Source organism: Giraffa tippelskirchi, chromosome 3 (genome assembly GCF_054371585.1).
Source record: "Giraffa tippelskirchi isolate mGirTip1 chromosome 3, T2T-mGirTip1v1.2.pri, whole genome shotgun sequence".
Lineage (NCBI taxonomy): Eukaryota > Metazoa > Chordata > Mammalia > Artiodactyla > Giraffidae > Giraffa > Giraffa tippelskirchi.
The window spans coordinates 45147354-45724069 of record NC_137277.1 but is presented as its reverse complement, the minus strand read 5'-3'; the positions used below and the strand labels follow the sequence as shown (position 1 = coordinate 45724069).

General features: G+C 43.8%; 6 protein-coding genes, 1 long non-coding RNA gene, 1 other non-coding gene and 1 pseudogene across 23 annotated transcripts in view; 4 read left to right on the top strand and 5 right to left on the bottom strand.

Annotated features, from left to right (window-relative positions):
• The window catches only part of ASIC2 (acid sensing ion channel subunit 2), a 1220661-nt gene extending 1146103 nt beyond the window's left edge, over positions 1-74558 (top strand). For both annotated transcript variants that reach the window (XM_081574827.1, XM_081574826.1), the window contains exons 3-10: positions 1-25; positions 57794-57944; positions 61327-61383; positions 63077-63230; positions 65314-65405; positions 69397-69476; positions 70987-71055; positions 73556-74558. The exon at positions 1-25 is cut by the window's left edge and continues 103 nt beyond it. In XM_081574827.1, coding sequence (XP_081430953.1) covers positions 1-25; positions 57794-57944; positions 61327-61383; positions 63077-63230; positions 65314-65405; positions 69397-69476; positions 70987-71055; positions 73556-73657 — 730 coding nt within the window. In that variant the 3' untranslated portion in view covers positions 73658-74558. The remainder of the gene's footprint in view (positions 26-57793; positions 57945-61326; positions 61384-63076; positions 63231-65313; positions 65406-69396; positions 69477-70986; positions 71056-73555) is intronic.
• Positions 65860-96602, bottom strand: SPACA3 (sperm acrosome associated 3). 3 transcript variants are annotated; one of them, XM_081574828.1, is made up of 6 exons: positions 96521-96602; positions 90335-90603; positions 89251-89409; positions 88786-88864; positions 66375-66436; positions 65860-66100 (listed from the first exon to the last, which is right to left on the bottom strand). In XM_081574828.1, the coding sequence occupies exons 2-6, from the start codon at positions 90519-90521 to the stop codon at positions 65868-65870; spliced, it is 720 nt and encodes a 239-aa protein (XP_081430954.1). In that variant the 5' UTR covers positions 90522-90603; positions 96521-96602; the 3' UTR covers positions 65860-65867. The 3 variants fall into 3 exon arrangements, with proteins under 3 accessions (XP_081430954.1, XP_081430955.1, XP_081430956.1); XM_081574829.1 differs by lacking the exons at positions 65860-66100; positions 66375-66436 and adding an exon at positions 86323-86503; XM_081574830.1 differs by lacking the exons at positions 65860-66100; positions 66375-66436 and adding an exon at positions 86715-86849.
• A 109-nt stretch (positions 96603-96711) lies between these two features.
• LOC145540334 (uncharacterized) lies at positions 96712-100206 on the top strand. Its single transcript, XR_014078321.1, has 2 exons — positions 96712-99244; positions 99595-100206. It is a non-coding gene; the product is annotated as an uncharacterized LOC145540334 (long non-coding RNA).
• A 2845-nt stretch (positions 100207-103051) lies between these two features.
• On the top strand, positions 103052-103125 carry TRNAE-CUC (transfer RNA glutamic acid (anticodon CUC)). Its single transcript has one exon. It is a non-coding gene; the product is annotated as a tRNA-Glu (tRNA).
• A 33100-nt stretch (positions 103126-136225) lies between these two features.
• On the bottom strand, positions 136226-148996 carry TMEM98 (transmembrane protein 98). Of its 2 annotated transcripts, XM_081574823.1 has the most exons (8): positions 148899-148996; positions 147573-147657; positions 146297-146477; positions 144702-144833; positions 143563-143596; positions 140911-141026; positions 138385-138444; positions 136226-137074 (listed from the first exon to the last, which is right to left on the bottom strand). In XM_081574823.1, exons 3-8 carry the CDS (start codon positions 146425-146427, stop codon positions 136867-136869), a joined length of 681 nt encoding a protein of 226 aa, XP_081430949.1. In that variant the 5' UTR covers positions 146428-146477; positions 147573-147657; positions 148899-148996; the 3' UTR covers positions 136226-136866. The 2 variants fall into 2 exon arrangements, with proteins under 2 accessions (XP_081430949.1, XP_081430950.1); XM_081574824.1 differs by lacking the exon at positions 147573-147657.
• Positions 148997-173632: 24636 nt separating this feature from the next.
• MYO1D (myosin ID) lies at positions 173633-531594 on the top strand. Of its 5 annotated transcripts, XM_081579798.1 has the most exons (24): positions 173633-173683; positions 173880-174211; positions 274318-274526; positions 277123-277216; positions 279844-280009; positions 281862-281915; positions 283378-283473; positions 288558-288674; positions 290659-290862; positions 292853-292998; positions 293087-293201; positions 298853-299023; positions 303303-303373; positions 307897-307971; positions 314002-314134; positions 332875-333041; positions 342210-342417; positions 375264-375487; positions 380196-380340; positions 381078-381182; positions 388944-389057; positions 425990-426144; positions 529494-529642; positions 530143-531594. In XM_081579798.1, exons 2-24 carry the CDS (start codon positions 174117-174119, stop codon positions 530448-530450), a joined length of 3321 nt encoding a protein of 1106 aa, XP_081435924.1. In that variant the 5' UTR covers positions 173633-173683; positions 173880-174116; the 3' UTR covers positions 530451-531594. The 5 variants fall into 5 exon arrangements, with proteins under 5 accessions (XP_081435924.1, XP_081435926.1, XP_081435925.1 ...); XM_081579800.1 differs by lacking the exon at positions 530143-531594 and having other exon boundaries at positions 529494-529937; XM_081579799.1 differs by lacking the exon at positions 173633-173683 and having other exon boundaries at positions 173761-174211; positions 531161-531594.
• On the bottom strand, positions 400323-408896 carry LOC145542421 (small ribosomal subunit protein eS24 pseudogene; annotated as a pseudogene).
• Positions 524432-537941, bottom strand: CDK5R1 (cyclin dependent kinase 5 regulatory subunit 1). Of its 5 annotated transcripts, none has more exons than XM_081579809.1 (4): positions 536927-537465; positions 535599-536627; positions 524960-525077; positions 524432-524706 (listed from the first exon to the last, which is right to left on the bottom strand). In XM_081579809.1, the coding sequence occupies exons 2-3, from the start codon at positions 536516-536518 to the stop codon at positions 524978-524980; spliced, it is 1020 nt and encodes a 339-aa protein (XP_081435935.1). In that variant the 5' UTR covers positions 536519-536627; positions 536927-537465; the 3' UTR covers positions 524432-524706; positions 524960-524977. The 5 variants fall into 5 exon arrangements, with proteins under 5 accessions (XP_081435935.1, XP_081435934.1, XP_081435938.1 ...); XM_081579808.1 differs by having other exon boundaries at positions 537381-537465; XM_081579812.1 differs by lacking the exons at positions 524432-524706; positions 524960-525077; positions 536927-537465 and adding an exon at positions 537910-537941 and having other exon boundaries at positions 533396-536627.
• Positions 537942-541160: 3219 nt separating this feature from the next.
• On the bottom strand, positions 541161-569916 carry PSMD11 (proteasome 26S subunit, non-ATPase 11). 4 transcript variants are annotated; one of them, XM_081579803.1, is made up of 14 exons: positions 569803-569916; positions 567041-567142; positions 561279-561403; positions 555520-555591; positions 555064-555121; positions 552965-553159; positions 548738-548882; positions 547735-547795; positions 545873-545935; positions 544123-544248; positions 543607-543642; positions 543298-543349; positions 542854-542996; positions 541161-542732 (listed from the first exon to the last, which is right to left on the bottom strand). In XM_081579803.1, exons 1-13 carry the CDS (start codon positions 569891-569893, stop codon positions 542854-542856), a joined length of 1269 nt encoding a protein of 422 aa, XP_081435929.1. In that variant the 5' UTR covers positions 569894-569916; the 3' UTR covers positions 541161-542732. The 4 variants fall into 4 exon arrangements, with proteins under 4 accessions (XP_081435929.1, XP_081435930.1, XP_081435931.1 ...); XM_081579804.1 differs by having other exon boundaries at positions 541161-542186; XM_081579805.1 differs by lacking the exon at positions 567041-567142.
• Positions 569917-576716: the final 6800 nt, after the last annotated feature.

Genomic DNA, 576716 nt, shown 5'->3' with positions numbered 1-576716 from the left:
TTTCGTGGCCACACAGGAGCAGAGGGTAAGTCCCCTGGGGTCTCTGGGATCAGGGGTCCTTGGACTCCTGGACCCCTCCTGGAAGGCTCAGAATCCACCCAGGAGGCTGGAAGAAGTAGGGTTGGGTTCAGTTAAAACCCTCAGTCTGAAATTGAAGAAAGGTATCCATTGACCTCTGTATGTGGATTCTCCTGGACCGTCTGTCGATTCTGAAATTGGGTGTGAGGGAAAACCAGCTTGTTTTCTTTTTCAGTGAACTGGTTGGGGTTTGTTTTTTTTTTCCCTAAAACATTCTGGGGGAAAATCTCTGTCATGGTGAGGTGAGAGGCCAGTGGATGCTAGGGGGAACTGCTCACCAGGGTTTGGTGTATTTCATCACTCTGTTAATACAATGCCACGTGGCCTGCAAGAAGGAAGAGACAGGCATCAGTCTCCATTATGGAGTTTATGGAAGCCTCTTCATGGGTTCATGTCTGCTCTCTGATTCAGCACCAGGAGAGGGACCCTCCCAGCCAGCCAGCCAGGATGGCTGCGTCAACTCGGCACGTCCGTGGAATATGGACTAGCATAGATGTGACATGTGCTATATGTCTCAGAAGGGAGACCTTCATAGATTCTCAATGGGGAGGAGGTCTCAAAGCAGGACTGCAGAGAGACATTGGGATGGATGCTTTTTTTTCTCTTCATTTCCTGGTTTGCTTAGAATAAACGCTGGAGAGCCTAGGACCCCGAGGGAGTCCTAAACCAGGTCACCCAAAACAATTTGCCCTGGGAGGCCTGGAGTGAAGAGTGAGGTGAATGGGTGACAGGGAGCCCAGCTCTAGAGCATGAGGAAGGGAGAGCCCAGAGAACAGGGAGGAGCAAAGAGAGGCACACGTAACTTAAGAACTCAGCTTGTTTGTAAAATATGGCTCAAATCATCTTTCATCCAGTACTTAGCCATTATATAGAGTGATCTTTAGTATTGGAAACTGGTTTTAGGGACTTCTGTGGTGGGCTAGTGGCTCAGACCCCACGCTTACAATGCAGGGGGCCCGGGTTTGATTCCATGGTCAAGAAACTAGATCCCACATGCCTGCAACTAAGATCTTACGTGCCGAAACTAAAGATCCACATGTCGCAACTAAGACCTGGCCCAGCAAATAAATAAATACAATAAATAATTTTTAAGTGGAAAAGAAAAGAAAGAAACTGGTTTTAAATCTCTAAGTGAAGAAAGTGTTAGTTGCTCAGTCGTGTCTGACTCTTTGCAACCCAATGGACTGTAGCCCACCAGACTCCTCTGTCCATGGGACTTCCCAGGCAAAAATACTGGAGTGGGTCACCATGCCCTCCTCTAGGGGATCCTCCTGACCCAGGGATCAAACTGTAGTCTCCCACATTGCAGGCAGATTCTTTACATATGAACCAAATCTCTAAGAGAGCTGTGTTTTTGAATCTCTGGGAAAGCATTGATGGCGCGGGCCTCCTGAACTTACTGTACTTAACACCTGGGCAGTTGCTAAAGTTCATGATCAACCTCTATGGTAGAACGTAGCAGGTGGGATGGCAGCCCCGAGGCAGGGGTAGAGGAGGGTTGAAAGTTGGTCCAGCATCTACGGGCCCCAGAGATAGAGGCAGACGGTGTGGGCAGAAGTGGAGTGTTCAAGAGTGTGCAAGGTGAGAGCCTGGTGGAACAACCAGAAAACATCATCCTAGAGGACATGAAGCAGACAGCAGGGAGCCAAGTTCAGGGCTGAGGATTTGAGTCAGGAAGAGTGCGAACAAAGACTCACAGGTCAAGGTGTGCAGAAAGCCCGGAGCCCAAGCTATGAGCCTGGGTGTAATGGCCAGCCTTCAAGTACTGTCAGAGATCAGCAAAGCCGTACACTCGTTATAGCAGCGAGGACAGATTTAATCAGTAATATACCATTGCAGTAGGAAGAAAGTCCATCATGAACTGAACTCAACTTCAATTTGTGCAGAAGGCACTTGGCATTTTAAAGGGAAAACGAGGGGCAAGGGTGGGACACAGAGGACACTTGAGCAGAATCAGGAAATTGAAAATTTCAAACAGTGGGAAAGTTGGAGGGGGATGGTCAGTGCATGTGAAACCCATCTGAGTTTGCTAATAAAACCCCATCTTAGTTAGGCTCCTCCCCTCCTGCAGAGGCAGGAAGACAGGGGTCCTGCCTTCCCATGCTGGCACGCAAAAACAAACAGTAAACTCTTGAGTTTACTTGGCAGCCTTGAATCCTCAGGCAGGTTCTTTAAGGGAGCTGGGTCATCCCAGGGACTTGGGTTGAACCGTGAGAAACTAAGTTAGTATAGAAATATGTTGAAGACACAGTCATTTTTGTAAAGAGCTCGAGTTGAATGTTTCCAAAATACTAAATGTTTTTGAGCTCGCTGGAGAATTCGGCATTCGGCATTGCTACCTGGGGGGTTGTCCTCTGGGCTCGTGTGGCCTAAGTACTGTGCGCCCCTGAGAAGTATATTTCATCCAAGTGCAATGATATATACAAGCTGTACCTTTTTTGGACTTTTGCTCACCTGTTTTAATTTCCTTTATATAATGTGATTTTTCAGAAGTTGATTGTAAACACTATTTTAATCCTGTTCTTCCTCTAAGTGTGTGTGTGTACGTGTGTTAGTCGCTCAGTTGTGTCCAACTCTTTGCAACCCCATGGACTGTAGCCAGCCAGGCTCCTTTATCCGTGGAATTCTCCAGGCAAGAATACAGGAGTGGGTTGCCATGCCATCCTCCAGGGGATCTTCCCGACCCAGAGATCGAACCTGGGTCTCCTGGAATGCAGGCATATTCTTTACCATCTGAGTCATGAGGGAAGTTCTCTCCATCCAAAGTATTCATTTTAATGAAAATTAAGTGCTAATGACAAGAAAGAAAGGAAGGAACGAACGAAAAGAGGGAGGGAGGGAAGGAGGAAGAAACTGAGTTAGGGTTTGTCCCCACCTTTGTAGGTCAAGGTTGAGACCTCATAGAAGGTCTGGCTAGAGTTTGATCAAGGAGAGAATCATTGTCAGTCCTCCCTTCAGTGTGTGTGATGTGAATGAACCCTCCTCCCTTGGAAGAACCAGGCATGAGTTAGACTAATCAGTATGTCTGTGAAGTCTTTGACTATCTCACAGGGAATTTGGGGCTAGCGTCCAAGGCAAATATGCCTTTGTGGTTTATTGAAAGTAACCACCACTCCCATCCTGTATTAACTTACCTGTACTGACATCTCTCTGATGTCCATGTTGCTATTACCATGCCGAAGACGTGAACAGCCTTCCTTGAAACTCATAGGGTAATTCATTTCACTGCTAGTGAAAGTTTAAAAGAAAGAAACTCTCTGTAGGGACAGCAGCTTGAAAGATGCCCTCTGTCCTCCCCTCTACCCCCACCACTGACCCTCTGCTAGTGACACTGAAGAAATTTCTAGGCCAGGTGGGTATCTGGGACCGATAACTTCTCAGAATCCTTAAGTCTCTTTTTCTTCCCAAAATGAAATAGAGGGACTCCCCATGGTGATCAGGAAGAGAACATATTCCCAGCTTCAGAGGACAAATTCGTTGTTGGCTTTGAAGTATATTTTCAGAAAATCAGCCTCATTCATATTAGCATTGCTGTGGTTATTATAACTAATAATAAGATATTTGGTTAAACATTTTACAGTCTTCAAAGCATTTCCGCACCATCTCATTTCATCATTTCATTCATATTAATAGAGAAATACAAAAACACATCCCAGAGCTAAATCTAATAATACATTATGTTTACATGTATATAAAAGAGCATATTCATAGGAAATAAGATTCGAAGGAAATAAGGAAAAATACCCGCAGTGGGGGGATTATGAATGATTTATTTTCTTGTCTGGGCTTGCCACACATTTTATAAGGTGGTCCTGTTTTATTTATTTGTTGAGCAAATATTTGTTGAACACCTACTACGGGTGTGAAGCGATGGGGATACAGTGGTAAGCAAACAGACCAGGGTCTGTCCTCACAAAACCTACATATTAGTGGTTTCTTTCATATAGAAAAAAATAACCACCAAATAATCTTAAGCCAAATAGAATTTGGAGATTAGCCCCTACTTGTGTGTTCTGCCATTGGTACTATCCTATCCAAGCTGACCCTGGTTCTCTAACATTGATTCTAAGATGTGTGTTCTTTCACATTTTAACATCTCTGAAACTGGGGCTTGTTTCCCAATCAATTGTATGTCAGTTACAATTAGCAATGCTTTTTCTTTCTTTTTTCTTTTAATTTTATCTCTTCACCATTATTTATTTATTTAGTTGGCAGCATCAGGTCTTAGCTGAGTCAAGCGGGATCTTTCATTGCGGCCCACAGACTCTCTAGTTGTGGCGCCAAGGCTTAATTGCTCCAAGGGATATGGGATCTTAGTTCCCCGACTCTGGATCAACCCAGGTCCCTTGCATTGCATGGACCACTGGATCACTAAGGAAGTCCCGCTTTTTCTTTCTTGATGGCCCATGAAAATCATGATGGACTCAACAATCTATAGCGGCTGCACTGTTCCCATTCCAGGATTCTGCTGCTTCAGCTCAAAGCTCATGGGAATCTTCCAGGAAGGCCAGGGGTGACAAGACCATGGGGGAACGGAAGGTCTGTTCCTAGAAAGTGGGTGTGGCTCATGCTAGGGAAACTGACTCCTGAGTGAAAGCCCTGCGCAGAACTGATGACTTACAGAAATCCTGCCATGAGTGCCTCTGTAAAAGGGAAAGTCATCTTGCGTGGTAAAGTCATCTCACCCATGAAAAATTACACATGCCATTCTCAAAATATTTTTCGTTTTGTTTTGTAATCCAAAAGAACACACCACTGGGTTGTAGTCCAGACCCAAGATTGCTTCTTAAAATTTGTATTTGTCCTAAACTCAGTGAGGCCAAAGCATGACCTTGCCTTCCTCGGACAATCTGAGAAGTGCCCCCACCCCAGCTCAGCTGCTGTAGCAGCCCCTACACCATCTCAGAGACAGGCAGTGGGATGACACGCTGGGAGCAGAAACAAAACTCCAGAGAGGAAGGGCAGTAACAGTTACTTCTTTCTGAGCACATACCACCTGCCAGACGTTAAGCTGCAGAGACACTTTACCTGCATTATCTCATTTATTCCCCACAACAAGCCTGAAAGGGAGATATTGTTGTCACCATGTTCCAGATGACAAAACTGCCCAGCTAAGTCACCAGCCAAAGGTCACCAAGCTAAGAGAGCACACATCTATCTGGGGATAGAAAACCAGACTGGGAGCCCACAGACCTGGACTCTAGTCCTGACTGTGCTGTGAAAACTTGGACAGGTTGCTTCACTCCCTGGGCCTCAGGGCTCCAATCCATAGAATGGGAGGGCTGGGTTAGATGACCTCAAAGGGCCTCCAGAATTAGTAACCTGGGGGGTCACTCGGGCACGCAGGAATCACCCAGAAGTTTGGGCGACAGCAGTTCCACACCTCCTCCATGCTCGGCCACCTACGGGCTCCTTCCTTTGTGCCAGCTGTCATGGAGTGCTGTTAAGGTCAATGGTGGCGGTCATGTTAAGGCCATGTGAGACAAACCCCCCTCCCCTAGTCTGGGAGGCAGAACCTGGGTTCCTACTAGTGAGAGGCAGGGGCTGAGATACATAGTCAAAGTCAAAATGTTTGTCGCTCAGTCGTGTCCTCTTTGTGACCCCATGGACTGTAGCCTGCCAGGGTTACATGGGATTTCCCAGGCAAGAGTGCTGAAATGAGGTGGGAAGAGAGGCTCTGGGCATGCTCCTTGGTAGCACCCCTTCGCCAGCCCATACACGTAACAGCCACTTCGCTGCCCTACCTAGAATCTGTAAATTCACAGCTTCCTGTAATTCACACAAGCCCAACCCCCTTGAACGGTGTCCAAGGTCCTGTTCAGCCCCTGCCTCCTTCCGGCTTCATCATGTGCCCAGTCAGGGTGTCCCCTGCCTCCCAGTGTTGGAGGACCATCCAGTGAATATTCCAGTATCTCTCCATCATCTGCCTCTGCACATTACACCCACTGTTCCTTCTGCCCAGCATCTCTTCCTGGTCTTATCTACCTAGCAAAGGCCTATTCCTTTTTCTGGCTACTGCTCAAAGAGCACCATCTTTAAGAAGACCTCCGTCCTTTCCTGCTACCCCTCAAGGAGCAGCTAGTCACTCTATATCACACCTTATACATTCACTTCTTCCTTCAGCTTGTAGTCACCAAGCACCTTACTTTGCTGGGAAGATGAAGATGAAGGCAACCTGGTCCTGCCTTGGAGCGCTCACAGAGTCAAGCAGGTTTCTTGGCACTCTTAAGTGTCCCACTCCTAAGAGATGCAAGACTCTATTACAGGACTTACTTCCCCTTGTGCATCCCCACTCCTTACACCCGCCTCTTTTTGTATTTTAATCTTTTGGCCATACCACAAGGTAAGGAGTATGGGATCTTAGTTCCCCGACCAGGGATCAAACCTGAGCCCCCTTCATTGAAAGCTTGGAGTCTTAACCACTGGACCACCAAGGTTCAGCCCCACACCTGCCTCTTAAGAACTGCCTTCCTTAGCTTCCATCAGCCCTTGGCTCACCATAGACCAGGAGCTCTCTGAGAGCAAGGATGGTATCCTCAGATTCTCTATCCCCATGCCTTGCTTAGATATGAGCTCAGTAAATGTGCAGGGTTGAAAGAATGAATACACATATTCAGTTGCTCAGTTATGTCCAACTGTTTGTGACCCCATGGTCTACAGCCTGCCAGGCTCCTCTGACCATGGGATTTTTCCAGGCAAGAATACTGGAGTGGATTGCCCCTTCCTTCTCCAGGCAAACTTCCTGACCCAGGGACTGAACCTGCGTCTCCTGCATTGGCAGGCAGATTCTTTACCACTGAGCCACCAGGGAAGCCCCAAATGAATATACACTATGCTCAAATCTGTGCTCTGTGCCTATAGAGCACTGAGATGCTCTCCCTGCCCCCACCCACCCACCTAGCCCTGCCAAAAGCCCATTAAAATCTGCCTTGAGGGCCCACCTTCTCCCTGAGGTTGTGGAGCCAGCCTGTGATGGATGATGCTATCTGTCTCATTTCTGGCTGCACCCTTAGAAACCCTAATCAGAGCAAAAGCTCATGAGAGGGGTTGGGGCTGGAGACAGAGATCTGGAAGCCATCTCTGTACACGAGAGTGGGTAGAACAGATGGGAGGGGCAGCACCTGTCTCTGGAAGATGGGGAGAATTAAATGAGTGAGTGAATATATGTGAAAGGGCAAAGCTGGGACATTTAGTGGTAAGAGTACAAATGAACTGTCTTCACATTGACATCACCAGTCAGACTCTTTGCCCCTAAGTGAAAGCAATTGCGAATCCTGACAGGACTTCCAATCATGAGTCAATATCAGAAAATTTTCATCGTCTCAAACTTCCTCTTCAAAGATCCTGGTGGAGGGTCTTGTTTTTCTAAATGTTTATCCAATGTGTCCATCAAATCTTTATTCCACCACCTTGGCCATGCTTCTTCGGGGGACTGAGAAGGAATCTGGAGACTCTGGGCAGGCAGTTGGCCAACAGCCTCATTGGTCAAAAAGTTTTAGGGGAAACATGGCCCTGGGTTTACATTCGAGGGCTTCAGAAATGTCCTGGGGGAGGGACTTCCCTGGTGGTCCAGTGGCTAAGACTCCCTGCTCCCAATGCAGGGGGCCGGGGTTCAATCCCTGGTCAAGGAAACTAGATCCCACATGCCACAACGACAGATATCACATGCTGCAATGAAGATGGAAGATCCTGCGTGCCATGATTAAGATCTAGCACAGCCAAAGAAAGAAAGAAATATTTTAAAAACAAATGACCCAGCAATCCCACTGCTGGGCATACACACCAAGGAAACCAGAATCGAAAGAGACACATATACCCCAATGTTCATCACAGCACTGTTAACAATAGCTAGGACATGGAAGCAACCTATATGTCCATCAGCAGATGAATGGATAAGAAAGCTGTGGTTCATATACACAAAGGAATATTCCTCAGCTATTAAAAAGAATGCATTTGAATCCATTCTAATGATGTGGATGAAACTGGAGCCTATTTTTTTATACAGAGTGAAGTAAGTCAGAAAGAAAAACACCAATACAGTATATTAACACATATATATGGAATTTAGAAAGATGGTAACGATGACCCTATATGCAGGACAGCAAAAGAGACACAGATGTAAAGAACAGACTTTTGGGCCCTGTAGGAGAAGGCGAGGGTGGGATGATTTGAGAGAATATCATTGAAACATGTATATTACCATATGTGAAACAGATCGCCAGCCCAGGTTCGATGCATGAGACAGGGTGCTCAGGGCTGGTGCACTGGGACGCCCCTGAGGGATGGGGTGGGGAAGGAGGTGGGAGTGGGGTTCAGGATGGGGGACACATGTATACCCGTGGCTGATTCATGTCAATGTATGGCAAAAACCACTGCAATATTATAAAGTAATTAGCCTCCAATTAAAATAAATTAATTAATTTCAAAAAAAGAAAAAAGAAAGAAATGCCTTGGGGAGCCAGAGTTGATAATCACAGCTCAGATATACCCCTTTCTCACCAAGAATTCCTTCTACTAACTGGTGTGGAGCCATTGGGAAGAACAGTTTCAAGTCCACAACCCGGACTGTGTGTTGGTTCCCCACTTGGGCTCTATCCAAACTCCCATGAGAACGCCCACTGTCACGCCACACCCTGCATCAAGCAGCTTCCCGCCAGGCTCTCTGGGGCTGTAAATACACAGGGCAGACACAAACACTGGGGTCCCGCCGGCCCCAATTAGGTCATTGGCAGGCTGTGTGGGCACAGTTGGTTCCTACAGAAGCCTAAGCCTTTGCCTTCAGTGTAGATTGGCCGCATCACCAACATTTGGATGGAATCCCATCGTGGCTCATAACTCAAAACGTTACTCTCAATCTACCCCAAATTAAAAAGGCCCAGATGTTGGGTGGGGTGGGCCCCCCAATCACTTTTGACAGCTCCTCTCAAGCTTCCAAATACAGCTTCCTAAGTGCCTTTCAAACGAGAAGACTCGTTTGTCAATCTGACAGCCGGATCCATGGTCCTTAATACGCTTCACAGGCCCCATTAGAAATGGAGGCTTGCCCAGTTGTGTTTTTCAAGGCAGGGGAGAGAATTTGTTCCACATGCCTTCGGCAACTTCCAAACTGTCGAAGCTGGAGCCACACAAACAGGGTATCATAAAGTTCTACTCCAGAAAGCGCCAGGGAGGTGCCAGAAGGCAGGATAGATTGCTGTGTGGCCACCCCTCCGTGATCAGCAGGGAATAGTGTTTCCCATAAATAGATGAAAATAAGAATCAATTAAGCATCGACTAGCTTAGCAGCTTGCCCACTTATTGCCACTCCGTCTCTAAGGGAGAAATGTCTTCAGAGCCCCAGATGGTTTTGCCAAGAGTCAGGTTTTCACCTTTTTTTTTTCTACACGATGAGAGTTTGTTTTTGTCAGAGTGGAGGCCATGGCGGAGGTGGAGGAGGCAGAAGGGTCCATAAAAGAAGTGTTGCTTGGTTAGGCTGAGCCAATATGCACAGCTCTGTTGGGGGAAATCCCAAAGTGAGTTCTTATAAAATATGCTCAAGTCTTAGAAAGAGATAAAATCACTCCATCTGCCTCCCCTCTGCCTTGCAGCCTCTTCTGCTCCTTGTCTTCCTAAGAGAGTCTCCAAAGTCTCTCTAGACTTGCTTCTCTCTACTTCCTCACCTTCCTTTCAATTCTCAGCTCACCTCTAGCATCCCACTGAAACTCTTCATCGTCAAGGTTGCCCATGAAGTCCCTGTGGCCAAACCCAATCTTGGATGGTAAGGACACTCCTCACTTAATCCCACCTGGTTTCCCAGTGGCAGGTGGACTGTTGGCCACGCCCTCCCTGAGACCCTCTTCTCTTCACTCTGGTCTGGGTTTCCTTCTCACCTCTCTGCCTGCTCCTTTTGAGCTGCCTTCATAAGCAGTTATTTCTCTGGTCACTCCCAAGATGACGGGCGCCCCAGGATGCTGGTTGCGGCTTGTCTCATTCTGCAGTCTCCTTGAATGAGCTTGCCCTTTACTGTGACTTTCAGATCACTGTCTCCAGCCCAGATCTCTTTCCTGAGCCCTTGACCCAGTACTCCAGGTGCTGTCGTATGCCTCCTCTCGGAGTCCATTGGGCATCTCAAATCAGCAGTCTAAACTGAACCCTCTTCTCCTGTCTCACACCTCTACTGCAAAACTGCTGCTCCCTGACGGTCCCCCAACACTCTAAATGGCCTGAGTACAAATATGCATTCCCTAGATGGTGATCCTGTGCATCATTTCTTCATCTGTAAAATGGGAATTATGGCGGTTTCTATCCCAGAGGGTAGCTAGAAATCTAAGTGAGAGACTTCCCTGGTAGTCCAGTGGTTAAGACTCTGATCTTCCAACGCAAGAGCCAGGGTTCAATCCCTGGTCAGGGATCTAAAATCCAACATGCTACACAGCATGGCGAGAAAAAAAAAAAAGACTGAGTTAATGTATGCACATAGAACTGTTCTGGCACGCAGCAGTGCTCAATAACACCAGCTATCACTATCACCCACCCCAGACTCTGCTTTAATTCAGTCCTTCATTGTAAGAACTAGCTGCCTGGCTAGTCTCCCTGCTGCCCACCTTGCCCCTCTCCAATCCATTCTCTCCACTGACACGATTTTCCTAAAATATGCATCTGATCATCTCCCTCCCTCACTTCCTTGAGAATGAAGCCCAGGAACCTCTTCACGCCCTTTCTGCTCTGTCCCCTGCCTACATTTCGGCAGTACCTCCCTCTACTGCCCTGGCTCCAAAGTACTAAATCTCCTACTCCAAAGTACTAAATCTCCTGAACTGTGTGCAGTTATTTTCAAGCATCACATGCTCACTTCTCTCAATCCCTGCCAGCAACCCCTTTTCCACCCTTTTTTACCTAATTTGTATGTGTCCTTTGAGATTCAGCTCCAATGTTCCCTCCTCCAGAAGGCCACCATGGAATATTCTGTGTGAATCTCTAGCATAAAATTTGCACATGATAAGCATGTGTTTACTTATCCATCTCCCTACCAGATTGTGAGCTCTTTGAGGATATGACTCTATCTTATTTCTGTTCTTTGTATCTCAGCATTTAATAGTGCCTTGCATGTAGAGGATACTTGATAATGTATTGAATGGAATGAGTGACTCAATGAATGCATAAAAGAGAGAGAAAAAGGCCTACTTTATCATCTTACTATCCCTCTTGATACCCATCAATGTCTTTCCCAAACTTAAGTCCAAATTCCACATCCTGGCTCTTGCTATCACTTTTTCCAGTGACTGTACCCCCACTGTTCTACAGTAGCCCCCTCTGATCCATGTGTTGCCCTCACACAGACCATGAGCCTTCCTGCCCCATTCCTTGATCATTTCATGCTGACTCATTCATTTATTGAGCATCTAATATGTGCCAGGCACTGGGTTTAGGCATAAGGGGGATACAGTGATGAACAGGGCTGACCTGGTTCTTCTCAGAGCTTACAGTCTAGCAGTTGAGGCAGACAATCTATCAATCACAGATTAAGAGCTGTATCATTTCAGTTCAGTGGCTCAGTCTTGTCTGATTCTTTGCGACCCCATGGACTGCAGCGTGCCAGGCTTCCCTGTCCATCACCAATTCCTGCAGCTTGCTCAAACTCATGTCCATAGAGTCACTGATACCATCTAACCATCTCATCCTCTGTCATCCCCTTCTCCTCCTGCCTTCAGTCTTTCCCAGCATCAGAGTTTTTTCTAATGAGTCAGTTTTTCCCATCAGGTGGCCAAAGTATTGGAGTTTCAGCTTTAGCATCAGTCCTTCCAATAAATATTCAGGGTTGATTTCCTTTAGGATTGACTGGTTGGATCTCCTTGCAGTCCAAGGGACTCTCAAGAGTCTTCTCCAACACCACAGTTCAAAAGCATCAATTCTTCGGCACACAGCTTTCTTTATAGTCCAACTCTCACATCTATACATGACTATTGGAAAAACCATAGCCTTGACTAGACGGACCTTTGTTGGCAAATAACATCTCTGCTTTTTAATATGCTGTCTAGGTTGGTCATAGCTTTTCCTCCAAGGAGTAAGCGTCTTTTAATTTCATGGCTGAAAGTTACCATCTGTGTGATTTTGGAGCCCAAAAAATAAAGTTTGTCACTGTTTCCATTGTTTCCCCATCTATTTGCCATGAAGTGATGGGACTGGATGCCATGCTCTTAGTTTTCTGAATGGTGTATTAAGTCAACTTTTTCATTCTCCTCTTTTACTTTCATCAAGAGGCTCTCTAGTTCTTTACTTTCTGCCACAAGGGTTGTGTCATCTGCATATCTGAGGTTATTGATATTTCTCCCGGCAATCTTGATTCCAGCTTGTGCTTCATCCAGCCCAGAATTTCACATGATGTATTCTGCATATAAGTTAAATAAGCAGATTGATGATATATAGCCTTGACATACTCCTTTACCAATTTGGAACCAGTCTTTTGTTCAATGGTCATAGCAAACACCCTCTTCCAACAACACAAGAAAAGACTCTACACATGGACATCACCAGATGGCCAACACCGAAATCAGATTGATTATATTCTTTGCAGCCAAAGATGGAGAAGCTCTATACAGTCAGCAAAAACAAAACCGGGAACTGACTGTGGCTCAGATCATGAACTCCTTACTGCAAAATTCAGACTTAAATTGAACAAACTAGGGGAAACCACTAGACCATTCAGGTATGACCTAAATCAAATCCCTTATGATTATACAGTGGAAGTGAGAAATAGATTCAAGGGATTAGATCTGATAGACAGAGTGCCTGAATAACTATATACAGAGGTTCATGACATTGTACAGGAGGCGATGATCAAGACCATCCCCAAGAAAAAGAAATGCAAAAAGGCAAAATGGTTGTCTGAGGAGGCCTTATAAATAGCTGTGAAAAGAAGAGAAGTGAAAGGCAAAGGAGGAAAGGAAAGATATACCCATTTGAATGCAGAGTTCCAAAGAATAGCAAGGAGAAATAAGAAAGCCTTCCTCAGTGATCAATGCAAAGAAATAGAAGAAAACAATAGAATGGGAGAGACTAGAGATCTCTTCAAGAAAATTAGAGATACCAAGGGAACATTTCATGCAAAGATGGGCACAATAAAGGACAGAAATGGTATGGACCTAACAGAAACAGAAGATATTAAGAAGAGGTGGCAAGAGTACACAGAAGAAATATGTGAAAAAGATCTTCACGACTCAGATAATCATGATCGTGTGATCACTCACCTAGAGCCAGACATTCTGGAATGTGAAGTCAAGTGGGCCTTAGGAAGCATCACTGTGAACAAAGCTAGTGAAGGTAATGGAATTCCAATTGAGCTATTTCAAATCCTAAAAGATGATACTGTAAAAGTGCTACACTCAATATGCCAGCAAATTTGGAAAACTCAGCAGTGGCCACAAGACTGGAAAAGGTCAGTTTTCATTCCAATCCCAAAGAAAGGCAATACCAAAGAATGTTCAAATTACCACACAATTGCACTCATCTCACACACTAGCAAAATAATACTCAAAATTCTCCAAGCCAGGCTTCAACAGTATGTGAACCATGAACTTCCAGATGTTCAAGCTAGATTAGAAAAGGCAGAGGAATCAGAGATCAAATTGCCAACATCCATTGGATCATCAAAAAAGCAAGAGAGTTCCAGAAAAACATCTGCTTCTGCTTTATTGACTACACCAAAGCCTTTGACTGTGTGGATCACAGCAAACTTTGGAAAATTCAAGAGAAATCTGTATGCAGATCAAGAAGCAACAGTTAGAACTGGACATGGAACAACAGACTGGTTTCAAATCAGGAAAGGAGTACGTCAAGGCTGTATATTGTCACTCTGCTTATTTAACTTCTATGCAGAAGTGCAGTCTATGGGGTTGCAAAGAGTCAGACACGACTGAAGTGACTTAGCATGCATGCACGCATGGGGGGAAAGGGATAAGTCAAAAATGGTGCAAACATGGCAACTTCAGTCTGGGTCCAAAGTCCAGAACTTAGTGGTACCCACTCTCATCAGCATCCTTCAGGGCAGAACTAGCTTCTCCTGGATCCTCTCTTCACTGATTCTGACATCAGAAGCCAGTTGCTTATCTCTTCATGGCTTATTTCCTCCTCAGACCCAGCAGAGGAAAGGAGATCTACTGTCTGTTGACTCACCTACTTTATCTTACTCAAGAGACAAGTTAATCAATCAGAACATTCTTTGATTGGGTTCTGCTACCCAGGACCATGTTCTCTTTTGATTCATGAGCGGCATCTGAACTCTGAACAGGGTGGCCTTGGTTTCTGATGGTTGTTTTTTTATATAAGGGGAAAAAAATCTGTAGAGGACACCTCCTTATGCAGGCTGAAAGTTTTTTCTTGCCAATAGGGAAGGCTAGATAGTCACAGACAATTTTTTTTAGAAATATCAACCAGAACAAATGCATGATTGTGAATAGTCCCTCTGACAGTCAGACTCCTTTGGCAAGGGCAAGGGAAAGGGAATCTGGAAAAAACATCTCTTTCCTATTTCTCTCCTCCTCCTTCCCGCTTGAAAACAACTGTTTCCCTCCAGGGATGGAGAAGTCTCTATTGTTTATGTTGTAACAAATGGGCCGAACAGCCCCTGTAATCATTCCCTGTGAGCAAGTACATCTTAGTGCTGATCTGTTAGTTCTCATGGTAAAGCATCTCTGGTTCTCACCAACTGAGATCTCTCTCCTTTTTGCATTTAAAAATTTTAACAACAGCCACGTGCCTGTGTACATGCTCAGTCATGTCCTACTCATTGTGACCCCATAGACTGAAGCCTACCAGGCTCCTCTGTCCATGGAATTTTTCAGGCAAAAATACCAGAATGGGTTGCCATTTCCTCCTCCATGGGATCTTCCTGACCCAGGGATCGAACCTACATCTCCTGCATCTCCTGCATTACAGGCGGATTGTTTACCACCAATGGGGAAGCCCTTAACAACAGCCAGCTAGCTATTAATACAAAGTTATCTAAATAACCCAAGTTATTTGCATGTCTTGCTCCATCAGTGAGCAGATGCTGTCTGAAGGCAACAACTCCGAGCAAATAGCAAGACCGTAATGCTGTCGATCAATTAATTAATTAATCAATTGCAGAGTGAATCAATATCGGTTAATGAATTGCTTCAAACCTTGCAGCACACCCTATCACGGAACAACAACAACAAAAAAATCAGTCCTAAATGAGACTCATCACTCCTTGGTTTACTTGCTTTCTGGGTTTTTTTGGTTTGGTTTTGTTTTACGGTCACATCATGCAGCATGTGGGATCTTAGTTCCTTGACCAGGGATTGAACCCATGTTGCCTGAAATGACAGCACTGAATCTTAACCACTGGGCCAGCAGTAAGTCCTGTTTTATGTTTTAAGATAGCACTCCCTGTCCTTTGACACGATTAGGTGGCAAAGGACAGGAAGATAGTATATGACCAAGGTCTCTAGGAGAGCCAAGAAGACTGTGAAAGGAAAAAGCAGAAGGGGAGCAGGACTCCAGAAAAGACACCACATCTATGAAGAGTGCAGTCTTCTCAGTTGGCAATAGTAGGTAAAGAACCTGCCTGCCAATTCAGGAGACATAAGACACGCAAGTTTGATCCCTAGATCTGGGAGATCCTCTGGAGGAGGGCAATGCAACCCACTCCAGTATCCTTGTCTGGAGAATCCCCATGGACAGAGGAACCTGGCGGGCTCCAGTCCATGGGGTCACAAGGAGTCAGACACGACTGAAGCGACTGAGCACTCATGCACTGTGAAGAATGCAGACAGTCAGCTGTTGAGGGGAGGATAAACTGGTAGGGCCTTTGGACTAGGGAGTTGAGTGGGACTTGACAGCATCCATTCAAATACAAAAGCACACTGCCTCTTCAATGGAGCAGTTTTCCTTCTTAGAATCTGCCCTGAAGAAGTATTTCCACATGCATCCCAAGTAGCAAGGATTAAGATCTTTTCTGCAGCACTGTTTGTGAGAACAAAAATTTAGAAACAACCTAAACGTTCATCAGTGAAAGGATGATAAAATTAAGGAGGGCAAATGCTTATGTATTTCCCCCCAATTCCCTGCAACAGTTAAAATGGAGGTCCCTTGGGGACATATTGATAAGTGGGGGGAAAAAAAGACAGAACAACACATGCAGTGTGGTCTCATTTGTATTAAAAATACCCCCACACTAGACTAAACTATATATTTATAAATGCACATGTATGCGTGGTAATTCTGGAGAATTCTGGAGAATTTTAAAAATACTGACAGCTGCTGAGAACAAAATTGAGAGTGCAAGACTTTCCACTTTTTCTGGATCCCTGGACTATTTATAATAAGAATGCTCTTGTGTATTTATGGATTAATTGTACAAGTTTTTAAAAGTAATATTATTTGTCTTTGGCTGTGCTGGATCATCATTGCCGCCTGGGCTTTCCTCTAGTTGTGGTGACCTCGGGCTGCTCTCTAGTTGTGATGCTTGGGCTTCTTATTGTGGTGGCTTCTCTTGTTGTGGAGCATGGGCTCATGGTTCGTGGGCTTGTGGGCTCAGTAGTTGCGGCTCCTGGGCACTAGAACACAAGCTCAGTAGCTGTGGTACACGAGCTTACTTGCTCCGTGGCATGTGGAATCTTCCCAGATCAGAGATCAAATCCATGTCTGCTGCATGGACAGGCAGATTCTTTACCACCTAGACTTAGTGACTAAACAACAACACCAGGGAAGCCCAGTTGTTTAAAGACATTTGTAATGCAGCTATTTACAGATCTGTTTTCTGGTTTGGACCCGGCATCAAACAGACAGGCTTGCCTACCAGGAGTGGGGCTTCTGTTCCCTGCAGCCAAGGACCACCTCCTCTCCAGGCTGGCCCTGCAACACCTTCCCCAGTGGACAGCCTCCACCAGACCCTGCTTCTGCTCCCAGCACATGCAGAGGCCATAGAGAAAGACCGGCAGCTCGGAAGTTTCCCCTTCCAGGAATAGCAAATTTGTAAAGATTTTTGTCTAGTTAAAAATTTTTTTTTTAAAAATAGTGTCCCACCCTACTCAGGTCTGGGGCCAAAGTGCACCATTCCCAAAGATTGAAGAGCATAGTGCTTGGCACCATGCCCATCCTCCATCCATGTAAGACAGGTTTAATTAGCCCAGTGGGTTGGATGTGATTGAATTAGATTGGATTGTGCTGATTAAGTTGGATTAGATTGATAGCTATCATTAATGATTCCATAACTCCTAAAAGTGCACTTTTCCCTGCCTCAACCATGCATCACAGGGCCGTCCCCAGTCTCAATTTTCATCCCCGCTCTGAGCTTGACACCACCTCCCTGCCCCACCCTACAGGCAACAGGTAACATATATACTTCCAGGTCTTTCTTTTCCTTGGCATATGCCTGTTTCCTTGGCATTCCTGTGTGTGTTCCCCGCCCCCGCTCCAGCGCTCAGTACGTAATAAGGCCTCCATCGATATGTATTGAATTGAGCTGAACTCAGCCACCCAAACTTCCAAGAAAAGGCCAGGAGGGAGTCAGCCAGCAGCAGCAGGAGTGAGCAGACCCAGCCAGGGTCGGGGATGCTCTACCCAGGGCTGTCAGGATGCTTCTGAAGTCAAGCCCCAGACCCACTCCGGGGGCAAGTGCTTCTGTGACCCCAAGGGAAAGGTTGCTGGGGACACTCTGGTGCTTGCTGATGGCAGATGCAGGAAGGTAGATGAACCTAGCCACGTTTAGAACCTCAGTGAGGAAGTCAGCTGAACCTAGCTATGTTTAGAACCTCAATGAGGAAGCACACAGGCAGGGCCTCCCTGCCTCTCAGAGCAGACAAGACAGCATGGAAACATCACTTTACAGAAATGATTTTCAAGGAATCAGGAGACCTCCCTAGCAGTCCAGTAATTAAGACTCTGCACTTCCACTTTCGGGGGCACTGGTTCGCTCCCTGGTCTGGGAACTAAGAGCCTGCCTGGCTCAAGGCACGGCCAAAAATAAAAATCAAGGAAACAGAACAGGTACTTCTTGAGTTCAAAACCTTTCTAAATGCTTTCAGAATCCTACCCACAATCCCCAGTGTGCTTCTCAAATTTAATAAGGTATATAAGGTTGGAAACCATTTTACAGAAAATCAAACGAGCACAGAGAGGTTAAGAAACTTGCCAAGGACATGCAGCCGGCAACTAGTACAACCTGGAATCAGGATCAGCTTGACACCAAAACCTAGAATCGAACCATTTAGAAATATGGCCTTCAGTTACCTTGGGGTGCTCTGCTTTTATTCTGTCCAGGAGAACAGGAACTCGGAGAGGAACCCAGACAGAAAACACAGCCTCCCTCTGAGCAGGTGTTGTGAGAAGTCCCAGGTGTAGGGAAAGGAAGGTCAGCTCAGGAAATGGAAATTACTAGAAGGCCTAGGGAAAGGGGAAGGGGCCGTGCAGACATGAATTCAGCACAGGCACAGTGGCTCCAAAAAGGATAGAGGGAGGGGTGCAACCAACCTAGATGTGGAAAAGAGCCGACAGCAGCTGCCATCGGTCCTATGGGCCGGCAAGGTTTTCATACACGCTCAGTGAAGAAGATTTGGGGGAAAACAGAAAAATGGGAAAAAAGAACCCATAGAACCCCCACTGAAAGTAAGGAATGGTTATGCTTTGGATATCTTTCCTTGCCGTTTTTTCTTTGTGGGCTTTGCTGTTTGCTTCTGCTTTAGCTGAGGCTCTTGGGGTCACAAGGAGCAGATCGTCTTCAGAGCCTGGAACAGGCCATGGTCCGTGAAGGCGGAAGAAAGTCTTATGGAGAGACAAGCGCACACAGCTGATGGCATCTGAAAGCCGGAACCAAGGAGCTGCTCCCTCTCACTCCATCTGTGTGTATCTCTCGCTTTGTCTCATCCGCTCGCCCTTTCTCTGCCTCCCAGCCCCTCCTCCTCCTTCCCCTCCCTCCTCTGCCCTCTCTTCCCCCCTCCCTGTCACTCTCTCTCTCTCTCCTTTCAGAGGCCACACAGGATGTTCTCCATCTTTCTGTCCTCTCCCGAATGGCAGGCTTCCTAACCCAACTTACACATTTACTCATGGTTTTACCTCCTCATAACCTCCACTCGCCCCCGGTCCATGGTGACTGGGCCCTCTCAGCAGGGCTTTGAGTGGGGCAAGTTCTGACAATCATCTCTACTCCACGTTATTCATTGAACTTGGGTTTTGTTCTCTCCTTTTGTCCTTAAACATCCTTTCCCATGAGCATCTTCTCCTGTCATGAGCCCGCGTTAACATCAGTGGTAGCCTCCCATCACAGTTCATTCAGTGGAGATGCCCTCATCAGTTCAGTTCAGTCACTCAGTTGTGTCCAACTCTCTGCGACCCCATGGGCTGCAGCATGCCAGGCCTCCCTGTCCATCACCAGCTACCAGAGTTTACTCAAACTCACGTCCATTGAGTCGGTGATGCCATCCAGCCATCTCATCCTCTGTCGTCCCCTTCTCCTCCTGCCCTCAATCTTTCCCAGCATCAAGGTCTTTTCAAATGAGTCAGCTCTTTGCATCAGGTGGCCAAAGTATTGGAGTTTCAGCCTCAGCATCAATCCTTCCAATGAACACCCAGAACTGATCTCCTTTGGGATGGACTGGTTGGATCTCCTTGCAGTCCAAGGGACTCTCAAGAGCCCTCATGGACACCATCTTTCTTTGTCCTTAGACTCTCAGGACGACGGGTATGATGCTGGTCAAGAGTGACCACTGTGGGCCAGCTACTTCATCCAGGTTGCCTCATCACAGCCACCTTGCAATGGGCTTTCCTGTGCCCATTTTATAGATGGGGAAATTGAGGCTTAATAGTGGAAAGAGTAGTCGAAAGTGCATCTCACTACTAAGACGCCAAACCCAGACCTTTCAGCCTCAAAAGCCTGCACCATTCCCCCCACCCTCCGACCCTGCTCTGAGCTCACAGGCTGGCCAAGGGGCCAGGCCTTCTGACCACTTGTGTAGGCAGAATTCCCTGCAACCAAAAGGAACAGAGACCCTCGATTAAGAAGAATCCATTTCAGAGCTCCACATCTCCTTCTGATGCCAATTTCTCTTCGAATGTGATTGATGTTGCTTTATTTTACAAGCTTTTAAGAAATCGCTTAATGATAGCAACCCATTTCCTGATGGCTAGCAAACATCTCTATTACTATGGCCATTCCCCGAGGCTTACTCATTTCTTCAGTTGGTCCTAGTAGAAATGAGGATGAGTCACTGTTGAAATTTTCCAAGGAAACATGCCCCCATTTTGTCCACACACCATGGCAACAGTCAAAAAAACCACAGGATTGTACTGTCCATGTCTGCGTCTAGGCAGCACAAGGGACCTGCCTGGGACTACATTCATTGTGGCACTGCTTTCCCGCGTGTTTTCTAGCAGCAGACTGTATTATTCATCCTCTTCCCAGGGGGAGATGCATGTATCATTACAGAGTAGGAATGAAGGCTGAGCTCCCTGCCTGCTGCCTTGCAGGGAGAGAGGAAGCAGCAAATACAGCCCCAGAATGGAGGACGGAGGCCCTGGTTATAATCCTGACTCTGCCATTCACTCTCTAGGTAGCCATGAGCTGGTCTCTATACCTCTTTGGGCCCCAGACACTCTACCTGTCCCCCTGACACACACCCTCTGTGTGCTTGGTGGTGTTCAACTCTTTGTGACCCCATACACTGTAGCCTGCCAAGCTTCTGTGTCCATGGGATTCTCCAGGCAAGAATACTGGAGTGGGTTGCCATGCCCTCCTCCAGGGGATCTTCCTGACCCAGGGCTCAAACCCACATCTCCTCCACCTCCTGAATTGACAGGCAGGTTATTTACCACTAGTGCAGCCTGGAAAGTCCCTACCTGTCTAATGGACTAATAACACCTATGTATCTCACTTGGCTCTTGAAAGAATCAGATTTGGTAATAACTAGGCAAGTACGTCAATTGTGAAGAAGCTCCATCTCTCCTTTCTGCATGGAGGGTTGATGACACAGAGTCGGGTCAGGCAAACCTGACTCAAATCTGCTCTCTGGACAAAGCACTTTAGCCCCAATATTAAAATAAGCCTGGTGTAGAGATGGCTTAGATGAGTGGTGGTGGTAGAGGCTCTGATTCCTGCATCCAAGCAAGATGTAGTAACAGAGTGGGCTTATCCTCTTACCTAAAACAACCCTCCCCTCAAAGAATATGTTTCAAGTGTTCTGAATATTAGACAACAAAGAACAGTGATCCCAGAGAGATGGGAAACAAAACCAGTGAGCACTATGACTGCCCCAGGTTGCATCCTTAGAGAGTGTCCAGACCACAGGGCATGAAGGGAAACCCAGGCAGAGCCCCCAGGGCCACCCTGAGTTGGGAACCCTTTGCTGAGGGTCCAGGAGGACCAAGACAGCCAGAGTTCACAGGACAGAATGTCAGAGAGGGGAGGATGGCACAGAGAGAGAATGCTGAAGATCCACAGAAGGACCCCCTTCAGAGTTCAGGCTCCCAACTGGGGTATGCATGTGAGGAAACTACCCAGCGTCAGGGAAAGAATGACCTAAGCGGGTTGGAGGGAGCAGTGCCTGGCACCCACACAGACGTGGGGATAGTGTCAATTCCTACAGCCACTCTGGAAACCCTCATAATTCCTGGGACATGAGGCAAGGTATCCATTAGGGCCTTGCCTCTGTAGTAGGGAATAATTACCCCCAGACCAAAAGCTGCTCTCCTTCCTCCTAACAAATCCTAGAGGAAACCCGCCAAAGGTCAGACTATTTCCAACTAACTTAAACGTGTCTCAAGAAAATGTATAGGGATATAAAATACATGATACCCAACACAGTAAAATTCACAATGTCTGGCATCCAATTAAATATTACTAGTCACACAGAGAAACAAGAAAATATAACCTATAAAGAGGAGAAGGATCAATCCTTTGAAACCAACCCAGAACTAACACATGGGCTTCCCTGATAGCTCAATTGGTAAAGAATCCGCCTGCAATGCAGGAGACCCGAATTCAATCCCTGGGTTGGGAAGATCCCCTGGAGAAGGGAAAGGCTACCCACTCCAGTATTCTGGCCTGGAGAATTCCATGGACTAAGAGTCAGACACGACTGAACGACTTTCACTTTCACTTTTTCAGAACTAACACATGTGAGAGAAAACCAACAAGGTCATTAAAGAATATAACTAAACCCCATATGTTCAACATATGGACTTGGAATATATATTTTTAAGGCCCAAATTGAGCTCCTAGAGATAAAACTATAACGTCTGAGACAGCAAATGCAGTGGAGGGAATTAACAGATTATTTCAAGCAATATTATAATAATACTTGAGGAAAATATTAGTTAACTTGAAGAAATAGTAATGAAATACAGAGAAAATAAAGAATTTTGAGATGAAGAGTATCAGTGAGCCATGGGACAGTGTCATGTGACCTAACTTATGTTTATTTGGATTTTTTAAGAAAGGGGAAGGGCAGAGAGAAATATTTGAAGAGATGATAGCCAAATCCTTTCCAAACTTCATGAAAACTATAAATCCATAGATCTGAAAAGCTCAACAAACCCCAGTCTCAACAAACTTGAAGAAAACTAGTCCAAAATTGTTTAAAATCACTGATGAGAGAAAAATCTTAAAAGCATCCGGAGGAAAATAACTCATTTCTCATACAGAGAAGCAAAGAAAAGGATGACTGTAGATTTCTCATTAAAAATAATGCAAGTAAGAGGACAGTGAGGCAATATCTTTCAAGTACTGAAAGAAGAAAAACTCGATCTGGAATTGTATACCCCGTGAAAATATCTTCACAAAAAAGGCTTTTTTCAGACATATAAAAGCTGAAGATCCAGCAGGTCCATCACCAACAGATCTGAATTCCAAAAGATATTAAAGTTCTTCAGGCAAAAAGAAATGATACCAAATGAAAACATAGATTCATATAAAAGGAATGAACAGAGATGAGCAGAAATGATAACTGTGTTGATAAGTATGTGTATTTCTTATTTCAATACATTTAGAAGATAACTGAGGTGCTTCCCTGGTGGCTCAGTGGTAAAGAATCTGCCTGTCAATGCAGGAGACACAGATTGGATCCCTGATCCAGGAAGATCCCACGTCCCAAGGAGCAACTAAGCCCATGTGCCACAACTTTTGAGCCTGTGCTCTAGAACCCAGGAGCTGCGACTAATGAGCCCACATAACACAACTACTGAAGCCCATGAGCCACAGAGCCTGTGCTCCACCACAAGAGCAGCCATGACAACGAGAAGGCTGAGCTCTGCAGCTGGAGAAAAGCCCGTACAGCAATGAGGGCCCGGCACAGCCAAAAATAAAAGAAACAAACGTTTAAAAGTATTTTAAAAAAATAAAAAGATAACTGTTTAAATAATAACAGTGTACTGTGACGTTTATAGCATAAGTGTAAGTAAAAAGAATGCCAGCAATAGCATAAAAGCCAAGAGAGGGGAAATGAAAGGGGACTATTGAAAGATTTTTATACGATACATGAAGTATTACCATATCACAGGAAGGTAAACAGCGATAAGTTAAAGGTGTACACTATAAACCCTACAGCAAGCACTAAAATATCAAAACAAGGTTAAAGCTAATAACCTAACAAAGGGTACAAATAAAATCACACAAAAAAGTACTCATGGTATAATAGAAGGCAGAAGTAAGGGGAAGGGAGAACAAACAGGATCAACAGATAGCAAGATAATAGACAAATCTAACACATCCATAATTACATTATGAAAGTGGTCTGTTGTTGTTTTGTGTCTGAGTCGTGTCCAACACATTTGTGACCCCATGAACTGTAGCCCGCCAGGCTTCTCTGTCCATGGGATTTTCCAGGCAAGCATACTGGAGTGGGTTGCCATTTCCTTCTCCAGGAGATCTTTCTGACCCAGGAACTGAATCCACATCTCCTGCATTGGCAGGCAGGTTCTTTACCAATGAGCCAGCAGGGAAGCCCTGAAAGTGGTTTAAGCACTACATTTAATCTCAAGATAGATTGCCAAGTTGAATAAAAAATCAATTCCCAACTATACTCTAGTTACCAAAAAAGCAAAAACCTGTGTTTTAAATATAAACATGCAAATTGTTTTGTTTTGTTTTGTTTTAAATTAAGGATGGAAACATATATGCTGTGCATGCACTAATCAAAAGTTGGAATGTCAGACAAAGTAGATTTCAGAGCCAATGATATTGCCAGGGATAAAGAAGGTCACTTCCTAATGATGAAAGGGTCAATTCATCAAGAAGGCATAACAACCTTAAATATTTATGCACCTAATAGCAAAGCTTCAAAAAATATGTAAAGCAAAAACTGATAGAGCTGCAAAAAAAAAAAAATAGATAACTCTACAATTATAATTGATGATTTCAGACTCCTCTCCCAATAATTAATAAGACAAGTAAACAGAAAACCAGCAAGGATATAGAATATTTGAACAACACTATCAACCAAGTTGACCTCATGGATGTTTATATAGCACTTCCTGAAACAGTTGCAAAATATCCATTCTTTCCAAGTACACACAGAACATTTGCCAAGATAGACAATATTCTGGGCCATAAAGCAAATTTCAATAAAGTTAAAAGGATTCAAGTAAAATAAAGTATCTTCTCTGATTATAATGGAATTAAATTAGAAATCAATAATAGAAAGATACCTGGAAAATTCCCAAATATTTAGAAGCTAAGTAGCACAGTTCTAAATAATCCATGAGTGAAAGAAGAAATCAAAAGGGAAATTAGAAAGTATTTTGAACTGAATAAAAATGAAAGTCTCTCATACAAACATTTGTGGATGCCACTAGAGCAGTACTAAAAAGGGAAGTTTGTAAAATTAAGCACACATATTAGAAAAAGAAAAGTCTCAAATCAATGACCTCAGTTTCCACATTAAGGAACTAGAAAAAGAAGAGCAAATTCAATCAAAAGTAAGCACACTAAAGGAAATAATAATTAAGACCAGAATACAAATTAATGAAATATAAAAATAGAGAAAAACACTGAAGCTGGAAGATTTTTTGGAAAAGATAAATAAAATTGATAAACCCCTACTTAGCATGATCAGAGGGAAAAAAAACCACAAGTTATCAGCATGAGGAAGGAGAGAAATGACATCAGTATAAATTCTTTTTTTTAAAGATTTTTTTGATGTGGACCATTTTTAAAGTTTTTATTGACTTTGTTATAATATTGCTTCTGTTTTATATTTTGGTTTTCTGGCCTCAAGAATGTGAGATCTTAGCTTCCTGACCTTTGCACACCCACACATTGGTAGGCAAAGTCTTAATAACCACTGGACTGCCAGGGAAGTCCCTAGATTTTATAGATAGAGAAAAGGTAGTAAGAGAAAATGATTAATAACCTATGCCAGTAAATTCAGCAACTTAGGACTTGGGGCTGGGCTGCAATGGTTCAAGTTTGCAATCACTTAAGTTTCCGAAGCTTCTAGCAGCTGCATCTAGGGTTGTCAACCATCCTGGTTTACCCAGAACTGAGTGGGTCTCAGGGGATATGGGACTTTTGATGCTAAAATTAGAATGGTCTAGAGGCCTCCCTCCTCTTAGTCACCCTCCCATCCCCCGAGTCCAATCAACCAGAAGCCACAGCTGCCCATGGAAGGATCTTGACTCTGCCCTGTGACCTCTGGGTTGCCTGAGTGAGCAAGGTTCTTTGCTTGGCCTTCTCTGCTTAGTGGCCCCAGGAGTCAGAGCTAGGGTCTTACACCGGCACCCCAGGCTGCAAATACACCTAATTAATCCTCCCCTTGCTTTGGGGGAGGTCACCAGGTTCTCAGAAACAGCCTCTGGATAAAGCCTTAAAAAGTGACTCCCAACAGCCAGGGCTGGAAGTGGCTTTGAAGGCGTAATTGGTCTTGCCCCAGCCCATTGGCATCCTCTGCCTCGCTAACCGTCACCACTGAGGGTTCACTTTCCTTCTTTTTAAACTTCTCTGCGTTTCTGCCTCTCCCTGCCCTGGTGGGAGTTCCTGTGCATTTGAGACAAAGGAGGTATTCCAAAAGTCAGACTTCAGAGCCATCCCTGAGCCCGCCCCACCCTCTCTCAGGCACCCTCTGTGGCTCCCTGCTGTTGAAAGAGTCGATTATGGTTTCATGGAGCCAAAGTTCAAGGCCTCCTGTCATCCTGGTTCACACTTCCTGAGATGCTCTATCAAACGGGGCCACTCACGGCAGGCCCCTGACTCTGAACTTTTGTCTGCTCTATTTCCACTTCTCAGAATTCCCTCTCTTCCAGCTCTTCATGTATAAATCTAACAAGCTTCTTTTCCTGCTCACCTTACATGCCACCTCCTCCAGGAAACCAGCTCAGATGCCCACAGCTGGAAGTGAGGTTTTTTTTTTCCCTCTGAATCAGCTTTGCCTGTGGCTCTTGACAGTCTCTGCTGGGCGTTAGAGTTCTTCACACACACAACTTTTCTAGACTCCTAAATTCTAATCCCTCCTTGACAGCAGGCGCCCCGTCTTCTAATCCTTGCCCAGGGCTGCCCAGCCATGAGCTGGCCCCATCATTTACCCCCCGCTCCCAGAACTCTGTATTTTAACCATCATAAATAGCTTGTCGGGCACGCCACAGCCACAGAAGCCTAAGTGCTGCAACTAACACCCAATGCAGCCAAATAAAAATATATACATTTTAAAAAGAAAAACTGTAAATAGGATTTGTTAATTATTTATTTTAATGGGAGGATAATTACAATACCGTGATGGTTTTTGCCATACATCAGTATGAATCGGCCCTAGGTATACATGTGTCCCCTCCATCCTGAACACCGCCCCCCTCCGACACCTCCCTGCCCACCCTATTCTTCCAGGTTGTCACAGAGCCCCATCTTTGGGTGCCCTGCTTCATACTTCAAAGTTGTACTGGTCATCCATTTTACATATGACAAGGTACAAGTTTCAATGCTATTCTCTCAAATCATCTCACCCTCTTCTGCTCCTACTGAGTCCAAAAGTCTGTGTCTCCTTTGATGTAAATACAATTTAAAACAAACTAACAAATGGCTTGTTGGTCCCCCAAAGAAACGTGCTTGCTCACTGAAGATTCTGGGCCATTCCCATGCCATTCCCACCCCCTGTCATGCCCCTCCTCTGGGTCCACTTGGAAACTCATCCATCATTTTACTACCCCAGGTTGACTTCCCCAAGTCCCCAGGCTCCCTCCTTTTGCCAAGGGAGCCCTTACTACTCTGTACTCTCCCAACTCCTTGCATCTCCTTGCACTATCATGGTGGCACTTTGAGGGCATCTTCTATATCCCTGATGCCAACAGAGGACCTGCCCCCCAACAAAGCACCCAGCAAATGTTTGCTGAGTGAATAATTGAATGTCAACACTCTAGTTATGGTTTACTGATGAACAGACAGCTCACCATCTCTGAAAGCCCATCCTCATTTGCTTCTGTACTGAAAGCTGATTAACATTGCTGTGTAACTTCAGGAAAGTTAATTTCCCTCTCTGAATCTTCAGTTGTTCGCCTATAATATTAGGGAATTAGAGTTGATAGAAAAAGAGGGCCCTGCCAAGTTCCCCTTTTTCTGTTCCTGGTTCAGTGGCACTGAGCTTTAGCCTAAAATAATATTTATGTGTCTTGTCTCTTCAAGTGATCCACGAAGACATCCTTCCCCTCAGCCCAAGTCGAGGACCAGGCTGGATGCCCCCAAAGCCCTAATAAATGCCTTCTGAATAAATATTAGGCCATTCAAGGGGTCCCGGGTATCACACCAGGAAGCAGGGTGAGAATCTCCAAGGGTACATCATCAGAGACAGCCATTGTTCCCCCAGGTGCCACCTTGCTGTCGTTCTTCCCAAGTCATTCTTTCTAGCCCTCCTGGCCCACGAATAAGTCCCCAACTCCAGAAGCTCTTTACTCTCTCTGAGTAACAAAGACATCATCTTTCTAACAGAGAAGCTCCCACCATGGGGACCAGCAAGAAATGGGTTCACATGACCTCAAAGGAAATTCTGATCCAAAAGATGTCCCTGGGGTGTTGCATGATGCAGAAGGACCTGGTGAAAGAGGGTCTTTTAGAGCCAGGGTAGGAGGTGATTTAGCATGTGCTTTAGTGACCCACCAGCCTGAGATGGACACCCTGCCCTGCCTTCACCACCTGTGGCATCTTAAAAAAGGGCCTCAATCTCTCCGGCTTTGTTTTTCAAAATGAAATGGAAAGCATTTCGATTTCAAAGGGCTGTTGTGAGGATTAAATGGAATAAACAATTTAAAAATCTGATTTACAGATTTTTTTTCATTTTACTCCATTATTCTTTCAAGTGCATAACTCGATTTCTCTCCAATTTCTGTTCTCTCTCCTGAGCTTGTAATGTCATGTGAGGCTGTGACATCTGTGTCTGATGTTAACGACACAGAAACCATTCTCTTACTGCAATTTCTTGCACATGGTAGATACTTCATAAATGTATGTTGGATGGATGAATAAATATTTGGTCATACCTGGAAGGTGAGGATGGAAGTTGCCCCCCCCCATCACTTGAGAAAGAAATAATTCATTCAACCATTTTAATAGGTATAATGCCTCTAATATGTGCTATTAATTTTAGTGAATTAATGTAACTCCCAAACAACCCTGTCCACTCAGTGTGGTGCGTCCTCAGTTTTCATCTGATGAAACTGACACCAAGAGGCCTTACCCACAGACCTTGTAAGTGACAGGGCTCTGGTTCAAGTCCAACTTTTCTTTAAGTCCACACCCTTACTGTGCAAAGGATTTATCATCTTTCCATCTCAGAAGTTACACCCATGCAGCATTGTAGACGTGGAAAAGACAGAAAAGTAGAAAGCATCAAAGTTTAACCACCTAAAGACATCATGAATTTAATACCTTGAAATATTTTTTCAGATCTCTTTTTCTGCATGTAGATTTTGTGAGTTTGGTTTTGGCTTTTTTAAGCCATAATCATGCGGTATAAGCAAGTGTGCATCCTTACTTAATAGTCTGTTGAAAGCATGTTCTCCTTGTTTTTACAATTTGCTCCATCGAGTGAATGGCTACATAATATTTCCATCAAATGGACATACCGTAATTTACCTATCATCTCTCTATTGCTGCACGGAAATTGCTTTCTCTGTTTTTGCTATTGTAAATAAAACTCAGCCTGATCTCTTGTGGACCGAGCTTGAAGATGATCTTCTTAGGCTAATTTTAATTCTTTCCTTATGCTAGTTTCTAGAAGGATGGAATTTTTGAGTCAAGGGAAATGAGCATTTGTAAGGCTCTTGAAAAATAGAGTGCCAAGTGTATTTTCTCAAAGATTTTCATGTTACAAAAAAAATAAGGAGAGTAGAAACCAGAGAAAGATAGATGGTTACCGGACAGCTGACAGCCACAGACAAGAAAAAACAGAGCCTGCCAGCTATAAAGCTTTATCACGGGCTGAGCTGTGTCAGAGAGAAGCAAAAGCAAAACAAAAAACAAAAAAAACTGTTTTCTTCTTTGGAAAGAAAAAAACATAAATACTGCGTGTGGATTAGTGAGATATTTTCAATCACTCTCAAGACACAACAGGTGTGGTGCTGACGAAAAAAAAAAAAACAGCACATGGAAATCTACTCTCAGCAAACAATTCTTCCAGCCTTTTCCTGTCTGTCACACCTCTGTGCTTCGAGAAAGAAGGCGCAGGTTCCAACACGAGGCCTGTTACTAAACAGCTCTGTCTTTGCTGTCTTTTCTGTGGCTTCATTTATAGTCCGGCCTGGCCTGCCTCCCAGGGGTTCTTAGAAGGAAAAAATAAGTTCATGTATATGAAAATCCTTTGTAAAATTTCCATCACTGAAATAATTTGGTCAAAAAATAATTTCCTATTAGATTGGGATTGACATATGTACACTATTGATACTATGTATAAAATAGGTAACTAATGAGAACCCACTGGTAGCACAGGAAACTCTACTCAATGCTCTGCGGTGACCTAAATGGGAAGGAAATCCAAAAAAGGGGGGATATATGTAGACATATAACTGATTCACTTTGTTGTACAGCAGAAACTAACTCAGCATTGTAAAGCAACTATGCGTGCTTGTGTGCTAAGTCGCTTCAGTCCTGTCCGACTCTTTGTGACCCTATGGACTGTATCCTGCCAGGCTCCTCTGTCTATGGGATTCGCCAGGCAAGAATACAGGAGTAGGTTGCCATGCCCTCCTCCGGGTGATCTTCCCAACCCACAGATTGAACCTGCGTCTCCTGCAGCTCCTGCATTGCAGGAAGATTCTTTACCCCTGAGCCACCAAGGCAGCCCAAAGCAACTATACTCCAATAAGAATTAATAAAAAAATAAAATAATTTCCTATTAATTATGATCCATATTATAAGGATCTTCAGGGCTCTATATAAGGCATTCCAACAGTTTCTCAAACTGTTTTAGTATGCTAGCAAACTTTATGCAGTTCCTTTGAAATAGGCTTCTATTAATTTATAAGAGTGAGGCATGGCTTCAGTTTTACAGGAAATCTTAAACTGTGTAAAGCAAGGCACCATTTCTCGATTCTGAATGTGGGCCAATGACGCTGCCCCGTGCCTCCAGCTCCAAAGTCAGACAAGACTGTTGGTTCAGATGACTTTGGGTGCTGAGCTGATCCACAACTGATGGGGCTGACTTAGTCACTGAGGATCGGGACTTCCATGGTGGTCCAGTGGGTAAGAGTCTGCCTTACAATGCAGGGTACATGGGTTCAATCCCTGGTCAGAGAACTAAGATCAGAGAACTAAACTTAGTTGCCTCGGGACAACTAAGCCAGCACGCCACAGCTGCTGAGCCTGGGAGATCTAGAGCCCATGTTCCATGGCAAGAGAAGCCTGCACACTAGAACTAGAGAGAAAGCCCCTTGCGCTGCAACTGGAGAAACCCTATGCACTGCATGAAGACCCAGGGCAGCCAAAATAAAAGGATAACTGAGGATCTCAGTCACAGCCTGCCCCAGCCAGTATCCCTGGCTCCACAAGTCAGCCCTGGAGGCAAGACCACATCCCAGAGCCATTCCATTCAGTTCCCTTCTTATGAAGGAACTTCCACTCTCTGGAAAGTTATTCCAGAAAGGTGTTTGGTTCCTCCAAGCAGCAGAACCTCAGAAGACTCCAGGGATCAGCAGGCAGTCCTTACAACGAAGCCAGCCCCACCAAGGGCAATGAGCAGCATTTAAACCTTCATGCCTCCGCCACCTTGGCTTCTAGCTACCATGTTCATGTCCATCTCCCTGAGCAGGGAGGGAAACCACAGGTGCATGGGGCTGGAAGGGCCCGAAAGGTCACATGATCCTTCCCCTTGATTTGCAGTTGAGATATCGGGGTCCAGAGAGGTGGTGGGACCCATCTCCTCGTTATTGGGCATGACATTTTCCTAATCTAGCTGTTCTTCAATCTCAGTGTGCGTGGGAAGCAGGGAAGAAGTGGGTTAAATGCTTATTCCTAGGCCCAGCCCTATACCTGTTACATCAGACTCTCTGAAGGTGGGACCCAGGAATCGGCCTTTGTAACATGCCTCCCAGTTATACAGAGGCACCCAAAATTATAAAGCTCCTGAATGTTAGCTAGGACCACTTGCCACTCAATGTCCAGAACCCTGACTCTTGCAGCCCTGACTCATGGTGGCCCTAGTTTAACCCCTGCTGGTACTGCGTACTCTCCCCACCTGCTTACACACTCACACAAACACATAAGCATGTGCAATCACAGCGGGCCTGTTGACACTGGGGAGGCTAGTGACCAGGCAAATTCAAAATCCAGAGAGGAGAGCCAAGGACAGGGTCACCTGGGCCACTCAGCAAGTGTTCAGCAGCTTCGGGAGAAGTTCCCTGGCTTCTTTTACATGTAAAAATATAATTTTATTATTTATTTTTGACTGTGCTGGGTCATCATTGCTGCATGGGATTTTCTCTAGCTGCGGCAAGCAGGGGTTGCTCTCTAGTTGCACAGATTTCTCACTGCAGTGGCCTCTCTTGTTGCAGAGCGCAGGCTGCAGGGCACAGGCCCCGTAGTCATGGCACACAGACTTAATTCCTCCACAGCATATGGGATCCCCCCAGACCAGGGATTGAACCCATGCCTCCTACATTGGCAGGCAGACTTTACCACTGAGCCACCAGCGAAGCCCACTCCCTGGCTTCAGAAGGAAATCTTGGGCAGATGGGAAAGGACTGAAACCACACTCCACCTCTCGTGATGTCAGCCACTCACGTACTTGAAGACACCAGCCCAACAGGATATTTCATTCCCAGATAATTTAATAGCCAACTCTGCCTGTTAATGTCCCCTGATGGGAACTCCATCAATTCCTCACGAGTCATTTATTGACCAGTAAACATTCATAGAGCAACCTAGACCATCCAGACTTGAAATTCCTGTACAAGACAATGAAGATAGCAGGCCCTCTGATAAAAGGACATAGAGAACCTGAAAAAGTCCACAGATGGTCCCTAGCATGGCTCAGGGGCTGTGAAACAAGTCCTGTGAACTGATGAGGTATCCAGTCCTCAAAAGAGGCTGAACCCTATCTGGGGCACTGGGAAAGTGTTAGACACCCTGCCTGAACTGTCAGAGGTGATGACTGGGCATCAAGCATGTCTATTTTTAACTTGAAGTCTTTACTTCAACTCCCTTCCAAGCTCTACTGTTAATTTCTGCCTGGATTTTCCAACACAGAATGAATCACACACATACACACACACACACACACACACACACACACACACACATGCAGCTGTGTGCCATGGGGTCTGCCACCTACAGTAAAGTTGAGTGATATAGGCCAGTTAGAGCCTTGAATGAGGAATCCAGAGACAATCCAGAGAACTGATGCAGGGGTCCCCAGTCTTAAATCCCTGCTCCAGAAAGATTCCACATGCCTCAGAGCAACTAAGCCCACGTGTGGGCGACAACTACTGAGCCCACCCTCTAGAGTCGGTGCTCTGCAACAAGAGAAGCCACTGCAATGAGAAGCCCACGCACCTCAACATTGAATAGCCACCACTCGCTGCAACTAGAGAAAGCCCTAGCACAGCAACAAAGACCCAGTGTGGCCAAAAAATAAATAAAAATTTTTAAAAAGGTGAGTATATGCATCTAGCCCTATGGAGAGGCAGAAATTTCGACTAGTTCTTCGCCATTCAGTGTTATCCACGAACCAGCGGCATCAGCAACAGCAACACATCAGAAACACCAGCTGGTTAGAAACCCAGTGTCTTGGGACCTGCCCGAAACTCGCTATTATCAGAAACTGCATTTTAACAAGGCTCTCTGGTGACAGACTTTATTTTCTTGGGCTCCAAAATCACTGCAGATGGTGACTTCAGCCATGAAATTAAAAGATGCTTGCTACTTGGAAGAAAAGCTATGACCAACCTAGACAGCATATTAAAAAGCAGAGACATTACTTTGCCGACAAAGGTCCGTCTAGTCAAAGCTATGGTTTTTCCAGTAGTCATGTATGGATGTGAGAGTTGGACCATAAAGGAAGCTGAGCACCGAAGAACTGATGCTTTTGAACTGTGGTGTTGGAGAAGTCTCTTGAGAGTCCCTTGGACCGCAAGGAGATTAAACCAGTCAATCCTGAAGGAAATCAGTCCTGAATATTCATTGAAAGGACTTATGCTGAAACTGAAGCTCCCATACTTTGGCCACCTGACGCAAAGAACTGACTCATTGGAAAAGACTCTGATGCTGGGAAAAATTGAAGGCAGGAGAAGGGGGCGACAGAGGATGAGATGGTTGGATGGCATCACTGACTCAATGGACAGGACTTTGAGCAAGCTCAGGGAGTTGGTGATGGACAGGGAAGCCGAGGCCTGGCATGTTGCAGTCCATGGGATCGCAAAGAGTCAGACATGACTGAGCGACTGAACTGGTCGTTCCAGGAGTATCTAAGTTTGAAGAGCATGATAATAGTTCATACTTCTCCTCCACCAAAAACTGTACACAGACACCTAAATCTGTTTGCTGGGAACACTCACCCAGAGTCTTACTATAAATAAGAACCTCCATGGAGCTCCATTTCATTTCGCGCTTGCATACACCATGAAGAATGGTTTGATTTGAAGCCTGAAATAGGAAGGAAAACCCTTGGAGGATAGAGGCACATACTGTTCCTTTAAGAGCCAAAAGTGGGGCAGCAAGGTCAGGGTAGCTGTAACCATACCCCCTTAGATGGCAGAACTGGGGTTGGGTACCAGCATCAGCACTTCCAGCATCCCCCCTGTCCTTCCTGGGCCTCACATTTGGAACCCTCCTGTCCCTGCCTGGAGAACCCATAATCCCATTAACTTTCTTTTTTTTTTTTTTATTTGTTTGTTTTTGGCTGTGCTGGATCTTCATTGTTGTGCACAGGCCTTGTCTAGTTGCAGTAAGAAGATGCTACTCTAGTCACAGTGCGTGGGCTTCTCTTGCAGTGGCTTCTCTTGTTGCAGAGCTCTAGAGTACAGACTTCAGTAGCTGTAGCACACAGGCTTAATTGCCCCAAGGCATGTGGAATCTTCCCGGACCAGGGATCAAACCCACATCCCTTGCATTGGTAGGTGAATTCTTAACAACCAGACCACCAGAGACGTCCCCCCATTAGACTTCTGATACCCAGTCTAGTCCTGGCTGCTCATCTCTGCCCCAGTCCTAAACTTTACATCTGTATTTCCCACTTTCCTGTGTCCTTCTATTTTAAATTAATTTTTATTTTATTGGAATATAGTTGCTTTACACCATCATGTTAGTTTCCACTGTACAGCACAAGCTATCAGATACATATGTAGATGTTGTTTTCGTTTAGTCACCCAGTCATGTCCAACTCTTGGTGACCCCATGGACTGCAGCACGCCAGGCCTCCCTGTCCCTCACCATCTCCTGAAGTTTGCCCAAGTTCATGTCCATTGCATGGGTGATGCCATCCAACCATCTCATCCTCTGACACCCTCTTCTCCTTCTACCCTCAGTCTTTCCCAGCATCAGGGATTTTTTTCCAATAAGTTGGCTGTTCGTATCAGAAGACCAAAATATGGAGATATAGATAGATAGATAGATAGATTGATAATATGGATATATGGGTACATATATATATCCCCTCTTTTTTGTATTTCCTTCTCATTTAGGTCACCACAGAACATTGAGTAGCGTTCCTTATGCTATACAGTAGGTTCTTATTAGTTATCTGTCTTATACATAATATCAATAGTGTGTATAAGTCAATCCCAGTCTCCCAATTCAATCTACCCCCACCCCTTCCTATGTCCTTATTTCCAGCCCTGCAGGGGCTGCACCCCTCAGTGCCTCCTCTCCATCCATCCATCCACCATCCATTAATTTGAAAAATATTTATCAAGCATCTGCACACCTAGGGAACCCACAGATGCTTAACACCCAGCCCCATTCATGGGGAGCCCACAGTCTGGTGGAGGAGACCAACCCTCCTGTGGTGGGTGCTAGGAGAGGAAAAGCGCAGAGTGCTATGGGAGAAGAGGGGTCTCACTCAAACTTAGACAGTCAGGGAAGGCTGCCTGGAAGAGTTTCTGTCTAAACTGGAATTCAAGGATCAGTAAGCATTATCTGGATGAAAAGTGGAAAGAAAAGCATCCCAACCATCATGAACAGACTAAGAAAAGGCACAGAGGCAAGGACCAACTTGTGAGTAATTCATATTGTAGAACATAAAGCCTGGATCAAGAAGTTGGGGCAGGTGGGGCTGGATCAGGCAGGGCCTGAAGGCCAAGTTAAGGATTTGGTCTTTAATCGGAGGATTTCTGTTATGTTGCCATGCAACAGATATTTAATGAGAGCCTTCACAGGGTCCTGAACTAAGTAAAAAGAACCACCAGACAGGCTGAGTTCCCAAAGACCCTGAGGCCTTTGGGACAGGTAGAAAGAGGCCACATCATAGAAAGATAAATGGTGGCAGAGGATTGTATGCACTGAGCACCCAGTGATCAGATGGGAAGGCTATGGGAAAGGGAGAGTGGAAGGATGAGCCAGGAGAGCTTCCTGAAGGAAGCGTGACTTGATATGCAAATTAGCAAACTCAGCCATAATATAGGGATTCCAAGCAGACAGGGGCACAGGAAGTTCTCAGAAGACTGGCTGACCCTAGAGACCTTGGGAAACCAGAAGTGACTTGGGGAATGAATAGTCCTGGGGCAGGAGAGAAACATGTGACAACTGAACTGACTAACAGTGGAGGTGCTGTGCTGGAGTCCGAGTAAGTAGGGTGGCTGGAACTGAGTGGGGAGATGCACAAGGAATCCCTCCACATGCCGGCATCAGGGGCACAGTCCTTCGCCAGGTACTTGGCAGGGAGGGGCTGCCAGCTTCCTAAGTATCCACTGAATTCTGTTTTCAGCTTGTTAAACCTATGAATATGGGCTTCCCTGGTGGCTCGGTGGTAAAGAATCCGCCTGCCAATGCAGGAGACATATGTTGGATCCCTAGATTGGGAAGATCACCTGAAGAAGGAAATGGCCACCCACTCCTGTACTCTCGTCTGGGAAGAGCCCATGAACAGAGAAAAGTGACGGGCTATAGCCCGTGGGGTTGCAAAAGAGTAGCACACAGCTTAGAACCTAAACAACACCACCACAATCTATGAATGTAACTCCACTGGAGGCAGCTGACTGCCCTGTCTTCCTGGAGTGTCAGGAGAGGGATGGACCATCCTGACCCCACCCCGGGAGAGCACTTCCCTGGGAAATGCAGCCGGGAGAGCCCTGACCCAGGGTGGAAGAGAAGGAGCTTGCCCCAAACCACGTGACCCATGATGGCGAAACTCCCTGAGCCTGTTCATGGCACAAGCATGAAGTGTGCTGAGAGGCCCTTCCTCCTACCCCACGCTTTCCCTGAAGTCAGAGCATCTGTGGAACAAGTTGCAAGCCTGCACATGGCCTTATCCCTGGGCCGAGGCATCATTGATCAAGCCCATTCTTCATCGGGATCAATACAAAGGGACATCTTACCCCAGTTTTTTATTTCCAAGGGATAGTTTATGAGCTAAGTGGCTGAAGTCTAAATAACAAAGCCATGTTTACTTGATAAATGATGCTCTGGAATGTCTGAGACGCTGCATTTGCTAAACCTGCACCATAAGCTTTTCTGTAATGATGAATTCTCTCTGGCGTCAGGCAAAGCTGAAAGCCACAGGCACCCCCGAGGACAGTCTCCTGCAGAACTGTGACTCGCACAGACACAGCTCAGGAAAAACTCTGAGCATTGATTTCCCTCACGTGACTGTGCTGTGTTGGCGGTAGGATCGTAGAATCCCGGAATGCTGAGCTGGGAAAACCCAGAGAGACCATTAAGGACGAGTCCTTGCCAAACAACCTTCCAATTTTATTTACAGAGAAACTGAGGCCCAGGGAGGGAAGGTTGCTTTGGTAACTGGTTTGGCTGCCTTGGAGCGAGAGTTGTTCATTCTGTTGGGTTCCAGTTTTGTGCCCTCCCAGGGGAAGAGAAATCGGCCCTCCACCTCGCTCCTCAAAAGCTTGAGGGCTATTAGGGAATAGGCAGGTCAGCTGATGATTACAAGGAAGTGTTGCAGAAGTGCCAGCATAAAACACAAGTCTGGACATGCGTGCATGTGTGCATACTAAGTCGCTTCAGTCATGTCCGATTCTTTGTGACCTGATGGACTGTAGCCCGCCAGGCTCCTCTGTCCATGGGATTCTCTAGGCAAGAATACTGTAGTGGGTTGCCATGCCCTCCTCTAGGGGGACTTTCCCCACCCAGGGATCGAACTCACATCTCTTGCGTCTTCTGCACTGGCAGGTAGGTTCTTTACCACTAGCGCCACCTGGGAAGCCCACAGGTCTGGACACCAGGGTCTAAAGGCAAGAAGGAATGGATGGAGGAAGCTTCTTGGTTGAGGGACACAAACTGAGCCTTGAAGTCCAGGTAGCTGGCTGAAAGGCTGAAAAGCAGGAAGAAACATCGAAATAGGGAAATAGAAGAGCAAAGGTGGAGAGGCTATGGGAGCCCAATGGTTTGGGGGAGGATGAGAAGAGAGACAGGAAGGCAGATCACAGAGGGTTTTCTGCAGAAAAAGGAGCTTGGCTTTTACTGGGGAAGGTGGTGATGTGACTGAGTCTGAATTTTAGGAAGATCAGTTTGGAGTCAGACTGGAGTGGGTTCATGAGAGGCAGGGTGTCCATTAACAGACTGTTGCAGTGGTCCAGGAGGGAGCTGAGGACAGTCTCAACTGTAGAGGGAACAGCTCCATGGTCATGGGGAGATGGAATTAGACTTGATCACCCATCCAGTGAAGTAAAGGGAAAAGGTGCATGCGTGCTAAGTCACTTTGGTTGTGTCTGACTCTGTGCGATCCTATGGACTATAACCCTCCAGGCTCCTCTGTCCATGGGATTCTCCAGGCAAGAATGCTGGAGTGGGTTGTCATGCCCTCCTCCAGAGGATCTTCCCAATCCAGGGATCAAACCCGTGTCTCTTACATCTCCTGCAATGGCAGGCAGTTTCTTTACCACTACTGCCACCTGGGAAGCCCAAAGGGAAAAGGAGGAGGGGTCAATTTATCAAGTCTAAAATTTAAGAATTCAGGTATCCAGTGTTCTCTGAGTTGTGAGCTGAGCGTCCACATAACAGCTAGTAGAGGTGAGTTACAATATACAGTCTGATGAGTAGAAGCCACTGTGCTCACTCATAATGAACCTTCAGTTTGAGTAACTCAGTTCTGCTAAATAAAGTATCACCATAGTAGATGTGTGTGCTCAGTAGCTCAGTCATGCCTGACTCTTTTCAACCCCATGGACTGTAGCCCACCAGGCTCCTCTGTCCATGGGACTCTCCAGGCAAGAATATCAGAGCAGGGGATTTTCCCAACCCAGGGATCGAACCCACATCTCTTGTGTCTCCTGCATTGGCAGGCCTATTCTTTACCACTGGGCCACCTGGGAAGCCTAAGTAGATAAGAAAGGTTAACTGCTGTAACAATCAACCCTTCAATGTGAATGGTTAGACATAGTGAAAGTATATTTCTCCTTCATGTTGTAGTCTAGTGCAATTGGCAGTGGAGCTCTGCTCCATGCAGTCATTCAAGGATCCATCTTTCTCCTATCTGTGGCTTTGTCCTCCTCCTCTAGGCTTTCAGACTCATCACTGTTTCTGGCATCAGCTGTGGAAAGAGAGAGCACATCTACTCTTAATCACCTCAGCCTAGGAGAAAGACTCCTACACGCCACCCAGAGACATGTGCGTGTGTGCCAAGTCACTTTAGTCATGCCCGATTCTTTGCAACCCTATGGACTATAGCCCACCAGGCTCCTCTGTCCATGGGATTCTCTAGGCAAGAATACTGGAATGGGTTGCCATACCCTCCTCCAGGGCATCTTTCCCACCCAGAGATCAAACTGGCATCTCTTATGTCTCAATCATTGGCAGGCAGGTCCTTTACCACTAGCGCCACTCAGGGGCAGAGGGGGGTGGAAAAGCCCACCAGCCCAGGAGGAAGATGAGCATTCCAATACTGAAACACACAAGATCCAGTTTACCCTTGCAGTGACTCCACAATTCTAGCCCATGGCACTTTCTTAAGATGCTCCAGACACTCACTGGAGTTCAGTGGATGAGGTTTGCCCAGCCATCCCTGATCCAAAGACCCCAAACAGACAGAGGTGCCTCAAACCTTGGAGGTCACTGAACATCCACTGCATTCTGTGTCCTGGCCTCTCTGTCTTGAGATGAGGGCTAAGCTCTCCACCTGCCAGCTTCCCAAGGCCCAAAACTTTCTGTTCTCCACGTGTTCCTCCTAATAGATGGCTCTTCCCTTCCACACCCACAGGAGACAGAGGCTCTAAGGCAGTTGTCAAGAATTACCGCAGCCCAGAGAAAGGACGGGGAGAGGGAGAGTGATTCATCAGGAAGACTTATAAGCCAATTGGGCAGCCCATGATCAGAGCTGTTTAGCTACCCAAAGGGATAGCAAGATAAATTACAGGCGGAAGAATGAACAATTACACCCGTGGCCTCTTACATTGTGAAGGCTTGTTCCAATCACCTGTCACTGGGCTTTTAAAGTTTAGGGAGAAATGTTTGGAAGGGGATGCCCAATTCTGTGTTTCTATCTTGCTTTTAAACAACTGAAGGATGGGTTCCTGGGGAAAATGGTGAGATGGATATTTATAAATGAAATCTTTTCCTTGGGTTACTCCTTCAGATCTTTTTTTTTTTTCACCAATTCTGTTTGATTTCTAGCAGGTAATAGTTCCCAGCACTGGCTGTCCATAACACAGGCTGAGCGCTTTCTCTCTCGCCACTAAAGTCACTGTCAAGTGGCTAATGAATCGTAAACACGCATGGCAGCATGCACATGTAGCTGCCACTTAAAGGACCCTGGCTAAGCCCTTTGTGAAAATCAAAGATCCTTGAATCATTAAAATAACCCCTGCCCTGGCTCAAGGCTGGTTGAATTTTATCAACAGGATGCTCTTAAGGCAAACAAAATTTTCTGGACTCTTTTGCCAGTGACAAAGGCCAAGATCTCAGCTATATTAAGCACCTACTCTGTGTCCTATAAACAATGAGCTGGATTCGGTTCATAGATTATCTCATAAAAGCTCTCCAGGACAGAGACAAGAGGTAACTGATACTCAAAGAAAGTCAGTGGTTTGCCCAAGGTCGCCAAGCTAGCACTCACTGAAGCTGGGTTTCAAGCTTAGGATGTCTGACTCCAAACACAATTCTTTCTGCTCCCAACACAACCCCCAAGTAAGGTGCCTGGCTGTGGGCTTCTCTGGAGGACCCCAGAGCTGTGTCCATTTATTCATGTTTTTGCAAAGTTCCTAGAAGAGGGCTTCCCTGGTGGGTCCAGTGGCTAAGACTCCACACTCCTGACGCAGGGGCCCAGGTTCAATCCCTGGTCAGGGAACTGGATCCCCCATGCTGCTGCTAAGACCAAATAAATAAGCTTCCAGGAAAAGACAGAACTTGAAACTGTGGGGCTGTGGACAGTGCAGTGGTTGACTAGGTATAGGAGATCACCCTGCCCTCACAGGTGGCTGGGCGGTAACCCAGAAAGAGGTCTAGATGGGGTGGGGTGGGGGAGGCAGCTGGCTCAGTCGGCGTGAGGCAGGACCGGGAGTCAAAAGACTTGGGTTCTTGCCCAAACCCTTTCTCTGAATTGCTGGATGATCACAGGCAAATTATTTTTCTGCTGTGGGCCTTGGTCTCTTCATGGGCACAATGGTGATAATATGGCTGTCTCACATTGAGAGAAAGAGGATGCCTTCTGTGGAGCCTCCCCCCAGGTCTCTGAATGGATGGCCTCTCTCAAAGGGCAGGGGCCATCACCCGGCATTAGACAGGGAGAGCTTCCTTGGAGTGAGGACCACAGGACAGGGGTGCTGGGTTTTAGCATCAGACTGCCCAAATCTGAATCCTGACTCCATCACTTCCCAGCAGTGAGATCTTGGGCAAACCTCTGCACAACTCTGTCTGAGATTCCTCATCTGTATAAGAAGGATAACAATGGTACCCACCTCATACTTTATCTATGCAAAGTACCCGGGCCAAAAGGTGTCTGTCCCGCTTCCTCTCTGCCCCCACCCTCCCACTCTCTACCATGATGCCATACACCAGCATGCCCACCATCACGCAGGAGGGCTGAAGCCGTGGAACAACCTCAAGGAGCTTGAACCGAAGAGCTTGAACGGGAGATTGTTTGTTCCTCTTTGAAAGGCGAGCAACCCAGGGCTTCCTCATGGTCTGACAGTTGCATCTGTTCATCTGTAATGTTCCAGACTTGCAAGGGAAGGTTCAGTTCAAAGACCATTTTGTCAAAGCGGCAGGGAAGACATCAGAGCATTTTGTAGTTAAGTCAATATTGCTTATGGTTTCTCCAAACGCGATTTCCAAAGCCTCTGAGTTGGGAAGGAGGGAAGTGGGGTGGCCAGCACAACATTTTGGGTACCAACTCTATGACTCTATTTATGAGCACTCCTTGGGTGGGGAGGATCCCCTGGAGAAGAGAATGGCAACCCACTCAGTATTCTTGCCTGGAGAATCCCATGGACAGAGGAGGCTGGTGGGCTATAGTCCATGGGGTCGCAAAGAGTCAGACACAACTGAGCAACAACACTTTCACTTTCAAACACACAGAGGGTTTCCCAGGGGGCTCAGTGGTAAAGAATTCACCTGCCAATACAAGAGCCACAGGAGATGCACGTTTGATCCCTGGGTAGGGAAGATTCCCTGGAGGAGGAAATGGCAATCCGCTCCAGTATTCTTGTCTGGAGAGTTCCATGGACAGAGGAGCCTAGCAGGCTACAGTCCACGGGGTTGCAAAGAGTCGGGCCCAATAGAGCAGACACACATGCACACACACATGAATTTTACAGATAAGGACACTGAGACCGGTAGAAGGGGGTCATGCATCCATGGTCATCTGGAGTCAGGATTCGACACTAGCTCTGATTGACCCCAATCCAGATGGTGGTCCTTCAGGAACACAGGAGAAGGATGCTGCCAATCCCTCTTGTCAACCAAAAGCTGCCGTCTCTTACTGCCTGTCTCCAGCACAGAGGCGGAATCTGCCGGAAGGCCAGTGGGGACTCAGGAGTGGCTCTACGAGATCTATGATCTGGGGAGTTTTCCCAGTAGCCACATTCAGTAGAAGGAGGGCTTCCACTGAGGTCTTAGTATGGGTTATTGACATCTTAGTCGCCATCCCCAGTGGGGCTTCAGGTTTGAGGTCAAGGTCTTCATGCCCAGCAGATTTGCCTGCCCCCATTGTCTTGCCTCACCTTCCCAACTGTTTCAAGCAAGCCTGCCCTGAGCCTTGATACCACTGGGTGCAGCAGTGAGCAGGGGACATTGTCCTGCAGGGCTGAAGAGCTCAGGCATCTGGCCCTTCTCCACTCCACCTGTGCTGAAACTCCAAAAAGGGGAGATGTCCCCTGGGTTCAGTTCCACGGGAGGCTACATCTAGAGCTCCTTCTATACTCCAGGGCTCCTCAGTCTCCATGCTTCCTCGTTTCGTACACCCTCAAGCCCTGAGAAGTAGAAAATTTTTCCCATTGTGCCAATGAGGAAACGGAGGCTCAAAGAGATTTTAAAACTTGCCTAGGGTCACATAGGAAGTCATAGAAACAGCTGCCGTTTATTGAGCACCCACTGTGTGCTAGGTACTAGGCATGAGCCCATTTAGAATACTTCATCAAATCTGCGACAGCTGTAGGGGGCCAATATAATGTTATGTGCTAGTAAGAAAGAAAATCACTAGCACGGATGGGATGGTAAGGTCTTACAGAGGGGTTAGGATGTGGGGAAATATGTGTCTTACAATTAATGAAATACGACATTCTTACAACAATGAGATAGGCATTGTTACTCTCAGTTTACAGTTGGGGAAACTGAGCCACTAAGTGACAGAGCTTGAACCCAAAACCAGGTCTGCCGGAGTCCAGAGCCCAGTCTTTTAACCACACAGTGCTGCCCCCGAGTATTGACTAAGTCCTTGCCCTGCTCCAAAGCCATCTCTCTCCTAGACCATCTCTTCAGTCTCCATGGAGACTTGCGGGAAGGCACCAGTGGCCCCCCTTCTAGAGGTGAAGAAACAGCTGAGAACTGGAATCCAGAGCCCCATTCCAAAGTCCACTCTCTTTTCTCACTATCATGTTGTGTATCCTCTGACACTTCCTGACTCTGCAACCCCTGTCGACTTGAAAAATATTCACAATCTAAAGTTGAGAGTTGTGTTTTATTCGGTGGGAATTTTTTAGGACTTCAAGCGCAGGAGACAGTATCTCAAGTGACCCTGAGAGAACTGTTCTGAGGAAGCGAGGTCAGGAGCCAGGTGATACAGAAGTTTTGCAACAAAGAGCAGGTAGTCTGACCATCAAAAGATTATTGTTAATTAAAGGAAGCCAGATATCTCAAGTTCAGGAATTTAGTGCTTTTCTGTGTATGGGAAGATGCAGGAGTGTGGGCTTAAATGAAATCGTTCCTCTCCTATGCATCTCAGATATCCGGGGCCAGTAGCCTATGTTTTTCACATCCTGAGCTCCCTTGGGCTCACCCTAAGGAGTGACTGCAATCTGGTGGCTGTTAGACCGCAGGTATTTTTCTCCTTCCTGAGAGCCCTTAGGGGTCACCAGTTCACGGTGGAGGGCTGGAATCGCTGATGACTGTGACATCCTTGTTTACTGATATGGCAGGAAATACTCCATATCTTATCCCCAAGCTATCTTTTTCAGGAGCCCATGTGGTGTCCTGTGTGGGCATTGACATTGACATTCCCTCAATGGAAAGGTGAGGGTGAATGTCCTTCTCAGGACCCAGACAGAAGCCAGCCCAAACGGATACAGATGACTTTGAACTCCCTAGGCCGGTGGTGTATTGATCTTTCCACTGTAGTCCTTCCTAACGGTCTAAGCATTTCAGATGATGTCTATGAAAGGGCAATGTGTCCCCAGCTCCCCTTCAAAGCATTTCCTGGATGTACCCCATAGACTGTAACTATCACTGGGATCACCAGCCCAGCCATATAAAATTGAAATCATTTAGTGGAAAAGAAAGGTTTTTTTAAGCTTGTAAAGTACTCTGTGTAAAAAATGTGGCCCAGCACGCTGGCCATGGTGGCATTTCTAGAGACGATGGCCAGGAAGTCACAGTTTGAAGGAATGACAGGTAGTGATAGATGAGATTTTGCAATTATAATGAGCCCCCCATGAATATTAATTATTTGGGGAATGATGGAACACAGTGTGGTGTTATAAACAGCCTAGATGCAACGCAGGTAGCCCTCTTTGAAAAAGTGCTTAAGATTCAATTAAATGTGAGTCCAATTGGTTCTTCCCAGGTGGCCCAGTCATAAAGAATCTGCCTGCAATGCAGGATATGTGGGTTCGATCCCTGGGTGGGTAAGATCCCCTGGAGAAGGAAATGGCAACCCACTGCAGTATTCTTGCCTGGGAAATCCCGAGGACAGGGGAGCCTGGTGGGCTACAGTCCATGGGGTCATGAAAGAGTTGGATACCACTTAACAACTAAACAACAACAAGTTGGTGCAGAGCTGAGCTGGAAAGATCAGACCTGAGAACTCAGCCCCAGTCTGAGAGTTAAGTGGCTTGACAGCATAAGCTTTCAATGTCAGATCTCATTTTCCAGGATCCACACTTCTTTTTTTTGGTCATGCTGCATGACTTAGTCCCCCAACCAGGAATCGAACCCAGAGCCCAAGGCAGTGAAAGCAAAGGAGTCCTAACCACCGGTCACCGGGGAAGTCCTTCATCCACACATTTTATGCCTGTAAATGTCCACCATCCCCACATTGGGAAGTTCCAGGAAGAGGATAATAAAAGAATTTTATGGCCCCTGTTGTATGCACACAGAACCTCCCTGCCTGCCTGCCACAGAGCCTTCATCATACAGGGTCACAGCCCAGGGAGGAAATTCCCCCAGGCTCCCAAAAGCGGGCATCTAGGATGGCAGCAGTGCAGTCCCAGAGGACGAAGGCGGCGGCTGCTCATTCTGACACCCTTGCTGGACTTTCAGAGGCCTTGGGTGGAGTGTGGGGCACAGAGGTATTACAGGGCCCCCACCCCCACCTAACTGGAGCCGCACACTTGGTCAGTTCAGGGGCTCAACAAGCATCCTGGCTGTCCATATTCAGGGCTAGGACATGTAGCATGCTACTGGGTCAGCTGAAAGTCCTCCTAGCTGGTTCAGAATCTGCTCGAGGGCCAGTGGAGGGCTGAGGTGGAGGTGGGGAGAAGGGGATGGGCATGTGGCCCCAGTGAGGTCAGGAGGCTGCAGAGGGCAGAGCTGGGAGGGGCGCCTTGTGTTCAGCCCACCCCACCCCCCGCACCTACTCACGCACACTTCCAGCCTGGGTGGAAGCCATCCCGAGATAATAGACCCACAGCCTTGGCCTTGACCATATGGAACAATTTACTATTCCATTTTGCTTTGAGATTTTCTTGGTCTGCTATTGTGATTTTTTTATTCATCCTCAGATACCACCCCCACCCCAACTCTGTGCCCATCCAGATGTGTGGAAAGTAGATTCTGAATGGAGCTAAAAGCCAAAACTGTAGCAAATGCAGCGAGATACTCTCCACTTGGAGGAAACCTGTTGTGAACGTTTCAACCTGGACCCAACTTCTCTTTCAAATATATCCACTGAAAAGAACCAGGTTGTAAAAGGCCCCCATTCCAATAGAGACTGTGAATGGAGGCCAGTTCTGTGGCCCTACAAACACATTCAAGACCCCAGCCCCAACCCCTGCCCTGCCCACCCAAACAGGAAATGTTTTCATTATTTGTAAAGCTGCTGTAATTCAAGGGGAAACAGTGGGGTGATGGTGATTGATGGCCAGCCAAGGAGGGAAACCCAGGCAGCGCTGTGGTAGAAGGAGACAGGCTGCTCCGGACCCCAGTGCACTCTCTGGTGGTGACATGCACACCTAATTCACGTGAATCTCCTGCTGTTCTGCAGTGCATGCCCTGCACAACTGTACACGGCAATTCTGAGATGGTCTAATCTAACAGAGCGAGTGATCAGTCCCTCGTCTGGCCTCTTCAGTTGATGATACTCAGAGGTAAACATTGGACTGAGGGATCTTCTTAGAAAGATGAAAATGCTCCCAGGGTTTCAAAAAAGAAAAACAGGAGGATGAAGAGAAAGGAAAGAAAGTGCAGGACAGAGATGCTGTCTGGAGCTCAAATGGCCACTTTCCAGCTTATGGAGCTGAGAGTGTGAGTCCGAGAAAGGGGCTGGGTGAGTCAGGACCCCCTAGAACCATGTCACGAGGACCCCAGCAGCACTGAAGTCCAGGGGAGAAGCTGCCAGGAGCCCAGGACAGTACAAGACAAGGATCCTTATGCCAACAACCTGCCCAGGGTTGGAGGGAGTAAAGAAAACCCGAGGCTCTGAGTGGGGCGGTGCATGGCCCAGGTCAGGCCCAGAGTGAGTGGCCAAGCCAGGCTGTGTGCCTCCAAGCTCCCTCCTCTGGGTGAGGCCACCTCCCTGCCTGCATCCCTACGACACTTCCCCTCTCCCTGTTTCAACCAACAATCACACACCGAGGCAATTTGCTGAGAATGCGCTGCCGGCACCAATAGCACTTGCCCAAGAAACTGTGTCCGGATGAAGCTGCAATGATAATGGTGCGTTGGCATGCACAGACACACTAAAGCACGCTCTTCTGCCGAGGCAGCTCTTACCACTGGGGAGTGGAAGCAGGGCGTGAATCCTGCAGGGACCGGTACCTCCCCCTGATGTAGATTCACTGCAGGTGTGGGAGTCACCGTAACAAGGATGGAGAATGTTTTAGTCCCCCGGGGCTGTTCCAGGGCACTGAGCGAGGCACACCAGCCGACATTCGCCCACATGCACTCTTGTTGCCCTGCCAGAGGCTCCCCCTCCAGGCCAGGACTTTCTTTACCTCTGGGCCTTGGCCTGGGCAGGTCCCTGGACCCAGAACACCTTTCCCACACCAGATCTGTCTAATGAACAACAGTCTTTCTAGACTCACCTCACAGGTGACCACTGCCTCCATAAAGAATTTTCTGATTTCCGCCCCCACTCAAAGTTGGTCAGGCCATGCCCTTCTCAGTGCCCCCACGATTCCTGTACATTGTTACTCTATTTCAGCACTTGCTTCGTTAGGTGCACATCTGTCCTTTCTAGAGTATAAGCCCCCAGGTCATAGGAACCAGGTCTTATTCATCTTTGTAGCCTCAATTCCTCCTAGCTATGTTCCTGGGACAGATCAGGTGATAAAGAAACATTTATTGTACACTTGCAAAGTGGATTAGTAGAAGGATGAATAGACGGAGGATGGATGGATGGATGGAGAGTAGATGAATGGATGGATAGGGGGTGTGGGTGGATGAATGGGGGTTGGTAAATGGGTGAATGGATGGATGGAGGGAGGGAGGGATGGATGAATGGGGAGTTGGTGGATTGATGAATAGATAGGATGGATGGAAGGATGGAGGCATGAAGGGGTGGGTGGATGGATGGATGGATGGATGGATAGATGGATGAATGAATACATGGATGGATGGAGGGATGAATGGAGGGTGAGTGGATAGATGAAAATAATAGCAAAAACCTGGTATTTTTATGAAAATAAAACCACAGAGACTGTCTTCCCCATGACACCAAAGCTGGGAGAATCCTTGGAGAGCTTCAGAGACATATCTAGCCCAAGGTGAAACTCATGTTAGAATGAGGCAAGCTATAGTCTTTTTTTAAAAATCCTTTCTTTTTTGAGTAAACAATTCACATTTTTTTTTTGCTCTTATCACATTCTCTCCCACTCACAGACATTTTTGCAATGGATGTGACCTCATTATTTTATTATCAGTCATAAACCATGGGTAATTCACTTTTTAAATGGATTTTGTTGCTTGCTGAAGTGCTGCATCAGCTACTACTATGACTTAGTTTCCAGCCATCCAACAGGGAGCTCTGTGTGTGACCCCACCGCAGGCCCGGGGGTGTTGCTCTGTTCTATTGGGTGAATCCTGCTGTGGTCCAAAGGGTCTGAATGACAGTCAAGGATTTTCCTGCACAAGAGGGCAGGTTGTGGTTACCATTCTTGCAGGGAAGTCACATTCTGTATTTTATAAGGCACATACTAAGTTGTATTCAAGCTATGTGAATATTTAACAGCATGTAGTTTGATGGTTTCTACAGATGAAGCTTCCCCAAAATACAACATTTCCTCTCAGTTCTGATTTCACATCTGTGATCGATTGGTGATGTCTGCCAGACACCAGGGTGGGGGGAGGGGTACAGTCACGTAGTTTGCCTTATAGATCACACCCTATACCATACTACACATGGGGGTTATCTATTCCCAGATGCTGCAGGTGAAAAAACTGTGTCCCCTAGAGAGGACAGTGGGGTAACAGCACAGCCAAGGTCAGGCTGTCTCCTGAGCGCTTTTCAGGAGCCTTGCAGATGTACAGATCTGAATTTGACTCCTGCCTCTCACTTCTGACCTGTGTGGTGTTGGGCAAGTTACTGAGGTTTGCTCATCTGTAAAATGGGGAGGATAATGTTTAAGTGGCAGAGTTGTCCTGAGGGCTAAACTGTCCAATGAACCTATGCAATATTTCCCATGTCTGTGTTGCACAAAGGGGGACCCAAGAGTGGGCTCTTGCCCAACACTAGGAAATGAATTGTCCAAGGAGACACATGTGCTGTCAAATCAAGAGACTTTATTGGGGAGGGGAAGCCAGGTGGGACTTACCCAGCATAGCAGGGTAAGGGAACCCAGGAGGACTGCTCTGCCACATGGCTCACAGTCTCGGGTTTTATGGTGATGGGATTAGTTTTCAGGTGGTCTCTGGCCAATTGCTCTGATTCAGGGTCCTTCCTTGTGGCACACGCATCACTCAACCAAGACAGATTCCAGCAAGGAAGATTCTGGGAGATTGGTAGGACATGTGGCATTTCCTTTTGACCTTTCCTGAATTCTTCCAGTTGGTGGTGACTTCTTAGCTCTGAGTTCCTTACCAGCACCTCCTGTTGTAAAATAACTCACGCAAATTGTTACTATGGTGCCTGGCCAGGGTGGGTAGTTTCAGTCAGTGTTTCCCCTAACATTGGAATCTGAAAAACCCATGTTCCCATCCCCAAATCCCGGCCACAGTCTCCACCCATCCATCTACACACACTCCCCCCACCCCCAGTAATTGGCTGTGCTTCCTGTGGACCCACCCACTGCAGTATAAGGCAAGGCAAGATAGGTAGTGATGAACATGTAAATGGTTGGGTTCTAAATCCAACTCTATCTCTTACTATCCATGACCATAGGTCTATTTTCCACTCCAGTCTCCCCAGATATATTGATACAATGGAGGTCATAAAAGTATCAACCCCACAAGGTTGTTGCAAGGATTTGAAGAGTGAGTCCAAGTAAGTTAGTAAGGGTTCAATAAATATCAGCAATGTCTATATCATCAATTAGTCTCTTGTGGGTCTTCAGGGCTAGTAGTTCTTACAAAGGGTCATTGTGAGGATTGAAAGAGACACTGTTCTTATAAGCACCTACATGGGGTCTCCAACTGGGAGAGGTTATTACTGCTCAGTCTCTCTGCGGTGGCTTTGACTTCTTCCTGGTGCCATCTCTCCTGCTTTGACCTTGGGGGTTGAGCTGTCACTAGAGCCGCAGGGACAGGAGGCAGGGATGCCTCACTGCTTCTGTGCTGCCTACAAGGACCTGTTTCCCCTGAGACATCAGAGCTGCCTGTTACTGACTGATGGATGGATTTGATTTTCGTATTTGATTTGATTTTAGTATTGTTTAAAAGGAGCACAATATAATCATTTGTGAACACACTTAAATCACTCGGTGGGATGAAATAAAACCAAAAATCACATCAAACCAAAAATCACAGCTCAGAAAACTAGCAGGCTCTGACTTCCCCCTCCATCTGGCTGGGCCAGGGGAAGTTTGCTATTGTAGTGGAGGGTGGGAGGTCATGGGTAGGACCAAGGGGGACCTCAAGAGTCTCAGACCACCAAAGACTTAAGGCCCCAACCATCACAGATGGAATGGAGCTTCCCAGGTGACACTAGTGGTAAAGAATCCACCTGCCAATGCAGGAGATGCCCAGAGATGCAGGTTCAATCCCTGGGTCAGGAAGATCCCTTGGAGTAGGAAATGGCAACCCACTCCAATATTCTTGCTGAAAAATTCCACGGACAGAGGAGACTATTGGGCTACAGTGTTCAAGGGGCCGCTAAGAGTTGGACACGACTGAGCACACACACATCACCCCCATAACAGATGGAACAGAGAAGCCCAGAGAGTTTGAGTGACAGGCTCAAGGTCACACAGAAAAACCTACCATCAGCCCAGGACTCAGATGTGATTGGATGCTGAACCCACCTCAATGTAGGGCTCGTGGGGACCAACATGAAGGACCCTCTGCTCCTGCTGGATTGGGAGAGGGCAGCCCTGTGCACTTATCCTCTGAACTGTGGCTGGGAGAAAGCAGGATGGTGCAATTCATTCATTCATTCATTCACTCATTCATTCATCCAGTAAGTACCAAACACCCGCTATGTGCCAGGCCCTGTATTAGAGGCCTGAGATCCAGTGAAGCAGGAAGAGATAAGACTGTGGCTGGAGAGGAGAGATACCTGTTAGGACAGAAACGTGGGACCAGCCACCTACTGACACCTTGAATGAAGGACTTTCATAAGCACTTCCCAAACTTAAGACTCAGCAAACTCAGGAAGTACTGCAAGCAAAGCTCTTCCCACCTATTGTCTCACTTTACCCTCAGGGAAGCCTTGCTCCTCACAGAACATTAGCTCTGTTTTGCAGAGAAGGAAGCTGAGGCCCAGAGTAGTTAGGTGACTTCATCGAGGGCACAGAGCCGGTTGGTGATGGTGCCATGTTCTTCCCCTTTGCCCTGAGCTGTGTGGGCTTGGGGAGCAGGAAGGGAACAGGTCTCAGGGATCTGGGAACATGCCTTCAGGTGGTGGCAGAAGGGGTCTGTGGCAAACAGGAGCCCCTGGAGAGCAGGTACCCTGTTCTACTCATCCCTCTAGCCCCAGTGCCCAGCCCGGTAGCTGGCATATTGTAGGAGTTAATGAAGAGCTTGTTCAACTGCATGGGACCACTGGGCTTTGGTGGTCAACGAAAGCCCCTCTGAGCCTTTGTTAGCAGCCCAAACCGTACCCTGACGCCTCTTCCCTGCACCCCAAGGACAGCCCCCTCTGGCTGAGCACTTCTTCATCCAGAGGAGTGAGCTGAACACTCCTGCCGACCATGTTTTTGGCAAAAGAGCTGACAAAGGGGATTTTTCCCTTCACTCTCAAGGCAGTTGTTCACAGAGAGACGGCTTCCCACTGGCTCTGAGCCAGGATCCCTCTGGCCTCTTCTTGATCAGTTTCCCCAACACCCAAAGGAAAGAAAACACCTGCTGAGCCAAATACTCAGACCCGATTGATCATCTGAGAGCAGCCCACCCTCTGCCCACCCTTTCTCCCGGTTTGTATCAAGTGATGTACTGAGGCTCAAAACCTGGAAGATTTTGGAGGTGTTTTAGCAGCTCTCTGGCCCATATGCCTTGCCTTATGGAGCAGGGAAGTGATGTTCACAGGTTACCATTCCTGCCTGAGGAACCACGTATGTCACTGGAACCTCACTGGGTGTTCAGACTCTGCACTGTAAGCCTTGGCATTCCTGCGAGATGCTTGGGGGGGTCACTGCAAGGGCCAGGAGACTGAGTATGAGACTCTGGGCTCCCTGTCCCCTACCTGCACCCATAGCAGTTCTTTGCTTGTTTATTATATTGGTGTTCATGTCATATTTGATTTGAAGGGAGGGAAAGTTTTATGGCTTTTGAAAGTTAGAAGTTTTGCAGTCTGAAAGACCTGGAATCAATGTAATCTGTGACCCAGGGAAATGGGGCATAACTCAACTGAGCCGCAGTTTCTTCATCTGTTTAATGCGGATAACAATATCAACCTTGCTGCTTGATGCAAGATAAAATGAGAAAACTCAAAGGGCCAGCACAGAACCTAACACATGGACGGCACCCGATAATGGGGCTTCGCTTCTTCCCAGCAATGCTTAAGACTCAGCAAACTCAGGAAGTACTGCAAGCAAAGCAAAGTTAGAAGCCCCAGCAATGCTCCTCTCACGGTGCTACCTGTTACATTTCATTTCTTGCACAATCACGAAGAAACGGTCAAAACCACAGCATGCTAGCTTCCCAGTTAATCAAACGTTGGTAGAGATCCCAGAGAGACTTCAGAAGTAACAGAAAATAAGTGTACCTCACAAGTTGTCAGGGTGTGTTTCCGGTCAAAGCACGGCAGGGGTCTCTGTTGCCAGGTCACTGTACACAGTGAGACAGAGCCCCGGTAAGGAGATAAGATGCTAACAACATCTTCAGTTTATTCACCATCTGTTATCCACCAGACACTGTTGGAGATGTTTCCTCTTATTACAGAACAAGGCAGAAAAAAGTCTTAACATTTGGCTTTAGAATTCCACCCGTGGAGGAAAGTGCCTTTCCTTGAGACTCCATAGGAGAGGATGTTGCCATGTACCAAGATGTCAAAGGATGATGCAGCTACTTAAGAATATGTGGATTCTGCTCCTAGAAAGGATAGCAAAGCAGATGAAGAGAGAGAAAGCAGGAGGGAGAGAAGGAAGGGAAGGAGGAATATGGAGAGGGGCTGGGCTTAGACAAGGAGAAAGGGCTTTGCTCTGATGTAGACCCTCCTCCAACTCTGACATCTTCCATACAATCTAATGCCCTGGGTGAATGGGCTTTCATGAAAATGAATGAGGGGCTGAGTTTTGCATCCCATCCATATGATCCAGAACAGAGACCGGAAGACATCAGCCAAGGGTGACAGCTGGCTTACACATAACTTGTGTTCAAAACTCACAGTGTCCCTCTCAAGTAGTTAATATCTCAGGGTGTTTCTCATGCAGAAAGGGGAAGTCCCCCACTAAGCAAATGGCAGAGTCAGGATTCCAACCCAGCTGGGTCTGAGCACAGAGCACATGCTCCTAAGATGGGTCCTCCCAGCAGACAGGGAACCAGGATCTCAGCCAGGTGTGTTAGTGACGAAGAAGTAGAAGCCAGGAAGGTCAGAACAAAGACCCCAACCCAGCCCTGGGAAGGAACTGGCAAGGGAATTCCAGAGTCTAAAAGGACTGGGTCCAGGTGATCATTGTGTCCAGTGCCTAATCAAAAGGCCAACTGGCTGACATAACAAAAGAGTTGGGTGGATACCAGGTAAACTCAGTGGGCATCTCTCTTTGTCTCCCTCCTCCTATCTCTCTCCTCTGGTCTTTCCTACCCTTTTCAGGAACAGGAGGAACATATTAATATACAGTCTCATCATCATCCCAGCGTCCTCCCTAAAGGAGTATTGTAGCCAAGGCCTCAGAGTGTGGGCTGCAAACACAAGGAAAAGACCAAGGGAGCTTAGCAACTGGTGGCTCAGAAAACAATAAAGAAATCTGCCTACAATGCAGGAGACCCAGGTTCAATCCCTGGGGTGGGAAGATCCCCTGGAGAAGGAAATGGCAATCCACTCCAGTATTCTTGCATGAAGAATCCCTTGGACAGAGGAGCCTCGGGGGCTGCAGTCCATGGGTTTGCAAAAAGTTGGACACGACTGGCTGACTCCCTCCAGGCATCTCTGACTACGGGCGGCTAGGCTAACTGCAGCGCCACCTGCTGGCACACCTCGGAATCTGCGGGCTGGGAGAGGCTGGGGAAGCCAGCAGCTGAGGAATAGCACAGGCTATCCCGGCACAGGGAGGATGCAAACACCAGCTTCTCTCTATAAAATGAAAACGTCTGTGGAGAGAAGCCTCAAGACGGTGGAGCAATGAGAGGCAAGCACCGGGGTATTCTATCACAAAAGTTCTGAGATCTTGGCTCAGCTCATAAATGTAAGCAATTGTGCAAAGCCACTGGTTCCATGGCATACTGGGAGGGAGAGGTGGGGAGGCTAAGGATGGATGAATTGTCAAGTAAAGGCAGCAACACTTTAAGACTCAATCCTGAGCATCTCTCCTCTATCCGTGGGCTGGCTCATCCACCCAACAGCTTCAGGATCCACCAGAGCCCTCCCCCCATTTACATCTCTACCCCAGATCTCCATCCCCAGCTCCAGACCCCTAGATCAGCTGTCTGAGTACCATCTTGACTTGGATGTCTGCATTGACAGGAGTCCGTATCATAATAAACCCAACACAAAATAACTTGAGCCAAAAAAAGGATGGAGATTTGCTGGTCTGTAAAACCAGATTGTAAGGACAGCAGAGGTGGAGCTGATCTATTTGTTGAAAGAGTGAAAGGGTAGAAAAACATGAGGACATTTGTTAGGGGGAAGAAGATAGGAACTAAGTCTTGGTGAGTACCGACTAGCTGCTGGACATTTATCTCATTTAGACCAATGAGGAGACTAAAAGCTGGGCCTGGAGAACGGGGGTTTTGTCACTTATTCAAAGTCACAGAGCTAGCCCATGAAACAGTGGGATTCAAGGTTCTGTCTGACTTGTTCCACTGTGTCTAATTTTCAGATTAAAATTATAGATGTAGAAACAGACTCACAGACTTAGAGAATGATCTTACATTTACCCGAGGGGAAGGGATAGTTAGGGAGTTTGGGATGGACATGTACACACTGCTCTGTTTAAAATGGATAACCAACAAGGTCTTACGGTATAGCACAGGGAACTCTGTTCAATATTATGTGGCAACCAGCATGGGAGAGGAGTTTGAGGGGGAACGTATATGTACGGCTGAGTCCTTTTGCTGTGCACCTGAAATTTTCACAACACTGTGGATCTGTTATACTCCAAAACAAAATAAAAAGTTTAAAAATAAATAAATAAAAATTTAAAATTATAGATGTAGGGTCTATGGCTCGGCATAAGGGCTTAAGAGATTTTTGCATCCCCAACTGTACCTGCAATGCTTGAATCTCTCTCTTCCCATCCCAGCCAGGTAGTTGTATGGTTTCTGCTTGCACACCCTTCATGATGGGGAACTCACCCTCAAAAGAGTGATTTTATTGTTGAATCATAAATGTAGGTTAGAAAGTTGAGACAGTGTATCCTTCTTCAAGATTAAAGAAGGGAATGCATGGGCTGTGCCTACCACAGTGCCTGCAACATCGATCAATGTGATCGCCCTCCTCACTTCCCTTAGGACAACTGTTCTTGTGTCTGTATTTCCCCGGGGATTCCAGGAAACAAATCTAATTCTTCTTCCCTTAGACAGCCCTTCAGATATTTGAAGACAGTGCTTCAGGGTCCCCCTGAGGCTTCGCTTACCCAGGATAAATAGTCCAACCCACTTTCAGACACCCGTTGGTAAGCAAGAGTTGATGCTGTACACACTGCGATTTTCCAGCTGCTGTGCCGTGTGAGGCTTTAGAAAACCTGATGGGACGAATGATAAACCAGCCCCCGCAGGGAAGCCATGGTATCTGGATCATGTGTGTATGCTTGCTTAGTCATATCCGACTCCTTGCAACCCCATGGACTGTAGCCACCAGGCTCCTCAGTCCATGGAATTCTCCAGGAAAGAATATTGGAGTGGGTTGCCATTTCCTACTCCAGGGGATCTTCCCAACCCAAGGATCAAACCCGAGTCTCTTGCATCTTCTGCACTGGCAAGAGGATTCTTTACTTGCCACCTGGAAAGCCCCAGGTCTGGATCATGACCTCCAAATAAAAAAAAAGGGGGGTGGGGGAGTGACTGACCCTGAACAAACCGTGGCCCATCCACAGAGCTTCACCTGCTACATTCTGGGTTCACCCAACTGTGGGAAACCATTTTTGAGAAAAAATAAATGAGTCTCTCCAAATATGATTTTACATCATTTTAGACCCCCAGCCTTGCCAAAAGTCACTATGAATTCTTCCCAAATCCAGTTTGTGTGCTATGGATCCAATAGTGAGCAACGTGGGGACCCAGTCCATTCTAATCATACACCATCAAACCTACTCCTCAGTCCTCCCAATTTACATACGGGGAAGCTGAGGTTTAAAGGAGAGCAGTGACTTATCCAAAGTTGTACAGGAAATCTGCAAAATCCTGGTCCACTCATGAACTCCAAAGAAAGATGAGAGAGTAATGCAAACCTTCAGGTGGAAGGAAGAAGAAATGAGCTGTAGGAAAAAGCAAAAGAGAAAAGCTCTGAAAGGTCCTCTCTGGAGTGTTTTTCTGTCTCTCTGTGTCAGTTTCCTATAGAGACACAGAGACAATGTAATAGTATATATACAAGCAAGGTTGAAGTCAGAAAGTCCTAGGTCCACATGCTGACTCTGCCAGTGACTTTGTGCATGACCTTGGACAGGCTACTTAACCTTTCTTTTTATTTTATTTATTTATTTGACCATGCCATGTGGCATGTGGGATCTTAGTTCCCCGGCCAGAAATCGAACCACACCAGCTGCAGTGGAAGCGTGGAATGTTAACCACTGGACCGCCAGGGAAGTCCCTATTAATCTTTCTTATACTCAGTTTCCTCACAAATAAAATTATAACAGGACCATCTCCCGCAAAGGAATCCTGTAAGCCTTAAAATAAAATACATAAAGAGATTTTTGGTTCTCAGTTATGATGGAGCAACTTATACAAGGCTAACCCTCCTGGAACTAACAATTATAAACTCCGGGCAAAAGATTTCAAAAGTACTATTTGATGGGAGGGAGACTAAAAACAGGCAGGAACTGGCATGTTTATACAGACCTTGAAGGAAGGGAACCACCCTGGATGAAATACACATTTATCAATATTTATCGGATCATTCCTTTGAGGACACATCAACTTCTAAGGGAATATTATAGATACAGCTCAAGCAGAAAGCAGTCATCATGGAGTTAAAAAGTCTTAGGCCAGAGCTCAGGGTTGCCAGAAAAGCTAAAAAATGGGGAGAAAAATCCTAGAAAAAGGGAAGGGCCCACAGAGCCCTCCAATTTTTATCCCACTTCTCTGCTGCAGAGAAATGCAAGACAACAAATTGTGGAAGTGGGAAGATGCGGCTGGGATAAAAGACGTTGAGAAGATCAGCATTTATAGGGAAGGTTATAAAAGTTAAGATAGGAAAACTGGTTTTGGAGCCAGAGGTTGAAGGCCTGGGAGGCCCTTGGAGTTTAGGCTGTCACGCAGTAGTTGATCAATTAATTGTTTATTAATTGCCTAAGTGAGTGAAGGAGCCAGTGGGTGTGTTCCAGCTGAAGCTCCAGGGCTGACTGCTGCCCCCTCCTTCCTGTCTTGCAGCTCACATACCTGCCCCCGCCGTGGGGCGAGTGCCGGTCCTCCGAGATGGGGCTCGACTTCTTTCCTGTTTACAGCATCACCGCCTGTAGGATCGACTGTGAGACCCGCTACATCGTGGAGAACTGCAACTGTCGCATGGTCCACATGCCAGGTCAGTGCCGGGGGAGGGTGGCCACAGGGCACTGGGGACTGCCTGCAGCCTCCTTTGCATTTCTCACCCAATGGGAAACTCTTCACCCACTCCACAAGGATGCCAAGGAATGCTGTTCTGGGAAGATGGTTATTTGATGTGCAGACATTTCGGGGGCAGATGGGAACATCCAGTCTGGCAACCAAGGCAACATCCTGGTCTCCAGAGTGGACAGAAGTTTGGAGAGCATTCCTCCCAGTGTTCAATATGTTTGCTAGTTGTTTGCTGTTCTTCCCTCCTAGAACAGTGGTTGGTCCTAGAGCTTAGTGGCCACATATCTGGATGCTTACAATTCTCCCATCCTGGTGTGGTACACATTCAGACATTCAGATGTTTATTGCTTTCCTCCAGATATTTTTCCCTTCTTGCATCCAAATGTCTAGCACTCTTTCAAATGAGGCAAGAGTCCATCAGCCAGCAAATGAATGCGTGTGTCCTGACATTTCTGTTGTCAGACTAACAATGCGCTTAGCCATCCCTAGAGGCAGTCGGCTTGTCACAGGTTTAAGGGGTTGGTGCTGACTGGGGCAGGAAGAACTTGGTATTGCAGTGTGGAAGGAAGGACGATTGAGGCTACAATCAGTGGCCTTGGCTTCTAACTCAGCTCCCGCCACATGACTGCTGTGTGACCTGGCACAAGTTACTAAACGTCTCTGTTCTTACCTCCATCATCTTTAAAACACAAACGTTTGCTGTTAAGAGGACAAAATTAAGCTAGGATATAAAAATGCTTTGTCAGGAATTCCCTGGAGGGTAAGTGGTTAGGATTCTGAGCTTCCACTGCCAGGAGGCCTGGCTTCGATCCCTGGTCAGGGAACTAAGATCTCACAGTACAGCCAAAATAAAAATGCTTTGTTAATTGCAAATGTCAGTGGTGATTGTGTTAACACATGGGGAGAGGGAATTGAAAGTATTGATGACTGAAGACCTACTATGTGCAGGGAACTTTACTATTGTATTTCATGGTTATTGTTTCATGATTATATCATACTTTAAGTTTATCTAACTAAATCCTGACCTTGGACATTTCAGTTCAGTTCAGTCGCTCAGTCGTGTCCGACTCTTTGCGACCCCATGAACCGCAGCACGCCAGGCCTCCCCGTCCATCACCAACTCCCAGAGTCCACCCAAACCCATGTCCATTGAGTCGGTGATGCCATCCAACCATCTCATCCTCTGTCGTCCCCTTCTCCTCCTGCCCTCAATCTTTCCCGGCATCAGGGTCTTTTCAAATGAGTCACCTCTTCGCATGAGGTGGCCAAAGTATTGGAGTTTCAGCTTCAACATCAGTCCTTCCAATGAACACCCAGGACTGATCTCCTTTAGGATGGACTGGTTGGATCTCCTTGCAGTCCAAGGAACTCTCAAGAGTCTTCTCCAACACCACAGTTCAAAACCATCAATTCTTTGGCACTCAGCTTTCTTTATAGTCCAACTCTCACATCCATACATGACCAATGGAAAAACCATAGCCTTGACTAGACTGACCTTTGTTGACAAAGTGATGTCTCTGCTTTTTAATATGCTGTCCAGGTTGGTCATAACTTCCCTTCCAAGGAATAAGCGTCTTTTAATTTCATGGCTGCAATCACCATCTGCAGTGATTTTGGAGCTCAAAAAAATAAAGTCAGCCACTGTTTCCCCATCTATTTGCCATGAAGTGATGGGACCGGATGCCATGATCTTAGTTTTCTGAATGTTGAGCTTTAAGCCAACTTTTTCACTCTCCTCTCTCACTTTCATCAAGAGGCCCTTCAGTTCTTCTTCACTTTCCACCATAGGGGTGGTGTCATCTGCATATCTGAGGTTATTGATATTTCTCCTAGCATTCTTGATACCAGCTTGTTCTTCCTCCAGCCCAGCGTTTCTCATGATGTACTCTGCATATAAGTTCTGTTCTGAAATGAATATCCTTAGAGCTAAATTCTGAATGATTGCATTAGTAATCAGTAATTTCTCTAGTAATCTAAATTTAGGACTATCAATCTTTAAAATTACCTCCGAGAAGCAGGCAAAAGTAGAATGGAGTAGAAGACAGAACAAAAAGAGAAACATATCAGTTAAATTCTTATTATTAGAGAAGAGGAACCATTTCCGTTCTTCAGCTCTTGGGGTGGGGGGGAAAGTGTTTAGGGAAAAAATAAGAAGAGGATATTGTGGTGGACTTTGACATTTGTTGTTGTTCAGTCACTAAGTTGTGTCTGACTTTTTGTGACCCCATGGACTGCAGCACACCAGGCCCCTCTTGTCCCTCACCACCTCCCAGAGTTCACCCAAGTTCATGCCTGTTGAATCAGTTATGCCATCCAACCATCTCATCCTCTGCTGTCCTCTTCTCCTTTGGCCTTCAACCTTTCCCAGCATCAGGGTCTTTTCCAATGAGTTGGCTTTGACTTTAGCACATGGGAAAAGAAAAAAAAAAGTTTCTGGATTTCTACAGAGACCAGAGAGAACTGAGCACTGTAAATGCTACCTGGGCACCCCTGTGGCTCAGTGGTAAAGACTCTGCCTGCCAATGCTGGAGATGCGGGTTCACTCCCTGGATGTGGAAGGTCACCTGGAGAAGGAAATGGCAACCAACTCCAGCAGTCTTGCCTGGAGAATTCCATGGATAGAGAAGCCTGGCAGGCTACAGTCCATAGGATCACAAAGAGTCAGACACACGACTGAGACTAAACAACAAAAATGCTACCTGCCTGATGCTCAGACTGGGTCACCAACCAATGAGGTTTCCCCATGGAACCTGAGCCCAGTAAGCAGGGGAGATCTTAATCATTCCCCACATGACACTGTTACCGGCGTCTCAATGATAATGTGGAATGAAGGGCACAGCAAAGAGGAGACTGACCAAGCAGCGTTCACCCACGGCAGCATGCTGTGATGGAAAGAGCCCTAGGCTCGGGAGCACACAGACCTGGGTTCCAAGCCCACCTCCATCACTGCAGGCCTGGGAAAACAGGACACCTAAACCTCAATTCTCTCATCAATAAAACAGACACAGTAGTTCCTATTTCCAAAGGTACCTAAGTGGGTTAAAGGGGATGATGCATGCCCAGAGCTTAGTAGGTACTTACCACTGCCTCCCCACTGTCAACACTTTGCTTTCACCTATATGAAGCAGACTGTCCGATCTGGGAGAAATTAGCTAGATGGATCCTATTATCACAGAGAGGATCAGAGCCCAGTCTTCTGGTCCCCCGGCAGTCCTGATTGACAGCTGCCTTCTCACTGTCCACTGGTGAACTGCTACCCCTCCCAAGTACACGGATGCGATCCCTTTCCCAGGCCCAAGGAGGGGAGGGGTTGCTGCCTGAGTACCTCTCCCTGTCTTTCTTCTTTGCAGGGGATGCCCCTTTCTGTACCCCTGAGCAGCACAAGGAGTGTGCAGAGCCTGCCCTAGGTCAGTACCAGGGGCCCGATGGAATAATGGGGGTGGGGGCTGCGACTGAGACCTTGGAGACCTTCCGGATGTGGGAGAGAGATGGGGGAAAAGGAGATGGGGAAGAGTGAGGGAGAAAGAGGCTGGACAGGGTGCAGGGACAGGAGAGGGAGATGGAGAGGAGGAAGGAGAGAAGGGTGGGGGAGGGAACTGATGCTAGCGATGAGGGTAGAAACCCAACTAAGGAGAGAAGGGAGGCAGAGAGGTGGGGATAGAGAAGGAGTGAGTTTTGGGGGAACGGAGAGCACTGAGGAATGCAGAGGAGCGGGCAGAGATGGAGAGAGGATGGACAGTGGGCACCCGGGTGGGTGCTGAAGGAGCTTGGTGATACTTTCCCGCACACAGCCTGGAGGTTATTCCCAAGCCATCCTGTCTGCATTGCTCCCTTGAGCCAGGAGAGGTGGGGGAAGGCAGAGGTGTGAGGCCCAGTGTGCATTCCTCAGGGACACAGGGGAGACAGGAGCACCCCCACCACCACCTCTGCTCCTGGGTGTTTGCTGGTCCACCCCAGCTCCCACCCCGGAAAACTTCCAATGATGGAAATCACACCAACACACTGCAACCCCAGAGCGTGACCCACTCCACACTCCCGCCTCTCCGGGATCTGGGAAATGATTTACAAGCAAGACAAGCAGGGAGTATTTAAATCATCCAGACTCAAGTTTGTTCAGCAGTTGTACTTGCTGGATCTAAGTGGAGCATTTCTGGACTCACGTGTCCAGATGCCTCCAGCAGGGCTGGTTGGAAAGAGGAGGGACTTCCGGTGGATGCAAAGATTCACTCCATGTCCTCAACCAGCCAGCAGAGGAGGCGGGTGCTGGCTATGAGGGAGCCCCAGAGGGAAGACCACGGAGCCTAGGGATTCAGACGCAGTGGTGTCCCACACTTGCCTGTGATGAACAGCCCCCTTTGTAGATGAGATCTGAAGCTGAGAGCAGAGAAGAAAGCCCTGGGATGGTCAGAGGTCCAGGACTCCCTTGTAGCCCATGCTTCCAAAGTGGTGCCTATACTTACAAAAGTTAACCTAACAGTAAAGGAAGCAGAAGGAATATAGAACCAAGAGTAACAGACAAAGGACTTCTCTGGGGGTCCAGTGGTGAAGAATCTGCCTGCCAGTGTGGAGGACTTGGGTTCAATTCCTGGTCCACATGCCGAGGAGCAACTAAGCCCCCGTGTGCCATAACTAACGAAGCCCGTTTGCCCTAAAGCCCGTGTTCCACAACAAGAGAAGCCACCTCAGTGAGAACCAGAGAGAAGCCCCCGCTCGCCTCAACTAGAGAAAAGCCCACATGCAGCAGCAAAGACCCAGCAGAGCCAAAAATAATAAATAAATATTAAATTCAAAAACTCAACTGGAACGGATGCAGAAATTATTCAGATAATAAAATTAGTTGACAAGTACATTAAAAGAGTAATTTTTTAAAAAAAAAGTAACATAGAAAGAGTGGGCACTTTTGTGACCGCTCATACCCTCATCAACCTTGAGCAAAAGCCCAGCTCCCCTTCTCTCCACAGCCACCCACCCCTCATCCACCCAGAGCGCGCCTCCTCCCAGCTCACTTCTCTGCTGCAGGAACCCAGGACCCGGCTACTCTGGGCCCAGAGGTCCCAGTCCCCTGAACACAGCTTAGCCCTGCCTCCCTCTCCCTTGCAGGTCTGCTGGCAGAAAAGGACAGTAATTACTGTCTCTGCAGGACCCCCTGCAACCTGACCCGCTACAACAAAGAGCTCTCCATGGTGAAGATCCCCAGCAAGACATCAGCCAAGTACCTCGAGAAGAAATTTAACAAATCAGAAAAATATATCTCGTAAGCTAAGTGGACATGGTGGAGGCGGGTGGGGGGAGGAGGGACCAGGAAATAATGGGAAGGGTGGGGGACAGTCAAGGAAGAGGACAAAGGTAAGCAGTTAGTTCCATCTGGCAGATGTTAACTGAGCATCTGCTCTCGGCCAAGTTCTGTGCTCAGACTCAGAATATGAAGACAAAGCACATTAAGAGGCAGCGCCGTCTTTCAGGAGCTCACAGACCGGTAGAGAGATAAATACGACACTGAAAGCTGTCCAGGCTGGTGCAGATAATAAGAGAGGTCGTTGGCCGTACCTTGCACAGGGGGTGCTGTCAAGGAAAGTTTCAGAGGTGTTTTTACAGGATGCAGAGGAGTTTTCCAGGCAGATTTTGTATTACTGTTCCCTCTGCCTAGAATGCTTTTCTTCTCACTCCTCACCCAACTGGTTCCTCATTTCACAGGTCTTCATTTAAATGTCATCTCTTTGGACAAATAAATTAGGCCCCCTCCTGTCATCCTTCTCTCGAAACACTCAGGTGTATTCCTTTATAATACTCGCCACTGTGTGTAATTCAATATTCATGTGGCTGTTTCCTTCAATTACCTGTCTGCCCCTTGATGGCGCAAACCTTTCTTTTTTGTTCTCTGCTGTGGAGTGTCTGGCACAGAGTTGATGCTCAAAAAAATAATCTTTGAACAAAATAAATGAAAGGCAGACACAGGAGAAGAGGGTGTCAGACAAGAGTACAGCAAAAGGAAGCTGGGGGAGGTGGATGTGGGTTTTATAGGCTGAGCTGGGCGGGGGTGGGAATCAGGGAGTGGACTTTATCTGGGCGGGGGTGGGAGCCAAGGAGTGGACTTCATTCTAAGAGGGTAGGGAGTCACAGAAGAGCTTCAGGTAGGCAAGTGATAGGCTCATATCTGCATTGTAGACCACGTGTTCTATGGTAGAACCTTCTAGAAATGTTCTATCTCCATGATGTCCTACGTGGTAGCCACTGGCCACCTGTGACTATTGAGCATTTTAAAGGCAACCTGGCTGATGGAGGCACCAGATGCTAATTCTGTGTTATGTGGGTTAGTTTAGAGGTTTTAGGAAGACCCAGTTAAGAGGATGGATGGGTGGAAGGGAGCCTGGTGGGAAGCAGTTCCCATAAACCAGGTAAGAGATGGTGGATGGCTCCTGGGTGAGCCCCATGTGGAGAGGGCTCTTCTTACTCCCACCCACCCTCAGGTCTACAAACCTGACCACCGCCCCACCTTAGTTCACATCAGCTCCTCTGGCCCCGAAGGCACATGATGGATGTAGGGTGTTAATTTCAACCCTCTGTCTAGCCTCTCCCTCCCATACAGTCACCAGCTCTCATCCTGGGATGGTTTGTGCCCCTTGAGGGCAAGGGGCACTAAGGGCATTAGTGAGCAGCATCAAAGAATCAGGGTAACTATTGACAGGAGGGGCCTGGCCCTGCGGCTGCAAACATTCTGCTGACGGTAATGGCTTCTCCCACCAAGATGTATCTCATGAATACAACTGCCTCAAAGAGCATAAGGGAATCAAGGTGCTTCTGCCGAAAACCCCACAGCCAGATGTAGGTTTGCTCCCTAAAAACCCTCCCTGGCTCCTGCAGCTAACTTGGTGATGCTGGGGTAGGGCCCCCACCAGGAGAAGCTTGCTGTCAATCCCAGTAAGAACTGGGGGTCTCTCCAGGGTGGGCAGGGGAGGTAAGCTGGGGGCAGGCAAGCAAGCCTTGTTAAGTGAGTGCTGAGCTCACTTGCACGTAAGGACCCCGGCAGACCCTCTGGGGCATAGAGACCTGGAGACCTGGCAGAACTCCTGGAAAAGGGGGCAGAGAGAGGGTGGGTTAGCGATAAGGGGCCAAGGGGAAAGCTGACATACCCCAGGCCCATGAAGAGCACTGGGCTGGGAGTCTTGACTTCCCGGTTCAAACCCCAGCTCTGTGGCTAATCAGTTCTAACTCTGAGCCCGTTATCTCACTTCCCCGGGCCTCTGTTTCCCTTTCCATCCATGGGAAAATTGTATGATATGATCCCTGTGGATCCTGATGATTCTCGCCACATGTGACACTGAACATTTCCTCCGCAGAGAAAATATCCTCGTTCTGGATATATTTTTTGAAGCTCTCAATTATGAGACCATCGAACAGAAGAAGGCGTATGAAGTCGCTGCCTTACTTGGTAAGTCAGAGTGTCCGTTGCACAAATGTCCACATCTCATGGGGATGGACAGGGTCTCAAAGAGTTGGACACAACTGAAGCGACTTAGCACACATGCATGCATGCATGCATGGTAACATGGGGGCTTCCCAGCTGGCTCAGACGGTAAAGAAAGGGAGTTTTGCCTGTGTTGCAGGAGACATGAGTTCGATCCCTGGGTCAGGAAGATCCCCTGGAGAAGGAAATGGCAACCCACTCCAGTATGCTGGCCTGGAAAATCCCATGGACCAAGGAGCCTGGTGGGCTACAGTCCATGGGGTCACAGAGAGTCGGACACCACTGAGCACACTTGTGGATGGCAGGAAGGGGGGATGGGCAGGTGGGCGGCAGGATGGTGAATCTAAAAGAGTCCAGCCTTTTCAGTCACTAATTGCTCCCTCTTCCCTTGCCCCAGAGTGGGAAGTACTCCAAGCGGTGGAGGTGTTAGGCCCAGTTTATTCCCTGGCCTAACCTCAGTTTCCCCATTGACACAATGAGGCAGGTGAGCCAGCCGTTCTCTCGGGACCCTTCCGGCACTACCCTCTCAGATTCCACAGTCTTCTGCCCCCTGATTAGAGTCAGAGCCCCGGGGCCATGGCAAGTAGGTGCAGCAGAGCTGAGCTGTGGATGGTCCCAGGCAGCGGACTCCGCGAGGGTCCCATCCATGGAGGCCCTACCTGGAAAGCAATGTTGCCACGTTGAGAAGGCCAGGTGCCCCTGGACTGAGAGCTCTTTGTCAAACACTAAAGAAGGGCCACATAACCCCAGAAATCTACAAACCTGACCTCCACCCTACCTTAGTTCACATCAGCTCCTCTGGCCCCGAAGGCACACGGTGGATGCCGGGTGTTAATTTCAACCCTGCCCCAGCCCAGTGTAAATCTAACAAGACCCCTGAGGGTGCACAGTTAAAAGACCTGCCCGGAACCCATCCCCCCAACTCCCACTCACTCTCAAGAAAGGATCCGCTGTCTGTGGCTTCGAGGAAAGATAACTCTTGTTGTCTCTGTGAACTGAATCAGGTGAGAGAGTCATCCTGAGTGGAGGGCAGGGGAGACAGACACCTTCTCCCTGGAAGTTCGAGGGGAGCACAAGTCAGGGGCTGCGGAACACCAGCCCGGAGAATGTAGGCAGGTGGCTTCACTTCACTGAACCTCAGGTCCCTCATCTGTAAAATGGGTCTAATAAAACCCTAAGTGAGTTTGCCACGATGGTGAAATGTGATCAAGCCCCAGCCCACAGAAAGTCCATAAACAGTGGTTTCTGGCACCCAGACAGACACCAGGCCAGGGCATTTCTGTGCTCTCCCAGGAAGCGGCAGACACCGAAAGGTCCCCATTGGGCTAAGGTGGTCATCACTAAGGGCCCTGGAGATGGTTGTGGCCAGAGGGACTGTGCTAAGAGACTCACGGGCTGGGCCGGGGCTAAAGCCCCGCCCCTGTCACCGAGGACACGCCCCTCTGCTCCCCTCCCCCACACACGCTTGTGCACTAGTGCGCACACGCGCTCTCTCACACGCCCAGCGTGGAATATCGAGCTGCCATCTGTACCTCTCACGAGAAGAGCGAGTGCCGCTTGCAAGCCCTTAGTCATGAAGTCCACGCTGGCCCCTCTCTCCCCGCCCTGTGGCCCACCCTCCCCTCACTCAGAGAGCACGCCTCATCCCAGCCTACACACAGGCACCAGGGTGAGCCACACACACTAGTGCACACCTGCAAAGACCCACGTGCATACCGTGCAACTCTAGAGGCACGTAGGTGCACACAAGCCTACACACACCTATACCTGCCATACACAAGCATGCTCACACCTCCTCTACTCTGCCCACCCCCACAAAGCCACCCTTAGACACACTCGTGTGCCACCTATGTAAAGCCATCGGTGGCCAGATGTAAGGCCTGCTTCTGTCCCGAACATGCACACACAATGCACCCTGGCACGCCCTCCACACTCTGCCACACGCCTCACACATACACCCACCCCCCACAGGCATGCGCACGTGTATGCACTCCCAGTGAGCCTCCATTAAGGACATTAGAGCGGGTGGGGGGAGTGGGAAAGAAGAGGGTCTCTGGTGTGCCCAACACCAAGATCACCCCAGGAAGAGCCCCCTTCCCACCATCGCAGCTTGCTCACCTGGGGATGTGCTTGTTGGGCTTCTCCCAGCCATAATCAGGGGAGGAGTCGGCACGTGTGCTCATCAGAAAGTTCTCAGACCAAGAGGTCAGCCTGGAATCTCCAGGACGATGCTACATCCACCCCCAACAGTGCCTCCCATTCCCAGCGCTCTTCCTAGCCCAGCGGCTCACAGTCCTAGAGGTCACAGCTGAAAAGGACTTCACTGTTCATCTCCTCCGACCCTCCATCAACCACCTCCACCACCAAATGTTCCTGGTAGGCAAAGCTGTTGAGAAGGTCAGGGCTTATCAAAGACACACAGCCAGCTGGTGGCCACCCTCCATATTCACAGCCTCAAGGCCCTGCACTCCAATGCATTGCCTCTGGAGCAGAGCATTTGGGGGCTTTCAGGGGATCAAAACCCCCTTTAAAATCTGATAATAGCTTCTGAAATATGGGCTCTCCAGCTACAAATGCCCATGTACCCACACGTAACGATTTGCATTCAATTCAAGGAGTCTCCAACCATCGGAAGGTCCCACAGGAGAGTGGTTCTCAAACTCTGGTGGTCTGGAGAAACACCTGGGAACATAAAAATCCTGACCTCCAGGCCCCAGTCCCAGAGACTCTGATTGCATAGGCCCCAGGGCTTCCCTGGTGGCTCAGATGGTAAAGAATCCACCTGCAAAGCGGGAGACCTGGGTTCACTCCCTAGGTTGGGAAGATCCCCTGGAGGAGGGCATGGCAACCCACTCCAGTATTTTTGCCTGGAGAATCCCCATGGACAGAGGAGCCTGGCAGGCTCCAGTCTACGGGGTCGCAAAGAGTCAGACACGACTGAATGATTAAGCACAACAACAGGTAGATGCAGGCATCTATACTGATTACAAGTCTCCAGGAATTTGATATAAGGGGATTGGAAGACCCCTGGTCAACGGGGATCATACACTCAGGGCAAGAACCTGTACTCTAGAAAGAGACCAAAGGACTCCCCTTGTGGTCCAGTGGTTAAGAATCCACCTGCCAATGCAAGGGTTCAATCCCTGGTCCTGGAAGATTGCACAGGCTGTGGAGCAAATAAGCCTGTGCACCACACCTACTGAGCCTGTGCTCTAGAGCCTGCGAGCTGCAACTACTGAAGCTCATGCGCCTAGAGCCCGTGCTCCACAACAAGAGAAGCCACCGCAGTGAGCAGCCCGCACACCACAGTGAAGAGTAGCCCCGGTTCACTGCAACCAGGGAAAGCCTGCGCCTAGCAATGAAGGCCCAGCGCAGCCAAAAATAATAAAAATAAATAAAAAATGAATAGAGACCGAACATTTACCTTTAGGGAGGGGAGATAGATGCTTCCAAGGACTTTATCCCAAGGGAGAGAGGGGCCCCAAGATGGCCTCAAAGGCCATGTCATAATTGGGGGTGTCTCTTATGTGCCTGCTCCCGAGACCCCCACTCAGGACACTGACACACGTCTTGGGCTAGACTGTGCCCTCACCTGAGGCAGGGACCACACACATCTCATCTGTTCCCAGCCCAAAACCAAAGCTGGGCCCCAACAGTGTGGTTCTGAATGGAACTGAACCAGGCCGTCAGTCCGGGAGGTCCATTCCAGGCCCCTCACGAAAGCATCCAGGTTAGTTCCCACCTCCATGGGTGCCGAAACCCAGCAGCTGTCAGAGCAGCACAGTGAGGGAGTGGCTTGTCAAGGGCCTGCCCTCCAGCTCCCGGGCCCGGGCCCCGCCTCTGGGAAGGGAGCCCCTCTCAGAAAGCCTGCTTTCCGAGTTCTCCGTCCATTCGCCCTTCCAGAAGCGCTGTCAGGAAAGCCAAGCCTTTGTCTTCTCTCTCTCTCTCTCCCCAGGTGATATTGGTGGTCAGATGGGACTGTTCATTGGTGCTAGTATCCTTACAATACTAGAGCTCTTTGATTATATTTATGAGGTAAGACGCGGGATGGCTCATGGGGGACTGCCAGGAGCCCTCATCCTGCCCCGACGTCCAGAACCAGAGCACAGAGCGGGGAGAGCTCGGCCTCCCTCCCCCAAGAGCCGCCTTCCCCTCCCTGTGCATAGACGCTGTCTGTCCCCACGCCCCAGGCACCCGGGAGGGGTTGATGTGAGAGACGAAGCCACAGGCCTGTCCTCGGGGCTGTCTACACCCGCATGCACGCAGGGAGCAGGGAGCCGAAGGGATGAGTAGGAGGGGGTGAGACAGTGCAGGGGCTGGCGCGGAGCACCTGGGCCTTATGTGGGGCTTCATGCCTGGGTGTGTCTGCACCCGCACACTCACACCACACACGCTTATACCATACTCATACACAACATACACACATATATGCCCCACACCCTCCACACACACATACCATACTTCACGTATGCACACACACTCCACACATGCACACACACACACATTACACTTATACCACACTCACACACTTCTCACAAATACACACACACCACACACACATGCCACATGCACACACACACACCTGCCCTCCAGATGACCGATCACCAGAGCAACACCTTCCAGGGTCCAGGCAGGTTGAGGGAAGGAGCACTCCTGAGACGTCATCAATCCTGAGCAGGAAGAGCAAGGGTGGACTCCAGCTGCTCTGGTTCAGGGGGCTGTCGCCCTCAGGAGGCAGCTGGAACAGGGCCTCTGAAAGCTTCTCTGTGTGAGAAGCTGCAAACAGCAGCTTCATGCACTGCGCGCTCCAGGGGCTCATCAGTCTTCCTACTGCGTTCCTCCGAGCCCTGGGCTGGCTCCAGGGACTCCAGAATCCTCTGGGAAGCCCAGGACCACCTGGGCCTCAGCCCAGCAGATGGGGCCTGCAGAGCAGTGGCCTGCCTCCCAGAGGGGACCGGCAATGGCCAAAGGCCACTGGGAGTCACTGTGGGAAGTGGAGGGCCTGGGTGACCAGGGGCCTGTGGAGTGCCACACCCCACCTCTCAGCATGGTGGCCGTGTTCCCAAACTGGGTCCCATAGCCAGATTTTGTTCTGCCCTGTTTAATCATTTCTGTGCAAAGATGTACAAAGTTATAGAAATTGAATCACATCAGAAAACATATTTTATAACTACTCTGTTATTGAGAATGAAATGTTAACACAGTTGTGCCCCAACCTTGTGAACTGTGGAGTTTTCAGGCCTCAAAAGTGATGAGTAACTGTCCCCCCAGGACAGATGGGGAACCAGCCACACTGAGAGACTACACTGAGGCCCTCCTGTGTTCCCGCCCCCCACCCCACCCCCAGTCTCTAGCTCCTGCACCAAAAGCTTGGATAGGGACCCTAGTTTGGGCCGCCAGGCTGGGCTCCTATAAAACATCTGTCCAGCTGCAGCCCAGGCGGCCGCTGCCCCTGCCTCCCCAGCCCAACTACGGGGAAGGAGGTCTCTCTCGCTACCTTGATGCCTTTCTCCCGGCCTGACCTTCCTTCCTGCCTTTCTTGCAGCTGATCAAAGAGAAGCTACTAGACCTGCTTGGCAAAGAAGAGGAGGAAGGGAGCCACGATGAGAATGTGGTAAGGGCGGCCGGCAGGGGGTTGCAGGTTGGTTAGTTCCTTGGTGTGTACAAGCCATGTGAATGCAGATGCCGGTGCCAGGCAGGACGAGAGTGCTCCGTCGCACACCTTTCCATAGCTCGAGACCCTCCAAGGACACTCCAACTGAACCCTGAGCCTCTCTCTGAGACCCATCCTGGAAACCAGTTGTAGATGGAATTTGCTCCATGGATGCAGCGGAGACCAGGAGATGCTTCTGCCTGGACCAGCTCAGCTTCTCCCCAGCCAGAAGCCGCGCCCCTCTTCTCGTGCCTTGGGAGACCAAGGAGAGGCTCCCTGTAGGCCCATTCCCTTATTCCCTAGGTGGCAGAATGTGAGTAGGAATGTCCCTGTTACTCTACCCTATTTGAAGAGGACACAGGGTGTGGGGCCCTCTGAAGTAGTGGTGTTGTTTCAGTAGCTAAGTAGTGTCCCACTCTTTGCAACCCCATGGACAGTAGTCCACCAGGCTCCTCTGTCCATGAACTTCTCCAGGCAAGAATACTGAAGTGAGTTGCCATTTCCTTCTCCAAGGGATCGTCCCAACCCAGGGATAGAACCTGCAACTCCTGCTTAGCAGGCAGATTCTTTGAAGTAGGTAGAAGCAATAACACCCATTATAACTGCTGACCATTGTAAGCCTGGTATGTGTCAGGCACTGCGTTATGTGCCTTAAGAGTGACATGTCGTTTCAACCCTAGAGTCACCCTAGAGGAAGGGCTGTTCTTATCTCCATTTTGTATATGAGGCAGCTGTGGCCCAGATGCCCAGGCTACACAGCTAGGGGGGCACCCTAGCCTCCTTCCTACTCTGCCTCTCTTTCCTGAAGTCTAAGAGGCAGCACCTCTTATACTGTCCACACTCTCCTTCCCAGATTCAACCTGTTCCTGGACCCTGGTCTCCGCTGAAGGTTGTGGGTATCACTGACTTCCCCCAAGTCAGCACCCCAGCCCCAAGAGAACACCGCATTCCATGGCCATTGCCTCCTTATATCATAACATCCCAAGTGGATCCCAGACTCCTCTTCCTCCTTCTCCTATCTGGGCTCCCGTTTCTGCTCCAGACACTGTTTCTCTACTCATCTCCCAAGCTAAACATCCCACTTTGATTCTCTCGGGTCCCTGCAGCTTCTGTTTGAACGCAACACAGCTTCTGTGGAGGGGAGGGCAGTGTAGGTGGAAGGAACCCCGGTCTCGGGACTCAGCTGATCCGCCTGGATCCCAGGGCCCTTCTTCCCAGCTGTGCACCTGAGGGCACGTTACCTCCCTCTCTGAGCAGCTGCCGAATCACTGGGACCTCAGGGGGTGCCATCGGATTAAATGAGACCAGGCCCTGGGAAGCAATGAGCTGTGACTAGTTTGTAGTAAGTGCTCGGCGAAATCAAGCTCCCTCTCCTCCCCTCGCCCCACACTCCCTTCCGCCTTCAGAATGTCTCAAAGACACAGCTTCCTCCTTTGCACCACTCCCAGCCTCATCATCATCTAATCTCCCCCAAATTCTTGGCACAGAATTCTGCTCACATCCCTCCTAGCCTCCAGCCCTCTGCAGGGCCAGGAATCACCCAGAAGACTCAAAGCCACCTCAGCCCCACCCTGCTCAGGGACCTGAGATAACCCTTCCCTGAGGTCAGCCTTACCCCAAGGTCCTTTGGGGACACCTGGGGTCAGGGGTCAGACTCCCAGCTGTCAGAGACCTCCACTGTTCTGCCTCAGTGATCAAGCAGCCCCTCCTGCCCAGGCCAGGCCACGGGTTGCCCTTCCTCCACCCCAGGTGGACCCAACAGAGGTCTAAGGACAAGGGTGGGATGGGTCATCCACGCCCCAAGGCTACGCACCATTCAGATGTAGCTTCCAGTGACACAGCAGGGGACCTCTGGAGAGGTCAACAGGATATAAATATGGGATATATTGTTCAACGCAGGGACTACAACTACTACCACTGCTATGTTCCTTACAGATGTGCTAAGTCACTTCAGTCGTGTCGGACTCTTTGAGACCCCACGTGTAGCCCACCAGTCTCCTCTGTCCATGGGATTCTCCAAGCGAGAATCCTGGAGTGGGTTGCCATTTCCTCCTCCAAGGGGATCTTCCCCATCCAGGGATCAAACCTGTGTCTCTTATGTCTCCTGCATTGGCAGGCAGATTCTTTACCACTGAGCCACCTGGGAAGCCCTTAGAGAGAAGGTCAAACTAGCTGTTGAATCCCATCACCAGGAAGCTCCCTCTGCACTCTGGCGGGGCTGGGGGCGGGGGGGGGCGGTGCGCCTAGGTGGACAGTGGAGAGGATTCTGTAGGCAGTGAGCCCCCCCAGCTTCATGCCCAAAGATGGCAACCCAGCACCGGAGGGGTTTAGGGCGGAGCAGCAGTGCCCGGGAGAGCCCACGGTGGGCAGCATGGTTCCCAGGGCCTGGGCTGGGCTGCAGGGGCCCTGGGACGCATTTTTGCTGAATGAACATCAACAGGCACTTTCCTCTCCCTGCCAGAGCACTTGTGACACGATGCCAAATCACTCCGAAACCATCAGCCACACTGTGAACGTGCCCCTGCAGACGGCCCTGGGGACCTTGGAGGAGATTGCTTGCTGACGGCCCTCGGACCACCGGGCACCACCATCCCCACCCCCAAACAGACCTGGCCCGGGACCAGGACAGGGGACCGCAGGCTCAGGTGGGATGGCCCCTGCCCACCGACGGAAAGAAGCAAGAGCCCCCTATGCACACTTAGCAAACTGCTGAAACCTCGCTCCGGCCACGTCTGGCACGACGCGTCCTCGGGCCCCGCCGCCGCGCGTCTGACCCTCTAGGAGAAGTGAGTCCCGCCCTGAAACTGTCCAAGAACCGACCCGCCATCACATCTCACTGCCAGATGTACAAAGCACTGCATGCTCCGACCCCTCACGGCGCCGCGTCCGCGTCTTTCTCCGTCCGCGACCCTCGCCGTGCGGTTTTCAGCAGCCCTGCAGGGGGACCGGGTTCCAGCTCCGAAGTGCACCACCACGAGGCCGCGCTGGAATCACAGCTGCACACTTCAGAGGGAAACCGCAGAGCCCTGGACTCCGTCCGGTCCTCCTGTCGTTTGTGAAGGTTCTTAACCTGCCCACCAACCCCTCCTTCCGCCTCCCCAGGCCGGCCGCAGGGGGCCAGGGGACATAGGGGGCCCGGGGCCGCCCCCCTCCCCTCCCAGGGCCCGAGGCCGCCCCCCTCCCCTCCCAGGGCCCGAGACGGAGGCGCGGCGGCCGGGGGACACAACTGCTGTGCCCACTTTGTCGGCTCTCCCTGTGACACGGCTTGTACAGTCTGATTCTGTCTCTTTGGGGGCGGGGGGGAGGGCTTTTTGTTTGTTTGTTTGTTTGTCGGAGATGTGTTTCCTTTTGTTTTCTGAATCTGGGTTTTGATGTTCTGAGGTTTGGTTTGGTTTTTCCATTTTCTCTGGCGTTTATTTATTCGTGCTTCCAATCACGGTCATATTAAAAGCTGGTCTTGTGGACATGGCCGAGTCGTCTCTGCTTTTTCCCTACACTCTTTCTCCCCAAGATGTTAGGAAAGGGCCAGACCTGCCACGTCAAAACCGACAGGATAGATGATAGATATATAGATATACACGATAGATAGATAAATAGATAGATGACAAATAGATGGAGAGATACAGTTTATGAATATTTACTTTTACAGATACTGAACATTATATCTACTACTGTGGGCAGGAATCCCTTAGAAGAAATGGAGTAGCCATCATGGTCAAAAAAAGAGTCCGAAATGCAGAACTTGGATGCAATCTCAAGAACGACAGAATGATCTCTGTTCATTTCCAAGGCAAACCACTCAATATCATGGTAATCCAAGTCTATGCCCCGACCAGTAACGCTGAAGAAGCTGAACTTGAACGGTTCTATGAAGACCTACAAGACCTTTTAGAACTAACACCCAAAAAAGATGTCCTTTTCATTAGAGGGGACTGGAATGCAAAAGTAGGAAGTCAAGAAACACCTGGCGTAACAGGCAAATTTGGCCTTGGAGTACAGAATGAAGCAGGACAAAGGCTAATAGAGTTTTGCCAAGAAAACGCACTGGTCATAGCAAACACCCTCTTCCAACAACACACGACATCACCAGATGGTCAACACCGAAATCAGATTGATTATATTCTTTGCAGCCAAAGATGGAGAAGCTCTATACAGTCAGCAAAAACAAGACCAGGTGCTGACTGTGGCTCAGATCATGAACTCCTTATTGCCAAATTCAGACTTAAATTGAAGAAAGTCGGGAAAACCACTAGACCATTCAGGTATGACCTAGATCAAATCCCTTATGATTATACAGTAGAAGTGACAAATAGATTTAAGGGACTAGATCTGATAGACAGAGTGCCTGATGAACTATGGACAGAGGTTCGTGACATTGTACAGGAGACAGGGATCAAGACCATCCCCATGGAAAAGAAATGCAAAAAAGCAAAATGGCTGTCTGAGGAGGCCTTACAAATAGCTGGGAAAAGAAAAGAAGCAAAAAGCAAAGGAGAAAAGGAAAGATATAGCCATTTGAATGCAGAGTTCCAAAGAATAGCAAGGAGAGATAAGAAAGCCTTCCTCAGCGATCAATGCAAAGAAATAGAGGAAAACAACAGAATGGAAAAGACTAGACATCTCTTCAAGAAAATTAGAGATACCAAGGGAACATTTCATGCAAAGATGGGCTCGATAAAGGACAGAAATGGTATGGACCTAACGGAAGCAGAAGATATTAAAAGAGGTGGCAAGAATACACAGAAGAACTGTACAAAAAAGATCTTCATGACCCAGATGATCACGATGGTGTGATCACTCACCTAGAGCCAGACATTCTGGAATGTGAAGTCAAGTGGGCCTTAGAAAGCATCACTACAAACAAAGCTAGTGGAGGTGATGGAATTCCAGTTGAGCTATTTCAAATCCTTAAAGATGATGCTGTGAAAGTGCTGCAGTCAATATGTCAGCAAATCTGGAAAACTCAGCAGTGGCCACAGGACTGGAAAAGATCAGTCTTCATTCCAATCCCAAAGAAAGGCAATGCCAAAGAATGCTCAAACTACCGCACAATTGCACTCATCTCACATGCTAGTAAAGTAATGCTCAAAATTCTCCAAGCCAGGCTTCAGCAATATGTGAACCGTGAACTTCCAGATGTTCAAGCTGGTTTTAGAAAAGGCAGAGGAACCAGAGATCAAATTGCCAACATCCACTGGATCATTGAAAAAGCAAGAGAGTTCCAGAAAAACATCTATTTCTGCTTTATTGACTAAGCCAAAGCCTTTGACTGTGTGGATCACAATAAACTGTGGAAAATTCTGAAAGAGATGGGAATACCAGACCATCTGACCTGTCTCTTGGGAAATCTGTATGCAGGTCAGGAAGCAACAGTTAGAACTGGACATGGAACAACAGACTGGTTCCAAATAGGAAAAGGAGTACGTCAAGGCTGTATATTGTCACCCTGCTTATTTAACTTATATGCAGAGTACGTCATGAGAAACACTGGGCTGGAAGAAACACAAGCTGGAATCAAGATTGCCAGGAGAAATATCAATAACCTCAGATACGCAGATAACACCACCCTTAAGGCAGAAAGTGAAGAAGAACTAAAGAGCCTCTTGATGAAAGTGAAAGAGGAAGGTGAAAAAGTTGGCTTAAAGCTCAATGTTCAGAAAACTAAGATCATGGCATCTGGTCCCATCACTTCATGGGAAGTAGATGGGGAAACAGTGGAAAGAGTGTCAGACTTTATTTTGGGGGGCATCAAAATCACTGCTGATGGTGATTGCAGCCATGAAATTAAAAGACGCTTACTCTAAGAGTCGGACACGACTGAGCGACTTCACTTTCACTTTTCCCCTTCATGCACTGGAGAAGGCAATGGCAACCCACTCCAGTATTCTTGCCTGGAGAATCCCAGGGATGGCGAAGCCTGGTGGGCTGCCGTCTATGGGGTCGCACAGAGTTGGACACGACTGAAGTGACTTAGCAGTAGCAGTACTCCTTGGAAGGAAGGTTATGACCAACCTAGAGAGTATATTTAAAAGCAGAGACATTACTTTGCCAACAAAGGTCCGTCTAGTCAAGGCTATGGTTTTTCCAGTGGTCATATATGCATGTGAGAGTTGGACGGTGAAGAAAGCTGAGCACCAAAGAATTGATACTTTTGAGCTGTGGTGTTGGAGAAGACTCTTGAGAGTTCCTTGGACTGCGAGAAGATCCAACCAGTCCATCCTAAAGGAGATCAGTCCTGGGTGTTCATTGGAAGGACTGATGTTGAAGCTGAAACTCCAATACTTTGGCCACCTCATGCGAAGAGTTGATTCATTGGAAAAGACCCTGATGCTGGGAAGGATTGGGGGCAGGAGGAGAAGGGGATGACAGAGGATGAGATGGTTGGATGGCATCACCGACTCGATGGGCATGGGTTTGGGTAAACTCCGGGAATTGGTGATGGACAGGGAGGCCTGGCATGCTGCAATTCATGGGGTCGCAAAGAGTCGGACATGACTGAGCGACTCAACTGAACTGAACTGACCTTTACAGAACATGTACACTCCTATTCTATCCTATCCTGCGTCTTTAAACACTGTTGATTGCAACATTGTAAATGGCTTCACCACGCCCAGTTGCAGTGACATTGCCCTGGACCACAGGTACCTGGCACGAAGACAGGGAGGCAGAACTCACTGCCCAGACCTGCAAACCTTAGAGGAGGCCTTCACATCCCTTTCCCTGGCTCCTCCTGACCCGGTCAGTGAATTCGGTCTGGACACCTGCCCAGCCTGGCCTCCATCCCACCTCCTGCCTTTCTCATCCCACTCTACAACCCACTCCCTCACCCCCATCCAACAGACCTGCTTCTGCCTTGCCCCCCATGACTCTTGCATCCTCTTGAGGGGATGTCCATGTGGGAAAGGAGGTGGGACGATGCCTCTGGTGGGGAGGGGACGTGCCCTTTCAAGCCCCCCTGTGGCAAGAGAGAGCTTTCTGCTCCAGCAGAATGCTTGCCCTCACAGTGTCCTGCTAATTCCACAGGGGCAGCTCCTGTAGTCTAATCTTTCACTCCCCCCTCAACCACTCCCAACTCAAAGTCACCCCCAAAGTCATGAAGGAAGACCTATGATGGTTCATACCTCCCTCCTCATGCACAAGTGCACAGAAAGCGCTGGCTGGACCAGGGGTCTGGTCCCGGCTTTGCTATCTAACTGCTCTCTTTCCCTCTCCTAACACAAGGAAGTGATGGATGAGATCATGCAGCTCTCTGGGCTCCATTCCCTCCATCTGAGGCTGAAAATAATACCTTACCCGGGTCTTCACAGATGCTCTCCAGAGGCCCCTTCAGACTTGAGATGCTAGAACAGCATTACTCCCCCCGTCGGTGGGACAAGGCACACCAGCCACACTGACACCCAAGCAGGACGGGAACTGGCACTCACGGGGCTCCAGGAGGAGCTGGGACAGAGCACAGCCCTGATGCGTCCTCCCACACATCCTCTCAGATGGTGTTAGCCAAGCTGGGGTTTCCTTTTCAGAAACAGCGGGTGCAGCCGCTGGAAGGGACCTTTTAGTGTTCTATCTCTGCTGTAACAAAACGATAAACCTAGTGACTTTGAAACAATACAAATGCATTATAGTTCAGGAGACCAGAAGTCGGACATATGTCTCACTGGGCTAGAATCTAGGTGTCAGCAGAGCTATCTTCCTTTCGGAAGCTCTAGAGGAGAAGCTATTTCCTCACCTTTTCCAGCTTTTAGTGTCTGCCCACATTCCTTGGCTTGTGGCCTCTTCCTCCTTCTTCAAAGACAGCAATGATGGGTTGAGTCTTTACATCGCAACGACAATGATCTACTAGTCTCATCTTCCTCTAACTCAGATCCTCTCCTGCCTGCCTCTTCTGTTTTGTTTTGTTTTTAGGTAACTAGTTTTTTTTTTAAGAGTATAATTGCTTCTTTATAATGTTGTGTTAGTTTCTGCTGTACAGTGAAGTGAATCAGCTATTTGTATACATATATCCCTTCCCTCCTTAGCCTCCCTCCCACCCATCCCCATCCCACCCCTCTAGGTCATCACAGTACACTAAGCCGAGCTTCTTGTACTTCACAGCAACTTCCTGCTGTCTGTTTTACACATGGCAGTGTATGTCTCTTCCATTTTTAAAAGACTCTTTGTATTAGACCCAGCCAATAATTCATACTAATCCTCCCATCTCAAGGTTAGTAACTGCTCACATCTTCCCTGGTGGCTCAGCTGGTAGACATGGAACAATGGACTATTTCAGAATTGGGAAAGGAGTGTGTCAAGGCTGTATACTGTCACCCTGCTTATTTAACTTATGTGCAGAGTACATCATGCGAAATGCTGGGCTGGATGAAGCACAAGCTAGAATCAAGATTGCCGGGAGAAATATCAATAACCTGAGATATGCAGATGACATCACCCTTATGGCAGAAAGCCAAAAGGAACTAAAGAGCCCCTTGGTGAAAGTGAAAGAGATTGGAAAAGCTGGCTTAAAACTCAACATTCAAAAAACAAAGATCATGGCATCTGATCCCATCACTTCATGGGAAATAGATGGGGAAACAGTGGAAACAGTGTCAGACTTTATTTTTTTGGGCTCCAAAATCACTGCTGATGGTGATTGCAGCCATGAAATTAAAAGACACTTACTCCTTGGAAGAAAAGCTATGACCAACCTAGACAGCATATTCAAATGCAGAGACATTACTTTGCTGACAAAGGTCCATCTAGTCAAAGCTATGGTTTTTCCAGTAGTCATGTATGAATGTGAGAGTTGGACCATAAAGAAAAGCTGAGTGCTAAAGAATTGATGCTTTTGAACTGTGGTGTTGGAGAAGACTCTTGAGAGTCCCTTGGATTGCAAGGAGATCAAACCAGTCAATCCTAAAGGAAATCAACCCTGAATATTCATTGGAAGGTCTGATGCTGAAGCTGAAACTCCAATACTTTGGCCACCTGAAGTGTGGAAGTCCCTCTCCAAAGAAAAGTTCACTCCTCACTACATCAGACTGGAAATAGTCCTTCTAGTGCCTAGACTATAGGATGTAGAAGAACAGAGTGTCTTCAGACTGCTCCCATCGGGGGTGAAAACCACATTAAATGTCTATTTAGTGAGTTGGGAGTCTATCAGATGCTTCTGCCTCATTCCAGTTTAATAGTTTCATACATTTTTAAAAAATCTATAACTTGAATTGCAATTTGAACTCTTCATTGGATTTCTGGCTTCCTTTTTAAATTTTTTCAGATCAATCTGGGATGGAGTGAAGAATACTCTAACAGGTTTGGATTGCTCCAGGCTTCGGATATGTATGCGTCCCTTCTGATTTAAGAATTCTGGCTTTGTTCATCTGGGAGCAGGTCTATAAACTTAACTTATTTACAGAAAAGACAGGAAATCTGAGAGAATAAATCAATAGCCAGCTACCGATTATAGTAATTAACTGGCTGTTGAGCAAAGATACAGTCCTAAGCCTAAATTCCTGGGAGTGGTGGTATTTTTTATTATCATTATTTCAAACAAGTAGCTGCGTGTGTGATCATTTCTTTAGGGATGACCTGAAGAGGTCTGGTAGACACAAGAGACTTGGAAAGTGTCACATTTTCTTTTTATCAATTTTTGGCCACACTCCATGGCATGTGGGACCAGGGATCGAGCCCTCGCCCCCTACATGGAAAAGTGGAATCTTAACTACGGGACTGCCAGGGAGGTCCCAGCGTCACATTTTCAAGAGTCACCCAAATGGTGCCACAGTGGCTGGGAGTTTGGTACAATCATAAGGTCAAACCACAAGGATGAATTATCAATGACCTCAAAGGGTCAGACTAACCACTTGACTGGTTGATCAATCAGTCAAATAATGGCACGTAATCTCAGAAACAGAATCAGCCACAGTTAGGTGAAAGGAGAAAGTATTTGCCAGGGACTGAGCCAGTTGTTTACACACTGTTCTTTCGTTGTTTGGTGCTGAGAGAGCTCAGAATTCTTTTATTTTCCTCTCCAGCTAGGACCAGTTTTTGTAAAAGTCTTAACCATGAGCACACCTAATGACAAAGAATCCACAGAGGGTCTCTAGATAGGTTCTTGGTGAGCTGGGAGGGAGAATGCAAGAGCCTGGCCCCAGCCACAGGTGTGGTGGTTTAGTCCTTCAGTCATGTCCAACTCTGCAACCCCATAGACTGTAGCTCACCAGGCTCCTCTGTGCATGGGATTCTCCAGGCAAGAATACTGGTGTGGATTGTCATTTCCTTCTCCAGGGATTCTTCCCCACCCAGGGATCAAACCTGGGTCTCCTGCATCGCAGGCAGATTTTTTACCAACTGAGCCATCAGGGAAGCCCAAGTGTGATCTTTTAATGATTCCCTCGGGTGAAGCTCAGCTCAGCCAGCCTGAGCCTGGAATGCAAGGAGGAATCTAGGAACTCCTCCTCCACAAGCTCAGAGATTTCAGTTCGATTTTGAGAACTAAACTTGGAGCAGAGACAAGCGCCTCCAGAAAGCACCAATGAATGAGCTCCCCTGTTACAGAGAAGCAAGGAATTAACTCCTCCGGGGGTGGGGGGAGGTGCTGCCAGCCCTAATCCAGCCATAGCCGGGGCAGACCCCACACTGCACAGAGCGAGCTGCTTGGCACAACTGGGAGGGGAGCGGGCAACCAACGAAGCGGAAACACATGAAGAACAAGGGGTCTCCATTCACTGATTGTCTATTAAGCACCGGGCACTTGCCCTCAGGGAATTTATCATCTGAGTGGGGATATTGACAAGTAAACAACTCTGAAAGATGGATCTGAATTTTTGCAGCAGCAGAACGATAGAGCAGCATATGGAAAGCCCCAGGGGGTGGGATGCTGGAGGAGGCACAGCTGTGGGACTGCACGAAGGTCCAGGGGAGTCAAGAAAAGAAGAAAGGGAGAAAATGTCCAAAATGACACTGAGAGTCTGTGGATGTGTACGGATGCAGGGCCGGGACACCACACTGAGGTACCACTCTGCATCATGGTTGAAGTCCTTTAAGTTTCTTCCTCAACTCTCCAAGAATCTAGGACTGGGTTTCCCAAGCCAAGTGTTGATGTCCTTATCTAACGGCTTTGTTCCCACCCATTTGGGATTCCTAGCGTGTGATTTGCACGTGCATTTGTGTATCCCTACGGCTGATAGGCTCAGTGTGTTTGGGGCCGCAAGTTGCCTGGAGACCATGAAACAGGTCAGTGGGAATAAGCCTAGCCTGAGAATGAGTAGAAGGGGAAGACCTCTTACTAATTCAGTTTAACCTTCTGTGAAACCTACACTCATTGGCTTTGCAAGAACAAAGCAATAATTGGCAAAAGCTTTGGACAGAGTCAAAGACTGAATTTCTGACCTATTTTTGCTATAAACTGACCATATAACTTTGGACAATTTATTCCACTTCTCTGCCTCAGTTTCCCCCTCTATGAAAGATGAGAAGGACTTCCCTGGTGGTCCAGTGGTTAAGACCCCACGCTTCCACTTCAGGGGGTACAGGTTCAATCCCTGTTTCAGAAACTAAGATTCATCATGCCACACAGTGCAGCCAAAAAAGTAAAATTTTTTAATTAAAAAAAAGTGAGGGGTGGGAAATGGACAAAAAGTTTCTCGTACATCCCAGCTCTAATAGTCTCTGACTCTAAATTGAGAATAGGTGTCAGATATCCAAGCAAATGTTCCATTTACTTCTCAGAGCCTCTGTTTCTCATCTATACGATAGAGATGATGATTCCTAGGTTCCAGGGTGAGTATGAGAATTAAATGAGCTAAGGTATATATTTTCTATCTTTTCTTCTTTTCCTTCCTGTAAAACACTGATTTTAGCCTTGTTTGGATTTTTAAAAAAGGTGAAACCTATGAACTCTCTCCCCAAGAAAAAAGAAAATGCACATGATCCAATAGATGTACATAAAATTTTGTATACAATTTTAGAAGGGTTATGGACCCCAAGGAGCCAGATCGTCTAGGGAGACACCCCTGGTCTAGAAAGTGTTAAACTCTCCTCCAAAAGAACTCCAGAGTATCACAAGAGTAACTTTCTCCCCATAAAGGATATTCTGTCCTTTTTCAATTTACAGGAAGAAGGGTAAAAAGATAGATAGGATTTGATCGATTTCAAGTTTTTTTCTCCTGTAATTTTTTAAATCTTTGGCACCTGCTGCAGCTTGTGTACTAGCAAGTTCTCACAGATGGCAAAATGAATGAACGAGCAGAAAGAGAGGATGAACAGAGAACCTTGGAGATGGGATTTCATCAGATTATTCCGCACATGTGGAGATCACAAGGGCCAAGGAGCCCTGTGTACGGAGATAGCAACTGTAGCATCGCTTTGCAAACATCCCCGTGACTGACCATCGCATCCACTGCATTCAAGAAATGCGTGGGCATGTTCTCTGGCTGCCGTCGAGTCCCTAGACAAGCACCCTTGTTGACATTTCATTTGTTTCCAAGCAAGACTGTAATAGTGCTTTTTGTTTAAAAAAAAGAATAAAACCACCCAGTGCTAATGGCTGTGAGTGATGCCTTGGGATGGGGAATCTGGACGCCTTGCCTCCTTAAATCTGCTATCCACGACACCGTGCTTCTGCAGTGGCTCATTTGACTAACTTAGCTCTACCGTGGGCCATTTGTCTTCAGTGTAATTCTGGCATTGTGGCTTTGTTTCAAAAGGAATTCCATCCAAGTTAAAATAAGCCCAAGAGGAAGAGACTGGAGGCCACCAAAGAATCCTCAGCTCCACCTGCTTTACAGGGAAAAGCAAGAAGAAACAGCTGGAAAATTTCAAAGCACCAAGCGGGGGCCCCTGTCTGGACTTCCTCACTCCTTGACCATTTTCTGTGTGCTCACTATGTGCCAGGCACTGTGCTAGGCACTTTGTTGTTGTTCAGTCGCTTAGTTGTGTCCAACTCTTTGCAACCCCATGGACTGCAGCACGCCAGGCTTCTCTGTCCTCCACTATCTTCCAGAGTTTGCGCAAATTCATATTCATTGAGTCATTGATGTCATCTAACCATCTCATCCTCTGTTGTCCCCTTCTCCTGTCTTCAGTCCTTCCCCAGCATCAGGGTCTTCTCCAATGAATCAACCCTTTGCACCAGGTGGCCAAAGTATTGGAGCTTCAGCTTCAGCATCAGTCCTTCCAAAGAATATTTAGGGTTGACTTCCTTTAGGATGAACTGGTTTGATCTCCTTGCAGAGATCCTCAGTGCTAGCCACTGTGGAGGTTCATATATCAAGAGGATGGGGCTCAGAGTGGAGGCAGGCAGAGATGGGCAACAGACATGCACACAAGAACCTGAGCAGAGAGACATACAGCAGAGATGTACCAGGCATGCGCACTCATTAGAGAAGAGGCACCGGGACTGTCTCCTGAGAAGGAGCAGGTTCTGGCTGAAGCCTTGAAAGGTAGGTGGAAGTTGCCAGGGAGGCAGGTTTGCAGAGGAGATCCCTGAGCAAAGGCTTGGAGGTAGAGGAGAACGTGGAATGTCTGGGGAGGCTTGGGTGCCTGCTGGAGAGAACTGGGCTGTCTCTCCACTGCACTCGGTCCATTGTGCCTTCCCATCCCGGGGGTCCATTCCAAGAGTTGGTCCAGCTATGGAGGCTGGTACACGCTGAGGACAAAGCACAACCTTTGGAGTTCAACAGCCCCATTGGAATCCTAGCTCCACCAACTGTGTTACCTTGGACAAAATCCATTTCCAATGAGTTTCCTGGAACCAAACAAGTCCAATAATGAGGTGACCTGGACTTTTTTCCCCTTATTTTATTTTTATAAATTGGAATATAGTTGATTTACAGTGTGTTGTTTCAGGTGTACAAAGTGAATCAGGTATACATATACATATATCTGCTTTTTTTTAAGATTCTTTTCCCATATAGGTCTTTACAGTATTGAGTTCCCTGTGCTATACAGTAGGTCCTTATTAGTGAACTTTAAAAAATGACAAACAGGACTTGCCTGGTGGTCCAGGGGTTAAGACTTCACCTTTCAATACCAGGGATGCAAGTTTGATTCCTGGTGGAGGAGCTAAGATTCCACATGCCTTATGGCCAAAAAGTAAAACAGAAGCAATACTATAACACATTCAATAAAGACTTTAAAAATGGTCCACATCAAAACAATCTTTTTTAAAAAATGAGAACTTCACTTAATTCTCCCCCATTTCCCATGGAAATTTCTGCCGCTTTATGCAAAGTCTGTCCCATTCTGCTCCTGCTTCCAGCACCTTCTCCTCCCCTCTTCCTCTTCCTCAGCAAACAGTGAAGAGGACACTGGTGCAGACCTCCCAAGGAAGCCCTGGTCACCAGGACAGGCAGGACATGTGCCCACGAAGTGGGTGGGGGCTTGGCACCCCCAGAGTTCAGGGAAACCAGACATGAGGTCGGTGTTTCTTGAGCCCCCTTCCCCTACTCTGTGCCCCGTCCTGTACCAGGCGCCTCAGTGCTCTATATTATGTCACTGATAAATTACTGTAAGATGGCCTTTATTAGCTCCTCCTACACACGAGAAACTTGCCTATGAGAGGTGGAATGACCTTTCCAAGGCCAGGCAGCCAGGATAAAGGAGAAAACCCCACTGAACCAACTCTTCCCAAACTGTGCAGAACTCCCTGCTCCAAGGGAGGTGAGCCAGATTTGGATGAGAAGCAGCCTGACTGGCCCCTATGAGAGGTAGAGTGCTCCCCAAAAAGGCTCGGGAGGGGCCATGGTTCCCTCTAGAGATATGCCTGGAGCCTGAAAGCTAGCACTTAGCAATACCGTTCAGTGAATTCTGGCTGTATTGAAAGAAGGTATCAGGACTCATTCATTCACTGATTCTACAGATTGAGCTGAGTGTCTGTCATTCATTCAGGATGCCTCATTAATATACTCAAGAAGTTCATTTGGGAAACTCTGCCAGGTCTGGACAATGAAAGCACTGATGCATACCCCCCAGTCAGGCCTCCAGGAATGGAGGCAAACCTCCATTTAAAGGTTTTTTGAACTTCAAGTTTTTTGAAGACCAACTGAACCCCAGCCCATGGGGACAGTGAGAAATTCCTGAGATGCTTGTGGCTCCAACATACCACCTGGAAACACAGTGATAGCTGAGAACCACACTTATATTGACAGAGTTTGAGCAAACTCAAGGAGATAGTGAAGAACAGGGAAGTCTGGCATGCTGCAGTCCTTGGGGTCACAAAGAATCGGACATGACTTAGCAACTGCACAACAACACTTGTATTAAACTATACTTTATTAGTTGGTTTGTCTTCCCAGGCCTGGGTTAGGAACCAGGCAACATTTCCCAAGCTGCCATCCATTCTCTCTGCCTGTCCATCCAGAGAGAATCCTACAGCTCACAGCCATCTACCCAGTCACTGAGGTCTTTGCCCTGGCAGTGATGCCTCCATGCCTCCCTGAGGATGGAAGATGGGGAAGAGGAGAGAGCAAGTCAGCTGCAGTCTTCAGTCTTTGCTCAGAGAAGAAGGTGTGGGCTCTAAACTGGAAATGAGGTGAGAAAAGGGGCTAGCAAGGGGAAGAGAGACAGGTCAGCATGTTAACTAGCCAAGAAGCTCCTAGAAAAAAAGATTTTTTTTTTAAAGGAAGAGAATGACCAGTAACAAGTTATCTGTCTAGCCTCGATATTTTATTGATAGAGATACAGAATAATTTGCTTGAGTTCACCAGGGGTCAGTGGCAAAGGCCTGGTGTCCCAAGGTCCAGAGCCTCAATCCAGTTCTCTCTTCCTACATCACGCTGCTTCTGCAGACAATGATGCCAACGTACAGGTGTGTGGCCCTTTACGGTTTACACAGCACCGTCCCACCCATCACCCATTTATCTGCCATCCCCCCAGCAGCCCTGTAAGTTAGATTGAGCCGGTACTATGTTGCCTATATTCGAGACAAAAAACTGAAACTAAGGTGGAAATTGTTTGCCCAGGGTCCACAGCTTATAAATGACAGAAATGCACCTACACGCCATTCTCCCTGGCTACCATTGTGGATCCTTGCATTGATGGTAACTATAGTTTGTAGGCTCTTTTAGGACCATTACCTTATTTAAGTGTCACACAAGCATCTTGAGGATGATAAGCAAGATCCTGGGGTCCTGGGGGTCCTAAATTCCCAGGGGTTCCAAGTTTGGATAACTAGTGTCCTCTAGGATGTCAACGTCAAAGAACCCAATGGCAAGAGTGCCCTTAAAAGATCTCAATAGATCTATTAAGTGAGAGGGATTGACTGGCTTGTTCATCTCTTCCATTAGACTGAGACCCTTAAGGGCCGAGAACTGGGCCTCCACCACCTCTGAAGCCCAGCACCCAGCACAGAGCCTGGCACAGATAAGTTCTCAGGTATGCGTGTGGAGGGAATAAACAGCACCTTTCTTACTTTCTGCGACCACTACCGTCTGGGGCCACCTCTCAGAGGGTATACCCATCACAGACTTACTCCCAGCATACAAGAGAGTTGTTCTTTGACTTAGCCCTATGGAATCTGTTTCTCCCATCCCAGGGTGGTACCTCCAAGTCCTCGGATTCCTCCCTGAGCCTGCATTCACCCTTTCTGATTTTACAGATGTGCGCCCTCTCCGGCTGAGCCTGCCTCACTCCAGATTCAGTTCCTGGGGCGCAAATCAACATGTCTCCAAAGCTGTGGTCATCCTCAAGGCCCACCTTAGACTTTCTCTATGTCTGCAGTCCTTTTCACCTCCTCCTCTCCCTCACTGGCCACATATCACCTGTCCCTGTGCCTCCTCCACAGCCCTTTACCCCCAGCCCCTCTCCTGTCCATCACCCATACAATTGTGCACGTCCACACCTTCCATCTTTCACTGGACTCCTGCCAAGGCTTCCCCACTAGTCCCCCCTGCCTCTAGTCCATCCCCCTTCCTTCTACTCTTGTGCTGACATTTGATGCCTTCCCGATGACCTCACCAGCTCTGTCACTATCGCATCCGCCATGGGTTCTCGTGCTCCAACCACCTGAGGGAATTTTACCTGCCCCGCATTCTGTCCCCTGCTGGTCTCCCATCTAGATATGGGAGTAAAGGGAGGTAGGAGGCTCTACAGAGTGAAACTCCCATCGGAAGAGGCTGGGAAGCTATAGGGCTGCTGCTCCAGGGGCTCCAAAGATCTAGCCCAATGCCCCAACAGGTGCTCATCCAACTCTCTTGTCCCTGACAATGGCTCCCAAAGGCCATCTTGTGGAAAGGAGGTGAGTAAAGGGAAGACTGAGAGGATGGGTCTCCAGAGAACTCACCCATGCTTCAAGCAGGGAACTTTTTTGACCTGTTGTACTAGACAAAGATGCCATAGTTAAGAAAGAAAGTTACTAGACCCTGGTCCAACATAGACAGATCTTGGAAGAGCCAGGCTTGACTCTGTGACCTCCAGTGACTTGTTTATTCTCCCTAAAATTCAGTGTACTATCTGTAAATACATTGGTGGTGGTGAGCAGATTAGAGTGTGAGGCCATGGAATGATACCTGGGATAAGATATGAAAGTAGTTTGAAAGTGAAAGTCTCTCAGTCGTGTCTGACTCTTTGTGACCCCATGGACTATACAGTCAATGGAATTCTCCAGGCCAGAATATTGGAGTGGGTAGCCGTTCCCTTCTCCAGGGAATCTTCCCAACCCAGGTTAGCTCCCTGCTGTGGTCCTAGTTGGAGCAGGGGGCTCCAACCCACATTACTTACCAGCTGCCAAGACCCTGGGGGTCTTGAGTTATCTTCATGGCACAGATAACAGTATCCTTGAGGTTGGGATTCAGTAAGTCTGGGGTGGGAGGCAGAGAAACATGATGAAGGAGGTGGAGTTGGACGTTCAGGGTTTGTCTGTCTATCTTTCTCACTCACACACACACACACACACCCTCCTCCATCCTAACTCCATCCCTCTCAAGCTCTCTGGAAGCACAGGTCTTACTCCATCACTTCCCCCATCAGAAGGCATCCCCCACCTCTTCCCACAGATCTCCGGATAGTGTCCCACCTGGGATACTAAATCAGATTCATGGAGGGCCTCTCTCATCACCTGCCCCACCCCACAATCCTTGGTAGACCCAGCAGGCAGCAGGGGTTCCCACTCAGACATAAAAGCAAGAGGAGCAAATAAGACCAGAGAGGAAGTCCCAGCCAGCCCCAGGCCCAGGCCCTGCCTACCGGAGCAGTACATCTGGCACAAGTTTGGGACATTGGGGTTGAGATTTTTGCACCACTTTCGGCTGTTGATCTGGAAGATGCCGCTGTTGGTACTTCCATCGGCTTCATGGTCCACGGCACCGGTGTTGAAGCCGCTTGCGAAGTAAGCAAGACAGATCCCTGCATAGGGTGGAGACACAGGCCTGCGCGTAGGATAACAGAGGCCAACCCAGACCAGAGAGCTCACGGGGTAGACCCTACGCATCAGCTCCTCCAAGCCTCAACTCGTGTTTCCAGGTGATCAGGGCTGACACCCTCTCACCTCCTTGACAAAGAAATCCACTGAGGCTCAGAGGGGCAAAGCGACTTACTCAAGGTTATACACAGCTACCAAATATCAAGAGTCCGCAGGTCTCCCGACTTCCTTCCTGCCATGTTCCCTCGGTCTCATCGTCCACACATAGTGGGACCCAAGAAATGCTTGTGGAATGAATGAACAAGAGTTCACTCTTTAGAGATACGACTGGGAAGGCACAGGTGGGACCAAGAGAAAGGGCTGGAACTAGAGAAGAAATGAGTCCAGGGGTGGTTGTACTTCTTAGCGTCTCGGAACTTCCACCAGCTTGAAAAGTTTGGTCTTACTGCTTTGCTCAGTGGGCCCGAAACTTCATTGGCAATGTCTGATCCTACTGGCTGTGATTCCATTAAAGATAGGAAACCATTCTTTCCCTATGGTGCCCAACTTTCCAGCGGGAGAGAACATAAGGGAGCAATTCTGCTTGGCTACCTGTCGCCTACCCTTCCAGGTTCTTATGCAACACTGACTCAGCGAACATGAACTTGGGCAAACTCTGGGAGATGCTGAGGGACAGGGAAGCCTGGCGTGCTGCAGTCCATTGGGATCGCAAAGAGTCAGACACAACTTGGCGACACCACAGTGACAGCCTGTCGCCTGCCTGCTGGGTATTTACCCCAGTCCTGGGTGTTCTCCACCTGTCAGCTCATAGGATCCTGATTTGAAAAAGGAGAACAGAGGCTCCCAAGGCCACAGCCCCTGAGTGAGGAGGAGGGAGGGGGAGCAGGAGGGGGAGAACGGGGTCCTTACAGTCAGCCAGGCTGTAGCCCCGGTATCCCTCCAGGCCGAAATCCTGAAGCACCCTGGCCAGCTCACAGCGACTGTAGACCCTGGCCTGGCCAGAGGAGAGCAGGCTGCTGAGGACAGAAGCCAAGGCCAGCAGCACAATCCCGGGTGGGCAGGGCCACCTTCTGGGAGCCCAGCTCCCGGCTTCCATGCAGGCTGGGGGGCACAGAGCCCCCGCCACACTGGCTCAGAGCTAGGCTTTGAGATGGCAGGCCGCTCACAGAAGGCTACCCCTGGAAGAAGAAGGGAAACAGAGGCTGAGGGGACAGGCAAGTGGGGAGGAGGGTTCCAGCACGGCCAGCCTGCCCCCTTGCCACCCTGGTGGAGCATCAGCCACACCCCCAAGAGCCCAAGAGGGTTCCCCAAGGTCAGCCCCTTTCCCCTTCAATTATGCCTTTTTTTTCTTTATTTTTAATTGGAGGATAATTGTTTTAACGTTGTGTTGGCCTCTGCCATGTGTGCCTGTGTGCTAACTCGCTTTGGTCATGTACGACTCCATGCAACCCTAATGGACTGTAGCTCGCCAAGGCTCCTCTGTCCATGGGATTCTCCAGGCAAGAATACTGGAGTGGGTTGCCATTTCCTACTCCAGAGGATCTTCCTGACCCAGGGATCGAACCTGCGTCTCTTATGTCTCCTGCATTGGTAGGTAGGTGGGTTCTTTACCACTAGCGCCACCTGGGAAGCCCAGCTTCTGCCAGACAACAACATGAATCAGTCATAAATATACATATGTCTCCTCCCTCTTGAACCTCCCCCCACCTCACACCCCACCCCACCCCTCTAGGTCATCCCAGAGCACCACGTGCTACATAGCAGGTTCCCACTAGCTGTCTATTTTATTTAATACACATGTTAATGTATATGTTTCAGTGTTACTCTCTCAATTCTTCCCACCCTCTCCTTCCCCCTCTGTGTCCAAAGTCTGTTCTCCTGCCATGTGACCCAGCAATCCCACTGCTGGGCATACACACCAAGGAAACCAGAATTTAAAGAGACGTGTATCCCAATGTTCATCGCAGCACTGTTTACAATAGCCAGGACATGGAAGCAACCTAGATGTCCATCAGCAGACGAATGGATAAGGAAGCTGTGGTACATATACATAATGGAATATTACTCAGCTATTAAAAAGAATGCATTTGAATCAGTTCTAATGAGGTGGATGAAACTGGAGCCCATTATACAGAGTGAAGTAAGTCAGAAAGAAAAACACCAATACAGTATATTAACTCATATATATGGAATTTAGAAAGAAGATAGCAATGACCCTATATGCGAGACAGCAAAAGAGACACAGATGGTAAGAACAGATTTTGGACTCTGCGGGAGAAGGTGAGGGTGGGATGATTTGAGAGAATAGCATTGAATTATGTATGTTATCATATGTGAAATAGATCGTCAGTCCAGGTTCGATGCATGAGGTAGGGTGCTCGGGGCTGGTGCACTGGGATGACCCTGAGGGATGGGATGGGGAGGGAGGTGGGAGGAAGGGTCAGGATGGGGAACACATGTACACCCATGGCTGATTCATGTGAATGTATGGCAAAAACCACCACAATATTGTAAAGTAATTAGCCTCCAATTAAAATAAAATAAAATAAACAAAGTCTGTCTCTCTGTCTGCATGTCTATTCCTGCCCTGCAAATAGGTTCATCAGTTCCATTTTTCTATAATAAATTCCATATATATGCCTTAATATACAATGCTTGTTTTTCTCTTTCTGACTTACTGCACTCCATATGACAGACTCTAGGTCCATTTACATCACTACAAATGACCCAATTTCATTCCTTTTTATGGCTGAGTAATATCCCATTGTATGTATGTACCACAACTTCTTTATCCGTTCATCTGTCGATGGACATCTAGGTTGCTTCCTTGTTATAGCTATTATAAATAGTGCTGCAACAAACATCAGGGTACATGGGTCTTTTTCAATTATAGTTTTATCAGGGTATATAGCCAGGAGTGGGACTGCTGGATCATTCCAGTCCTGCTTTGTACCCTCCTGTCCCAGCAGCTGAGAGAAGAGGAGGGAAATCAGGGAGAAGACAAACATATTCTGAGTTCCGTACTACATGTCAGGCATGGGACTTCCCTGGCAGTCCAGTGGTTAAGACTCTGCAACACAGAGGGCGCAAGTTTGATCCCTGGTTGGAAAACTAAGATCCTACATGCCATGCATCGCAGCCAAAAAAAAGAAAAAAATACATGCCAGGCATCACTGAGTTCTAAAGCCCAAGATTTCACAACTCAGAAGGGACAAAGTTTGCAGATCTTAGTTCCCCGACCAGGGATGGAAGTCAGAACCACCACAGTGAAAACTCAGAGTCCTAACCACTGGATCGCCAGGGAACTCCCAGAAGGGACAGAGTTTGGACTGAGACCAAAGTTTACGTGACTCCAAAGCCCCACTGGGATTTGGCCATAAGCAGATGTTCCCAGGTGGCGCTGGTGGTGAAGAATCAGCCTGCCAATGCAGGAGACACAAGAGACTCAGGTCCTATCCCTGGATTAGGAAGCTCTCCTGGAGGAGGAAATGGCAACCCACTCCAGTATTCTTACTGGGAAAATTCCATGGGCAGAGGAGCCTGGTGGACCACAGTCCAAGGGGCCGCAAAGAGTCAGACACAGTGGAGCAACTGGAGACACACACAGAGAGATGCTTCCAGAGAGGACGGCTGAGCAGCAGCATCAGTGTATATTGATCCTGCAGCCCCACGGCCACGAAGCTCTATTCAGTGAGCCTCCCCCTCCTGACCTGAACTGAAGACAGGTTTTCCCCTAGAGCACTGCCAACCTGCAGCCTCTCAAGTGGAGGCTGCTCTTTCCCACACACAGACCCTCTCCCAGGCCAGGCGGTGCTGAAAACTCCTCCATGCCCACCACCCCTTCTAAACCATCTCCTTGCTAAAGCCCCGCCTCCCTCGAAGCTCGTCTCACCCCATTTGGTTTGCCCTCCATTCCTCTCATCACTGGCTCTGCGGGTCAGCCCCCAATATCACAAAGGGCGTTTGTACCTGGTTATGAACTTGACCTCCACTCTGTCTCAGCAACTGGCTCCCACAGCCTTGTCATCCCTGCATCCCATCATCATTCCACATCCCCCCAACCTCTGCAGCCTTCTAGTCCACTTCTGTCTCTCCCTGACCACCTCTGACATACCTGTCTCTCATGACCTCCGCCCCCCAACACTGGCGCGCCACCTTCATAAACTCCAGAAATGAAACCCAGCCACAGGAGTGGGTGTCCCTGCAAACAGGTGGCCCCCAAGCCCAAGGGTGATGAGACAAAGGTGTGCTTTGCGGCAAGCCTTGTCTCAGTGGGAAGCCTACCTCTTTGCTTTACATCTCTGATGTGAACACTTTTCTAGCCTCATTTCCTTCCTCTATAAAATTAGGAAATTAATAACACCTGCCAAATCCGAAGGTTGAAAGAATGAATGAGAAAAGAAAGGCACAGAGAGAACTGGGCTCTTTGCACTGGAGCCCAGATGGTTGTTATTCCTATTACAAAGTGATGCTGGCACAGGTACTGATGGTCAGCTTTCTCTCTCCCGTTTTGCTCAAAGGGTACTCAGGACCTTCATTACCGTCCTCGAGTTCGCCTCCCTTCCCTGTCCCACTTCACCTCCTGCCTCACTGAGAAAAACAAGGTGATCCCCTGTGAGATGTCCTTCTTCCTTCTGCCTTCGCCCTGCCCCACTCGCAAATGCATCCACAGCCTCAGCCGTCCTCACAGAGAAGGTGCCTCTACGCTGATCTGGACCCATCTTTTCTCCAAGCTCTGTGTTTCATCCTTCCCCATCTCTCAGCCTTGTTCCACCAGCCACTCCTCCTCTCTCAGCATCACCAGCATCTCCTCTCCATCGGCTCCTCCTTCCTCCGCAGGTACGGATGTGCTTAGGTCTTCAGCTCCTAAAATATCTTCCCTGGACTCTCTCTCTACTGACTTGTCCCTCTCCCTCTCTTCTCATTTAAACATCTACAGGAAAATCTACAATTTTCTCACCTCCTATTTGTTTTTCAACCCAGTGACACTTAGCATCACCATAGCGACCTCTCGCCTGACACTGTTCTGCCCAGGGGTGCAGTGGACCCTCATGGGCTCCTGTCTCGCAGGAGCTCTCAGCAGCCTTGCATTATGCTCCCCGCTCCACCTGGTTCAAACTCTTACCTCTCCCCATCTCTGCTACCACGATGCTTCCCTTGGATTCCCCTGTGGAACACACTTCCCCCCAGGTCTTAAATGCTGATACGTTTCCTGGGCATTTTTGCCTTGAGCTGTCCTCGCTCCCACTGCAGGAAACACTGTTGCAAATTCCCTGGTGGTCCAGTGGTTACGACTCTGTCCTTCCACTACAGGGGACATGGGTTCGATTCCTGGTCCAGGAACTAAGATCCCACATGCCACAGGAGGCCCGGCAAAGACAAAACAAAGGAAACCTTGGCAGGCTGCAGAATGCCTGAGCATGCCTGTACCTACTGCCCCCTGCAGGATGATGGCTCCTATTACATCTTCCCCAGAGCAGCCAACCTCACAGCTAACTGCCTCCTGACTGTCTCCACTTGGGTAACACAGTCACCTCCTGCTGAGCACATCCAAAGTAGAACCGACGTTCCTACTGTTTTAGTGCTCTTTTCTATGTGTTCTTGGTTTAAAACATTCTTAGCTTTAAACTCATCATGTATGGTTTAAACCTATGGCTATCCAAACTAGCGATATAAATGTCATTCTTCACTCCTTCTCTCCATCACAACATCTTTCACTCATCCGCAACCCATCAATCCCAAAGTGCTGGTGAGGCCACTTTCCCTCCAAGAGCAACGTCTTTCCCTTAGTTCAGACCACCCTCCTGGTGGCCTGATGGTCTCCTTGCATCTAGTCCTGACTCTTCCCCCAAACTATTCTACACACATTCACCAGACTGAAGATTTTAAACAAAAAGCCTGGCTAGGGGACATCCTTAGATGGTGTCCTTCATCACTGATCCTAAATGTGGTCCACAAGGATCCCAGTGACCCAGGCTTGCTGACCTCTCCCCATGACACTTTAAGCTCCAGCAATGCCATGTCAGGGCTTCCCAGGTGTCTCAGTGTTAAAGAATCTGCCTGCCAAGCAGGAGATGTGGGTTTGATCCCTGGGTCAGGAAGATCCCCTAGAGAAGAAATGGCAATTCACTCCAGGATTCTTGCCTGGGAAATCCCATGGACAGAGGAGCCTGGTGGGCTACAGTCCATGGGGCTGCCAAAGAGTCAGACATGACTTAACGACTAACCAATGACAATAATGCCATGTCATTTGCTCATGATGAACCTGCCATCTGAATGAGAACCCCTTTCCTTTCCTTTACATGCATCACTCTTACTCATATTTCAAGGGTCACATCAGAAGTGAGTTCCCCAGTGAGATGTCCCCAAGAAGCCCCCAGCCCCTCCAAGACTCCCAAAGTGCCGTGTTTCTGCACACTAGACTGTAAAAGGCATCAGCCTTCCCCCACTACAAGGTGAGCTTCCAGAGAACAATGACGCTCTTATTTCTCTTCTTATCCTGAGAGTCAAGCAGAGTTGCCGGCCTGGAGTGGCTGATCAAATGGGCCCTTCTTAAGACTGAAGTATACTGAAGTCATGTGCTCAGCGCATGAGCCCTTCTCATCGAAGTGTCGGGGGTGAGAGAGAGGCAGACACCCTTCTGAGTTCTTAAAGTGTGACAGACGCTATGCTGGCCCTTTTCTGGCTGTTTTCTGACTTAATCTCCTCTAATCCTCACAACAATTCGAGGGGCGGGGAGGATTATGATCCCCAATTTATAGATGAAGAAACCAAGCTGACTGTTATACAGAGACTGGTTTTGCTTTTTTGGTAGCAAGAGTTATTTCAAAGTAACTTCTTCCTGAGCCTTCCCCAGCAGGTCTAGAGGTGGAAGGAGTCAGGTCTGGTGATTCAAAGACCAGAGACCTGCCAGCGTGGTCTCCTCTCTCTCTCTCTCGACTCAGCGCCCCCACCCTCAGCAGCCCAGTATCCCCTCACCATCTCTGACCACCACCTTTGTTTTCCCACGTCCCTCTCCGGTCAGACCAGCCCAGGGCCCTGGTTGACAGCTGAAGGAGGAGGGGGAAGGCAGCTCACTGAACGTGTCGTCCTCACCAGAGCTGACGCAGCAGTGACGGTGGCAGTAACAGCGGTGGCCCAACACCCGGCTTCAGCCCAGGACACGCCCCATGATACTGATGGAGCTCCCAGCACCCGGCTGGAAGAGAATGATGGGAAACTGATGCAGGGCCTTCTGGAACTCCCCAGTTCTGTGAGCTCATCTTCTAGAACCATCTTCACCCACTGAGCTTTGATAGCACCCCCACCTTGAACCTCTCAATTTCAGAGCCTGGAGACCTGTTCAGAGTATCTAAGCTCACCCCCTCTTGCCTACCTCTGCCCCTACACACGACACTTTGAAGGATGGCTTCTCTCCTCCCAACAGGCCCTTCTGGGGGTTACCCAGCAATGCTGATGCTGGCAGGTGCCCACCGTCTCCCCAGGCAGCTGACCTCACCAGCCCACTCTTCCATTCTTCTCCTTCCTGATGCCAAGCCACAAACCACCCCCTTCTCCATCTGCGTGATGACAGTGGACAAGCCCAGGACAAAGGTGATGCTGCCAACTCTAAAGCTTGCGGGACGGGGAAATGAAATGGGAAGGCACATGACAACCGCATCCATGCCCCACAGGGACCCGTGCTTCAAAGCCATTAGGGTATCGACTTTGCAGTCAGGCTGATCTGAGAATGAATACAGGCGCCAGTGACTACTGGCTGGGTATCCCAGTAAAAGTGACTTAACCTCTCTGTTTCCTTGATTCTCAAGGGGGAATAGTAAGACAGGAAATATCTCTAAAGGTGCACGATACACAGGATCAGTTACTGCTAAGAGCAGAGCACAGCCGAAAACATACCAAGCTGCTCTTGTCCATCTTGTGCACCTCCCCCAATCACAGACGAACCAGATTAGAATCAAGGGTTGACCTGTGGTGGCATCTGGATCTCCTTTTTTATTTTCTAATTTTATTGTGGTAGAAACCCTTAACATGAGATCCACCCTCAACAAAATTTTAAACGTCTAGTACAGTGTTGTTGATCGTAGGCACAGTGTTGTACAGAAGAACTTCAGAATTTCTTCATCTCCTTTAACTAAAACTTCATGGCCATAGATTAGTGACTCTCCATTCCCTTCTCTCCCAGCCCCTGGCAACCACAATTCCACTCTGATTCTATGAACTTCACTTTTTTAGATACCTGCTATAAGCGGAGTCATATAGTATTGGTCTTTCTGTGACCAGCTTGTTTCACTGAGCATAATGTCCTCAAGGTTCATCCACGTGGTCACATGCTACAGGATTTCCTTCCTTTTTAAAGCTGAATAGTTATGCCATTGGATGTATATACCGCATTTTAAATATCTATTCATCTGATGGACGTTTTGCTTGTTTCCACACCGTGGCAATTGTGAATAATGCTGCAATGAGCATAGGAGTGCTAATATCTCTTTGAGATCCTGATTTCAATTCTTTTGGATAAATATCCAGAAGTGGCGTGGCTGGATCATACGGTAGTTCTATTTTTAGTATTTTGAGGATACTGTTTTCCATAGCAGCTCCAGCATTTTGCATTCCTACCAACAATACACAAGGGTCCCAATTTCTCCATATGTTTGCCAAAATTTATCTTTCGCTTTTTTTTATAATAATCATCCTGACAGGTGTGATTGTAATTTTGATTTGCATTTCTCTAATGATTAGAGATGTTGAACACTTTTACATATGCCTGTTGACCAGCTGTATGTCTTCTTTGAAGAAATGTCTCTTCAGCATCAGTATTTCTTAAAAGTTTCCCTGATGATGCCGATATACAACCAAGGCTTGGGCCTTTGTCCACGGGAAGTTTCCCTGGACTTGAGCTAGAAAACCTGAGCTCAGTGTCTTGGTCTGCCCCTGACTGGCTATTTTTTCTTGTCCAGTTAACCCCCATTTCCTCATCTGTAACATGGAGTCATTACCCTGCCCCATCCCCTGGAACCATGATACTTAATCTCCCCAAGCATCATTTTTCTCCTCTGTAAAATGGGACTAATCCTCCCTCACTGTCATGCTCACCACTTGGATCAGTACATCTTAGCTATTGCTTTTATTGTCTGGCCCTGGGTGGTGATTCTGTCCGGTTGAGTTTGGGGGAGGGTGGCGTTTTACTGTATCAGCCTGCTTTTATTATTTTATCACTTCTTTTTATTGAGTCATCCTTCAGCTTGTTTTTATTTTACTGTATGCTTTGTTATTTCCCACTTGACTTTTATTTTTAAATGAAGAAGAAACAGCAGCTCAAAAAAAAAAGGTTATGAGGGCAGACAAGGCCCTAGTTGACGATTGGTGAGTCTTTATTTCTCTGCTGAGCTCAGCACAAGTCTTCCTGGTTTCCCCAAAGCAAGCTCAGATTTTTGACCACATCCCAGCAGAGATTCCCCCACTGGCTTCCTTCAGGTTTAAGTTCTCCTAAAGCATTTTTTGGGCTTCCCAGATGGCTCAATGGTAAAGAAGCCACCTGCCAATGCATTAGATGTGGGTTCAATCCCTGGATTGGGAGGATCCCCTGGAAAAGGAAATGGCAACACATGCCAGTATTCTTACCTGGAAAATCCCATGGACAGAGGAGCCTGACGGGCTACGGTCCACAGGGTCACAAAAGAATCAGACATGACTTAGCAACTAAACAACAACAACAAAAGCATCTCTTACTATTCTGGTTCTCAGTCCTGGCTGTACTTCAAAAAAAAAATACGAACACCTGGGCCCCACCCTAAGCCAACTGCATCCAAATCTCTAGAGGTAAGACCCAGGCACTAGTATTTTTTCACCCTTCCAGGAGATTCTGAAGTGCTACCAGTGGTGGGAACCACTTTTCCAATCAAACTTTAGTTCCCTAAATGTATGCCAATATTGTGCAACCTTGTCTTGTATGATATTATATATGTTTTTCTATCAAACACACCCTTTCTATTCCAACAAACTTGCTAGCTGCTGGTCCTCCTTAAAGCATCGCTGGAGCTTGACTTGCTCCCCTGGACTCCTTGCTGAGTTGGGAGTCCCTTACTTCCTAGCACACCTAGCAACGTTAATGTGCCATCTCAGCATCTATCACGCTACATCAGTATCTTCTTTTTATTATATTCATTTAGCTGTGCCAGGTCTTATTTGCGGCATGCAGGATCTTTGATCTTCATCGTGGCATGCGAACTTCAGTTGCACCATGTGGGATCCAGTTCCCCAACCAGGGATCGAACCTGGGTCCCCTGCATATGGAGTACTGAGTCTTAGCCACTGGACCACCAGGAAAGTCCCTACATCAGTATCTTCTTCCTCCATCACTCCCAGCAGACTAGGAGATGCCCATTGTGTCTCAATTGTCTATTTTTCCATTGTTGAAAGCAAGATCAAAAATACTATGGAAAGAAATGAAGAAATGAATGCAAATCATCTAGGTGGTTGATTCAGAAAAACCTCAGCTCAGAGGACTCCATCAGGAGGCTGGTCTCAAAAGAGTGTGCAAAGGTTCCTTAGGACAATGAAGAAATGGATTCTCCTCTGCCTACAAGTAGGGAGACCCTGGAGCTCCTAGAGACAGACCTGCTCACCCGATTCACTCCAAACTCAGAACGTTGAAAACAGAACTAATCTCTTCTCAACAAGTTGTGTTCCTCTTATTTTCATCATTGATCACAATGCGTGGCTGTAATTGCAAGACATTGTCATCAGGAGTTGGAAGGCATATAAAGTTATTAACCCTATACTACATAGTCTCTCCCCATCATATTCTTTTGGTTTTGTGTCTCCGTTATTAATCTGTCTTCCTCCTTGTGACAGTTCATTTTATGTGGCAATTTGCCTGGGTCATAGGGTACCCAGTTATTTGCTCAAACACTACTCTGGATATTTCTGTGAGGGTGTTCCAGATGAGATTAACATTTTTTAAAACTGGAATATATTTGACATACAAAGTTGTGTAAGTTTAAGGTGTACAATGTGTTAATTTGATTCATTTCTATATTGTGATATGATTATCATCATAGCCATAATTAGAACCTCAGTCACATTACATCATTATTTCTTTTTAATAGCTGGAATAATTAAGTTCTAGTCTCTCAGCAAGTTTCATGATTACAATATTCTGTCTATATTCACTCTGTGTGTGTGTGTGTGTGTGTGTGTGTGTGTGAGTTACTCAGTCATGTCTGACTCTTTGCAATTCCATGGACTGTAGCTTGCCAGGCTCCTCTGTCCATTGAATTCTCCAGGCAAGAATACTGGAGTGGGTTACCATTGTCCTTCTCCTTATATTCACTACACTGTGTCTTAGACGAGATTAACATTTAAATCAGTGATTGAGTAAAGCAGATTGCCCTCCCTAATGTCAGTGGGCCTCAACCAATCAGTAGAAGGCCAGAACAGACCAAAAAGGTGAATCCACCCCCCAAAAAAGAGGAAATTCCTCCTGCTAAACTGCAATTCAAACTGAGACATTGGCTTTTTTCTTGCCTATGGAATAGAACTGAAACATCTCTTCTTGGGTCTTAAGTCTGCCAGCCTTTGGACTGGAATGACATACCATTGATTCTCTTGGGTCTCCAGCTTACCAACTCACCCTACAGATCTTGGAACTTGCCCATTTCCATTACTGCATAAGCCTTATCCCAAATATATATATATAAAACAACTGGTCTAACCAAACTTTTTATAGTCCCCTATATGTGTATTTACTGGGCTTCCCAGGAGGTTCAGTGGTAAAGAACCTGCCTGCCAATGCAGGAGATGCGAGAGACTTGGGCTCGATCCCTAGGTCAGGAAGATCCCCTGGAGTAGGAAATGGCAGCCCACTCCAGTATTCTTGTCTGGGGAATTCCATGGACAGAGGAGCCTGATGGGATACAGCCCATGGGGTCACGAAGAGTGGGACGTGAGTGAGTGACTGAGCACACATATGTGTATTTATATATCCACATCCTCTGTGTTCTATTCTCTGGAGAACCCTGACTGATACACTCCTCCTGTGAAGCTGGTAGAAGATCATTTAACAGTCATCAGGCCCATCAATCCACATAATTCCCTTCCTCGTGGCGGTGCCACTACTGGCTGACAGTCTTCCCTCCCCTCCTGTGACGAGTGGCTTCTTCAGTCCAGGGCAGCTGACTGACAGCAGCCAGACCTGGCCTGGCTGGGCCAGGGGGTACCCAGATATCTGATCCTCATGTCACAGAATTCACTAGCTTGTGACCTCGGTGGGTTTGTTAGCCTTGCTGAACCTCAATATCCTCACCTGTAAAGTGAAAAAGAACTGCCACACAGCGGATTATTGAGAGGATTAATGAGATAACAGGCAAAGCACCTTACACAGAATCTGGCACCAAGCAGACACCCAGTAAAGGTAGTCTTCAGTTACTGTTATCTGGAGCGGGGAGAGGAAACCAACTAAACAGCCTTTTGAGAACTGCACTTGAATCCTCAGAAAAGGCTCTGAGTAGAAGGGCCTGAAGGATATTGCAAAGGGAAAGCAGGAGCTTGTTTGAATCCATCAGAGGCCTTTTCCGCATCCAAGTTTGTGTTGTATAGGCCCTTGTGGAAATCACAAGATCTCTGGATAAGCAGGGACTTACTCGACTAGCATTCATCTTCTTGCACTTACATCCTAGGGATTTGCTCTCAAGGAAACCAACACAGCCTGAAGAGAAAGGAAAAACAGGACTTCCCTGCTGGTCCAGTGGCTAGTACCCCATGCTCCTAGTGCAGGGGGCCTAAGCTCGATCCCTGGCGAGGGAACTAGATCCCACTTGCTGCAACTAGACCCACTGCAGCCAAATAAATAAATTAAATATATACTTAAAAAAAAGAGAGAGAGAGAGAAAGGGAAAACATCCCTTTGGAAAAAGTGCTTGCTCATCCCTGTCATACTCCCCTCTGCCCATCTCGATGCCCTTCAGAGGTCAAAAATGATCCCTCCCTGTCTGTTCCCACCACTCCGATTGGTGCTGCCAGCGCACCTTATCTGGGACTGCAATCATTCCCTAACTGGTCCCTCTACATCTAAGTGATAAAACTGAAAACAGCAGCCCCCGTTTTTAAATCTTTTGATGGATTTCTCTACCCCTTGCAGGACTAGTTCAGCAGCCGGATGGTCCTCCACACGCTATCTTCTCCCCTACTTCTCCAGCCCCTCCTCCCAACACCCCTCTCCATGCAATACCCCCCTCCGGGTTTCCACAGTTCTGAGCTATCTGCTCCTCCCCAAACTGATCTTCCAACATCTCTCCTCATTGGGCACCTAATACTCCCATTCCATCCTTTAAAATCAGTCCAGCATTGCAACTTCCACAGAAACTGTTAATTCCAACACTCTCCACCTCCTGAACCCTCCAGTCTATTTTCTTGCCACAGTCCTTTGAGTTTCTTTCAGTCACAGAACTCTCAAGTTGCACTCTAATTTATGACGTACACGACTGTAGCCCTGTCTGTGAGTTCTTTCAGAGCCAGGGGTACATGATATTTATCTCTGCATTTCCTTGACCTATTAATGGGTGAGATGCCCAGGGGCAGTGAGAAAAGGTTAGGATTACATATTTTGAAACACACTGGTTGGTGGACTCCCCTGGTGGTCCAGTGGTTAAGACTCTGTACTCTCAATGCAGGGGGCCCAGGTTCAATCCCTGGTCAGGGAACTAGATCCCACATGCTGCAAATAAGACCCAGCGCAGCCAAGTGAATACATAAAAAGAAATATTTTTTACAACCCACACTGGTTGGGGAGGGACAAAAATGCACTCGACTCTAAAGGGAGAACACAAGGGAGATTTTGTGGTGCTGGGACAAGTTCTGTATCTTGACTCAGGTGGTAGCTACACAAATGCACGTGTTAGAAAATGACACAGAACTGTCTACACACATTGTCACAATGGCAATGTCCTGACTGATACTAAAAGTGGGTCCCTCCGTATCTGTAGGGTTTAGGTTCCAGGACCACCTCCCCGCCCCCACCCCGGATACCAGAATCCAAGGATGCTCAAGTCCCTATAGTGAATGGCCTAGTACAGTTGGCCTTCTATATCCATGGGTTTTGCATCTTCATATTTAACCAACTGCAGGTGGAAGCCCATGGATACATGAGGCCAATCGTATATTGTGTTATGTAAGGATATTGCAAAGGGAAAGCAGGAGCTTATTTTAACCAATCAGAGGCCTTTTTCCCATCCAAGTTTGCACTGTGTTAGCCCTCATGGAAGTCACGAGATCTCTGGATAAGCAGAGAATCACTCTACTAGCATTGAATCACTTGGACTCGTAAGATGTAACCACCAGGGGAACCTGGATGAAGAGTCCACGGGATCTCTCTCTACCATCATTGCAACTTTCTGAGGATAACTATTTGATGATGAAATGTTTTTACAAAAATATGCACAGGCAAGTTTTACTGTTCTGACTCATCAAATAAAATAATTGGAAATGAGGGACAGTCAACCCTGGACTTTTTCACAAAGTCTAATTTAAGATTATTTAAAACTGACTGGCTAGAGGGTGAATGATGAGAACATAAACATAACCCAAATATGCTTCAACATCTGCTTTATTTGGAACCGTAATAAATTTCTACTCAAAGGTCTTGGAATTGGTACCTAAGTGGGAAGAACCAGGAGTAGAAGGAATCAGGTCAGCACAGCTGCAGGAGCAGAATGAGGCTGTCTGTGATGAAGCACCTGAGAGAAAGAGAAAGCTCCAGAGACTCTGACAAGAGAAAGAGGAGGAATGGGTGGGAGAAAGCTGCATGCTTGACCCATGACTTTGGGAAGCCATGGACCTAAAAATCTGAGCCCATGTCTTCAGTATCCTCACAAGTCGGAGATGCTGAAAACTGAGGTTTCCAGTAAACCAGCACTTCAACAGCTGAAGGCCTCCACACACCCAGGACCTGTCTGACATCCTGAGATTCCTAGCAAGCAGGGTGGGCTCACAACCTGATGATGTTAAGAGCCAAGAGCCCTAGACGCCCGCAGCCCCTAATGACATGTCTCTGAGAACCATGAAGCTTTTCATAAACTGAAAGCCTGAATAACCCAAGGCTTCTGACAACCCAAGGCCTATAATAAACTGAGACTCTTAGCAACCCAGGTCGCCTAGCAACCTGGGGACTCTGATCATCAGAGACTCCTAGCAACCAGGGAGATTGTACAACCTGGGGCCCCAGCACATATCCAACCCTGGACCTAGACTGCCTCTCTCTCTGCAGTGACTTCACTCTAAACCTTGAGAGGCAGTGTGATCTGAGAGATAAAGACAGAATCGGAACCAAAGACCTGGGTGAAACGTTCTGATTTGGCTGCTTGCTAACTGTATACCCTTTGACTTAATCTCCCTGACTATGAGACTCCTTGCATACAAAATGAGGATAATTATAATATCTCCTAATAAAATTATAGTGAGAATTAGGTAAGAAGGCTTATTGGAAAGCATTTTAACAAAAGCTCCACATATGCTTGCTGCCATTTCCGACTGCACCCTGCCCCCTCCCATCTCAAGACCTACCATATTGCATCAACTGCAAGTCAATGCTACTTCCAAAATCTCTTTCCCATATATTCCAGCTCCATCAAAACCACAAAAGTCTCAAGGCCCCTTGTCTACACTGCCACAAGTTATCTTTCTGTTAGGTAGGAAGTTAGACAGGAGCAATGAGGGGAGGCCGGGTTGAAAGGGATGCGTGCAGATCTCTAAACTCCATCCCACAGGAGAGCTCACAAATATGCTACAAAATAACCACAGAGACTTTCCAACTCCTGCACATGTGCCCTAGGCACACAGGGGATGCAAACTGACCACGGGGCTTCTCCAAGTAACCTTAGCCAGTTAGGCAGTTAGGAGCCCATTTAGGGCTCATGAATATTCTACATCTAATTATAACAGATGAATTATGGAATGATATAAACAGGACAGCTTGCTGTTATATAACTTATAATTGTCAACTGGCCTTGAGTATATGCCTATTTGCATTTCCTTTCATTGATTGGTGGTGGGTACAAGCCCTACTTTGCACTGGGCATAACCTAAAGGAAGAGCTGGAAGTGTAAAAGAGGGAAGCCAAGAGGAATCAATAGGAAGGATAAAGAGGACTCCTCTGGGAGTGTTGGACTAATAAAAGATCTGTCTGCTTGAGCTGAACTGAGCTGTAAACTTGCCTGTTGTCCTACATCTTTTGGTCCATCGCTCCAAATTTCTGTTGCCATGAGACAGAACTGAAGAAGAGAAATAAACCAACCTAACATTTCCGACTCATAAGTGCTACTCTGTCTCTCTTGCCCACAAGCTTCCATCGGCTCTCTTGTTCTTTGAGTCAAGTTCAAACTCTTTGGCACAGTACATAAACTCTTCATGATCAAGCCTGATGTTTCCAATTTCATCTTCAATCACTCTCTCAACCCCCACTTCCTTCATTTACTCCAAAATAAACTCTGAGAGGTGGGTATTAATCATCTCGGTTTCTCAAAAAGAAAATGGGGCAGAAGTAACTCATTCAAGTGCATACAGTCTTGGAAGTAGTAATTTGAAGCCAAGTTTGACCACAAAACCGAAGTCCTTTGACTGCAAAGCCAGTCCAAAAGCCTTCCCAAAAACATACTTCTCTGGCTATTCTCTTAATAAACCAGCTTTGATCTTGTCCCCAAATCCCTCCATCCTTTTCTGAAAGAGCGTGTGTGCTCAGTCGCTCAGTCGTGTCTGACTCTTTGCCATCCCATGGACTGCAGCCCTCCAGGCCCCTCTGTCCATGGAATTTCCCAGGCAAGAAGACTGGAGTGGGTTACTCTTTCCTTCTCCAGGGGGCCCTCCCAACCCAGGGATCGAACCCACGTCTCCCTGTATCTCCTGCACTGGCAGGGAGATTCTTTACCACTGAGCCACCTGGAAAGCCCTCCTTGAACAATATTCAATCTTGGTGGAACATAAAGATTTACACTAGGGGGCGCTCTCCTTGCACACAAAACTATATATTATATATTAGACCTAAGAGACTTGCGCTTTCCTCCTAGCTCAGTTGGTCAAGAATCCACGTGCAATGCAGGAGACTCTGGTTCAATTCCTGAGCTGGGAAGATCCACTGGAGAAGGGACAGGCCACCCACTCCAGTATTGTGGCCTGGAGAATTCCATGGACTGTATAGTCCATGGGGTCGCAAAGAGTCGGACTGAGAGACTTTCACTTCACTTCAACAGACTATTGGGGCTTCCCTGGTGGGTCATATGGTAAAGAATCCGCCTGCAATGTGGGAGACCTAGGTTTGTCCTTGGATTGGGACGATCCCCTGGAGGAGGGTATGGCAACCCACTCCAGTATTCTTGCCTGGAGAATCCCCATGGACAGAGGAGCCTAGTGGGTTACAGTCCATGGGGTCGAAAAGAGTTGGACACGACTGAGTAACTAAGCACAAGAGACTACTGAGACCACACCCGGGCCACCCTGTGGCCTGACTCATTTTGCCTTATGGCTTGAAGTGTAATTTTAGGATAAATAGTTAGAAACTTGCCTCCATGTTGCTGCTCCTAAAAGGCCCAGATATTGAATGCTAACATCTCAGGAGCTAAAAATGTCTGTTTTATTAACATCTTTCTTGTGAAATGAACAGGTTAAACTGAGTTTTAAGAATATCCCTATTCCTCCATAGAACTCAAAAAAAGCTACTTTCATTGCTCATTAAAATAAATATGACCCATAAACAGCTTTCTTAGCTGTTCAATTCTCAAGGTTAGGGGTGTGGGGAGGCCAATGGGGACAGTAGGAAGGTCTCTCATTACATGTATAGTCTGATATCTTCGTTTTATGAACATGAGGACAAAAATCCTCAAAGCACATTGCTTTGGGTCCCATGTCAGGTAAGAGTCAGGGCCGAGACCAGACCTAACTTTCCAGAGCACAACTTCATATTAATACACTCCTCCTGTAATTAACAAAGCGCACACAAGCGGAGCCCTCTGATGTTACTGCTTTCAGGCTCAGAGCACACAGCATGAATACTGTAGGGGGCTCCTTATGGCTTGTGGAGGAGAAGCCACACTTGGTTCTATGGGTACTGCTGACCCTCTGAACATTTGTGAAACGGGGGAGTGATACATACACCTCTCAGAAGGCCTGGCTGTCCTGCTGTGTGCCCTCTGACACCTTTCGCCACCTCTCTGAGAGCTGTCCTCTTTTGGCTGAAATCAGGGGCCCCAGAGAGCTCTCCCCAAGGTACTGGGATTGTAGAATTGGGAGGAAAGACTTTCTCCCCTTGGACCCAAGGCCAATTTCCCTCCCAAACTGCCAGGAGAAAACTCAGCACCATGTTCATCTGTTCAATGGATCTGAAAGGGTTCTCAGCTAGAGCTGATTTTACCCCCCAGAGAACACTTAGCAATGACTGAAGACATTTCTGGTTACCCCAAAGTGGGGAAAGGCATGCTGCTGACAAGTATTGACTAGAAGCCAGGGATGTTGCTACACATCCTTCGATGTACTGGACAGCCCTCCAAAACAGATAATTATTCCACTCAAAACATCTATAGCGCTGAGGTCGAAACTCTGATGTACAGCATAGAGAAGCCTCACTCTGGGACCTCCTGGGCTTCCCAGGTGGTGAAAGTGGTAAAGAACACACCTGCCAATGCAAGAGACATAAGAAACATGGGTTTGATCCCTGGGTCAGGAGGATCCCTCGGAGGAGGGCACAGCAACATACTCCAGTATTCTTACCTGGAGAATTCCATGGACAGAGGAGCCTGGTGGGCTACAGTCCATGGGGTCACAAAGAGCTGGACACGACTGAAGTGACTTAACACACATGCACGCACTCTGGGTCCTCCTGCTTCTGTGTGATGCTGGACAAGCCATCTCATCTCGAGGCTGCATTCTGTTTCCTGATCTATAAAATAAGATGTTCAGTTTGGTTTGATGATCTAAATGGCCCCTCCTAAGACTGGGTCCCTCCCCATCCTCTAGCTATGCTTCAGCATCACCCACCCATTGACTTTGCTTACGGTGTTTTGGGTCTCTGCAAGCAAAATAGAGAATATCCTTGCCTCCATTTCTTCAACTGTAATTATTTCTACTTCACCATTCCCGCATTGTCTGAGAAGAAATGAATAACCTTACGTACAGTCGGCACTTAGCAAATAATTTGTCTTAAAAAAAAAATCATAACGGATCAGAAGGGGGAAATGTTCAAGGGAACTGTGATTTGCTGAAAAGCGTCCTAATTCAACAGCCACCAGAGCAGAGGGACCTTTGAAACAAGAGAATCACATTTTTTCTGGAACTTTCCAAGAGGCCCCTATGGATCTCAGGCTTTGCAGGCAGCTTGCTGAGGTAGAGGCAACTTGGGCACTGGAGATTAACACAGCGTGCATTTGGGCCTCTGATTCATCCTAAGGAGAAATGTTTTTACCAGGAAATTTTAAAGGGGGAGAATCATTTCAACAGCCCAGTCAATATGGAGTGGGGATTACAGAGCTTTGATGCAAATCTGGCCTGAAATCAAACCCCTCCTCTGCATTCCCTACACAGTGACCTAACTGTCAATAGAGATGATAACTGCAAATCAATTAAGAGTCTTGTGAATTTCAAGTGAGAGAAAGCATCCTGTAAGTGCTTCATAATTGTTAGCTCTTATCACTCTGATAGGCTAAAGGCCACAGATGGGTACCAGTCAATGTACTGCCTGCCTAGGCTCAACTGTATTCTTACCATAAGATTTTCATGAGAAATCACAAAGCCCCTTATGGTTCCAAGACAAAAATGTTTGATGGACCGTGCTACCCACCGCCTCTCTACACACAGACAGAGAGAGAAAGAAATATATAAACACACACAGCAAAGTAAACATTGGGTGTTTGCTCAAGATGAGGATCTGATGAATGGAGTGTATCAACTTGTATTTTTTTGTCTTTTTTGGGCAGGGGAGAGGTGGTGGTTTTGGCCATACCACATGGCTTGCAGGGATCTTACTTCCCTGACCAAGGATCGAGCCTGGGCCCCAGAAGTGAAAAAGCCCCATCCTAACCACTGTGCCACCAGGGAATTCCCAACTTGTGTTTTTTTAAACCCCAGCATCTTCTCCCTCCCTCAACTGCACGCTGAGGAATGTGTGAGTCAAAGGAAGTGAAGATGGCTGCTCCCAACTGCTTAAAGCAGGGCAGGTGTCCTTCAACCCTGAGCCTCAGCAAAAAAAGCAACTCTGTAATACAGAATGTGTCCCATGGTGAGGCCAAGATCATTCTTTGCTCACTAAAGGTCAACAAGGATGTAGATAAGTTAAGCTATGCATAGAACTAACATTCTGAAATGCCAAGTCTTCAGGTTAAAAATCTAAAATCAGTCATTCAAAATACAAGGAGATGCAACCCCAAGGAATGATCACAATCTGAGCCACTCCACTGGATCTAAAACCCAGATTGCCAGCATCCCGCTAAGGCTCTCACACATACGGTGGCCGAGCTCAGAATCCACACTGCGTGAACGTGTCCTGCACACAGGCAGCGAGTTCACGGGATTGTACGGCACATTGGTGAGCTCCCCAGTGTGACTTCCTACTGCTCGGAGGATGGAGAGACTCAGGCTTCGCAGAAGAAATAGAAAGGAAGGTAGAGGAGGCAGAAATGGATGGTCACATCCAATTCTGTTTCCTTCAACATTCTAAAAAAAGAAGTAGAAACGCACTCTTCTCCTGGTTAATCCACCCTTTCTCCAGGGAAGCTGGCTTTTAGTCATCATTCAGTGTTCTCTGCAAAGGAAGTCAATGTACTGCAGAAGAAGGCAATGGAGCTATTCCAGAAGCTTTAGTCTAATTGTATTATCAGCACTCAGCCTTAAACGCAATGCTGGTCCTTTAAAAGCACCCGGTTCCTTTGAGTCTAGGGCAAGGGGGTGAGAACAAGCCAGAGCAGAGCTCAGGGCAGGGGTGAGTAGGAGGAGGATTTCGGCTCCAGGGCTGGCCTCGGGAGAAGGCGCCCCCTTGGGGTTCGAGGGGTTACATTCAAAAAGGGAGAGCAAGATCAAGGGTGAAAGAAACAAATGTCAGGAAGGCTGCTCTGGGACAATGAGGGTTCATCAGGGGAAGATCTGAGCAACCAGTCAGAGCTACGTGTACAGAAGTCAGTCCTGAAAACTCTGTCCCTCTGTGGCAAGACCTTACCAGCAAGCACATAGGGAAGGGAACGGGTATCCAGCCTTACCTTCTCATTTCTCACAATCGTCTCAGGCCCTGACCCAGACACTGGTACCCAATAGGTGCTTAATAAGCATTTGCAGCATCAATGAACGCACAACAAAGCCTCTAGAGAGACCAAGTCCACACACCTCCTTCTTGCCCCCACCGTCCTGCCCTGTGAGGATGAGAGGATACCGCTGCCTGCCTAGGGACTCCTTGGTGATTTTCTGAATCACTAATTTTCATTAGGCATCAAGGACAAAAGGACGAACACTGCCAAGTTGTAAAGGATGAGACTGCATGCGTGCCTGCTTAGTCGCTTCAGTCGTATCCGACTCTTTTGCGACTCTATGGACTATAGCCCACCAGGCTCCTCTGTCCACGGGATTCTCCAGGCAAGAATACTGGAGTAGGCTGCCATGCCCTCCTCCAGGGGATCTTCCCAACTCAGGGATCATACCTGTGTCTCTTCCATCTCCAGCATTGGCAGGCAGTTTCTCTCACGCTAGTGCTACCTGGGAAGCCCAAGGATGAGAATATTGTGGGAGAAATCTAATGGAAAACATAGAGCGTGGAGATGGATCTGCTGATTGAGCTCTGGGGACAGGGCCTGGTAGGAGTAAAAGCCTTCTCCAAGGAGTAAAAGTGGCCACTGCCAGAGCAAGAGGGGCTGCGACAGATGCCTGTGGGCTTGTCCCTCGTGTGACCTGAGAAAGGCAGAGGAGGCTGGACCTCGTTTCTTGGTCTTGGTCTGCAGGGGACTTAAAACCATATACAGCAATCTAGCCAGCGTGCGATGAGGTATGACCTGGCCCATCACCTGGGCATTCTTCCTTCCCTGCTTGGGCTCTTCATGCAGCCAGTGGGAAAGCAAAGAGCTAGGGAGGCCGGGTCGGGTGGCGGGGGGTGGGGGCTGGGTTTGGCTCAGTTCTAGAAACAGCAAGCAGGCTGCCTGCCACAAAGGAACTGCTGAGACCACAGTGAAAACCTGGTAATGAGAGGAACCACCATCCCTCTGCCTGGAGGCTCAGGACCCAGGAGCCAGATGTTCCACAGGACAAGGATGTCCTGCATCCGAGTCAGAGGCAGGCAAGAAGCCGGGGTTGCTGCAATCCAGCTGGTGGGGGCTGAGTCATAGCAAAAACTGGACCTGTTTGTTATCTTGACATCTGGCTTTGCCTGTATTCAGGTGCGGCTGGAAGCGTCTTCTCCACACCTGGTCTCTAGGAGTGGAAAATGGAAAGAATGCAGACTCAGATGTGGCCCTAATGTAACGATGTCAGAGATTTCTTCTCCACCAGCCATGAGAAAGAAAAATTTCTGATGAAATGATCATAATGTAAAGATTTTTTAGAAGTCTAATTGGGTAGCATGGTGGAAAGATTAAGCCAACAGTTCTGGACTTAGATGGCCTGGGTTTGAAGCTTAAACCCAAGTTCCAACACTTCATTACCTTGGAACCTTGGGCAAGTTAGTTAACCCTCAACTCCAGTTTCCTCATTCATAATGTGGGATTAAAATAACACCCTCTTCAGTGCCTGTCGGACTTCCCTGGTGGCTCAGATGGTAAAGAATCTGCCTGCAATGCAGAAGACCCAGGTTCGATTCCTGGGTTGGGAAGATCTCCTGGAGAAGGGAATGGCTAGCCACTCCAGTATTTTTGCCTGGAGAATCCCAAGGACAGAGGGCTCTTGTGGGCTATGGTCCATGGGGTTGCAAAGAGTCGGACACGACTGAAGCGACTTAGCACATAGGTACACACCATTGGTCTTACCCTCTAGAATTCCTGCCTTTTTCAATGGGGAAAAAATTGCCTCAGTTAGCCACAAGTCCGAGGTGGACAAGAGGCATGTGGAGAAGACCAGGACCCACCCCAGTGCTTGGAGCCAAGCCAAGGTCAGCCCAATGCAGATCAACCAAACCCTAGATAACAGCCCAAAAGCTCAGAAAAAAATGCTTACTATAAGTCATTGAAATTTCACAGTTGTTTGTTATGCAGCAACATCACTGACTACACAATGTCTTTTGAGGGGCCTTTTCAGTGCCTTCATTTAAAGAGAGAGTCTGGCTATTAAAATAGAAAAGTTTATAGGAAATTTGGGCACTCCTTGTTTCTCTCACTTTGGAGAGCAATTTCACATCCAGAAGGGCTGAAGACAGATGCACATACCTTAGCACTCAACTACTCCACCTCTAGGTCATTCTGCACCACAGAGACATTTCAGAAAACTGTTTCTGTAAAGAGCCAGAGGGTAAGCATTTTAGGCATTTCAGATTAGATGGTCTCTATGAAAGTATACAACCACTCAACTCTGCAATTGCAGCATAAAAGCAGACGCAGAGAATGCTTAATTGAATGTCCCTACCAGTGTTTCAATAAACCTTGTTTTTTGTGGCTACTAAAATGTGAATTTCACATAATTTTCATGTGTCACAAAATATTCTTATTTTTTTAACCATTAAAAATGTAAAAATCATCCATCGAAGGGTGAATGGATAAACAAAATGTGGTAGACACACACGATGAAGTATCCTTCGGCCTTAAAAGTAAGGAAATCCTGATACATGCTACAACATGGTTGAACCTTGAGGTCATCATGCAAAGTGAAGTGAAAGTGTTAGTCACTCAGTCACGTCTGACTCTTTGCAATTCCATAGACAGTAACCCACCAGGCTCCTCTGTCCTTGGGATTTCCCACGCAAGAATACTGGAATGCGTTGTCATTCCCTTCTCCAGGGGATCTTCACAACCCAGGGATCAAACTCAAGTCTCCTGCATTGCAGGCAGATTCTTTACTGTCTGAGCCACCAGAGAAGCCCTCAGTGAAGTAAGCCAATCGCCAAAGAACAAATAGCATGTGACTCCACACATATGAGGTCCCTAGAGTAGTCAGATTTATAGAAGCAGAAAGTGGATGGGTGGAGAAGGGCATAAGAAGTTATTGCTTAATGGACAGAGAGCTTTGATTTAAGAAGGTGAAAAAGTTCTGGAGATGAATGATGACGATGGTTAAACACCAGTGTGAAGGTACTCAAGGCCACTAAACTTTAGAATGGTTTTTAAAAAAAATTTTTTAAGAATGGCTAAAATAGTAACATTGTATGTTGTGTATTTGTTAATTTCTTAAAATTAAAAAAAGAAAAACTAAAAACTATTCTTAATTTACAATCCCATACTAAAACAGGGGGATTTGACCCACCAACCATGGTAAATAACACTTGCCCTAAAGAAATTCTCTCAGATGTGCCCAGGAGATAAGTATAGGAGTTCATCACAGCACTGTCTGGGTTATTAAAAAAAGAAAAAACAAGGAAATAACCTACATATTCATCAAGAGGAAAATGGAGCAATACATACATTGTGGTATAATTAGTCGATGGAATACACTATGATAAGTGAAAGATGCTACAATTTTATCTGAAGCTTAAAACCCTACTGAATAATGCTATATTGTATTAATGCATACATAAATACGCAATGTAAGTGTAAAATCATACATAGGAATGATAAACTCTGGATTCACAGTAATAGTTAGCTCTGAGAAGGAGGGAGAAGAATAGGAATGGGAGTGGAAAGTACAGGGAGCTTCCGTTATATCAGTAATGTTTTATTTCTTTAAATGAGATCTGATGCAAATATGACACAATGTTAAGATTTGATCAAGCTTAATGGTGGGTAAATAGGTAGTCATTATACTCTTTTCTATTCTTGTCTGATCCTTGAAATATTTCACGATGAAAAAATTAATTCATAAACGGGGGAAAATCAAAGAGAGGAACAAATTTTTAAGGAAAAAAAAAAAAGCCTGTAATTTCAAAACATGCCAGTAGCAGCCAGAGGAATAACAATAGAGGCTATCAGTTTATCTCACTTATCTTTCTGGGTTTTCTCTGCCGGCTTAGAACTCAGGGGGGCAAACCTGACTTAGAGACCCACACTCGGAACCCTTGGATGTTCCACCCATGAATCTGTCCCCTTGACGGATCCCAGACCAGCCATCCCTGAGAACCGTGCTCCAGCGACACCCACTTTCCAGGGGCACCCCTGTTTTCACCCATGAGGCACAAGAAGGCATTTCAGGGCTTCAAGATGTTTCATTGTGAAACCCCGGTTCTCTCACCTATATGTGCAGAGATGGAAAAGACAAGCCAGTTCCCAAGCCTGCTCTTGGAGATCCATCATCAATTCAACAACTGTTGATTGACCTTAGTTCTAGTCCATATTTAATGCTGTCCATTAGGACTAGGTTAACGAGAAACCCAAACAACAGTGACTTCAACGAGAAAGAAGTCTATTTCTGTTTCATGTGAAATAAATCCAGAGGCATATAACTCAGAGTTGTGTGAAGGCTTTGTCATTCCTAAGGTGTGACTTGTCCTCTGGATTCCCAGATGGCAGCTGGAACTCCAGTTATCAGATCTGCCTTCCCAGTAGCAAGATGGAAGAAAGGGAGAAGGACCTGCCTTCTCTCCTTTAAAGGAAGCTTCTAGAAAGTACCCTATGATGTTTCCACCAACGTCTCATTGACCAGAACATAGTCAAATGGCCACACTTTCTCCAAGAAAAGCTAGAAAATGTCTTTTTCTGAGAAGCTATGAACCCACCTGAAAACCAAGAGCTCCATTACTAAGGAAGACAAGGATAACAGATATTAGAGAAGGCAGCTTGCAATCTCTGTCACAGTTGCCAACTTACTGTGTCACCTTGAGCAGCTGTTGTTCTTCAGTCAATGCATGGGTCTAGGTAAGTCATAGCTGAGACCCTCCCCAGATCTGACATCCTTATTCTATGCTAAAATGTTACATTTATATAATTCACTGATTCCAACATTGAAAGACAATAAACCTAGGCTCCTATGAGCACCGTATCTTTGACAAAGGAGGCAAGAATATTCAATGGAGAAAAGATAGCCTCTTCAATAAGTGGTTCTGGGAAAACTGGACAGTCAGGGCTTAGTTGCTCAGTCACCTCCGACTCTTTTTGACCCCATAGACTGTAGTCTGCCGCGCTCCTCTGTCAATGGAACTCTGGACAGAGGAGCAGAATCCAGTATTCCCCAGGCAAGAATACTGGAGTGGGTTGCCATTTACTCCTCCAGGGGATCTTCCTGACCCAGGGATTGAACTAGGATCTCCTGTGTCAAACTGGACAGGTACATATAAAAGAATGAAACTAGGATACTTCCTAACACCATACACAAAAATAAATGCAAGATGGATTAAAGACTTAAATGTTAAGGCCAGAAACAATAAAATGCTTAGAGGAAAACACAGGCAGAACACTTTTTGACATAAATCACAGCAAGATCCTCTTTGACCCACCTCCTTGAGTAATGGAAATAAAAACAAACAAAAAAACAAATGGGACCTAATTAAACTTAAAAGCTTTTGCAGAGCAAAGGGAACAATAAAAAAGATTAAAAGACAACCCTCAGAATGGGAGAAAATAATTGCAAATGAAGTAACTGACAAAGGATTAGTCTCCAAAATACATAAGCAGCTCATATAGCTCAATATCAGAAAAACAAACAGCCCAATCATAAAATGAGCAGAAGACCTAAACAGACATTTCTCCAAAGGAAACATACAGATGGCCAATAAACACATGAAAAGATGCTCTGCGTTGCTCATTATTAAAGAAATACAAATCAAAACTACAATAGGTATCACCTCATACCAGTCAGAATGGCCATCATCAAAAAATCGATAAACAGTAAATGCTAGAGAGGATGTGGAGAAAAGGGAACCTCCTGCACTGTTGGTGGAAGTGTAAACTAATACAGCCATTATGGACAACAATATGGAAATTCCTTAAAAAACTAGGAATAAATCTATCATATGACCCAGCAATTCCACCACTGGCATATACCCTGAGCAAACCACAATTCTAAGAAGACACACGTACCCTGATGTTCATTGCAGCACTATTTACAATAGCCAGGACATGGAAGCAACTTAGATGTCCATCAACAGATGAATGCATAAAGAAGCTGTGATACTTATATACAATGGAATATTACTCCACCATAAAAAAGGAATGAATTTGAATCACTGGTAGTGAGGTGGATGAACCTAGAGCCTTTTATACAAAGTGAAGTAAATCAGAAAGAGAAAAACAAATATCATATATTAACGCATATATATGGAATCCAGAAAAACGGTAGTGATGAACCTCTTTGCAGGGAAGGAATGGAGACACAGATGTAGAGAATGGGCTTGTGGACACAGAATGGGAATGAGAGGGTGGGTGAATGGAAAAGGTAGGACTGACATATATACACTATCATGTGCAAAACAGATAGCTAGTGGGAAGCTAATGTACAACACAGGGAGCCCAACCTGGCACTCTGAGATAATCTATGGGGGGTGGGATGGGGACAGGAGAGGGAGGCTCAAGAAGAAGGGCATACACACACACACACACACACACACACACACACACACATATATATATATAATTATGGCTGATTCTCATTGTTGTACAGCAGACACCAACTCAACACTGTAAAGCAATTTTCCACCAAGTAAAAAACAAATTAAAAAAAAAAGGCAAGAGAAAGAAACTAAGATTTATTACTTACTCATGAGTAATTGATTCTTTCTCTGTTTATCTCTTTTCAACCTCATAAGTGATATGATGTTTGATGTATTACTGCCTTTTGGAGATGAAAAAATTGAAGTTCAAAAAGGCTAAACCACCTCCCAAATTCACACAGCTTTAATAACGGGACAAGGATTTGAATCCCACCCACCCATTCGCCGTCAATATACCATCTTGCCAATTTCCATATTTGGAAATAGACCAGAACACAATCTCAGGTCTGCCACTTATTAATAGTGTAACCTTGGACGAGTTTTTTTTGTTTGTTTGTTTGTTTGTTTTTGGAGTATAGTTAGTTTGCACTGCTGTGTCAGGTTCTGCTTGTACAGCAAAGTTAATCATCCATATGTATACATATATTCCCTCTTTTTTGGATTTCCTTCCCATTTAGGTCCCCACAGAGCACCAAGTAGAGTTCCTTGTGCTCTTCAGCAGGTTCTCACTAGTTACCTAGTGAGTACATGTACAAAAGTACATGTGCTCAGTTGCTCAGTCATATCCAACTCTTTGGGACCCCATGGACTGTAGCCCGCCAGACTCCTCTGTCCCTGGAATTCTCCAGACAAGAATACTGGAGTGGGTTGCCATTTCCTCCTCCAGGGGATCTTCCCAACACAGGGATCGAACTTGAGCCTTCTGGGTCTCCTGGATTGGCAGGTGGATTCTTTCCCACTGTGCCACCTGGGAAGCCCTATTTTATACGTAGTAGTGTGTATATGTCAATCCCGATCTCCCAACTCATCCCACTCTCTCCTTCCCCCGTGGCATCCATGCGTTTGTTCTCAACATCTGTGTGGTCAAGTTGCCTACTCTCTCTGCGCTTCATCTTTTTCATCTGCAAAATAGGAATAATAATGGTTGCTAGACTATATGGTTGTTGAGAAGATGAAATGAGGGAATAAACATAAAATACTTGGAACATGCCTGGCACGCGGTATTAGTCTACAAGTGTTAGCTATTACATTAGGTAACATTTGAGAGGTTCCTTGAGGGAGAACTGAGCAACAGAGGATGTTCCAGGCAGAGGAAACCCGTCCAGAGCCAGGAGACGGTGAAGGTGGAGTCAGGGCTAAAGGCGTGAGCAGGAGTCACGAGTCTCCAACTTTAGGACGTCAGCAGGGCTTTCATGGGTTAGGTCTGGCTACATATTTGATTTGAGTAAATCTCAGGAAAACCCCTAAGAATGAAAAAAAGTCTATAGACATGAATCTGAAATTTTACCTTGAAGGGGAGGGAAGAGTAACATACGCGAACTGCCAACTGCAAGCTCCCCACACGCTAGGAGAGTGAAGAGGCTGCTGAAAGCCCAGAGGGAAGACCATGAACTTGGGTCCTTGCTCTGTCTGGACCTTTTTGTGCCATATTCCAGGTGTTATGGCTCGTTATTCAAAGCTGGCAGTCAGCCAGCACTGCAGCACCCAGCCGCACCTTCTGAACTTTGTCCCCAGGCAGGAGAATTTTCTCCTCTGTGTACTTAAGAAACGGACGGCTACACAGTGCCACACCCATGGGTCCATCTGGCCACAATGCTGCAGCCAAGCAGAGGCCTGAGAGCCAGGGCTGCCCTCTGCACACCAGCTCCTCCCAGGGGGAGCACCTCACTGTCTCAGGGACCATGGGCAGACCCGGCTTTTATAAAATTGGGCAAAGACTTCCTTGGTGGTCCAGTGGTTAAGAATTCTCCTTGCAATGCATGGGACACGGTTCGATTCCTGGTTCGGGAAGATTCCACATGCCATGGGGTCAGTGAAGCCCAGGCTCCCTTGAGCCCGTGCTCCACAACAAGAGAAGTCACTGCAGTGAGAAGCCCATGCACTGCAACTAGACAATAGCCCCCACTTGCAGCACCTAGAGAAAGCCCACTCAGAACAATGAAGAGCCAGTGCAGCCAAAATTAAATAAAAAAAAAAACTGGGTGAATCATAATGGGGAGAGAAGGACATGAAAATAGGCTTTGGGAGACCTGGGTGCTTATCCCAAATCTGCTACTAAGTCATTCTGCGGCCTCGGGGCCAACGCCTGATAGCCCTAATCCAAAGGTCGGTGGGAATAATCACATCCTTCTATTAAGATCCTTCACTGATTGTGATGATTAAATGAAATAATGCACGGACAGCATTTAAATCAGCTCAGCGTGCAGCGGGGACCCAGCCCACACAAGGCCTCTTGTTTCTTAAGGCTTCTCGCAGCTTTAGCACCTCCACATGGTGATCACGGGTCCCCTAAGTGATTAGATGGTTTCTGTTTCTTCATCCTAGCACGCCTGGTGCTTCTGTACTTCAAGAGTTTACCTTTGAACTCTTCCACTTTGTTGACGTTTTTATGACTTTTTATCACACCTCTCTCATGATGAGCAATGGCAGGGGCCCCAGGTAATACATTTCTCTCCTTTCTCCAAGCTCCAATAAGATAAACCAATGACATAGATACATAAGGATTACAAGCCAAATGGAAAACAAATATCAAGTTTACTCATCTACTCTGGTGTGTTCCAGATCTCGAACCACGGGCTTTCCTATAATTCATGTTGGAGAATTCAGATCAGGCCAAGGGTATACATGGGATTTCCAAACTCTCAAATCTAAGTATTGGAACAGACTTTCTGACACGTCTTGAGGCTCACCTGCAGAGACTGTGATGAGGCCTCAGAGGAAGCTCAGTTCAACTATGCCGACAAGGATGTGAGCCTTCTAGGAGGTAGCCCCTAGCCTGAACCAAAGATGCTCCGCCTTGAGACAGCAGGAGGAGGAGGGCTCGCTGAGGAGCGAGGGAACTTGACCAGAAGCAGTTGATATGGATCCTCACTCATTTAGAATCACAGCAGCCCTGTCCACTAAAAGGTGACCCAGAGAATATCGGCTTCTGTCCAGCCAGTCTGGACACTCCTCCTCCTGGGCAGGAATAAAGAACAGCTGGGGAACAGACACTACACATCCTTTGACATGCCTCCATCATGAGAAGAGCTCATTTGAGTGGAGTTTCTAAAGGAAGGTGAGGAGAGATATTCTATCTTGCAAAACAACATGAGTCTTCCGTTTTTAGTCTTAGCTTGTGCGTGCTATGCTGTGCTTAGTCGCTCAGTCGTGTCCAACTATTGTGACCCCATGGACTATAGTCTGCCAGGCTCCTCTCTCCATGGGGATTCTCCAGACAAGAATACTGGAGTGGGTTGCCATGCCCTCCTCCAGGGGCTCTTCCCAACCCAGGGACGGAACCCAGGTCTCCCGCATTGCAGGTGCTTAAGCAAGAGCAAATCCCTACCCTTGAACATGTACACATATGTATTCATACACACACACACACACACACACACACACACACACACACACACGCACGCCACCTGATCCCACCTGTGCAGGAAGCATGAGGTTGAATGGAATGATTGAGTTTGCTCTCCTAGCTGGACTTCTTATCCAGACAAAACATAGAAGCTGGACTAAAGGAACATCCAGGGACTTCCCTGGCAGTCCAGTGGTTAAGCCTTCACCTTCCAAGTAGGCTGTGTGGTTCGATGCCCGGTTGGGGAGCTAAGCCAAAACACCAGAACACAAACAACAGAAGCAGTATTGTAACAAATTCAAAAAAGAATTTAAAAATGGTCCACACACACACACAAAAAAAAATCTTTAAAAAATTATTTTTTTAAAAAAGGCACATCCAAGCCGGAAAACCATTGAGACTGCATGCCTTATATCTGGTGTACAAGAGAAGACATTGCTGAATCTTGGTCCTAGAGTCCCTGTGGCTGACACCCTAAAAATAAATAGAAGCATGATGTTTCATCTGCCCTTCTGAAACATTAACCCAACAGACCAGCAGACCAGGGTCATAGGCTCACACCAAGAGGAGTTTATGAAACCTTCCCGAGAGCGGGATCCAGAGCTCATTCTTGCAGAGGCTGCCTGCCCAGTTGTCATGCCCAGGTAGAGCCCTGCACCCAGCAATGAACTGGGAATGTCTTGGCCTGACTGTTCTCAGATCTTCCCTTACTAGCCACACAAGCTTGGAGACTTACTTCCTCTGGGGCTTCAGTTTCTTCCCTGCTAAGTCTCATTTTCCTAATTTCATAACAGGAACAATAATTGCTACCCCAAATAGGAAAAGGAGTACGTCAAGGTTGTATATTGTCACCCTGCTTATTTAACTTATATACAGAGTACATCATGAGAAATGATGGGTTAGATGAAGCACAAGCTGGAATTAAGATTGCTGGGAGAAATATCAATAACCTCAGATACACAGATGACACCACCCTTATGGCAGAAAGTGACGAAAAACTAAAGAGCCTCTTAATGAAAGTGAAAGAGGAGAGTGAAAAAGTTGGCTTAAAGCTCAACATTCAGAAAACTAAGATTATGGCATCTGGTCCCATCACTTCATGGCAAATAGATGGGGAAACAGTGGCAGACTTTATTTTGGGGGGCTCAAAAATCACTGCAGATAGTGACTGCAGCCATGAAATTAAAAGATGTTCACTCCTTGGAAGGAAAGTTATGACCAACCTAGTTCAGTTCAGTTCAGGCGCTCAGTCATGTCCAACTCTTTGCGACCCTATGAACCGCAGCATACCAGGACTCCCTGTCCATCACCAACTCCCGGAGTCCACCCAAACCCATGTCCATTGAGTCGGTGATGCCATCTAACCATCTCATCCTCTGTCGTCCCGTCCTCCTCCTGCCCTCAATCTTTCCCAGCATCAGGGTCTTTTCAATTGTATCAGCTCTTCGCATCAGGTGGCCAAAGCATGACCAACCTAGACAGCATATTAAAAAGCAGAGACATTACTTTGCCAAAAAGGTCCATCTAGTCACGGCTATGGTTTTTTCAGTAGTCATGTATGGATGTGAGAGTTGGACTATAAAGAAAGTTGAGCGCTGAAGAATTGATGCTTTTGAACTGTGATGTTGAAGAAGACTCTTGAGAGTCCTTTGGACTGCAAGGAGATCCAACCAGTCCATCCTAAAGGAAATCAGTCCTGAATATTCATTGGAAGGATGATGCTGAAGCTGAAGCTCCAATACTTTGGCCACCTGATGCGAAGAGCTGACTCATTAGAAACCACCCTGAGGCTGGGAAAGATTGAAGGCGGGAGGAGAAGGGGACAACAGAGGATGAGGTGGTTGGATGGCATCAGCGACTCAATGGACATGACTTTGGGTAAACTCCAGGAGTTGTTGATGGACAAGGAGGCCTGGGGTGCTGCAGTCCATGGGGTCACAAAGAGTCAGACACGACTGAGCAGCTGAACTGAACTGAACTGAACTGATGGGCCTCCCAGGCATGTGCATAAGGGGCCCATGGACTCCAGCAAGGTAGGTACAGAATGTGATCCCCACCGAGGAGGGGGCATGGGGATACACAAAATCCCATCAGGTCGGGAGGAAATTATCAGTCCAATAAGAACAGTGATGGAGGAAAAAGCAGTTTTGTTTATCTTTAGTAAGTCAGATGCAGCCGGGTCACCTGGAGAGACAATATGAGAAAGGTTCTCACAGGAAAGAATAAAGCCCAGAGTTGGAAGGAGCAGAAGAGGTAAGCCCATTAGCGGAAGTAAATAATGAAGATCGGAGAGACAAACGGCAAAGGTGATGGATTGAAACAGAAATCACTCAAAAGAAAAAAATTAAAAAAAGAACCAAAGTGAGAAGGCTGTACAAATAGAGTGGTAATTAAGAAAGACAGGGTAGCAGGCAGGGTGGAGGGTTATGCATCCCTGGGAAATGCTGGGGGGCAGGGAGGGTCATAGGGCGGTGATGGAGCTGAAAGAGGAAAAACAGACAAAGGTGGTGCCAGACAGAAGCATGGACAGCAAGCAGTGTTCAGAGGTCTGTCCCAGGAGCAAGGAAGGCTCAGAGAGAGCGGGGGCAGGCTGTGGGGAGAGAATACGGCCTCCCAGCTAATGTCATAATTCTAGAACAGACCAAGCCGTAAAACCAAGACAGCGCCCCAGGGACTTGGGGTCTGGCTGTCGAGTTCTTCAAACTGCCTCAAGACCAAGCAAATCTTGGACTGCTGTCTCGGGAAAAGGAGAAGTCTAGCCAAGGAAACAAGACTACATGTGTACTGTGTATAACATAGAGAAACAACAAGGACCTACTGTGCAGCACAGGGAACTAGTCAATATCTTATAATAACCTATAATGGAAAAGAACATAAATATATGACTGAATCACTTTGCTGTACACCTGAAATTAACACAACCATGTAAATCACTATACTTCAATTTTTAATTTTTTATGGTTTTATTATATATTTTGATATATTTTTTCAGATTCTTTTCTATTCTATATATAAATTATTTTCTATTATATTCTATATATATATTCTATTCTATATATGTGAATCACTTATGCTGTACACCAGAAACTAATAGAACATTGTAAATCAACTATACTTCAATTTTTTTTTTTTTAATTTAAATAACAAAAATAAGAACAATACATACGGAAAGGACAGTGGGCAGCTCTGACAAGTTGGAGCCAAGGGCTGTGGAGCAAGTAGGGGCAAGGCTTCTGTGCCAAGGTTGGCATGAGGGGGACGGCCCGCAGACGAGGCTGTGGGTGCCATGCTCGGTGGCGACCAACCACTCGGCCATCCTAGGAGAAGTCACAGAGGAACCCACAGAGGAAGTGTGGGGAGGGGGTCACCACGCTCAGGTCCACAGTTGGCTTTGGGCCAGATGATGAGCCAGGGGAAACGTGTGGGAACTCTAGAGGCAAAGAAAATGGCAAATGTACTCTGTGGGAGAAGGCGAGGGTGGGATGATTTGAGAGAATAACATTGAAACATGTATATTACCATATGTGAAATAGATGACCAGTCCAGGTTCGATGCATGAAACAGGGCACTCAAAGCTGGCGCGCTGGGACGAACAACCCAGAGGGATGGGATGGGGAGGGAGGTGGGAGGGGGTTTTGGGACGGGGTGACACACGTACAGCTGTGGGTGATTCATGTCAATGTATGGCAAAATCCACCACAATATTAAGCAATTAGCCTCCAATTAAAATAAATTAATTTTTTAAAATTTTAAAAATAAAAAGAGAGAGAAAAAAAAAAAAGAAAATGGCAAACGTTTGAAAGAAAGAATCTGGAGAAATGGGTGCCGTGGCAGGGTGAAGTTCAGATGTTAACCCCTTTGAAAACCAAGTGAAGAGTGTCCCCCTCAGGCAGGGATAGACCAACAGGGCAAACACAGATGGTCATTTGAGTATTTGCTGCTGAAAGAAGAAAAACTGAGCATCTTTAGTGCATATATGGTACTTGAAAGTGGTTGTAGTCACAGTTTTTTGAACATAGACTGGGTATAGGACAGTGGGCTAGACACACTATAGACATCAGATCCCTTACTTCATACACACACATAGGTGCTTCCCTGGTGGTCCAGTGGTTAAGAATCCACCTGCCAATGCAGGGGACACAGGTTCGATTCCTGGTCCTGGAAGATTCCATATGCTGTGGAGCAACTAAGCCTGTGCCCCACAGCTACTGAGCCTGTGCTCTAGAGCCCATGCTAGAGAAGCAAGAGGAGCCCCCGTAACGAGAAGCCCACGCACCGTAACTAGAGTAGCCCCCACTTGCCACAACTAGAGAAAGCGCGAGTACAGGCAAAAATAAATAAATAAAAATTCACACATGCACTTTATTGACCTACCCTCTTGAGGGCATTGAGACTTAAGAGTAGGTAAGCAATTTGCCTAAGGCCACACAGCTAACAAGCGACAAAACTGAGATTTGGTTGCAGGTTGGCCTGACTCCCAAGGCCAGGCTCCGGCTCCTATTTGCTCTTCTGTGAAGGTAACCCTGCTTTGAGAGGTGCTGTTTCTCCCATCGTAACAATCAGGAGGCAGCTCTGTGAAAAGGTTCTGTAGAATGGGAGGGGGCCCTGAGTCAGGACCCCGGGGTGAATGAGGAGCTTCTCTTTATTCTCCTCCAGTCCCCCTTGCTTCCTTCTGCCTTCACATTGTATTATAATCATTTGTTTACCCACCTATCTCATCTATTAGGCCAGTGAGTGCTTCTCATCCCTGGCTGCATGTTAGAATCTCTTTTTAAAAAATAACAATTCCTGGGTCACACTCTAGACCAATTAAATCGGAATCTCTAGGGCTAGGACTTCGGCCTTCTTTTAAATTCAATGATTCCAATGTGCTATTGGATTTGCAACCCACTGTGGCAGACTGAGGGCACTTCAAGGTCATGGACCAGGTCACGGGTGTCTGAATCCCCAGAGCCCAGCAGAGTCTGATTCATCGTAGGGGCTCCGACATGTTTAGTGAGAGGATGAATACAGGGAGCAGAAGATGAAGATCAAGACTAGAGGAAGGAAAATCAGGGAAATGTTATGCAGAAGGGGGGCAGGGAGAAGGGAGTGATTTGAGACTTGAGAAGCAGAGAGAATCTTTAAAGATGCCAGGGGCAAAGGAAGAACCTGGATGAGGCTGCCTTGCATAACAAATCTCTAGTTAAAGCTCAAATGAAGCTTCAGTGCAGAATAAACAGCACCTGCGACAGAGAGAAATGAGGTGAAGAGGAGTCTAAAACGTGAGCTCCTGAATATGCCAGCTCGGTGGGCTTTGGGGGCCCAAACACTCGGTGTTGGTGAAGGATGAAGAGGGCAAGGTGCCAAAAAGAAAGAAAAAAAGAGTAGGATTGTGATTTTGAGAACCGCTGAAACATGGGGAAGAATACGACCAGGCAGATAAAACTCACAATTCGAAAATAAAATGGGAAAACAAGAGAAAGCGAGGTTAAGCATAAGAGAGGAGTGAATTCCTAAGTCATCCTTATGTGTATTTGCTCAAAATGCTGTGGTTTCAGTGCTGGGAGAAGAATTCAAAGTAAATATGCAAATGCATTTCATAATGAAAAATCCTGTGATGAACAACAGAGCTAATCGCTGTGAAAATTCTCTGGGGGAAAAAAACACACAAAATGTTCTAGAAATGATAGGGGGCACGATTATCTAAGGTTAGATAATTCTAAGGTAGGTGTCACTGTGTATGCTAAGAACACTGGCTCTCCAAGTGTTGGTCATTGGTCAACCAAACAAAAGCCCAGAGTTCTCTTAGTTCAGGTTCAGACAGCTCTCAAAAAGGGAGGCTCTCCGGGGCTGTGTCGGAGAACAGTGCTTGCCTAGTATAGACAACAGGTACCCTGGAGCCATCTCAAGTTGGGAGAATTAGGTTTAAGTCTCTGGTGGCAATACATGGAGCCAGAAAACACATAGAAATAAAATAAAGGTAGCAGAGTAGAGAGAAGGGAAATGTATCTAGCATTTATCAAGTGCCTACTAAGTGCTAGACACTGGGCATATGGTACTTTATGTAACCATCAAAATAACTCTACCATGGCCTTAGACTGGCCCAAGGTCATATTAGATGTTAGAGTGACTTATGGCCCTCTTCTCTTTTCACCCCATACTCTTTCCCTAGCATCACCTCGTCAGTTACAACTCTAACATAGGGATCTACGAAAAATCTCCAGCCTAGGGACGTCCCTCATGGTCCAGTGCTTAAGAATCTGCCTTGTAATGCAGGGGACATGGGTTTGATCTCTGGTCAGGGAACTAAGATCCCAACTAAGACCCTTAGTTGCCTTGGAGCAACTAAACCTGTTCATGGCAACTACTGAGCCCATGAGCCCTAGAGAGTCCATGCCCCACAACAAAAGATCCTGGGTGCTGCAACTTAAGACTTGACACAGCCAAAGAAGTAAAAAAATTATTTTTTAAAATACTGTACTAAAAAATTTGCCACATAGTCTTCCCTGAACCATTGTATCAAACTCAGCTCGTTGTTGTTCAGTTGCTAAGTCATGTCCAACTCTCTGTGACCCCACAGACTGTAGCACCCCAGGCTCCTCTGTCTTCCACAATCTTCTGGAGTTTGCTCAAATTCATGTCCATTGAGTCAGTGATGCTATCTAACCATCTCATCCTCTGTCATCCCCTTTTCCTTTGCCTTATCTTTCCCAGCATTAGGGTCTTCTCCAGTGAGTGGGCTCTTAGCATCAGATGGCCAAAATACTGGAGCTTCAGCTTCAGCATCAGTCCTTCCAAAGAATATTCAGGGTTGATTTCCTTTAGAGTTTACTGGTTTGATCTCCTTGCTGTCCAAGGGAGTCTCAAGAGTCTTCTCCAGCACCACGATTCAAAAGCATCAATTCTTTGGTGCTCAGTCTTCCTTATGGTCCAACTCTCACAACCATACATCACTACTGGAAAAACGATAGCTTTGATGATACGGACTTTTGTCAGCAAAGTGGTGTCTCTGCTTTCTAATATGCTGTGTAGTTTTGTCATAACTTTTCTTCCAAGGAGCATCTTTTAATTGTATGTCTGAAGTCACTGTCTGCAGTGATTCTAGAGTCCAAGAAAATAAAGTCTGTCATTGTTTCTACTTTTTCCCTTCTATTGGCCATGAATTGATGGGACTGGATGCCATGATCTTAGCTGTGTTAATGCTGAGATTTAAGCCAGCTTTTTCACTCATTTACTCTCATCAAGAGGCTCTTTGGTTCCTCTTCACTTTCTGCCACAACTGTGGTATCATATGCATATATGAGGTTGTTGATATTTCTCCTGGCAATCTTAATTCCAGCTTGGGCTTCATCCAGCCTGGCATTTTGCATGATGTACTCTGCATATAAGTTAAACAAGCAGGGTGACAATATACAGCCTTGATGTACTCCTTTCCCTATTTTGGAACAGTCTGTTGTTCCATGTCCAGTTCTAACTGTTGCTTCCTGACCTGGATACAGATTTCTCAGGAGGCAGGTAAGGTGGTCTGGTATTTCCATTTCTTGAAGAATTTTCCACAGTTTGTTGTATTCATACACTCAAAAGCTTTAGCATAGTCAATGAAGCAGAAGTAGACATTTTTCTGGAATTTCCTTGCTTTCTCTATGATCCAATGAATGTTGGAAATTTGATCTCTGGTTCCTCTGCTTTTTCTAAACCCAGCTTGTATATCTGGAAGTTCTTGGCTTAAATATCAAACTCAGCTTATGATATCTCAAATGTACCTAATACTCTTCCAATCCGAAGCAGATGGTCTCAACGTCTTTCCCAAGCCTAATCCTCCTCTGGCATTTCCTATACCAGTGATCCCTATTCCCATACTGTCCTAGAACGTAGGTGTGCAAACCTGAAACCAAGGAGTCTTTCTGGACACCTCATCATCTTGCATCACTGTTCTATAGCCAATCCACCCCAGGTCCTATTTCTTTTACTTCCTAAATCTCTCTTGAATATATACACTCCCCTAACTTCCCATCTCCCTCTCCCTGCCCAGACCAAGCTACCATCTTCTCTTGCCTTGATTAATGCAATAGCACTGGGTCTCCCCTCTCCAGTCTGGCCTAATTCAACTGAAAGTTAAAGTGAAAGTTGCTCAGTCGTGTCCGACTCTCTGCAACCCCATGGACTATATAGTCCATGGAATTCTCCAGGCCAGAATACTGGAGTGGGTAGCCTTTCCCTTCTCCAGGGGATCTTCCCAACCCAGGGATTGAACCCAGGTCTCCCACATTGCAGGCAGATTCTTTAGCAGCTGAGCTATCAGGGAAGCCCTAATCCAACTGGTCATCCATAGAGAAACCAAAAAGACCTTTTCAAAGTACAAATCTTATTGCAGCTCTACCTCCAGCTCACTCCAACCCCACAAGCTACAAATAAACCAGTTGAATGGACTCACATCATTCTTCACATAAAGACCAATATCCTTCACAGGCTTAAAAGGTTGGGCGTGGTTTGACCTCCTGCTTTCCTGTCAACTTTGTCTTCCTTCCAGTCTCCTCACCAATCACACTAGCCTTGTCTCAGTTCTTGTCCTTCTGCCAAAGGACCTTGGCTTGGACTCTTCCCTACATCTCCATTCCTCCACCTCTGAACTCCTGCGTATCCTCCACAGAGTAGATCCCCGATAATCAAAGACTTTCTTGACATCTAGATAGATCAGTTTCCCTAACAATCTCTTACAAGATTTTCTCTCTCTTTTTAAAATACTTTTTAAAACTTTTCATTTTCCATTGATTTAAACAGTCATTTCCTTGACAGTTGCCTTTCCTCACTAGCCTGTCATCCCACGTGGGCAGAAACTGTGTGGTTTATCTCTGCCTTGTAGTTCCATCACTCAGATAATGCTTGGCAGGTAACATGTATCACACGCAATTTACAAAAGGAAGAGAGGCAGGCAGTTGGGAAAGGAGATGTATCTGGAGTGACGGAGTCAGGATCCAAACCCAGACTATCTCCTGGCACCAGGAAGAGAAGGAAAAAGAATAAGAGATGACAGGGACTTCCCTGGCAGTCCAGCGATTAAGACCCCGAGGTTCCACTGCAGGGGGCATGAGTTTGATCCCTGGTCGGGGAACTAAGATCCCACACGTTGTGCAGTGTGACCAAAAGCCATAAAAAGAAGAGAGAGAGAGATGACATCATCTCCCCACCATGTATCTGGTCCAGACTGAAGAAAGGTTAGTCCAAAGGGAGTCTACACCTAGCCGTACTACCCTGAATGTACCCAATCTCTCCAAGGGGGTGCAGACTAGAACCACTGTCAAGCTTGTCATCAGTCTTCCTTTCTAGTTACTTTTGACTGCCAGCCTGTGCTTCCTCAGATGAAACTGTGCAGAGAATGACTCCATGAGATACCAAGAATTATTTAGGTTATATCTTCAGTGGCTCTCCATTGTCCTCAGGATACAGTAAGCATGATTTATGGGCCCTGCTTGGCTTTCCCTAATCCTCTTTCCAACTCACTCTCCCATCCCTGCTTTGTCTCATCTAAGATTCTAGCCAAACATGCTTTGTTCCTTCATATTTAACTTAGGATACGGAGCTCCTCCCTACACTGACCACCTCCTACTAGTCCTTGAAGACTCTCTCTGCCTTTCCTCATCACCCTCATCCATCTCTTTGATCCCTTGTGGTTCCCACCTTTAACTTTGAGCTGGGTTTGGGGTGAATAAAGAAAGGTTTGACTTCTTCCAGTCTGGTTGGTTGGTTTGTTTGTTTTACCACTACATCTAACTTGTGAATATTATTGATAATCATTCACTCATGGCACGTCACTGCTCCAAACATTTCAATGATATTTCTTTGATCTTTGGATGAGAGAGGATTTTCTAAGCATAAAAGCAATGAAAGAGAAATCACTAAGGGAAAGAAAATCAATACATTTGACTACATCAAATTTAAAATGGCTGGATGTTAGAAACCATCCTAAACAAAACTAAAAGGCAAATGAAAAGGCTGGGGAAAGTCTACACAATAAATATGACAAAGGGTTGTTATCCTTAATATATAAAGAGCTCATACAGATCGATAAGAAAAATGTTAAAATCCCAGAAGACAAATGGGCAAAGAACATGAATAAGTACAAAGAGCTAATACACACACGAAAAATGTTTTGTTCCACCAGCACTCAGTGAAACGCAAATTAACACAACACTAAACGATGGTGCGTCTATCAAATTCAAGTAACATGAAAGGCAGATAAGGGCGCAGAGATCATCTGACTGTTCTTCAAGGAAAAACTAAGCACTTTTTAAACTTTCAATAGCTCCCTACCACCTAGAAGAAAACCCCAGGCTCTGGTCCATGCCTCTTCTCCCATCTGATCTCCCATCACGCCCCCCACCCCCGTCTTGTCCCCCATCCTACCCCCACCCTCCTCCAGGACGATTAAAGCAGTAATTCCCCGAGCCCAGCATGGGATGTCAGCTGCACAGACTGCCCTTCTCCAGTCCTCTGTTCTCCTCCACCTCCGCTGCCTCCTACCCCACGCAATCTTCTTCTCCCAGCTAACACCTAGCCTCCTTAACAACGCTTCCGAGACAGCATCGCCTCCGGGAAACTCTCAGAAACTCTCTCACAAGATGAGGTTGGTGCCCCTGCTCTGTGCTACCACTACACACACAGTCCCTTATCCAGCACTTAACCGAATAGATTGAAAATGACTCTTTATGGGTTTCTTTCCACCTTAGATAATATGCATCTCAAGAGAGGCATTATATTTTTATTCATTCCTGTATCCCAGGGTTTAATCCAGTGTAGATAGTCCACAGATGACTTTTGAACTAATTAATCATGTAATAAATTCATTATTCCATTTTGCACCATAAATTTTTTTGTCGTTATTCTGGTAAATGCATGCTTTACTTAAAAAGGATAAAATTAAGTCTTCTTGAGTGGAGAGAGACTATCTCACCCATGCCCCAGCTCTCATTTTAGTGCCCATGTTCTATCATCCTATGGGTTGTAACTGATTAGTAGGCCATGAAATTAATTTATGGGTCATGACCACCATTTTTAATGAAAAATACTAGAAGAAAATAGAATAACTCTGGTATCTGCTGTTTCCTTCTTGTTATGGATTTCCCCACCCACTGAACGCAGGCAGGCAGGAGTAGGTAGAGAGCACAAGGCGGGAGACTTCCCTGGGGGGTCCAGTGGCTAAGACTCTGAGCTCCCAATGCAGGGGACCCAGGTTTGATCCCTGGTCAGGGAACTAGACCCTATCTGCTGCAGTTAAGACCCAGTGCAGCCAAATAAATGATAAATAAATAAATAAAATGTTAAAAAAAAAAAAAAGAACACAAAGGGGGGAGTTGAGGTTCCTGCTCTCCTTCTTTTCTGGGAGGGAGGGGTGGCTGTGCCACAAGGCTTGCAGGATCTCACTTACCCGACTAGGGATTAAACCCAGGCCACAGCAGTAAAAGCGCTAAATTCTAACCACTAGATCACCAGGGAACTCTCCCTGCTCTCATCCTTCCCTCTCTAGGCCTTGATTTGCTGATCTGTAAAATGGGGATAATAAAACACATGTAGAATGAAACAGTAAGAACCAAGGGATGTTGCAAATTCTCAAAACTGCCCGTTAGCATTTCTGATACAAAGACACTGTAACTACCTACCAGGATCAGACCCAGCGGGACTATGCCATTACCCTGGCACTTCCCAGCCCCTTTCTTCCTCTATCCCTAAGCATTTGCCCACCCTGCCTTTATATTGTGATTGAGTCATGAGCCTTTCAGACTCGGGTGGGGGGTGGTGGACACGTATTCAGTGACATCAGGACATTTCTGGGTCTTGGAGTCTAACATCATAGGGTATGAAATAAATGACTCTCTTTCTAAATTGCAAATCTGACCGTCACCTCCCAGGGAAAGCCTTTCTAGGGTCCCCATTATGCTCAGGATGAAGCTTCAACTCCCTAATATAACCTGTAAGGTCTTCCATGATCTGCCAACCTGTCCAACCCCCACTCTTAGAGTCCACCCTCCAGGCCTCCCCAGTCACTTGCATTTCTCAAATGAGTCCTGCTTTCTTGGCCCTGGACCTTTCTCACATGGTCTAGTCTGCCTGGATCATCTTGCTGATCCTCTGTCAAGTCTCCACTCAGGCATCAGCTCTTCCCAGGTTTCCTCCCAATCCTGACTCTGCCCCTTCCCTGCCAGTGTCCCCTTGGCCACTGCCAGCCAGACACCCCTGCCTCACAGCACTGGTCACTGTCATGGTTCAATCAACTGCTCACTTGTCTCTGCTTCTTTTTCTTAAGACTTTTTTTTGATGTGACCATTTTTATTTTTTTTTAAATTTTTTTATTTTTTTTCAATTTCTATCTAAGTTTATTTCATAGAAAAAGTAAGTTTATACATGTACTAAAAAAACCAAAACACATGTTAAGAGAGGGAATTATAGGGGTGAAGAGACAGGCTCCAGGGCTGGTGCAGGCATTGGGGCAGCACACCATCTGCCTTTCCCAGGCGAGGCTTGCTGACGATGTGACCATTTTTAAAACCTGTATTAAATTTCTTACAATACAGTTTCTGTTGTTTATGTTCTGGTATTTTGGCCGCAAGGCATGTGGGATCTCAGCTTCCTGACGAGGGGTGGAACCCTAGTCCCTTGCATGGGAAGGTGAAGTCTTAACCACTGGACTGCCAGGGAAGTCCCTGTCTCTGCTTTTTAAGACAGGGACTGTGACTTTGGTTCCATATTCCCAGCACCTAGCACTACACTTCCTCCAGAGTAAGTAAACAGTATTTGTGGGTGGGAGGGAGACGAGGAGGGCGGGGGGAAATGAGAAGGGAGGAGGAGGAGGACAGAGGGAGTGAAGGAGGAAATAGATGGAAATTCTTCACTTGACACCTTTCCAAAGTGTCCAAGGTCATAAAGCAGCTCAGGGGCTTTGAACTATAAGCCATTTTGTAAAGGTCAGGCTCATGTGGCCACGCAGAGCAGAAAGGGTCTCTGAAGAGAAGGAACTCCTGGAATGAGGCGGTCAGGGTAAGCACCAGGGCAAGTCGGATGCCAAGAACACGTGTTCCGTCTGGGAGATTTCACAAGCTGGAGGAGGCTCCAGGCTGCGCTCTGAAGGAATGTGAGTTTGGGCAGTCAACCCTGGGAACACTGATAAGAGGCCAGGAGCGTGGACTGCCTTCCTGTTGTGAACATAGCTGGGGTGGGGCAGGCACAAGGCTGGGCCACTCTCCCTACTGCAGTGGATTCCAGCTTTTTGCCTACTTGGCTCCTGAGCGCCTGCTTAGACAGAGCTATTGGAACTGGGGTGACACCATCTTGATCAGCTGCACCAGGGCACAAGGAGCTTTGGGGACAGAAGGGTTAACATTGGCTAATGAGTACCAGGCATACAGTTGGGCATTTTGGATACACTGCTTCATTCAATTGGCATACCAACCCAGAGGGATTTTCCAGGCAAGAATACTGGAGTGGGTTGCCGTTTCCTTCCCCAGGGGATCTTCCTGACCCAGGGATCGAACACACATCTCCTAAGTCTCTTGCAATATCAGGTTGATTCTTCACCATTAAGCCACCGGAAAGGCTCAATGAGGCAGCAGCCTTGATTTTTACAGATGAGAGAGCTTAGGACCAGGGAGATTAAGAAACTTGTCCAAGTTCACACAATGACTGAACCCAAATTTGAATCTAATCCTGTCTGACTTCAAAGCGCTCGCTCATCTTATACTCAATTCTGATCCTTAGTTTCTTTTTTGTTCAGAATCTGAGTCTGATGTTCCTGCTCCAGGGCAGGAGGTGGGAGTAGAGGTCATGGAAGAAAAGATCTACGACGATACACAGAGACACTAGTGAACTAAGGACTTGGGTCGTGTCCGTCCTCTGGGAAACCACACCTGGCTGGATCCTCAGCTCACTGACCAGCCCCTCCCAAGTAAAGAGGCAAGTTCCACCAACTCCCAAAGAGCTAGAAGAGACCCACCCCAAAGACGTGCTTCCACCTCATCCACCAGCTGCCAACAGCAACCAGATCCAGAGACGTATTTGTCCTGTGCTGGAGACAAAAGGAAAATTACACAGCAGCAGAATCAGAGATTCTGCAGCCTAGCAGACACTTTTAAGGTCTTTAGGAACCTTTCCTCACTACTAAAGGAACAGCATCTCAGGGCTGCAGGGAGCAGGTGGTCCAGGACTTGCCAGGGCTCAAAGAATGGGAAGAGATGCTGGGAAACTTCTCCACTTCTAACCCCACACCTGTGGATGGTATTTGAGAGGTTAAGGGCTCTCTTTGGCTAAGGGCCCTGGTCCAGGTTGAAATTCAGGGACACTGACAGCTGTGGCCGTCACTGCAACCTTGGCGTGGTGGTTTCCAGTCTGGCTACGAAAGCAGGTATTGAAAGGGAAAAGGGAAAAGGACAAAAACAGGACTCTGGATACCTACGATGGAGGCCACAGATAGAAAAGTCAAAGTGGGAAATGGTTTAGACTCCAGGTTTCCAACGCAGGGGGTACAAATTTCATCCCTGGTCAGGAAGCTAAGATCCCACATGCCTCACGGCCAAGAAAATGGAACATAAACAACAGAAGCAATATTGTAACAAATTCAATAAAGACTTTAAAAATGGTCCATATAAAAAGAAATCTTAAAAAAAAAAGAAAGAAAAGTCAAAGTAATTCTGAATATTTCCCATTCACAGCTCACCAGCAAGACAGGAAAGTTACCCAGCATGTGCTCAGCGTTGATGGGAGCAGACAATCCAATAAGGTCCCCTGTCATCAGGAATCCTTCCATCCTTCTATGAGAGTTGATCCCCAGCTTCCCTGTTGATTCCCTGTTGTGAATCCATCTTCTCAAGTGGGAAACTGGCATGCACTATGCTGGTGACAAGCATCTTGCTTTTTAGGAGAAATTGGATGGATGACACATCTCAGTGATGAACAAGGTCCCAATCTTGGGCTTGGGAAATCGGTTCTTAGATCTCTGAAATCAGGCTGAGGGATTTGCTGACTTGAATTAGGGCACAGAAAATGAAATGGGAACAGACATGGAGTTCCAAACATGCTTAACAGCACAGGATATGAACCAAGGCAGCTCCCGAGCCAGTGCCCTCTCCTAAGAGTGAGGTTGACTCTGAGATCCTGGAAGGAAGCAAAGTATTCCAGGTGTTCCTATATGCTTGTGATGGAAATGATGGAATTTGGATCCATGTCTGGTGGCTCAGATGGTATAGAATCTGGATGCAAAGCAGGAGACCAGGTTTGATCCCTAAGTTGGGAAGATCCTCTGGAGAAGGTAACGGCTACCCACTTCATTATTTTTGCCGGGAGAATTCTGTGGATAGAGGAGCCTGGCGGGCTACAGTCCATGGAGCTGCAAAGAGTTGGACATGACTGAGCGACTCACACACACTGGATTAGGCAATTGTGATTCTGGGTCCTCCAAAGGTCTCAAATCATAAAAAATGCTCCTTATCTTTCAATAACTGCCAAACAGATACCAAAGGAATGGGAACCCATCTTTCATGGATGTCATTGCTAGTGTGGAAACTACTGCTTGGTGGTATTTTCACCTGTCTGAACTCTGGGGAGGAGGTCTCTGAATATTTCATTTTGAGTCACACACACAAGGCATCCTCGAGATTCACAGCCCCTCTCCTTCTACCCTCAGTTCTCAGATATGTCCCAACACACACCACGCACTTGAATTTGACTCAATAACCACACGCTTGAGGGAAAGCTAAGTATGTATTTACTCTCCACCTAGTGGTAGCTGGGTAAAATTGCAGGCATAATGATAAAAAGGGAATGATCAACTCTACATTGCTCACCTTCAAACCCAAACCTATAAAGGGAAGAAGGGACTCAGATCCTCAGGGACCAGGCACACAACACAAATAAATGAAAAAGACCAAGTGAGAGAGTACAAGTATTGTCAAGAGAGGCAACTCCTACTTAGTTCCAATTGATTGTCCACTTTGGAAAATGCAGATCAGAGCTGCTTCATCATCTTCTGATTGTTTGAAAGAAGCCAGAAATTCTGATTTTAATGTGAAACCTCCTGATTCTTAAGACAGTAGCTGGATTTTCTTGAAAGCACTAGGTGAGCTAAACAGAGCTTACAGTCCTCCTGTTTTCAAAGCTCAGCTGTACAGATGGTGACTGTCATCTCCCCTAATTGTGGGATTAGACTGCCACTCGCCAGCTGCCATTTGTAACTACAACAGAGGCACCAACTGCTTTACTACACGAACACAGCTGGACTCCCCAGCCGTGGAAAACAACTAACTCTACAGGAAGAAGTGGAAGGCTCAGCTGAGCCACCCAGTCACGGCAGCAGACTGGCCCTTGTGGCCAGTTGCTGGCCAGTAGGCACTAAATGGCCGACTGCTCCTGCAGGAAGCCTTCGGGGCCTGGGAGGCCTTTATCTGGCTCAGAAGCTAAGGCTGCTTCTCGAAGGACTTCCAAGTGCTCCTCGGCAGCTGTCAGCGACTGGTCAATCCAATCCAGGCCTCCAGTCAGGTGGCAGGCGTTCCTGGTCACCAGCACCAGATGACTGACAGACAGGAGCAGGGCAGTTGTCCTAGAAAAAAACAACACGATCAGCTTCCCTAGGATCTAAGTGACGTTGCCCTAAAGCCCAAAGGGACAGAGTCTAGACTAGGGTTCCCCAAGCTGGAGTCCCGTCCTAAAGAGGTTGCTAGGTATGTAATTTAAAAACGGTCCCATGCTCAAACAAATTTGGGAACATCTGGGTTAAACAAAGGTAACTGAAGCCCTTCTCAGATGACACACATGATAAAGTTCTAAGAAAAGAATGTAATACTCTTGAGTCTCACTAACTTATTTAAGACTGGGAGCCCACTTTCTGCAACACATCCAATAACGTCTCCCGGAAGAGGGTTCTTTAGGACAATCTGGATCTAGTCAATGGGATAAGCACATCCCCAACTGCTGCCCACTTAAAGACAGGGTCTTCATACCCCACCTTGGGCATCATGTACTGATTCTGAATCAGTAAGGCCCAGCACTGGTTTACCACATCCTCACAAAAACTTTAATTGCAAACCAAATAGAGGACGCGGCTTGTTTTTTCAGTATTGAAAAATTCACTGCAGAGTATCTTCTAAATAGTGAGTATGCATGATGCATTTGGGAATGCACTACAGATGATGAGTCCACGAATACAGCTGGGCAGTAATAGGAGTAGGGTAGAGAAACCAACAGAATTGCTGTGACCCACAGCCTGTCTGGCAGTTATTACACAATGGGCCTGTGAAACAGTCACATAAATCCGAGAGACAAACGAACATGCTTTGTTTTGTTTCTTTTTAAGTGGCTTTGCATTTGGTAGAGGAACATAACAATCTCAAAAGCCTAAGTATGCTCTGTGTATAAGGGACGATCATGAGACAGGGTTCCTGGGCATGTACTGAGGTGAGCACAGCTTTAGCTGATCTGTCACTTCCAGTCTCAATTCCTGCCCATCATCCACACCAGCGACCCACTGGGCATTACTCACAGCTGAGGCATGTTTGCTTCAGGGGTCCAAAGAGCAGAGATAGCCACGGGAGCAATGGGAGGACGGGGAGGTGCAGATACAACTTAGCTTGGATGGACATTTCATCATAGAAAATTCAAAATCTAAGACTGTTTCTTCCTCCTGCTCCTCTGGGGTTTCAGGAAGAACTCTGGCCAAGAGCAGCCAGCCAGGCCTGGCTCACTGGTTGGCTGACCCTTCACACTGAGGTGAATGGTACCCAAAGCTGGGGCAGTCTTGGGAACCCAACAAAGTAGCCTTCTCCTCCACCACCGGAACAGCCAACCTCACAGATCTGATAACATAGGGAGCTTCCAGCATGAAAAGGCACTCGACCACCCCACCCCTCTCACCGGGCATCCAGGAGTTTCGGGTCCAACGGTGGGTACATGGATTTCACAACATCGTCCACTCTGAGAGGAGGCAAAAGGTTTTCAGTATTTCCCTTTTCTTATGGCCTTTTCTCCTTCCTTTCCTTACCCCAAAGCTTCTCTTTAGACATTCCAGACCCAGCCTTTAGTGACTTTCTGTAACTGCATTCTCGGACAGGGACCTAAACAGAAAGACTTCAGAGACTTCCCTGGGGGGTCCAGTGGCTAAGACGCCACACTACCAATGCAGGGTGCCCAGGTTTGATCTCTGGTGAGGGAACTAGATCCCACATGCCACAGTAAAGTCCCAGTGCAGCCAAATAAATAAGTGAAAAAATAAATCTTTTTAAAATAAATAAATGAAAATAAATTTTAAAAGTTTAAATAGATAAAATTAATTAATTAAAAAGAAAGCCTTTGACTTCTGTTTAGAGAATATTTCTTCTGGTTTTCAGTTCCAATGGATTAAAAAGTACAAGTTCACACTTGTGAAATGATGTTCAAGATATACTACTACATCAAAAAGGCAAACTGCCAAACAATTTATAAAGTCTGATGGATCCTATTTGCATAAAAATGAATAAACAATAGCTATGACATTTGGCAGGAAGTGGGGGACCAGTCTACAGAAATACTTACCATTCAACAGTGATTGATTACTTTCAGGAATTGGGATGGTGTGGGACTGGGGGGTGGCAGGTCCCTTCACTTTTCAGATTCTCTATTTCTGCAATGTTTTAACTTTTACAAGTGTTTATTACTTTTGTATTAAAAAAAACAACATGGTTACAGGTAGATATTTAGAACACTAAAAAAACACTCCAAGTTTAATTTGGGTTCAAACTGCTCCACTGGATTTCTTGCAGCACATGGTACAGTTCATAGTTAATTTTTAAAAAAATCAAATTCAAGAAGGAAATACTATTCATCCTCATTTGCATGATTCAACGTTTTCGTTCAAATTCTTGCTCCTGGACCATTTAGTCAAGAAGCAAAAAATAAGGATGCACGTTTGATTTCCAAAAGCACTTGAAAACAGGCTTGAAGGTCCTTGTCTTGGGGCTGAGGGGCTGGTGAAGAAGCGCAGACACACAGTCACTCAGAGCCCAACTTAGCCAGCCCTTTTTCCTACCCTGTAGCTGAAGCCACTCTTCTTGAAACTAGTATGCTATCAACACACTGTACAAAATAGAATAAGAAAACCCAAGGGGATAAAAGATGTGTGAGGGCAGGAAGAGAGAGCAAGGACCCTGACTGATTTATGGCAGGGATCATTCTGGAAGCAGTCCAAGGTGCTCAGCAGGATGAGCCAGTGAGCACCCCACGTGAGGTCCACCCGCTGAGTGCTGTCACACTCTTGCTCCAGCACCGCTGCTAGTCCTGACCCCCCAGGATTCCACTGGGACTCAGAAATCTCCCTCCCTTTCCTTATCCGAGCCCTCCTGGTGATGCTGCCTTGTATCCTGGCGTCACAGGAATTTGTCAGGACCTGGGACGGCTCTTAGAAGTGACAAGAAGTATGAGGGAGGTCCAGCAGATACTAGAGGAAGGGCTGGTGCTTGCCCAGAGCCCGGGTCCGCTTCAGGCCAAGGGCCGACCTAGGCTGATCCCACTCCTGTAGCCACACCCGCCCGGGAGAGATCCACAGAAAGCCCAGATCCTTCTGGATTATCTCCCTCCCACTTTCTCAACTCACTGAACTCCCTGGACAGGAGTTCAAGTGCACCAACTCTTTCACGTTCCCTCTGAGGACTGGTTCCTTGAGATCCATCCGAGCCCACAGCCACGGGGAAAGCGAGGACCCCTGGAACTCAGGAGGATGATTTAAGAAAACCTCCTGAACTGGGAAAAAAAACTTCGGGCTCGGGCGCATCCACATACCAGCCACCAGATGGCAGCCCCAACTTAGTACCACCCTTCCCTCTAAGAAAAAGCTTTCTTTTCTTCTCAAAACCGAGGCCAGATGAGGGGGTGGAGCTGTTGTCGCCTGCAGTCCGGCTGGTTGCCTCCTACGTGGGATTCTGCAAACAGCCTGGAATCTGGGAGATATGAATGATCTCTTCACCTCCCACCTGGTCTTGGGGGCTGCTGGCCGGGCCATGGATGGGGCCGGGGCTGGTCTCGGTACAGATGTCAGCTAGGATGGGGCACGCGGGGAGGTCACTGCTCACCAGGGTGTGGGCACCAGTGACAAATGTGCCTGCTGGCCCAGAGCGCAGGAAGAAGGTGTGCCCATGGGAACGAGAGCTGCCCCAGCTAGCATGGGACTGAGGAAGAGGGAGCTGGGGGGGCCCTAGTCATATGCTGGCACTTCCCAAAAAGCCTACAGGAGGGGTCGCGCCGGAGGGGAGGGGAGCCTGTGACACCCCCTTAGCCTGAAAAGTCTCCCAGCCTCTAAACCCTCCTGGGCTCTCTGGGAATGTGTGGGGCATAAACCATTCAAGTTGCCCCTGGAGTGGCTCAGGGGAACCAGCCCCCTCCCGCCCCCCCGGAGTGTGGGGACCTCACCTGGGGCTGATGCGCTTGGCCACCACAATGATGTCACTGACGCTGGCCGAGGTCTTCATCTTGGCCCCTGAGCCCATTGTCATGGCAACGAGCTTCTCCGTCAGAGTGTGACAGATCTACCGCAACAGGGAGCAGAGAGGTGATGAGGGGGGACCCAGCCCCCGAGGGTTTCTGCCATCCCACAAAGACAAACACGCACCCCCCCATCCCACGGCTGGGCCCCCCTAACCTCACGGACAGACTGAAGTGAAAAGCACGCAGAGATGATAGGGATGGAAGAGGCAAACCCAAGGACACAGCCGGGTAAGGAGAGAGGGGTGGGAACCTCAGACCAGGGCCAGGGTTTCTCAGCTTAAGAGAAGTCTGAGCTGAAATAATCTGTCCTAAGAAAAATCATGTGCTCTAACTTCATCCTCTCCCTTCAAGGCCAAAACCTATTTTCTCTCTCAATTCCTTCACCTCCTGGCTTTGTCTTCCAAAACGATAAAGATCTCTGCAGGCACCCTCGGAAACATGGCCAGACAAGCGGAATTTATATCAACAATTTTCTGGGATAACATTTTAGCATGTTTGTCATGATGATGATAAAAGGGCCATGGGGAAAAAAAAAAAAAGCAGGAAAATGGCAAGACTAGGACACACGGCCTTTCTCATCATCCACCAGCAGCACTGGCCACCCTTAAAGCTTTGCTCCTCACTTTTATGCCCCCTACCCAGTGTCAGAATCTGGAAGTGCTGCTGTCCCTGGGCAAGAATTTCCATCAACTTCATCACATACACGTGGGGCTGGAAAAGAGAGGCAGAGCCCACCCAGGAGACAGTCCAGGCCCTTCCCTCGAGGCCCCACCACAGGGACTCCAGAGCAGGTGGCCAAGCAGCAGGACCTCGAGAGCTCAAGAGGAAGCTGAGAGGGTCTCAGGATGGACCACTGAGCCCAGTAAGACTCCTGCCGGCCGGTTTATCCCACAGCTCAGCTGTCATTCATCCCCCTCCTCTAACAGATAAGGGCAGGGGACAAAACCCAAAGACAGGACACATCCCGGTGGGGAGAAGGAAGACGTAATGTGGCATCGCTGCTCGAGTCATTAGACCCGTCCATCTCCATCTATAGCCATGGAGTGAAGTAAGCCAGAAAGGGAAAAACAAACATCGTATATTAACGCTTAGATATGGAATCTAAAAAGATGGTACTGATGAACCTATTTGCAGGGCAGCAAGGGAGATGCGGACATAAAGAACAGACTTACAGACACAGCAGGGGGGAGGAAGGAGAGGGTGGGATGAATAGAGAGAGCAGCGTGGAAACATACACATTCCCATTTGTAAAATACACAGTCAGTGGGAATGTGCTGTATGACTCAGGGAACTCAAGCCGGGGCTCTGTGACAACCTAGAGGGGTGGGAGGGAGGTTCCAGAGCGAGGGGACACATGTATACCTATGGCTGATTCATGTTGCTGTATAGCAGAAACCAACACAATATTGTAAAGCAATTATCTTTCAATTAAAAATAAATAAAATTTTTTAAAAAAGAGCTTCTTGGAACTCAACAATAAGCCTGGACTCTGGGACAACATCTTACCAGGCACTTCTTTGTCCCCTAAGAGAATAGGAAGAAGAGGTGGGATAAAAGACTTTAATACTTTGTACTGAATGACACTGAAGTGTCATTTTCAATTTCAAAAAAGCTGCCTTTTTTGAAACCTTGAATAATTGCTAGACAAAGAGAGAAAAGTGTGGTTTCCTAGGTTACTGAAATAAACAATATTTGCCACTGGCCAAACACTTCAATATTATTAATTGTCCTAATAAGTTGGAGAATGTCAGGCAAGAATTGGCAAACAAATGCTAAAACTGTAAAAAGTAATAAAAATTACCCCAAACTATAAAAAGTACACAAACCCGTAAAAATTACCCTAAATGCAAATTCGATGCAACTCTCCACCCTGTCCTAGAGGCTGTTTTTTTTTTTAATGCCAACAGCCTCTAGGACAGGGTGGAGAGTTGCATCGAATTTGCATTTAGGGTAATTTTTACGGGTTTGTGTACTTTTTATAGTTTGGGGTAATTTTTATTACTTTTTACAGTTTTAGCATTTGTTTGCCAATTCTTGCCTGACATTCTCCAACTTATTAGGACAATTAATAATATTGAAGTGTTTGGCCAACAGTCTGCTCTCAGGTTGAAGTATTGTGGTTTGGATTTTTTTTAACAGATTGTCCTGTTTGGCTGACCACTGTCACAGAGAGGGCTGGTGAGGAACCTTCTAGTAACTGGAGGTGTCCTAATACAGAGCTCAACTTGCTTCAAGGGCTGAGCCCTCAGTTCATAGAAGAAAGTGCCCAGGAGAAGCTGAGAATTGCCCTTCCCCAAAAATGGTTATGGTCTTGGTCTGTGCTATTCTGCACACAGCTTTCTGCCTGGTCAGTGACTATGTGGTTGGTGACTGTCTCTGCTGTCCACCGGCCACTGTACTGAGGACCAGGTGGAGTAAAGTCTTTGAAAGGGCCTCCAGAATTCAAAGGAGAACAGACCAGGAGCGGAAGTGAACAGAAGGAACTCCTCCCAAAGTCCCTCCTCCTGGACAGTCTGTGCACCCAGATGCTTTGCTGACCACCCCCCTTATTCTCCTGGGGAAATCGAAGAGTATTACCTTCAAGATGGCGATGCAGTGGGACATGAGACCCCTGGGGAGACAAGAAGCATTTGTCAGGGCTTCTCCAGAGAGGCCCACCTCCCTCCAGCCACCACCTCCACGCCTCCTCCAGCTCTGACCCCCGGGCACGGCCTCACACCACCTGAGAGCCGGGATGCCTCAGCGATAAAATGAACAAGCCCAGGAGATAAAGCAGGAAGCCCTTTCTTTCCCCTGTCTTCCCCTTTCCCCTCCTGCACCCAACAGACTCCTCCAGCTACAACTCTGAGCTTCTGAGACTGTTCCCTCCACCCAGGAATCCTTCCCTGTATCCTCTGCCTGGTGAACTCATCTTTCAAGTCCTGAAGGGACTGCCCTGGCAGTCCGGTGATTAAGACTTCAAGCTTCCACTGCAGGGAGTAGGGGTTCTATCTCCAATACGGGCCAGGGAGAAGTTCCCCATGCTGCGCAGTGCAGCCAAAAAAAGAAGAAAACAAAAAGACCCAGGACAAAAGGTGCCCACTCCGGGAAAGCCTTCAGAAGTGCACCCCTACTCCTCTAGCCCAGGCAACTCTACAGACACCGCCTCCTCCGTGCGCTCACTGCACCCTGCACAGAGACCCACCCCTTCCCTCCATCATTTCTGAAACAGTGTATTTAGTAGAATTCTGTCTCCACCACCAGTTTCAAAGCTGCATTGCCTAGCCCAGAGCCTGCACTTCACATGGGTTAACACCTAACTAGTGAATGAAGGGCTGAGAGACAGGGAAGCGGGCGGCACACACTTCTGAACCCGAAGTGGGGTAGAGGGATCCCCGAGGGACCCTGGTGACAAAGGGGGCATCCCTGGAGCCTGAGGGCCATATTCACAGGCGCCTCAAGGATAACCCAAGCACATCATGGTGACTTTATAACAACTCTGCCACACATCTATGGGCCTCAGTGTTCGAGTCTGCAAAATGGGGACAGTGAGGACAAACACCGTGGTGTCACACTCTAGGTGCCCCCATGGCGAGCGCAGGGGAAGAGCAGCAATGGACACAGTGCTCCAGGGTGCTCAGCCAAGCTCAGGTAAAGGAAGCCAGGAAGGGATACCCAGAAGCCCGATTCGCCACCCCCTGGCAGCTGGAGAAAAGCGATAGTCCCCAAGGCCTTACGAGGCATCTTCGATCCAGTCTTCGTTCTCCAGAATGGCCTCGATGTGAGGGTTGGTGATGACAACGTCATCCAGTTCTAGCTCAGAGGGCTCAGACTGGGTCTCCATGGCGCCAATGAGGTCCACGATGGGCCTGGAAGGAAGAGCCCAGGTAAGTGGGTTCCTGATGGGTTCCTGCTGACTCTCCTCATCGGGGCCCACATATCCCCCGAAAGGATAAGTGGAATGAGTAAGTGAAAGCAAGAATTTGTTCTGGATCCAAACCGAAGGCTAGTGGGACTTCAATGTGGGCTGGGCACATGGTGAAACAGTGAGTCAAGGAGGCAAGGCACAGGAACACAAGAAAAATGATACAAAACAAGAAGAGCCGCTCAGAGAAAGGCAGGGCTACAACCATAATCATTACAAAGATATCCTAAACAGGGATGCTCTTTCAGGACAAAACAACGTCCACTTGTAACTTGTTTCCCCTTCAAGCGTACCTTTTATGGAGAAGCTCAAGTTCCTATTACCCAACTGATCTGCACCCCCTACTTGTTCTGTAGAATCAACTTCTGGGAGCCACCTTGGTCCACCCACATGATCCCACCCCTTCCAAGTTATACCAGAGAAGAGGGGGATGTAAAAACACCTCCTACTTTAAAACAGGGTTCTTGAAAACATGAGACACCATCGCAGAGCTTTCCTGGGTCACACAAATGGGCATTTACTAATTATGAACCACTCAATGGAGATGCTGATAGGATTCAGACAAAGGGGTATGAGAAACTCGGGGTTTAATGGTCAGCATCCCTTGGAATCTAGCAATTAAAATATCCCTAACCTGAAAATAAGATCTTGATTACCAAGTAGGTTTCATGTGAAGAACAGCATGAAGAAATCTGCTCAGAGACGAGACATCCTACGCTGGGGTTTTGCAACTCCTAAGTGTCTATTGCTTCAGTGTGTGGCTTGGAGTGCGGGACATCAGATTTCTGCTCCTATGAGGTTGGTTGGGGGGCTTCCCAGGTGGTGCTAGTGGTAAAGAACCCTCCTGCCACTATAGGAGATATAAGAGACTTGGATTCTATCCCTGGGTCAGGAAGATCTCCTGGAGAAGGGCAAGGCAACCCATTCCAGTATTCTTGCCTGGAGTATCCCATGGACAGAGGAGTCTGGTGGGCTCTGGTCCACAGGGTCACAGAATCAGACACGACTGAGGCGACTCAGCATGCACGAACGCATGAGGTTGGTTAGAAAGGGGTTGTGCTATGCTGTGCTTAGTCGCTCAGTCATGTCCAACTCTTTGCGACCCCCTGGACTGTAGCCCACCAGGTTCCTCTGTCCATGGTTTGGCCTGCTCAATTGTTAAGTGGACAGCTGGGGACAGACGGGTGCTAGGTGAGCATGTTCACAGAGTCCAAGGCGGTTCAGGATGCTGGGGAGTTTACGGAACATGCTTAAGCTCTGAGATCTTTACTGGGAATGACAGCCTTAGGGTACCATGTTAGAGATAAAAGTTGCGTGACAGTTTCCCAGCACCAAATTTCTTTTCTCTTTTGTTGGGGCATCAGGGCACAGTTCCTCTCTCGTCCTTTCCCTCCCAGGGCCACTCACTTGGAATCATAGCACTGCAGGAGGTCTCGAGGCCGACAGTAGCGCTGCCTGCAAACCACCACCAAGGCTGCAAAGGAGGCCAGAAAGATGGTGGCCAGCACGCCTATGGCAACAATCACCACGGTCTCCATGCTTCCAGGTGGCTCCTTCAGTCCTGGTCAGTCCCCCTCATGGGCTGAAGCTGGAAAGACACACGGGGAAAGCGGCCTGGTGAAGCAGCAGCAAAAGAGTGAGGTCTTACCTGCTGGAAGGTGGAGCGGAAGGCTCCACCTGCAGACACCTGAGGGCCTGAACAAAATTAAGACGCATTTTAGGTCAAGCCCCAAATGTTATCTTTTCTTTTACTACTGGGTTGACCAAAAAGTTCGTTCCAGTTTTTGCAGAAGATATTATAGGAAAACTTGAACGAACTTTTTGGCCGACCAAATAAAAGCCTTCACTCCCCAGTTGGAGCAGGGTGTCCTTTTCAACCTGGGACAAAAGGAAGCAGTGTTGTTTTTGTATCTGCACCAGGCACCTGAAAGAACACCCACCTAAGAAGAAGGATGGGATTGTATTCACTGAGGGTCTATCTATGCCAGGCACTTGGTGGTATGTGTTTATTCTACTAACGATCCTATGAGGAAGGTGTTAGTATCCCCATTTCAATAACGATCCTATGAGGAAGGTGTTAGTATCCCCATTTCACAGTTGAGAAAACTGAGGCCCAGAGAGGTTAAGTAATTTGTCCAAGTCTATGTAGTCAGGAAGCAGAAAGTCATCCACTCAAAGTGAGATGGATTATCACCTCCCCTGTCCTTTCCAAGGAGAAAAGAGGATTCTAAACATTCTGGGGAAAGTTTCGATCTTGAGTTTCAGTGTTGGAAACGTTGCTGTTGTTCAGTCACTAAGTTGTGTCTGACTCTTTGCAACCCCATGGACTATAGCCCGCCAGGCTCCTCTGTCCATAGGATTTCCCAGGAAAGAATACTGGAGTGAGTTGTCATTTCCTTCTCCAGGGGATCTTCCTGACCCAGGGATCGAACCCATGTCTCCTGCATTGGCAGGTGGATGGATTCTTTATCACTGAGCCACCAGGGAAGCCCCATTGGAAACTTACAACTGGTATTAAACTGTTTGTAGTCTATTTATCGCCTGTTTTCATTTAGAAGGTTATTTCACACCTATTTTAACCTCACAGGCTGGAGAAGCAATGGCATCTCAGAGCTGGAGAAGCAATGGCATCTCAGAGCAGTATGTATTCACAATGTTATTTCACTGCAGGTCTCCCACTTACGTCCTTCTGAGCCAGTCTTCTCCCCTCTCCCACTTGTGTTCTTCTGAGCCAGTCTTCTCCCCTTTCTGGGCTTTAATTTCTCCACCTGCAAAAAAGGGTACTTTGATATGGAATTCTAACTCTAGGACAGTACATCTCCTCTATTTGAATTTAATCCTATGTTCCATGTCTTGGAGGTCCAAATGCTCCTGATCATCATTCAGTATTTATTAACCACTTAATATGCACCAAGCAGAGGACTGGATTCTGGAAACTGGAGATAAATAGGACATGGGCCCCAAAACCTGGGAGGTGGAGAGCCTGGGGAGAGAGGTAGACAGGCAGACAAACCATTTCAACTCCGTTTGCCTGTGCCACATACAGAAGTACATGAAAAGAGAGTACCAGTGTTTGCAAGATACTTTCTGGGAAAGCTTTTCTCTCAGAGCTGGTGATGCTTGAGCTGGGTTTTTAAGGATGAATAGAAGTTTTCCAGGTGGACTTGACTGGCTCAAAGTGCCAAGGAAGCCGTCTCAGAGGACTCACAGAGCTGCTGTCCCATCTGGCATGCACTTGCCCACAAGGGTGAGAAGACTGAGCGCTACCTTTTTCATCTCTGATTGTGTTTGGAGGAGGCGTGGGGGTGTCTGTGGATGTGTTTCTCTGTACTGTCCCTCCTAAAGGGCTCCGTCCTTCAGCCCTTTTTCTTTTCTTCCCCTCTCATTTCTCACTCTTCACTTTCCCTCGCTCAGCTTTCCTCTCCATCCCCGGCTCTTTTCCCCACTCTCCACGTCTCAGGCTTTCCCGGCGTTTCCCTTCCCCTCCCCCCGCCCCGGGTCTCAGGACCACCCGCTTTGTTTCCTCTCTTCCTGAACGAAGTTTCGGGTGTATTTCTCTGTGTGCACGAGCTTGTCTCTCGAGGCGTTGCTGTCTCTCTCCGCGATAGGTCTGCGTGAGTGTTTCTTCGTGTGTTTCCCTTTTTCTTTTGTGTTCTTTTCTGTGTGTTTCAGGATGAGTTATTCTGTTTCCCTCTAACGGGTTCTAAATCCACAAGCAGAAAACAAGACCCAAGACCCCATCTCCTTCCCTCTGCGCGGCGCCCCCCACCCCGACCCAGAACACCCACTCCACACCCAGGACGTCGGGAGGGAACCCCACGCGCCCCGGCGCGCGCCACGCGGGGCCCGATGGCTCCGGGGCGCACGGCTCCAACTTTGCCCGCGAGCGGGCGCCGGGCTCCCCTCCCCCGCCGCACCCTTTCCCCCCCACCCCCGCGCACCCCGCTCCGACGGGGCGGTGGGCTAGGAGCCCCGGGCCCCAGCTCCGCGGCGCGCCGGGCTCACCCACCTGTGGCTGCGGCTCCGGGACGCAGGCGGGGGCGCTCCCGCGGCCGGGCCCCCCGCGATGGCCGAGTCCGGGCGCGGGACTGGCGGCCTCCGGCGAGCGGAGCATGCCGGGAAGGCGCGGAGATAAGTCCCGGCGGCCAAGCCCCCGGCGGCGGCGCGGGCGGGGGAGCCGCGGGCCGAGCATCCAAATCCCCCGCTGCCAGGCGCCGCCGTCACCGCCAGGCCCCCGGGCCGGCCGGGGGTTGGGGCCGCGGGAGGCCCCGGGCAGCTGCGCGGCCGTCGCTCAGCGACCCGACGGGAGGTCCCCGCGCCCCTGCGGGGGCTGGGCGGGGCGGGGAGGGGGCGCAGAGAGACTGGCCGTCCCCTGGGGGTGGGGAGCGCCCCGCGGCCCCGCGGCCCCGCAGCGTGGCTGGTCCCGGAGCGGGTCTACTCCGCTACTTGCTGGCTGGTTTACATCCTGGCTCTGCGGCTCACTGGGCGTAAAGAATCCGCCTGCAGCGCGGGAGACATGGGTTCAATCCCTGGGTCGGGAAGATCCCCTGGAGGAGGGATTGACAATCCACTCCAGTATTCTTGCCTGGAGAATCCCCATGGACAGAGGAGCCTGGCGGGCTACAGTCCACGGGGTCGTAAAGAATCGGACACGGCTGAGCAACCAAGCACATCCACACTGCTACTCAATAGCTTGTACACTAGCTGGGTACCTTGGTTTCTTCCTCTACCAAAGGGACGAGGCCTTATAAGCATCCTGAGTTAAATGCCCAGAGGCAGACCATGTTGGGCCCAGGATCAGTGATGAATCAGTGGTAGCTCTTAATGATAGCCTGAGCCACACTGGGTGGTGACAGGCAGGCCCACCCCTACCAACCACCTGGCAGGGACAAGGGTAGGAATACACCACAAGGGTTGGGGGTCCTGTCTCTTCGGTTCAAACCCTACTCCATCCCGTACTAAAGGGGGACCCACAGTGCATACACTGCCCTCACCCTGCAATGGGCCATCCCTCAGGCCTGAAGATGCCCACAACAGGCTGCCTTGGAAGGACAGATGTCCACAAAGGCCCTGGAAGCAGGCTGGGTGTTGTATGAGCAGGGCTTTCCGGAGTCCAGAGTCCAGAGTCCCAGGAGCATGGTGTAGACGGGCCATGGTCTTTCCTTGGCCCTCGAACTCCGCAGGACCCGAGCAGGGTCAACTAAAGCCTGGGACCCGTTGACCAGTCTAAGGGCCGTACTGTTGACAAGTGGCGAAGGATGCAGGCTAGGCCCCGGGCGCTTAATGCAGGCACTGCAATCTTGTAACCCCTAGATTATGTCCAGCCCGCAGCAGTATTGTTTTGGCTTAGAGCTTTAAAAAGATCAAGTTAGCTGCCAACATTTTAAAAAATCAGGAATTGTATAGATACCTCTAGACTTCTAGCCTCTCTGGAAAATTCATAAGATCGTTGGTTGCAGCAGTCAGGAAGAGAGGAGTGGGTGAATCTCCAGGCCTGCTCTCCTGGCCCACCCTGTTTCCTGCTGTGTGCAAATACACTCATCTCACATCCTATTAAGGGCCTGGCCATGTGAGAGCTCAGGTTGCCCACCATTGGCACTCTGGAGCCAGAGGGTTGAGTGATGATTGTATTACCCTCCAAAAGGCTTTTATGGAAAAGCTGCAATCCCTGTAAGGAAAACAGACTGACAGCAAAGCAGCGAACATCAGAATGGGTGACTGGGGACAATCCCCCCCCATGGGGGGACAGTCCCCCCATGTCTTGGGGATACTCTTGAGAAAAATGGAGTGCTGTTTTTGTCTTGGGTGGTTTCAACACTTGTGACTCTATAGGAGAGATATTTTAAAAAAGCTTTGGGTCTTCCCTGGTGGTCCAGTGGTTAGTACTCCATCCTTCCAATGCTGGAGAAGGAAATGGCAACCCACTCCAGTATTCTTGCCTAGAGAATCCCATGGACAGAGGAGCCTGGTGGGCTACTGTCCATAGGGGCGCACAGAGTCAGACACAACTGAAGCGACTTAGCATGCCTGCATGCATTGGAGAAGGAAATGGCAACCCACTCCAGTATTTTTGCCTGGAGAATCCCAGGGACAGAGGAGCCTTGTAGGCTGCCGTCCATGGGGTTAACAGCGAGTCGGAGATGACTGAAGCGACTTAGCAGCAGCAACAGCAGCTTCCAGTGCAGGCGGGGGCAGGTTCCATCCCTGGTCAGGGAAGTAAGACCCACATACTTTTTCGTGGTGCAGCCAAAAAAGTAAAAAGAAAAACAGCATTAAGCTTGTGTGAAGGGGGTTATAAATGGAAAAGACTTACCAACACAGAGAAAAACAACCAAACTGAAAAAAAAAAATCTCAGCTGCTGCCTGGAGCTGACAGTGCAAATGCTCCAGTTAACCACCCACCACCCAGCTGCAGGGAGAAGAGGGTGGTACTAAGGTGGAACCAGTGCCTTTCCTAGCCAGCTGCGTCCCTTCATTCTGGCCACTCCTGCCATCTCGGTGCCCCTTGAAGTCTCTCTGGATTGACCTGAGAAGACCTTATGTGTACTCAGTGTTCTTACTTGCAAGCAATAGAAACTGGTTGCTTGTCCCACGTGGAAAGGGGTTTTATTGAAAGGATCTGGGGTGCCCATAGCATCAGCTGGAGACTGAAGACCAGGATTAAGAAGTCAGCAGGCACCACAGGGAGCTCCAAGGGCTGGGTGCCACCGCCCTGAAATGATCGTGACCTTCCCTTCAACTTTATCTTTATTCCGGAATCAAAGTCCTGGGTGGGACCTCACCCTGTTGGCTTGCACTGTGGGAGGTGAGATTCAGGCAGAGTCCTGCCTTCCAATACCTATGCATACAAGGGCAGGGTCCCCCCAATAAATACAAGAGGGAGTGTTGCCAGACTGCTCCTCACAATTCAAACACCCCTAAATATAGTCCTTCCCCCACTCAATCTGAGCAGCAAATTGTGTAGGAAGGGTTCCCAAATGGAGGACTGAACCAGATGATTAAAGAAGCTAGCAGGTGGGCAGTGGTGCTGACGGTGGTAAGGCTTGGTTTCTGGCCCGTGGCTGCAAGCTTGTACTCCACTTAGGCAAGGAGTGAACATTTATTGAGCACCAACTATGTATCAGGCGGGTTTCCCAGGTGGCTCAGTGGTGAAGAATCTGCCTGCCAATGCAGGAGACACGGGTTCAATCCCTGGATCGGGAAGATCCCCTGGAGAAGGAAATGGCAACCCACTCCAGTATTCTTGCCTGGAGAATCCCATGGACAGAGGAGCCTGGGAGGCTACAGTCCATGGGGTCACCAAAGAGTTGGACATGACTGAGTGAGTAAACAGCAGCATGTACCAGGCACTGATTAGCATCCTACATGCCTTATCTCATTGGATCTTCCCACCAACCCTGAACAGATGGGATGATTATGTTTGCAAGGGAGCAAATAGACTCAGAGAGGTAAGGCAACTTACCCAAGCTCTTTCAGCTCCCAAGTGGTGAAACCAGAGTGGAACTCAAGACTCTCTGGCACCAAAGCCCAGACCACCCAAACCCGGAACCTGTCAGCTCTTCTGGTGACCTGGGTATTGAAACCAGGCAGGTTGTCACGGCTGCAGTGATGGCTACAACACCTAGTGCCCCTTTGTCCCAACTTTGTACGCACCTCATCTTCAAAAATACACGTCCTCTGGTCTTGGTTGTGAGCCTGTCCCACCTTGCTATCTTTTCACTTTGTTTTGTTTTTTCCTTCTGATGCCAGCTACAGAGCTGTATGTGTCATTTGATGCTCAAAAAAATGGTGATCCTTTTTTGCAGCACCTAGTCTTGTGTATGTCCTAGTGATAATAGGTGGGGTAGCACTGCTTGGCAGACTGGATGCCAAGCACTTAAGATGCTCATCCACTCAGGGCAGCTGAGCATCTCTTAAAAGGCAGCCCTGAAGACGGAGGTGGGAAAGGAGTCTAGCAGATAGATGTTGATCCCCTCCAATCCTCAACCCACAGCTCTGGGCAACAGCCCCTCCCTTCCAGACAGGCAGGACCAAGGTATGAAAACTCCCTCCTGCCCCAGCAAGAACAGCTTCTCACATGGCCTGTAACCCTCACTAAACCCTCCCAACCCACCTCCGGGCCCTCAGAGGAATGGCAGAATGGCATCCTTCACCCCCACCAGGTAGGGAGCTGAGCCAGGGAAAATGCACTCTGAGGTCTGTCTTGTGCTCTTGGTAGCTGTGTGATCTTAGTTCCCTTCAAGTTTCCCCATCTGCAGAATGGGCATGACAGCAAAACCCATGGCCTCCAGTTGCTTTGAGGATTAAGTGAGATGATGCACTTAAAACCCTCATCGCAGAGAAAGTAGAATGGTGGTTACCAGGGGCTGGAGGGAGAAAGGAGTGGGGAGTTACTCTTGAATGGGTACAGTTTCCATTTGGGAAGATGAAAAACGTGCTGGAGAGGAATCATGCTGATGGTTACACAACAGCGAGAATGTACTTAATGCCATGACCATAGTATACTTAAAAGTAAAGTGGCCACGCTTATGTATATTTTATCACAATTTTTAAAAAAGTATTTATCACAGTGTGATATAGAAAAAAAAAATGGGGCCTCTTTGACATTCCTCAAACATGCCCGGCTCGCCCTACGCGTCCTGGCTGGGCTTTGCTCCAGAGTCAGTGTGTACATTGCCATTGGGAGGGCAGGATTCACGCTCCATTTCTCTCTCTCCATCTACGTGCTGGCTAAATAAGTGGACCCACTTCTTTAAAATTCCCTACAGGCCTGGACTCCTTGCTGCTGTTGTTCCCATGGCTCACTCCCTCCCTTTGCTCAGGTGTCTGCTCAAGAGTCACCTCCACCAAGAAGTCTTCCCTGATCAACCCCATCTGAAGGAGCACCTGCCATCATCTACACTCCCCTGGCCTGATGTGGGGTTTGTTTTTTTTTTTTTAATGGTACTTTCACTGTCTGATGGTGCATTAGATATTTATTACTTCTCCCCTCTCAGAGGGCTTCCCAGGTGGTGCTAGTGGTAAAGAACACTCTTGCCAGTACAAGAAATGGAAGAGACACAGGTTCGATCCCTGGGTCGGGAAGATCCCTGGAGAAGGGCATGGCAACTCACTCCAGTATTCTTGCCTGGAGAATCCCATGGACAGAGGAGCCTGGCAGGCTACAGTCAGTGGGGTCGCAAAGAGTCGGACATGACTGAAGCAACTTAGCACACACACCCCTTTCAGCATACACACCCCTTTCAGGATGTAAACGCCATGAGGCTCAGGACTTGACTGTCTTATACTTTGTTGACCCCCAGTTCTAGCACAATGCCTGGCATTTAGTAGGTGCTCAATGAACACTTGTGAAAGGAATGAACATAAAGCTTACTATTGTTACTGTTATTCTACAGTGGAGATGGGAACTCTGGACCCGTTTCCAGTGCTTGCAAGCCCCCTGGGTTGTGGCAGCCACGGGGAGGCTTAAGGCCGGTGGTTAAGCCCACGGGAAACAGAGAGGGTAAGCCACCAGCACTGGAAAGAAAGAAGGTTGATCTGAATTTAAGTCTGAGTTTTAAATCCCTGATTTGATTCTGAGTTCATGCTTGTTTGAAGCGTTCTGGCGCTTTCGTGAGCTAGTGAACAGCTTTCCAAGGAGAGAGAGGCCAGCAGGGAGGGGTTTGTGTACACGCAGGTCCGCAGGTCGGGCCTCCTCTGAGCTGTGGGCGTGGACAGAGACCACAGTGAAGCCAGACTGCCTTGCATGAGCGAAAGGGAGCCAGCTCGCAGAATGGCTGGGACTGGCTGGAGCAAGGGAGCAACACCAGGAAGCAGGGAGAAAGAGGGCTGGAGGAAGGCTGAGAGTTAGCAGGGCAGGGCTGGGCCACCACCTCTCTGGGAACAAAGGCCAAGTTTGCATTTTCTTTAAGTCAAGACCACTGGACCATTAACAGAGATTTCCTTCAGGGGATATTAGGGCTTGGGTACGTGGGCAATGGGGGGCAAGGAGCAAGGGAAATTATAACCTGTCAGTATAAGAAGCACTTTCATGTTTATTATTGAATTTGACTTTCACCACAACTGTGTGCAGGAGGCATTACGATCACTATATTACAGATGTGGAAGCAGACACAGACAAGGGACTGACTGCAAAGTTCAGTGTAGACTCTTGCCGCGACACCAGGTGGCCCCTAAGTTCAAAGTCAAGATCAAGGTGATTGTGAGCTTAGAGATGGGGAAGAGGGTTAGAGATGAGTCAGACAGTCTTCCTCCCTTTCTTGACCACCTTTGAAACCATGTTCCTCATCTGCCCCACTCCAGGGTCATGCCTCAGTGGCACTCCCTCACCTCACCCTCTTGTAACCAGACTTAAAACCTGGTTGGCTAACCTCTTCAAGTGAAAGGTAAACAGCAGGTCCTAGAGAAAGGTAATTAGAATAATAAAGGTAACTTAGGCCATTGCAAAGAGAGTTAGCTGTGTTGTCTTGGTTCCGTTTCTATGAATACAGAAACACTGATTTGATAACGTGCACCCCTATGTTCATAGCAGGATTGTTTACAATAGCCAAGATGTGAGAACAACTTAAGTGTCCATCAGTGGATGGATGCACAAGGAAGTTGTGGACTATGTATACAGTGAAATACTACTCAGCCATAAAAAAAGATGAACTCTTGCCATTTGCAACAACATGGATGGACCTGGAGGATATTATGTTAAGTGAAAGAAGTCAGACAAGAGAGAAATAAATATCATATGGATTAACTCATATATGAAATACAAAAACTAACAACAAAAACATAAAACAAACCAACCAGACAAAACAAACACAGAGAACAGAGTTGTGGTCATCAGAGGGGAAAGGGCAGAGAGTGGAGGATGAAATGGGTTAAGAGAATCAACTGTATGGTGCTGGATGGTGAGACGCTGCAGTGTATACAGAAGTATACAGTGTATACAGAAGTAAACCATAATGTACATATGAAACTGATACAATGTCATAAACCAATGTTACCTCAATAGGAAATAAATTTTAAAAATGATAAAGAGGGGCAGTAAAATGCTAGAAGGAGCAAAAGGAGAAGGCTGTGAAATCTGTCTTCAGAGCTCTTTCAGAAAAGTCTTTTGAGGATTTTAAGTGGTTTTGCCACTAGTATAGAATAGCCTCTAACTGAGAGACACCCAACTTCCTAGCCCAGAAGTCACACCCAGCACCTGTGATGAGTGACGGGATTTGGTGGAGGGAAGGAAACCATGCTTCCATCTAGACTGAAGCAGATCCCAGGGCTTGGGGCAGGCGAGTCTTGGGGGAGTCAGGCAACCCTCTCAGCTCTTGTGTCAGTTAGGATGACAATTCCCCAGGACAGCTGTGGGCTGGAGGAGGCTTGTGTCACTACCTGGCCTTTGTCTACACCCTAAGGGTTGGGACATACCCAAAACCATCCTCAGATGCTTGTTCTGGATCCCCAGGAGAGCAGGAACCTAGCAGGGAAGCCCATGTCTGGGTTTACAGCCCCCAGATTACCTTCAATGCCTTGACTGCCCACGTCTAGTTACCCACCTGGGAAGCAGCATCTCCACCCCCTTAGAGAGGGCACAGCCATAGTGGTCCCACTATGGAGAGAATCGAGGAGGGCTTGAATACTTCCTAAGTGCAGCAGATGGCCCCCGATCACTTCATACGAGGCGGCGCTTGGGTCTGCTGACAACCTACAACCGAGAAGGTGCACTTCAAGGAGTGGTCACTGGGTGTCACCCCTGCTTCTCAGGCAAGGGCCCACATGGATCAGCTAACACTATAGGGTGCCGGAGACAGGAGACTCCTCCTTTGAGATTCAGTTTACAGGCCTGGCATCTTCCGTGCCTTCTGTGGATCCCACGAGGTTGCTGCCTCGCTCATCCCCCACCCCTCCTGGCTGGCCCGGACGGCACGGTCCATCCAAACAAGCTCCCTTGCTTCTCTCACCTTCCTAATTCATTCCCTAGAACACACACTCTGCCTTCTGCAGACGGGCACTGGAGCAGGTACCCACTGTGGAGAAGGTCACTCGGCAAGACTGGCTTTGCTTTTGACTCATGATCACAGACCTTCCTGGTGAACCATCTGTCAGTAGAGGTCCGAACCTCACACGCTTAGTTCCTGAGAAATGGCTTCATATCTTTTAATTAATTTATTTTGATGTGGACCAGCTTCCCTTGTGGCTCAGCTGGTAAAGAATTCGCCTGCAATGCGGGATACCTGGGTTGGATCCCCGGGTTGGGAAGATCCCCTGGAGAAGGGAACAGCTACCCACTCCAGTATTCTGGCCTGGAGAAGTCCATGGACTGTATAGTCCATAGGGTCGCAAAGAGTTGGACACAACTTGGGTTGAACCATGTTAGGGCTTCCCTCATAGCTCAGTCGGTAAAGAATCTGCCTGCAGTGCAGGAGACACAAGTTCGATTCCTGGGTCAGGAAGATCCTCTGGAGAAGGAAATGGCAACCCATTCTAGTATTCTTGCTTTTAGAATGTCATGGACAGAGGAGCCTGGCAGGCTACAGTCCATGGGGTCGCACGAATTGGACATAACTTAAGCGACTAAACCACCATTTTTAAAGTCTTTATTGAATTTGTTACAATATTGCTTCTGTTTTATGCTTTGGTTTTGTGGTCACAAGGCATGTGGTATCTTAGCTCCCCGAGAGGGATCAAACCCACACCCCTCACATTGGAAGGCAAACCACTGGAGCAGGGAAGTCTCAACAGCTTATCTGCATGTAAGTCTCATATCTTATCTGCAGACTTCCCATGACCCTCCTCCACTTTCATCTGTTTCATTAAAAAAAAGAAGAAAGGTACTTATTTCCTCATTTTTTCATCCCGAACCTCTTAACTTCCCATACTTGTACATACCTTCTCTTCTTTCATTTCTTCTCTGAATCCCATCCCCCTCTCCCTCTCAAGGTCCTTGGTCCTTTACCTTTTTCTACATTCTTCTGAGCTAATATCTCCCTCTATGTCGGAGAAGTCCCATCAGTCAGTAATGGTGCTCCAGTCCTTATCATCTTCTAAATGTCTCTGTGCCCAGTGACTCTCCAGCTACCAGCCCAAGTCTCTGTTCCTTTTACAAGCTCAATTTCTCCTTTTGTCTCAACACCATCAGAAAAGCTGTCTCCACTGACGACCTCCCATTCACTCTTCAACCTGCTCAAAGCTGGCTGATACCCACCCTGCTCCAGCGAGCTGACTTTTCAAAGTCACCATCATCTCCGTGTCACCAAGTGCCACAGACATGGGCATCTCCTTTTAACACTGTCCCCAGGACACAGGACCCACAGGGGACTGGACCCCTTTCTCCCTTCCTGGCTTCCCTGACACCACCCTCTCCCAATGTCTCAGATTTCTCCTCCTTGGTTCCCTTTGTCTGTTCTCCACTCTCTGAATCTAAAAATTAGAATTTCTTTGGTCTTAGTCTTCTCTTTTTCTTTTTATTCCATCTTCCTAGGTAATGGCACCCATTCCTGCTGATGTATTTGACTCTATTTTATGCGGATTCCCAAATTTGTATCTTTGGGTCTTCCTGCCTGTTTGACAGGGCTTTCCCAGGTGGCTCAGTGGTAAAGAATCCGCCTGCCAATGCGGGAGACGTGGCACATGGACTCTAGTTGTGGCATGTGGGCTCCAGGGGTTGTGGAGCGTGGGCTTAGTTGCCCTGACATATGTGGGATATTAGTTCCTCAACCAGGAATCGAACCCTCGTCCTCTGCATTGCAAAGTGGATTCTTAACTACTGGACCACAAGGGAAGTCTCTCAATCTGTTCTTAACATGGCAGCAACAGAAAAGGAAATGTTCTGTATCTTAATCTAAGTACATAGATACACATATATGTAAAACTTTGAGGTATGCTTAAATTTGTGTCCTTTACTGTGGGATAAACCTCAACTAAAAATGACAACAACAATGAAAATCCAAACAAGATGTTGATTCCCCAGTTAAAATTCTTCAGTAGCCTCACACTGCCCTTGGAATAACAGACCAACCCTGCATGACTCAACCCCAGGCTTTTTCTCCAACCTCACCTCCTAATGTGCTTCTTCTTTGCTTACTGGAACCCAGTTGCCCTGACTTTCCTTTAGTTTCTCTAACAAGCTAAAAGCTCTCCTGCTGGCCTCAGGACCTTTGCTCATGATATTTCCTCAGCCCCTTCCCCTTCTTTTCCTTGATATCAGCTGCCCAGCCTTTCCCAGACCATGATGTCTAAAATGTATCAGCCCATTTATTCTTTCTGCTCCTAAATTGTTGTTTTTCTTATAACACTACTACAGTTGTTTTGTTTTTCCATGGTTGGGACTAGCTTATACATTTCACCAACACATTGTGTGCTCAGTCACTCAGTCATGTCCGACTCTTTGCAACCCCATGAACTGTAGCCCACCAGCTTCCTCTGTCCATGGACTTTTCCAGGCAAGAATTCTGGTTGTTGTTGTTCAGTTGCTAAGTTGTGTCAGACTTTTTACCACCCCAAGAACTGCAGCACACCAGGCTTCCCTATTCTTCGGTATCTCCTGGAGTTTGTTCAACCTCATGTCCATTGAGTCAGTGATGCTGTCCAGCCACCTCATCCTCTGTCGCCCCCTTCTTCTCCTGCCCTCAATCTTTCCCAGCATCAGGGTCTTTTCCAATGAATCACTCTTCACATCAGGTGGCCAAAGTACGGGAGCTTCAGCAGCAGCACTTCCAATGAATATTCAGGGTTGATTTCCTTTAGGATTGACTGGTTTGATCTCCTTGCAATCCAAGGGACTCTCAAGAGTCTTCTCCAGCACAATTCGAAAGCATTAATTCTTCAATGCTCAGCCTTCTTTATGGTCCAACTCTCACATCCATACATAACTACTGGGAAAAACCATAGCTTTGACTATAAGGATCTGTCAGCAAAGTAATATCTCTGCTTTTTAATATACTGTCTAGATTTGTTATAGCTTTTCTTCCAAGGAGCAAGAGTCTTTTAATTTTGTGGCTGCATGAAATTAAAAGAATACTAAAGTGGGTTGCCATTTCTTACTGCAAACCACGCATTACATATGTTGTTACTCTAGATGCTATATAGATAACCAATGTCATGAGTCTTATATTCAAAGAGTGAATGGACTCTTTTTTCCTTTATTTTTTAATTTCCATAAGTCAAAGTACAGGTGCTTAAATTAAGAAAAAAAATTTTCAGTTCCTATCAGTGCAGCAGCGCTCCCATCCGCACCCCAGGTGTTGGAGTAGAGGGAGCAGTGCTGAGTCCAGAGTGTAATAGGTTGAGTTGTATCCAAAAATGTAATAACTAAGCTCAAAGCAGTGGAGATGTGTGCTGAAGAAAAAAATTTTAAACCATAAACAAGCATCACACACACACACAAGTGCAAGTGCCTTTCCTTTATTGTTTTTTTCCACAGCTTAAATCAGGGGCTAAAAACACAAGATCAGAGACCAAGTGTGTCACACCAAGACCCCTGCTTCAGTGGGTACTTCCCAGATACTTTGTCTTTCAACTCAACCCTCCAAAAGACCCGATTTTTTTTTTTTTGACAAGTGCAATCATTTCAACAACAGAGCCATGGAGATCCACTTCATTTATTCCCAAGCTCTTCTGAGAGCATCTCTGCTTGACTGCCTCGAGGATCTCTCTGCTGGTGACGGCTCTTCTGTGGTTGTAGAGGGACAATCTGACCGCCTCCAGGCTAACCCATTTCAGCTGCCAATCCTCCAGCGCTCTCAGGGCGTCCAAGATCCAGGAGCACCCACTGAAGTCTGGGTGGACCTGGGACAGAAACGGCATAATGTTGAGACACAGAAGTCAAGGCTCCCATAGTCAGAAACGTGTGGTCCAACACTGCACCCATGCACCCATGGCTTCTACCATACAAACCACCCAGAACGACAATGGGAGGGATGTGATAAAGGCAACTAAGCCATTGTACCTGTCAGCTCTTTCTGAGAAAGAGCAGGGGAGGGGAGTTTGTAGCTATGTGAGAAAGATAGCTTTTGTCTGGATAATACCGATTAATTCTGTGCCTTGATTTTTCCTAATAGAAGCAGAGCTAACACCCAATGCCTTCTGAAGATGCAGAACAGTTTTAGCTTCCAGTATACTTCGACTTTTTCCTGAAAGAGCTTTCCTTGGACAGCAAGGAGATCAAACCAGTCAATTTTAAGGGAAATCAACCCTGAATGCTCGTTGGAAGGACTGATACTGAATGAAGTTGAAGCTCCAATATTTTGGTCACTGATGCAAATAGCCGACTCATTGGAATAGTCCCTGATATGGGAAAGGCTGAGGGCGGAAGGAGAAGAGGGCATCAGAGGATGAGATGGCTGGATGGCATCACTGATGCAATGGACATGAACTTGGACAAACGTCAGGAGATGGTAAGGGACAGGGAGGCCTGGGGTGCTGCAGTGTTTGGGGTCGAAAAGAATCAGACATGACTGGGCAGTAACAGCGATACTTTCAAACTCTATATTCATACTAGTAAACGTTTAACACTTCTTAATTTCCAGCCTTACTTCCTTGTGCCAACAGTCTCGCCAGCCAAGCAGGGAATATTTGCTCTTTCTCAGATGTGTCCCTATGTTTTCCAGTCCCTGTGCTACTGTGTATGTGTCACCTCTACCTTCCAGGCCCACATTCAACACCACCTTTCAAATCCCATCCTTCGTCTAAGACTCTTCCCCAGCTCTCACCTCTGGCTTATCAGCATTCCACACAACCACCCTCCAGCCCTGCCAACTGAAGACCAGAGTACTTTTGTTCTCAGAGCCTGTATCACAGGCTGCCTATGTTATCAGCATCTTTGTCTGAAGTTACAGAGGCAGCAGGAACAGTCCAAAGAGTGCTGCCCTGAGAATCAGCCATCCTGGGCTCTAATCCTAATTGTCTGGACATGAGAGGTCAGGTAAGCAAGTCATAGTCTCACATTGGGCCTCAGTTTCTCTTTTTGGGAAAGGAGTTTTGAGGTGGGATTCTAAAAGTTTCTCCTAGTTTTCATAATTTACAGGTATTTCCTCAGTGCCCCCCACAACACACACCCACGCAGAGACAGACACCCACTTTTACATATAACTTCAGGGAATTCCTAGATCTATTAGAATCCATACATAGAATCCCCTTCAAGGGTCCATGGGTCTAAAGTTAAAGCTCCTCTGGTCGAGGGAAAAAAACTTAACATTTATTGAGTATTTACTATATGTCAGGCAGTATTCTAAGGGTCTTGGAGATTTTCTCAATTATCCATAACAACCCTTTAGAGGAGGTACTTTCATTCTCTATTTTACTGATGAGAAAACTATGGCAGAGAAAATCATTTGCTCCAGGTCAGACAGCTGGGAAGTGGCAGAGCCTGGGTAGAAACCCAGGCCATCTGGCTTTGGAGCCCCTCCTCTTAGCCACAAAGTCATGGCTGCGAAATGCAACAAGTGAGCGCCTCTCCAACAGAACTTCCATCGTTTTCATCTGAGCTCCTGCAGCAGGCCTGGCTGGCACTTAAGCAAGCACTCAATAGGTTTACCCAACCAACATCTGCTTTTATCCTCACAGCACCCTGAAAGGCTGACCAAAGGGCACAGACCTGAATCTCTGGAGGCCTGAAGAAGCAGGGTGGCCTGCCAGACCCACAAGGTTAAGGACAAGTCAAGGGAAAACAAATGCTCAGGAGACTACTTAGTCCAAGTTCTCCCACTCTGGACATTTTCTGCCCAGTGCATGATCTCCTGCAAAGAGCTCAGAGTTGGGGGTGATTCTGCCTTCCAGGCAACATTGGGCAGGATCTGTGGGCACTTTTGGTTGTCACAGCTGGGAGGGAAGGGGATCCTGGCATTTAGTGGGTAGAAGCCAGGGGTGCTGCTCAACATCCCACAGTGCACAGGACAGACCCCACCCCCATTGTCAGCAGTGCTGTGGTCGAGAACCCTGTTCTGACTACACGCCTTCTCTCCTCCTGTCTTTCCTTAATCTCATTTTCCCTCCTTCTTCCAGGATAAACAACAGATTCCAGATGATACTCCTGGAATACAGGGGGCATCGGTACAATTACAGATATGAACACAGTCCTGCTTCATTGGCACGAAGAAGTAAAATCCCATTAACATATACACACTACTACATGTAAAATAGATAATTAACAGAGACCTACTGCATAGCACAGGGGACTCTCCCCAATACTCTGTAATAACCTATATGGGAAAAGAATTGGGAAAAGAATAAGATATATGTACCACTAAATCACTTTGCTGTGCACCTGAAACACAACATTGTAGATCAAATATACTCCAATACAAAATAAAAAATTTTTAAAAGAGAAGTGATATCCCAAATCAAGCCTTAACAAATCTTTCAGAGAATCTCCTTGTTCTCTTCCCTATAACTTCTCTTGAAGGAGAAGACTTTGCTGACTTTGTTTTCTAGAATTTGTATGCCAGGGGTGAAGTTGGGTGGGCAGGAAAAAAGGAATGAGTGTCTACGTACTTAAATTTCTAAAGACAGGGACTTCCCTGCTGGTCCAGTGGCTAAGACTCTGTGCTCCTAATGCAGGGGGCCTGGGTTCAACCCCTGGTCAGGGAACTAGATCCTACATGCTGCAACTAAGAGTTCACATGCCACAACTAAGAAAATAAAAAAAGGTTCTTCATGCCGCAACTAAGACCTCGCACAGCCAAATAAATAAATAAAAAATTTAAAAAGAAATTTCTAAGTACAGAGGACCATTTAATGAAAATCTGACTATTTGCAACCCTTCGGAGCAACAGAACAGACAAGTTGGCAAATCTCTCTGCAGGAAAAGGGGAGGGCGTTTGAGAATCAATTTACAGATTGGCTGTCAACAAGGACAAGAAAAGGAGACACCAAGAGCTCAGGTGTTCAGAGTTGCTGCCAACAGAAAGAAAGGCAAGCAGAAAAAGATAGCAGCCATCTGCAGATCCAGTTTATAACAGCTATTCACACCCGACCTTTCAGGAACTCAATGTGTGAGAAAGGACTCCTGTATCCGAAGGTGAGGTCAAGGTCACACCCAGGACCAGTAACGTGATATCCATCTTGGCCAGTCTAAGCTTCCAAAAAAGGAGTCCCGACTCACTTGCTTTAGGAGTTTCCCCATGTAATTAAAATATGCCTCCTTATTCTTCCTTCTCTTCTTCCCAGTGGCAGAGCGGACCCACTCATCCTTCTCTTTGGCTGGGATATAAATTGTGAGCTTCTTCTTAGGGAACTGTAGGCCATGTAAGCAAATGAAGTGCATGTGGAAGGCTTATCCTGACGCTGGTAGCTCAGAGCACTGGCTATAGGTAAGGGCACATTCAAAGAGGTTTTATAGGAAGTGCTGGAGGGCAATCATTCCTAACAAAATTGGTCATTAGTGATTGCACCTGCAAGAGATGAAGGCTTTCAAACTCCTCAAGAGATATTATTAGACCTTTATTAGATATTATTAGATATTTTAGACCTCAAGGTCTAAAGCTGGCATGGGTTACATGCCCGAAGGAGTGTGAGGTGGGAAACTCCAAGCGTTCTTTGGGTCTATCCCACATGAAAGAGAGCATCCTGTTTGATGTAACAGCCATCCATTAACCAGGCAATGCTCATTTCAGAAGTTATTCTTTGTGTTTTTTTTGTTGTTGTTAAAGCAAATTTTTATTGAGATATAATTCATATATCATAAAATCCATCCATTCAAAGTATGCAATTCAATGATTTTTATCATGTTTAGGATCATTGTTGTTCTGAGTCATGCTAAGTCATTTCAGTGGTGTCTGACTCTTTGTGGCCCCATTGACTGTAGCCCACCAGGCTCCTCTGTCCATCGGATTTCCTAGGCAAGAATACTGGAGTTGGTAGCCATTCCCTTCTCCAGGGGATCTTCCCAACTCAGGGACTGAACCTGAATCTCATGCATTGCAGGTGGGTTCTTTACAACAAGCACCACCTGGAAAGCCCATCCTATTCCATACAGAAAGGCTAAATAGAGACTTGCAAAGGAGGGGGACACTAGGAGAAAGCGGCTGTGACATGGCTAAGAGATAGCACAGGTGGACACAGACCTTAATGCTGGAAAGGCAGAGTTCAAAGAGATCAGAGAAAATAGGGTTTTCTGGATAGAAACACTAAAAGGCAGGTCAGCTCAAGAAAAATAGGAGGCTCCTCTTTCACTGGCTATGACCTTGGTGACCCTCCTTGATTACAATCCACCTCAACCTGGTCCTCTCTTGGTGGAAGAGCAGATGCAAAGGGTAAACCAAGCTCATACATGGGGAGAGTAACACAAGCAGAGGATGAGACAGAGGTTGAGCAGAGGTTGAGATGCAGGGCATGGAGTGAGTCTGGGTGGTGATTCAGGAGTGAGATTGAGTGAAAGGGCATAGAGCTTACTTTTGTGTGGCGACGTCTGCATGGTGCTGCTGCTGCTGCTGCTAAGTCGCTTCAGTCGTGTCCGACTCTGTGCAACCCCATAGATGGCAGCCCACCAGGCTCCGCCATCCTTGGGATTCTCCAGGCAAGAATACTGGAGTGGGTTGCCATTTCCTTCTCCAATGCATGAAAGGGAAAAGTGAAAGTGAAGTCGCTCAGTCGTGTCTGACTCTTAGCGACCCCATGGACCGTAGCCTACCAGGCTCCTCCATCCATGGGATTTTCCAGGCAAGAGTACTGGAGTGGGGTGCCATTGCCTTCTCCACTGCATGGTGCAGAAGAGGCCTAATGAGTCAACTGGTCCAGGTTGATCCAGGCATTGTGGCATATGGTGGAGGGGATTCAGGCATTGGGTGGGATACTGGATCACATGGCCTCTGAGGTCTCCCAGGTCTTGTGGATTTTACTTTTAAATCATTGAAAAAATTTCCTCTGTATTTTTTTTTTTTTTTTTTTTAGAGTTCGGGTTGTCAGAATTAGGATAGAAGCACTACTCATGATATTTATTTTTTTAATTAATTTTTATTGTAGTATAGTTGCTTTGCAATGTTGTGTTATTAATACTTTCTGCTGAGCAGCAAAGTGAATCAACCATCCAGATACATGTATCCCCTTTTTTGGATTTCCTCTCCATTTAGGTCACCACAGTGCATGAGTTCCCTGTGCTATACAATATGTTCTACTAATTATCCATTTTGTATATAGTATCAATAATGTATATATGTCAATCCCAATCTCCCAATTCCTCCCACCACCCCACCTTCCCCCTTTGGTGTTCATACATTTGTTCTCTACCTCTGTGTCTCTGATTCTGCTTTGCAAATAAGATAATCTGTACTGTTTTTATAGATTCCACATATATGCATTAATATACATTTGATTTTTTCTTTCTTACTTTACTCTGTATGACACACTCAAGGTCCACCCACATCTCTAAAAATGACCCAATTTCATTCCTTTTCATGGCTGAGTAATATTCCAGACTTCTGTCCCTAGATAGTCTGAAGAATTAATCCAGTTGACTAGAAAAAGTCAGGGGGTTGCACTTTAATTTTAACATTACCTGATTTCAGGATCTTAGTTCTAGGAGATGGGTACAGCTGCAGCTCACCAGTTAAGAAACCTTGGGTGAATGGCAGGAGGAGAGAGGCTCTGGGAGGTAGATTAGAAGCTGTCACTTGAGTATGATGTCACACTCTTTCCAGGATGTCAGTTCTATGGATACTAATCAGATATTAATGGTAGATGTTATCTGTACTATTTGTTACTTTGTCCAGTGAAGGAAAGAAAGGAATTGGACTTTTCCTGACCCTAGCAATATCTTTTCCAGCTTCTACTCCAAGCTTCTAAAAGAAGGGGAAAAAGGAGCAGCAGGGGAAAAGGAGGACATCACCCAACACACAATACACACTTAGAAATGGGGTAGGGAGACTTCCCTGGTGGTCCAGTGGCTAAGACTCCAAGCTTCCTCTGCAGGAGTAATGGGATCGACCCCTGGTCAGGGAGCTAAGATCCCACAAAATGCAGTGTGACCAAATATTTTTTTAAAAAATAGAAATGGGGTAGGGAGGCCCTGGGGTTACCCAGAGGAGATCTAGGGTGCTGCTCTCTCTTTTCTTTACTCTCCCTCCCCACCCCCGACACACATTGTTTTACGACTGAATATTCATGTTGAATAGTGGAAACGATCCACTACCCAAATCAGAAGGTGTAAGTTCAGGTTTGCGCTCTACCAGTGCCTCATTCTGACTCAAAGTCAGCAGGTCCTCCTGGGCCTCAGTTTTCCCATCTGTAAAGGGCTGCTATGTTTGCTTACATGGCCATTATGCTTCCTTTAATCTTGCTACTCAGAGCCTAGTCGGCAATCCGGTGGTAGCAGCATCACTTGGGGATCCTGTTAACATGCAGACTGCGATCCGGTGAGTTCAGATCTACTCAGGTGGGACCTGAGCCTGTGTTTCTAACAAGATCCCAAGTGACTCTTATACACCTTAAAATGTGAGACATCCTGCCTTAAGGTGCCATCAATCCATGAATTGATTGTGGCTGTGCCTCTTTGTTTTCCCTCTTGTGGGTTCCTATCACATTCCTGAAATTTCTAGCTCTAGGACTCCTTCCAATGGCCCAAAGAGTTCAAGTTAGTGATTTTCTGGCACAGGGCATAGAGAGATGCCACATCCTCCCTAAAATTTAATCCTGTACCAATACACTCCATTTACAAATAAATTAGCTCACTAATTAATTCACCTACTTGATTCAAGAAATATCAGGACTTCCCTGGTGGCCCAGTGGTTAAGAATCCACCTGCCAGTGCAGGAGACCCAGACTCAATCCCTGACCCAGGACGATCCCACATGCCTCAGGGCATCTAAGCCTGTGCACCACAACTACCGAGCCCGGGTTCTAGGTCCCCCAAGTCACAACTACTGAGTCTGCGTGCCACAACTGCTGAAGCCCACGTGGTCTAGAGCCTGTGCTTCACAGCACGAGAAGCCACTGCAGTGAGAAACCTGCACACTACAACTAGAGAGTGGCCCCCGTTCACTACAACTAGAGAAAGCCTTTGAGCAGCAACACAGACCCAGCGTAGTCAAAAAAAAAAATAAAAAAAATATATATATATATCTAAAGGGCATCAGGCACAGCTTAAGGGCTGGAGAGAAGATAACCCCTCTGTCCTAGGGGGTTTAGGGCCATGCCTGGAAGCCAACTCCAACTCCATGTGATAAGCACTTCTATAATTAGCAAAAAGGATACATTCCAGTGGAATGTTTACAGTCAGAAACTATGTTATTGCAGGCAAGAAAGATTCTGGAGGCAGTCTCGGGCTGTTTCTTCCTTTACCAGCTGACTTTGTCTTTCCTGAGGGCTTAAATATGTGGCTCCATGCCCACTCCAGGGGATGCGCTCTTGGGACAGCCCTTATCTGGTGACTCACAGGATGCTGACAGTGATGTCTTGCGCAAGTTCTTCTCCAATTCCCAATGATTAGACTCTCCCTTAGCTCAGGAGTTCTTCCTTTGTATTTTTTAAAAAAATTTTGGCTGTGCCTCGAGGCTTATGGGATCTTAGTTTCCCAACCAGGGATCAAACCTGGGCCCCCCTGCAGTGAAAGCACCAAGTCCTAACTACTGGTCCCCTAGGGAATTCCCAAGGGTTCTTAACTTGGGATATGTTTCGGATAATGTTGGGTTGGCCAAAAAGTCCGTTTGAACTTTTCCAGAAGTAGTTATGGGAAACCTGAGTGAACTTTTTGGCCAACCCAATATCTACAGTAGCAAGCTTCATATCATTTCCATATAGTTACAAGTGCATTATGAAGTTATTGTGCAACATAAATTTGCCTTTCTACTTTTGCTTTAGAATAATTGGGGCTTATACCATAAACTTGGGGCTTGCCAGGTGGCGCCAATGAGCCCATCTGCCAATGCAGAATACATAAGAGAGGCAGGTTCGATCCCTGGGTCAGGAAGATCTCCTGGAGGAGGGCATGACAACCCACTCCAGTATTCTTGCCTGGAGAATCCCATGGACAGGGGAGCCTGGCGGGCTATAGTCCATAGTCCTCTTTGCGTGTCTGCGCAAAGAGACAGACATGACTGAAGCGACTTAGCACGTATGCGCAAATGCAATAACTTTATAAGATGCCCTTTGAATACGTTGTGTGACTGTGTTCTTCCTGGTCTTCCTGCTTCCGGCTTGTGGGACTTATGCTGAGCAGTCTCCCTGGATACAGCGCACCTGGTCAAGAGGGAGAAGGTGGGGGCAGCCCTGAAGCATTCCGGGGAAAGTAGAACCAGGGGAGCAAATATGTGCTGTGGAAAATTCAGAGTTGATTTTTCCGGAGAACCCAGAGCAGATCCTCTGCAGTAGGTGTCAAAAGCCGAAGGGTTTTTTTGGACAATGGCTTTTTGTTTAGTGTGAACAGGAAGCGTTCAGGCCTGGCTCCGGGAGAGAAGTGAACAGAGCCCTGAGACCTGCTTCCAGGGGCAGGAGATGGGAAAGATAAATGCTGCACAAAGAACAGATTTTTAAAGTTTTAAAAATTTATTTATGGCTGCCCTGGGTTTTTGCTGTTGTGCAGAGGCTTTCTCTAGTTGTGATGAGTTGGGGCTACTCTCTAGTTGCGGTGCGCAGGCTTCTCCTTGTGATGGCTTCTATTGTTGTGGACCACGGGCTCCAGAGTGAGGGTTCAGTAGTTGCAGCACAGGGCTTAAGTTGCCCCTTGGCATGTGGGATCTTAGTTCCCAGACCTGTGATCAAACCCGCATCTCCTGCATCGGCAGGCATCACCAGACCACTAGGGAAGTCCCAAAGAACAGATTTTTAATGCAGAAAATCTACCAATGAGGGTGGATTTACAACCTCACATAACCCACAGATTCAGACTATTCCCTGTCCGTTCATCAAGTAATAGTCTATTAGAGCTTCACATGCTAAGCACGGTGCTATTAGGGGTCAGAGCTACTTTCCCAAAACAAGACAGGCACAGTTTCCAGCCCTCAAGGTCCTGACACTCTAGTAAGAGAGATGGAAAATACTAGGTTCATTCAGGTGCATTCAGCCTGTAATGAGGGTAACGCTTCCAGGGTGCTGTGGGGTCACAGAGGAGGGATACCCGACCTGACTTAGAAGATCATGGAAGCCTTACTGGAGGAAGTGATGTTGTGACTTACAGTGGAGGAATGAAGAGAAGTTAGCTGTTAAGAATTAAGTTAGCAGTAAAGAATCCGCTTGCAATGCAGGAGATGCAGGTTTGATCCCTGGGTTGGGGAGATCCCCTGGAGGAGGAAATGACAACCCACTCAACTGTTCTTGCCTGGGAAATCCCATGAACAGAGGAGCCTGGTGGGCTACAGTCCATGGGGTCGAAAAGAGTTGGACATGACTAAACAGTTGGCAATTGTTAACTTTTATTTTGGTTTTTAGTGCATTTTAAGCTGTAATACAAACCTACACATCCAAATGTTTATATCCAAATTTTTATCACAAAGGAGATTAATAATGAGCTAATTTATTAACTCTACATTACCTTGTATGAGTGCAGACCTCAGTGTTCAGTTTCTCCTGCCATTTCTAAGTATACTGGAACTTCTTATAAACGTGTCACTAATAAATGAGATTGTAGGCACACACTGGCCTTTCAAACAGATGGATGTTAAACTGTACCAGTAACAAATTACTGATTAGCCATGTCAATCAGCATTTTCTTGGTACTATACAACCGAATGGCTTCCCTGGGGGCTCAAACCTTAAAAAATCTGCGTGCAATGTGAAAGACCTGGGTTTGATTCTGGGTTGAGAAGGTCCCTGGGAGAAGGAAATGAGAACCTCCAGTATTCTTGCCTGGAGGATCCCTTGGACAGAGGAAGTCTGGTGAGCTACAGTCCATGGGGTGGCAAAAGAGTCAGACATGACTGAGCAACTAACACATACGTACAACCAAAACATCCATATGAAAGTAAATTGAAATCCTGAGGCTGATTTAAGGTGACAGTGAGCCCCACTGGACAGATTTGGGTTCATCAAGAGAGCCTCACTGGTCTCAATGCCTGATTATATACTAATTTGGGGCTTTAAATTGATAAAATACCCTTTGCATATGTTGTGTGTATGTTTTATACATTCAGCTCCTGTACAAGATACAGATAGATACAGGTGTTCCCTTGCTTTGGCCATTTGAAAACCACAGCTATATCCTCCCATAGATCCTATCACTTTTGCTCTAACAATGCCAGGGTTCAGGGAACACATAGCCATTCATTTTTCAGTGATCATTTCTAATGAGTCCCTAGTTGCTCCCAATTGCACAGAATTTGGGATTTCTTCCTTTTTTAAAAAAAATTCTATTCTATTTTATGTTAAAATGTACCAATGAAAACATTTTAGGAATGTATCACACTTTCTGCAATCACCTGCTTAGCTACTGACTCATCCACAAAAATGACTCAAGCGAAGGCCAGTCTTACCTTGGAAAGTATCTAGCCCAGAGGTCCTACTCCATAAATGAGGACGCTGAGATCCAGGGAGGTGCCTTCTGAAGACGGGGAGCTACTCATGGTAGTCAGACTGTCATTAGGTTCTGCCTGTGACTGACACTGGGGTGACTTTCTAATGGTGGATACACTCCCTTGGGAGGTGATCAAGCTGTCTTCTCTCTTGGCCAGGGTGGTTTGTTGGCAACTGAAGCAGACTGTGAGGCAGGGTCTTTAGGTCTGGTTTCCTCATTTCACATTCAGCCATAGTGTTGGAGTCCAGCCAGGTCTTTGGGGGCTTCTAGATTTGCTAGGAGGTTTTGAAATACAGTAAGTTCCCTACATACAAACACGTTCCATTCTGAGAGTGTGTTTGTAAGTCCAACTTGTAAGTCCAACAAAGTTAGCCTAGGGACCCAACTAACACAATTGGCTATATAGTTCTGTAGTATAATAGGTTTATAATAATTATCACAAAAATAATAAACAAAAAACAAAGACAAAAATTAAAAGTTTTAATCTTACAGTACAGTACCTTGAAAAGTACAGTAGTACATCACAACAGCCGGCATACAGGGGCTGGCATCGAGTGAAAGAACAAGAAGAGTTACTGACTGGAGCTGGGAGAAGAGGTGGGAGGTGGTAGAGTTGAAGGATGGTCAGCAATAGGAGACAGAGGGCAAGCTGCAATTTCACTCGGAGAAGGCAATGGCACCCCACTCCAGTACTCTTGCCTGGAAAATCCCATGGATGGAGGAGTCTGGCGGGCTGCAGTCCATGGGGTCACCAAGAGTCAGACACGACTGAGTGACTTCACTTTCACTTTTCCCTTTCATGCATTGGAGAAGGAAACGGCAACCACTCCATTGTTCTTGCCTGGAGAATCCCAGGGACGGAGGAGCCTGGTGGGCTGCCGTCTATGGGGTCGCACAGAGTCGGACACGACTGAAGCGACTTAGCAGCAGCAGCAGTAGCAATTTCACTTACACCTGACACTGATGGAACACACCTGGAGATCTTTGAAAGTTCACAACTTGAAGGTTCGAATATAGGGACTTACTGTAGATGGTCCTAATAGAAACACAGGACTGAAGCAGCGCAGCTGCCTTAGAAACCATTTATGATAGATTTTCACTGAGAAAATGCAGTCTGGGTTCCAAAAGAATTTTCCAGGATCAATACATCTATAAATTGGAGACCACTTAAAATTCATTCTATCCCTTTGGACCACTGTGCATTTCATAAGTGTGTGTGCAAGGCAGTACAACAGCTCCTTGGTGGGTGCCAAGGGGGAGATGGAAAAGTTTAAGACCCCATCCCATGTTCAAGAAGCCTACAATAATCTCAGGGAGAAGACACATAGATAGATGAAAAACAACAACAATATAAGGTAATACTTGATGACAAGCTTAGTTGTCATTGTTTTGTTTAGTTGCTAGTCATGTCTGACTCTTTGCAACACCATGGACTATAGCCCGCCAGGCTCCTCTGTCCATGGGATTCTCCAGGCAAGAATACTGGAGTGGGTTGCCATTTCCTTCTTTAGGGGATCTTCCCCACCCTGGGATCGAACCCAGGTCTCCTGCCTTGGCAGGCAGAGACTGAGCCACGCTACCACTCAGGCTACCACTTTACCACTGAGTCAAGTGGGAAGCCACTCTAAGGTAGGTGGAAGAGAAAAATGGATTGGGAAACACCGAGAAGGAAATGGAGGAGGAAAGCAATCTGCCAGGTGGCTAAACGCTGGGGCTCATAAGTCAAATAACCTGGATGAAATTATAGCTTCCCCACTACTTAAGCAGTCTGTGGCAAGTTACTACTAACTTCTCTAAGTCCCTCAGAAAAACTCTGAGCACTTTTGGTCCCCCTCAACAAGTTAATTACTATTACTATATCAGTCTGAGCGTGAACCATCATTTTAAGGATGGAGAGGATGTGAGCAGATCAGGAGAGAACGTCGCAGCCGAGTGTCAGAATCATCATGAATCACGTGAGAAGCTCCATGAGCTACTTTTGTTAACTTTGTTGGCATCTACCAAGCCCCTGGGAAAGATTGAAGGCAGGAGGAGAAGGGGACGACAGAGGATGAGATGGCTGGACGGCATCATCGACTCAGTGGAGTTTGCGTAAACTCCGGGAGTTGGCGATGGACAGGGACGCCTGGAGTGCTGCAGTCCATGGGGTCGCAAAGAGTCGGACCCGACTGAGCGACTGAACCGAACCCAGACCCGGCGGCGGAGGCAGCAATCCTGGAAACTTGATTCCACCCACCTCCTACGTCCGCACTCCTCGGCACCGCCCCGCTGAGCGCCCAGCGACCGTCCCCAGAGGGCGCTACCGCCCCGCCGCCGGGGCCCGGGCCCAGGGCGCGCCCCCGCCGGCTGCCCCGCGCGTGCGCGCCGCCCAGGTGAGGAGGCGGCGGCCTGCGCCCCGGCGGGGGCGGCTCCTCGGCTGGCGGGGCGGGGAGGCGGGGAGGCCGGGAGGCGGGGACAGGACGGGGCGGGGCGGGGCGGGGCGGGCCGGTCGTGGGGCGGGGGCCAGACCAAGGCCAGAGGCGGGACCAGCCGCCGCCGTCTCCGTCTCGTTGTCCCGTCCCCCCACAGCGCCGGGCTGCCGCCGCGGGAGAAGCGGAAACTGCCGGGTGCGCCGCGCCGGCCAAGAGCGCGCCGAGGAGCCGCAGGGCGGCCTCCGTCCGGTCCGGATCCCTCCGAGCCCTCTTCCCCGCGCCCCGCCCCGGCCCCGCCCGAGCTTGCCGCAAGCCCCGGGGACCGGCTCCCTGCGCCTTCCGAGCGCGCCCACCTGAGTCTGTCCGCGCCCACCTGAGCCCGCGCGCCGGCGCCATGGCGGAGCAGGAGAGCCTGGAGTTCGGGAAGGCTGACTTCGTGCTGATGGACACCGTCTCCATGCCCGAGTTCATGGCCAACCTTCGGCTCAGGTGAGGGCGGCGGAGCGGCCGTGCGCAGTGCCGCGAGCCTGCGCCTTTCCGAGAGGGGGCGCCCTTGACGTGTAGCCGGATTCGGGGTGCGGCGGGGGGTGTCCGGGGTCCGCTCAGCTCGCTGGTTGCAAACCGGGGTGCGGTCGCATCCGAGTGGAAGGGGAGTGCCGAGCTCCGGGGCTGCGCGTTCCAGAGTCAGGGGGTGTCCTTGGGTGCCGTCCGGACGGAAGGGTGGGTATCGGGGGTGTGCCGAGCTGGAGGCTGCGCTTGGGGCCGCGCAGGCTAGTGCGCTGCCCCCAGGTAAATGCTGTGGGCGGGCCGGGTGACCTAATGGAAACAAAAGTAAAGGGAAATAAAAACTTTCGGGAGAGTCCTGGCGGCCTCAAGCCCCTGGGAAGACTGGAGGGTTGTTTTGCAGAGAGGCTGGGGGTCTCATCGTGGTTTCACACTTGGTTCTTTTTCGCTTTCGTCTTCTCCTTTATTTATTTATCTTTTCCTGGCGTGGTTCCATCACGTCATTCAGGATGCTATGGAGTGATCCCTGAGCCGTCTGTTCCGGGACACTGGCTATTTTTTAGTTACTCTCTAAAAACGTAATTAGACACGTTTCCAGACATCGAAGAGACTGCTCTGCTTGCCAGTGCCAAGATAAACTGTCTGAATTTGACAAGGCATTCATGGTTTCAGTTTTTTTTTTTTTTTCTCAAGGAGTTGTGGATGGAGCCCTTGTGTTACTAACATCCTTGAGAATGTAGTCACAACTCAACGCCCCAGAATGGGCTTCCAGGGCAATTTTGTTTTAGAAAGGCTTTTACGTGTGATTATTACACTCCTGAGAGAGTAATATATGTAAGCAGAGCTTTAAAGTAGTTTGACTTAAAAAAAAATACAGTAAATGGAGTTTCAAAACTGAGTTTTCAGGGAGGAGGGTGTGTGTGTGTGTGTGTGTGTTTCCTCAAAGTCCTGATCCCATTTCTTGTACGATTTGAATATCACTCCATGCTGTGCTGTGCTAAGTTTGTGAAAATCTTAATTTAGGTTAGGATGCTTAACTAATCCCACTTTTCAGTATAAATTCCGGTGTTAACTTGAAGAATTTTAAAAGCTTTTTTAATCTTCAAAATTGCAGTTTCCATAGTCATCATCTGCTCTTAGCCAGGCTTCATTATGTACCATAGTAAGGAGCAGGGACACAAACTGGGGTTCACTCACCACTGCAAAGGACTTTGAGCCAGTCTGCATGTCTGAGTTTCCTAACTTGTAAAATAATGATCTCCAAGATTCTTCTGTACTTACATTCTTTTTTTTTTGCTTTCACATATCATTGGTGGCAAAGCCTTGTTAGATTTGATTGTTAAGAAAGATTGCTAATGTGAGCCTAGCTTAGCTCAAAAGAGAACCTAGAACTTTGCAATTTAATTCTGTATCATGTAGGATATTCTAGGACAGAGGTCCCCAAACTCTGGGATGTATTGCCTGATGATCTGAGGTGGAGCTGATATGATAATAAAAAAAATAAAGTGCACAATAAATGTAATGCATTTAAATCATCCTGAAACTACCATCCTTACCCCCACCGCACCCACTGCCCCAAGGGAAAATTGTCTTCCAGGAAACCCATTCCTGGTGCCAAGAAGATTGAGGAACACTGCTCCAGGAGGTAAGATGAGAGGGTCCAAAGAATTATCAGGTGTGTCCTTACCTCCAACAGTGTGGCATATTAATAAAGATAGGGGGCAAAATGAAAATTTCTATTCATTAAAATAATAGGTCAAGAAAACAACAGATGAGTTAAAGCTTTGTAGAGCTGAGATAATTCTTTGCCAAGTAATTGGACAACCTAATTGTTCTGGGAGTTCAGCAGAGGGAAAGATGCCTTAGGCTGGCTCAGGAACACCTTCTAGAGGAGGAGAGGAGGGGTTGAGAGGAGTTGCAGAGGATGCGTAAGATCTGTGTAGGTGGAGAACATTCCAGATGGATAAAGTGGCGAGCAGAGGAGTGAGGTTTAAAAGCTGATTCTGTTTGGGTGATTGGGCCTCCCTGGTGGCTCAGCAGTAAAGAATCTGCCTGTCAATGCAGGAGATGCAGGTTCAAGAAGCTCCCCTGCGGAAGGAAATGGCAACCCACTCCAGTATTCTTGCCTGGAGAATTCCATGGACAGAGAAACCTGGTGGGCTACAGTCCATGGGGTTACAAAGAGTTGGACGTGAATGAGCTCACACACATTGCTCTTTGGGTGATAGTGAATTGAGCTGTCTAGAGCAAAGGAGTAGGTGTTGGGGAGTTGTGAGAGGAATCAGCTCTCATTAGTACGACCTTTATCGGTCTAACTTTATTCCCAGTCACTGGGTCAGTCAGCATTCAGATGTTATATGTTCCTCACCTGTGTGTACCACTTTGAGAATTGGCTGTAATTCTCAGCGCACAGGTTCAGTGATTGTTGATGATTTACTTATAAGTTGGGAGGATTGGTTCCCAGGAGTCGTTGAAGGGTAGCCAAACCCTTGCCTCCTCCCCAGCTGTAAATCCTGATGACCCAGGTGGAAAGCAGGCCTCCTTCTGATTGAATTTCCTATCACTCTGATGTCCCTCCAGACTATTCCAGTGCTCAGCTGTGTGAACTCCTGGGCTTATGCTCTTGTGACCTTTGGATGTCTGTTTCCCTCTGAAGAATGTGACCAGAAACCCACTGTCGATCCAGGTGCTGCTATGTCATGTAATGTTTTCCTCTCCCAAAATACAGGTGACTGGTTCGTTGTTGTTTAGTTGCTAGTCATGCCTGACTCTTCTGCAGCCCCATGGACTGTAGCCCACCAGGCTCCTCTGTCCATGGGATTTTCCAGGCAAGAATACTGGAGTGGGTTGCCATTTCCTTCTCCAGGGGATCTTCCCAACCCAGGGATTGAAGCTGAGTCTCCTGCATTGCAGACGGAGTCTTTGCCACTGGGCCACCTGGGAAGCCTAGTTGGTCTGTACTAAGTGTATATTTATGGTTGTGTAGAGGTGAAATTTAAGTGTATGTGTGCACATGCTCCATCATTCCTGCCTTGCCCGGGCTGCAGCTTTTCCTCTTCTGTTTGGAATGTCCTGTCCTTTGCTGTCTGTCTGGCTTTTTTCAAGGCCCTTTTCCTTCATTTATGGCCTGTGATGTGCATTTAAGCACTTACAGCTACAGTTGTATCAGGGGTCTGTGTCATCCAAACCTAATTTTAATTTTTTCTGACTGTAGCACCCATTGTGACAACATTTTGTGTGTGTGTGTGAAGCTTTTGTGACATTGTCCATTTAGAATTATCTTATTTTGATACTAGCCTGGCTTTCTTTTCCCTGCTTGAGTAAATGCTCTATTTTAGACATCTGTACAATTGATGTCACTTTCCCCTGACTATTATTTAAAAAAATCAATGTAGGCATGTGTCTGTGCATGTGGGTCTGGAGGAGGCAAGACTCAAAGGGTGATGTGGATTAGTGTGTGTTAGTGTATCTGAGAAGGGGTTTCAGTTTGTGTTTTTTTTACCCTTATACCCAAAACTACTATTGTCTTGAGGGTTGTCTTCTCTCCCTCCTACAAGTCTCTTGCTAGGGGAGATTTGCTCTACTTATTTGCTTTTCCTTTTTTAAAATTTATTTTTGCCTTGCTGGGTCTTCCTTGCTGCCTGTGAGCTTTTCTTTAGTTGCAGCAAGTGGGGGCTACTCTTGAGTTGCAGTGCTCAGGCTTCTCATGGCGGTGGCTTCTCTTGTCGCGGAACACAGACTCTAAGGTGTGCAGCTTTCAGCAGTCGCAGCACCAGGGCTCAGTACTTGTGGCTCATGGGCTCTAGAGCGCAGACTTAGCAGTTGCGGCGCACGGGCTCCGTTGCTCCACGGCATGTGGGATCTTCCTGGACCCGGGATGGAACCGGTGTCCCCCTGCTTTGCAAGGTGGATTCTTAACCACTGGACCACCAGGGAAGCCCTGCTTTTCCTTTGAGTGGAGGCAGAGGTGTTGGCGGCTTTGGTGGTGGTGGTAGCCTCCTCAGTCCACTTCCAGGGTCCTATCGAGGAGTAAGATGCCTGCACAAGCGTCTCCCGCCTTCATGGTCAGGCCTGGTTCCCACCAACCCACCGCATGGCCACTTGAAGCTTCATCCACGGCCTCCCCACCATGTTCTTTTTCTTTCTTCATAGCTGCTTCCTCTCTGGAGCCTTTACTTCCTTTTCTTCCATGCCACGTAGAGCACTGGGTCCTCACCATGCTCTTACTCACCCCTTAGCTATCCATGAGCAAGGAGGATTGTGGATGGCCGTTCCCGGGGACTTTTGAGACGTGCTTTTCATATCACAGGAAACCCATCTTAGGCTTCCAGCACCTAACTTTGTTGGTGGTAATTCCTGTTTTGAGAATAAGGCATCTGCCCAGCCTGACGTCTTGGCTCTATAGAAATTTAACGTGTCCTCTTTTCTTACTGGTTTTTCTCTTCCGTGAAAGCAGTGATTTGAAGCACTGTGTTTACCAAAGCTCCAGGCAACTTCTCACCTTTAATATAACACAGGGTCCTTCATATCTTTACTTAGACCAAGCTTTCCGCCTCCTTTGTGCTGCTGACAACGCAGTGGGGTCAGGCTTTGTTGTGGGGGTGGGGGGGCGGGGCTGTCCTGTTTGTTGTCACTTGTTTAGCAGCATCTCTGGCCTCTACCTGGGCTTCCTAGGTGGCGCAGTGATAAAGAATCTGCCTGCCAGTGCAGGAGCTGCAGAAGACACAAGTTTGATCCCTGGGTTGGGAAGATCCCCTGGAGCAGGAAACGGCAGCCGACTCCAGTATTCTTACCTGGAAAATTCCATGGACAGAGGAGCCTGGTGGGTGATAGTCCATGGGGTCGCCCCCGGGGCTCCCCCCGCCCCCGTGACAGGAGCACTGTTCCCTTCCCAGATGACAACCGAAAATGTTTCCAGATGTTGCCAAGTATCTCCTGGGGGAGGGGGCAAAATTGGCCCCAATTGAGAACCACTGACCTGGGCTGTTCTCAGTCCCTGGGGTGTCCTCCCCCTACTCCCTGCCCTCTTTCCCTGCCTGTCACACTCTTAGTGGTTCTGCAAGACCACTTCTGAGAAGCCTTTCCCAATCCTCCAAGGCACAGGTTAACCGTGCCATCACCTGTACACCCAGGGTACATGGGCGCTTGACCATAACTGTTAGGATTTATCATGTTCTGTTGTTCTCTGCATGCCTGCATTCCCACCAAGTTGTGAGATTCCCCAAAGCCCCAGAGCCTGTCCAGAGGTTGGATCCAGGTTGTGTGGTTCTTTGAAACTCAGCTGGGGAGGGGGGAACCATCTCTAAGGAAAAGAGTATAAATTATGAATGTCACATTAGATACAGGGCTTTGGAAGGGGCAAGCACAGGTGAGTGGCTGTGAAACAAACCCACCTCTAGTCCTTCTGCATTTTCTATCATGCTCCAGGATTGAGCATCTATGCCTTCAATACATTTTAAAATGAATGAACTGGGAATTCTCTGGTTAGAGTTAGGACTGCACGCTTTCACTGATGAGAGAGCCTGGGTTTGATCTCTGGTCCGGGAACTAAGATTCCACAAGCCATGCAGCGCGGCCGTAAGATAAAAAATAAAAGAAAAAAAAATGAGTAAATTAAGCCATCAAATGTTGGCTGAAGCCGGTGGAATTCTTAACTAAAAGAAAAAGGCACACAATCATCTCAAAATATTGTACTTATTTTAATACAACCTCAGTGTGTGGGAGAGGAGCTGGAGCAGTGAGTTTTAGAATTAGTAGAAAGGCAATGAAGAGGTGAGCGCTATTTCTCTCTCTCACTTGCCACACAGCCTCTGTATCCTTTCTGTGGCTCTTTGACCTCTCAGAAAATTAGATAAGACAGACAGCCCCTCTTGCTTACTGGGGCAAAACCTCAGGGACCCTGGTGGTCCCCAAGCACAGGTCAACCTGTGATTGGTTCAGAGCTCTCCTACAAAGTAGCTGTAGTTAGAGTCACAGGAGAGGTGAATGGCACACTAAATCTTTTTGGCTTGCATGTGAAATTCTTTGGCAGCCACTTTTAGAGGCCTTCGGAAAAGGACAGTTTGCTCTGGGCCTGTTTTGCACATTGGCTTCATATTGGGACAAAAAAATGAGAATTTGGGTTTCGGAGCTGCCATTTGGAGTGAATCACCCTGCTGTCTTGTTTCCTTTCCTGCTCCGTGACAGATTTCCAAGACTATTTTTATTCGGGGTCATTGGTTGACCCTGGAGACTTCTGCTGAATTTAGCTCCCAAACAGAGCCAGATGTGGGTGGGATCGAGCCCTCAGAAGCTGCTACTGGTGCGTTTCATCGCAGGTCCCGAGGATTTAACATCTTTTTTAAAAAGTTTGGCTCTTTGCTTAACTTGGAGACGAAAATGGGGAAGCTGGTGGAGATAGAAGTGTGTTTGCGTAGTGACTCATGGGTAAGTTGTCAGTGCTGTGAGTTATCCTGATGTGGAGAGCTGTTTGCTGACATTTTCACCTGAGTCTGAGCCAGCTCAGCAAAAACGACCGGATCTCATGGACCGACCTCATCTTATGATAACTCTATGGCCTCCATTGCTGTGTTGCTGTTGGGACTGGACTCGGTCACATGTCATCGCCCAGCCATGGTCAAGCCCATCTATTGGGATCTGCTGTCCACAGAGGCTCCAGCCCCACTGAGGATGTAACTTGGTGATGAACCTCACTGACATAGCCTAACAAAAAGTCCACTAGATTCACGGAGGGGTTCAGAGGGTAACAGCAATTTTAAACACACATTGCAAATCTCTCTCTCTTTGCCTACTCAGTTCCTTGGTTGAGATAATAGTTTTATTTCCTGTGGGATGCAGGCTCCCTTTGGTTCAACTGCTATGTAATTACTGGGCAGATCTCTTAATAGATGGTATTTCCCAAACTTTAGTTTTTGGCATTTATGGGAAGAAGAAATGGGAGTGCGTGGTGGAGGGCAGTGGAAAGAGGCTTTGAGACCTGATGGATCCTGTTCAAATCCCCACTTCACTTTCCCTCTTTTTACCATCTTGCCTTAGGGTAAGTTAACTTCCCTCAGTTAACTCATACATGTTAACCTCAAGTCCCCTTGTGTGTAAAATGATCACCTCTTAGGGTTATTGGAGTGAAATCACATGATGTATAAAAGGTCCCTGTATGGTTCTTGGTTCATAATTCCCTCTCAACTAACATTAACTCTATTTTCTGAATCCTGCCCTGACTCTAACTACAGAAGAGCTAGCTGTTCTTACCTCTTCTTTCCTCATAAAGACAAAATCATTTGGCTTTATTTGGTGCGCAAGAATGAAAAGTGTTCTAGAAGGGGTTGGGTTTACCTAGTGGAGAGAGCAAAAGCATTGGAGACAAATAGGTCTGGGCCTTCACTCTGTCTCTGTCCATTACTACTATGCACATGGCCTTGGACAAGTTGCTTAACCTGCCTGAGCCTCAGTTTCTTCATCTGTAAAGATGAAGGGTTATCGTGAAGATTAAATTCTACCACCTGTCAGACACCCCAGCGTGGTGCCTGTAGCATGCTCTCAGGAGATGCTCAGCAGATGGTCCTCTGTCTCTCCTCTGCATACTGCACATGCTGGTTCCCAGCTCTCTCCGTAACTATCACACACATAACCTTGTTCCCTTCAGGGTTACCACTATTTAGTTCCTGAAAACTGTTTTAAGCTCTTTGAGAAAGGAGCTCAGCTGTTCATATTATTCATAAATATTCCAAAAGTATTTTATTCTTCATGTTTACTGTTCCCTGCTTTCATGAATGTTGGTGGCATTGGTGCCTGAAGTCCCCAAGCGCTATAGCTGGGTGATGAGCTTTTAAATATAGTCTTTTTTTTTTCAATCTGACTTATTTCCTTATTTAACTAGAGACTTTATATACTTTTAGTATAATCACCTGGCTTTAGAGCTGACAACTACTTGAATTCTTGCTGTGTGCTTATCACTTTGTTGGGCACTTCACTGGGAGCTACTTTAAAAAAAATCGTTCTTTGGGGGGGGATAGCTTAATTGGGAGTAAAAGATACCTTTATACATAGATCAACATCAAGTAGAAAATGATTGAGCCAAAATGAATGACAGTTGTTCTAAGGGCTTCCTAGAGAGAAGGAACCAGTGAACCAGAATTTTTTAAAAACAGCACTGATGACAGTGTAATCAAGAGTTGTTTATATGTTATATACTGGAGTTCTCAGGGAATTCAGAAAATGAAAAAACGGGGTGGGAGTAGGTTGTGCTCTGTGGAGCAGGTAGAACGTGAGCAGACCCTTGTTGGAAGAAGAGAGTCTCTCTCATCAGGAAGCACCCCTTTCACCTGGGCCCCCACATCCCAGCCTCCCCCCCGCCCACCACCTCCCTCCACTCTCAGCACCAGTGCACTGGCCGTGCTGCTCGCCAGCTTCCACTGCTCAAAACTATCTACCCCCCCCACCATGATTGGCACTCCTGTCCTACACGGCCCCAAATTCTCCCAACTAAAGACTGAGTCAGGCTAAGAATCTTCTTCCAATTTCATTCCTTTTTACAGCTGAGTAATATTCCATTGGACTTCCCAGGTAGCTCAGTGATAAAGAATTTGCCTGCCAGTGCAGGAGACGCAAGAGATGCAGGTTCGATCCCTGGGTTGGGAAGATCCCCTGGAGGAGGAAATGGCAACCCATCCCAGTATTCTTGTCTGGAAAATTCCATGGAGAGAGGAGCTTGCCTGGCTGAGGCCACAAAGGGTCAGACACGACTGAGTGACTGAACACATACACACACAGTCTTTGAGCCTAGAAGAGGAAATGGAAAAAAAATTTTTTTTTCTTCCTTTATTTTATGCCTGATGACAGAACTTCTAAGACTTGGCCCCCAGACTGTGTGGTGAAGACTCTGGTTATTCCATTGTGGGTTAGAGACATGGTGAGCCAGCCTGTGACTCTCGTCATAGCTTTCAGCATTTAATGGTAAAATAGAATGGCCCACTTTTGGAAGTTGGAAAAGACCCTGATGCTGGGAAAGATTGAGGGATGGAGAAGAAGGGGACTACAGAGGATGAGATGGACGGATGGCATCACCAACTCAATGGACATGGGTTTGGGTGGACTCTGGGAGTTGGTGATGGACAGGGAGGCCTGGCGTGCTGCAGTTCATGGGGTCGCAAAGAGTCGGACACGGCTGAGCGACTGAACTGAACTTTTGGAAGGGAGACCATTTCCAAGGACAGGGTTCTGATAAATGACTTTAATCGATGGGAAAGGAATTTGAGAGCCTCCGCTGGTTCCTTTTTAATACTTTGCCCACCTTCCCATCTCCTCCTTGTCTCAGCCGCACCCTGAGGATACCCCAGTTTGTGATCTGGACAGAGCTGCTCGCTGGGGAGTAGTTACTTTAAGTCTCAATGAGACCATCTTTGTTTCCCCTGTTTCTGTGCATAGGTGCACAGTATGGAAATGGATTTCACTTTAGTGAGACTAAAGCATTAATTCTAGTAAAGCTGTTTTGCTTTAATAAAACACATTTTTACTGCTGAGCATGTGAAGTATGCAAAACTGTTAGTTTGTAGCTCAGTCGTGCCTGACTTGTTGTGATCCCATGGACTGTAACACACCAGGCTCCTCTCTGTTCATGGAGTTCTCCAGGCAAGAATACTGGAGTGGGTAGCCATTGCCTGCTCCCAAGGGGTCTTCCTGACCCAGGGATTGAACCCAGGTCTCCTGCACTGCAGGAGGATTCTTTACAGCCTGAACCATCAGCGAAGCCTACAGCTGAGCATAGCTTTTTCCAATTCAAGTTTCTATTACAAAAACGACAACAAAAACAAAAAACTTCTGGAATAGATGGAAAAGTGCATCAGGAAACAAACCCAACTTTGCTTTCATTCCTCCTCTCCATTTATCTCCCACAGTCATATTACTAAGACTTGGGGGGGAAAATAACCACTTACATACACCCGTGTCCTTTAAGCGCTAAAAGCCAGTGAATTAGTCCCAAAAAATGGCTTCATCTAAAACAATGAAGCTAACACCAAGAGAAACTCAGACGGTTTCTCCGCTTCTGACCACAAAGTCGGCTTTGAGTAAGTTGTACAATAGAGGATCATCCGTAGCGGGGTCAGGGTGATCCCAAAGGAATCTCAAACTGCTTCTTTGTGTTCAATATAAAGTCGAGAAAAATGTCATAGTCAATTAAAAAAAAAAAAAAGGCAAACTCTATTTAAAAAAAAAAAAGCAACTTCATTTATTTTGGATCACCCTAAACTGGATTTTGTTTCATTTGGGCTTTTATGGACATCTCTGTCATTTAAATTTTATTGTAAGAATAGTCTTTTGATCATGAGGTTGAGTTAAGCCTGTATCTGCCATCCTATGTTACTTGTAATTAAGAAGAAAACCTTTTTTAAAAAAAAGCCTCGAAATTACAAATCTCTAGAGCAGTTTAAATGTAAGTACAACTATGAGGAGTTTTTTAGAATTGTGTTCAACCTGTGCTGTCAATTCATATTTGTGTCCTATCTCTAGCCTCTAGGTCCTGAGGGTAACTTTATCTTCTCTATCTCTGAAGGCTGACTCCCAGGCATTAAGAACAAGATGTTTTCACTTCTATCAGCGAATGAATAAATGCATGCATAATATTTTCACATCTTTGATTCCTGCCTGAACTATATATTTTCCATATTTTATGTATTGCATTTTGTATATTTAAAAATCTGATTTTTCTCTTGTAATTCCAGTCTTTGAGAAGATAGAAAAATAAAAACTACCATTACTCTTGGGGGAGAAAAAAGGCACTAAAATATGTTTGGGGTCCTTGTGAAATGGTAGACTTTTTTTTTCTCTGTTTTCTAAGGCTTGTAGAACATGGAGCTTGTCATCTGATAACAAGGGGGAAACCTACTTGAGTGTAATCTGGTGTTAGCAAGTTGATTACATTTTGACCAGCATCAAGATGCCTTTATATAACTTTGTATCATTTGTTGAACATCACTAAAGGGACATGGTTTTATACAGCAAGTCTAGTGACACAGATCACATAGATTGGTGCTCTTTCAGTCTGCGTTCCCTGGTGTCCTGGGCTATGGGGCTGTCTGAGAAGTCTCTTTGAATGCCAAGTAGGGATGGAGTAGGGCTTCAGCCCACCTCCCCCCGCCCTTCAAACAGAGCAGCTCTGTATTTACATATTGGGGTTCCAAGGAATTTTTTTCTTTTTAAAATATTTATTTATTTGACTGTATCAGGTCTTTGTTGCCCTGCAGCATGTGGGATCTTAGTTCTCTGGCCAGGGATCGGACTCAAGTTCCCTGCATTGGAAGGTGGATTCCTAACCACTAGATTCCCGATGCAAGGAAGTCCCAGGAATTATTTTTCCTTGATGAGCTAATTTATTTTTATTTTTTCATTGAAGTATAGTTGATGTACAATATTATGTTAGTTTCAGGTGGACAACAAAGCCTTTCAATATTCCTATAGATTATATTCCATTTAAAATTATTACAAAATAATGTCTATATTTCCCTGTGCTGTACAATATATCCTTGTTGCTTATTTATTTTATACATTTGTATCTCTTACTTCCTTCCCCTATCATGCCCTTCCCCTTTTCCCTCTTCCCAGTGGGATCACGTAGTTTGTTCTCTATGTGACCAAGGAATTTTTTGTTTGAGGAGAAATGCTATCATATTGAAAAGCTAGTTTGAAAACCGCTGTTCTAAGTGGTTGTTTTCCAGATGGTTTTTACCTTGCAAACACATACACACACACGTGCACAAAATTAGAAATCTTTCCAACCAAAATGATTTAAAAAGTGGCATTGTGGTATGATATGAACAAAGGAAGTATTTCAGTTATCCAAACTTAAACATGGCTATACTATTATACAGTATGACAAAAACAAAAATGGTTCTCTGGGCCTCTACTGTCTGGTTTAAAATGGGAATGATCCCTACCTTACAAGGTTATTTCATAAAATGAGGTCATAAGTGGCTTGTTTATTGTTCTAAACGTATCAAGGGAACTCAAATCTAATGTTCTCTCATTTTTGTTTCCTTAAACAGAATGTAAGTTCTTTCTTAAAGGACTTAGATCCTGATGATTATAGTTATGAATAATTGTTTTCACACCTCTGGGGTTTATTGAGGTATGTGTGATGTTTTGTTCCACACCAAATGGATCTGAATCATTTAACATGTTAGATATACAGTTAAGTTTCTGTAGTTTCTCTTAGTGTGCCTTCCCTGTGAATTCTCTGTCCCCTCTTAATCCACAAATCTGATCCGCCCTGGCACTAGCTCATGGAAGGGAGAAGAGAGAAGTTAACTAAATTCTAATGAAGAGTGAGGGGCAGTCTTGGGTGTTTCCATTGTGGAGTACAAGTTTTGAGATGTCTGTGTATCTTCTCTGCTCAGATTTTTTTTTTTTTTAATTGCTTTGATGTGTGACGTCAAGGCTGAGTTCTGAATCGTAGACAAGGTGCTACTGCAAGACTTCTGTCCTGGTATTTGAATTATTTGTGTGGTTGAACAAACATGTTGCATGGGTTTTTCCACACTGTGTGCACTTTATGATTGCTTGTTGATTTGCAGGAGGTGGTAGCTATTGGCAGAATCTGTTATCATTTGAATCTCTGCCTCCTAGGTTCCTGGTTTATCTGAAAGCTTCACTGAAAAGAAACCTGTTCTTTAACTTCTTCATTTACCCTGGCCTGATGATTCTCCACTTCAGCTTTGTTTCAGAATTTCCTAGCTCTTAAAATATCCAGATTCCCAAGACTCTGCCTCCTGAAGACTTTGATTTATTAAGCTTCATTAATACCCGGGTGATTCTCAAGTGCAGCCAGGTTATGGACTACAATCTTGGGCTACAATCCACAGTTGTATTCTATTGATGTTATATGGGATGTGAACTGACTGGTATATTAACAAATGTATCAAAACTTTTCCAAATAATCAGTGTTCTTAGCTCTGTTGTGATTACTAAATCAATTAAATTATTTGATAGTCCTGTTTTACTCTTCATCTATACATTTTCTTTTAGTCTTATGTTTATGATTGTCTACTTTTAGCATACTGTGTATTATTTCTTTCTGTCACCAGATTCTCCATACCAAAAAAAGTGTAATCATACCGTCCTTGTTAATACCTTGATATATGTCCTTACATTACTTTATGCATATATAAATGTATATATTTTAAAATTTGGTATCTTCCTGTTTAAACAAGATATACTTTTGTCAACAGTTTTCCCATTAACAACATAGTGTTATAGTTCAGCGTAGTTCAGCCTTTTTCCATGTCCTTAACTTGTTATTGAAAATATGATGGGGATTTCCCTGGTGGTCCAGTGTGTGGTGTGTGTGTGCTCAGTTGTGTCCGATGCTTTGTGATCCCATGGACTGTAGCCCACCAGCCTCCTCTGTCCATGGGATTTTCCCGGCAAGAATACTGGAGCGGGTTGCCATTTCCTCCTCCAGGGGATCTTCCTGACTCAGGGATCAAACCCACGCCTCCCGCATTGCAGGCGGATTCTTTACCACTGAGCCACCTGGGATACCAGCCGTGGAGACATACAAAACTGGTAAACAAAAGAATAATTACAGGTAGTAATAAGTGCTCTGAAGGAAAGAGCAGACTTCCCTTCCAGGGGAAGCGGCAGTGGTGTGTGTTCATGCCACAGAGAAGGCATTTCATGAGGAAGTTGACTTTAAGTGGAATCAGAAGGAAGAGGAATCGGTGGGGGTGAGGGGAGGCAGGTGTGGGGTATCAGGGAAGGGAAATCAGAGAGGGAAGGGTGGTTCAGGCCAGGCAGAATGAATCACTGGAGAAGGAGAGCATGAGATATTGACGGACAGACGGAGCTGTGGTGAAACTGAAGGGAATTCAGTGAGGCTGGAGTCTCTGGACGGAGTAGGGCCAGGCAATGATGGAGCGCTAGTCAGGACCACACTTTGCAGAGGGCCTTGGAAATGAAGGGCTCAGACTTGAAGGGGACTGGGAAATCCTGAAGGGCTTCCCACATCCTGCAGTCACTTTAGGTTGTTAGCATGCTTTTAAGTATCTGGGTTCAGCTGCCAAAACTCCCCAGGTCTGGTGGCTGTTCTGAATGTTTGTTTTTGTCAAATTGGTGAATGGAGTGCTGCGTTGGCAATTACTTTCTACACTTTGCCTTCAGTGATGGTAAACACATACAGTTCCGTCTTGATTTGTTGGATATAGCAGAGCTGTTTCTTGGATGGAATAGGAGCCCAAAAGCAGTGCTTGTGGATTTGAAATCAATCTCACTAATGACTAATAGACTACAGCTGACTTTTGGGAGCTGGTTTTTCTGATTTTATGCTTCAAGCAAGAGAAGAAGGGGATTCTGAGCCATTTCCCTGGTGAAATCTCTGAGGTGTAGAATTTTAATGCTGGAAGGGAACCTGGAGGTTCTCTTACTGATGTTACAGATACATGAAGTTAGGAACACATGTGACTCACATAAGTCACATAAAAAAGTATGTGATTTCTTTCCCCAAGATTCTCCAGTAGTCTAGTAGCACTGTTATTCCTGGAGCAAAAATCTCTGATGCCCTAGCTCTGTGTTTGTTCTTGTGTTTCTCTCTTCTTTACTGTCTGGTGTTTTGCAATCAAGTAGCAGTTCTTTAACTTGCTTTTTCTTTCCCCACTTGAAACAGACTTACTTAAAAAGATCTAAGCAGGTTACAACAATGAAAAAGTTAACTATGTAAATATGCAGTAAATTGCTAGTTCTTTTACTGAAGGGTGATGATACAAATACAAAATAACATTTTAGGCATGCCAAAGATGACTGTTTTAGGAGCCTTATTACACATCAGCATCCACCTGGGCTCTATGGAGGAAAAAAGGGGGACTTGGAAGTGCTACTCTGGCTCATCTCATCTCCCCTGGAGGGTTGTGTAGTTCTCACTGCTCCTTATTAGGTAAAATGCTGTTGGCTGCAGCTAAAAGAAAACCTAATCAGACTGCTGCTGCTGCTAAATCGCTTCAGTTGTGTCTGACTCTGCGTGACCCCATAGACGGCAGCCCACCAGGCTCCCCCGTCCCTGGGATTCTCCAGGCAAGAACACTGGAGTGGGTTGCCATTTCCTTCTCCAATGCATGAAAGTGAAAAGGGAAAGTGAAGTCGCTCAGTCGTTTCCGACTCTTAGCGACCCCACGGTCTGCAGCCTACCAGGCTCCTCCGTCCGTGGGATTTTCCAGGCAAGAGTACTGGAGTGGGGTGCCATTGCCTTCTCCGACTGGCTCCCACCAAAAGGAAATATATCATCTCACACAACCAGAAGTCAGTGATAAGAGAGGCTCTGGCTACTCCTTAAGGGCTCTGGCTCCTCTAGTCTGCGGTGGTCTCAGCCTTGTCCAAGTGCTGGTCTTGTCCTCATGCTGCTGGTTGAAGATAGTTACAGCAATTCTGTGCTTCTCATCCAGACTCAGTACTCTCCAAAGAAAGAAGAGGGGACCATCTGCTTGTCTTTGCTGCTTTCTTAGGAAGTCCCTAGGAGACTTCCTCGTGTTTCATTGGTCTGCATTTGCTCACATGCAAATTACTAAATCCATCACTGGTTCTGAGGAATGAGGTTATCATGATTGATTTAGAGAGTGTACATGGTTATGTGGAAGGGAGGAGATACCTGAACAAAATCCACTTATTTTAGGAAGGAATGGGTTTTAGGAGGAGAATACAATCATTGAATAGGCAACCAAGAGAATCTACTCTGTACACTATAAAAGTGTGTAGACAGGGACTTCCCTGGTGGTCCAATGGCTAAGATTCCATGTTCCCAATGCAAGGGGCCTGGGTTTAATCCCTGGTCAGGGAACTAGATCCCACATACTGCAGCTGAAGATCCTGCATGCCACAGTTAAGACCTGGCAAACACAGTCAAATAAAATAAATAAATATTTTTAAAAGTGTATAGACAGAATGATGTTAATTCAGAAAAGAATGCCCAGTGTGATGAGGGCAAATGAAACTGTCATTTCAAAATAACTGAAGGAGACATGGAAGCAACCTAATATCCATTGATGGATGAATGAAAAAGAAGATGTGGCACATACATACAATGGAATATTACTCAGCCATAAAAAGGAATGAAATAATGCCATTTGCAGTGACATGGATGGACCTAGAGATTGTCATACTGAGTGAAGAAAGTCAGACAAAGACAAATATATCACTATATGTGGAATCTAAAAAAAAAAAAAGTGATACAAATGAACTTATTTGCAAAACAGAAATAGTCACAGATGTAGAAAACAACCTTATGGTCACCAAGGAGGAAATGAAGGGGGAGGGATAAGCTGGGAGACTGGGATTAACGTATACACATTATTCCATATAAAACAGATCACTAAGAAGAACCTACTGTATATAGTGCAGGGAATTCTACTCTACTCTCTAATGATCTACATAGGAAACGAATCTTAAAAAGAATGGATATATGTATATATATATAAAACTGAGTTATCTTGCTGTACAGCAGAAACTAATACAACATTGTAAATCAGCTATACTCCAATAAAAATTAATTTAAAAATGAAATGACAGGAAATATGATAACTTTGATGTGTTTTCCAGCATGACCAAGCAGTTCTCCAGTTCTCAGTGGACACCAGCTGGGAATCTTACAAACTTAACGTGCACAATTCTGCTATTATCTACATATTCTCCAGGCTAAGGGCTCAGTCCCACAAGACTGCCCCCTACCTCAGACAGCAAGTCCAGTTTGTCACTTGTGCTACAGATCAACCAGTTGTATATATTGGAGGTTCCCATGACCCCTTCTTCAGATTTGCTGGAGTGGCCCACAGAACCCAGAGAAATGTTGACTTCTGTTTACCAGTAGATTATAAAGGACAGGTGAACAGCCAGGCTGAGATCAGGAAGCATCCTGGGCACAGGAGCTTCTGCCTATCCACACTGTGGAATATTACAGATCAAGCTAAAAGAATATGGCTGTGTATATGTATTGGCTCAGACGTATGCCACGATATATGATATATTTAATGACATAGATGGTATAATTTTATTTTTGTAAATAAAGAGGTAAGTGCCATCCCTTCCTGTTTTAAAACAAACAAAAACAAAAAGCAAGATGAGCCTGGGGCATTTTGCTGTGCCAAAAATGAAAGAAGTCCTCAGAGAATGATGGACAATATAAGGAAGATATGAAAACCAGGTTGAAGGAACTCCCTCTGGCTAAATCTGGGTCAGCTTGAGTATCCACTTGAAATGAGAAACCATGAATCCATACTCCCCCCTACCCATACCCTATGCATACTCAGTCATGTCCAACTCTCTGTAGCCCCATGGACTGTATCCCACCAGGCTTCTCTGTTCATGGAATTGTCCAGGCAAGAATACTGGAGTGGGTTGCCATTTCCTTCTCCAGGGGATCTTCCTGGACCAGGGCTTGAACCTGTGTCTCCTGCAATGGTAGGTGAATTCTTTACCACTGAGCCACGTGGGAAACCCTGAGTCCATACTTACATAAACTAATAAGCTAGTAACTTGAAATTTTGTGAGGGATGTGATCTAAGTATCTCATTCTTAGTATCTCAGCATCTCCCTACAAAATACTCATTAATTAATATCAAAGAAGAAAAGGAATATTGTTGCAGTGGGGAAGCCTGGTACGCACCACCTAATAAGTGAGCAGAAGGGACTGTGTCAATAATGCCGTGAGTCAGGTCACATGCCATATGAACAGGTGCAATCAGAACACAGCATCGCATCTTCTGAGATATTCCTGCTAAAGATGCATGACCTGGGTCTAATCAGAGGAAACATCTGGCAAATTCAAAGGACCGAGTAGTTTTAATCTTTAAAAATGTCACATTCCTAAAAATCAAGGAAAGACCAAGGAACTATTCTAGAATGATATAGGAACTAAAGGTAAAGCATGATTCTGAACCAGATTCTTTTGCTGTCAAGGATATTATTGAGCCACTTGGTGGAATTTGAATGGAGCTTGAGAATTTGTTGTGGGTAAATGTATCAGGTCTTAATTTCCTGAGTCTGATGGTTGTGTTGTGGTTATGTAGGAGAATGTAACTGTGTGAAGCTCCTGCGCATGGGCGGTAGTGCATCAGGTCAGCCAGTTATTCTCAAGTCATTAAGGAAGAAAGGAGGGACCTGCAACTCTTTTGGTTACAAGTTTGAGATTGCTTTCTTTCTTTCTTTTTTTTTTTAAGTAACTGTTACCTAGACATCCCATGGCTCAAAAGGAATGTAGTGAGCCTCTGGTTGTGGGGATTCATTGCGACAGAAGTTGGAAGGTCACTCACTGAGGCCATTGTAAAGGAATATTCTGCATCGTCTACATGGCCTCTGAAGACTGGCCTACATGGCTTCTGAAGCCCCACATGCTAAGATTCTGGGTGTCTGTATACATATTTTAAAGTAATAGTTGGATTGACTAAATGATGTTTAGGCCTTCAGTTATTACAGATCAAAGGAGATTGCCCTCTCATACTAATTAGCAGGTGTTTTTTAAAAACTCTTAGCTAGAGACTGTGTATACTACAGAGATTGTGTATCCTGAAGACTGTATATAGCTCCCTGCAAGAAACATTAATGATGTCATTAGGTAAAAAGGGCATAAAAAGTAGATGACCCCCATACAGTAGTATATAATAAATACAGTAAATCCCCTACATGTGAACCTTCAAGTTGCGGACTGTCAAAGATGCAGACATGCTCCTGTATGCCAGCTGTTGTATTGTACTGCTGTATTTCCAAAGTACCATATTGGAAGATTTAATATGTTTATTTCTTGTGTTTGTTTTTATGTATCATTTGTGTAAAAAGTATTACAAACCTATTACAGTACAGTACTATATAGCCAATTGTATTAGTTGGGTACCTAGGCTAACTTTGTTGGGCTTACCAACAAATTGGACTTACAAATGTGCTCTTGGAACTCGTTAGTATGTACCAGACCTTTGGTGTTAATAGTCTATACATTTCAGACTGGGGGATGTTTCTGTGAGCTTCAGGAAGGCCTTTATAGAGATCTGGGATGGGACTAGCTGTTGGAGTGTAAGACTTAGGTATGCATGGAGTAAGCATGGAGAGGGGACATTCCATGCAGAGATGCCTCTGTGAAGGGCGTATGGTGTTCAGGGACAATGAGAGGACTAGTCTGACAGGTTTGGAGGCTTTCTATAGAGAGCACTGCTTTAAATACAGTGTAGTTAGGGACACAGGACTGACTGCCCTAACAGGGAGGATGGAGAGGAAACTGATGATTCGGACATCAGGTACTGGGTTAGGCAGTTTTAATTTTTACTTTTAATTTTTAAAATTTAATTTTAAAATGTTCATTTTTAAAATTAAATTTTAATTTAAAATACTTTTAAAATTAATTACAATTTTTCGCTTTAATTTTTAATTTTTATTTTTACTTTTATTTATTTATTTTTGTCTCTTCTGGGTCTTTGTCTCTGTACATGGGCTTTCTCTGGTTGCAGTGAGTGGGGGGCTCCTCTCTGCTTGCTTCTCGTTGCAGTGACCTCTTTTGCTGCAGAGCACGGGCTCTAGTGTGTGAACTCGGCACACAAGCTTAGTTGCCCCGCCCGAGGCGTGTGGGATCTTCCAGGGCCAGGGGTTGAATCCGTGTCCCCTGCATTGGCAAGCAGATCCTTAACCACTGGACCACCAGAGAAAAAAGTCCCTGGATGGTTTTTAATTCGTGAAATTCATTCATTCATTTCTCTTTCAATCCGTTCAGTCCTCCAAAATAGGTGTTGCACTCATTATACAAACGTGAAGCATTGTGACTTTGAGAGAGTCGTTTCCTCTCTCTTGAAAACAGAGTTGCTTTAGAGGGAGTTTGAAACCAGATTGGCATGCCTTCAAAGCCCATACCCTTTCTACTAGCCTGTCTGCTTCTTACACATGGAGAGGAATAGAGGGCAGTGAGGTAGGCTGGGGGTGCTTGCCTGTGTGTGCAGAATATTGAAAAGAATATTAGAAAAAGGAGAATGTTTCCCAGTACTTCCTGTCACTTTGAGATTGAAGTGCCCATGGGATATGTCCATGAGATGCAGATTATTGGAAAAGAGCACAAAGTGTGAGCAACGGGACAAGGACTGAATCCCGAGGAGCAGTCAGAAGGAAGTGGAAGGGACAGTCAGAAGAAGCACCCCTCTGGATCCTGAAAAAGACCCTCCAGGGAGGTTGGACGTCCACAGGAGGGTGATGTCACAGGAGTTCAGGGGAGCGGGGGTTGAGAATGGCAGAGATGTCAGGGAAAGTGTAGGTAGACGAGCATCCCTCAGACCCAGCCCTGCGGAGGGCATAGGGACCTTACCGAGGGTGGGTCTCAGTCTGCGGGCAGAAGTGGAAAACAATTGAAATGAGTTGAACAGTGAGTGGGGAGGGTGGAGAACTAGAAACAGAGAAGGCTTTCAGGAAGTTTGCTCTGAACAGAGGGCAGGAAAGCCCGTAGCTACAGGAGGTGGTAGGTGAGGTTTTGCTCTTCTCTTATTTTTAAGCCTGGAGAGTTGAGAAAGTAAATGATGATGGAAAGGAGGCAGGGGGAGAGAGAGAGAAGTTTGAGAAGAGAGGTTCTGATGAAAAAGGTGAGATTCCTGAGGAGATGGGCAGGATAGGGTGAGCGGAGGCACCATCCTCATCGTCTACACTGCCTCCCTCCATACCCCCCCCAACACACACCAGAAGTCTCTGTGTGCGCATGCAAGGTGGCCTTGCTGACCACAGCTGCTGGGTCCATGCTGTTTCCAAAACACATGGTCCATGAAGGGCGGCGAAGGTATATTCTGTTTGAAGTGGCTCAATTCAGTGCCATCTTATAACACTAATTGTTCGGAAATAGCTTCCTTAAAAATGGGTGTCCAAGGGACCTCCCTGGTGGTCCAGTGGTTGGGAGTCTGCCTGCCAATGCAGGGGACACAGGTTCGATCCCTGGTCCTGGAAGATCCCACATGCTGTGGAGCAGCTAAGCCTGTGAGCCGCAGCTACTGAGCTGGCGCTCGAGAGCCTGAGTCCCGCAACAAGAGAAGCCACCACAGTGAGAAGCCCATGCGCCGCAATTAAGACACAGCGCAGCCAGTTAAAAAAAAAAAAGGAGTGTCCAAGGAGAATGAGGAAATGACAGTGAAAACACTCTGGCCAAGACAACTGGGCCTGCAGAGACCACAGCCTGGGCCAGCCTGACCTTGGGTGGGCCTCAGCCTCCTCCGAAGGACTCTAGGCCATGTTTCTCAGGGCTGAATATCTTCTGCAACACATAGCGTTTTCTCTGTCGTGGCCTCGTCCTCCTCCATTTAATTGGGCATCTGGAGAACTGTTTTGATGTGTGAGAGCTAACAAAAGTTTGTTTTGAATAAATGAAGCATGCAAAAGGAAAAGTGCTAGACCTACGTGTTAGATGTTAAAATGCAAGAAAGAGTTAAGAGTCCAGACCTGGGGAAGACCACAAGTTTTCATCAGGAGTAGGATGGAAAAATCACTGTGGTGTTTGTACAGCAGAGCTTCCCTCGTTACTGTCAAGAATTTGCCAGCCATGCAGGAGGCCTGGGTTCTACCCCTGGGTTGGGAAGATCCCCTGGAGAAGGGAGTGGCTACCCACTCCAGTATTCTGGCCTGGAGAATTCCGTAAGCAGAGGAGCATGGGGGCTACAGTCCTTGGGGTCGCAAAGAGTCAGACATTACTGAGCACAGATAGAGTGGGGGTGGGGGAGAGTGTGGGCTGATACACACACTCATTCATACAATAGAGTGACTAGATAACACAGAAAGGAAGGGACGACAGCTCCACGAGTCAGTGTGAATGAATCGCACAATCATAACATTGAGCAAAAGAAGCTGGACGCAAAACAGGCTCTACTCTGTGCCTTTGTCTGTATACAATTCAAAGCCAAGCGTCATTGATCTGAGGGGTTGGAAGTCAGGATAATGGGAATTTGGGGAGAGGAGAGGGAGAGTGGTGATTGCTGCTGCTGCTGCTAAGTCGCTGCAGTCGTGTCCGACTCTGTGCGACCCCATAGACGGCAGCCTACCAGGCTCCGCCATCCCTGGGATTCTCCAGGCAAGAATAATAGAGTGGGTTGCCATTTCCTTCTCCAGTGCATGAAAGGGAAAAGTGAAAGTGAAGTCGCTCAGTCGTGTCCGACTCTTAGCGACTCCATGGACGGTAGCCTACCAGGCTTCTTCATCCATGGGATTTTCCAGGCAAGAGTACTGGAGTGGGGTGCCATTGCCTTCTCCCAGAGTGGTGATTAGGAGGAGGATAAAGCAGAGCTTCCAGGGCTGCTGGGCATAGTCTTTTTTTCTTTTTTAAATTATTTACTTATTTATGTATTTACTTGGCGGCATCGGGCATGCAAACTCTTAGTTGTGGCGTGTGAAATCTAGTTCCCTGACCAGGGATCAAACCCAGGCCCCCCTGCATTTGGAGCACAGATTCTTAGTCACTGGGCTACCAAGGAGTGTCTTGACACAGGAATGTCACATGGGTGTGTTCACTTCAGTGATTCATCATACTTAACACTCATGACTTGTGCACTTTTATGTGTGTATATTACACTTCAATAAAGTGTGTGTGTTTTTTTTAAGACAATGAAGAAAGGCATAAAATCAGTGTATAAGTCAGCATGCAATTCAGAGTTGGTGGAAGTCCTTTGACCTTACGAATAACGTTGTAAATCTCACGGCTGCCAGTATTAACCACCAGTTTATCAGTGCCAGCTGAAGGGCGGCATGACTGCAGTGGCTTTGCATAGACTGGAAGAGCAGCTGCCAAATGTGGCATCTGGGCACATGTGTGAGGTGGGATTCACACACGCGCGTACACATTTGTATACTAGGCATCGTTTCTCAGGCCACAGTGCAGGTACTCAGTACAGGGTATGGATTCTGCCAGTGGGTTCACACCCAGCACAGCCTCCTAATCCTCCCTCCAGTTTGTGGATGCCACAGCCGTTGTTACAGATTTTACTGGGCTTCTTCAACCGTTACCCTCTGTTGATTGCTTCTCTTCAGATCACCTCCTGATTTCATCTTGGGTCTCAGATGCCCTCAAGAATCGCACATTTATGAGGTGTTTTGAATCCCCAGCCCTGCTTCACTGGCTCAGTGGGCCTGTGTGCACAAGTGCAAACTGATTCTAATATTAGTGTGTCAAAGAAAATGGAATCTGTCCCCACTGCATAAAGTGTAGAGTGTATCCCAAAGTGAGGCAGAATTACTTTTGGATTATTTGTTGTTTGCAGTTGGCTTCATCCACGATTTCCTGCATCAGGCCATAGAGAAACCCAAGTTGTTTTGCTTTCATGTGGAAGCTCCTTCACAGGCAGGTTCATTTCAGGTGGAACCTTGCTTTCTTGGAAGAGGGTGACTCACTTATGAGGAATTGTGAGTAGTTAAGCAAGGAAGAGATCTGTTTCTTAGGGTTTCATAGTTTTCAATCGTCTCTGCTTTGCCAGGATCCATTGTTATTTTTATTTTTTCATAACCCGTTAGCGGCTTCCCCAGTGGCTCCGTGATAAAGAGTCCCCTTGCAATGCAGGAGACGCAGGAGATTCAGGTTCAATCCCTGGGTTGGGAAGACCTCCTAGAGGAGGAAATAGCAACCCACTCAAGTAATCTTATCTGGAGAATCCCATGGACAGAGGAGCCTGGTGGGCTACAGTCCATGGGGTCCCAAAGAGGTGGATACCACTGAGCAGCTGAGGACTGAGCACAACCGCTTATGAGTTAGATTTTTATGAAAATTCTGATTAGTAAATTTAAATTCCCATGGGTTACCTATTGCATGTATTTGGAATGAAGGGAGGAAAAAACTGTCCATGAAGTGAAATGGAGACTTTATTTCTCTTTAGTTCAGACTGATTTCAGTGTGATTCCTGTTGTTGACATGGCTGGTAATAATTTGACTTTTTTCTGTTTTTAGGAAGCTAAGATAATTTTTGCATACATTGGAAATCAGTAGCTCTGAAAGGTGATTTTCAAACATGTGCCTCAGAAAGAGAAAAAAAAAGTTAAGAGAAAGATTCTTATGAATTAACTTTAAACTTTGTACACTTTCAAAATAACTATAAGATAGCTATGTAAATTTAAGGCAGATACCACACTTCATATGTTGAACTTATTAGTTGTTTATAGTTATTTATTGAGTAAATTTTCCATCTTGCATATATTGATTCTTAGAGCATTGGTTCAATTGTGTGGGGAAACAAATCCATTATTTGTTAATCCATCCTGTTGTACTCACCTTATTACCCAAAGTAGGGAAATGTGGGGAGAGTGGGGCTGTTTACCAAGACCAGAGGGTAAAGATGTGAAGTGTGGGAAGGAGGCTAAGACAAGAGGTTGGTGCTCTGGTTCTTATGAGTCGTCACTGGAAATTGTCTAGAAGCCATGTGGAAGCACAGTTCTGGAGCTTAGAAGAGTGACCTGTACTGGCACAGATGTCAGTCATCTGTAAGTGGTGACATTTCCTGCTTCTGGAGGGCGTGAGACTACCAGCTGGAGAATGGGCAGGGGGAGAAGTGAAGACAAATATCACCTTTTCAAAAACAGAGTTTGGGCCCTATTATTGAATTGTTTTTCATGCATGTTGTTTTTTTTTTCCCCCTTTCAAACTACAAATGATCCCTGTGAAAAACTTGGCAAGTGCAAAATATATAAAGCCAATAAGATTCACCAATAATGCGATTCTCATTTCCCAAGAAAATCACCGTTAACATTTGGAATATTTCTTTCCAGACTTTTTCCTGCGCACATACTTTCCACACAGTTGAGATACCACTGTGTGGACAATTTTACATCATATTTTTTCCACTTAACGTTAGTTCAAGCATAGTGTCATCTTATTAAAATTGTAATATTGCTTTTAATGTTTCTGTGCAAGGATTATTTCTCTTTTCACTATTTATGGTTCTTAACATGGATTTTTAGAGGTAGAATAAGTGGGTTAAAGGATGGGAACAGTGTGAAGCTTTACATTTTTTATTAAGTGCTTTTCAAGATCTTTATTTCAATTTCTACTCCTATTGACAGCTGGCTCTGACATTTAAAGGTTTTATTGGAGAAAGAGTTAATAAAAGAAATAGATGAAACAGAAAGTAACACCATGGTATGAGTGTTGTCGTTTAGTCGCTAAGTCGTGTCCAACTCTTTTGTGACCCCATGGACTGTAGCCCACCAGACTCCTCTGTGGGATCCTAGACAAGAATACTGGAATGGGACACCATTTGCCTCTCCAGGGGATCTTCGGGACCCAGAGATCGAACCCACATCTCGTGCATTGCAGGCAGATTCTTTACCGCTGGGCCACCTGGAAGCCCAGTGGTATGAGAGAAACTAATAAAAGAGGAATTCTTAGGAAGAAGGATCAATATTAGTTAATGCTGTAGAGAGGTCTCATAAGCACAGGATGGACGAATCCATTGGGTTTGGTGCCTGGAGGCATTGGTGTAATGGTAAGTTGTTAGGTTTAGGGTGAGCTGACAGGGGCATGAAATAGATGTGGTTTAGTTGGACGGTGAAGAAAGCTGAGCGCCGAAGAATTGATGCTTTTGATCTGTGGTGTTGGCGAAGACTCTTGAGAGTCCCTTGGACTGCAAGGACATCCAACCAGTCCATCCTAGGGGAGATCAGTCCTGGGTGTTCATTGAAAGGACTGATGTTGAAGCTGAAACTCCAATACTTTGGCCACCTCATGCAAAGAGCTGACTCATTGGAAAAGACCCTAATGCTGGGAAGGATTGGGGGCAGGAGGAGAAGGGGACGACAGAGGATGAGATGGTTGGATGGCATCACCGACTCAATGGACATGGGTTTAGGTAGACTCCGGGAGTTGGTGATGGACAGGGAGGCCTGGCGTGCTGCAATTCATGGGGTCGCAAAGAGTCGAACATGACTGAGTGACCAAACTGAACTGAACTGAGCTGTGAAGGGCAGGAGAGAGTTACTAGGTTGAGGAGCTGCAGAGTTGATAGAAGGTGTTATGTTGGTGTGACATATGCACATTTGCAGAAATTGATAGTGGAGGAAGTGAGAAGGGATGGGGTCCAGAGCTCTGGACCCCTTCCAGGAAGGAGGTTAGGATGGGAGGGCATGCAGGTGAGCTAGGAGGAAGTGGGAGGAGTTTCTGTAATAGATTTCTTTTTCTCTGTGAAAGAGAAGGCACAACATTGGCTGAGAGTGAAGGGAGTAGTAGAAACATCAGCTCAGTGATGAGGTGTGGGTGAACAGGTTTACCTTCTGATCCAGGTGACTGTCTGTAGGTGACTGTCTGCAGCTCAGGCCAGGGAGCTGTCTGAGGACTATTGTGAGGGAACACCAAGTTGAACCTTCACCAGTGTCAAAGGTTCTCCTGAAGCTGAAAACCACAAATATGTAGCATTTTCCCATCTGTCGATCTAGGGTATTTCTCTGGCAATACTTAGCAGCCTGTGGCTTCTGTGGTGGCTCAGTGGTAAAGAATCTGCCTGCCATTGCAGAAGCCACAGGAGATGTGGATTCGATCCCTGGGTTGGGAAGATCCCCTAGAGGAGGAAATGGCAACCCACTCCAGTATTCTTGCCTTGCAGGCTACAGCCCATGGGGTCGCAAATGAGTCGTACATAACTTAGTAACTGAACAACACTTAGCAGCCCAGATGCAGGGGAGAATTAATCAGGAAAAAAATTTCCTTGCAAGTATATTTAAATAACTTTAAAGTGAGTACAGGGAGGTTTATTGTCTCATAAACAAGAAAAAAGAAACAGATCGATTCCCACGGTAAGCTAGTGATCAAGCTCTATCCAGACCTTTATAACTACTCTGTTCCCTTCGAATTCACTAATGTTTGTAGTTAGGTTTTAGAAAATTTATTTATTTAAAAAAAAAAAGGATTGGTAAAGGAAAGATTGGCATATCCTTGTATGCTAGATCTTAGAAAAATAAAAAACAGGGCACATATTTTGAGGAGAAAGAAAAAGCAGCATTACTATGTCATTCTTGTGCAAAATTACTAAATGTTATTGGAGGAGCAGTAATTATTAAGTCCCTGGAAGTTTTAGAGAAACAGTGAAAGAGAAGAAAATAGAGCACTCATGGAAACCGTTTAATTTTTGTACTGCCCGGACATTTTACCCCTGGAGAAGGAAATGGCAACTCACTTCAGTATTCTTGCCTAGAGAATCCCATGGACAGAGGAGCCTAGTGGGCTACAGTTCACAGGATCTCAAAGAGTCAGACATGACTTAGCAACTAAACAACAAGACATTTTACATGAAGAATACATTAAAAAAAAAAAAAATTAACTCCAAATACAATTTCATTTCAGAGTAAAAGGGCTATGTTTTATGGTAATATTGCTGTATGAAAGGTTAAAAAGAGCAACACAATAGTTCAGGGCTAATTGTGTGATGTATTAGAGTATGGACAATTGTTCATTTACACCTTAGTGGATAATTAGCATTATGTTTATGATAAAAGTTCACAGAGTTTAATTCACTCTTGAAATATTATAAAGAAACAATCATTTCTTTATCTAATGGACTGCCTTTTTTTTTCCTCTTACATGGTTTTGAGTGACAGCAGTTTTCGATGGATGTAAACAACCATTCTCTGGAACAGTAGCTATTAAAATTGGTTTGAACGCTGCTTGACAATGATGAAAAAAATATTATTTCCCAAAGGACTGAAGTAAGAGGGATGATTTTTATGCTAGTGGAAGGCCAATTTTTACCACAAAAATTTCCCTGTAACCTTTTCTGATTGAAAACATATTACTTGCAATTCAAAAACACAGGCAAATTAGTGAGGAAAGTTTCTAAAATAAGCTCAAGGGTTAGACATATAATTTTGCAGATGACATGTCACGATAGTAAAGTGTATTTCCTTCTGGGTTTTGTTTTAAACTGTAGAAAGTACACGAAACGCCACAGTTCAGGCTTCAAACATGTTTTTACAGCTGTAAGATGAGCACACCTAATTTTTAGGTACTGTTTCTTTCAAGTGTCCGTGTCTTCAGAATGTTTATTTCTCACAATATATTTGTTCTCTTATGTTATAATATATGTTTATCTGACTTTTCCTGGGTCTGTAGGAATGTCAGGGAACTTGGCATTGCCTTTGAAATGGTCATCTAGGAGCTTCCTTATTATAGGGCTAGTCTCTTAAAACATGTACTTTGAGGAACAAACATGAGATTTGGGGCTGCTGGGGTGAGTAAGCCCGGCTACAGACCATGACAATAAGGCTACAGGAGACAGTGGTTACATGCTAACTACCCCAGGAATTCACACTTTAAGTTATCACCATTGAATGACCCCCCACTAAACAGCTGTGTGCTCTGCCATCAGGAGTTGAATCACTTCTGGATCCAGCCTGACCCTCAGAGCTAGCGACAGGGTACGGTGGGCCCTTCAAGGGAACTAAAGACCTCTGCAACATCCAGAACCTTTCATCTCCTGGATCACTGCAAGACCTGACCACCACAGAACCACTTGTTTTCTGAAGGCAATGTCAAGAGAGAAATGATTTAACTCTTTTAGTAATCTTTTACTTTGACATAATTTTTTAAATAATTTGTTTATTCCACTCTGCCAGGTCTTAGTTGTGGCATGTGGGGTCTAGTTCCCTGACCAGGGATTGAACCTGGGCCCCACTGTACTGGGAGCATGGATCGTTAACTGCTGGACCACCAGGGAAGTCCCTGACATAATTTTAAATTTCTGAAAAGTTACAAGACCTTCCTTGTACTTTTCACCCAGACTCATCAATTGTTTGGCACTTGCTTTATCACCGCATCTACCAATAATGTGAAAGTAAATTACAGACACCATGCCCCTTTACCCCCTAATACTTGAGTGTATATTTCCTAAGAACAAGGAGAGTCTCCTATATAATCCCAGTGTAGATACTGGAAGCAGGAAATTTTACCCTGGATTAGATAATTGTCTGCTATCAAAGTCCATATTTAGATTTTGCCAATTGCCCCCAATATAATGTCTTTTATAGCAATTTTTGTTTGTTTCCTGGTCAAGGATTCATATCATATCTCTTTGAGTTCAGTTAGTCTTAAATGAATTAGCTGTTTCCAGCAAAGTGAAAGGGAACCACATTTTCATCACATGCTTTTGGTGCATGCATATCCATTTCAACATCTTTTCTGAAGCAGAGTGACAGGAGATTGTACAGAGCAGCTTTCATGTAGGAAATACTTGTATTCAGGGCTCATGACCCAGTGCCTTTTTCAGCAGGTGAATTGCTTTCTGTGCAAGCCACCACTGGTGCTTATGAAGGCTTGCTGTATAGTTACCATTGTGTGCTGAGTACAGTACTGAGCTTTCTCTCATTCAAGGCTGTCTTTTTAACATGTGAGAACTGCTGTTTCATCCTATTGAACATTTTATATTAAGTTGCTGGTGAGAGGGTTCCAAACTCTGTCTTGCAGCTTGTCTTTTGGTGAGGAAAGATGACAGGTAGCCATCATTTCTCTGCTTAAGGCCAGCAGTTGGTCTATAATTACTCTCTGGAGCTTGTGAACAAAGCAGTGTATGCTTGTGATTCCAAAATCACTCATAACCTCTCCCACATTTGTTCCATTGAAAATTGCATGACAGTTTTCTAATGTTTCATGCTACAAGGTATGTAGAATTCGTTCTCACAAGATGTGAAGAGTTTCCAAACTGAGATTTTCCATAAAAGACTCATGGTCCCAATAGAACCACATAATTGAGAAATTCAGCAGGTTTTTTTGTTTGTTTTTTAAGAATTTTTACTTAGTTATTTTTGGCTGCGCTGGGTCTTCCCTGCTGCATAGCTTTTCTTTAGTTGCGGCAAGTGGGGACTAGCTACTCTCTAGTTGCAGCGTGCAGGCTGCTCATTGAAGGGGCTTCTCGTTGTGGAGCACCGGCTCAATGGGCAAGCAGGCTTCAGAAGTTATGGCTCCCAGGCTCTAAAGCACAGGCTCAATGGTTGTGGCACAGAGGCTTAGTTGTTCCACCACATGTGGGATCTTCCCAGACCAGGAATCAATCCCATGTCTGCTGAATTGGCAGGTGGGTTCTTTACCACTGAGTCACCAGGGGAGCCCCAGCAGCTTGTGTGTGTGTGTGTGTGTGTGTGTGTGTGTGTGTGTGTGTCCTAAATTTTTTTATTGGAGTATAATTGCTTTGCAATGTTGTGTTAGTTTTTGCTGTACAAAAAGTCAATCAGCTATATGTGTGTATGTATATAAATATCCCCTCCTTCTTGAGCCTCCCTTCTCCCCTGCCCCCATCCAACCTCTTTAGATCATCACAGAACTCCGAGCTGAGCTCCCTGCAGCAGTTTTTAAAGGGTTATTTTACTTAATGTTATGGTTTTACGAAGATAAGAAATTAGGTTGTCATCTCACCCCTGTATCCTGTCTTGGTTGTTGAAACTGTTATAAATGTTTGGCTACAAAAGGATATAATGTTCTTCCCAAAGTGTACCTATGAATGTACTCTTAATGTTTATACTGTCAGTTCCCCTTATTTAAATTAAATAATTTGAAAATTTTTGGATGGTTTTTATACATAAAATCAATGGTTTTCTAAACTACCACTAATTACTGTAATTTACTTTCTTTGTACGGAGAAGGCAATGGCACCCCACTCCAGTACTCTTGCCTGGAAAATCCCGTGGACGGAGGAGCCTGGTAGGCTACAGTCTATGGGGTCGCTAAGAGTCGGACATGACTGAGCGACTTCACTTTCACTTTTCCCTTTCATGCACTGGAGAAGGAAATGGCCACCCACTCCAGTATTCTTGCCTGGAGAATCCCAGGGACGGCAGAGCCTGGTGGGCTGCCGTCTATGGGGTCGCACAGAGTCGGACACGACTGAAGCGACTTAGCAGCAGCAGCAGCACTTTCTTTGTAAGGCTATATTTCTATTTTAGATGATAGAATTTTAACACATAAAGTGCAAAGTTAGATTTTTTTTTTCCCGAGATACATCTAGATACTTACCTGTGTGCATGTGTGCCAAGTCACTTCAGTCGTGTCTGGCTCTTTCTAACCCTATAGACTGTAGCACCCCAGACTCCTCTGCCCATGGGATGCTCCAGGCAAAAAACTGGAGTGTATGTATTCTTGGAGAAGGAAAATGCCCTCCTCCAGAGGATTTTCCTGACCCAGGGATCAAACTCGTGTCTCTTATGTCTCCTACATTGGGAGGTGGGTTCTTTACCACTAGCGACACCTGGGAAGCCCATGTTTACCAATAGATGGGCCTATATTAGTAAGTCTGAATGGCATGCTTTGTCCATATTGCCGACTCTGTTATGCTGATCAGATATAAGTTAAACAGTCATGTGTGTGATCCCATGATATATGTGCACTTTTTGGGTAATCCCTGAGATGATGTTGAAGTAGGCATTCTGCTGTTTGACCTTTCAGAGGTCAAGACCAAAGCCACAAGAGGGTATTACCCTATCAACTTCTCATCTTGTTTTGTCAGGCCCAAGTTGCATTGCAGGCCCACTCTGAAGCACAAAGGCCATAGGGGTGGGGGTCGACACCTCAACAAAATCTTATCTCTGTTGCAAAGGAAGAAGAGAGTGAATAGGTGCTAAGTAGGTGCCCCCTGAGTTCATTGTGCCACCTTCAGGCTCTTTTGTGCCCTTCTTTCACTACTCACTGTTCTCCAGCTGTACCAGCCACCTTTCAGTTACTCTAATTCAGCACAGTTTTATTTTTCCTATGATTTTTCAGAGATTCATGTCTTATAGGGAAAGATTATCAAATAATATCTTCCTGTTTTTTTCAAGAGGGCAAAGCAAGGGTGTAGAAAGCCACCACATGAATGGAAAATGTTTTTGGCATGGAAATTGCATTATTTCTCTGGGGATGGAAATATTCTTTATCTGCCACTGTCCAACACAGTAGCCACTAACCACAAACGGCTGTTGAACCCTTGAAATGTGACTAGTGCAACTAAGGAACTGAATGTTAAATTATATACCATTTAAATCAACTTAGATAGCTACATGTGGTTAGTGGCTACCATCTTGGATTGTGCAAGCTAGCACTATTATTCACCAATCTGAGGCCCTGGGTACATCTCTCCACCTCTCCTAACTCAGGCTACTTACCTGAAAAGTGAGAGTTGTGCTTTGTCTGCCTTTTACATAGACTTGAGGACCAAATAACATTGTGGATACAAAAGCTCTTTACAAATTGTAGTTGAAAATATAAAATGACATTATCAGTATTACAGCACCTCTGTCTTTTTTTCGTAGCAGAACTGGAAGCAACCACTTTTGTTGGTTACCTCAGTCCTATGACTTCTGTTGTATTACTGATTATTTCTTTTAGTGAGGATAAACCTAGAGTCTATTGTGTAAGCACAGAGAGGAAGAAAAACTAAAACAATTTATTATTGTTAAACTATTTTTGAACCTTATTAGCTCTTAAAAGGGTTTGAAAGTGAAAACTGAAGACAGATTTTTTCTTGTTTTATAGATAGGTTCATTTGTGTCATATTTTATATAAGTGATATCATGTAGCATTTGTCTTTCTCTTTCTGTCCTGCTTTACTTAGTGTGATAATATCTGGGTCAATCCATGTTGCCTCAAGTGGTATTATTTCATTCTTTTTTTATGGCTGAGTAGTATTCCATTGTATGTATGTACCACATCTTCTTTATCCATCTGTTGATACACATTTAGCTGAAGACAGATTTTTTTAAATAGAAACTTTAATATAAAAATAATATATGGTCCTTATTTAAAAAAAAATGGAGTCAAGACAGAGTTATAAAAAGGAAAGTGAAAATCACTCCAAATCTCACCTCCAGAAAAGCCACTGTCAGTTTTGGGTGTATCCTTCCACCCAAATTCCACCCAGATTTCTTTTTCTTGCATATGTATAACTTTTTATAAAACACAGATATGGGAACATGCTGCTTTAGCCTACATTTTTCACATGAAATGTATTATTGATATTTTTACATGTTAGTAGCTATACATGCGGGACTTCCCAAGTGTCACTAGTGGTAAAGAACCCACCTGCCATGCAGGTGACTTAAGAGACATGGGTTGGATTCCTGGGTCGGGAAGATTCCCTGGAGGAGAGCATGGCAACCTACTCCAATATTCTTGCCTGGAGAATCTCATGACAGAGGAGCCTGGAGGGCTACAGTCCACGGTCCATAGGGTGGCAAAGAGTCGGACACAACTGATGCGACTTGTGCTATTGAATATCTGTGTGTGTGTGTGTGTGTGTGTGTGTGTAAAACTGTGTCTTTTTTCCTTAGTATAGATTCCTAGAAGTAAAATAAGGGGTCAAAATGTATGTACCGCAAGCATTTTTATATTTATTGCTAGATTGCTTTATAATTAAAGTGATGTTAATTCAACAGAGCATGAAAGAGTCTTCAGAATGGGTATTGCCATATTCATTTGGAGCAAAATAAAAGTTGTATTATTGTTAATGAATTTTCTTTATATTAGTCCTGCGTTGGAGTTTAGCTGAATGAGTTTATGTGCGCACGTCCTTAAGGAGTTGTAAAGCACCCCACCCCATTTTGCCTGCAGCACCTTGATGAAGCCCACTGCTTTTCCTTCTGTCTGGGTTCCTGGATCTGTAAACTACCTCTTCCTCCCTCATTTCTATCTTTTCTATTACCCTAAAAGGTAGGGAAATGGAAAACTTGGTGACTTTGGATTTCCTTGGCATACCGTGCAGAAAATACTTAGTGACTAAGAAACATAAGGCCAGTAGTCAGTACTAAGCATTCCATTTGATTCATTCAACACGCCATTACTAATCGGGCAGGTTGTTGTGCAGCTTTGAATACACTTTATATAAACACACTTCCCCATTTTCTCCTTAGTCACAGGAGTCTGTTCTTTATAGATACTCAGTGTGGTATATGAGCTTTAGATTAAGAAGATGACAGTTGTCTACATCTTAGACTGTCTGAGTCCTTTAAATAAAGAGTATGGGCTCCAAGCACACACACACTTTGGCTTAAAAATTGAATTTAAGAAGAATTCCTGTCTCAAAGGAAAATGAGGAATAAAACAAATGACCAAAAAAAAAAAAAGTCTGTGTATTGGAAGAAATACACAGGCAGAAACTTGGAGAAATTGGGTGTTTACCTGGGTTTTGAATGGTGGTGAGATTTTGCAGTCTGGGCTCATGGAATGGGAAGTGTGTATTCTGAATGAGTGGGGAGAAGGCATGTAAAATGCCATGGGTGGAAGATTGAGTCCCAGAAGTATCTTGGAAATAGCATACTGCTTTCTCTGATTGGAGTAGATAACCCAATCTGAGAAAGAATGCAGGTAGCTTAGAGAAAGAAAGATGTGTATACCTTCCTTAAGTGTATAAAGTATATGAAGGCTTTGAGGAATAACTGACTATTTCTGACCAAGCAACGTATCAGAGAAACCATCAGTCCTGTGTACATCTGACTCTTAAGAGATCTAAGAGATCCCTATCCATTGGGAAATGACTGGGATTAATTGTTCCAGAAACCTTGCAGCCAACGAAACTGGTCGTGCATCCCATCCCTGTGGTCTTGATCATCTCCCAAAGTGTCATCTATCTTCTTGGTCTCACGCTGCTTCTTCCTTCTCCCTTCTGACCCGGGATTTTCAACCCAAGCATCTCTGTCTTTTCAGTCTTAACTGCACTGTTCCACTGTCCTTCAGGGGCCGTTAGCTGCAAAAGCCCAGCCCAGCCCAGCCCTATCAAGTTGCTCTTTTTTATTTGCCTCTATAGACTCTATACTATATAGGCTCTATGCTGTATACTCTATAGACTATGCTGTATACTGTATAGACTCTATGCTATGTACTATATAGACTATGTTGTATACTATATAGACTCTATGCCATATACTATATATAGACTCTATGCTGTATACTATATAGACTCTATACCGGGGCTGCTGAGACTTGCAGGAGAAAATTATGTTACTGGACAGTTAGATATCAATAAATTTAGAGTTGCCACCCTCTCTCGGGTGGTAAAACTGCCAGGCATTCCTCCTGTGCTCTGCTAAGCTGCTCTCTTCTCATTTCACATTTCATAGTCTTTCCACTAATCTTTTTCTATCCTGCCCCCTCCCTCCTGCATCACCTTCCTGCTTCTCAGAGAAATACTTCTGCAGACCTGAATTGTACCATTCCTGCTGGCACATCTAAACCCCATGCCTCCACCCACTCCTTCCTCCTCCCTTCCTGTCTGTTCCACCTCAGGAAGGCCAGTCCCACCAGCCCTACCAGGGGTCCTGTCTCTTCTCACCCCCACAAGGTCATGGACCTCTCTATTATCATTTTGCTTTTTTAAGTCTTCATCCTTGTCCTCTCTCCTGGATTCTTCTCTTCAGCATTCAGATCTTATAGTGAACACTTGTCTTTTTCTTTTTTTAATCTAACTAGCATCCCTCCCTCCAGTCTACTCTGATGGTAACTCTGCATGCTGCAATTTAAATACAAGAGACTCTTTTTGGCCACGTTAATTGGTCCAGAAGAGGACACCTGATTCAGGCTGGACCAATCACAGTTCTTCACCAGGATTCTATGTTTGAAATGAAATCGTTTTTCCCTTTTGGTGGCTGAGATTCAGAATGTGTATATTTTGGACTTTTGGGAGTTGAATTCTGCATGAATATTGAAGAGTAGAAAAAAATAATAAAGAAGAATGAGGTAATAGAATGTGAATGAATGAATATGAAAGAATTACAGCAGAGAGGCAGAAGCAGCATTTCTTGAGCTCTTTAAAAGCAATGATTGCCATGTCATGACGCTCATAGAAAATGATAACCTCAGTTCTGCCCATTGAGGGAAATGAGTAAGGCTGTACTTATGGCTGGTGGGCCCACCTGTGGTCTGAGCGCAGATTAGGAAGCTGTATTCTGTAGTGTTCTGGGAGAGCACACCTGTAACCCACACCCAGCTGGGGTTACCCTGATCCAGTATGTGGTTCCAGGTCTTAGCTTGGGTCCCAGCCTGGGGGACACCTGCATAATCTTCCCATAGATTCACTTCTTCCAGGCTGCTCTCCTGAACTCCCTAGATACCTCTCCCCTGTGCTTCAGCAACACCTGGCACCTGCTACTCTAATTATCTAATTATTTCTCTCTATATTGTACTGTGAGCCCCTGGAGAACAGCAAGTGTATCTGCCTTTTCATCATGATGGCCCCAGTGCCTTGGGTGTAGTAACCATCTCTGGAATGAAGGAATTACTCCCTGCCCAGATAAAAAGATTAAGGAGCAGATTGTCTTTTTCTTTTTTTCTAACAACCACAACTTTGGGAGCCCTGGAAAGGAAAGTTCATGATAACTGTGTCTTTTCAGACTCGTGAAATCTTTCAGTTTCTCATATTTTGACTTGAATTACACTTCACAGCGTTCAAATTGGGAAGGGAGAGAGAGACCACAGGTTACATACCTGTTCCACATGCTCAGTCGTGTCCAACTCTTTGCGACCTCGTGGAATGTAGCCTGCCAATCTCCTCTGTCCACGGACTTTTCCAGGCAAGAATACTAGAGTGGGTTGTCATTTCCTACTCCAGGGGATCTTCCTGATGCAGGGATCAAACCCACATCTTTTGTGTCTCCTGCATTGGCAGGCAGGTTCTTTACCACTAGCACCACCAAACCATTTTCAGAATAACAAATATGACACATACACACACAAAAAGCCTTTAAAAATCCTGTGAATAAATATAGATGTAAAAAATATGGGCAGTTTCTCTGTTTTGTCCTCTGGCAGAAGGAAGTGTCCATTCTTACCAATACTGAAGAGTGCTAGGAGGCATAGTTTCTCTCTTATAGGATGAATGCACTTCCCTGGTTTCCTTCATCTGACCCTCTCTTTTCTCTGGAGGAAGCCTTTTAGCCCTAGTTTGCTGTCTGTCACCCAGTTTCCAGGTTGTCGCTCCACTTGAGTTTGGTGTGAGAGACTCCAGACTAGAACTGAGTAGGTGAACCCCACACACAGATAGAGTTTTGAAGCACCTGAGGTCTCTCTTTGGATCTCTTTCACTCCTTTGTTTCCTCGACTCCACTGCTATGGCTTATAGTTATTTTAGTAAAACTCCAGCATGCTTCAAATTCTGGTCAAAAATTTTTTTCTTTATTCACTTCTTGACTTTTGGGAAAATAAGCCTCTTCATTTTGATCTAGGCATACCTGTATTTAACACTGAAGTTTAAAACACTCTATCTCACTGTCTCCAACAGCATGGTCTTTCTTCTTGGCTTAGACTATAGTCCTTTTCATGATCTGGAGAACTTTTCATGATCATGGACTATATAGTCCATGGAGTCGAAAAGAGTTGGACATGACTGAGCAACTTTCACTTTCACTTTTCCCTTTGGTTTTTGACATTTCCTTTACTTTTGGTCAAGATTAAGGCTCTCCTGTCCCACCTTTTCCCCTTCATTTTTGTTTTGCTAACAACCGTGCACAAACACATAGCCTTCCTAAAGATTCGGACTTCCCTGGTGGCTCAGAGATTAAAGCGTCTGCCTCCAATGCGGGAGACCTGGCTTCGATCCCTGGGTCGGGAAGATCCCCTGGAGAAGGAAATGGCAAACCACTCCAGTATTCTTGCCTGGAGAATCCCATGGACGGAGGAGCCTGGTAGGCTACAGTCCACGGAGTCGCAAAGAGTTGGACACGACTGAGCGACTTCCCTTTCCCTTTCCTAAAGATTCAGTTCCTCTAAGCTGACTTCCTCAACTCCCCAAATGACTCTGCCCTGTGCTCCAGCAACAACTTTTGCCCTGTACTCTAATTGTCTAATTATTTTTCTCTATACTCTGTTGTATCATGGATCCTAGGAGGACAAAAAGTGCATCTGCCTTTTCATCATGATGCTCCCAGTGCCTTGAGCATAGCAAACATCTCTGGAATGAAGGAATTACTCTCTGTCCAGATAAAAAGATTAAGGAGAAGACTATAATTAGCACAAAGTCTTATGTTCCAAAAATGTATGATGGAAGGAGAAATGGCTTAGCCACAATCATTTAAAAACTATAGGGGACATGATATATGGAGTTATTCTTCAACAGCTCATTTAAAACATTTCATGTCATTTCAAATAAAGTCACAGTTGGTTTGGAAAGGAGTCAGGTGCATAGGAGGGAACTTGGCTAAATAATTTCCATATTTATCTGGAAAAGAGGTATGTCATAGTAGCATAGAAAGTTTGAAAAAGAAGTATTAAATCAGGACTTAATCTTACCTAATTTTAATTTTAGTATACTCCCACGTGGCACTAGTGGTAAAGAATCTGCCTGCCAATGCAGGAGATTCAAGAGACGTGGGTTTGATCACCGGGTCGGGAAGATCCCTTGGAGTAATAAATGACAACCCACTCCAGTATTCTTGCCTGGAAAAGTCCATGGACAAGAGCAGCCTGGAGGGCTACAGTCCACAGGGTTGCAGGGAGTCAGACACGACTGAGCACACATACACACACGTATGTAGTTTTACTGCCAGTACTCTAAGTAGGCTCTTCGGCTGTTCTCTTGAGTTCCTTTAGTAAATTATTTTTTCATCCTCTTACAGCCTATGTGGTCTTTCTAAAATGCATATATGAGAGACTCCCCCGTGGTCCAGTGGTTAAGACTCCACCTTCCAGTGCAGCAGATGCAGGTTCAATCCCTGGTCAGGGAACTAAGATCCCACATGCCACGTGGTGCAGCCAAAAACTAAAAAATAAAGTGCATGTCTGAACACTTTGCTCCATGGTTAAACTCTGGAGTGGCTTCCCTTGCCCTCAGGATTCAGTACAAAATCGTTTTTAATCTCGAGTGGTCTTGCCTTTGATACTTCTTCAGCCTCAGCTCTTGTTACACTCCTCTTCCCACCCCTGCTCCACCTCCAGTCCTCTTTTCTCTTGCACTTCCAGACCTTTTCACCAGACTTTCTGCTCAGCCATGGCATCACCTCCTCTAGGAACCATGTCCTCATTTCTGAAGTCCAGGTTAGGAGCCCCTCAGCTCCCTGTGTGTCTCCTGTAATACACATCACAGGGTATTGTCACCACCTGTTGACTTGTCTTCAGCTTCCCACTAGCCTGGGTGCCATCATGACAGGAACCAGGTGTGTGTCTTTACCATTTTGACCTTAGGATCTAACACAACTCAGGGGCTCAAAGAATAATAGTCCCATGAAATAGTAACAAGACTACAAGAATGGAAGCAATATGATGGCATTGTAAGAACTGACAGACAAATTGGTGGAACTGAAAAGAGCCGGGAGGGAGATGCTTCCCTGTATAAAAAATTTAATAAGTGATAAAGTATGCATCATAAATCCAAAGAGGAAAGGAATCTTTGTTGGATAAATGGTGCTGCCATGCTGGTTTCCAGTTTAGAAAAGGATAAGATTTAGAGATAAATTCAATACAGTACTGCCCAAAAGGTTGATAAGGGATTAAGGAATTAAGTATTCTTCTTAAAAACTAGAAGAAAATGGATGTGACTATTTATAGAGAAATAGTCGTATTTATGTATGTATGTGTGTGCTCAGTTGTGTCCGACTCTTTGCAGCCCTATGGACTACAGACCTCCAGGCTCCTCTTGTCCCTGGAATTTTTCAGCAAGAATACTGGAGTGGGTTGCCATTTCCTACTCCAGGGGATTTTCCCGACCAGGGATCAAACCCACGTCTCTTGGGTCTCCTGGGTTGGCAGTCAGATTCTTTACCACTGGTGCCACCTGGGAGAATACCGAATAGGGAATATTGTAGGGAGAAGACATTTCTAAGCTTGGATGTGATCACAGATTTGACTACATAAAATTTTTAAAGGGGGAGTTTAGGGGAGAATGGATACATGTATATGTATGGCCAAGTCCCTTCAGTGTTCACCTGAAACTATCACAACATTGTCAATCAGCTATGCCCCAGTACAAAATAAAAAGTTCAAAACAAGCAAAAAAAATAAAGCAAATTGTTGTTGTCATTGTTTATTGGCTGAGTCGTGTCTGACTCTTTTGGGACCCCATGGACTGTAGCCCACCAGGCTCCTCTGTCTATGGCAGCACACATTACCTCTTGGAAAATGATTTCAGTAAATATATTATAGAATCAAATAAAATAAAAATATATTAAAATAGTATGTAAAAGAAAAGAAAGACTTAATACCTTGAGTGAATGAACTCTAAAGACCCCAACAGATAAATGCACACACGCAAAATGAACAGACCATGTGTAAAAGTGAAAAAAAAAAAGAAAAAACGCTAAGCAAAAATGTTTTCAATTTCACTGGTAGTCCTAGAACCAAATATTAAAACCATAAAATGCTGACTTTTTTCCTATCAAACTGGTAAAGATTGTTTTTTTAAAGCCAGAGTCAGTGAGGACATGGTGAGTAGATATTCTCATGTATTGATAAGTACCAATATCAACTGATAGAATTCCTGAAGCAGTTTGTCTGTCTACCAATACCAAATGATCATATGCATTGTTTCAGTAAATCTGCTTCTGTGAATCTAGGTTAAGGAAGAATGTTTAGATACAGAAAAAGCTTTAAAAGTTGGTCATCAACATGTTTGATTACAGTAAAAATAAGAAATAGCCTAAATATCCAACAGTGGGAAAATGGTTAAATAATGACATATCTAGTTGATAGAATAATATCATGATTATTAAAAGTGAATATGAATCACATTTGGGAAAAGTTTTGCAGTTCATTTATCTGACAAAGACTTATAGCCAGAACATGTAAAGAACTACCGAAAAAAGAGACAACCCAATTTTTAGAAAAATAGGCAGGCACTTTAAAAATAGCCAAATGATCAGTAAGCATTAAAAACGTCCACACAATATCACTGAAGATCAGGCAAACACAAGCTAAAAACCACAGAGTAGCAGTACACATTCATCAGAGTGGCTAAATTTGAAAGACTGGCAAAAATAAATGTTGGTGACAGCTTGAAGCAACTGGAACTGTTAACCTATTGCTAGGGAGGGTATAAATTAATTCAGTCACCTTGGAAAACTCTTTGGCAGTATCTCCTCAGGTTAAATAGATACTGTCCTATGACCCAGCACTTCTCCTCCCAGGTATATATTCAGGAGAATGGATTCATATGTCATGTGTAAAGACATATACATGGTTGTTCAAAGCAGCTTCATTCAAACTAGCCCCAAACTGGAAACCACGCCCATGATCGTAAGAACAGGAGCATGGATTAATAAACTGTGGTATATTCCTATACAGAGTACTGTGTAGCTGGAACAGAAGAACAAATTAATGATGCACATGACAGTGTGAATGAATCTTGCTGACATTATCTTGAACAAAAGCAGACAGACTGAAGGAATTCATACAAAAATTCCAGTTATATGATGCAAGAACAGGCAAATTAACTGATGTTGAAAAGTCAGAAGAGTATCCCTGGGTGGGAGAACTGACTGACAACAGATTCAGAAGAGAACCTTCTGGGGTGAGGAAAGTTTTCTAGATGTTCATCTCTATGGGGGTTACATAGGTCCAGTTGTTGTTGTTTAGTCACTAAGTCATGTCCAGCTCTTTTGCAACCTCATAGACTGTAGCCCGCCAGGCTCCTCCATCCATGGAATTTCCCAGGCAAGAATACCAGAGTGGATTGCCATTTCTTTCTCCAGGGGATCTTACTGACCCAGGGATCAAACCCGCATCTCCTGCATTGCAGGTGGATTCTTTACCGCTGAGCCATCAGGGAAGCCAACAGAGGTCTAGACATAAGTCCAAATTCAACAGACTACATTTCATACATAGGCCCTCCTTTGTTTCTCACTGATTAGAAAAAAATCTGAAAATGAATGATATGTGGCCTTGGACCAGTCACTGCATTTTCTTAAGTTTCAGTATTCTCATCTGTAAATCATCCTAAGGATGCTTAACTTGCAGTTAGATAGACTGTTCTGAGGTTTAGGGGGGAAGCCAGGCTGGAGAGATGAATACTGTGAGTATAGTTCATGATTTGAACACCCATGGCTCAGGGGAACACCACACACAACACCACTTTAGAGTCATGTAAAAGTCCCTTGGAAAGATTTCAGATTCTGTTTTGTGGGCACATTATATAGATCAGGGGCTTCCCCGGTGGCTCAGGCAGTAAAGAATCCACCTACAGTGTGGGAGATCTGGGTTCGATCCCTGGATTGGGAAGATCCTCTGGAGAAGGGAAAGACAACCCACTCCAGTGTTCTTGCCTGGGGAATCCCCATGGACAGAGGAACCTGGTGGGCTACAGTCTGTGGGGTTGCAAAGAGTCAGACATGACTGTGCGACATTCACTTCACTATATAGATCAGAGAAATCAAGCTGCTAACTTGTACCCAAGTTAAAAATTATTGGCATTTTAAAGAAAGTCGCTTCTTAAATCACATGTAACTTCTGTTCTTTACATTTGCTTTTGAGTTTTACTTCATTTTTAAAATAAACAGGCCTCTTTCTCAAGTCAGTAAAATTGGTGAAATGAACAGTTTTAGGTGCATGCTGCTGCCGCCTTTAGTCTAAACATCCATTCCTTTCTTCTAACTGTGTGTTCACAGACTGCAAGTTAACTTTAACAAATGTCTAATATAACTAGGAAATAGTACAGAGTATACCACACTGAATTCCCTAATTTATGAATGATAGCTGTGAGAAGATTGGCAGCTATAAGTCTTACTTAAGCATCTTTGTAGCTAAACTCTTTATAATGTATAAACACTGATATTCTACTTAGGATTACTTTGACGTCCCTGAGTAATCTTTAGTAAGAAATTATGAAAAGTAGCCATTTTGCTATAGTGGCATAAAATGAAGATTTGTCTGTTAGTGAACTCTTTTCCCCTTCTTTTAATATTGAGCCTTCCACACGTAATTAAATCACATTTATTAAGTGTATCTGTTGTGGAAAGCATTTGGCCTTGTCTGGGTTTGGGGCGTTTGCCCTCAGACACCACCTGAAAAGGTACATAGAGAGCTTGAAAGTGTGGAACTTTATTCATTCTTTCTTCTAAGCCTTCTCTGTTTCAGGCATTTCATTTAATCTAATAGATGTTAGATGTAGAAGAGCTAGTCTGGAAACAGAAAACAATACAACAGAAGTACTCTGATGGGGAAAATAGAATCAAGAAACCTGGAGAGGCAGTAACCGCAGGGAGTCTACTCAGCTGCACGTCAGTGACGTAGTGACAGCAGCTGACACGCAGGTAACAGTATGTGTCAGGCACAGGTGAAGCCCATTACATGTATCACCTCTGAACAGCAGCCCTGCTGAGGTAGGTGCTCTGTCTTGGTACCTGTGGAAACAGGCAAAGAGAGAGATAACTTGCTCACTGTCATAGCTAATTGGAAGAGCCCCAAAGAAACTAAACAAGTGTCACTCTTGAGTACTTCCTTTCTGCCAGGCACTGTGCTGAATGCCTTATATACATTCATCTAATGAATCCTTTACCCTATATAGAGATTGTAATCTTTTTTTTTAGTTACGCTGGGTTTTCATTGTGGCAGGCAGACTCTCTAGTTACAGCGTGCAGACTTGGTTGCCCCGAGGCATGTGAGATCTTAGTTCCCCAGCCAAGGACGGAACCCAAATCCCCTGCATTGGAAGGCAGATTCTTAACCACTGAACCACCAGGAAAGTCCCAGAATCACACAGCTGGACAAGGACTCAGGTCTGGCTCAGAATCTGCTTTGCTGCAGCTAGAAAAAGTCAAGAGATGGTGAAAGATGCTTTGCATTTATGTGTGATGATAATGACATGCCTGGTTACCTGATCAAGCAATTCAAATCCCAGAAAAAGAAAGCAGCAGGTCATCGTGAACTTATATAAATATTTGTTTAAGAATAATATGTAAACCTGAGTATAAATATCCCAACCTAAGTTATCTTGTGCTCAGTCGCGTCTGACTCTTTGTGACCCCCATGGACTATAACCCACCAGGCTCCTCTGTCCGTGGGGATTCTCCAGGCAAGAATACTGAAGTGGGTTGCCATGCCCTCCTTCAAGGGATCTTCCCAACCCAGGGATTAAACACAGGTCTCCCACATTGCAGGCAGATTCTTTACCATCTGAGACACCAGGGAAGCCCAAGAATGCTGAAGTGGGTAGCCCATCCCTTCTCCAGGGGATCTTCCTGACCCAGCAATCACACTGGGGTCTCCTGCATTGCAGGCAGATTCTTTACCAGCTGAGTTAATAAGTTATCTTAAGTGTGTAAAAAAATAATAATAATAATCAAATTCTCTGGGGGCACAAATTGAGCTGATAAATGCAATACAGTTTTTCTTTTTTGACTGCACACAATTCTGGTTATTAATTTGCATCAATAATTAATTACATTGTTTTTTTACCTTGTTTACTTAGAGTTGAGTATGTGTTACATTGTAATTGATCCTAAGCCTTCATTTTAAAAACAAATTAATGCAAGCCTGATGATCACATTCCTCTTTAAACAGATATTTTAAAGGGATTACTAAATATTTCATTATCTGAAAGCACTTAATTCTCTATGAGCATGGGTTCTCCTAAGCAATGTTCACACATCAGTTTGAACAAAAGTGAAATAAATTCCATCTGTGAGGATTTCCTTGGGTGCCTTTAGTAGAGGGTACTTTTTAGAGATTCCCAGCATAAAAATTCAGCATGATCTAACACAGAAAAAATATATATATAAAAAAGCAATTTCTTTTTCCTCCAAGTGAAAATTATTTGCTCTGAAAAAATGTTATTCTCTTTCTCAGAATTTTGAAGCATTTTCTGATTAGATTAACACTATCCAAATTGCTGCTTAGAGCTGTGCTAAATTCTATTTTCCTTTTCATTTGTGACACTGTTTCTTCCCTCTGTATATTGATCACAAGTCAGTAATATATTTATGAAAACCTCGTCTTTCCTTACCTTTTACAATCATGTCAGTAGCTTTTAAAAACCATTTTCTTTTGTAGTAGAAAATAGAAATGGAGTATTGGAAAAAGAAAAAAAACTGTAATTCTTCCATAACCAGTCTTAATATTTTGTGTTTATCTGTCCAGACTTTTTCATCCATATATAGATATACAGATAAGAGAAATGGCTATGTGATTTTTAAACATATGAGTGGATTTATACCATAACGTATCATTATTACTTTTTAAAAACATTTTTCCTTTCTCAGTCCAAAATGTCTCATCAGCATTATTTTTATCAGCTTCATTCTCCATTCTGTTTCAAAGCCTTGCCTGTGCCTAGCATGCTTTTAGTCATCCTCACTTTAATCCAGTCATAGCAGTTCTAGGGAGTCCTTGGCTGTTACACATTTTTAGTATTATGGTCAAACGATAATTATGTTGTGCTAATGCCATTTTCTTTGGATGGGGTATTTTGCTTTAATGATGAATACCTTGATTTGAATGTTACCACGTGGGCTACCCTAGTGGCTCAGTGGTAAAGAATCCACCTGCCAGTGCAGGGGACACGGGTTCAATCCCTGGTCTGGGAAGATCCCACACGCCACGGAGCAGCTAAACCCACACCACAACTACTGAGCTTGTGCTCCCCAACAAGAGAAGACACCACAGTGAGAAGCTCACACCCTGCAACTGGAGGGTAGCCCCCACTTACAGCGACTGGAGACAAGCCCACGTAGCAATGAAGACCCAGCACAGCCAGAAATAAACAAATAAATAATAAGTACTACCACTTTATTTACCTCAGTTACTTAGAACACAGTTGAGGTGAGGAGAGTAAACTTTATTTCATGCAAGCTAAAATAGATACCGTAATCAATTCACTTCATTCCTAGGGGACTGTCTCAGGCCTTTGTTTGGGACTTTTTTTTTTCTAATTTTAGATATGGCTCTGGGACTAAATACACTAGAAATTGGGGGCTTCAGTCACTCAGAAAATTTGGTGATATTGTAATTAAAGTAACTACACTTATTAAGTCAACTCTTTTATCCTTAGAAGACATGTTTGTTTGATCGATGGTGAGGGAGACGCAGAGACCTTTTGATGATGGATCCTGTGCGTGCCTTTTCATTACCACTTTGCAGAATCCCCAAGGCAGGTATTCCATCTTCTGTGTCTGTGTCTCTGTCTCCATTTCCTCATTTGTTTAAAAAACAAAATGCGACTCACGTTCCCGCTCCTAGCAAGTGATACAGAACAGGGGTCCAACTTCAGGAATGATGGCAAAGCGCATGGCTCTAGGATTCATGCAGAGTGTACCTGCGTATAATTCAAGGTGGAAAAGATGATTTTTGATAAACATCATTTTATCTATACATTTGAAAATGGGTATATCTGGTGTTCTTTTTTTAAAATTGACTTTTGATTGGAGTACAGTTGCTTTCCAGTGTTGAGTTAGTTTCTACAGTGCAGCAAAGTGAATCAGCTATATGTATACCTATATCCCCTCTTTTTTTTTTTAATTTCCTTCTCATTTAGGTCACCACAGAACATTGAGTAGAGTTCCCTGTGCTATTCAGTAGATTGTCATTAGTTATCTATCTCATACACAGTATCAATAGTGTATGTATGTGAATCCCAATCTCCCAATCCATCCCACCCTCCCTTTCCTCTCTTGGTGTCCATACTTTCATTCTCTACATCTGTTGTCTTTACTTCTGCTTTGCAAATAAGATCATCTGATAAACATCAGTCCCTCACAGAACCGAATAAATGTGCCCTGAGGAGACCTTTCTCAAAAATGTATTTGAGAAACCAGTCTCCCTATTCTGTGCCTGCCCCACCCCTCCCTGTGAGTCGACTCTCTTTTGCTACTATTTCAAGATCTCATCTTAAAAGTAAATGTTTTGCAGTTTATTTTGGCATCTGCTAGAGCACATTTTCCGCCTATCATTTCCATTTTTGCTCCTGCATTGCTGTGTCTGCCTGTGTGCCGTTGTGGCTGCGCAGCTCAGGGAGTCCTGCACCAGAGAGGCAGAGCCTGGGGTGCCTCCTACCTCCATCACTTACCATGAGAGTGTGACTTCCAGCAAGTCTACCCAACTTGCATGTGCCTCTCTTTCCACGGCAGCCAAATCGGAATATCATAATGCAGGATCAAAAGAACCCAGAATGCAGGGTAAAACCCAGGAGGGTCATTATGACATTCAAATGAGAAAAATGTACAGAAAGTAGCAACTAAAGCAAGAACTCAGAACTTAACTCATATCCCTAGCACCTTCCACCGGTGGCTCAGTGATAAAGAATCCACCTGCAATGCAAAAGACACAGGAGACGCTGGTTTGACCCTTGGGTCAGGAAGATCCCCTGGAGGAGGGCTTGGTAACCCATTGCAGTATTCTTGCCTGGAGAATCCCATGGACAGAGGAGCCTGGTGGGCTACAGTCCATAGGGTCAGAAAGCATCAGACGTGACTGAAGCGACTGAGCTTGCACACGCACTCCTTTAAGTAACAGGAAGTCATTGACCTCGCCCAGCGGTTTACACTCCTATCTCCACCTCCCCTGCCTCTACCCCTACCCTGCCCTTGAGTACAGAATTAAAGAGGACACTGGAATGTGGCATACCATTGCCAGGAGCCTTCTCATCCTATGATGGACTCGTCCACATATGCACCTGTTTCCTGTCTTCTCCTCTGAATAACCCAGAAGAATGAAAACAATCTGACTTACACAAAACAACTGCCTCTTACCCAGAGGCTTTCTGGAAAATAACGCCTGCCATTTGTATTACTGGCTTCCACGTCAGCTCGATCTGCTGAGTCTGAACTTGACATGTTTTCCAGTGTGCTTCTCCCAAGTTCAGTGTTTTGTTCTGTGCCCGGTATTTAGTAGCGGTTAGTGGTCATTTTCTTTGGCCAGTGGTGTAGTTCTGACTTCGTAAGAGTTATTTTGAACTTGACAGAGCTATCCCTTTTTTTCCTGGGTGAGAATGTAGTTAGTAAATGAGCACAGGCATCATCTTTTACCTGCAGCTCAGACTTCTGAAAATATTTTGCAAATATTTGCTGAAATGAGAATTTCTTTTTAAGTTCAATTTTCCCTCATTACCTTGGCATGAAAGACAATTCCTTGTGTACACAGTCACTGACCATCTGTTTTGTGGGCTGCAGATTCTAGAGAGTTTGTCTTTAAACTTAATGATGTCTTTTTTTCTACTTTTTCATTTTTTGGTACCCAGTTGAATAGATTGGAGGTTGGAAATATAGAGTAGTAAGGAAAAACTGTTGTTTTTTAAAAATAATGAAATGCTTCCTCCTAAGTTTGTATTGTGATAAAATAATCTTCCCAGGTGGCTCAGTGGTAAAGAAGCCCACCTGCCAGTGCAAGAGATCTGGGTTTGATCCCTGGGTCAGGAAAATCCTCTGGAGAAGGAAATGGCAATCCACTCCAGGATTCTTGCCTGGGAAATCCCATGGACAGAGGAGCTGGTGGGCTACAGTTCATGGGGTCACAAAAGAGTTGGACATGGCTGAGTGACTCAGCACAGCACGTGAGCACTAGTATGCAAATATCTGTTTGACTCCTCCCTGCTTTCAATTCTTTTGGGTGTATACCTAGAGGTGGAATTGCTAGTTCACATGGTAATTCTGTGTTTAATTTTTTGAGGAAACAGCATACTGTCTTCCACAACTGGCTGTTCTATCTTACATTCCCATTCTAATAAAATTATATAGACTTTAAAATTTTTTTAAATAAATAATATATACCTTTCCAACAATGGTTCTATCAGAATTTAGCAGGAAATTGCAAAACAGCATGAGGAATGCATAGCTAAATTGTGTACTTTGTTCATATTTTCTCAAGATACATTTATACCATCAAATTAGTTTTCTGTTTGGTATGAGTTATTTTCTGTTCAAATAGAATTTTTTTGTTTTTGACCATGCCTCATAGCATGTGGGATCTTATTTCCCTGACTCGGGATCAATCAGTGGAAGCACTGAGTCTTAACCACTAGACCACTAGGGTAGTCCCTCAAATAGAAATTTTCTGCTATCACAAGAGTGTGGAAGATCTAATGTCCACTGTATTCTAACCCAGCACAGAATTTTTGGTGTGTGTTATCACCTAGGTAGATTACATTGTGTCTAGTTTTATTAAATACTGAGTTTTGATAGATTTCATATTTTAATAGTAGCAAATAAAGAGATGCATATTTTTCTACAGGTAACTTTTCAAAGGGTTTCCCAGGTGGCTCAGTGGTAAGGAATCCACCTGCCAATGCAGGAGATGCGGGTTCTATCTCTGGATCCAGTGGATCACCTGGAGGAGGAAGTGGCAACCCTCTCCAGTATTCTGGCCTGGGAAATCCCTTGGAGAGAGGACCTGGCAGGATACAGTCCATGGAGTCACAAAGAGCTGGACATGACTTGAGCGAGTAACCCTTCCACACACACACAATAACCACATTTTCTGTATCCATTCGTCCACTGATGGACACTTAGGTTATTTCCATACCTTTTCTCTTACAAGTAATGATCCTTGAACTCGGAGTGCAGGTATCTCTTCAAGATAGTGATTTTGTTTCCTTTGGAATTTCTGGATCATACGTTAGTTCTATTTTTAATTTTTTGAGGAACCTTCATACTTCTTTTCCATAGTGGCTGCACCAATTTACATTCCTACCAGCAGCACACAAGGCTTCCCTTTTTTCCACATCCTTGCTGACATTTATTACCTCTAGTCTTTTTGATGGTTGCCATTCTAACAGATGTGAGGTGATAGCTCCTTGGGGTTCTGATTTCTCTTAGGATGAGTGGTATTGAGCACCTTTCCACGTGTCTGCTGACCATTTGTATGTCTTCTTTGGGAAACACCCATTCAGTTTCTCAGCCTGTTTTTAAGTTGGGTTATTTGGTTCTTTGCCATGGAACTTTATGAGTTATTTATTTTGGAAATTAGCACCTTACCAGATATATGATTTTCAAATATTTTCTCCTATTCTAAACATTGTCTTTTCATTCTATTGATGATTTTCTTTGTTTTACAGAAGCCCTTTTAGTTTGATGTAGTCTCCTTTACTTATTTTTGCTTTTACTGTTTTTGCTTTTGGTGTCAAATCCAAAACAGTCATTGCCAAGATCAAGGTCAAGGAGCTTACCCCTGTGTTTTCTTCTGGGAGTTTTATGCCTTCTGATCTTACATTTGAGTTGATTTTTGTCTTTAAGGTATGGGTCCACTTTCATTATTTTGCTCGTGGCTCTCCAGTTTTCCCAATTACCATTTATTGACAAGACTATCCTTTCCCCATTGTATATTTTTGGCTCCTTTGTTATAAATTGTTGTTCAGTCTCCCAGTCATGTCCAACTCTTTGCCACCCCATGGACTGCAACACACCAGGCTTCCCTGTCCTTCACCATATCCTGGACCTTGCTCAAACTCATGTCCATTGAGTCAGTGATGCCATCCAACCATCTCATCCTTGGCTGTCCCCTTCTCATCCTGCCCTCAACCTTTCCCAGCATAAGGGTCTTTTCTAGTGAGTTGGTTCTTTGCATCAGGTGGCCAAAGTATTGGAGCTTCAACTTCAGCATCAGTTCTTCCAATGAATATTCAGGGTTGATTTCCTTTAGGATTGACTGGTTTGATCTCCTTGCAGTCCAGGAGACTCGCAAGAGTCTTCTCCAACACCACAGTTCAAAAGCATCAGTTCTTCAGCACTCAGCCTTCTTTCTGGTGCAACTCTCACATCCATACATGACTACTGGAAAAACTATAGCTTTGACTAGACAGACCTTTGTTGGCAAAGTAATGTCTCTGCTTTTTTATACGCCATCTAGGTTTGTCATAGCTTTTCTTCCAAGGAGCAAATGCCTTTTAATTAATTAATTGTTGTAAATTAATTGACCATATATGCATGCGTTTATTTCTGGGTTCTATATCCTGTTCCGTTGATCTGTGTGTGCGTTTTTATGCCAGCATCGTACCATTTTGATAACTTTGTAATATAGTGTATTCTGGTTTGGAGCTTTTTACATTTTTTTTTTTTTTTTATTGCTTGTGCTGGGTCTTCATTGCGGCATGCAGGCTTCTCTTATTGCGGAGCACAGGCTATTATATTAGTTCCCCAACCAGGGATGGAACCCACATCCCCTGCATTAGAGGGCAGATTCTTAACCACTGAACCACCAGGAAAGTCCCTAGTAGTATTCTGTTAAGGAAGGAGCAATTAGCTTCTGACTCAGATTGTAAAGAATCTGCCTGCAATGCAGGAGACCCGGATTCAATCCCTGGGTTGGAAAGATCCCCTGGAGAGGGGAATGACTACCCACTTTAATATTCTTGCCTGGAGAAATCCATGAACAGAGGAGCCTCCTGGGCTCCAGTCCCTGGGTTTGCAAAGAGGCAGACACAACTGAGCAACTTAATACACACACATATGTGCTCAGGTACTTAAAAATATCAAAGGAGTTTCAAAACCCTGTGAATATGAGCATGGTACCTTAATTAAAATTCACCCTGAGATATGAAATAATCTGCATTACAGAGTAATGTAATATGGATCTTTTTGTTTTAATCATACTTCATTTGGATGAGAAAATGTTCCACACAAAGCTAACTCAATTCAGTAAGTATTTGTAATATCACAATTTTCAAAGAAGCCACAGCTGGGATAACAAAGACATGCCATTCTTCGGATTAACCTTCTCTTTTAATTAATTTGTTTTACAGCTTAGTTACTTTTAATTTGGTTTACTTTTTTATTTTTTTTAATTACTAAAGAAAAACATCCTTCCAGTAAACCAAAGTAAATGAAGTAAAATGTGATTTTTCCTCCTCCCATCTCTACCCCCAGTGCTACTCCCCAGAAGTAAACACTGAAAGCTTGGTGTATCTCTTTCCAGAGCATGCAGACATTTGGACAACCAACTAGTTATATATATAAGAGGTGGTAGAGAGGAAGGGGAGGGGAAGAGGGAGAGAGACTGTGTGAGTGTGTTTGTGTATGCCTGCACCCAGGCATGTGTACACACATGTATGGTTTCAAATTTAAAAAGTAATAAAATGTTGTATGGAATTAAGTCTCCATAAGAACAAACAACAAATAAAAATTTAAATGGGACCATGTCATAATAATGTTGTGTAGTATGGTTCTTTTTCTACTCACTACAATATGTCCTTAACCTCTTTCAGTGTTAGCATGTTGAATTCTGCCTCCCTCCTTTGTGTGTGTGTGGCTTTGCTGGGTCTTTGTTGCTGTGTGCAGGCTTTCTCTAGTTGCTGTGCGCGGGGGCCACTCTTCATTGTGGTCCGTGGCATTCTCATTGTGGTGGCTTCTTGTTGTGGGGCTTGAGCTGTAGGGCACGCGGGCTTCAGTAGTGACAGAGCATGGGCTTAGTTGCCCTGGGGCATGTGGCATCTTCCCACACCAGGAATCAAACCCATGTCCCCTGCTTTGGCAGGTGGGTTCTTAACCACTGGACCACTAGGAAAGCACTGCCTCACTCCACTGGCCACATATGTCGTTGTTCAGATGTAATCATTTTCCAAGTCATGATTGTTTGTGATATGTTAGCATGACAAACAGACTGCAATGAATATCCTTGTGTATGTATTTTTGCACACTTGGGCTAGTATTTCTGTAGGATAAATGCCCAAAGATGTGATTGCTGAGCTGTTTGCATATGCATATACTCATTATTTAAAATTCTCTGATGCATTTTGCCAAACTGCTGTCTCAGATACTTGTACCTATTAACCAAAGACGTTATCCTTTTAACACTAGGTTTTGCCGTTGTAAAAAAAAAAAACAAAAAACAATTCACCTGTTGCTAATCTAACAGGTGAAAAATGCTATGTCATTATTTTATGGTACATTCCTAGATTGTTAGTGAGGTTGAGTGTCTTTTTCTAGATGTATTAGCTATTTATATGCTCCAAAGTACCTATCTTTATTAGAGTATTTGTTATATTCTTATTGATTTTAGTAACTTTATAGATGTTACTGCTCTCTACTGTGTAATTCAGAAATATTTCTCATTTTGTTCTTTTAACTTTGTACGTAGTAACTCTTGCCAGATAAAAGTTTTTCATATTTATGTAGTCAAATCTATCAACTGTTTCCTTTATGGCCTTTGGGTTGGATGAGTATCATATCACTGGGATATGTCCTGATGTTTGTTCATCTCTGTTAATTTATCTTAGAACATAGTTAGCCCTTCAGTTTAAGGGCTTCCCTGGTGGTTCAGACTGTAAAGAATCCACCCGCAATGCAGGAGACCAGGGTTTGATTCCTGGGTTGGGAAGATGCCCTGGAGAAGTGAATGGCAGCCCACACCAGTATTCTTGTCTGGAGAATTCCAAGGACTGAGAAGCCTGGTGGGCTACAGTCCATGGAGTTGCAGAGTCAGGCACGACTAAGTGACTAACACTTCACTTCAGTCCTTCAGTGTAACTATCTAAGATGACCTCTTAAATTTCTTGTATTATCCCTTGGAGCCTTTTCAGTTCTTTGTTCTTCAGAGATATCAACCAGGAGTATGTTGATTCTCCATTGAATCCTTTTGTTTTCTATTGCATTTTTTCCCTTTTCTCAGGTTTGTCTTCCTTAGCCCCAGATGCATTTTCAGCAGGGTCTTTGCTCCTTTTTGCTGCTTCCAATGTGGCCTTTTTTTAATGTGATGACTTTTATTCTTACTTTCCTTTCTGAGCTCTGCTATCTTTTCTCCACCTTTAGTTGTATCATTTTTTTTCTTTTTTGAGCTATTTTAGTCTTTGTTGTAAGCCCTTGTTTCATAAAGCCTTTAAAAATTACCTGTAACAAGCTACCACAAACTTAGTGGTAAGCAACACAGGTTTTATTATAGTTTTACAGGTTAGAAGTGTGACGTGGGGTCTCACTGAACTGTAATCAAAATGTCAACAGGGCTGGTTCTGTTGCTGGAAGGGGGACCTCTTGTCTAACACTCAGAAATGAGATGTCTGAGGAGACACACATGCTGACAAAGCAAGAGACTTTATTGGGAAGGGGCACCCAGGTGGAGAGCAGTAGGGTAAGGGAACCCAGGAGAACAGCTCTGCCTCATGGTTCACAGCCTCAGGTTTTATGGTGATGGGGTTCATTTCCAGGTTGTCTTTGGCCAATCATTCTTACTCGGTCCTTCCTGGTGGCGCACACGTCGCTTAGCCAAGATGGATGCCAGCAAGGAGGATTCTGGGAGGTGGTCGGACATGAAGTGTCTCCTTTTGACCTTTCTTGAACTCTTCTGATTGGTGGTGGCTTATTTGTTCCATGTTCCTTACCAGGACCTTCAGTCGTAAAACAACTTACGCAGATGGTTACTGTGTTTCCTGGCCGGAGTGGGCTGTTGCCGTCAGTTTGCTTCCCCTAACAGTTCCTCATGGAGGCTCTGGTGGAGAATCTCCAGTTTCTTACCTTTCCCAGCTCCTAGAGGTTGACTCAGGGTTTTCTTCCTTCACCTTCAAAGTCAGCAAAGGCAGGTCAAGCCCTTCTCACATTGCATAGCACTGACCTTCTGACCTTCTCTAGTCACTTCTCTTGTGTCTCTCTCTCATTTTTAAGGACCCTGATGATTCCATTGGACCCACCCAGGCAATCTGTAATTGAAAATCAGCTGATTAGCGACCTTCAGTCTCCTTTGCCATGTCAGATGACAGATTCACAGGGATTAGGGCCCAGACATCTTTGGGAGTAAGAGTGAGGCATAATTCTGCCCTACCGCAAAGGTCATTTTAAAAGTAATGCCTTTGCTCGCAGACATAGAGATCAGACTGTGGTTGCCAAGAGGGAGGGGTGGAGGGAGAGGATGGACTGGGAATTTGGGGTTAGTAGATGCAAACGATTATATTTAAAATGGATAAGCAACAAGGTCCTACTATATAGCACAGGGAATGATATCCAGTCTCCTGGGACAAACCATAATGAAAAAGAATATTTTAAAAAGAATGTACATATGTGTAAAACTGAGTCACTCTGCTACACAGAAGAGATTGGCACAACACTGTAAATCAACTGTACTTCAATAAAAAATAATAAATAAAAGTAATGTCTTTGGCCAAGATTTTTTTTTTTTACCTAATTTTGCAAAATTATCCTGGTATATATTCTTTTTTCTTTCCCACATACATACTCCTTTTTCTTTCTACCCTCCCTCTTTCCCTCTCCCTCTCCTTCCCATCCCTCAGTATTTTCCTGTGTTTGTTCTTAAATAAGAGGAGTTTTTCCTTGACAGAGGCTATTTGTGTGAGCCAGGGATTGAGAATAAGGTACCATAACTGGTCCTTCAAATTTGGATTTGTCCAGGACATTCAGTTCTAAGCCAGCACCCAATTGTCCTAGATCCATAGGGAAGCCCCTTGTTAATCGTGTGTGTGTGTATGTGTGTGTTTGTGTGTGTGTGTCTATGTACATTTGTGGGTGACTTAGTTTTATTTCTCTTCTGCTGACAGGCCCCTGCCCCTTCTTATTTTTCTACTGTTTATATTACCCTTCCTTTACTTATCATTCTTAAACGTAAATTTCAGTTATTTGATTTTGAAATATTCCTAGAAGACAAACAACAAAAGTGCTGGTTATACTAGACATGTGAACTATTAAGTGTGCCTGCCTACCACCTTCTGTCTTTTTAAGAGTGACCAGTTATCCGTGACCTGGCTGAGGCAGGGGCTGTGTTTTGAGCTAGCTGATCCCCCTGTCTCCCCCCACTCTCACCCTACCACAGTTGGGGTAGGACTTTGATCCAAAGAGGGCCAGTCTGTGGTCTTACCAACAACCCGTGGCTTGATTCAGAGTTTAACTCAACCCATTTTAAGCAATATGTGTATTGTCCCAGATGAAATTCAAGCTGAGCCAGTTACTAGTTTGGAACCCCAAGCACTTCACTCAGGGTTCACTGTATCTTAGTATCCTCTTTGTAAAACATTAGCTCGTATATAATGTTCTGAGAACTGTTAATTCACTTAAAGTTCATACAACAAGATCTGGCTCATACTCAAAGCAGCATAAATGGTGGCCATTCTTACTATCCTACTGGGAATTTGGAGTTAGGAAACTGAATGACTGAGAGTTACCAGCAGAAACTGAAGCTGTAGTCATGAGAATAGAGTTCCTTCCTCCTTTCAATGGAGTCATCGCCTCCTTGAGGAATCTGATGAAAGCATGGACAGTTCCCTACAGAAGGGGACACATGCAGACATGAGCATACAATAAGTCAAGGTTGAAAGCTGCTCATTTGGAGAAGGGAAGAAAAGGGGCTCTGGCAAGTCAAAGCCACGTGCAAGTCAGATTTATGAAGGAACAGAAACGCATCAAAGCAAGGAGCTGTTTCATAAAGGGAGGTGGACTGAGTAAGAGAAACAGAAGCCAGGAGACTTTCCTAGTTCTCAGTCCCGCAGTTTCTCCCTGCCCCCACCCCCGATTTCCCCCCGAGGCCCCTGCCCTTCTTCTCATGCCTGGGATAGAACCAAGCTGGCCCGGTTCTCACATCTTCTAACCGGATTAGCCAGACAAGAGCAGCGAGGATGCCGACCTATACATGAGGAAGAATTCATCGCAGATTGCTCTTAGCCAACATGATGAAGTTTTCTTGTGGTGTGATTATATCAACAGCCAGTGCTCCTGGAAAAAAAACGAATAACCAGCTGCTGTGACTTTTCAGCGACTGCCGACTTCCTTTTTTGTAGGTTGAACACATTCCAGGCGTATCCTATTTTGTAATATTCCAGTTTAAGGAAGAAGCAAGGAAGAGGGTGACATCAACCTCTTCAGCTGAATTCTTTGTTTATTTTGGTTAATCTTTGTGAGTTTTTGAACTGAAAACAGGGCACAACTTCATACAGTCTTTAGAGCTGGAAAGGATTTTAGATTTTCTAGTCTCACTACTTGCCTAAATAAAGGAAACTGGACCCCAGTATCTTACTGCACACTTTGCCTCGTCTAGTCCTCATGACAGCCTAATGGGGTACAAATGAAATATTTACAAATGAGGAAACAGGTTGGAGAGATGAACTCCTTATCCGAGATCAAAAATACAGCAAGTGGTGGAACTAGGATTTGAACCCAGGTCTTTCTGACTACAAAGCACATTATAATGCCTCCATGGGCTCTACAACTCTAAGAAAAGAGAGAGGCTTTTATTTTACATTTCTTTCCCTCAACATGATCTTTCTTTCAACATCTCTTCTAGACAAGAAGGCTGGAAATGTACAGTACCCACTTTTTGATAGTTTTATTTATTATTTATGGCTGTGCTGGGTATCTGTTACTGCCCAGGCTTTTACCTGGTTGTGCTGAGCGGGGGCTCCTCTTCATTGCAGTGCACGGGCTTCTCATTGCGATGGCTTCTCTTGTTGTGGGGCACAGGCTCTGGGATGTGGGTTTCAGTTGTAGCTTGTGGGTTCAGTGGTTGCGGCTCCCAGGCTCTAGACAGAGCGCAGGCTCAGTGGTTGCGGCTCCCAGGCTCTAGACAGAGCGCAGGCTCAGTGGTTGCGGCTCCCAGGCTCTAGACAGAGCGCAGGCTCAGTGGTTGCGGCTCCCAGGCTCTAGACAGAGCGCAGGCTCAGTGGTTGCGGCTCCCAAGCTCTAGATAGAGCACAGGCTCAGTGGTTATGGCACACAGGCTTAGTTGCTCCATGGCACATGGGATCTTCCTGGATCAGGGATTGAACCTGTGTCCCCTTCTTTGGCAGTCAGATTCTTTACCCTTGAGCCACCAGGGGAGCCCCATATAGTACCCACTTTTTTTATCCATGAGCTGAGAGGTTCTTGAACATAGCCATTGACCATCTGCCTCCAAAGCAATGAAACATCCACCAATTAGAAATCTTCCTGCTAAGCTGGAACTGCTGCTGGAGATCTGGTCAACCTTCCTTCTATACAGCGGCCTGCACATGGAACCACAGCCAGGCGGTACTGGGGTGGGCAGGATGGTCAGAAACTGCTGGACAACAGTGTCCAGCTTGAACATGACCTGAATAACATTTGCTGACAGAGTGCTTGCAGGAGGTAGGAGTGGTTAAGAGCAGTAGCTCTAGAAGTAGACTGCTTGGGTGAATCCCAGCTCTTCTGTTTGTGATGTTGGTGTGACCTTGAACCAGAATCAACTGCTTCTCAAAGTTGTGTTTTCTTTATCCATAACAGAAGAGGTATGTGACACATTGGATTGTTGTGAGGATGAAATGCAGTCATGTATCAATATATAAAGAGGCTTCCCAGGTGGCACTAGTGGTAAAGAACCCACTTGCACAGGTTTGATCCCTGGGTTGGGATGGTCCCCTGGAGGAGGACATGGCAACCCACTCCAGTGTTCTTGCCTGGAGAATCCTACGGACAGAGGGGCCTGGCGGGCTATAGTCCATGGGGCTGCAAAGAGTTGGACATGACTGAGCACACACTATATAGATCAATATTTAAGCCATTTCACACAGGGCCTGCCATAGTCATACTCAACACATGTTGGCCATTATTATGTATACTCCTTGAAAATGGTTTACAGAAACAGAAAGAGGGAACATTGCCTCTCACTAGATTTCTTTTGTATTTTGGTTAATATTTTAAAGTTTTCTAACTTAAAACAAGTTGTAATGTTACAGGGAAGGGTTACTTTCCCTGAAAATGGTTGCTTGAAAATGGCAACACCAGTGTTGAGCTGACGAGACCAGTTTTTTATAGTCATGTTATGAGTGTAAAATATTCGTTTCAAAAATGCAGAAAATGTACCTACATTTTATGACTGTCACAAAGAGAGGTAAAACTATGTTCTTGTTCCAAGTTTTTTTGTTGCTAAACCATTAAATAATATGGCTGTGATTTTCTTGATCCTCAGCAGAATGAGAAAGCTTCAGTGTCAATTTCTTTTTAGGACCGAAAACATTTTATAAATTTTTTAATGCATTCTTAAAACATTACTATGAAGTGACTAGTAGGTGAATACTATTTTTATTTTATTGATAGCAATATACCAAAATTTGATTTTAGACAATAACTGAAAATTCTCTTTTGATTCATTACCCAGATGAACAGTTTTCAAGTATTTTCATTCTCATAGATGACATGATTTGTGTTGGGCCATATTTATTTTTCTCAACATTTCCATGTACAGTGGTAGTTTTGGTTTGTACTAAGACTACCAGTTATTGTATAAATTGTACCAGTGTACAATTTATTATTGTGCAATATACATATTGTGCAAACTTAGAAAATACAATTATATATAGTTTACCAGGTGATTATTTTGGACAGAGTTACACATAAATTTAACAGACTGGCATTTGGCAGGTACAAAAAATACCACATGCATTTAGACCCATAATAGGCTGACCTGAAAGGAAATTTAGAAATAATACTAGACTTGTCACTCAGTTGTGTTCAACTTGTGCAACCCATGGCCTACAGCACGCCAGGCCTCCCCATTCCTCACCATCTCCTGAAGGTGGTGGTACTTACTTCTAGACTAGTACCCCATTAAATAGAAAATTGAGGTGCAAATAGTCACTTGTCTGAAAGTTAAGATCGCTCAGTTGTGTCCAACTCTTTGTGACCCCATAGACTATATACAGTCCATGGAATTCTCCAGGCCAGAATACTGGAATGGGTAACCTTTCCCTTCTCTAGGGGACCTTCCCACCTTCCCAGGGATCGAGCCCAGGTCTCCCGCATTGCAGGTGGATTCTTTACCCACAAAGGAAGCCCAAGAGTACCAGAGTGGGTAGCCTATCCCTTCTCCAGGGGATCTTGCCAACCCAGAGATTGAACCAGGGTCTCCTGCACTGCAGGTGGATTCTCTACCAACTGAGCTCTCAGGGAAGCCCTAGTTGCACTTCTCTAAGTTATTATATACAGATAAGTTCTGATCATTTTTCCTTTCCAGAAAACTTTTGTGCTGTGGCTTCTCTTGCTATATCTTCCTCCTGTTTGTTAAAAAATTAATTTAAAAAATTATTTTAAAAATCCCCAAACAGTATAGTATTATATTTGAAGAAGAAAGATTGAATCCTGTTTTTATGATCAAGATGGATTATTAGCATTTTGATAGTGCATTTTCAACACATACTTAATGTTATATCTGGGAGTTTTCTACAGTGTCTTCAGTTAAGAGCATCCATTTATTAGATTTAGACCTCTTTTTTTTTTTTTAAGAGGGAGACTTTTTAAAAAATTTATTTATTTTTGGCTGTGCTGGTCTTTGTTGCTGCTTGGGCTTTCTCTAGTTGTGGCAAGAGGGAGCTTCTCTTTGTTGCAGTGCATGGACTTCTCATTTCAGTGGCTTCTCTTGTTGCAGAGCCCAGGCTCTAGAGCATGGGCTCAGTAGTTGTGGTGCATGGGTTTAGAGGCTCCTCAGCATGTGGAATCTTCCCAGACCAGGGATCAAACCCATGTCCCATACATTGACAAGTGGATTCTTATCCACTATACCACCAGGAGAGTCCTAGATCACTTTTTAAATATAAAACAGTATCTAAAACATAACTAACTCATGGTCCACTAATTACAAATAAATAGTATAAGTATTTTCAAAGAAAAAAAAATGCATTCAAGTGTTTCCTTCCCCCTAGTCTTTGAAGATACTGTTAAAGAATTGCAGTCTATTGCAAAATGAACTGATCACACCACATAGCTTAAAATTTAGTTTTAATAGTGTTAACAATAATCAGAGTGAAAGTAATTAGTCTCTCAGTCATGTCTGACTCTTTGTGACCCCACTGACTGTAGCCCATCAGGCTCCTCTGTCCATGGGATTTGATTCTTTTGAATTGTTGCTTTTGAACTGTGGTGCTGGAGAAAACTCTTGAGAGTCCCTTGGACAGCAGGGAGATCAGACCAGTCAATTCTATTTTCTAAAAATAGTTTTCCATTTGGGGTTTATATCCCTCTTCCAGACCAGTCAATTCTAAAGGAAATCAACCCTGAATATTCATTGGGAGGACTGATGCTGAAGCTGAAGCTCCAATACCTCAGCCACCTGATGGGAAGAGCTGACTCATTGGAAAAGACCCTGATGCTGGGAAAGTTTGAAGGCAAAAGGAAAAGGGGGTGGCAGAGGATGAGATGCTTAGATAGCATCACCAACTCAATGGACATGAATTTGAGCAAACTCCGGGAGACAGTGGAGGACAGAGAAACCTGACATACTGCAGTCCATGGGATGGCTTCTTCCACTGTAATATTTTTGGTCTCTTCTTGGTGAAGAAAAAAAAAATGTTGAAATGAGCAACTGCTGTAAATCAAAACCTTAGGAATCTTTTTTTTCCTACATTCCTTCAATTTATGTATCTGACAGTTATTTTAGCAGTAATATATGACTTCCCTGGTGGCTCAGACAGCAAAGAATCTGCCTGCAATGCGGGAGACCCAGGTTCAGTCCCTGGTTGGGAGGATCCCGTGGAGGAGGAAATGGCAGCCCACTCCAGTATTCTTGCCTGGAGAATCCCATGGACAGAGGAGCCATGCTACAGTCCATGGGATCGCAAAGAGTCGGGCATGACTGAGTGACTGACACTTTCCTTTTCACTTTATCCATAATATGGATCTCTTACAAGATAATATTTTTCATAAAGTGTTTTTTAACAATTATATTTGAGTACTTGAATTCCAGTTCTCTTTGAGATACAGCTAGGCTTGGCCACTTTGCAAAGACGAATGAGTCAGATGTCTTGTCCTCAGAACTGTTCCATCTATGACAGAGATTGCTAACCATTCACCAGAAACATCTGTGACCGAGACTGCTAACTATTCACCAAAACTCATTTCCTTTCCTTTATGGGCACACCCTCCTTTGCAGGTCCAAGTGGCGTGTGACCGAGTTCTCACCACTGAAACTCCCGAGATCCAGTCACTCCCAAGTCTAGCTCATAAAAGCTTCTTCCTCTGTTATTCTGCACTCTGCCCCCTTTGGCATCAATGCCCATGGTGACCTGGAAGTCATGAGTTGAAGATGGAACTCCCAATAATGAAATTTAATATAGCAATTTCATGAACAGATTCTTTTTTCCACTGCAACATAGTTGTGTGTGTGTGTGTGTGTGTTGTTGTTTAGTCACTAAGTCATATCCAACTGTTTTCTGACTCCATTAACTGTAGCCCGCTAGGGGCTTCTCTGTCCATGGGATTTCCCAGGCAAGACTCCTGGAGTGGATTGCCATTTCCTTCTCCATCATCGACAGATCTTTGAAGACTACTTTTTTAAAAAGAGGGTTAGGACAATGATTATGTTTGCCAAGTTCTGAGAAGTCCATCTACTGTCTAAACTTTGAAGTCCTTTTTTTTTTTTCCTTTACTTAGAGACAGGTATATACAGTGCTGTTGTAACAATGAAACAAATGTGAAATCTACTATAAAGTTGCACAATACAGAAAACTGTTGCTCCATTTTCTACTACATAAATGTGTGACTCTGCAGGTTAGTGATGTCGTTGTCATCATTTTCATTAAGTTGAAATTATCCTGTCACATCTAAGACCTCTCTGGATCCTCCAGTTTTTTCCACAGTCCTTCACGTTCTCTTCTTTCTTTTTCTCCTGCTGACGACCTGTCTTCTACAAGGCTGACAGCTCATCATACATGGCGCTGTTCATTTCCATAAACGCCTTTCAACACATTGTATGCTGATGCCATGATAGCCCTGAATATGGGGGCTAGATACACACTTGGCAATCTGTTTAAACAAAGGCTCTTGGATTTTAACAAACTGTGAAGGTTCAATCACTTTTAATATTTCTTCCAGCTCCCCAAGGGACCATGACCTCTTTTTGACTACATGTTTGGGACTAAAATTTTATTAACCCCCTAAACTGGTTCTGTGAGTGAAGAATCTTTCTCCAGAAACTGTACTATGTGGTATGCCAGCTGGGCATGAAAGAGTGATAAACAAGTCGCTCTATGACTGCTTGGAGCAAAGGCCCACTTCTTCTCCCCAGAAACATTTGTGTTGGACTAATGTGTGCATAACAAATACACTTCTCTTGTTAAGCCACTGGGAAGCTTGGAGTTCAGTATTGCAACTAGCATCACCCTAAGGCAATGTTTCGTAGCTAATATAGCACTTTCAGAGTAAATATTTAGCATTTAAGAATGATGAACTTACGTCTTCATTTGTAATGTAACTTAGAAGAAACAACAGCTTCATTTTAAAATAATCTGCTAAGTCTTAGTCTTTCATTACTCCAAACCACTTGGTTCTCCCTGAAACTGCCAGCTAATGGCCACTCGGATTAAGTAGGCTCTTTGTTTATCCTTCTTCCCCTCACACCATTTTGTAAGGTTACGTTCTGTGTTTACAAATCCAGAGAGCATTTACTCTTACTTACAAGTGCAGTAGGAAAAAGAGAAGGAATAAATTTAAAATATCAACACAAAAGTATAATTTATGTGGCTGACACAGGCTCTGGCAAGTCACTTTTCTAAAACGTGTTGCTGCCTTGAGAAATTTACCAAAATGTGAAAGCTGCTCAGTGTTCAGCCTTCCACCTAGTGACCAAGCCAGAAATCTGGTAGTTTTTGATTCATCTTTTTACCATCTCTGCCCCCGCTCCTTCTAGTCAGTAACCTGTTGAGGCCAATTCAGTCCCCTAAGTGTCTCTTAAATCGACCTCCCCCGTGGTCTAGTTTAGGTCTCTATTAAGGTCCCTTGGATGCAACTGTCTCCTAACTGGCCTTGTAGTTGTCTCCTGTCTTAATACTTTCATGCTGTAGCCAGAATTTGCTTTCTAAAATGCATAACTCAATATCTCTATCTCTGCATTGAAATACTTCACTATCCCTTGCTTTGGGGATAAAGCCTAAACTACTGCTGCTTTTTTTTTTTTAAGCCTATGAGTATTTATTTATTTATTTGGCCATGCTGTGCAGCTTGTAGGATCCTAGTTCCCTGAGCAGGGATCAAACCCGTGTCCCTTGCATCAGGAGTGCAGTGTCTTAACCGCTGGACCACCAGGGAAGTCTTAAGCCTAAACTTCTTAACAGGACTTGTAAGGCCCTGAGTCATCAGCAATCAGTTCTCCTTTCTTCTCTTTCCCTGTCTTTGCTTCCCATTACCTGCTTTGTCTTTCCTGTACCCTGTGCCCCAACCTTCTGGAACTTCTTTCTTTAAACATGCCTTCCTCTGTTTTAAGCCTCTCAACTTTGGTTCTCAACTTCTCAACACTGCCCTCTGTGTTGGAGCACTGCTTTCCCACCCACCACTCCATCTTTGCCCCCTGATCATTCCCATCCCTTAGTTCTCAACATAGATGTCACTTCCTGGATCACCTCAGATTCTCAAAGTCTGGGTTAACTGCCCTTCATTTGTACTCCAAGATCACCCTGCATTTCCTCTATCATAACACCTCCTGTATTTCTTACTTACTTATTTGTAAGATAAGTAACCTAATAACCTACTAGGCTGTCCGGAGGATATCAAGCCATGATTATATTGATGAGTGTTATGTATAAACCCTTAATAGATTGTGTAGTACCATAATGGATAAATGAATAATAGGATGTGTAAGACTCCAGTCTTTTTCAAATTTGTCTACGAAGTATTATTTGAGGATCTCCTAAGGATAACTCAGTGGCAGAGTATCTTTCCAAATATAGGGAGATTGCTGGTGCTGAAGACTGTTTATAGGAGAAATGATTGATTCTGGGCATATTTTGAAGGTTGAACTAATAGGATTTGTGGATGGATTTGCTGATGGATGTAAAGGACTTCAGGCTTGTACATTGTGTTTGATTGGTGAAATTGTTCATGAAAACATAATGTCACAATTATCATTAAGGTAATTGTGAGGATTAAATAATATAAAGTTTCTACCTAGCCAAGTGCTCAGCATTTGGGTAGGTATTCCATAAATACTACTTTCCTGTTTGTCAGTGACTTAGTATCTTGTTAGGACGAGAAGGTGAAATGCATTATGGCATACTGCTCCTTGGCCAAAGTGTGCAGCCTTCGTGGGTGCAGCTGGGGTCTGGTCTCCACCTACACCTCTGCAGTCTTTTTCCCTGTCCTGTACAGACTGTGTCCACAGGCTGTCTCGAGACCAGACCTTGCCTCTGACCTGGGATTCTGGTTGTCTCCCCGGCTCCCTCACTTTCAGAGTTTGTGACTGTTACCCCTCACTGTTTTCCTCCTGTCGAAGCTGCTGCTTTAGACATTTTGTGCTTTGTTTTCAGTTCTCTGACTACTGCTTGTTATGACTCCACTGTTTTCTCTTCCTGTGATTTAAGCACAGGTAACATGGCAGAGAGAGTTAAGTGGATTGACTCTGTCGTCAGCCTGCTGGGTGTGAACCAGCTGTGGCACTGACCCCCCACTTTTGTAACCTTTGGCAACTTCCTAAACCTCTCTGGTGCTCACTTCTGCCATAGATAAAGTGGAGATGGAAAATTACATTGTTGTGTGTTGTGAGGATAAGAGAGAGATTCTTTTATTAATAATACATTTGGAATGGGGTCCAGTCCACAGGAAGCATTGTTGGCCATCATTAATCATAATCATACCTGGTGACTGCAGCTGCTCTCATGTGACTGGAAGTGTCCCTTCTGTCCTTGAATCTCCTCTCACCCTTTCTCATCCTTTGCTCTTGTTTCCACTTCGATGTCCCACAATAAACTGAGACTCCATATTCATAGCCAAGCTTATCAAACTGTTCTCTGTAGCAAGATGCTTTGGCTACAAGTAACAGAAAACCCAAATAAAAGTGACTTCAACAACAAGGCAAGTTATTTTCCAGAGGTCTGGAAAATATCACCAGAGGTCTGGAGGTAGGATAGATACCAGGTTGGATAATCCAGTAGCTCAATCATGCCCTCAGAGACCTAGGTTCTTTCTGTCCCCTCAGCAGTTTCATTTATTCTTCTAAACTGGCTCCCTTGACTTCAGGATGAAAATCTAGGAACCTTGTGCAACATTGTAAAAGGATTTCCCCTTCATCTTTGCTCAGATCAAGGAGAGACCTTCCTATCTGATCACTGACAAGGGGGTTGGAATTTGCAGTTTTGTCACTAAGCAAGATCCATTCTCCTGGAGCTGGGGAGAGAATTCCACTCCCTGAGGAGTCTGAGGGGGTGTATGTGTATGGCAGGAGTGGGGCGCTGAACACCTGTACAGATCCAGGGCTCTGCTGGCAAAGGAAAAGGGTTGGGGAATGAATTTGGGTTGAGATCATGCAAAGTCTGCTACTGTGTTTGAAATACATCATACTGGTGGTTCAGACAAGTCAAGAATCTGTCTGCAGCGCAGGAGACCCAGGTTCAGTTCCTGGGTCAAGAAGATCCCCTGGAGAAGGGCATGGCTACTCACTCCAGTATTCTTGCCTGGAGAATTCCATGGACAGAGGAGCCTGATGGGCTGCAGTCTATGGGATCACAAAGAGTTGGACACAACGGAGTGACTGACACTTTTGCTTTCACTAGTAAGTGAAGTCGCTCCGTCGTGTCCAACTCTTTGCGACTCCATGGACTGTAGCCCACCAGGCTCCTCCATCCAAGGAATTTTCTAGGCAAGAGTACTGGAGTGGGTTGCCATTTCCTTCTCCAGGGGATCTTCCCCACCCAGGGATCAAACCCAGGTCTCCCACATTGCAGGTAAACGCTTTACCGTCTGAGCCACCTAGAGGGGAAAATAAAATCTGAAATGAAGAATTGGGAGTCACCATGGAAGTCCGGAAACGAGGTAGTGGATATTGGAGAAAAATCAGGCAGGAGTGAGGCTGGAGCAGAGGCAATGGATTTGAGTGATGTGTCTGGCATCCTCAGCGGATGGCGTAGAGTTGGGGAAGATGGCCTCGTTTGCTTTCCAGTTTCTTCATGGCTAAGTGGATAGCCATTCATGGAGATAAGAAAAGAGCAGGATTCACAGGCTTAGTTGATAGGGATTTACAGATTGAGTCTAAGCTGCCTGGGAGAATTCCTAGTGGAAATATTCCATAGTCATTTGGAAGCAGTGTCTGAACTGAAAATGTAGATTTCACAGTGCTGCTCTGGGGACTCCCTGGGGGTCCAGTGGTTAAGACTTCGCCTTCCAGTGCAGGGGTGCAGGTTCAGTCCCTGGCTGGGGAGCGAAGACCCCACATGCCTTGTGGCCAAAAAACCAAAACGTAAAACAGCAGTATTGTAACAAATTCAATAAAGACTTTAAAAAATGGGGGGCTGGGGGAGAATGCTGCTCTTTGGCTCCCCAGAGTTCTGCCCCTCCCCTTTCTTTCTCTCTGAAGCCCCCCTCTTCTCTGGTCAGCAGGCTTCTCCTCAGTGACAGCCTTCTTCCTTTCTTCCTAGGGCACTCATCCTTTTGGTGAATGCATCGTTCCAACTACTGTGTGCTAAGGTTTCACTGTCAGGATGTAAGTCAAGTAACCAACCGCTGTTAAGATTAATTCAGAATTTACAAAGCCAAATGACTTAGTTGACCTACTTTTTAAGAGACCCATAAACATTACTAAATTACCAGAAAAACCAAAGCAAATCCCATACCAGAATATCTCTCTGCCCATGCCTAGGAAATTGTGAAAAGTGGAGAGAGTTCTTTAAAGCTATATTAAAAGTTACAGTCTTACCTTACAGATCTCCAACATTACAACCATGAAAATAGTGTACAGGGACTTCACCGGTGGTCCAGTGGCTAGGCCTCTGTGCTCCCAATGCAGGGGGCCCAGGTTCAATCCCTGGTCAGGGAACTGGATCCCGCATACCACAGCTGAGACCTGGCACAGCCAAATAGATAAATAGTATAAAAAAGAAAGAAAGAAAATAGTGTTCAGAGTATCCATTTTCAGTTTGCTATTTAGACCTAAATTACCTGGGAAGATCTCTCAGCACATTCCAACAAAGGACACCCAACCCTCTGTATTTTTACTGAGTCTGTGAACCTTGACCTGCAGGGTTGCCCTTATCAACGCTGTGCTTCTTCCCTTCTGTTTCTCTTGCCAACAACTCCCCAGCCTACCCTTCCCCAGCCCCCTATCTGGGGTCCCAGCATTCTTCTCTCCAGCTTTCTCTCCCTTCATAAGCAATCTACTGTCACAGTGGCCCGGGGCACTGGTCACTACTTTTGGTGTCCCACCACTTCTTTGCAGTGTTTGCAGACCCCTTTCAGCTATATCATTCTCCTTGCTGTTTCCCAGTCAGACTTCTTCATTCATCTGAAGGCCACTGCTCTTCCTTTTCCTGCCTGCCCTGTGATACCTCCTTCCTTTGCTTAGCCCATTTCTCTGGCCTTTAGGTGGAGAAGTATGAAAATAGTTGGAGCTGCCATTGATGCAGCTTGATTGCTGTGAATTTATTTGGCAAATATTACACAGTTTACAAGTTCACCTGACAATTACACCTGGGCCTCTTCTCTTAAAATACTGAAAAAGGCCTGCCTAAATATTAGCAATCGTTGTAATTGCTGTCACAGAAACACAGCATGAATGCCTCTTATTTTAAAGACAGCCATAGAAGACTGAGGAGAAACAGGCACTCACATTGAGAGGCAATTTAGAAATATCTCTTAGAATCTACCCTAAATATGCATATGTGCATGCATATCTTCATATATGCATATACATATATCCATGCAGAGTTATACTATTTTGCATATAAATGTGTATACACACACACACATATATATATGCTGAGTCGCTTCAGTTGTTTCCGACTCTTTGTGACCCTTTGGACTGTAGCCCACCAAGCTGCTCAGTCCATGATATTCTCCAAGCAAGAATACTGGAGTGGGTTGCCATTTCCTTCTCCTATGTGTGTGTGTGTGTGTGTGTGTATATATATATATATATTTGAGACCTCTCAGGATACATAGCAAACTGATAGCATTGGTTATAATCAGAAGTAGGCGCTGAGATAGGATGTGAAAGGGACTTTTATTGCATTCTTTTGTGTGCTTTTTGAAGTTTGATCATCGAAGTATTACTTACTTACAATAATATTTTTAGTATATTATTCTATGCCCAGTCATTCTACTTCAAGGACTTTCTCCCACAGAAATATCTGTATCTCTGTTAGAGAAACTGCATGTAAAATGGTGTCAATGATGGCATGTCTATAGGAACAACAGTAACGAGGCTAGGAACAACCTCAGCGTCCATCCGTGGGGGCTGGCGCATCAGTGGCTATCCTAGCTTGTACTGTGGTTGAGAAAAAGGATGTAGACTCATATGGAAAGATTGCTGAATTAGGATGGGGTTGGTTATGCTGCCATCACAAACAGCCCCCCTGGTCCCAGCAGCTTAGTGTAACAGAGGAGTCGATCTGACTCACAAAAACCGTGTGGGTCCAGAGGACTTAGCAGGCAGCCATTGAGCACTCAGGTCGTTTTAATCCTGTGGCTCTGCCCTCTCAAACACAGAGCTCCCTCTATCACCAGGGCGGTGTGGACGCTGCTTCTCTGCTCTTCGGCCCAGGAGTGTGGGCCTTCCACAGCCCACTGGCCAGAGCTAATCACGTGGCCTGCCTGACCACAAGAGGGTCTTGCAGTGTGGGAGAACTGATGGAAGGTTTGGGGCCCAACCATCTTGGCCATATTATTTAGAGTACATGAATTTAAAAAGGCAACACATAGATTTATCGTGTGTGTGTATGTTTTATATATTATGCACACATATATATAATTTTATTTTAAAAATCAATGTATCTATGGAGCATAGGTCCATAAAGTTTCCTGGAAGGATATATGAGAAGATATTGGACTTCCCTGACAGTCCAGTGGTTAAGAATCTGCCTGCCAATGAAGGGGACTCAGGTTCCATCCTGGTTCAGGAAGATCCCGCATGTCTCAGAGGCACTAAGCCTGTACGCTGCAACTGTTGAGCCTGTTCACCCAGACCCCGTACTCCACAACAGGAGAAGCCACTGCGACGAGAAGCCCACACACTGCAGCTAGAGAGTAGCCCCCATGTAGAGAAAGCACGGCAACCAAAAATGAATAAATAAATAAAAATAAACTTTAAAAAAAAGGAATTATTAACAATAGGAACCTCTGGAGAGTGGGACTGAGGTTACCATGTTAGATTTTTTTTTTAACCATTATTTTTAATATTTTCAATCTAACAAGAAAAAGTTTGAACTGATTTTAACTCTGTAGTGTAGTCTTTATCTTCTGTTAATATACATTGAGAGTAAAATTCACAGATACTAATTTTTGTGGTGGTTTTTCAAGCTGGTTTAAATTGATTCTGTGAAATGCTTCCTAAACCAAAAAATTCAACATTGAGAAATCTGAATGATACAACTGTTAATTTACCTTAGATGAAATTAATGTATAATTTCATTATACATTATGCATCTGAGTGCCTCAGAGCTGCAACATGCATGTATGTATATAATATGAACAGAGTAGAGAGAGTAGTAAAACCCACCTACATTTGTACTTCCTTGTGTTCTTTAGTTAAGCCTCACGTGTTGCCAGTTTTTGAAAATGGGAAATGCCCTTCACCATTTACTCTGTACCACTCCTTTCCTGAATATGCTGGAATGAAAGGGCAGGCAAAGAAATAAGCAAGTCATTCATTGTGAATGAGCAAGGAACTGCCTCACACTGCCTTAGAAAACCAAACACCCAGTGAGCTATAAAAATACAGTAACAGTTGACATAATCATTACTCCTACAAGAAATATCTTAAAATACCTTTATCTCTTTAGGCATTCAAAACATGAAGGTTCATTTTTACAGGTTAATGCCCTTTCCACAAAACCAGACATTTTCATTTCAAATGGGGTATATATTCAGTGTACACTTAAAAAAGACGTTTAAAGTCTGATTGAAGAAAACAGCATAACACCTCGGATGTAGTGACCTTAGGTTTCTCATATAATCATCTCATCAAACCCTCAGAGGACCATGTAATCCCTGAAGGTGCCTATGGCCTGAAAAGAATCATCTGGTTTGAGCTTGTGTGTGTACCAGGGAGGGTCTCTGAAAGCCCAGGCGAGAGCTCACAGCCTCTGGAATCGCTCTTCTGAGATTGGGTCCATCGCCAAGTCTTCTTTGCCCAACCACTATCTTGATATCCTTGTGGACTGTTTTGGCCAGGCTGAGTCTATCCTGTAAATATCAGCTTTTTCTTTCAAATAATACTTTCAGTTTTGGGGTTGTTTCTTTATTTGTAAATCCTGCCTCATTGTGATGTCTACATGGCTTTATTAATTATTCATCTCTGCCAGTAACATACCTCCCCATCAGCTGTGGCTTCAAAACTAGACTCAATGTATAAGGAACCCATACCTCTCAGTGAATTTAGTACTTTTGGTCTCCATTTTTCTGGACCTGCTTTCCCTGTCATCATTTGGTTCACTAACTGCTTCATTCAGAAAAGATGTGTCTTTTTCTGGACAAAACTGAACAAAAGGCTCTGAAGCTTGTTTGGCCCAGGATTTGGCTTAAGTTAAATTGGGTTAAAAATAAATAATACAAATGTTACTTTCCTAACACAGCTAATAGTGCTAAACTATAAATTCAAAACCAGGCCTGATTAAATATTTAAAGAATTGTAAACATGGCAAGTAATAAAAATAAATACATGCTTACATTTCTGAGATTTTTATGTACTTTTGAGTTAGAGCTTATAAACTATTTTTAAGCGTTACACTTTGTAACTTGGTCCTGCTCTGGATGACAGATATCCAGCCTGTGTCACACTGTTCAACCTGCCGACCACACCATAAGAGTTTAACAGCATCCAAAATAGTCTGTACTTTGTTGAACAAAATGAGTTCAGTGGTCTCGCTCTTGGCTGTCACTATAGTGTCAGATTGCCATGAAGAGTTTTTAAATGCCCTCTGTTTCCATACTTACCACAGACCAAACAACAAACAGTTTGAAGACTAGAACACTTAAGTAACACTTCTAGCAACTGTTGGAGAACATAAGGAAATGTAGAAACACTTGAAATATTAAGTAGCAATAAAAATTCAATAGCTTAAAAAGGTAATAAAATAGAGGCCTCAGTGCAGCATCCAGTTAACTGACAAATAGTTTATCCTAAAGGAAATCACCCCTGAATATTCACTGGAAGAACTCATGCTGAAGCTGAAGTTCCAATACTTTGGGCACCTAATGTGAGGAGCCCACTTGGAAAAGACCCAGATGCCAGGAAGAACTGAGGGCAGGAGAACTGAGAAGAGGGTGACAGAGGATAAGATGGTTGGATGGCATCACTCCGGAAGACAGTGAAGGACAGGAAACCCTGATGTGCTGTAGTCCATGGGGTCACAAGGAGTCAGACATGACTTGGCAACTGAAAAGCCGTGACCAACTCACAAATTAAGTTGTAGAGACACTAAATCCTTAAGCGTCCAGTGGAGAGAAAAATCATTCAGGCCAGAAGTGTCGAGGAGAGAGAGCCTTATGGAACTTAAAATACTTCTTAAAGGATAAAAAGATGTTTAAAAATATAATTCGGATCAGTTTTATTTTAGTCATTGTAGTATCTTGATTAATTGAATTGTTCTGTAAGCCCAAAGTGAAACTTAAACATTAGTCATACTAATTAGTAATATATAAATACTGATTTTACTACATGAACCTTACTGTCAGCCTTTGAATGCAAAGGAAACTTCCTTGCTTGTGTTCTTTTTTGTAGAGATAAATTAAAAGTCTTTGTTCCTTTGAATCATTACTAATTTCTTGGTAATTACTGTGTTTGAACCAGATTCTTTGTAAGTGGGAATACTCTGTAAGGTCCCTTTTAAAAGCTCTGCTTCACAGATGTTGTTTTGTAATATGGGATCAGTTCTTGCCAGCTCAGTCTTCCTTTTTTATTTATCCTACATGTAGTTTCTCTTGCATCACATCCTTTTCAAGGGAATTGACTACAGGATCTGAGGGTAGGGTCACTTTCTTCATTGTGTTTGCCCAGTGTCTATTACTTATTTATGGAATCATAACTTTCTATTAGTCATCACCAAAAATTAAATGGGAGTTATTATTACACCTGTCAACTGGAAGTGTGGTGAGTTACACGCAAGTTAAAGATGAATATTTTTTTTCTCAGACCACTATTATTTTTAAGCATTAGTCCCATTTTAAAATAGGGTCCTATCAAAAAAAGTTCCATTTATAATAGTCAACAGGAATTTTGCAAGTGGTTACTATATGCCAGCTCCTTTCCAGGACTAGTCTCAGTGATGTGATGCTCTGATCTCTTTTTCTTTAATCTTAAATAATTCTGAGATCAAGAAATATATGATGTATAGGAGGCATGGTGTCAAACTTATATGAAATTCAACTCTTCTCTGGCTTTTTTATATATATACATATCAGTTCAGTTCAGTTCAGTCACTCAGTCATGTCCGACTCTTTGCGACCCCATGAACTGCAGCACGCCAGGCCTCCCTGTCCATCACCAACTCCCGGAGTTTACCCAAACCCATGTCCATCGAGTCAGTGATGCCATCCAGCCATCTCATCCTCTGTCGTCCCCTTCTCCTCCTGCCCCCAATCCTTCCCAGCATTAGGGTCTCTTCCAGTGAGTCAACTCTTCGCATGAGGTGGCCAAAGTATTGGAGTTTCAGCTAAATATATATAATTAATTTATTTTTGGCTGCGCTAGGTCTTCGTTGCTGCATGGGCTTTTTCTAGGTGTGATCAACAGGGCTACTTGCTCTTTATTGTGGTGCTTGGCCTTCTCTTATTGTGGAGATTGGGATCTAGGGGGCAAGGGCTTCTGTAGTTGCGGCTCCCTGGCTCTAGAGCACAAGCTCAATAGTTGCAGCTCACAGGCTTATTTGCTCCGCAGCATGTGAGATCTTCCCAGACCAGGGATCAAACCCATGTCTCCTGTGCTGGCAGGCAGATTCTCCTTTCATAGGTGTTCTATTTGAAAAAGTGAAAAAGTAGGATACTATTCCTAAAAGAATCCAAATTTCTACCTTCCCTTGAAACATCAGAACTTCTGAAAGTAATAGATAGTTCCTACTCTGAAATGCAGACTGAATTGCACGAGAATGATATCCTATTTTTTTAGTTTTTTTAAAGTAGAAGTCTTTTTTATTTTTTTGTTTTAATCAAGAGCAGTTCATCAGACTTTCAGAAAGCTGGAGATAGGGCTTCTCTAGTGACTCAGTGGTAAATAATCTGCCTGCGATGTAGGACCCCCGAGTTTGATCCCTGGGTCAGGAAGATCCCCCAGAGAAGGGAATGGCAACCCACTCCAGCATTCTTGCCTGAAGGATTCCACGTACAGAGGAGCCTGGTGGGCTATAGTCCATGGGATCACAAAGAGTCAGACACGACTGAGCAACTAGTTTTTTATGAAAGTAATAGATGCACCCTTTATACAGAGCACACGCTTTTCTAGTCCCCACCATGCCAGTTGACTGTCTTCCTGCTTCACTTGTCTTCCTTGCTGCCTGGCCTTCACAGACAGCTTGGTTTGATCATAGGACTTAGTGTGTAAGAGCATGATTTACCCACAGAGTTCAAAACCACTCCAAAATAAAACCTCCAGCTTCACCAGCTCCATCAGCTACCTTTCCTAACTTGACCTATGTGTCATTTGAAGGATAAAATTATGTGTAAATCTGTGGTTTAAATAAATTGGTTGATCTCAGAAATAGATTATGATAATATTTGTAAACAGATATTGTGTGATATGGATATTTACACACACATTTATGTGAGAATAAGACACATCTGAAAACATAACAAATGAGGAATCTGAGTGAAGGATATCTGGGAGCTTGTTAATGCTCTTCCTCCAACTTTTAAGTTTGAAATTATTTCAATATGAAAATTATTTTTAAATGTCAAAGCCAACTCTCAACCACAGATTTGTCAACAGTGAGAAAGATTTTTTTTTCTTCCCTAAGTGATTAATCTTGTAGTCTGAATTTAGGGAAAGGGAACATTTAAGGCCAACCTGATTGATCCCATGTCTTACAAGTTATTTTCCAGAAAAACAAATATTTCCTCTAGTTGATATGAGGAAATCGTATTTCCTCATATCAAAACTTAGAAAAAACGGTTTTTTTGTATGTGTGAAAAACTGAAACAATTTGTCTCTGCATCTAATCATTAATACCCTGACTTAAGAAAGCATTCAAAGCATAAATAAATGTAGGCTTCTTTGTATTCAAAGAAGGACCGTATATTTTTGATGGGTAGACTTCCACATATTACACATTTTAAGCAAGCAACCATGCTGTCAAGAGGGCACAGATTTGAGCTGTATGTTCATTTGTGGTGATGGATTTGTGCCAGTTTAGTTGGGCATGTTGGCCTCATCAGCTCTATGTCTCTCCTAGAAGGCTGGTTAGGATACCAGCTGTAGTGCACACTGCCCCAACAGAGAACAAAGATAAATCGTCAACAACCAAATTCATTCTCCTTTGTTGTTGTTGTTCTTTAGTCACTAAGTTGTGTCTGACTCTTTGAGACCTCATGGACTGTATCCTGCCAGGCTTCTCTGTCTATGGGATTTTCCAGGCAAGAATACTGGAGTGGGTCGTCATGCCTTCCTCCAGGGGATCTTCCTGACCCAGGGATCAAATCCACATCTCCTGCGTTAGCAGGCAGATTCTTTACTCCTGAGCCACCAGGGAAGCCCAGTTCATTCTCCTTACTAACCCAAATAAACCAGACAATTTGTCCCAGAATTGGGTAGTGGAAGCCTCTTTCTGCTGACTGCAGTATCCTTTTGACAGGTCCCAGTCATTCCTAGAGAACTTCCTTATTCTCCAGCTCTGTAATACTGATTCCAGGTACATCTTATGCTTTCCCTGGCCCAGTGATGAATTCAGTCATTTCTCCAAAAAGCCTTAGTTCCTGTTAATGGTGTGTGGCTCTTAAAAATCAAGATCTGGCTGGGTAGTAGGTCCAGTTGTTGCTGCCTGTGTGTCCTTGCTTCTAGGCTTGCTCAGCAGTGTGCAGGGGAACGTGCGCGCGCGCGCACACACACACACACACACACACACACATTTCCATTTCTTTGTCAATTTAGGTTAAATATCACGAGTTCATCCTGATACCTCCCATTTCAGTCTAACCCCTGGGGTTTATTTTAGCTGTCTCCCTTCCATCTTTGTAATTTCCTTCTGCAGAAGTGAGAAACCTGGCTCCCATCATCATCAACCTGTTTGTTGATTTTCTTAAGCCTCCTATATGTAACTAAGTTCCCCACTGCGCGGCCACCTCCCAGGCCCCTCTACTGCCAGACACCCCAGCTGCACTGGTGGGATCCTCTCCTGGCCCCACCACACACCGACCGAGCCAGCTGAGTCCTCTGTCCTGGCCCTGCCAAGTACACTGACCGTGCTGGCCAAACCCTTGACTTTTTAAACTTAGGTGAATTATAAGCAAAAACTTGAGACAGAATGTTTCTTGAATTTAGAAAATAAGAGGATTAATATTTTTCATCATTCAATCACATAGTTTCAGCTCTCATTCACAGAGGACAAGGGCATTTATTGCAGTCAAGATTTGGAAATAATGCTATCTGTAAGTAGACTTAACCTTTCCTTTTTTGAAATGTGACATTAACAGACATTTAGGGAAACTGTGCTGCTTCAGTGAGCAAGGTTGAACTTGAAGAGCAGCTGCCTTCTGAGGACAGCTAGAGCTATTCCTGTTGGCCTGGTTGGTGGGGGCACACTTAAAGAAAAAGTAAATATTATAGTGTTTCTCTTACATTGGCAACCAGTCGACTCACATAAATTCCTTTCTCAGTTTGATCTAGCCATAAAAAAAAAGAAAAAAAGAATTTTTTCTGCTTTAGGAACTAAGACAAAATAGGGAAAATTATTTGTTTTTTCCATTTCCTGGTGTATTTGATCTGTTTTTAGTTTTTGACTCTCTTCTTTGCCACCACATTCTTCCTCTCTTAGTTCACTTCCTGAAGTCTGTGCTCCTGAGTGTAGACAGCACTTGGTGATTTTCACAAGTGGAGGAGGATCAAGTGGAATCATTGATTATCCATTGTCTGTGTGGCTTCGGAATGTGTGGGTTTTTATCATCTGAATATGGGCCCATTTAATACTTGGCAGTTTTCATAATGAATCTCTTATGGTGCCAGGTTCCCTCCTCTCTTAGTAAGAATTCCCTTGGGTCCCACAGCAGTGTACTAGGAAAAGGAAAAATAAATTTTTTAAAAAGCTGCCTTCTAATTTCTTAGGGAACTTGATTACAGTTTAGGAATAAAGCTGTAAAATACAAGATCTCAAATATCATGTAAAGATGAAAACCGTTTGCCGAGTAGTAAGAGTCAATGTCTTTTGAGTTTAATAGCTTCTCTTAACCAGAGATCTCCAACCTCCAGGATCTAATGCCTGTGATGATCTGAGGTGGAGCTGATGTAATAGTAATAGAAATAAAGTGCATGATAGAAATAAAGTAAATGTAATGCACTTGAGTCATCCTGAAACCTTCCCCTCACCTCCCGGTCCATGGAAAGATTCTCTTCCATGAAACTGGTCCCCTGGTGCCAAAAAGGTTGAGGACCACTGCTCTAAACCCTTCCAAAGTCAGGTCACTTCTCCTTACCATAATGGCCTTATCCCCAAATGAACAGTCATTACTGAGAAGTTCTAGTGAGCAGCTCTTGATACTTCACTTGGAGATGCCACCTGACATTCTTGATTTCCTTTTGTGTCTTGTTGGCATCCGAGGAGTTACAGTATTAGCAGATTAGCACTGTGAAAGTTCTGTATGCCCCCAGACACTTCAAACACTGTGTGCCAGCCTGACCTCCCTCCTTCCCCTGAGGCTACTGTCTGCAGCACCGAAGTCAGGCTACCTACATGACTTATACCCTATACCACTGATGGGGAGAGGAAGTTCACCCTTCACTCTGTCTTAGACACAAGAAAAGTTGTTTAAAAAAAAAATGCAAGCCAAGCGATACTGCCGAATATAACAAGTATGAGGATAATGCAAAATTAAAAACTTTATATGAGGAGATGTGGCCTTAATTGATGTTGCAGACTTCTTGTTTCTTTGGCTGTGCCGGGTGTTCATTGCTTCACATGGGCTTTCTCCAGTTGTGGAGAGTGGGAGCTACTTACTCTTCATTGCTGTGTGCAGACTTCTCATTGCAGTAGCTTTCTCATTGCAGAGCTCAGGCTCTAGGGTGCACAGGTTCAGTAGTTGTGGCACATGGGCTCAGTTGCCCCGCAGCATGTGGGGTCTTAGTTCCCAGACCGGGGATTGAACCTGTGTCCTCTGCATTGGCAGGCGGATTCCTAACCACTGGGCCACTAGGGAAGTCCCTGTTGCAGATTTCTGACAAAGAAAGCCAAGGAGAGAGCCAGACGACAAAGTTTCTGGCTGTTTGTTGATTCACTCAGTAAATATTTTTGCTGGTTTTAAAATCCTCTACTCAGTGGCAGCTACTAGCTCACCCCAACAGAAACAAGCACTGGACACATAACTTAGGAGCATCTGGGCAAATTTCCAGTTTCTCTACTCTTATGAAATTCCTCCTGTAGTAGAAACAGATCTCCCTCCCAGGCCAGTGAAAGTTGCTTCTCTTTGTGTTTCACATCTTTCTAAGAGGAGATAATGGTTAGGTGATTGTTTCAAGTACATGGTGACTTCCTTCTTACCTGTAACTGGGTATGTGATGTCAACGAAAGGAGGATTGGGAAGATTTTCCATTGATATTTGAAACAGAAAATGTATGGATAATTAACAAGATACATGAAAAATACCCAATGTAATTCTTGCACAATAGGCACACAATAAATGGAAATTGAGTGTGACTTTGTTTATTGAACTTGAAACAGGTGTCATGACAGTAAAGTGGAAAGGAAAGAATTTGTTCACTGGGCTATAGTGTCACCTGCCACACAGCTGTCACCCAACTTGTACCCAAAAGCTGCCTACCTGGTGGTCCCAAGGCTGATGAGCAAAGCCTTCATGTGTTTATGAAAACTGGGTTAAAGAACTATAGTTTTTAAAAAGTGATACAGTATATTGAGTAGGTGTTCTGTCATTTACTAAGTTAGGCATAGTTGTGAAAAATGACAGTGAATACCTGTTAGCTTTTCTGTCACCTAGAGAACCCAGGGAGCAGGGTACCTCGGTACAGGTGAGATAGTGGGGCTTCCTGCCAGTTAAAATCTGAGGGTAGATACGATAAGAATCCCAACTCTCCTACCTATAAACAGATAATCAACAAGGACTTACTGTATAGCATAGGGACCCCCTACTCAGTATTCTGTAATAGCCTATATTGGAAGAGAATCTGAAAAAGAATGGGTATATGAATATATAAATATAGTAACTAAATCACTTTGCTGTACAGCAGAAACTAACACAACATTGTATATCAACTATACTCCAAAGAAAATAAAAATTTTTATTTTTAGAAGAAAGAAAGAAAATAGAAAAGAGAATTTTAAAATGCTTAATAACTAAACATTTTTTTAAAATCCTGTTTTTCCTACTTTGTTTCAGTCCTCAGACATCTGTGGCATTTATGTATTTGGTTTTTTTCACTTTTTTTAAATTGAGGTATAATTGTAATGTTGTGTTAGTTTCTGCTGTACAGTAACAGTGAATCAGCTGTAAGTATACATATATCCCCTCCTCTTGAGCCTCTCTCCTGCACTGCCATCCCACCCCTCTAGAATGTATCTGTTTTTTAAAAGAGTGTGCAGTTCTAAAAAAAAAAAATTGATACAAATAAACTTACATACAAAACAAACTTATGGTTACCAAAAGGGAAAGCAGTGGGGGGGATGAATTAGGAGTTTGGAATTAACATATACACATTCAGTTCAGTTCAGTCGCTCAGTTGTGTCCGACTCTTTGTGACCCCATGAACTGCAGCACGCCAGGCCTCCCTGTCCATCACCAACTTCTGGAGTCCACCCAAACCCATGTCCATTGAGTCGGTGATGCCATCCAACCATCTCATCCTCTGTCGTCCCCTTCTCCTCCCGCCCCCAATCCTACCCAGCGTTAGGGTCTTTTCCAATGAGTCAACCCTTCGCATGAGGTGGCCAAAGTATTGGAGTTTCAGCCTCAACATCAGACCTTCCAATGAACACCCAGGATTGATCTCTTTTAGGATGGATTGATTGGATCTCCTTGCAGTCCAAGGGACTCTCAAGAGTCTTCTCCAACACCACAGTTCAAAAGCATCAATTCTTCGGCACTCAGCTTTCTTCACCATCCAACTCTCACATCCATACATGACCACTGGAAAAACCATAGCCTTGACTAGACGTACTTTTGTTGGCAAAGTAATGTCTCTGCTTTTAAATATGCTATCTAGGTTGGCCAAAACCCTCCTTCCAAGGAGTAAGCGTCTTTTAATTTCATGGCTGCAGTCACCATCAGCAGTGATTCTGGAGCCCCAAAAAATAAGTCTGACACTGTTTCCACTGTTTCCCCATCTATTTCCCATGAAGTGATGGGACCAGATGCCATGATCTTAGTTTTCTGAACGTTGAGCTTTAAGCCAACTTTTTCACTCTCCTCTTTCACCTTCATCAAGAGGCTCTTTAGTTCTTCACTTTCTGCCATAAGGGTGGTGTCATCCGCATATCTGAGGTTATTGATATTTCTCCCGGCAATCTTGATTCCAGCTTGTGTTTCTTCCAGCCCAGCGTTTCTCATAATGTACTCTGCATATAAGTTAAATAAGCAGGGTGACAATATACACCCTTGACGTACTTCTTTTCCTATTTGGAACCAGTCTGTTGTTCCATGTCCAGTTCTAACTGTTGCTTCCTGGGTGAATTTAACTCAGATGACCATTATATCTGCTACTGTGGGCAAGAATCCCTTAGAAGAAATGGAGTAGCCATCATGGTCAACAAAAGAGTCTGAAATGCAGTACTTGGATGCAGTCTCAAAAACGATAGAATGATCTCTGTTTGTTTCCAAGGCAAACCATTCAATATCACGGTAATCCAAGTCTATGCCCCGACCAGTAACGCAGAAGAAGCTGAAGTTGACCGGTTCTATGAAGACCTACAAGACCTTCTAGAACTAACACCCAAAAAAGATGTCCTTTTCATTATAGGGGACTGGAATGCAAAAGTAGGAAGTCAAGAAACACCTGGCGTAACAGGCAAGTTTGGCCTTGGAGTACAGAATGAAGCAGGGCAAAGGCTAATAGAGTTTTGCCACGAGAACGCACTGGTCATAGCAAACAGCCTCTTCCAACAACACAAGAGAAGACTCGACACGTGGACATCACCAGATGGTCAACATCGAAATCAGATTGATTATATTCTTTGCAGCCAAAGATGGAGAAGCTCTATACAGTCAGCAAAAACAAGACCGGGAGCAGACTGTGGCTCAGATCATGAACTGCTTCTTGCCAAATTCAGACTTAAATTGAAGAAAGTAGGGGAAACCACTAGTCCATTCAGGTATGACCTAGATCAAATCCCTTATGAGTATACAGTGGAAGTGACAAATAGATTTAAGGGATTAGACCTGATAGACAGAGTGCCTGATGAACTATGGACAGAGGTTCGTGACATTGTACAGGAGACAGGGATCAAGAAAATCCCCATGGAAAAGAAATGCAAAAAAGCAAAATGGCTGTCTGAGGAGGCCTTACAGATAGCTGGGAAGAGAAGAGAAGCGAAAAGCAAAGGAGAAAAAGAAAGATACTCCCATCTGAATGCAGAGTTCCAAAGAATAGCAAGGAGAGATAAGAAAGCCTTCCTCAGCGATCAGTGCAAAGAAATAGAGGAAAACAACGGATTGGGAAAGACTAGAGATCTCTTCAAGAAAATTAGAGATACCAAAGGAACATTTCATGCAAAGATAGGCTCGATAAAGGACAGAAATGGTATGGACCTAACAGAAGCAGAAGATATTAAGAAGAGGTGGCAAGAGTACACAGAAGAACTGTACAAAAAAGATCTTCACGACCCAGATAATCACGATGGTGTGATCACTCACCTAGAGCCAGACATCCTGTAATGTGAAGTCAAGTGGGCCTTAGAAAGCATCACTACGAACCAAGCTAGTGGAGGTGATGGAATTCCCGTTGAGCTATTTCAAATCCTCAAAGATGATGCTGTGAAAGTGCTGGACTCGATATGCCAGCAAATTTGGAAAACTCAGCAGTGGCCACAGGACTGGAAAAGGTCAGATTTCGTTCCAATCCCAAAGAAAGGCAATGCCAAAGAATGCTCAAACTACCACACAATTGCACTGATCTCACATGCTAGTAAAGTAATGCTCAAAATTCTCCAAGCCAGGCTTCAACAATACATGAACCATGAACTTCCAGATGTTCAAGCTGGTATTAGAAAAGGCAGAGGAACCAGAGATCAAATTGCCAATATCTGCTGGATCATCGAAAAAGCAAGAGAGTTCCAGAAAAACATCTATTTCTGCTTTATTGACTATGCCAAAGCCTTTGACTGTGTGGATCACAATATACACATTATTGTATGTAAAATAGTTAATCAACAAGGATCTGAATCACTTTGCTGTATACCTGAAACTAACACAACATTGTAAATCAACTATATTTCAAGAAAAAAAATTAAAACAAATTAAAAATGAAATAAAAGAGTGTTCAGTACTGTAGTTTAAGTGATTTATAGTATTATTTAAAATGCATAATTATTATCCATTTATATGATTGTGCATTCCTATCAAAGGATTTTCCAATTCATTTTCCCGAGCAGAGTATGTTTGTAAATAGGCTAACTCCTTACTCAAGGTGAAATGCACTTAACTACTTTTCTAGTCATGCCAGAGAGTCAAATGGTTACTGAAATCAAAACTCTTTTGTAAATGAAATGGATGCAGAGGAATAAATATGTGAGAGTTGAGCCCTGTGTTGGACAATTTCTATTTGTTACCTGTCAATTGGAAGAGAAAATAATGTGTCATAGAACAATTTCCTTTTTATCTTTGGTCTAGATCTTCATGCCTATCATCAGGCACTCAGCATCTCATGGCTAAATAATGCTGTTGTGATTTAGTCATATGCTGACATTGTAAAATATATAACATCTTGTAGGAGTTTTTGTTTGTGTTGTTTTTTGTTTTTCCTAATATTGTGTGAATATTTAAACATCTGTTCTCTTGGTCTGAGGGTCCCTAGTTTCTGCAGACTCTTACAGTCCCTTACTTTACTTTCCTTTACTTAACCTTACTTTACTGTGGGTTCGGTTCACCAGTCTTGATATTTCCTCTATTAGGATTTGAGGAATATCAGTCAATGAAATATTTAAATACTATGGAAAAGCTATAGGGAGGGGAATTCCCTGGTGGTCCAGTGGCTAAGACTCTGAATTCGCAATGGAGGGTGCCCAGGTTCAATCCCTGGTTAGGGAATTAAGATCCCACATGCCGCAACTAATAGTCCCCATAGTACAACTAAAGATTCTGCATGTTGCACCAGAATTTTGCAAGACCCGGTGCAGCCAAATAAATTTTTTAAAAAATATTTAAAAAAATTTTTTTGAAAATAAATGTATGAGGTGGCAGACGATGACCGAGCAGATGATGTGCACTCCACGATGTGGGTTTGGTGAGCTTACAGACCTTTTATGATCTCATGGAAAGAACAGTTTTCTCTGCAACATCAAAACCGAAACATTTCAGATTCATTTTCAACAGTATGTCCAACTAATAGTAATTCTCCACCCAGCATGGACGTGTCCTGACACCAGCAGTAGTAGACACTCACCTATTGTAAAGAGGCTGATCGGCTGCGTGCCCCGTGAGTGAGCAGGATCCTTCTCGTGATGTTGATCGATTTGAAATTTGAACGCTTCCAGAAACCCCAGTGGACAAAACAGCACTAACTGAAAAGCAGTCACCCCAGCTGCTGTATTTGACAGATTATGTTTTATAGCCTCAAGACTTACCTTGTTTTCATTGAAATATACCTTAAAATGTTCTGTTTCCTTATGCTAGGTGAATGAGTTGTGATATTTGTTAAAAAGTGTCTCTCCTAGGCAAGAGATTTAGACAGTGTACTGAGAGCTACTCATCATATTCTTATTTTTAACCACATTGCCTGGGACCTTAGTAGACAGCCTTTACAGAGGAGAGTGTTGGACTGTGTCTAGTATTTTCTTACACCAAGAGAGTAGAATCATGGAGTAACTTGGCATGATCAAATCCAGATAGTGAAAATTTCATAGTAGAACCCATATCTACTATCTCTTTAATATCTTCTTGATTTTAAATTGGACAGTGGACAGCTTTTAAAAGCATGCGGTCCCCTGACAAGGTTTGACCACCATGACAGGTAAAGATTTCTGACTGCCCCCTCTGTTTTCTTAATACTCTGTGTTATTCCCTTTGTGTCCAAGGGATCCGATTTAATTAGATTCTGAGAGAAAGAAAAGGAACACCTTCCCTTGGCTGTCTCTCAGGAATTAGCCTGTCAGAATCCTGGTCTCCTCCTAAAACTCTTCTCTTCCTCCGCCGTTCTCACTCACCGGCAGCATCATGGTCTGCTCAGTCGTGGATGTGAGAAATCCCGACCCCTCCGCGCCCCTTCTCACCTCCCACATCCCGTCTAAGTCATCCTGTCTCATCAGTTCTTCTTCTGCTCTTCCAGCCTGTCCACTGCTCCGTCTCTCCACTGTTCTGTTCCAATCAAAGCCCTGGCCATCCCTTCCTGGGGCTAATGCTGTAGCCTCCTTACTTTCCACATTGCCATCAGAGGGGGCTTTCAAAAAAAGCAAATGTAACCAGTACTTACAATTCTGCCCTTGAGCTAGATGCTCAGATCCTTACAATGTGCCTGCAAGGCTTGCACACTCGAGCCTCTCCCCTCACGCCGCTGACGTCACTGTCCCCTTGCTCCCTCTGCTGTGATGTGGTCGTGGTGTCCTGCTGTATCTTCTCAGGCACGTGTTCCCCCTCCCACCAGGGCGATGCACATTCTCCTGCCCCTTCCCTGAGCCCTTGTCAAGTGCTGTCCTTCTCGTTCGTGTGCAGTAGGGCAGAGATGGCTCTGTCTGTTTGTCCCCCCCACCCCATGGTTCCCAGCACTGTTCCCAGCATGGAGCATGGCCACTAATAATGATGTATTGAATGAATGAATGCAAAAAGATTTAAAGACAGCAATAAGAACATTTGAAGTGACTCTTTCTCTACAAGGCATGCCATACTGTATAATAGATATGTGTTTCGAAAAAGCAGTCATTACCTTAAAAGGTATATGAAAGTCAAAGTGTTAGTCACTTTGTCATGTCCCACTCTTTGCAACCCCATGGACTGCAGCCCATCAGGCTCCTCTGTCCATGGAATTCTCCAAGCAAGAATACTGGAGTGGGTAGCCATTCCCTTCTCCAGGGGATCTTCTCAACCGAGAGCTCGAACCCGGGTCTCTCATATTACAGGCAGGTTCTTAACCATCTGAGCCACCAGGGAAGCCCTGAAAAGGTATATATCAAAAGCAAATTATTTTCACTGGGAGAGAGGGAGGGAGGGGAAGGAAAGAAGGAAGGAGGAAAGGAAGGAGTGAATGAGTGAGAATTCAGTCAGGCATCTCCTGACCACACTTTCTGGTTGACTACCTCTTGTGTTGCTCGGGTGAAGAGATGTTGCTCTGGAGAAAAAAAACCAAGAGATGGACTCAAAAAGTCTACAAAAACCACTGCCAGTGGCCCTAGCCAGTTGCCTATGTCCTGCGAAAAGCCTAAACATTTTATGGAGGGGTTTTGGCTTAAAGGGGTCTGTCCTAGAAGAATGATTTGCAGACATGATGCCAAGCTGCATCATGATCCATTCCGCTAACAAAAGTGACCCTTGCCTGAGGATAAACAGCTCAGCACAGGTGCAGCGAGCAGGACAGTGGGACCTGCGTGGGGAAGGACGCTTCCTGCCGTCCAGCGGGCTGGCAGTGCTGCTCATGGTAAAAATAGGACCTGGCCTTTTGCATGCTTACCATGTGTCAGCAGTGTGTCTCTGGGTGTACGGGTGGAGTGTCTCATTTCTTATCACAGTCCTGTGAGGTAGATACTAGCATCGTCCCACCTTTCAAATGAAGAAAGATCCTCTCTAGCTGAGAGATAAGGCCCTTGCACATAGTTGTAGAGCCAGTTGGTGCTAAATCGCCATCTGGTTCCAGAATTTTCTTTTTCTTTTCCTTTTTCTTTTTTTTTAATTGGGGTATAGTTGCTTTATAATGTGTTAATTTCTGCTGCACAACGAAGTGAATCCAATATTGTTGTTTAGTCGCGAAGCCCTGTCTAACTCTTTTGTGACCCCATGGACTGTACCTTCCAGGCTCTGTCTATGGGATTTCCCAGGCAAGAATACTGGCATGAGTGGCCATTTCCTTCTCCAGGGCATCTTCTGGACTCAAGGATTGAACCCACATCTCCCGCATTGGCAGGCAGATTCTTTACCACTGAGCCACCAGGGAAGCCCCATATATCCCCTCCCTCTTAATTGGAGGCTGATTGCTTTACAGTATTGTGTTGGTTTCTGCCATACATCAACATGAATCAGACATAGGTAAACACATGTCCTGTCTCTCTTAAACCTCCCTGCCACCCCGACCCCACCCATGTAGGTCATCACAATGCCGAGCTGAGCTCCCTGCAGTATACAGCAGGATCCCATTAGCTGTGTTTTACACATGGCAGTGCACATATGTCAGTCTCAATCTCCCGATTCACCCCATCACCCACCCCCCACCCCATGTGTCCACCGTCCATTCCCTACATCTGCAGAGAGCATGTTCTTACTGTGCCTTTTTGTCTGCTATGGGGAGGCCTGTGCACTGCAGTCACTGGCAGGCTGCAGTGAAACTGCCCAAGCCTTCTCTTCCAAGGTGGCAGTATATTAATAAAAAGTCAAAATAGAGCATCCTATTTCAGAAACTCTAAGACGCTGTAAACCCAAATGGTGCCTACAACTACCTATACGAAAGTTGTGTAGTCACATGAATAACTTAAATGTCAAGTAACTTAATTTTAAGGATGCCTTCTTTGAGCCTTCCCACTCCTAGAGCTGGGTTAGGTATCTTTTCTCTAAGCTTCTATAGCATCCTTTCTTTCTTGTTATTATTGCCTTAGATTTTTTCTGAAACAGCATGTGTATGTGAGAGAGAGAGAGAAAGAGGAGGGAGGGAAAATGGGAGCAAGAAGGGAATGATAAAAAGAATATGTAATTTTTAAACCCTCTTTCCTTATTTGTACTACATGACATTGTCTGTGTAAAAACCTTCTACTGCAATAGTACCATGCCTTATTCTTCTTTGAAACTCAGACTCCTGGCATAGTGCCTGATATGTGGCACTTATTAATTACTCACATGTGCATGACTGCACACAGACAGCAACTAGCTGAGCAGGATTCAAACTCAGGGTTCCAGGGCTGTGTGACTCTCCATCTCGTAATCTTTCCAGCATAGTCCCTGCCTGTCTCGGGAAGATACTGTCTAACAAAGGGGATAAAGCAAATTGACTGCCTCACATGGAGACCATGATTTTGCCAGAAGCAGAGACAAGATGCCTTCATCCTTGGGAGAGATTCTTCTCCAAGAACTGGGGAAGGTGAACTGAGCCTTCTGACACTTGGCACTAAGCTAATGAGTGTTGCATAAGTTTGGTGCACCAGTAAAGAAAGGGGTCAAAGTTTTGTGTACTTTGAAAATAAAACTGCAGTATAGGCTGTCCTTTTGAAACGGGCCAACATCATTGGTTGAGAAAAACCCACACCCAGGAAAACAGAAACTCTCATGGATTGTAAATGAACCTGTAAATTGCTACAACCTCTTTGGAGAATAATTTGGCAATCATTCAGAAGTTTAAATTGCAGACAGTCCTCTCACTTAGCAATTTCAATTCTAGGAATGTCTTCTACAAGTATATATACACATATGCACGAAGAAATATATGCTGTTTTTATAGTTGCATTGCTCATAGTAACAAATGATTGGTAATAACCGATTAAATATTTCATTGTATATTCACCCATGAATGAAGTACTATGGAGACATCAAAAATGAGGCTTTTCTCTATTTACTTACCTGAAACCATAGCCAAGATACATATTTTTTTAAATTGGAAAAAAGTCATCTTTCTTAAAAAAAAAAAACTATGTGAATGCATATGTGTTTGTATGCATAAACTATTCCTAGAAGAATTCACAGGAAACTAGTGACAGTGATTACTTCTGATGAGAGAAATACTTTCACTACCTATTCACTAATATCTTTTGAATCTTTTACTAAGAATCTATATTGCCTATTCAAAAGTAATAAATTATTAAAATTTAAACCTGCTGTATAAGGAAGTTTAGAAGTTGGATTTTTATTTGCAACTTTTAATTTTGATATAATTTTAGATTTACAGAAAAGTTGCAAGAATACTACAAGAAGCCTCCTAGGAGTGTGCCTTGCATCTTTAGTTGTTGTAATCTCTTCTCATCTTGAATGTTACTCAGCCTTTGTCTATTTTCTTGACTGTGAGGTTTTCCACTTCTTTAGTAGACTATCCTTCAATTTAGGGTTGTTTTCCATTTCCTCCTGGTTAGCTTTGGGTCGTGTGTTTCTGGCAGATGCTACAGAAGTGATGGTTGAGTCCTCACTGCCTCCTACTAGGAGGCTCTGCATTTCTCTGGGTCCTCAGCCCCAAGGTTACGGGAGATACAGCTCTCCTCCAGGGCACACACAGAAGCTTTCCCATCATTTCATGGTACAGGATCATCCTTTTCATTCACTGCTTTGTCCAGGGACGTTAGCATCTCCTGGCTGACTTCCTATTCTTGTTACTTTTCCAAGAATTTGAAAGTATCATGGATCATCACCCAGCTCCTTGCTTCCTACAAAGGTTGATTGGGAGCATCTGATGGAGATATTGATATATCTCCAGGGTCAGATCACACCCTGGGCTGTCGGTGCTCTCTTTACTACCGGAATAGAGTCATAGTGGCTTTAAATCTAATCATTTCAGACAGCCCCAATTCCAGAACCCCCAGAGTCAGTTCAGAAAACTCATCCTCAAAATTCTGTCCCTCTGGAGCCTCTCTTGGTACCAAAGTCTGTCACTAGTTTGGGTTACCCAGAGAAACAGAACCAACAAAATGAGAGTGAGTGAGTGAGTGAATGAGTGAGTGAGTGTGTGTGTGTGTGTGTGTGTGTGTGTACAGAAATTTTTGGCTTATGCAGTTACGGACACTGAGAAGTCCAACACCTGCAGTTGGCAAGCAAAAGATCCAATGGTGTAAATTCTAGCCTGAGTCTGTGTACAAAGGCAGGAGACCTATGTCCCAGCTCAAAGACAGCCAAGCAGAAAGGATGCCTTCTTACCCATTTAATTCTAGTCAGGCTTTTGATGGTTGGATGAGGCTCACACACTGGGGAGGGCACTCTGCTTTACTCAGTCTACTGATTGTAGTATAATCTTAACCAAAAAGGCAACACCCAGAGTAATGTTTGACCAGATATCTGGGCACTCCATGGCCCAGTCAACTTGACACATCAAGCTGATCATCTCAGGCACATATGTTATTAATAGTTTGTTTCAATGTTGGGTGATATTAATTTTACTTAGTTGGTTTAAGTGGTTATAAAGTTTCTCCATTGTAAAATTATTCTTTCTCTTTTGTAATTAAGAAGTGATTTGCGGGGAGATCCTTTGAGTCCGTGTAAATATCTTCTTCCTCGTCACACTTTGAATTCCTCATCTTAGCATACGTGGATCATTGTCTAACTCACATCATTCCTTCTATATATCTTAAGTGGCTTTCCACTCTAAAGGGCTTTTCCTTCTCTTATTTATTTCTTTTTTATATTAATGTGGATGCATAGATTCTTACTGTATTCAAAGGGTTATAATGTTCCTGACATTATTTATCTTAATGTTCACATGGTCCCAGATTTGGTCAGGGGACCATTCATTCACACTGGCTCCTCTGTCCTTTTAACTTTTCTTCCTCATTCCCTAAGTACATCCCTACTTTCTGTCACAACATGGTATTCCAGGCTCATCTTCTGTTTTCCTGTGCAAGCTCTGGAGTCAGTTTTTCTCCAAGGAACCCTGGGTCCTTTTAGTTAAGAAGGATAATATTTACAAGCCAACATCTGGGTGTCATTGCTTCTAAGCTCTCTCAGCAGATGGAACTAGGAAATGTGTGTGTTTATACATTGTCCTCCATTTATCCCCCATAAGCCATAAGTTTGTACTAAATTCTCCAATTCTAAGTCAACTCCACATGTTTTGTAACTTCTTTCTCTGCCAGTGAAAAACCCGTCTTGATTGGAGTAGGTACCATTCAATTATATTTTCCTGGAATAAAAATTGCTAGTAGTAGTAGCAGTAGTGTTAGTCGCTCAGTCGTGTCCAACTCTTTGCAACCCCATGGACTGTAGCCCTCCAGACTCCTCTGTCCATGGGATTCTCCAGGCAAGAATACTGGAGTGGATTGCCATTCCCTTCTCTAGGTGATCTTCCCAACCTTTATATCTAAATTTTGTGAAGTTTCCTACATGAAGGGAAAGACTTTTTATGTTGAATCTTGGGGTTATGGCCCATGTTTAGCCAGGGTGACATCTTGCTATATTTAACACTCCCTCTCTACCCTACCCCCAATTTTTGAAAGTCACAAGGAAATAAGAGAAGTTTCCTCAGTGAAACTAAGTATATAAATAGAAAAAATGGTAATGATGGCCAGTGATTTAGTTTTGCACACTTGATAGCCTGTATTTTCTTGTAAGTAGAATGCAGAACCATTTTCTGAGAGAGTGTTGTTGTTCAGTCACTCAGTTGTGTCTGACTCTTTGCAACCCCGTGGACTGCAGCACACCAGGCTTCCCTGTCCTTCACTGTCTCCTGGAGTTTTCTCAAACTCATGTCCATTGAGTCGGTGAGGCCATTAAGCCATCTCATCCTCTGTCACCTCCTTCTCCTCCTGACTTCAATTTTTCTCAGCACCAGGTAGAGGTGGGCTAAAAGAACTCATGCATTCATTCCTTTATTTTTTCATTCATCAAATATTTAACCATCCCCATATAAATTCCAGGGCCATGTTGCATACTGAAGATACAGCAATGATCAAGGTAGGTATGGCCTGTATTAAAGAAACTGCTTGTGGCAAATTACTATAAAGGAAACAAACAAGTGGGGGATGATGGGGGTGAGCAGTTTAGATGGGAAAAGAACTTGTTGTCTTCTCAGCCAGAGTACACAGTGACCAGGGGTAACTAGTTGGCATGAGATGAGCCAATAGCTCAATATCAGATTGACCTGACGTTGAGATTTTCCAGTGAAAAGATTTAAGGATAGGAATGAAAAGTGAAAGTGAAGTCTCTCAGTTGTGTCCGACTCTTTGCGACCCCATGGACTGTAGCCTACCAGGCTCCTCCATCCATGGGATTTTCCAGGCAAGAATACTGGAGTGGGTTGCCATTTCCTTCTCTAGGAGATCTTCCTGACCCAGGGATTGAACCGGGTCTCCCACATTGTAGGCGGATGCTTTACCATCTGATCCACCAGGGAAGTAGTAGCCACCAGGATAGGAATAAGTAGTTAGATTTATGTTTTCAGATCATGCCTCTTGCTGTATGGAGATTGAAATGGGTCAGACCAATTAAGAGGATACCTGTGCTAGGAACATTATCTATGACTCCATATTCTTTTTAAAAAAAATTTTATTGGAGTATAGTTGCTTTACAATGTTGTATTAGTTTCTGCTGTACAGCAAAGTGAATCAGCTATACATGTATATCCCCTGTTTTTTGGATTTCCTTCCCATTTAGGTCACCACAGAGCACAGAGTAGAGTTCCCTGTGCTATATGATTGATTTTTGTTTGTTATCTATTTAATAGTAGTGTGTATGTGTCAATCCCAATCTCCTAATTCATCCCACCCCCACTTACCCTGTGATTCCATATTCTTGCTAACATTGTTCACTATAAAACTCTTGATCTACAGGTGAAAAATTGTACCACTGATTTGCATTTCATTGAATGAGAGTGAAATTGAAACATGTTTTCACAGAACTTAATTTGGTATAACTAGTTGCACCAGTTTCCTAGAGTTGCTGTAACAAATTACAACAAGCAAAGTGTCTTAAAGCAATGGGCATTGACTCTCTCACAGTTCTGAAGGCTGGAAGTCCAAAATGAAGGTATCAGCCTGCCATGCTCTCTCTGAAACCTGTAGAGGAGAAGTCCTTCCCCACCTCCACCGAGCTTCCAGTGATGACCCTCAGACTGTGGCATTCCTTGGCTTGTAGCTGCATCTGCCTGTCGTCACGGGGCATCCTCCCTGTCCATCTGTCTTCACAAGCATTTTCCTCTTCTTGGAAGGACAGCAGTCACATTGGATTAGGGCCCATCCAATGACCTCATCTTGATCACATCTGCAAAAGCCCCGTTTCCAAATAAGGTCACCCTCCCAGCTACCAGGGCTAAAGACTTCAACATACCTTTCTGGGGGAACACAATTCAAGCCATCACACTAATAATCTGTTTGTTGTTTTTTTTTCTAGGTGGCTAGCTCATTTTCTAACACTGTGGACATTCATTATCAGTATTATTGCTGTTTTGAAATGTCACCATTATCATGTACAGAACCCTTCAGGAACACTCATTATGTCACCTCCAGTACCTCCTGCTTCTCTCATTTCCTTCTTCCTGCTTTAATTTTGTTTTTCCATTTCCTTTTGCTTACATGTCTCCACCTCTTCTTGTCCCTGGCTTTTTGCAGCAGTGCCCATTCCTCTTTTTATATCTTTTAATATGACCTTCCTTTCTGTAGGTTTTTCTTTTCTTGAGCTCTTTCAGTGTATCTCCTTTAAAAATGATTTTTAAATATGAAAGCTCTTTTTAAAAATGATGTTCTCTTTGATCTCCTGGTTTATAGGGCTATATATTCTTTACACTCTTTGCTTTCATGCAGGAACATTTTTTTCATAGTTTTTCTCCTTTGTGGCGAATTCTTACTTTCCTCGGGTATTCTTGATCTGCTTTTTGTCTGTCCAGTTCTTTTCCTTTTAACATCTGAACAAGGGTGCCATTCTGATTCACTTTTTTCTTTTTTATTCATCTATTTTCTATTTAAGTATGGTTGATTTACAGTGTTGTACCAATTTCTGCTGTACAGCAAAGTGACTCAGTTATGCACATACAGACATTCTTTTTTTGGTTCACTTCAGATTATTGCCAACTTTGAATAGGTATTTTCCATTCTGGGTTGGTTAGTTGCTGAAAGTTAGCGTGCAGAAGGATCTGTAGATCTCCAAGTCTGGGATCTATTACTTCTAGACCTTTTCTCACCAACACTCTGCCTGGATATGGCAGGCAGTTTGCCCAACTAGCAAGCAGGTCCCATACATACATGTGAGACTTCTGGGAGACGAGTTAGCATTGCCTCTTTTCATTTATGGAGATCACCTGCTGCAGAGCAATTGTACCTACTTTTTCATTTTCTCCTTTCCATTCTGACAACGTACTTTTTTTTTTTTTTTTGCAAAAATGTAATTTCCATTCCTGTCTTTATTTATCTCCACCTTGCAGCTCTTCAAAAGTGTCAAATGGGACCTCTCGTTTTGCAGCCACTTGCATCCCCAGACCCTGCCATGCTTATCAAAAGACTGTTGGTTTGGGGACTTCCCTGGCAGTGTAGTGGTTAAGACTCTGTGCTTCCGCTGCAGGGGGTGTGGGTTTGATCCCTGGTCAGGTAACTAAGGTCCTGCATGCTGCGTGGTGCAGCCAAAAAAAATAGTTGGTTTGGCCACTCGAGAGCTACAGCTATTTCTGGAGGACTTGCTCCCGTGCCTGGACTTTGTAGAAGCACATGCTCACTCTTAGCAGTTCCCCTCCATGAAGATCATTTTCCAGTGCTTCACACCCTCTTTTCATAGATTGTGTTTCTGAGTTGTGGCTAGTTTTCTGTTTTCTCCTAGATAAAGTTTTCTTTTCTAGTTTTGTCTTGTTGATTTTTCAGAGGGTAGAGTAGAGCTAAGATATCGTTATTCCAGCCTCCTTAAATGGGCATGCTTTAGGTCAGCAGTCCCCAACCTTTTTGGCACTAGGGACCAGTTTTGTGGAAGACAGTTTTTCCATGGACGGGAGTTGGGGTATGCTTTCAGGATGATTCAAGCCCATTACATTTATTGTATGCTTTATTTCTATTATTATTACATCAGCTCTAGCTCAGATCATCAGGCATTAGATCCCAGAGGTGGTGGACCCCTGCCTTAGGTGATGTTTGAAATTGATACTGGATTCAACCCTGGAGAACTTGAATGTTTAGAGATCGTGAGGAAAGAGGAGCCAGCAAAGGAGACTGAGGACAAAACCCCAAGAATGCACAGAAGCTAGGAAGGAAGGTAGGGAGGAAATAGGAGTCAATGTCAGATGCTTCTGAGAAGCCAGTATGATGAGGACAATCAGCCAATGGATTTAGCAATTTCATTGGGGACTTAACTTTGGAAGGGCTTCCCTGGTGGCCCAGATGGCTAAAGCATCTGCCTGCAATGCGGGAGACTCGGGTTCGATCCTTGGGTTGGGAAGATTCCGTGGAAAAGGAAATGGCAACCCACTCCAGTACTCTTGCCTGGAAAATTCCATGGATGGAGGAGCCTCGTAGCCTACAGTCCAGGGGGTCCCAAAAAGTCAGACATGACTGAGTGACTTCATTTCACTTAATTTTGGGAAGTTGATCAAGGTTTACTGAAGTGCTAGAGAGGAACCCAAATTGGAGGTGGTTGAGGAGGTAATGGAAGACCAAAAATGGCAGGTGTAGGTGTAGGTGAACTCCTGCCCTGAGAAATATGAACATTATTTATAGCAACTTAAGATTTCCTTCGCATTGAAGAGGGAAAGAAAACAGGCCAGTCAATGTGGTTAAGCATCTCCTATTTGAAAATGTATGTTCTCATGAAATAAATAGTATTTATTCATGAATAAAAATTTTATTAAGTGCACAGTAGGCTAAGTGCCTATTTTATTAAGTGCACAGAGAATTTTCCTCCTGGTGATAATTAATAGTTTAAGAAGTCAATCAAGGGTAACCCTGAATTGTTAGTGGGCGAGCTTTTAGTCCATGGGAGTGCATTTTGGAATCTCTTCATCCAAAATAAATTCCTGTTTCTCTTCCACCCATCTCAAAGGTTAAATATATTTTTGTTTCTCATACTCAGTATATGTTTAAATTCTGCCCACTATCCCTTTGAAACAACTTGAATTTATCTTTCCCTCATTTCTACTATTGTTCCTTTCATTGAGACCCAGCCTTATTGATCTGTTTAGCTAGAAAAGTCTTCACTTTTTTCCTTGTTTTCAGTCACATTCAATTTAGATTTCCTCAACCTAGGTTTCAAAGCCTTTTGTGTCCGAAAATAACCTGAATGTCCATCAGTGGATGAATGGATGAAGATGTGGTACAATGGAATACTGAAGAAGGAAATCTTGCCGTTTGTGAAATGAAGGCATTATGCTAAGTGAAATAAGTCAGAGAGAAAAAACAAATACCATGCTATCCCATTTATATGTGGAATCTTAAAAAAAGGAAAACAAAAACACAAAACCCAAGTTCATAGATAGAGAAAGCAGATTGGTGATTGCCGAGTTAGGGTGGGGGATAGGAAACGGGTGAAGGGAGTCAAAAGGTACAAGCTTCAAGTTATGAAATAAATAAGTCACGGGAATATAATGGACAGCATGGTGACTATGGCTAATAATACTGTGTTGCATATTTGAAAGTTGCTAAGAGAGTAGATCTTAAAAATTCTCATCACAAGAAAGTAGCGATGTATAGGGACAGATTTTAACTAGACTTACTATGGCGACTGTTTCACAGTATATACAAATATTGAACCGTTATGCTGTACACCTGAAACAAATATAATGTTGTATGTCAATTATATCTCAGGTTTGTTTGTTTGTTTTTAAAAACCTATCATATCGTATCAAATCTGACTCCCTCCTACTTTTTCAGTTGTTCTCTGACATTGCGTGATACAAGTGTTCTGCTCTGGTTAGGCCAGCCTCCTTCCCATACTTCTAATCTTGCCACATGGTTCTGTCTTCTTGCTTAAGTTCATGTTCACAGTGAGCACTTCATTATATGTAGTGCTGTTTTGTGTGGGTTCCCCACCCCAGTGGTGGTGTACACACAGTCCGTTCATGTCCAATCCGAGAGAGCTACATACATCTTGACTTCTTGTTGTAGGTCATCTTTTGTACAAGCACATGCAAATTAACAAGGCTATGTTTTTCTTTAAAAAAAAAGTTTAAAGAAGTCTATATTTTAAAAACTGTTTCAGAATTCCTGTACAAGACATAACCTTGGTATTGTCTCCATTGCTATTCGTTAATTCAAAAGTTTAGTACCTCTTTGTTTCATTCAGAAGGCAGTGAAAATATCCAGCCCATTCAATAAATATTTTAAATAAATTCCTTTAAAAAATTGTTTTAAAAATCAATTGCTGTTAAGCTGTTTTCACTATTTGGGAAGTTTCAAAGGGGGAAAGAAATCTGAACAGAGCAAAGACCATATAGTCCTCGAGTCGGAGATAGGGTACTATGGATGGCTTCCTAAAGGAGCTGATGCTTAGACTTTTGAAGGAGTAGGAATCTACCAACCATATGATGGAAAGAGACAGGTGGAGAGAGGTATTTAGGCAGAATCGACCCCATGGACAAACCACACAGGCATGGTGTCCCTGGGAACTGTAAATAGCTCATTAATGTGAGAGCAAGAGTGACATGGGCTGGGTGGGTGGATGGAAGAAGTGTTGTGGGGAGTTGGGAGAGTCAAATGGAGAGAATCATGGAGACCAGAACACACGTGTGCCCTGCTGTGGTTTGTATATTACCCTTCAGGGTTCCATATCAAAAGGCGTTCGTTGTGATCATCTTTGCAACCATGGTGCAAGATTTTAGTATCTTACCTATCACACTCTATCATTATTATTTATTTACAATACTTCCCTGTTCTTTGGGCTTCCCTTGTGTCTCAGCTGGTAAAGAATTTGCCTGCAATGCGGGAGACCTGGATTCGATCCCTGGGTTGGGAAGATCCCTTGGAGAAGGGATAGGCTACCCACTCCAGTATTCTGGCCTAGAGAATTCATGGACTATACCCATGGGGTCGCAAAGAGTAGGACACAACTGAGCGACTTTCACTCACTCACTCACTCCCTGTTCTTTATTTCTTTTTTAATCCCCAGGGTCAGGCCCAAAGTACACAGGCACAAAGTAGATATTTGAATAACGAATTATAAATTTTCTGAAACGTGAAATGTTTCAGATAGGCAGAATGAATGATAAAAGTTTATCATCAAAGGTTTGCACACAGAGATCGTAGAAATGCCTTCCTTGGTCTCTCAAAAGAGATGGTGTCAGGCATTTGTCATCGAGGATGATTACTGCCTTTCCTCCTGGAGACAACCAGAGAGGTGAGGATTACCTAAGTGCTGGCAGACTTCATACCCTGCGGCTCTCCAAAACAAGTGGAAATCTTGGGTTGGTGTTAAGGTGTATGTTGGCACCATCTAGTGGTGATTTTAATACCTGGCCAAATTGAAAGTTTCATCATTCATAACCAAACTCTTGCTGAAGCGTTGTATTTCATATCGTATCTTGTTCAGCCTTTGCCACTGTCTTCAACCTCATAGCTAGCATTGGAAGTTTTATGTATTGTGTTTTACAAAGATGCTCAAAAGTTTTAATAAACAAGACATTATATTTGAAATAAAATGCAATTTCAGAGGAAGTGCAGGGTTGGACAGACCTCGAATCTTAGAACAACGTTCTAATCTCATATGTTATTTGCTGTCTCTTAGTCACAGAGTTCCAGACTCATGAGGTAATATTTTTTTTCTAACATCCTCCTCCTCCTCTCTGTTTTTTCTGTTTGGACAGTGTTTTTTAAACTAAAGAATTTTGTCCTTTGAGTTCTTATCTTTGAAGAAAGCTGTTGAGTGTGTCCTTCAAACATACAGGTTAAACCAGAAAGGCTTGAGCGGTGAATCTTAGCTGCTCCTTGCTTTTGTGGGTCTTTGAGTATGAGTTATGTGGACATGTTCCTTGTGACTTATGTTGATTGACAGCCAAGGCAGGGAATCAGATTATGATCACTGCATTAATTCCTCATGTGGAGGGATGGCTGTGCTTCTGGTAGCAATGTTAATAAAATAATAGCATTTATTAAAAATACCCTTCATGCAGAACATAATTGGATGCATAAGATTAATTGCCTTTATTTTTTTAAAGTACTTACTCAATGCCGGAGGGAGGGAAGGATATAATTATCACCATTTTATAAGTGAAGGAACTGAAACTTGTGGAGGTGAAGCAGCTTTCACAGTCTCTCGGCTCTTAAATTTGCAATGTGAACCTTTGGACCCAGGTATCAAGGACTCCGGGGTTGGTGTATTTAGCTACTATAGAAACTTTCTGTCCGACAATGGGAAGAATGCATAGGAAAACCACAGGAGAAAAATGCACAGAAAACCTTAAAGTGGCCAATAACTCTCATTTAAGCATACGCCAACTACTTGATAAAAATCGTGGTATTAATTTATTGCTGACATTATCAGCATGTTTGTTTCCACTCCTAATTATAGCCGACAGCCTTCATTCCAGTGCAGAGGGAGTTTAAGGGTCTTGCCCTCTGGTCTCTAGTTATGCCTTGTAATTGCTCTGCTGCACTTACTTGACAGCAGGAGTGCCCAGAGACCCAGCCACTGTCCACAGACCAGCAGCCTCCCATGCTGGCACTCCCTTCTTCCAGCTCTTGGACGTGAGCTCTGTCAGTGTGTGCCTCTCGGCAGGTGGCGTATGTCGTGCCAACCACTCGTGTAGAAATGTCCATAAGGTGTTGGCCTTATACGTGTTTTTAAGTATGAATTAATGTGTCAGTGGTAAATATGTATGGGTTTTCTAAATTTTATGTTGAATTTTTTTCTTTGCGGATATAGACGCATGATTTTGCACAGTTGGAGTCATATCATATGTGCTGGGGGTTTTTTTACTCTTCTTTCTTTTTCTTAGTTCCTCTGGCTTTCGTCCAGCTGCCCACGTGACCTTCCTCCTCATCACCCTACTATATGTGTTTAAAAATACGTAAGACATAACATGATGCAGCCTTCCGTATTTTTCCATGCTTATGTAATCATTTACAAAATATATTTATGTACAGTTATACATGGGCTTCCCAGGTGGCGCTAGTGGTAAAGAACTCACCTGCCAATGCAGGAGACATAAGAGATGCAGGTTTGATCCCTGGGTTGGGAAGATCCCCTGGAGGAGGGCATGGCAACCCACTCTAGTATTCTTGCTAGGAAAATCCCATGGACAGAGGAGCCTGGCTGGGTACAGTCCATAGGGTCACACACAGTTGGCCATGACTGAAGTCCATGTACGCACAGTTATGTACCTGTCACATACGAATACAGAGTGGATTTTTAGCCTCTTATATGCGTGAGTGGTAGGATCATGTTATAGTTTTCAAAATATACATACTTTTCAATCAGCTATCCTGTTCCTGGAGATCTGTTTCACAGAAATGAAAGCACTGATTTGTAAGATTATGTGCCAAGAGTATATTCTACAATATTGCTCATGATAGCAGGAAGAAAGTGGAGTGATCAAATAAATAAATATATATCTGCACCGTGGAATTTTAGACAGTCATTTTTTTAAAAAGTGGATTTGATTTATGCCAGAAATGTCTCCTCTACTGTTCTCTCTGGTATGGATGTTGCTGTTTTTATTCCTTTACTAACATTTTTGTGGGGTTTCAAGAGGGAGAAGAAATAAATATATTTGGACAATTTTCTTTACAACTGAAAATCTGGCTAAATGGGTTTCAAGACCTGTTTAACTTCTGTATCTTTTCCTCCTAGAGCTCTTATATTATCCCAGCCATTTTTATTTCTTTCTCCTTCTTACTCCTTCGTATTTTAGAAATTAGAAAATCTCCAGCCTCCAATATTAAATTCTTCCTTCTCTCTTGGCTGATAACCCCTACTGGTCGTTTTTACCAGCAGCAGCCACAGGGACACAGACTCAAGCATTAACTCCAAAAGTAAACTCAGAATTGTGAAGTGTCAGTTCTCAAGTTGCTCCTGGGATACTTGGATTTTCTTGGAAATAAGAGACTTGTAGGAAAGAAATAGCATTTCTGCTTAACCATACCTGGGCTTCCCTGGTGGCTCAGTGGTAAAGAATCTGCCTGCCACTGCAGGAGACACAAGGTTGATCCCGGGTAGAGAAGGTTCCCTGAAGAAGAAAATGGTAACTCGCTCAAGTATTCTTGCCTGGGAAATCCCATGGACAGAGGAGCCTGGCAGGCTACAGTCCACGGGGTGGCAAAGAGTCGAACACGACTTAGTGACTAAACAACAACAATAACCACAGCCATGTTTTCCTTTCTCCCACTCGTGTGCAGATTTGAAAAAGGACGCATCTACACATTCATTGGAGAAGTCGTCGTCTCTGTGAATCCCTACAAGTCCTTGAACATCTATGGGAGAGACACGATTGAGCAGTACAAAGGGCGTGAGCTGTACGAGAGACCCCCGCATCTTTTTGCCATTGCTGATGCTGCTTACAAGGCTATGAAGAGGCGATCAAAAGACACTTGCATTGTGATATCAGGTATTTAAGGAGATCTCTGTGCTTCCAAAGTCAACATGTATTTAATTTATTTGGGTACTCAAATGTCCAAATGATTAACTAGATACTCTCTGAAGTTAGAAGCTTAAATAATTTTATAGGAGAAAAAAAATGTAACCAACATTAAATGCCAGATCATCTCTGTCATTTCTGACCATCCACTAGTCTCAGTTCATTCACACGTTATATATTACGTTTGGAAGGACTTCTGGTCAATTTTGTAGACTGAGCTGACATGGGAAATTCGTCCTCTCATCTCAAATGCATAGTACTACTGGATAAAAATGTAACCAAGTTTATTTTAGATGATCAGAGAATGAAATCAGGAAGATGAAATCCTGAAGTACCATCAAAAAGGAAGAATGAACTCCAAGCTGGACTGGTGAACAGGATTGAGCTGGTGTCAAGGGGCATACAGAGGCATAGGAGCTGGAAATGGGCTCAGAGTTGGGGGCTGGAGCTATAAATGCCTGCAGGAGGATAAACAGGTGCCAGACCCTGGGTGCCCAAGAACAGGAGCCGAGCTCTCTGTGTAAAACTGAGCACTTCAAGGAATTGTGTGTAGTGAGTTGGAAACAAGAAAATACCTGCCCGCTGGCCTGGGGTGGCCTCTCCCAAACTGTGGGACTTCCTCTTGATGCTCGTAACACCTCATATTTGCATGAGTGGCTTTTATACTTTAAAAACCCTTCGGCGATCTTTATTCCATTTTGGTTGTCAGCTCTGCTCTCTGACCGGAAGGTAGGACAGTTGAGTTTCTACTTCACGGATGAGAGTATTGAGGGTCAGAGAAGCGAGGCAATTTAGTGTTGGTGCTGGAGAGTTATATTCTAGGACGGGCTTTATTAAAACAAAATTTGAAGGCAGTATTGCCTGATTGTAAAAGGAGGTCAGGAGGGAGGTAATTTTATAAATGTGTAAAGTGAAAACAGGAAGTCTCTCCCTTGAATCCCTTGTTCTTCCCTAAATTCTCACAGTAACACCTGTGAACAGTAAAGTGTTTATCCTTTTTTTTTTTTTTTTTCCTGCCGCACCACACAGCGTGTGGGATCTTAGTTCCTTGACCGAGGATCAAACCCATGCCCCTAACATTGGAAAGGTAGAGTCTTTAACCACTGGATCTCCAGGGAAGTCCCCAAAGCATTTATCCTTTATACATTTTCTCTGTGTGTGCAAATACCTATAGTCACACATGCATATTAATTATAAACATATATTATAGAATTATGTTATCACTGCTATCACATAACTTGTTTTTCCATTTAACAATGTATAGTGGATATCTTTTCACTGGAATACCTATAGAAGTAGTGCAGTCTCTTAACAATTGTGTAATATGTTGCAAAGTTGAATCATCATTTATTTACCCAGTCCTCTGCTAATGGGCATATTATTTTCAGATTTTAGCCATAATACATGGTATAGCCTGAAAAAATAGCCTTAAAACCTTTGAAGATTATCATTTGATTATATTCATATTTTTAATATTTCTAGAGTATAAATTTCTGCACGTGGAATTTTGGGTCACAAGGGATAAACATTTTAAAATCTGGGCAGATAATTATAAACTTATTCCTTCTCCCCTCCTTATGTCAGTTGCCATGCTTTTTCTGTGACACCATATGTTTGGAGCTTGCTGCTTTTGTTTTTTCACTCAAATTGCTGTAATTAAAGAAAATTTCATCCCCACTAAAATTTTCAAAAACCTCTGCTATAGAAAACAAAGTTAAATGAATTTCACTGTAACCACTGTCACTTTTCCTGTTGCTTTTCCACTGGACTTCAGAATCACTGCCAAGTACTCACACTTTAAGGAATTAGTGTACCACATTTTATCCCTTGATATATTTTACTAGTAAGTCTTGATCTGCAATCTGTTATTTTGCTTCTACAATAGTTTTAAATTTTTTACCATGTTCAGATCCATTAGAACCAATCCCATATCAAGACAGAATGAAATAACTAAAAAAGTAAAATAAAAGATTTCAAATGAATTACATCAAAACTTGACAAATGGGGACTTCCCTGGTGGTCCAGTGGCTAAGACTCCGTGCTCCCAATACAGGGGGCTTGGGTTCAGTCCCTGGTCAGAGGACTAGATCCCACATGCTGCAGCTAAGACACAGCACAGTCAAATAAAGAAATAAAAATAAATATTTTTTTTAAAAACTTAACCAATGTATGGATACTAAGGGGAAAGAGGGGGTGTGATGGATGAGAAGATCAGGATTGACATATATATACTACTATGAATAAAATAGATAACTAATGAGATTCTTCTGTGTAGCACAGGGCAGCTCTGCTCAGTGCTCTGTGGTGACCTAAATGGGAAGGAAATCCAATAAAGAGGGGATAGATGTGTCCATGTAGCTGATTCACTTTGCTGTACAGTAGAAACTAACAGAACCTTGTTAAGCAATGATACTCCTTTTTTTAAAAAAAATTAAAAAAAAGAGAAAACTTGAAATAATTCAATTCTCCAATTTTTTTTTTTAAAAAAAGAAAACTTGAAATAATTTGATTGAACATTAGCTTGGTGTAAGTTGGAATGTTAAGCCTTACACAATTTTCCCCCTAGGGGAAAGCGGAGCTGGTAAAACAGAAGCCAGTAAGTACATCATGCAGTACATTGCAGCCATCACCAACCCCAGTCAGAGAGCGGAGATCGAAAGGTAAGGGCCGTCTAACCATGGGGGAAAATTCTCGCCGGAGCCTTATTTTCTATACAAACTGGACTAGGTTAGGCCTACACTCTGATACGCATTGGGCATTGATTGATGGTTAAACTACTTTGATTCTCTTACTGCAGATCTCTGTGCTTTTATTTTTTAATAACTTAATTTGAACTATCATTACTTTTAAAATTTATTTCTTCATTTGGGGATGCACTAGGACTTTGTTGCTGCACACAGGTTTCCTCTAGTTGTGGCGAGAGGGGGCTCCTCTCCAGGGGTGGCGCGCGGGCCTCTCACTGTGGTGACTGCTCTCGTTGTGAAGCACAGGCTCAGTGGTTGTGGCGTGTGGACTTAGTTGCTCCGTGGTATGTGGAATCTTCCCAGACCAGGGCTCGAACCTGGGTCCCCTGCATGGCAGGCAGATTCTTAACGACTGAACCACCAGGGAAGTCCTCGCTGTACTTTCATTTATATCCTTCTATTTCCATACTTCTTATTGATCGAAAGATACTGCTGCGGTAATTCTAGTCTGTAGCTGCCACCTTCAGTGTTACATGTGCTCAGCAAAGATGTAATCATCTCCTGGGAGTCTGTATTGTTCAAGTACGCACAGGTTTCTTGCTCTTTCTACTGTACCAGCATCTTTTCTACACTGTGTTCTACTTACCCTAGACTGAAAGGGGGCTCTGGGAGGCAGATGCATGCTGCCCATCACTGTGACAACCAGAACCTTGGTATTAGAAGTTCTGAATAGGATTCATTTTCTGAAAGGGTTTCATACCACATCGTTCTCTGCTCACCACAAGATGAGTGATAAAGCTGGTGTGCCCTGACCCAGCATTCAGTAGAGTGTCTGGTACATGCCATTTACTTAGTACATATTAAGGAGTAAATGGATGGGGTTTTTTTGTTTTTAGAAAGTTGGAAATGTGCCTCTAAAGCAATATGACTTTCCAATGTGGGGTGGACTTTCTGAAGAGAAAAAGAGCAACTTTCTAAAGTTTCTACTTTGGGACTTCCCTGGCAGTCTAGTGGTTAAGTCTTCACCTTCCAATGCACAGGGTGTGGGTTTGATCCTGCTCGGGGAGCTAAGATCCTACATGCCTCCTGGCCACAAAACCAAGATATAAAACAGAAGCAGTATTGTGACAAATGCAATAAAGAATTTTAAAATGGTCCACATCAAAAAAAAAAAAAAATCCAAAGTTGCTAGTTTGAAACTCAGTATTTACTTACAGGAGAGTCACACTCTGTATATACATCTCAGTCTTCAGTTTTATGGGTAGAGAAAAAGGAAGTTGTGTTGGTACAAAAGAAGAGAATTTGGACTAGACTACCCTAGATGGGCTTTCTTCTTTTCATCGTAACTGGGCTAGATTGCCACGTCAAAAGAGGTATCTTTCTTATTAGTGATACAGCCCCAATTGTGATTCTGACTTTGCAAACTAATATGACAAGGACAAGGATATAAGTACGTTTTTAGAATTTCCTTAGAATCTCAGGAGAGTAACTGGCTGAGAACTAAATTTTAGTTTGTTTTAAGAGTTAATTTCTAAGCCCAGTTGGTACAGTAAAGTAGGGCATGTTTACATTTACTGGTCTTTTAAGAGCATATCTTACCATAGTTTATAAACACTTTTCTTTATTTACCATAGCAAAGCAGTTTCCCCTGCTCCACTTAGAAGTGTACTTTCATTCGTGAGGAGTTAAGGTTGTAGGGTCACTTTTAATAGTGATGGAAGGTTATTTCAGCAATATGCCCATATAAGAGCAAGTATGTCAGTGAAATAGAAACAAAGCAAGACCTAGAATGAAGTTAAAATGTATCCATTGAGATAGAGAATTAGCGTTCATCAATAAGAATGACTTAACATCTTTTGTAATTATCTTTATTTAAAAATTGTACCTGGAAAAAAAAAAAAGACTTAAATACCTGATACCAAAGAGAGATTCCATACAGCTCCAAACAAAATGATGAGCAGTTTCTAAACTAATCAAGACCACACTGATGATGTATTAACCAGGGCAATAAATTTCACTAGGCTTTGTAAGCAAATACTTTTAAAAATGGAATCATTTTCCATGTCACCCATTCTTTTCAGAACATCTCTTTTTAATATGTTTATTTATGTAAATAAAATATGCTCATTTAATAGAAAAACTAAAGATTACATCATTGTGCAAAACATGAAAGTTCTCTGAAATTCCACCTACCTACCCCATCAACCTAGGTAACCATAGAGAAGTATGTTGTCCCTTCCAGATTTATAAGCATTTAGTAAAACGTGTGCATGCACACACACAAACACAAACACACACACACCACAAAGATCATACTATTTTGTAATACATATTATTTTGCAACTTAATTTCTCATTCATTAATATATTCTGGACCTCTTTCTAGGTCAGTATATATTGTACTAGGAAACAAAAATTTATCTTCATCCATCCCTATTCATGGACATTTCTGTTGTTAAAAGTTCTTGTTCTCTTGATGTTGCAAACAGTGCTTCAGTCAGCTTCTCTGTAGACGTATTTGCATGTCTTTTAATGAAATCTAGTTTCTTAAAAAGTCCAGTCTTTGAAATTTGTTGCAGTGACTTTCATTTATCTGGGTTAAAGAGTGAAGAATATGTTGCTGAAGTCTAACTGTGTCCTGGAAGCTTTTGGAAACGCCAAAACCAACCGCAATGACAACTCAAGCAGGTTTGGAAAATACATGGATATCAACTTTGATTTCAAGGGAGACCCGATTGGTGGACACATCAATAACTACTTATTGGAGAAGGTAAAATGTGCTTGATTTCCAAGCGTCATGTTTGCAAATACTGAATTTTTTTGTTGTTGTTGTTTTAATGCTGAATTTTTGAGGGGAAGCACTAGAATTGCGTTTTCAAATTCAGGTATAATTAATGTACGATATTAGTTTCAGGTATACAATGCAGTGATTCAGTGATTTTATATATTATAAAATAATCACCACAATAAGACCAATTACTGTCCATCACCATGCAAAATTATTACAGTATCGTTGACTGTATTCCCTATGTGTACATCACCTCCTTATTTATAACTGGTAGTTTGTACCTCTTAATACCCTTCACCTATTTTGCCCGTGCCTCCCCCAACACCATCCTCTCTGACAACCACTGTTTGTTCTCTGTGTCTATGAGTCTGTTAATGCTGAATGTTTTTTAAAAACCTGATTATAGAATTTCTTTTATTGCTCCAAAGTAGCTTTTAATCCTGTTCTCCATCCCTTCCTGCCCCTCAGTTACTGTTCTGTGACATTAATGTTCTCTTTTTGTGTTCTCTTATTAGCATTACAATGTCGAGTTGGTAAAAGTTATAGAATTTGTAGATAATGATTTAGGTGTGTGTGTGAAGTGGGGGTGATTGAACATGTGCCAACTTTTCGGTAAGGTTTAGCAAAAACCCATCTAGGATTAGTCACTTCTACTCTTTATACACGTCCTCCCAGGTTTTTATTTTAACTAATTTGAAATCTCCTTTTCCTCCAGTTTCTATTTGTTCACTGCTTTATAGTAACATTTATATATATATATTTATATATGTATATATTTTTATATATAGTAACATTTATATATATATATTTATATATGTATATATTTTTATATATATAGTAACATTTATATATATATTTATGTATGTATATATTTATATATATATATGGTAATACAGTACTTTGTGGTTTTATAGCCTAATTATGAGGCATACTCCATTTGGTCTGTGAAAACTTAGAGTATGTTTTTATCTCCCCATGTGAGTGAAAGATCCAATTTATAGAAGAGTCCAGTCAAAACTGTCCTCTTGGGACTGCTAGAGAGGTTGTGTCCTAACTAATCTGGAGTAGCTTCGCCTGGTTACGGCACTTAAGGTTGAGCTTTACCAAGTTAAGTCACCTCCTTGAATTATACTCAGAGATGAACTGACCTACCGTCTCAGTTAAGGGTTTTCCATCCCAATCATACCATAGCAACCTTTATGGCAGCAGAATGCAGACTAACCTTGATTTTTGTTTGTGAAGCTGAAGTCAGACTGTTCAGGATACAGTGTTTATCAGGGTCAGTTGAAAAAGGACAGGAAATGCCAGTTATTATCAGTCTTTCCTTTTTTTCCAAAATGTTTTATGCCTTCATTTTATGTACATATTCAGGCAAAAGAATCCCCTTACATTTTGAGTCCTCTCGTAACAGCAGTCTTTTTGAAACCCTCTCAAGCAGAGGAATCTGTGGACAGATCTTGTTCACCTGACTTTAGTACAGGATGTAAGGTGGTGCTCTTGGAAATACCCGCAGATCCTCAGGAAGGGAATGCTGAGAGTATCCCTCCCTAAACATTCCTTCCTATTCACCGCACTGCCAATTCCCTCCCCCTGAAAATTCCATCTTTAGGCTCCAGGTTAAAAAAAATAAAAATAGCTTCATTTTCGGAAAGTTTAAGAAAGAATTATCAAAAGATTGCACAGAAAACTCCATAGGTTGGTCCCGTCCATGGGGTCCTTAGGACATTTCAGGGCACTGCTGATACAGGATTCTCTAGGAAAGTGGCTCTCATTTTGTTTTAGGAGTACAGTCTCAGATTAACGATTTTAATGTGTTTCTTTTTTCCCCCCTCAGTCTCGAGTTATTGTGCAACAGCCAGGAGAAAGAAGCTTTCATTCTTTCTATCAGGTTAGTAAGAGGTTCTGCAGATAATCGTCCGTTTGTTCAGGTGTGCACGAAATGGATTTTTACCTTGGGGACTCTCCCCTGCCTTGTGCCTCCCTCGCCTGCATCGGCCCACAAGACGTTACACACGTGGGCGCGCATGCGTACACCCTCCCCCTCGAGGTTCTTCAGAGACTTAACAAGCATGACTGTTACAAAAAGCTGGCAGGTAGTTAACCAACCAGATGACTGCCTCAGTTGAGCATTCCCTGTGTTTCTTTGCAGTGTAGTAACAGTTTAATGACCCTAAAAGCTTTTGAAACGATACATTCTGAATATGGTAAATTCGTTTTATTTTTCAGTTGAAGCTATTGTTCCCATTTTGCAGCACCCCAGAGATGGGAATACAAAGTCAGGTTATTTTTGTTAAAAAAGAGAATCAGTTTTAAAAACCTGATAGTTATGTTTTTTTCAGTAAACCAAAGTGGGCAGTTTAATATAGAGAATTTCAATATAGTGCCTTCTAAAATTCATGTTCTATAGAGAAGGACAACATGTATTGTATCTGTGTTTTTGTTGATAATTCACCATGTTTTCAATAAACTAGTTTTCTGCTAAATATAGGAGTTTTGTTGTTTCAAGAACCCATAACTGGGATTTGCCTGGTGGTCCACTGGCTAAGACACCAATGCAAGGGACCCAGGTTCAATCCCTGGTCAGGGAACTAGATCCTCCATGCCACCACTAAGGTCCAATGCAACCAAATTAATAATTTAATATGTTTTAAAAAAAAGAACCCATAACTTTTTCTGCACTTGAATGAAAGTTAAAATTTGTCTTTGTCCAATACTACAGTCCTGCCTATCCAATTGTCCTTTCCTGGGATTAGAGTTTGAGGAGGAAAAGCTGTTTGTTTCCAGTATGATTCAACATATGACTAGCTGCTGACAGCTCTTAGATTCAGGCAGTATTGACTTTTTCTGAATTCGAAACACAACTGCACACTGTCTAGATAACAAGATTGATAAGCACATGACTGCCACGGAGCACTGGCTCCTGGTTCACAAACAGCTACAGTCAAAGCAAGAACCTTTCATGCCAGTTATGTTGTGAAAGGACTAAGAACTTTTAAGTAATTTTCCTTCTGACTGTATAACATTCTCCATCTCTGATGATGTTGAAGCCATTTCCCCTCGAGATAAAAAATAAAAATAAATCTTCAAAGCCAGAAACAGGAAGACCTGAGTGAATTAACCCAGAAAATGAAAAACTAGTTTACCATTAAGTTTGGAGTAAGAAAATGACAACCCAATCTAGTCTTCTTGCCTAAAAAATTCTATGGACAGAGGAGCCTGGTGGGCTACAGTCCATGGGGTCGCAAAGAGTCCAACATGACTGAGTGACTGTCCACCAGTAAGTTAGAATACATGGTATACTGAGTTCAGTGGGTATATTGATAACTTATTTTTATTTCAATGTTTTTCAGCTGCTGCAAGGAGGTTCAGACCAGATGCTACGCTCTCTGCATCTCCAGAAATCCTTGTCATCCTACAACTACATCCATGTTGGAGCCCAGCTGAAGGTAAGCGTTTCCTTTTTGAGATGATTCAGATATAGAATCAAAGAATCAGAAGGGACATTAATTAATTATCGGTTTCAGCCTGCTGCCTTAAGGCAAATGAATGACTCTTTTATTCTATTTTTAAAATTCTTGAGGACAGAGATTCAATGTATTATTGATGCAACAACTTTGCTTAATAACCCATTACTATATTTTGTCACCATCTGACAGGAAAGAAGTTTCTCTCTTGTGATCTTGTGGGTTTTTTTTTTTTAATTTTTAATCCCATTCCTTTTATTCTGACCCTCTGAAAATATTGTTACAAGTAGGAAATCCACCGCAAAAGGAGGTACTATATAATTTGGCCAAAGGCAAGTTGGTAAAACAAAACAAAGTTGAAAAGCACTGTGGTTGAAAAATATCAAAGATCACCATTCATTAGTTTTTCAAATCATGATTTTGATGACATAGTTTTGTGATCCTTGGAGCATTTCTATTCAACTTTCACAATTTTTTTTTCCCTTCCTTGCATGTAAAAGCCCTTGCACACACATACCACCGATCCTTTTGCCCTACTGTTTCTAGTTAGTGTTCTGCTATGTATATAATTTCTGCTAGCCAATTTGTAGCTAATCCTAATAATATAGTGATTTGTCGATGGTAGGTTATAAAACAATAATTATAATTTCATTGGGGAAGGTGTATAAAAGCATGAAATAAGATTTGAAGGGAAATAGACCAGGGTTTACTTGTTTACTCTGGATATATAAAGTTATACATAATTGAGTTCTACTTTTTCCATATTTCATATTTCTTCTATAATTAAAGATGCATTGATTTATAGTTGGGGGAGAAAATAAATGACTTTATAAAAGGAAAGAATCCAAGATGTGGGAAACATTTCTTTTTTTCAAATTCTTTGCTATTCATCTTAAGCTAATTATACCTATATTACTGGTTTTAGTGGTATTTTTATTATCACACATATAAATAAATGATATTTAGGGTTTTGCAATTAGTTTTCCATTGTTTGACATTTAAGTTGCACAAGTTTTATACTTTTACAGTCATCCAAGAACAGGATGTTTGGCTGAAAATTAATTGAAAGCAAACAAAACAAAAGAGGGCAACACCCCAGCTTTTTGAGAATAGGTCAGGGGCACTTCAAGATGTATAAAGGATTGTAAAATCAACACTTAAAAGAACAGTGACTGAAAACATTCTTTTTAAATCAAATTGTCTTATTGACCAAGTGACTCTTGACTGGATCATGTAAAGCACTCACAAAAAGCAAATATTAAATGAACATTTAGTCTTTTCTCCAAAGCTAAATTTACCTTAGGTTCCCTTTTCATCAACAATTTTCATTCCTATTCCTCCCCTTCCTTTTTTTCTGCCCAATAAAAACCAAGAAGTAATATATGATCATAGTCAAAACCTAAAATAAAGATGAACCAAAAGGAAATTAAAATATACTAAAGCTCACCTTTCAGAGATAATTATCGATAACAACAGTATATTTATATATAGAATCATACAATAAATCCTAATTAAATAAACCTTTTATTAAATTATAGTCATTAATATCTTTCCATCTAAACAAATAGAAATTAATAGAACAGTTTTAATAACTATGAAGTATTGCTCTCTATGTTTCATAACTTAGCCATCCTAAAATGTAGGATTCATGTACAATTAAGATACTGTGGGTTACAGGTAAGACCCAATTAAAAGTCTCCAAAAACAATAAGGAACTTGATCATATCATAACAAGAAGCCCTAGGATGGGGCAGTTCCAGAGTTGGTTAATTCAGTGCCTTAACAATGTCGATAAGAGACCCAGATGCTTGCTTGTTTCTCCAACTTACAAATTTGCCATCCTCACTGGATTTGGCTGGTCTGCTTAGGTTGATTTTCCTCATGGTCCCAAAATGGCAGTGGCAGTTCCAGCAGTCACAGGCAGAGAAAATGCTCCTGGCCATAACCCTTGATAAGCTAGGGAAGCCTCATGTCTTATGGGCCAGAATGGCTTCTCATGCCCATGACTGACCAATCACTTGGTTAGGGGAGAAAGATCCCTGTGATCAGTTTAGACCAATGAAGGTTTACCTCCTAAGGCGAGGGGAAACCAGTCCTGAAGAACATGTGCGCTTGGAGAGGGGTGAACAAATCAGAGTTTCATCAGTAGGAAAGAAGTAGGGCTGGAAAATGCCCCTTAGGTAAGCAGCCGACAGTTCCCCTCAGTAGGACGTGTAGACTCTCTTTCTCTGCAATTTCAACACTGTTGCAGCTTTTGATGATGATAATCTGATAGTTGGGTGCTTTTTATGTGCTAGGAACTGTCGTTGTCATTCAGTTGCTAAGTTGTGTCTGACTCTTTGCAACCCCGTGGACTGCAGCATGCCAGGCTTCAGTGTCCTTCACTATGTCCTGGAGTTTTTCAAATTCATGTCTGCTGAGTCGGTGATGCTACCTGACTATCTCATTTTCTGCCATCCTCTTCTGCTTTTGTCTTCAATCTTTCCCAGCGTCAGGGTCTTGGGAAAGATTGAAGGCAAGACCCAAATATAAAGGGAGTTGCTTTATGTAAACTCTCACTTCCTTCTCCAACAACCATGTAAGAAAGGTATCATTATGTCCTTTGTACCCATGAGGAAATTGAGCCTCAACAGAGTTAAGCATCTTACTCAGAGAGCTGGAAGGGGGAAGAGTTTGCCTGGTTGTGTCCTGGAATTAAAGGAACACATCCTCATCAGGCAGAGGGGACCCTTCCTCTGATATTCCTCAGCAGGTGGGCATCAGGCCAGATCTCTGTGTCCCAGCCAGGGCAGAAACTCACCGAGGAAAGATAAGGCTCTCCACAGCCACTGCTTTGGGAAAACTCCTGAGATGGGCAGTTACCATTGCTTTACTGTGAATTTTATTGACACCCTTGTATTTCCAATGTGAGGGCTACAGATCAAGGCAAGCAATTAGACTTTGAACCCCTGTCTTAGTCTAGTTGGGTTGCTACAACAATAACACAATAAACATATGAGAAAAGTTGATTTCTCATAATTCTAGAGGCTGGGGAGCCCAAGATCAAGGCACCAGCAAGTCAGTGTCCACTTTGTGGTTCAAGGGTGGTGCCTTCTTGCCATGTCCTCACAGGGCAAAAGGACCAGGGATCTGTCAACTTAAAAAGATGCACAATGTGAGAGTTGCGGGTTAAGTTTTATTTGGGCAAAATGAGGACTGCATCCCAGGAGATAGCTCTGAGAAGCTGCTCCAAAGAGAAAGTGGGGGAAGGTCAATAGTCTGGAGGAGCTGATGTCACCAAGAAGGGTTTTAGTGCTTCTCTTTGATGTGAGGAGATGCAAGGATTGGGATCATGAAATCAGCTCCTGAAAATAACTATCTAAAGACCTATTCCACAAGTTTCCCTGGAGCACAAAGTGCCCCATCCCTGTTGTCCACCCTGAACTCCCTTCAGGGCATGGCAGAGGTCAACAGCTGCAGCAGAACAGGATTCAGTCCCCACAGAGGCAGATGGCAAAAGCCCTTCAGTTCAGTTCAGTTCAGTTGCTCAGTCGTGTCCAACTCTTTGTGACCCCATGAACTGCAACACACCAGGCCTCCCTGTCCATCACCAACTCCCGGAGTCCACCCAAACTCATGTCCATTGAGTCGGTGATGCCATCCAACCATCTCATCCTCTGTCGTCCCCTTCTCTTCCTGCCCTCAATCTTTCCCAGCATCAGGGTCTTTTCAAATGAGTCAACTCTTCACATGAGGCGGCCAAGGTATTGGAGTTTCAGCTTCAACATCAGTCCTTCCAATGAACACCCAGGACTGATCTCCTTTAGGATGGACTGGTTGGATGTCCTTGCAGTCCAAGGGACTCTCAAGAGTCTTCTCCAACACCACAGTTCAGAAGCATCAATTCTTCGGCGCTCAGTTTTCTTCACCGTCCCAACTCTCACATCCATACATGGCTACCGGAAAAACCATAGCCTTGACTAGACGGACCTTTGTTGGCAAAGTAATGTCGGCAAGCACCAGTTTGTCACTGACAGACCTCTGGGGTCTCTTTTATAAGAGTACCCATCCCAACATGAGGGCTTCATTTCCAAGACCTGATCACCTCCCAGAGGCCCCATCTTCTAACACCATCACTTTGAAGGTTAAGATTTCAACATATAAACTGGGGTGTGAGGTACTCAAGATGCTCACGTAGCGGCTTGTGTGTGGCTAAGTCCTTTCAGTCATGTCCGACTCTTTGTGGCCCCGTGGACTGTAGCCCACCAAGCTCCTCCATCCATGGGATTCTCTAGGCAAGAATACTGGAGTAGGTTGCCATGCCCTCCTCCAGGGGATCTTCCCAACCCAGGGATCGAACCCATGTCTCTTATGTCTCCTGCATTAGCAGGTGGGTTCTTTACCACTAGCACCACCTGGGAACCCCCCAGGAAACTCAGGGGACAGATATAAACATTCCTTCTACAGGAACCCTCTTGTACAGCGAGAATCTCTGACATACTGAATGTTTACAGAATGCTTGAAAAACCGAGGTCATATTCCCAGAGCGTTTCCCAGCTAGCCGAATGATCGAGGCAGGCCACTTGGCTTTTGGGGGTGGAGTGGGGAGTGTTCTTCCTTACCTTTGAAGTAGGAAGCCCGACCATACCAGCGTGGAGCGTTGTTCCCAGCCTGGACAAGACTAATTGTGGAACCAAAAGCCACAGATGACAATAACTAGGCATGTGTCTCGGAGACTCCTTCAGTCAGAGTTTCCGTTTGTGGCCTCACATCTCATGCCACTTCCTCCACTCATCCCAGAGCTTCTCTGAGCCAACTCAGGACTTGCTCCTTCACTGAAGCTTCCAGAAAGGTGCCTGGTGCTTATTATGAGAGATGGCAGCTCTCACACACAAGTGGGCCTTGCAGGTGTGCATTATATCGCTACCCCTGAAATCATTTTATTTTCTCTGGATACTCCCCATCCTTTCAATGACTTACTCCAAAAGCATCAAGACCTTGGCTACACTTGAATTTAGTCTCATGGTTTTGTATGTTAATGTTCAAATGAAATGTCTGTGACCTCAGTTTCCTGTTTTCATTCCCAGTCGTCTATCAATGATGCTGCAGAATTCAAAGTAGTAGCCGATGCCATGAAAGTAACTGGCTTCAAGCCTGAGGAGATTCAAACAGCCTATAAAATCTTGGCTGCTATTCTTCACTTGGTGAGTGGGGACGCCTTTCAGAAGTTATCGCCTCCCTGTGGAGCTCGGATGTTCTTTCAGAAGGTTTGGGGTTTTGTAAAAAAGTAATTTATGTAAAGAAAATTTCTCTGACGTGTTGAAGAAATTACTGTATCTGTAGTTTCCTCCATCATTTTATAATAGTATGAAGGATTTTCCAAGCCACTGTAGGTTTTGAGACTGTGGCTTTCGTTCACTGCCTTCTTGGTATGTTAGACTTTGGACTGGTTATTTTCAAAGGTAAAAGAATTCAGCAGTGATGTGACCACCCATGGAATAAGCTAAAATCTTTTGAACAGAGTAAACTTCTAATGGCATTTGATTCAGAATCACAGATTTCCAGAACTAGATTTTTATTGTCTCATTTTATAGATTGGAAATGAATGACTGGCTTAAAAGTACCCCCCCACCCCACCCCCCAGAAAGCACAGCCAGTTCATTGCAGCTAGTACCATGGACCACTCTGGCCCACTTCGGCGCAAGTTATTTTCCACACATCACACTAAACTTAGAAGTAAAGAACTGTCAGTTGGAGTCTTTTCATTACTGTCTGTATTTATTAGAGATCTTGAAAACATAATGAATGTGTAACCTGGTGGTAAATGAGCGACAACATGAATACAAATCTGGAATAAAAATGACTTTTCACTTTCCTGTGGAGAGATTAACCCTAAGGGAATCAGAAATGCACAGGACCTGGGACTTCCCTGGTGGTCCAGAATCTGCCTGCCAGTGTAGGGGGACATGGGTTCCATCCCTGGTCCAGGAAAATCCCAGATGTGCGGAGCACCTAAGCTCATGCACCACAAGTACTGAGGCCACGTTCCAGAGCCCGTGCTCCCCAATAAGAGAAGCCACTGCAGTGAGAAGCATGCACCCCGCAACAAAGAGTAGCCGCCGCTTCCTGCAACTAGAGAAAGCCCACATGCGACAACAGAGACCCGGTGCAGGCCCCGCCCCAACAAAAAAAGAAATGCTCAGGACCTATGTGAAAAATATTATATGGCCGCATGTTAACAGTCTCTTAAATAAATGTTTCTGACTAGGAAGACTTTAACATTCTAAATTATTTCATTGTTTCAACTAGTTTATAAATATAGTGTGACAATAATGCTTCAATATCCAAAGAAGAATATTTTTTTCAGTTGACATAATGATTGTAGAATTTACTAGAACAATAAACATGTAATAAAAGTGAAAAAAATGTGTTAAAGAAGAATAGTAGGGTAGGGGGAGCTGGGGGAAAGAGACATGTCTAATTCCAACAGTTTAAAATGATAGTAAAAGCCACAGTGCTTTAAAACTTGCTGCATAAGTTCAGCACCAGATTAATCAACAGATTAGTTCATGTGCTGGACACTTGGTAGCTGGCTAATATGTATTTATTGTTTCTTGAATGAGTAGAATATAAATAGACTCAAAAAATTGGTGGAAATTAATGTGTAATAAAGGTTATATTTCAAATCACGAGGAAAAGCTTAGACTATTCAGTGAATGATGTTGGAGCAAGTAATCATCTGAAAAAATAAAGTTAGATTCTTACTTTATACCATGTGCTGACATACCTTCTAGCTGGACTCAATGCTTAAATATGAGGGAAAAAACTGTAAAAGGAATAGAAAAATCTATTAAATATTCATAATCTTCAGAGTTGGAATGATCTAAGCATGACACCAAAGAAAGAGAAACCCTGAAGCAAATGACTCATAGACATGACTACATAAAAATATAAAATTTCCATCCATCAAAAACATAACTGAAAATTGAAAGACAGATGAGTGTCTGGAGAAGGACAAAATGGATGAAGCACTCGATTTTTATGTGTTGAGATATTAATGTATTTAGGAAGATAGGTGCTATAGACAAGGTCCCTGGGAATTCTCTTACACTGGCAAATCTGTCCCTGACATCGTTTCTCAGAATCTCATTGGAAATGGTGTGTCTTGGTTTTTCTCTTCTGATACAGGGAAATTTAAAGTTTGTAGTGGATGGTGACACCACTCTGATTGAAGATGGCAAGCTTGTATCTATCATCGCGGAATTGCTGTCCACCAAGACGGACATGGTTGAGAAAGCCCTCCTTTACCGGACGGTGGCTACGGGCCGCGATGTCATCGACAAGCAGCACACGGAGCAGGAAGCCAGCTACGGGAGGGATGCCTTCGCCAAGGTAGGATCTTAACCGCATCCTGTGGCCTTGTGAGGGTGCTGGTGCCAAAATTTCTAACGAATCCCTAAGTTTCTGTTTCTAGTTATTCATGGTTAGAAGTAGGGTGGCTCAGCATGAAGAATCCGCCTGCCAAGCAGGAAACGCGGGTTCAATCCCTGGGTGGGGAAGATCCCCTGGAGAAGGAAATGGCAACCCACTCCAGTATTCTTGCCTGGGAAATCCCACGGGCAGAGGAGCCTGGTGGGCTACAGTCCACAGAGGTGCAGAAGAGTTGCACATGGCTTAGCAACTAAACAACAAGAAGGAACAGTTTGGGGGAGATGGGAAGATCAGCAGTCCAGACAAGACAAAAGTTTGAGATGGCCGTGAGACATCCAAGAGTGCTGTCAGGTAGGCAGTCAGGCACAGGAGCCTGGAGCTCAGAGGAGAGCTTGCGTTCAGAAGGTACATTTGGGGGGAAACATCATATCACTGTTCTTTATTGTCGTATGAAATGACCCAGAAAAGAGGAGATAGGGAGAGAAGAGAAGAGGATCAGGAGGAACTCCAGCTTTTAGAGGTCAGGTAGAGGAGGAGGTGGTTAGATAGCATCACTGACCCAATAGACATGAATTTGAGCAAACTTGGGAGATAGTGGAGCCCAGAGGAGCCTGGCGTGCTGCAGTCCATGGGGTCGCAGAGTTGGACACAACTTAGTGACTGAACAACCACAAGAGAAGACCTACTAAACGTCACCAAGATGGAACAGCCGGTGAAATAAGCGGCAAATTAAGACAGTGTGATGTCATGAATCAGAGGGCAGAAAGTTTCAAGGCAAGAGTGGGAAACTGGGTTGAGTGCTGCTGAGTATCCAGGTAAGATGTCCACTTGGAGGTACGAGAAAGTGTCCATAGAGAAGTACTTGGGGTCCTTGATGAGCAATTTCAGTGGACTCATGAGAGAAAAGGAAGACTGGAGTGGCTGGAAGAGGAGGTGAAGAGTGGAGGTCATGTGTATGGATGTGTATAGGTGAAGAGAGCTGGTATCTGGAGGGACGTGTTAAGGAAGGACTTTCTGCAGATGTGACATTGCAGGATACATTTGTATCAGGATATGAATGTGTGCGAGTGTGTGGTGCCTTTGTCCTTATGTGTTGGTGTGTGTGTTCTTGGGCATTGAATCTGTATTTGAACCTCAAGGAATTTGAAATGCTGTCCTTTTGGCTTAGATCTTTATTTAGCATTATGAATCAATGTTTGTGTATTTAGAACCCATAGAATATAGAACTCGTTGGTTCTCTGCTTTTTATAGTTGATGAGATTAAAATAAAGCAACAAAGTGACTTATACGAGATAGTAAGCAAATTATTGGTATTACCAGGTCACAGAAACACACCTAAGGAATTTTGTTGAAATATAACTCACATAGTGACCAATAATAACCACCATCCAAACATCATGCAAACACCATGTAATTTTTTAGAAAATGATCTGCATTTCTCATTTTTCAGCTTAGAGGATTAATAGCTATGCTAAATGGTAAGGAGGAGGTCAATAGGAGTTTAAAACTTATCACAGATCCAGGGCTTCCCTAGCGGCACAGTGGATAAGACTCCACCTGCCATTACAGAAGACGTGGGTTTGATCCCTGGTCCGGGAGGATCCCAGATGCCATGGAGCAGCTGGGCTAGTGTGCCACAACTATAGAGCCTGTTCTCTAGAGCCTGGAAGCTGCAACTGTTGAGCTCACATGCCTCAACTACTGAAACCCATGCGCCCTAGAGCCCTTGTGCCATGATGAGGTGGTGGGGGGCAGGGCAGGGGGGCTCTGCAGTGAGAAACCCACACATCTCAGCAAAAACTAGCCCCCATTCCTTGCAACTAGAGAGAAGCCCACACAGCAACAAAGAGCCAGAACAGTCAAAATAAATAAATGAATAAAATTTTTAAAAAATCCAAACAGAGGACTCATTTCCAGTGTGCAAGAATTTACGAGGTCATTTTCATCACAGGCCATATATGAGCGCCTTTTCTGTTGGATTGTTTCCCGCATCAATGATATTATTGAGGTCAAGAACTCAGACACTACCATCCATGGGAAGAACACTGTTATTGGTGTCTTGGATATCTATGGCTTTGAAATCTTCGACAACAACAGGTAAACCGGAGAAGATACTAAGAACCCTATTGTTTTGTTGTTGGTTGTTTTTAATTTGTTTGAGCCTCGTTGATTCCTTTTCTTGCAGCTTTGAGCAATTCTGCATCAACTACTGCAATGAGAAGCTCCAGCAGCTGTTTATTCAGCTGGTCCTGAAGCAAGAACAGGAGGAGTACCAGCGGGAAGGGATACCCTGGAAGCACGTGAGTGGATTCATGATAAAGCCAACTTCTAGCATCCTAGGGGTCTGCTGATCTCTTTGGGTGCTTGAAACACAGCACCCTTAGTTTTCCTTTTGGGGTATGTACATACAATTCATTTTCAGAGTTGACAGGTGGGGTTTCTCTAATTTGATCAACTCTCTGTTTGGGACCCAGAAAAGGCTGAATTAAAATCAGTAAACTTATGTTCACCTGATAGCTGATACCCCATAGGTTTTTTGTTTTGTTTTGTTTTTTCTTTCTAATTTTATTGAGGTATAATTGACATATAGCACTGTATAAGTTTTGGAGGAGAAAATGTCAACCCACTCCAGTATTCTTGCCTGGAAAATTTCAGGGCCAGAGGAGCCTGGCGGGCTACAGTCCATGGGGTCACAAAGAGTCAGACACAGCTTAGCTACTGAGCACGCTCGCATGCACTGTGTGAATTTAAATTGTACAGCATAGCAATTTGACTTAACGCACGTCATGAAATGATTACCACAATGAGTTTAATGAATATTCATCATCTTATATAGATATAAAAGAAAATAAAAAATATTTTACATTGAAGTTAGTTGATTTACAGTGTTGTGTTAATTTCTGCTATAGAGCAAAGTGATTCAGTTATACATATATATACATATTTTTTAAATCCTTTCCCACTGTGGTTTATCATAGAATATTGAATCCAGTTGTCTGTGCTATACCATAAGAACACATGGCTTTTTGATTCACATCTGTCTGTCTGACTTTAGCATCCTTTATAAGTTATTCATAGCAGCAGCTTTTGCCTTCGATGGACAGAACTTGGCTTCCTAGTAGAGTTTCTTCTCCTTCCTTCTTTCTTTTTTTTTTTTTGCTCTTATTCCTCTTTTTTCTTCCTCTACTTTGTAAACTCAGTGGCACTTTGTTGTCTTTGGTCAATGAAGTTCATATTCCCTGAAACCAGTGCATGAAAACAGCTGTGATAATTTGATTTCCGTTTAGTCTCCGTTGTGTCGCACGACAGTTTCCCCCTCTCTCCTCACGGCTCTGTGTGAACTTGGTATTTGTCACTAGTCTGATAAGATGTAGGCAGACAGTTTGATTGATGCAGGGTACAATCCCACAGTTCACAGCTAAAACCATGACCGTTAGACTTCCTGCTCATGATAGAAATGGGACCTTGTAATTTTCTTTTGAAATTTTTATTATTAAACAATTTTGAGAACAGATTTAAAAAATTCAAAAACTTCTGCGTTTCCTTTTATTTCTGTGTTTATCCTTTTGCCAAGTATAGACAATGAAGTCCATATTTGTTTTCTCATACTCAGTGTAAGCAGTTAAAAGCCTATTTGAAATGCTGTATTTAAATTACTTTTATATTCCTTCCCACCTTTTTACTTTCTATCTCCTCTGATTCAGGAAAAGTAGATACTGGAAACATACATATATATTATATATAATTACATGTTATATATCTTATATATGTATATATACGGTATAATAACTAGCTTTCCTGCTTTAAATTGCTTCTTTGCCTTCCATTGTGTTATATATTAGAATACCATAAAAAATTTTGTTCAAATATATTAGTATAAATATTACCTACTTATAAATAAACCAAGGGTGTATTATTACTTTCCAACAGGATTGCCTACAGTTTTGAATTAAAGAGTGAATTCTCATCACATATTTAACATGTAATTTAATTAAGTTAATATGCAACTTTCATAGAATGAATCTGTTGTGTAACTGGGATTTAGGTTTTTATAACAAATTTAATCATAAAACTTGTTATTCAGATGTGGTTCAGAGATAACTGGTCAAAAATATCCTTTAACAATCAGAACATCAAATTCCACAGGCATAGTTGATAAAGGGAAAAGTCAACAATGGCAGGAGGCTATCCCAAACATATGAAAAGGGAGAAAAAAGCCCTTTAAAACAATTCTTAGTGAAATAAACCAAGAGAGATATGTCCTAGAGGAAGCAGAAGACTCTCAAGGGTAACAGTTACTGAGGACAGGCCAAAGGCGCAAATTAGAATCCCTATTCTGGGCAAGTATTTCCTTTAAAAACCCCAAACTATTGACATAGACACATTTGTTGTTGTTGTTAAGTTGATAAGTCGTGTCCAACTCTTTGCACTGCAGCACATCAGGCTTCCCTGTCTTTCACTCTCTCCTGGAGTCTTCTCAAACTCATGTTCATTGATTTGGTGATACCATCCAACCATCTCATTCTTTGTTGCCCTCTTCTCCCCCTGCCCTCAATCTTTCCCAGCGTCAGTGTCTTTTCTAATGAGTTGGCTCTTCACATCAAGCGGCCAAAGTATTGGAGCTTTAGCATCAGTCCTTCCAGTGAATATTCAGGGTTGATTTCCTTTAGGATTGACTGGTTTGATCTCCTTGCAGTCCAAGGGACTTTCAAGAATCTTCTCTAGCACCACAAACACTACTGTATATAAAACAGATAACTAATAAGGACCTACTGTATGGCACAGGGAACTCTATTCAGTACTCTGTAATGATCTATATGGGAAAAGAATCTAAAAATGAGTGAACATATGTATATATGTAACTGATTTACTTTGGCTTCCCATGTGGTACTAGTGGTAAAGAACCCGGCTGCCAAAACAGGAGACATAAGAGACGCATCAATCCCTGGGTTGGGAAGATCCCCTGGAGAAGGTCATGGCAACCCACTCCAGTATTTATTCTTGCCTGGAGAATTCCATGGACTGAGGAGCATAGCGGGCTACAGTCCATGGGGTTGCAAAGAGTCACACACAACTGAGCGACTAACCCACATCCAACTGATTCACTTTGCTGTACAGCAGAAACTAACACAACATTGTAAATCAACTATACTCCAATACAGATTAATTTAAAGTAAATAAAAAGTAAAAACTCCATCCCATCTCTTTGTCTCCTGCATCCCCTAAGAGACCTCTTAGGAATGCCAGGTTGCTGGAAGAACCTGATTTGAAAACCACAATTTTAGGCAGTGCTTAAAGCAGCATTAAATTGTGAAACAAAAGCTACTGGACTCTTCAGCAAAGACTAATTACTTGTAGATAGCCAGCTGGAATTTGGGAAACTTAATTCTTTTGTCCTTAGGACAAAAGACTTAGTCTTTAATTCCATAGTTGCAAAGTCTAAGATTTCAGCTATGTTGATTAATATAGAGTTCCTACTTTTTGAACATTTTAAGAATATTTTTTCCAAAGATACAAATAACTTTTTTCCCTGATGAGAAATGTAATAAAGTGCCCACAATAAAAGTAAATACTTAGACCAGGGCTAATCTATCTCTGTACTAACATTTTGTACCAAGCCTGTGCTGTGCATCATAGGATGTTTAGCAGTATCCTGCCTCCTCCTACTGGATGCCAGTAGCATTCCACTAGTCACGACCATCAGAAACATCTCCAGACATTGCCAGATGCCCTAGGGGTTCTGGGGGAAGTCACACTCCATTGAGTATCACTGATTTAGACAAACCAGAGAAATATTAAAAAAGTAAAAGCCACCCAGTTTGCAGACTTTGAGTTCATGGAATACAGAGGAGGGCTTGGAAAACTAGAGGTGGAGTTGAAAACCACAGCTGGCATGAGCCCTTGGATTTTTAAATACCATTGAAAGGGATCCATGAGACATAGTAATCATCTATTGTGAGTCTGTCAATTTTAGAGAGGGTAGTGGAGACAACTCTCAGATCAGGTACCTCCTGAATGATCTGGGACACATCAACACACAAGATTAAAGTGTACAGACTGCCCATCTCCACGTGATGCACAGCTTGCTGAGTCAGGCCCATGTGTACTTTCTCTCTGAGTGTGGTGATACATATGCTGCAAGCTGTCAGAATAAACGGGCTTCCCTGGTGGCTCAGCCGGTAAAGAATCTGCCTGCAGTGCAGACCTGGGTTCGATTCCCGGGTTAGGAAGATCCCCTGGAGGAAGAAATGGCAGCCCACTCCAGTATTCTTGCCTGGAAAACTCCATGGACAGAAGAGCCTGGTGGGCTACAGTCTATGGGGTTGCAAAGAGTTGGACACGACTGAGTGACTAACACTTTCGCACTTTCATCAGAAGAAGCAGGTGTAGAAGAGGATTATTATACATACCTTGTATGTCTTAAAGTAGAGCAAGATTCAGAAGTTGTTTATAACTTTTTTTCAGCTTGTGGAAGCAAATGAAAAGTGGATTCTTACCCTTTATGGATCCTTATATCTGATAATTAAATTGTTTATATTGTACCCTGAAAAACTCTGTTAGATCCATATATGCTTTTTAACTTTTGGGAAACTGGAGGAGACACTCTGGCATTTTGGTCAGCCAGGGTCATGTAACTAAAAATGCAATTTCTGTGTAACACCTTAACTTCATCAAGTTAGGTATCAAGTAATACTTCCAGGTTATTTGTGGGCACCTAGTGGAGTAGGGGGGCTTCCCTGGTGGCTCAGATGGTAAAGAATCCGCCTGCAATGCGGGAGACCTGGGTTCGATCCCTGGCTTGGGAAAATCCCCTGGAGGAGGGCATGGCAACCCACTCCAGTATTCTAGCCTGGAGAATCCCCATGGATAGAGGAGCCTGGCGGACCACAGTCCATGGAGTCACAGAGTTGGGACACGACTGAGTGACTCAGCACAGCACAGTGGAATATGGGTCTTGTGATTAACAGCCAACAGATGAAGGGATTGAGAGTATGAAGAGTAAGGTTAGGTGCAGGGTATGAAGACAGGATTAAAATAAGACTTAGTGAAGGAAGAAACATTACCTACTTTATAATTTTCACCTTGAGCTGTACAGTAAGTCCCCTACATACAAACCTTCAAGTTGCAAACTTTTAAAAATGCAAATGTTCATGCCAGCCCCTGTGTGCCAGCTGTTGAACTATTATACTTTCAGGGTACTGTACTATAAGATGAAAAAATGTTTATTTTTTGTGTTTGTTCATTTTTTATGTGTGTATTATTTATGTGAAGAATATTATGAACCTATTACAGTACAGTACTATATAGCCGATTGTGTTAGCTGGGTACCTCGGTTAACTTTGTTGGACTTACAAACACACTCTGAGAATGGAACTCGTTCATTTGTAGGGGACTTACTGTGCTCATTTAAGGCGATTTTTAAAAAATCTTGACTAAGCTGTGCAGCCCGTGGGATTTCAGTTCCCTGACCAGGGATTGAACCAGGGCCACAGCAGTGAAAAGTGCCAAATCCTAACCACTAGACCACCAGGGAACTCCCAAGACAAAATGTTTTATGATACAAAGTCAATAAATACACCTTTTAAAAAACTTCTGTTAGAATGTGTACTCAGTTTAGCATTGAAAGTGTTAGTCGCTCAGTCATGTCCCACTCTTTGTGACCCCATGGACTGCAGCCCGCCAGCCTCCTCTGTCCATGGGATTCTCCAGGCAAGAATACTGGAGTGGTAGCCTTTCCCTTCTCCAGGGGATCTTCCCAACCCAGGAATTGAACCCAGGTCTCCTGCATTGCAGGCAGATTCTTTACCATCTGAGCCACCAGAGAAGCCTCATTAAATGTGATTTAGATATGTGACATCAAAGTGACTTGAACTCCTGACACACCTGGAGGCGTTGGTGTTGCACCTGGTCCCCATTCCATTTGTGATTGGCTCTTTGCTGTGTCCTCCAGATTGATTACTTCAACAATCAGATCATCGTGGACCTGGTGGAGCAGCAGCACAAAGGGATCATTGCCATCCTAGATGACGCCTGCATGAACGTTGGCAAAGTCACTGATGAAATGTTCCTAGAAGCACTTAACAGTAAACTGGGCAAACACGGTCATTTTTCCAGCCGCAAGGTACTGCGTATAATGAGAACATCCTCTCATTTTGATCCGTATGATTTTCCTCATTGTTTGACAGAATCAAATGAATTTTTATGTTGGGGTACAAGAATGTCTACATGAGTATGAAAGGCCATAAACATCCCTGAAATGATTTATTGCTGTGGATAAGTTCTGCCTCTCTGGTTTATTGGGATAATGATGTTGCTGTTGTTGTTCATTCATGTCCAACTCTTTATGACCCCATGGACTGCAGCACGCCAGGCTTCCCTGTCCTTCGCCATCTCCCGGAGCTTGCTCAAACTCATGTCCATCGAGTCACTGATGCCATCCAACCATATCATCTTCTGTCATCCCCTTCTCCTCCTGTTTTCGATCTTTCCCAGCATCAGGGTCTTTTCTAATGAGTCAGCCCTTCGCATCAGGTGGTCAAAGTATTGGAGCTTCAGCATCAGTCCTTTCAATGAATAGTCAGGGTTGATTTCCTTTAGGATCAACCGATTTGATCTCCTTGTTGTCCAAGGGACTCTCAAGAGTCTTCTTCAGCACCACAGTTCAAAAGCATTAATTTTTTGGTGCTCAGCCTTCTTTGTGGGATGATGTGATTGATAAAAATCATAATGTCCAGGAGAGGGCGCTCTAGACTACTCAATTTGCTAGAAATAGGAAAAATGAACACAATTCTTTAGAAAGCATGATGTCATTTATAACCAATAGGTACAGAGACCTTGTTCATGTGCTAGAATTTTGCTCCTGCATCCGATAATTATGGCACTGAAAATAGCTTTTGTCCTTGACTTTTTACTGTAATCTTCAGTTATAAAAATATAGTATGTGTGCTCTGCTCTAGTTCTTCAGACTATCTGACTTTCTTGAAAACGAGAAATTCTAGTTGAAATTCTCATGTTACAAGGAAACTCATCCCTTAAATAAATGGGTGTCCTTTTTAATTCCCTATTTTTCACATTCTAAAAATGTTACAAACAGATCATATTTCTATGATAACTGACGGCAGTTGTGGTTATCAGACCTTTGTGCTGTGCCTTGTGTATAGTATGTTTGCCATGATATTTGTCCTAAGAAAGACACACCATCATCCCCAGGTCTTCCCTATAAATACAGGCTTGTCTAGCAACCATAAGCTGAAGGAAAAACAGGCCCTGTGCTTCTTCACTTCCATGAAGAAAGGGGCAAGTGTTTCTGCTCCTCCATAATTCCATGTAAATCTATGACGCACTGCCATTTTTTAGTATGAATGAATCTATATTCTAACTTTGTCCCTTTTGACCTTATATAATCAGAACAGTAAGATTCCACAGCTAACTAGAGAAAGCACAAATCATCAAGAAATAAATTACTGGCTGATATTTATTTTAGACCAGTTTATTTCTAAAACATTCTCCTTAGTCTATTATTGAAGACTAACTTGTAGCCTGCTCTAAGTTGGCTTTCAGATACTATGATCTTATCTTTGTTTTAATTTTTACTTCTGGCCGCACTGCATGGCATGTGGAATCTAGTTTCCTGGCCAGGTTTTGAACTTGCACCCCCTGCTTTGGAAGCACAGTCTTAACCTCTGGACCACTTGGAAAGTCCCCATAGTCTGGTCTTTGACATTAGGATTCCAGCTAGAGTTATTCCTCCAGTCATTTCTTGTTTATAACACAAATACTGAATAAATGCCTCTCGTTTTCCAGGTACAATCTTGACGGCTAGGGACAGAGCAGTAAGCAAAGTTAGAAGCCACATGAATAATTTAGAGTGATGCTTTTAAAGATGGCACAATGACAGGGGCAAATGTCCTATCTCTGAGGGGTTGGGTAAAAATGTCCTTTATAATCGTAATTCAGATTTTGGAGATTCACCTTGTATTATGTCTACCAGATGGTAGACAATCCTTGTTTATCAAATTGAATTGGATTCGTCACGATCATACCAAATAAATCTTAGGAAACATTGGATTCTGAACTAAAACAGGCAACTCTCCATATGATTAGATAAACAACTATGATTCTCACACGAGAAATCGCTTCATTTTGTTATGTTTCACCTTGGCCATAAATGTACCTAAATGTATCAACCAAATATTTAAAGTAGAAGCTGTTCATGCAGTACTTTTAAGCAGTAACTACTGACTTGTGAAGTAATTTATCTGTGAAGATGGAAATTTTCTTTGCTTTTTTTAATGTGGGAGCCCAGGTTTTCCCAACTCTCAGACCAGGGGGCTCCTTTCTCCCTCAGCAGCAGTATCTCTCAGACAAATCTTCAGATGGAAATTTTTTGTGTGTTCTTTTCTGAGATTTTTGCCTAATGAAGGAAAAAAATGAAATAACCAAGCTGTCAGGATATTTTCGTCACTATGAACCTTTCTGTTAAATAAGTGCTATTATCCTGTATGTCACAGCCGGTATTTTCATTCGTTATTAGTTACTAATGATTAACTACTTTTCATGGCAGGTTAAAGAAGAGGTTTCTGGCTTGTGTTTATTTAGGGGCTAAATTGTTTGTCATGCATTAAAGTTATCATGCAGAGGCAGACAGATGATCCAATAAACTATATAAAATTACTGTTAAAAGTATTGTTAACATGTAAAGTTGAATGATAAATAGGTTTTATTATTTTTTTAAAAAAGTAAAGAAAAATCTAAAAAGTTCTATGTTTAGATCAGTTGAGACCTTGCAGTATCTAAATGTAAGAATATTCAATTAGTATAGATGTCTCTTGAGTCCTTTTCCTTTGGGAGTTTCATAGGTAGAAGGGTTTTGTAAAAGTGGTTGATGAGAGAGAGGGAAGGAGAGAGGGATTAAATATTTCAGAGACCCCTCTGAATGTTAGATGCTTTGTTCTCCATAGTTGGTTTAACCTCTAGAACAACTTTGCAATAAGTGATTACTGAAGAAAAGAGAGCATATAGATGGTAAGAGACAAGACTGCAACCTCAGAAGTCTGACTCTAACTTCCTGTAATTATTAATTTGTTGAATTAATAGACTAATTATTTCCTTAACAGTCTACATCCACAGAGAACCCACCGTCCTGGTTGGGGTTGTTTGTTATCTAACATGACAAGCCAAGTGATGTTTGTACGTAACCATACTCAATGCTTATGGATTCTTTTTCTTTTTTAATTTTTATTTTAATGTTGACCATTTTTAAAGTCTTTATATTGCTTCTGTTTTATGTTTTGTTTTTTTGGCTGTGAGGCACTGTGGAAACTTAGCTCCCCAACCAGAGATCAAACCCACATCTCCTGCATTGGAAAGTGAAGTCTTAACCACTGGACCACCAGGGAAGTCCCAATAGTTATGGATTCTTAAACATCCGCTTTTGAACCTAAAGGATATCAAGTGATCCTTTACAGGGAGGTCAAAGAATCTAGTGCTTCTGTAATAAGGAAATTGCAGAAAATTATAGAGATCCAGGGCTATATAAAAACTACCTTCTCAGAGAGGTCCTCTTCAGTGAGAAACAGCTGCAGAAGGTTGATCTTCTGTGAAGTGGTGGACCTGGAGTCCCAGCTTAGCAGAAGACGGGTGAGCCAGGCTGATGTATACATAACAGAGTACAGACATTGCATTTGATCCCAAGAATTCTTCCCAGAGCTACGGCTTATCAGCTACAGGACCTTGGGCCAGTTACCTAACCTGTTTGAGCCTTAGTTTTCATGCATGTAAAAGAGAATCCATAATCCTTAGTTTAAATATCAGTTGTGAGTATTGAATGAGATATCCATGCGTAGAAGAGGCAAATCCTCAAAATGGTCTTCTTTAAGTGGGACATGGAGGGGAGAGAGGTTCTATCAGTCAAGGTTGGCTGGGCTGTGTTAAGATAATAGCCAAGATTTAAGTGTCATAGACAGCAGAAGTCTATTTCTCTCCCAGGGTCCCAGACTTCTCCCATCTTCAGACTCTTCCATCCCCTCAGGACTGTCCTTCTCTGCATCCAACTAGTGGGAGGTGAGAAGAAAGTACAGAGGAGAATCACCCACTTCTTCTGACCTTGAAGAGCCTTATCCCCTCGCACTCACCCTCCGTTGTCCAGAGCTTGGTTACCCAGCCATTCCCAGTTACCAAGGTGGCCAGGAAATGCGGTCTGCTCTGTGCACTTCGGGGGGAAAAGGCCTCAATCTTGACCACATTTGCCAAATTAAATAGAGCCCCACACACTGGGACTTTGTTTATAATGATATCATGATTTCTGACATGACTATCCTCTCCTATGAAGTTGGAATATATTTGTAGGAAAGTGAAAATGTCTGTTTTCAAGATCATCTCCTTCCTTCTTGATTTCTTAGCTCTGCGCCTCGGACAAAATCCTGGAGTTTGATCGAGATTTTCGAATTCGACATTATGCAGGGGACGTGGTGTGAGTATCTCACTCTGGTGCCCGATGTGATGGTTTGCATGCAGCCTCACTGCAGAAGATACAATCAAGAAACTAGAAGTTGTTTTCCTCTCCGTTTGCATTTTCCAGCCATTTCTGATGCCAATATACTTTAATTTCTTCACTTAAAACATTGGCATAGCTTCTTCATTCCTTGCTTTTCAAGCATTTGTTAAAGACACATCATGTGTGGCCATACACAGTTTCTGGCATAGTTGACATTCGGTCAACATCAACTGATGGTTAAATAAACCATAGAAGTATGTTAGGATTTGGGATAGAAAGATGAGTAACATGGACTATGCCCTGAAGAAGCTAACAGCTTAGTGGAGGATACAGGCAGATACATGATAGATCATTATAATGAAGAATGGAAAGGGTTAAACTGGAGACACACAAGACATTATGGGAACACTGTTGTTTGCTGTTTAGTTGCTAAGTCATGTCCAGTTCTTTGCCACCCGATGGACTGTAACCTGCCAGCCTCCTCTGTTCATGGGATTTCCCAGGCAAGAATACTAGAGTGGGTTGTCATTTCCTTCTCCAGGAGATCTTCCTGACCCAGGGATTGAACCCACATCTCCTGCGTTGGCGGGTGGGTTCTTTACCACCAGGCCACCAGGGAAGCCTTGTGGGAACATGGAGGAGGAATAATTAACCCAGAGTGAGGAGTGTAGTCAAGCCTTGAAGGAAGTGATGTTCCAGATGAGTCTAGAAAGTAAAAGAGGCTTAGTCGGAAGACAGAATTAGGAAGAGAAGATGAGAGGGCATTCCACGCAGAGAGACAGCAGGCATACAGGCCCAGAAGTAAGAGTCATCACTATACATGAAGAACTACCGGTAGTTGGGTAACTATATGAGCAAAAATCAGTTTTCCCATATGATTTTTCACATATTATTCAAAAAAGTAAAATTCTCACAAGCTACATTTTCTGTCTCCAGTATGATAAAAGTAGAAATTGGTAAGAAAATAAAACTAAAAACATGTAACTTCCTTAGTCTTTTAGCTTCCTAGGGTTTCTGTAACAAATGATCGCAAATTGGTGGCTTAAAACAACAGAAATGTATTCTTTCATGGTTCTTCCTGACCCAGGGATTGAACCCAGGTCTCCTGCATTGCAGATTCTTTACCACCTGAGCCATCAGGGATACGCCATTCTGGAGGCCACAAGTTGAAAATCTAGGTGCTGGCAGGGCCACCCTCTGGATGCTTTAGAGGAAGATTGTTTCTTGCTTTCTTCAGCATCTGGTGGCTGCCTGCTTTCCTTGGCTTGTGGCTGTATCACTCCAGTCTCTGCCTCCATGGTCACATTGCCACCTCTTCTTTGGGTTATCTGTATTAAATCTCCCTCTGTTTCTATTTTAAAACTACACTTGTGAATGCATTTTAGGCCTGCCTGAATAACACGAGATGAGTTTCTTCTCCCAGGATCCTCAATGTAATCACATCTTTTACCATACAAGGTAATATTCACAGTTTCCAGGGAATTGGATAAGGCTTCTCTGATGTCTCATACGGTAAAGAATCTGTCTGCAATGCAGGAGACCTGGGTTCGATCCCTGGGTTGGGAAGATTCCCCTGGAAGAGGGCATGGCAGCCCACTCCAGAATTCTTGCCTGGAGAATACCCATGGACAGAGGACCCTGGCAGGCTACAGTCCATAGGGTCACAAAGAGTTGGACACGACTGATCGGCTAAGCACAGCACAGCACGTCTTTCAAGGGAGGCACTTTTCAGTCTGCTGCACTTAGCATGCTTTGTCCACCCACACTGCTTATTATCTGGTTTTTGTTTAAAGTCCCCTCTTATCCTTTCTCCTTATTTTTGATGCTGGGAATTCTATTCACATAACCCATTACAGGCAGAGATTAAACAACAAAAAATGGAAATGATCATCTCTGTAAGTGCCAGAGAGGCGTTTGAAGAAACTTCAATAGCTGTTCCTGATTTAAATTAAAACTCTAGAATCAAAAAAAAAAAAAAAAAAAAAAAAAAAACTCTAGAATCGTAAAATAATATGGCTCAAAAGTATCACCCCCATCTGTCAAACTAGCCGTTCGCACCGGGATGCCACCATTTTCCACTTTTTCTGGTGCTGTTTCCAGATTCCAGAATCCTGAAGAGGGAAGATCCAGTGATACACAGATACCCGCCTCTAATCACTCGAGCCACACTCACTGGGTGGTCTTACAGCTCGGATCAGCATAACTGCAGAGCTGGACTTAGAGGCCACGCTGGGCAGCCACTGTTTCACAGATGGAGACATTTAAGCAGAGCGTGTAGCATTCTTTCCCAGCATCAGACAGCAAGTTTACCGAATAGCTGAGACAATACCTAGGTGTCCAGACTCCCAGTCCAGAGAGCTAGCCAGCCCCATAGGGGAATATTTGATGCCTCTGATTCCCCTTCTCTCTCTCCTTAGGCCTTTCAACCCTTTTCTAGATTTTTACTGGGTGTCTTCTGTGTGCCCAATACTTTATAAAGTATGGGCCCTGCCCATAAAGAGCTTTCCATGTAAGATGCGTACGTACATGTGTGGGTTTGTGTGTGTGTGTGTGTGTGTGTGTGTGTGTGTGTGTGTTTAGTCGTGTCCAACTCTTTGCAACCCCATGGACTGTAGCCCACCAGGTTTCTCTGTCCATGGGAATTCTTCAGGCAAGAAAACTGGAGTGGGTTGCCATGCCCTCTTGCAGGGGATCTTCCCAACCCAGGGATCAAACCCAGGTTTCCCGTGTTGCCGGCGGATTCTTTTCCATCTGAGCCACCAGGGAAGCCCAAGAATACTATAGTGGGTAGCCTATCCCTTCTCCACAGGATCTTCCTGACCCAGGAATCAAACTGGGGTCTCCTGCATAGAAGGCGGATTCTTTACCAGCTGAGCAGGGAAGCCCCATATATATGTAGATGCAGATGTTTATATACACACATATACATACACATTTGTATATATATATTGATACAACAAAAAATGGTTGAAAATAATTTCCATATGAGTAATAACATGTGTTTTCAGGATAAGCAAATACTTTTAACTGTGTGTGATAAACCCAGATGGGCAGATGCTGATCATTAGGTGCTAGGAATTATTTTTCTAGGAAAAAGTGGGAAGGATGCTAAAAAGATTCAGGAAATAACACCTCAGCCCATTTGACTGGAGTGTATCCTTTTGGTGGCATAGAGAAGTAGAAACGCCTAGAAAATTGGATTGAGATCAAATCACAATGAATCTAAAAGGTCAGAATAAGGACTTTGAATTGTATGGGTCTGATAATATATTAAGAGTCAGGTGACTTTAAGGGTTCAGTCAAAAGTGACTTAAAGGTATTAGGAAGAAGACCAAGGTTGGAGGAGGCAGGAAAATGATTTTGGACCTGGTGGCCTAAAACTGTGCCCTTGCGCAGCACAGAACTTTCTTGCATAATGAGACATGAGAGGCTGGAACAATGTAAGACTGGTGAGGTGTCAGAGTTAGAGATCTGAAAATTGTCTACAGCAAGGGTCCCCAGCCTCTGGGATCTAATGCCTGATGATCTGAAGTGGAGCTGATGTAATAATAATAGAAATAGAGTGCACAATGAATGTAATTCAGTTGAATCATCCCGAAACCACCCCCTAGCCCCGCCCCAGTCCATGGAAAAACTTGTCTTCCACAAAACCAGTCCCTGGTGTCGAAAAGGCCGCTCGTCCACAGTGATGTGATTGTCCAGGAAGAAAATATAGTCAGGCAAGATAGGAGAGCTATAGGGAGCAGCCACCCCTAGAGTTACTATTTCCCTAACCTCTTAGCCTGTCTTGATCACACAGAATCACCCCGTACTGTTATCCCCTCCCCACAATTTACTCCCTCTGGATCCATGGCAGTGACTGCAACAGGGCAGCCCTGTCCCACCCTCGGCCGCCAGCTGTAAGTTGAGCTTTGAGACCTTGCTCACATCCCACCCTCCACACCACGAATACTGACCTTTTCATTTCCTGCCAACAACTCTGCGCATGTGCCTGCTGCCACGCCTTCATTTAATGTTGCCCTGTCTAATCTGCCTTCCTCTTTCTCTTCTGCTTATCCCAATCTTACCATCCTTTGCAGTTCTTCTTGGATCTTTTCTCCCACCCTGAACACAGCAAGCCTTAGGCAAGTCATCTCACCTCCCCACGGATGAGACTCTTAGATCCTGTACGTTGCCGTTTTGCTTTTATCTTAGGAATGTGGGATGGCACACACAGCTATCTTTTTAAAAGTCAGCGTCTTGAGGTAAGCCACAAACCAATGGAGTGATGATCTTAGTCGTAGTGATGGCACTGATGTTTGTCCTCCTTTTGAGGGCATCACCCTGTCTACAGAGTAGGTAAATTTGATGTTCTTTAACTCAGAACTGGGTGGACAAGCTTTATACGTGATTGATGGCATTATTTAACAGTAGAAAGGCTCGTAGACGTCTAGAAAAGCTTAAAAATGGCTCTCGCTTGGTGAATAATGTGTTTTCCGTGTTTCTTTTTTCTCAACTAGGTATTCTGTCATTGGTTTTATTGACAAAAACAAAGACACTTTATTTCAAGATTTCAAGCGCCTCATGTATAACAGGTAGGATTGAAATTTTATTAATTGTCTTTATATTAAGGTTGCTGACATATATTACATAATATGTATGCACATGATTATTTCCATGTGACAGTTTTAAGAGTTTTCTGGCAATTTGTATACTTCTGTTTGATTGTACTTAGTGAGTGAAATCATCTGTTACTTTATGATGGTAAAATCTGTGAACTTAGGGCAGGGACCCTGTTACTAATACAGTGTTCCTTGATTTCCCTTGGGTTTCCTCGGTTTCTCTCTTTACTGTTGCCATGCTTCTTGTCCCTGCCAGTGTGCTCAGCAGTCCCCAGGCCAGGTCAGTGGCGATGGGAGGGTGTCGGGTAAGCTCTGGGCCAGCCGAAAGCTTTACACACTCTGATTCCCACTGCGGTGTCTTTGCCTCCAGTCAGGGGACCACCCTGATAACAGAGTGGCTCTCATGTCAGTGGTGATCAATGCAGAGTGGATAGAATCTTCTCACAACCCAAGAAAACGTGAAAAAGTCATGGAGAAATAAAACCAAGCAAAGGATAGCAAGTTCACCTCCGGTACAGATACTCTGGAAAGAAGGCTCATGAAGAAGAGAAGCTTCCTAGCCAACTGCTTCTTTTGGTTAAAGTGTCATTGCTCATGTATTAAGTCAGCGCAGCCCATTGGCCAGTAGGCCATCAAAGATGTATGGAGAACCTCTGAGCCACACATTCCCCTGTGCTCTTGGGGTTCAGCTGTTGAAAAAACTTGGACAAAGTCCCTGCCCTCCTGAGGTCTTTTATTCTCATGGAGATGACAGTTAATGATAAAAGACAGAACTTTCAGCTAGTGTCAAGTGCTATGAAGAAAAACAAAGTTAGGTGAGAGATTGAGGGTCTAGACCATGAAGGACCATGGAGGTGTTACAAGTAGTGTGGCAGGAAAAGGCTCCTTAAAAGAAGGGTCATTTGAACTGAGCCCCGAGTGAAGTGCGGGTGCAAACCACGAGCATGGGGGACAGCATTAAAACAGAGAAAGACTAGTTCACTACGATGCTAAGGTGGAAACGAGCATGGGTGTGTTGACAGCAGGAAGGTCAGTGTGGCTAAAATCAGTGAGGGGAGGGGAGAACGATCAGGAATGACTGCAAAGAGGTCCCCAGGCCCAGCACATGAAGAGTCCATGAGCCAGGTACAATGGGAAGCCGTTGGAATGGATGATATGATGTCTGTTCTAAAGAAATCACTGGAACCGCTGTGTAAAACCCAGATTGTGAAGGGCAGGAGTAAACATGGGGAGACCAGGTAGGAGGCTGCTTTAGTGATCCAGGCTGAGACGTGGATGGTGGTGACAGAAATGGAAAATGGTCTAAGTGGGTGATATTTTGAAAGTAGAACCAACAGGATTTACTGATGGATAGAAAGTGTGATGGGAAAAAAAGCAGAAGTCAAAGATGATGGGGACGGGATGCTTGGTTGTGGGATAGACAGAGGAGGTGCTTATTTTGGGGATTAAATAAAGAGTTCCGCTTCGAATATGTTTTGTGGGAGGTGTGTCCTGGACATCCATCCAAATGGGCAATTGTTTGCATGCATCTGAAACTCAGAGTAAAGGCGGGAACAGAGAAATAAATTCATGGTCATCAGTCTGTTGATAGGACTTAAAACCATTGTCCTGGTTGAGATTATCTAGGGTGAGTATAGACAAAAAATAAAAGAAGAGATTGAAGGATGAGTGCCTGAGACTCTCCACTATTTTGAGTCAAGCAGGGAAGGAGGAACTAGCAAAGGAAGCTGAGAGCATGCCTGTGAGTTAGGAAGGAAGCCAGGAATCCGGGGTCAGGGTGGCCAGGCCAAGTAAAAATGATAGACTGTGTCAAGCACTGTCAAGAGCAGAGTAAAGTGAGGGCAAGATTCACCACTGGATTTGCCAACATGAAGGTCAGTGGAACCCTGACAACACTGACTTCAGCAGTGTCATGAAGACATGTCTGATGGAAGTGGGTCAAGAGTATACAGAAAATGAGAATGAGGAGACGGTGGGTTTCAACCATTTTTTCCAAGAGGTTTTGCTATAAAATGGTTCATCTGTGTGGATGAAGCCTCCAGAAGCAGAGATAGAGCCATCAACACTAGAAAGTCACAGAGACGTGGGGGTCTGAGAGGGAACCCATGTAAGAACCAACTTGGGGAGGAGAGACTTTCAGAAAGGAGTTTCAGTGATTGGTTTATCAGGTAAGATGCACTCATTTTGAGGGAGAAACCAAAGAGTCTAGCATTGCTCTGTATAAAAAATGTCAAAAAGTCTAATTGGAAAAACGGCCTCAGTCGTCCAGTGGCAAAGTCAGGGCATGTTGCCCAGGGGAGGCAGTCAGGCTGTGTACCAGGAGGCTGCACAGGGTGGCATTCCTTGTGTGTGTGAGTGCTAAGTCACTTGAGTCGTGTCTGACTCTTTGCAACCCTCTGGGTTGCAGCCCACCAGGCTCCTCTGTCCATGGGATTTTCCAGGCAAGAATACTGGGGTGGGTTTTTGTGCCCTTCTCCAAAGGATCATCAGGACCCAGGCACTGAACTCTCTCCTGCATGGCAGGCAGGTTGGTTGCCACTAGCGCCACCTGGGAAGCCCAGGGGTTCAGCTCACTGAGAACAGCTCCCCCTTCTGAAGGTGGTGGATTCTGGTAACCCCAGCTCACAGGACTAACACAGGGACAGAGCAGCGAGTGGACTTATTTCCAGCAGACAGTCAGACAGTCGTAATGGTCTCATGGTATGAAACACTTGCATTGGTTTACCAGGCTCTTCTTCCCTATTGGAAACCTGTCTGGGAAATTAAATAGAACGCTAGTTTATTAATTGACAGTGAAAAGTATCATCCAAAGGATGCTTAGTTGCTTGGTAAGCCTGGAATCAGAACAAAGGAACTTAGATAAGTCTAGTAATTAAAGACATTTCACAGCAGGGATGGTCTTGCCAAAGGTATAAAAACATAAAAAGTTGCAACTTATTGTATATATTGCCATAGTAGGAAAGGTCTTGCTAGTGGGATGGAAAGTCTTGAAATCATTTTGATTAAAACTATCCTCTTAGTATTTAAATTGGCTGCCTTTGCTTCTGGATACTTTCTGATACTTCCATGGCTAAATGACCTCTGTAAATTTGAATCCTTTCTTTATATCTATTTAAAGAGTAATCCTTGGATCTCTAGTTCTGGAGAGTATACATGCATGTATGCTTGCACTTGTGTGTGTAAAGGGAAGGAGACAGGAAGCAAGCAGGTGGCATGCCGGGTGCACAGGCCACTCTTCACCACCCTCTCATTAGCCAGCTAAGTTCTGCCTTCTCTGTTACACATACTGAGTTTCTGGATAAATAAGCTTCCCCTTTAAGGAAAAAGCTCTTTTAAATATTTGAAAACTATGTTGACTTACCAGCCTGGAAGTTCTTTCTCTTTGAAAACAATTGAACTTGTCTGTTTTGATTCATTACACATCAGTTCTTCTGTTTGATGATATGGTAATAATAATAGGGACTTCCCTGGTGGTCTAGTGGCTAAGAATCCCTGCTCCCAATGCATGAGGCCCAGTGTGTTCCCTGGTCAGAGAACTAGATCCCACATGCTGCAACTAAAGAGCCGGCACAGCCAAATGAATAAATAATAATAATAAACATCTATGTCCTTCATTTCCAACATTCACCCCTCCCTTCATTCATAAGGTGGTGTCTAAACAAGGCCAAAAGTGAACAGGGTGGAACTGGGGATAGAAACCGCATAGACCCAAAGACAGTGACTTTGTGTCTTTGACATGCATCAGGATTTTCAAAGTGCATACACTCTACTTTCTGGAAATTCTATTAATATTCCTTTGGTGTTAGGCATTCAGGCACCATGGTCACTGAAAACTGAGAACCATTGCCTCAAGTTCTCTCTCTGCAAAGATTGGAGTGGTAAAGTTAAGGAAAAGCAATATACGTTTATGTGGTCTTTTTTATTGACATGTTATCTTTGGAAAATTATGGAATAGGACTAGAACATAGTAAAACTGTGTCCATGAACCACAGATCATGCATTATTTTATAGCCACATTTGATGGCAGTTGGCACAGCTTGCTGGCAACAGTGAGGGTCAGCAGTATTTCTCTGCCTTCATTCACAGACTAGTCAGTCTTCACCTCACTGTTTATCTTCTTTGCTCTTGTCCATTCTGGCAGTTTGCTACTATTATTTAGAGTCTCTATGTACAGAAAGTTACTAGCTGTTTGGGGAACCAACTCAATTTTCTCAATTTTATACCAGGGAAAGAAAAGTGGGCAAAATGATGACAGCAGTAAACACAATTAGCAGAAAAGATCCATGTTAAGTTTTTTTCTATTCTCAACCCCCAATTAAGAAAGAAAAAAATCTGATGAGAGAAGTTTTCGGAAAACAAGCAACATTTTGAATTCCAATTACTTTAAAATCAAAAGCACTGAGTGTTCTGTTAGTTTCAGGTATACAGCAAAGTGAATCAGTTATATATATACATATATCTGCTCTTTTTTAGATTTTTTTTCCCTTGTAGATCATTACAGAGCACTGAATAGAGTTTCCTGTGCTATACACAGTAGGTCCTTATTAGTTATCTATCTTATAGATAGTAGTGTGTGTATGTCAATCCCAACATAACATTGTAAGTCAACTATACTCCAGTAAAAAATTATGTAAAAAAAAATCAAAAGCACCCAAATGAAACAGGACGAAAATCAGAGCCGAGACCACCATACATGTTTATAGAAACATCTCCACAGAGCCAAATAAGGAATATATATCCCTTTTAGCCTGAAAATTGGCCTGAAGTTTAAGAATTGGATTGCCATCCAATCTTACCATCCACTACCATCTTAGTGTCACATCAGTAAAATACTGGAACTGCTAGCACTACCTATAAATGTGATCATAATTCAGCTGCAGGAAAGGGATTTACTAGAAGACAATGTAAAAGTGGTTATTTTCTGTTCCTACCTGTATTTTTTGAGAGACCTGGCTTTTTGTAACCTATACTATATGCATATTTGTGTCAGTTAAAAGATGCTTTCTTGAGACGTAGACATAGAGAACAGACTTGTGGACCCATCAGGGGAAGGAGAAGGTGTAATGAATTGTCAGAGTAGCATTGACATATATACACTGCTGCTGCTAAGTCACCTCAGTCGTGTCCGACTCTGTGCGACCCCATAGATGGCAGCCCAGCAGGCTCCGCCGTCCCTGGGATTCTCCAGGCAAGAACACTGGAGTGGGTTGCCATTTCCTCCTCCAATGCATGAAAGTGAAAAGTGAAAGTGAAGTCGCTCGGTCGTGTCCGACTCTTAGCGACCCCACGGACTGCAGCCTACCAGGCTCCTCCATCCATGGGATTTTCCAGGCAAGAGTACTGGAGTGGGGTGCCATTGCCTTCTCTGATATATACACTACCATGTTTATAAAATAGCTGGCTAGTGGGAAACTGCTGTATAACACAGGGAGCTCAGCTTTGTGCTCTGTGATGACCAAAAGGGATGGGATAGGGCTGGGGTGGAAGGGAAGTTTAAGAGGGAGGGGATATCTGTATACATATAGCTGATTCACTTTGTTGTACAGCAGAAACTAACACATTATTGTAAAACAGTTATACTCCACTTTTTAAAAAAATGCTTTCTCTTTCATGATTTCTGACATAACCTTGAGGATCATTTTCCTGCTTCTGATTTGTTCTCATTCTTGTAACAATCGCGAAAACCATTTGATTTTAGGTATAAGAGCTATGTAAACCATTAGAATATCCTACGTAATAATAACATCACAATCACTTAAAGAAATTTAAAGAATTTTTCGAAGGTGGCCTGGTTTAGACACATCTTCTCATTTTGTGGTGTGGTATCTGCCATTATACTCTGAGCCTGATTTTCTAGGTGGAATCATTTTTTCAATCAGGCCTAGTGAGTTGCGTCTGCAGTGCAATTGTGGCTCCCAGGATACAGTTCAGCAGGAATGCTTAGCAATTCTTAATCCACTTATTTGAATGTAACATTCAAGCCACTCTTTCTGTGCTTCTCAGTTCAAATCCTGTGCTGAAGAATATGTGGCCTGAAGGCAAACTGAGCATTACAGAGGTGACCAAGAGACCACTGACTGCTGCCACCTTGTTTAAGAATTCTATGATTGCTTTGGTAGACAACCTTGCATCAAAGGTAATTACTTTCATTTTAAAATACCCATTTTATTTCATGGATTCCCTCTTGATATATGTTAATGAGAAAGGTATGTATAGTATTGGCTTTTTGGGTAATCATAGTAAATCAAATTGAAGAACATGTATTTTAAATGAATGTTATAATAATTCTTAATACTGTTTTGTTTGTTTTTTAACATGGCTTGGTGAAACAGTTGTTTGCATCCCAGATGAATGATCTTGAATTTAGGCCTTTTATATTGTTGTCATCAACAGGAAAGTCTTCATGCGATCTTAAAAAAATAAAAAACCGTATACTACAGGTATAGTATGTGCCTGATAAAAGAAATTTTAGCCCTGTGCTGAAGACAAGGCCTGGCTTTAAAAAAAAATCTTCAGTTAAATTGTCATGTACCATCGTTATATTGTATCTGAATACAAATGACAGAGTTTTAAGAGGAAGTTTAGTATTTAAGTGTTGTCCTTAGGCTGTTTTAAATAGCTGAAATAAAAAGATGTACTATGGGCAGTTATTTCTGCTTTTTATTGTTCCTTTGAGGTCTCATACTGTTTGATAACTTTAGTCTGAGATTTTTTTCCCCTTGAAGAACAGATTTCTACTCTTAACTGCCGCTGTTGACAAGTCTGATAAATTAGGCAGCATTCTGGGGCTCATTATTTTTAGTTCCTTCATTTTTATCTTTCTCTCCTGGTGTTTTTCCAGTGTGTCTTCTTCATTTTTATCTTTTTCTTTTAATCAACTTCCTCTCTGAAAATTTAAATCTATATTATTTTTGGTTACTTCACTGTGGGTAAATTAGGCAAATGCCATAAGAATACATATCTTCAGTAGCTTTCTGTTCTTTTCATCAGGATTCTTTGGTCTCAGGTGACAACAAATAAGAACGGTGTGTTGGCTTGTATAATCAAACCTCCAGAAAGGCAGAGAGGGTTAAGGATACCAGAGCTGTAGACTTGAGTGCCCTTAAGACCCCTCCTCTTGTCCCTCAGCTTTTCTCTGCAAGTCAGCTCCAACCTGCCTCATCCAGCAAGGAAAGTGAACCTAGAAGAAAGGCATGGGACATAAGAAAGAGAGTTGCACACAGAATTTTATAGAATGTATTTTATGAAACACATTCATTGTAAATATACTGTTTATAAAATATGTTCAAGTTAATTAACTAGAAAAGAATCATTTTTATTTTCTATATTTGGTAGTTAAATGTTCATTTTTTAAAATTTATTTGTGCTGTGCTGGGTCTTTATTGCAGCACGCAGATGCTCTTCATTGTGGCATGCAGGCTTTCTCTAGTTGCAGCACAGAGGGGCTTCCCTTGTTATGGAGCCACAGGCTCTAGGCACATGGGCTTCAGTGGTTGCGGCTCACGGGCTCTAGAGTGCAGGCTCAGTAGTCACAGTGCATAGGCTTTGTTGCCCTGTAACATGTGGGATCTGAGTTCCTCAACACCATATCAAGCCCATGTCCCCTGTATTGGATGCCAGACTTCTAAGCACTGGACCACCAGGGAAGTCCCAATGTACCGTTTTTTAAATAAAAATTCTAGGACGATTTATCATTTCTGTATGGAGAATTGCATTCAGCTGCTAAACAAATGAACCCCACCCCACCCCCAAATTAGTGGATTAAACAGGAGAGACATTTATTTCTCTCTATGTAGATGAAGTACAGAAGAAGGTATCCCAGCAGTGGCATACCAGCTCTAGGGTTGTTAGAGACCCAGGTTCCTTCTGTCTTTCTACTCGACTATTTTAATGCTTGGCATCCATCCTCCTGGTCCAAGATGGCAGATGGAGCTTCTTCCTTTTTAAAGAGACTTCCTGGAAGCCTTATATAGTCCTTTAGCTCCATCTCATTTGGTATACTTAGTTGCCAGAGAAGCTAGGAAGTGCCTTTCATTCTGGCTAGCATTGCTCCCAGCTAGAAGTAAGTATTCTGGTTCAAAGTAGGAAAAAAGTACTGTATGTGAGGTAGGCAGCTAGTCTAGCAGTCTCTGCTACAGCTCCTCAATCTGTGTGTGTGTAGAGGTAGGGAATGAGAGAGGAAGCAGGGACAAGCAAAAGGATAGAGACAACCCATCAGTCCAGGAAGCCAGTAAAACACAAAATTCATGTGACTTACCCTGTTGCAGTGTTCATGTTATTGCCATGGTCTGGAACTGAACCTGCAATAACACCAAGGTTTTGCCATGTTGTTCATCAGTTCAGTTCAGTTGCTCAGTCATGTCCGACTCTTTGCTACCCCATGAATCGCAGCACGCCAGGCCTCTCTGTCCATCACCAACTCCCGGAGTCCACCCAAACCCATCTCCATCGAGTCGGTGATGCCATCCAACCATACCATCCTCTGTTGTCCCCTTCTCCTCCCGAAATGAGTCAACCCTTCGCGTGAGGTGGCCAAAGTATTGGAGTTTCAGCTTCAACATCAGACCTTCCAATGAACACCCAGGATTGATCTCTTTTAGGATGGATTGATTGGCTCTCCTTGCAGTCCAAGGGACTCTCAAGAGTCTTCTCCAACACCATAGTTCAAAAGCATCAATTCTTTGGTGCTCAGCTTTCTTCACCATCCAACTCTCACATCCATACATGACCACTGGAAAAACCATAGCCTTGACTAGACGGACTTTTGTTGGCAAAGTAATGTCTCTGCTTTTAAATATGCTATCTAGGTTGGCCATAACCTTCCTTCCAAGGAGTAAGCGTCTTTTAATTTCATGGCTGCAGTCACCATCAGCAGTGATTCTGGAGCCCAAAAAAATAAAGTCTGACACCGTTTCCACTGTTTCCCCATCTATTTGCCATGAAGTGATGGGACCAGATGCCATGATCTTAGTTTTCTGAACGTTGAGCTTTAAGCCAACTTTTTCACTCTCCTCTTTCACCTTCATCAAGAGGCTCTTTAGTTCTTCTTCACTTTCTGCCATAAGGGTGGTGTCATCCGCATATCTGAGGTTATTGATATTTCTCCCGGCAATCTTGATTCCAGCTTGTGTTTCTTCCAGCCCAACGTTTCTCATGATGTACTCTGCATATAAGTTAAATAAGCAGGGTGACAATATACAGCCTTGACGTACTCCTTTTCCTATTTGGAATCAGTCTGTTGTTCCATGTCCAGTTCGAACTGTTGCTTCCTGACCTGCATACAGGTTTCTCAAGAGACAGGTCAGATGATCTGGTATTCCCATCTCTTTCAGAATTTTCCACAGTTTATTGTGATCCACACAGTCAAAGGCTTTGGCATAGTCAATAAAGCAGAAATAGATGTTTTTCTGGAACTCTCTTGCTTTTTCAGTGATCCAGTGGATACTGGCAATTTGATCTCTGGTTCCTCTGCCTTTTCTAATACCAGCTTGAACATCTGGAAGTTCACGGTTGACGTATTGCTGCAGCCTGGCTTGGAGAATTTTGAGCATTACTTTACTAGCATGTGAGATGAGTGCAATTGTGCGGTAGTTTGAGTATTCTTTGGCATTGCCTTTCTTTGGGATTGGAACGAAGACTGACCTCTTCCAGTCCTGTGGCCACTGCTGAGTTTTCCAAATTTGCTGGCATATTGAGTGCAGCACTTTCACAGCATCACCTTTGAGGATTTGAAATAGCTCAACGGGAATTCCATCACCTCCACTAGCTTTGTTCGTAGTGATGCTTTCTAAGGCCCACTTGACTTCACATTCCAGGATGTCTGGCTCTAGGTGAGTGATCACACCATCGTGATTATCTGGGTCATGAAGATCTTTTTTGTACAGTTCTTCTGTGTATTCTTGCCACCTCTTCTTAATATCTTCTGCTTCTGTTAGGTCCATACCATTTCTGTCCTTTATCGAGCCTATCTTTGCATGAAATGTTCCTTTGGTATCTCTAATTTTCTTGAAGAGATCTCTAGTTTTTCCCAATCTGTTGTTTTCCTCTATTTGTTTGCACTGATCGCTGAGGAAGGCTTTCTTACCTCTCCTTGCTATTCTTTGGAACTCTGCATTCAGATGGGAATATCTTTCCTTTTCTCCTTTGCTTTTCGCTTCTCTTCTCTTCCCAGCTATCTGTAAGGCCTCCTCAGACAGCCATTTTGCTTTTTTGCATTTCTTTTCCATGGGGATTTTCTTGATCCCTGTCTCCTGTACAATGTCATGAACCTCTGTCCATAGTTCATCAGGCACTCTGTCTATCAGGTCTAGTCCCTTAAATCTATTTGTCACTTCCACTGTGTACTCATAAGGGATTTGATCTAGGTCATACCTGAATGGTCTAGTGGTTTTCCCTACTTTCTTCAATGTTGTTCATAGGAGTTATTATATCTAATTAATACTCTGCAGAAAGATTAAGAACAAAAAGGTAGATAAAGACATATCAAGCCCCCTCCCCCAAGAAAACTGGTGAAGGCAATATTAATGTGAGAGAACATAAAATCTAAGGGAAAAATCTATTAAATACAGGTAGACTAGTAATAATAAAAAGAAAATACTCAATAAAGCCATTTTGAACTAGGTACCTAACAATACAGCCATGATGGTACTTAAATTCTATAAAAAAAAAAAAAGAAGAAGAAGACCCTGAAAAATGTAAAAGGCAAAAAAGGCAAAATTGACAAGTTCACAATTCTAGAGGGAGATTTTAAACCAACTCTACCAAAAACTGATAGATCAAGCAAAAACCTTAGCAAGAGTGTAGAAGCTTTGAAAACCAAATTTAAACTTGGTCTAATCAAAAGATCTCTGTACCCAGATTATAGGAAATACATATTCCTTTCAGGTATACATAGAACATTTTTAAGAACTGACCATAAACTAGATCACAAAGGAAGTCTCAACTGTTTTAACAAATATATATACAGATGTGTTCTCCATCCTCACAGCAAGTAAAATAAAAACCAGCATTTAAAAAGTTTTTTTTTAATATGCTTGGGAACTTTAAAAAAGTGTTCTCCTAAATAACTCACAGATTGAAGAAGAAATCTCAGTGGAAATTATAAAATATGTGAAACTGCATAACAAAGAATTTATCAGAATCAGTAGAATACTCCTAAGGGGGTCCACTTGTTATGACTTTATTAAAAACAAACAGAAAAAAAAGGAAGATCAAAAGTAAATGAGATAAGATACAGTTGAAGAAGTCAGTAAAGGGAATCCAAGGAAAATCTAAAGAAAGTGAGAAAATAATTTTTAAATAGCAAAAACTTAAAGTAATAGATCAAAAAATTAATTAGACCTTTTAAAAATTGCTTTTAAAAAGAGAAAACAATATTCAGAATGAAAAAAGTTTACAGCTTCTATATTATAGAGATTTTTTAAAGCTTCAGACTATTACAAACAACTATATGCCAATGAATCTTAAAAATTAGTTTCCTAATAATAGTGTGTGTGTGTGTGCTCAGTTGTGTCCGACTCTTTGCAGCCCCATGTACTGTAGCCTGCCAGGCTCCTCTGCCCATAGAGTTTTCTAGGCAAGAATACTGGGATGGGGTGCCATTTCCAACTCCAAGGGATCTTCCCAACTCAGGGATTGAACCTGAATCTCTTGTGTCTCCTGCATCGGCAGGAGGATTCTTTACCAGTAGCATCACCTGGGAAACACTAGTTTTCTAGAATAATGTTACCAAAATTAACTCAAGAAGAAATAGAAAACCTGAATATATCAGTAACCTTAGAGATTCTGAATCACTAATCAGAAGTCTGCCTTCTTCCAACTCTGCCAAGAACTTCAGTCCCAGATGGTTTTATAGATAAGTTTTATAAATCCTTCAAGGAGCCAGTAATTGCCATCATACATACATGGTTTTGGAGGATGGGAAGAAGAGAGGCCACTACCTGATTTATTTTATGAGATTACTATTACCTTAGTACAAAGTTAACATGAAAAAATGAAGTTAGAGGTGAGTTTCACCTAGGAACATAAACATGAAGATTTTTAAAATACATGTGAGTAATGCATTTGATGGCAGTAGGGGTGAACAAAGCAGCCTATAAAACCAACTGAAAACAACCAGAAAGTTAGGTAAATTATAAAAAACCAACTTCCTGAATACAGTCATGAACTAACAAGAAAGCAGGGGATATGTAGGCCAGGTGCTGAGTGAAGGCAGAAATTAACTGAGTGAAGGGAAAAGTGAGGAGAGCACCATGCTACTTTCATGCTGTGGGCAATTGTTGAAGTGGTGCCTTTGAGTATGAGTCTCCAAGACTGGGTCCTTGAAGGAAGCCCAGGGCCTGCTCAGAGTAGGGGATTACAAACCACATGCATACTCACACGTATGTATACACCAGCTGCACAAGGCTAGGTCTCTAGAGGGTTGCCTCTTCTAAGGGCTAGCTCCAGAAATAATCCCTCACTGTCTGAAAGGAAAACTGCCTGCCTTGGTCTTTGGCACTGAGCCAAGTGGGGTGAGTGAACCTCCCTTGAGAATTAATAGTCATAAGCCAGCTTTTATGAGATTTGCAGTCCAAACTCATACCTAGGTGGCCTGAAAAGGCTCAAGCCAACAATTTAAAGGGGTCCATCCAGGTCTGGCATTGCCCCTGGGCATCTGATGAAAGCAAAGTGAGGAAACCACCTTCATACCAGACCTTAAAGAACTAGAACTTCCACAGATGGTGTTCTAAGGAAAATAAGCAGTTCATAATAAAAGATCACCACACATATAAAGAAGCAAGACAGGACACAAGGAAGGTGAGACTAAACAACAGACTCGTGAAAATGTCTTATACTGAATTATCAGAAAGACTACCAGAATGTGTTATGTGTTTCAAGAAATGAAAATCCTAAAAATATGAGAACTAGTAATTGAGAGCAAGTGAGTAGGCAATTGGTAGGAATAAAAGCTAAATAATTAAAATGTAAAACTCATTGGATAGATTTAACATTGGTTAAGATAAAGCTGAAGAGAGAATAGGGAAATGAAAGACAGAATCAAAGAAATTATCCAGAATTTCACTTAGACCAAGAAATGAAACTTAAAAAAGACAGATTAAGAGACATGGAAGATAAAATGAAAAGGTCTAATGTGCATCTAATCATGGAGAGGAGAGAATGGGCAGAGCAATATTTGAAGAAAAAGAATTTCCAGAATGGTGAAAGAGACAGTCAGGAAGTCCAGTTTATCCCAAGTTAGAAAAATTAAAAGAAATCTGCTCCCAAGCCTCTAGTGAAACCCCAGAATATCAAAGACAAAGAAAATACCTTAAAAGCAGATTAGCTTTGAAGGAGTGACAGCCTTAGAGAAAATAAATCAAAATTCTATACTGAGAGAATTTATTTTCATGAATAACAAAGAATCTTTCTGAAAAAATAAAAACAGAGTTAGAACAACACTAAAGGAAATTCAGTGGGAACTTGAATAGAATTTATATCCTACTGTTGTGTGAAAATTGTATGAATCTTGTTGTTCAGTTGCTCAGTCGTGTCTGACTCTTTGGGACCCCAGGGACTGCAGCACGCCAGGCCTCCCTGTCCTTCACCATCTCCCAGAGCCTGCTCAAACACGTATCCATTGAGTCAGTGATGCCATCCAACCATCTTGTCTTCTGTCATCCCCTTCTCTTCCTGCCTTCAATCTTTCCCAGCATCAGGGTCTTTTCAAATGAGTCGGCTTTTCACGTCAGTGGCCAAAGTATTGGAACTTCAGCATCAGTCCTTCCAATGAATAATCATCAGTAGGTTGATATCCTTTAGGATTGACTGGTTTGATCTTCTTGTAGTCCAAGGGACTATCAAGAATCTTCTCCAACACCACAATTCGAAGGCATCAATTCTTTGGTGCTCAGCCTTCTTTATGGTGCAATTCTCACATCCATACATGACTACTGGAAAAACCATGGTATAAATCTTAATTATGTCAAATTGGTTCATAATTCTTTTCAGGTCTACTATATTCTTCTACTACTCTGTACATTCATTCTATTAATTTCTGAGAGTTTGATATTGAAATTCCAACTGAAAATCTTAATTTATCTGCTTAAAAAAATTGTAATATATAGTGGAACTATATGTATGTAAATATATTTCCATACATATGTATGTAAATATATATGTAACTTTATTCTGTATTTTCCAAGTCTCCTATAAATGTGTTATCATATTTTTATAATTTAAAAAATAGATAAAAAGCAAAGAAAAAGGAAATTCTAAAGGATATATATCAGGTAGGAGGATATCTGATTACTGAATGAAAGTCTGAAATGCAAAATGAAGAGCAAAGAAATTGGTAAATATGTGTGTGGATGCATATAAATCAACTGCCTCTATAAAATTATATTATATTGGATTAAAAATGCAGGTTAGAATTAAATAGCATATAAACTGGAAGGGTGGGTGATTATATTTCAAGTGTTTAAGGTCCTTGGTTGTTCAGGAAAAGGATAAATGTATTGATTAGTTTATAACTCTCATGAGTTATAAGTATATGTAAAATTTTCTAGTGTAGTCATTAAAAGAATAGAAATGAGTTTTTAAATTACAAGCTGGTAGTTGGGGGTAGGGGAAGCCAGAATGAGAAAAGACTCATCAGTCCTAAAAAACATAGGAAAGAGGAGACAGAATAACATAGGAAAGCTGGGACAAATTAAGATGTTAGAGATAAATCCAAATACATTAGTAATTACAGTGAATGTAAATAGAGCAAAATTGTCAAATCAGATTAAAGAAAAGGAATACAAACACATTAGAAAAGGCAGAGGAACCAGAGTTCAAATTGCCAACATCCGTTGGATCATAGAAAAAGCAAGAGAATTTCAGAAAAACATCTACTTCATTGACTACGCTAAAGCCTTTGACTGTGTGGATCACAACAAACTGTGGAAAATTCTTAAAGAGATGGGAATACCAGACCTCCTGAGAGGAACACCTGCCTCCTGAGAAACGTGTATGCAGGTAAAGAAGCAACAGTTAGAACCAGACATGCGACAACAGACTGGTTCAAAATTGGGAAAAGAGCACATCAAGGCTATATATTGTCACCCTGCTTATTTAACTTATATGCAGGGTACATCATGTGAAATGCCGGGCTTAAGCACAAGCTGGAATCAAGATTGCTGGGAGAAATCAATAACCTCAGATACACAGATAACACCAGTCTTATGGCAGAAAGTGAAGAACTAAAGAGCCTCTTGATGGAGGTAAATGAGGACAGTGAACAAGTTGGCTTAAAGCTCAACATTCAGAAAACTAAGATCATGGCATCCAGTCCCATCACTTTATGGCAAATAGATGGGGAAACAGTGACAGACTTTATTTTCTTGGGCTCCAGAATCACTGCAAATGTGACTATAGCTATGAAATTAAAAGACGCTTGCTCCTTGGAAGAAGAGCTGTGACAAACCTAGACAGCATATTAAAAAGCAGAGACGTTACTTTGCCGACAAAGGTCCATATAGTCAAAGCTATGGTTTTTCCAGTAATCGTGTATGGCTTTGAGAGTTGGACCATAAAGAAGGCTGAACACCAAAGAATTGATGCTTATGAGCTGTGGTGTTGGAGAAGACTCTTGAGAGTCTCTTGGACAATAAGGAGATCAAACAAGTCAATCCTAAGGGAAATCAATCCTGAATATTCATTAGAAGGACTGATGCTGAAGCTGAAACTCCAGTATTTTGGGTACCTAATGTGAAGAACTGACTCATTAGAAAAGCCCCTGATGCTGGGAAAGATTGAAGGCAGGAGGAGAAGGGGATGACAGAGGACGAGATGGTTGGATGGCATCACTGACTCAATGGATACGAGTTTGAGCAGCCTCTGGGAGATGGTGAAGGACAGGGAGGCCTGGCGTGCTGCAGTCCATGGGGTCCCAAAGAGTCAGACACGACTGAGCAACTGAACAACAACAGACACATTGCCACTTATTAATGACATCTAATCCTAACAGAAAAGTTGAAAGTTTATGTTTTAAAAGATGTATCAGGCAAATTCTGACATTCTGAAATCACTTTAATCAAATTTCGGGACCTACAGTGGCTCAGCAGTGAGCTGTCTGCCTTCCCTGGAAGCGCCAACCTGTTTCCCATTCAGCTTATAACTCCTGAGTTTAGCTCTTCAGGATTCCAGACCAGAGTGGAGTCCTGCGTCCGTGGACTCAGGCTCCAGCTTTCATCCCCCGAGCCCCTCAAGGCTGCCAGCTTCTGTGCTGAGCCTCATGGCTGCCTCTGTAGATCGGCAGACAGTTGCCTCGAAAATGAAAGGAAACCTCAAGGCCAGCTTTATCCCCCTGGACTTTAGTCTTTGTCTCATCTTGACTATGTTATTAGCTCTTCATGCAATGAAGATTTCTCCCATCCCCCCATAATTTTGTAAAGCACTTTTTTCCTAGTGACTTTCTCAGGAAGGTTAATAGGAATTGCCTAGTCCTTCATCACTGGAAGTGGAAGTCCCTAACTCCTGCTTTTTTGAATTCACACAGTGGTTTCTTTTTATTTAAAAATTTTTAATTATTTGTGTATTTTATTGACATATAAGTGACACATAGCTATCCGTTTTAGGTGTACAATGTAAGGACTTGATATTTGTATATTTTGCAAAATAATCACCACAATAAGTCTAGTTAACATCTATCACCATACATAGTTACACTTTTTTTTCTTGTGATAAGAATTTTTAAGACTCTCAACAACTTTCAAATACACAATATAATTTTATTAACTATAGCACACAGTATTTTTAAACACATGTCTCTTTGCCACCTAGATTATAAGTCTTTTGAATCTAAGGAATGACTTCTACTAATCTTATAACTCTCTTGGTACCTCATGGGCTTCCCTGGTGGCTCAGCTGGTAAAGAATCCACCTGCATTGTAGTAGACCTGGGTTTGATCCCTGGGTAGGGAAGATCCCCCAGAAAAGAAAACCATTACCCACTCCACTATTCTGGCCTGGAGAATTCCATGGACTGTATAGTCCAGGGGGTCGCAAAGAGTTGGACACGTCTGAGCGACTTTCACTGATACCTCATAAAGCACTCTGAACAGATGGTCAGTAAATTATGAAATGAACTTTAATTTGCCTTTGGTTCTTCTATTTGATACTGTTCAACACAGGCTAAATCAATGAATATCTAAATCCAGTATCTTCTGGCTAATATATATACTGATTGGTATACTTTGGCAAGGGCTTCCCAGGTGGCGCTAGTGGTAAAGAATCCACCTGCTAATACAGGAGATGCAAGAGATGCAGGTTCAATCCCTGGGTCGGGAAGATCCCCTGGAGGAGGAAATGGCATCCCACTCCAGTATTCTTGCCTGGAGAATCCCATGGACAGAGAAGCCTGGTGGACTACAGTCCATAGAGTCTCAAAGAGTCGGACACGACTGAAGTGATGTAGCAAGCACATACTTTGTCAAAGGATGTTTTTCTCATGAAATATAGGGACAAAAAGGTTTAAAAGTGCCAGATGATAATATCACTATTAACTTTTGTGATTTAACCTTAATAAGACACTTGGAATTTGTCAAATTTAGGATTTCTGAGGTTGAGTCAGTCTGGATATTTATAAGGAGAGAGGAGGCGGCATTTATAAATTGAAACAGAATGCTGATGAAATATAGAGAAAGCATTTGCACTGAATTCCTTATCTGAAGGTTTTTATATTACTAACTAGGATGAAAGGGCATTCCCCACCCCTTAGTTGGGCGTGAATGTTACCCCTTTCTGAGCATAATCAGTCAACACTGGTAAAATTCCATTCAACTGGTTTCTGTTTAGTAAAGTTATTTACATGACTCAAATGATACCTTATACTAAGATTGCCTTGCCCACATGATTGCATAAATTATTGAGTTCAAAATATTTTCTAATTCACACTGTAATTTTCTTTTTGACCCAAGGATAATTTAGAAGTGTATTTCTTAATTTGCAATCATCTTAAGATTTTCTAATTATCTTCTTTCTCTTGATTTCGAACTTAATCTCATTTGATCAGAGGATATACTCTGTGTGATTTCAGCCCTTAGAAATGTAAGTTTTCTTTATATATTAGAATTGCTGCTGCTGCTAAGTCACTTCAGTTGTGTCTGACTCTTTGCGACCCCGTAGACGGCAGCCCACCAGGCTCCGTCGTCCCTGGGATTCTCCAGGCAAGAATACTGGAGTGGGTTGCCATTTCCTTCTCCAGTGTGGGAAAGGGAAAAGTGAAAGTGAAGTCGCTCAGTCGTGTCCGACTCTTAGCGACCCCATGGACTGTAGCCTACCAGGCTCCTCTGTCCATGGGATTTTCCAGGCAAGAGTACTGGAGTGGGGTGCCATTATTTGCACTTAATAGTCTATACACAGTCGTTAGGTCAAGTGTGCTCGTCATATTATTGTCCAGTGTTTCTGCATTCTTACAATTACTTTGTTTTGTCAGTGCTGAAATGTGATAAAACCTACTGTAATTCTGAATTTGTCTACTTCTTATTATGCCTTACATTTTTGCTTTAAATATTTTGTGAATTTATTAAGTTTATTCAAGTTCAGTCCAGTTCAGTCGCTCAGTCGTGTCCGACTCTTTGCGACCCCATGAATCGCAGCACGCCAGGCCTCTCTGTCCATCACCAACTCCCGGAGTCTACCCAAACCCATGTCCATCGAGTCGGTGATGCCATCCAACCATACCATCCTCTGTCGTCCCCTTCTCCTCCTGCCCCCATTCCTACCCAGCATCAGGGTCTTTTCCAATGAGTCAACCCTTCGCATGAGGTGGCCAAAGTATTGGAGTTTCAGCTTCAACATCAGACCTTCCAATGAACACCCAGGATTGATCTCCTTTAGGATGGATTGATTGGATCTCCTTGCAGTCCAAGGGACTCTCAAGAGTCTTCTCCAACACCACAGTTCAAAAGCATCAATTCTTCGGCGCTCAGCTTTCTTCACCATCCAACTCTCACAACCATACATGACCACTGGAAAAACCATAGCCTTGACTAGACGGACTTTTGTTGGCAAAGTAATGTCTCTGCTTTTAAATATGCTATCTAGGTTGGCCATAACCTTCCTTCCAAGGAGTAAGCGTCTTTTAATTTCATGGCTGCAGTCACCATCAGCAGTGATTCTGGAGCCCAAAAAAATAAAGTCTGACACTGTTTCCACTGTTTCCCCATCTATTTCCCGTGAAGTGATGGGACCAGATGCCATGATCTTAGTTTTCTGAACGTTGAGCTTTAAGCCAACTTTTTCACTCTCCTCTTTCACCTTCATCAAGAGGCTCTTTAGTTCTTCTTCACTTTCTGCCATAAGGGTGGTGTCATCCGCATATCTGAGGTTATTGATATTTCTCCTGGCAATCTTGATTCCAGCTTGTGTTTCTTCCAGCCCAGCGTTTCTCATAATGTACTCTGCATGTAAGTTAAATAAGCAGGGTGACAATATACAGCCTTGACGTACTCCTTTTCCTATTTGGAATCAGTCTGTTGTTCCATGTCCAGTTCTAACTGTTGCTTCCTGACCTGCATACAGATTTCTCAAGAGACAGGTCAGATGGTCTGGTATTCCCATCTCTTTCAGAATTTTCCACAGTTTATTGTGATCCACACAGTCAAAGGCTTTGGCATAGTCAATAAAGCAGAAATAGATGTTTTTCTGGAACTCTCTTGCTTTTTCGATGATCCAGCGGATATTGGCAATTTGATCTCTGGTTCCCGTGCCTTTTCTAAAACCAGCTTGAACATCTGGAAGTTCACGGTTGACGTATTGCTGAAGCCTGGCTTGGAGAATTTTGAGCATTACTTTACTAGCATGTGAGATGAGTGCAATTGTGCGGTAGTTTGAGCATTCTTTGGCATTGCCTTTCTTTGGGATTGGAACGAAGACTGACCTCTTCCAGTCCTGTGGCCACTGCTGAGTTTTATTCAAGTTAGAACTATTAAATCTTCCTAGCATTTGAGTCATTTATCACTATGAAATCTTTATTTCTATATTGATTTTTGCCTTAAAGTCAGTTTTGCAGGAATAAAATAGTTAAAACCAGCAGTGGCCACAGGACTGGAAGAGGTCAGTTTTCGTTCCAATCCCAAAGAAAGGCAATGCCAAAGAATGCTCAAACTACCGCACAATTGCACTCATCTCACATGCTAGTAAAGTAATGCTCAAAATTCTCCAAGCCAGGCTTCAGCAATACGTCAACCGTGAACTTCCAGATGTTCAAGCTGGTTTTAGAAAAGGCACGGGAACCAGAGATCAAATTGCCAATATCCGCTGGATCATCGAAAAAGCAAGAGAGTTCCAGAAAAACATCTATTTCTGCTTTATTGACTATGCCAAAGCCTTTGACTGTGTGGATCACAATAAACTGTGGAAAATTCTGAAAGAGATGGGAATACCAGACCATCTGACCTGTCTCTTGAGAAATCTGTATGCAGGTCAGGAAGCAACAGTTAGAACTGGACATGGAACAACAGACTGATTCCAAATAGGAAAAGGAGTACGTCAAGGCTGTATATTGTCACCCTGCTTATTTAACTTACATGCAGAGTACATTATGAGAAACGCTGGGCTGGAAGAAACACAAGCTGGAATCAAGATTGCCAGGAGAAATATCAATAACCTCAGATATGCGGATGACACCACCCTTATGGCAGAAAGTGAAGAAGAACTAAAGAGCCTCTTGATGAAGGTGAAAGAGGAGAGTGAAAAAGTTGGCTTAAAGCTCAACGTTCAGAAAACTAAGATCATGGCATCTGGTCCCATCACTTCACGGGAAATAGATGGGGAAACAGTGTCAGACTTTATTTTTTTGGGCTCCAGAATCACTGCTGATGGTGACTGCAGCCATGAAATTAAAAGACGCTTACTCCTTGGAAGGAAGGTTATGGCCAACCTAGATAGCATATTTAAAAGCAGAGACATTACTTTGCCAACAAAAGTCCGTCTAGTCAAGGCTATGGTTTTTCCAGTGGTCATGTATGGTTGTGAGAGTTGGATGGTGAAGAAAGCTGAGCGCCGAAGAATTGATGCTTTTGAACTGTGGTGTTGGAGAAGACTCTTGAGAGTCCCTTGGACTGCAAGGAGATCCAATCAATCCATCCTAAAGGAGATCAATCCTGGGTGTTCATTGGAAGGTCTGATGTTGAAGCTGAAACTCCAATACTTTGGCCACCTCATGCGAAGGGTTGACTCATTGGAAAAGACCCTGATACTGGGTAGGATTGGGGACGGGAGGAGAAGGGGACGACAGAGGATGGTATGGTTGGATGGCATCACCGACTTGATGGACATGGGTTTGGGTAGACTCCGGGAGTTGGTGATGGACAGAGAGGCCTGGCGTGCTGCAATTCATGGGGTCGCAAAGAGTCGGACACGACTGAGCGACTGAACTGAACTTCTTTTGACTAGGGTTTGCATGGTTTATCCTTAAAACTTTCAGTCTTTCCATGACTTTATGCTTCAGGTATGACGCTCATAAATAGCATAGAGAGTTAGTTTTGGCTTTTTATCCATTCTGACCATCTTTGTCTTTTGAATAAATCATTTATTTCATTTGCTGTTAACATAGCTATTGTATGTTGTATACAAATTGACCATCTCCTAAGTGCTTTCTGGAGAAGGCACTGGCGACCCACTCCAGTACTGTTGCCTGGAAAACCCCATGGACAGAGAAGCCTGGTAGGCTGCAGTCCATGGCGTCGCTAAGAGTTGGACAGGACTGAGCGACTTCTCTTTCACTTTTCACTTTCATGCATTGGAGAAGGAAATGGCAACCCACCCCAGTGTTCTTGCCTGGAGAATCCCAGGGACGGGGGAGGCCTGGTGGGCTGCTGTCTATGGGGTCTCACAGAGTCGGACACGACTGACGCGACTTAGCAGTTGCCGCAGTGAGTGCTTTCTCTTTGTCTTTTCTCCATTACTTTTTCTTCCCTTTCTAACCTTTTTGATTGATTACTGTGGGTGAAAAGTAAGCAAAATTCTACTCCTTCTGTTTGATAACCTCAGTTAAATTTCTAGCTCTGTTCCCCTGTTAAACCTCGCACAATGTATATCAACTATATTACTAGGTAACATCACTTAAGGTAAAAATTACCCCTATTGATAAATTGCACCTGTACTGGGAAAATGAGAAATGTCTGGTGGGAAAGTCATACTTTTGGCTTCCTGAGTGTGGTGACTCATGTATTAGGTATGTTGCTTTCAAGGACCCTGGGAGCTGTATCTTTAGAGTTGCTATAAAAGATATTGAATCCTATGGGTCATGAGGCATTTAAACCGAGGGCACTTCCCACACGTATCTGATACGGACCTCATCTCATTGTGCCTAAGTTATCACTAACTGCTGTGTGGGCTGCCACATGACCTTGACACTGCCTGCTGGCAAGCCATGTTCTTGTCCTTCTGAGTAGACTCCTGCCAAGTGTGGGCTGTAAATCTTTTGAGTCAGAATGTTTAGGCCTAGGGAGGCATCCTTTCTTTGTACCACCCCTCAACCACTAGTATCACAATGATGTTTTATTACTACATTTATTTACTTTATTATTTTGGAAGATTTATACCATAATACTGTTTCAGTGGTTACTCAAATTATTATAGTGTCATTATTGATTATAAAAATCTAAATTAGTTGGTGCTTTTACCTCCTTCCTGGACAATACAAGGTTCACAAAACATCTTAATTCCATTTGTCTTCCTCCCAACTTATGTGCTGTTTTAGTCATGTACTTGCAAATGTTTATTTCATTTATGTATATATGTAAATATATATAATATGTACATATATAATTTTAAGTCAATAAGATGATGACATCACCATCACCACTATTACTGCTAAATACTGTTAATATCTGTTTAGATTTCCTCATTTATCCCTTCTTTTTTTGACCTTCATCTTGGGCCATTTTTCTTCTGTTTGAATTTTATCCTGTTGTATATGAGGCCTGATGCTGACAAATTCTCTGTTTTTGTTTACCTGGAAATAGTTTATGTGTTTTCCTTCTTGAAGAATAGTTTTGCTAGGGTGTAAAATTCTGCATTGGCAGCCTGTCAGCATTTCAAGCATAATATTCATGTGTCTTCCATATTTCATAGTTTCTTTTGAGAAGTCAGCTATTAGTCTGTTTGTTGCTCCTTTAGGTAATAAGTCTTTTTTCTTCTGGCTGCTCTTCTTTGGTTTTCAGAAGTTTTACTGATGTGCCTAGGTGTAAACATTTTTTTTAATCTTGCTTACAGTTTGTAGCATTTCTTCAGTTTATTACAGCTTGATTGATTTTCATCAGTTTTGCAAAGTCCTTGACTATTAGCTCTTCAAATATTGCTTCTGTCCCTTTTGTCTCCTCTCCTTAGGACTCCAGTTAATTAAAGCATCTCACTGTATGTCTTCTATGCCTCTTAACCGCTCTTCTTTATTTTCTGTCTTTTTTGTCTCTCCATGATCCATTCTGGGAAATTCTTCTCACTTTCCTTCTAGTTTACTATTTTTTTCTTGAACTATTTCCAATCTACTCTTCTACTGGTCCACTGAGTTCTTAATTTCTACTATTGAATCTTTAAGTCCTTGGTCTTCTATTTGGTTTGGTTCTTTTTTATAGTTCTGGTTCTTCAAAACATTCTTAATATTGCCTTTTGTCATCTTGAACGTGCTAAATATAGTTGTTTTAATATTTCTATCTGCTAATCCCAACATCTGGACCCCTGCAGATCTTTTTATTTTGTATATTGTTTTGCTATTTCTAATTCATGTTATCTTGGCTTCTTGTATATCTGATTAACTTTTATCTTGTTCCAAACATTATATTTGCAGAACTATTTATAGAAGAAATTGGAGGCCCATTTTTGTATATAATCTTTGTCTAGATTTCTTTTGCTCCATTTAAGCATCTAAAAACACTGATATTCCAAAGAAACTATTCCAGTTTGAAGGACTGAAATGATTCAAAGCTGAATCAAGCACTTATATGTGCCAGAGCTGTGCCTAGTATTTTATATTCTTCATTGCAGTGCATCTTTATCATAGCTTTTGACTCTTTCTATTAAATTACTCTTTCTGTTACTTTTAATCATGTTTCTGTAAATACATAAAAACTCGATGTTTACTTGTCTCAATTACTTACATGCTAGTTTTATTCCACTTCTACTCTTCCTGATGAATCCTAAAATACAATAATACAAAAATGTAGCTGAATGCCTGAGAACTTCCAAGCTTACATTGAAGGGAAAGGAAGAATTTTTCACAAGTCTGTGCCTGAAAAATAAGAGTCACAAAGCTTAATTTGACACAGTTAACACTAATTACATGTTAGTCATAGTGTGTTTTTTAAAAAAAATTATTATTTTTAATTGGAGGATAATTGCTTTACACTATTGTGTTGGTTTCTGCCATACATCAGCATGAATCAGCCATAGGTTTACCCATGTCCCCTCCCTCTTGAACCTCCCTCTCACCTCCCACCCCATCCCACCCCTCTAGGTTGTCACAGAGCACGAGGTTTGAGCTCCCTGCATCATACAGCAAATTCCCACTGGCTGTCTATTTTACACATGGTAATGTGTATGTTTCCATGCTACTCTCTCGATTCATCCCACCCTCTCCTTCCCCTACTGTGTCCATAAGTCTGTTCTCTATGTCTGTGTCTCCACTGCTGCCCTGCAAAGAGTTTCATCAGTACCATCTTTCTAGATTCCATATATATGCATTAATATACGATATTTGTTTTTCACTTTCTGACTTACTTCACTCTGTATAATAGGCTCTAGGTTCATCCACCTCATTAGAACTGACTCAAATGCATTCCTTTTCATGTTAGTGACTTTAGTCTGAGATTTTTCTCCAGTGAAGCTTACCATTTGCCGGTTTATTTCTAGGAACCATATTACGTACGTTGCATCAAACCCAACGACATGAAATCCCCACAGATCTTTGATGATGAACGCTGCCGGCATCAAGTAGAGTATCTTGGCCTCCTAGAAAATGTGAGGGTGCGTCGGGCAGGCTTTGCCTTCCGCCAGACCTACGAGAAGTTTCTTCACAGGTGAGAATAGATGAAACAAAGAAACCCAATAGCACACTGAGACCTCTGGAGTCCTCCCTAGTTAAACAACGCATCAGCTCATATCAGGCGGTCTAAATATTTGTTGAATGAACAGAAGAGTTGAGGAAACTGCAAATATGAAAGACTTGCCTAGAATCGGCAGGAGACCCCTTGAGTTTGTGGTTTATGGACCATGGGGAAAAAATGAATTCTTCATGGGGAAAATATAAGCGTGTAGTATAGGGGAAAAAACAAGGATTTAGAGTCACAGCTGGGTTGGAATCCTGGCTATGCCACATGTTTGTTGCATGACCTGGAGCTAGAAATTTAACTTCCTTGTTTCTGCATTTGCAAAATGAGTATAGTAACGCTACCTTATAAGGCTTTTGTTGTGAGGATTGAATTAACCAAAGTGAAAAGGCTAGGTGCCTGGCACATAGTAGATGTTCAGTTAAAGCTGCTTATCATTACTGATATTAGTAACTATAATAATAAAAAGATACTAAGTAGATCATCACAGAGGCCCTAAAATTAGTCTACCTGATTGAATCCTGGCTTTGACCAGGATTTTTGACCTTGGGAAAATCATATAACTTTCCAGTTGCCTCCGTTTCCTATGTGTAGAATGGAGAAAATTAATTTTTTAAATGGGAATAATAATAGTAATTACTTGGTAAGGCTGCTGGGGGTGAAATGAAATAACATATATAAAATAAAACACCTAGAATGGGAACCTGGCATATAGTAATCACTCAATATAAGGTGTCATTGCTATTGTTATTTATTATTGGTAACAATAATGCTAGTTGACACCTGGGATCTTAAAAATAGTGTTTTAAATCCCATCTTTTCATTTGTATTAAAATATTTATTCAACATTTCCTATGTTGTAGACTACAGATTTCACAAAAATATGAATGAATAAATAAACACATACAATATTGGTTGGTGAGGAGTCTCTAAGTAGATAATAATGAATGTAAGGAGTCAGCCATACAAAGGTCAAAGAAAAAGAGCAGGTGAAGCTGAGGAAACAGTGGAGAAAAGTCTCTCTGGCAGAAATAAGTGTCGTGTTTTAGGTACCAAACATCGTCTAGCATGGTTGGAGGATGCTGAGCGACAGGGCAGTGGTGTGGGCTGAGATCAGAGAGATGGACAGGAGCCAGATCATGTTGCATGTTGTCATCCAGACTAAACAGTTTAGATTTTGGCCAAGTGTGGTAGAAAACCACTGGTGGATTTTATGCAGGGAGCCACACAATCTTATGGATGTTTTAAGAGATCACTGTGGCTGCTGTGTGAATAGAAGCAAGGAGACATTTAGCGATGCTATTGCAGGAATCCAGGAGAGGCGGCTCAATGAGAGTGCCTTGAACAAGGAATTATTGTAGATCCAAGAGTAGTGGACCGATTCAGGATAGGTTTGAGGGGAAAGTGGACAAGACTTGCTGATGGATTGACTCAATGAGAGAGGAGTAGAGAGGGATGAAGGATAACATGTAGATTTTGGCTTGAGCATCTGGATAAGCACGGTACCATTTTCTGAGATAAGAAAGACTGGGGAAGAGAAGTTTGAAGAGGAGGACGTGGAACTAGGGCAAAGATGGAATCAAGATTTGTCTCTTGACTGTGTTAGGTTTGAAACAGCTTCTAAATGCCTAGGTAGAAATACTAAATAGTCTACTAGACATATAAATCTGGAGTTCTGTGAAGACTTCCAGGCTGGCAATAGAAAGTTTGGAGTTATTGATACATAGATTATATATAAAGTCTTGGGACTTGATAGAAAAGAAGAGAAGGCCCATGCGAACATTTAGGCTGTGGTCTGACATGAAAGAACCAGCAAAGAGAAGAGAAGAAGTGACCTATGAGAGAGAAGAAATATCAGAAGAGGGTTAGGTCATGGAAGCCAAGAGAAGATGGCATTTCAACAAGAAAAGTACAATTATATTAAATATTACTATGCCATCCAGTAAGAGAAAAGCAGGAGCTTAACCGTTAGACCAGGTAGCACAGAAGTCAGAGGAGAAAGAGCTGGTCAGAGCCCCATTTGAGCAGGATGGGAAAGTGAAGTGAGGAGTTGGATGTCCACGGACAACTCAAGGATGTGTGTTGTGAATGAGAAGAGAGAAAAATGGAAGCAGCAGCCAGAGTGGAATGTGAAGTCAAGGAGACTCTAGAAAATGTTCAAAATGCAGGTGGCGATGATTCAGAACAGAGAGAGAAGCCAGCCACGCAGAAGAGAGGGAGATAACTGTGATAATAACCTCCTTGAGAGGGCAAGGAATGCAATCCCAGCACAAATGGAAGGATGGTCAGCTTTAGATGGGAGCAGGGATCCTTCTCCCCATCAACAGGATGAAAGGCAGAGAATATGAATACCAGGGCAGGAAGCCTCGAAGGCCGGCTGATGGCACGAATGAATATGTTCCTGTGTGACTGCTTCTATTTCTTCTTAAAGTATGAGGCAAGGTCATGAGCCTGAGAGTGAGGATCAAGAGAGGTGGTGTAGGAGGTTGACGAGGAAACAGAAATACTCATTTTAGAGAGCAGGAGAGCTTTCCCACTCTCTCCCAGTGGTTTTGCTACCAGGAAGACTTGAGCACCCATTTGAGGTTTGAGGTTGTAAGTGTATAGTGAGGACCCCCTAACCCCAGCATCAGCTTTTGTTCTCCACCAGTGTTCAGGTACTTGTGTGCAGAAGTGAAAGGGATTCACGCTAATTGGAGACTCTTGGAATGAATAAAACTTTATAGCAGAATAGCCTAGAAAAATGAGACAATTTTCTATTGATCAGAAAGTCATGCTCAAAACTGATCATTTTCTTTATTGAGATCATGCTGTTCTTTAAATTTGTTTTCTTTTTTTTTTTTTTTTTAATTGAGGCTGTAGAGTAGGAATGTGTTCATTCTGAGCCTTGATTTCAGGGTCAAATGATGTTAATAGGAAGATTACTCATCCCTTGTCATTACTCAGAATTCTAGCAAGTACTCAATGGTAGTATTTGTTTTTGTGTTGTCACCTATGTAAGATCAGCAGAAGTCAAGTATTAGAAAGACAGGGTGGGAATGGGCAGCTACAGGATGGGACTGAACTGAAAGAATTGTTTATCTAAAATGTATATTTATCTAACCAAAAAATATCATGAGACAAAGAGGAAGCCATGGAGAGTAGTTGAAGTAAGAGAATAAGCAAGCTTGATTTGGAGGGGACAAGGAATTTTGCAAGTACATATCCTTACTCACTTTTAGTCTGTTTCTGTACTGATTTTACTTTCAACTCAAGATGCTTGGTGTGTTTTTTTGGCATAGAAGACATGCTACAAGGATTGGATTATGTTTTCTAATACTCATGTAAAAATAGAAAAGGTTAAAAAGAACCTATGAATTTCAAATATGATAGTCTTAGGAGTACAATCTTAAATCTCCATTCCCACTCCAGAACATCCCCCAGTGATATAAAATATGTGTATTTAAAGTCAGGTAAATGCACAGCCACACTATGGAATCAAAAGAGGGGTGCTCAGTGAGCCTTAAAGATGTGAATCTTTAGAGCCTTAAAGACGTGACCTTAGCATACTTCTGGGTCTTCTTGTCTATAGACCCAGAAGTATGCTAAGGTCACAGTTTTAAGGAAAGACTGCCTTTTGAGGCTTCAGCTGGCATTCAGGAGACATCTCAGCTACAGTCTGGCATTTACCCCAGCTGTAGCACTGAGAGGTTGCCGTAATGACCAGGACAAATAACTACCTGAGCAACTGCAAGGGAGACATCATAGGTATATTGGCCAAGATTCAGGAAGCAAGAGTAGCCACTTTACAAGAGGCCAACAAAGGCCAAGACATACATGTAGGAAGAAGGATTCTAGGGTAGGAGATGAGATAACAATCAAACATCTGAGAAAGACCAGACCCATGAGAAAGAACCAATAAGCTCAACAAATGAAAAACCTCACCCCCAAGGAACTAGAGCAAGGAGTAGAAGACCTTGGAAAAAGCCTGTTTCAAATTCTCCAAGAGATAAAGGAGAGAATTTTGGTCCTAAAGTAGGAGTATGAAGTTCGAAACAAGAACAAGTCATTATTAAAACGAACCAATTAGGGATTTGGAAAATGAAAACCAACTTAAGCACAATTGGAGTGAATTGTCCATCAATAGAATGAGTCAGCAATTTATAGTGTCATCATACAATGGTTACAAGTCAGCATTAAAGAGAATGAACAGAGACTTCCCTGGTGGTTCAGTGGTTAAGACTCTACTCTTCCAAGGCAGGGGGCGTGGGTTCAATCCCTGGTCAGGGAACTAAGATCCCACATGCCATGCAGTGTGGCCAAAAAAAAAAAAGAGAGAGAGATAGTGAACAGCTGATAATACAACAGCATGGATGAATAAAACATTATGTGAAAAGGAGTCACCAGAGAGTACATACTTTATGCTGCCATTTATATGAAGCTCATGAACAGATAAAAATCAGAGGAGTGCTTTGCTCTCGGTTGAGAGTTGGCTGGAAAGGGGAAAGGTAATGGGGGAGCTCTTTGTGATTATGTAGATGATCTTCATCTTGATTGACATGTCAGTTTCATGAGTGTACACATTTTTCAAAACTTACTGAATTGTGTATTTAAATGTGTGCATTTTACTATACATAAAATTTACCATAATTAAATTTCTTTTTTCAAACTAAACTTCTTTTAAATGAGTTAGTGAGCTAGAAGATCAAGCTGAAAGCTTCTCCCAGACCTCATCACAGAGAAAAAGAGATGGAACGTTCTAAAGAAAGGTCACAGCAAGTGTAAGTTTGATCCAGGAGGGCCAAAAGCCATTTAGCAGGAGCACCAGAAGGAAAGAAGAGTCCAGGGGTCAGACTGAAAGAATACACCAAGCGTAAAACTTGAATTTTTTAAATCAACTTAAGTTATGTTCTCTTTCAGAAGGCTAGGCATAGTGAAAAATGCTTAGAGCTCCCAAGAAGAAAGGCAAACTACCTATGAGGAAATGAGACTCATACTGTCATCAGACTTCTCATTACCAACATTCAGTATAAACAGGCAAAGGAGCAGTATCTTCACTGTGAAGGGGAGTGAAGTTTACACTTAGAATTTTATTCCGTGCCAAGTTATCATTCAAGAGTGTGGGTAGGGAACTTCCCTGGTGATCCAGTGGTAAAGAACCTGTCTGCCAATGCAAAGGACACAGGTTCCATCCCACGTTTGGGAAGATTTCATATGCTGTGAGGCAACTAAGCCTGCGCACCACAATAAGAGGAGCCAGCACAGTGAGAAGCCCAAGCACTGCAACTAGAGAGGAGACCCCACTCACTGCAGCTGGAGGAAACCCACATGCAACAGTGAAGACCCAGCACAGCCAAAAAAAAAAAAAGAGTGTGGGCAAAATAAAAACAAATTAAATTTCCTGTCATATATAAGTTCAGAAAGTTTACTATCCCTAGACTTCTCTGAAAAATCTTCGAAAGGGTGTACTTTAGCAAAAAGGAATATAAATGCAGGAGGGAAATGTGGAATGCAAAAAAGCAACATTGAACAAATAAGTCAATAAAACTTCTTGTGAAATCTACACAAGTGGTTTCCATTATAATGGGGCAGGGGGCGGGAAGGATATCGGTAGTAATCATTTGCAACAAAAATTAAAATGGGAATGAGGAATATAGAGAAGTAAAGACTTGTGCTGTTTATGGGAAGGATAGAAATGTTAATTAACAAGACAGGGAAAAGTATGTGTTTTCGTATAAAAATAATATTTACATATACTGATTGAACTAATTAACAGTGCTGTATGGGGTAGGATGAAAAGTGTGTAGGACACTGGACAAATGTTTTCAGTCTTGGTGGGAGAAAAAGTAACATTTCCACAGTGAGTTTGTGTTTTTAGATTCTGCAGATTTCTTTTGTAAGCTAGCTTTGAGCCTAGACTTCTACTTGTCACTTTGATTCTTTTATCAAAGGAGAGAGAGAAGGATTTTAAAGATACTGATAACCTTAAAAGCCGCTAAAGTCTTCCAGGGAGGTTAAAAATTAGTTGTCAGAAAGCAGATGAGTTCAGCTTTTTAATTTGCAAGTTCAGGATGCTGGAGAACTGGGGTTGTGCCCTTGACCATGGGGAAGAGAGGAAGGGCACCGTTACCCTGATGTGTTAGCTGAACACTGTGGCAGTATGATTTCTTTTAGTTCCTGCAGAATGCCTAAAACTTTCAACACACACCATTACTTCCTGTTGACCCTTATTCTAGTTTCATAACAAATTTGCAAGTTTTTGAATTTTATTTCCTTTTTTCATGTGATATTACAAAACGTTACCTCTCTCTTTATATCAGATCTCTTCGGTTTCTGTCTGTATCTGGCAAGTGACTAGACTTTTAAATGTATTTTCTTCCATTCTTTTATTCAGCAGATATCTCTCTCCTCACTGTATGGCAGACAACATGATAGGCACGTGGCATATAGTGAGGAACGAAACAAAATCTCCTCCTTTGTGGTACCTGTAGATAGGCATTCAACAGACAGACCCACAAATCAATATGATTACAAACTGAGATGAATGGTGGGAGGAACAGAACCGCAACTGATTGTTTTAGGAATGATGGGGATGATGGTTGATGAAGGAAAATAAAAAAAGACTAGAAGATAAGTCTCCACCTTTCAAAGAGTAGCTTTTTAAAAAAAGCATTCCAGGGGACTTCCCTGGTGGCCCAATGGCTGTACATTCCCATTGCAGGGGACTCGGGTTCAATCCCTGGTTAGGGAATTGGATCCCACATGGTGCAGCAAACAGTTTGCATGCTGCAACTAAATATTTCAAATGTTGCAACTAAAATGGAAGATCCTGCATGTCCCAACTAAGACTTCACGCAGCCAAATAGATAAACACATTTTTTAAAAAAATCAGGATTTCCATTAAAAAAAAAAAAAGTATTCCAGGCATTGGGAACAGCATACACAAAGCCTCAAAGCAAGGAAGAGGCAACCACAACACCAAGACCCTGAAGAAGGCCAAGGTTATTGGAGCAGAGCAATGAAAACAGGAGAGCAGTAAAAGATAGAAATGTTGTGAGGCTTTTGGGAATACTGCCCTGACTGCTGAATATGCAGAATGGATTGAAGAGGAAATAGAAAACAGTTTAGGAGTCTGTGGTAGTAAACTTGATGGTGGCTTCTCTTAGGATTGTGGCGGTGAAGATGAGAGTAGTTGAATTTTAAATATATTTTGGAGGTGAAATCAATAGACTCAATGATGAATGAGAAGGAATGGTAGAGAAGAGCAGGAATCAAATATGATTCCCAGGATTCTGGCTTTGGTAACCAATGACTTTGCAGTTGGAAGGACTGAAAGAAGAATTTAAAATGCATTAAGCTCTATGTAGGCACTGGATATGTGAGTGTGAAATTCAGAATTGAGAACTGGGCTTGGGATAATAATTGCTTGAGTTGAAAAATGAAGTGGATGGAATAGATGAGGTGATGTGGGAGGCTGTACATAGAGAGAAGAGGGCTTGATATGAGCCCTGGGGCATTCCAACATTTGGAGGTCCAGTAGTGAAAAACAGTAGCCAGAAAATAAGATTGAGAAGAAATATCCAGAGACAGAAGGAATCCAGGAAGAGCATGCTGCCCCAGAAGCTGAGATAGAAACTAGGAAAAGAGAGAAATATCAAGAAGGAGGAATCAGATGCCCCTTAGATATCTTATCTTAACCAGAAATGGGTAAATCCCTAGGAGGAAAATACGAAGATTCCTGGAAGGCGCAAAAGTAGACTTGAACCAATCCCTGGTTCTTGGGTGGGACAACTGGACATCATAGCCAAATTTAATGTGTGGGAACCCCCAAAAATACCCACAAGGATTTGTTTGTTTTGTGATCGTTTTTCCCTATGCAAATTGATTCTAAAGTTCATATAGAAAAATAAACATCCAAGAATATCTAGAAAGACCTTTAAAAGGAAAAGAAAGAGGAAGACCACTGGATATTAAAATATAACATCTGTAATTAAAACCTTGGGGTACCAATAGGAGCAGTGAAACAGACCAAAAAGCCTAGAAATGAATTAAAGTACATATGAAAATTTAGCATATGATAAAATGGCATATTAACTTAAAGGGAGAAAGACCGACCTTTTAGTAAATAATGTTGGAGATAGACTTTTTTCAGAAGTAAAGTTGGATCCATTCCATATACCAAGATAAGTTACAAATGAATCAGAGCTCCAAATGTAAAAAAATGGAAACATACAAGTCCTAGAAGAACCCCTAAGTGAATTACCCTGTAACCTAAGTGTGAGGAGAACCTTTCTCACTAAGACTTAAAATTCAGATGCAATGTGTGAAAAACATACTAAATTTGACTCCATGTAAACAACTTTGCACCAAGGGTAGGGGGAAAGCACTGTGTTATGCAGCCTTCCAAGCTGGTCCCAATGATCTCCGCTTCCTGGTATTCATGCCCCTCATACTCCTTTTTCCAGGAGAGTGGGCTGGCCCTCTTGAATTGCTTCTAGCAGAATGGAATATGGCAAAAGTGATGGAATGTTGCTTGTGAGATTAGGTTATGCAAGGCTGAAACTTTGACTTCTGTCTTGCTCACAATCACCATCACCAAGAAGCTGGTGTGTGGCCCACATATTGAGGAACTGGTGGCTACTTGTATGTAGAATTGCAAATGATTTTTGTGTATTAACCTTATGTGTAAAACACGGCTTAGTTTTTTTTTTACTGATGATAGTTTATCTGAAGATCTGGTTGATTTCCTTTGAAATGAGTCATGTTGTTCTTAAGTAATGTTTTCAAAAACCCATGATAGAGGCATCCTTGTCTTGTTTCTGTTTGCAAAGAGAATGCTTCCAAGGTTGCCATGTTACAAATAATATTTGCTGTTAAGTTTTTGGCAAATAGCTTTTATTAAATTAAGGAATACCCTTCTAACCCTGGTTTAGTAAGAGTTATTATCCTAAAGGAGTATTGTATTTTATTGAAGCCTTTTTCTGTGTCTCTTATGAGGCTAATGAAATTCATCTCTATTCTGAGTTTGCTAAGAAGTTTTTTTTTCCCTTTCTGTGAAGCATGAATTTTATTGAATAGCTTTTCTGCATCTATTGATACCACATGGTTTTTCTCCCTTAATCCATGTCCTGGTTTTGTTTTTTTTTCCCCCCAATCCAGGTACAAAATGATCTCTGAATTCACCTGGCCCAACCATGACCTCCCCTCAGACAAAGAGGCTGTCAAGAAATTGGTGGAATACTGTGGCTTTCAGGACGATGTGGCTTATGGGAAGACCAAAATTTTCATTCGAACACCCCGAACATTGTTTACCTTGGAAGAGCTCCGTGCTCAGATGCTTGTAAGGATTGTCCTCTTTCTACAAAAGGTAACCTTACATTTTCTATATGAGGATAAGGCTTTGATTTTATGTTCTTAAAAATGAGTTGAATGCTTTCTTTGATTCAAGAAATGTTCACAGTGATGTATTTTTTTGCATCTATGCCTGTCTTAGAGTATTTTCTGTTGCCTTTGCACATGGAAAACTTACTTGTGTGAGTTCAATTTTTTTTAATATCTTTTTACATTTATTTTTAATTGGAAGATAATTGCTTTACAATGTTGTCTTGGTTTCTCTAGTACACAACAACAAGAATCAAGTTTATCCTCCAAACACCAAAGATATTTTGTCTTGATATTCAGAATCAGAGAGATGTCTGAAGCAGTCTGATTTTTGTCTCGTGGTTAATTGAATCATTACCCTCATTTTAACTGCATAGAGGACTTTTTTCTGTCTTGTCATTCAAAAGCTTGACCAACTTGTTTGAAACCAGCTGTCTCACCCATCATGACCCACCACCAGCCTTTGACTGAAGTGTGTAGTGCTGACTTAGCACTGCTCCTAAGATCATGGTACCTGTCATCACTGATCTATGCAGGGTCCCTTTTCATTTCATTTGCTCACTCAGATATTTCTTTTTATCCCCCTTACCCATTTCCATACCTTCTGTATGAAACGTTTTAATGTAAAAACTGATACGTGCATACAAAAAGAAATCATCTCCCTCTGTGAGAATGGAGTATCCATCAAGGGAAGGGTGGCTGGGTCGTTGGGTATATGTAGACCTGGCTGCTCCTCTCCAGGATGCCTGCCAGTTTTCACATCACCAGTTTGTATGTAGAGGTTACTATGTGCCCACATCAGTTTCAGTATCATCCAGGTACCTAAATTTTGCCAGACTATTAAGTATAATGAGATCACGCTGTTTTATTATATTTCCTCTTTCTCTGATTACCATTAAACTTGAGCATCTAATTAAATGCTTGTTTGCTTTTGGGGGTTTCCGGTAAACTGCCCATTCATATCTTTATCCACTTTTCTTCTGGAGTTAGTATCATTGTTTGTTGATGAGCAAAAATTCCTGGACTGTTTTAGACATTAGTCTCTCTTTCACTTCAGACATTATAAATATATTCTCCTACTATAGGGGTTCTATTGAACTTTCTAATGCTTTGTTGAAGAGAATCCTTAATTTTGACATCATTAAAAATCTTCAACTTTTTTTGCCTTATCCTTTGTGTTTTGGAATTTCGTTTAAGAGGGCTTTCCTTGTCTCCAGGTCACAAAGGTACTATCCTGTGTTTTCTTCGATGAACTGTATAATTTTACCTTTCACATTTAGGTCTTTAATCCATTCAAAATCCACCTGTATATGTGGTTCTCTAAAGGAATCCAGTTTCACTTTCTTCTATATGATGAGCAAGTTTTCTCAGTGTCATCTCCTAAATAATCTATTCTTTTCTATTAATTTGTGGTGCCATTTTTATTGTGTATGAAGTTTTTATATATACATATATATTACATGTATTCTGTTTCTGAGCCCTCTGTGTGATTCCATTTTTATATCTGCCTCTCGTTACCCTAAATGGCACACAGTTTTTATTGTCGTATGTCTTAGTATATGATAAATCCATCTTCTGTCCTCTTTTTTTTCCTACTCCTCTTTGTCGAGGTTGATTATTGTATACATAGACCTTTATTCTGTAATATGAATTTTAACGTGTGTTTATTGAGTTCATGAAATTCAACAATACTGTTTATTAGGGTTGCATTGAATTTATAGATTAATTGGAAAGGATTAACATTTTTATAATATCAAATCATCTTAAGAGTATAGAATAGGCTTATTTACATCATTTTATTGACTTTTAGACTTGAGACCTTATGAATTCATGGTTAATTCCTAGATACTTTATTATTTGTGTAGCTGTTGTGATTTTATTATTATGTTTTTATTAGATTTTCTACATGGCAGTGTTGGTATAGAGAAATAGTATTGGCTTGCATGCATGTGCTTGCATGCTCAGTCACTAAATTGTGTCCAACACTTTGCGACCCCATGGTCTGTAGCCATACAGGCTCCTATGTCCATTGGATTTGGCTTATGTTGGTTTATGTGTATCCAGAATGAAGCCTTTCTTGATTCATATTTCTTGATTCTATTCATTTTTCTGGGTAAAAGATTACATCATGTGCAAATTATAAAAGTTTTCCTTCCCTCCCAATTGCCAAGATGTTTCTAAGTGTTGGTCTCGTTCATTTATTTTGCCTAGAACTCAGAAAAAAACTTTTGGAGTAGAATCTTAAAATTCTGTTTCATCTTAAAACAGTTTTCTTCTGTTGTTTGTTTTTTTTTTTGTAATATTGCCTTTACTCCGTTCTGTTATCTTTCTTAAGACAGCTTGTAAATTTGCAAGTTGAATCTCTATTTTTTGTCTGCCATAGTAAGTTATTTTCCCACATCTGTTCTGTATATATCCAGATCCTTGCTTTTGATCTTCAGTGCTTATCCGGGGGATGTTTTGTTGTCACAGATCTGACACTTTATGTTTCTTCTTTATATCTAACTAAGAGATTTACCAGATTCAGGCTTTGACTCTAAACCAGGATGACCATGCCTCTCAGTTTGATTGGAAACTTCCTGGTTGATGACTGTTGTCTGTTATAAATATTAGTAATAACCCTATCACTCTCAAAGAGTTCCCTGTGCTATACAATAGGTCATTACTAGTTGTCTGTTTTATATATAGTAGTGTGTATATGTCAATCCAATTTCCAAGTTTATCCTTCCCTCCCCATCTTCTGGTAACCATAAGTTTGTTTTCTACATCTGTGACTTTGTTTCTGTCTTGTAGATAAGTTTATACCATTTTTATTTAGATTCCCCATATAAGCAATGTCAGGTTTCCCTGATGGCTGAGCAGTGAAGAACCCACCTGCAATGCAGGAGACACGGGTTCAATCCCTGGATCGGGAAGATCCCCTGGAGAAAGGAAATGGCAACCCACTCCAGTATTCTTGCCTGGGATAGAGGAGACTGGCAGGCTGCAGTCCATGGGTTGCAAAGAGTTGGACACAACTTAGCAACTAAACAACAACAATAAGCAATGTCATAGATTTGTCTTTGTTTGAGTAACTTCACTCAGTGTGACAACCTCTATGTTCATCCATGTTGTTGAAAATGGCATTATTTCGTTCTTTTTTTATGGCTGAGTAGCATTCCATTGAATCTTGTCTCTCAGAATTTTAGTTTTGCTCATCTGGTAGCTTCCTAATTAGAGGATGGTTGTGGTTTGATTATGAGATCATAGCAAAACTGATGCAATCTCAAAGACAGTATGGGCTTCCCTTGTGGCTCAGCTGGTAAGGAATCTGCCTGCAATGCGGGAGACCTGGGTTCGTTCCCGGAGTTGGGAAGGTGCCCTGGAGAAGGGAACGGCTACCCACTCCAGTATTCTGGCCTGGAGAATTCCATGGACTCTATAGTCCATGGGGTCGCAAAGAGTCGGACACAACTGAGTGACTTTCACTACTACACTACAAAGGCAGTATAGAGGAGAACAAAGGAATGAGTGGAGGAGAAAGTATGGAAAAGAGTGAAAGAGAAAAAGGGATGATGGTATGTCAAGAAAGAAGGAAAAGACCTCAAGCTGTGAAATAAAATACTCAAAATGTAGGCTAAAATGGTATGTGATTGTTTCTAATTTTAAAGTGGAGTTCTAGATGGAATTGTAGGGTAGTGAATGACCCTTTTCTTTTTTATTTTAAAATAATAAATTTGGTTTTCCACTAGCAAACTGATACTGTGTAAATATTGTACAACATATAGGGTTCTTTTATCAATAGATCAGCAGTGTTTTCTTGTAGTTCCTTATAAGAATTGGTTTGTTTTGGGTCAGTTTTGGATTTATATTTTCTTAGAAAATCATTCAGTTTCTCAAATTTAATTCAACAGAGTTGAACAAACTTGTCTCTTATGTTTCTTTTCATTTCCTTTGTTTTTTCATCATTCCCTCAGATCACTCATTTTGTGTATTTGACTGGTACTCACTCTTTATTCTTTATCAAGTTTAGTTAGTCATGCATTTTCAGGAACCAGCTCTCTTGTTAGTACCGCCATTTTCCTGTTTCTAATTTACTGATTTTAGTTTTTATTTTCATCATTTCCTCTTTTTTTGGAATATAAAAAGAAGCAAGCAGGAGATTCTCTTCCTCCCAGTTCTGGAGTTGGACATTTCATGCATTTTATTCTTTCACAGTTATTAATAATGGACTATGGAATTTATTCTGAGAACCACTTTTACTATAACTACAGGATTTCGTGCATTATTATATATCTAGATTTCCTATTTCCCCAAAAAAGTGTTATTTAAAAAAATTTTTTTAAATCATTTCCAGGTGCTAAATGTTTTGAGTGTATTTTTTTTCATTTTCTGACTTTTTTGTTAATTTTTCAGTTCAGTTCAGTCGCTCAGTCGTGTCCGACTCTTGGCGTCCCCATAAACCACGGCACGCCAGGCCCCCCTGTCCATCACCAACTCCCGGAATTTACCCAAACTCATGTCCATTGAATCGGTGATGCTGTCCAACCATCTCATCCTCTGTCATCCCCTTCTCCTCCTGCCCTCAATCTTTCCCAGCATCAGGGTCTTTTCAAATGAGTCAGCTCTTTGCATCAGGTGGCCAAAGTATTGGAGTTTCAGCTTCAACATCAGCCCTTCCAGTGAACACCCAGGACTGATCTCCTTTAGGATGGACTGGTTGGATCTCCTTGCAATCCAAGGGACTCTCAAGAGTCTTCTCCAGCACCATAATTCAAAAGCATCAATTCTGCAGTGCTTAGCTTTCTTTACAGTTCAACTCTCACATCCATACACGACTACTGGAAAAACCATAGCCTTGACTAGATGGACCTTTGTTGGCAAAGTAATGTCTCTGCTTTTTAATATGCTGTCTAGGCTGGTCGTGACTTTCCTTCCAAGGAATAAGCGTCTTTTAATTTCATGGCTGCAGTCACCATCTGCAATGATTTTGGAGCCCAGAAAAATAAAGTCAGCCACTGTTTCCACTGTTTCCCCATCTATTTGCCATGAAGTTGGGACCAGATGCCAAGATCTTAGTTTTTTGAATGTTGAGCTTTAAGCCAACTTTTTCACTCTCCTCTTTCACCTTCATCAAGAGGCTCTTTAGTTCTTCTTCACTTTCTGCCATAAGGGTGGTGTCATCTGCATATCTGAGGTTATTGATATTTCTTGATTCCAGCTTGTGCTTCATCCAGCCCAGCATTTCTCATGATGTACTCTGCATATAAGTTAAATAAGCAGGGTGACAATATCCAGCCTTGACGTACTCCTTTTCCTATTTGGAAGCAGTCTGTTGTTCCATGTCCAGTTCGAACTGTTGCTTCCTGACCTGCATACAGGTTTCTCAAGCGGCAGGTCAGGTGGTCTGGTATTCCCATCTCTTTCAGAATTTTCCACAGTTTATTGTGATCCACACAGTCAAAGGCTTTGGCATAGTCAATAAAGCAGAAATAGATGTTTTTCTGGAACTCTCTTGCTTTTTTGATGACCCAGCGGATGTTGGCAATTTGTTCCTCTGCCTTTTCTAAATCCAGCTTGAACATCTGGAAGTTCACGGTTCATGTATTGCTGAAGCCTGGCTTGGGGAATTTTGAGCATTACTTTGCTAGCGTGTGAAATGAGTGCAATTGTGTGGTAGTTTGAGCATTCTTTGGCATTGCCCTTCTTAGGGCATGGAATGAAAACTGACCTTTTCCAGTCCCATGGCCATTGCTGAGTTTTCCAAATTTGCTGGCATATTGAGTGCAGCACTTTCACAGCATCATCTTTCAGGATTTGAAATAGCTCAACTGGAATTCCATCACCTCCACTAGCTTTGTTCGTAGTGATGGTTCCTAAGGCCCACTTGACTTCACGTTCCAGGATATCTGGAATTAATTAATTTTTAGTTTTACTGAATTTTGATGATGGAATGTTAAACATACTATTTCTCATTTCTGGAATTTATTGCATTTGGAGGGTCTAGTGAGCAGCCACTTTTTTAATGTAGCTTGATAAAAGGTGTATTTTGTTTTTCTCTTTGATATTTTTATTTTGAAAAATAGCAAATATTCACAAAAGTAGAAAGAGTAGTGTCCCCATCTCTTAGCTTGAACAAGGATCAGTCTTTTACTACTCTTATTTTATCTAGTATTCACCACATGTTTTTATGTGTTTTTGGTCTGGTGTTTTTAAAAGGAAATCTAAGTTATGTTATCATTTTGTCCTTACATACCAGTACACTGAGCGACTTCACTTTCACTTTTCCCTTTCATGCACTGGAGAAGGAAATGGCAACCCACTCCAGTATTCTTGCCTGGAGAATCCTAGGGACGGCGGAGCCTGGTGGACTGCCGTCTATGGGATCGCACAGAGTCGGACACGACTGAAGCGACTTAGCAGCAGCAGCAACCAGTACCAGATAAGGATTTTAGTATACTATTATAATACTATATAAAGTTAACAATAATTCCTACACATTCCTACAACCTAATGTATAGTTTGTGTTCCTTATTCCCAGTTGACTTAGAAATGTCTTTCTACACGTGGTTAGAGATTCGAGCTAAGTTACTTTCAAGAATGTAACACACTGATCTTTGTCACATTAATTATGATTTCCAGTGATGCATCATTTCATCCTTAAAAATGTATATTTTAAAGACTGGCCTGGTTGGTGTATTCTGATTAGCAATTTAATATTATTTGTATGTTCTTGTATTTGTTAAATTTGCATTTTACACACCCCCATTGTTGGATTATATTGTAGCCCCAAACACACAAAAGATCTTGTGAAGAGTTAAAACTGGTTCACTAAAGCATGAATATGTCATGAAAACAGCAAATTCTGAAACTGGGAATAATATCATCACTATTAATTATAAGTAATCTCAAAGATTAGTATAGGTCTGAGTAGAATAATTTTGTAAATCAACCAGAGAAAAAGTGTGAATAGAATCATTATCTGAAAGTTAGACTGTATGGGTGTAGTTATTCAGTTGGCCTGTTCCCTGATATATTGTTTATTGTGAAACTTTGTCAAATAGTAGCATGAAGCTGTGGGGCTCTCACATCCTTTTCAAGCAAAGCTCACCAGCTTCTTTGAGAAACCAATCAAGTCTTTGATTTCTCAGACTAAAAGCAAAATAATTATCTCCCATATGAAATTGATTACTTTTGCCCTTAAAGTGTAAAAAAAAAAAAAACCCAAGACACCTACTAATATAGTAGTTAATCTTTACTGACTGACAAGCACTATTCTGAGCCCTTTATATATATTAACTGAATCTTTACAAGAACTCTGTAAATGAGTGTCTATCACTATTTTCATCTAAAAAGAAAGGGATCTCAAGCCACCTGAGTAGCCAAGTGCCTTGCTGGAGATCACACCAGTAGTGAACCCCACAGCTGGGGTTTGAACCCAGTGGTCCAGCCTTCTGCATACACTCTCCTCTCCATGATTCACTTATTCCATAGTAGCATCATTCAGTGTGCACTCATTCCCTGTAGGAAAAACAGGTATGACTTACACTACTGAAGAAAAGTTTGTAAAACCAGCCGCAAAGATGAGGATGGCATCACGCTCAGAGAGAAAGAAGAAGGTAATTTGGCAAAATTCCTTTATTAAATGACCTGGGTAGACACCTAGTGATATCTGAGTCATTGACTCTTAGATATATGAACTAAGATATATCTTCACTACAATGGGAAGGAAACTGCTATTTCCTATATGAATCAGCTCTTGACATATGTGCGGTAATGAAAAGTGATCAGTGACTCTTTTACTGAGAATACATGCTCCAGGAGAAGAGATTTTTGTTTACTGTAGTATAAGTGACTTTCAAGCCATGAATAGGTTGGGAAAGCTGTGTGCGGATGACTGTAGGCAAAGCATAAGCCGAATTACAGGAAGGGAGGGGAAGGCTTTCCTGGGTGATGAGAGAGGTTGCCCCCAATGCCAGTCCACTCACTGCTTTATTCATGGGGAATATTTATGGTTAAAAATATGCTGCTTGACCATGGCTAAGTATTGAAAGAAATAAAGAAAAACGTGCCCTTGATCAAATGATGAGACATCTTTTCAGTAGGAGATGAGAAGAAATGGGTAGCAAGTGACTTTTCCAACACTGTGATGTGTGGTCAGCTGGGAGGAGGGCACTCATGCATTTTCAGTGAGTAATAAACATGGATTTTCCCATTCATTACTGAAGAGGGATGTACAGTGAACAAGACAGGGCTTCACCCAGAGGAAGCTGACACCCCAGTTAGGAGGGTGACGTGCTAGCACTCAGACCAGTGCAGTTGAGTAATTACGACTCTGTTGAGTAGGCAATGACTGCCAGGTGTGCTCAGAGACCAGCCAAATACCTGAGCTGGAAGAGAAGGCTTTCTGGATGAAGTGAGTGATAGTGAAAATCGCTCAGTTGTGTCCAACTCTTTGCAACCCCATCCATGGAATTCTCCAGGCCAGAATACTGGAGTGGGTAGCCTTTCCCTTCTCTAGGGTATCTTCCCAACCCAGAGATCGAACCCAGGTCTCCCGCATTATGGGCAGATTCTTTACCAGCTGAGCCACAAGGGAAGCCCAAGAATACTGGAGTGGGTACCTATCCCTTCTGGATGAAGGAGAGATGCCAAAAAGTTTGAGAACCGCTCTGTCAGGTTCACATTTTACTCAAAGTCCATTTGTAGGGAAGATGGGTCTTCATCTCTATTTCATAAACCATTTGTACAGGTTGAATTCATTAGAGTTGGGTCATTGGTGTCATAGCAGTTAATTGTCACTATGGTTACTGGGTAAAATAAACTTTCTATGACAAAAATAGGGGGCAAGTTTTTCTACAAAAAATATTCAAAAATATTTAAACACAAATATTCAATATTGTGTTCAATAATAAATGTAGACTAGTCCTAGCCCTTGGGATTATTAATACAAAAACTGCCCCTTCAATGTTGGAGGAAGGTTCCTAGACAGCTGGGAAAGAGAAAAGGAACAGAGACAGGAGCATACTTGGAGGAAATTAATAGTTTTGAGCATAGTTCAAAGTGCCTCTGAGACATTCAAGTCAAGATGCCCAGCAAGTTGGATGTATGAGTCAGGGAAGCAAAGGAAGTGGCAAGTTTCAAGGAAGAAGGAATGATCAGCAGTGTCAAACACAGAGTTATGCAGCAAAATAAAGGGCTGAAAGTGCCGACGTAATCTGGCCACTGGGAGATCACTGGCTTATTAATAACCAGAATGTCAAAAATGATTGGGGTAAAAGCAGAGTACAAGAGGAGAAGAAAAACACACCCAGTACCAGAATCCTCCAAGAAGGTGTGTGTGCATGCGTGTTAAGTCGTTTCAGTCGTGTCTAACTCTGTGCAACCCTATGGACTGTAGCCCACCAGGCTTCTGTGTCCATGGAATTCTCCAGGCAAGAATCCTGGAGTGGATTGCCATGCCCTCCTTCAGGGGATCTTCCCGACCCAGGGATCAAACCCGAGCTCTTACATCTCCTGTATCGGCAGGCAGGGTCTGCCACTAGTGCCACCTGGGAAGCCCCCAGGAAAGTGTGTCAAACATTTATTGGTAAATCATGGTAATGGAAATAGGTATGGGAAAGGATGTATGTTCTTAATGAAGAAACCAAAGAGTATTTCTTATCTGCAAGACATTTAGTAAATGATTCTTGGATGTTGAAGCATTACCCCTACGTGGGTTACTAAGCAGTGCCATTAAAATAACATTACTCAGTACAAGTCATTGATTTTTATTATTGTGAAGAAAATTTCTGTTGATTTATAATGTCGGCCAATAACTGATGCCATTTAGTATTTACATATTGACAAATGCAAAGCCCTTTTAGAACAATTAAAATGCTTCAGCAGCATTGGCATGACAGAGCATCCTTTCTCCCTCCCTCCCTCTCTCTTTTCCTACCCCCACCTACTCTTTTCCTCCTTCCACCCAACTGATGAATAAAAAAGATAAAAGCATATTTGGAAAATAATGACGACATGTCAAAAAGAATTTGTTTCTTATTTATCTCCTCTCAGATAACTGCCAGGAAACGACCACTGCCACCCCTTCCCCAGCCCGCTCCCCTGTAAGTTGCAAGCAGATGATTTGCTCTTGTGAAAGAGCAGCAAATCCGTTGCCTGGGTGATACCTCATTACTAAGGCAACCAATTTGGTGCATCAGTGTGAATCCCAATTTTAAAATGTAATTATGTCAAGATATGTACATATGCTTGAGATTTGGTTAAAAGAAATCTGTTCGCCTTTGGAAGAAAAACATTTCCTATGTTAGTTGAAAGAAAGGAGGAAATACTTCTTTTATTCTTTGTTCACTCAAATACCTCTTTCAGCTGAGCTCCCCACCATGCTTAGTGAAGAAGCTTGCTGTGGTTCTTTCTCACTTTTTTTTTCAACTTGAGATCTTCCCTTTCCAAGACACTTCTCTCTTGAGACCTGTCACTCATAATCTAGCAGCTGTTGTCTCCATGACAACATTTTCTGGCCCCTAAAAGTGGTGGAAGGAAAAAAAAAACCCAACTCTGGCTACATTTTCCTGGCACTTTTCTTTTTTAATTGCTGGAAGCTCAAGAAATTGACTCTTTGCAAGGAATTAATTAATGAAGGGGAGATGATTTGATGAAGAGGTGTTTAAATTAAAAACTAGTGAACAATTAAGTGAGGATTGCCATTCCAGACTCAAATGAAATATCTTACAGATAGGAGGCGTACACCAAAAGCTCATCTGGAGGAAGACAGCCACGTTAAGCAAAATACCATCGGATCACTGCTGAGCAATTAATTTTTCTTCCTCGTTGACAAAAATTATTGTTTAAAAATTAAAAGCATATTTGGGTGCAAGGAGTATTTAATTACCAACCTCATGAAATAATGAAATGCAGGCATCTCATTAAGTTTTGCATTTGCTGAAGCTTCCAGGAAGCTCAGGATTTGGGTTTGTATGCAAATCCAGGAATCATTCTTAGTTGGGGGTTTCCAGTGTGACTGTCACCCTTCCTACTGACACCCCACCCCCACTGCCTACCTATTCTTCTTTATTCCTCAGTTGGGTGACTGTGTAAGGCTTCCCTGGTAGCTCAGATGGTAAAGCGTCTGCCTGCAATGCAGGAGACCTGGGTTCGATCCCTGGGTTGGGAAGATCCCCTGGAGAAGGAAATGGCAACCCACTCCAGTACCCTTGCCTGGAAAATCCCATGGACAGAGGAGCCTGGTAGGCTACAGCCCATGGGGTCGCAAAGGGTCGGATACAACTGAGTGACTTTACCTTCTTTCTTTGGGTGACTGTGTCGTCTAGGTACCTCCTATGTAAGTTCCCTCTGATTCTTTGGGAAACAATTGGGTGACAAATATTAAAGGCAGCAATGAAAATAGTATAATGAGTATTCACTATCTAATGGCCATGCTGATAGTTCATGTAAAATGTCACACACAGACACACACACCTCGCCAAAAAAAGGTGATTTTCAAAACTGACTCTTTTTTCAAAAAGCACATACTTTTGCCACAAATTTCATTAAGCCAAGACACTTTATCGGCTTCCCTGGTGGCTCAGCGGTAAAGAATCTACCTGCCGCAGTGAAGAAACAGACATAGAGAACAGACCTGTGGACACAGCGGGAGGAGCACAGGGAGGAGTGGAGATGTATGGAGAGAGTATCATAGAAATGTACAATGCCATATGTAAAATAGACAGGCAGTGGGAATTTGCTGTATGACTCAGGGAACTCAAACGGGCTCTGTGACAGGCTGAAGGGTGGGATGGGGAGGGAGGTGGGCGGGAGGTCTGGGAGGGAGGGGACGTGGGTGTACCTATGGCTGATTCTTGTTGATGTGTGACAGAAAACGACAAAATTCTGTAAACCAATCCTTCCTCAATTCAAAAATTAAAAACAAAAAAGAATTCTACCTGCCAATGCAGGAGACTCGGGTTCAATCCCTGGGTTAGGAAGATCTCCTGGAGAAGGAGATGGCAACCCACTCCAGTATTCTTGCCTGGGAGATCCCATGGACAGAGGAGCCTGGTGGGCTACAGTCCATGAGGTCGCAAAAGAGTTGGACACAACTTAGTAACTAAACAACAACAACAGCAAGATACTTTATGGGTGACAAAATACATTCTAATGTCCTAATAGGTATATCATAGAATCTGTGTGGTTTAAGCATAAGGGCTGTGATATTAAGGTTTACTTTAACTTTTTCTTGCTACAGCAAACATACATAACTGCTAATGAGAAATCTAAGTGTGTCAGAAATGGCTTATATTCTTTGTCCTGACATATTTAAACACATTCCGCTTGGACTAGTAAGTTTTGCTAACCAAGATAAAAAATATATGAAATATTCAGCACGTTCTGGGATATGTATCATTATTTATTGCATATATTTAGAGCCTACAGTTTCTCTTTATGGGATAATATAGAGTGGCTTTAAATGCTATCTTTTCAGTTTCAACATGTGCAGAATATAAATACCTTTAATGTACAAAAGGCCCTTCCAAAGAAATAAATACCTCACTAGAAAATGAAGGGGGAATATAAACAATCAGTCCACCAAAAAAAATAAAAAGGGGAAAATGGCCAGCAAACACATTTTCACCTATCAAATACTTGAGGTTTTTTTTTTAATCCTACACAGTATTGCTGAGGATATGTTTACTGCTGGCAAGAGAGTAAATACATGAGAACTTTCCAGACGGTAGTTTAGCAATGTGTTTCCAAAAAAATCTAAAATTTGGTTGGGTTTGCCTCTAATCTAGCAATTATACTTCTAGAAATTTATAGTAAGGAAATTCTTCAGACTTTATGTGAACATTTAATTGTAAGGATTTTCTCTTCAGTATTTCTCATGAAAGTGGAAAATGATGGAGAAAAACATTGAGTCATATAAATTATAATACATCCATACAGCAGAAAACTAAGCAGCCGTTAACAAGGACAATATAAAGAAATTTAATCAAGTGCTCATGATAAATGTTAAATGAGAATATATGTTACAGGATATTCAGTGTGATTTCTTTTTAACCACATTAATTCTAGAAATACCCACACATGCTTACATGTTTGCAAGCACACACACAGGCACACAGGTGCATATGTCCATTATACAGACTAAGGAGGAACCCATGAGTCATTCCTTTGTGGGGCTTCATTTATAACTAAAGAAAATTTAGGGCTATTTATATTCAATGTTTTCTGTCAGAAAGTCTTACTATTGCCAGGTGTTCTGTGGAAGAGTCAGGGCAGAGAACCACCCAGCTGACAATTTATAAGAGGTCTTCAGGGTCTTCCCTGGTGGTCCTGTGGCTAAGACATCTCTTTCCAGTGCAGGGGGTGTGGATTTAATCCCTGGTTTGGGAGTTAAGATCCCATGTACTTCACAGCCAAAAGAACAAAACATAACATGGAACCAATGTTGAACAAATTCAATAGAGACTTAAAAATCCTTAAAAAAAAAAAAAAACCCACAAAACCCTAAAAAAAGGTCTTTAGCTCAAAGATTCCTGTTGAATTCTAAGATTTCTGTCGTCTGCAGATCATTCATAATTTTTTCACATTTTGTCTTCTCTCCTCAACCAGATGATAAGTTGTTGAGGGAAGCAGTGTCCTTTTGCTTGTTTGTACTCCATCCAGGCGCCCCAGCATAATACCCTGTGCACAGTGGCTTGGATGGTATTTTGCCAGTAATATAATTATTATATTGTGTTTCAATACTAGGTGCTCCGGGAGTTATAAAGTTTCCTATTAGCTGTGTTATGTTTATTAATACTTAAGAGCTAGTCATGTGCATTTAAATGAGGTACCTTCATCATACCAAGCAAATGGAGTAATTAGTTGGCATAAGTTATTCCCAACTGGGAAAGAAGCCTTTAAGTTTTAACTCTGCTGCCAGAATTGAAGAATCACTAACTTCTGTGTAATTTCTTGACTCTACTGCTGCCTAACCAGCAGATAGTTCTTAGCTTCAGTCAACCACAAGGCGCTTGGGGTCCTATCCCTGCTCGGCACTTACAAAATGAAACGTTGTGGCCTCTCTGTTCTTCCGATTCTTCATCTGTAAAAGGGAAATCAGAGTACCAACCATATAGTATGGTTGTGAGTATTAAATGACTTAATATATTCAACATGCTTTGATTAGTGCCTGGCATATGGCAGCTACTATGTGTTTGCTATCATTATTAACATTAGTATTATTAACACTAATATTATTATTATTGGTTTGGGTATATATCAGTTGACCATTGGCATAACTATGCCACAAGCCACCTATATTGGTTTCCTATGGCTGCTATGAAAATTATCACAGACTTAATGGCTTAAAACAACAGGAATTTATCCTTTCACAGTTCTGGAGGCCAGAAATCTGAAATTGGTTTCACTGGGCCAAAATCAGGGTGTCATCAAGGCCATACTTCCTCTAGTGGTTATGGGGATAATCTGTGCCTTGCTTTTTCCAGCTTCTGGTAGCTGCCAGGATTCTGTGGTTTGTGGCTCCAGTCTCTGCTTCCATAATCACATGCCATCTCCTCTTCTCTTCAAATCTCCCACCCCCTCCCCCTTATATAGATATATGTGATTGCACTTAGGGTCCACCCAGATAATCCAGGATAATCTACCCATCTCAAGATCATTAACCTGATCACAACTGCAAAGTCCTTTTTTTGTGTCAGATGTAGTATCAATTACTGGTTCCAGGGATGAGAAGTAGATATGTGGGAGGGAGGATTATTCAGCCCACCAAACCACTCTAAACCTTAGTGGCTATAACAGTCAAAATGTATTTATTCTTCATGCATCCAGGGTTTGGCCATTTTTGGCTGAGCCCATCCCAGGCCGCGGAGAAGGCAATGGCACCCCACTCCAGTACTCTTGCCTGGACAATCCCATTGACGGAGGAGCCTGGTAGGCTACAGTCCATGGGGTCGCTAAGAGTCGGACACGACTGAGCGACTTCACTTTCACTTTTCACTTTCATGCACTGGAGAAGGAAATGGCAGCCCACTCCAGTATTCTTGCCTGGAGAATCCCAGGGACGGCGGAGCCTGGTGGGCTGCCGTCTATGGGGTCGCACAGAGTCGGACACGACTGAAGCGACTTAGCAGCAGCAGCAGCAGCAGCAGCATCCCAGGCCGTGGGTTGACTACAGACTGGCTCCACATGTAGCTTATTTTTGCTGATGTCAGTAGAGCCTGGGGCTTGTTCTTCTCATGATAACAGCAAATGCCTAAGAGGGCACAGCTGACCACACAAGCACATTTCAAACTGTTGAGGTCACGTATGGGGTGACCACACGTTGACCAAACCAGGTCACATCAGTGGGGTGACCCATGTAGATGAAGAGGAAAGGAATGAATTTGCTATAGTAACAGCCTAGCTCAGGGTTTTCTGTAGATGACAGTTAACTTACAGCTACATTAACATACTTATTTGGGAGAGGAAGAAAATCTAGGATTCAAAGCAAACTTATTTAGTAATAAGCTGGTTTTCTGTAGTTGGTATTTGATAGTTAAGTCAAGGAGCTATGAGTTTTTGTAGTCTTAGCCTAGCCAAATAAGTACAGTCTTGAATGTGACGATCCCAGAAAGCTTATTCCATGATTGTGGGTTTAGAGGATAGACCTCCACAGACATGGAAACTCTGAGACTCTTTTGAGCTACTTTCCTCCTTTTGCCATAATGTAGTGATTCAGTGGACTCCATGGATGTATGAAAAAGAAACAGTTTTCTGCACCTTTGGAAAAATAGAATATCTGCTGGATCACCTCTCAAAGAGAGAGGAATGTAGAGAATACCTGTCAGCTTCTGAGTTAAAGCCAAAACTACATTAATTACAGCATCAGTCCCCAAACGTTTTAGCACCAGGAACCAGTTTCATGGAAGACAGTTTTCCCACAGTCCAAGGTTGGGGAGGGAGATCATTTCAGGATGATTCCAGCACATTACATGTATTGTACATTTTATTTGTATTATTATTACATTGTGATTTATAATGAAGTAATTATACACCTCATTGTAATACAGAATCAGCAGGAGCCCTGAGCTTGTTTTCCTGCAACTAGACATCGAGGGGTGACAGGAGAGCGACGGGGAGTGGCTATAAATACAGACGAAGCTTTGCTGGCTCACCTGCCACTTACCTCCTGCCATGTGACTTGCTCCCTAACAGGCCACAAACTGGTATGAGTCTGTGGCCCAGGGGTATCTTCTCAGTCATCCTTAGCCTGTGAGCCTGGACAGCTAGTTCATCTAAGTGGTCTGACCAAGAGCTGGTTCCTTATCCATCCCTTGTAACTTGATTTTTGTCCATTTGAGAATTAGTATATAATATTTGTGGGGATTCCCAGGTGGCGCTGGTGGTAAGGAACCCACCTGCCAATGCAGGAGAAGTAAGAGTTGCCGGTTCAATCGCTGGCTCGGGAAGATCCCCTGGAGGAGGGCATGGAAACCCACTCCAGTATTCCTGCCTGGAGAATCTCCGTGCACAGAGGAGCCTGGCACGCTACAGTCCATGGGGTCACAAAGAGTCGGACATGACTGAAGTGACTTAGCATGCACACATACAATATTTGTATATTTGAATTTGGCAGAATTTCCCAGTCTAGGGTTTTCCTCACCTCTTTCCTCTCATTCCAGTAGTAGAGGAATCAGATTATTCCTACAGGCCCAGGGAAATAAAAGGAATAATACACAGTAGAGTTTATGGGCTCTTTCTTGGTCACTTTGGCTCCAAGAGTGAGTAAAGATGTAACCAGTTGCATTTTCCTTGGTCTCTTGATAAAATGCAGTGACACTGAGGTGTTGACTTCTGTCTAAAAACAGGGGTGGGAAGGAGTCAAAAGGGGAAATTTTTTTGTGAAAAATCCTGTAACTGGGATGAACAAGCAATTGGGAACTTAATTTGGAATATTCATATTTTCATAGTTAGAACCAACTTATTTAAGATGAATATTTATGTTTTTAGTGACATTCTTTTCATGTAAATAGAATATTCACTGAAAAGCAGGCTTTTTCATGCATCAGGCCCCTCACTGACAAATTGGCAGCAGTTTTCCAAGTCAGTGCTTCTTCATGCTAGACTACTCTAGAACCATCAACCACTGACATTGACTTTTGAGATTCCATTAAGACTTGAGAGCTGTGTAGCAGCTGCCATGTGTTTCTTCTTGAATGTTTCATCAGTTGCTTGGCTTGTCTGTACTGTTGTGTAACAGGATGACTTATCTGTTTCTCTTACGTGAGAGAAAGAGGCTTTCTCTTAATCCCTAAGGGTATTTGGCTGTGAAACATTCGGGGGATGGAGGGGGGGCGTTTTCACAGATAGGCAAGTCTTCTTTTTAAAATATAATAAAAGATCTTTAGTGTATTCAAGCCAATGTATATACATTCAACAAATGTGTTTATTGCCAGGCACTCTTAGGAGACACAGTGATGAGTATAATAGAAATAGTCCTTGTCCTCATGGGGTATACATTCTAATCGAGGAGTCAGACCAAAAAAAGTCAACAAATAATTATAAACTGTGTAACAGTTATGAAGGAAAGGAAGGACTGAGTTACGACAATCATGCAGAGGTCAAGGGAAATGGGCTGGTCAGTGAAGGCCTCTCTGAGGAGGTAACATTAAAGTAAGATGGCGCTAGTGGTAAAGAATCTGCCTGCCAATACAGGAGATGCAAGAGACGCAAGTTCGATCCCTGGGTTGGGAAGATCCCCTGGAGGAGGAAAATGACAGCTCACTCCAGTATTCTTGCCTGAAAAATTCCATGGACAGAGGAGCCTGGCAGGCTACAGCACATGGGGTTGCAAAGTCAGACACAGCTGAGGACTGAACACATAGACACAAAGATGGAGAAGGGGTTGACCCTAGGAAAACTTCAGGGAGAGAAGATGCAAGCTGCGGGAAATAAAGAAGCAAAAAACTCCACAGCAAGAAAGGGTATGAACGTTCGGAAGGCATTTTCAGAAATATCACTACAGCGTCTGTGCTTCTGTCACTTTTTGTTGCTGATGCATTCATTCCTTCAAGGTTCAGTGCAGCAGGAGTTCTGTCTGTGAAGTTTTCAGCTGAAATTTGGGTTTGGATTTTTTGGAAGGATACCTGAAGGGCAGCTATAGAAGAGCCCCATTAAATATTGATCACAAGCCAGTTGAGATGAGTGAAAAAGACCAAAAAGAAGGGTCAATTTTGATGGTCCTAAAATATTTCACAGGCAAGATCGAGCTGTTTATAGACAGTCTAACACTGGTGTTCATTTGAAAAGCACTCTGATTATTCTCTAAATCCAATTTATGGTTTCTCTGACTTTGTGTGAAAATGCTGATTTATTCCTGCCGAGAGAATCCCGTGGACAGAGGAGACTGGCAGGCTCTGGTCCACAGGGTTGCAAAGAGTCAGACAGAACTAAAGAAATTTAGCATGCATGCATGCTGATGTATTATGACTGTATATTAAAATATATAGAATATGCCCTTTTCACTGCAGCTTATGCCTTTTGTAGTCAAATAATTTTATGTATGTGGGTATATTTTTTTCTCTTGATTATTTCCCAGTGTTTTTTTTATTCAGCTATTTCAGAAGAGACATTCCCATAAAGATTTCCAGTATTAACTCTTCTTAATGTATGACCAGGTAGGATCTGACTTAGATTCAGTCCACTCACATAAGTCTGATCCATTTCTCCCAGCATATTCATCAGCTGAAGCTGGTAGCTCATTTGTATTTCAAAGATTCCAGACCTTCAGGGGGCATTTCACACATCTTTAATTATGGATAATCTACTAGAGTGGACACAATTTCCTGCCATTCATGAAATGATTGTGAAATAAAGGCTCTCTCCTGTTTTTGATTGAGCCCCCTCCCCACCCCACTCCAGAGCTTACATCTTAACTAAACAAATTCAATTCATGGGCACATATTTGATTCTTTAATATTTCTTCTATTAAGTCTTTATTGAGTTTGTTACAACATTTCTTCTGTTTTATGCTTTGGTTTTTTGGCCACAAGGCATGTAGGATCTTAGCCCTCTGACCAGGGATCGAACTCCCACCTCCTGCACTGGAAGGCAAAGTCTTAACCACTGGATGGCCAGGGAAATCCCCCAGATATTTGATTTTAAAATAGGGAGGGGCTTTCTGAGTTTAGCAGCAGCAAAAGAGGAATCATAAGGGCAAAGATTGATAGATATCACAGCATAAATCTTTACAATTTCTGGGTCTCAAAAATTATCATTGTAGCAAAGTAGTGTTCAGTTGCAAGGAAGGGAGAAAGCAGGAGAGAGATAGAGAAGGGGCAAGGGAGAGGGAGGGAGAAAGAGGAGGGAAGGGGGAAGGTAAGGAGAGAGGAGAGGAGAGGAGGGAAAAAGAAACCTTAATTCAGTCTGGTGAAGAGTGTTCAAGGATTTATTTTATACAACAGGAAGCTTTCTGATCATATTCACGCTCAGTGTGGCTCCCCCTTGTGGTTGCAAGATGGCTGCTAAGAGCAGCCATATTTACTTACTCAGGAAAGAATTCACTTCTAGAAGTCCTTGGGCATTCTCTCTGAGGAGTGAGACATTTTTCTTTCTCAGCAACACCTAGAAAATGTCTTCTCATGTTTTATTAGCCAGAACCAAGAGCCATGGCCAGGAGATGTTAAAAGGCAAAATGCCCAAAGGTCTGTGTAAATGTAATAAAAGATTAACTTACTTCATATGTAAAAAGCCCTTACAAATCATGAGGTGAAACTACAAATGTGTGATGGACAAGAAACGGTATGAAGAGAGAATTCACCAAAGAAAAAATTCAAATAGCTAGTGAATTTTTTAAAGTAACATTCCTAATCAAAGCAACTTAATCATAGCATATACAATAGGTTAGCTTGTATCAATTTAGTTAATTCTTTTTAGCTCTTCAAATGGTGGAGTTTGGTAAAGAGTACTTAAATATGTGGCAGTTGGAAATGGGTAATGGCAGCAATTCTCCTTTAGAATTAGAATAGGTGCAATGATACTCCTAAAATGGTATTTTAAAAAGCAGAAAACACCAGACATACCATACAGTGGAGGTTGGTTAACTGAATTACATGCTTGTTTCTTGTTGAGTACTGTAAGGCTGTTCAGAACCACATTATAAGAAGATATTTGATCACATGAGGAAATGTGCTTGATGTATAAAACAAAAAGCATTGCAAAGCCCTTTATGATTATTATGTGTTCTCAATTTTGTGTCAAATATGTGTGTAACCAAAGAAGAAAAATGAGTACATTTGACTGCACTCAATTTTTTTTAAAAAACAACTTCTCTATGGTAGTATATTATAAACAGTATCAAAAGATCATTGGAATACTGGAAAAAATATTTAAAACACTAATAACAGAAGAATGATTCCCTTAATTTATAAAGAGCTTGTAAAAATCCAGTAAAAAAAAAAATCCAAAGAAAATGGATTGAAAAAAAGAAAATATGCAGTTTATAAAAAGGAACTTAAATGGAAAACCAACAGGATCCTACTGTATAGCGCAGGAAACTCTGCTCAGTGTTATGTGGCAGCCTGGATGGGAGGGGAGTTTGGGGGAGAATGGATACATGTATATGTGTGGCTGAGTCCCTTCACTGTCCACTTGAAAGTATCACAACATTGTTAATTGGCTATACTCCAATATAAAATAAAAAGTTAAATAATTTCATTTTGACAAAACTATATTGTATTTATATTAGTTGGAAAATTATATTCCTGTTGATATTCATTTTAAATCTGTTCTGACTTGATTGGTATATAATTAATAAACTTTAGTCTTCAAATACTATGTTATAAAACATTTCTTGGAAAATTAATAGATCGTGTACTAGAATTTTTCAGATCTGTTTCTGGTAGGATTTTCAGTAATATAGTGATAGCTGTGTGCACAAATGTAAAACCTCAAGATCACTGAGAAAACCTAGCATTTTCCTCTAGATTTTTTCTGAATAGTAACATTTCTGTCTCACCCACAACATATTCTAGCATGAGCTATTCATTATTCTGACCATGTGGTACCTACTATTATGATAAATCATTCATGCAGATAGTGCAGTTGTATTCTCTTTTTTTCTCCCCCTTTGGCATTGAGTAATAACCAGGAGTGATCTTCGTAGTTATTTAATCATATTATGTTCAACTTGTGTAAATTTGAACTGTTGAAAAAATATCTGTCCTTAGTAAGTGTTCTTCTTATCCTGCAATTCCTCCTTACATTCATTACAGGCCAAGACAGAAAAATGGAAAGAGAAAGCATATTTGATGTTTACTCAAGTCATCTGAAGGACCTTTTCCAGATTACTTCCTTCCCCCTAGATTCTGAAATTCCTCTCCAGAAAGCATCCTTACTCGTATCACCATCAGTATGGACACTGGGGACTAATGGCATATTTGGGGTACAGGGATATATTAAAAGAGCCAGACTCAACAAAGCCCTGCTGGCACCATCACCCATTGCCTGCAGCGAGAGCCAGGCTCCTAGCAAGAGCTGCACATATTAATTGCATCCTTGTGTAGAAGCAGTTTTAGGTCTGAAAAAAATGACTGTTTCTCAAAGCCAAGCATTTGCCAGCAAAATATAATGTTTGACTTCAAGAAACTTATGTCAGATGTATGCCCTGCTTTTTTAATGTTGAATTATTAGAAAGAGAAACATAAAGCAGCAAGGTACAAAAATATGTCAAGTATAAGTGCTTCTAAAAACCTGTTTTTAGTGTATGTCAAGAGTCTAGCATAAGGCCTAGTATATAATAATGGAATAATGTTTTCTCTCCCTAGTCTTAGGAGTAATCACAGTAACCAGATGAAAATCAAAGATACTGGCTGTCAGTGCCATGTGCGCTTTGGATCAGAAAGAACCTCTAACACTTTAAAAGTTTTGTTCATTATTGGTAGCTGTTACTATAATACGAATGTGTTTTCTTATAAAGCATCTGAAGCCTGCAAAGTAGTCTGTAGGGAACGCTGGCCTCTCTAGGGAAAGATTCTTCCCACTCCACCCCCAACTCCAAGCCAGCCAGGGAGCTGTCCCTCTGGCAGTGCTGACTTCCTTGAAAGAGCCTCACTGTGACAGAAGTCAAGCTTCGTTTCGTGGAGATTTCCTTCATTACATGTGGACTTTGACCAGATCTTACTTTTTAAAGGATTAGTTGTAGTTGTTTTCCAGTTATCTCATAGGTATATGTAGTTTTCCCTAGAATATCATAAATGTCCCCTGTTTTTTTCTGGTTCTCCTATAGAAACCATTAAGTACAGAAGGAATTTGGGAAATTCTTCTATTAATTGTTGTTGTTGTTCAGTTGCTCAGTCATATCTAACTCTTTGCAACCCCATGGGCTGCAGCATGCCAGGCTTCCCTGTCCTTCACCATCTCCTGGAGCTCTTATATTAATAGACCAAGCAAATGTTCAATAACTCTTATTATGATACTGTGGCATATTTGGGGATAGCATATCTTGATCTCCTTCAAAATTAATTAGTAATCTGTGTACAAGGATTCTGTAGTTAAATATGTTTTAAAATTTTGGTTGGACAAAGTTAGAATAGATTTATTTACATAGAACTTCTCAGAGCTTTTAATATACCAAATGTACATTATGAATCTCTGAAAAGGAATTGCAGTATGCAGCTTTCCTGAACTTACTGAAAATGGAACGCTTTTTTTTTTCAGGGGGCATTTCAAAGGCCCTATGTCCCCAAATTCACTTTTGAAACTCTATAGAAAAGAATGTTAGGGTGCAATAAAACCAGTTATTATCTGAGTTTTTGAGTGATCTAGGGAACCACTCAAAATTGAGATCATTTGCAAGTATCTGAAGCAAAGGTTACTAGGTTTTTGTTTTTGTTTTTTTAAGGAATTCTGCATGTTCTAGATGCCAGACATAAAGGAAGAAAAGTCAGAACATCTGTTACATAAGCTAAAAGCCCAACCTGTCCCCTGACTGGTTCATGAGCCACCTCCGTCTTGGATGACCGTGGCTCTGTGGGTGGAGAGTGCAGCATGTGTCTTCACACAATCCTAAAGCAGACGCCTCATTGGATCTGCTGAAATGCCTAAACACTTGACCCATACCCTGAAGTTCTGGGTCAAAAAGCAGTTCTGAAATAGCCTTGACTGGAGCGATTTTGAAATGAATTATCAACTTTATACCTCTTCTTTTAAGGGAAAAAAAAAAGATTTTAAACTAAACAGAAGAAAGTAGCCACTTCAGTAGAGCTCCACAGACTGTTTACTTTTGAACAAAACTGAATCCTGAAAGGCCCATCAGAATGACTTAACCTGTTAGCTGAAATAGTTTTGCTTTCAAAATAATTGCAATTTGAGTTTTGATAGAGTTAATGTTAAACTAATCTTCTGACAGCAGTTGACTGGGAGGTTCAATTGTTTCTTGAAGTTACAGTTACAAGGAGGTTATCAAACTATAGCATTGTTGTATTAGCAACAGTTGTGTGCACTAAAGAATTGCTGGGCTAATGGATCTGGGCAAGGCCATATAGAAAACATATGAGTCCCAATGAAGGTTCACAAGACCAAAGTAAAGTTCAGGGGTGATCGTTTCTAAATCATACACCCCTAAACACACAGTTAAGTTCATCAGGATGATTTATAATCAGACTCACACATGTTCTTTTTTTTTGGGGGGGGGTCTCTTTAGTTGAATGGTTTACTTCTGTTTATTGACTGAAAATCTGGTTACTTCATCATTTCTTTTTAAATTTTCATTTTGTATTGGAATATAGTTGATTTACAATGCTGTCTCAGTTTCAGGTGTACAGCAAGATGATTCAGTTATACACATACATGTATCTATTCTTTTTCACATGTATCTATTCTTTTTCATATTCTTTTCTCATATAGGTCATTACAGAACATTCAGAGTATTGATTAGAGCTCCCTGTGCTATACAGTTCGTTCTTGTTACCTATTTTATATATAGTAGTATGTATATGTTAGTCCCAAACTCCTAATTTACCCCTCCCCCCTTCCCCTTTGGTAACCATAAGTTTGTTTTCTAAGTCTGTAAGTCTATTTCTGTTTTGTAAATAAATCCATTTATATAATTTTATTTTTAGATTCCACTTACATGTGGAATTAAAGTAATATCATATGGTATTTGTCTTTGACTTACTTCACTTGGTATATTTCATTATTTCTTAATTTTTGTCTTAAGCCATCTGAAAATGCTGGTAATTTATCTGTGAAACCAAGGAATTTTGTGTCAAAATTTATGCTAAGAAACTACAGATTATATTCACTGAGTCTTAGTTTCTTCTTCGTACATATTAACTTGCTATTCTGATTTTAAAAAAAAGTGGGTACTCTAGCATTTTAAAAATAGCACATCAGATCTTTATTCATGTTATGCCTCATGGAGATATTTGAGTTGAAGAGGAACAACTCAGAAAATTTTTTCTTTGAATTTTCCTTTAAAGTAACTCTTAGAGAGGCCAAGCCTTCATTAATCAATCATGAGATATTCCAAAATGGATGTCGTATTCTAAATATGAGGGGGTGTATGGATACCAAAGACAGATTTTGTGTACCTTACAATTTTCTCAAAGTTCAGCCTGGTACCTAAATAAATTCTCCTCTACTGCAATTCCTTAACAACCGTAAAGTGTTAGAACTTGGCCAGAAAATCTATATGGAAGATAGAAATTGAAAGATGATTCTACCAAAAGTTGTCCCTAGGCATAGAGGGCCTGGGAAGCTTAGAAGCTAGAATTTTGAAAGAATCTGGTTGTAGAAACCAAGAAAATATCCAATTCAGGGCAAGAGGAGGCTATTTGAAGACAACCCAAATGGTCCTAGCTCCCATAATGACTAGAAAACAAAAACATGGAGAACTAGAGAAAAACAGAAAGCTGATCTGTGTTTGTTTTTGAAGTTAAACTGAAGATATATAATTGACCTGCTTCTTAATAGAGTGTAACCTAGAATCCTATATCTTTTGCAAAGTGTATCTTGTACTTTAATGACTGCCAGATGTTGCTTTGAAATGCCTGACCACCGCGGAAGTATGTGCCAGAGGAAAACATGGTAGAATTAAGATGGTATTATAAAACATCTGGTTAGACATGACAGACTGTGTTTATATCCACTCCCCTCAGAACCCCTCAATCAGCAGTTAAGGGATGAAAATTGGAGAAACCCACAAGGACAAATACAACCATAGTGGAAACAACAGCAGACAAGAGGCATCAACACAATTTTGGAAGTGAACATGTGGTTAGTCCCCCAGGCCAGTGGAGAAATCTGAAATCTAAGTGTCTGCAGAGAAGAAGGCAGACAAGCAAGCCAGATCACCCAGTCAGGAGGCTGCAGGAAGACTCAGGGTGGGAGGGAACAGGTACCTTGTAGGTAGGGGATAGCGGTGGAGCTGAAGGAGACTGGTTGAAATTCTAAGTGTGCATGCTAAGTGGCTTCAGTCGTGTCTGACTCTTTGCGACCCCATGGACTGTAGCCTGCCAGGCTCCTCTGTCCATGGGATTCTCCAGGCAAAGAATACTGGAGTGGGTTGCCACTCCCTCCTCCAAGGGATCTTCCCAACCTAGGGATCAAACCCTCATCTCTTACGTTTCCTGCATCAGTAGGCAGGTTCTTTACCACTAGCTCCACCTGGGAAACTATGTAAAAGAGCAGTTATATACCCAGGTCTCCCAACCTCACAAAGCTGAGGGCTGCCTCAGTCTCATTGTGATAGAAGATAAGAAGTTTACACTGAAGAAATTGAACCAGAAAAGCTCTGGCTTAGGGATACCAAGAACCGGTAGAGAAGGGTTAGGTACCATATTGAAACCAAGTAAATTAAGTGAAAACCTAGATACTAAAGATTCCCTCCAGTCCTGTTTCTGGGAGCAAAGAGAAAACAATTTAAAATACAGATGTTCCTGGGGTCCCCCACAGATGGTTGACCCCCACCTAATCACCCTGTAGTGAAGTCCACCACCCATATCCACACACACACACACACATACATATATACCACATCTTCTTTATCCATTCATCTGTCGATGGACATTTAGGTTGTTTCCACGTCTTGGCTATTGTGAATACTGCTAAGAGCAACATGCTTTTAAGAGGGCTATTTGTAGAACAAGGATGAGCCCTTGAAAGTGGGAAGCATGATGATAAAAATGAAAGATTTAGTATCTGGCTTGCAAAATGAAGTTGAAAACATTCAGTCACTCAACAAATCCTATTGGGTGGCTCCTATGTCCTTGGCACTGTTTGAGGTGGTAGAGATTCATTGGTGAACAAAAGAGGCAAAGATCCTGGCCTAGCAGAGCTTAAATTCCTGTAGAGGGAAAGCATAAACAATACAATAATATGTAAGTTACAGATGTTACAAAGTGTTAAGTGCTGGAGGCAAGAGGAAAAATAGAACATGGTGCAGAGAAGAGGGGGGCAGGGGGCGGCAGAGACAAGGGGAAGTTTTACATATAATGGCTAAGGCCTGGTTTACTGGGAAGGTGACATTTGCGCAGACCAGAGAGTGAGGAAGATAGCTAGGTGGTATCTGGAGGAAGATCCTTCCAGCAGAGGGGACAGTTAGTGGAAAGGCTCTGAGACAGGAGGCTGGTGCAGGGCAGAGCAGGGTCCAGTGTGGCTGGAGTGAGCCAGGAAGAGAGAGGCGTGGAGGAGCTGGGTGGTGATAGTACCAGACCACGTGGGTCCTGTGGGCCAGAGGAGGGACTTTGGCCTTCACTCTAGGGGAGACAGAGATGGAGCACAGTGGCAGAGTCTTAAGCAGAGAAGGGACACGGTCTGACTTTGGTCCTAAAAGGATCACTTGGCTGCGAAACTGACATGTATACACTATTGATACTCTGTATAAAATGGATAACCAATGAGAACCTACTGTATAGCACAGGAAACTCTCCTCCGTGCTCACTGCTGACCTAAATGGGAAACCGAAAGTTGCTCAGTCCTGTCTGACTCTTTATGACTCTACGGACTATACAGTCCATGAAATTCTCCAGGCCAGGATACTGGAGTGGGTAGCCTTTCCCTTCTCCAGGGGATCTTCCCAACCCAGGGATCAAACCCAGGTCTCCCACATGGCGGGCAGGTTGTTTACCAGCTGAACTTTCAGGGAAGCCCAACCAAAATGGGAAGGAAATCCAGACAAGAAGGGATATATGTATATATGTAACTGATTCACTTTGCTGTACAGTAGAAACTAACACAACATTATAAAGCAACTATACTCCAATAAAATTTTGTTTTAAAAGGAAACAATAAATTTTTTTAAAAATAAAATTGACTGTAGGTGGTCAAGGTAATGAAGAGAGGAATTGGGTCCAGACTTCAGTAGCAGGGATGTGCTCTAATGTTCTCTTCTTACATCTCAGTTCCAAGCTGGCCACTCTGTTCACCTCTATCTTCAGTTCCATCTCAGAAATGACTTGCTTTCCCTCTCCTCTGTCAGTCTGCTTTCTGCCTTATATCTTCTGATAACTTCCTCGCCCAGGTCCCGTCATATCTCCTTCAGCTTTCAGCTCCCTGTCTCTTGCATCAGATCCTAAAGCACATAGTATATGGTTGTTTCCACTTTTAGTGTTCATGTTGTTGAATGAGGCCCTCTCTGGCTCCCTTGATTTTTGCTGAACCTCTCCAGGCATGTTCAAATGCTCATTAAGCATTTGCTTATTGAATATAACAGTTAATTTTCTCTTTCTGACACTCCATCATCAGGCAAAGTTCTCTCTGGAGTCCTCTTTATATGACTTGAAAAACTCCACAGTTTAAGCTCTTTAAACAAAGAGGGAAATGGGAAAAGTCTGTCTCATACCTTAAATTTCAACCTTCAGACCCTTGATGAGAAAATTAACAATAGCCCTCCTCCCACACAAATGCAAACTTCTATGGGAGCATATTGGTTTAAACCAACTAGGCTTTGATTATAAGGAAAAATACGTGAATTTTTTTTTTTTTTTTTGCCTAGAATCATTTGCCTCGAATCATTTGCCTCTGTAGTTTTTCATTGCTACTTTTTCTCTGACGTTGGAAAAATAAATAAAGCCTAAAGGACTTCTGATAAAGTTGATGGCATGACTGCAAGCTGATGAAATTCCTCTCCCCTAAATTTGCTGAAATTAACAAAAATGTAAAAGTAACATTTTAAAAGGTTATTATTAAAATGTTCATTTTGATCATAAAAAAAAAACACGCCATCAACCCTGAAACCAAGAAAAGATCCCAACTTCATACTATAAACTTGAGAAGTGTTATCCAGAAAATGAAATTGGACCAAATTGAAAGAAGCTGCTATGTGTTCTTCAAAGATGAGAATGAAATGTGGAATAGTACAAGGAGGGACTTCTGAAAAATCTCACTGTTTTTGAAGGCTCTGGCCTTATGTATAAGAGTTCCTAGAGAGAAGGGTTGGTACAACCCATACCTCCATCAGGAACCCTTTCTTCCATCAAGAGGACTTCTTCCCCACCCCAACCCCCACCAGGCAAGAAGAGTCTTTCCTGACTTTGGTACGTCAGTAAGTGGGCATGAAAGAGGGGAAGCTTCTGCTGGGATTAATTCTTATAGCCAAACCAAGGAAAAGCTCCACAAGACCTAGGGAAAGACTGTGTGTCCCCAACCAAGCCAAAAGCCAACGATACACCCCTTACTCATTGAAGCAAAGCTCTGATACATTCATTTCATTTGTATTAAGGAAAGAAGTCAGTGGCAGTCATCCACAGCCCCAGCTCTGTCTCCACCAATCTTGGGCAGCCGAAAGACCAGATAAGGCATTATCAATCATGGACACCCAGTCCATGTTATCATTGGAAAAATAAAATAACACACCATCAAACATTACCTGGGGCAAATGGCATACTGAGGAGGAATGGTTCATATTCATCAGAGTTTTCAGGTCACACTGACTGGTGACTGAGGCAGAAAATCTGCACAAACAAAAAAAGAAAGTAGCACAGGGACTTTATCCTGGTGGTCCAGTGGCTAAGACTCTGAGCTTCCAATGCCAGCGACCCAGGTTTGATCCCTGGCCAGGGAACTAGATTGCACATGCCACAAGCAAATAAATAAACCTGTGCAACCAAATAAACAAATAAATGTTTAAAAGAACAGAAAGTAGCACAGCCTCCTGAAGACAAGGACTAGATTTCAAATAGTCCTGCCAACTGATGCATACTGAGTTCCAGATACCCACCAGGCACTATTTTCAGTATTCTGTGTATATTGAAACCTTTAATCCTCACACCACCACTACAAGATCAGCACCATCATCATCCACATCTTTTTTTATTTTTATTTTTTTGGCTGTGCTGGGTCTTGGTTGCCGTGCCTGGACTTTCTCTAGTGGTGAGCGGGGGCTACTCTCTAGTTGTGATACGCAGGATTCTCATTGCAGTAGTTTCTCTCTTTGCAGAGTACAGGCTCCAGAGCGTGGGCTCAGTAGTTGTGGCGCGTGGGCTTAGTTGTTCTGTGGCATGTGGGATCTTCCCAGACCAGGAATTGAAGCCATGTCCCCTGCATTGGCAGGCGGATTCTCAACCACTGAACCATCAGCGACGTCCTATCATCCTCATCTTATGGATAAAGAAGCAACGGCACAGAGGGATTGGGAAGTTTGCCCCAGTTCACCCAGCTGGTTGGAGTGGGCCAGGATTTTGACACAGTCTGGTCCAGAGCCTGTTCTCCACTCCTCTGCTCTTATACCCCAGGAAACAGACATTTTAGGCAACTGCTTTGTACTCTCAAGGAAATTAAAGAGAATAGAAATTTACTGGCCATGCACCCGTTCTTGGAAGCTACTGGAGGGAGAGAAGCCAAGAGGAAGAAAAACAGAAGTTCAAGAATCAGGGATCTAACATGGAAGAGACCTTTAAAAGTCCCAGGGTAGGAACTGGGCAGTGAACTCAAAGAACATCTGGACATAGGGAATATCAAAGAAAAACATTCAAGTTATGGACTTGACAATTGGAAACATTGTTGCTGATCATTTGAGGAGTCTGGTAGAGCATTTGGAAAAATTAGCACCAGTATTAAGAAATAAGGCACATTTTTAAAAAACCAGACAATTATTACCTGTAAAAGCAAGTTTATATAATAAAGTGAAGGAATGGTAGCCAATTATGCTCCTTAAGACAGTGATGAACCAAATTCATATATAACATATATTATGTATACATGTATTATACAGATTATTCATGCAACATATAATATAGCTAATATAACATGTAACAATGTAAACACTTTAAAATGTTGATGTAATTATTATTGAGTGATAAAGTAGTGGTAACAGTGATGATAAGAGAGCTAACTCACCAACTTCTGTAATTTGGATAGGGTCTAAAAAGATACACCGAGAAATAACAGCCTATATATATTTTCTGTAAATACTAGAAGCAATTAGAATAGTTGGAATGGAATGACACTGTGAGCTGAGGTGGTGGGCTTAGGTGGGCAACAGGAAGGACTACTGTGTTTTTTATAGCATTTTTGTGCTGTTTGATTTTTCAGCTACACAAAACCTAATTTAACCAAGGACACAGATGAAATCTCCAAGGCTGTCAAAAACAAACAAAAAACCCTACCCCTTAAAAAGCTCTTACACATTTTTTTTTCAGATTACTGAAGAGTCTAACCAAAAACATTTTAACAAAAATCTCTATAAAACACTTCTTGAAAATTAAAGATTGATTTCCTATATAGATGTGGCTCCAGGGAGTCTTAATATCCTTTCTCTTTAAAAAAAAAAAAGCAACAAACAGTATGAGAGTTTAAAAATGTGTTTTCTTTAAGCAATTGAATCACACACTTCCACCCTGTAATTGTATTCTTGGTTTTTCAAGATACTAAGGAAAGGACCTTTATTTTAGCGCTTGGGTGGAGGCCTAACAAGGCCACGTGTGTGATGGATTCAGCTACAGGAAGAAAGGCATCTTGACTAAAATGGGTGACTGTACTCATGGCACACACAGCCATGAGTCACTTTTCACTGCCTCTTTGTCTCTATGTATTCTGTTCATACATGAGCTCCAGGTTCATCACAAATTGCTCCTGTCGTGTTTCCCTCGCATGTCATGATTTCTCTGGACCCATTAGTGCCTCTTTGGGGTCCGTGAATGACCTCCGCATGTTTGTGCAGCAGGCTGGAAAGGAGGGGCAGTGCAACCCCATGGTATGTTTAGGAACCTTTGTGAAAACCAGCCGAAAATAGCTAAATGAAAGAGGCATGGGGGAACTCTCCTCAATGTTCTGTGGTGTCCTAATGGGAAGGAGATCTAAAAAAGAGCGGCTATATGTATACAAATGGTTGATTCACTTTGCTCTGCAGCAAGGAATTACTATAACATTATGATGCAACTATACTCCAATAAAAGTTAATTTAAAAAAAAAATTTTTTTTAATCACCTCGGGAAAAAAATAGACAAAGAAAAAGGCATCACAGGACTTCCGTGGTGGTGCAGTGGATAAGAATGCGCCTGCCAGTGCAGGGGACAGGGGTTCAATTCCTGGTCCAGGAAGATCCCACCTGGCAAGGAGCAACTAAGTGTGTGAGCCAAAACTACTGAGCCCATGTGCTGCAACTAATAAAGCCCACATGGTCTACAGCCTGTGCTCTGCAATAAGAGACGCCACCCCACTGAGAAGCCCACGCACCGCAATGAAGAGTAGCCCCCCCCTCCACTAGACAGAGGTGATGCAGCAATGAAGACCCAGCACAACCATAAATAAATAATATTTTTTGAAAAAGCCATCACCTAAGTTTTTCTGAGAGAAATTGGTGGCCACAGATGGGGATCTAAGAAGAAATAAAAGAACCCTGAGCAATCCTGGAGAATCCATAGCATGTGGGCTTTGAATTCGAGGTTGAATTTCTTGGTCTTGGGAGTCCAGAGACAGGGAGGGAAGTAGTACCATCAAGCTAAGAATTCAGACAGTCATTTAAGTAGCAGCAGTGAGTATCACCTGGACAGTGATAGCAGTGTGTCCAAGGAGGTTTTCCAAGAAAACAGTGAGGAAGTTTGGGGTCTTGGGACTGTAGTAGCAGAAAGGAAAAGAAAGCAACTTATACTGGAAATACTGTACAAGAAAAGATACATTTGGTAATAGAGAGCATAGTTAGGGGAGGAGTCAATGATGAAGATTATACCAAATTTATTTTTACTTGAGAGGTTGAAAAGGATGGGATCCTGAGAAAAATATAAGTAATCTATGACTTCACTATGCTTGGATAAAGCAGGCACTGAGACGTTTACATATTGTCTGATTGATTTCTGAGCGCTGCACAACATTGGACAAAGATTCAAATGATATCAGTCATGAGTTTTTTACCGTTTCCCCAGGAATACATCTAAATTCTCGGGAGTTTACATAACACCCAGGGAGGGGGGCTGTACAGATTGTGAATAAATCAGTTCATACCTCCACTGCAGCATTATACTAGCAGCCGATGTGTGTAGTCTGTGCAAAGCTAGGTTTCATAAAAGAACTGTGGATGTTGATGGCTTTGGGTTCTGACTCATCTTGCTTCCTTTCAACATTCTTAAAATATTTATCCAAGGATAATGGTATTTTGGCTTTCTTCTTTTCGTGACCTTAGAGTTAGAACAGGGTTCTGCTTCAGACTCCACACACACTTCTTTGTCAGTAATGAACCCCCTAGACTCTGAATCAAAATGACGGGTGTGCCTCCTGGTGCCATCTGTTGGTGGTAGGCAGAATTGACTTGCTTCGGCATGGGCTGATTTTATGATACATGCAAATTTCCAGGTTGAGCATCTAAGTAAAGGAGCGTCTGTGATTTCAAAGTGATCCAGCAACATCTTCCTTTTTTTATTTTTCTCTATCATGAAGGTGTGGCGGGGCACCCTGGCCCGCATGCGGTACAAGAGGACCAAAGCAGCACTGACAATTATCAGATACTACCGTCGCTACAAGGTCAAGTCCTACATCCATGAGGTGGCCAGACGCTTCCACGGCATCAAGACCATGAGGGACTACGGCAAGCACGTGCAATGGCCAGCCCCGCCTAAAGTTCTTCACCGTTTCGAGGAGGTCCTACAGGCAATTTTTAATAGGTAAGAACCCGTTGATATGTGCACCATCCATGTATGGCAGTACACTTACTAGATAAAATTACAAACCTGAGACCATGACATTAGCTCCGCTATTTGCTATAGAACATTGGTTTTTCCCAGGTGGCTCAGACGGTAAAAAATCCACCTGCAATGCAGGAGACCCAGGTTTGATCCCTGGGTGGGGAAGGTCCCCTGGAGGGGAGGGCATGGCAACCCACTCCAGTATTCTTGCCTGGAAAATCCCATGGACAGAGGAGCCTGGTGGGCTACAGTCCACGGGGTCACAAAGAGTTGGATACGACTGAGCAACTAACAGTTCCATTGGCTTTTACCTTGTGTCTCCATCTTCATGATTTCACTGTCAAAGGGCATCTGCTTACCCCTCAAAATAATAGAACCGTCTACTTATTTTTCCTGTAGCAGTAGACAGTAGTATGCCACAAGGCCCAGGTCAAGCCATATTTAAGATAAGCTATTAGCATGATGTCTCTACTTTCTTTTATTTTTTGCTATTAGAATTACCACATATCACTCACACTAGGAAGTCTGTTATCCTTTCAGAGCAACGGTTCTCTGTCCACACCTGACATTCACAAAGAGTTTGTGAAACACACCGAGGTCCAGGTCCCACCTCTGAAAAGTCCTGTTTAATGGTGCTGGAGAGCACAGCCCAAGCGGAGGTCCTGGGTGATTTTAAAATAAAAGAAAGAAAACATTGTTATAGAGCAAGCTATTTTTAAAAACAAATAAGTAAATAAATTAATTAACATCCGTGTCACATTTGATACCTTCCCAGCTAATCTTCATTTTTTTATAAACTGCCCTGAGTCTGACTTTGTAGTTATTCATAGCTCCTTTCTTCTTGTTTTTTTTAAGCTTGTTTGTTGCCAGCATGCACCGGATATATTTAGCTATGTCTTACATACAGCATCTAGTCGCATGAACTAAGTTTTATGAATGTTTTTAGTCCCTAAGACGTGTCTGACTCTTTGCAACACTATGCACTGTAGTCCACCAGGCTCCTCTGTCCATGGGATTGTCCAGGCAAGAATACTGGAGTGGGTTGCCTGTTCCTTTTCTAGAGGATCTTCCTGACCCAGGGATCGAGTCCAAATCTCCTGCATTGCAGGTAGATTCTTTATCTCTTGAGCCATTGTTGTTCAATCCCTAAATCATGTCCTACTCTTTGTGATCCCATGGACTCCAGCATGCCAGGCTTCCCTGTCCTTCACTATCTTCCAGAGTTTCCTCAGACTCATGTCCATTGAGTCAGTGATGCTATCCAACCAGCTCATCCTCTGAGCCTCTGGGGAAGCCCTATAAACTAAACTGTGCTAAATCGCTTCAGTCGTGTCTGACTCTTTGCAACCCTATGGTCCATAGCGTGCCAGGCTCCTCTAAGCTAATGGTTCTCAAATATGGTCATTTGGCATCATGGTATTCTACCAAGTACACCATGAACTGATTGATGTATTGAATGTAAACTGGTGGCAGATAGCAAAAGATAAAAAAAAATGCATGGGAGGAAAGCTCTTTAATATGTATCTCATTTGCTTTAAAAAAAAAAAAAAGATTTGTTCATACAAAGAAAAAACAGAACAGTAGAAAATTACTGAAAGCAAAAGAACCTTAACCTTCCATTCTCCAGTTTAACCCATAAATGTTAGCTGTAAATCTTGGCAGAGCCTTCTTAGTGCACAGATAAATTCTTTTCATGAATTATATCATCTGTCACCTGCATTTTTTACATAATCTAAAAAGTAAGTAAGCAATATGTGAATACATGCTCATTTTTTAAGTGACATAATATAAAATTTTATAGGATATAAAGTTGAAATCCTCCACACTTTCTCTTGTCTTTTCTTTCTTTCCCCTAAGATAAGCACTCGTTAACAGTTAGTTTGTACCCTTCTAAATCTTTGTCTATACATTTACAAGCATATAATACACATAGAAGTATGATATAGTGGTGCCTAAATCTAGCTGCCACTGACTAGCTCTGTAACCTTGGGCAAATGAATTAACCTCTGTGCCTCTGTTTTCTTATCTGGAAAAGGGCCATTATAATAGCACCTGCTCATAGGGTTCTGAAAGGATTATGAGTAAATATATGTAAAGCGTTTCAGATAGTGCCTGCACCTAGTAAGTACTATGGAAATGTTTGCTCATACTATCTGGGTTTCTTTCCCTCTCTTTCTTTCCACAGTTCAGTTCAGTTCAGTTGCTCAGTCTTGTCCAACTCTTTGTGACCCCATGGACTGCAGCACACCAGGCCTCCCTGTGCATCACTAACTCCTGGAGTTTACCCAAATTCATGTCCATTGAGTCGGTGATGCCATCCAGCCATCTCATCCTCTGTCGTCCTCTTCTCCTCCTGCCCCCAATCCTTCCCAGCATCAGGGTCTTTTCAAATGAGTCAGCTCTTCGCATCAGGTGGCTAAAGTATATGAGTTTCAGCTTCAGTATCAGTCCTTCCAATGAATATTCAGGACTGATTTCCTTTAGGATGGACTGGTTCGATCTCCTAGCTGTCCAAGGGACTCTCAAGAGTCTTCTCCAACACCACAGCTCAAAAGCATCAAATCTTTAGCGCTCAGTTTTCTTTATAAGCAGGAGTCTATGTATGGTTGTATGACTTTACTTAAAAATAAGTCTTGGAGACCTGTCTATCACAGTAAATAAAGATCTATATTATAATTTTAGCGGCTGCAAAGAATTATTGATTTTGATAATGTTGCAGTGTAGACTGTACAGTCTTCTTTTTTTAAGGCTTGGAGGTTTTATTTACAGCCTAAAATTGATTATTTTGTGTAAAATTCAGTTGATTTACTCCGCAAATATTTACTCAGTGCCTGCTTTGTCGGAGCCACTGACCTAGGTTTCGTGGATACAGTGATAAATAAGAAAGCAGTGAAAGACCATCCGCAGCCTTCTTAGGGCTTATAGTCAACGAGCATTTTGAAAATAATACGTCTGCTCTGTGTGTTGATTGCACATACACACATACATGCACTGAATGAGTCTTGCCAGTTGGATTAATCTAGTTCAAAGGCACTCTTTTTCTGTAAAGGGCCAAATAGTAAATATTTTAGGCCTTACGGGCTCCACATGGTCTTTGTCACATAGTTTTCTTTGTTTTGTTGAACACGTAAAAACTATTCTTAGCTCCGTGGGTGAGATTTGGCTCGGGCTGTGGTTTACCAACCCCTGGTCTCATTGCTGCAGGGTAATTAATTGATCCTTGCACTTTTGATCTGTGGAATCCTGACAGAAGTGTATTCAAGGATTTTGGTCTGAATCGTGGGGTCTCTTTTTCTCATAACATCTCTGTGCATCTAGTCATGTTTCAGCCCCCTCTCATTCCTCATAGCAGTTCTTTTTCATCCTAGGAAGGCCAGGCATCTTCCTCACGCCCAGCTTCTTCCTGGGGTCAAGCCTGCTGAGTTTGCCGGCGGTGACTGTTGTCCACTGCACGTGTTTAGGAGATGGAGCTTTGCTTGATCAGGAGAAGTGTGTGCTCATCCCCCACCCTGCCCGCCTGCCCCCCAGGTTGGGTGGGTCAGATGTGAATTCCCCAGCACAGCTCTTTGCCACAGGCCCCTGGGGTCAGTCCATGTTGAACCCGGTCCTGGGCCACTGTGGGCAGTGAAGAGGACAAACTGACCCGACACATGGCCTCCATGGCACTGTGGGTCCTGGCCCCAGCTCTCTCTCTGACACCCCCTCTTTGGTCCCCCTCCCTCAGGTTCCTGCTCCGGCTCACAGGACTCCTTGCTGGTCCCCTCAGACGCCAAACCAGCTCACACGTCTTGACACTCACTATCTTCTCATCCTGAAACACTCTTGCCCAAGCATCCATACAGCGGCCTCCGCCACTTCCTGCTCATCTGTCCTTGTCAGGGTGCCTTCCAGACCACCCTCGGTGTCTAACACCTGCTGTCTGTTCCTTCCCTCTGTTGCACTCCTCTCCCCCGTTCCTTGGCTTATTTTCTTTCATAGCCCTAATCCCATCATCCACACTGTGTGTTTACTCACTCGCTTGTTTCTCATCTGTGTCTGCTTTCTGGGGCTTCCCTGGTGGCTCGGTGGTAAAGAACCCACCTGCTAGTGCAGGAGACATAAGAGACGTGGGCTCGATCCCCAGGTTGGGAAGATCCCCTGGAGGAGGGCATGGCAACCCTCTCCAGTATTCTTGCCTGCAGAATCCCATGGACAGAGGAGCCTGGCGGGCTACAGTCCATGGGCTCACAAAGAGTCGGACACAACTGAGCAACTAACACTAAACTCTGCTTTCTAGAACCTCAGCACCTAGCAGAAAGGACCTTTGTCTGTTTACAGCTGTGCTTCCACTCCCGGGAACAGCATCTGAAGTTTAGTAGGTGCCTAGAAAACATTTGATGAAGGAATGAATGAATGATGCAGCCAGAGTTCCTATGTCCTAACTATAGATGTTAGGAGAGTCCATGTATCACTAAGTTCTGGTTGCTTCCAAAACACGCAAACAGCAAAGCAAGTTTTACAGAAATCTCTGTCCACATAAAACTAAATGTGTTTTAACACATTCTGTGTATATTTTGGAGGCACTTTACTTTTTTTTTAGGGTAGTGTGCAAGTAATTTAATTCTACTTAAAGGCAACTTCAGTTATTTTTGAGAACGAATAGGATGGTATTTTTAAAGTCTAATACATTTTCTTTGTTTATTCATAGATGGAGAGCATCCCAACTTATCAAGACCATACCTGCTTCAGACTTGCCTCAAGTTAGGGCAAAGGTTGCAGCCGTGGAAATGTTGAAGGGTCAAAGGGCTGACCTTGGGCTCCAGAGAGCCTGGGAAGGCAACTATCTTGCTTCGGTAAGTCCAGGAGAACAAAGCGGAATCTACTCCTGCTCCTTTAACAAAGAAAGAGAAGAAATTTTCTCCAGGAATTTATAGAAAGACTGAAGACACCTTCAGAAGCTAAATCTTATGAGAGATACTAACCTAAAAGATTGTACTGCTTCTAAGTGTACCATGTGTGTATTTCCCTCACTTTAAATAGAGTTATCAGGACTTCCTGGTGGTCCAATGGTAAAAAATCTCCCTTTCTATGCAGGGGACACAGGTTTGATCGTTGGCTGGGGAAGTAAGATCCCACATGCCTCGGGGCAACTAAGCCCATGAGCCACAACAGTTGAGACCGTGCTCTAGAGCCTGTGAGCCACAGCTAAAACCTGATGCAGCCAAATAAATAAATATTAAACCAGAAAAGAGTGTTCTCTGCCTTCTATCCATATGAATTAGGTACATTCAATAACCTGGCTTTGATCATTTAAACCTTCTCTTGCATAATTCAGCAACTATTTTTAATTACCCACCTTTGTATCAATTATTCCCAGAGCTGTACTTCATCCTCTCTCCCATTCTTGATTTTTAAAATATTCTAGGATCTTTGGTGTTAGAATAACCCTTTAGTAGCTTATCATCTGGGATGGGGAGGTAAAAAGGACCTGTGTGAAAATACATGAGCATAGTTATAAAGCAGTAAAAGATGATGTTTTCATCTAAAATGTTAAGCATACACCTTTTATCATGTTTCCTGTTTCTTTCAGAAACCAGATACACCTCAGACCTCAGGTACATTCGTCCCCGTTGCGAATGAACTGAAACGAAAGGACAAATACATGAACGTCCTCTTTTCCTGTCATGTCCGTAAGGTAAGGCAAGCTTGAACAGACCTCCTTGGAAAGAAAAGACTAATTCAGGTGAAACTGATTTAGCTATGACTACAGCGAAACAGAACAATAGGTCCATAACTGGCTACATCATCCATGGGCTCTACCTGTATATATGGTGAGGCACTGATGGAATGACTGAAGTGGCTACAATATTAGGGTTAGGCTATAAAGTCCAATTAGGAAAGTGAATATTTTTGGTAGCCAGGCAGGAGGAAATGTGGACAGACCCCTAAGAATGAAGAGCGAGAAAAGTGGTAGCTACATGGGTAAATATATAATCTTTTTCCTATCGCTTAAATCTCTTTAAAAGATCATTGACTGTACTTCAGTGTTCATATCAGCATTCTTCACAGTATTAAAGGTAGAAACAGCCCAAATGTTCATCAATAGATATATGAATAAAGAATACATGTATCCGTTCAATGGAATACTATTCAGCCATGAAAAAGAATGAAATACATGCTACAATGTGGATGAACCTTGAAGATATTATCTAAGTGATAAGACACAAAAGGACAAATATTCTTTGATTCCACTTCCATGGAATATCTTAGAACAGTCAAATTAATAGAAATAGAAAGTGGAATTGTGGTTACCAGGGGCTGAGGGGAGTGGGTAGTGGGAGATTCTTACATAATGGATGTTAGTGTTCAAATATTCTGTGGAAAAACAGATCAACTCAGTATTATACAGACTTTTTAACAAACTGGAGAGCAGCATGTTTTAAACTTCGAATGAAATGTCACCATAGAAAGCTTGCTGGTAGTATCTTGGTTACCAAAGTGTAGAGTCAAATTCTGAACTCTAGATCCAGAAATTCTATTTGATCAGTATACCTAGGGTTCATGAGACAACCAAGAAGTGACTTTTGCTAACCAGATTCACACACCCACACAAAACAGTATAAGCCATGATGCCAGTTTTTTAATTTGACAAAGGAATGTACCATTTTAGTGAATTCTCATATCCACTATCTAGGATACTTCCTTTCTAGTATCACGGTCCAATTAGTCATCAGGACAACGATTAGAGAGAGCTGGATGGTTTTGAGAATTACATCATCTGCTTAGAAAAACCTTGCATCCCTGATTCTGTCTTTCTAGAGATAACAATTTGATGTCTGACAACATGTATCTCCCTAAGTCCTACTGCAAAAAAAAAAAAAACAAAACTGAAAATGTTTTAGTCATGCTTCTGTATTTCTAAGTTCAATGCAAAATAATACACTGTATTTCTTCATATCATAGCTTAGATAATGTCATCTTTAGCAACTTTCCAGTCCTCAAGGACATATGTAGGTAAACTTGATATGATTTTAATCAAGTCCTCTTCTTTATGTTTTGGTTCTTTCTGAAACAACCACTTTCCATAGCTACAGCCATAAAAGGGCTTCCCAGCTGGTGCTAGTGGTAAAGCACCTACCTGCTTAATGCAGGAAACATTAGAGACATGCGTTCGATCCCTGGGTCAGGAAGATTCCCCTGAAGGGCATAGCAGCCCTCTCCAGTATTCTTGCCTGGAGAATCCCCATGGACAGAGGAGCCTGGCAGGCCACAGGCCATAGGGTCACAAAGAGTCAGACATGACTGAAGCGACTTAGCATACACACACAGCTATAAAATGTCCTTTAAGGTGGGAAACCTGTGCAAATAGTTAACTCTCACCCATAATATATTTTCTTCTGGTCTGACTCCAGGGAAACTTTATCTCTGGCCCCCTGTAGAGCTGATGAAACCTACAGACAAATCCCCAGAAGTGTTCAGTCAAGAGCAAGATAACTAGAGATTTTTCTCTGGTTGAGGATTTTAGCTTGGGTAATAGAAGAAATCAGATAAGAGCTTATCTAACACTGAATCTGTGATCAACTTTTTCTATTATTTTATGAATTTAAGAGGAAGAAAAATTGTGTCCCTACCTATGTTAGAATTACTTTAAATAAATCTGAATTTATAAATTCACATATGTATCAAAAGCATTTGTCTTTGCTGTTTTGATTTAGCTAAGTTATGCAACTCAAAGCTTTTCCTTCGTTACATTAATGTCCTTCCCACTCACTTGATTCATGCATTAAGGATGATTTGAGCTGCTAAACCTCAAGGTAAAGACTTATGACCTGTGCTCCTTGGAAATTACATTTCTGCATAAAAAGAATGTAATATTTCTAAACAGTGTTTCAGTGGAATTGTTGCTTTGAGGGTTTTGTCTGTTGGTTTCCAGATTAACTCATGGACATATCATTAGAAGGGCTAGAGTCTCCACTTGAGCACTGTGGCCTACTATTTTTCAAATCTTGTGTGACCTTGAGAAATGATGCAGCAAATTGTTTTTGTCCATATTCGTTTGCAGCACACTCATCTGTTTTTCAGTGTGATCTCACAAAAGATGAGGAGCCTTACTTTTACTTGCTATTCAGATTCCATGTTAGAGGTTCTTTGTTTTCCATATCCTAAGATGGATACAAATGACTAGTGTTCTCCAAGAGGGTTTTCACAAATCAATGTTCCCTTAAATATGAATTTATTTTTTTTTAAAGAGTTCCACAACTAAATGTACTCAGGAAAAAAGTGTGCAAGTGTTAGTCACTCAGTCATGTCTGACTGTTTGCAACCCCATGCACTCTAGCCCGCCAGGCTCTTCTCTCCATGAAATTTCCCAGGCAAAAATACTGGAGCAGGCTATTGTTTCCTACTCCAGAGGATCTTCCCAATCCAGGGATCGAACCCGGGTCTCCCACATTCTTTACCGTCTGAGCCACCAGGAATGGATGGGTTAAACATGCTCTTAAAATGCAGAATTCTATGAACCTTTGATGTATCCGTGGGCTCTCAACACCCCAGGGGAGGCTGTGGTTTGTTCCTCAGACCAATTTGACTTGGAACCCCATCTCTCACAAAGCATTGCAGGAGGTTGTGCAAAACAACTTAGAAAAACGTTTATGCAGAAACCTGCAAGCACCTTGTTTCAAGTTGACTGACAAGTGCTAGTTCTCTTTTATGGCAAAAAAAAAAAAATGTTGCTATGTGAAGTAAATCATTACTACCAAGAGTAGTTATTATTTTACCACATAGACTCTGTTTTCATCTTAGTTACAGATACCGTTTTTGTCAAGTTTAAGACTGGAAAATATGCTCTGATTATAAAGGAAATGTTTAGAGAAAGGACTGATTTCTAAAATGATGAAGCAAAGGGGAGGAGACAATAAAATTCAAACTAAAACTTGAACTTTAGTTGGTTATATCCTACCTAAAGCAATATATTCCACTATATCCTACCCTGGGACTTCCCAGTCCGTCCAGTGGTTAAGACTGCGCTTCTGCTACCAGGGGTATGGGTTTGATCCCTGGTTGGGGAACCAAGATACCACATGCTGCATTGAGAGGCCAAAAAATAAAAAATTATAATAAAATTTAAAAGATATATATATATATATTACATCCTTATTTCACTTAGCATAAGTAGACTTAATGTAGAACATGCAGATTTAATGAGATACTTTAGGGAGTTTAATCTGAAATACACCTGCCCATTGTATTAGGAAAGGAACAGAATGAGTTGTTTCAAATAGGGGTTAACTTTTAACAGCTTTATGGAGATATGGGGCTTCCGGGGCTTCCCTGGTGGCTCAGATGGTAAAGTGTCTGCCTGCAATGCGGGAGACCCGGGTTCTGTCCCTGGGTCGGGAAGATCCCCTGGAGAAGGAAATGGCAACCCACTCCAGTACTCTTGCTGGAAAATTCCATGGACAGAGGAGCCTGGTAGGCTACAGTCCATGGGGTCGCAAAGAGTCGGACACGACTGAGCGACTTCACTTCACTTCACTTGTGGCTCAGACTATAAAGAATCCACCTGCAATGCAAGAGACTGGGGTTTAATTCCTGGGTTGGGAAGAGCCCCTCAAGAAGGGAATGGCAACCCACTCCAATATTCTTGCCTAGAGAATGCCATGGACAGAGGAGCCTGGCAGGCTACAGTCCATGCGGTCACAAAGAGTCGAACACGACTGAGTTCTGACACTTTCACTTTTCATTGAGATATGATTCACTTAACATATCATTCACCATTTTAAAGTACATGATTTTAGAATACGGTTCAATACCCATCACTAAAACTAGTTGTCGCATTTTCATTAACCCATAAAGAAACCCCACACCCCTTAGCTGTCCCCCTACCCCAAAACCTCCCCTTTCCCCCAGCCCAGTGAAGTCACTAATCTATGCTCTGTTTCTAAAGATTTGCTTATTCTGGACATTTCATATGAATGGAATTGTATAACACACGGTCCTTTGTGACTGGGCTTCTTTTACTTGGCATGCTATCAGGTTTCTTTCATGGTATAGCAGGTATCAGTACTTCATTCTTTTTATTGCAGATTATATTCCATTGTATGGATATATCACATTTTATTTATTCATTCATCAGTTAATGGACATTTAGGTTGTTTCTACTTTGTAGCCATGATGGTTAAGGCAGCTGTTAACGTTCAGGCACAAGTTTTTCCGTGGATATGTTTTCAGTTCCCTTGGGTATATACTTAAGAGTGGAATTTCTGAGTCATGTGGTAATTCTATGTTTAACTGTTTCAGGAGCTGCCCGACTGTTTTGCAAAGTGACTGCATCATCTTAGACCCCCACTAGTAGTAATGAGGGTTCACTTTCTCCACACCCTGACCAGCATTTGTTACTATCTATCCTTTATATTATTGTCATCCCAGTGGGCGTGAGGTGGTATATCTCACTGCGGTTCTGATGTGTGTTTTTCTGTTGGCCAGTGATGTCAAGCACCTTTTCATGTTTTTCTACAGCCACATGTATATCTTCTCTGGAGAAATGTCTCTTCAAATTCTTTACCCATTTAAAAACATTTTTTTGGTCTTTTCATTATTGAGTTATGTACTCTAGATACAACATATATTCTTTATGTATTCTAAATAAGAGTTCTTTTTCAGATATATGATTTGCAAAAATTTTCTCCTGTGGGTTGCCTTTTCACTTTTGTTGTAATGTCTGGGTTACATGTTTTTTGTTCTTTAATTCTTATGCGTTTTTCTTGTTTTCCCTGATAAATTGTAAAACTGTGACCTTTACATTGTAAAACTCCACAAATCTGGAAGCACCTACTCCTTTTCCATCTCTTTTGCATCCAGTAGAGTGCTCGTAGCTGGTACACGTCTATTATAGAATTTGGCTCCACCGCCAGAATAAGTTCAGTCACTCAGTTGTGTCCAACTCTTTGTGACCCCATGGACTGCACCGCATGCCAGGCTTCCCTGTCCATCACTAACTCCCGGAGCTTGCTCAAACTCATCTCCATCGAGTCAGTGATGCCATCCAACCATCTCATCCTCTGTCATCCCCTTCTCCTCCCGCCTTCAATTCTTCCCCACATCAGGGTCTTTTCAAATGAGTCAGTTCTTCACATCAGGTGGCCAAAGTGTTGGAGTTTCAGCATCAGCATCAGTCCTTCCAGTGAATATTCAGGAGTGATTTCCTTTAGGCTAGACAGGTTGGATCTCCTTGCAGTCCAAGGGACTCTCAGGAGTCTTCTTCAACACCACAGTTCAAAAGCATCAATTCTTTGGCACTCAGCTTTCTTTATAGTCCAACTCTCACATCCATACATGACTACTGGAAAAACCATAGCTTTGACTAGATGGATCTTTGTTGGCAAGTAATGTCTCTGCTTTTTAATATGCTCTCTAGGTTGATCATCACTTTCCTTCCAAGAATCAAGTGTCTTTTAATTTCATGGCTGCAGTCACCATCTGCAGTGATTTTGGAGCCCCCAAAATAAAATCTGCCACTGTTTCCACTGTTTACCCATCTATTTGCCATGAAGTGATGGGACCGGATGCCATGATCTTTGTTTTCTGAATGTTGAGTTTTAAGCCAACTTTTTCACTCTCCTCTTTCACTTTCATCAAGAGGCTCTTTAGTTCTTCTTTGCTTTCTGCCACATGAGTGGTGTCATGTGCATATCTGAGGTTATTGATATTTCTCCCAGCAATCTTGATTCCAGCTTGTGCTTCATCCAGCCCGGCATTTCACATGATGTACTCTGCATATACGTTAAATAAGCAGGGTGACAATATGCAGCCTTGACGTACTCCTTTCCCGATTTGTAACCAGTCTGTTGTTCCATGTCCAGTTCTAACTGTTACTTCCTGACCTGCATACAGGTTTCTCAAGAGGCAGGTCAGGTGGTCTGGTATTCCTACCTCTTGAAGAATTTTCCACAGTTTGTTGTGATCCACACAGTCAAAAGCTTTAGCGTAGTCAATAAAGCAGAAGTATATGTTTTTCTGGAACTCTCTTGCTTTTCTGATGATCCACTGGATGTTGGCAATTTTATCTCCAGTTCCTCTGCCTTGTCTAAATGCAGCTTGAACATCTGGAATTTCACAGTGCACGTACTATTGAAGCCTGGCTTGGAGAATTTTGAGCCTTACTTTGCCAGCGTGTGAGATGAGTGCAATTGTCCAGTAGTTTGAAAATTCTTTGGCGTTGCCTTTCTTTGGGATTGGAATGAAAACTGACCTTTTCTAGTCCTGTGGCCACTGCTGAGTTTTCCAAATTTGCTGGCATATTGAGTCCAGCACTTTCACAGCATCATCATTCAGGATTTGAAATAGCTCAACTGGAATTCCATCACCTCCACTAGCTTTGTTCATAGTGATGCTTCCTAAGGCCCGCTTGACTTCACATTCCAGGATGTCTGGCTCTAGGTGAGTGATCATGATTATCTGGGTCATGAAGATCTTTTTTTGTACAGTTCTTCTGTGTACTCTTGCCACCTCTTCTTAATATCTTCTGCTTCTGTTAGGTCCATACCATTTCTGTCCTTTATCAAGCCCATCTTTGCATGAAATGTTCCCTTGGTATCTCTAATTTTCTTGAAGAGATCTCTAGTCTTTCCCATTCTATTGTTTTCCTCTATTTCTTTGCATTGATCACTGAGGAAGGCTTTCTTATCTCTCCTTGCTATTCTTTGGAACCCTGCATTCAAATGGGTATACCTTTCCTTTTCTCTTTTGCCTTTAGCTTCTCTTCTTTTCTCAGCTAATTGTAAGGCCTCCTCAGACAACCATTTTGCCTTTTTGCATTTCTTTTTCTTGGGGATGGTCTTGATCACTGCCTCCTGTACAATGTCACGAACCTCCATCCATAGTTCATGAGACACTCTATCAGATCTAATTCCTTGAATCTGTTTGTCACTTCCATTGTGTAATTTTAAGAGATTTGATTTAGGTCATACCTGAATGGTCTGGTGGTTTTCCCTACTTTCTTCAATTTAAGTCTGAATTTGGCAATAAGGAATTCATGATCTGAGCCACAGTCAGCTCCCGGTCTTGTTTTTGCTGACTGTATAGAGCTTCTCCACCTTTGGTTGCAAAGAATACAATCAATCTGATTTTTGGTATTGACCATCTGGTGATGTCCATGTGTAGAGTCTTTTCCTGTGTTGTTGGAAGAGGTTGTTTGCTATGACCAGTGCGTTCTCTTGGCAAAACTCTATTAGCCTTTGCCCTTCTTCATTCTGTACTCCAAGACCAAATTTGCCTGTTATTCCAGGTATCTCTTGACTTCCTACTTTTGCATTCCAGTCCCCTATAATAAAAAGGATATCTTTTTTGGGTGTTAGTTCTAGAAGGTCTTGCACCAGCCCCTAGATGTTTTCCTGGCAGATCATTCGATTTTATTCTTGATGAGATATTATGGTTTACTTTTTTTTTTTTCTTACAGGTGAATCGATTTAGTAAGGTGGAAGATCGAGCAATTTTTGTCACTGACCGTCACCTGTATAAAATGGATCCCACTAAGCAGTACAAGGTGATGAAGACTATCCCTCTATACAATGTAAGTGTTCTCTGCTTCATTCTAAATAAAGGATTCTTAACCTGGTTCTCATGGACCACTAGGGGGTCAACAGATCACAAGAACCTTTGGGGCTTTAGGGAGCCCATGAATTCCTGAAATGTTCTGCCTATCTCATGTTTTATACAGAAGTACAATTTTCTGTAAGGAGTATCCAAAGCTTCAAATAGAATAACAAAGGCACATTTTGTTTGAAAGTGTAGGACTCTGCATCCTACATGACCTTTCTTTATCCTACTCAGAGCTTAACTATGGTGACACAAAATGTATTTCCTTATTGATTATCATAAGGCTTGTTTTTATGTGGAAGTGGAATCAGGTAAAGAAACAGTAGAGAATAACTTTATGAAAACATTACCTCTCTTTTACACGTGCAGTCGTATGTGACTCTTTACGACCCCATGGACTGTAGCCCATGAGACTCCTCTGTCCCTGGGATTTTCCTGGCAAGAATACTGGAGTGAGTTGCCACTTCCTTCTCCAGGAGATGTTCCCAACCCAGGGCTGGAACCCACATCTCTTGCCTCTCTTGCAGGCAGATTCTTTACCACTTGACTACCTGGAAAGCCCCTGAATCTCAATATGAGACTTTAAAATTTTTTTTATTCTGCTTTATGGGATCTGCTTTACAAGTAACCGTTCTGATTCTTGAAAAAGATCCTCCTGCACTGCTGGATCTTTCCATGTCTCAGGTGATTTTTCTGTCTGCTAGTTCTTGGAGAGGTCTGTGTTTGTCCAGTCATGAGATCTATGAGGAGTGCTATTTAAAGATTGTTTTAAATCCTTTTGGCCTCTGCAAAAGGAAATAGGAAACATACTGTTTTACAATGTTTTATTTTGTTACATCAGGAGTCCTGTTGGTTGTGAGGTTCAAGGAAGGCAAGCTGTTCCTGGCTTTGCGAAATAACTTAGAACATTGCTGCAGGCTTATCCCCTGACGATGGAGTTGAAGTTTGACTCCATCACCTGGTCCCCCCACTGCACACGCATACATACACACTTTTCTCCCTTGCAGTTCAGTTCAGTCGCTCAGTCATTTCCAACTCTTTGCAACCCCATGGACTGCAACAAGCCAGGCTTCCCTGTCCATCACCAACTCCGAGAGCTTGCTCAAACTCATGTCCATTGAGTCGGTGATGCCATCCAACCATCTCATCCTCTGTCACCCCCTTCTCTTCCTGCCTTCAGTCTTTCCCAGCATCAGGGTCTTTTCCAGTGAGTCAGTTCTTCACATCAGGTGGCCAAAGTATAGGAGTTTCAGCTTCAGCATCAGTTCTTCCAATCAATATTCAGGACTGATTTCCTTTAAGATGGACTGGTTTGATCCCCTTGCAGTCCAAGGGACTCTCAAGAGTCTTCTCCAACACCACAGTTCAAAAGCATCAATTCTTCGGTGCTCAGCTTCCTTTCAGTAGAAAGGATTTCAGCTTAGAAGGAAATGATGTTCTAAGACATTCTTGATCATAGGTAGTCTCCTTAGCAAAGACCTTTAATCTCATATCAATCACCATTTAAGCCTATTAACCCCATAGTCTTGAAGAAGGAAATGAAGGAAGATGAGGGAGAAGGTCACATTTTGTCAAAGTCTAATAAAGTGTTCATTTCTTTTTCTTACTTTCTATTAAAGGGAGAGCAATCAGGCGCATGATAAAAATCCAGTAAATAGTTAAACAGATCTTTGAAGTTATTTTCCACCTTTTTCATGTTGACTGGTGTATAGTTATAGTCACTGTTCCTCCTCCTCATCATCATCGCTGTTATCAATAATATCATATTATATTTTTTAAAAACTAACAATGTTTAGGTAAACATAAAGGTAAAATGAGGTCAATAGGCAGGACATACACTGTCACCGATGCTATCACCCACATCCCTTTGATTTCCTTTCCACTTTTGTACATACTAGCCTAATTTCCAATAGCCAGCATCTTTGTTAAAAGGCTCCCCACAGGCTGCTGGAGCCCTTGACTGGAAACACCCCACCCCCCCACCCCTGGCCACCTACATGACTAGTGGGCGTGGGCATATAAATCCTCCAAACCCCACCATTCATTGGCCATGATAATTCTGAGGTGTGTTTTACACCATTTGCAGGAGCTTTTCTATAGGAATAAATAGTAGCTGCTTAATAATGGGCCCTACCGGCCGCCCTCCCATCTGAGCCACCTCCCCACTCCCTTGCCCAGCTCCCTGCACCGCCTGGATCAGTCCTGAGGCTCATCAGCTTTTGTCTCAGGATGTGCTTTGTGCTATATTAAGTCGCTTCAGTCGTGTCCAACTCTTTGCGACCCCATAGACTGTAGCCTGCCAGGCTCCTCTGTCCCTGGGATTCTCCAGGCAAGAATACCCGAGTGGGTTGCCGTGCCCTCCTCCAGGGTATCAGCCCGACCCAAGGATCGAACCTCTCAGGAGGGAGCAGATTGAATGGGGCTGGGGACTTCCGACCGCATCTGTACAGATGTTCTTCAGTCTGAAGCAAACACAGCCAAATATTAAGTCTGAATAATAGGGATGTGAATATTATTTTATTCTTTTTGTATGAAATATTTTGAAATTTGAAAAGTTTAATGGGACTTCCCTAGTAATCCAATGGTTAAAACTTCAGCTTCCAATGCAAGGGGGGTGCAGGTTTGATCCCTGATCGGGGAGCTAAAAATCCCACATGCCTCAGGGCCAAAAATTAAAACACACAAAACAGAAACAATATTGAAACAAATTCAATAATGCCTTAAAAAGTAGTCCACATCAAAAAATCTTAAAAAAAATTTGTGACAAGGAAGCGTTAAAAATGATCATGCTCGTGGCAGGGATGAAGAAGCTGAGAGGAGATGGAGACAGATTTCAATCTTAACCAAGTTGAGTTTCAGACACTGATGACACTTGTAAGTAAACATCCCATCGATCACTGGAGTCTAACATTGTATAAAAGAGCGTAGCATTCACCACTTAGGATAAAAATTTAGGAGCAGACACATGTATAATTTGAGGCTGAAATTATCAGTCTAGAGGGAGAAGGGGCAGATGATTCAAGAACATCATGCTTGAATGGTGGGGAAAAGAGAATGACTGAAGGAAATGGAATGGAAAGGAAATCTCTGTTCTTTCTGGGCCTCCGTTTTCTCCTTTCTCTTCTAATGTGCCAAATGAGTTCTAATTTCTCTCCAGTTCCATAAGGTTATGAATTATTCCAGGAAGGAAAAGAACTCTGGAAACACTGTGTTTCAGAATCAAGTTGGAAAGTTTTCAGAAATAAGGGTAATCAATAAAAACATGTAGCTACAGATCCCACCCTTTGCTCCTCTCGTTCTCTGCTCTTCATTCCTGCTTCTGCCCAGCTGCCTGTCCTGTGTCAGGGAGACTTTTCTGGCTCCAGGGAACATATTGTGATTGTGGGGAGGGGGAGAGAGATTCCCTCTGTCCCTCTTGAGTGTCTGTAGCTGGATTAATAATAAAGTTGACACAAGACAGATTAACAGGAGGAAACCCAACTTAGTTTTATGGGCATCAATCAGTTCAGTTGCTCAGTCATTTCTGACTCTTTGCAACCCCATGGACTGCAGCACGCCAGGCCTCCCTGTCCATCACCAACTCCCAGAGCTTACTCAACCTCATGTCCATTGAGTCGGTGATGCCATCCAGCCATCTCATCCTCTGTCGCCCCCTTCTCCTCCTGCCTTTAATCTTTCACAGCATCAGAGTCTGTTCTAATGAGTCAGTTCTTTGCATCAGGTGGCCAAAGTATTGGAGCTTCAGCATCAGTCCTTCCAGTGAATATTCAGGGTTGATTTCCTTTAGGATTGACTGGTTTGATCTCCTTGCTGTCTAAGGGACTTTCAAGAGTCTTCTCCAACACCACAATTCAAAAGCATCAATTCTTCAGCACTCAGCCTTCTTTATGGTCCAGCTCTCACATCCATACATGACTACTGGAAAAACCATAGCTTTGACTATATGGACCTTTGTCAGCAAAGTAATGTCTCTGCTTTTTCATGGAAGATCATAAAAAGATGCTCAGAGAATGTCTAAGAGTGAGTAACTTAACATCTTTGTGTATAAAGAAACAATAAATCTATGAGGATTTGGAAGGACAAAGAAACTAGGTTCAGGTATGTAATTATAAGGAATTTAAGCCAAGGGGCGACCTTGGGAGGTAAATTAGTGAAGAAGGAGCAAGGTTTATTTATACAGGCTTCTTGGACCTGAATTGGCTGTCTTTGATCCTAATGATGTCTTTCTCTGGGTCCAAAGAGGGCACCTTTCATACAAGAGATTTATTTCCTGGTTTCAGAGAAACAGAGAGGAGGGTCAAAGTGTCCTTTTTGCATTGGCTGCTTCTTAAGTAACTTTAATTCAAAATAGTCAATATGCCATTGATACATATTTGGGGGCCTGCCCTGGGCCCCAACATGACCATATACTGTACTATTTTGATTTGTGTTTAAAGAAAGGATGCACATGGTAGTAAGGGAAAGAAATCTCATAGGAACCCAGGGCACTATTCAGGTTTTAAGGCAGCTCTGAGAGACCATGTTATTCCGTGTCCCCCTCAGCAAAGTGATGCTTAGATGGTGTCAGTTTCTGCCACTCTCTGTCTCTACTTCTCTTTGTGTGTCTTCTTTTTTTAATGTTTATTTATTTAGCTGCTCCAGGTCTTGGTTGCAGCACATGGGACCTTTTAGTTGTGGCATGTGGGATTTTTAGTTGCAGCCTATGAACTCTTAGTTTCAACGTGAGATCTAGTTCCCTGACCAGGGATCGAACCTAGGCCCCCCTGCATTGAGAGCATGAAGTCTTAGCCACTGAACTACCAGGGAAGTCCCTCTTTGTGTGTCTTCTATCTAATAATTACCTTCCTTGCCATACAGCCCGGGCCAGCGCTAGGCTAAAGTATGAATCAGCCAACCCAGTAAAACATTAGAGTTTCATCCTGCAGTGACACTGAACACGGTGTCTCCAGTGAGACCTCACCATGGCAACCAGTTCTGCACGATCCAAATTGGTCCTTCAGCTCCTTGTTAAGCACTTGCAAATCTATGCATAGTCTTCCCTGACTTTTCCTAGCATAGCATGGGTAATGACTAATTCATTTGGGGGTATAAATTATCTCTTCTTTCTGCAATTTTTGACTATTGTCCTTAAGGCCCAAGTCACATTTGGACCTGCTGAATACTGAGGTAGGTCATTAGGTTTTCCTGGTGGAAAAGTGCCAGTGGGAGAACAGTGCTTCAAATAGGCTACAACCAACCATCTCATCCTCTGTTGCCCCCTTCTCCTCCTGCCCTCAATCTTTCTCAGCATCAGGGTCTTTTCCAATGAGGCGGCTCTTGGCATCAGGTGGCCAAAGTATTGGAACTTCAGCTTCAGCATCAGTCCTCCCAATGAATATTCAGGGTTGATTTCTAGGGTTTATTTAGGATTGAATGGTTTGATCTCCGTGCTGTCCAAGGGATTGTCAAGAGTCTTCTTCAGCCCCATAGTTTGAAACCATCAATTCCTCGACCCTCAGCCTTCTTGGCTTCCCTGGTGGCTCAGAGGTTAAAGCATCTGCCTGCAATGCAGGAGACCTGGGTTCAATCCCTGGATTGGGAAGATCCCCTGGAGAAGGAAATGGCAACCCACTCCAGTATTCTTGCCTGGAGAATCCCATGGACAGAGGAGCCTGGTGGGCTACAGGGTCCACAGGGTCGCAAAGAGTCGGACACGACTGAACGACTTTACTTTCACTTTCTTTCTTTTCAGCCTTCTTTATAGTACAACTCTCACATCCGTACATGACTACTAGAAAAGCCATAGCTTTATAGCTTGATAAGTATCACAAAGTGAATTTACCGGTGTAACCATTCCCCAAATCAAGATATAAGACTCCAAAAAAAAACCATATGCCCCCTCCCAGTCACTGTCTTTTCTTTCCTTTTCAGAGGCATAATTTGCTCATTTTGAACTTAATGTAAGTGAAATCAAATACTGTGTATTCCTTTTTGTGTTTTTTTCAACATTATGTTCATGAGAACATCCATGTTGTTTCCTATAATTCTAGTTTGCTCATTTTCACCACTTTGTAGTATTTCCTTGTCAAAATACACCACAAATTGTTTATCCGTTCACATGTTGATGGATATTTGAGATTTTTAAAATCATTCTTATGCATGTGTTTTGGTATTGGTATGATGCATACTTTTTCATTGGACGAATACCCAGGAGTGAAATTGCTGTTCGGTTTAGTAGATAATTCCAGTTTTCCCAAGTGGTCATACTGGTTTACACACCCTCCCCTGCCCCCAACAACACGTGAAAGTTCCAGTTGCTCCATTTTCTCTCCAACACTAGGTCCTCACATCTTTTTTGTTTAATTGGAGTATAGTTGGTTTTTATTGTTGTGTTGGTTTCTTCTATACATCAAACTGAAACAGCTGTACATATACATATATCCCCTCTTTTTTGGATATATCCCCTCTTTTTTGGATTTCCCTCACATTGATGTCACCACAGAGCGTTGAGTAGAGTTCCCTGTGCTATATACACAGGTGCTCATTAGTTGTCTATTTTATACGCAGTATCAATCATGTATATATGTCAATCCCAATCTCCCACTTCTCCCCACCCCGCCCTTTCTCCCTTAACTGCCATACACAGTGAAATCAGAAGAGAAAAGCAAATATCATATATTAATGCATATATGTGGAATCTAGAAAAAATGGTATAGATCTTATTTGCAAAGCTGAAAGTCATTTGAATTTTAGCTATTCTGGTAGGTGTGTGGCAGTTACACATGGGGGGACAGTTCTAGCTTTATTGAAATATAACAGACATATAACATTGTGTAAGTCTAAGGTGTGAAGTGTGTTGACTTGATACATTTATCTATTGCAGTATGATTACCACCATAGCGTTAGATGATACCTCCATCACACCACGTAATTGCCATTTCTTTTTTGTAGTAACATGGAAGAGCTGATCACTTAGAAACTTTCAAGTTATGTAATACAGTATTAGCTGTAATCACCATGCTGTATAATAGACCCCAAGAACTTACTCATCTTCTAGCTGGAAGTTTGTACCCTCTGACCAACATTTCATTTTCCCCACCTCCCCCTGAGCCCCTAGCGACCACCACTCTACTCTCTGTTTCTCTGAGTTTATCATTTTTAGATTCTACATTTAAGTGATATCAATAGCAGGGGTCCCCAACCTCTAATCTAATGCCTGATGATCTGAGATGGAGTTGATGTAATAATAGAAATGAAGTGAAAGTCACTCAGTCAAGTCCAACTCTTTGCGACCCTGTGGACTGTACAGTCCATAGAATTCTCCAGGCCAGAATACTAAAGTGGGTAGCCTTTCCCTTCTCCAGGGGATCTTCCCAACCCAGGGATCAAACCCAGGTCTCCCACATTCCAAGTGGATTCTTTATCAGCTGAGCTACCAGGGAAGCCCAAGAATACTAGAGTGGGTAGCCTATCCCTTCTCCAGCAGAGCTTCCTGACCCAGGAATTAAACTGGGGTCTCCTGCATTGCAGGCGGATTCTTTACCAGCCGAGCTACCAGGGAATAGAAATGAAGTGCACAATGAACGTAATGTGCTTGAATCATCCCGAAACCATCCACTGCCTCCACTCCGTCCCTAGTCCATGGCAAAATTATCTTCCACAAAACCGATCCCTGGTGCCAAAAAGATTGGTGACTGCAGACATATAGTATTTGTCTTTCTCTGTCCAGCTTATTTCAGTTATAATGCCCTCAGGATTCACCCAAGTTGTTGCAAATGGCGGGATTTCCTTGCTTCTCATGGCTGAATAATGCTGCATCATATATGTATCCCACATCTGTATCCATTGATGCACTGACAGATACATATTGTGGGTTTTCTTTGTACTCCTCTTATTACTAACAAGGTTGAGCCCTTTTCTGTGTATTGTTTGGTCATTTGGACCTCTTTTGTAAATTGCCTGTTGACGTCTCTTGCTGTATTTCTATTGGGCTGTCTTTTAAAAATTGATTTTTAGAAGTTCTTTTTATATTCTGCGTATGTGCCCATTGGCAGTTATAGATCTTACAGATACTTTCTCCAGCTCTGTGACTTGCCTCTTCATTCCTTAGTGTTTCTGTGAGCAACATTTTTCATGTTGATGTACTTCGGTTTATCAGTTTTTTCCTCTGAGGTTGATGCTTTTTTATTTTTGCTTAAGAAAGCATTCCCTCTCCCAAGTTTGTGAAAATATCCTCATCTATCACATTGTATGAGCTTTATCACTGCACCTTTCATATTGACATGTTACAGTCCACCTAGAATTGATTTTTGTGTATGTGCAAGGCAACAGCTCAGGGTTTATTTTTTTCCCATATAAACAATTGGCCCAACACCGCATATTGAAAAGACCATCTTTCCCCACTTGCTCTTCAGCACTACATTTGTTATAAATCAGTGTGTCCATATGTCTCTTTCTAGTTTCTCTACTCCATTCTATTGGTCTACTGTCTATCTTTGTGCCAATGACAGTTTTAATTACTGTTGGGCAGAGATTTTATGAACTGTAAAATTATAATAAATTTCCACAATCTCCCACTTCAATTTCACCCTCCTCCCAATATAGTATTCTCATCGTTGTTGTTGTTTTTTTAGTCAGTAAGTCATGTCTGACTCTTTTACGACCCCATGGACTGGGGCCCAGCAGGCTTCTCTGTCCATGGGATTTCCCAGGCAAGAATACTGGAGTGGGTTACCATTTCCTCTTCCAGGGGATCTTCCCAACCCAGGGGTTGAACCCACATCTCCCACATTGGCAGGCAGATTCTTTATCACTGAGACACCAGGGAAACCCAATATTCTCATTAGCTGTATCCATATGAAGGAAAAGAAAGCTGAGGATAAAGCAAATCCTAGCAGAAGGGACAGCTTGCTGTTTACCCATTTCCTCTGTGAAAAAGTAAAATTCCTTTAGGAGTCAGGTTTAGAAATGAATGAAGTTCATACCCATCAAGGAGCAGCTACCACTGTAATCTGTTGTGACCTCTCTAGAGACCCATATGCCAAATCTTTGGATTCACCCAGAAAAAGTTGAAGTCTATATTGTAGGTAATAATCTCCTGATTGTTAAATGCCATGTAAGCCAAATAGAACACATCTTGTAAGCCCACAGGCCACCAGTTTGCTGCTCCTATTTTAAAAAGTCTTTACTTTTGTCATTTGTTATTCTAAATGTGCTTAGTGCTTAGTTGCTCAGTCGTGTCTGACTCTTTGCAACCCTGTGGACTGTAACCTGCCAGGCTCCTCTGTCCATGGAATTTTTCAGGCAAGAATACTAGAGTAAGTTGCCATTTGCTCCTCCAGGCAGTATTCCTGGCCCAGGGTTTGAACCCATGTCTTCTGTGTCTCCTGCTTTGCAGGCCAGTTCTTTACCCTCTGAGCCATCTCTCCTCTGTGACCTCCTTGCTGCATGCATGCGTGCTCAGTCACTTCAGTCGTGTCCAACTCTTTGTGACCCCATGGACTGTAGCCCACCAGGCTCCTCTGTCCATGGGATTTCCCAGGCAAGAATACTGGATGGGGTTGCCATGCCCTCCTCCAGGGGATCTTCCCAACCCAGGGATGAAATCAGCATCTCCTGAATTAGCAGGCGGATTGTTTACTAGCGCCACCTGGTAAGACCTGGTGTCCTTTTAAGAAGAGATTAGGACATAAACACAAACAGAGGAAGATCACATGAGGACACAGGGGGGAGACAGACACCCACAAGCAAGGAGAGAGGCCTCGGAAGGAACTAGCCTTGCCCACACTTTGGTCTTGGACTCCTAGCCTCCAGAACTCTGAGGCAATAGACTTCTGTTGTTTAAGCCACCTGCTCTGGTACTTTGTTATGGCAGCCCTGGAACTAATACATTTAGAGTACTTACCCCAAAATTCACCCATTGTAAGGTCCGGTTCAGTTATTTTTAGTAAATGTATCCAGTTGTCCAAACATCACATAATGCCAGTTTGGGAACATTTTCATCATTTGAGAAAGTTCTCCCATGCTCATTTGTAGTAAATCCCCACTCTCAGTTTCAGCCCTAGATAATCGCTGACCTTTCTGTCTCTATGCTTTCACCTTTTCTAAAAACTTCATGTACATGGTATCATACCATACAATAGATACTGTTTCCGTGTCTGGCTTCCTTTATTTAGCATAATGTTTCAGAGGTTCATCCATGTTCCAGGTGTCACTGGTTCTCTGCTTTCATTGTTAAGTAATACTCCATTGAGTGGATGTACCCTATTTCATTTCTCCATTCACCAGTTGATGGACGTTTGGCTGCTACATACGTTCACATGAGAGACTTTATGTGAACATATGTTTTCATTTCTCTTGGGTGGCTATCTATGAATGGAAGTACTCTTCATGGCATTTGTTTAACTTTGTAAGGAACTACCAAACTGTTTTCCAAAGCGGCTGCTCCATTTTGCGTTGTCTTCAGTACAAGAGTCCTGAGTTCTCCGCATCCTCACTAACTCTTGGTATGTATGACGTTGAGTTTTTAAAGAATCCGGGACTGGTCTAGTCTGGATTTGTCTAATTGTTTCCTCATGGTCATTTAACTTATTCTCCTAGTCCCTGCATTTTCTATAAGCTGGAAATTAACTCAGGAGATGTTAATTTTTTTAACTTATTTATTTAGCTGTACTGGGTCTTAGTTGCGGCATGTGGGAGCTAGCTCCCTGACCAGGGACTGAACCCAGGCCCTCTGCATTAGGAGCAGAGAGTCTTAGCCACTGGACCACCAGGGAAGTCCCAGAAAGTGTTAATTTTGTTTCAATTTTGCACTTCCACACACTTAAGATTATATCTTGCATCTCAATAAAGAAGGCACATGTACAGCTAACTCTGCCTTGTGGATCTTTAGAACATGTTTCATTAAAAAAAAAAAAAAAGAAAGAAAACGTTTCATTGTAGCCAAGCTATTATTATGTTGCCCTTGCTGTAGCCTAAATTTCCAACTACTTATAGAACACATCCCATGTTTTCCTATGAACAATTAGAATTTAGCATAAAAAATTAAGATAAAAATGGCCATGAAATATTTACCTATTAATAAGCTGCCCATCAATAACAATACCTGTTATTTTCAGTTTTCTTTTACCAGTCTCTTTTTATAACAAAATTTTTCCAATGCTTTGATCTTTGATAGTTCTTGTATTGAAGTTTTTATAGTTTATTAATCCTCTCATTTAAAATCTGGGCAATCACCACAGATAAAATCACTGCAGAGTCTTCACTCCTTTTTGCCAGCACCAATGATGGCCTTTACGGTCCTGCTGACTTTGTGCATTCTGCTCTTGTGTTCCTTTCACTGTTTTCTTGAAGTTTTTTTTTTTCTTACTCTTCTTATACAAGCCACATTCTGCAAATCTGCGTATGGATTTATTTTTCTTTGCATCATCCAAGAAATTGTAAATCACGCCAAAGCTATTGGCCTTGCCACCACCAAAATGGTTCTGAATCCAAATATGAAGATGACAGCTAGTATAGTCTTATACATTTTGTCTGGTTTTCCCTCCAATTTTTGTCTTGGGTACTGTTACCGCGCCAGCATGAAGGATGTCAGTGATCATTTGTTTCCACAGTTGATTGGTCGGGAACTTCCTGGTCCAGATAGCTACTGTGTTGTTCCTCTTGGTAGTTGATCCTCAGGCAGCCAGGAAGGGCAAATGGATACTTCTTACGTATTTCTACAACTTTTATCTCTCTCTCCCAAATCTCTGGCAATCACTGATCATTTTACTGTAGTTGTGCCTTTTCTAGAATATCATATACTTGGAACCATACTTTTCATTCTGGCTTCTTTCACTTAGGAATCAGTATTTGAGGTTTTGTATATGCCTTTCCATGGCTTGATAGCTTATTTCTTTTTATTGCTGAATAGTAGTCCATTGTATGAATGTACCATAGTTGGTTTATCCTTTCGCTTATTGAAACATCTTGGTTGCTTCCAATTTGGGGCAGTTATGAATGAAGCTGCTAGAAACATTCACATGAAGGTTTTTTATGGTCACAAGTTTTCAAATTGTTTGGGTAAAAACCTTCAAGTACAATTCTAGCTCCTGTGCTAAGGCCAAGTTTGGCTTTATAAGAACCAATAAACTGTCTTCCAGCATGACTATCATTTTGCATTTCTACCAGCAATGATCAAGAGTTCTACACCAGATTTTGTTTTAATTTTAGCCATTTTAATAGATGTGTAGTGGTATCATTTATTTTTCTGTTACCCTAAATTATATAACCCAGCACTCATTGGGGTCTCAGTCAGTCTTTAACTACAGAAATCATGTCTCCCCTCTCTGTGTTTTGTTGGTTTGTGTTCAGGAGATGACAACTGATCTTTACATAAGCCTAGGTAAAATATAATTACAAGATAAATCAAGGACCATTTTTTCCCTTGCATTAGCAAAAATCAATTTATCATTTAATCAAGATTCCAAGCACTCTTCACAGGAAAGATAAAAATAGGAAACCATGACATGTTTTTGAGAATATTCTCACAAATGGCATGATCAAATAATTATCCATAGCAGTCAGGATGAAATACTCAAGTTACAGGTGATCCCTTTATTAACCACAGTGTAACTTTCTAGATACAGTTAGATTAGGAATGTTGTGTTATTGTCAAATTAGTGTCATACCCCTTGAGTCACTTTCTACATTTGTAAGTGGTAATATCAAAGTAAAACATTAATTCCAATACAGTTATCAAGAAAGGTTAAAATTTGTATGGGGGATGGTGGGGTCAGAATCTGAATGTTTTGCAAAGTGGGAAGACTCCTGGTAGCCACAGCTTGATGCAGAGACAAAGGCAAGAAACAGCCCACACAATTAGTCATATTGTGTGCAAAACTTTGATCACGCCTCTTGAACTCCACACATCATTCTAGAGATCCCTATAATCGGTGGGGGAAATTGCACCCCATGGCTGAGGCACGGTCGCTTGAATCAATGCCCTGCTGCCTTTTGAATTCCTGTGGACATGGGTGCTCCCCAGCCAGCACTCAGGGAGCTGGTTGCTAAGACCGAGTTTAATTTGCATAAACATAAAATCTGTTCACCGGTTTAGAGGGAGACCACATAAACTGAAACATTTAACCTGACCTCAGCTGGGACTCCTCTTACCCTTTTGTTGGCAGAGTTGTGTTGGTTTTGCCTGACGGGTGGGTTTGAAAAATGTTTGAATCTGCCCATGAAGGCTGTTTTTGATATAGTCCCTTTTTATCAGCATGGGCTTGATGGCTGAGGAAGCAGCCAACTAATTTACACAAACACCTCCTTTAGTTCTAGGGAGAATAGGAAGCAGGCAGGGGAGAGAAGAGAGACAATTATCTGAAAGGATGTGACTGGTTTGTAGAGGTAAATGGATCGTAATTATGCCAGGCTTCATGCTTTATTACTCTATCTGACGTTGACTCGCTAGAAAGATACTGTTTCATTTGGAAGAAGGATTGTCCTTATAATGTGCTACGGGGTGAACCCTGCTAAAAATCCTCCGGCCTTCGGCTCTGCTCCCCATCACATTTCTCAAGCACCCTGCCCTCGTGGCCATATCCCAGGAGAAGGTGTTTCCATGGTAATCTCAATGGAGGCAGTCAGCTGATGTCTGGCACCGCCTGAGCTGGTGCTCGCCAGCCCTCTCCCCCTCACTTCTCCCTTGAGCCTTTAAACTGTATTTATTAGTCCTCTTTAATGGAAAGTATATAACCCCTAATGTCAGACACTGAGTGCCTTTGGGTTTATTTATTTATTTGGATAATAAACTTGCCTTCCTAATTAATTCTCAGTGAGTTCCTGCAAGCTGTAGTATTTCGAACATCTCGTGCAAACGTTTAGATTTTTGCCGGTTATAACAAAGAGCGTTGCTTAGCAATATTGGATATTTGGAAACCTCCGTTCTTAAAAAAAAAAAAAGGCAATGTCTGTATGAAAGAAGAATTTTAAAAGATAAAGGTGTTAGGGTTTCAGTTTAATTTTTTAAAGAATCTTTTCTTGCTCTGATGCTTTAGCAGTGAAATGGTCCACTCCTTATAATTTATTTTAACACTCAGTTATTTCATGATTGGATTTGAGTGAGCCACATGGTTTTAAAATACTTCTAAGAAATGGGACATCTAGCCAGGTTCTCTCATTTTTTTGTAATAAAAGAAGAAAGTCAGAATTTCAAAGCTACCCTACTGATTGTTTTCCTGACATGTGTTTGGAAGTAAATGTCTTTTGTTGTATGGGTTAGACAGCGCCGCTTATGCTAAACCATACTAAATAAGCAAACCAACTTACAATGTCAAAAGGTGCTTTGGGGCAGAAGGTAGAGTCCATTTTCATTAGTACTGTACTTGGAAATTCAATTACAAATGTAAAAGATGTATCAAAGCAGTGTCTGAAAGCAACAATCATCAGAGCCCAGGCATGATTCCTTTGAAAAGCTATCTCGTTAAAGAAACACAAAGCCTTTAAAAACTAAAGTATGAGAAAATTAGTATGACACCACCTCATTTATCCAGAGATCAGATTGTTAGTAACAAGATCCTTTTAAAACAAAGCCCTGAATAGAGGCGTACACATAAAGGATCTGTGCATTTACAGAAATGTGTGCTAAGTCACTTCAGTCATGTCCGACTCTTTTGCTACCCCATGGACTGTAGCCCACCAGGCTCCTCTGTCCAAGGGATTTTCCAGGCAAGAATACTGGAGTGGGTTGCCATGCCCTTCTCCAGGGTATCTTCCCAACCCAGGGATCAAACCCACATCTCTTATGTCTACTGCATTGGCAGGCAGATTCTTTACCACTAACGCCACCTGGGAAACCTTTGCTAAAATATACCAATCATTATATATATTAGCCAGAAGATGCTGAATTATAGAAATAGACATCTCTAACCTTGCAGGAATAGGCTTCCTTTTACACAACTGTCTTATCAGAGCTCCCTTTTCTGCAGTCAATATTTTTGAACACCTACTATATGCTGTGCATTTGGTAGGCACTAGCGATGAAATAATACATCACCCAGACTTCCCACAGGCCCATGGGAGAAGCAGAGAAGCCAACCAGCCTGCCCAGCACAAGCATATGGCAGCCATGTAGGTACAGATGACTGTACCTTTCTCTCCAGGGGAAACTGTCACTCAGAAAAGTAAAGTGAATAGCCCAGGGTCACAAAGCTCGCAGGGAATGGCACCTGGCTTTCGTTTGACTCTGGAACCCTTAGAATCACAACCCTGGTGGTGACTTCCTGTCACCACCTCCCTTGATGATAAATAACACATACAACTAAGATCCTATTTTAAAAAGAGAGAAGAGGGACTTCTCTGGCAGTCTAGTGGTTAAGACTTTGCCTTCCAGTGCAGAGGGCATGGTTCCAGTCCCTGGTCAGGAAGCTAAGATCCCATATGCCTTGGGGCCAAAAAAGCCAAAACATAAAACAGAAGCAATATTGCAACAAATTCAGCTAAAGACTTTAAAAACTGGTCTACATCTGAACTGAGAGACTAGCATGGAAACATATACATTACCATATGTAAATAGATAGCAAGTGGGACTTTGCTGTGTGACGCAGGGAGCTCAAGCTGGTACTCTGTGATAACCTAGAGGGTGGGAGATGGGAGGGGAGTTCAGGAGGGCGGGGGCATATGTATACCTGTGGCCGATTCATGTTTGGAAGCATTTGTTGAAACTTGGACTTGCCACCAAATTCAGGTCTTGCATTAGATGTTTCTTACGTGTATGTGTGTTTGTGTGTGTGCGTGAGAGAGAGAGAGAGGGAAGGAGAGAAAATGACAGAGAGGGAGAGTAGTGTATGTTTTCTAAAAAGCCTGTGATCTGTATCAAAAAAATAAATCTTCCTGAGAAATATCTTATGACATCCCTTATATGTGGAATCTAAGAAGAAATGATACAAATGAACTTACTTACAAAACAGAAGGAAACTCACAGATGAGACAACTGAACTTATGGGAGTGGGGGTGGGTGGGAGGATGGGGGGTCGGGATAGTTGGGGAGTTTGGGATGGACCTGTGCACACTGCTATATTTAAAATCGATAGCCAACAGGGACCTACAGCACAGGGAACTCTGCTCAATGTCGTGTGGCTGCAGTATTCTTGCCTGGACAATCCCCACGGACAGAGGAGCCTGGCAGGCTACATTCCACGGGGCTGGGAAGAGTCAGGCATGACTGAGCGACTAAGCACAGCACAGCCTGGATGGGAGGGGACTTTGGGGGAGAATGGATACATGCATATGTATAGCTGTGCCCCTTTGCTGTTCACCTGAAACTATCACAACATTGTTCATTGGCTATCAGTTCAGTTCAGTCGCTCAGTCGTGTCCGACTCTTTGCAACCCCATGAATCCCAGCATGCCAGGCCTCCCTGTCCATCACCAACTCCCGGAGTCTACCCAAACTCATGTCCATCGAGTCGGTGATACCATCCAGCCATCTCATCCTCTGTCGTCCCCTTCTCCTCATGCCCCCAGTCCTTCCCAGAATCAGGGTCTTTTCCAATGAGTCAACTCTTCGCATGAGGTGCCCAAGTATTGGAGTTTCAGCTTCAACATCAGTCCTTCCAGTGAACACCCAGGACTGATCTCCTTTAGGATGAACTGGTTGGATCTCCTTGCAGTCCAAGGGACTCTCAAAAGTCTTCTCCAACACCACACTTCAAAAGCATCAATTCTTCAGCGCTCAGCTTTCTTCATAGTCCAACTCTCACATCCATACATGACTATGGAAAAACCATAGCCTTGATTAGACAGACCTTTGTTGGCAAAGTAATGTCTCTGCTTTTTAATATGCTATCTAGGTTGGTCATAACTTGCCTTCCAAGGAGTAAGCGTCTTTTAATTTCATGGCTGCAGTCACCATCAGCAGTGATTCTGGAGCCCAAAAAAATAAGTCTGACACTGTTTCCACTGTTTCCCCATCTATTTCCCATGAAGTGATGGGACCAGATGCCAGGATCTTAGTTTTCTGAATGTTGAGCTTTAAGCCAACTTTTTCATTCTCCTCTTTCACTTTCATCAAGAGGCTCTTTAGTTCCTCTTCACTTTCTGCCATAAGGGTGGTATCATCTACATATCTTAGGCTATTGATATTTCTCCCGGCAATCTTGATTCCACCTTGTGCTTCCTCTCCCTCAGCGTTTCTCATGATGTACTGTGTGTATAAGCTAAATAAGCAGGGTGACAATATACAGCCTTGACATACTCCTTTTCCTATTTGGAACCAGTCTGTTGTTCCATGTCCAGTTCTAACTGTTGCTTCCTGACCTGCATATAGGTTTCTCAAGAGGCAGGTCAGGTGGTCTGGTATTCCCATCTCTTGAAGAATTTTGCACAGTTTATTGTGATCCACACAGTCAAAGGCTTTGGCATAGTCAATAAAGCAGAAATAGATGTCTCTCTGGAACTCTCTTGCTTTTTCGATGATCCAGTGGATGTTGGCAACTTGATCTCTGGTTCCTCTGCCTTTTCTGAAACCAGCTTGAACATCTTGAAGTTCACGGTTCACGTGTTGCTGAAGCCTGGCTTGGAGAATTTTGAGCATTACTTTACTAGAGTGTGAGATGAGTGCAATTGTGCAGTAGTTTGAGCATTCTTTGGCATTGCCTTTCTTTGGGATTGGAATGAAAACTGACCTTTTCCAGTCCTGTGGCCACTGCTGAGTTTTCCAAATTTGCTGGCATATTGAGTGCAGCACTTTCACAGCATCATCTTTCAGGATTTGAAATAGCTCAACTGGAATTCCATCACCTCCACTAGCTTTGTTCATAGTGATGCTTCCTAAGGCCCACTTGACTTCACATTCCAGGATGTCTGGCTCTAGGTGAGTGATCACACCATTGTGATTATCTGGGTCGTAAAGATCTTTTTTGTACAGTTCTTCTGTGTATTCTTGCCACCTCTTCTTAATATCTTCTGCTTCTGTTAGGTCCATACCATTTCTGTCCTTTATCAGCCCATCTTTGCATGAAATGTTCCCTTATCTCTAATTTTCTTGAAGAGATCTCTAGTCTTGCCCATTCTGTTGTTTTCCTCTATTTCTTTGCATTGATTGCTGAGGAAGGCTTTCTTATCTCTCCTTGCTATTCTTTGGAACTCTGCATTCAAATGGAAATATCTTTCCTTTTCTCCTTTGCTTTTTGCTTCTCTTCTTTTCACAGCTATTTGTAAGGCCTCCTCAGACAGCCGTTTTGCTTTTTTGCATTTCTTTTCCATGGGGATGGTCTTGATCCCTATCTCCTGTACAAAGTCATTGGCTATACTCCAATACAAAATTAAAAGTTCTTTTTAAAAAAAATTAAACCTTTAACGTACTGACTATGGCTTGATGTTTGCAAATAGTCTTACCAGAAGATTTTCCTTCAGCAAGAGTGATATAAGATCATCAGTTTATGTTTGCTGACTCTCATCCCTTGTAACAGACATCACCATACATTGTCACATATCACTGGGAGACGGTCCTACCCTGGTCCTGAACTCTTAGGTATTAAATAAAGGAGCTTGTTTCTTTGTTGCTGGCTGAGGTTCAGAGCTAAAGTTCTTCACACTGAATCATTATAGTGAAGTTCTAGTGCACTGCAGGGAGAATCTGATTTTCTGATATAACAGATACAAGGACGATTTTCTTTTATTGGTATTATATCTAAATAAAGACGTCTTTACAATGTGCTAGGGATGGAGATAATGTGGCGGAATAAACCCTTCGACCTCATCTCTACCTTTTACTCACTGTCCTCCACACATTCAATACATTGTGATTGTCTGAGGTCTACCGTGGTGCTATCGCACTGTGCTAGGTACTGGGAATAAAGAGAAAGAAGACAGAGTCTCTGCTCATTGTTTGGTGGGTGAGGCAAATATATACAGACGTCATCCCAGGACAGCTCATTACATGCTAAAACAGAGAGGCGTGAATTGCTGAGAAAGCATGGAGGAGGGGCAGACATGGTTTCTCAGACAAGGAAGCGTTTCAGGAGTTCCTAAGTGCAAACACTTGTGCATTTTTCTGTATGGGGTACCTGTGGGTTTTTAGGGCAGCTGGTAAAGAATCCCCCTGTAATGCAGGAGACCCCGGTGTGATTCCTGGGTCGGGAAGATCTCCTGGAGAAGGGATAGGCTATCCACTCCAGTATTCTTGGGCTTCCCTGGTGGCTCAGATGGTAAAGAATCTGCCTGTAATGCGGGAGACCTGGGTTTGATCCCTGGCTTGGGAAGATCCCCTGGAGGAGGGCATGGCAACCCACTCCAGTATTCTTGCCAGGAGAATCGCCATGGGCAGAGGAGCCTGGCAGCTACAGTGCATGGGGTCACAAAGAGTTGGACACGACTGAGCTACTAAGCACACAAAGAGATTTGTGAACAACTGCTTTTGGCAATGCAGAGAGACAAGTTTAGGAGACAAGATGAGGTTTGGTTTTTAGGAAGCTAATCCTGACAGCGTTAACAAAGTATGGATGAACTGGAAAGAGGCTGATGAAATAAATATCATTCCAGTGAATATTTTAGGGGGCTCAGGACATGGTGCTACTGGTGATATTGAATTAAAATAGGGCCCCGAGAAGAATAAATTAAGGTAAGGTAATGAACTTCATCTTGGCTAGGTCAAATGAGTGGTCCCCAAGGAACCCTTATCTGAGTTTTCCCCAGATGGGCCAAGGACCCACCTGGCGCTCCACGCAAGTTCTAAGTTTCACATTCACATTTGAGAATTTTTAGTTTTAAAGAGAGGGAAACTAGCAGCCTATTCTCCAACTAGACCCAGGTTGTCCTCTCCTGCAGTGACTACCTCCTGGCTGCTCAGCTGCATCGTAAACTCCCTAAGGAGGAAGGTACGTCTTCTAATCTATTTGTGTGCATGATCTAGAATAGCAAGTTGGAACTTCCAGTTCTGGACAAGATAGAAGAGATGAATTTCTCCTCATCCTCTTCACTAAATACAGTTGAAAACCATAAACATCATATTATAAAACAAACGTTAAGAAGACTCTGAAAGATGGAGAGAAAGTGGACTAATTGGAGACCTTAAGACTTGAGAAGCCACATGGCAGTGGGTTCCTTGGGATTTCTTTTGATCTCTGTACATCCCATGCTGGAGAAGCCCCTTCCCAGATGGGCACAGACCAAAAAAGTTCTCTTGTGCCAAAGGAACAGGAAGTGGGCAGCCTAGCAAAACAGAAACCTTTTTGACAATTAATGTTCTTCTCGAGAAAAACACCCAGGAGGGTTGCAGCCGCTCCCCTACCCCCAACTTCCATCAGCAAAAGTCTCATAGAAAACCTGGACCTCTTCCCTTGCCTGGAGTTATTTTAATTAATTATTCATTTAATTAAAATTATTTTAATTCAAAGAAAAGACCAGTGAGGAAAGTAACTTAAGTTAGTGGTTTAAGAGAGAAAAAAATAAATTCAAAATCATGTAAAACTTGATTCAGTTAGTAAAACAAGTAGCTTTGTAAAATAATAATTTGTCTAAGGTGAAGTTACTTAACAGTTTTACCTAAATCAATGGTTGTGTGCGATTAGAATCACTTGGGGAGGTTTTAAAAACTATGGATGCGCAGCCCTTTCCAAGCCCAAATAAACCAGAGTGTCCCCAGTGATTCTCACGTGCAGTCAAGTTTGAGAGTATCAGCCTAAATGGACCAGAGGGAATAGACAGAGTACAAGTGGAGAAATTTTAACAACTCCTGAATAGTCAAAATAAATATGATGGAGTTTGTGCACTAAATTTTGCATGCTCTTTCTAAAGGAGGGCCCTCTTGGGCCATTTATTTTGCATCATGCACCCTTGTGATGAATCGCATTATCTGGTCCCCAAGCCCACAACAATAAATCTGAAACAGTAATTAAAAGGGAGTCAGTCTCTCATAGGCAGTCATATTGATGGTTGCAGTACATGAAAACTGAAAGTATAGGAGGACTCAGAGGAGATTTAGTTCAGTTCCACTAGATGGCTTGGTATTAAAAACTTGTTGGAGTGATTTCTTGAGCTGTCTCCTCAGAGCAGTCTTTTTGGAATTTAAATTCAGTGTTTCACGAAACTACTGAGTCCTAAGCTCCAAGACAAACCCAGGAACTCAAACTGCCAGAGAGCTGAGGAGAGAGATCTCCAATAGGTCTGAGATTTTTAGCTGAAAGGAAACAATTAGCCATTTGGCTGATATTGGTAGGTTCTAACCCCATTTCCAATAAGAAATTTGACAAACTTAATCTAAATATGAAAAAGCCTTGTGACTTCCCTGGTGGGCCAATGGCTGAGACTCTGCACTCCAAGTGCAGGGGGCCCAGGGTTCAATTCCTTGTCAGGGAACTAGATCCCACATGCCACAGCTAAGACCCCATGCAGCCAAATAAATAAATAGAAAAAGTCAAACTTGCATGCCACAAATAAGATCCTTGCACCAAAAGGAAAAAATGACTCAAGCATTTAAATTAATAGAAGAGGCTACAGCAGGCCCACGTTCCTTGTTAACAATCTAAATTAATTTGTATCATAAAGTATGAAGTTCATTTGTGATGAAAACATTATGTCTAGGTTGCACATTTTCTTCTTGGTGATGCCCTTAATTCTCTGTCAGAATGAGGAATATTTGGAAAAACTTGGAGTTGATATGGAGATGTTATTAATATTCAGTGCAGTTAGATGGATTGGTATTGGAAATTTATTAAAGAGTTTTGCTCAGTTGCCTTCATCAAGCAATTCAAATCAAGGGTTGAAGGGGCTTGTCAATCAATAATAGAAACTCAACCCTTTAGTCAGTTGATTACAATTATTTTCATTGGCCTGAATAATATTGATCAGTAGTACTAGGCTTATAGTTAGGTGCTTGTGCCTCAAGTTGATTAAACTGGCTTGAAGACAGTTTTTTTTGGTACTGCTCACAGCCCGTATTTTGTTTAAAAGGCTTTATTTCACCAATAGAACGTCATGTACTTTATTTACACACACTGATATGATTTGTGGAGCATGTGGTCCAGGGGTGTGGTCACAGGAATGCCAGTAGCCTTGAAGATATATCTGTTGTAAGGCACATTTACTAATTAATGTTCACTGTAACTACTCTGAATCCTTAAGAAAGTAAAAGAATAATTTTATAATGTTTAACGAAGCTGGAAAACATCCTAAGAAAGACTGTGTTCTTACATGTTCTTCCAACATGGTAAAAAAAAAATTTTTTTTAATTTGTTGAAAGTAATATTTTCTATAAAGGAATAAATTCTTAGTTATCCTGAACTCTGCATTCTTTCCATGATACATTTACAAAATTAAGATTTCTCTGATTTCAGGTCACTATTGCTGTGTAACAATTTACCCCAAACTTACAACCAGCTACTTGTTATTATGGTTATACCTCCTGGTGGCGCAGATGGTAAAGAATCTGCCTGCAATGCAGGAGACCCAGGTTCCATCCCTGGGTCCAGTAGATCCCACATGCCGGGGGGCAGTTAAACACGTGCGCCACAACTACTGAGTCTGTGTTCTAGAGCACGTACTCCACAACAAGAGAAGCCACCGCAATGAGAAGCCCAAGCATCACAACTAGAGAGTAGCCCCTGTTCACCACAACCAGAGAAAGCTTGTACACATCAACAAAGACCCAGCATGGCCAAAAATAAATAGTTAATTTTTTAAAAATTTATAATCCACTAAAACTGTGCCCACAAATCTCTGCAAAATAAGCTCTCCTGTTCTTGGGTTGCTTTTGAGCTACTATGGGACAAGGCCTCTAAGCCTTTTCAGAGCCCCATTGTGAGAAAATTTGTGAGGCATGCCCTGAAGATCTTTAGAGCCTTTCATCTGCCTGGAGATTTCTATGAAGCACCGCCTTAGATCTTTCTGAGGTTTTGACAAAGGATTTTTACAGTCCCACTCTGGATATGATCATTGCCCTGAAACCATTTCTTAATTTGAGACTCATTTGCCATCTGGAGAAGCTGAGAATAAGAAACAGTTTTATTTTCAAGCCCAGCAAGTGCAAGCTCCTTTATGTTTCTTCTAAATTCTGCATGAGAGCCAAGCAGCTCTGCATTAAGACTGTGCTTCTTCCCTCACGTGTTTTCATGGACAGCAAGAGGCAGCCAGATGGCACGTCCAGCGTCCTGTCTAGAAAGCCTTATCTTGATCATCCAATTTGTTAGGTACATCTTCTGTTCTCTACCTTCTAACAGGCAAGAGGGTTATCAAGTTTTCCACCACGTTATGATAAAAGTCTCCTTGCCTCGTGCTTGAGATCATATTTTCCTTGCTTCCCTTCAGGCCCTCGTGACCGCCCCCTTAAAGCCCATCGTGATTCCACCAGCAGGCTCCTCAAGGCTCTTCCAGCTACCACCCACTTCCCAAAGCCAGGGCCAGCTGTTTAAGGATTCTGCTACAGGAGCACCTCACAGCTTCCAAATTTGGATTTCAGTCAACTGTTGGCTTGGGCGCTACCTTCCACCCTAAGACTTAATGGAGTAAAAAAAAAAAAAAAAATGACCATTTAATTACTTTTTAAACTTTTATTTTATATTGGAATATAGTCAATTAACAGTGATGCGTTAGTTACAGGTGTACAGCGAGTGATTCAGTTATGCCTATACAAGGATCCTTCCTTTTTCAGATTCTTTTCCGACTTAGATTACTGTAGAATATTGAGCCAAGTTTCCTGTGCTATACAGTCAGTCGTTGTTGGTTGTCTACTTTAAATCTAGTAGCATATGACCATTTTATTATGATCATGGATTCCGTGGGTCCAGAATTTGAAAAGGGCACCGTGGGGACAGTTTACCTTTGCTCCACAATATCCAGGGCTTTAGTTGAAAAGATACAAAAGCTGGGAGTTACCCAATGACTGAGGATCTTTGGGACCCTCAAATGCTCACCATCTGGTGCTGAGGCTGGGAGGGCTCATCCCAGAGCTACTGACTAGAAGGTCAGCACCTGACCTCACAGCACAGTGACCTCGGGATAGTCAGCCCTCCTACAAAATAACTCAAAGCACAAGCACTTTGTTACCCCAAATGATGGTTGTTCATAGAGGAATAAGATGAGCTTTCCTGGTGGCTCCTACGGTAAAGAATCTGCCTGCAATGCAAGAGACCCAGGTTCGATCCCTGGGTCAGGAGGATCCCCTGAAGGAGGAAATGGCAAAACCCACTCCAGTATTCTTGCCTGGAGAACTCCATGGACAGAGAAGCCTGGCAGGCTACAGTCCATGGGGTCACGAAGAATCGGACGCGACTGAGCAACTAACACTTTCATAGAGTGATAAACTCTTATTTATCCCAAATAGTACATTATTTCCATGACAAATCAGTATCATTAAGATCTCTGATTTATAGCTAGTTGGGCAAAGGAGAGGGGGAAGAGAGGAGAAAGGAAGGAAGGAAGGAAGAGAAAAAGAGGGAAAGGGAGAGAAAAAAGGAAAACTGGGAGAGACAGATGAACAGAGAGCAGAGACACAAAGCAAGAAATTAAGTCACCAGGCATCCTGCAAAAAGACAGAGCATCTGTCTCCCAAGCCTCTGAATGGAAAACAGAATGAACAGAATGTTCTCCATCATTGAGCAGCCAAATCAATTTGTTAATTGAGATCAAAAGAGCATAAATATTATAACCCTGCAGTGAAACCAAGGAACTGAAGTAGAGAATAGTTAAGTCCCAAAGGCCAAATGTGTATATCACGACACAGCAGATACCTGAAGCAATGAAATGACCAGCACAATTTTATGAAAGCTCTTTGTGTGTTAATCACATCCCTGATGGGGGTGAGGGGGCCCCAAGTTAATGAAGTCCCTTAGAGCTGTATGTAGAGAGCACTAACTACAGAAGAGAAGAGATACCCCCACTCAAAAAGACTTGGAGTAGCTGCTTCCTAGGAGTAAGTCTGGAAGAGAAGGTCCCAGAGTGAAAACTAGTGCATTCTCCTCCCTGGTCAGACCAGGATGGTTTTTAAAGGAGTTGGTCACCATTTAAAAGATTAACTTTTTTCAAATAAATGCATATTTAGAGTGTTGACATTTAGAAAACGCAAGTTTTGTGAAATTTGTGATATGTTTTAGAATCATAAATGTTAGATGAATGGTAGATTATATTTAATGGAATAGAAAAGGAAGAATATTGTTTTTAAAAAAAGATGAATTCTTTTCAAAGTCACAAGAGCTCAACTGCTCGTGGCCCATTCCATTATCAGAGATTTTGTCATAAAGTGTCAGAGCCTTTTCTCATGATTCCCACAGTCTCCAGAAGTCTTCAGCTTCTTGAAATTATTGTTTGGGATTCTGGTATTTATAGCCTGCATTTTGAGGCCCCACAGTTTTCAGTGACAAAGCTTGTATGCACACATACAGATGCAGAAAGGGAGATAAAGATGGAATATAAAGCAAGAGAGTCAGCAAGCATAATTTAGAACGATCCATGCATCCCAGTGTTCGCTGTACCACTGTTTACAATAGCCAAGACATGGAAGCACCCTAAATGTCCACTGACAGGTGAATGGATAAAGATGTGGTGCATATAGTCAATGGAATACTACTACACAGCCATAAAAGAGAATGAAATAATATCATTTGCAGCAACACAGATAGACCTCGAGATTGTCATACTGAGTGAAGTCAGTCAGAAAAACAAATATCATGTGCTATTCCTTATATATGTAATCTTAAAAATGGTAGAAATGAACTTATTATCTACGGAACAGAAATAGTCACAGATGTAGAAAACAAACTTATGGTTACCAGGGGATGGGGGGGAGGAATAAATTGGGAGACTGGGATTAACATATACACACTTCCATATGTAAAATAGAGACCTACAGTATAGCACAGGAAACTCTTTTCAGTACTCTGTAATGACCTATATGGGACAAGATTTTTTAACAGAGTGGATATATATTTAAAGAAAAAAAGATAACAAGATGATATGTGGTTACAATGGACTTTGGGGGATTCTTAACCCTGCTCCTATTCTTATCCTACAAAGCAAGGCTGAACCTAATCCAACAACTGTGGGTTTATAGCCTCAACATAATTTTTTAATTATTGAAAACTGGAGATTGGAAACCAAAGATTATCAGTCTATTAAAAGAAGAAAACAAGTCAAATTCTGTTGCAAGGAATCTTACTAAATAAGTAGAATATTGTTGTTTAGTCACTAAGTAGTGTCCAACTCTTTGTGACTCCATAGATTGTAGCCTGCCAGGCTCCTCTGTCCATGGGATTTTCTAAGCAAGACTACTGGTGTGGGTTGCCATTTCCTTCTCCAGTGGATCTTCCCGACCCAGGAATTGAACCCACATCTCTTGCATTGGAGATGGATTCTTTACCACTGAGCCACCTGGGAAGCCCATTAAGTAGAATATATAGGCCACCAAATATAGTTTAAATTCCAAACCATCAATTTCAAGCAATTTGAATAAACCTACATTCTATTATTGTATTTTAATTAGTTCCTTTAAGATTACCATTATAGCATTTGTCTGGTTTGTCATCTTCAAAGATTAACTATTTTCTTTATAAAATTCTCACAGTCCTAATGGTACAATTCATGAAAACAGAAAAGATGAAGGGAAAGTTCTGTATTTTGTGAGTTTGTTCTTAGTACAGTGGCCCTCTGGCTTTCTAGGTCTAAGTAATGAGCTAATCTTTTTAGCTCTCAAAAGCTAAGTAAGTCAATTTGACTTACAAATATAGAACTAAGTCTTAAAAAAGAACATTCAGAGGAAACTCTCTGGCATGATGGAAATATTCTGTCTCTTGATTTGGATGTCAAAAATCATCTACCTAAGCACTTAAACGTCTGTGAGTTTTACTGCTCCTAATTTTACTGTAAAAATCTCAATTTTAAAAAATAGTATTTGACTGATGGGTCAAGATGTATGGAGTATTTTGGTGTGAATAGGGTTATATGTTTTAATTTCCAGTTAATTCTTTTCTTACCTGTTGTTTATAAAAATAGTAAAAAATAGACAGTATCTATTAACATAGCCTCTGTCATTTAAAAATTGTATTTAAAGATCCAGCTGAGATCTCTAGGCTCGGTCATTATGCTTGATTTTAGCCTGATAATACTTTTCTACAAGTGAAAGTGAAAGTTGCTCAGTCATGTCCAACTCTGCAACCCCATGGACTATACAGTCCATGGATTCTCCAGGCCAGAATACTGGAGTGGGTTGCCATTCCTTCTCCAGGGGATCTTCCCAACCCAGGGATCGAACCGAGGTCTCCTGCATTGCAGGCGGATTCTTTACCGTCTGAGCCACCAGGGAAGCCCAAGAACACTGGAGTGGGTAGCCTGTCCCTTCTCCATCTGATCTTCCCAACCCAGGAACTGAACCAGAGTCTCCTGCATTGCAGGAGATTCTTTACCAGCTGAGTACAAGGGAAGAAGTATATTCTCTCCTTTATCCACAATGCTCTGCTGCCAAAGATTACCATTGGTTAGAAAAAAACTTATAACTAATATTGTAGTGGGACTTCCCTGGTGGTCCAGTAGTTAAGAATCCACCTTCCAATGCAGAAACAAGGATTCAATCCCTGGCTGGGGAAGTAAGGTCCTGCATGCTGCAACTAAGATCCAGTGCAGCCAAATAAATAAATAAGTATGTTTTAAAACTAATATTGTAGTGATGATATGATAAGTACAGTAAGTCAGACAGAGAAGCAGAAATATCCAATGACATCGATTATATGTGGAATCTAAAAAGGAAATGATACAAATGAACTTACAAAAAGAGATTTACAGACTTAGAGAACTGAACTTATGGTTGCAGGGATGGGGAAGGATGGGGGAAGAGATCGTTAGGGAGTTTGGGATCAACATGTACACACTGCTATTTTTAAATGGATAACCAACAAGGACCTACTGTATAGTACAGGGAACGCTACTCAATGTTGTATGGCAGCCTGGATGGGAGGGGAGTTTAGGAGAGAATAGATACATCTATATGTGTGGCGGAGTCCCTTCACTGTTCACCTGAAACTGTCAGAACATTGTTTGTTAATTGGCCATATCCCAATACAAAACAAAGTTGTTTTTTTTTAATTTTTAAGTAGATTCAAGTATTTACCAGCATACTATGGAGAGAAATACTGTTTTATCTATCAAGGAGTATTGTAAAATAAAAACAATAGAAGGACAAAACTTCATACTTGCCTAAAGTGAAAGCTGTCAAGCAAGGAGATAATTCTAGTGGGAAAAGAGCTCAGATAACACATGAATGTGACCTATGAATAAGCTGAGCGGTGTGGATGCATTTTTTATTAGTGAACCATCCTTACACTTGTCTGTATGCCATTTTGGTCATGGTGTATTATCCTGCTGAAATCAGTTTGTTAATTCTCTCAGATATTTGCATCTGTCCTTATGAGATTGGTCTCTGGGGGTGTGTCTGTGAAAGAGATCTTCATCAAGTTTTGCTACCAAGATTAAGTAAAATGAGTCAGGATGGTGTCTGTCCATTTCTGTTCTAGAGGGTTTTCCATAGCACAGGAATTACCTAGGGCTTGGTTTGCCTGTACCATCATCTGTGCCCAATAATGTTTAGGAAAATGTTTTTATGACAACATAAAAAAATTTTCCCTAGTTATGAATTGATTCTGATTATTTCACCTTTCTTTGAGTCAATTTTTATAATTTATATTTTCCTATAAAAGCATGCATTTCACAAACTACTTAATTTATTAACAAAATTATAAATGTCATTCTCATAATTTCTAAAAACAGCACATCCTTTCTTAAATCCCTTTCTCATTCCTCATGTTAGATATTTGTGTTTTTGCCTTGTTTTATTCCTGACTAGACCTTGCCATGGGTTTAGTTGTTTAGTGGTCTGTTCAAAGAACCAACTCTTGGGTTTATCATCTATATTGTTTTTCTCGTGCATCAATTTCCACTTTTATCTTCACTAATTTTTACTTTGATTGGTTTTTTTAGTCCTTTATCTAGGTTTTTCGTATTTAATTTAGGCTTCTAGAGACTTCGCTGGTGGCTCAGAGGTTAAAGCGTCTGCCTGCAATGTGGGAGACCTGGGTTCGATCCCTGGGTTGGGAAGATCCCCTGGAGAAGGAAATGGCAATCCGCTCCAGGATTCTTGCCTGGAGAATCCCATGGATGGAGGAGCCTGGTGGGCTCCAGTCCACAGGGTCACAAAGAGTCGGACACGACTGAGCGACTTCACTTTCTCTTTACTTACTTTCTTCCCTGGTAGCTCAGCCAGTAAAGAATCTGCCAGTGGTGCAGGAGACCTGGGTTCGATCCCTGGGTTGGGAAGATCCCCTGGAAAAGGGAACGGCTACCCACTCCAGTATTTTTGTCTGGAGAATTCCACGGACAGACCATGGAGTCACAAAGAAAGAGTCGGACACAACTGAGCTACTAACACTTTCACTACTTCCACTTTGGTATTTAATTTACTTCCTTTTTCTTGTTTAATAACTAAAGTATTTAAGGCAGTGTGTTTTCTTTTGAATATAGCTTTGACTGCATCCATGAATACTAATGTAAAATTCTCTTTCTCGTTAACTTGTTTATTGTCTGTAACTGCAATTATCATCTCTTTAATCCAACCTAAAGAGATACTTTAAAAAAAATAATTCTCAATGACAAGGTTGTTTTACTGTTTAACCTTTATATACTTTTCTAGTTTTACCTCACTGAGATTAGGGCCGGTGCATATCCTACTTTTTGTAAGTGGGAAGAGGAGTGTTACTTTTGTCCCAAAACATAATCAGTTCAGTTCAGTCGCTCAGTCGTGTCCGATTCTTTGCAACCCCATGGACTGCAGCACGCCAGGCCTCCCTGTCTGAATGCTCTGGGGACCACAATAAATGTGTATAACATTTTCATGTAACTACGAAATCAAATCTGTTGATTATTCAGTCAGTCTCCACACTCATTTGCTTTTTGACTACTTGAACTGCCAAGCACTGGGTCACCCACTAACATCACAATTCAGTCCATTTCTTTTGTATGAGAACAGTTTTTGCTTTGTTTCAGTACCATGTTATTCAGTTGCATGAAGATGATGTTTTTCATTTTTTGTTATATTTTTGTCAATATAAAAGAAACAAGTTTTGTGTTTTTTTGCCTTGGATTTTGCTTTGTCTGTTATTCCTATTCCCATCCTCACTTTCTTCCTGGCACGTCTTTGTCCATCCTTTCATTTATCTTTCTGTGTCTTTTTGTTTTAGATGCATCTAAACATCTACACTCCATTATAAATGGAGTATAGTTAAATTTTGTTTTTGACCTAATCTGTGAGCCATCTTCATCCAGTAAAGGAGTTATATCCCATTTCTTATAGAAAATGACAGTATTTTGGCTTTTTTAATTTGTGTTTTTCAAGCGCTTTCCATTTTTAGTACTTCCCTGCTATTTCCTTCTTCTTATCTAGTTGTTGTTGTTCAAGTTTTATTGATTCTCTTTTTACTAATGATTGGAAAGTTATACATTCTTTTTGCTTATCTGGTTGTGTTCACTGTTTGATTATCCATACGGAAGAGAGTCTAGGAGAATTGAGTTAGATGACCATCAGAGATTGTATCTGCCCTGCTCAAACCTTTAAAACCAAAGAGGAGGAAGGTTTAGATTTATCACAGCATAGAGATTTCCTGGATTATGAGAAATAAGAAGGCAGCTAGTAGGGGGAAGCCTTGATAAGGAGTTTCACTTTTGTTTAGAGAACTTATTTGTGTGTTTTGGGTGCCCCGAGATCTCTAAGGTAAGATCCCTTCTCTAACTGATGTAATTGCATACAGTACCTTCCCTTGGTGTGATACTTCTGTAGTTTTTCAGATTTGGCTGGCATATCTTCTCTTAGAGTGTAAAGACCTTTGAAGGCAGAGGGGTTTTGTTTATTTATCTTTTTTGCATGCCCGAGTTGCTCCTATTCGGTCCTTACTACAAATTTTTGAGGCAGACAGAGCGTCTAGTAGAATCCTTATTTTGCAGAAAAGGAAAGAGTTGCCCTCCAAATTAAAGGATTTTTTCAAGCTCACATGGCTAAATGGAGATGACACCCAGGTCATCCTTTACTCCGCTGCCTCCCCCACTGACCATCCTGTCTCCCAGAACAGAAGGGACATCCTGGATGCTGTTTGTCTTGCCTTGGTGACAACAGGGACTTAATCTTTCATTATTTGTGCAGCAGAGGAAAGTAGGTGCCGTTTTCCCTATTTTCTGCTGGGACTCGGGCACACCTGTAAGCCCTGAGCACACACATGAGGAATTCCTACGCCAGGTGAAGTCACCCAGACGGGGGAATAGGGAAGGGCATGAAGGGAAGCCCACCCCCTGAGGTGGGAAGGCGGCTCAGAAAACCATCAGAGACGCCTCTGCTCTGGCCCAGCAGCATCCAGAAAGGATCCTCTCCCTGGATGGTTTCAGCATTCACAGCTGCATCGGTCCCTTTCCCCAGACCCCTGCAGCTAATGTTGCTGGGATGTGCCGGCCAAGTTAGTGCTATTAGAATTCTCATTTTATTAGGCTTTAATCAAGCTCTCCTGTGAAGTGCTCCATTAATTCAAGTTTGCATTTTGCATATAAAATAATCAAAGGAGAGTGAAGCATCATAGACACAGCATGTTTTTTTAATGAAAATGATATTTTTAATTTAGTCATATAAAAATCATCTGGGGGTGGGGAAGGGAAGAATTGGGAGTTTAGGATTAGCAGATCTAAAGTAGTATGTATAGGATGCGTAAACAACAAGCTCCTCCTGTATAGCACAGGGAACTTTATTCAATATCCTGTGATAAACCTTAATGGAAAAGAAATGAAAAAAATATATATGCATATATATATATGTATAACAAAGCAAGTGAAAGTTGCTCAGTCATGTCCGACTCTTTGCAACCCCATGGACCATAGAGTCCATGGAATTCTCCAAGCCAGAATACTGGAGTGGGTACCCTTTCCCTTCTCTAGGGGATCTTCCCAACCCAAGGATCAAGCCCAGGTCCGCCATATTGCAGGCGGATTCTTTACCAGCTGAGCCACAAGGGAAGCCCATGTATAACTGAGTCACTTTGCTGCACGGCAGAAATTTACATTGTAAATCAGCTATACTTCAATAAAATATTTTTTAAAGAACTTTTTAAAAAGCCAGTGTAGGGACTTCCCTGTGGCCCAGTGGTTAAACCGCTACGTTTCCATGCAGGACAGAGGGCGAGTTCAACCCCTGGTTGAAAAACAAAGATCCCACATGCCATGTAGTACAGCCAATAAATTAACAAAATAAAATTATTTTATGTAAAAAAATGTACACCAAACAAAAAATCATCTGGATGAGATACATCTAAGTGGGAGAAAGATTTATATATTCTCTTACACAGGCCTTAAAAAGCCCATGATCCAAGAGGGAGGAGACATAGGTACACCTATGGTTAATTCATGTTGATGTATGACAGAAATCAAACCAGTATTGTAAACCAATCATCAATCAATTAAAAATAAATAATTTTTTTTTTAAAAAGCCCATGACCTGTGTAGGTTTGTGAAACAATTTCCAATTCCTTGAATATTTTCCTTTCTCTCCTTTGAGCCAACCCTGGCATTCCTTAAAATCAACCTAAAAACTCACCTCCTCTGAAAGTTTATTTCCATGACATTTAGGGAGACTTATTTTTACAGCTTATGTTCATTTGTACATGATATTTGGAAAAGTCTACTGTGATAGAAAGAACATGGGTCTGGGTCAGTCTGCAAGCTTGTGTTCCAGTTTCAAGGTCTACAAATCAGCTCACTTCTTTGAGCCTCAATTTTCTTATCTGTAAAATATGGGCATGAGACTCAATGGTCTTCCAAATGTATGAACTGTTAAAAGTTCTTCAGTTGTTGGGTATTTGTCTCTTCCACTCATCCAACTGGGTCATGAATCCCTGTAGAACAGAAAAGTATACCTTCTTCATCTTTGGTGCTTCCGTCCCCACGCCTAGGCTGCCTGGCACTCTGCATTGCCCCCCAGTGGTCATCCTGTCAATGCTGATTGCCAGACTAACTGACAGCACCTGTGGTGGCCAGGAGGTGGCACTTTGGTATTTTCTGCAATCAAATAACAAACCACAGAGTGAGAGATCACTCAGGTACCTGCTTTACTGACCAAAGTAGATCTAGTGATCAAAACAACCAAGGAGCTATATCTTCTAAATTTGCATATAATAAATAAAATTTGGTAGTGGTGATGGTATACAGGTCTATGGGTCTTCATACATGCATAGATTTCTGGCATACCACCAAAATGAAGATACACAGTCATCCCATTACCCCCCAGAACTCCTTGTGTCAGACTCCACCTGACTCCAAACCCTGACAGCTCTATTCCAGAATATCTCATAAATGGAGTCATACAGTAATGTATCCTTTGAGACTGGCTGCTTTCTCTCAGCAGAATGCCTTTGAAAGCAAGCCTTGGTATTGCATATCCATAATTTGTATTATTAACTCATTCCTTTTTATCGCTGAATAGCATTCCATCATATAGATGTATGACAGTTTGTTTATTCACCTGTTGATGGATATTCTGGTTGTTTCCAGTTGGGGGCACTTATGAATACAACTGCTTTAAACACTCATGACTGAGACCAGGTGACTCAGTGGGTAAAGAATCTTCCTGCAGTGCAGGAGATGCAGGCAGCGCAGGTTCGATCCCTGGGTTGGGAAGATATCCTGGAGGAGGGCATGGCAGCCCACTGCAATATTCTTGCCTGGAGAATCCAATGCATAGAGGACCCTGGCAGGCTATAGTCCATAGCATTGCGCAGAGTCAGACATGACTGAAGCTACTGAGCACGCACACATGCAAACATTCATGTATAAGTTTTTGTGTGAACATAAATTGTGCTCTTTTTTTTTTTTGGCTAGGTCTTTTTTTTTGGCACTAGGTCTTCGTTGCTTTTTGTGCAGGCTTTCTCTAGTTGCAGTGAGCGGGGGTTACTCTTCCTTGCAGTATGTGGGCTTCTCATTGCAGTGGCTTCTCTTGTTGTGGAGCACGGGCTTTAGGCGCATGGGCTCAGTAGTTGTGGCTCGTGAGCTCAGGGGTTGTGGCGCACAGGCTTTGTTGCTCCACGGCACATGGGATCTTCCTGGACCAAGGATCGAACCCACGTCCCTTGTATTGGTAGGCAGATTCTTATCCACTGCGCCACCAAGGAAGTCTGAACATACGTTTTTATTTCTCTGGGATAAATGCCTGGGACTGAGATTTCTAGATCATGTGGTAATTCTGTGCCAGTCTGTTTTCCCAGTGACAGTACCGTTTTACATTCATCCCAACAACGTGTGAGAGTTCCTCTGATTGTTCTACAGCCTCACCAGCATTTAGTCTTATCACTTTTTTGTTGTTCATCTTCCTCTTTGTTTTGTTTTGATTTTGGCCATTCTGATAGGCTTGTAGTGGTATCTTGTTGTCGTTTAATTTCCATTTCCCTAATGGCTAGTAATGTTGACGTCTTTGCATGGACCTATTTGTCACCCATAGGGCCTCTTTGGTGAAGTGACTTTTGCTTATTTTAAGTTGATTTGTTTGCTCTCTTGTTGTTGAATTTTAAGAGTTCTTTACTCTGGACACAGGTTGTTTATCAGATATGTCTCTGCAAATATTTTTTCCCCAGTCTGGATGCTGACTTTTCATTCTCCCATCAGTGTCTTTCTTAGAGAAGAGTTCTAAATTTTATGCAGTATTTTTCTTTGTTGGGTTGTGCTTTTGGTGTGATTTCTAAGAAATCTTTGCCTAGTCCAAGGTCACAGAGATTTTCTCCTATGTTTTCTTCTAAAAGTTGTATGGTTTTACATTTTACATTTAGACCTATGACCCGTTTTGAATTACTTTTTCATAAAGTGTGAGGTTTAGGTAGGTCAATGTTTATTTCTTTTGGCATGTGGTTGTTCAAATCCCAAGAAATGCTGAGTTACCCAAATGCTCAAATGATCCTTTCTCCATTGACTTGCCTTTGCATTTTTGTGAAAAATCAATCAGTCGTAGTTATGTGGGGCTATATCTAATTCTCCATTCTGTTCCCACTGATCTGTTTTTGTTCCTTTGACAATCTTCTTGACGATTATCTTTCTTGATTACTGTTACTTTATAGTAACAGTAATAGAAAATCAATATAGAAAATCAGCTACTATGAGTCCTCCAACTTTCTTTTTCTTTTTTTTAATTAGTTTATTTATCTATTTTTTAACTTTACAATATTGTATTTGTTCAATTTTTATTTTTTCAAATTGCTTTTGCTATTCTAGTTTCTTTGCCTTTCCATATATATTGTAGAATCAGCTTGTTGATATCTACCAAAAATTCTGCTGGAATTTTGGTCGGAATTGCATTAAATCTATAGATTGATTTGAGGAAAATTGACAGTATTCAACCATATTGAGTTTTTCAACCTACAAACACTTTATTTCTCTCCATGTATTTAGATTTTCTTTTATTCCTGTCATCAGCATTTTTGTTTGACTTCTTTCATCAACCTTTCATAGTTCTCAGCTTACAGATCCTACACACATTTTGTTAGATTTATGTCTAAGTATTTTTGGTTTGGGAGTTGTGGATCATTTTGGTTTTAAATTTCTGTTTCCAGTTTTTCATTGCTGGTATATAGAAATAGTTTTGTCTGTTGCCCTTGTATTTGTGACCTTGCCAAACCCACATAGTTCTAAGAGCTATTTTGTGAATTCCTTGGGACTTTCTACATAGATGATCATGTCATCTGAAAATAAAGTCATTTGTTTCTTCCATTTTAATTTGTGTACCTTTTAATTTATTTAAACCTGCCTTGATGCACTGGCTAGGGCTTCCAGTATGAAAGTGCCCAGCAGCAGTAAGAGCAGAAATCCTTACACTGCTCCTGATCTTTGGGCAAAGCATTCAGTCTTGTACCACTTAGTATGATGTTCGCTGTGGCATTTTGGTAGATGTCCTTTTTCAGGTTGAGTTGTCTTCTAATCCTTTTTGCTGAGAGATTTATTTCATGAATGGATGTTGAATTTTGTCAAATGCTTTTTCTGCGTCAGTTGATATAATCATACGGCTTTCTTTTTTATTCTGTTGCTATGATGGATTACATTGATTTATATTTTTAATACAAAACCAGCTATGCATTTCTTAGATTAACTCCGCTTGGTCATGATGTGTCATTGTTCTTATGTAGTTTGGGATTTGATTTGCTGATATTTTGTTGGCCAGTCTAATTAAATCCATGTTCATGAAGAATATTGGATACTGGTTTTTAGTTTTCTTTTCTTGTATTGCTTTTGTCAATTTTTGGTTTCAGGACAATGCTCATAAAATGAGTTATAAAGTGTTTCTTTTCTTCCATTTTCTAGAATACACATGGAGAATGGATGTTATTTCTTCTTTAAGTATTTGGTAGAGTTTACCAATGCAATCATATGAGCCTGTAGTTTTCTTTTTTGAAAGGTTTTTAACTACAAATTTAATTTCTGTGATAGATAAAGTAAGCTTCAGGTTATCTATTTCTTCTTGGATGAGTTTTGGTAGTTTGTGGCTTGCAAGGAATTGTTTGGTTTTGTCTAAGTTGTTGAATTTTATGTATAAGGTTGTTGTAGATATTCCTTTTTTATCCTTTTAATGTCTATGTGGTCTGTAGTAATAGCCCCTCTTCCATTCCTGATACGGGTCATTAGGTCTTCTCTCTTTTCTTATTTCAAATTAGAGATTTAGCAACTTCACCTATCTCTTGAAAGAACCAACTCTTTGTTTCATTGATTTTACACTATTGTTTTTCTACTTTTAATTTCATTAATTTTTGGTCTTATCTTTATTATTGCCTTCCATCTGCTTGTTTCATAAAACTTGATAAAGATTAATGTCACCAGTATTATTGAGTAAAACCATTACAAGCTGTTTAAATTCATTCTTTTGAGAACCATCCTAACAGTTTCCCATGCTTTATTTCTTTGCAGTTGACCGGTCTAAGCGTCTCCAATGGAAAGGACCAACTTGTAGTGTTCCATACAAAAGACAACAAAGACCTAATTGTCTGCCTCTTCAGCAAACAGCCAACCCACGAGAGTCGAATTGGAGAACTGGTTGGAGTCCTGGTGAATCATTTCAAGAGGTAAAGTTTGGTTTTTGTTTAACGAAGGCAAGTTTAAAATAGATGAAATCTTTCATCACAATTCTCACTGAACTTGTTTCATGCCAATTTTAGCATATTGAGTTATTTTCCTTCTTAAGGACAACTTAAATCATCTGTTTCACAGAAGGCGAAATTAGCATCCAGGCTCAGTTTCAAGATTAGGAATGATCCTCTGCTTTTCCAGCCTCCAGCTGAACCAACAGTGAGAGATTTCCCCAATGGCGATTTCTTCACTGCCAATCCAAACGTAATTAAATCCAAAAGACAGAAAACTTACTTTACATTCTTAGTATCACAGCTTCTCATTTATCCCAAGTATAATCAATTCAAGTATCTGCTATGAATATAAACAAATTAGAAGGCAGGTGTAGGATGACACGTGGGTCCACAAAGACTAAGGGAATTCTAAGAAGCAATTACCTCTGCAAAAACATGGAGTCATGAGGGAATGTGATATTGTCAGAGAACTTCATAGTAAACCTAGATGATGCCCAGTGTGATTATGTATGTCTATGTAGTGAACAGTGATGTGAGAAAGAAAAACAGGGAACAGATCCTGATGGTGATGGTGTTCAGTGAGTGGGTAACTCTAAGTAGAGGGTTTTTGTCTGGTTACTTATTGGAGTTGTTTTAGAGATGGAGTTTTTTCTCTAAACAAAGGCATATTTAGTGTCTGATATTCACACATGTAATTCTACAGTGTGCCTTTTTGCTGATAAATGCATGGAGAATAATTTTAGAAGTGACCTGCAGAGGTCATTTATTTTATTCTCTTAAACCTTGTATTCTAGACCAAAACAGATCTTTCAATATCTTATATAGTTAAATGCTTTCAAATGGTATAAGTGAAACGATGTTGAGTGGTCACCTGGTGGAAAATAAGAATCTGACTGAGGAATTACCAAAAGATAACAATAAATAGGCCTTTGAAAAATTGCCTTCTATCTGCCAAATAAAGCTAAGAGAACTACTGAAGAGTTTAGAATGTAAGAGAAAGACATGGAGAAGTCATCTCTATAGTAAAGTCTATAACTCGAATAAGCAGGTCCATTTCCTCTTAATATGTAGTTGTAGCAAAAGATGGATAATCAAAAGGGATTTTAATTTGTTACCTTTCATTTGGATGCCTGTACTACTAAAGAGTTTTTGCCTGGGACATTTAAGTATTTTTGCTCAGTCTGAGTCCTTGTTTCTTAATTCCTAACTCCTGTTAAATGCCTCTACAAGTGGTGGAAATATGTGGGTCTAGTTCTGGAATCCATCAATGACTCCCTTGTCCTAGCATATTATCTGAGATACCTTTCTATCTTTAATATATGTAAGAATTTTAAATGTCTTTAAAATGTATAAATGGAGGGAAGGGAAGGCTGTCAAGATACTGGGATTTTTCAGTTATTCCTTGCGTATTTTTTATTGAAGTATATTGATTTACAGTGTTTCCTGTATAGATGTACAACAAAGAGATTCAGTTATACATGCATATAGATCTATTTTTTTCAGATTCTTTTCCTTTATAGGTTATTACAAAATATTGAGTATAGTTCCCTGTGCTATACAGTAGGTCCTTGTTGGTTGTCTATTTTATATACAATATGTATATCTGTTAATCCCAAACTTCTAATTTGTCCTTCCTTTACCCCCTTTCCTCTTCGGTAATGTAAGTTTGTTTCCTATGTCTGTGAATCTGTTTGTTTGTAAATAAGTTCATTTGTATCATATTTTAGATTCCACATATAAGTGATAGCATGTTGGTATTTGTCTTTATCTGACTTACTTCACTTAGTATGTTAATCTTTAGGTCCGTCCATGTTGCAGCAAATAGAGTTATTTCATTCTTTTCGTGGCTGAGTAGTATTCCATTATGTATATATAGCACATCTTTATCCATTCATCTGCTGATGGACATTTAGGTTGCTTCTACATCTTGGCTATTGTAAATAGTGCTTCTGTGAACATTGCAGTGTATGTATCTTGTCGAATTGTTGTTTTCTCCAGATACATACCCAGGAGAGGGTTTGCAGGATCATATGGTAGCTCTGTTTTTAGTATTTTAAGGAACTTCCATTCTGTTCTCCATAGTGGCTGTACCAATTGACATTCCCACCAACAGTGTAGGAGGGTTCCATTTTCTCCACACCCTCTTTACCATTTATTATTTGTACACTTTTTAACAATGGCCATTCTGATCTATGTGAGGTGATACCTGACTATATTTTTGATGTGGATTTCTTTTATAATTAGCAATATTGAGCATCTTCTTATGTGCCTTTTGGCCATCTGTATGTCTCTTTGTAGAAATGCTTTTTTAGACCTTCTGCCCATTTTTTAATTGGGTTTTATATATATATATATATATATATATATTGAGCTGTATGAGCTCTTTTATTTTTTTTGATGTCCCTATCCTATGTTCCTAATTCTATGAATTAAGAACTAAAGTACAAATGAGAGGGGAAAAAATCCTTCTGTCTGGCCCTAGAAAATTCATGCTTGGAAATTTTGACTTAGAACTATAGTCAACTTGCTATTGACTTCTTGAGGAAAGGTTAATTTGATTTTTTTTCCCAGTTGTTTTTCTTTATTGTCAAGTATCAGAGCATTGTTGTAATGTTGCAAATCATATTGTATTTTATAAGCATAATGATGTGGCATGTAATCTTTCTTGTCGCTGGGTTAATTTTGTAAATCCAAAGGTGATAAGAATTTAACTCCAGACCAGTACTTTATCTTTAAGAGAATTTCCTTAAAGTACATTCTAAGAAGTTCTCTAGTTAAAAGTTGGGAGGAAAAGGCCCAAAATAACAAAACATACCATTGATGGGCTGAATCTGAACAGGAGTCACTGTCTTTAAAACTTTTAAAGAGAGAGGATTAGGGCTTAAAGTCCGTGAACAAAATTCCAGCCACGTATCAGAACAAGGGGTTAGGGCAGGGACTCCCTGAGTTCAAGAGATAGAGACAAGAGTCTGGGAAGATCAAGGCAACTGAAGTTTTCAGGACAGATTGCCAAGGAGGAAAGAAGAGCACAGAGAGGGAGTACTAGAGATCTGTGTAGGATCCCCCTCAAGTTCCAAATAAGTCTTAAAAGCAAACCCAAAGGGATCAAACTGCTACCAATTAGTTTAACTATGTCCTAGAACAGAGCTCATGAATGTTTATAGCAATGCACAAGTATCCACCCCCAACAAGGCAGAATTCCCAATGTCTGACGTCTAATCAAAAATTACTAGGCATACAAATAGGCAGGACAGTGCAATCCAGTACAAGGGGAAAACCATTATCCAATGGAAACCAACCTGCAACTGACAAAGGTGTAGGAATTAGCAGATACAGACATGAAAGCAGTTATTATAACTAAATTTCAGGTGTTCAAAAGTTAACTACAGACATGGAAAATATTTTTTAAAAGGAGATTCAAATCAAACTTCTAGATGAAAAATACATTGATGTAGGAAACATTTCATGATTAAAAACAAAGACAAAAATGATAAAGCTTATGGCTTTCTCCTCTACCTAATGAATTTCTTGTGACCATCTTCTCTCACAAATTGAAGCCAGCCCTTTCCTGGCATTTTTCCCCATACTAATCTGAAACTGAATCCAACTAAATATAAATTAGCCTTACTCTCACCTCCTTCAGTCTTTCCTTAACCTGGACCCATTATTTCTGCCTCTGCAAGAACTCACCCACACATTTCACATTTTCTAAAACATTTGAAGACAGTCTTTTAATGAAGTATATTCTGAGGTGTGACATTTACAATATTTGACAACCAGCATGGCTCAGAGACCATTCAGCACAGACGCCCTTCAGAAACACCTGATCCAGCCATACTAGCAAGTCCTGGCTACATTCCACAGACCAGAAATTACACCAAAGAAGAAAAGAAGGGTGCCTGAAGTCAAATATGTTTAGGATTCCCTGATGAAGTTAAATAGGTTTCTTTACTGCATTACTTCCCAGAGCTTGTATTAATAATATGCTTTGTTCATTTTAAATACAGCAGTTAAAAAATTGTGTTACACACACACAATTGTGTATGTGCTAAGTCGCTTCAGTCGTGTCTGACTCTTTTGCGACCCCATGGATTGTACCCCGCCAGGCTCCTCTGTCCATGGGATTCTGCAGGCAAGAATGTTGGAGTGGGTTGCCATTTCTTACTCCAACAATTATGTATATTATAAGCTATATCCAGAAAGACATTCAGGAAATGAGTAATTCTGTTTGTCTCTGGAGAGGGGAGATGGGGTACCAGGAGAAAGAGGTATGGGAGGGAGATTTATTTATTTTTCATTATAAACCTTTTGCAACAAATACATGTAGTACTTGTCTAAATTTTTTTCATTTAAATAATAAAACATGCTACTTTTAGGTATATTACAGAAGGCCCTAAATTCATGGTTATTTTCCTTTCTTGTTTAGAAAAGTAGAAAAGAACAAAAGAGCTTTCTAAGCAAATGGTTTCTCTCATGGCATTGAATACGTTGAAATAAACCCAAATAAAACCTCCTAGAAAACTACTGTTTTGTGGGGTGCCATTGGGTGGGTCACATGACGCTGAGGTGAGGTTTCTTTGTCTGTGGTGTTTGTACCAGTGCTTTCCCAGGCTAGTTTGCTTGGCAGAGGTGATGAAAGTGGCTGACTTGACTTTTGGTTTGTATCTCATGCTCAGCAGTGACTACCTGCTGGTAGTGAGCTTTTCTGCCCACTAGTAAACAGATGGCCTCACGTGGGCTGCCCTAACTACAGAGTCACCAGACACTCTGCAATATTAAGCTGTCAAAGGACCCATTTGCCCTAAGCAGCTGTCCAGGTATTTGCCTGTCTGGATGCTGGAAACCTCAGTATAACCCCAGTCTTAGGCACAGAAACTTCTTATTTTCCCCATTCTATTTCTGTGGATGCAAGCCAGGAGTCAGTGCCATCTGCTTCTTGTTTTTCGTAAGCAGTCTCTTTAATATCTGCTTGTGGGTTCTTTAATTGTGGCACAGGAACTCTTAGTTGTGGGATGTGGGATTGAGTTCCCCTGCCAGGGATTGAACCTGGGCCCCCTGCATTGGGAACACAGAGTCTTAGCCACTGGACTACCAGGAAAGTCCCTTGCTTATGTTCTTTTTAACTCACACTTGAACTATGGGTAGAATCAGACTAATAAGCAGGTCATTGGCTATGGCCACAGGAGCCAGGGGAGACGAGGCCTCCTGAGCAGAGGTGAAGGTGAGGGGTGAGGCCAGCTCACAAAGCCCTCTGCTCCTGGCCCTGTCTGTCCTACACTTCCAGTGCTCACGCCTTCCTGCTCCTCCTCATTCTCCATGCTCCTCTGCCCCTGAGCCCGGATACCCATGTTCCTAGCTCTTAATCTGTATTCCCAAACTGCTTTCCTTAAATGCCTGGCTACTAATCATAGTAGTTTATATTCCTACTAAAAATACACAAGTAAAAGAAAGATCCCATGGACTGTAGTCCTCCAGGCTCCTCTGTCCATGGGATTCTCCAGGCAAGAATACTGGAGTGGGTTGCAATTTCCTTCTCCAGGGCATCTTCCTGACCCAGGGATCAAACCCGGGTCTCTTTCTTTGCAGATTCTTTACCATCAGAGCCATCAGCGTAGCTGATAAAAGAAAGACAGTTGAAAATAATGTAGATAGGCAACTATAGTCGTCCCTCAGAATCCAGGGGGCATTGGTTCAAAGAGCCACCAGCAGAAAATCCACAGATGCTCAAGTCCTATAGTCCACCCTCAGTATCCACAGTTCTGTATCCATGAATTCAGCCAGCTGGGGAATTGTGTGTTCCTCATTGGAAACGACCCTGGTGCTGGGAAAGATTGAAGGCAAGAGAAAAAGGGGGCGGCAGAGGATGAGATGGTTAGATAGCACCCATCAACTCAATGGACATGAATTTGAACAAAGTCTGGGAGATAGTGGAGGACAGAGGAGCCTGGCGTGCTGCAGTCCATGGGGTCTCAAACAGTCAGACACCACTTAGTGATGGAACAACAGCAACAAATAGTATTTACTGAAAAAAAATCCATGTACATAAGTAGACCTGGGAAGTTCAAACCTATGTTGTTTAAGAGTCAGCTAAATAGAAGATTGGTTAATTAAATTATGGTCCATCTCCTGAACAGAGTATTGAGGCCATTTAAAATAATAATTATTGGGACTTCCCTGGTGGTCCAGTCGTTAAGACTCTGCACTTCTGATACAGAGGGCATGGGTTCTATCCCTGGTCAGAGAACTAGGATCCCACATGCTGTGCCACATGATGGAGCAAAACAAAAAAAAATTATAATTATCAAAGTCATCTGATCCATGGTGATGAAAAGTGAGTGACCACCATTCACCCGCCTCTGCTTTCCAATAGAGATACGTGTACATGAGAACATAGAAACAGATGCCACTTTTCTTACTAGTACTGGAAACTAGAAACATTGCTCAACCAGATGCCTGCTCAGAGGGACAGCCTTCACACCTGTTCACATGTCACCTATCAGGCCTTCTCTGCCATCCTATAGAGAAGGGCAGTTCACCCACCACAGTACTCCCTGACTCCTACCCTGCTGAGTTTCCCCCATGGCTTTCATGTCCATCTGACACTCTATCTTTAGTTGCTTATTTATTGTATATATTCCAACTAGAATACAAGCCCCAAGTAAGCAGGGACTGTATTGTTCACTGTAGTTTCCCTAATGTTCAGAACATTCCTGGCACTCAGAAGACTCCCAGTAGGTAACTGGTGAAAACAGAGGCTTACTGCTATCCCCCTTAGGCCAAAGGATATTTCTAGTCCTTTCCCACAACTGTGTGCATCTTGTCCACCAGAGGATGGTAACTTAGTCCTCCTTCTGTATGAAGGAAAGAAAGAACCCTGACATTTTCTTTCCCCTTATGAAAAACTCTCATCTTCTACCAATTGCGGGCAGGATTACCACTCTAAGCAATGTAGTACATCTGGTTACAGAACTAAATAGGTATTTCAAGATATTAGCAACTAAAAGACCTATAGGCTGGAAGAGCCATGGGTATGTTGTATTCTGGGAGTTGCAGCTTTTCATTTACTTAAAAAAAAAAAAAGTAGTAATTTACTTATTTTTTAAAATAACTTAACTAGAAATAATTTCAAACTCTCCCTGTCAGTAAGCTGACAAGGAAGCAAGATATAGGGATTTCCACTCAGATCAACAGCTTCATAATAAGTAAAAGACTTCCACATCTAGCGGATGTGTCCATAAGCCAGCTCTCCAGCTGAAAAACTGAGAAATGGGACTTCTCTGGTGGTCCAGTGGTTAAGAATCACCTGCAATTGTAAGGGACATGGGTACGATCCCTGGCTCGGGAAGATTCCACATGCTGAGGAGCAGCTAAGCCCGTGTGCCACAGCTGCTGAGCCCAAGTGCACTGAGTGCCCTAGAGCCCCAGCTCTGCAGCAGGGGAGCCACCGCAATGAGAAGCTCACACACTGCAACTGTAGAGTAGCCCTCACTTTCACAGCTAGAGAAAGCCCACCCAGAGCAACAAAGACCCACAGCAGCCAAAAATAAACTTTTTTTAAGCTGAAAAATGAATTCTAACTTCAAACAGGTGGACTCTAAGAAAGACTCCAAAAAATCCATATGCCTTTTTGTGTGAGAACACCAGAACTGTCTCCTTATTTATGAGACCTATAGAGAAAGTCAGTAGCAGTGAGACAGATATAGACGACAGCCTTAAAAGAAAAAGAAAAGTGTATTTCTGAAAAGTATTATAACAGAAAATTCACATTATAGAAACTATAGTCTGAATAAAATTTAAGAATGCAAGGATTCTGCATAAACAGACCAAAGATTGCATGACAGACTGAGATGAAGAGGGGCAAGCTGAGAAACAAAAATGTCCAATTATTTGAATGAAATAAGAAAGGATATTGAAAATTTAAAATGAAAATGAAAATGCAGCAGTGACACAATTGATATTGCAGAAAACAAAATCAGTATGAAAGAAAAGTTTAAGAAGGTCTCTTGGTATGCAGAGGAAGAGTATAGTAACAAAGAAGTTGACAGATACAGAAGACAGAGAACAAAAGGTTCACATTCAAATAATAGGTGTACTTGGAAAACAGAAACACTGAGCAAAAGTGAGACTTGTTTTATTGATTTTAAGAATACATTTTTTAAAATTTTAGCATCTCTGAAATGGGGGTGTGACTTAGCATTGGTGGATTCTTACAGTGATAATGGGCAACATCTTAGTGATACACAAAGGATACATCTTACAGGGAAGGCATCGTATATTCAATAAAATGTGTTAGTTTAAAACATACTAGAAAAAAATCTTCCTGTGTCAGCATAACAAGATTGTTACCATGTGGGTAAGATGCCTATCCCAGGGGCAGTCACTTTGACCAGAGAAGTGGGTCTTCTCAGAGTATGAAAGTCTTCAGTAAACCCAGGGGCAGAACCTTTTTTGGGACAGGGCAAGATAGAGCTGGGTGGGAACATTTGGAGGCGAAGTATATGAGGCCAGCATTTTACAAAGGAAGCAGAAAGTGATGCTGGGCAGAAGAAACAAATAGTGCAGCATCATTACTCATTGTGAAAACATAGAAACCATAGAAGTCCATCAAAATAGACATGGTTAAACATATTATGGTATTTCCTTACAAAGAAATAGCATTTGCCATGAAAAAAAATTAAGAACAGTCTTTATCAGGGTTCCTTAAAGTGTGGGTGGCATCTGCCCTGGAATCACCTGGAAGTGCTTATTCAAAAGGCAAATCCCTGGGCCCCTTCTATCAGTAAATCCTAATTTCTAGGAATCTACACCCTTAGTGAGCTACCCAAGCAATTCCCATTGGTTTCATGAACTGACTTAGAAAATGGCCAGGATGAACATGTGGTATTTTCATATGGCTATTGTGACAAAGGTAGCATTAAAAAAAAAAAAAAGCAAACCACTAAACCTTTGTGCTTTTAAGATGATTATTATCAAATCAGGTGCAACAATAGCATCCTCTTGTACCCCAGTGAAGAGAGGCAGGGTGAGGAATGGGCTGAGGTTCAGAGAAAGGAGTGAAGGAGGGTGGAGATGAGAAATGAGATGAGAATTGGCAGAACCAGCATTCTGTCTGCCACCTCTGCTTGCCCCAGAAAGAGCCATCCCTCACTCTAAGCAATGGTCTTTAGTGACCCTACAAGGTTTGCTGTTAGGACCTGCCTGCCCATTTCCAGATGGGATACCCCACCTACAAGTAACAAGCCTCCATGGAATGAACTTAACCCATTTCTATAAAGTCATAGCCATCTGCTGTACACAAGAGAACACAGAGCAAAGTCTTAAAAGCTTTTCAGTGTGACTAAGGCAGGACCAAAATCAAACAGCATTAATGTGTATCAGCTGCTGAGGACTGTGAACCGTCTACCGACTTTCCATTTCTTTCTCCCTGCACTGTGCCGTCTGCCTTGAGAAGCAGCTGCCCTTGGACAAAGCCCTCTCTGAGGACATGCAGAGGTCCACAGTCATCCTCAGCTTTACCTGCTCTTATGATGGAGATTTACTGAAGACTTTTGTGCAGATCAAAGATACTTATTTGCTTTGTGACATAGCCATCTTTTCCTTTCATGTTGAAAGAGAAAATCCAAAAGTACTGGAAAACTGATCATCTTTTCAGCATCACTGCAGGGAGATATGGTACATTGAGGGTAATCATATTACATTTTTGAAGGCCCATAAGCTTCCCCGGCGGCTCGGCAGTAAAGAATCCACCTGCCAATGCAGGAGACACCAGTTCAATCCCTGGGTTTTGAGAAAATTCCCTGGAGGAGGAAATGGCAACCCACTCCAGTATTCTTGCCAGGAAAATCCGATGGACAGAGGAGACCGGCAGGCTACAGTCCGTCTATAGGGTCGCAAAGAGTCAGACACGACTGAACAACTGATCACTTGCCCAGCCCTAAACATTGCAATATGTGTTCACATGGAGATCTTCCTGTGAAGTTTTTGTGAATTCACACCCTGGTTTGTGCTGTTGGGATTTTTTCCTAAATTGTCAGATAGAAAATTTAAATGAACGGGTTTTCTTTTTTTAAAGCTTTCTTCATGTGTTTATTTCAAGTCTTATCAACTGTATAGGAAGCATAACTACTTAACCAAGTATTTCATCTGTTATATTTTCATACCATCATTCAGCCTACATTCTCCATGCATTCACTGCAGGTCTGGCTATGGGGGGTGGAAAGGATACAAAGATGGACCGTGAGATCCTTTTCCTCAGATAGCTCTCCATCTCATGGGGAAGATGGGATGGTGTGTACACTCCATTGCCTGAGAGGAGCTGTGACAGGGCCAAGCCGTGGAAGCACAGGGGATGAACTAATCATCCAACTGGGTCTCCAAGGCTGGCTGGAGTTTTATCAGTTGGGATGGGGCAAGATTTTCCCCAGAGAAGTGAACAGAAGATACAAAAGCTTGGTGGAAAGAAGTAGCTGAAGTAGGACCCCAAGCTAATGAATTTGAACTTTATGATATAGGTTATAGGAAGAACGTAAGTATTAAATTATATAATGCTGCCACTTTCTTGGTGGTCCAGTGGTTAAGAATCTGCCTGTCAGGGCAAGGGACACAGGTTCAGTCCCTGGTCTGGGAAGGTTCTGCAGGCTGAGGGGCAACTAAACCCATGTGCCACAACTACTGAAGCCCACGCACCCTAGAACCTATGTTCTGCAACAAGTGAAGCCACTGCAACGAGAAGCCTGTGCCCACAACAAAGGATAGCCCCCACTCGCTGCAGCTAGAGAAAGTCCAACCTAAGCAACAATGACCCAGAGCAGCCAAAAATAAATAAATAAATTTTTAAAAATATATTTATATATATATATGTATATACAACACCAATGAGTCAAAGCCTAATAACATGTTATCTCCCATGTTAAATGACATTTCCATGTGAAATGTTAAATGACATCATCTTCCATGTTAAACATGCTCAGGAGGGCAAAACAATTGCCCACTTAAAAGGGAAATGGAAACTTGAAGACACTAGTTGATATACATCTGCGGGCCCCCCATTTGCCAAAAAGAATGAATTAAATGGAGAAAGAACTAGTACGGTGGAGGGTAGAAAGACAAATGCGACTCTCAGTAATAAAGCTAGAAATCAAAAGTCCTCAAAGGAGTAAGAGCGATAACAAAATTCCTTAGTGTTTATAACTTCCCTCTTGTTAATTTGGTTACCCAAAATATATAGTTATTAGCCAAAAAAGCTAATCCCTAAGATGAGAAGGACCTAGATTTTTGACCCCAGGAACAGCAAGGAAGTAAGAGGTTTACAGGAGCTTTGCTGCATTCTACAGCGGTTTTTCAGGGAGAGAAGGTTCTCTGGGGGTGGATGACAGTAACACTAAATAGAGGGAGGAGGCACTTGAGTGTGGGGACATCGGTCATTTGGTCTGTCCTACAGCCCATTCTTCTGGAACCTCTCTGTCCCGTCTTTCATCTCCATAGTTCCCATCGGGGGCACCACATCCTCGCATCCCTGACTCCCCGGCAGAGTTGAATAGTGCAGGGGTGGCACGTGGCCCACGCTGCACCACCTCTCCCTTCCTCGAGATTGCTGGGCCTCAGTCCAGAGAAGACGTACAGGTCACTGCCTCTCCAGACACCCAGGGGCTGGGGCAGCCACATTTCCAAAGGTGAAGAAAGCTGTCAACCACCGCGGCACAGCTGACCCACAGAGAAGCAGAGACAGCAGTAAAGGAGAATCTGATGGATCCGGGGCCCATGTCGGCTTAAATGCAGCGCCAGCCTCCCTGTGACCTTAACACTGTATGACCTTGTTCAACACTAGATTGTGTATGATTCAAAGAAGGCTGATTTGTCAAAAATCAGTTCACCATCACACATGTGGTTGACAGGACTGTACTGTAGATGCACTTGGAAATTGTTAGGCAGGTGAATATTTTACTATGTGGGATTTTTTTCCAGTTTTTTAAGAATAGATTTTTTAAAAAATTCAATTCACCAAAAGTCAATTTTCCAAGTGGCCAGTTCACTGAATTTGCAAAAATTTGCAGAGTTACCAAAACTTGGTTTCAAGGAATATCCATCTTGAATTAATTCCTTGTCACAGCATTTTAAGGCATGTTGAAGTTAAAGAAACTAAGGGTCTCGGATTGGCTTAGTCTTTTCATGAAATTTAGCTGAAAAATGGACTTCACTCTGTTTGCACATGTGTTGTTTGGCATTTACTTAGAACTATTAGGGAAGGGTGTCCTTTTGTTAGATCCTTCAAAGAACTAGCAAGCATATTTTATATAATCATTGTGCTCTTAAGGGCCTCAAAACCCCATACAACCCTGCCCAAATAGCAGTATGAGACACTGTGGTTTGACTGTCACAGAGAGGCACCTGCATTTCAGGTCATCCAGACTCAAGCTTTTCCTAGAAACTGGCACCACCCACTTTCCATACCAGATCTTAAAATACAAAGCAGCTGTCAGAATCCTCAGATTTTAGCATTTCTTTATGGGAAATTTAGCTTACACTAAATCTTCAAATTTTCCTTCAGTTATTTTCCATTTGACATTTAGTATTCTTCCATCAAGTTCGCCCAAATGACTAATTTATCTCACTTACCAACTTACCAGTTACCGAAAATATGTTCCTTTTGACCCTTTATAAAAAGTTGACAACGCTTCAGTTAGATGAGATGGCAATTAGTAGCTTTTGAGAATTTCCAGGAAGTGTAATTGATCAGTTTTCATGACAGTTTGAGGAGGAGTCCTTTTGCTTCTGGCCCTGCTGTTGGAGCTGGAAGTAGCTGAAACGGAGAAAGAGAGGAGAGTGTGTGCACCCATGCATTTGGGTGCCAATCTGGGGATTGGGGGTGGGCAAAAGGATGGGCTGATAGGTGAGGAAGAGCCAGACAGCCCTAGAACCATAAGCGTCCAGCCAATCCATCTAATAAAAACTGGATAAACAAAAAACAGGTCTGTGAGATATGCAGATTTGTTGTTCAGCATATTTTCCTTTGGTGAATTTACCATTTGACAGATTTGTTTTCCTCAATGAGTTATCCTGGTTCATAACAAGTTCCCCCTCACTTAAGCTAGTAGGAATTGGGTTTCTGTCCTTGTGTCCAAGAGGTGTGGTTTAGTCGCTTAGTTATGTCTGACTCTTTGCTATCCCATAGACTGTAGCTCACCAGGCTCCTCTGTCCATGGGATTCTCCAGGCAAGAATACTGGAGTGGGTTGCCATTTCCTTCTCCAGGGGATCTTCCCCACCCAGGGATCAAATCTGGGTCTCCTGCATTGCAGGCAGATTCTTTACTAACTGAGCCATCAGGAAAGCCTGTATCCAAGAGAGTCCTAATGTAATGCACTCAAGCCCTATACAAATCAATAGTTTTGATGCACTGGTATCTACTAATAAATAATATAGCAGATGTTGTTGGATCTTGGTAAAACATATAGTTGATACTTTATTGCCAACATTTAGTATTCCTCCTAAGATATTGAACCTGCCTCTAAACTCTTACTAGAGTATCTTGAGCAGATTCAAGTGTCTCTGTTTTGTAAATATTGGGGTGTTAAACTCCTCTGTAGGTATTAGAGATGTTCCTTTATAAATTGCTATTGTGAGGCTGTATTTTATCCAATTTAACTTTGCTGATTTTGTAACTGAGCTTTTTAGAAAATGTTTGAGAATCTGCCAATTGTTGGTTGTAGTTTTTGCCTCATCTCTGGGCATCAAAATTAAGGACATCAGTGATTTGGAATTTTTAATTGCTATATTAGTATCTTCATTGCCAGACAGCTGTAATTCCATTGTTTTCCTTCTCCATTCAGACTGGTCTCCATGTGTTTTTTAATTGACATACGGTAAATTTACAGTGTTGTATTAGTTTCTGCTGTACAGCAAAGTGATTCAGCTACACATACGTGTACATTCTTTTTTATATTCTTTTCTATTATACTTTATCCCAGGATATTGAATATAGTTCCCTGTGCTATACAGTAGGACATTGTTTTTCTTGTCAATGTGTTTTCAATTCTTCCCAACATTATTTTAATTTTTCCTCAGGGGTGAAATTAAAAAAAAAAAATCAACTGAAATGAAAATAATAGATGGTTGAGTCCACTGGAATAAAATGAATTTTGTAATGACAAATAAGACAAGTCTGAGGATACTCAAACTTGAGATATTAGCAAGCAGGTCTCAAAAAAAACATAGAAAATGTGAAGACTTTAAAAATGGTCCACATCAAAAAAAAGAAAGAAAAAAACATTGCTGGAGAGGAAAGTAAGATATCATTCTTTCATATTTAATTGGAACCATTTTCTTGAATTTTCAGGGGGCAAGGGGCATGGTATTTTCTACAGCTTAGAACACTGAAATTGCACCAGAAAACAAAATTCTTATGTTTTGCTCAGTTGTTTCAACATGGCACACATTCCTGGCCAGACCCTCTGCAGATACCAGACTTCTCTGTAAAAAGGGGAAGGTTGTTTTGTTTAATTCAAAGCCCATCCTTCAGCCTTTCTTCAAAAGGTGATAGCAGTTACTTCCTTTAGCGTCTGTTTGACGCAAAGAAAAATTGTTCCAAGCCTCCTTTCCTTCACATTTGAGACCAAAAGAAATAGCCAACATGACATTTATGATTTTTTAAATGGTTTTTGCATTTAATGTCTTATTTTTGGCTTTCTTTTTAACTTGCCTAAAAAATGATGAATGTCAAATTTTCTGTCATTGTCGCTGTTAATTTTATAACTAGAAAAAAATATTTAAAAGTTATAAGATTATTTCAGAATATCTTTTCCTCCAGAAGCAAAGCAACTAACAACCAGTACATTCCCATGAAATTTTTGTAGTGGAAAAAAATCATCTCGATCCCATGTACGCATCCTGGGTGAGATGGAATCTTTACTAAATGAAGCAAAAAGTTATGTATCCTGCTCTTAGAAAGATACCAGGCCTAGAGATATCATAGAAAATGAAAAAAATCTGACTGAGGCTATAAGGAGAAAAGAAATTTTGGTATAAAATGGAATAAGTAAGCAACCTTACAGTACTAGATGACTCAGAAAACCCCATGTCAGGAAAAAAAAAAAATCAAGGAACAGTTTGTTAGAGAATATTGTTTTCTAACCAAGACAAATTAAAAAAACAAAGCCCGTCCTCACTAAATTATGCCATTCAGAATTAGTAACTTCTGACTTTCCATATCTGAGGCTTCTTTGATGCATGGTGGTTCTTGGCCTTCTCTGTACAACATATGCATTGAATTAACAGACCTGGTAGGAATGAGTATTTAACAGGAAACAGGCAGTGTGTCTTCTCTTAACATCACCACCAGCTCGCTGTAAGCCCCTGAGCAGATCAACTTTTTTAATTGAAATTAACAGCCTTCAGCAAGTGTCTTTATTCATTTATATATATGTGTGTGTGTGTGTGTGTGTGTGTGTGTATATATATGTATATATATATGAGAAAAAGCTCTGGAAGTGTGTGAAACACTCAGTTCAGTTCAGTCGCTCAGTCGTGTCTGACTCTTTGTGACCCCATGAACCGCAGCACGCCAGGCCTCCCTGTCCATCACCAACTCCCTGAGTCTACCCAAACCCATGTCCATCAAGTCGGTGATGCCATCCAGCCATCTCATCCTCTGTCATCCCCTTCTCCGCCTGCCCTCAGTCTTTCCCAGCATCAGGGTCTTTTCAAATGAGTCAGCTCTTCGTATCAGGTGGCCAAAGTATTGGAGTTTCAGCTTCAACATCAGTCCTTCCAATGAACACCCAGGACTGATCTCCTTTAGGATGGACTGGTTGGATCTCCTTGCAGTCCAAGGGACTCTCAGAGTCTTCTCCAACACCACAGTTCAAAAGCATCAATTCTGCGGCGCTCAGCTTTCTTCACCGTCCAACTCTCACATCCATACATGACCACTGGAAAAACCATAGCCTTGACTAGAAGGACCTTTGTTGTCAGAGTAATGTCTCTGCTTTTTAATATGCTGTCTAGGTTGGTCATAACTTTCCTTCCAAGGAGTAAGCATCTTTCAATTTCATTGCTGCAATCACCATCTGCAGTGATTTTGGAGCACAGAAAAATAAAGTCAGCCACTGTTGCCACTGTTTCCCCATCTATCTGCCATGAAGTGATGGGACCAGATGCCATGATCTTAGTTTTCTAAACGTTGAGCTTTAAGCCAACTTTTTCACTCTCCTCTTTCACTTTCATCAAGAGGCTCTTTAGTTTTTCTTCACTTTCTGCCATAAGGGTGGTGTCATCTGCATACCTGAGGTTTGATATTTCTCCCGGCAATCTTGATTCCAGCTTGTACTTCCTCCAGCTCAGCATTTCTCATGATGTACTCTGCATATAAGTTAAATAAGCTGGGTGACAATATACAGCCTTGACGTACTCCTTTTCCTATTTGGAACCAGTGTGCTGTTCCATGTCCAGTTCGAACTGTTGCTTCCTGACCTGCATATAGGTTTCTCAAGAGGCAGGTCAGGTGGTCTGGTATTCCCATCTCTTTCAGAATTTTCCACAGTTTATTGTGATCTACACAGTCAAAGGCTTTGGCATAGTCAATAAAGCAGAAATAGATGTTTTTCTGGTATTCATTCTCTTGCTTTTTCGATGACCCATCAGATGTTGGTAATTTGATCTCTGGTTCCTCTGCCTTTTCTAAAACCAGCTTGAACATCTGGAAGTTCACAGTTCACGTATTGCTGAAGCCTGGCTTGGAGAATTTTAAGCGTTATTTTACTAGCATGTGAGATGAGTGCAATTGTGCAGTAGTTTGAGGATTCTTTGGCATTGCCTTTCTTTGGGATTGGAATGAAAACTGACCTTTTCCAGTCCTGTGCCACTGCTGAGTTTTCCATATTTGTTGGCATATTGAGTGCACCACTTTCACAGCGTCATCTTTCAGGATTTGAAATAGCTCAACTGGAATTCCATAACCTCCACTAGCTTTGTTTGTAGTGATGCCTCCTAAGGCCTACTTGACTTCACATTCCAGGATGTCTGGCTCTAGGTGAGTGATCACACAATCATGGTTATCTGGGTCTTGAAGATCTTTTTTGTACAATTCTTCTGTGTATTCTTGCCACCTCTTCTTAATATCTTCTGCTTCTGTTAGGTCCATACCATTTCTGTCCTTTATCGAGCCCATCTTTGCATGAAATGTTCCCTTGGTACCTCTAATTTTCTTGAAGAGATCTCTGGTCTTTCCCATTCTATTGTTTTCCTCTATTTCTTTGCATTGATCACTGAGGAAGGCTTTCTTATCTCTCCTTGCTATTCTTTGGAACTCTGCATTCAAATGGATATATCTTTCCTTTTCTGCTTTGCTTTTCACTTCCCGTCTTTTCACAGCTATTTGTAAGGCCTCCTCAGACAGCCATTTTGCTTTCTTGCATTTCTTTTTCTTGGGAATGGTCTTGATTCCTGTCTCCTGTACAATGTCACAAACCTCCATCCATAGTTCATCAGGCATTCTGTCTATCTGATCTAGTCCTTTAAATCTATTTCTCACTTCTACTATATAGTCATAAGGGATTTAATTTAGGTCATACCTGAATGGTCTAGTGGTTTTCTCCACTTTCTTCAATTTCAGTCTGAATTTGACAATAGGAGTTCATGATCTGAGCCACAGTCGGCTCCCGGTCTTGTTTTTGCTGACTGAATAGAGCTTTTCCATCTTTGGCTGCAAAGAATATAATCAATCTGATTTCGGTGTTGACCATCTGGTGATGTCCATATGTAGAGTCCTCTCTTGTGTTGTCAGAGGAGAGTGTTTGCTATGACCAGTGCGTTCTCTTGGCAGAACTCTATTAGCCTTTGTCCTACTTCATTCTGTACTCCAAGGCCAAATTTGCCTGTTACTGAATATGTTTCTAGACTTCCTACTTTTGCATTCCAGTCCCCTATAATGAAAAGGACATCTTTTTTGGGTGTTAGTTCTAGAAGGTCTTGTAGGTCTTCATAGAAATGTTCAGCTTCTTCAGCATTACTGGTCGGGGCATAGACTTGGATTACCATGATATTGAATGGTTTGCCTTGGAAATGAACAGAGATCATTCTGCTTTTTTTGAGATTGCATCCAAGTACTGCATTTCAGACTCTTTTGTTGACTATGATGGCTACTTCATTTCTTTTAAGGGATTCCTGCCCACAGTAGTAGATATAATGGTCATCTGAGTTAAATTCACCCATTCCAGTCCATCTTATTTCGCTGATTCCTAGAGTGTTGATGTTCACTCTTGTCATCTCCTGTTTGACCACTTCCAATTTGCCCTGATTCATGGACCTAACATTCCAGGTTCCTATGCAATATCGCTCTTTACAGTATCAAATCTTGCTTCTATCACCAGTCCCATTCACAACTGGGTGTTGTTTTTGCTTTGGCTCCATCCCTTCATTCTTTCTGTAGTTATTTCTCCACTGATCTCCAGTAGCATATTGGGTACCTACCAACCTGGGGAGTTCCTCTTTCAGTGTCCTGTCTTTTTGCCTTTTCATACTGTTCATGGGGTTCTCAAGGCAAGAATACTGAAGTGGTTTGCCGTTCCCTTCTCCAGTGGACCACATTCTGTCAGACCTCTCCACCATGACCTGTCCGTCTAGGGTGGCCCCACACGGCATGGCTTAGTTTCATTGAGTTAGACAAGGCTGTGGTCCATGTGATCAGATTGGCTAGTTGTCCGTGACTGTAGTTTCAGCCTGTCTGCCCTCTGATCCCCTCTCTCAGTGCCTACCATCTTACCTGGGTTTCTCTTACCTTGGAACTGTATACTTACTAGTGGTTAAGATGGTAAAAATAGAAATATTGGCTAGTGAGCACCATAGAAATGGGGTCAGGGGGATATGCCTTGAGGCTCAATAATTTATCAACATTGTCAATACATAGATATGACATAGTGATACAAAGACCCACTTCCTGCCATCAGGAAGTTTGCAGTCTGTCAAAAGAGATGAATGCATAACTCATAATAAGCTCATAAGAGTACAAAGAAAGTGGCTTAAAGCACAAAGGTCAGGGTATATTTTTAGACAAAAGTGAGAGATGGGAAAATGTTCTAGGGAAACTTCATCAAAGTGAACTGGTGTTTGTGCCAGGCTTAAAAGGAGATCTCTAAAGTTTAAAAAGTGGCCTTCCACATCTAGCCAAGATGGAGTGACAAGGGTGAAATTTACCATCTTGCCTAACACAACAATACAACAGACAAAATATATGAAATAATTGTGTTCAGGAAACCGGATATCAGTGAAGGATGATGATTCATGAGAAAAGAATAAATGAGGTCACCCAGGTTAGAGGAACAGAACAGAGGGCTACGCAGGGAACTGGAGGTCCGCAAGGGTCCCTGTTAAGTATTTGCCTGCAATACTGGTCAGCGCATGTTGTTAGGAAACCACCAGAGGACAAAAGCACGATCAGAAAGATTAGAGGTAGCAGTGCTGGCGCTCACAGAGAGTGGGGAATAGTAGTACCTGCTCACAGCAACCAGACTGGAAATTCTCATTAAGTCATGGGCCATTAAGTATAGTACTCAGGGACTTCCCTGATGGCTTAGTGTCTAAGACTACATGCTCCCAATGCAGGAGACACAGGTTTGATCCCTGGTCAGGGAACTAGATCCCACATGCCTCAACTAAAAGATCCTGCATGCTACAACAAAGATTAAAGATCCCACCTTCTAAGACCCACTGCAGCCAAGTAAGTTTTTTGTTTTTTTGTTTTTTTAAGTATAGTACTCAGAAGGGTCTTGCTTCAGCAGTAGAGAATAATTGGCCCTAGATTGAGCACTGTTCTGGTTTTCCTCTAACAAATTTAAAAGCAAGACCCAGAAGGATCAAATTAATTTCCAAGTAACTGCAACCCAGGAAAACCTCCAGAATATTTATAGGAATACAAAAGCAGCCACCCTCAAGTAGGGAAAAATCACAGTCTCTGGCATTCAATCAAAATTTGGCAGCCCTGCAGAGAAGCAGGAAAATACAACCCATTATGAGAATAAAAATCAGAACCAAGCCAGAACTGCCACAGAAGTTAAAAAGACCCAACAAGAACATTAAGATGATAGTTATAGCAAACAGTTCAAGACATAGAAGATATTGAAAGAGGCCCAAGTCAAACTTCCAGAAGTGAAAACTCTGTCTGACATAAAAGTGCACCAGATGGGATCAACAGCATATTAGACATTGCAGAAATAAAGATTAGTGAACTTGAAAACAGCAATAGAAACTATCCAAACTGAAGCACACAGAGAAAAAAAAATGTTTGAAAAAGGAACAGATCATCAGTGAACTATGAGATAACTTCAGCCAGTCTAATATATTAGGAAATGAAGTCCCCGTTAGGAAAAAAAAAAAGGGTAAAAAAATAATGGCTGAAAACTTTCCAAATTTAGTGAAAATCTCATAAACACATAAATCCTAGAAGTTACACCCAAAATAATAATAATGAAGAAAGCTACACCAAGGCATATCACAATCAAATGCTCAAAACCAATGATGAAAATAAAATCTAAAAGGTAACCAGAGGAAACAGCCACATTTTATGCAAAGGAATAAATATAAGGCTGTAGAAGGTCTCCCATCAGTAATGATGAAAGTGAGAAAGCAATAGAACATCTTTAAAACACAGAAGGGAAAAAGTGTCAACCTACAATTCTGTACCAAGTAGTAATAACGTTAAGAATGAAAGTGAATTAAAGACTTTTCAGATACACAAAGGCTGAAATAATGCATTTCTAGTAGATTCATAGTACATGAAATATTAAAGAAGGTCATTTAGGCAGAAAAAAAATATATATACACACACACACATACATATACACATATCAGATGGAAATACAGGTCTCCACAAATGAATAAAGAGCACTAGAAATAACAGTTACATGAGTAAATATATAAGCTGTTTTCTTTCTTAGTTCAATCTTTTTAAACGGCAATTGTTTAAAAAATAATAGTAAGAAAGTAATATGGGTCAATTCATAGAACAAGTCAACAGAAAAATAAGCATACAGAAGACTTGAACCACAGTATCAACTCAGTAGGCCTAATTAACATTTCTAGAACATTCAACCTAACAGTATCAGAATGTACATCTTCTTCAAGTACATATTTGCCAAAATAGACCATATTCTGGGCCATGATGCGCGTCACAATTAATATAAAGGCTTCAAGATCCTTGCCATAGTGAAGTGAAATTAGAAATCAATAACAGCAAGATCTCTGAAAAATCTCCAAATAATTAGAAGCTAAATAACACACTTCAAAGCAACTCATGGGTCAAAGAGTTGATTAAAATGAAGGCTTAGAAAGTATTTTGAACTGCATAAAGATGAAAACACAGCATATCAAAATTTATGTAATGCTGCTAACGCACTTCGTAGGTGGAATTTATAGCACTAAATGCCGAGAACAGAAGAAGAGGAGAGAGGTCTCAAATCTATGCGGTTCGGCTTACACTTCCAAGCAACTAGAAAAATAAGAGCAAATTAAACCAAAATAAGCAAAAAAAATGAAAGAAAACAATAAACATCAGAGCTGAAGTCAATGAAATAGATAACAGAAGAACAAACAGTAGCAAATACAGGTGAAACCAAAATAAGATAGATTAGCATCTAGCAAGAAGATAAGGAAAAATAGAAGACAAAAGTTACCAATGTCAGGGTGAAAAAGGTGAAATCCATAGAGTCTATGGATATTAAAAAGATAACAGGGATTATTGTTATTAATTTTTTATGCCAATCAGTTTGACAGCTTAGATGAAATAGGCAAATTCCTTAAAAGTCACAAACTATCAAAGCTCATACAAGAAGAAATGAATAACTGGACTAGTTCTTTGTCTATTAAAGAAATTGAGGGACTTCCCTGGTGGTCCATGGGTTAAGACTTTGCCTTCCAGTGCAAAGGACTCCTGTTGAATCCCTGATTGGAGAATCCCACCTGCCTCAGGGCCAAAAAACCAAAACATAAAACAGAAGCAGTATTGTAACAAACTCAATAAAGGCTTTAAAACTGGTCCGCATCAAAAAAAAAAAAAAGAAATTGAATTAGTAGTGAAAACTTTCCCACAAAGAAAATTCCACATCCAGATGGCTTCACTGGTGAATTCTCTATATTTAAGGAAGATATAATACCAGGTCTTTGCAAATTCTTCCAGAAAACTGAAAAGGAGATTGTCAAATGCTTTTCCTGCATCTATTGAAATATCATATGTTTTTTTCTTCTTATTTATATGGTGCCTTATGTAGATTGATTTTTGAATGTCAAATCAACCTTGTATTCTTAGGATAAATCTCACTTAGTCATAATGTATTATTTGTCTTATATGTTGTTGTATTCGATTATATATTGGGAAGTATCTCCCCAACTCATTCTGTGAGGCCAGTCTCACCCTGATACCAAAGTCAAACAAAAATATTACCGATCTCCATTGGGAGCAAAGATGTAAAAAATCTAAGCAAAACTGAGTATATCCACTTCCATAGTGTATAGAAGGGCTTCCCCAATAGCTCAGAGGACAAAGAATCCACCTGCAATACAGGCGACACGGGTTCCATCCTTGGGTCAGGAAGGTCCCCTGGAGGAGAAAAATGGCAACCCACTCCAGTATTCTTACCTGGAAAATCCCATGGATAGAGGAGCCTGGCAGGCTTACAGTCCATGGGGTCACAAAGAGTCAGACATGACTGAGTGACTTTGCAGGCGGGCAATATATAGAAGGAAAAATCAAATCTAACAATATATAAGGCAAATAATACATTATGACTAAGTGAGATTTATCCTAAGAATACAAGGTTGATTTAACATTCAAAAATCAGTCTACTTAATGTACCATATAAATAAACTAAGAAGAAAAAAACCATATGATATCTCAAAAGATGCAGGAAAAGCATTAGACAAAATCCAACATTTGCTTCTGATAAAAACTCTTAGCAGACTAACAATAAAAATAACTTCCTCAATCTGATACAGAGCACCTGTGAAAAATCTGAAGCTAACATCATGTTTAATGGTGAAAGATTGAATGTTTTACCCCTCAGACAGGATTCAGCAACATTACATAATTTTTGGATTGTCACATCGTCCATTTTGGATAATTGTATTAATTAGATCATTTGTATTGTCACTTTGGGAAACAGTGGCAGTTTTTAAAAAGTTAAACATACCTACCCTCCTAGGAATTTACCAAAGGGAGAAATGGAAGTATATAGGCACATAGAGACTCAACCACATTGCTTGTGGCAGTTTTATTTGTAACAGTCAAATACTGGGAACAACCCAAATGGCCATTAACAGGTGAATGAATAAGCAAACTGGTACCCATACAGTGGGCTTCTGTTCAGATTCATGTTGCTATGTGGCAGAAACCATCACAATATTGTAATAATCCTGCAATTAAAAATAAAATAATTTTTTAAAAGAATGACATTTGATATACACCACCAGATGGCTGAATTTCAAAATCCATTTCAAAATGAACGCTTGATCAAAGGAAGTGAAAGTGGTAGTCGCTCAGTCATATCTGACTCTTTGCAACTCCATGGACTGGAGCTCACAAGGTTCCTCTTATCCATGGAATTCTCCAGGCAAGAATACTGGAGTAGGTTGCCATTCCCTTCTCCAGGGTATCTTCCTGATCCAGGGATCGAACCTTGATCTCCTACATCGCAGGCAGATTCTTTACCATCTGAGCCACCAGGGAAGCCCCTTTGGTCAAAGAAGCCCAGCTTAAAAATGTACATGCTGTATGATCCCATTTCATCAAACTCTAGAAAATACAAGCTAAGCTATAGTAACAGGAAGCAGATCAGTGGTTGTCCGGGAAAGGAGAATGGGTGGGGAAGGGTCAGGAAGGAGGGATTACAAAGGAGCACAAGGAAGCTTGTGAGGGTGGCAGATATTTTGAGCCTGGCGATGTTTTCAGGGTATATGCACATCTCCAAACTTTCCCTATTGTACACTTTGAATGTGTGCGGTTTATCAGATGTCACTGATGCCACAATGAAGCTGTTAATAAGCTTGGAACTGGACTCTAGGGAAGGCGGTCCAGGTGAGACGGGTCTGTGCATTTGGGGTAGAAGAAAACAGCACAACAAAGCCATAAAGGGAATATTTGAAAATACATGGGCTCTGCTCTGAGAAGTAGTGAGAAGTAGTCTGGGGTGGCAAGCTCAGAGGTTGTGCAGATTAAGTAGCAAGAAATACTGGAAAGGTACATTGGTATAACCAGATGGTCAAGGAAATTGAAGGCCATGTAATGAGTCTGAATTGATGCCAAAGCAAGAGGAAGGCACCAGCGAGAACATGTAGTATGAAAAGAGGGATCAGATCAGAACCCTGGGCAAATCCCCTGTTTAATGGATGGGAAGTCAGAAAAGTTGAAGGAGATTTGAGGGAGGTAATCTTTTGGAAAGATGAGGACAGCATGATCAGATGCCTCAGCGTTAAAGGAGATTAAGACCTGAAAAGTCCCTTTGACTTGGTGACCTTAGAAAGTGTCTTTATTTAAGTGCTGAGTGTGTGTGTGTGTGCTTAGTCACTCAATTGTGCCCAACTCTTTGTGACCCTTTGGTGGCTCAGTTGGTAAAGAATCTACCTGCAGTGCGGGAGACCCAGGTGTGATCCCTGGGTTAGGAAGATCCCCTAGAGAAGGGAATGGCTACCCACTCTAGTATTCCTGCCTGGAGAATTCCATGGACAGAGGAGCCTGGCTGGCTACTGTCTATCAGACACGACTGAGTGACTACGAATTGAGGGAGAAAGCCAAATTTCGGAAAGAAAAAAAAATAATCATCAAAAAGATTGAATGGAAGTAAAATGTTACCTTATCTGTTTCTATTCTAAATTCTATAACTTTATACTTTGGAAGTGCAATTTTTTTATACTGTACCAGTTCAGGAAGACCAGCTCCAGATATCTGTTTTGTAAGTGAGAACCTGAAAGTCCAGATGTAGGTGTTCTAAACCTGACCAGCTGATGCTGACACCCAGATGAGCAATGTTCTGCAGTTGTTATTCTGCTACTAGGTGAAAGCAGTAATTCTGCGTTTGGGAAATTGTGGGTGATCCTGAGAAGATTGGGGTACAATTTTCAAACCTTATACACATAGGGATCCTGGTGCCTCATATCTCGGTGTGTTAGTCGCTCAGTCATGTCCAACCCTTTGCAATCCCATGCCCACCAGGCTCCTCTGTCCATGGGATTCTCCAGGCAAGAATACTGGAGTGGGTTGCCATTCCCTTCTCTAGGTGATCTTCCCCACCCAGGGATTGAAACCGGGTCTCCTGCATTGCAGGCAGATTCTTTACCATGTGAGACAATTTTCAAACCTTATACACATAGGGGTTCTGATACCCCCATATCCCAGGGGACCCTCTATTATTTCATGGCAATACATTGGACTTCTCATATGGGTTGAACTTAAGGCCACAAAGGGAAATATTTTTACCAAGTAACTTAGTTTATGTATATGAAGTTTCAGCACCATGTTCTGCTACTTTCTTATATACAATTTCTGCCAATCTTTTCTTGTATTTTATAAACCCAAGCATTCTAACAGCTAACTCCAAAGTCTCTTTGAAACTTGTTTCTGCATCTTAAAAGCCATCCCATCTGTTGGATTCTTATTTAAGCGCTATTTTTGCCTGTCACTGATGGAAGCTAAATCATATTCACTATTTTGTGACTAGACTACAAATCCTTGGTAAACAAACTCAGCATTGTTAGTTAAATGATAGCCATCTGTTCAGACGAGTGGAACTCCAACCTGAAAGTACACCTTTTGCAAAAGGAAGGGTGTAAAAACAAATGTTTCAGCACCTGAGAGACCTTGATTAACTGTTAGATATGACACATGATTCTTGTTCTAAGTCACTTAAGCTTTGTAAAAGAAAGGTAGTAAGAAATCACAGCTGGTATTTATCAAATTGAGAAGATATGAATATTAACTCCCAGAAGCACATTTCTTAGCCCCTGGCCTACCATCATATCATGTAGTCCAGCTGGGTGGTTTTGATATCCTGATCCAAAGTGTGTGTATGTGTGGTGCTTTTGATAAGTATCATGGAATTTCCTTTAGGGTTTTATATGTTTAGAAAACCTTTTCACCTTCGTTTGTATGAAAGATTAGACAGTCACAGTTGTCACCAGGAAGCCTTGGCAGGTGACTCTAAATGCAGATTCCTAAATGTACTGTCCCTTGTTCAGTTTCCGTCTTGGATAGAAGAGTCAGAAGGTCAGGAGACCCAGGTTCCTTTCAAAGTATAACCTTATGGTTTAAAAACTAGCCATTGGTTATGGTGCTTGGACCCTAAATAGCAAATAGGGCAGAGTGGCAAGCTTGCCTGATCTACAGTGTTCTTCATCTTGCACATTTGTGAAAATAGATTTTTTTTTAAGTGTCCTTGTTCTTCTCCATGGTTCTCCCCTGATCTACCTAACAATGAGCTAAATTTATTGCAGTTTTATTCTCAGATGCTATTAGCAGATTCCCTTTAGTAGGTAAAAAGGAATCAAACATAAGGCTTTTTGTGGCTTGAAGTTCCTGTCTGCCTTGTTTGTGCACCTCTGCTGTTGTCAGATCTCTCAGACGAGGGCATTGATTGACCACAAACCGAAACAGAAAGATGCCCCCTTGCTGATAAGCATAATTGGAACCTAGCTTTTAAGAAGTCTTGTTTTCTTTCCCATTGCTGTGGGCATGCTGAACACCAGATTGATGGCTCCTAGAGGTAGTTGAACAGATAATCATCTTGAGAATTCAGGAGTCTGTGTGATGACCTTATTTCTGACCCCCCAGTCTAGCTATCCTTTCTCTGAAGAGCAGTCATCCAGGCATACTCCAAAAGCCAAAACAGGAATCCTTACAAGATAATGAATGGAAAACAAAGTTAGGAGAAGCCCGCCCCAGAGGAAATGGTAAGTGAAAGCCAGGGCATGAGATGGAAAGAGCAAACATCCTGAGCAAACAGAGAACTCAATGCATCTAATCTAATATGACTGAAATAATAAGATCAATATCCTTAAGTCACCCCTCAAATTCCCTTTCTCAGTGGCATGTTATTTACACCACATGTATATTTGATTTGTTTAACCAAACAAAATTTATTGTAAACCTATAACTTACAGTAAAACCCCACTTATTCCTGTTTCACTCATTCAGAATTTTCATCAGTAAGGACAAGGATGCAAAAGAAATCAAATGTAACACTTCATAGCTTAAGGCTCCTACCTAACGATTTTTTAATGGATGGAGCTATACAGACAAGGTCAGTCAAAAGTGGCAGGGTTGGAACTGCAGGAGTCGTGAAGGACATTGGGTCTTGACCAAAAGGAGCCTCAGATTTAGAAACGTGTTCATTTTTTCAGTTTTGCTACAGAAGGTTATCATCATGCTTAGTGCTATATAAATTCTGGATTTTTTTTTTCATTGCAATGAATGCTTTAGGTTTGATTTCTATATACCAACTTTTTATAGCTTTTTTTTTTTTTTTGGCTGTGTTGAGTACTTAGCTGCAGCCCGTAAGGTCTTCGTTGCATCATGCGGGATCTTTCATTGCAGTTCATGGGTCTTCTAGTTGTGGTGTGCGGGCTCAGTAGTTGTGGCAAGTGGCCTTAGTTGCCCCAAGGCAGGTGGGATCTTAATTCCCCAAACAGGGATCAAACCTGAGTTCCCTGCATTGCAAGGCAGATTCTTAACCACTGGACCACGAGGGAGGTCCCTATTTCCTTTATCAATGAAAATAGTAGTAGTAACCATTACTTAAGGTCCTACTATTATGTCTATTTACATAAATTATAGGGTTTAATCTTCAAAGTTGCGCTACTGCAGGGTAGACATTCTTGTCCCCATTTTACAGTGAAGAAATGGGTTCAGAGCATATACATGATTGACCCAGTGTTTCACAGCTAGTAAGTAGCAGAGCAGAGTCAGAGTCAAACCCAAGTTCCCTGACTGCAAAGCCCATGATCTCTGAAAACCACTGTCTTTATGTGAAGTCCAGAAGCCTACAGAGCTCAACAGGGCTCGCATCTTGAGTTTCAGAGAGCTTTAGCTGTACTGCTCCTTGTATGGCTTTGTTTTCATTTCCTCAGCCTGTAAAGTGAGCCCTAATTCAAAAGTGCCAGACCTTCCGTAGACAAGTTAGATGCCAGAAACACAGAAAGACACCCCTCCTTCCCACACTGAGTTTACAAATAGATTTTAAAAACAAAAAAAGCAGTTACAGTTGTGCTGAGAACCATACAGGTGAACTAAGGAGTACTGTGAATAAGCGGTTTACTTATAAAAAACAATTAGTAAAAGACTTGTAGGGAAGTATTTAGCCTGATCATGAGAAGAATTTGTGGAGAATTGCCTAATTTTGGAAGAAATAAAATTGAATTTCTTTACTCAGCATACTATAATTCAGGGTGATTCAGGTAATTTAAACTAGCTAGCTTTGCAGAATTTTCTCTTGTTTTCATTACCCTGAGTAGGCTTTGCCAGTGCCTGATATGATCGTTCCCTTTGTCTTCTGTAAACATGTTTTTTGAGAAGTCTTAGTAGGGACTGAGATTATACCTTAAAGTGTGTACCTATGTGAATTCTCTTCACTTATACCAGATGCTAAAAGACAATGGAAAATTGTCTTTCACACACTGAGAGGAAAGTGTTGTCAACCTGTAATTCTTTACCCAGCCAAAGTATTAATCAAGTGTGAAATTAAAAAGCAAAACGGACAACCAAGGGGAAAAATGTGGTCAGACAAGCAGAGGCTTTCCACACACCCTTTCATAGGAGAATTTCCAAGGATATATTCCCACAAACTAAGGAAATAAAGCAAGAAAGAGGAAGACATGAGAGTCAGGAGGTGGCAGATCCACATGAGGAAGGAAACGAAGCCTGAGCGGCAGCTGTGGTTTAGACTTGGTGGAGTCGTCCACCCAGATCAGAGTGAGAAAATCAAGGGCATCAGTGAATTGCCAGCATCCGTTGGATCACTGAAAAAGCTAGAGAGTTCCAGAAAAACATCTACTTCTGCTTTATTGATTACACCAAAGCCTTTGACTATGTGGAAACAACAAACTGGAAAATTCTTAAAGAGATGGGACTACCAGACCACTTTACCTGCCTCCTGAGAAATCTGTATGCAGGTCAAGAAGCAACAGTTAGAACTGGACATGGAACAACAGACTAGTTCCAAATTGGGAAAGGAGTACATCAAGGCTGTATATTGTCACCTTGCTTATTTAACTTATATAACTTATTTAAATATGCTTATTTAACATCATGTGAAATGCCAGGCTGGATGAAGCACAAGCTGGAGTCACGATTGCCGGGAGAAATATCGATAACCTCAGATATGCAGATGACACCACCCTTACAACAGAAAGAGAAGAGGAACTAAAGAGCCTCTTGATGAAAGTGAAAGAGGAGAGTGAAAAAGCTGGCTTAAAACTCAACATTCAAAAAACTAAGATCATGGCATTCGGTCCCATCACTTCATGGCAAATAGATGGAGAGCCAACAGAAACAGTAACAGACCATTTTGGGGGGCTCCAAAATCACTGCAGATGGTGACTGCAGCCATGAAGTTAAAAGACGCTTACTCCTTGGAAGAAAAGTTATGACCAACCTAGACAGCATATTAAAAAGCAGAGACATTACTTTGCCGACAAAGGTCCATATAGTCAAAGCTATGGTTTTTCCAGTAGTCATGTATGGATGTGAGAGTTGAACTATAAAGAAAACTGAGTGCTGAAGAACTGATGCTTTTGAACGATGGTGTTGGAGAAGACTCTTGAGAGTCCCTTGGACTGCAAGAAGATCCAACCAGTCAATCCTAAAGGAAATCAGTCCTGAGTATTCATTGGAAGGACTGATGTTGAAGCTGAAACTCCAATACTTTGGCCACCTGATGTGAAGAACTGACTCATTTGAAAAGACCCTGATGCTAGGAAAGATTGAGGGCAGGAGGAGAAGGGGGCGAAAGACGATGAGATGGTTGGATAGCATCACCAACTCAATGGACATGAGTTTGAGCAAGCTCTGGGAGTTGGTGAAGGACAGGGAGACCTGGCCTGCTGCAGTCCATGGGGTCACAAAGAGTTGGACACAACTGAGCGACTGAACTGAACTGAACTGAATGAATGGTCCCTGGGAAAAGAGGGGATTCATGGGTTCTAGTCTATCCTACAAAGCTAGACCTTCCTAAGGGAGGATGAGAGGGTGGGATGAATTGGGAGCTTGGGATTGACATGTATACACAATTGATACTGTATATAAAATAGATCCATAATATCAATAGTGTACATACTGGGCTTCCCTAATGGCTCATCAGGTAAAGAATCTCCCTGCAATGCAGGAGCCACAGGAGGTGTAAGTTCGATCCCTGGGTCAGGAAGATCCCTTGGAGGAGGAAATGGCAACCCATTCCAGTATTCTTGCCTGGGAAATCCCATGGACAGAGGAACCTGATGGGCTACCATCCAAGGGGTCACAGAGTTGAACACAACTGAGCACATACATAAAATAGATAACAAGGACCTACTGTGTAACAGGAAACTCTTCCTTAGTGCTCTGTGGTGACCTGAATAGGAAGGAAATCCAAAAAAGAGAGGATATATGTAAATACATGACTGATTCACTCTGTTGCACAGCCAACATTATAAAGCAACTATACTACAATAAAAATTAATTTAAAAAAAAAAGCTAGACCATGAAGAGAAAAGGCAATTATAAATTCCAAGGGGGAAAAAAACATTCAAGAGAGAATATATTTTGGGATATTACTTAAGTAGTGAATAATAATTACATGGTTGCAGTAATAAAACACTGCTTGATTTCCAACTTCTGGAATTAATCTTAATCAAAGCAATTGCTAAGCATAGAAACCTTAGCAGTGTTACAGAACACTGAGCAGATCATAGTCAACATTTTTTTAATGCCTTCTATGTACCAGGCCCTCTTCTAGATGATGATACAGTGAACAAAAGAACTTTCAGTGCTCACATTCTTGAAGCAAGGGGTAAACAATAAACATATAAAAATAGGATAATGTACAGAACAGTGTGAAGATAAACAAGCTAACGTGAGAGTGCACACCAAGGGGTAAGAGGTCGCTTTTGCTCCCACAAAGATCTCTCAGAAGGAGCAACCCTCCAGTTAGAATTCGAAACATGAGAAGGAAAAGATGCAGGGTGTTACCAAGCAGAAGAGCAAAGGCCCTAAAACAGGAATCAGTTTGTGATGGTCAAAAGATAGCTGGAGTAGAGTGGATGAGGGGGAGAGTGTAAGAGCATGGGTGTTTGAGATACCCCAGATCAGATCATTGAAGGTCTTATGGGCAATGGTGAGGAGGTTGCAAAGAGAGATCACTTTTTAGCAAGAGGAGTGATGTGATGTGATCTGATTTATATTTCAGAAAAACCAGTCTGGCTTTTTTTTAGAGGACAGATTTATAGGGAGATAAGAGCAGCTGGTCCTAGAGAGAGAAGGGGATGACTTGCACTGGTGTTTTAGCAGTGGAGAGGGTGGAAATATGTTTTGGAGGCAGCAATGACAGGACTTATGTGGGGTGAAAGGGCAGGTGAGGATTCATTTCTGGCTGGAGCACCTGGTAGATGGAGTAGTGTTGACTGAGGGTGGAATATTTGGGATGGGAGCACCTTTTGGAGATACAAACAAGAGTTCATTGTTAAAAGGATTTTTGTTGGTGGTCCAGTGGTTAAGACTCCACACTTCCAATGCAGGGAACATGGGTTCGATCTCTGGTCAGGCAACTAAAATCTCACATGCCCTGCTGCCAAAAAAAAAAAATCTATTGTTAGAGATGTTACAAAAGAAATATTCTCAACCTTGAGGATGTACAAGTATTTGGGAGAGAAGCAGAAGTGCTAAAGGATAGAGGTGCCAGGATCCTTACCTATACTGGGCACAGTAAAAATATGGTTTCTTGTTGATGGAACAAAGGATGCCTCTATTATTTTATGTAATAAAGAGAATCCAAAGTGACACAACTATATTAAGTTACAGATGAGGGCGCGAGAGAGGGTTGAAAAAGTGAGTGTTAGTCGCTCAATCGTGTCTGACTCTTTGCAACCCCATGGACTGTAGCCCTCCAGGCTCCTCTGTCCATGGGATTTTCCAGGCAAGAATACTGGAGTGGGTTGCCATTCCCTTCTCCAGGGGATTTTCCAAACCCAGGGATCGATCTCGGGTCTTCTGCATTGCGGGCAGATTCTTTACCATCTGAGCCACCAGGGAAGCCCAAGAGGAGATTATTAGTAATATAAATGCAGGTCTGTCATAAAAAGAAGTCAATGGGAAATATCCAAAATTGGTAAATGAAGAAAGAACACTGTAAGCATATTATTTAGTGATTGGAGCCCACCATCCAAAAAACTAAAAATAGAAGCAATTTAAAAAACAAGCATGAAAGAAAGAAGCAGTGGGTCAAGGGACTGTTGGTTTTTTTTTTCCCCCAGTCCTCTGTATAGGTTATTTTGTTAAAGAACAAAAGGGTAATGCTTTTAATGACCTCAGCAAAATCAGATTCTCTGCAAATGGCTTGGAGGCACTCTTTGATTTCCCCCAAATTAACTGAACAGTGGGAAGGAAGGGGGGGTTAAGTCTTATTTCTCGGAAATTATAGCAAGAATCTTCCACTTTAAAACATTCTAGAAGGTGGGTATGCTACTGGGTGTCCAAAGAAAAGTTTAGTCGTCTGTTCCTTTCTTGACGTGTAGGCGTTTCTACAATTCTAACTTAATTCTAATTGAAATCATGTTCCATGTCCTCTGCCACCTTCTCGAGAACCATCTGAGCCCCTCCCAGAATTCACAGGTTATCTCAGCTATTTGGCCAACTTAATGGGATGGAGAGTCCCGGGGAGGGAAGAAAGACTTGAGACAGGAAGCAGTGCAAAGGGGCAGAAGGAAGCCAGCAACAGGAACGGAGGCTGAAAAAGTGACCCTGGGCGGCAGCGTCACATGGCGGGTTGCCAGGATATATTTTAGCTGGAGATTTGTGGTCCGTTCGCTGTCCCCTCACCTATCAATGAAAGTTGCTTTACCCAGCACCTGCCTCCTCTCTCCTGCTTCTCCTCCAGCCCAGCAAACGGAGCACACACTGCCCACTGATTGACCTGCTCAAGCATGAATGGAAAAATGACCCTTTTAAAGGCTTCTTGAGTTACTATTTGAAGAAATTTTCTTCTATGTGTTTTTATTTACTTTTCCTTCTACCCTCTCAGCCTATTAATTGCTACGACTTCTTCTCCTCTGGCCCCACCACCTTCTCCCTCCCAGACCCCTTCCTCCCCCTGGGGCCACCCTTTCCATCGCCTGGGCTCAGCACTCATCTGTTACTCTTTTCCCTCACCTCCTCCTCCCCAGTAGACATGCGCATTGGGTGGGTGGCTGATATCCACAGGAGGTTAGTTACTGTGTTGAGGGACACCCTTAGGATGCTGTGTGTTTTTAGGAAGAGGAATGTTGGGTTAAATTCTATCCGGTTTCCATCCCTAACCCCTTGATATTTAATGTAATACCTCAGACCCCGAAGCTTGGCATTATAATATCCATCTGTGCACAAAGTAATCTTGTCAAACTCGGATTTCACCCAGTCTGGTTGAAATTTTTGAGATTTCAAAATCTCTGGTTGAGATTTTCTGGGACTTCCCCACAGAAGCTTTGAAAGCGAGAAGAATGTCAGAAGAGCCTTAAACAATGTGATAACCTTAGCTTACTGTGTGTGTACACTGGTAGGAGGAAACCATCTCATTCTCATCTTACAACCAAGAAAATCTGACTAAGCATCAGGGCAACTTTTTTTTTTAAACATTTATTTTTGGCTGCTCTGGGTCTTAGTTGTGCCTCGCAGGATCTTTATCTTCGTTGTGGCATGCAGGATCTTTCATTGCAGTGTGCAGGCTGTTGGTTGTGGAGCATGGGCCTCTCTCTAGCTGTGACACGTGGGGTCTGTAGTTGGGGTATAAGGGCTTAGGTTGCCCTGAGGCATCTGGGTGCGTGCTAAGTCACTTCAGTTGTGTCCGACTCTTTGCGACCCCATGGACTGCAGGCTGCCAAGCTCCTTTGTCCATGGAATTTTCCAGGCAAGAATCCTGGAGTGGGTTGCCAGTTTTTTCTCCAGGGGATCTTACCCATCCAGGGATCGAACCCTCATCTCTTACATCTCTTGCTTTGGTTCTTTATCACTAGTGCCACCTGGAAAGCCCTTAGGCATATGGGATCTTAATTCTCCACCCAGGGATTGAACCCATATACCCCTGCATTGGGAGTATGGATTCTTAATCACTGGACCACCAGGGAAGTCCCAGGACAAGTTTTTGACTGTCAGAGACTGATGAAATGTTGAAAGACTGCAAATATTAGGTTGGCTAAAAACTTTGTTCAGGTTTCCATAACACCTGAGAAAAACCAGAATGAACTTTTTGTGCTCAGTCATTCAGTCATGTACAACTCTTTGCAACCCCATGGACTATAGCACACTAGGCTCCTCTGCCCATGGGATTTTCCAGGCAAGAATACTGGAGTGGGTTGCCATTTCCTCCTCCAGGGGATCTTCCCCACCCAGGGATTGAACCCACGTCTCCTGTGGCTCCTGCATTGGCAGGCAGATTCTTTACCACTGAGCCACCTGGGAAGCTCCCACCCACTGCCCTGAACTTTTTGGCCAATCCAGTATTACTGCTTTTCATCCTTAGTGATACCCAAAAATAGAAGTCTTATACTGTTGCCTGGGAGAAGATCAGATGACTTCTTGAGGTCCCTCTGCTTTTGGGTTCTGCTTACTGGCAATCGATCATGGTACTGTAGGTTTGGGAAACACTAAAGATTCCAGCCAGTTCTGGGCAATGCTCAGGTTTCAACAGCATGCATCCCTGACTGCTTAATAATGGCTCTGTTTTTAAAGCCCTCTGGTCAAATCTATTCCACACCTCCTTTGGTGATTTACTTAATGATCTTAAGTATCCCTCTGGAAACTTGGTCTTCTTTCTAAACCAAACTGTCCTACACTCTAACTTCTTCTCATGCTCCCCTGAGCACTGTGGGAACAGGTGTCACCATCTAGTGACTCACCTTATGATACTTTCCTATACTCATCTGACCTTCTGTCTCTCACTCATGGGTCTTATTCTCTGGCTCTTTAATATATTCAAATTATCTGTGCTCAAGATCAACAAAAACTGGAAAGCAGTCATAGTGGGAGGGCCAGTGAGCTGCGTCTACTTCCTCACTCAATAAAGTCACTGGAAATTGAGATTTAGCTCAGTATACTAATCATTGACCAGTCACGGCTCATCCCTCCCAGATTCCTGCTTCCGGAGACAGAGAATTCACCTAACTGGGTGTGCGCTCCATTGCTCACCCAGGGGAGGTGACACTTTTCAGTCTCAGTCTGAGAAACGTCCTTTCGCTTCCCTTGGGTGTTTCCCGGTTGTAAAGAGACAGGTTAGACCAGGAGGGACTGCCCAGGAACGTCACAGGTGTCTTCACTGTGGAAGACAGCAACACAGAGTCTGTCTGCAGCCTGAGCGCCGCACACCAGTTACTGTCCAGGAGACCTGAGTGCTGTCGGCCGAGACAGCTCAGAACACCGCAGAGATTAGTCATCCTCCCCAGGTGCAGCCTTTTGGCCCAGAGCAACACCATCCCCAATGAACAATAGAAGTGAAGTAATAACTCTTGCTGTCTCCACCACCAAGAAAACGAATTGCTCATGTCATACTGTTTCTCTCTGATACCGGGACAGACATTGGCTCTGCAATAAGAGGCTGTAGCCATGAACATTTATTGACAACACTCACCTCAGGGTATGGTATTGAAAGGCTATCAGATTCTCTAGTCATGGGATTGATTTATCATCAGTGAACATTTACTGAGCACTTAAGACACAACAACCTTCTATACTTTGCTGGTAGCCACACACGTTTCAATCCCCGACCTTGAGGAGCTTGTGGTCCTGAAGGACAGTATGAACCCAAACGAACGCTGAAGCCCCAGTGAAGACAGTTTAAGGGGCATGAAAGTGTAGAAGTTGAGCCCCCTAAGTCTGCCTTGGAGAGGATGTGGAGCTGTTCTTCTAGCTGGTCTAGAAGCATCCTCCAGCTGAAAAGCAGGGAAGGGCTGAGGTATGGAGCCAGAAAGCACAGAAAAAGCAGGTGCCTTTCAGAGCCTGATCTCGTGGGGACAGACTGTCAGGCACCTTCTTTGTGAGATGACCAGAGTTCGTAGCTTGCCAGGGACAGTCACAGTTTAGTTTTTGGCTGTTATCCTGACATAATAATTAATAGAGCTGCCTCTTTTAACTCTCAAGAGTGTCCCAGACAGATGATCCATCACAAAACCACCTGACTTATATACACTACACAAGCAGAATTAGTAGGTTATGTAAAGCAGTGAGCTAATCAGATTTGTGTTCTGGAAAGATAACTCCAGCAGCCATGAGGAAGACAGTTTATAGAGGGAAGAGACTAGAAGCAGAGAGAGAGAATGTAGAGCTATTGGGCTGGCCAAAAAGTTCATTCATAAGATGTTATAGAAGAACCTGAATGAACCTTTTGGCCAACAATTTAGCACTTGCCTTGAAAGCTAACTGCACCCTGACCATATTCCAAACAACATGCTTGCCTAGCGAAAGTCACTCGGTCATGTCCAACGTTTTGGGACCCCATCGACTGTAGCCCATCAGGCTTCTCTGTCCATGGAATTCTCCAGGCAAGAATACTTGAGCAGGTTGCCATGCCCTCCTCCAGGGGATCTTCCCAACCCAGGGATTGAACCCAGGTCTACTGCAGTGCGGGTGGATTCGTTACTGTCTGAGCCACCAGCAAAGCTTGCCTAAATACTGGTTCTAAGAATATCTCTGTCTCTAGTTATAATTGTTTGAATAGCATCAAAGCTGCATAGATACTCTGAATGTGAACAGTCAGTATTTTAAATTCTTAGTCATTTTCAGAAATTATATTAGCTTTGTATCTCCCAACCTGTCTTTTTTTTAAAAAAAAAACAGTATCACAGAAACAAAGCAGGTTCTGAGAAATTCTTAGAGGAGGAAATGTCTTGAGACTTGAGAAAAGGTCTTTGCAAGGCAGAGGAGCTCTGATTACATAAGTTTGGGTTAGAAGATTGCATGATCTTTTCATAGGAAGCTGTTCTTGGCCTTTATTGTGACACTACTCTGAATGGCTTTCCTAGTCTTGCAAACAGGTTTTGCGAAGCCACCCACACTTCTCAGGTGTTTTCTCTGAGACAGATGACTCGGGCTGAGGTATGTCACTAAGCCACAGAGCTGAGTTAGTTGGACCTGGAGATTAACCTGAAACAGTGGCCTCATTAGTACCCCTGACCTAACCTGGCACAGCCTCATTGCACAAGGCACTTTTGATAAATGCATCTTGTAGGTGGATGTCTGTGATCATCCACATCTGGGGCATGTATGCTTCCTATGGGGCTGCTTGGATGGGGTGACTAAGCACAGTGACAGCGTGAGACCCTGCAGCAGCCAAGTCATCTGGATGAGCCTGGAGCCCAACTCACGAACATGTTCATGCTTGAGAAGGAGTGTGATGTGGCAGAAAGGGCACAGGCTCTGGGCTGACGTTGGCCTGCATTTCAGTGCATCTCTGGATAAGACACTGTGCATTTCCTAAACCTCTGAATACTTGATAACTCCTCATCCATGAGTGAGGATCACAGTGCCTGCTTCCCATGTTGGTAGATTGGGGTTAGCCTAGCCAATACCAAGCACAGCTGTGGCACATAGTAGGTGCTCAGTCAGTGGTGGCTGAGTCTATTCTGCTTGTCATCATGATTATTACAGAATAAATTCTGTCCCAATACAGCCATTCATCCAATGAATACTTTTGAGCACATATTACTTGCTGAGCCAAGTCCTCTGCACCAGGGGTACAGCCATGGGCAAAATAAACAAGGCTTCTGTCTTAGGATGCTTAGACAGACACCCTAATGCACCTCTTGTTTCTTCTTCACTTCTTTTGTTGTTGTTGCTGTTGTTTATACCGTGTTTTGCAGGCTTCTCAGGTGGCTCAGTGGTAAAGAATCCACCTGCAATGCAGGAGCCGCAGGAGATGTGGGTTCTATCCCTGGGTCGGGAAGATCCCCTGGCAACCCACTCCAGTATTCTTCCCTGGAGAATCCCATGGACAGAGGAACCTGGCAGGTTACAGTCCAAAGGGTTGCAAAGAGTCAGACATGTCTGAAATGACTTAGCATGCATACATACACAACATGTTTTATTGTATGTAATTTTTATATTCTTTTTTTCACCATTTTTTGGCCACACCAGGTAGCATGTGGGATCTTAGTTCCCCAACCAGAGATCAAACTCACATCTTCTGCACTGGAAGAGCAGAGTCCTAACCACTGGACCACCAGGGAAGTCCTACACTCTTTTTTTTTTAATATTCTTTTCCATTATGGTTTGTCACAGGATATTGAGTATAATTTTCCCTGGGCTATACAGTAGGACCTTATTGTCTATCTCCTTCATTCATTTCTTAACACATTATTAACCAGAGACATGTTAACACCATAGGCATTAGTTTTTACAAAAATCCCCTGGTCAGTAATATGTTGATTTATCAACTTCTGCCCCTACTGCCACTTGTTACCCTTTACAGTGTCCCCTTACCCTCAGCCAGAAACTGCTGTCTCGGTAGTTTTGTCCCATTAACACCCCAAAAGGCCAGCATCTGCACCTTCTGCTCCTCCTCACCTGCAGGGTCACACCACTTACTTTCACAGGTGGTCCCCAACTTAACATCATTTGACTTACCATTTTTTTCTCTGTACGAGGGCTTCCCTGGTAGCTCAGCTGGTAAAAAATCCACCTGCAGTGCAGGAGACCCCGGTTCAATTCTTGGGTTGGGAAGATCCCCTGGAGAAGGGATAGGCTACACACTACAGTTTTCTTGGGCTTCCCTGGTGGCTCAGCTGGTAAAGAATCTGCCTGCAATATGGGAGACCTGGGTTCGATCCCTAGGTTGGGAAGATCCCCTGGAGAAGGGAACAGCTACCCACTCCAGTATTCTGGCCTGGAGAATTCCATGGACTGTACAGTCCATGGGGTTGCAAAGAGTCGGACATGAGCACTTTCACTTTCATGATGGTGTGACACTGATATGCATCCCATAGAAAAGCTGTACTTCACATTTTGAATTGTGACTTTGCCCAGGCTGACCATGTGCTGTCTGATGCTCTCCCGTGATGCTGGGCGGGGCAGCCACAGCTCCTGATCAGCCACTCGACCACGAGAGTGAGCCACCGACACAGGGAAGACCACGCTGTACCCAGAGGACTAGCCTGTTGCACACTTTTAGTACAGTCTTCGACCACTTACATGAGCTGTCCAATGCTTTATGATAAAACAAACGTGGATTTGCATGGTTTTGCCCAACTGTAGGTGAAGGTAAGTGTTCTGAGCACATTGAAGGTGGGCTCAGTTCAGCCGGGATGTCAGTAGGTCAGGCATATTCATTGCATTTTTGGCTTTTGAGATATTCAGCATACAGTGGGTTTATCGGGATATAACCCCATCGTAAATTGAGAACAATGGGTACCTCCTCAAGAAGGGGGCCCACACTACCTATCTTGGAGATGTCTCAAGTGTTCAACCTTCTGCTGAGAATGGACCCTCAGGCATGTTTCAGGTTTCAGGTTAAATGACCTCTTTCCCAGACAAGTCTTAAGTCCTTGTATTCATGTCATCTAATAAGACCCTACTTTTTTTTCCTTCATAACACAATTGTAATTGATTTGTGTGCATGTGTTAATTAGCATCTTTCACTTTCAGGAAGTTGTGAGGAGTTCCTCAAGGGGAGGACTGTGTCTCTGAACCAGATGCTCAGAAACTGTAGTGAATGACTAGGAAGCTATAGATGTTATTTCTCATCACTGAATGTATTTCATCTTAATGAGAAACTCTGAAACAGGTACATGGAGTTGACCTTTGGTGTTGGATTCCCTGTTCAGACACCACTGGTAACACAGTCCTTCCTTGCCAGTGTTTGGTGGTAGCCACATTCTACCTCAGTTTGGTCCCAATAGATGTGTCCTCAGCCACCAAACCATTGCTGGCCAGATGAAGAGCAACTGCTCTAGGGGGCCAAGGTGACAGAGCAAGTGACCGAGAGCTAAAGGTTGAATAGATTCCACCATCTGAGCAGCTGCTCCCTGTGGTCAGGGCTCCAGGATCCAGCAGGGTGAGGTTTAAGAAAGACAGAGGTGGGAACTGCATTGTGAAAGTGGGTGCTGCCAAGATACCTCCTGTGGCTGCAGAGAAGAATTGTCTCTTTAAGGGGCAGGTTTAGCACATGACAGTGTTTCCTAGATGATGACATTATTTTTAGTTCTATACATTATGCAACAGCAAGCACTGTCACCAAAGGTGATGGATTGTTTGTGTGATTGTGAGAATAGGGGGTATGCTGTCTCTGGAAGGATCACAGAGTCCCTTTGTAACCATGACAACAAGATGCAGACAGGGGACATCCCTGGTGGTCCAGTGGCTAAGACTCTGAGCTCCCAATGCAGAGGGCCTAGGTTCAATCCCTGGTTGGGGAACTAAATCCCACATGACACAACTAAGAGTTCGCATGACACAACTAAGAGTTCGCATGCCACAACTAAAGATCCCACGTGCTGCAACTCAGACCTGGCACAGCCAAATAAATAAAATTAAATATTTTTTTTAGATTTATTTTAATGTAGATGGGCCTTGTTGGAATCCACTTCTGTACCCTCCCCCTTAAAAGTCACATGACCCGGAGTCCCAGATGATTCCTTAGAGTGAAGTTCTTAGAAGGGGCTCCATGCCTCTTTTTTGTTATCCCTGTGGTCACCATTACCTTCCCTTCATTTTCTAGTTAATCTGTACCCTTTGTCTCTCTCCCTCATTAAACTGTAAGCTCCCTAAGAACAGGGGATGTGTCCTGTGAACATCTGAGTCATCCACTGCCCCAGCACCAGAAGCACCAAATAAACATCAAAGGAGAGAAGAGGCAGAAGAAAGATAGGCTCTTGTTAGAGGAATTCACCCTGGATTGTACGCTGCACCGCAGCCCCAGCCATAGGGTCACTCAACAGTCATTGCTAAGTATAGGGTGTCGGCTCAGAAAGGAAAGGGACCACATGCTGACCGAGATTTTCCTAAGTGACAATGAAGGAAGCTGATGTCAGATCCAGTAATTAGACACTTCAGAGCAAGCATAAGAAAAATCTACCTGCTCGTGGACAGTTTCCTTCCCAGGAACAGTTGGCCCATTTTGACCCAATCTTGAAGGGACAGCAAACGCAGGGGCGTGAGTTTCCACTCCTTGGGTGCCTGGGCTCTGCTCACAGCCTCCACACTAGAGCTGCAGCGCCCAGAACCCCACGTGGTTGTGGGAAGCCAGCGTGGTTATGGGGGAAATTTGACTTGCAGATGCTGACAGATAAAGTTAAGCAAAACAGATCTTAATCAATTGTGGATATATCTCACCAGCTTCCGCTACTTTTATATTCCCACGTAGTCTTTTTAGTCCAGAAAGAATTGTAGTAAACCAAAATAACATCTTACCAGGAAGGGTTTAAAAAAAAAATCAGGTACATTACATCAGAGCTCATCTTAAACTGAGATACAGTAGTTTAAGGCGTGATTGACTGTCAGGCCTGCGGTGGAGGGGGGAGGACAGAGACGTGCATGGTTTTCCTCGTGGATGAAAGTGAAACAGTGCTTCACTCTCCTGATTCTTAGTGTGAAATGGTTCCCACTGGTACCCAAATGTGTTGGCTAAGGTACATACTTATGAGTCTTAGATGAATGTCATCCTCTACTAATCAGTGGGTTTCCCAGATGGCTCAGCAGTAAAGAATCCACCTGCCAATGCAGGAGAGGCAGGTTCAATCCCTGGGTTAGGAAGATCCCCTGGAGGAGGAATTGGCAACTCACTCCAGTATTCTTGCCTGGGAAATCCCCTGGACAGAGGAGCCTGGTGGGCTACAATCCATGGGGTCATAAAGAATCAGACATGACTTAGCGACCGAGCACACACACCACTAATCACTACCTATGTATTAGAAATACCTATGATAGCTAAGAAAATTCACCCAAAAAAAGATACCCAAAATGACACACATTTGAAAAAATGTCTTCCTCATTAATAATCAAAGGTATCAACAAAACAATAAGATACTGCTTTTCCCTTCAAGTCAGTGGAGTTTCTTGTTTGTTTGGATATTTTTATTTGAATCTATTTTTTTAATTTATTTATTTTTAATTGAAGGATAATGGCTTTACAATATTGTGTTGGTTTCTACCATATGTGAACATGAATCAGCCATAGGTATACGTACCTCCCCTCCCTCTTGAACCTTCCTCCTACCTCCCACAGTGGAGTTTCTTGTAAGGATAATGTTCTTCATTAGTGAGAATGCAGTAAGATTCTGCATTGGTTTATTGCTAGTGAGAGAGGTAGCTGATACAGATGTGGAAAACCATTTGCAAGCATGAATCAAAAGACTTGAAAAGCTTCCTGCCCTTAAAAGGGATGAAAGGAAATATAATTTAGCATTTAATATTATAGTACTTATTTCAAGGATTATATCATGCATTTAGAGTCAGAGGGAAAAAAATAACATTACTAATTTTGCAATGCTCATATTCTTTGTCCTAATAGTCTCCTTTCAAGATACATGTCCTCAGAAAGTAATTAGAAATGTGGACAAAAATCTACACTTAAAAATGCAGATAGCAGTTATCTGTAAATAGTGAAAACTGTAAACAGCCAAAACCTTAAAAGAATATCTGAACAAGTAAAGACTTATGATGAAATTTTTTACAACCACTAAGTTATCTTTTCAAACTTTTTGATGTCAAAAGAAAGTGCTTAAGATATAATAAGTTTTTAAAATATGAAATATATCCAATCATAATCAGAACTTTGAAAAAAATATAGACATAAAAAGGAGTTGAAGGAAATATATCAAAATGGTTAATGCTAAGTGCTTTTGTTCTTTCTTCTTTCAATTTTTTTTATGCTTTCTAGATTTATTTCAATGACAGTCAAGGGAAAATGGTAAGAAATCATTTTAACTTTTATGGCAAAAATTAATCACTAGAAGGATATGTAAAATATCAATGTTACTATGTTAACATGTCAAAATATTAACCAACATTCTCTCCTGAAATGGCGAGATAGTATTATGGGTAAAATTTTGTTTCTCCTGCTTTATACTTTCTTCCATTTTCCACATTTTCTACAGTGAACATGTATGAATGTTAGAATTAGAAAAAAAAAGAAAAAGGAAAGCAAAAAAAGTGCAGAACATATAAGAGGACTGAGTTGTATGCTCAGTCGCTCACTTGTGTCCAACTCTTTTGCAACCCCATGGACTATATATAGCCTGCCAACCTCCTCTGTTGATGGAATTTTTCAGGCAAGGATACTGGAGCGGGTTGCCATTTCTTATCCCAGGAGATCTTCCTGACCCAGGGATCAAACCCATGTCTCCTGCATCTCCTGCAGGAGGATTCTTTACCACTGTGCCACCTGGGAAGCCCAGGACTGAGTTAGTGACAGTAATAAATGTTGTTAGTTTGCTTGTAAAAATCTTCAAAAACATAACTTTCTCTGAATGATTCACCAACTAATCTTGAGAGTCAGAATTTCAACTTTGGTATGAAAGTTTTTATATCATGGATAATTCATTTAAATTGTTTCTGGGTATTAACAGTTCTTTTTAATTCTAAGACTCCTTAACGTACACATTTTTATTGCAGCAAGTTTCCAGGAATACTGCTTATCTGGGTTGCCTTTGTCTCAGCAGCCCTTATAAACTTGAAACTGTATCTCTGCTGACCTACCATGGCCATATGAATCAGTTATTGTTCTTATTCATAGGAGGAGAAGGGGGTGACAGTAGGATGAGATGGTTGGATGGCATCACCGAGGCAGTGGACATGAGTTTGGGCAAACTCCAGGAGATAGTGAAGGACAGGGAAGCCTGGCAAACAGCAGTCGATGGGGTCAGAAACAGACACTATTTACTGACTAAACAGCAGCAACAACTTATGCATAAGGAGGAATTAGGTTTTCCCAAAGTAGTTTACTTTAACAGCAAGCATATTCAGTTTACCAAGAACATTCTTTTGCTTAAGGGTCCCCAGGTGGCTCAGATGGTAAAGAATCTGCCTGCAATGCAGGAGACCTCAATTCAATCCCTGGTCAGGAAGATCCCCTGGAGAAGGGAATGGCAACCCACTCCAGTATTCTTGCCTGGAGAATTCCGTAGACAGAGGAGCCTGGGGGGCTACAGTCCATGGGGTTGCAAAGCGCTGGACATGACTGAGCAAAGAGTTTACATTTTACATGCTCAGTTTGCCACAATCATTCTTTTGCAGTTAAATGAGGGTTACTATAGGATAACTACCCTGTCATTACATGCATAGCAGTGATAAATACAGAAGGTGAAGCTGAAAGGTCAAGAAATACTTAAAATTCTGTAGCTGGGAATGAACATAGTTTTTTTACATTTCAAGAAATCGATGGTAGGTGATCAATAAAAGAGACATTTAAGAGAGGAGAAGGAATATTATGGATGGAAATAATGAAATATGATTTTAAAAAGTAATGATCATAAAGCATATGAGAAAAACTTAACATCAAACAATTAAGACTCTCTATTGCATATAGATTACAAGTAGGTGGATTTTTTTTTTAAAGACTTTTTTTATAAAATTTTTTCTTTAAGGAGCTTCCACAACAGGCAAAGGGCAGGAAATTGAAGATCCCATTCAATAATTTAAAAGCCTTTGAAAGGACCATTTGGTTCATAATCAAAAGAAGATTCATAGCTGAGTGGCCTTGGGCCTAGTGGCCCCAGTTTATTCCCTATGAAAAGCGAGTGACACCTGGCCAGCTGAGGATCCAATTATGTGTGTGTGTGTGAAAGCACACACATGAGCACACATTCTGGGGTACTTGATAGGATAGAAGATAATAAAAATAGTTAACACTCATCCAGTCCTTACTCCATGCTAGGCTCTATTCAAAGCCCCCTACATGCACTGCCACACACACACCTCACCGCCCTAGAAGGTGAGTGCAGTGATTATCCTCCTTTTATAGCTGAAGAAACTGAAGCACAGAGATAGGTGGAGGAACTTGCTCAAGATCACAGCTAATTCGTAATAGACAAGCAGCCCGGCATCTTGTACCCGTAGATGCTGCTGCCTCTCCTATGCAAGGCACCCAGATTATTCAAAGCAGAAGGAGTAAACTATTTAGAATGGAAGCACACTTTAGAACAGGAAATGAGAGGGGCACAAGAGACCTTGGACATGACCTCCATTTCCTCTCATCTCCCTGGGAATCATTCTGTAGCCAAACCGGTCAGAACTGTGGAGGGAGCCTTTTATGGATGAAAAGAAGGACGTTCTGGGCTCTCTTATTGTCAGCAGTGGTGTCATCTGACAGTGGGCCCTTGAATGGAGAGCAGTTCGTTGGCCTTTTCCAACCACAGGTGCAACCACGTGAGGATGGCGGCATGGTACTTCTTTCCTGTTGATCCTGCAGTGAAAAGGCACTAATATAATCCACTCCCATAAAGTGTGAACCAAACACTTTTAATCAGACTTCAAAGACCACACTTGGCTTCCAAGAATGAAATCTTTTCCCCTTGTCTTAAGTTAACTGCTAACCATCCAGCACCCCAAATTGTTTTCTGGTCTCAGAAATAAGTTGTTTCTGTTGGGCCTTGATGCTCAAGTGTTGGAACGTACTCTTTGGAGTTTTTTGTTGCTGTTGTTCAGTCACTAAGTCATGTCTGACTCTTGTGACCCCATGGACTGCAGCGTGCCAGGCTTCTGTCCTTTACTATCTCCTCTCTCAATCTTTCCTAGCTTTTTAATACTTATTTTTATTTATTCAGCTGCACCAAGTCTTGGTTGCAGTATATGATATCTAATTCCCTGACCAGGGATTGAACCCAAGCCCCCTGCTTTGGGAGTGCAGAGTCTTAGCTACTGGATACCAGGGAAGTCCAGAATGTACTCTTTGGAGATCAAAGCTCTGCCTCTGAGAGCATGTCTTTTCACTGTCCCACGGCTGCCCAAGAAGGTAAAATGTCATAAACCAGCCCAGGGGTCAGCAAGCTGTGGCCCATTGGCCAAACCTAGCCCACCACCTAGGTGGTTTTGCATTTTTTAAGCAGTTAGTGGAAAACATCCAAAAAAAGGATAATATTTCATGATACCTGATATTTATGTAAAACTCACCTCCATTGTCCATAGATAAAACTGTGAGAACACAGCCTGTCCATTTACAGCCACACAGCAGCGGCCAGGTTGAGTGGTTGCAGTACAGTTTGGCCCACAGAGCTGAAATAGTCACTCACTGGCCCTTTAGAGAGAAACTTGACTGACCCCTAACAACATAGTATCTCAGGACCCATCCAGTTTGACCACTTTTACAAAGAGAGACTAAGCCTTCCAAATTGAAAGGCTCCCATTATTTCATTGAGTAATAACTGCACTAGTCAGATTTGACATTTTGTCCCACAAGTCACTGATCATCTCTACATTCAGCATACTTCAATTAGACCATGTCACCTTTTTTTTTTTTTTAAGTATCCAGCAGTTACTTTACTTATTTATTTGGCCATACAGCTTATGGGATCTTAGTTCCTCAACCAGGGATCGAACCTACACCCTTTGCATTGGAAGTGCAGAGTCTTAACCACTAGACTGCTAGGGAAGTCCTAAACCATCTCACTCTTGAGCTGCCTTAAATGGGGTGAGTGCCCTGCATTATTTGTAATGTTTCTCTGGAAGAACATTGTAAAAGAAACAAACATCAATTTATGGGTTCCACACAAGGAGCCTATAATTTCTTAGATTAAGAAATATAGTACAATTCTTCACTTTTTGACAGACCCAAAGGCACTATGATATTTCTCTTTTCTTATAATTCTATCGTCAATGTTAGATTTGCTGTTGTTCATTTTTTTTTGTAGTCAAATAAGAACTTTATTTAGTATAGTAGCCTATTTTCATTAAAAAATTAAACATATGCATTTTTTTATTGAAGGATAATTGCTTTACAGAATTTGGTTGTTTTCTATCAAACCTCAACATGACTCAGCCATAGGTGTACATATATCCCCTCCCTTTTGAACCTCCCTCCCATCTCCCTCCCCATCCCACCCCTCTAGGTTGATACAGAGGCCCTGTTTGAGTTTCCTGAGACATACAGCAAATTCCCGTTAGCTGTCTATTTTACATATGGTAATGTAAGTTTCCATGTTACTCTCTCCATACATCTCACCCTCTCCTCCCCTCACCCCGGGTCCATAAGTCTGTTCTCTATGTCTGTTTCTCCATTGCTTCCCTGTAAATAAATTCTTCAGTACCGTTTTTCTAGATTCCATATATGTGCGTTAGAATACGATATTTATCTTTTCTCTTTCTGACTCACTTCACTCTGTATAATAGGTTCTAGGTTCATCCACCTCATCAGAACTGACTCAAATGCGTTCCTTTTATGGCTGAGTAATATTCCATTGTGTATATGTACCACAACTTCTTTATCCATCCATCTGTCCATGGACATCTAGGTTGCTTGCATGTTCTAGCTACTGTAAATAGTGCCGCAGTGAACAATGGGATACATGTGTCTTTTTCAGTTTTGGTTTCCTCAGGGTATATGCCTAGGAGTGGGATTGCTGGGTCATATAGTGGTTTTGTTCCTAGTTCTTTAAGGAATCTCCATACCATCTTCCATTGTGGCTGTACCAATTTACATTCCCACCAACAGTTCAAGAGTGTTCCCTTTTCTCCACACCCTCTCCAGCATTTATTGTTTGTAAACTTTTTGAATATGGCCATTCTGACTGGTGTGAGGTGATATCTCGTGGTTTTGATTTGCATTTCTCTAATAATGAGTGATGTTGAGCATCTTTTCATGTGTTTTTTAGCCATCTGTATCTCTTCTTTGGAGAAATGTCTGTTTAGGTCTTTTTCCCACATTTTACTTGGGTTGTTTGTTTTCCTAGCATTGAGTTGTATGACCTGCTTGTATATTTTGGAAATTAATCCTTTGTCAGTTGTTTCATTTGCTATTATTTTTTCCCATTCTGAGGGTTGTCTTTTCACCTTGCTTATAGGTGTGCCAAAGCTTTTAAGTTCAATCAGGTCTCACTTGTTTACATTTGTTTTTATTTCAATTACCCTAGAAGGTGGGTCATAGAGAATCTTGCTTTGATTTATGTCATTGAGTGTTCTGCCTATGTTTTCCTCTAAGAGTTTTATAGTTTCTGGTCTTAAATTTAGGTCTTTAATTCATTTTGAGTTTATCTTTGTATATGGTGTTAGGAAGTTTTCTAATTTCTTTCTTTTACATGTAGCTGTCCAGTTTTCCCAGAACCATTTATTGAAGAGGCTGTCTTTGCCCCATTGTATATTCTTGCCTCCTTTGTCAAAAATAAGGTACCCATAGGTGCATGGGTTTATTTCTGGGCTTTCTATCTTGTTCTATTGATCTATATTTCTGTTTTTGTGCCAGTACCATACTATCTTGATGACTGTAGCTTTGTAGTATAATCTGAAGTCAGGAAGGTTGATTCCTCCAGCTCCATTCTTCTTTCTCAAGACTGCTTTGGCTATTTGGGGTCTTTTGTGTTTCCATATGAATTGTGAAATTTTTTGTTCTAGTTCTGTGAAAAATGCCATTGGTAATTTGATAGGGATCACATTGAATCTGTAGATAGCATTTGGTAGTACAGTCATTTTTCACAATATTGATTCTTCCTACCCAGGAACATGGAATATCTCGCCATCTGTTTATGTCATCTTTGATTTCTTTCATCAGCGTCTTATAATTTTCTGTTGTTTATTTTTTTGGAAGCTCAAGAATTAATTGTTAACTAACTAGTTGCTAAAATTCTTCATTGGGCTTCCCTCATAGCTCAGTTGGTAAAGAATCCACCTGCAATGCAGGAGATCCCAGTTCAATTCCTTGGTTGGGAAGATTCCCTGGAGAAGGGAACAGCTACCCACTCTAGTATTCTGGCCTGGAGAATTCCATGGACTGTATAGTCCATGGGGTCACAAAGAGTCAGACACGACTGAGTGACTTTCACTTTCAGAATTCTTCATAAAATGTAGTTAAAATTTTTTTTCACCACAAACCCTGTGTCCACCCACAATGTAAGACTTATGTGAGCAGTGTGTCATCATATGTGTGAGTTGCAGCAACTGCTCAGCCCAAGAATGGTTTCCTCCATCCACTGTGAGCCCCTTGGGAGCCCCTCCTCCATTTATTCAGAGCACATCCTTGTTGAGCACCTGCAGTGCTCAACAGGACCTTGACCCTGTACCCAATCTCCATCTCAGAGTAGCTACAGTCCATTTCAGGGTCTGTTAGGAACAAATGCATTAGTGGTTTTACAAAGACATATAGAAAGGAGATTTCCTGGTGGCCCAGTGGTTAAGACCTCACACTTTCACTGCCATATGCCCAGGTTCAATCCCTGGTTGCAGAATTAAGATCTTACAAGCTATGCAGCCAAATAAGTAAACAAGTAAAGATACAGACAGAGAAAGGTTGGTGGAGATGAACATACAGCAACCCACAGGAAGATATAGGAATGCATACGGAACATCTGGCCTTCCCATTGTCTGTCCATTCCAGAAAGAACTTTGTTCTACCAGGTGTGAGGCCTCAGGTCAGATCATAGCCCTGTCTTCCTGGAGCTTACACTCAAGTGGGACAAACCCCCTAAAATGAGTGAACAAGTGAATAAAAATAGTTCTCTATTGTAGCAAGCGCTAAGGAGAAATAAACAGGATTCTGAGACAGAATTAAAGGAGGTGACCTATTTTGGACAGAGTGATTGGAGAAAGCCAAGAGCAGAGGTGGCATCTTTTTTTAATACTTACCCATTTATTTGGCTGCATCAGGTCTTGGTTATGTCACTTGGAATCTTTAGTTGTGGCACACGGACTCTCTTTTTGTGGTGCAGGGTCTCCAGAAGCATGCCACAACTACTGTGGCACATGAGCTTAGTTGCTCCTAGGCGTGTGAGATCTTATTCCTCAACCAGGGATCAAACCCGAGTCCCCTGCATTGCAAAAGTGTTAGTCGCTCAGTCTTATCCAACTCTTTGCAACCCCATGGACTGTAGCCCATCAGGCTCCTCCGTCCATGGAATTCTCCAGGCAAGAGTACTGGAGTGGGTAGCCATTCTCTTCTCCAGGGAATCTCCCCAACCCAGGGATCGAACCCGGGTGCATTGCAGGCAGATTCTTTACCATCTGAGCCACCAAGGAAGCCCCCTGCATTGCAAGCAGATTCTTAATCACTGGACCACCAGGGAAGTCCCCAGGGGTGACATTTAAGGTTTAAAAGGTGGAAAGGAGCTGGTCATGTAAAGATGAAGCCAGGCAGGAAAATGGTAGGTGCAAAAGCCCTGAGGCAGAAAAGACTTTGGAGCCAAGGCTTGTGGAGTTGCGAGAACACTAGGAACTGGAGAGGCAGGCCATTTAGAAGGAGCATCAGCAATCCTCTGAGCATGCTGGAGAGGAAGGAGAGGTGTGGCTGTGCAGGCAAAGGTTTAGAAAGACAAAGCTTGTTGATGGATAAGCATGTGACTTGGGGAGCCTTGAATATGGGTCTCTGCCTGGAAGAGCAGGCTGGGACACTGCCAGGGAGCAGCCAGATTGTGACAGTCCTCACTTATCAGGCAAAGGGATTTGGGTTTCATCCAGTAGACAACAGGCAGCCAAAACAGAAGGGAATTTTTGTGTCTCTAGTTAAAAATACTTTTTCTGATAACAAAAGTAACTATGAGGAAATTTGGGGAAATGTACACAAAGACACTAAAGAAAAACTCTGAAAGCGCACATGCAAACTATTGTTAACATTTCTGTATCTTCTTTTGCATTCTGAAATGGTTTTCCAAAAATGAGATTTTTTTTTAATACACTCTATTTTATAATTGCTATTTCCCTTAACAGTGTAGAGCCAACATTCTGAAAATGTCTTCCTAGGTCACTCAGTATTCTTCTCCAGAGCAACTTTGCATACCTGTATGGTATTTCATGCTGAAAATGAACTAAAATTTATTTCTGTATGTTGTTTCATTGTCAACCCTTACTGTTGAGCATCTAGAATGTTTCCAGTTTTTAGTACTATAAGCAATGCGATGATAATTGTCTTTAGTTGTCATTCAGTCGCTCAGTTCTGTCCAACGCTTTGTGACCCCATGGACTGAAGCATGCCAGGCTTCCCTTAAGGCTTCTCTAAGTGTCCTTAGAGGGATGTATTTATTTATATCCATGATCACTTCCTTAGGAATTCCTAGAAGTAGAATTGTAGGGCCAACGCGTATATATTCTTCAGGGCTTTTTATACATTTTTCTAGATTAGCTCTCTAAAGCTTATGCCATTTTACACTCTTACCAGACAACTATCAACATGCTTCATGTACCAAATTACTCACTCGGCACTGGATTTCATTTGCCAGTTTGACAGAAAAAAAAAAACAAAACTTTGTGTATCCATTGTTCTCATCTACCTTTTTAAAATGACGTTCAACAGTTTCTCCCATGGGCCTACTTGTCATCTGTAGGTCCTCACTTAGTATAGCACACTCCTGCATAGCCAGGGGAATTGGACCCCAGTTTAAGACTCTCAAGTTGACACACCTGTTTCTCGCACAGATCAAGAGCACTTCACCGCAGAGACTCTATCTTTTTCAATACATATTCCCAGTGCAGTACCTAGTACATCACAGGCATTGATATATATTTACAGAAGCAGAGGAAAAGAAAGATGGGAGAAAAAGGGTAGGTGGACAGATGAAAGGGAGGGAGGGAGGCAATGGATTGCAAAAGAATACTGTTAAAGAATAAACAGTAAAGATGATATACAGAAACTGATCTCTTAAGAGGGGAGGCTTCCCTGGTGACTCTGTGGTAAAGAACCTGCCTCCAATGCAGGAGACACAGGTTCAATCCCTGGGTCAGGAAGATCCCCTGGAGATGGAAATAGCAACCCAGTCCAGTATTCCTGCCTGGGAAATCCCATGGATAGGGGAGCCTGGGGGGCTACAGTCTGGGGTCACAAAGAATCCGACAGGACTTCGCGACTAAACCCCCACCACCACTCTCTTAAGAAGCTTGGCTATAAGGTGTGATGAGAGAGAAAACAGTAGCTACAAGGGCACTGACATTATGGGTGGTTTAATTGGGGGGCATTTCATGGCTTGTGGGGAGAAAAGAATGGTGGACTTTTTTGGTCTTTTACTTAAGGAGGAGACTTGTAGAAGCTTTTAGGCTGAGGAGAAAGCAGATAGCTTCTAGGAGAGACTGAAAATATTTCTTCAGCTCACCCAGGAAATGTTTATTGAGTACCAACAATATGCCAGGCACTATACCAGAGAGTCAGCAAGACAGACAGAGTTCCTGTGCCAGGGCTTTTCTGCTGGTGGAAATAGGGGAGAGAGAGAGAGAGAGAAAGGAAGATGGGCTATGATCCAGGGAAGGTGGAACCTCATGCTGATTGCTGCTTGCTCAGGAAGAGAAAAATATGTTAATGTTAGTCTAGGTCAAACATAATTATGGAGGTAAGACTGCTGGGGAAAAAAACACACGCATCCCTAAGCCTCTTGGATGCCTGGGTGTTGGGGGGGGGTGTATACACCACATGCATCCCTAAGCCTCGTGGATGCAGGTGTGTGTGTTTGACATGGAAGAAGAGTACAGCTGGACGTGTCCCAGACACATATGCCGAAAAGATTTCCCTCCTATGATTCAGATAAGGTAGTGCTTTCAGGATATAGAAGTGGAACAGAGGCAGAAAAAGACGTGGCAGAGTCTTCGTCTAGCCAGTTGGCCTAAGCTTTTCTGATATTTAGTCGGTGACTCATTTCCCTTCTGTGTGGCTGTCTTAGCATATTCTGCCTGAAACTAGCTGTTACATCCAAATGGAAATAAAACACTTGATCTGGGCGTGCGCTGCATCTTGATTTAATCCACTTCATAATTGTATTCATGTTCATTCTCTTCGAGCCAGTAGTTCAGTCCATTTCACAGACTCCCCCCACCCCACCCCGCCCCCTTGCCCAGAAGTCATTTCCTACCAGCTCCGTGTTTAGTTATGGTGAATAAAATATTTTCAGTGTCAGAAACTATAGAGGATCTCATTTGTAACTCTAGCTGAATTCTGTTTCATAGGTATTATTAAGAAGAAATGGCTGTGAATTAGATGAAAAGATTCTTTTCAAATTACTTCACTGTTATTATTTCTGTTCCTTTTATTGTAGGCTATCAAATACTTTTGAGAATTAGACAGAGTATATTCACAAGTACCTTTTTAAATTACTTAGAAAACAAATCTATGAAGACTAAAATCATTGGACTCTGTGTGATCTTTTTTACTGATGCAGAATTATTGAGGCCTTACTAATCCTCTGTGATTAACTGGAAAATTTTGCTTTAATCTTTGCAACAGGTTAGGTCATGAGACAGTGAACACTAAAAAAAACAAATCACAACCCTGTAGTATCGAAATTTTTATGCTGAATATTGCTTCAAAGGAATCATTGCTCCAAGCTTAGAAAAATCATTTTGGTTTTCATGATAATTGTAAAGAGATTTGATCTCACTTATGGTAAATATTAAGCTTGAAATTGTTTATGTTTATGTATTCCCTTTCATCGAATACTGAGTTGGGCTTTTTTTGTTGTTGTTGTTAGTATTTTTATTTATTTGGCGACACTGGGTCTTAGTTGTGCCATGCAGGCTCTTTAGTACAGCATGTGGCCTCCAGTTCCCTGACCAGGGATCAAACCTGGGCCCCCCGCATTGGGAATGGGGAGTCTTAGCCACTGGACCACCAGGGAAGTCCCTAGGCACATTTTTTAAAATAGATTTGATGCTTTTCTCAGGAGTTTTTGCATTTTGCAGCTCAATCTGGCCATACTCCCATAAAGTAGGGAATGTAATTAGCAGCCTCCTTCATTTTACAGATGAGGAAAGCGAGGCACTTGTGTTAAAGAAGAGGCTTGTCACAGGTCATTCAGGTAACACATATCTGCACATATTACAGATCTTGCCACCAAGGAGTGTAGAGTCTAAGGCATAGGCAGATGAGCATTTGTAAGAGTGAATCTCATTCCCCGGGGCAGAAAGAAATGATCCTCACAGCACTAAACACAGAGCTTCGTGAAGCTGCAAGGTCAGTGTGGTATTCCTCCCCTGACCTTGCTAACCTTTTCAGAAGCTGGATCACTGCTTACTGCCCTTCTATAAATGTTGGTATTTCTGTTTGGAACAGTTGTGCATTTTCATTGAGAGTATATGTCCATGTGTGTGTATGATTTGAGTCTCACCCAAAACACAGCTTCCCCCATGGAGAACAAACATGTGGACACCAAGGGGAGGAGGGGTGGTGGGATGGAGTGGGAGATTGGAATTGGCATATATACACTGACACTATATATAAAATAGGTAACTAATGAGAACCTACTGGATAGCACAGGGAGCTCTACTCAGTGCCCTGTGATGACCGAAATGGAAAGGAAATCTAAAAAAGAAGGGCTGCATATGTATGTATAGCTGATTCACTTTGCTGTACAGTAGAAACTAACACAACATTGTAAAGCAACTATACTCCAGAAAATTTTTAAATAAATAAAATTATAAATGGTCACCAAATTAAAGAAAGGGGGGAAAAAAACAACAGCTTCCCACTGGCAACAGGTTTCTTCCTCACAGAGCAAATGGTCACAGAGTCAGCATCTGCTGAGATGCTGTTGTTGAGCTCAAGCAGATCCTAACCTAGTTCCTTCTCATCTCCCTCTTCTACCCATACCTGGATATTCTAGAGGACAGACTCTCAGCCAGAACCAAATGTCCTCAGTTTAGCGCTCAGTAGATACTCCAAGGATGATTGCTCTTTGCTCATGGGCAGAACAGGCTGAGACAGCTGTCCAGATACAGACTGCTTTTAGTAAATTCTCCATTACTGGTGGTACCCAAGCTGAGAGCGGATAATGAGCTGGGATGTCCTAAAAAGGGTTGGTTAGTTGAAACAGAGAGTCATGCAAGGCTTTTTGTAATCCAGGCACCTATGATTCTCAGGCAGCAGAAGTCACCTTTATGCCTGTGGGCACAGCACATGTGATGTGGTAACAGCTATGCAGTATGGAAGAGCATGGCATTTATTTAATTTACCTAATTGCTCTGAGCTGCACATTCCTGAGCTGTAAAATTGGAATAAAAATATCTGCCTCATGGGATTTTCATGCAGATAAATTTAAATCATGAAACAGAATGCAAAATGCCTGGTACAGTGTCTCTCATTTGCTAAGAGATGGTTATGTTTAAAATTCGCTGTATACCAGGTGCCATGGCATATTCAAAAAAAGACTTGATTCAACATGACATTGTAAAGCAACTGTACTCCAATAAAAATTAATTAAAAAACAAAAAAAAACCCTGAAAAATAAATCTTAAATATGGCAAGTCTTAACATATTTACATACCTATAGAATGCTAAATTAAAATTTTGATGAAATTTTTCTACTTTTCAGCCAGTTATTTGGTATTTAGTACCAAATTGTTTCCTGTTGATGAATAAAATATTTTTATCTCAAAAAAACACTCGATTGCTACTCCAGATAAGAGTGTACTTTCTTTTTGTGTCTTGGTCAGCCCTCAGTATTGACATTCAGCAATGGCCTAGATGGTACAAAACAAAGCAAACATCACTTCGCACTTGTGTCACATCTTTGAACTTGCATCCGGGCATTACTCATCTACCCATAAACCTTTAGGTTTTATAAAAGATGAACTATAAGAGAATTGAGTTTTTTCTCAGGGTCTCAAAAGGCAGAAGAACTCATTTGTTTCTATATTTGGAAGCACAAAGATTTGGGAAAGCAGTGGGTTCCCTTTAAACTCAATCCCTGACAGTTATCCCCCCAAAAAATCTTTTGTCTGCTTCTCTAGGAAAGGTGTTGGAAAGGAGCCAGCATGTAGGCATTTAAAAGACAACTGGTACAGAACAGACATGTGTGCTAAAAATACACCAAAACCAACAAGGATCTGTCTGAAAGCAGAAGAGACTCTGCATGCCGTGCTTCTGGATTTGCTTGGAGCCATGATGGCTCTGTGTTATTTGGGGGAATGACACTAATTATGGAGCTGGGGTTCTCCTCAGCGGAGACAGAGCTCGGAGTGGAGGGATGGTTTCCATGGCAATAGCATCAGCATCTGAATGACTTCCTGTCACAACAAGTTGGTGATTTAATGAGTTCATTACTGAATTCCAAAGGAAAACTAGAGAGTGGATGAGCCTACTGTTCAGCTCTCCAAGTGCCTAAATCTATAGCTGGGAGAGCCATTTCTGTCAGCACAGCTTCAGAATGGATAACTGCTCAGCGCCCTTATACACGCAGCCTGGGGACTTGCAAGGTAGGGGAACCCAGGACTGAATCGGCAGCCACGTGGCCTGTGAAGGCCTCAGTGCCTATTATTCTCAGTGTATGAAAGCATCGTGTGAGTCTCCATGCTAAGCTTGCCTTGTTCAAAACCTGATGAAATTAATGATCACAGGACTCTAGCCCAGGGGTTCAGATGTATACCCTCAAGTATCCCAAGTCCTTGAGGGAATTGAAAGAAGAAAAAAAAAGCCAAGAAAAGAGAAACAGACCTTAAATCCTAATAGTATACAAATAGAAGCAAAGAAGGAAAGTATGTCAGCCTACTTGTATTCTATAATACAATATAGTATATAGAGAGAGACACTTAGCTTGAAACAAAAAAATCATCTGCATAACCTTTAGAAAGCAGGCCTGTCATTCCTGTGGTCAATTGCATATGATGTTTGAGCCAGAGAGGTTATATATTACAGTAAAAATGTATCATAACCATTCATACCTTGCTGTTTTTGCTGGTGGAAATCCACCACCCTGCTGGTAAAGCAATAAGGCCTTAGTCAAATTGATTACGGAGAAGGCAATGGCACCCCACTCCAGTACTCTTGCCTGGAAAATCCCATGGATGGAGGAGCCTGGTAGGCTACAGTCCATGGGGTCACTGAGTCGGACACGACTGAGCGACTTCACTTTCACTTTTCCCTTTCATGCACTGGAGAAGGAAATGGCAACCTACTCCAGTATTCTTGCCTGGAGAATCCCAGGGATGGTGGAGCCTGGTGGGCTGCCGTCTATGGGGTCGCACAGAGTCGGACACGACTGAAGCGACTTAGCAGCAGCAGCAAATTGATTAACTAGGAGCAGAAGTGGGGCAGAGGAAGGGCGTGGTGGTGATTCTCCAGGAGCACCAGGTCAATAGGAGGCGCCATGGTTTTCCTGTCCTCTCACATCCATTTCCCCATTCCATTCAGTAAACATTTGATCCTCAGAGTGTTCACAACCTAATAATGGGGGCAGAATCCGTTCAGAGAGCAGCACAATAGAGGAGATGCTGCTGTTTGTGGGCCACTGGCCGGGCACTACCACTGAACCACATGCTTTCCGTGAGTTTTTCCCCTTGAGCGTCTCATAACCCCAAATGGGGCAGATATTGCTCCCATTTTTCAAATGAGGAAGCTGAAACCCAGAGGGGCCCACAGCTGGTCAACAGCAGAGTCAGGATTTCAGCTCAGTCCTCGCTGACTCCTCAGCCGGTGTTCTTGCCCACTCTTCCTAAAGACAAGAGTAGACGGGGGGCTGCCGTGTGCGGCAGGGAGAGGCCCGAGAGGATGGGGGGACCTTGGAACACGGACAGATGGCTCCCCCCTCCCTCCCCTACGTGAAGCAGTGACTTCTGAGTTGGTGCTGTAAGGCGGGTGGCTCAGGTCTGTGCTCAGTTAAAAGGAAGAGGAAATTTAGAGAAGGAAAAACCACAGAGAACTAAAAATACTCATTTTATCTTCCATCACATATTTTACCAAATCAACTAATAAGATAGGAGATTGACTAATTTATATTTATATGCATGCTAAGTAGCTTCAGACATGTTCGATTCTTTGCGACCCTATGGACTGTAGCCCACCAGGCTCCTCTGTCCATGGGATTCTCCAAGCAAGAATACTGGAGTGATGGGTTGCCATTCCCTCCTCCAAGGGATCTTCCCGACCCAGGGATCGAACCTGTGTCTCTTATGTCTGTTGCATTGGCAGGCAAGTTCTTTACCACTAGTGCCACCATATATATTTAATATATGTATTAAATATCTAATATAGTATTCTAATATATATACTATATGGAAAGAAGAGAGTGTGTACATGTGTGTACACACATATGTACACATGTGTGTGCATATGCCAGTACTGGTTCTTTTCTGTTTTAATAAACAGAAGGAATACCTGGACTTCCCTGGTGGTCCAGTGGTTAAGACTCCATGCTCTCAACGCAGGGGACCTGGGTTCCATGTCTAGTCAGGGAACTAAGATCCCGCATGCTGTGTGATGCGGCTTAAAAAAGAGAAGGAAAAGCTGTTTCCTGACAGGACACTCATGAAGAATGTGTAGCTGAGTCTCCTTTGTCTGTAGGCGAATGTACTGGCTTTCACACATGACATCTGACATCTTTTCCCAGGATCCCTGAGAGCTAGTGGCCTTTCGTTGTTTTTCTGACTAACCGATAAGATACACGGAGGCCAAGAGACAGTGGCTAGTGTTTGTTTGGAGTACAACCCTAAGATGTGACCAATGATGAAAATTTTTAGCAACTCAGTCCTCCTTGGGTTTGGAGTTTCCTTTAAAATATATCACCATTTCGTTAAGCCATGTGTGTACAATTTAGAAAGTGTTGTTTAAAAAAGCCGGAGTCATATAAAACTAAGTAAGCCAAGGGGACATAGGTATACCTGTGGCTGATTCATGTTGATGTATGGCAGAAACCCACACAATATTGTAAAGCAATTATCCTTCAATGAAAAATAAATTTTCTAAAAAATAAAGATACTACAAACCTTAAAAAAAAAAAAATTAAGCAAGCCTATTTTGCTGTAACAGACACAGGATTGTGTAATCAAGATTTAGCCCGGTTGCCCATGACAACTACAGAGTCCCTGCAGGGCCTCACTTCATCAGGGTTGGAGGAAGGGGTGCCTCTCACCTAGACTGTGATGCAACGGGCACCCCGGAGTTGTGCAGTGTGGCAGCCCTCAAATTCCAGATAATTCTCACCAGACACTCAAATCGGCGCATCACGTTTTCCAATCACTGGAGTGGAGCTAAGGGTCCCTGAATCCAGCATCTCCTCGCTCCCCCCGTCACCCTCCCCAGCGTGGGTGCCTCTGGGGTAGGGCGCTCACTACCTCTGCGGGTTAGAGGTGGTTTCACACAGGCCTCCCTGGACTCATCACCAGCTGTGCTTATGTTACGGGGACTATTTAGAAAGGAGTTGTTCCTTCTTGTCCCCAGACTGTAGGCTTTTTTGGGGCATTACCTCCTACGGGGTTTGCAAATGCATTTTTCCCTATGCTACACGGTGTGACTATCACACTGGCTTTGCTCTTCAGCTGTCCCTTCCATTAAGTACACGTGTCTGAACATGCGCTTCAGTAAAGTGCTAATAAACTGACAGGGTCACAAGACAGGCCTGCATCCATCCCTCCCTTACTCCACGGGAAGCAGGCGGTGGGCAGGTCTGCATGTGTACACATGGAAAATAAGGGCAGTCGTGCCAAGCTCCCCATCCCCAGAGAGAAACAGACTTCTTCAGCCTGGAAAACAAAAGAAAAATCTTTCCTCTCTCCTGGGAGAGATTTTGCTCTACTGCTGGTACAGCAGTAATTCTCTTTAGGCCCAGCGGCCATTTAGCATGTTCACTTCTTAACTTTTTGTCACTCTGCTTGGCACTGAGCGTGGAAAGAGGAATAAGACCCAGCAGACAGATGCCATGGAGCATGGCGAGTGTCAGGAGAGACTGTGTACCCAGAGCTGTGGGGACCACAGAGGGCCAGGCAGTCTTAGAGCCTGTAGAGGATGCTTCCTGGGAGACAAAGGGCTCAGGAAACACAGGAGGGGAGGAAAAGAGGAACTAACCAGCTGAAGGCAGAGAGTATTCTAGTAAAAGCAGGATGTGCTGAGCCTGTTTCAGGAGACTCTTAAGAGGTAGCATAGCTGGGGGCAGGGGACGCAGGGTGGCAACTGCCCTGAAAAGGGGTTAAGGGGGTGCGAAGGGGCCAGAGGTAGGCAAGGACCAAGTCCCACAGTGATCCAAAATGCCAGGTTGATAGTAACAGTGGTCACATGTAGGGTATCTACCGTGTGCCAGGGGCTGTGCTGAGGTCTTCCATGCATGTTCTCTCATCCATCTACACCTTCTCATGGAACTGAGACTGGACCAAAGACTGTGAGTCTGTGGACTGTATCTACTCATCTACCACCTATCTAAGAGCTTTACTGATAGAATTCACATATATACTGCACTCATTTAAAGCATGTAATTCAATGGTTTTTAGTATACTCAGAGTTGTGTGACCATTACCACAATCCACTTAGAACATTTTTATCACCCCACATAGAAATATCAGGACCTCTCTGGTGGTCCAGTGGTTAAGAATCTGCCTGCCAACGCAGGGGACACAGGTTCAATCCCTGGTCCAGGAAGATCCCACATGCCGCCGAGCAACTAAGCCCGTGTGCCACGACTACCGAAGCCCAAGTTTTGGAGCCTGTGCTCCACAACAAGAGAAGCCACTGCAATGAAACACCTACAACTGCAACTAGGGAGACTCGCCGCAACTGGAGGAAGCCCTTGCACAGCAATGAAGACTCAGTGCAGCCAAAATAACTAACTAAATAATTTTAAAAAAATAGAAATCCCATACCCATTGGCAGTCACCCATCTCCCGTTCCCTCTAGACCCCTACCCCAACCAACCGTTAATCCATATTCCATCACTATAGATTTGTCTACTCTAGACATTTCATGTAATGGAATCATACAATATGTGGTCCTTTGTGACTGGCTTCTTAATGTAGTGTTTTCAAAGGTCATCTATATTATAGCAATGTATCATATTCCTTATTCCTTTTTATTGCCAAATAATATTCCATTATATGGATAGACTGCATTTTGTGTATCCATTTGTCAGTGGAAGAACATCTGAGTTGTTTCCACTTTGGGGATATTATGAATAATGAATAATCCACCAACAGTGCATAAGGGGTTCCCGTTTCTCTGTCCCTTGCCAGTACTTGTTATTATCTGTCTTTTTTATTGTCACCATCCTAGTTAGTATGAAGTGGTATTTCATTGTGTTTTGGTTTGTATTTCCCAAGTGACTAATGATGTAGAACATCTTTTCATGTATTTTTTTGGTCAGTTTTATATCTTCCTTAAAGAAATGTCTATTGCCCATTTAACAATTGTTATTTGTCTTTTTATTATCAAGTCCTAAGAGCTCTTCGTATATTCTAGATAGAAATTTCTTATCATTTATATTATTTTCTCTGTGAGTTATCTTTTTACTTTCTTGATGGTATCCTTTGAAGCACAAACGTTTTTAATCTTGAAGTCCAATTTACCTATTTTTCCTTTGTTTCTTGTGCTTTTGCTTTAGAGACTATATTTTTAACCAATACATCATTTGAACTTGATCCTGGAAGCTATGGGTAGTCACTGAAAAACTTCAAGTTGTAGAATAACTTAGGATTTGTATTTTTTTTTTTAAACAAACTAATGCATGAGTAGGCTGATAATGGCTCCCAAAGATATGTCCATATCCTAATAGTACTCAGAATCAGTGAATGTTACTTATTTGGAATAAAGGGTCTTTGCAGATATAATTAAGTTAAGGATCTTGGAATTGGGAGATTATCCTAGATTATCCAGGTAGGTCCTAAGTGCTACCATAAGAGTGCTTGTAAGAGAAAGGCAGAGGCAGATTTGAACTCACAGAGATGGTGATGTGAAGACAGAGACAGAGACTGGCATGGTGCAGAAATGCTGGCAGCTCCCAGAAGCTAGAAGAGATGAAGAACCCTTGAATCTGTGAAGGAACATGGCCTTAGAAACATCTTGATTTCAGACTTCTGGCCTCCAGAACTAGGAGAGAATAAATTTCTATTTTAAGCCACAAAGACTGTGGTAATTTGTTACCGCAGCCGCAAGAACTTGATACAGTCTGGTTTTTTAAAAATCAAATAGTGGGGAATTCCCCAGCAGTCCAGTGGTTAAGACTTTGGCTTTCACTGCTGTGGACCTGGGTTCAATCCCTGGTCGGGGAATTAAGATCCTATAAGCTGTATAGTGTGCTCTGCCCCCCCCCCACAAAAACAGCTGAAGGGTTAAAATGAAAAGATACATAAACAACAGGCTCATGCTGTCATTTTTTAAAATTTATCAAGTTTAGATATTTTCTATTAACCTTTGATTTTAAGAGATGATGGTTTATTTAGCTGTCTTTGGTCACTCCCTCCCAATTATTATTAGTTTTTTTTTTCATTATATTTAGTTTACTTATTAGTTACTATTTACAACTCAAGATACTACATTGTCAGATCTAAGATGTGCCATTATTGTCTGTTCCACTAAGGAAAACAACACTGCCAATTATACTTTTAAGGTATTCTCAAGAGTAAGGAGTATCCCAGTTTCAAATATATTAGAACTTTCCTGGGGGTCCAGTGGTTAAGAATCTGTTTGTCCATGCAGGGGCCACGGGTTTGATCCCTGGTCCAGGAAGAGTCCACATGCTGAGGGGCTACTGAGCCCACACACCACAACTCCTGAAGGGTGCACATCCTAGACCACCACAAGAGAAGCCCATGCACCACAACTAGAGAGTAGCCCCCACTCACTGCAACTAGATAAAGCCTGCAAGTAGCAGTGAAGACCCAGCACAGCCCAGAAATAATTAATTAAAATTATGTAAAAATATATTAATGGTTGAAACAGATGAGCTTTTAGAATCTGTGAAATACAAAAATATACAAGAATCTCTTTTTCATGCTCCATCAGTTTCAGACCTATCTCTTAACACCACTATGTGGAATGAAGATGTGTGTCTTGCTTGAACTTCTGGCACCTAGAACTTTACTTTTACATTGTTAATATTAATAGTTATATTGTTTCATACTTTGGTGATTGACTCTAAAGCTGAAAACCAATAACTACTCTTTATATTATTCTAACTTTATAAACATTGTTTCCTTCAGAGCCAAGCAGTGTACTAAGATACATTTTCCTTCTCTGTGGATTCATTTCTTTCTCTAGGATCCCTTTGATACTTAATGATCAACCCTTGGTTCAGACTGTTCATCTCTTATCCCCTGATTTAAAAGAATAAATCCTCACATCTTAGAAAAAGAGTCAAGATTTCAACTTTGAAGGTTTTGAATAACATAAAGTTAAATGACTGTGACATGGATAACGTAAGACCAAATTAAACACCTGAAAATCTAAGATTCTTTAGATATGGTCAATAGGGTTGTCTTAGAGCACTGGGAGGAAACAAGTCTGATGAAGTTACACTCTTAAGCATTTCTCCATTCCTTGGGTAAATCAAGTAAGACAGATCAGAGGAACGTCTTTCATGACACCACATGTTTCTGGGTCAAAGGTGGCCTTTCAGCTCCAAAAGTAGAATTCTTCTCAACCTCCACTTCCTGCTGACAAGAAGTGTGAACCCTTCGATTTCTAACCGTGAAAGGATGCAATTCATCAGACTTTTTTTTTTTCAAACCACCAAAATGAAATCCTGGGTAATGAAGCTTAAAAAAGAAGTCAGTAACAATTGTTGTAATATTACCAGTGTTTAAGGCTGTCAAGAACCCCTGGAGGAGGGCATGGCGACCCGCTCCAGTGTTCTCGCCTGGAGAATCCCCACGGACAGAGAGCCTGGCGGGCCACAGTCCACGGGGTCACAGAGAGCTGGACACGACTGAGCAACTAAGCACACAGGACAAAGGTGGTCAAGTGGAAAATTCTACAGATCAGACTCAGGTCTGATTCCAAGAAATAATTCAAACTTTAAAATGAAATATATACTGTATAATAATATTTTCTTATTCATACTATCTTTTTTTTCCAACTCAAAGCTAATTCTGAGAAGCTAATAAATTGGCATTGCCTTTAGAATTATCCATTTGAAAATCTGGGAAATTAAGCCAGGACGTAAGATTCATCACTCACTTAACCCTAACAGCCATATTTATGGTTCATTTTAATATCTAAACCAATAAGTATTCACTCACTTTATCCAGCTGTAATAATAAAAGTCAATGTGGAGTTTTAAATGAACTGATACAGTAGGATCTTCTTTTGCTGTGCTCATCAAGATTTGACTTGTGATTTCATGCTGGTTTCCTTTTTTCCAGACATAGGAAACAACAGAATCAGAGTCTGTGGCTAGGAAGCTTGTAACTCTTCTCTGCTCTCTTCTCTCTTACCATCATCCTCTGTCTCTCGTGTCTTTAAGGACACACACTTGTCGCAGAAACAGGGTGATTCATAAGCAATTGGCCATCCTCCCTCTTGTTGCTACAGATTTGTTTCTGCAGGGAACACACTTGTCGATTCTCAAAGATTTTATTTAAATGTTACTGGGTTTCTTGTAAATATTATATAAGTACAATATTGTTTCTCTCTTCCAAAAGATCGAACTCTGTTTCAAAAGTATGTTTTTCAGTTATTTACTTGATTGCTTCATTACTTAATACGTGCATTGCAACAAATGCTCCCTACTAGGTCATTAAGTGAAAATTTAATCAGCAATTATACTTAAGTGAGCCAGAGATGCTGTGTTTTCAGTTCTGTGCATTACGATGACGTTTTCATGTAAACTAAGAGTTTCATCTCACTTTCCCAAAGCATACCATTCTCTTCTAACACTGCTTATGCTTCCAGTACTGTTCTAACTCCAGATTTAATTAAGACAGAAAAGAACCTTTAATGGAAATAGCATACATGCCTGACTAGGTAGGCAACTCCCTTTATATATAATATTCTCAGGCCAGCCCTCAAGTGGCCACTGGATACAGCTGTCCAGACTTATCCAAATGATTTTCATTTTTCTGGAGAACAAAACGTTTGTGTGTTAACTTTCCATTCTCTGTTCATATCTGGACACAGATTGGCAAGGATACCACCTGTTGCTCCCTGCTGACTGAAACACAGCAGCTGGGGGCCTGTGAGTTAACCATATTTTGCTCACTCAGTTCTTGGAGCCCTTCCGCTGCTTCAGCCACACCAAAACATATGCCCATATTGACAGGGGGTTAAGAGGAGAGAGTGGAGGGATTTATTCAGTGATGGGAACACACATCCCAGAGATGAGTTAATCTTAGCCCTAGCATTTGTCATGGGAGCAGAAACTGCCCCCACGCACACCCTCTTCAGCTGTTTTTTCACTTCACCCTTTGCAACAGATTATTATAGAACTCATTCACAAGCTTCTAGATATCATCCCAGTTCAGGATTTAAACTTTCCATATAAAGCACTCTTCCCTTGAGAAATAGAATCTTCATGGTCTACATCTACCCTCCTGTTTGAACATGAATTTGAGCAAACTGTGGGAGGTAGTGGAGGACAGAGGAGCCTGGCGTGCTGCAGTCCATGGGGTCATGAAGAGTCAGACACGACTCAGTGATTGAACAACCACCACCACCACCCTCCTATTACATGCTCGGGGATGTCCCTCTCTAAAAAATTACTGGTTTTTCCCCTAATTATAAAAGTAATTATTGCATGTACATGGGTAAGTTTTTAAAATATATATATATGTAAAATCTGAAGAAGAACATTAAAATCACCAGTGATTTTGCATGCAGAAATAACTACTGTTGCTATTTTAGTATTTCTGAAGTTGTGATGGAAAGCAACTTTCATAATTTTGTTTTCTCATTTAATATACGATGAGCCATTTTCCAGTAACACACAGCTTCAATCATTTCAAGACTGTTTTTGTTGGCATTTTGGTAGTTTTCAAGATTTTTATTGTACTTTGTGATGAGTATCCCACAACAGAAACATGTTGGCACTTCAGATTATTTCCTTAGGATTATCTTGGAACATGGAAGGGGTGATGAGGAAAGAGTATATTATATTCTAGCAAAGGGAGAAGCAAGTGAAAGCTAGGAACAGTGAGCAGGGCTACAGAAGATCTGGAAATAGTTGAGTAGGGCAGGAGCCCAGGAAGCTCAGGAGCAAGTGAGGAGCCCGGAACAGGAGAGGTAAGCAGATCAGAGAGACACCGGAAACAGTGCGAACTTGTCTCTGAGGGCAGTGAGGACTCAAGGAGAGCTTCAAGCCAGAGATCATATTTGTAACTTACATGTTTATATCTCTGTAAGATCATTCATCTGGAGGGGAGGAATGGAGACTGGAAAGGAAGCTGTTACAGTGGTTTGGGTGAGATTCTGTGGACGTGTGGACAGTGAAGTGGAAATAAGGGTGAAAGGACAGAGGCAGATTTGAAAGAAATTTAAAGGTAAAACATACAGGACATGGTGATGGATGGCTGCAGCATTAGAGAGTGAGTGTGAAGTCTGGGAGTATCTACAGGCTTCTCGGGTGGGTGGGTGTACGATAAACCAACTGCCTCCCATCCAAGGGGAGATAACCTGTAGGAAGCTGAATCTAAGGCTTGGGGTTCAAATGGGCTAGAGGTGTAGATCTGGGAGCTATCAGCATATAGAAATGAAGCCATATGGATGCAAGAAGAGAGGCGAGGCGGGAACAAGAAGAAGGCTAAAGAGCAGGAAGACGAGGGACTTCCCCGTGGTCCACTAGCTAAGACTCCCTACTCCCAATGCTAGGAGCCTGGATTCAATTGCTGGTCAGGGAATTAGATCCCACATGCCGCAACTAAGAGTTCACATGCTGCAACTAAAGATTCCACATGCCCCAACTAAGACCCAGCACAACCAAATAAATAAATATTAGGGGGGGAAAAAAAAACAGGAAGATGAGAACATGCTGTACCACAGAGGCCATGTGAGAGTGCTTGAAAGCCAGATCAGGCACTTCAGGGATGTTGAGGGACAGGAACAAAGGTAGAAAACCAGCTATTGATTGAATTTATTGACATGGCCTGGAGAACCCAAGGAAGCAAGGCGCCATCATGAAGACTGGTTTCTTAAAGAGGATCTCTCATTCATTTAGTGAAAGTGAAAGTTGATCAGTCATGTCTGACTCTTTGCAACCCTACGGACTTAGTCCATGGAATTCTCCAGGCCAGAATACTGGAGGGGGTAGCCTTTCCTTTCTCCAGGGGATCTTCCCAACCCAGGGGTCAAACCCATGTCTCCAGAATTACAGGCAGATTCTTTACCAGCTGAGCCACAAGGGAAGCCCAGGAATACTGGAGTGGGTAGCCTAGCCCTTCTCCAAGGGATCTTCCTGACCCAGGAATTGAACCAGGGTCTCCTGCATTGCAGGCAGATTCTTTACCAACTGAGCTATCATTTAGGGCCACCATGCAAAAATATCCTTAATGTGGATAAAGGTAAAGAATTATTTTACCCCAAACAATGGGAGCAGAGGGTCTCAGCTCTGCTGTGGCAGAATGGACACAACAGCTTCTACATACTCTAAGGTGCACATAGAATTTTTAGTGAGACCATCTACCCCATAGGGCTTCCCTCATAGCTCAGTCGGTAGAGAATCTGCCTGCAGTGCAGGAGACCCAGGTTCAATTCCTGGGTCGGGAAGATCCCCTGGAGAAGGAAATGGCAAACCACTCTAGTATTCTTGCCTGGAAAATACCATGGACAGAGGAGCCTGGCAGGCTACAGTTTATGGGGCCGCAGGAGTTGGACACAACTTAGCAACTAAACCACCAACCACTACTCTACCCCATACCGTTTCTCTTGGACTTTGAATATTCCCCCATCTATGGTTCTGAGATTAATCCAAATTCCCTACTATGGGTGCCTCTTTTAAGGCCATAGGTCAGCACCATACTGTTCCATCTGCTACAAACACTCTTAATTTCTGAATTTGTCATTGAGTAGGCCCTATTAGTAACCCACTCCAGTGTTCTTGCCTGAAGCATCCCAGGGACGGGGGAGCCTGGTGGGCTGCCATCTATGGGGTCTCACAGAGTTGGACACGACTGAAGCGACTTAGCAGCAGCAGCAGCAGGCCCTATTAGTAGCAGATATAAACTTTTGTTGGGACTTCTTGGCTGTCCAGTGGTTAAGACTCTGTGCTTTCACTGCAGGGGGCATGGGTTTGATCCCTGGTTGGGGAACTAAGATCCCACATGCTGCACAGCACAACCAAAAAATTAGTTAATTAAAATAAATTTTAAAAATAATAAACTTGTGTAGAGCTTCCAGAGAAGACAGATCTTGTCTGGTTAAAAGAAAAAAGATGGAGATCAAAAAGAGGTTCCAAGAGAGAATCACGTATTTATCATTCCTTGTCTCTGCTACTTGTTTCCAAGAACTGCCTTCTCCAGGCTTAAGCCAGAAGTTGTCCATGGAACTCTCAGTAGCCATAATGGAGCCAGGGATGGTGCAGGGCAGGGCTTTGAGAGTCTTCTTACCCTACAGGTACACGATGGATTAGATACCACGCCACAACAGATTGGTTCTTTGGTGATGACGCTTTGCAGCCACATAATGATATGGCCGTTAGAACAAATGTAAGCTTTCCATCTAGTGACCCTGAAGATGGTACAAGGTTGTGATTCCTGATGCTGCAGTTGAAACATGAATTTTTCCTATTCAGTAAGCAAACAGCATGGAAAATAATAAGTGGTGGTTAATATTCTAGTTGAAATGTTGTCCCAGTCATTCTTGTCCACCTTTCAGCATTATTTCCTGTGTATATTTTGAATGCACTTCCCCATGCTGGTCATGCTTGTCAGGTGTTAGAATAATCTAGCCAGACCCTCATTGAATGCTTCTCCTGGTATTCATCATGGTGCATGCACATGGCCTTTTTGTTTGATTAATACAGAAGGTTGTTAGTGCTGAGCCAGGTTTAGAAAACTGGGGATTGATATCTCCAAATGGTGAGCTGATCTCATCTGTTTCAGGAGAAACAATGACCTTTGTAGAATCTTTTTCCAACATTCTTACTTGCCCTTCATCAAGGTTTATTTAGTATCTCTGGGTAAGCTTGCACTATAGATCAGAACTCTTTCAGATGAAGCAGCTGTTTTAAACCCAAAATCGAATATCCTGAAAGGAACTCACAGAGTTTAGGACGCTGGGGGCTTAAGCACTTGAAGCAAGACCCTTTTTCTTCCCCATAATCAGACTCTCGCTCTCCTCCCCGGAGTCTCTGTGTGTTGGCCTCATTCTGTCTTACTTCAGGCTTCTTCCACACAGGGGACATCGTGGCCATGGGCAGTGGCAGGCTTGTATTGTGCCAGCATAGCAACCTAAAAGGAAGAGAAAATCTTTCCTACTTCAGAATCTATGAAAACCAAGGAACGCCTCTGATTGGTCCACTCTGGATTACATGACCTCTACCCAGGCTCCAGCCCTGAGGCTGGAGTGTGTGGTCCTGGCATGGGCAACTCTGCCTGTGGCTGGAATTGGGGTGAATCAGTTCTCTAGAAGGAGGCAGACAAAAATCAATGTTGGCTGTACTTAATATCAAGATGTTCTTTTCTCTTGAATAATGTGTCTCATTGTCCCAGAGTATCCTGATGAGTCATAATGAAATTATTATATTCTTGGAATTAAGCTAACAGTCTATATTTTTTTCTACCCCTCAGAGTGTAAGTTTTTATATTTCCTTATGCTGTATATTGTATGTTGAGGCACAATCACTGTAGCTTTAAGAGTACTTTCACATACATTATCTCATTCAATTGTTTAAACAATCCAAGCCATTTGTAATTATGTTAAACCTACTTTGCAGATGGACACAAAGACTTAAAACCCAAGATCAGAGACAGTAGAACTGAGGGCTTGATGAGCACAGATCTTCTGGCCTCTCTGCTAGTTCCTCTTGGGTTCAGTGCCTTAAGACATCTGTCACCTGTGTTTTCATTTGGTTTGGCTCTTGTTTTATTTGTTTGGCTGTGCTGGGTCTTAGTTGTGGCATGCAAACTCTTAACTGCAGCATGTGGGATCTAGTTCTCTGACCAGGGATCGAACCTGGGCCCCCTGCGCTGGGAGCGCAGAGTCTTAGCCACTGGAAGTGAAAGTGAAAATGGAGGCGTTAGTCACTCAGTCATGTTGGGCTCTTTGCAACCCTGTGGACCATACCCCGCCAGGCTCCTCTATGCATGGAATTCTCCAGGCAAGAATACTGGAGTGGGTTGTCATTTCCTCCTCCAGGGGAGCTTCCCAACCCAAGGATTGAACCCAGGTCTCCTGCATTGCAGGCCAATTCTTTACTGTCTGAGCCACCAGGGAAGTCCCTGGTTTGGCTCTTCTTATTTGTATTTGTTTCTCCCCGGAGAACAGAAATTGTGCTATCTACAGCTGGCCCTTGAACAACACAGGGTACAACCCTCCACACAGTCAAAAATCCAGGTGGGTTTAACTTACAGTCGGCGTTCCATATACTTTGTTCCTCTGTATCCATGATTCATCTAATCTCAGATGGTATAGTCCTGCTGTATTTTCTATGGAAAATAATCCATGTGTAAGTGGACCTGTGCAGTTCAAACCTGTGTTGTTCAAGGGTCCACTGTTCTTTCCCTGCAAACCCGCGCGCAACCTCCTCTAATGCTGTGGACACTGTGCATGCTTAGTAAGTGGCACTGAGTCAAGTGTTTAACATATTATCGTTCAAGTGTTGGTACAGCCGGGAGCCCAGGGCTGTGGAACCAGTCACAGTGAGGGGAATGGTCCCCACGCCTGTTGAGCTGTGGGAAGTCTGCACAGGGCTTCCTCCGAGGCCTGGAGCAGCCTGTCACAGGAGAGCCTCTGGCATCGCTACCCAGACCAGGAGAGAGTGACCTTCTCTCACCTCCCATGCCCCTTCATCTTCCCTAGGAGGGACCACAGAAACGCCTTAACCTCGTAAGCCAGAAGCTGTTCCTTAAGCTGAATGGCAGCCACCTACCCTACCCCAAATGCCACAGCAGCCCAAAGATCCCACCCACCCAAAGGAGCTCACCCACCACCCAGACTGGCCGCATCCACACAGCACACCCAGTGGTCGATGCCCTGTAGTCCTCTTTTTAAAACTAAGTTACCCACTCAGCTCAGTGCTCTGTAATGACCTAGAGGAGCGGGATGGCAGGTGGGGTGGGAAGGAGGCTCAAGAGGGAGGGGATATGTGTATACACATGGCTGGTTCACTTTGTTGTTCAGTAGAAACTGATACATTATAAAGCAATTATACACCAGTAAAATAAAATGATAAATAAATCAATCACTCACCTAGGAGGATAATACATCCCTAGGGAAGAGTTTGGGGACAGAACAGAAAAAGGGTCAGGCCTTCCTTTTCCCCTTATTCTTCCTGAGGAAGCACCTTCTCAGAGCTGCAGGCAGGACCTTCCTTTTCCTTGTTCTGGGGGGTGTGTTCCTCTCTCTTCTCTCCAGGATGCTTGCACCTCAAAGGGAAGCCTCCCCTCACTGCCTTTGGCTTCCCCTCTTGTCTCCATCATGCATCTGTGATGTCTTCCCGACCCTCCCCAACTAAGCTGGGGGAGATGGTCTCACACGTTTTTTCAGCTGACAGCTGCCTGTTCCAGTTTGCAGTGAATTAACTCTAGAGACAATGTAACACCACAGAGCTAGATACCAGCAGTTGCTCATTCAAATCCAGGAGAGAGGTGTGTGTGTTCGTTCAGAATTCTGATACTGGCTCCATGTAGTGAATATAATACTGTGAAATGCTTGTTGTTCTCTCTTACTGGTCCCACCCTACAATGCTTGTTGGAAGAGGCAGAAGTCTCATCAAATGGCATATTACCTAGACTGTAGCTTAGCTTCTCCTTGCTGCTATAATATATAACCACAGACTTGGTGGCTTAAACAGCAGAAATGTGTTTTCCCAAGTGCTGCAGGCCAGCAGTCCAAAATTAGTATCACTGATATGATTCTGACCCACAGCCAGAGGGTCAGCAGGATTGTGCTCCTCCCAGAGACTCTAAGGAAGAATCCACTCCTTGCCTCCTCCAGCTTCTGGGGCTGCCAGCATCCCTTGATTGTGGCTGCATCATTCTAGTCTCTGGGGTTTCCCAGGTGGCGCTAGCAGTAAAGAACCCACCAACTAATGCAGGAGATACAAGAGACGCAGGTTCAATCTCTGGGTAGGGAAGATCCCCTGGAGGAGGAAATGGCAACCCACTCCAGTATTCTTGCCAGGACAACCCCACGGACAAAGAGGAGCCTGGCAGACTACAGTCCATAGGGTCGCAAAGAGTCTGACACGACTGAGCATCTGAGCACATTCATCTCTGCCTCCCTGATCACATCGCCTTCTCTCCTGTCCATGTCAAATCTCCCCCTGCCTCCCTCTTAAAAGAACCCTTGTGGGACTTCCCCTGCAGTCCAGTGGTTAAGACTTCGCCTTCCGGTTCAAGGGGTGAGGATTCAATCCCTGGTCGGGGAGCCAAGACTACATGCCTTGTGGCCAAAAATATAGAACAGAAGCAATATTATAACAAATTCAGTAAAGACTTTAAAAATGGTCCACATCAAATATATATATATATATACATATCTTAAAAAAGAGCACTTGTGATTGCATTTAAAATCCACCTGGTTAATTCAGGATACTCTCCCCATCTCAGGAGCCTTATGTAATCACAGCTGTAGTGTCCTTGGTTTGCAATACAATGTAACATTCACAGGTCCCAGGGGCCAGGGTATGGATATCTTTTGCGGAGCCATCCTTCAGCCTACCCTCCTGCCCATCCCGATAATTCCCACACACATCCCCCCAGGTTCTACAGAAGGGTTCACCACCCTCCCTTTTGACTTCCTCCTGAAGCTGAGGAGACCAGCTTCCCAGACCACCCTTGTGCCTTCTGTCTTCTTAGTTTCTGCCACCTGCAGTAGCCACAGGGCCCTGGGTGTCTTGCAGCCAGCCCTCCAGAGGGCAGAAGACATTTCCTCCCATCAGGCCACCCCCTTCCCTAAACCACTGGCTGGTGGGGCAGCACAGGCACACGCCTTAAACTGGGGAAGACCCCCCAACAGGCCAGATTTGTTGCCATGAGAACCAAACTGTTTCGCTTTTGCTTAGATTCATCTTGTGCAGAAAAACATCTTGCCTCTGCCTGTCTACCGGGGCATCTCTAGAATGTCAAGTCAGTGAGGGTAAGAAGCAGATCCTTGGCTCCTGGTCCACGGTGCCTGGCAGTATCTCAACAGACTAGACACCCAGGCCCCACCCATCTTGCCCACACCCCTCCGAGAGTCCCACCAGTCCTCCCCGCGGTGGTGGGCCTCCATCAGCCAGTTATCTCACCAGCATGCAGGGTGGATCTGGTGACACCAGACACAGCTGCAGATGCCACTAGTGTCATTCTGAAGCCCTACGTTTGCATGGAAGTCTTGTTCCTGTGGCCTTTTTGCAGGCAAAAAGTTGAATCCCATGCCAAATCCTGTGTTGCGGTTCTGAGTCGTACGCTGTTGTCATAAACACCATGTATACTGCTGCGTAAAAATTATCATTTGATGGTGAGGGCTGGGGAAAAACACCCATTGTGGAAGGATGAAAAACAGTCCTATGAAAAGTCGTCATAGAGAAACTGTGTGGAGCTGTTGATAACCGCTGCCCCTGGCGTCAGTTCCTATCTGCTGGGAGCAGAAGGGTGGGGGCAGGGAGGAGAAGGGACCTCCTTCTCCTCCATTTGTAAGAGAACACTTCCTCTCCACTGTAAGAATTCTCTTGAAAGGAAACGGAAAACAGTTCCATATGATCAATCGGAGCTGTTTTGAGTTTTTTTTTTTTTCGGTTGAAAACCTGTAGTGTCTCCCTGTCAAGAAGAACCATGCCTTGAAAATAGGGCTCCAAACTTACCAGCCCACAAAAAAAGAAGGCTCCATGAAGGAGAATGACCAGGAGACCCAGGCAAAGTCTCTAGCTCCTACCAATTACCCAACCCACATTTCCACTTTCCCTTGATGTGTTTCCCTCAGACACAGACACTACCCGGGCGTCGACAGCATCACATTTCATCCCTATAAATACAATTGAAGGTTTTTTTATTTCAAACTCAGAACCAACAAAGGATTTCATCTGAATAGAGAGAGTTAGAGATCTTGATTTGAGGAACAAAGAGTTTGATACAGTCTGAAAAATATACAGGAGGGGAGAAAAAAAGAGACAGTTCTTGATGAGTCTGAAATATTATTCAGCAAATACTTACAGAGCACCTACTATGTGCTGGGCCAGACACTGGGCTGGGAAGTGGAGAGACAGCAGCAGCGAACCAGACCCTGACCCTACCTAGAAGATTACAGTCTAGTCGGGGGGAGGGGTACTGAATGAGGAAACAGCCGATTACAATCTAACATGTGTAAGTACAGAGAGAGACAACCTTGCCTTGAAGGATTGGAGAAGACTCCCAAAAGTGATGCTGATGTGGAGACACAAATGACAAATGGAAGTTGGTCTGGGGATGTCCCCGGGTGATTAAGAGTCCGCTTTGCAAGGCAGGGAACAGAGGTTTCATCCCTGGTCGGGCAACTAAGATCCCACATGCCATGGGACAACGAAGCCCAAGTACCACAACTGCTGAGCCCGCGATAGCTCATGCACGCATCTAGAGTCACCCACACACCACCGCGAAGATCCCGCATGCCGCAACTAAGACCCAAGGCAGCCAAGTAAATAGATACGTGTTTGAAAAAAAGAAGTTGGTCTGGAAGATGGACCAAGAGCCTTCCAGGTGGAAACAGTGTGTGCAAAAGGCCTGAAGGCAAAAGCACCACGGCAGACGGGTGTATGTGGGTGGACCAAGAGACGAGTAGCTGCCTGACCCAGAGAGACAGGGAGGTAAGCGCGGAGGTGGGAGGAGGTGGAGAAGAGAGAGTGAGAAGCAGGCGGAAGCATGTGGTCCGGTCCTGCTCTTCACCGGGCTGAATAACCCAGCCCCCTGTATGTTTTAGCGGGTGTCACTGAAAGTAGGCTCCCCATGGGCCAGCAAGCTGCCTCATCCTCCCCGCTTTCTTCCTGAGACCCCCAAGAGACCGTGGCCCCCATTTCTCAAATTGGAAAGCTGGGGGAGGGGTGGGCTTAAGGAAACTGTCAGAACCAGAGCCCACCACCCCGTCTCTCGTCCGAGACCTGAGAGTTCTGGGGCAGAGAAATTTCAGTCCCAGAAAATGAACTACAGCTTCCCTTCTAGCAGGGTTCTGGATTCAACCCTCACCTGCAATAGGTGCCAAGATAGTGATGCACACAGCTCAGGCGTCACACCTACAACTCCAGGGGTTTGGTGGGGGAGTTCTTGAGATCACCTGAAAAAGACACAGGGAATTTTAGAGAGCACCTGACGAGAAATTCAAGTAACACTGACTGGAAATCCACCCACGGCAGCTGCTCTCCCCAGCTGCATGCCATGTGGTGACCGCGTTCGAACAGTTTTGACTCAATGAGGCTAAAAATAACCAGGAATGTAAAACCCTTCAGGAGTCAGGTCTCTAAATGAGCTAGCCCGAGAAACCCACAGGGGGAAGGGGAAGAAGAGAGAGGGGAGGTTTGTCTTTGGGCCATTGGATCAGTGGTCAGAAGAGTTATCCTGAAGAAGTAACACTTCTAGACCCCAAGGACCTTGCCATTCCCTTTCCAAATCAGTTGTTTGAACACTGTGGTGCCCATTTCACAGATGGTGAAAAACATATGGCTCCCCCCGAACCCTTTCAGACTGAGGCTTGCTAATCTCAGCTCTAATCCAAGTCCAGGGGACTTCCTATGGAAAATGAAAGTAATGAAATGCACAGATAAGTAACTTCCTCCTTATTCCCATCCTCCACCTCGGCCCCGGGTAGCATGGAGAGAGCTTTTGCAGCTCCGCTAAGAAGAAACTCTTTTTTAAGTTGTGAAACTGAGACTGGGACTTTCTCACCAGTGGAGGAAAGAGTAAGGTGACATCAGAAGAAGGCACGCTTCACCAAAGAAGCAAAAGGATGCTTTTTTTTTTATCATGGGAAATTCAAAAAGATATAGATAATCATTTACTCAAAGAAAATAGATATGCTTTTCCATGCAGAGAAACCAACCATAAATATTTTTTACTGCATCTTTCTGGTAAGAAAAATGAAGTTGGCCCTGGTTGTATTAGTTCCATGGTCTTACTAATAGTAACCCTTATGAAGCATTTATGCTCCAGGCACTGCTGAGAAAGCTCTTTGCCACTGATCACGATTTTTTGACCTTCACAAAAATCTACATCCGGGGTGATACCACTATTATCCCCATCTCATGATGGAGGAAACTAAGGGCTGGACAGGTTTAGAAGTTTGCCCCCAGGCACATGGCTTGTCAGTGGAGAAGTAGTTATTTGCTCCCACCAGACTCACTGCAGAACTGGTCCTCTGAATAGTTCAGTTCCCCAGCCTCTGGGCCATGGATTTCCTGTCAGATCAGTGGCGGCATTAGATTAGAAATAAAGTGCACAGTAAATGCCCTTGAATCATCCTGAAACCATCCTCCCTCCATCCGTGGGAAAATTGTCTTCCACGAAACCAGTCCAAAGGATGAGGACTGCTGCTTTAGTTCACTGCCTCTGGTTTTATTATTTTGTCAAAAAGACTAAGTGGACCGATTTTTAGAATCTTCTCAATTTCCCATGAAGACTTTTTTCTGTTTTTCATTTGCATTTTGCTCTTTCTTTATTGGTGAGATTTGGTATTTCTACCCTTTCCTTGCCTCTCTTAAAGTAGATGAATGGACGCCAAGTTGGAAACCTGAGGTCTGGGTGTTAAGTTTCACTTCTGCCGCCACCTACTAAGTATCTCACCCAGTTCACGGCCTCTTTGGGCCCAGCTCCTTCTCTGGAAAATGAAGCTGTAAGATTCTAATGAAAGTCCACTCCTGTACTGAATATCCCCCATTGTCTTTCCTCTCACCCCTCCTGTCTTTCCATGCCCCCATCTCTCTTCTTTCCTTCTCATCCTGGCCACCAGCAAACCCTCAGGCCCTCTGTCTTCTGCATCTTTGGTCCTCTGTCTTATATACGGCGGGCAAGCAGGGGACGTGGTGTGAGAGCACATCCTTGTCGAGAGGTCTGGGGACTCGGATCATAAGGAGATGGACGAGCAGTGTGATGTAACAGTGGAAGGCACGGTTGGAGCTGGCCCTTCTCTAAAGTCTAGGATAAATCGGTCTTGGCTTTGGGACCTCTGCACCTCTGCTCTAGCTTTTCCTTGGTCTCCCGTCATTGGTGTCCTCACCCTGCCCCTGGCTTCATACCCCAGTGCCCTTTGTACCAGTTCATCCCATCCTCCTCCCGTCTCACATCTTAGCATCACGTGGTACTTGTTCTGTATCCCATTCCTCAGGACTCTGCTCTGTTTAGCAAATGATATGTCTCATCTTCCTAATACATTTACCTAGCATCCCTTCCAAGCACTGTAATGCTCTGACTCATCTTTAGAAGCATCTAAAAACTTAAGAAGGCCTTCAAGAGATTAGAGTGGTTTGGGCAGAATTCCTTTATTCTGACCACCAATGAGGCAGCTACTTTTGGTCCAAAGGCTTTCTAGCCCTGAATCAAGTGCTTTCCACTCATGAATAGGAGACAGCAACAGGCCTCCTGTGGTGAGATGGGAATTAGGACAGCAAGTAGGGGGTTACCACATTTTATTACAAATATGTGAAATAGTTCAGGGAAACTGCAATTTATTTAATCCGGCTTGGCTGGTTAGAATTCGATGGACAAAGAAGCAATCACGAGCCATCTCTCAGCCCATTAAGGTTCTCCCAAATCATTTTAAATTATTGGGCATTCATTTCACTAGTGTCTGTATTTAATATTTAATATTCCTGGAAGCACTGGCTCCTGAGCAAAGGAGCAACTTATAGGAGGCTGTGAAAATTCCTCTTCCTTTAACTTCCTCAGAGTTCTTTGCAGTTTGCTGATGATTGTGTGGAAACCCGTGGGCCTTTATCACACACAGTTGGCCTCTAAAGGGAGACTGCTCTAACGTCCGCCATCAGAGCACTCCTTTTAGACTGCAGAAACTGCGTGCACCGCCTGGGCCTTCGCATCCCTATTTTAGGTGTGTTTCTAAGGAGTAGGTTGGTTGTCATGGTTTGGAAGAACTTCTCCACCATTAGGATGCAGTAACACTAGTGGGAGGCACGGCCCATCTGTCCCTAAGGGAGAGGTCTGGAGGAAATAAATAGACAGCCTTCTGGCTGGAATATTCTAGATGTCTCCCTGCTTAAGCAGCCCTCAAGGTCAGAGCCCCTCTCAAGGCCCAGCTGTAGAATTCTCAGCTTCAAGAATCGAGGCTTGGTCTTTTTGGTCAATCCTCTGAATGGTGCATTGTCGATAGGCCTTACTGAGCCAAGGGGGCTCCCCACTCTGTGTTCTCAGCGTCTTAGTCCTTGCATTCCCTGTTTATTCTCCACCTGCCTAGAAGATGAGTTTTGGCCCCATCTTTGACGATAGTCATCTCAGAATTCTGGGATGCAGGAATGATCGCAGTCTGCATTTATTGTATTTATTCATGATGTTTCTGTCCTGGCTGTGGCAAGATCTGGTTGAGAAGACCCCTACCCTACCCTGGGATACCAGAGCGGCTTCTCGGATTATCACCAAGTACTGAGGACTCTTGGAATAGACACAGTGCCTATCTAGATACATGGACCCAGGTCTGTGGGTCAGGAAAGGGCGCTCTGTTCAGCTGGAGATGGTGGTGCTCTCTCGTTCCTGGGAATCGCAGAGAGGCTGGGAGCCAGCTCCTGCCAGCCCACACCACCCTGTCACACGCCTGTTATTCATCAGCATCCTTCTTTATTTTCTCACCAAGTGTGATGCTCCAGACCCAGGCAAGATGTGTCATACAGGGGAGATTTCACCTGGTGGATAAGAAGCCATATGTTCCTGCCCACACTTTGCTGAGTTTTCAAAAACTTCCCAACCACACCCTTGGGTCTTTGTTTGCCTTCATGGTGCGGCATCGGGGGCATCGTGCTTCCCGGATGTTTCTGGGCCTGGTCCCTGTCACACTCAAGAGGCTGGTCTTGGGAAGCCTTCTCTGCAGATGTCCTGTGTGCCCAGTGGCTGGGGCTTCGCCCTTGTCTGGGGTGTGGCGAGTACATGGTGGGCTCAGCAGTTGCCAAGGTGATTAAGGCCAGTTTCTAACCTCAGGCTACAGTTTCGTGAGCTTTTCCCTGTTTGTGTTGAAACACAGTTTGAGAGAGAATACCATGGGGTGGAATTTCAAGTGCCAAAAAAAAAAAAAAAAAGTACAGATTGGTTTTCTTTTTCTGGAGCAGGAATCTGAAGCGGGAAAATTGTCACGTGTGGCAGACTACTGCAGGATGGTTCCTGTGGGCCTGGGTCTTCAGGGTTTCCACTAATCCTATTTCACCCATATCTTCAGGGTAGCCCATCCTCCTCCCCTTCAGCTATTTCTGGCTAATTCATAGCCCTGGTTTAAAAAATAAATAAGGGAAGGCAAGAAAGAAAGAGAAAAAAAGCAAGCCTGTTTGCCCAGATTCTCCATTTCTTGATGCTTTTTGTCTTAGGCCAGTCACACGCCCTTCTAACCCAAATCCGTATTCCCATTCCCTTTGGCAACCTGGTGAGCTCACCAATATGCCAGCAGATGATCTAAGCCCCAAATCATCACCTTCTCTAGAAAAACAAACAAACAAAAACAGCCGGAAGGAGGGAGGGCGGATAGGAGGGTGGGGGCATGGTAAATGATGCGTACAACTGCAGCTAAAAGGGGCCCCGCGCTGCTTGGCCCCTCGGCGGGTGGGGGGGGGGGTGTGTGCGCGCGCGCATTTACACACACACACACACACACACACACACACACACACACACACACACACACACACACACACACACACACACACACACACACACACACACACACACACACACACACACACACACACACACACACACACACACACACACACACACACACACACACACACACACACACACACACACACACACACACACACACACACACACACACACACACACACACACACACACACACACACACACCCCATCACCACCACCCTCCCCTCCCCTGCTCTGGGCAGGCGGCGGCATTTTAATGTCAGATGGAATCGCTAAGCCCGCGTTGCCATGGCGACCGCGGGAGCGGCTGAGCTAAAAGCGGCAGCCGGGCCGCCGCCTCCCCCGCCGCAGCCCACCCGGCGGTGCAGATTCCCTTTGTCTCGCTAGCTCCCCGTATCCTCCTTCCCCCCGTCTCCCCTCTTCCCTTCTTCATCTGCCTTTTCCCGCCCCCTTTCTGTCCTGCCTCCCTTCCCCCTCCTCCCCGACTTGTGTCGCCCCGCCCCCACGCTCCCCGGCCCCAGCCCTCCCGGAGCAGCCAGCCGCAGGTTGGGGACCCCTGGACTCAGCGCCCCCCGCAGGTGCCGGATCAAGCCGGCCGCTCCCCTCACCCAGCGGCATAGACAGGTCCGGAGCCGTCTGGTACTCCCAGGGACCTTAATGCCTCACTTGAAACCAGCCTTTTCAAAAGAGGCCGAAGAGAACAGGAACTGTTGTTTTTCCCGCACCTGGATGGATGCCCTTCAGCTTGTGGTCTGTCTCTCTGGCCCGTGGCCCGCTGTGGTCACCCTGGCAGGAGAGGATTGCCCCCGGCCCCCTACCCTGCCGCTCCCCAGAGGAACTGAAGCTGACCATCATGGAAACGCAATTGCCTCACCCCCTCTAGGCCTCAAATAACTCAGCAGCTACAGGAGGTCCTGTCTAGATGGGGTTGTTGCCCCCCCCCCAGAGCAGAATTACCAGGGCTTCCAGAAGATGAACTCTTGACTGGGGTTGGGGAGTGCTGTTAGCATCCACATAAGCTGATAAGGAAGGGTGCTGAGGCCACAGTAATGATCCCCAGCCCAGAATCCTTCTGTCATCCATCTGTCTTGAGGCAACATAGCAGCTCTAATGGCACTGAGTGGAAATGTCAGACTGGCTTATGGTGCAACTGATGCCTTCGTCTCCGAGGGAGGGAAAAAAAAGATTGGTGCCACGCTATTGGAGTGTCCGTAAAAAAGACACACCATGGTCTAACTAAATTTACTAAATAAAAAGCATTTTCTAGACACCAGCTGTATCCAATACATAGTTAGGTATTGGGTTTAACGGGATATTTTGGAATGACTTTTTCTGTGTTCTGAAGGTCACACCTAACATGTAAATGACGAAACACTGAATCACAGCCAAAAACCTTGGACCACTCTCATCAGGGTTGTGAGTCAGTGGCACTCCAGTACCATCTTGCTTCCATCACACACTTTCACTATCATTCCCACATCTGAAATAAAAAGTATGACTTTCAGATGGTTAAAGGCTGGGGTTTTGCTTTCAATTCAGCCCTCAGTGATATGTATGGATATGTATGTATGTATCAGCTGCATGCACACAGAACAGTGCCTGCACTGATACACAGTAAGTGAAACTGTGGTTACTACTAGGGAACTCTTCCCCTAATTCCCCCAAGAGTAGATGAGACCAGAGTAAGCGTCCCACCATGTGATTCCAAAGCATTCTGCACCTTTTTCATTCAGAGCACTTCCCAGGATTAGGGATAAACAGTGATGAGTGGGTAATTCTTGTTTATGTACATCTCCACACCAGACTATAAGCTTGGTGAGGGAAGGAACAGCACCTGCCTTTCACGTCCCTTATCTTCAGGGGCCAGCACACAGGCAGGATTTAGTATTGAATAAAGAAAGAGATGAGAAGTGGACCAGAAAGAAGTGCTGTCAGTGATGGGGCTTGGAGGCCGTCCAGAGAGTGAGCCTGGGGTACCAGGAGGGGTCCCATCTCCATCATCTCTTGTGAGCTTAGTGACCCTCCAGGGGCTCCATCTTCCCTGTACAAAGTTCCTCTAGGAAGCTGTCCTAAATAATTCTTGTGTATCTGGAATATGTTTGAAACTCCTCATAATAAAAAGCTTGATGAATCAGTTAAATCGTAAATGAGGGGAACTCTGACATTTGCCAAGCCAGTTCTGAGCAGGTGACTGGTGCCCTGACCCAAGGCAAGGCCAGGCCAGGCTGCCCTTCTCCCAGTACTTCCCAGGGAAGATGAGGTATTGGTGCTCTGAGACAGGGGTGTTCAGGGAAACCACCCAGGGCCTTAAGACACCAACATCCAGGACTTCCCTGGTGGTCCAGCAGTTAAGAGTCCACGTGCCAATGCAGAGGACACAGGTTTGATCCCTGGCTCGTGAAGATCCCACATGCCTTGGGGCAACTGAGTCTGTGCCCCACGACAACTGAAGTCCACGTGCCCTGGAGCCCGTGCTCCGCAACAAGAAAAGCCACCACACTGCAACTGGAGAGTAGCCCCTGCTCGCCACAACTAGAGAACGCCTGTACACAGCAATGAAGACCCTGCACAGCCAAAAATAAATAAAATTGAGAGAAAAACAGCAACATCCAGGGGCCCACAAGCAGACTGGCTGATCAGAGTCTCTTGGAGTAAGGACTGACCACTGCTTTACAGATGCTCCTCTGACGATTCACATGCTCAATCAAGGCTGAGGCTGTGGCTCTGTGCGACCCCAGAAATGGAGGCAAGAGGAGGCAGGGACGCTTACACTCACCAAACCCAGAGATTCGATTTCAGCTGTCAAGCTGATGCTGGTGCACTTCAGGCTGAACAAAGAGATGTCTGACTTTACCCCACTTCAGGTTGTTTCAACACTGCTCATAGAACCTCTCTTTGCCTTATAAAGCCCACAGGTCCACTCCTTTGACAGTCGTTTAAAAGAAATCTGTAACTGTCTAATCAGGGCATGAACCATTTTTCAGACTTGCCCAGGCAGCAATGACCTAAATATTACTCAGGATGTCTGACTTCTAGCCCCAGAGGAAGAGCGTATTTGGTTTGTTTTTATGCTGATGAAGTTGAGCCAGTAATTCAAGGTCCCCATCAGGGAGGGCTGAATCACTGGATGCTATGAGTTCGTTCTTTAGACCGAACATCATGATGTCGAGTTATTATTGTTACTCACTTTTCAGTAGAATCACTTATGCACTCACTCAGTCTAATTTGTGCCATTTTTTAATTGATAGGTGCTAAAATGAGCAGAATCTGGAGGGCTGGGTGGGAGGGGCCCCGCCCATTTTTACCAGCCAGGTAGAAAGAGTAGATCGCTGGAAAATGTGACTAACCCATCACAAGCCAGCAGGTGCAGCAGCAGATTGCTCCACTGTCTGGCCCAGGTAACCTGGCAGGCAGTAAATAAGGCCTGTGTTAGAAACCACGAAAGCTGTCAACACACCCAGCAAGAAAATCTGCCTAAACTGCCCACCGGCGTATCCGAGGCAGTTGACTTTCTGCTAGTGGTGTGTCTGCCCACAGGGTCAAGGCAAATTTGGCAAGAAGGCACGTGGGGACACTTTGCCTTGAAATCTCTCGGGAGACTGGGATGGGCAGGGTTAGTCTTAAAGGTTATTCTTGGGCACTTCAATCAAGTTAGTGATGGTGGAGAGGAATTCTTCAGGGTAGCAAGGAAAAAATCACAAATGTGGTCTGAGCGAACCCACACTGGCTTTCCCAGCCAGCAAGCTCCAGCCCGGATCCAAACAACCCATTTCTGGGAACTCAAAAACCAAGAGAGCAGTTGAATGGTCTCGTGACCCACACAGGGCTTTTGATGTGTCTCCCAGCAGTGGGAACACAGCGAATGGTTTCTGTGATGTGGGATGCCCAGGCGAGCAGGCCTGGACCACCGCCACTGGCTCCTCTCTCATCATAGAGCCAGAAATAGATGCCACATCCCAGGGATGGGGAAGTCGAGCTGCATGGGACATTTCATCTGTTGGAATACTGTTCTGCACCGCCCGAAAAAATTACCGAGTTCTCAGTTCTGTAGCAGTGGCATTGAGTAAGAGTCTGAAAATTGATGCATTATGTTCTAGCTTAAAATAGCACATGCAGAAAAGGAAAAGCAGGGCTGTTAAGATGTGTGCAGAGCATACGATGGAAGGACCTGGGTTGCCTCTGTTATTACCAGCATGAAAGGGTCTGTTGGAGCAGGGGTGGGTTTCCCATCCAAAGCATTCAAGTGGTAAAGGCTTCGGGACCACAGCGAGTCTGAGTACTTTTTTTTTTTAGCTGGCATAACTGAGCGCAAACCCTTCTGTTCTCAAACAGGTGGTAGAAAGTGGGCAGTTTGTTTCTTTTCATCTCACTGTTCTGGGTTGGTTCATGAGGTAGTGGCTTCTGTTTTAACCCTGCTGAATTCCCCTTAGAACAGAATCCCCAGCTATGTGCTACCTAATCAGATATTCCGCACTGTGGATTACGGTTGCCTGGATGGGCAGCGAGGCTTAGTGAGAGTGAGGTGGAAAATGCATAAAAGAAACTGTGCCATCCGCCCCCGAGAAGAAAGTATGTTTTGTCAGCTGAGGTGGGATTTTAAAATACTCAAGAACAAGTGAAAAGGGCCTTCTGGAATTGATAAGCTTTTTCACCAATACGGCCCTAGGTAGGAGGTAGCATAGTTGTTTTTTAAAGGACCATCTGTGGTCCAGTGAAGAGGCCTTGAGGCCCAAGGACAAGGGTCCCTCCAGCCCCTGTATCAGTTGTTTCACCAACATTCTAAACATAAGAACCTCCATCATTAGAGCACTTGACTCAGGGACTTGCCTGGTGGTCCAGTGGTTAAGATTCCGCACTCCCAGTGCAGGGGGCCTGGGTTTGATCCCTAATCAGGGAACTAGACCCCACATGCTGCAACTAAAGATCCTGTATGCTGCAACCAAGACCTCATGCAGCCCAATAATAAAAATAAATATTTTTTTAAAAAATGGGACATCGCTGGTGGCCCGGTGGTTAAGAATCCACCTTTGGGTTCAGTCCCTGGTCAGAGAAGTAAGATCCCACATGCTGCAGGGCAACTAAGCCCACACACAACAGCGAAAGATCCTACATGCCGCAACTAAGACCTGATGCAGCCAAATAAATAATAAGTAAGTAAACAATTTTTAAAAAGCTCTTGATTCCATTAACAGATGTTCAAAGGGTACTTATTCTGAGCCGGGCATCACCCTAGCCGCTGTGTTTATTTTCTCCTTTAATTCTCACCAAATCTTTTAGAAGAAAGCATTCCCATTGTTAATTATCCCAGTTCAGGAAGCCAAGCTTCAAAGGATATGTGATCGCCCAGAGCCATACAGCTGGATTCACACCCTAGACTGGCAGATTCCAAAGGCCTGTTCTCTCCACCAGGCCTATTGTCTCCTGTCTTGATTAAGTAACATTACTAGAAATACACAGAAGCTGGAAGTACCTGTCTCTTCCCTGCTGCTGTTGCCAGCTGGAATGTCTGACTCCTGGGGTGTTATAGCCCAAATTCCAAAGGACTGGTTAGTATCCACGAGAAATTACTTTTTCCAGGCTCGGTAAGTAGTCTGATGTGCAAACCGCCCCTACATGGGGACTTGAACATAACTGTTCAGTAAACCATAATGTGCCGATTGTCATTGGACAGTGACCGGTTTCCAGCTTCCTACAGTTACCTCAATTCTAGCAAATGTGACCTTTTATTTGCAAAGCAAGAATTAGGCCTTTCTTTTCCTCCCCCTACCCCACGTTTATAATTTGCATCATTGCTCCTGGGAATGCTGCTTTTGAGGTTTGGACATTTTCAGATAAAAATTCCTGAAAAGAATGGTGGGATAAGTATCAAAAAGAAGACCACTGGATAAAAAGTAGGACTTCCCTGGTGATCCAGTGGCCAAGACTCTGCGCTCCCAGTGCAGGGGGCCCAACCCCTGGTCAGGGAACTAGATCCCACAGGCCATAGCTAAGAGTTCACGTGCTGCGACTAAGACCCAGCACAGCCAAATAAATAAATACATCTTTTTAAGTTAGACATGTTAAAGAGTATCAGGTGGGTGAGAATAACAGGCCGCCAATGGCACCCCACTCCAGTACTCTTGCCTGGAAAATCCCATGGGTGGAGGAGCCTGGTAGGCTACAGTCCATGGGGTTGCTAAGAGTCGGACACGACTGAGCAACTTCACCTTTACTTTTCCCTTTCATGCACTGGAGAAGGAAATGGCAACCCACTCCAGTATTCTTGCCTGGAGAATCCCAGGGATGGCGGACCCTGGTGGGCTGCCGTCTATGGGGTCGCACAGAGTCGGACACAACTGAAGCGACTTAGCAGCAGCAGCAGCAGCAGCACACATACTGTTTTAACACCAAATTGTCAAATTCGAGGCTTATTTACTTAACATAGCACAGCACCAGGATAATATTGTAAATACCTGTTTTATAATAGAATCTACTTACAGAATAGGTCTGGGGAAACAGTTTCGATATATGATCTGCCTCATGATCATACGTTCCTTTAAGGGAGAGAGAGCAGTGAAGCATATGTTCCTGAGTAAGTCTTCATCACATGCAGTGAAACCCTTAGGATCATTTTCCAGAGGAAGCAAAACTCAACATTGTGCAAAATCAAACTCACTCTCTGTCTCCTTCTCCGTCACCCACACTGACACCTAGGAACGCAGAAGACACTCCCCGTTACCAGCTAGGTCTAGTCAGTCACCAAATTCTTGCTCTGAAACATCTCGCAAACTTGCCCTGTTTCTGCCCTCTTAACAACCACAGGCCTTTCTTGCTTGATTTACAGTTTCCTACCTGATCTGCCTGCTTTAAAATGCCGCCATCAAAGGATTAATCTCCAAAATATACAAACAGCTCATGCAGCTCAGTGTCAAAAAAAACCCAATCAAAAAGTGGGCAGAAGACCTAAATAGACATTTTTCCAAAGACACACAGATGGCCAACAAACACACACAACATGCGCAACGTCACTTATCATTAGAGAAATACAAACAAAAACTGCAATGAGGTTATCACCTTATACTAGTTAGAGTGGCTATCATCAAAAAATCTGGAAACAGTAAATAAATGTTGGAGAGGGTATGGAAAAAAGGGAAACCTCTTACACTGTTGGTGGGAATGTAAATTGATACAGCCACTGTGGAGAACAGTATGGAAGTTTTTTAAAGAACTAAAAATAGAACTGCCATATGACCCAGCAACCCCACTCCTGGACATATACCCTGAAAAAACCATAATTCAAAAAGACATATGTACCCCAGTGTTCACTGCAGCACTATTTACAATAGCTAGGATATGGAAGCAACCTAAATATACATCAACAGATGAATGGATAAAGAAGATGAGGTATATATGTATATACAATGGAATATTACTCAGCCATAAAGAGGAACGAAATTGGGTCACTTATAGTGATGTGAATGGACCCGACTCTCATACAGAGTGAAATCAGAAAGAGAAAAACAAATATTGTATATTAACATATATATATGGAATCTAGGAAAACAGCACAGATGAATCTATTTGCAAGGTGGGAATAGAGATGCAGATGTAGAGTGCAGACATCTGGACATGGGGGAAGGGGCAGTGGAGGGTGGGACAAATTGAGAGATTAGCGCTGACATATATACACTCAGATTCTTTACCATCTGAGCCACCAGGGAAGCCCATATATACACTACCTAATGTGTAAAATAGCTAAGTGGCTAAGTCCCATTCTTTTAGTGGGAAGCTGCTGTATAGCACAGGGAACTCAGCTTGGTGCTCTGTGACGACCTAGAGGGTGGAAAGGGGAGCAGGGAGCGAGGCTCAAGAGGGAGGGGATATATATATACTGAAGCTGATTTGCTTCATTGCATAGCAGAAACCGGCACAACATTGTAAAGCAATTATACTCCAATAATAATTTTTTTAAAAATTGGTGCTTTCAGCTATATAGAAGTTTACAAGGAGGATAAAGGAAATATAAAAAAGTTTTAAAATTGAAAAAAAAAATGCCCCCTTCAGTCTGTCCTCCACATCACTTGTTTCCTATCAGTTTCATGTATTCGTTCTTTTATTAAATATATCTACCTTGTGCCAAACACTCTTAGACATGGCAATATGGAAGAGGGCCCTTTCCCATGGAGTTAACCTTTGGGAAGAGGGTGGGAGCCACAGGAAGACAGTAAATAAGCCAAGAATCGAATCGGTCAATTTCAGATAGCAGTAATTGCACTGACAAAGTATTCTCTCTCTTCTCCACTCACAAGTCCTTAAGGACGTCTCCATTGCCTCCAGAATTAAGCCTAACCTCCTTGCCTGTTATCTACCCCAGCCTCTCTTGCACCACAGTCACCACAGTTGCGTGCTAAACTACAGCCCCACCCTCGCATTCCCCGTGTATTGTGTCAATTTCACTTTTAGGCTGCAAGGCATCTCTTTTGTCCTCCTCATGCTTCAGGGGGCAGCTGGTCGCCTCCTGTCTTTAGGTCTTGGAGATCTGGGCTGGGGAGGCCCAAGTAGGCTGCAGAGAGGGAGGACAATTAGAGCTGGAGGGATGTGGTCAGAGGGAGGAGACACGCCAGCCAGACTGGGCGAGGCTGCTGGACTGAAGAGTGGGCGAGGACTGCTGGACCTGTTTCCCCGGGACTCAGCACCCCGCCCCGTGGCTCTGCCTCGCTCCACACAGATGGGGAGCAGCGTGAGGGAGAGAAATCAGGTCACGTTCTGGACCAGGGTGCTGAGAGCCCAGTTTATTTCTGTGATGCATCTGCATAGCAAGGCCAGGACCCCCAGAGCCCTAGAGGTGGCACCCAGGCCGAGAGCAGGGCTGCTTCACTGCTCCCATCCTGTGCTCCCCGAGCGCACCCTGCAGACCTCTAACAGTGCTGACTTTCACACTGTATATAGCAGCCATTTGTGGACAAGTCGGCCTCCCTCCCCGGACTCTGAGCTTCTTGAGCATGGAGGCTGTTTTATTATTTATCTTGCATCCCAGAGCCTAACACTCAGATAGTGGATGTAGGACATGTTTCCAGATAATGCTGAGGAATCCCTGAGCCCAAGGGAGATCATTCATCTTATATTTGCCTACTTTGATGACTCTCTTTTTAGAATTTATGTCGTGTGTGTGTGTGTGTAACCACAAACCACCCGAGATGTCCAGTTTTCAGATGGAGAGACAGGGGTCTTGCAAGCTCCCCTGTGCAATAAGCCACAGCCCCACACAAACAGAAGGTCAGATGCTTCTTGACGATGGTGAACCAAGTAGGCAGATATAGAATGATGTTCTAACAACCCACTAAAAATCATCTGGACTTCCCTGGTGACTCTGTGGGGTAAAGAATCTGTGTGCCAATTCAGGACACACGGGTTCAATTCCTGGTCCGGGAAGATCCCCCATCCCTCGGAGCAACTCAGCCTATGCACCGCAACTGCTGCCTGTGCTGTAGAGGCCGGGAGCCACAGCTGTTGAGCCCGTGGGCCGCAACTGCTGAAGCCTGCGTGCCCTAGAGCCCGTGCTCCGCAGCAAGAGAAGCCACGGCAATGAGAAGCCCACACTGCCAACTACAGAGTATCCCCTGCTCACCACAACTAGAGAAAAGCCCACGCAGCAACAAAGACCCAGCACAGCCATAAATAAATAAAATTGTTTTTGTAAAAATCATCTGTTCAAAGGAAGATGTGGGTCCTGGTTCGTGTTCAATCCAGTCTTATTTAGCACCTTCATTAATGATGCGAATAGGAAAGAAACAGCAGTGTTCACAGACAGAGCTAACTTTGGAGGTGCTGTTAACAGAAGTGTCAGGATAGGAGAAGCACAGATGTAAGCAGAAAAAAGCAAAGATGCAAAAAAAAAAAAAGCTTAACACAGCAAAGGGGAAAAAAATCAGATACTTTTTGATAAAATAAAGCCCCAAAGACTTTAGAGCAAATCACTGAGATGAGAAGGTAAAGGGAGGCCAAGAGAAAGAAGAAGGAAGAGGTGGGAAGGGAGAGGAGGGCAGGGAAGGTGGGATGGACACAGAGGAGCTACGCTCAGGCTCCAGAGCCAACGCCCTTTTGTTGGAGGTGATAGGGCGGCCCCAGCCCCTGGCCTGTGACGCTGCTCTGTCCACAACTGCTGTCTCATTTGTTTTGTGGTAGGGGTTTGGCTTGGTGTTATTTTGTTGCTTCTGTTTTCTGTTCTTCTCTCATGTCTGACAGAGCAGTGGGTATGGTTTTGTCCTTTTAGTTCAGTTTTGAAAGGTTTCATTATCCCCAGCAGAAAGCATCAATTTGGACATTTGGGAAGGGACAGAGGAATGCAGCCTGTTAAGAGTCCAGATTCCAAGTATGTAAAGCAAAGCGGAGCATCCTCACTGCCTGGGTCCCTGATGTTGGTGGAAGGGGAAGCAAATGCAGTCGCTGGCCATCTCAGGATGTGGCCCATCCAGGCCATATCCAGCAGTGCCTCTGTCCGCCCTGCCAGGGAAGGGCCGCCAGCACACGAAGAATAGGAACTTTCTGGTTGACAAAACCAGAAGCCTCCAGAGAGCAACAGTCCTTGGGGACTCCAGCTGGAAAATCAAGACAGCAGGGTGCACCAGGCAATAGTTTTTAAAAGTACATAAATTCTCCAGGCACCAGGAGAGCACCCATTCTTTTGATGGCCTGCAGTCAACCAAGCCTGAAAATATCAGTGGAAAATGTCCAGGAACGGGAGTCCCTGGTGGTTCAGGGGCTAGGATCCCATGTACTCCCAATGCCAGAGGCCTGGGTTCGATTTCTGGTCAGGGAACTAGATCCTACATTGCCGCAGCTGAGAGTTTGCACACTGCAATGAAGATCGAAGATCCCACTTGCTGCAACCAAGACCAGGTGCAGCCAGATGCACAGACAGACAGATGTGTGTCCAGGAAGCAGAGGACAGGTGGTGACAGGGTCCTGACTGCAGCTCAAGATGCCCAAACCTTAGCACCAGATTCCATATGTTAAAGAATTGTGTGCAGAAGTAATGCTCCCATACAGCAACTGGACAAATACCTCAGTGTGCGGACTAAGTGAAATAGGGCTGCAGTCACTCAAGAGACAGCCACAACCTTCCAGGTGTGCGGAGCTCCTTGACTTTGCTAAGCTTCTCTGCCCTCATGTGTGGCTTGGGCATAATGGCAGTGCCTTGTAAGGTGTTGGTCAGGATTAAATGAGATGAAGCATGTAAAATGTTGAAGACAGTGCCTAGTGCATGGGAAGTTCTCTATAAGTGGGTGGTTTTGATTGTTAAGCTCTCGCCTTCCCCCAAACCCCACTTAGAGCTACACAAGAGATGCTGCTAATTGTACCATCCATAGCCAACCAACAGCTAAGTGATCCTGGGAAGTATCTGCTCACATTACTCAGGGGATTACTGCAAAATGTGCATGGAGGGCTTCCCTGGTGGTCCAGTGGTTAAGAATCCTCCTGCCAGTGTAAAAGGGGACACCGGTTCCATCCCTGTTCTGTGAAGACCCCACATGCCATGTGGCATCTGAGCCCGTGCACCACAACTGCGTGCGTGCCCTGGAGCACGTGCTCCTCAACAAGAGAAGCCACCGCGATGAGAACCTATGCAGCTCACCCAGAGAGTAGCCCTCACTCGCCACAGAGAAAGCCCAAGCACAGCAATGAAGACACAGCACAGCCAAAAATTAATTTTTAAAAAAGAAATGTGCATGGAACCAGTGTCTGCTCATCTCCATTCAACCTCCAAAAAAGAAAAAAAAAAGATGACAACATGTTCATTGATGTAATTCCTGGAACTTCTCCAACCTTGCATGTATGTTTCCAAAATCCATCAGTCCAAATGTCTGTCATCCTACGAATGTTTTTGTCTCCCTGAGAACGTCATCAGCAATGGTGAGGGAACACCCAGGATGTGAGAGTTTGGATTTACAAAGCAAAGTAATGATTCACTTTGTAGAAGGGTTCTCTGGCTCTCAAAAAGCATCTCGGGAATGGTGAGCACCCCTGGGGCCTCTTCATACGCCTGAATCACACTCCACACCTCACACTGCCTTGCCCGGAGCACAGTGCCAGGAGGGCAGGTGCTGCCCCAGAGCCCAGCCCTCGTTCACCCGTGGCTCCAACTCACTTCTCATCAACCCTGCTTTGAAGAGACTTGACGTTGCCCTTGGGTCTTCTGGTTAGCGTCTGACATTGAAATGAGTCCCAGCTGCTTTCTTAATGATGTCTCTGTTAAAAATTCATTCTTTCTGTAGACAGTTATGGAATTCCTATTCTGTATCAGAAAGCTGCCCTTAGGAGCTCTTGATCGGGGGATGAAAACTGCCCAGAAGCACTTAGGAAGTAGGGAGTTGAGCTAATGATGATATTCTAGCGACTGTTTTAGTAGCGGTGTGCCTGGAAAATCCCATGGATGGAGGAGCCTGGTAGGCTGCAGTCCATGGGGTTGCGAAGAGTCGGACACCACTGAGTGACTTCACTTTCACGCATTGGAGAAGGAAATGGCAGCCCACTCCAGTGTTCTTGCCTGCAGAATCCCAGGGACGGCGAGGCCTGGTGGGCTGCCGTCTATGGGGTCGCACCGAGTCGGACACAACTGAAGTGACTTAGCAGCAGCACAGAGGTTAAGGCTTGGGCTCTGGCCCAGATTCCTAGGTTCAGATCTGGCTCTGCTTTCTGATCTTGGCAGGTAGTTAGAATCTTGGGGCCTCATGTCCTCTTCTGATGATGGAACTTACCTCGTCCTGTCATGAGGATCTCATGAGTTGCTATTTGTAAAGCACTTAGCAAAAGAGCATACAGTACTTCCTATTGTTATTATAGTCTCCTTCTATTTGATTTCTATTTGTATTATAGTCAGATAAGATAGTCTCAGTCTGATGCTAATTCTTAAGTATTTATTGAATTTCTTTTTAGGATATGGTACCTATTCCAAGTATACTTTAAAATCATGTGTAATACTAATGTATGACCCAGAAATCCCCCTATTGGGCATATACCCTGAGAAAACCAGAGTTCAAAAAGACACACATGCAGGACTTCCCTGGTGGCCCAGTGGCTAAGACTCTGTACTCTCAATGCCAGGGGCCTGGGTTTGATCAGTGGTCAAGGAACTTGATCCCATATGCCAAAACTAAAACCCACCACAGTCAAATAAATAAATAATTTTTTAAAAAGACACATGTACCACAGTGTTCATTGCAGCACTATTTACAATAGCCAGGACATGGAAGCAAGCTAAATGTCCATCAACAGATGAATGGATAAAGAAGATGTACATATATACAGTGGAATATTACTCAACCATTAAAAGGAACAAAATTGGGTCATTTGTAGATGTGGATGGACCCAGAGTCTGTCATATAGAGTGAAGTCAATGAGAAAGAAAAACAAATGTATAAACCAATATATGAGGAATCTAGAAAAATGGCACCAATGAACCTACTTGCTGAACAAAGTAGAGACGCAAATGTAGAGAACATACGTGTGGACACAGTGGGGGAAGGAGAGGATGGGATGAATTGAGATACTAGCATTGACATATATACACTACTACCTTGTGTAAAACAGATAGCTGTTGAGAAGCTGCTGTATAGCACAGGGAGCTCAGCTCGGTGCTCTGTGATGACCTAGAGGAGTGGGACGTGGGGTGGTTGGGGGGAGTCCCAGAGGGAGGGGATATATGTATACTGTATAGCTGATTCACCTTGTTGTACAGCAGAAACTAACACACATTGCAAAGCAGTTATACTCCAATTTCAAAAAATGTGTATTCTCTAATTGTTGAATGTAGTTGAGCACACAAAACTTATTAATTTGGTTCAAATGTATATTATTAATTGGGTTCAAGTTCTTTTAACATTGTCTGCAGATTTGTACATTTTGCGGGAAAGTATATTAACATCGTTGACTATTTGCGGACATGTCATTATATCTTTGCACATCTCACACAAACGTATTCACTTTTTTCTGGAGAGGATCTTCCTAGTGAACAAGTCCTTGAAAAAGGAGAGAGTTATCTCACCAGTTCTTTCCCCAGCAGCAGCGCTGTCTGCCAGCTTTCTTGTGATTAACATTTGCCTTGTGTATCTTGTTTCTTCCCTTGTCTTTGTCACTAGGATCGAGATGGGTCTCTTGCAAATAGACTTCTAGCCGCATTTCTCAATTCAGTCTGAGAACTCCCTTTTAACACATTATTGACCAGGGCGGGGGCAGGGGGGTGGTTCTTGCAGAAATTAACGAGTGTGGCCAGCAATTTGTTATGTAAGTGGATACTGAAACACTGCAGTCAGTAACGTTTGGGTAACAAAAGACATGCTTCCCTGGTGGTTCAGCGGTAAATTATCTGCCTGCCAATGCAGGAGATGCAGGTTCAATCCTTGGATCAGGAAGATCCCCTAGAGAAGGAAATGGCAACCCACTCCAGTATTGTTGCCTGGGAAATCCCATGGACAGAGGAGCCTGATGGGCTACAGTCCATAGGGTCGCAATAGAGTCAGACACGACTTAGCAACTAAACAACAACAAAAGACGTATTAATATGTCTCTGAGGTTAACAGGGGTTCACATCCGTGTCGGCTTATGTTTTCCCGTCCCCGTGTTCCTCCTTGGCTCCTTTTGCTCTCCTTTCCTTCCTTCCATTAAGTGAAGCAGACTTTCTTCTCCCCTTTCCTTCTGCTTCTTTGGAACGTGCACACTGCAGTCTTACCTTCTCATTTACCATCAGTTGCCTTTATTTTTGTGCTTGTCTGTGGAGCCTGAAGTTCATCAGTCTCCTTACCTTCCTCCCAGATGAGACAGGGACCCTGGAACAGTTTCCTGGGACCACACCCCATCTGTCACGTTGTTATTCTCCAGGATGTTGTTCCATGTTGGTTTGAAACCCTCAGTCATCTTCATCAGTGCTGTGTTTACCGCTTACTGAGACTGACCTGCGTGTTTGCTGGTGGATCTGCTCCCAGCACATCGCCCGCACCACTCTTTTCCTCTGGATTCAGTGTCTCTCCTGACTAACGACAGGGCCCTTCTTTACCCGAGAGGTGAGCTTGTCCGACTCCCCAGGGCTCACCCTCGTCTGAGAAAGCCTTTCTGTTGGCCTCGTGCTCAGGTGATCGGTCGGGGATAGAATTCTAGGTTGACAGATATTTTCCATAAACCCTTTGATGAGTCTGTGTTTCATTTTTTCCTCCTAGTCGATGAGCAGGCCTATGATTCCTTTGCAAGCGGTGTCTCTTTTCGCCCTGGGTGTTCAGGTTTGCTCTGCCTTTGGGAACCTGCAGTGGATCTGTTTTTCAAGAGGTCGAGAGAAGAAAGCTTGAGGTTTTCATTTTTTCTTTTTTACTGGAAAACCCTTTTTGTGTTTATCTTCTCATACCATAGCTCTGTGCCTCTCTGCCACGCTGGGAGGCAGGCTCCTGGTGCCTGGCAGCCTCACGCTGACCTCAGCCCTGGTGCCTGCATGTCTTTGGCTTGGCATCTGCCAACATCCCATCCTGTCCTTCTTCCTGACCCAGGAGGGTCACCCTTCCTGGCCTGCAACCTCTACTTTGATTTTAACTATTCTTCCTGGGGAATCGTGTTCACGTTGGAGACATTTGTAAACAGTGGACAGAGCTTGTCAGCTCCGATCACACTGTTAGAAGCAGCACCATTGCCTGCTCGGGGCTTCGAGAGAACAGGGGGCGGGGATGAACACCCAGCTCGGCCTAGAGGTGGAGAGTGGGAGGCAGGTGGTTCTGGAAAGCACTGGGGAATGACTGAAGAGGTTTTTAGCAGGAGAATGACAGCATCTTTTTGTGCCTTTAAATATCTCTCTGATGACAAGGAGGACATGTTTGAAGCGGAGGGCAGGGCAAACCAAAGACAGAAGACTGGGTTAGGCGGCTGTGTTCATAAGTAGGAAAGGGGGGCTGGGGTTCTGGGTAGTAAGGGTGGCAGCAGAGAGAGACCGAGAAAGTGAAATAAAACAGAACTTGGTACTGACATGGGCGGAGGAGGGATCCAGGCTGAGCCGGCTTCCTGGCCCTGTGATGGATGGATGATGACACGTCTCCCTGTGACAGGCTCGACAGGAGGAGGGAAGCAGTTCAGGGAAGGGGCCAAGAGGATGAGCTCAGCGTTGGACACAGACAGGCTCAGCTGTCTGCAGAACATCCAGGGGATTTGTCTAGTCGGTGGCTGCACCTATGTGCTTGGGCCTCTGGCTGAGACAGGAGGCACTGATTGGGTAATTGTCGTTGAAACCACAGTTATGGGTGACACCTTGGAGGAGAGGGTGGAGGTGTGCGTGCTTAGTCACTCAGTCATGTCCCACTCTCTGCGACCCTGTAAGACTGTAGCCCGCCAGGCTTCTCTGCCCATGGGACTTTCCAGGCAAGAATACTGGAGTGGGTTGCCATTTCCTTCTCCAGGGGATCTTCCCGACCCAGGGATTGAACCCAGATCTCCTGCATTGGCAGGCGGATTCTTTACCACTGAGCCACCAGGGAAGCCGTGCACTAGGGGAGAACGTATAGGATGAAAAGGACCAAAGATAAACATATCTAGGGAGCGAGGAGACAGAACCAGGCTCCTGCATGATCCCTGATGCTTCTCGAGGCATCTGCCTGACGTCACCCCCTCTGGCATCCCAGGCCAGCCACCCACGCTCAGGTGGCCCCTGTGTATATCTCGGGTCATTAGCACTTGCCTATCTCCCTGTCAAGAACAGGCGCCTTAACAAGGACCTACTGTATAGCCCAGGGAGCTCTGCTCAGTGTTACATGGCCGCTTGATTGGGAGGGGAGTTTGGGGGAGAATGGAAGCATGTATATGTATGACCGAGTTCCTTTGCTGTCAACCTAAAACTATCACAACATTGTTAACTGGCTGTACTGGCAGACTACAGTCCAAAGAGTCGCAAAGAGTCAGACATGACTGAGCGACCACACACACACACATACAAGAGAAAAATTTTTTTTAAAAAGAAAAAGAATGGGTGCCTTGAAGTCGGGGCTTGCATCCTACCCTCTTTATGTTCGCTTTCTCTGGACAGAGCCCAGCCCATCATGGGTGCTTGGTAAATCTCCACCAAGAGAAGGAGAGTGGGTGGGGAAGAGATGGGTGATGAGGCCAAGAGAGGAGAGCCGTAGGGGAGGGTGTCCCTGCCTGGAGGGGAGGTGTCAGGGCCACAGGCCAGGTCACAAGGGTTCTGCCCACCAGACTGGGAGCCTATCGTTAGATAGTGTGGAGGCGGCAAACGCAGGCTGCATGGGGTCCTCAGGACACACTGCCTGCCCAGAACCATTAGTGACTTAGTCCCAATGGTGTCACGGGACTTCCCTGGTGGTCCAGTGGTTAAGAATCCACCTTGCAGTTTGGAGGATGCAGGTTCCATCCCTGGTCAGGAAAATAAGATCCCACAAGCCTTGGAGTAACTACAGAGTCCGTGTACTGCAACTAAGACCCAATGCAGCCAAATAAGTTAAAAAAACTTTTTAAAATGGTGTGGTCCCCCATCCCTCACCAGCCACAAACCCAGAGAGGACCCAGCAGGCCAGGAGATGTGACACCCCCACTCAAGACTGCCTGGGCGCTTGGATTCTCAGACTCACTCAAGGAGGGACCGTGGTCGAAGTGTCCGTTCGACCCTGACAAAAACAGAAGTAGCATTTCCTAAAGCAGGATTTTGAAAGAGCGGCCCTCTGTGGTTTGACATGAGCAGAAGGACTCATGTCAAAGGACTTCCTTCCTGCAGAAAGCGAAACACATAGGGAGCAGCCACAGACACGAGCGGGCCATTGTCCTCCCTGGGAGCTGGAGACCCTGCACTGTGTCCCGGAGGCATTCAGGTGAAGGGCAGCCTGTCCTGGTGAATCTAAGGTTTATTGTGAAACACTAGGTGTCTCACCGCTGGGAAAAGCATCTATTTACGACCTGCCTGTGCTTGGTACAAGGCAAGCTTCCTCCCACCACATCCTGTGACCAAACACAGAGATCATTGCGTTAGCCCCGAAGTCTCTGGAACTGCTGGCCACTCCCCCAGAGGATCCGTGCATCAGCCCACTGCACTTCACCTCACTCGCATCCCAGTTCCCTTTCAAGTGCACGTGTTAGAGCTCCAGCAGGGAATGCCTGCAAGAACAGAGGGCAGGACTTCCCTGGTAGTCCAGTGGATAAGAATCCACCTGCCAATGCAGGGGACGTGGGTTTGATCCCTGGTCCAAGAATATCTCACATGCTGAGAGACAACTAAGCCTTTTCACCACAACTACTGAAGCCCATGCGCCTAGAGCCCGTGCTCTGCAACAAGAGCAGCCACCACAATGAGTAGCCCCCCACTCACTGCAACTAGGGAAAGCCCTCTCGCAGCAACGAAGACCTAGCACAGACAAAATAAATAATTTTTTTTTTTTTTTAAAGAGAGAGAGAAGGTGGCTCAAGTTCCCAGGCTGCTGGGGGCAGGGCAAGAGTCTTCTGCTGACCAGGGGTCTGGACAGCAGGGGACAAGTTCTGGGCTGGTTCAGCCCCTGGAGACACTGGCGCTGCCACACTTAATGCACGGCTGCAAGGGATGCCCGCGGATCTGGTCTTGTGTTGACCCATGGATTTCTCTGATGAGCACAGGACTGGAGGAATCGGAAGCAAAGTAACTTGATCAAGGCCATTTGTCTGCAATGATGGTTTGGAACAGATGAAACGAGATGAAAGTCCCCGAATTCCACAGTTTGCTGAGCCATTAAATCCTGTAACAGAAGACGGGGAGGAAAGCCCCTCCCCCTCCCAGCCAGCCGCCTCTATCACAGCTGTCACCGGCAGCTAGCAAATCTGCTCTCTTTTCTTTAAAAACTAAGGAGGGGGTGCTGGTTCCACGAAGATTTCCAGTGTGGTGAGGCTCCAGCAGGAGATGTCACTTGACACCCACCTGCCGAGAATCCACTCCCTATGTTGCCTTTTGGACCCTCCTGCGCTGGTCTGTCTTCAAGGTAAACAAAAGAAACCCCTTGCTGGCCTTAAAACCATATTGGTTTGAGCTTAAAATGCTGAGAAAAAAAAAACATGGTTTCAGGACAAGTTCTTACATTTCCTTTAGATAAACCCACTTTAAAAAAAAAAAAAAATTGGGGTAAAATAGCCCTAACTTAAAATTTACCATTAGTCACAATTAGTACATTCAATGTTGTACACCCATCACTACTGACTAGTTCCAGAATATTTTCATCAAAGGAAATACCCCAACTCTTCTGTTTTCTGTCTCTATGAACTTGCTTATTCTGGACATTTCATACGAGTGGAATTATACAACATGTAGCTTTTTCTGTCTAGCTTAACAAGGTTCATCCGTGTTGTAGCAGGCATCATTACTTCATTCTTTTTATGGCTAAATATTATTTCATTGGACCCCATTTGTTTGTCCCTTCATCAGTTGATAGATGTTTGGGTTATTTCTACCTTTTAATTATTGAAGTATAGCTAATTTACAATGTTGTGTTAGTTTCTAGTGTACAGCAAAATGATTCAGTTATATATGTATTATTTTTCAGATTATTTTTCATCATAGTTTATTACAAGATATTGAATATGGTTCCCTGTGCTATATGGAAGGTCCTTGTTGCTTATTTACTTTGTGTATAGTAGTGTGTCTATATTAATCCCAGTCTTCTAATTTCTCTCTCCCCCTCCCCTCTGTCCCCTTTGGGAACCATACGTTTGTTTTCTATGTCTGTGTGTCAATTTCTGTTTTGTAAATAAGATTTTAAACTTTGTACCAAGTTTTGGATTACATACATAAGTGATAGCATATATTTGTCTTTCTCTGACTTACTTCACTTAGTATAATCTCTATACCCATCCATATTGCTGCAAGTGGCATTATTTCATTCTTTTTTACAGCTGAGTAACATTCCACTGTATATATGTACCACATCTTACTTATCCATTCATCTGTCAATGGACATACAGGTTGCTTCCATATGAACAGTGCTTCAGTGAACTGGGGTTCATGTATGTTTTTGAATTATGGTGTTTTCCAGATAGATGTCCAAGAGTGGGATGATGCTATAAAACTCCTAGAGGAAAACATAGGCAGAACACTCTTTGACCTAAATTGTAGCAGTATCTTTTAGGATCTGTCTCCTAGAGTAATGGAAATAAAAACAAAAATAAACAAATGGGACCTAATTAAACCTAAAAGCTTTTGTACATCAAAGGAAACCATAGACAAAAAGAAAAGACAGCCTACAGAAAGGGAGAAAATATCTTCAAATAATGCTACCAAAAAGGGATTAATTTCAAAAATATACAAACAGCTCATAGAGCTTAATACCAAAACAATAAACAACCCAATCAAAAATGGGCAGAAGACCCAAATAGACATTTCTTCAAAGAAGACATACAGATGGCCAGAAGGCACATGAAAAGATGTTAAACGTTGCTAATTTTTAGAGAAATGTAAATCAAAACTATAATGAGGTATCACTTCACACCAGTCAGAATAGCCATCTTCAAAAAATCTACAAATATTATAATGCTGGAGAGGGTGTGGAGAAAAGGAAACCCTCCTACACTCTTGGTGGGATTGTAAATTGGTATAGCCACTATAATGGACAGTGGAGGTTCCTTTAAAAAACTATAGAGTTACCCTGTGACCCTAAAATCCCACTCCTGGCCATATGTTAGGAGTTTTATAGTATCTGGTCTTACCTTTAGGTCTTTAATTCATTTTGAGTTTATTTCTGTATATAGTGTTATGTTCTAATTTCATTCTTTTACATGTATCTGTCCAGTTTTTCCAGCACCACTTATTGAAGAGACTCTCTTCTCCATTATATTCTTACCTCCTTTGTCATGGATTAATTGACCATAAGTATGTGGGTTTATTTCTGGGCCTTCTCTCCTGTTCCACTGATCCATGTCTGTTTTTATGCCAGTACCATGTTGTTTTGATAACTGTAGCTTTGTAGTATAGTCTGAAGTCAAGGAGGGCGATTCCTCCAGCTCCATTCTTCTTTCTCAAGATTGTTTTGGTTATTCAGGGGGTTTTGTGTTTCCATACATCTTTTAAAAAAAAATTTTTTTTGAGTGCTCAGTCATGTCCAACTCTGCAGCCCCATGGAATGTAGCCCACCAGGTTCCTCTGTCCATGGGACTTTCTAGGCAAGAATACTGGAGTGAGTTGCCATTCCCTCCTCCAGGGGATCTTCCCAATGCAGGGACTGAACCCACATCTCCTGCACTGCAGGTGGATTCTTTACTGCTGAGCCACAGGGAAACCCAAATTTTAAAAATTCTTGTTCTAGTTCTGTGAAACATGCCATTGGTAATTTAACTGGGATTGCACTGAGTGTGTAGATTGCCTTGGGCAGTATGTTCACTCTCCTCTAATTGCTGTGGCTAGGACTTTCAAAACTACGTTGAATAAGTGTCCAGAGTGGGCACTCTTGTCTTGCTCCTGATCTTAGAGAATGTGCTTTCAGCTTTTCACCACTGAGTTTGATGTTAGTTGTGGGCTTGCCATATATACGGCCTTTATTATATTGAAGTGTGTTCTCTCTGTGCCCACTATCTGAAGAGATTTTTTTTTTTTTACCATAAATAGATGAATTGTATCCTAAGTTTATTCTGCATTACTGTAAATAAGGCTGCTATAAACATTCCTGTACAAGTTTTTGTTTGAACACCTGTTTTCACTTCTTTTGGCTATATATCCAGAAGTGGAATTGCTGGGTTGTGTGGTAATTCTGTCTGCTTCCTCTACAAGTCAGACGCAATCCATATTACCTTACTTTGTTGTCTGTTGATGGCAGTGCAGATGGCATCAGCTGGGGGTTGCTTAGCTGCCTAGCTCTTCAGACCAGAAAGCTGGTTCTTCTTCCTGCCTTCAACACATGTAACTACTCAACACCCTCTCTTCTGCCCAAACCCCTCAGTGGCCCTACAAAGACAGGCAGGAACTCAGACCATCTCCAACTGCAAGCAGGGCTGCAGTGCTGGGGCTTTGCTCGGTCCAGAGGGTCCAAGGACCCCTTACCAAGACCATGGACAAGCAACCTGGCTCCCGCAGGAATGAAGAGGTGCCCGAGTCACTGCCCCCAGTGGGCTCTGCTATTTTTATGCCCAAGCCTGGTTAAAAATAGCCATCTAAGCCAAGGTTTTAGCTGCAGCGGACAAGACATTAAGCAGCAGATACCTAATGCCCATGAGAGATAACAATGGTTCTCTTCTGTGTCCATTTTCTGCTTCAACAACACGTTGAACAAGAAAGCTGGTAGGAAACAGCCATGAGGAAAGCCCCTAAGAACACGGCCACGGCTGCCCACTCAGTGCTCCGGCAAAGACCAGCCTGGTGTCCCAGGCACTCAGAGGCTGAGAGTGCCACTGCCCACGGGTGTTCTTCTTGCAGAGTAAAGGGTCTGAGTGATGGTGTCACGCAAGCCCAGCATGTGCCTGGAAAGCACCTCCCTCTCCCCTGGGCCAGGCTGGGCGGACATGCAGTTGTGCCAGCCTTGGCCTGGCCTCCCATCCAGGTGGACCCTTGGCATCCCCTGTCCAACGCCAAGAGCAGCCACCTCCCAGGGATCCCAACCTGACCACACCCAAGAGCGCCCCGGGGGAATCGAAGGCTGTCACAGCACAGGGAGCTGGGCCAGCCCGTCCAGACCTCCCAGCACCGAGAAAGCCAGCGAGGCACAGGCGCAGGGTGAGATGTGCCGGCTGCCAGGTCTCCCAGCTCTTACGTAAGTGGCATCGGAAGTGCACTTAGTATGTCTCAAGGCGCCAGAGGATGGGTACTGCATCTAGCTAGCAGGTGCACAGCCTCCCCACCCGGCACCCCGGCTGGGCCAGGAGGGCCACGTGGCCCCCAGGCTGGGGAACACGCACAAGCAGCCAGCCATACGGGTGGAAGCGCGGCTCACTCTTCCTGCCACGTGGCCAGCCACAGAGCCGCCCCATGTGGGAGCAGCACCCCCCACCCCAGGGCCGCTGGCATCAGACTGGTTCTCACAGCTGGACCCACAACAGGCAAGGCCGAGCCAGGACTCACGGAAGGCATTTCTCTTGTCGGGGACCATGGGTAGGGAAGAGTCTCCATTTACCCCTGGACGCAGCACCCCTGGGGCTCTCTTTGCCATCAGAAAGAACTGATGATCACATCAGAGCCCCTTGCCGCGACATCCCCCAGCTGACATCTAAAGCCCAGGCCCTGGTCCTTGGCCTCAGGCCCGAGGGTGGTGGCCACGGCTCCGCTGCAGCTCCGTACTCTGTTCTGCCCCACGTGTGGGTTCTCGGGAGCTGGGCCCTGGCTCCCCTATGACTTTGGTTCCGGCCTGTAGCCAAGCGCCACCTCTCCCATCCTCCCTCTCTCTGTGCCCAGCCCAGGGGGCACCTGTGTGGCCCAGGAGACTCCTCCCAACCCCCGGCCGCCTGCTAACTGCCTGTCTTTTTTTTGGTTGTTCCAGTGAGAAGCGCCACCTTCAAGTCAACGTCACCAACCCCGTCCAGTGCAGCCTGCACGGGAAAAAGTGCACAGTCTCCGTGGAGACACGGCTCAACCAGCCGCAGCCTGACTTCACCAAGAATCGCTCGGGCTTCATCCTCAGCGTGCCCGGTAATTGAGGCGCAGGGAGACGGGGGCTGCCCGCCCAGCCACTGCCAGATGCCCGCTCACCAGGGTCCAGGCTGGGAGGGGGCCCCCTGCCTCCCCTGCAGCTCCTCCCCGAGGTCCAGCCTGGCTTCTGCCTTTGATCTCTGTCTTCCTCTGTCCCAACTGTCCATGGTCCCCTCAACAAATCAAAGACCCTGTGTCCTGTCCAGCCTGCAGCAGCCCCTCCAAAAGAGCTCCCCTCTTGTCAGTGAGGGCCACCCCCATGCCAGGTCAGATCGGCCTGCCTGACCCTGTGACTGGCGACTGGCCCTGCCAGGGGAGGGCTGGTGGGGCCTGAATGTTGTTTCCAACCAAAGCCAAGCCCCTGGAGTTGGGGACGGCTGTGGGGAGGTAGCCCTGCCCTCTCTCTGGGCCCAGCTGCCCCCTCCTCCCCAAGGTGATGACAACCCCACACCCTGGTTCAGGGAGCTTCTCAGAGCTCCCCGTGGACCCCCTCTCCCCAGCAGCCCGCCAAGACCACCAGGTGAGCAGGTTCACCTGGAGAGCCAGCCCCTCAACCCAGGAGCCCCTGGCCAAAGGAACCACCTCACCCAGCGGGCAGTCTGTCCCACTTGGAGTCAGCCCCCAGCCCCTTGACCCTCTGCCCGGAGAGCGCGACTCGGCGAATGCTCCAGGAATTGTCTTACTTATCCATGCAGCCCAGGCCATGGTTGTCTTACACTTATTTCTGCAGTTAGGAGCAGGGTTACTAACCAGATACCACATCCGCTGTGCCCACACTGGTGTCAGGAACACTAATAAAATAGAATAAAAGGGGAGCACTCGGGGGTCTGGAAGTTTTCCCCCTCCAATGCCTCTGCCTCACACTCACGTGGAGAACCAGGCCAGGGGCGGGAGGGTCGGGGCCCAGAGGAACTTGGGGAAGGGGAGCGACAGGAGAGAGAACAGGGGTCCTGGCACTGCGGGCCAGGCCAGGATGCCCACCCAGGCCAGGAGAGCAGCCGCCCTGCCCTGCAGAGCGCACGTGTGCTCCAGACGCCCCAGGACCATGCCGCACTCCCCTAGGCAGCCCCGGGCCTCCCAGCCTGGAACCTTCAAGAGAGTCAAGACTCAGGCACCCCATGTGGTTAAGGGGGCGCTGAGAGTGAGCCCACGCCCCAGGCGGAGCCAGGCAGGGTATCCAAGAAGGACATCTGGTTTTTCGTTCACTGTTTCGCCCCTGGGGCTCCCCCCCCGCCCCCCTACCTCGTCACCCCAGCCCCGCCCAGCACACCCAGGGCCTGCCACTGCCCCCAGGGCTCCGAGCACATGCAAGCCCCATACCATTCACAGCTCAAGACCCCTGCTGCCCTCCTGGTCTCCGAAACCCACTCTCATCCTCCAAGCCTGGTTAGCTGCCCGCACAGGGCCCCATTCAGCAACACCCACAGCTTTGCCAACTGCCTTGACGCTATCGGTCCTCCTTAACTGGAACGTCGCCTTTCCTTTCCACTTACTTCCCCAAACTTGTTGCTTTACTAGATACATGCAGACGTTATGTTTTAGACACACCAAAACAGAACATGCCAAACGAGTGCCTTTCGGAGGCTGGAGAGGAGGAGGGGAGTCTGGAGTCCCACCTCCCGCCTTTGGGGTGTGGCCCCTGGCCCTTTGGGAGCTCAGCACCGCCCGGCTGAGGGCCAGTGCACCAGCGCCGTCCACAAGCACTTTTCCATGATGTCCTGCAAGAAGTCACAGTGTGTGTGGCCACTGAAGGAAAGAATTTCGGGTGTGATCACGGCGCCAAAGGCAAAGCAGGGGGGACACAGTGATTGTATGCAATGAAGTGTTTTCTCATGATTTAGTTAAATGTAGTTTTATGGTTTGGTGCGTATATTCCTATTTTCCATTAAATTAACTTTATTTCTAAAGCATATTTTGATTTATCATCAAGAGCAATAAAGCATTAAATCTTACTCTTAAAGGTATTCTGCTTATTGAGTTGAAAACTATCTAAAATGGTGAAATTTGGGCATGTAGAAAATCAATTGTTATCCTGTAGCTGAAAGGAGCAATAAGCACAAGTAAGGTAAAAATGCAGGATAGTTGGCCTGGGGCTTTTGATGAAAAATATTAAATAGTGAGAAGAGCGCTGTGGAGAGGAGTAGCCAGGAGGGGGCCAGGTGGTGGTGTTAAATCCAAACACTTTCTTCCACTGTTTTGAGGCCTGCACACTGAAAGCGCATTGCTTTCACCTTTACTGAAATCCAAGACCGCAAAGAATAAAGGCAAGGCTCGGATCCTCAGGGCTGCAGCTCAGGGAGAGGCCTGAGCGCACCCTGGCTAGCTGGTCAGCCCCTACCCAAGCCCTCTGGTTGGGATGGGTGAGCTGCCAGCAAGCAAGGCTCTGCAGGGAGATGGGACAGCCCCAGCACCCCAGGGTGCTGCAGCCAGAGGACGCTCCCGATCCCCGGTCACTGGCCGGAGCTCGCAACGATGGCTTCTGACTCAGAAGACAAAGAAGGCACCCCTATCGCAAGGCTGCCAACTTCAAAGGCACAACCTGTACAGGTGCCCCCAAGGCCCAGGGCAGCTCCAGCCGGGCGGGTGCAGAGCCTGGGCAGGACTGAGGCCAAAACACCAGGTCTCCAAGGCCCAGGCTGGTGGCAAGAGGGAGCACAGACCGACAGCAATGCATCCGGTAGGGGGCCCCAGCCTTGCCAAAACTAGGGGCTGGGGAGGCTGCTTATCTGGGAGCTGGAGTTTCCGCTTTTGGAACCCTGCACAGAGCTAGGCTGGCGGAGCTGAACCACATGGACCCAGCCCGCTCCTGCTGGCCTGGGGACCTCGGCAGTGGGCTGCAAGCAGAGCCCGGCCCAGCACACTCGGGGACCCAGCCCCTCGCCAGGCCATGCCTGGGCCCAACCCTCCCTGGTCGGAGGTCCTGGGCCTTGGGAGACCACCTCCTGCCTGCCCTGGCCACGCGGAGAAACCCAAGTTGACTTCACCTGGGCTTCTTTCTTAATCACCTTAACCATGAACACAATTGTTAAGCCTTCTCCCCTAACCCTGCCCTTCTCCCCTCCCCGCCACAGCAATCCAATTATGTTCTGAGCACAGGAATCCTTTATAAAAACGAGCCCCCAGCCTGCTCTTGAAGGATGTGTCCACAAAAAACGGTCTGTGTAATGGATGGTCAGTGCATTTTATTTAATCAGCACAGTACAAAAATAAATAAAAATAAAGGGAGGGGAATTAAATTACAGCCAAACTGAGCTTCATGACCTTGTCAGATTATAAACCACACATACTTACAAACACACTACGCATACATACAAAAATGAGACAAATATAAATTAACAATACCCACAGTTTGGTCAAAGAATAGCTACAGAAGAAATTGCACTAAAAAACCAACATACATCACACGTGTGTAATTAGCAGTTTCAAATATACAGCTAAGAATAGTTCCAAGTGAGAAAAAAAAATGGCACATTTCCTTTTCATTGCAAGTTTAACAACTGCTAGAACAAAACTAAGTTCTAATAACTGCATGGAAAGAATATATCAACCCTTCAGGATTTACAAGAAAAAAGAGAAAAACCAAATCCTGAACTATTATTCCTGTGACTTGTTCTGTGCACGAGTGTAATTTTCACAGCCATCTGTTCTAAGATTATTTTTCTTAAGACACAAAATGCTCCTGGTTTGCATGCACAATATCACTGTAAAAGCAACAATTAAAGAATAAAGGTTGGGGTTTTTTTTGTAGGTTAGTTTTTTTCCTTTTTTTTTTTTAATTGTTCTAAAAGTAGTCTTCATAGCAGCATGTCAAATGGGTTCATTGCTTGCACACTCAAGTATATCAGTTTCTTTACACAATACTGATGACCAGTGCAAGAGGAGAGACCTCGCCAGGCTTCATATGGATGGAACTAGAGAGTTCTTTCTTTAGTCCCCAACCATTCCTGAAATTTGCACCGCCTCCATAAATTAAAAAAATAAATATGGAGAGAGAGAAGGAAACACACAAAACTGGAATCCCGCGGGTGCACCTTCCCGCAGTTTCAGGCCCAGCAAGGCCCACAGAAGGAGCAACTCCAGACCCCGGGTCCCGGCTTTTGACACTCAGCCCCCAGACCCCAACCCACCCCCGACCCTCGCGTGCCGCCGAGGACCCCGACGCCCCCACGCCGCCTACCTCGGGTCACACACGGCAGCAGGATCTGCACAGACAGGCTGTGTGGCAACTCCCGCGGAGAGGAGGCGCTACGTGCGAGGTCCCTGCCGGCAGCAGCGGGGCTCCTTGCAGCCCCGCGGCAGGTAAATCTGGCCGGCGGTCCTAGGAGCAGCTCGGCGTGGGCCTCGGGCGCAGCTGAGGCCCGTGCTCCCAGCTTGGGGCAGGCCCTCTTTCTCGCGAGCACCACGGGGCCCGCAGGCTCGAAGCCGGGCCTATTAAATCGGGACCTCGGTTTCACAGCTTTCTCTTTTTTATGTGAATTTCAGTAGTGCTTGTGCTGAGATGGCAGCCACCTGGAAGCTAATCCTATGTAAAACAGCCCCCTGCCTCCCCCACCCCCAGCCTCCCCTTCCAGCCCCCCTTGGGGGGTTGAGACTGGAAGAGAGAATTCTCTGTGGGCCTTCACATCAGTCTTTGTTCCCCAAAGCCAGAGGGATCACGGAAGGCTGGCTCCCTTCTCTGGGTCCTCTCCCAAGTCCCCAGCCACTGATCTGGGAGAATCAGAAAGAAAATTAAGTGACACATCATGGGTTTTTACAGCCACTGGGGTTGAAGGTGGAGACCCAAACTGGCAGCTGCAAATGATCAGCGGGAGAATCAGCAGGCAGTCAGGAGTTCGGCTCCTGGCTCGTAATTGTCTCCAAGATCCAGCTGTCTCACTGGGCCTTTCGGGACAAGGCTTCGTCTTCAGAAGAGACTCAAGTGTTTGGAAACAGCTTTAAATCAACAGGGGGGTGGTGAGGGGAGGGGTGCATCATTACCACATCACCCTGATCCCTGACATTACACCCCCACCCCGCAGCTCCGCAGGGCAAATGTCATGGGCACCGGCAGGGGCCTGAGCCCTTAGGTGGGCACCGGCTCAGTCCCAGGCATGGCAGCCCCACCTGCCCGGGAGGCAGGCTGTTGACAATGGGCACCTGCAGCTGCCCTGGCCTTCGCCATGGGGTGACTAAGCTGCATGATTCAAATGGAAAAGTCACCCAAGAAAGGAGTTGTCCCTGGCATCACCCCACCCCTTGGGAGCCGGGACCCAAAATGAAAGAACTTAAGTGAGTCAAACCAGCTCATTAACCAATACTACCAACAGGGCTGGGGGTGGGGGATGAAGGAGGGGAGGTTGTGGGGGGCGGGGGGGCGGTTCCACGTCTCCACGAAAGGAAAGCCCTTCTCCCTAAAAAAGAAAAAAGAGCAAACCAGGGTCGTGCATGATCAAATTAGAGGACATGATCTTCGCACCAGGCTGGCTTCCCCTCGATTGAAGAGGCTGTCCCCAGGGCCACAGGCGTTTGGCCTCCTGAGCCCACGTGTGGCACAGTCCAGGTGGCCGGCTGCAGGAGCCTCTGGGAGAACAGACGACCCAAAACAGGAGCCACCAAAGGGCCTCCAACCAGAAACTCCAGTTCCTCCCTGGGCCGCCTGGCTGTGGGCCACCTTCCCTGCCTTGGTCCAGCAAGGGCGCAGGTAGCAGAGGCCGGTCAGTCCTTTCAATTCCCCAGAGTGAGAGGTCGAGGGCTGGGGTGGCTCTGAATACATCTTCTGAATGTTGCACAAGGTTCGGGAGTTCAGAAGCGCCCAGAGTTCTTGGCAGGGCAGAGGAAAACCCCAAGGAGGGGAGATGGGAAGGAAGAGGCCCTTGGTGGCTTTGCTAGACACATACTGTACACAAAATCTGATTTAAGAATAAATTTTTAAAAATGAATTGAATCCTTGAGCCATGTTGCAGGCTAGCGGACTCACCGGTCCAGCCCGAGGAGGAGCCGCTTCTTGTCCTCCTGGCCGCTCTCGTTCTTCAGGTCGGAGAACACCTGTGTGAAGTAGTGGGGGTCGGCATTGATCTGCAGCATCTTGGAGCTCATGAGGTTGATGACAGAGAGGCAGCGGTCCCAAAAGGCCTCCTTGCAGCTCTCCACCAGGAAGGGCTTGAGCGGGTAGGAGATCTCGTTGCCCATGTAGGAGTAGGAGAGGTACAGGCAGGTCAGCAGGACCGCCTGGAGCTCGTGGTCGGAACCCACCTCGGAGGAGATGACATCCCGGCAGAGCATGTAGAGGAAGACCACGTTGGCCGGCGTGATGAAGCCCTGGTCCTGCCAGCCCTGCAGCAGCAGCGAGCGGTCCACGCTGCGCAGCCAGAGCACAGGGTCCGTGGGGGACAGGTGCTTCAGGCGGTAGCACCGGCGACAGAGGAACTCGCCCAGGCAGCGCAGCAGCTCGCTGGTGGACGCCTGGACGATGACCCGTTTGGGCGTCCCTGCGGAGCTGACGACAGGGTGCGGGGCCTTCTTGACGGACGAGGAGACCCCGGTCTGCGAGCCCGAGAGCTGGCTGGCAGGGGGGGCGGGCGGCTGGGCCGGCGGGGGCTGGGCGAACGTGGACAGGTTGGCGCACGACAGCGACTTCTTCAGGTTCTCATTGTTGAGGTGCGTGATGTTGTTCTGGTAACTGCTGTTGGGCTGCACCTTCTTGGAGTTCTTCTTCTTGGCCGACACGGCCACGATCCTTTTCCAAGGCAGCACGGAGATGATGGAGTGCCGCTTCAGGTTCTTGTCCTTGGCGTTCTTGCTGTTCTGCACGGCCGTGTAGTGGCCCACCGTGGCCGCGCCATCCTCAAACAGCGTGGCCTTCCGGTAGCTGGGGGACAGGGACAGCACCGTGCCCATGGCGCCCCTGCGCGCCCAGCCTACCGGCTGGAGGGAAGCAGCTCACCGAGCCCGCGGCGGCCAGGGAGAGGCGGGGGCGCTCCCGAGGTCGCGTGCCGCCCCTCCGGATCTGTGGGGGGAAAACAAGATGGTTCTCAGCATCAGGCGGGGCTCGCGCCGCGCTCCTCCGCCCCGGCCTCGGCGGCCCCGGCCCCGCGCCCGGGGCCTTCCCCGGTTGACACGGCCCCGCCCGCGTCTCCGCGCCGCAACCCCGGCCTCTTCACTGCGGCACCCGCTCCCGCCGCGGTCCGGATGGCAGCGCGGGGGCCCGGGCGCCGGCGGAGGCGGCCGGGGACCCCGCCTCGACACCGAGCGCGGCCGCGGCCCCGGTCCCCCGGGGGCAGCGGGCGGCCCGAGGGGCAGGCTTACCGAGCAGGTGGCTCCGGCGCTCCGCACCTTCCGCAGTGCGCGCCGCGGCTCAGCGCCGCGGTCCCGGGGCTCGGCGGGGCTCGCGCGCGGCGGCGGCGGCGGCGGCGGCTCGGGAGCTTCTGTCCAAGGTTCTGCAGGCGCCGCGGCCCCGCCCCCCGCTCGGCCGCCTTCGCCGCCGCCGCGCCCGCGCCCGCCCCGGCGCGCACCTCAGCGGCCTCCCTCTCGGGCGCGCGCGCGCGCGGCCCACGCGCCGGCCGGGCCTGGTCTCACCCGGGAGCCGGGGCCGCCGCCGTGCTCAGCACGAACGGCGCGCGGTGCGGGCAGCGACGCGGCCGCGAGCCCCGGGAGCCTCTCTACTCGCCGCGCCCCATCCAGGACCCGGACTCGGGAGGCGCGGACTCGCAGCACCGCCCCGCCCCGCCCCGCGGGGCCGCCCCCTCCCCGCACTGCTCACCGCCCGCTCGGCGCTGCCGCGCCAGCAGCAGCCCGGCCGCGTGAGAGTCGCGAGCGAACCGCGCAGCTGAACTCGGGCGGGTGGTGAGCGCCGGGTGGGGAGGGCCGGGGCGGGGCCGGGGGGCGACCCCGCCTGCCGCCCCGCCCAGACACGTGCCGCCTTTGTTCCCGCCGCGGCGTCCGCAAGCTGCGGGCGGCGGGGGCGCCCTCGGCCGCGGCCGCACTCCGGCCTCCTGAGAAGCAGCCCACCGAGGCCAATACCCGAGCAGCCTCCTTCCATTTAACGCCCGAGACCCCGGGGCCAGAAGCTAGGGCGTTCGGAGAGCAAGGGCGGGGGAGGGGGCGAGGCCTCAGTGCCACGCGCATCCAGAGGGGACTGTCCCATGAGTTCAGAGTGCTTTTTCCTCCAGGACCTCCGTTGTCCCATCCCGGGTCAATGCCCACCGCCCAGGTAAGTCTCAGAAATACAGCCCAGAGGCGTGGGCTGCTCTGAGCCGTTCCACGGAGCGACTCTCCTTCCCGCACCACACCTGGACCGGGCCCTGAGGCTCCTGGCTCGGTCACTGCCCCAGAGACGGATGAATACTGAGCCCATCCTGAATGTGACCTCAGAATTTCCATTGGTCCTCTTTATCTGTTATAGTACAACTGAAGCACCTGCTTCAACCAGCCTCTGATCTGCCGACTTAAATATTTTTCATGCTAAGCGGGTATAATTTGAAGACTCGGTGCTCCTAAAATTATTAAATTCTGAGTCAAATTCTGGTTCTGATAAGAACTTTTTTTCACAAAGAACAAGAATCCTTCACAAAGGCTCTTCTTCACTTGTCATTCTTTTAGTTTGGTTCTGGAGATTGACTCAGATTTGACTACTAACCTGGGAAAGAGGAGAGAGAGACTTAAACCATATCCTAATTCCAGTTACCACTTCTGGACCTGGTAAGGAGGAAGTGGCAGTCCAGAGAATACCCTATCCCCTGATGCCCAGACCACTCCAGCAACCTGTGTCAGCTCTGCCTACTGCCCTGAGCAGTACTAAAATCTGGTGTCACTCACAACAATGCTACATCATCAGAAAGTACTAGAATTTGCTAAAGTACTACCCAGAGGTTTCTCTGTCAGTAATGGCCTGGGTGGCCATACAGTGGAAATGCAATGCTCGGTACTCAGGCTACTTGTGGCGCTCTTTAGAAACATCCACAGCAGCTGTCATTTTAACTTGGAAGGTAAAGGTTGGCCCTTAGCTTGGTGTGCCCCTCCCTCTGAACATTCCTCAAGGTACAGCCCCTAGCTGCTTTTCAGATGGAGCTGTGCTCTATAGAAAGTGGCAACCCACTCCAGTGTTCTTGCCTGGAGAATCCCAGGGACGGAGGAGCCTGGTAGGCTGCCGTCTATGGGGTCGCACAGAGTCGGACACGACTGAAGCGACTTAGCAGCAGCAGCAGTGCTCTATAGAAGGCGCTCTGAGCATCAGTGTCCTCTAGGTCCCTGGCCCGATGACTCTTCCTAAGGCAAAGCTGGACCCCAGCCTTTTTTCATTCTGCCCCTAGTGGAGGCCCCGCTCATGACTTGGCCCCTGACCACATTGCTTTTCGTGTGTCCCCTTCAGATTATGGATGGTTAAGCAGGGGATAAATGCTTTCCACTTCACCAAATATGCTTAATTTCTAAGCCTATTATCCACCCCATATAACTATCTAGACCCACCCTACTACCTGTACCTGCAGATTTCAATTCTAACTATTCCAGTTCATGGTGGGCAGTTCCACTTCATTCCATCCTATTTCCCAAACCATGATGGAAGCTCGCGTTAGCCTGGGCCTTTTCCAGCCTGGCCGCTCTCATGTCCTCTCTTGCCTTTGTCCAGTCAGCCCTCACTTATTACCTTCAAAAAGAGCTCTTGGCAGAACTATCCCAACCTCCTCACACTTGTCAGAGGTGAAGTCATGTGTGCGGCAGGGCATGAATGGGAGGGCGCTGCCAGCACACTGGCTGTTGTGACCGAAGAACCCTAGAACGCTGTCCAGCCGTGTCATGCCCGCTCTGAGGTGCCACACCACTCTGCTCACCCAGCCCACCACTACCACCCTCCTCAAGTTCCCATCACTGCTCCAAATGCAAAGAAAGGAAGAGCAACCATCTGCCCAAAACGGCAGAATAAAGGACCCAGGAGGCAAACCCAGATGAACGATGCACAGCTGTTTTCTTCCCGCTTTTCACCAGACAACTGCAGGGAAGCTCTCCAGATCCCACCCCCATCCATCAGCCTCTTTATCCTATAGTCTGTCTCTAGCTGCTGGAAGGGCCAGCCCGCTTGGTACTTGTGCTGCTGAGCTAGGATTTCCATGGGGCGCTCCCATACTCTGCATGCCCCCTTCCCAAGAAAGAGAAGTCAACGCCCCAGCCAGCCAGCCCCCGAAAGGGCTCGAATAAAGCCAGGGCTCGAATAAAGCCGGGCTGAGCCCTGGCTCCTGAGGAAGTCATGCTTTGTTCTCTCAGGCATCACAGAGCAGCATCTAGTGGCCCTTCTGGGCAGCACAGATTACATAACTCTAGCCTGCAGCAGGGTTTCAGAGCCAAGGGCCTCAGCCGCCGCTCCCAACGCCATCAGTATCTCATTAACACAAGGAAGCCCTGGCACCACGAAGCCTAGTGCCAGGAAGGGCCCCTAAGTGAGGGAGCTGGGCCCAGGCTAGCTCATGGGCCACCCCACCCTCTCAGCTGCGCCTGGATGCAGCTTATCGAAGCCTGGGAAAGGAAGCAGTCCTGCGAGGTCTAGAGCAGCGCTGTCCAAAAAACAGTAATAGTAATGTGAGCCACAAACAGAAGCCACAGAGTTCATTCAGTATTTTCTAGCAGCCACATTTAAAAAGTGAAAGAAACAGGTGAATTTTCATATTATATTTTATGTAACCTAGTAAATGCTCAAAATATTTCAACATATGTAAAAAAGAAGTTGAGCAATTAATTTTTCATTCTTTCTTCACCTTCTTCCAAGTATTCTGGTTTGTTTACTTTTGCAAGACACCACAGTATGAACAAGCCACATTTCAAGGGCTCAATGGCTGCATGGGGATTGCAGCCACAAACTGGGCAGCACAGGTCTAGAGAAGTCAGCAGACATGCTGAGGGAGCAGAGGACAGGCTCTGAGTTCCTGGGACTGCCCACCCCTGCTCTGGTCCTGGATCCTCTGGGATATTTTAAAAGCCCTTTATTAAAGCACAACTCCTCCTCAAGTAAAACTATACACAGAGACACCACATTGAAACATGACAGAGAGTGGCTCGGACTGAAGTTGGCAGCTAGAGCCCACCCCTTCCTCCCAGTGGCCCCAGAGTCCCACAGGAGTCTGAGGAGCAGGATGAAAATCAATACTTTTGAACAAGATCCAAAAAAACTAAAACTAAACCACAACTGAATGCCAGGACTCTCCAGGAACCCACCCTTCTGTTAACTGCATGTAACCCTCCCACCGCAATTACCCACGGAGGAAGCACCATCCTTGCTGTGCAGGTGAAGAAACAGGCTCAGAGGATATTACAGCCCAAACTCCATGTCCTCACTGGACCACAAGGCCTTGGAAAAACAAAGATAACTGAGCCCCCATGCCCATTTCAGACCTCACAGACCAACCCTCTCACCCAAAGGCCTCCACTTGGCCCTGGCTCTAAAGGTCTCCCATGAAGCGAATTTGAGACAGCAGAGCTCTGTCCAGTCTTGAGGGCTACACTGACCTGTCTGGACTTGATCAGAAGCCCTCCAGCACTCAAGAAAGGACACTTTTTGAAAAAAAAAATTGTTTTTATTGGAACTCATCTGAACATCAGATATACCTGGTGTTGGTTAGCAAGAACCGTTTGTACATTTGATATTGATGGTGCCAAAACCAAAACAGTGACTGGACATGATGGGGAAAGATGATGAAAACAAAAACCTGATTTTGGAGAGGAAAATAAAAGCCAGTCAGATTCAGTGAGGATGCAAAACCTGGTACAACAAAATCCTTTTACAAAATATAAATTTATTACGAAAACCTGGAAGGATAATCTGAGAAAGGGAAAGAAAGATATAAGGAAGGCAGCAGGAAGGAAGGAGGCAGGAGGAGGGGGAGAGGAAAAAAGAGGGGAGAGAGGAAATGAGAGGAAGAAGAGAATACAGCTGAGCACAACAGAGGCGCAGAAGCTTACCTGCCCAAACGGCATTAAAGCCTTGCTATATCATCTCATCGTAAGACAAAGCATGCGGAGAACAGTGCTCTACCTCCCGTCCGTCCCATTTCTAAGAGGTAAATAAAGACGCTCCCTGGGAGGGGGACATGAGGTTGCTCAAAAACCCAACAACGAAAATTGAGAGGGGGAAAAAAAAACCCACACCCCACAGTCTCATTTCCAACGTTCACTGTTTAGAAAAGGAATAAATCCATCTGACAGCGGAGAGGAGCAGTGGGACGGGAAGAGAAGCTGAAGGATTTCAGACAGCCTGACTCCCCTGCGGGGAGAGGAGGAAGGGAGACATGGGATGGTCGTCTGGTTGGGGCGGGGGGCGGGCAGGGGCAGGAAAGATGGAGAGACAGAAAAGAGCAGAGGAGGGGGGCAATTAAAACACTGACGTCTAATCTAGTTTACTGTGTTAAAAAGAGCCACATGCACAGCAGGCCCCTGAGGGCCCACACTGCTCCCCGCGTGGCCACGGTGGACACGAGCTCCTGGCCACGTCCCATTGCTTCCCAGGTCGGAGCGGAGCCGTGCAGGCGCTGCTGCTGCTGCGGTGGCGGCGGCGGGACCTTCGGCCAGTCTGCTGGAGCCACTGTTGGGGAAGGGCGGGCGGACGGGCCATATGGCAGGGGACAGAACACCGAAACGCCTCATTTCAAATAAAAAAGAAAAGAGCAGTCTATACACAGTTGTTTGTTTTGGTTCGGTACAAACAGAATAAAAAGTCGTTGCTTTGATGGTCAGGCAAACACCCAATTCGGAAGAGAAGGCAAGGTGACGCCAAGCGGGTGGGTTAGGAGCCCTGGTGGCTGGTGGAGCGCCTGGCTTGGCGGCCCTCTCCCGGGAGGCAGAGAGCACAGCTTTAGGTAGTGTAAGCCTTTTTCCTTTTATTTAGAATAACCTTTTTTTTTGCTTTTTCTTTTTTTTTAAGCAATTTCCCCACTCCCAAGTCGGGCCAGTAAAGATTACATGAAAACTGGCACACCTATCGGCTGGAATACAGATGCACCAAATGAGGATTTAAAAACTTTCCGAGCGAAAAGTAGAACAGAAAGAAAAAAGAATCTCCTAGCATTTTCCCCAAAGGTTTCACTCTCCCGCCACACACACTCTCCAAAGGACCGCTACAGATCCAACTCTGCAAGAGAAGACAGAGCAGTGTCAATCGGGGAAGCCGCCCGCGAGGCCACTGGGAGGCGTTCAGTCTCAGCAGGCAGAAGACAGTGCTGCCCGGGCCGGGACCCGGCACCAGCACTCACCTATGTCAGCTTCTTGGCTTTGTTGTAGAGGGAATCCACTACTTTACTCATGTTCTGAATTGTTTCCAGAGCAGCTTCATACGTTTTATCTACTGGGGGTTCATCGAAAATAATCAAGACACCCTCCCCCTGGTCCAAGATCCCTGCAGGAAACACAAGCGAACCCAGGTAAAAGCAAGGATTAGACACACAAGCATTGGAGATGCAGCCCGCTCCCTAGCTGCCTCACTTTCTCCAGAAAGGAGGGGCAACAGAAGTCACCTTCCTGTTCCATTTGTGCGTGTTTATTATACGCACTCATCACAGGGATGAGGGGGGCAAGAATCCCAGGGCACCACCAAGGGAAACAACGGAAGAGCATCGTCGTCAACATCAACAAGCATGATGCCTCTTCACCACTTCATCACCTCCACCAGCCCCCTAGCCTGTATGGCTGCTACTCACCATGAAATTTCTTGTCAAGAATCATCTGCGATAATTTCCTTTCCACGTCAGCCTAAAATCAAAGCACATGATTAAAGGGATCAGCCATCTACTGATAGCACAGTGACACAAAAGTCTTGTATAAAAGGGTCTTAGAGCAAATGGCTTGAAACAGAAACACTGCAGCTCCACTCTGAGCCCATGGTCCCCAGTCCCCACTGAGCAGCAGGTTGGGGAGCTTTGCAGTAAGGCCTGGTAGGTGTAAACGGCAGCCCCTCCATGCACGCCCTTCTCCATCCCTACCCTCCAGACAAGCTCAGGACTCCTTACCTTGGAGAGTTTGATGAGGCTAGATATGTGTTCGATCTAAAAGGAAACGTAAAAAGACACCAACATGGAAAGTTTTACTTTCGCCTCTAATATTGGGATGAGGGTAGTGCTCTATCTTGGATCCCAGCTGAATGTCAGGGCCAGATCCTCTTTAGCCGTGCCTGGTCCATCTGCCTACCCTGCATCATTACAATGATCACACGCCTGTCCCACATGCCCAGAGGAGACAGCATTTACCACATGCACGGTGCCTGCAAGAGCTGGGAGGAGACTGCGCCAAAAACAAGCAGGGGCAACCCCACCAGCCTCTACCCCACAGCATCCCTCTCCTCAACTCTCGTTCCCTGTCATAAAAATCCCAGGCTCTTAGGGGGTCACCTGCCTACTCCCAGGCACACCCCTGGTAGCGAGTTCCCATCTGGATGGGTGTGGGAAGGGAGGGGGCGACAGTGAGGAAGCCGAGCCAGAAACCACCCCCCCACCAGAGAAGACCTGGAGTCCCCAGGACGTTCTCACCTGTACTCGGGAAAACGGCTCGATGACTCGGATCAGGTTCTGCTCCAGTAAGTTATCATACAACTTGGCCAAGTGTGTGCTGATGATGGGGTCGTCCCGGAGCTCCACCCGGTAGTCTGTCAGGGCCTGCCAAGAGAGCAGAGATGGGCACAGAGAAGGACTGAAAGTCACGCTACTTGCAGCTTCCGAAGGAGTGTGCTGGTCCTTGTAATCACATGCTTGACCGAAGAGGTCTGAAGGGTTTGGAGAAATGAAGGAACTGCCGTGAAGGCAGAAGACAAGGAACACGAAGAAATGAAAGATGGAGCCTACCCTAGGCACCATGTTTCTGTCTGAAAGCCTCACACTGACCACTCAAACCATGCAAGCCCCACGAGCAGCCCGGCTTACAAGCCGAATTCACTGCACAAGCAGTTCTCAATATGTGTTTCACAGAACAAATACAGCCTCCAAGGCAGTGGGAGCAGGGGAATTCTGATGTTACATAATGGGAAATGCTGAATTCCACAGCTAGCTCTTGGGGTTTTATAAGGAATATCAGCGCAATATAGCAGCAGGTACCAGAAAACTAAGTCCCTTTCTAATTTTGTTAGCCCTAGTGTTTCCCAAGTATCTGATCATGGTCCTTATTTTAATCCCTGCTAGAAATGTCCCATCCAAATTTGGGGATAAAATGATCTAGACTCTTTGTTTATTCATGTATGTGATCTATTTATCTTTAGTAATATTCTTCAGTATCCCGCCTCATTTCAGCTGTGCCATAAACTGTTAAGGGATGCAAGCAGATCAAGCCAAGTGAGGAAATGAAACTGACAAGAACTCTCAAGGAAGACGATGGACCTTGCGGACAGTCAGAGCACCACATGTCTAGTTTCTATTTTTCTTCCTGGATCTAGGTTTGTTTTTAAGTTGGTCTTTATAATCAGATTAACAGGAAGGAGACCCAGAAAAGTATAAGTCTCACCCTACTGCTTAGACAGGTTTTTCTCCCTTTCCAAACCTTCGCAAACATTGAGTGAAAGGCACGGGAGGCTAAGAAAGCCTAGAACTTCATCCTAAGGGAGAGTCTTTCAGCCCAGATGCACACATCAAAACCGATGTGCACAGAGGAGAGGCAAACCTGGCATTTCTGGAGCTGAAGGAACATCTAAGACCATGTCGCATGGTGCCTGTATCAGACCCTGACGCAAGTTAGCTATGTGACTCGGGCATTCTCTTTAAATCCCAGCTTCCACAAGCATAAAATGCAGGTAATAGGTTTGTTGTGAAAAATCAAGTGCAAGAAGGATGACAAAACTTTTTGAAACTGAAGCGTACTGTATATAAATGAGATCTCACAACTCAAGTTTCACTGTACAAAAGTGCTTAACTACTTCTTGGGGGTGGAGAGAAGAGTTGTTAATTTTGGGTTTCTTAATGTTTACTTGTTTATTTTAGCTGCACTGCGTCTTTGTTATGGCACAGTTCTAGTTCCCTGACCAGGGATGGAACCTGGGCCCCCTGGACTCCCTGCACTGGGATTCTTGGACACCGGACCACCAAGGAAGTCTCTACTTCTTGGTTTTGATACTGTACTATATTTAAGATGTAACTATTGGGGAAAACTAGGTGAATGGGACATGAGATCACCCTGTAGTATCTTTTACAACTTCTTGTGAAACTGTAAGCATTTAAAGATGAAAAAAAAATTTAAGTACTTAAATGCCCCTCCCCTCCACCTGGTTCCCTACCAACCCAATACCATGCTTACCTTTTCAAAATCTGCCAGTGATCTGTTCTTGCTCGCCTGAGCCACACATTTTAATGCTTCTGTCTAAGAATAAAGAGAAAAATAGTGACAGTGATCTATTCCGCACACTCACATCTCCACAAGTCATAAGAAACGTGATACATCCACACAACTCCTGGCTGTAAGGAAGGACCTGCCCTGTGACTTTTCTTCTCCAGAGGCCTGGGAAGCAAAGCCAGAGGAATGGAATACCACTGTGTGCCAACCAGTTTCCCTCCAAAAGCAGAAGTGATGTGAAGATATTAGGAAATACAAAGTTTTCCCAAAAGAGAGGCTTGATAAAGCATTCTCCAAAGATGAGAAGCTAAAAGGGAAAATGGCCAGAGAGGTGTGATTTCTTTCCCCATCCTCCAAGACTCCCTACCCCTACCTACATCCCCCGATGCCTTCCTGCCCTGAGACTGGATCACACCTTGTGCTTTATCAAAACTCACTCTGCTGGGTTTGGTGCAGGACATAGGCCAAGATTTACTTTCATTAGGATTGAGGCATCAAAACTCGACATGTTACACTGATTGTTAAAACCCCAGAGTGATGAAGGTATAATCAAAGGTTGAGGGGCAACCTCTAATCTTGTTATACAAGACACCTGACCAAGCTAGTAAGTCTGCACTCAGCAAGAAATCTACAACATTCATCATCTGAGAGGTGGGCCTGACTCCTGCTTGAAAGCTGTCATCAAGGTACAAAGAACAAGAAGGAACTCCTCTGGTACCAGCCTATGTACTTAAATAAGGAAGGTAGTGTCTTCTACAGCAGACTTTAAAAATGATGCAAAATTCATCGTTAGTAGAGTCTGTTTCCAGCATCTGTCCTACAGACCGAAAAATAATGAGAATAGCCTGAAACTCAGAGCCAGATAACCCAAGCTCAAAGTCTGGCTTCACCAGTACTAGTTACCTGCCCTTGTGTTCTGGACACTTGACCTCTCTTGGCCCACCTCCCTAACTCTAATTCTAGATATGACAGTGAGTCTTTCATTACGGTAATAACCAATATTCTTTTGGTCAAAACGAGGAGCTGATCTGAAACTTCTTCTGATGAAAAGTCAATTAGAGCCATTTGTATAGATGGAAGAGAGCGTCTGCAGTAGACATTCCCTCAAAGATACAGTGAGATGGCCAACGTTTCTGTTGTTTAGAGACAACTGCACTCAAAACCTAGAAAGATTACCTTTACTTCCTAGTGATGATCAAGCAAAATACCAAGAAGTGATAATGCACACATCTGAGACATCACCTTTACACAGGGCACTCTTACCTACTCAGGCATAAAAGGCATCTCACATAGGGCTACCAACCAGGGCTGCAAACCACCAAAGGTCTCTTCGTGACCACACCCAAACTCAGAAAATGAGTGGGAAGGTATGGATGTGAGAAGCCCTCAAGTGAGCCATCAAATTCTAGTTTCTGCACCAGGCAATCCAACCTCTCTGAAGGACATGTGCACCAGACCTTACCTGGCTCTACTGTCTTGGAGAATATTATTCCATACATTAAATTTTCAACCCAAGCTCATAGGAGATATACTTTCTGGTTAAAGCCAAATGCCACCTAACTCCCTATAAATGCTACAATTCAATTCTGAGTGAAGTCCTTCAAACCACCTGATACACTCACAAGAGCACCAAACACTGACTTTTCAGGGCCAGAACTAACAGTACAGGAATCATACTAAAGGAGCTTAATGAACATAAGCGGGGGGAGGGCAGAATGAAAAGTAGAATGGCGACCTGAAGAGCATGGTATCACTGAACACCGTGACTGACCACACACTGCCTCAGAGTAAGCAGAGATCAGAATTGCAGTCAAGGCATCCCCTACCTGCCTCCCTGCATACCGAAGTGCAAGCTTCCCGCTCACCAAAGCCTGGACATCTTCTGGGCTAGAAAAAAAAGACAGACTTGGTCAATTGCTCTAGGATACTCTGTTTCTAAGTATATGTTCAGGCAAATTTCTTCTTCTGTGAAAAGACTCTGCCCACAGAGGTAATCAGCCCCCACCCCTAAATCCATGTGCCCCTCACACTACAGGAGCCAGGCTTTCTCCACTCTGGGCTCACTGCTGAAAAGCAGAGAAACTCAACTTGAAAAAGAAACCCACAGTGGGACTTCTCTGGCAGTCCAATAATTAGGACTTGGAGTCCTAATTTCACTGCTATGGTCCCAGGTTTAACTCCTGGTTGGGGATATATCCCACAAGCTTCACAGCATGGACAAAAAAAAAAAGAAAAGCTATGCTGAACCTACCAAAAGTAATAAATCCAACAGGTAAAATGCCTTTATAGATCAAATCCAAGTATAACAGATCTTTTAAAAACACAAGCTCTGTTTAATCCCAAGATCCAAAAAAGAATCCTAGTATCTCATGTATTCCCAAAAAAGAAACGTGGAAAAATTCTGTAGAATTCTTTATAAAACATCGAGCTGTCACACTCACTGCTGTCTCCCTTTTTCAAACCTTTCCCTCACCTCTCCTTTAGCCACCCCCATCCCGGGAGGCCTAGTGGCTGGTGCTGGTCTATAAGCCATTTCCTGGCCCTCTGTTCAGTGCTCAGCAACTCTCTGGACAGGACTGCAGGGTGAGGAGAACACTCAGAGGGGCTGGGAAGGATATTTCTCAAATCTGCCTCCCCAGTTCTAAAAGACTAGGAAGGAAGAGTGCTCTAGATTAGCTTTGATCCTCCCACTCCACCTTAAGCACCCCACGAGGAGGCAGCCACTGCTTCTGTAACTGGCCAATCTCCCTGCCCAAGCTATCCTGCCACGACAGAAAACCTTAGACGAAGGACCTGAGTGCTCATACCCCCAAGTTAATGTGCACCTACGTGTTGAGCATGATTTTGCACAGCAACATATACTTCAGAGATGTGATGGCCTTGGGGCTATCGATGGAATCATAACCCTCGAAAGCCTCATAGAAATATGAGTATGCAGTTTTCCAATCCTTCTCCTCTGCTGCATGGATAATACCTGGGCATTGAAAAGAAAAGGGTAAGAACCATATGAAGTAACAAAACCATAAAATATCACAGCTGGGAAGGGCCTCAAAAATCTATCCCAACCTCATCTACTTATTGATGTGGTCAGGGAAGAATAAAAGACCTGCCCAAAGTCACTGCCATCTAGTGGCAAAGCTGAGATTAGAACCCAGGTCTTTAACTTCCAGTTCAATGTCATCTACCAATATCAGTTCCAAACGAGTTAGAGACCCAACTAAAGGGGATCTTAAAAACCACATATGGTCCTCATGCGTCTCATCACCACAGCAGTCCCACTACCCTTTAGAACCACTAGACAAGGCCATGTTCACTCTCCATGACATTATCTTTACAAGTCAGAAAGGTGACCCAAACATCTCTCCCTGGTCTGCCCAAATTACTGGTTTTAGTAATATCAACCATTTCTTTCTGATAACTTTTCTAAGCTTGACACTTTTATATTACATGTAAGCAGCTTTCATGAGAGGAAAAAAAAAAAAATCCAACCTCTTATACAGTCTCATTCCAGACACTGGTCATTTACAATCTTGTATCTATACAAAATTAGTGATGCAGTCAATACATGAATTTCAGGTAATGTCAAATTCATGAACTTAACTGTACACAGTTAAGCAGTATTTCTTTAGGTTCATATGCTACATACTTTATCTAACCAATTCTCTGCTGTTTAGAAGCTGGGTTGCTCCCAATAAGCCTAACTTTGACTGAACCTGCAATTATTACCAACCTATGCTATCACTTGGGATGACATGAAAAATAGTACTTTCTAGCTTGAAAGGCATCTAAGCCTATGATTCTCTATATCACTTCTAACCCTGCCTCAGCCCCATCCATGTGTCTACCTCAGGACTTCCCAACTTTTTCACAGCAAGGTACAGAAGAAAGTATTCAGTATTCTGGAGTAAAAGGATGAAACTGCTCATACATGACCCCAGGGGATCCATGTTTCAGACCCACCTGTCATATTCCTGTGTGCCTGGCACACCAGTTGGGAACTTCTACTTGATAACCACTACTGAGTGGTATGTGCCACACCCAGGGCTTTTACTTTACCCAGAAAGCCTCCCGTTTAGTGGCCATAGGAATCAGGTCCTTATACTTAACTGTAGAGGCCTGGGGGCTTCCCTGGTGGCTCAAACAGTAAAGAATCTGCTTGCACTGAGGGAGACCTGGGTTCGATCCCTTGGTTGGGAAGATCCCGTGGAGGAGGGCATGGCAACCCACTCCAGTATTCTTGCCTGGAGAATCCCCATGGACGGAGGAGCCTGGCTAGAAACAGTCCATGGGGTTGCAAAGAGTCAGATACGACTGAGCAACTAAGCACACAGAGGCCTGGAGAAAACCCACCCTCCTCTGTAGCCAAGGAGACTTCCCTCAAAAATAGCCAACGAACTATTATTAACACTGCCAAATTCAATGAGACAAACGCCCGTTTTTCCTTTCCTCCCCGTCCAAAGCTAGAATAGACCAGACGAAAAATAAGACTGGTATTAAAAAAAAAATAAAATAAAATAAGGCCCAAGAACTGGCATTCTCAAACACATCAGCAAATGTAGACCACATGAAGACTATAACCATGGCAAATGGCATAGGACATTATTTTTAAAAAAAAACAAAAAACTAGCCTGTTACTCATTCAACACCAATATTAACAAGGGCCCACCATTTGCCAAGCACTGATATAGCTGTTATAGAGGAAATAAATATGAATAAGGCCCTGAAGCAGCTCACAGTCTCACAGCGGTCATCAAAACAGACACAAGGAGATTAGTATCGTAATACGTACCAAAGAACATACATTCCACAGGGAAGTCCAAAGTGAAGAAGGCACTCATGAGGGTTTATAAAGGAGATATGCAAGCTGGATCTAGAAGGATGCACAGGACTTTGTCAAGGGGACAAGATGGAAAGGGGAATTCCAAGCAGAGAATACACAAGAGCAGGAACAAAGGAAGTCATCTGGTGACTAGGACTGAAACCAGAGATAAGCGTGAAAAGAGTGCCGTCCTTTAGAATGCACTGTTAAAGAGGATAATGCAAAGTCACTGGATTTACAAGATCAGATTTGCGTTTCCAAAAAAATGAGACCAGTAAGCAAGATGGATTGGGAAGTGACTAGGGACGTTTAGAGCAGCGAAAGACCACGCCAGTGGTCCAATGGCATTCATGAGAGCAGTGACTGTAGAGATGGAAAAGGCAAATGTGGAGACAGACTCAACCTCATCTGGTGACTGACTGGATATGAAGGGTGAAGAAGAGGAAAGGAATCCAAATCACTCTAAAGACCACAGCTTGAACACTTGAGTCAGTAATTATACCACTAATGAAAATAGGAAATGTAGAAAAGAATAGTTTGAGGGGAAGAGTTAGATAATAATTTTGGTTTTTGATGTGTTGAGATTCAGATCTATAGAACATTTAGGTATGGAATTCAGGACAGAGAAGCTACCAGAAATCTAGGTGAGGAGACCATTTGTGTGTTATGTGCAACTAAAGCCATGGAAGAGTATGAGATGAGACAGGAAAAAGGGAGACCAGGAAGAGAAAAGAACTAAGAAAACAACACTGAGGAACACCCACACTTGAGAGACAACAGAGGGAAGAGTGACTGAGGACAATTAGTCAAGGGAGGAGAACCTAGAAGACACTGCTGTCAAAGAAGGCTGGAGTGTTCAACAGTGTCCAATCTCCCCAAATTCAGAGATTACAAGGGATTAACTGTCTTGCAAGGAATCAAAAAAGACACCAAAGTAATGATATTCTTCCAGCTTTTCCAGTAAGCTTGACAGAAAAAGAGAACACAGCAATTTTAAAAGGACAAAGGACTGTGATTTTTCAGCTGGAGTAGTTCAAAGACTGAGAGGAAGATCCAAGTGGAGACGAAAAACTGGACTTAGAATTGGAAAACTGAAAACTTATAAAGGCAGGTAGAAGGATCACACTTGATAACGGGTAAAAACAGATAGTGATACAAATTCTTAGGAGGAAAGAGAAATAAAGAGGGTGCACATAAAAATGGCCTCTATCTGCTCTGAGAAATATGATGCAAGTTCATCTCCTGACCATGAAGAAAGAGCATCATGAAGAGCAGTGGCTTAAAGAAAGTGCCCATTTTGGTCAAAGCAAGCTCCTGTGATAAGAGCTTACATTCATCATCTCATTTACTCCTCACCACCATTCTATAAGGAGGTACAATTATCAGCACCATTTTTCAGACGAACTAAAGATAAATTAAGTAACTTGCCCAATCACACAGCTAGAAATTCGCAAAACTAAAATTTCAACCTAGAAAAGTCATTTTCCAGAGCTTCTGCTCTTCCCCTGAATGACAAAACATGCCAATTGACATTTACAATACCTGAGAGGCAAGCATGGCAGCTGTTATCTCCCTCTTACAGTTTTATGTGAAAACAAAGATTGCAAAGAGGTAATACCAGGGCTTAAACTAGTCCTCTGCCTCCAATCCCAACACCCCTTCAATAATGATAATAAATCATAACTAATAAAAGCTGCTGACTACAAGTATCATACTGCCAATCCATGGCTTCCCAGCCCAATTCCCACACTCCGCAAGAAGGCAATTCACTACACTCTCCTGTAGGTGTTGGGGGTAGGGGTGGGTTCCTTTCCTCAGCCTTGATATGAGGTCCTTTAGAAAAGTCTGTCATGCTTTACAAAGGTCTCCAACTGTCAAGAGACTTGGGTTAGTTCAGTCCTGGAAAGAAGTGCCACCATCCTAAGTAACTGACAAAGATGGAAGAGAAGAAAGCGCTTTTTAAAACCCAACTGAGACCTCTCTAGGATGCTGGTGCCAACAGTCAGGGTGCCTGGTCAACCACAGATCAGCAAGGTCTTAATACAATTTAGGCAGTTCACAGCAAGTGAAGAGGAGGGGGGCAGCTAGCTAAAGGGGTTAACCGTCCAACTGGTTTCTCTGAGGAAGCCTGAGCCAAAACAGCTGATTTTATTCTTCAGCCCCAACTCCCCATTCCTTCCACCTGTGAGGTAAGATGAGCTTTAAGAAAACATCCCATGAGTTTCTAAGGGTGTTACCTGACTGCATATCCAAGGTGGCCTGCAATTTAGGGGGGCAGTAAATGGCATTTGCTGTGGTTCGAGCAGAGGTTAAGGCAGCTCGGGCTTTTGGCAGGTTGCTCAGGGCATGGTAGGTTTTGCTTTCTAAAAGCTGTACTTCCACCAAAAGGGCTTTGTCATCCATCTTTTTCAACTCCCGAAGCAACTGAGAACCTAGAGAAAGAAAACACAGATACCTCTTTGTTAGCCATAATCTTAATACTTTAATTCCATACTACTTCCCTCTCTCACCCTTATAAGAACACTCAGGATAAAGAAACCTGCCTGAAATCAAAAAAAGGTTATCTATTTACAAGAGTCAAATTTTCTGCTAAGGTGTTGTCTTCCAAAAGAGAAACACAGATCTCTTTGAAGCCTTTCTGCATACAAAAGACATTACAGCCAAGAATCCTATGAGCTTACTCCTAAGATTCAAATAAAGTGGGAATCCCCACCCAGAAAATGCTGAAATTACTTATCCAGTTCAGACAGGCACTTGATCTCACTCTATTCCTGTCCAATAATCCTAAGACTGCATAAGAAACAGGAGGCACTAGGGTTGGTGGGGAAAGCAAAGAGATTAGGATATACTAATGTTCTCCAAATACTCCTTCTTCCCCAGGCTCAGCATCATTAATTTAGTCATTAGGGGAATGTAAATCAAAACCAAAATGAGATACCACTTCACACCCACTAAGATGGCTAAAGTTAAAAACATAGACAGTATCAACAAGTGTTGGTGAGGATGTGGAGAAATTGGAACTCTCCTGTTACATTGCTGGTGAGAATGTAAAATGGTGTGGCCACTTTAAAAAGCAGTTTGGCTATTCCTCAAAAGCTAAAGAGAGTCACTATATGCCAGGAATTCTACTCCTGGGTATATACCCAAAAGAAAACCATGTCCACATAAAACCTGTTTATAGCAGTATTCATAAGAGCCAAAAAGTAGAAACAATCTCAGTGTCCATCAACCTGATGAAGGGATACTATGGTACAATGGAATATTATTTAGCAATAAAAAGGAATGAAGCATTGCTATATGCTACAACACAGATGAATGCTGAAAACATGCTAGAGAAAGAAGCCAATCACAAAGACCATACACTGTGTGGTTCCATTATGTGAAATGTCCAGAATAGGCAAATTTACAGAGGCAAAAACTAATTAGTGATTGCCTTGGGATGATGGGCACACAGAGAGGATGAATGGGGGATTAACAGGAAGTGACAACTGATGGATACAAGGTTACTTTCTAGGGTGATGAAAATGTTCTGAAATCAGATAGTGGTGACAGTTGCACAACTTTGTGAACAGGCTAAAAATCACTGGCTGTACACTTTTAAAGGGTGAATTTTATGGTCTGTGAATTATATCTCTATTAAAGCAGTTTTTTTTTTTTTAATGCTACTTGTTAGAACCATATGAAAACAGCAGTTCTGCAGGATAAGAATTACATACTGGCAATTTTTCAACTTAGTAGATCATGAAAGTCATGTTCTTCCACCTTGAGAAAATAGTCCAGCTGTATCCATTAATTTTTTAAAAAGCAGCAGGAAAAGATTTTAGGGTGTTTAAAGGCCAAAAGAAGCCTTTAGTTGGCCCACTTCAGGTTTCCTGTATGTATTTACATCCAGTTAATTTTTTTATTTTTAAAATTGATTTTAATGATAATTATAAACAGATATAATAAATGTAACAGTCAATAAATATTTGCAATTTCACCCTTTTGTTCTCTAACTGTCGACAGATAGTTTCTTAGAACTTCTAAATGCCATTTTTCCATGACAGATTCCGTAATTGTAAGCACTTTATATCTTCTAAGAAATAGGCAGAATATAAATTATTAATACATAACTAATAAGAGTACCCAGGTTCAGAATACATTCACTTAGCCAGCTAAGATGGAAGAGGAAATGGCAACCTGCTCCAGTATTCTTGCCTGGAAAATTTCATGGACAGACGAGCCTGGTGGGCTACAGTTCCTGGGGTCGCAGAGTCGGGTATGACTGAGCACGCGCACACACACACATACACAGAGCCAGCTAAGATACTTTACTAGCTTCCACCAGCTTACTTACCCAAATGCAATGCTTCCTGGTACCTCTTGGTATCAAAGTACAAAGACACCAGTCTTGCCTAGGAAAAGAGAAAAGGCATTGACTGATGGAAAGGGGAGAAAAAAAGCCAAAGAAAGAAATCAAAGATTGACAGTCACAGAACTGTTACTGCTGAATATTCAAGTCCTGATGACAGCATCAAATTCAGCCTAAAAAAAAATTATCTAGCCCATGATATTATCTCCTATTATAGCCAGTGACTAAACCATGTTGCTGCTTACTTTTCTGAGCCAAGCAGCAGGTCTGTATCAAAGCTTAAACCAGAGCAATTCTCATGAGCAGGTCTACTACCCATCATTTTGGGTGCACGGATAATACAAAGCTGCTGAAAATACTTTTGATCAGCATGGTGTTACTTATATTCACAGTCTGTCAAACGTCTAGAGACCTGAAATCAGTACTAACACGGGTACATACCTCCAAAGCTTGGCGTAAGAAAGTCCTCTTCTCTGATTTGGCCCATTCGATGCACTCTAAACACAACTCGACCTGCAACAAGGAGAGACAGTATATGCAACATTATGTCCTCACGTTCTTCCCACAAGCCTGCTCAGGAGAACAGCTTTCATTTCCTCCTTATGCATTACTATCCACGTTTACTGTCTCAGGAGCATGCCTTGATCATGGTATCTCAATAGGTATAGCATAATGGAAAATCAACTTGGCTTTTTACACACAGAGTATATTTCTGCTTAGACTGTGTTCCTTTGGAAAAGCTTTGTCTTCAAGATGCCTCATCTACCTTCCCAGGAAGGACCCAGGCTACATATGCAGTCCTGGAATGTAGAGTTAGTTCTATAATGGCTGAGACACTTTTAAAGCACAAATTTCTCCCTAAATAGTAACAGTAATGTGTTCATATGAAATATCAGTCATAAAGGAGAGAAATTCTCAGTCTAGGCACAAGTGTCTTACTCTTCCAACAGTTGCTTTTAAGACTCAAAAGGCCCAGCTGACTCTTCCCTTCCAGAGTCTACAAAGCGCAAGTAACAATTCTCATCACAGTACAGCAAACTTAACTTGTATGAAAGTGAATAAAAAGAAATTAAAATTAGCCTAACACTTAAAGGGGCTTTTTAAACTTTCTATAAAAGAACTCTGAACTCCTGCTACCCAAGCAGTAATGTCCCATGCAAAGTAACTAACTTAAAGAAGTGTTCTGTGCCAGGTGGTCTACGTGCCATCAGGTATCCTTGCCACAGGAGCTCTGACAAGTACATATTAAGTGCTGCAGATCATCTATCACTTCTGTTACTGCGAGTTTATATTAAGATTCATAATAAGAGCATAGGATAAACAGAAACTTGAGCTTTCCAGAAAACTAACTGGTAAAATAAAGTTCAGTAGATAAATCAATGACTTTACATGGTATTTGGAAGATTCATCAGCAAGAATCAATGAAAACTTTATAACTCACCGGAAGGGGCCCCCTAGCGGCTACTTAATCCCCAACTCTAAACTCAACCACCCTCATGAATTCTACAAAACCTGAAATAAAAGCAGGCCAATCACAATTTCAGTTTTGAGTTATGTTCTAAAAGACCAAAATCAAAAGTAAGATTTCTGTTCATACATGAATGGAACTGAAAATATTTTGCTGAATATTTTTAGCAACAAGAATAAAAGTCTTCAGTCCTCCGTGTTTTGGGGGACTAAGAAACGCTTACCAACAGTTTTACCCAGCAAGTTTAACAATGCCGAAATGAATGCCTAGGCTCCTGATTCAGTAGTCTGGAATAAAAGGCTGGCCTCTCTGATGTATAACCCTAGTTAAGAAACACTGAGTTCTACCCTAGCATCTCACCTGTCCCCATTTCCCTGACAGTCCAGATGTTAAGTGACTCACCCAAGGTCATGATCAGCTGTTGGGACCAGAACTTGACCCAACCTCAACTCACACTTAGTAAATTCAGGTCAATAGAGACATTTCTTCTACAGCAGAGAATTTTTACATAACTATCAGTTTTCAATTACAGGGTACATGATTTGCAATATCTAGGATTATAATCGGTGAAACCAGTGTGTCAGTTATAAGTAAAAAAATTTAAAGGCCATTCACTACCCTTTTGTTTGAGAAGCTTTGTGCTTTGTTAATGCTAACAATGACTGATAAAGGGGATAGATAATAATACACAAGAAGTCCATGCTTCTGGAGGAAGCCCTTACTTGAGTACAAAAGCTTAAAACAGTCAAATTAGATATTAATGTTTTTAAGCTTTAAATAAATACACTAAACCATTTTTTATATGCCTTTATTCACTAAATTCCTAAAGGAAAAAAAAGTTAACTACTATTTTAAGTGTGAAATTCTCTAGCACGAACTCCTTTTTTTCCATTAAAATAACTATTTAATTCAACAGGATTTTTTGATGTAAGGTTTCTTAAAATGTGCTACTGCGCTTCAGTTGGATAGACTATACCAAAAAATGGCCTCCCAAAGACACTGCCTAGACATACCTGGAAAGTAAAATCAATTCTGGAATTTCAGCTCACTCTTTGGTTAAGGATCTGGTTCAGTCTTCTTTCTCCCCTCTTCACCCTAAATCTCTACTCCCTTTCTCCTTGCCAACCATCCCAATCCTCAGTCACCCACCCCACCCATACAGCCTCACTTCCTAGGCAAATGACCAGAACCTAACCTGAATCATGTCAGCTTCTGGAACACAGCAAGCTGAAGACTGTGCTGTAGCTCTATCTGACTTATGATGAGTTGCCAAGTACCAAAAGGCAAGGAAAATCCCCTCCCCATACTCTTCGTGTTAAACTCCCCAACACTTCTAGATCTCTTACCAATGTCCTAAAACTTCGTATTTTGCCCCAGGCCTCATCATTTCTATGACAGTGATCCACCTATGCCTTGCTCCTCTATCCTTTCCCAATACTCAATCGGAGAATTTCAAAAGAACCTAGAATTTTCCACTCTCCCAAGTCAGAGGTCTTGAGTCATGTAGACAAATGCAGTAACAATACCCCATGGCTGTATCTCAAGTCAATAAACTTAAGTCTTAATTCAACAAAATATCTCCTGAGCATCTACCATGGAGAAGGCACGATCCATATATTCCTTCAACAAATACTAATTAGGTAGCTTCTTTGGGCCAAACTACTCTAAGTGTGGAGGTTACAGCAGTGAATAGGACACAGTAATTATCCTCATGAAATTTATATTCTAAGTAAGAAATGAATGTTAATAAGCAAAATAAACATGAAGAAAGCAGAAATAGGGTATTTTAGATACAGTGATAAAGGAAGGTCTCTGAGGAAATGAGATGGAAACAAAGACTTGAAATGATGTGAAGAAGAAAAAAGGCTGTGTTAAGATCAGGCTGAGGGCGGAACTTCCCTGGCAGTACAGTAGTTAAGATTTCATGCTTCCACTGCAAGAGGCACAGGTTAGATCCCTGGTCAGGGAACTAAGATCTCACAAGTCACACAACATGGCCAAAAAAAAAAAAACAATTACATGTATAAAAATGCCCCAGTTAGAACAGTTTAAAGCCAGTGTTACAGCTGTAAATAATGTGAAAGAAAGAATAATATGGCAGGTGAGGTCAGAGGTAGCCATGGTTAAGGAATAGCCATGAATTAGGAATAAGAAAGGCACTGTGATACAAGGTACACAAGGCTTCATCTGAATTAGACTGTACTACAGGAAAGAAAATAAAGCAAATGTTCAAGTAACCATCATACAAGGCAAAATCATCAGAAATATAACATGTACAAAACACAGTGTGGATCACTGAAGAGTTTAGATCACAGTAACGTCAGCAAGGAAAAATCTCAGAGGAGATGGTACTTGACATGGAACTACAGAAGGGAAAGGTACATCATGAAGAGTGTACAGGCCTTGCTCAGCAAACAGTCAAGTACCCAACAGGGCGGGCATGTTTTGTACACTTCATAGAGTACCAGGAGATCAGACGGTCCCGCTAAGCGGTACTGTAGAGAAACATGAAATACGAATTCTGCAGGCAATACAGAGCCACTGAAGGCTCAAGTAACGGGTGAACAGAGAGGAATAAGATGTTCAGAGGGTTACTTGGTAGGAAATCTCTCAAAGTGGTGGTGCGAGACTTTTGCAGTAGTCTAAGAAATAATTAGAACTCCCTGTACATGAACAATACCTCCAAAAAAAAAAAAGAAGAAACAATCAGAACCCAAACTAGATGGCAGCTGTACATAGAGAACAAATACAAAAAGAGATGGAGAATAAAGATTGGAGAAAGTTGCATTGACAGAATTTAATAAATGGTTGGATGTTGATGTTGCTATGTTGAGTTTCAATACAGACAGAACCATCTGGATGGTTCATAATTTATTCCAAACCAAGCAAATAATCTGTAATCCACAAAAATTACTGAAAGACCTGCTAAGTAGAGTAAGACTCTGGCTCTTGATAAAAAGCTAAACTACTAATCATAAAAACAAACAAACAAAAAAGACCAACAGGTCTTACTTAGCACTAATACGACACTGACAATAAAAAGACACAATATGTGACAGTGTTTCCTTTCACCCTAGGATAAGGAAGAAAAGCCTCTAGTTGACAAGAAAGTAATGTACAATGAAGAATAGCAATGTACACACACAGTTAAAAGGAGGGCCTAACCAGACATGGAGCCACAAGACAAAGGCCAGTGAATCCCACAAGCCAATTACAGGAAAGCACTAAATTATGATTTGGATAATTTGGATACAAGAGGAGGAGAACTGACCATCAAATAAATGCAGTTCTATCCACTGACCCAGCTCAATGTTACAGGAAGAGACAAATTCCAAGAGTTCAGTCAAAGAAACAGCTTGGATAATTAATTTTTTCTGCCTAAAATGTTCTGAGTAGTATTTATTAGTCTGTTTCAAGCTAACATTTATCGGTCAGCTCATTCTAAGGCATCCTAATTCAAACAAAAAATGTGGCGTCACTTTTTCATGAGCACAAATACAATTTTTTTTTTAAAGTTAGAGTTACATAACAGTAACACCTCTTTGAAACACCACCTTTTCTTTTAAATTATTCATAAAAATAATTCTAATGCTTTGGTTCAAAAAGCAGCCATCTACACATCTATTTTTTATCTACTATCATGAAACACAGTTCTGCCAAAAACAAATGAACTTGAAGACTTCTCTACAAACGAATTTTCTACGGTGAAGTTAGTTTATGGTGTTTAAACTAGGCTTCAAAGAATCATTAAGGAAAGAAACCAGATTTTACCAAAGACATGATTTCAAAGTGAGATCCATAAATGCTAGGTTTCTGAAGTTCCCCATTGTTTATTCAATATGCCACTAAGCCCCTTCATATCTTTTACACCCACAGAGGCCATGGCAAATAATGAGACATATAACCACCTACCAATTCCTACCCCTGCCTTTATACCACTTGACATTTTATATATTTGTTCATTATCTGCCTTCCTCATTAAAATATAATCCTCATGAGAGCAGTAACTGTACACTGTTACAAATTAATCCCTAGTACCTGTAACAGTGCCTAACACAGCACACATTCAATGACTGCTGAGCAATATAGAAAAGACAACAACTATATTCTTCCTACAAACAGATTCAAGCAACCACCATACACCCTGCTTGAATCTACCACTTTTTACAGAATGAGTTTTAACTTTGGTAGCTTCTCCAACTGGAAGAGGCTCAGTGATTCCAAAGAGGCACTCTTCAGTACAGCTCAGGGTCTAGTCTGAACTTACAGAGGACATGGACAGGTACACCAGTCACTGCAGTACACACGAGACACAGACAGATGGATGCTCACTCCTCTAAAGGCATAAATGCATACAAGACACGCCAAGAAGGGATGCCGCGAGACTTAATTAGTGCTCACTAGGAGCTCTGTGACACAGAGGTACCACAGACACAGAAAACATTACAAAGGTGTGGCAATACAATACCTCAAAGACAAGAATCAGTTTGTGACCCTGATGTAATGAGGATTCCAGGGACCACTGACAATCTCCACTTACAAAGCAAAGCATGGAACAGACCCAAAGTATCAAATGCCCTGCAACAAAGAGAAACTGACATGATAAGTCCTGCGCTGTCCTCCTGGCCGTCCCTTACACATTACCACCACAGTGCAGGCAGGCACTTCTTTCACTGAAACAAGACTTCGCTCCAAACAAGACTTTGTCTCTTTTGTCATTCAAGTAGCTTACCTCCTGTCCTGTAGCTGCTTCCATATCAAGAAACAGATCAAGAAGAGATCGGACCAGACGAGCAGCTTTAGCCTTGCTGATGGAATTCAAGAAGGGTCGCACATACTTCAGGAGTCCTCCAAGCTCTGTGGAAGGCAATTGTGACAGGAAAAAGTACCCATCAATATTGGGGACAAAATACCCATTAAAAGATGACCCAAGATAATAAAATCAGTACTTATGTCTGGAAGCAGTCAAAAGGAAACTTAATAGGAATTTAGAGCATTCTCAGCACGTAACAGAGTAGCAAAAAAGTTAACAGCTTACACCAAATCTGTATTCCATTGCCCACTTGGCCACTGGATCACTGTGAGGGTCCCGGGAAATGCTCAAGGCTCTCTACCTCATGAGTACAGCAAAGTACTCACATTCTCAGAAAGCAGTATTCTAGAACATGAAATATGCCATGCCTCAACCATCTTGGAGAAAATCACTTCCCCACAACCAACAAATTTATCAGTTTATAGAGTTAAAAGAAATTTTTTTTCCTAATTTCCAAGACAGTCTTAGTTGGAAATCTCAAAGAGATCTTCAATTTCAGGTTCCTTTTTCCTCCCTTCCTAAAGTTATGCCCAGTTTAACCTTTTACCAGTGTAATTTCCATGGCACTCTTCTGAGTCAGTTTTTCACATGAAAGTTAGGGTGTCTGTCCCTTAAAGCTATACTGTATCCTTTTAAAATTCCTCATTAATCTACAAAACCTAAGTCTTAAACTATGACATAAAAGGTGACCACCACACAGGCTTCTTCCCCTCTTGTGTGAGAAAAGACAGTGGCACAGTAATTCTAAGGGGTATCTTTAGAAACAAGAGTGAAAATTAGAGAATATTTCAACTGACCAACTAAGGAAGTACTCCTCGAATGTAGGTTAAAATTACTTTAGTGTCACTGCCTCAAATTGTAGACTCATCCTCCTGAGAACTCGAATTCAGGGCAAGCAAACCTCCCCCTCCAGAGAATGCTAATTAGGGGTCTTGAAATCTTCATCTGCCAGCATAGTCACAGAAACCACGGGGCCATGTCAGGTATAAAAGGAACTCTATACAGAGTGGAAAAGTTCACCTTTCCCTTCATTCCCCAGTCCTGACTTGGGACTCCCACCGCCTCAGATTTTTCCCCATTCGGTCCCTCCATTCCCCCCTGTACTGACTGCACACGCGCCTGCAGCCAGGCCTTGCTCATGCTGCCCTGCCACCTGGAATCCACCCCCATCACCGTGACCTATGTAGAGCACAGACGCCCTTTCAGGTCAGCTAAAGTCCTTCTGAGTCTTCCATGCCAATGCCAGGCTACAACCGTTTCTCTCCCTCAAATTCCTTGTGCACTTATGCAAACTTCAATTATACAATCACAGCTTTTTAAAAGTAGTCGAGTGCAACGTCCCTTCTTCTACAGCGTTTCCTATTATCCTGGAACAATTCTGAACAATCTCTGGGGACAGAAATGTTCAGAAAGCAGATGATTCCAATCTTGGTCAAACTCAATTGTTCTTTTCTGAAACATAAGTCTATAGCCTCCTTCCACATGGCTTCAAATATTTGAAGATAACTATCACTTGTATCCGGAGAAGGCAATGGCACCCCACTCCAGTACTTTTGCCTGGAAAATCCCATGGACAGAGGGGCCTAGTAGGCTGCAGTCCATGGGGTCGCAAGAGTCGGACATGACTGAGCAACTTCACTTTCACTTTTCCCTTTCACGCACTGGAGAAGCAACTGGCAACCCACTCCAGTGTTCTTGCCTGGAGAATCCCAGGGACGGGGGAGCCTGGTGGGCTGCCGTCTATGGGGTCACACAGAGTCGGACATGACTGAAGCGACTTAGCAGCAGCAGCAGCAGCAGCATCACTTGTATCTCCCTGGGCACAGCAACCCACTCCAGTACTCTTGCCTATGGACGGAGGAGCTTGGCAGGCTACAGTCCACAGGGTCGCAAAGAGTCAGACATGACTGAAGCAACTTAGCACACACGCACGTATCTCCCTAACTTTCCCGTTCTCCAAGCTAAATAGCTTTAGCTATTTCAACTGTTCCTCCAACATCCTGGTTTCTAGATTCCTTGTCACCTCAGTTGCTCTCCTCCGAATAAACTCTAGTTTGCAAACGTACCACTTGTGGTACCCAGAACTGAAATCAATGTTCCACGTAGGGTCAGCCCAGTAGAGTTATGGCTCAGTTCTCCTGATCAGACTGCCACATGTAACACAAGAAAGCATGTTTTGCTTTTGCTAACAGCACTCTTTGTTCAGACTGAGTCCATAAGGTCTTTGTGTAGACAGGTTCCTTTGTTTTGATAAACAGTTTAAGTCTATAACTTTTTCCTTTCTAAACAATTTAGTCTTGCTGGCTTTGGCAACAACCCTGAATCCTAAATCTGTTCTCTACTGTACTGAAACATCTACAGAAATAAGCACACCTTCTGCTATGGCTTTAGTCATATGCCAGATGCTGACCAGAAGAACAAGTACAGATCCCTAGGACATCATGCTAGAGACTTCCCTCCAGGTCAACAATAGATCCATTTGCCATGTCAAATGTTCAAAGACTCTGCTTACATCAGATATGTTGTTTATATCATTATTCCTAACCAGGGGTTAGCAAACTTTTTCTGTGAAGGGCCAGATAGTAAATATTTTCATCTTTGTGGGTTATACAGTCTCAGCGGTAGCTACTCAACTCAGCCACTGTAGTGCAAAAGTAGTCATGGGTAATATGTAAACAAATGGGCATGGCTATGTTCCAACAAAACTTTATTTACAAAAACAGCTGGTAAGCCATTGTCCACAGAGCCCTGCAAATCTGATCTCATAAGGCTAACCAAAGAGAACTAGGGTGAGTTTGGAATGATTTTTTCTTAACAAACCCACTGCTTTATATGATTAAAACCTAATCAAATAATCTGTCCCAGAACTTTACTGATGATTACCAGCTTATAATGTCTAGAATTTGTTCTTTTCAACAAAAAGAAAAGTGGAATAATGTTTGTCCCTCCTCACTTTCCTTATACCTCTCCATCCTCCATGATTTTTCTCAGAATCACAGTGGCTCTATAAATATATCTGCTACAACTATTCTTTTGATATTAAAGGACAGAAATTGTCAGAGCCTAGAAACTTGAACTTATTGAAAAAGAGAATCTGCTCTCTCTTCTCTCCCCTACCTTGGCTTTAATTCTCTCTTTCTGGTGTTATTTCTATTTTTTTCTTAATCATTTTCCTTTCTGGAAAAGGCAGAAGTGAAACATGAGCTAAGGAATCTGCCTTTCTCTCTGGCACTTGCTAGCACGACAGTATCTTTTCCAAGTTATTCTTTTTGTTCTAACAGAAAAACAAATGACCTCTTAGTTGCCAAAAGACTCAGTTCATTTTTCATTTTAGTCTATTACTGCTTCTTATTCATTCTCGGTTATATTCCCTGTTTCTTTGCATTTTCACACATGATTTTTTTTAATTCTGATAGAATCATATTCACTTCTTCCTTCTATACTTACTGAAGTTATTTGCAAATGTATGACCAGAACTTCTTTTATAGAACCTCACAGAACTCAGCACACTCCTTTAAAGGGTCTCAGGCTATGAAATCTGCAGGTCCCGAGCCGAGACATCACGTCTGATAATGAAGACCACAACTTTCAATCACAAGCATGCATCAGACAGTCTTACTCACTAATTCCCAAGTTGTCTACTGTCCAGCAGGGACCCTACCTATTTGAGCAGACTACTCAGCACAATTCTAGCCATATATGAAATGCGTAACAAAACAAAATTGAAAATTAACAGAACAGACAGATGTTCTGTTCTCAGGGAACCCCAAATTCAAAGGAAACAACACAAACCGATCAATTATTAATAGCAAAGATAGGTAAATGAATGTAGGCCCCAAACTTCCTTAACATACTCCTCAAAGTCTTTCTTAGAAAACAATGATAAGCAACCGGGAAACGTTTCTGAAAGTTATTATGATTCACCTGTTAAAAGAGTCCAGTAGGTTTCCCTGTACACTTCTACTAAATTTCTCAGGTACGGCTCACAGGGAGGGGAGGACAATGAACAAGGGGGAGCAAAGCAGGAAATAGTAATTTCAAGCAAAACAGTAACATTTTCAGACAAGTTTTCTGAAACACTGACTATACTACATGATGCTTTTAATTATCCATTCTGCTTGAAAAAGTAGACATCTGAATGGTTCAACAACAGAAAAATTATTTCAGGGAATTCCCTGGTGAGTCAGTGATTAGGACTCTGTGCTCTCACTGCCAAGGGTCCAGGTTCAATTCTGGTCAGGGAACTAAGATTTCACAAGATGTGCAGCACAGCCAAAAAATAATAATAATAATTTCACCTGGCTTTCTAATTCAGGGAAATTACTTTATTAATTATATTTCATGTGGACTAATCATTAAAACTGTTTTGCAACACTAACTGACAGGCAAAAGGAATCCATATACATGTTAAATAGAAGTCAGCATACAATGAAAAAACCACCACCTACCACTGATAACTCATAAGTGAATAACTATGGAAAGCAACAGCCTTTATAATTCAAGGTCATAAGCTTAGTAGAACTACATGGATTCAAATTCTGTTTCTCGCATACTAACTGGGTGCCCGTAAGTAAGATATCTAACTTTTCTGTGCTCAGTTTCCTCAGGTATAAATGGGTAATAGTATCTACCTTATCAAATTGTTTCAAGGGTTCAGTAAGCTAAATCCCACTTGGGCTTAAAGTAACTAGTTCACAGTAAGCACTCAAAAACAGTTTTTCTTTTTAATGATATTTTAAATAAGATGCAAGATCCATATAAATACATCCTCCCAATTTCATACAAATTTACTCAACTTTCTACTGATTAAGTCTAATAATTAGTAAGTTATCACCCTTACTTGGGAAAGATCTTTGTTCTCAAGTTCAAGAAGTTTTGCTAACACACATCTATCATCCTCTTGGATAACATAATTTGGGAGAAAGTAATCCACAAGATCAACTATGTTTAATCCATTCTAATCAGATAAGCTCTAAATTCACTTTAAAGTTAACTAAAACCATCCATGTTAAGTTTAAGCAGGCTACTCTCTCAATACTATTGCCACTTCACTGGTCAAAGGCCTTTCTGGTCAACAGGACTCTCTCAATCCAAGGACACGCCCATCATCAGAATATCAACTCGAGCCTGGAAAGTCAATGGTTCCATTACAACTGGACTGTCCGGGCAACAACAAGTACAAAGTCCCAGGTACCAGCGGAGGAACCTTGGGAAGGTTCTCTCCATTTAATGTCTTACTCATTGTGTATCAGGAAAAAAGCACAGCGAATCACTTCCTTGGGTACAAAATCCCTTGTCATTTGGAAGCAGGGGCCTAGGAACTCTCCACCTTAAGTACATCAGAACAGCTCCATGAAAACACTGAAGACTGCTGCTACCCACATGTAAGGGAATGCAGTGAAAATCCAAAGCAGAAACAAACCACAGGTTAGTGTATCCCAACAGAAACAGGATTCTTCCTTCAACTGCAGAACAAAAGTCATCCATGAAAGAAATGAGTTTAAAGGCCTCTTAACTTCCTGATAGAAAACTAAAGCTCAACAAGTGGGCGATAAAATGGAACTTCATTACCAGTAAACTGTGTGGATGCATTCCTATATTCTGCCACTCCAACAAAAAAAAGTGAAACTTCATGCAGCATCTCAGGTAAGAAGAGAAAGAAATCTACTTGGAGCACTTACCTGCAGCTTGTCCAGTCTTGGCCAGGAGAGACCCCAGTTCCAGAATGCTCTGCTCCTTGACCTGCACTGCCTCCTCATCATTCTCCTGAATGTCACGCTTCACTGGGAGAGGAAAATGCAAACCCTCTTAAAATTCTGACAAAAAATGAAGACTAAGGGAAATTCCACCCTCACAAGACCAAATACAAACTCAAACAGTTAGCAAAACACAAATGCTAGAGAGCTTTAAAAGAAAAAAACTCTAAACAAGAAAAAGTAAATTGATCATGCAGTACATATCCCATGTATCTATCTCATCAGAATAGATTCCTCTCTTTGGAATTTAAATGTGCCTTTTCATTCTACCACTTAGAATTTCCCTCACCCACATACACTGGCGATTTCTGTTGCTGTCACTTGGCTAATGCAAAATTTAAACAAGACAAATTCTTACTCTTGTGGAGGAACCCTCCATGCCAGGTGCTGTTAAAATATTAAACATACCTGTCTGCATATTTACCTGCCACAAACTAAAACCAAATGACCAACTACTGATAACTATAAAGTCAAAAGTCTTTCAATAAACTTTAGGCCTATGGAGAACCTCAGCTGATGGGTGTGTTAGGGATAAACAGTTCCACAAAGCCATTCAGGAAAAACAATCCTGTCATAGCTCCAGTGTGGTCCTTAGGAGGGAAGCTAGTTTAAGGGATTTGGGACCCGTTAGAATAACTTTGTGCTACCGGTCCCACTTCCAACTGTTAGTAACTATTCTACCACTTGAACACTGGCCCGCCTCTTCAAGTTTGTAGTGATAAGTTTAGTAATCATCACTAGCTATCACTTCTCTTACAAAGCATCATGACTTGACAAAAACCAAAATTCTGATACTCCATGATGGAGTCTGGAAAAAGTAAGGCTGTCAACTATCATGACTCAAGCTAACTCTAACAAAGAAGCTTTCGGTGAACTCTCTCCTAATACAGTGGACAAGCAAGAAATACTCTGATTATAATGTTTACCGTAACTCCCACTTTATAAAAGACAATATAGTAGGCACTGCTGCTGCTGCTAAGTCGCTTCAGTCGTGTCCAACTCTGTGCGATCCCATAGACGGCAGCCCACCAGGCTCCCCCGCCCCTGGGATTCTCCAGGCAAGAACACTAGTGTGGGTTGCCATTTCGTTCTCCAATGCATGAAAGTGAAAAGTGAAAGTGAAGTCGCTCAGTGTGTCCGACTCTTAGCGACCCCCTGGACTGCAGCCCACCAGGCCCCTCTGTCCATGGGATTTTTCAGGCAAGAGCACTGGAGTAGGGTGCCATTGCCTTCTCCGATAGTAGGCACTAGACACAAAAAAATAAAACCCATGCTTCTCACATTAGTTATAAATACTAATGTGTATCCACAGGACAAAAATGCACATTAAAAAAAATACACATTGAGATAACTCTAGTTCTGAAACTGTAACTGACTTAAGTCAAGATCAGAACTTCAAACTGAAATACAGCCTTTATTTACCAACATCATCCATTCACTGATGCATCTTAACCCCCACTTCTTCCCTTTTTCTAGTAGCCTCAAAAATAAAGACATCAAGATCCTGTCACTGTCCTTTCTCCATGAAAGTCAGTGAGTCAACTGAAAAGTCAATAGCCTGGAGGTCCCACATACACGTGCATTCTCGAACTACCTGTTGATTCAATCCGAATCTTCTCCAGCTACATTAAAAACATCACTACTGCCTGTGAGTGAAGAGCTAGACCTATCTGAACCCTTGATGGTTGAACATTAAAAGCCCTCTGTGTCATCATAAATTTATTTCTGTTCACACCTGAATCCCAGTAGAAAACTGTCGGAAGCGACCGGCTCGGGCTGCCACGTCAGTTTCCCCACTTGCATGCAAGGTGTAAGACAATCATACTACAGTGCTAAGACGTTTTTCTTTCATTTTCTCCGGGAAAGGGCAGCTGGCAGGTTCCAAAGAGTTCGCGGAACTCCGCGGATGACGACTAACTCCCTGAACTCTCTTCCAAACCTCTCCAGGAGAGTCTAGGACGATTAGTCACCTCCTCGGGCCGGGCGGTCCCACCCCAACATCTGGTTCTCACACCCTACACGGGGGGGTAAAGGAACCTCTCGGTCACCTCCCCAAACCAAATGCCAACCTCAGGTGTATGCTCCCTCGGTATCTCAAAACACACTCAGGAAGAGACCACTGCAAGTGGAGCTTTCCGCGGTGGGCTGGCAGAAGTAGCAGCTCCAGCGTCCGGAGGAAAGGAAACTCCAAAAGAAGAAGAGCGAGCGCTCGCGCTCCCCCGAGCAGGCTGGCCTGACAACAAGGGCGGGAAATGCCTGTCCAGAGCGCGTTTCTCAGGCCCTCAACTGGAGGTTCTCAGACCAGCTCGTGACAAAGCCAGCCAGCCGGCCGGCACCGCTCGCGGTCCCGGGCCAGCCCGCACCGGCCAGAGCGGGAGACAAGGCTGGGGAGAGACGGGGCTCCGGCTCGGCCCACTCTCCCTCCGCGCGCCGAGCCCACCGTGAGTCAGCAGCCGGCGAGTGGACGCCGGGCTTACCTCGGGGCTTCCCACCGGGGTTGGGGGCCCCGGGGCTCCAGGGAGCTCCGAGCGGCCTGGGGCCCCCGGCCCGGCCCCCCCCTCACACACACACACACACAGTGAGTCAGCAGCACCGGTGCCGGCTAGCCCTGCCCCGCTCCGCCGCCGCCGACCGACACAGGCCGAGCTGGACCAGCGGGGACAGAGGGGGCGCGCGGCGACCTTTACCGATGGAGTGGAGGATGTCGATGGAGGCCTCCCGGTCGGTGCTGAGCAGAGACTGGGCTCTCTGGAACTCCACCACCGCCGCCGCCGCCATCTTACCACTCTCACACCGTCCCCGGCCGCGGCCGCCGACGCCGGAAACACACGCCCGGAAGGCCCGCCCTCGCCCCCGCCCTCCTCCACTCCCAGAGCACCAAGGGAGCTGTAGTCTCTGCGCGGGGGCCGGGGAGGCGGGCCGAAGAGTAAGGATGAGAGCCGGGGAGCTGGCCGCGCTCCAGCGAGGCTCTCCCGCACCGCCTAGCGGCTACCCACGAATAAGCGAGGCGGTGCCTAACAATTGGAGCCCAAGACTAGTCCCCAGCCACCCCACAAAAGGCCTCTAAACCCCCGACTCCCTCGCTTGCCCTTGAGAGAAGTGTTTGAGCACCCGCCTGGGTATTCAGTGAAAGCTGTTTGGCTTTCTTCGTAGCTTCCACATTCAGCCATTCATTCAGGGCAATAAACAATCTCATAAAGTGCTCACTATGTGGCTGACAAAGTGAGCTTTGTCAAATGCTTTCAAGTGTCTGGCAACACGTGGGAGGGACACACCACACACACACACACACACACACACACACACACACACTTTTCAGGCTAGAATCCTACAGAATTCTAGCCAGCCTGTGACTAAATGCACCAGTGTTGGAGAAAACTGATGTTAGAAACTGAAATATCATCTTTGCCCCATTCACTCAGTTAATCCCTCTTGAGGGTCACACAGAAGTCTAACAGCTGCTTCAACTCTCTAGCTCAATAAAGAAAAAACTGATTTTTTTTCCCAATGTCTCCAGTGCCTTCAACTAATATCACACACATCCAAAAAGCTGTCAAATAGAAGGAAAAAAAGACATTCTATGTGCCCACTGCGAGTTGAGTTTAAAGGAAGTACTAAAAAGGAATACAGACAGTTTCGCGTGAAGATCTTTCTGCGGGTGAAGACAATCCAAAAATGCGATAGCCTGGGACCTTGCATTCCCGTGGTTAGGAACCCACGCTTCCACTGAAGGGTGCACAGGTTTGATCCCTGGTCAGGAGCCTAAGATCCTGCATGCTGCTCTGGAGTGGCCAAAAAGAAAAAGCAATATGCTGCCTCCTAAAGGAACCTATTAATATAAAGGGAACCAACATTGACTCGCCTGTGTCTGAGTTGCTGTGTTGTGCTGTGCTTAGTCACTCAGTTGTGTTCTGACTCTTCAAGATCCCATAGACTGTAGCCTGCCAGGCTCCTCTGTCCATGGGATTTCCCAGACAAGAATACTGGAGTGGGTTGCCATTTCCTTCTCCAAGGGAACTTCCTGAGCCAGGAATCAAACCAGGGACTCCTGCATTGCAGTCAGATTCTTTACCAGCTGAGCTACCAGGGAGCTACCTGTCTGAGTTAGGCAATTTATATATCTATTTCCTTTTATCTTACCAGCAATGTTCTGTGAAGAAGATATTATTTAAATCTCCTTTATAGATAAAGGTTTTAAATGATTTGGTGAAACTCATATGGTAATTGACAGCCCTGAGATCTGAGAGTTAGGGAATGTGTTCCTAGTTCCTGGATGTGTTCAAATGAGAACTGACTGGATAACTTCTCATCAAATCATTGTAAACAGAATTCATGATATTGACTGGGGAATTGGATAAAAATGGCTTCTAAATGTCTCCTAAAACCGAGCCTTTCTTCACTCAGAAAAGGCATTCCTCCCCTCTCAATTTGGTACCCAATTAATATTGTACCAGAATGTTAATGGTCTATAAAATTCCAAAGCTGAGAACAAAAGCCACATGTATCCCCACCTTCTAAAGAAGAGTTACCAGTTATATCCCCAAAGATGTAACCTTCATCCACTTCCAGCCTACAGCAGGAAACATAAAAATTCAAAAGGAATTCATTAGAAGAAATCATAGAAGGGACTTCACTAGTGGTCCAGTGGTTACGATTCTGTGCTTCTAATGCTGTGGCGCAGGTTTGATTCCTGATTGGGGAACTAAGAGCCCACGTGCTGTGCAGTGCTGCCAAAAAAAAATTAAAAAGAAAGAAAGAAATCAGAGAAGAGGATAAAGTGCTTACCTCACTACAAAGAGGGGGGGTACTACAAAAGACGAGGGGTGTCTGCCAAACCTTTCTCCCAAGCTGGTATGTCTTGCTGACCACAGGAACCTTTAAGCTCCTCTCTGCTCAACCACCGTCATGAAAGCTGGAGGTGAACCCGATATGTTTCCCAGGAGTCTGGGGCCTTCACACACAATCATGAGGAGAGTTACCCACTTTTGGCCGGCAGAATTCTAAATCAGAGAAACAGGCTAACACGCCCCCACAATGGGACAAGGAGAAAGAGCCTCTGCTTCCTGTCCTTGCAGGGGCCAAGTGCAAAGGTAGATTTCACAGGGTCATCTTGAAAGAACCTACTCAGCAGGGCCATCTGAGAGAGTGAGGAGGCCTATCATAAAAGGCTGGAAGGATGGACTTCAGGAAGCAGTCACTGAATGGGGATTGTGAGGTCCAACAGGGGAGCCACTCAAGAACCCACAGATCCTGTCAACAAGAGAGAATCAGCACCTATACTTTCAATCCGGTAACCATCATAGCACTCTGTTTATTTTCTACCTAGGACTTAATGCAGTCTGAGATTTTATTACTTCACCTATTTAAGCTCATCTCCCTCCACAGAGTTTCAGAAACCTTGTCAATCTTGTCCAGTTATACTCCTAACTCCTACATGCACACACAGCAACCACCCAATACATATTTGTTGGTTGATGAGACAAGTGCTAGAATTTGTCCGGCCACAACCTTCTGCCCTCAACATCTGTGCCCTACACTATGTGATTATTCACTTGAGCCGATCTGACTGCTATCACAGATTAACCAGTGACCTAGGGCATAGAGGGGCTGGCCTGAAATGGTGAGCTGGACCAGTCCAATTCCTCTCTCAGGAATTGGGAAATTGAGACACTGAGCCAGTTAGCCAAGGGAACAGAAACCGAACTCTGTCACTTGGAACAAACCAGACCCAAGTTGGGAGAGAGACAACTCAGTAGATGAGTGGAGAGAAGCAAGAATATCACACAAGGGAATCCAAATACCTCCATAGAAGGCTACCTCAGTTCCTTTCCAGTTCTTCTCCCATGAGGTCCACCCAGACCATATTCACTATTCTTGGAATACTGTGACATGTTTTCTTTCCAAATATTCTCCAATTCTTCTTATTGAAGTAGAAATGTTCAGTGAGGTATCATTATGTTTTTACTGGCTCTCTAATATTCCTTTATCTTTTTAACAAAGTGAGAGCAGGCAACAGTATCTAGATGGAGTTTAGATTTCCTTGTTTTTATTTTTATGGATACTCTAGTTATGGTCAATAATACTAATGGTTTCCCATTGAAGGTAGAGACAAAGTTACAATGAAAAACAAAGTAGGTCAATTTCAATAGCATTACATATGGAATGTGGACATGGAAAAAGTCACGAATATATACTCACCCAGTGGTATCTGACTCTTTGTGACCCCATAGACTGTAGTCTGCCAGGCTCCTCTGCCCATGGAATTTTCCAAGCAAGAATACTTGAGTGGGTTTCCATTTCCTACTCCAGCGGATCTTCCCAACCCAGGGGCTGAACCCATGTCTCTTGTACCTCCTGCATTGGCAGGCAGGTTCTTTACCACTGTGCTACCTGCGATAGGCAAATTATTATTTGGGCCAGAAAACCAAATCCTGGTTTCAATAAAACTGTGTAGCCAACCATCTGCTTTCCTTACCATTCTCTTTATTCCAAAATCACATTTCTCATTGGAAAATCGGTAAGTCCTTCAGGTTCCCACCCTAGGTTTATAATCTTTAAAGATGACTTTCAAGTTACTCCTGTGAAATGCACTAGATGCTGAGAAAGAGTGTGGAATTTGAAGTTGGACAAACATAGAGCACAAATCTTTACTATCAACTAATACTCAAATCACTTAAAATCTCTGAGATTGAATTTGGCCATTCATAAAATTATTTTAAAAATCTACTTCATACTGTACATAGAAAATCTTAAAGATAGTATCAGAAAATTACTAGAGCTAATCAGTGAATTTAGCAAAGTTTCAGGATACAAAATAAATACACAGAAATCACTTGCATTTCTATATACTAACTGAAAAATCAGAAAGAGAAATTAAGGAATCAATCCCATTCACCATTGCAACAAAAAGAATTAAATATCTAGGAATAAACCTACCTAAGGAGACAAAAGAACTATACACAGAAAATTATAAGACACTGATGAAATAAAGATGACATAAACAGATGGAGAGATATTCCATGTTCCTGGGTAAGAAGAATCAATATTGTGAAAATGACTATACTACCAAATGCTATCAACAGATTCAATGTGATGCCTATCAAATTACCAATGGCACTTTTCACACTAGAACAAAAAATTTCACAATTCATATGGAAACACAAAAGACCCCAAATAGCCAAAGCAGTCTTGAGAAAGAAGAGTGGACCTGGAGGAATCAACCGTCCTGACTTCAGATTATACTACAAAGCTACAGTCATCAAGACAGTATGGTACTGGCACAAAAACAGAAATATAGACCAATGGACCATGATAGAAAACCCAGAAATAAACCCATGCACCTAATGGGTACCTTATTTTTGACAAAGGAGGCAAGAATATACAATGGGGAAAAGGCAGCCTCTTCAATAAATAGCTCTGGGAAAACTGGACAGATACCTGTAAAAGAATGAAATTAGAACACTTCCTAACACCATACACAAAGATAACCTCAAAATGGATTAAACACCTAAATGTGAGACCAGAAACTATAAAACTCTTAGAGGAAAACATAGGCAGAACACAATCTTGATTCCAGCTTGATTCCAGCAATCTTGATTCTAGCTTGTGCTTTATCCAGCCCAGCATTTCTCATGATGTACTCTGCATATAAGTTAAATAAGCAGGGTGACAATATACAGCCTTGACGTACTCCTTTTCCTATTTGGAACCAGTCTGCTGTTCCATGTCCAGTTCTAACTGCTGCTTCCTGACCTGCATACAGGTTTCTCAAGAGGCAGATCAGGTGGTCTGGTATGCCCATCTCTTTCAGAATTTTCCACAGTTTGTGGTGATCCACACAGTCAAAGGCTTTGGCATAGTCAATAAAGCAGAAATAGATGTTTTTCTGGAACTCTCTTGCTTTTTTGATGATCCAGCGGATGTTGGCAATTTGATCTCTGGTTCCTCTGCCTTTTCTAAAACCAGCTTGAACATCTGGAAGTTCACGGTTCACATATTGCTTAACCCTGGCTTGGAGAATTTTGAGTATTACTTTACTAGTGTGTGAGATGAGTGCAATTGTGTGGTAGTTTGAGCATTCTTTGGCATTGCCTTTCTTTGGGATTGGAATATATATACCCAGAATCCTAGTTTCCCAACCAGGGATAGAACCCACACTCCTGGCAGTGGAAGCTTGGTGTCCCAACTGCTGGACCTCCAGGGAAGTTCCTGAAGATTATATTTTCAAAGATAGAATACTTCACCACTATGACTGACGCCTATAATTGCTCATTAAACAACAGCTCATTAACAGCTATTAAATAATCAAGTTACTGATTAAATTATTAATAGATGTGGCACCCAGGTGGTGCTACTGGTAAAGGACCCACCTCTCCATGCAGGAGACTTAAGAGACACAGGTTTGATCCCTGGGTTGGGAAAATCCCCTGGAGGGGGGCGTGGCAAGCCACTCCAGTATTCTTGCATGGAGAATACCATGGACACAGGCGCCTGGCAGGCAACAGTACATAGAGTCACAAAGAGTCAGACAACTAAGCACGCACACACCCACTTCCTCAGGAAGCCCACTTAGAGGGCTAAACGAATCTAGTTGGTGATTTTTATAGAAACAGAGGCACAATCAACTGTCGGTTCTATTTCTCATCTCAGACTTCCTCACCGTGGGTCTTGTCTCTTTTCCCTCTCTGTCAAGCCTTTTTTCTGTCCCAACGCAACTCCCAAACATGTCATGAAGCCCTAATATCCCCTCCTGAGTTATGTTCACACTAAGTGAAGGTCCCTCAGTCGTGTCTGACTCTTTGCGACACCATGGACAATGGCCTGTCAGGCTCCTTGGTCCATGGAATTCTCCAGGCCAGAATACTAGAGTGCGTAGCCTTTCCTTTCTCCAGGGGATCTTCCCAACCCATGCATTGAACCCAGGTCTCCTGCATTACAGGCAGACTCTTTAACAGCTGAGCCACCAGGAAAGCCCAATCTCCCCTCCATGTTACCCCCTAGTCCAAAGCTATTTCTTTCCTCTATGTACTTGTTAATTTTTCACTGAGCTTTCTTTGTACCCCATAATTGAGCAACTAGGAGGTGCTATAATGTACTATCCTGCTAATATGAAAGTATATACTACTCCTTTCTTCTCTGCCTCATACTCTGTGCAGCAGACAGACAGGAAGCTAAAGTTAGCAGGTCTAAGCTAGTATTGACCCCAGAGAGAGAAAGAAAAAACAAAACCTAAAGAATACACAAAGTAAGTCATTACTATCTTTTCATCTCTCCTTGGAAATCCTTTTCTCACACACTGCCATCTCTTCCCAAACCTTCAGACACCTTATTGTATTGGTTGGCCAAAATGTTCATTAATATCGTACAGAAAAAAACAAATGAACTTTTTGGCCAACCCGATATTTGTGTTTTAGTGTGGTTCTCCTTCAGTGAAACTCTGTCAGTGATTAACTTTGTCATTGACTGAAAATGTCTTTATTTCACTCTTATTGTTAATTCATAGTTCCAGTGGGTACAAAGTTCCTACGCTGACACGTATTTTCATTCAGCATTTCAAGGATATGAAAGATAACTCTTTTCAGTGTAACTGAAGTTCCTTTGT

Bases quoted from the DNA above. Each gene is read 5' to 3' on its own strand.
- SPACA3 (XM_081574828.1), bottom strand. From the start codon at position 90,521: ATGGAAGCCGGGAGCTGGGCTCCCAGAAGGTGGCCCTGCCCACCCGGG. The intron at 89,410-90,334 runs GTAAGGACCCCG...CACCCTATGCAG, and splicing joins GGGCTACAGCCTGGCTGACT to GGATCTGTCTTGCTTACTTC. The intron at 66,437-88,785 runs GTAAGTAATGTG...CACCTGATTCAG, and splicing joins CCCCAGGGTCTTGGCAGCTG to TTCACAGAGACAACAAGAGT.
- TMEM98 (XM_081574823.1), bottom strand. From the start codon at position 146,427: ATGGAGACCGTGGTGATTGTTGCCATAGGCGTGCTGGCCACCATCTTT. The intron at 144,834-146,296 runs GTGAGTGGCCCT...TCTTCCTTCCAG, and splicing joins CTGCAGTGCTATGATTCCAA to GCCCATCGTGGACCTCATTG. The intron at 143,597-144,701 runs GTAAGGCCTTGG...TTGTCTCCCCAG, and splicing joins GACTGGATCGAAGATGCCTC to GGGTCTCATGTCCCACTGCA.
- MYO1D (XM_081579798.1), top strand. From the start codon at position 174,117: ATGGCGGAGCAGGAGAGCCTGGAGTTCGGGAAGGCTGACTTCGTGCTG. The intron at 277,217-279,843 runs GTAAGGGCCGTC...TCTGGGTTAAAG, and splicing joins CAGAGAGCGGAGATCGAAAG to AGTGAAGAATATGTTGCTGA. The intron at 290,863-292,852 runs GTAGGATCTTAA...TTTTCATCACAG, and splicing joins GGAGGGATGCCTTCGCCAAG to GCCATATATGAGCGCCTTTT.
- CDK5R1 (XM_081579809.1), bottom strand. From the start codon at position 536,518: ATGGGCACGGTGCTGTCCCTGTCCCCCAGCTACCGGAAGGCCACGCTG. The intron at 525,078-535,598 runs GTGAGTCCGCTA...TTTTTTTCTCAG, and splicing joins CTCCTCCTCGGGCTGGACCG to CATTTTAAGCTCAAACCAAT.
- PSMD11 (XM_081579803.1), bottom strand. From the start codon at position 569,893: ATGGCGGCGGCGGCGGTGGTGGAGTTCCAGAGAGCCCAGTCTCTGCTC. The intron at 544,249-545,872 runs GTAAGCATGGTA...CTCTCTTGGCAG, and splicing joins CACTGGCAGATTTTGAAAAG to GCCCTGACAGACTACCGGGT. The intron at 543,350-543,606 runs GTAAGGAGTCCT...CTTTGATTTTAG, and splicing joins GCCTCATCAAACTCTCCAAG to GCTGACGTGGAAAGGAAATT.